General features: G+C 43.7%; 6 protein-coding genes and 1 long non-coding RNA gene across 19 annotated transcripts; 3 read left to right on the top strand and 4 right to left on the bottom strand.

Annotated features, from left to right (window-relative positions):
- Window positions 1-30841: 30841 nt before the first annotated feature.
- Window positions 30842-104945, bottom strand: FCAR (Fc alpha receptor). 5 transcript variants are annotated; one of them, XM_056542685.1, is made up of 7 exons: window positions 104884-104945; window positions 75367-75399; window positions 49939-50205; window positions 48039-48299; window positions 46831-46857; window positions 45395-45463; window positions 30842-31391 (listed from the first exon to the last, which is right to left on the bottom strand). In XM_056542685.1, exons 1-7 carry the CDS (start codon window positions 104909-104911, stop codon window positions 31216-31218), a joined length of 861 nt encoding a protein of 286 aa, XP_056398660.1. In that variant the 5' UTR covers window positions 104912-104945; the 3' UTR covers window positions 30842-31215. The 5 variants fall into 5 exon arrangements, with proteins under 5 accessions (XP_056398660.1, XP_056398663.1, XP_056398662.1 ...); XM_056542688.1 differs by lacking the exon at window positions 104884-104945 and adding an exon at window positions 97819-97901; XM_056542687.1 differs by lacking the exon at window positions 104884-104945 and adding an exon at window positions 95324-95508.
- Window positions 104946-137223: 32278 nt separating this feature from the next.
- On the bottom strand, window positions 137224-152221 carry OSCAR (osteoclast associated Ig-like receptor). Its single transcript, XM_056541696.1, has 6 exons — window positions 152162-152221; window positions 150677-150746; window positions 148191-148475; window positions 144089-144364; window positions 143231-143506; window positions 137224-138101 (listed from the first exon to the last, which is right to left on the bottom strand). The coding sequence occupies exons 1-5, from the start codon at window positions 152219-152221 to the stop codon at window positions 143304-143306; spliced, it is 894 nt and encodes a 297-aa protein (XP_056397671.1). The 3' UTR covers window positions 137224-138101; window positions 143231-143303.
- Window positions 152222-223576: 71355 nt separating this feature from the next.
- On the bottom strand, window positions 223577-322988 carry LOC130293462 (immunoglobulin superfamily member 1-like). Of its 4 annotated transcripts, XM_056542158.1 has the most exons (10): window positions 322902-322988; window positions 286281-286342; window positions 257871-257906; window positions 249627-249902; window positions 246600-246866; window positions 244844-245119; window positions 229893-230159; window positions 228721-228887; window positions 226323-226436; window positions 223577-224420 (listed from the first exon to the last, which is right to left on the bottom strand). In XM_056542158.1, exons 1-10 carry the CDS (start codon window positions 322970-322972, stop codon window positions 224298-224300), a joined length of 1659 nt encoding a protein of 552 aa, XP_056398133.1. In that variant the 5' UTR covers window positions 322973-322988; the 3' UTR covers window positions 223577-224297. The 4 variants fall into 4 exon arrangements, with proteins under 4 accessions (XP_056398133.1, XP_056398136.1, XP_056398135.1 ...); XM_056542161.1 differs by lacking the exons at window positions 286281-286342; window positions 322902-322988 and adding an exon at window positions 281468-281519; XM_056542160.1 differs by lacking the exons at window positions 286281-286342; window positions 322902-322988 and adding an exon at window positions 273653-273740.
- TTYH1 (tweety family member 1) lies at window positions 320134-495520 on the top strand. 4 transcript variants are annotated; one of them, XM_056542163.1, is made up of 14 exons: window positions 320134-320470; window positions 371148-371320; window positions 412485-412596; window positions 429038-429258; window positions 433356-433451; window positions 458211-458283; window positions 464029-464104; window positions 468002-468057; window positions 470776-470868; window positions 478323-478415; window positions 485225-485367; window positions 487812-487997; window positions 490115-490197; window positions 494405-495520. In XM_056542163.1, the coding sequence occupies exons 1-14, from the start codon at window positions 320345-320347 to the stop codon at window positions 494413-494415; spliced, it is 1542 nt and encodes a 513-aa protein (XP_056398138.1). In that variant the 5' UTR covers window positions 320134-320344; the 3' UTR covers window positions 494416-495520. The 4 variants fall into 4 exon arrangements, with proteins under 4 accessions (XP_056398138.1, XP_056398137.1, XP_056398140.1 ...); XM_056542162.1 differs by having other exon boundaries at window positions 320135-320470; window positions 490115-490193; window positions 494405-495514; XM_056542165.1 differs by having other exon boundaries at window positions 320137-320470; window positions 487812-487860; window positions 494405-495513.
- Window positions 495521-504890: 9370 nt separating this feature from the next.
- Window positions 504891-512854, top strand: LENG9 (leukocyte receptor cluster member 9). Its single transcript, XM_056542409.1, has 2 exons — window positions 504891-505029; window positions 509104-512854. The coding sequence occupies exon 2, from the start codon at window positions 509120-509122 to the stop codon at window positions 510440-510442; it is 1323 nt and encodes a 440-aa protein (XP_056398384.1). The 5' UTR covers window positions 504891-505029; window positions 509104-509119; the 3' UTR covers window positions 510443-512854.
- Window positions 512855-520678: 7824 nt separating this feature from the next.
- LENG8 (leukocyte receptor cluster member 8) lies at window positions 520679-550742 on the bottom strand. 3 transcript variants are annotated; one of them, XM_056541647.1, is made up of 16 exons: window positions 550517-550742; window positions 546834-546890; window positions 546253-546409; window positions 544869-544967; window positions 544146-544259; window positions 543482-543734; window positions 538222-538399; window positions 537478-537663; window positions 536632-536901; window positions 536407-536538; window positions 535093-535378; window positions 534780-534881; window positions 534622-534690; window positions 527667-527799; window positions 526752-526959; window positions 520679-522118 (listed from the first exon to the last, which is right to left on the bottom strand). In XM_056541647.1, exons 1-16 carry the CDS (start codon window positions 550519-550521, stop codon window positions 521956-521958), a joined length of 2412 nt encoding a protein of 803 aa, XP_056397622.1. In that variant the 5' UTR covers window positions 550522-550742; the 3' UTR covers window positions 520679-521955. The 3 variants fall into 3 exon arrangements, with proteins under 3 accessions (XP_056397622.1, XP_056397623.1, XP_056397621.1); XM_056541648.1 differs by having other exon boundaries at window positions 537478-537666; window positions 550560-550742; XM_056541646.1 differs by having other exon boundaries at window positions 537478-537666; window positions 550517-550741.
- Window positions 550743-554249: 3507 nt separating this feature from the next.
- LOC130293172 (uncharacterized) lies at window positions 554250-562544 on the top strand. Its single transcript, XR_008848163.1, has 3 exons — window positions 554250-554405; window positions 559976-560336; window positions 562374-562544. It is a non-coding gene; the product is annotated as an uncharacterized LOC130293172 (long non-coding RNA).
- Window positions 562545-565240: the final 2696 nt, after the last annotated feature.

Below are 565240 nucleotides of genomic sequence, written 5' to 3'. Positions count from 1 at the left end.
AACACACCGGTATTCGGTATGAACTGGTATATCGCCCAGCACTAGCTGAATGTATCACAGAGGCTAACCGAAGTTTAAAAGCCAGCTTGTCACAAGCCCAAGGAGCCCAAGGACAACAAAGGGGAGAGGGAGAGATTGGTCACAATTCTTGGGAAGATAGTAACATAGTAAATATAGTTTGTAAGGTTAAAAAAAGTCCATCAAGTTCAACCTATAACCCTAATGAGTCCCTACTGAGTTCATCCAGAGGAAGGCAAAAAACTCTCATATTAGAGGTAAAAATTCCTTCCTGACTCCAAATATGGCAGTCAGAATAAATCCCTGGATCAAAGTTCTGTCCCTATAAGTCTAGAATACAAAACCTGTAATGTTATTACTCTCCAAAAATGCATCCAGACCCCTTTTAAATTATTTTACCAAGTTAACCATGACCACCTCAGTCTCACTGCTCTTACAGTAAAGAACCCCCGTCTGTGTTGGTGTAGAAACCTTCTTTCCTCTAGACGTAGAGGATGCCCCCTTGTTATAGATACAGTTCTGGGTATAAATAGGTAATGGGAGAGATCTCTGTACTGTCCCCTGATATATTTAAACATAGTTATTTGGTCACCCCTAAGCCTTCTTTTTTCTAAACTAAATAACCCTAACTCTGATAATCTTTCTAGGTACTGTTCCCTGTATTACTCTGGTTGCCCATTTTTGAACCCTCTCCAGCTCTATATCTATATATATATATACAAGAAATACACTGGTGCCCAGTACTGTACACAGTATTCTATTGTAGTCTGACTAGTGATTTGTACAGCGGTAGAATTATTTCCTTGTCGTGGGCATCTATGCCCCTATTGATGCACCCCATGATTTTATTTGCCCTGGCAGCAGCTGCCCGATACTGTTCACTACAGCTAAGTTTACTATTAACTAAGACCCCCTAAGTCCTTTTCCACATCAGTCATCCCAAGTGTTCTCCCATTTAATATATAACCCTGTCCCAGATTTTTCCTCCCCATGTGCATTACCTTACATTTATCAGTGTTAAACCTCATCTGCCACTTCTCAGCCCAAACCCCCAAACTATCCAGATCCATTTGTAACAGTGCACTGTCCTCTATTGTGTATACCGCTTTACATAGTTTAGTATCATCTGCAAAGATTGCTACTTTACTATCCAACCCCTCTACAAGGTCATTAATGAATATATTAAATAGAACAGAACCCAAGACGGACCCCTGTGGTACCCCACTAGTAACAGTCACCCAATCAGAATAAGTACCATTAATTACCACCCTGTTTCCTATCACTGAGCCAGTTATTTACCCACTTGCACACATTCGCCCCCAGCCCAATCCTTCTCATTTTATGCACCAACCTTTTATGTGGCACCTTATCAAATGCTTTGGAAAAATCCAGATGTACGACGTCCAGCGATTGCCCCTGGTCCAGTCTGGAGCTCACCTCCTCATAAAAGCTGATCAGGTTAGTTTGTCCTTCTACTTGCACATTAGTTACTCTGTCAAGTCTGTTGGTTAATATTAATTCTAGTAGGGCGCCCCCCCTGGTCGGGCCATATACCATTTGGGACAGATAATTGTCTTTAGCTATAGTCAGAAACCTGTTTCCTTTATGAGATTCATAGGTCTCAGTCTCCCAGTTTATATCAGGGTACTTAAAGTCTCCCATTATTATCACTTCATTCTGATTTACTGCCTTGTTTATTTGCCTCATTAATTGATCTTCTGCCTCTTCCGTTATGTTTGGTGGCTTATAGTAAACCCCTCATCAGAATTTTTTTATTTTTATCTCCATATATTTCTACCCATAATGACTACACATTATCGTTTCCCTCCCATATATCCTCCCGCAGTGCAGCCTTCAGACTCGATTTCACATAAAGACAAACTCCTCCCCCTTTCCGTTTTGCCCGATTCTTCCTAAATAGACTATAACCCTGTATGTTTACCACCCAGTCACAGCTATCGTCCAACCAAGTTTCTGTGTCATAATTCTCCTTAGACATCAACCACTCCAATTCCTCTGTTTTATTGGTCAGACTTCTAACATTAGTCAACATGCAATACAATGGTGTATGTTTTTTCTTCCTATGAAGCCTTTCTCTATTAACTATTCTAAGCCCTCCCTCAGCTCCACCCCCAGGTATATTACTAAGTCCCCCCTCTCTATCTACACTATTTTCCCCCTCTACATTGTAGGTTCCCTCTCCCCCAGTCCCTAGTTTAAACACTCCTCCACCCTTCTAGCCATCTTCTCCCCAAGCACAGCTGCACCCTCCCCATTGAGATGCAGCCCGTCCCTACAGTTGAGCTGATATCCGACAGTGAAGTCGGCCCAATTCTCCATGAACCCAAACCTCTCCTACCTACACCAGCTTCTGAGTCACATGTTTACTTCCCTAATCTCCCGCTGCCTCTCTGGTGTGGCTCGTGGTACAGGTAATATTTCAGAAAATACCAATCCACGATGTGCCAAACTCGAGCGCCAGGAAGACAACACACTGTTCGGCGATCCCGGACTTTGTGACAGATCACCCTGTCTGTCCCACTAATAATTGAGTCCCCCACTACCAGTATGTGTCTGGCCTGCCCTGCACTCCTCCCTCCTTACTGGAGCAGACACCCCCCTGGCGGTCAGAGTCCTGCTGCAATACTGCTGACTCTGAAATGGCCTCTACCCCAGAGAATACTTGCTCAGTGAGCAAGAGACTAGCTCAATGTTGCCAGTTGCTCCTCTAGATCCAGGATCTGGGCTTCCAAATGAACAACTCGCACACATCTCGAACAACAATATGCACCCTTAATCTGCTTTTAAAATATTGCATATATTGTGCAAGGTGCACACGGGACTGCCTTTTCCAACATGGAGGCCATGCTAAATTTGGGGATTGCAAGTATTAACAGCAAAAAAAAACAAAAAACAATCAAATATTTCAATTAAACTCCCCTTAAATTGTAAGTCCCCCTCACTTTTATTCTTACACTCACTTATATACTTCACACTCTTGTATACAAAAATGTAACAGTAAAAAAGAAAAAATCTAATATTTTTATTAAACTCCCTGCATTTAACCCTTCAGGGACTTTTTCAGGGAATTCTGATCACTGTCTTTGAATTTTTCACGGACCAGTTAAGTTTGAAGTGGATTTGAGGGGCCTTTCTGTAATAAATACCCCTACATTGTAGAAACTACACTCCTCAAAGTTTTCAAAATGATGTTCAGATAGTTTGTTAACTATTTAGGTGTTTCACAAGAATATCAGCAAAATGGAGGAGAAAAATAAAAATCAGCATGTTCTTGTAGCCCCATTTTTTTTATTTTTAAAAGTAGGAGTAAGGAATAAGGAGAAAAAGACCCCCAAAATATGGAAATACCTCATATGTTGACATAAAGTGCTCTAGGGGCTCACAACATGGCTCAAGAGGGAAAGAGCAACTGTGGAATAAAAAAAAAAATAGCTGTCATGGTCTTTTGGGGCCATGTTGCATTTAGGAAGCCTCCATGGTGCCAGAACAGCAAAAACAGGGCATACTATTTTGGAACCTACACCCCTCAAGGAACGAAACAATAGGTATAGAGAGCCTTAACACCTCACAGGTGTTTGACGACTTTGCGTTGAAGTTGGACGTGAAAATGGAAAATTTTATTTTTAACACTAAAATGATGGTGTTACCCCACATTTTTCTTTTTCACAAGGGGTAATAGGAGAAAATGCCCCCCAAAATGTAAAAGCCCACTTCTTCTTAGTATAGAAATACCCCATATGTGGACATTAAGTGCTCTGCTGGTGCACTACAATGCTCAGAAGAGAAAGAGCTAAATTTAACCAGCGATGTTATTATTCTCTAAAAATGAATCCAGACCCCTTTTGAACTCTTATACAGAGTTCACCATGGCCACCTCCTCCGGGAGAGAATTTCCACAGTCCACAGTAAATAGATCATGGGAGAGATCTCTGTACTGCCCCTTGATATATTTATACATAGTTATTGGGTCTCTACTAAACCTTCTTTTTTCTAAACTAAATAGCCCTAATTCCTAATCTTTCTGGGTACTGTAGGCCTCCCATTCCCCGTATTACCCTGGTTGCCCGTCTTTGAACCCTCTCCAGCTCCACTATATCTTTCTTGTTTCTTGTACACTGGTGTCCAGTAATGTACACAGTATTCCATGTGTGGTCTGACTAGTGATTTGTACAGTGGTAGAATTCTTTGCCCCTATTGATGCACCCCATGATTTTATTTGCCTTGGCAGCAGCTGCCCGACACTGGTCACTACAGCTAAGTTTACTAATAACTAAGACTCCTAAGTCGTTTTCCACGTCAGTCATCCCAAGTGTTCCCCCATTTAATATATAACCCCGTCCCAGATTTTTCCTCCCCATGTGCATTACCTTACATTTATCAGTGTTGAACCTCATTTGCCACTTCTCAGCCCAAACCTCCAAACAATCCAGATTCATTTGTAAAAGTGCACTGTCCTCTATTGTGTTTACCGCTTTACATAGTTTAGTATCATCTGCAAAGATTGCTACTTTACCATTCAACCCCTCTACAAGGTCATTAATGAATATATTAAATAGAACAGGACCCAAGACGGACCCCTGTGGTACCCCACTAGTAACAGTCACCCAATCAGAATAAGTACCATTAATAACCACCCACTGTTTCCTATCACTGAGTCAGTTACTTACCCACTTGCACACATTCTCCCCCAGCCCGACCCTTTTCATTTTATGCACCAATCTTTTATGTGGCACTGTCTCAAATGCTTTGGAAAAATCCAGATATACGACATCCAGCGATTGCCCCTGGTCCAGTCTTGAGCTCACCTCCTCATAAAAGCTGATCAGGTTAGTTTGACAGGACCGATCCCTCATAAACCCATGCTGATATGGGGGTCATACATTTATTTTTATCAATATACTCCAAAATAGCATCTTTTAGAAAACCCTCAAACTATTTACATATAACGGAAGTTAAACTAACAGGTCTGTAATTCCCGGGGTCACCTTTTGTCCCCTTTTTATATATTGGCACCCCATTTGCCATGTCCTGGGGAACAGTCCCTTTTACTATAGAGTCCCTGAATATTAAAAATAGGGGTCTGTGTATTACAATACTTAATTCCTTTAGAACCCGGGGGTGAATGCCATCTAAACCTGGTGATTTGTCTATTTTGATTTTTTGTAGGCGGCACTGTACTTCTTCCTGGGTTAGACAGGTGACCTTTACTGGTGAGTTTACCTTATCTTGCTGTATTTCACCTGGCATTTTATTTTCCTCTGTGAATACAGTGGAGAAGAATTTGTTTTGTATATTTGCTTTTTCCTTATCCCCGTCTATAATTTCTTCCTCATCATTTTTTGAAGGCCTACACTTTCATTTTTGACCTTTTTGCTATTTGTATTGTTAAAGAACATTTTGGGGTTAGTTTTACTCTCTTTGGCAATGAGTCTTTCTGTCTCTATTTTTGTGGCTTTTATCTGTATTTTACATTTTCTCTATAGCTTTTTAATGCTTCTTCACTGCCATCCTGTTTTAGTCGTTTAAATGATTTATTTTTGTCATTTACTGTCCCCTTAACATTTTTATTCATCCATATTGGTTTTCTTTTATTTCTGACCCTTTTATTCCCATAGGGTATATACATCTAACAGTGTGAATTTAAGATATTCTTAAAAGTCTCCCATTTAGTGTCAGTATTCATATTTTTGAGGACATTATCCCATTTTTTTTATTGCTAAGTGAGTTGATCGAACTTTGCTTTCCTAAAGTTCATTGTTTTTGTGGCCCCTCGAGAAATTCCCTTATTGAAGAACAAGTTATTATATATATTATGATCACTATTTCCTAGGTGTCCTTCTACTTGCACATCAGTTACTCTATCAGGTCTGTTGGTTAATATTAAGTCTAGTAGGGCACCCCCTCTGGTAGGGCCCTGTACCATTTGGGACAGATAATTGTCTTTAGCTATAGTCAGAAACCGGTTTCCTTTGTGAGATTCACAGGTCTCAGTCTCTTCCAGTTTATATCAGGATAGTTAAAGTCCCCCATTATTATCAACTCATTTTGATTTGCTGCCTTGTTTATTTGCTTCAGTAATTGATCTTCTGCCTCTTCCATTGTGTTTGGTGGCTTATAACAAGCCCCTACCAGAATTTTTTTTTTATCTCAATATATTTCTACCCATAATGACTACACATTATCGTTTTTCTCCCATATATCCTCCCGCAGTGCGGCCTTCAGACTCAATTTTACATAAAGACAAACTCCTCCCCCTTTCCGTTTTGTCTGATTTTTCCTGAATAGACTATACCCCTGTATGTTGACCGCCCAGTCACAGCTATCTTCCAACCAAGTCTCTGTTACACCCACTATGTCATAATTTTCTTCAGACTTCAACCACTCCAGTTACTCTGTTTTATTGGACAGACTTCTGGCATCAGTCATCATGCAATACAATGGTGTATGATTTTTCTTCCTATGAAGCCTATCCCTATTAACTATTCTAAGCCCTCCCTCCGCTCCACCCCAAGGTATATTTCTAAGTCCCCCCTCTCTATCTACACTATCTTCCCCCTCTATGTTGTAGGTTCCCTTCCCCAGTCCCTAGTTTAAACACTCCTTCCTTCTAGCCACCTTCTCCCCAAGCACAGCTGCACCCTCCCCATTGAGGTGCAGCCCGTCCCTATGGTAGAGCCGGTATCTGACAGCGAAGTCGGCCCAGTTCTCCATGAACCCAAACCCCTCCTTTCTATTCCAGCTTCAGAGTCACTTATTTACCTCCCTGATCTCCCACTGCCTCTCTGGTGTGGCTCATGGTACAGGTAATATTTCAGAAAATATTACCTTGGAGGTCCTTGCCTTAAGCTTGCAGCCAAAGTCCCTGAAATATTTTGAAGGACACTCCACCTTCCTCTTACTTTGTCATTGGTAACAATATGTACCATGACTGCTGGGTCCTCTCCAGCCTCACCCAGCAACCTGTCAACCCGATCCGTGATGTGCAGAACTCGAGCGCCAGGAAGACAACACACTGTTCGGCGATCCCGGTCTTTGTGACAGATCGCCCTGTCTGTCCCCCTAATAATAGAGTCCCCCACTACCAGTACCTGTCTGGCCTGCCCTGTACTCCTCCCTCCTTACTGGAGCAGACACCCCCCTGGCGGTCAGAGGCATAGTCCTGCTGCAGTACTGCTAGCTCTGAAATGGCATCCCCTTCATCTGCCAACCGGGCAAACTTGTTGGCGTGTGCCAGTTCAGGACTAGCCTCCATGACACTTTTCCCTTTACCCCGTTTTCTAACTGTAACCCAGCTAGCTGCCTGACTGTCCTGCACCTCCGTTCCACTATCCTGCCCCACCTCTACCCCAGAGAGTACTTGCTCAGTGAGCAGGAGACTCCTCTCCAAGTTGTCAATGCATCTCAGTGTTGCCAGTCGCTCTTCTAGATCCAGGATCAGGGCTTCCAAATGAGCAACTCGCGCACAGCTTGCACAACAATATGCACCCTCAAACTGCTGTTCAAGGATTGCATACATTGCACAAGATGCACACTGGACTGCATTTTCCAACATGGAGGCCATACTAGATTTGGGGATTGCAAGTATTAACAGCAAAAAAAAAAAAAAAAAATCAAATATTTCAATTAAACTCCCCTTAAATTGTAAGTCCCCCTCACTTTTATACTTACACTCACTTGTATACTTCACACTCTTGTATACAAACACACAATCACTAGCTCAGACAATCGCTAGATATACTTGGTTTTATAGTTACCAAACAGCACCTCTGTCTTCAAAGCCTGGAAGTCAATGCAAGGGCTAGCAGGCTGAAAACAGCTGCAATTTATAAGATGCTAATTAGTTAACTTCTCCACCCACTCTACACCTGCAGTCCCCTCCAGACAGAAAAAAGAGGGAAAAAATACACAGAAGCTCTCAATGCTCAGTCACAGTACTTCTTACAGTATTCCATTACATTTTAAGTCCATCTCACTTTTATACTTACACTCATTTGTATACTTCACACTCTTGTATACAAAAACACCATCACTAGCTCAGACAATCGCTAGATATACTTGGTTTTATAGTTACCAAACAGCACCTCTCTCTTTACAGCCTGGAAGTGAATGCAAGACATTTACTACTGTTTACTACTGCCTACAATACAAGAATATGGGTGCACTACTGTGGTAGATGTAAACAATACATTGGCTATCCCTCAACACTGATGTTAAAATTGAGACATTCGCCAGTGTATCCTTATATGAAGGACACACCAGAGCCCGCACACCAACGCCAAGGTTTCTCAAATTGGTGCGAGACCTAACGCTAGTCTTACCTGTGCTTGATAAACAGAACAGGGGCCAGTGGGCAATTACGGCAGCATTCGGCTGACTCACAACTTCCTTCCAGATACCCTCCAGTGTTACTACGCACACATGCAATGGGAGGAGGGAGGCAAGCTGCAAGCCCCACCTGAGTTGGCTATTATGGGTGCCTGGCCTCACAGGTGCTACCTTAATGCTGCCTGGTAGATATTCAAGGCGCATTAATGTTGGAGTTTACACACCTCCAAATTTAAAATTTAAACAAACAACAAAAAACGTGGTCTCAAATGGCTGGAAGTGCTCAACCCCAAATGCGGTTGTGCATTTATACTGGGGAAGCAGATCCTGCCCTTGTAGTCCGTTGCTAGGGGCGATCCCCAGCATAAAAATGCATACAATGGAGGATACCTGCAGCGGACTACAAGTGCCACAATAGAATCCTACACCAGATAAACGGTGTGGATATGTAACAATTAGAATACAATACAAGAATATGGGTGCACTACTGTGGTAGATGTAAACAATACATTGGCTATCCCTCAACACTGATGTTAAAATTGAGACATTCGCCAGTGTATCCTTATATGAAGGACACACCAGAGCCCGCACACCAACGCCAAGGTTTCTCAAATTGGTGCGAGACCTAACGCTAGTCCTACCTGTGCTTGATAAACAGAACAGGGGCCAGTGGGCAATTACGGCAGCATTCGGCTGACTCACAACTTCCTTCCAGATACCCTCCAGTGTTACTACGCACACATGCAATGGGAGGAGGGAGGCAAGCTGCAAGCCCCACCTGAGTTGGCTATTATGGGTGCCTGGCCTCACAGGTGCTACCTTAATGCTGCCTGGTAGATATTCAAGGCGCATTAATGTTGGAGTTTACACACCTCCAAATTTTAAATTTAAACAAACAACAAAAAACGTGGTCTCAAATGGCTGGAAGTGCTCAACCCCAAATGCAGTTGTGCATTTATACTGGGGAAGCAGATCCTGCCCTTGTAGTCCGTTGCTAGGGGCGATCCCCAGCATAAAAATGCATACAATGGAGGATGCCTGCAGCGGACTACAAGTGCCACAATAGAATCCTACACCAGATAAACGGTGTGGATATGTAACAATTAGAATACAATACAAGAATATGGGTGCACTACTGTGGTAGATGTAAACAATACATTGGCTATCCCTCAACACTGATGTTAAAATTGAGACATTCGCCAGTGTATCCTTATATGAAGGACACACCAGAGCCCGCACACCAACGCCAAGGTTTCTCAAATTGGTGCGAGACCTAACGCTAGTCCTACCTGTGCTTGATAAACAGAACAGGGGCCAGTGGGCAATTACAGCAGCATTCGGCTGACTCACAACTTCCTTCCAGATACCCTCCAGTGTTACTACGCACACATGCAATGGGAGGAGGGAGGCAAGCTGCAAGCCCCACCTGAGTTGGCTATTATGGGTGCCTGGCCTCACAGGTGCTACCTTAATGCTGCCTGGTAGATATTCAAGGCGCATTAATGTTGGAGTTTACACACCTCCAAATTTTAAATTTAAACAAACAACAAAAAACGTGGTCTCAAATGGCTGGAAGTGCTCAACCCCAAATGCGGTTGTGCATTTATACTGGGGAAGCAGATCCTGCCCTTGTAGTCCGTTGCTAGGGGCGATCCCCAGCATAAAAATGCATACAATGGAGGATGCCTGCAGCGGACTACAAGTGCCACAATAGAATCCTACACCAGATAAACGGTGTGGATATGTAACAATTAGAATACAATACAAGAATATGGGTGCACTACTGTGGTAGATGTAAACAATACATTGGCTATCCCTCAACACTGATGTTAAAATTGAGACATTCGCCAGTGTATCCTTATATGAAGGACACACCAGAGCCCGCACACCAACGCCAAGGTTTCTCAAATTGGTGCGAGACCTAACGCTAGTCCTACCTGTGCTTGATAAACAGAACAGGGGCCAGTGAGCAATTACGGCAGCATTCGGCTGACTCACAACTTCCTTCCAGATACCCTCCAGTGTTACTACGCACACATGCAATGGGAGGAGGGAGGCAAGCTGCAAGCCCCACCTGAGTTGGCTATTATGGGTGCCTGGCCTCACAGGTGCTACCTTAATGCTGCCTGGTAGATATTCAAGGCGCATTAATGTTGGAGTTTACACACCTCCAAATTTAAAATTTAAACAAACAACAAAAAACGTGGTCTCAAATGGCTGGAAGCGCTCAACCCCAAATGCAGTTGTGCATTTATACTGGGGAAGCAGATCCTGCCCTTGTAGTCCGTTGCTAGGGGCGATCCCCAGCATAAAAATGCATACAATGGAGGATGCCTGCAGCGGACTACAAGTGCCACAATAGAATCCTACACCAGATAAACGGTGCAGCTTGCCTCCCTCCTCCGATTGCATGTGTGCGTAGTAACACTGGAGGGTATCTGGAAGGAAGTTGTGAGTCAGCCGAATGCTGCCGTAATTGCCCACTGGCCCCTGTTCTGTTTATCAAGCACAGGTAGGACTAGCGTTAGGTCTCGCACCAATTTGAGAAACCTTGGCGTTGGTGTGCGGGCTCTGGTGTGTCCTTCATATAAGGATACACTGGCGAATGTCTCAATTTTAACATCAGTGTTGAGGGATAGCCAATGTATTGTTTACATCTACCACAGTAGTGCACCCATATTCTTGTATTGTATTCTAATTGTTACATATCCACACCGTTTATCTGGTGTAGGATTCTATTGTGGCACTTGTAGTCCGCTGCAGGCATCCTCCATTGTATGCATTTTTATGCTGGAGATCGCCCCTAGCAACGGACTACAAGGGCAGGATCTGCTTCCCCAGTATAAATGCACAACCGCATTTGGGGTTGAGCACTTCCAGCCATTTGAGACCACGTTTTTTGTTGTTTGTTTAAATTTTAAATTTGGAGGTGTGTAAACTCCAACATTAATGCGCCTTGAATATCTACCAGGCAGCATTAAGGTAGCACCTGTGAGGCCAGGCACCCATAATAGCCAACTCAGGTGGGGCTTGCAGCTTGCCTCCCTCCTCCCATTGCATGTGTGCGTAGTAACACTGGAGGGTATCTGGAAGGAAGTTGTGAGTCAGCCGAATGCTGCCGTAATTGCCCACTGGCCCCTGTTCTGTTTATCAAGCACAGGTAGGACTAGCGTTAGGTCTCGCACCAATTTGAGAAACCTTGGCGTTGGTGTGCGGGCTCTGGTGTGTCCTTCATATAAGGATACACTGGCGAATGTCTCAATTTTAACATCAGTGTTGAGGGATAGCCAATGTATTGTTTACATCTACCACAGTAGTGCACCCATATTCTTGTATTGTATTCTAATTGTTACATATCCACACCGTTTATCTGGTGTAGGATTCTATTGTGGCACTTGTAGTCCGCTGCAGGCATCCTCCATTGTATGCATTTTTATGCTGGGGATCGCCCCTAGCAACGGACTACAAGGGCAGGATCTGCTTCCCCAGTATAAATGCACAATCGCATTTGGGGTTGAGCACTTCCAGCCATTTGAGACCACGTTTTTTGTTGTTTGTTTTAATGTTTACTACTGCCTACCTAATGTGGGGGACCATCTGCGGCCTAACCAGTTGTGCGGGAACATCTGCCACCTAACCTCTTGTGGGGGAAAATCTGCCGCCTAACCTATTGTGGGGGGAACATCTGCCCCCTAACTTAATTGTCTGGGAACATTTGCCACCTAACCAATGTGGGGGACTTCTGCTGACTATCTACCAGGTTTCTATCTAGCTAATATGGGGACTAACTAATAAGCTAATAGGAGGGCTACCTACTACCTACATAGTTTATATGGGGGTTTTCATACAGGGGACAGCTATCTGGGGGATTTACCTATAGGGGGCATGAATACCTACCTTGGGGACACTACCTACCTGGTGGCATTACGTTCCTGTAAGTTCCGTAAGCAACACTTTATTTTCTGTCTGCCAACACCAAATATGCTGATAGTGTCCCTCCCGAGACTAGACTCTGGATCCGCCCCTGCTGAGAGGCCTATAACAGATGTGAACAGTGGCACATGAAAGATCTCATATTACCTGGATTGTTTCCTGCAGTATAATGTGCAGTCACTTTCTTGATATTTAAAAAACTAGGGTAACCTTATAGCTCTTTTATGCTCTATTAACTAACAAGATTTCATTCCACTAATTACGGACTTATCAAAACCTGTCCAGAGGAAAAGATGCCGAGTTGACCATAGCAACCAATCAGATCGCTTCTTTCATTTTTCAGAGGCCTTTTCAAAAATGAAAGAAGAAATCTGATTTGTTATGGGCAGCTAAGCAACTTTTCCTCTGAACAGGTTTTGATAAAACTCTTCCTATATTCCAATATGCAGCATAATATTGGTATAAGATGCATCAAATGAGTCCTCTACAAGAACCCCCTATCCCCAGGAACCAAAAAAAATTTCTATTGCACTGCCTTATGCTGAATTATACTATGAAATGAAGGGCACAGCCATGGCCAGCCAAGGGGCACCCTTATCAATGACATCACAACCACTATTTATAGATGTAATGTATAATAGATATATGGATGATCTCTCTTTTTGATTTAGAAGAGATCATTTTACCACAATCATCATTGGGAATTAATTACACTAGCAAACTAACAATTCATTGGAGTAACCTAATTGTTCATCTTCTAAAACCAAGTTTTCTGGACATTGCTTATAGAGAGAAGAAATAATTACATTCACTTATTTTAAGGCTGTGGGCTTTAAAAGTTACCTTCTTTTGATTGTCACTGTGATGTGTACAAAAAAAAAAAGAAAAAAAAGAAATGAAAAAGCGAATATCCGTAATTGCGAATATAGAGTGCAAAATTGGCAAAATTCGCGAATATGCGATATTCCCGATTAAAATTCGAATTGCGAATATTTGCAACTACATCCTGTCTTCCATATCCAATGGAGCGGAGACATAAATGCAATGCAAAATATTTTGGATATACCGCCTCAAAACTTTACAACCTTTAAGTTTGAACAAGGTCACAAAGCTCATATAATCTACAGTAGAATAAAATAAAACATCACTATATTTAATTTATTTCATATATACTATTTGTATTTTATCTGCTAATTGTGCTTTTATCCAGTACTGACACAATGCCCAAGAAGAGACTGACATTTGTAATATTATTAGTATCTTTACCACTACCTACATACATCTACGTATTTTTTATTTACTTATATTATCGCTTTAACGATCAGTTATTGTTTTTACAGGCAACTGCTTGTATATTTATATCTTAGCCAATTCTATCATATATTTATACTTTCTGATCTGCTTCCTAGTGTTACACCTTGCAATTAGTGATGTCGCAAACATAAAATTTTCGGTTCGCAAACCGCGAACGCGAGCGTCCGCAAAAGTTCGCGAACCAGGCGAACCGCCATTGACTTCAATGGGCAGGCGAATTTTAAAACCCACAGGGACTCTTTCTGGCCACAATAGTGATTTAAAAGTTGTTTTAAGAGGACTAACACCTGGACTGTGGCGTGCTGGAGGGGGATCCAAGACAAAACTCCCATGGAAAATGACATAGTTGATGCAGAGTCTGGTTTTAATCCATAAAGGGCATACATCACCCATTAATCCTAAATGGTTTGGAATAACGTGCTTTAGCCCCCTTTAGGCAGCACATAGAGCCCCCCTTTGGGCATCACATAGTTAGATTCCCCCCTTTAGACAGCACATAGATTCCCCCATATTAGGCAGCACATAGTTAGAGCCTCCCTTTAGGCAGCACATAGTTAGATCCCCCCTTTAGGCATCACATAGTTAGATTCCCCCTTTAGGCAGCACATAGATTCCCCCATGTTAGGCAGCAAATACTTAGAGCTCCCCTTTAGGCAGCACATAAGATTCCCCCATATTAGGCAGCACATAGTTAGGCCCCCCTTGAGGCAGCACATAGTGGGATTTGAACAAGGCCCCAGCGCTGCAAGGCAGCAGTGCTAACCTCTGAGCCACCATGCTACCCTTAGCATACATCTAATATCCACGGTTGCAAAAATGGACAGAGATGTCAGCAGAGAGTACCTGAAAAATTAGGCATGTGCACATGCCTGAAAAATTTGATATTGTTGCAGCCGCTTCTGTAGCAGCGGCCATAAAAATTGCAGCACGATAACAATTGCAGCAGCAGAGGCCAGAAAAATTACCGTATATACTCGAGTATAAGCCGACCCGAGTATAAGCCGAGACCCCTAATTTCAACCCAAAATCCCAGGAAAAGTTATTGACTCGAGTATAAGCCTAGGGTGGGAAATACCTCATCCCCCCCTGTCATCATCCAGACCCGTCATTAACATCCTCATCATCCCCTTGTCATCATCCCACACATCCCCCCTTCATCATCCCCTTGTCATCATCCCACACATCCCCTTATCATCCCACACATCCCCCCTTCATCATCCCCTTGTCATCATCCCACACATCCCCCCTTCATCATCCCCTTGTCATCATCCCACACATCCCCTTATCCCACACATCCCCCTTCATCATCCCCTTGTCATCATCCCACACATCCCCTTATCCCACACATCCCCCCTTCATCATCCCCTTGTCATCATCCCACACATCCCCCCTTCATCATCCCCTTGTCATCATCCCACACATCCCCTTATCATCCCACACATCCCCCCTTCATCATCCCCTTGTAATCATCCCACACCCCCCCCCTTCATCATCCCCACCCCCCTTCATCATCCCCACACCCCCCCCCCCCCTTCATCATCCTCTTCTCATCATTCGCCCTCAGTGGTCTTCAACCTGCGGACCTCCAGAGGTTTCAAAACTACAACTCCCAGCAAGCCCGGGCAGCCATCGGCTGTCCGGGCTTGCTGGGAGTTGTAGTTTTGAAACCTCCGGAGGTCCGCAGGTTGAAGACCACTGCGGCCTTCAACATGCGGACCTCCAGAGGTTTCAAAACTACAACTCCCAGCAAGCCCGGGCAGCCATCGGCTGTCCGGGCTTGCTGGGAGTTGTAGTTTTGAAACCTCCGGAGGTCCGCAGGTTGAAGACCACTGCGGCCTTCAACATCATCCAGCCCCCTCTCACCCCCTTTAGTTCTGAGTACTCACCTCCGCTCGGCGCTGGTCCGGTCCTGCAGGGCTGTCCGGTAAGGAGGTGGTCCGGTGAGGAGGTGGTCCGGTGAGGAGGTGGTCCGGGCTGCTATCTTCACCGGGGGCGCCTCTTCTCCGCGCTTCCGGCCCGGAATAGAGCCGTTGCCTTGACAACGACGTATCTGCGTCGTTGTCAAGGCAACGTGACTATTCTGAGGCCGGGCCCGAAGCGCTTAGAAGAGGCCTCCCCGGTGAAGATAGCAGCCCGGACCACCTCCTCACCGGACCACCTCCTCACCGGACAGCCCTGCAGGGCCGGACCAGCGCCGAGCGGAGGTGAGTACTCAGAACTAAAGGGGGTGAGAGGGGGCTGGATGATGTTGAAGGCCGCAGTGGTCTTCAACCTGCGGACCTCCGGAGGTTTCAAAACTACAACTCCCAGCAAGCCCGGACAGCCGATGGCTGCCCGGGCTTGCTGGGAGTTGTAGTTTTGAAACCTCTGGAGGTCCGCAGGTTGAAGACCACTGCGGGTGGGGGAGTTCACTCGAGTATAAGCCGAGGGGGGTGTTTTCAGCACGAAAAATCGTGCTGAAAAACTCGGCCTATACTCGAGTATATACGGTAGGCATGTACACATGGATGAAAAATTGGGTATTGTCACAGCCGCATCTGTAGCAGCAGCCAGAAAAATTGCAGCACCATAACAAGTGCAGCAGCAGAGGCCATAAAAATAAGGCAAGTACACCTGGCTGGAAAATTGGGTATTGACGCAGTTGTAGCAGCGGCCATAAAAATTGCAGCACCAATTAGTTTTGAGCGGCATAGGCCATATTCGATTTCGCGAATATTCGCGAATATATGGTCGAATATTCATCATATATTCGCAAAATTCGCATATTCATAATATTCTCGTTTTATTTTCGCATATGCGACATTTCGCGTATGCGAAAATTAACATAATGCGAAAATTTGTATATACAAAAATTAGCATAAGCGAAAGTTCACATATGGGAAAATTTGCACGCCAGTCTCACACAGTAGTATTAGAGCCTTCTTTACACCACACAAGCTGAAGCAAAGAGGGGTGATCAGTGTGATGTGTACTGTGAAAAAAATATATATATTCCTAATTACGAATATATAGTGCAATATTCGCAAATTAAATTTGCATTGCGAATATTCGCGAGCAACACTTAGCACCATAACAAGTGTAGCAGCAGAGGCCAGAAAAATTAGGCATGTACACCTGGCTGGAAAATTTGGTATTGTCGCAGCCGTAGCAGCGGCCATAAAAATTGCAGCACCATTAAACAGAAAAATTTCTGTTTATTTTGCCAGGCAGAAAGTGCCCTAAAACATTGCGGCTTGAACCCTAGTTGGTGGCGGATAAGTCACGCAAGTCATCCGACATTCAGAGTTCAAATACAGCAGCGTGTGATGTCGCAAACATAAAATTTTCGGTTCGCAAACCGCGAACGCGAGCGTCCGCAAAAGTTCGCGAACCAGGCGAACCGCCATTGACTTCAATGGGCAGGCGAATTTTAAAACCCACAGGGACTCTTTCTGGCCACAATAGTGATTTAAAAGTTGTTTTAAGAGGACTAACACCTGGACTGTGGCGTGCTGGAGGGGGATCCAAGACAAAACTCCCATGGAAAATGACATAGTTGATGCAGAGTCTGGTTTTAATCCATAAAGGGCATACATCACCCATTAATCCTAAATGGTTTGGAATAACGTGCTTTAGCCCCCTTTAGGCAGCACATAGAGCCCCCCTTTGGGCATCACATAGTTAGATTCCCCCCTTTAGACAGCACATAGATTCCCCCATATTAGGCAGCACATAGTTAGAGCCTCCCTTTAGGCAGCACATAGTTAGATCCCCCCTTTAGGCATCACATAGTTAGATTCCCCCTTTAGGCAGCACATAGATTCCCCCATGTTAGGCAGCAAATACTTAGAGCTCCCCTTTAGGCAGCACATAAGATTCCCCCATATTAGGCAGCACATAGTTAGGCCCCCCTTGAGGCAGCACATAGTGGGATTTGAACAAGGCCCCAGCGCTGCAAGGCAGCAGTGCTAACCTCTGAGCCACCATGCTACCCTTAGCATACATCTAATATCCACGGTTGCAAAAATGGACAGAGATGTCAGCAGAGAGTACCTGAAAAATTAGGCATGTGCACATGCCTGAAAAATTTGATATTGTTGCAGCCGCTTCTGTAGCAGCGGCCATAAAAATTGCAGCACGATAACAATTGCAGCAGCAGAGGCCAGAAAAATTAGGCATGTACACATGGATGAAAAATTGGGTATTGTCACAGCCGCATCTGTAGCAGCAGCCAGAAAAATTGCAGCACCATAACAAGTGCAGCAGCAGAGGCCATAAAAATAAGGCAAGTACACCTGGCTGGAAAATTGGGTATTGACGCAGTTGTAGCAGCGGCCATAAAAATTGCAGCACCAATTAGTTTTGAGCGGCATAGGCCATATTCGATTTCGCGAATATTCGCGAATATATGGTCGAATATTCATCATATATTCGCAAAATTCGCATATTCATAATATTCTCGTTTTATTTTCGCATATGCGACATTTCGCGTATGCGAAAATTAACATAATGCGAAAATTTGTATATACAAAAATTAGCATAGGCGAAAGTTCACATATGGGAAAATTTGCACGCCAGTCTCACACAGTAGTATTAGAGCCTTCTTTACACCACACAAGCTGAAGCAAAGAGGGGTGATCAGTGTGATGTGTACTGTGAAAAAAATATATATATTCCTAATTACGAATATATAGTGCAATATTCGCAAATTAAATTTGCATTGCGAATATTCGCGAGCAACACTTAGCACCATAACAAGTGTAGCAGCAGAGGCCAGAAAAATTAGGCATGTACACCTGGCTGGAAAATTTGGTATTGTCGCAGCCGTAGCAGCGGCCATAAAAATTGCAGCACCATTAAACAGAAAAATTTCTGTTTATTTTGCCAGGCAGAAAGTGCCCTAAAACATTGCGGCTTGAACCCTAGTTGGTGGCGGATAAGTCACGCAAGTCATCCGACATTCAGAGTTCAAATACAGCAGCGTGTGGACCATTTTTAGGCCAAGGCAGCTCATCTGATCAGGCCTTGTTCAGTGAAATGTATCCCCCAGTGTCAATCCCTTCGGGATCCATCCCTCATTCATCTTAAGAAAGGTGAGATAATCCAGACTTTTTTGACCAAGGCGACTCCTCTTCTCAGTGACAATACCTCCTGCTGCACTGAAGGTCCTTTGTGACAGGACACTTGAAGCGGGAAAGGCCAGAAGTTCAAGCACAAATTGGGATAGCTCAGGCCACAGGTCAAGCCGGCACACCCAGTAGTCAAGGGGTTCATCGCTCCTCAGAGTGTCGATATCTGCGGTTAAGGCCAGGTAGTCTGCTACCTGTCGGTCAAGTCGTTCTCTGAAGGTGGACCCCGAAGGGCTGTGGCGATGCGTAGGACTTAAAAAGCTCTGCATGTCCTCCATCAACAGCATGTCTGTACAGCTTCCTGTCCTTGCCGGCGTATTCGTGGGAGGAGGAGGAGGATTACTTTCACCTCTTCCCCTGTTAGATCCCTGTTGTGCTGTGACATGACCCTTATACGCTGTGTACAGCATACTTCTTAATTTATTTTGGACCTGCTGAATCCTTTCCGCCTTGCTGTAATGCGGTAACATGTCAGGCACTTTATGTTTATACCGGGGGTTTAGTAGTGTGGACACCCAGTACAGGTCGTTCTCCTTCATCCTTTTTATACGGGGGTCCTTCAACAGGCACGATAGCATGAAAGACCCCATTTGCACAAGGACGGATGCCGAGCTACTCATGTCCTGTTCCTCGTCCTCAGTGATGTCAGGGAAGGTATAATCTTCTTCCCCCCAGCCACATACAACACCATGGGAACCAGATAGGTGACAAGGAGCACCCTGGGATGCCTGCTGTGGTTGGTCTTCCTCCTCCTCTTCAAAGCCACATTCCTCCTCTGACTCCTCTTCCTCACAATCCTCTTCCAGCGTTGCCGCAGGACCAGCAAGCGATGCTGATAAGGCTGTTTCTGGTGATGATGGTGTCCACAACTCTTCCTCTTCACGCTCGTCTACTGCCTGATCCAGCACTCTTCGCAGGGCACGCTCCAGGAAGAAAACAAACGGTATGATGTCGCTGATGGTACCTTCGGTGCGACTGACCAGGTTTGTCACCTCCTCAAAAGGACGCATGAGCCTACAGGCATTGCGCATGAGCCTCCAGTAACGTGGCAAAAAAAATTCCCAGCTCCGCAGATGATGTCCTAGCACCCCGGTCATACAAATATTCGTTGACGTCTTTTTCTTGTTGGAGCAGGCGGTCGAACATTAGAAGTGTTGAATTCCAACGTGTCGGGCTGTCGCAAATCAAGCGCCTCACTGGCATGTTGTTTCGCTGTTGGATATCTGACAAGTGCGTCATGGCTGGGCAGGAACGCCTGAAATGGCCACACACCTTCCTGGACTGCTTCAGGACATCCTGTAAGCCTGGGTACTTGACCACAAAGCATTGTACAATCAGATTACACACATGCGCCATGCACGGCACATGTGTCAACTTACCCAACCTCAATGCCGCCAACAAATTTGTTCCGTTGTCACAAACCACCTTGCCGATCTCCAGTTGGTGCGGAGTCAGCCACTGGTCCACCTGTGCGTTCAGGGCCGACAGGAGCGCTGGTGCGGTGTGACTCTCCGCTTTGAGGCAAGTCAACCCCATGATGGCACTGCTGTATCCGGGATGTGGAATAGCACCTGGGGAGCTGGGGGGGGGGGGGGGGGTGCCAGTGATGTGGAGCAAGACGCAGCAATGGAAGAGGACTTGGCCGAGGATGTTATGGAAGAGGATGGAGTAGGAGGAGTAGAGGAGGTGGCAGCAGGCCTGCCTGCAAGTTGTGGCAGTGTCACCAACTCCTCTGCAGAGCCACGCATTCCATGCTTGGCAGCCGTCACCAGGTTTACCCAATGAGCAGTGTAGGTGATATACCTGCCCTGACCATGCTTTGCAGACCAGGTATCAGTGGTCAGATGGACCCTTGCCCCTACTCTGTGTGCCAGACATGCCATAATTTCCTTTTGCACAATGGAGTAAAGGTTGGGGATTGCCTTTTGTGCAAAAAAATTTCGTCCGGGTACCTTCCACTGTGGTGTCCCAATGGCTACAATTTTTTTAAAGGCCTCAGACTCCACCAGCTTGTATGGTAAAAGCTGGCGGGCTAGCAGTTCCGACAAGCCATCTGTCAGACGCCTGCTAGGGGGTGACTTTGAGACATTGTCTTCTTGCACTCAAACATCTCCTTTACAGACACCTGACTGTGGGCAGATGAGCAGGAACTGCTCAATGAAAGAGATGGAGAGGCAGATGGTTGAGAGGGGGCAAGGAGGGCAGCAGTGGTTGACCTGGCTGAAGATGCTGGACCAGGAGGATGATGGCGGCTTTGACTTTGTGTGCTGTTTGTACTGACGTGTTGATCCCATAGGCGTTTGTGATGTGACATCATGTGCTTTCGCAAAGCAGTTGTGCCTAGGTGGGTGTTGGACTTCCCACGACTCAGTTTCTTCTGGCACAGGTTGCAAATGGCCTCGCTGTTGTCAGAGGCAGACACACAAAAAAATACCACATTGCTGAGCTCTGCGATGACGGCATTCTGATGGGGGCAACAGCATGTGTTGATTGGCGTCCCATCTGGCTGACCCCGGGTGCCAATGCATGCTGTCTGACTGTGCCACTAGCTCCTTGCGATGACCTCCCCCTGCTCCCAACTCGTCTCCTCCTCCTCTCTGTCTCCCCATCTGAACTTTCCCCCTCTTCTTCTCTTCTAGCGCGCACCCACGTGGCATCCACGGACACATCGTCATCATCAACACCTTCACCGCTATCTGACATCTCAAGAAAGGAAGCAGCAGCGGGTACATCATCATCACACCGTACGTCCATGTGTGTAATGCTGCCTGACTGAGACATATCCCTGTTAACTAAAAATGGCAAAATGGCAACTGTGACATGAACTAACAGTGACGGCTGATTTTATTTAACAGCCAAAAAAGGTTTTTTTTTTAATTTGCACAACTGTCACACCTAATGTGATTTGCCCTAGGGTGACACAATTTTCCCTGCAGGCCGGAAAAATGGCAACTGTGACGTGAACTAACAGTGATGACTGATTTTATTTAACAGCCAAAAAAGGTTTTTTTTTTTTATTTGCACAACTGTCACAGCTAATGTGATTTGCACTAGGGTGACACAATTTGCCCTGCAGGCAGGAAAAATGGCAACTGTGACATGAACTAACAGTGATGGCTGATTTTATTTAACAGCCAAAAAAGGCAATTTTTTTAAATTTGCACAACTGTCACACCTAATGTGATTTGCACTATTGTGACAATGAGCAAAAAAACTTGCCAGCTGAGTTCCCCTTTTATGCAGTGGTCCCCAACCAGGGTGCCTCCAGCTGTTGCAAGACTAATGGACTGATATCTTTCAGCCCTTTGAATACTGTAGTAGTTAGTTGCTTTAAAGAAAAAAAGCTTGCCAGTGGAGTTCCCCTTTTAAGCAGTGGTGCCCAACCAGGGTGCCTACAGCTGTTGCAAAACACACGGACTGATATCTTTCAGCCCTTCGAATACTGTAGTAGTTAGTTGCTTGAAGGAACTTAAGTTTGATTCTGGAGTATCCCTTTTAACCAGAGGTTCCCACCCAACCAGGGTGCCTCCATCTGTTGCAAGACTAACAAACTGATATCTTTCAGCCCTTTGAATACTGTAGTAGATAGTTGCTTGAAGGAACTTAAGTTTGATTCTGGAGTACCCCTTTTAACCAGCGGTTCCCTCCCAACCAGTACTGATATCTTTCAGCCCTAAAAAGTGCTTTAGGAGTAAACTAGTGCTTTAGGAGTAAACTGGACTCTGAATACACCACCTAGCAGCAACCTAGCTATCGCTTTCCCTATACAGCAGGAGCCGCTTCTCTAACCCTCTACTTCCTAAGCCTGCAGCATGCTGAATGAGGCTAAAATGGCATCCGTGCAAGAGGTAGGAGGGTCTGGAAGGGAGGGACTGATGCTGATTGGCTGTAATGTGTCTGCTGACTCTGACTCACAGGGTCAAAGTTTACTGCAATGTTAAAGTATAGGGGGCGGATCTAACTTCACATATGTTCGCCCGGCAACGCGAACATGCGAAATTCGCCGGGAACTGTTCAACGGTGAACAATTCGCGACATCTCTACTTGCAATTATACTCTGATTGTGTTAGAGCGCCATCTTATGAGAAAAAACTAATGGTACATGACCAGTACCTTAAAGTTTATCTAGCTACAAAGTGTTTTAACTTTAGACAGCCCATCAATTCATTAGTGTATCCATTCAGTCATTTGAATGTTTGTATCTATTCTCTATTGGGTCTTTTAAAGGAGAAACAAAATACTTATCCAGCTGGGATTTAATCCTGTGTTTAGCACTGTCTGTTACCATATTGGCAGGTGAACACTTTACCGCAGACCAAAGACGGTCCTCTCAAACAGCATGTGATTTAAGTAATTTTACTTCTCCGATCACTCCATTACTGTGGTGGTAGGGCACTCTCTCTCACTAGCAATAACCTATCGACTGCCCACTATTGTTTCCTTTTGGCTGTATTCAAACACACCTGATCCGCAATTGCGGATCAGCAGTTGTTAAAATCCACAGTTGCAGATTTTAACAAACCAGTCAAAAGTACATAAAAATTTTGCTGTAAAATCCTCAGTTGGATATCCGCAATTGTGTATTTTACAACTTCAAATCCATATTGGACTCTGTGTGTGAATGCACCCTTAGGGTGGGGTCACACGAAATGGATCCAGAGCGTATTTTATGCTGCAGATCCGCTGATGATGGACCCTACAGTGTGCCTCAGCAATCTGCCGCTAATAGCAAACACAGTGATCTGCGAGTCACCGAGCACATGGGCAGTGTACTCATGCACATCGCGGCTGCTTTTCCTGCTCCCTGAGCTTGGTTGAGAGCAGCCGCGATGTGTGAGCATACACTACACATGCGCTTGGTGACTCGCAGAACACTGTGTGTTGGCTCGTAGCGTTGGATTGCCGCTACGAGCAGGCACAGCTAGAGGCATGCTACAGGCTCCATCATCAGTGGATACACAGCATAAAATAAGCTGCAGATCCGTTCCGTGTTACTCTACCCTTAGGGTTTGTTTACGCAGTCGGATTACCTGTGGAATTTCCGCAATGTATTTGCTGCAGAAAATCTGCAGCAGAATAATAAGAGTTGTGGCTCTTAAAAGGTGTGTCACGATGCCGGCTGGCAGGTAGTGGATCCTCTGTGCCAGAGAGGGATTGGCGTGGACCGTGCTAGTGGACCGGTTCTAAGCCACTACTGGTTTTCACCAGAGCCCGCCGCAAAGCGGGATGGTCTTGCTGCGGCGGTAGTGACCAGGTCGTATCCACTAGCAACGGCTCACCTCTCTGGCTGCTGAAGATAGGCGCGGTACAAGGGAGTAGGCAGAAGCAAGGTCGGACGTAGCAGAAGGTCGGGGCAGGCAGCAAGGATCGTAGTCAGGGGCAACGGCAGAAGGTCTGGAACACAGGCTAGGAACACACAAGGAACGCTTTCACTGGCACAATGGCAACAAGATCCGGCAAGGGAGTGCAGGGGAAGTGAGGTGATATAGGGAAGTGCACAGGTGAACACACTAATTGGAACCACTGCGCCAATCAGCGGCGCAGTGGCCCTTTAAATCGCAGAGACCCGGCGCGCGCGCGCCCTAGGGAGCGGGGCCGCGCGCGCCGGGACAGAACAGACGGAGAGCGAGTAAGGTACGGGAGCCGGGGTGCGCATCGCGAGCGGGCGCTACCCGCATCGCGAATCGCATCCCGGCTGGCAGCGGAATCGCAGCGCCCCGGGTCAGAGGATGTGACCGGAGCGCTGCAGCGGGGAGAGTGAAGCGAGCGCTCCGGGGAGGAGCGGGGACCCGGAGCGCTCGGCGTAACAGTACCCCCCCCCTTGGGTCTCCCCCTCTTCTTAGAGCCTGAGAACCTGAGGAGCAGACTTTTGTCTAGGATGTTGTCCTCAGGTTCCCAGGATCTCTCTTCAGGACCACAACCCTCCCAGTCCACTAAAAAAAAAGTTTTCCCTCTGACCTTTTTGGAGGCTAAGATCTCTTTGACAGAGAAGATGTCCGAGGAGCCGGAAACAGGAGTGGGAGGAACAGATTTGGGAGAAAAACGGTTGAGGATGAGTGGTTTGAGAAGAGAGACGTGAAAGGCATTAGGGATACGAAGAGAAGGAGGAAGAAGAAGTTTATAAGAGACAGGATTAATTTGACACAAAATTTTGAAAGGACCAAGATAGCGTGGTCCCAACTTGTAGCTAGGGACACGGAAGCGGACATATTTAGCGGAGAGCCATACCTTGTCTCCAGGGGAAAAAACGGGAGGAGCTCTTCTTTTCTTATCCGCGAACTTCTTCATGCGTGATGAAGCCTGTAAGAGAGAATTTTGGGTCTCTCTCCATATGATGGAAAGGTCACGAGAAATTTCATCCACAGCAGGCAGACCAGAGGGCAAGGGAGTAGGGAGGGGGGGAAGAGGGTGACGGCCGTACACCACGAAAAATGGGGATTTGGAGGAAGATTCAGAGACCCTGAAGTTATACGAGAATTCGGCCCATGGGAGGAGATCTGCCCAGTCATCCTGGCGGGAGGAAACAAAATGTCGCAAATAATCACCCAAGATCTGGTTAATTCTTTCTACTTGTCCATTGGACTGGGGATGATATGCAGAAGAAAAATTTTATTTAATCTTGAGTTGTTTACAGAGAGCCCTCCAGAATTTAGACACGAATTGGACACCTCTATCCGAGACAATCTGCGTAGGCAACCCGTGAAGACGAAAAATGTGTACAAAAAATTGTTTAGCCAACTGAGGCGCAGAAGGAAGACCAGGAAGAGGAATGAAATGTGCCATTTTGGAGAATCGATCAACGACCACCCAAATAACAGTGTTGCCACGGGAAGGGGGTAAATCAGTAATAAAATCCATACCAATCAGAGACCAAGGCTGTTCGGGGACAGGCAGAGGATGAAGAAAACCAGCGGGCTTCTGGCGAGGAGTCTTATCCCGGGCACAGATAGTGCAGGCTCGCACAAAGTCCACAACATCCGTCTCCAGAGTCGGCCACCAATAGAAGCGGGAGATGAGTTGCACAGATTTCTTGATGCCCGCATGACCTGCGAGATGGGAGGAGTGACCCCATTTGAGGATTCCGAGGCGTTGGCGTGGAGAAACAAAGGTCTTTCCTGGAGGAGTCTGCCTGATGGAGGCAGGAGAAGTGGAGATCAGGCAGTCAGGTGGAATGATGTGTTGCGGAGAGAGTTCAACTTCTGAGGCATCCGAGGAACGAGAGAGAGCATCGGCCCTAATGTTCTTATCGGCAGGACGAAAGTGAATCTCAAAATTAAATCGGGCAAAGAACAGAGACCACCGGGCCTGGCGAGGATTCAGCCGTTGGGCAGACTGGAGGTAGGAGAGGTTCTTGTGGTCGGTGTAGATAATAACAGGAAAACTTGATCCCTCCAGCAGATGCCTCCATTCCTCAAGTGCTAATTTAATGGCTAGAAGCTCTCGATCCCCGATGGAGTAGTTCCTCTCCGCTGGAGAGAAGGTCCTAGAGAAAAAACCACAAGTGACAGCATGCCCGGAGGAATTTTTTTGTAGAAGAACAGCTCCAGCTCCCACTGAGGAGGCATCAACCTCCAATAGGAAGGGTTTGGAAGGGTCAGGTCTGGAGAGGACGGGAGCCGAAGAAAAGGCAGACTTGAGTCGTTTAAAGGCGTCTTCTGCTTGAGGAGGCCAGGACTTGGGATCAGCATTTTTTTTGGTTAAAGCCACGATAGGAGCCACAATGGTAGAAAAATGTGGAATAAATTGCCTGTAATAATTGGCGAACCCCAAAAAGCGTTGGATAGCACGGAGTCCGGAGGGGCGTGGCCAATCTAAGACGGCAGAGAGTTTGTCTGGATCCATCTGTAGTCCCTGGCCAGAGACCAAATATCCTAGAAAAGGAAGAGATTGGCATTCAAACAGACATTTCTCAATTTTGGCATAGAGTCGATTGTCACGAAGTCTCTGAAGAACCATACGGACATGCTGGCGGTGTTCTTCTAGATTGGCAGAAAAAATTAGGATATCGTCCAGATATACAACAACACAGGAGTATAACAGATCACGAAAAATTTCATTGACAAAGTCTTGGAAGACGGCAGGGGCGTTGCACAGGCCAAAGGGCATGACCAGATACTCAAAGTGTCCATCTCTGGTGTTAAATGCCGTTTTCCACTCATCCCCCTCTCTGATGCGGATGAGGTTATAGGCGCCTCTTAAGTCCAATTTAGTGAAGATGTGGGCACCTTGGAGGCGATCAAAGAGTTCAGAGATGAGGGGTAAGGGGTAGCGGTTCTTAACCGTGATTTTATTAAGACCGCGGTAGTCAATGCAAGGACGTAGGGAGCCATCTTTTTTGGACACAAAGAAAAATCCGGCTCCGGCAGGAGAGGAGGATTTACGGATAAAGCCCTTTTTAAGATTCTCCTGGACGTATTCAGACATGGCAAGAGTCTCTGGGGCAGAGAGAGGATAAATTCTGCCCCGGGGTGGAGTAGTGCCCGGGAGGAGGTCGATAGGACAATCATAAGGCCTGTGAGGAGGTAGAGTCTCAGCTTGTTTTTTGCAGAAAACATCCGCGAAGTCCATATAGGCCTTAGGGAGACCGGTTACTGGAGGAACCACAGAGTTACGGCAAGGGTTACTGGGAACCGGTTTTAGACAGTTCTTGGAACAAGAGGACCCCCAACTCTTGATCTCCCCAGTGGACCAATCCAAGGTTGGGGAATGAAGTTTAAGCCAGGGAAGTCCAAGGAGAATTTCCGAGGTGCAATTGGGGAGGACCAAAAGTTCAATCCTCTCGTGATGAGATCCGATGCTCATAAGAAGGGGCTCCGTGCGGAAACGTATGGTACAGTCCAATCTTTCATTATTTACACAATTGATGTAGAGGGGTCTGGCGAGACTGGTCACCGGGATGTTGAACCTGTTGACGAGAGAGGCCAAAATAAAATTTCCTGCAGATCCAGAGTCCAAGAAGGCCACAGTAGAGAAGGAGAAGGCAGAGGCAGACATCCGCACAGGCACAGTAAGACGTGGAGAAGCAGAGTAGACATCAAGGACTGTCTCACCTTTGTGCAGAGTCAGCGTACGTCTTTCCAGGCGGGGAGGACGGATAGGACAATCCCTCAGGAAGTGTTCGGTACTAGCACAGTACAGGCAGAGGTTCTCCATACGGCGTCGTGTCCTCTCTTGAGGTGTCAGACGAGACCGGTCGACCTGCATAGCCTCCACGGCGGGAGGCACAGGAACAGATTGCAGGGGACCAGAGGAGAGAGGAGCCGAGGAGAAGAAACGCCTCGTGCGAACAGAGTCCATATCTTGGCGGAGTTCCTGACGCCTTTCGGAAAAACGCATGTCAATGCGAGTGGCTAGGTGAATAAGTTCATGTAGATTAGCAGGAATTTCTCGTGCGGCCAGAACATCTTTAATGTTGCTGGATAGGCCTTTTTTGAAGGTCGCGCAGAGGGCCTCATTATTCCAGGACAATTCTGAAGCAAGAGTACGGAATTGTACGGCATACTCGCCAACGGAAGAATTACCCTGGACCAGGTTCAACAGGGCAGTCTCAGCAGAAGAGGCTCGGGCAGGTTCCTCAAAGACACTTCGGATTTCCGAGAAGAAGGAGTGTACAGAGGCAGTGACGGGGTCATTGCGGTCCCAGAGCGGTGTGGCCCATGACAGGGCTTTTCCGGACAGAAGGCTGACTACGAAAGCCACCTTAGACCTTTCAGTGGGAAACAGGTCCGACATCATCTCCAGATGCAGGGAACATTGGGAAAGAAAGCCACGGCAAAACTTAGAGTCCCCATCAAATTTATCCGGCAAGGATAGGCGTAGCCCAGGAGCGGCCACTCGCTGCGGAGGAGGTGCAGGAGCTGGCGGAGGAGATGACTGCTGAAGCTGTGGTAGTAACTGTTGTAGCATAACGGTCAGTTGAGACAGCTGTTGGCCTTGTTGCGCTATCTGTTGTGACTGCTGGGCGACCACCGTGGTGAGGTCAGCGACAACTGGCAGAGGAACTTCAGCGGGATCCATGGCCGGATCTACTGTCACGATGCCGGCTGGCAGGTAGTGGATCCTCTGTGCCAGAGAGGGATTGGCGTGGACCGTGCTAGTGGACCGGTTCTAAGCCACTACTGGTTTTCACCAGAGCCCGCCGCAAAGCGGGATGGTCTTGCTGCGGCGGTAGTGACCAGGTCGTATCCACTAGCAACGGCTCACCTCTCTGGCTGCTGAAGATAGGCGCGGTACAAGGGAGTAGGCAGAAGCAAGGTCGGACGTAGCAGAAGGTCGGGGCAGGCAGCAAGGATCGTAGTCAGGGGCAACGGCAGAAGGTCTGGAACACAGGCTAGGAACACACAAGGAACGCTTTCACTGGCACAATGGCAACAAGATCCGGCAAGGGAGTGCAGGGGAAGTGAGGTGATATAGGGAAGTGCACAGGTGAACACACTAATTGGAACCACTGCGCCAATCAGCGGCGCAGTGGCCCTTTAAATCGCAGAGACCCGGCGCGCGCGCGCCCTAGGGAGCGGGGCCGCGCGCGCCGGGACAGAACAGACGGAGAGCGAGTAAGGTACGGGAGCCGGGGTGCGCATCGCGAGCGGGCGCTACCCGCATCGCGAATCGCATCCCGGCTGGCAGCGGAATCGCAGCGCCCCGGGTCAGAGGATGTGACCGGAGCGCTGCAGCGGGGAGAGTGAAGCGAGCGCTCCGGGGAGGAGCGGGGACCCGGAGCGCTCGGCGTAACAAGGTGAGAAGGAAAAAAAACGGAAATGCAAAAAAAGGAAACTTGCTGTGTCCTCAAGGCTAAAATGGGCTGTGTACTTAAGGGGTTAAGCTTTCATCGTTTACTACGTCATGATATTTGGACCTGAAAACTCCAGCTATTGTGCCACAATAGGTACAGAGATGAGAATGATAGCAGAATCCAAACTGCTTTAAATGTTTAATAGTCTGCTTACAGAGTTTTATTTTGTGGGGCACATATACTAATTTGTTGTCAGTTTTGCAAACTTAAAACTATTATTAAAATATTCTCATGACAAGAGGTATGAGGGAGGACATGATAAGTAAGTGCTCCATGCTAGTAGGCAGCCTCAGTCTGCCCCTGACAGAAAGCCAACCCATGAAGAACAGTAGAGTATAAGCTCATTGTGTTGAGGACATTTATATAAGCTACATTTTCACATGCTTAAAGTACACTAAAGACTTTCAAATTGTGTAAGTCTCCTGCAAAAGTAATATTTAAAGGAACAGTGGCCAAATATCCATTCATCTAGTTCAAAAGCCAAGTCAACATCTTGAACTTTGTCATGTTCCTCAAGCTATTCCTGACCATTTTTTGCAATGTGGTCAGCTGCATTATCCTGCTTAAAAGGCCTCTGTCATTGGGGAATACCACTGCCATGGGTGGAATTGGTCTGTACCAGTGTTAAAGGGGTACTCCGCTGCTGCAAACTGTTCTGAACGCTGGAGCCTGCGATGGGAGCTTGTGACGTCATGGCCCCACCCCCTCATAACGTCACGCACTGCCCCCTCAATGCAAGTCTATGGGAGGGGGCGTGACACCCCCTCATGTCATGCCCCCTCCCATGGACTTGCATTGAGGGGGCAGGGTGTGACATCATGAGGGGGCATGTCTATGATGTCGCAAGCTCTAGGTGCCGGCTCCAGCGTTCAGAACAGTTTGTTCCAAACGCTGAGCAGCGGAGTACCCCTTTAAGGTAGTTGGTATGTATCACAGTATCACCCACATGAATGCCAGGACCCAAGGTTTCTGAGCAGAACATTGTCCAGAGCATTACACTGCCTCCCCAGCTTGTAGTGTATACCGGTACCATCTCAATTCCTGTGAAATAAGTTCCTACTTTCAGTGATGGAGTTCCTAATATATTGTAACTTATTGGGGATTTCTTATAAACAGGGACCTTAAAGCCACTTTAGAACTTGTTTGGTTCATTAAATAGTTGTTCTAAAATTGCCCTTGAAAATTTGCTGTTAATCTTATAAGTCCTAAACAAAGTCCTAGAAAAAGAAAACATTAAAATGACTGAACAAAAAAGCTATGATTTTCTAATGTAATCTAATTTATACAGTATTTATTTTAGAGGCATATAATTTGAAAATGTAAACACTGCTAACTTCTCCAAATTTTCTATAGTAATTCTTAATTTTTTTAATTCTTTTTTTAAATAAACAAGTTGTCTTATAAAAATTTAACATTAAAAAAGTATACTTTTAAAGATAAAACTTTGTAAAGATATTACGAATAAACCACATGAGAATCACTTGCCTAATTAAAAGCATTCCAAAGTTATTATCACATTATGGTCCAAATCCTAAAAGAGTTAAATAATTCTAATAAAATTTTGGTTGTGTGTTTGACCTAACAGCAAAATGTAACAATGAGTTGTAGAACAACCCTTTTTAATAGAGTCAATAATACAGCTCCAATAACATATAACAGCAAAATTACAAAAATAATTTAATAGCAAACAGTCTGAATTTGCTTTTAGTCTAGTTCATATTCGTTTGAAGCTGCATGTCTGTTGTGTTGTATTTTCAGCTTCTTCCTGCTGTAGAAATGCTCCGAGACAACAATCATAAGTAATACCAGGAGAACTCCAGCTACAGAAATGCGGATCATGTTTCCTGTTGTGTAGTCTCTCTTCTTTTCTTCAATAACATCTGTGAATGATGAATGGAAGTATTTACACTTTTGATAAAGGGCATTTCTGTTTTTACCAATAAATGTTATTCTTTGAATGGATGTGGCAGGGTATAAATGGTAAGGACTTACTGTGCAGTTACTGCATGTGGATATAGTCCTGTCTGCATGGGGTGGCCAATAGTTGCTTGATTTTGCTCTAAATACACTATTGACCTCTGGGCACTATCTGCATCATAGGACAATAGGGGTACTCCGGTAGAAAAAAATGTTTAGGTCTTTTTCAGTCAACTGGTGCCAGAACAGATTTGCAAATGACTTCTATTAAACAAATCTTAATCCTTCTAGTACTTATTATCAGCTGTATACTACAGAGGAAATTCTTTTCTTTTTTTGGATTTGTTTTCTGTCTGTCCACAGTGCTCTCTGCTGAATCCTCTGTCCATGTCAGGAACTGTCCATAACAGGAGAAAATCCCCATAGCAAACCTATGCTGCTCTGTACAGTTCCTGACATGGACAGAGGTGTCAGCAGAGAGCACCGTGGGCAGACAAAAAGGAAATTCAAAAAGAAAAGAATTTCCTCTGTGGTATACAGCTGCTAATAAGTACTGTAAGGATTAAGATTTTTTAAATAGAAGTAATTTACAAATCTGTTTAACTTTCTGGCACCAGTTAATTTAAAAAAATGTTTTCAACCGGAGTACCCCTTTAAAAGACCAGAGGCTTAAACTTATCGTAAATCTAGAGATTAACTTTTCAAATTGAAAGACTTACAGGGCTCAGCCATACATTGTCCATGGATATTTATGATCACAATCAGTACTTTGAATTCCTTAACCTATATACATATATGCATCAACCCTGCATAAAAAAAAATAGCTTTCCATAAACACTTTAGAATTATACAGTTATCAGAAATTTCTCTCCATCTAACCCAGATCTCCATGATGAGATCACGATGGAACAAATGAAGTAGTGGAACAGCTAGTGCTATGCACAGGAGATAGGGAGATAGCCTGGGCGGTGTACCAGCAATCTGAACCTGTCTGCCTCCTTCAGAGGGTCCACACTGTGTCAGAAAGGTAAATCAGGGCAGTGACGTTCCATCTCAGCTACTGACTGGCTGAGTAGCCAATTTCATGGGTCTACCCCAACCCCAGAAAGTGCTGTGCAGCAGGATCAGGCTCCATGAGAATGGCTGTGGTTTGGAAATGAGGAAGATAAGTGTGCATTTTTACTACCTACCTATACATAAAATTACGAATTGAAAAACCACTTTAAAAAGCTTACCATTATCTTCAAATATTAAAATTCTACTCTGTAAATGCCTACAAGGTCATTGATAAACATAATGAAAAGAGGACCCAATACTGGCCGCTTTAGTAGCCCACTATTAACAGTCTTCCAATCTGTTGATGTACTATTATTACCTACCTTCGGTTTCCTGTCACTGAGCTAATTGTTAACTTATGTACACATTCTTTCCCTTGTTCCAACATTCTGCTTTTATATTCCAAACTTTTATGTAGTAGTAGAGTGTCAAATGTCTTTAAAAAGTTCACATACACAACATCAGCAGTGTTACCCTGGTCCAGTCTAGAACTGAATTCCTTTGTAGCACCATATGACAGGAGCTAGCTTTCTGATTGCAGGAGTTTTGACAGCTGGGGTATCCTGTTATCTAGCGAATGAGGACTTATGCCTTTCGTTATAAGTGAGCAGTACATTAAATTATGCATGCGTTGCTGTTCCATACTATCTTTATGGGAGCTGTTGGAGAAAGCTCCGTACAGTATTCGGCTGTCTCTGCACTCCAATAGTTGTGTGCATGCGCAACCTGCTGCTCTAGTCTCATGGGAGACATGGGTTAGGCCATTTCAGGAGGAAGTGGGTCATTTTCCTACCTTCAGAAAGCTTTGTGGAGTCTTTTCCTCTCTTTTCTTCAGTGGCTGTGGTTCTTTTCATTGCTTTTTATTCCTTATATTTGAGATGTAGAAGACACACGTGCTGCCCTTATAGTGGCACTGTAATGTCCATTTATTTGTTTTTTCGGTTTAGGTGTGTATTCACACATTAACATGTTGAGAGCAGTTTTCTATTTTCCCTGGATTGGGAGTGGTTAATACTCTGAGAATGAATGAGAACTCTGGTGTGTCTAGAAATCTCCAGCTCTCTCTAGCTTCCGAGATGATGATTGACATCCTGTCTTGCTGCTTACATGCCTGACATGCTGCTATGAAACACTCTTTGTTTTGTTTGAGCCTTAAATCTACTATTTTTGCCTTAGCATGCACTTTGTATTTATCTTTGTGATGTTCTGGGGTTTAGCCATGGTTATGTAGCATGCTCATAGTCGATTTTAATCTGTGTTTTATCGGTTTTTAGGATTTGTATGTCCTTTCTGCTGAGTAGCTGTTCAAACTGTATTTTCTCTTGTATCTGTTTTCTGTGTTTCTGTACCAAGATATCCCTTTAACCTGTCCAATGGGACTCCGGGGAATTGTGAATTAGTACAAGAGATCTACGTGTTCCATAGTGGACTCTGGGAGATTGCGTTCTAGTATCAAGACATTCCTGTGTCTTCTGGTGGTCCTGGGGTATTGCGTTTATTCCTGTTTAGCAATATATCCCTTTTTGCCTTTGTGTAGGGGACTGCGGGGTATTGATTATTCCTCTTTTCTACCGGAGGTTATCTGCGGATTGAGCTTATTCCGGTTTATTTCTTGGAGTTTATTCTGACTCATCCGTTTCCTAGTCTTGTGTCCAGTGTGAACAGTGTCCTATATTTATATCCTGTTTGGTTGATCTGATCTTTGTCCTTGTTTGTGAACAGTGTTCTATGTTCCTGATCAGTTTGCCTGTTTATAGTCTGCCCTGTTAGTATTTATATCCTGTCTGGTATATCTGGTTGTCTAGCAGTTTTCCGCTCCAGTTTCTGGCCTGTGACCGACTGTCGATCCATCATTTAGGATGAATGGGCAAGTAGGCAGGGAGAGTGTTTTCAGGGTAAGTTTAGGGCTCACTTTCCCTGTCTCCCCCGGTCGATCCTGACAGGCTCGATTTTGTTTTTACAAGTTTCATACTTGATTTAGACACTGTTGCAGGAATTTCAAGGTGATTCCTGATTTCTTTATTTGCACATTTATGTTAATAAAGCTTGATTGTTATTATCGTGAATGTTAAAGGTATTATTTTGGTGCTCTATCCCTGCAGTTTTATTTAACTAGATCAGATAAGTTTGACAGGACTGATCCCTCATAAACAAATGGTGATGCTGTATTATAAGATTAAAGAGTATTCTGTTTTCATAAAAACCAATGCTTATTTATTGCATAATAAAAATTATATACCTTGGAAGAAGGGGTTATGCATCCCAAAACAGTGAAAAACTGGAAATAATGGCATATTTTTTGTGCAAGATCCAGCTTTATGCTAAAACTTGCTCATTTCTGACACACTCACAGAATGGGCGTGGCTTTATGGTAAGGAGAGGGGTAATTTACAAATCTGTTTAACTTTCTGGCATCAGTTGATAAAAAAAAAAATGTTTTCCCCTTTAAGGATCGAGCCAATTTTATTTTTGCATTTTTAGTTTTTTCCTCCTCTCTTTCTAAAAATAATAACTTTTTTATATTTCCATCCACAAACCCATATGAGGGCTTGTTTTTTGTGCGACCAATTTTCCTTTGTAATGACATCACTCATTGTACCATAAAATGTATGGGAAATTGAAAAGAAAACCACAGTTTTTCAAATTTTGGAAGGTTTACTTTTCATGCTGTACACTTTATGGCAAATTTTTTTTCTTTATTCCTTGGGTCAATACGATTAAAATAATACCCATGTTTAGATCCTTTCTATTACTGGGGGATTCTATAATCAGGAAGACGGATAGAATAATTTGTCATTAAGACCCCCTCAACCAAATGGTTTGCTGAAGGAGTTTGTTACCAAACTCGGTGTTTCACAACCAGTGTGCCTCCAGCTGTTGCAAAACTACAACTCCCAGCATGCACTGATAGACCGTACATGCTGGGAGTTGTAGTTTTGCAACAGCTGGATGTTTCTGCCCCCCCCCCCCAATGTGAACATACAGGGTACACTCACATGGGCGGAGGATTACAGTAAGTATCTGGCTGCAAGTTTGAGCTGCGGCAAATTTTCTGCCACAGCTCAAACTGCCAGCGAGAAACTACTGTGAACCCCCCGCCCATGCGACTGTACCCTAAAAACACTACACTAACACACAATAAAAAGTAAAAAACACTACGTATACACATACCCCTATACAACCCCCCTCCCCTCCCCAATAAAAATGAAAAACGTCTGGTACGCACTGTTTCCAAAACGGAGCCTCCAGCGGTTGCAAAACTACAACTCCCAGCATGCACTGATAGACCGTACATGCTGGGAGTTTTAGTTTTGCAACAGCTGGATGTCCCCCCCCCCCCCCCCAATGTGAACGTACAGGGTACACTCACACGGGCGGAGGATTACAGTAAGTATCCGGCTGCAAGTTTGAGCTGCAGCAAATTTTCTGCCGCAGCTCAAACTGCCAGCGAGAAACTACTGTGAACCCCCGCCCGTGCGACTGTACCCTAAAAACACTACACTACACTAACACACAATAAAATAAAAAGTAAAAAACACTACATATACACATACCCCTACACAGCCCCCCTCCCCAATAAAAATGAAAAACGTCTGGTACGCCACTGTTTCCAAAACGGAGCCTCCAGCTGTTGCAAAACAACTACTCCCAGTATTGCCAGATAGCCACGGACTGTCTAGGCATGCTGGGAGATTTACAACAGCTGGAGGCACCCTGTTTGGGAATCACTGGCGTAGAATACCCCTATGTCCACCCCTATGCAAGTCCCTAATTTAGGCCTCAAATGCGCATGGCGCTCTCACTTTGGAGCCCTGTCGTATTTCAAGGCAACAGTTTAGGGCCACATATGGGGTATCGCCGTACTCGAGAGAAATTGTGTTATAAATTTTGGGTGGTATTTTCTGCTTTTACCCGTTTTAAAAATGTAAAATTTTGGGGAAAAGAGGCATTTTAGGTAAAAAAAAAAAATTTTTTTTTTACATATGCAAAAGTCGTGAAACACCTGTGGGGTATTAAGGTTCACTTAACCCCTTGTTACGTTCCCCGAGGGTCTAGTTTCCAAAATGGTATGCCATGTGTTTTTTTTTTTTTTTGCTGTTCTGGCACCATGGAGGCTTCCTAAATGCAGCATGCCCCCAGAGCAAAATTTCCTTCAAAAAAGCCAAATGTGACTCCTTCTCTTCTGAGGCCTGTAGTGCACCAGCAGAGCACTTTTCACCCCCATATGGGGTGTTTTATGAATCGGGAGAAATTGGGCTTGAAATTTTGGGGGGTATTTTCTGCTATTACCCTTTTTAAAAATGTAAAACTTTTGGGAAACCAAGCATTTTAGGGAAATTTTTAATTTTTTTTTACATATGCAAAAGTCGTGAATCACCTGTAGGGTATTAAGGTTCACTTTACCACTTGTTATGTTCCCCGAGGGGTCTAGTTTCCAAAATGGTATGCCATGTGGGGTTTTTTGCTGTTCTAGCACCATAGGGGCTTCCTAAATGTGACATGCCCCCCAAAAACCATTTGTCGCTCCTTCCCTTCTGAGCCCTCTACTGTGCCCGCCGGACAATTAACATAGACATATGAGGTATGTCCTTACTCGAGAGAAATTGGGTTTCAAATAAAAGTAAAAATTTTCTCCTTTTTACACGTTGCAAAAATTAAAAAATTGGGTCTACAAAAACATGCGAGTGTAAAAAATGAAGATTGTGAATTTTCTCCTTCACTTTGCTGCTATTCCTGTGAAACACCTAAAGGGTTAAAACACTGACTGAATGTCATTTTGAATACTTTGGGGGTTGCAGTTTTTATAATGGGGTCTTTTATGGTGTATTTCTAATATGAAGACCCTTCAAATCCACTTCAAACCTGAACTGGTCCCTGAAAAAAAGCGAGTTTCAAAATTTTGTGAAAAATTGGAAAATTGCTGCTGAACTTTGAAGCCCTCTGGTGTCTTCCAAAAGTAAAAACACGTCAATTTTATGATGCAAACATAAAGTAGACATATTGTATATGTGAATAAAAAAAATAAAAAATAAATTAAAAATTATTTGGAATATCCATTTTCCTTACAAGCAGAGAGCTTCAAAGTTAGAAAAATGCAAAATTTTCAAATTTTTCATAAAATTTTGGGATTTTTCACCACGAAAGGATGCAAGTTACCACAAAATGTTACCACTATGTTAAAGTAGAATATGTCACGAAAAAACTATCTCGGAATCAGATTGATAACTAAAAGCATTCCAGAGTTATTAATGTTTAAAGTGACAGTGGTCAGAATTGCAAAAAATGGCTGAGTCCTTAAGGTGAAAAAGGGCTCAATCCTTAAGGGGTTAAGGATCATACCCAGAGAGTGGTGGTTAATGATTTATACTCTGATTGGCCCTGGTTATTAGTGGTGTACCCCAAGGTTCACTACTGGGCACGCTCTTGTTTAATACATTTATTAATGATATAGAGGATGGGATTAACAGCACTGTTTCTATCTTTGCAGATGACTCTAAGTTTATTGTACAGTCTATAGAGGATGTGCATAAGTTACAAGATGACTTGGATAGACTAAGTGTCTGGGCATCCACTTGGCAAATGAGGTTCAATGTGGATAAATGTAAAGTTATGCATCTGGGTACTAAAAATCTGCATGCAACGTATGTCGTGGGAGGGTGGTTAAACTGGGAAAGTCACTGGTAGAGAAGGATCTGGGTGTACTTGTAGATCATAGACTGCAGAATAGCATGCAATGTCAGGGAGCCATTTCTAAGGCCAGCAGGATATTGTCCTGTATCAAAAGAGGCATGGACTCGAGGGACAGGGACATAATACTCCCCCTTTATAAAGCATTGGTACGGCCTCACCTGGAATATGCTGTTCAGTTTTGGTCACCTTTTCATAAAAGGGACCCTGTGGAGCTGGATAAGGTGCACAGACGCGCGACTAAAGTAATAAGGGGCATAGAACATCTTAGCTATGAGGAAAGATTAAAAGAATTACAACTGTTTAGTCTTGAGAAGAGACATCTAAGGGGGGATATGTTCAACGTATATAAGTATATAAATAGCCCATACATAAAACATGGGGGAAAACTGTTCCAGTTTAAACCCCCTCAAAGGACAAGGGGACACTCCCTCCGTCTAGAGAAGAAAAGGTTTGGTCTCAAGGGGCGACATGCCTTCTTTACCATAAGAACTGTGAATTTATGGAACAGTCTACCTCAGGAACTGGCCACAGCAGAAACTGTTGAAAGCTTCAAAACAGGGTTAGATACATTCCTAGAACAAAATAACATTAATACTTATGCAGAAATATAACACATTCCTTCCTCTTCATCCCACCATATCCCTTACCTTCCATTCCTTAGTTGAATTTGGTTTAAAAATATATATACTTTTTTTTTTAATATGCGTATGTTTAAAATTGCCCTATTATTACCACCTATAATGTTCTCATTTGTCTGTATATGGAGCTGTACTTTTTTTGCGTGTGATCTGTACTTTTTATTGGGACCACTTTTGCATATATGTGAATTTTGAATTTTTTTGGAATATGATGTGCCAAAAAGTAGTAATTTTGGACTTTTTTTTTTAACATTTACGCCGTTCACCGTGTGGGATCATTAACATTATATTTTGATAGTTCTGACATTTATGCACGGAAACGTATGCTGATACCAAATATGTTTTTAATTTTTTTTTTACTTTTTGGGGTAAAATGTGAAAAAGGGGCCATTTAAATTTTACACCTTTTCTGTCCCCTATTTATAGCAATCATTAGATTGCTAATATTGTTCAGTGCTAAACATGGGCATAGCACAGATCAGTGTTATCGGCAATCTTCTTCTCTGGACGGCAGATCAGAGAAGAAGACCCCAGCAGTGCCGTGGGCGATCCAATCTGCAGATGCTGTGATCTGTAGTAATCATGGCATCTGAGGGGTTAATGGCGGACACAAGCGCAGTCACTGATGTCCGCCATTACCAGCAGGTCCCTGACTGCTAATAGCTTCCAGGACTTGCCGCACATGAAGCGAGCACCACTTCGGTGCTCGCATCATGTACACGACGTAAGACAAACATATACAGAAATATTATCTGATCACTTCCTGAGGTTAAAGGGGTATTCCAGGAAAAAAACTTTTTGTATATCAACTGGCTCCAGAAAGTTAAACAGATTTGTAAATTACTTCTATAAAAAAAATCTTAATCCTTCCAGTACTTATCAGCTGCTAAAGTTGAGTACTTGTCAGCTGCTGAAGTTAAAGTTTTCTGTCTAACTGCTCTCTGATGACACCTTTCTCGGGAGTTGTCCAGAGTAGAAGCAAATCCCCGTAGCAAACCACTTATGCTCCGGACAGTTCCTGAGACAGACAGAGGTGTCAGCAGAGAGCACTGTTGTCAGACAGAAAAGAACAACTCAAATTCAGCAGCTGGTAACTATTGGAAGGTTTAAGATTTATTAATAGAAGTAATTTACCAATCTGTTTAACTTTCTGGAGCCAGTTGATCTAAAAAAATTTTTTTTCCTGGAATACCCCTTTAAAAATTGTTCTAGTAGAAAAAAAAAATTTGTATTGTTAGACAAGGAAAGCAAAAAGACAGCACCATAATTTTTACGGTGTTGTCAAAAACACTCATTAATAGAATTCAGTCTTCAAACAAGCATATTGTTTTCTCCATTTAAATAGTGTTCAACTATTAAACTTTTTCATAATTGCTGAATCAATTTGGCTGAATTCGACACGAGCCGGCAATGAAATAAGCCCTTAAACATGTTTCTAACACTGTCTAATAGCTCTAAAGGCCTGTATAACACTGTGGTATTTGAAGACACAGTGGCTTCCTGCAAGTGTTCTTAAAATAAGATAAAAATAAAACTCTACCTTTAGGGGAGTTCCTTTGTACTTAAAATTGAAGACACTCTTCACAGTAATAATGTAAATGATTTTTTTTTTTTTTTTTATTTCAAACAATCATCAGCTTTTTAGGCTGCTAAGCAAAGAACATGGCATAAATTTTGTCAGAGCTCCCAAAATGTTTAAGTTTTTGGAAATAGAAACAGCTTTTAGTCTGCCAAGCAAAGAAGATTACATGGAGGTTGTCAAGGGTTCCAAACATTTTCTTTTTGGGAGTACTAAAAGCTTTGGTGTCCCATATTAGTGAAGAAGCATAAGCTTTTGTATTGAAAGATGAAAAAAATGATCCCTTTTTGGAGGTCTGTGGTTTATGGATTGTGTATGTGTAGGCCTGGTTGAAACTATCAGCAGCAAGTGTGATGGTGGACTAGTGAGACTGGTAGTATCCAGCATATAGTAGAAAGAGTTGGACGGGCAAGAGTGGAAGTAGCCTGTGGACAGCAGGAAGTTAAAAGATTTTAGTTTTTCAATTATTGCCAGGTGGCCGGGCCTGGCAGGAGTTAGCAACAGCAAGGGTGATGGCGGACTAGAGGGATAGTAGTATACAGCATACAGCAGGAAGAGGTGGACTCGTAAGAGTAGTAGTAGCCTGCTGACAGCTGGAGGTTAAAAAATTTGGGTTTATTAGATTTGGCCAGGCGGCCCAGGCCTGGCTGGAAGTAGCCAAATTCTGCATAGCATGGAATGTGCTGCACACTGACAACTGCATGGAGAGGCCCACCTTCTGCACCTTCTGATTGTGCACAGTGGAGACTCATGGTAACTGTAGCCAGCGGACAGCAGGAGGGACAAAAATAGATGTAATTAAATTCTGGTCAGCATGGACTGTGCTGTACACTGACAACTGCATAAAGGGGCCCACCCTCTGCAACACATGATTATGCACAGCGGGGAATAGTGGTAACTATAGCCAGCAGACAGCAGGCAGTGGTGAGGTAGTGTTAGCTGTAGCCACCAGACAGAAGGCATTGGTGGACTAGGTATACTTCTAGTCAGGCATTGTGATGCCTCTCCATGTGCTGCCAGAGAGGCTTAATTCATAAATTCCTAAATTCAGACCATGCCTGTGCCATACTTTTTCTCTACAGATACAACACTGTGCCTGGTTTACTTTATCTGGTAACATAGTAAAGAATTTCCACACAGGAACAGGATACTGTAACTAGCTAGTCACATCACCCAACTGTACCCCTGTTCTAGAATGTTTTTTTTCCCTCAAGCCTACAGATCTAGCACCAGTGTCACCGTCACCTGATCCTGAGCTGCTCAGCCCAACAGTTCTGCTGAAAAACTCATCTTTAAAGGGGTACTCCGGCCCTACAACATCTTATCCCCTATCCCCTAGGGGATAAGATGTCTGATCAGGGGGGTCCTGCCACTGGGGACCCCCGCAATCTCACATGCAACACCCACCTGTGGGAGCTGCCCGCAGCTCTGCAGCCTCAAAGTCTGACGGGTCACGACTACGGGGCCGGAATATTGTGACATCCCAACTCCACCCCCGTGTGACGTCACACCCCCACCACAATGCCAGTCTATGGGAGGGGGTGTGACGGCCGTTTGATATGGATTTTTGTATAGCCCTATAGAATTTGGAACAAAGGAAGATGGAATCCAGCTCTAGTGCAAATAAAACCGTACTTATTCCAACAAGTTACGTGTTTCAAGCGCAAGGAGTACTCTTAGTCCTATAGGATTTGTTCTGTTTTAAAATATCTTTTTACTGTTTTTGAAAAACAGCGCAATCTGTGTATGTTAAAGTTAGGATAAGGATTCTGGCTCCAGGATAAGGATTGTGGCTCCTGTTCACACACACACACACACACACACACACACACACACACACACGCAGCATGTAAGCCTTTACCTCTGTAAAACTATCCTCCCCCTTGCTGTCTCTTATTGGCCTTTGAGCTGATGGACACTTAAACCAACAAATCACATGATAACCTGGTTATCATGTGATATGCTGATCACCCTAAGATCATGCCAACCCCCCCCCCCCCCCCCCCCCCTGCTCCTTCTGCTTCTTCTGGGTGCCAAAACGCTTTGCTTCTCATGTGTGTTCGTGCTTTTACTGTTTTTTCGCAAACCAAACTAGTAAAAGTTCTAAAGTTCGTCAAGACAGGCAAGTTCAGGTTGAATTTGAGTTCCCTGGGCTCAGCTCGCTCAACATTACATTTAACCCCTTAAGGACCAAGCCCATTTTGACCTTAAAGGGGTACTCCCGTGGAAAACTTTTTTTTTTAAATCAACTGGCGCCAGAAAGTTAAACAGATTTGTAAATTACTTCTATTAAAAAATCTTAATCCTTCCAGTACTTTTTGGGTGCTATATACTACAGAAGAAATGCTTTTCTTTTCGGATTTCTCTGATGTCACGACCACAGTGCTCTCTGTTGACCTCTGCTGTCCATTTTGGGAACTTTCCAGAGCAGGAGAAAATCGCCATAGCAAACATATGCTGCTCTGGACAGTTCCTAAAATGGACAGCAGAGGTCAGCAGAGAGCACTGTGGTTGTGACATCAGAGAAATCCAAAAAGAAAAGTATTTCCTCTGCAGTATACAGCTCATAAAATGTATTGGAAGGATTAAGATTTTTTAATAGAAGTAATTTACAAACCTGTTTAACTTTCTGGCACCAGTTTATTTTTATTTTTTTAATTTCACGAGGAGTACCCCTTTAAGGACCAGGCCAATTTTATTTTTGCATTTTCATTTTTTCCTCCTCGTCTTCTAAAAATCATAACTCTTATATTTTCACCTACAAACTAGTATGAGGGCTTGTTTTTTTGCACGACCAGTTGTCCTGCATAATGACATCACTCATTTTACCATAAAATGTATGGTGCAACCAAAAAATACTGTTTGTGTGGGGAAATTAAAAAGAAAACTGCAATTTAGCTAATTTTTTAAGGTTTCGTTTTCACGCCGTACTATTTACGGTAAAAATGACATGTATTCTTTATTCTGTGGGTCAATATGATTAAAATGATACCCATGATTACCTACTTTTCTATTATTGTTGCGCTTAAAAAAAACGCAAACTTTTTAACCAAATTAGTATTTTTAAAATCCTTCTATTTCAACGACCTATAATTTTTTCATTTTTCCGTATAAGCTGCGGTTTAAGGGCAAATTTTTGCGCCATTATCTTTACTTTTTATTGATATCATATATATATATATATATATATATATATAACTTATTAATTTTGTTATTCATTTTTATTTTATAAAATGTGACCAAAAAAAGCAGCAGTTTTGCGCCTTTTTTTAATGTCCACGCCGTTCACCGTACGGGATCAATAACATTATATTTTAATATTTTGGACATTTACACACGAGGCAATACCAAATATGTGTATTATTAATTTTTTTTACACTTTATGGGGGTAAAATGGGATAAAAGGACATTTTATATTTTTATTGGGGGAGGGGATTTTTCAAAAATGTTTAACTTTTTTTTTTAACTCTTTTTTATTTTTACACTTTAATAGTCCCCATAGGGAAATATTTATAGCAATCCTTTGATTACTAATACTGTTCAGTGCTATGCATAGGGCATAGAAGTGATCAGTGTTATTGGTCATCTTCTGCTCTAGTCTGCTCGATCTGGAAGGCAGTGGAGGCAGGTGAGGGGACCTCCGTGCGCCGTTCTGGACGACCGGATCACCGCGGCAGCGCTGTGGGTGATCTGATCATCCATATTTCTGACTGCCTCGTTGCAGATGCCTTGATCTGTATTGATCACGGCATCTGAGGGGTTAATGGCAGACATCCGCGTGATCGCGGATGTTGGCCATTACCGGCGGGTCCCGGCTGCTGATCGTAGCCAGAGACCAGCCGCATATGATCCGAGCATCGCTCCGATGCTCGTGGTCATGTACAGGACATAAATATACGTCCTGGTGCACTAAGTTCCGCAGCACCAGGACGTAAATTTACGTCCTTGGTCGTTAATGGGTTAACCACACAACATGTAGAAATAAAGTACAATACAAGCATAGAAGAATCCATATAGGTGTGGTGATTATCACCCTGTAAAAACCTCATTAGGGTTGTGTCACACATAGTGTTCTCCCAGGTAGTTTTACCTGTATAAAGCACAAAAAAGCCACAAAAAGGGCATGTGAAGGAGTTTTAAGAGCACATTCATAACATTTCCAAGCATAATCCAGCTTAGAAATTATGCTTGGAAATTCTGGTGCAGCAGCCTCCCATTCTTTTCAATGAGATTCTGCTGCACCGTGTACACTGCTGAATTTCCGGACAACTTGTTCATTCTGTTGGCTGATTCACTCGGAAATGCATTGAAGTCAATGGTGAGGGCACGTGTCTGAGCATCCCTAAGGATGACTTATTCTGACTGAATTAATCGGCATTACTGTGTACAGAATGTGCGCAGGGAATTTGTCCCAATGCTGGAAGCAGACAGTGTTTTTGTCCAAAAACAACTAAATTAATGCTATACATACAAAGCTTTTGAAAAATGAAAGCTGGACTCTGATTTGTTACTATGGGCAACTGCTACACTGTTTCTTTGCGCAACGTTGGATAAAGCTCCCTCTTTACCTGTATCCATAAAGAGACAGCTGAGAGGTGTTGTTGGCTTGTTCCGATGTAATGTTGGCCATATACATTAGAAAAGTTTTAGCGGAAACTGTTAATTCCGGTGGCACTGGTCAACTCTTCCCTAAAGGTTTATGGGGCAAAGTCACACATACCATGGAGGCAGACCATGCAGCTGTTATGGGGCCCTTGAAGAAAGGTGTCCCATTCCATATTGGTCCCATTCCTTTTTCTATTAAGGAAAAACTGCATGACTCCTCTTTGTTCATTTATCTGCATTGTCAACAAATTAATGAATAGAAGAATTGACCAATGGGTCATAGAAAACAAAGGGAAAGAAAAAACAGACCTTTCTGTCCTGGCACCCTTTGTTTAGAATCTAATTATTGTAGTAAATGCAAGGTCAGTACTTGTCATGGTAGCAGCAGGTCACTCACCTATTCTCCTAAGGACACTTTGAGAGTCTTCTGACATGATGCTCCCCAGGCTCTTAGTCACTGAAGACTCTGGAGTAAAATACAGGATATAACTTGTATGTACACAGTGACTCCACCAGCAGAATAGCGAGTACAGCTCTGGATTATAATACAGGTTATAACTCAGGATCAGTACAGGATAAGTAAGGTAATGTATGTACACAGTGACTCCACCAGCAGAATAGTGAGTACAGCTCTGGATTATAATACATGTTATAACTCAGGATCAGTACGGGATAAGTAATGTAATGTATGTACACAGTGACCCCACCAGTAGAATAGTGAGTACAACTCTGGAGTATAATACAGAATATAACTCAGGATCAGTACAGGATAAGTAATGTAATGTATGTACACAGTTGTTACGCCGAGCGCTCCGGGTCCCCGCTCCTCCCCGAAGCGCTCACAGCGTTCTCCTGTTCGCAGCTCCCCGGTCAGACCCGCTGACCAGGTGCGCTGCGATAATGTCCCCAGCCGGGATGCGATTCGCGATGCGGGACGCGCCCGCTCGCGGTGCGCATCCCGACCCGCTTACCAGACTCGCTCCCCGTCTGTGCTGCCCCGGCGTGCGCGGCCCCGCTCCCTAGGGCGCGCGCGCGCCGGGTCTTTGCGATTTAAAGGGCCGGTGTGCCACTGATTGGCGCATGGGTTTTAATTAGTGTCTTCACCTGTGCACTTCCCTATATCACCTCACTTCCCCTGCACTTCCTTGCCGGATCTTGTTGCCATTGTGCCAGTGAAAGCTTTCCTTGTGTGTTCCTAGCCTGTGTTCCAGACCTCCTTGCCGTTGCCCCTGACTACGATCCTTGCTGCCTGCCCTGACCTTCTGCTACGTCAGACCCTGCTCTTGTCTAATCCCTTGTACCGCGCATATCTCAGTGGTCAGAGAGGTTGAGCCGTTGCCGGTGGATGCGACCTGGTTGCTACCGCCGCTGCAAGTCCATCCTGCTTTGCGGCGGGCTCTGGTGAAAACCAGTAGCAACTTAGAACCGACACGGTCCACGGTTATAGTGGTGTGTGTTTGGTGAGAATGTGGCTGGACCAGAAAATACTTTGATGGACATTTGTGGGCTAATATGGACTACATTTTTGTGTATATTATACAGGTGTATGTTGTTTGTGTTATTGTTATGGTGTTTAATAATTTTTTTGTAATGTTTTATATTTTTAAAGAAAAGATCTACAGGATCAGTACAGGATAAGTAATTTAATGTATTTACACATTGACTCCACCAGCAGAATACGAAGTGCCGCTCTGGAGTACAATACCGGATATAATTATAGAATCACCACAGGATAAGTAATGGAATTGCCATCAATGGTGAGGGGGCATCTTTTAAACAAACATTCTGTATACAGAAATACAATTGATGTATTTTAGTGATGAAAAAACTTACCACTTCCTGAGGCTGAATGTTGTTCATCTGGTGGAAATAGTGGAAATGTTGTATTGTTAAACAAGTAAAAACAAAAAAACAGCACATATAGACCACCGTAATGATTACTTTAATCCGAAGAATAACTTCACATCTGCACTCACCTGTGTACAACTTCACTTTATTTCGTCATCATAAAGAATATACAAGCCGGCCTGGTGGGATCGGGAAACAAGGGGCGCAACAGCCGAGGCTGTGCGGGTGGGCGGCGAACAGCTGGTTTCGCGCGTAAAACCGCTCCCTCTGTCCAGAGGAAGTGGTTTTACGCGCGAAACCAGCTGTTCGCCGCCCACCCGCACAGCCTCGGCTGTTGCGCCCCTTGTTTCCCGATCCCACCAGGCCGGCTTGTATATTCTTTATGATGACGAAATAAAGTGAAGTTGTACACAGGTGAGTGCAGATGTGAAGTTTTTCTTTCGGATTCATGCACTGATGTCTCTATCTCACAATCATCTGGCACCCCTGTACTCCGGAATCTGCTCCTCCTGCACGGGACCATTTACATTATATGTTTTCTGCATGCTATGACCATTGGTAGTGCCGTCTCACCTTTCCTCTACTGCCTCAGTAATGATTACTTTGTTGTCAAAAATACTCAATACCCCCTCAGTAAAAAAACGGCATAACTTCCCTCTCTATCTGCATTGGCAACAAATTAATGCATAGATGAATTAACCAATGGGTCATGGAAAATATAGGGAAAGAAAAAACAGACCTTTTTGTACTGAGGGGGAAAATCAGATGCCATATTGGAGGGGGGGGGGAAGTCATTATGACCTTTGCTGGGGGGCCCTCTCTCCCCTATTCATGCCGGAGCTCTCCTTCGAGGAGCGGCATGTGTAGCTACGTGATGACGGCGATGGAGAGCATGGACCCCGGGGAAGAAGACGTCCAGAGCGTCGGGGACACCACGGGGACGCAGCGACATCCAGGGCAGCGGTGACGATCCGGAGCGTCGGGGACACGTGAGTACTACCTCCTATCCAGTGGTCTTCAACCTGCGGACCTCCAGATGTTGCAAAACTACAACTCCCAGCATGCTGGGAGTTGTAGTTTTGCAACATCTGGAGGTCTGCAGGTTGAAGATCACTGTTGGGTTCAGAAGCTTTTTTTTCTAGATTTTCCACCTTATATGCCGGTGTGTCCTATAGGGCGAAAAAATATGGTACCTTCAATCCAAATGTAGATTGTGTTGCTGATTTTAGAGCTGGATGACATCTTACAGAAATAACTTCCCTCATGCTTCGTGTCCACCTGATTTAAAGAAAATTCAACCACAGATCCACCAGCCATCTTCTGCTTATACAGGTCTCCATTTTTAAATAAGTTGACAGTCTCTCCACTCTTTGTTCCATTACACTGCAGTTTTACATTGCTGCCAAGGAAAATTGACCCTTTTGGTGTAATTGACAAGGAAATGCTGACATGATCTGGAACGTAGTAAAAATAAAGAAATAAATACATGTAATTTGTGATATCTATTGCTGTTTGTAACTCTAGACAAACTGTGAAACAGATATCTCTAACCTTCCGTTTCTTGCTTTGGCGAATTGCGCACAGGAGACGGGCCCATTGGGTGAATTAAAATAATCATGTGGCGCTGGTCACGTGAGCGCTTGAACCTACTGAGCACTCATGCAGCACCCAAGCATATTCAAACTCACCCGACGGGCCCACCTCCAGTGCTCAATTTGCCAAAGAAAGAAGTGGACGATCAGTGGGACACCGGTCTGGCTGCAGGTACGTATGTTAGTCAGAACCATCAGGGGTTTAGTGTGGGTAAACCGGATGACCATATTCCTATAAGGGTAACGTAAAATGTGCTGTATTTCGCTGCATATTTTGCTACGTATTTTTTGCAGCTGATTTTGCTACCTATAGACTTCAATAGGTAGGGAAATATGCAGCAGCAAATATGCAAAAAAATAAAATAAAATACTGACCCTACCCTTAAGGGCACATTCACACATGCAGATTTTGCTGGAGAATTTGTTCTGCTTATTTTGTTACTTATAGTTTTAAAAAAATTGACTTCAGAAAATTTGCACCCAAATATGCACTTGTGAACTTACCCTCAAGAATGACAAATTGCATTGAGGCACAATTATATCCAGCTGTTAAAGGGAATGTGTCACCAAATATTATTATTATTTATTTATTTATTTATTTATTTATTTTTTGTAGAGGTTAAATAATTTTTTTCAAATTTTTAAAATATTTTTGGAAATCTTAAAAAAATGTTTTTACTTGTTACAAAATATATATATTTTTTTATAATAACTTGTCATATCTTCCACTGTTGACCAGCAGAGGGAGCTCTCATGAGGAATCTGGTAAAAGCAAGCAACTTGTCCGGCTGCAGCAAATTAGACCTCAACCGATTTTGTAGTTTCAATTCCACTGTCACCATTTTGTTGGTGTCTGAAGAGTGGTAAAGAATAGACTAGATGTCTCTTGATAGGTCACTGATCCTCAGGGACTTCAAGAAAATGGTGCTGGCTCCATCTTTCATTTCCCCTAATCTGTGCTATGCACATTTGCAGTAAGCAGCCCATGCTTTTCTATGAGACACTCTCAGTCTTAACTTTCCTATGCCCTGTGCCTGCCATAAAGCAACTGTGTAGGTTTAGTGAAGTGACACACCATCAAGAGGCTACACTTATCACAGCCCCCAGTACCTACTTTATTAATAAATGACATTAAAACTAAATTATCCTAAAACTAAATACATAAATAAAATGTTTTATCTTGATAGAATAATTTTATTTATTAAAAAAATAAAAAAGTAAAACATTCCCTTTAACAACTGGGGAGCCACATGCATGGGGCACAATAACCTGTTGTGGCCCCCGAAATTATCCTATAAAAATTGGTTGTAGTTAGAGTTCTTCAAACTGTTGCAACAGTAATAACACATAGGTCACTTGGGGACCCTGCTTGATTGGTCAGGGACTCAGAGCTTATACATAGCAGTTTCCAATTTGCCGATTAATTTAGGGCCACTGGTGACCTGGCCCATAGAGGTCAGATGACTGTATATTTTTTTGTAAAATCTATTTTTTATATTACCTATCACTGTAATTCTTGCATGGCTGGAGATCCTGGAATTTGTTTGCATCATGCAGAAATAATTGCCTTGGTGCTTCAAGGAGACGTCTACTATTGTGAATTCCGTCTTAGAGCCACTTGATCGCTGACGCAAAAATTCTTTTCCATTCCTATACAGAATGACTGTCTCTTCGGACATTGCTCCATCACACAGGATTGTAATGTTGTTGCCTACTGAGATACTGCTACTTGGCTTCACAGAGATTAATGGTGTAATAATTGTCTCCTCTGTATACAGGGGGAAAAAAAATTATATATATATATATATATATATATATATATATATATATATATATAACCAAGAACAATTGTCATTATTATCAAAGTTAGCTGAAGTCCAAGATCCTTACATCCTTACAAAAAGAAAATAATTTCCTCTGTAGTATTCAGCAGCTAATAAGTACTGGAAGGATTAAGATTGTTTAATAGAAGTAATTTTCCAATCTGTTTAACTTTCTGGCAGCAGTTGATTTAAAAAAAATTAAAAAAATTAAAAAAAAGTTTTTCACCGGAGTACCCCTTTAAATCATAATAAGGCTGAGCACATGGACCAATACTTTTTATCAAGCACTCACTAATACCAATTACTGATACTTTTTTTTTTTTATGTCACGTGACAGCAGAGATTGGCTCTTTGTGAAGCCATAGGCGAAAATGAGTCCCTCACTGACACTCATAATTAAGATATGCCCCTAGTAAGGAAGTAAGTTGGAGTTAGGTAGGGGATTCCCCTGCCTATTAGGTAGAAGCCATCAAAAAGATGGACCTCAAGTCCGGGATGAGCAAATAGGATTAATGTATATATTAAAACATAACGTTTAATTCTATCTAATAAAATAATATATTAAATTCTATGGTCAATAGAAATCGAACTAGGCGGCTCTGGGTTCTGCAGGGCCCAGCCAGCCCAGAGCTGCCACCCACTTGGGGTATGTATATAGCAAGAACCACAACAAGTAGGACTATGATGCAAAATGCCAACGCGTTTCTGCCAGTTTGTATTCACTGGCGTCCTCAGGGCATCAAGAAATTATCTAACACAATTGACCATTGGTTAAGAATGTATAAAGGTCACAATAATTCTAAACATCAATATTTATGCCACCTCAGGGCATCAAGAAAATATCTAGCACAATTGACCATTGGTTAAGAGTATATAAAGGTCTCTCTGATTCTAAACATCAATATTTGTGCCAACAGTTGTGGCTTGGTCATATATACTGTGACAATCGATTCAATTAGACCAGAGACTCTGCAAGAAAATATTTATAAGCTTTCCCTAGTTAACTCCTGCAAGGTAAAACAGCATGACAGATTCCTGCAAAGAAACATAGGGGGACAAAAGAAGAAGTCTAGCCCTATTAGTGGTCTCTGTTTCGGTCTTCTCCCTGTAAGAAAGATAATCCACATTTACTAATTGATCCTGTGAAGAAAAGGCACTAGAGCTGTACATAAACAGGTCCAGTCCTACTCACGGTTTTGAAGTGTCACAGCAGCATACGACGCTGTCCTGCTGATCAGCAGGACGCCTGTTTCGGCATCTCTCACCTAGTGCGGTGAGTTGGCGTCTGACGTCACGTCCGCCCGCTCTGCCTTTATACAGCGCGAAGCGCTGCGCCTCCCATGACGCGACCTGGGAGGCGCGGTCCGGCTCTGCCTATACGCGCTGCCACAACAGAAAGCACGCGGGCGGGGCGGCGAATGTAAACAAACTAACAGGGTTATCTGGCAGATAGACTCCGACAGGATACTAACGCTGGCTCGTGATATAGAGATTATTAAGTAAGTAAGCTGAGATGTATATCGGTCATTTAGATGAGACAGATAAATAATTAAGATAAATCCTAAACATATCCACAAAGGGGATGTGATGGATTAACATATATTAAGTATAAATGCTAGAAATACCTCAGGCACAGCCACTGGCAAGCCCTAGGACACGCGGCGCAAATAGAAAAATTTTTTTTTTTTTTATTATGAAATGGGGGCAGAACCCCAAGAGTTATCGTATATTACTCAGGAGAATACTCCGAGGTGGCAATTAGGAAGGGGGAGGGGGTCCCTAAGTGGTAAGGGAGGGGTAATAGCGGGGCCCTAAGGAGCCTGTCATGGTCCTGGAAGGCCCTACACTGCCAGCCCTAAGCCTAGGCGGGGTGGCCGCCCTAATAAGGGCGGTCCCGCACAGGAACCTCCTGTTAAAGTCTATTTAGCCCTAGCTAAGGGAGTGACTGACTCCTTATCAGCCTGGCTAAGGCTGTCCCTGGCTGCCTTAGCCAGGGACAGCCTTAGCCAGGGACAGCCTTAGCCAGGCTGATAAGGAGTCAGTCACTCCCTTAGCTAGGGCTAAATAGACTTTAACAGGAGGTTCCTGTGCGGGACCGCCCTTATTAGGGCGGCCACCCCGCCTAGGCTTAGGGCTGGCAGTGTAGGGCCTTCCAGGACCATGACAGGCTCCTTAGGGCCCCGCTATTACCCCTCCCTTACCACTTAGGGACCCCCTCCCCCTTCCTAATTGCCACCTCGGAGTATTCTCCTGAGTAATATACGATAACTCTTGGGGTTCTGCCCCCATTTCATAATAATAAAAAAAAAAAATTTCTATTTGCGCCGCGTGTCCTAGGGCTTGCCAGTGGCTGTGCCTGAGGTATTTCTAGCATTTATACTTAATATATGTTAATCCATCACATCCCCTTTGTGGATATGTTTAGGATTTATCTTAATTATTTATCTGTCTCATCTAAATGACCGATATACATCTCAGCTTACTTACTTAATAATCTCTATATCACGAGCCAGCGTTAGTATCCTGTCGGAGTCTATCTGCCAGATAACCCTGTTAGTTTGTTTACATTCGCCGCCCCGCCCGCGTGCTTTCTGTTGTGGCAGCGCGTATAGGCAGAGCCGGACCGCGCCTCCCAGGTCGCGTCATGGGAGGCGCAGCGCTTCGCGCTGTATAAAGGCAGAGCGGGCGGACGTGACGTCAGACGCCAACTCACCGCACTAGGTGAGAGATGCCGAAACAGGCGTCCTGCTGATCAGCAGGACAGCGTCGTATGCTGCTGTGACACTTCAAAACCGTGAGTAGGACTGGACCTGTTTATGTACAGCTCTAGTGCCTTTTCTTCACAGGATCAATTAGTAAATGTGGATTATCTTTCTTACAGGGAGAAGACCGAAACAGAGACCACTAATAGGGCTAGACTTCTTCTTTTGTCCCCCTATGTTTCTTTGCAGGAATCTGTCATGCTGTTTTACCTTGCAGGAGTTAACTAGGGAAAGCATATAAATATTTTCTTGCAGAGTCTCTGGTCTAATTGAATCGATTGTCACAGTATATATGACCAAGCCACAACTGTTGGCACAAATATTGATGTTTAGAATCAGAGAGACCTTTATATACTCTTAACCAATGGTCAATTGTGCTAGATATTTTCTTGATGCCCTGAGGTGGCATAAATATTGATGTTTAGAATTATTGTGACCTTTATACATTCTTAACCAATGGTCAATTGTGTTAGATAATTTCTTGATGCCCTGAGGACGCCAGTGAATACAAACTGGCAGAAACGCGTTGGCATTTTGCATCATAGTCCTACTTGTTGTGGTTCTTGCTATATACATACCCCAAGTGGGTGGCAGCTCTGGGCTGGCTGGGCCCTGCAGAACCCAGAGCCGCCTAGTTCGATTTCTATTGACCATAGAATTTAATATATTATTTTATTAGATAGAATTAAACGTTATGTTTTAATATATACATTAATCCTATTTGCTCATCCCGGACTTGAGGTCCATCTTTTTGATATAATTTTTGAGGCTGGATGTTGAATACATCGGGACCTGCGTGAGCCCCTTATAATTTTTCACGTTTTGATTATTCTATTAGGTAGAAGCCTCCAGTAGTTAGGTAGGGAATCCCCCTTCTGTTAGGTAAAAGCCCCAAGTAATTAGGTAGGGAATACTCCTATTAGGCAGAAGTCCCCAGTAGTTGGTAACAAATCTCCCCATTAGATAGAAGCCCCAGTAGTTAGGTAGGGAATTCCCTCCCACTTAGATAAAAGCCCCCAATAGTTAGGTAGGAAATATTCCCTATTAGACAGAAGCCCCCAGTAGTTGGTAGGAAATCTCCTCTTAGATAGAAGCCCCCAGTAGTTAGTCTGGCATCCTTTGTTCCGTTATACGGTGTGGTGTCATCTGGAGTTGTACTGGACCTGCTCTGTGCTGAAATTATGTAATTTCAGCGTGCGGCAGGTCCTACACCACTCTTGATAAGGGAGTGAAAGAGAAGGTCCTGCACCTTTCCAGATAACAGATCGAATGATGAAGAGGCCTCAGTGCAGGAACAGAGGAGAGGTGAGAGGGATTTTAATTATTTATGGTCTGCAGGAGTTGGGATGGGTATAAGGGATATTTGCAAAAGTGCAAGTAAATGTTTGGTCTCTAAACATCCTTATATACTATAGCATCATATCTAATATTATGTACTTTAGAATTTCTTTAAATATGATGCAATTATCCCTTACATTTAACCCCTTAAGGATGCAACCCATTTGGGCGTTAAGGACGCAGAAAATTTTATTTTTACGTTTTAGTTTTTTCCTCCTCGCCTTCAAAAAATCATAACTCTTTTATATTTTCATCCACAGACTAGTATGAGGGCTTGTTTTTTGCGTGACCAGTTGCCAGTTGTAATGCCATCACTCACTTTACCATAAAATGTATGACGCAACCAAAAAATACTATTTGTGTGGGGAAATTAAAAAGAAAACCATTTTCACACCATACAATTTACGGTAAAAATGACATGTGTTCTTTATTCTTTGGGTCAATACGATTAAGATGATACCCATGATAAAATACTTTTCTATTACTGTTACACAATCACAAACTTTTTAACCAAATTAGTACGTTTAAGATCCCCCTATTTTGAAGACCTATAACTTTTTCATTTTTCTGTATAAACGGCGGTATGAGGGCTCATTTTTTGCGCCGTGATTTGTATTTTTTTTACGGATACCATATTTGCTTATATAAAGCATTTAATAAATTTTTTATAGATTTTTTTGAAAAAAATGTTATAAAAAAGCAGCTATTTTGGACTTTTTTTTTACATTCACGCCGTTCACCATACGGTATCATTAACATTTTATTTTAATAGTTCAGATATTTACGCACGTGGCGATACCAAATATGTATATAAAATATTTTTTGAACACTTTTTGCGGGGGAAATAGCGAAAATGGGACAATTTACGTTTCTGTTGGGGCGAGGGTTTTTTTCAAATTTTAACTTTATTTTTTTAACTTTTATTGCTTTTAGTTTTACACTTTAATAGACCCCATAGGGGACTATTTATAGCAATCATTCGATTGCTACTGCTGTTCAGTGCTATGTATAGGACTGCGGGAAGGCAGACCAGAGCAGAAGACGCCGAGAAGGCAGCGGAGGCAGGTAAGGGGCCCTCCGGCTGCCGTGCTGGATGATCAGATCACCGCGGCAGTGCTGCGGGCGATCCGATCATCCATTTAAGTGACCGCGATGCTGCAGATGCTGTGATCTGTATTGATCAGGGCATCTGAGGGGTTAATGGCGGACATACGCAGTATCGCGGATGTCCGCCATTACCGGCGTGTCCCTGGCTGCGATCAACAGCCGGGACATGCCACGCATGATCCGGCCATTGCTCCGATGCCCGCGGTTATGCTTAGGACATAAATGTACGTCCTGGTGCGTTAAGTACCAACTCACCAGGACGTACATTTATGTCCTTTGTCGTTAAGGGGTTAAAGGAGTAGTCCAGTGGTGAAAACTTATCCCCTATCCTAAGTAAAGGGGATAAGTTTCAGATCACGGGGGGTCCGACCGCTGGGGCCCCGACAGCCGGATGGAAGGGGGCGTATTGACCACCGCACGAAGAGGCGGCTGACATGCCCCCTCAATCTGGCCAGCGAGCTGGGGCCCCGTACAGAGAGATCGCGGGGGGCCCCAGCGGTCGGACCCCCCGCAATCTGAAACTTATCCCCTATCCTTAGGATAGGGGATAAGTTTTCACCACTGGACTACTCCTTTAACCCCTTAACGACAAAGGACATAAATGTACGTCCTGGTGCGTTGGTACTTAACGCACCAGGACGTACATTTATGTCCAAAGCATAACCGTGGGCATCGGAGCAATGCCCGGATCATGCGTGGCATGTCCCGGCTGTTGATAGGGGATAACTTTTTTAACCACTGGACTAACCCTTTAACCCCTTAAGGACTCAGGGTTTTTCCGTTTTTGCACTTTCGTTTTTTCCACCTTACCTTTTAAAAATCATAACCCTTTCAATTTTCCACCTAAAAATCCATATTATGGCTTATTTTTTGTGTCCCCAATTCTACTTTGAAGTGACATTAGTAATTTTACCCAAAAATGCACGGCGAAACGGAAAAAAAAATCATTGTGCGACAAAATCGAAGAAAAAACGCCATTTTGTAACTTTTGGGGGCTTCCGTTTCTACGCAGTGCATATTTCGGTAAAAATTACACCTTATCATTATTCTGTAGGTCCATACGGTTAAAATGATACCCTACTTATATAGGTTTGATTTTGTCGCGCTTCTGGAAAAAATCATAACTACTTGCAGGAAAATTTAAATGTTTAAAAATTTCATCTTTTGACCCCTATAACTTTTTTATTTTTCCACGTACAGGATGGTATGGGGACTCATTTTTTGCGCCGCGATCTGAAGTTTTTATCGGTATGATTTTTGTTTTGATCTGACTTTTTGATCACTTTTTATTCATTTTTTAATGGTATAAAAAGTGACCAAAATACGCTACTTTGGAACTTTTTTGCGCGTACGCCATAGACAGTGCGGTTTAATTAATTATAAATTTTTATAGTTCGGACATTTACGCACGCGGCGATACCACATATGTTTATTTTTATTTTTTTAACACTGTTTTATTTTTTTATGGGAAAAGGGGGGTGATTCAAACTTTTATTTGGGAAGGGGTTAAATGACCTTTATTAACACATTTTTTTTTTTTTTTTGCAGTGTTATAGGTACCACAGGGACCTATAACACTGCACACACTGATCTCTTACACAGATCACAGGCATGTATTAACACACCTGTGATCAGTGTCATCGGCGCTTGACTGCTCCTGCCTGGATCTCAGGCACGGAGCAGTCCTTCGCCGATCGGACACCGAGGAGGCAGGTAAGGGCCCTCCCGGTGTCCTGTCAGCTGTTCGGGATGCCGCGATTTCACCGCGGCGGTCCCGAACAGCCCAACTGAGCAGCCGGGTCACTTTCACTTTAGAAGCGGCGGTCAGCTATGACCGCCGCTTCTAAAGGGTTAATACCGCACATCGCCGTATACTCAAGTATACTGAGTAAACATTGACAATGCAAGGAGAAAAAGTATGTGAACCTTTGTGTTGATAACTTCTTTCAGAGCTAGCTGTGAAAAGGTTCTACAGATAAAGAGATAACATTGGAAATGTGGGTATCAGGTGCTTTTCTCATGAAAAGACTGGGTATTGATAAATCTGTTCTCTTTTTAAAGAAAGATTGCTTAAATGGGCACTCTCATTAAAGCTAATTTTTTGCTATTGCACTCCTTATGGTAAATAAAAAAATCTTTCTAATGTACTTTTTTTAGTTTTTTTTAATGAAATTTTCTAAGTTTTGTTTAAAAAAAAAAGCTGCCACTAGGAGTCTCCCTACTTGTCCAGAGCACATTTCCCCCCATCCTTTGCACAGACGTTGGACTCCTGCTGTCCTGGCAGAAGTCCAAGATCAGGAAATGCAGTCTTGAGTGCTGAGGGGGGGGGGGGGGTGCAGCCTTAGCCAATCAGAGCTCATCTCACACACTGAACTGCTATGGGCTGTGTATAAACTGAGTGAGGGAGGAAGTTCTCCTCTGTATGGCTTCACATGATGTGGTAACGAATGTTCCCAGTCTGTGGCTCTGACTGAGACTGAGCAGAAAATACAGAGCAATATCAAGGTAGAAAACTAAAAAAAATTAATAAAAATAAAGGCAGGTCCTAAATACTTTTCACTCATTGAGGTATCAAATTTTAAGGTGCATTACAAGGTGTCACAGGAAAATAGTGCGACAGTTCATGACCTTTGGTTACATTTGGGGATGCAGTGTGACAATCACCAAGAGCAAAACATATATATATATATATCTACATTGAAAATGGCGATGTGAGATCGCTGAAACGTTGTCTCATATATGGAATAAAGAACACTTTCTTTTGCACAAATTTTTGTGTGCTGCCTATTATCATCTTTATCTAAAGCGGGATCGGAGCACCGAGATCCAATTGGCGTGCACCCCTGGGACATTTTACTTGATGTGCTGCTTACTATATATATAGGTGTGTGTGTGTGTGCGCTTAGTGTATTACATTAATCCCTTAAGTACCACGGGGTTTTCTGTTTTTGCACTTTCGTTTTTTCCTCCCTTTCAATTTTGCACCTAAAAATCCATATGATGGCTTATTTTTTGTGCCACTAATTCTACTTTGCAGTGACATCAGCCATTTTACCCAAAAATCTACAGCGAAAAAACAAAACAAAAAATCATTGTGTGATGAAATTGAAGAAAAATCACCATTTTTTACTTTTGGGGGCTTCCGTTTCTACGCAGTACATTTTTCGGTAAAAATGACACCTAATATTTATTCTTTAGGTCCATACGATTAAAATGATGCCCTACTTTTATAGGTTTGATTTTGTCGTACTTCTGGAAAAAATCATAACTACATGCAGGAAAATGTATACGTTACAAATTGTCATTTTTTGACCCCTATAACTTTTTTATTTTTCTGCGCATGGGACGGTATGAGGGCTAACTTTTTTGTGCCATGATATGAATTTTTTATCGTTACAATCTTTGTATTGATCAGACTTTTAGATCGCTTTTTATTAATTTTTTCATGATATAAAAAGTGACCAAGAATACGCTATTTTGGTTTAATTAATGATATTTTTTTTTATAGTTCGGACATTTACGCATGCGACCATACCACATATGTTTATATTTATTTTTATTTACATGCTTTTTTATGGGAAAAGGGGGATGATTAGGACTTTTATTACGGAAAAGGTTAAATCACATTTATTAACTTTTTTTTACAATTTATTTTTTTTTGCAAGCGGGCTATAACATTGCAAACACTGATTGACAGCACTGTTTGCATTGATCAGTGTTATCAGTGGTCAATTGCTCAAGCCTGAATTTCAGGCTTGGCGCAATCAATCGCCGATCGGACACGCCGGAGGAAGGTGAGTGGCCCTCCGCTCGCGTCCCAGCTGATCGGGACACTGCATTTTCACTGTGGTGGTCCCGATCAGCCCCACTGAGAAGCCGGGAAGGTTTTACTTTCGCTTTAGACGTGGTGTTTAACTTTGAATGGCGCGTCTAAAGGGTTAATAGTGCGCAGCTCCGCGATCGCTGCCGCACACTATTAGCTCTGGGTCCCGGCTTCAGTTACATGCTAGGACCGACATGATATGACGTGTGGTCACGCGGTTATATGGCAGGAGCTGGCCACGGACTGAAATATCCGTAAGGGAGTACTCCGGTGGAAATCTTTTTTTATTTTTTAATTTATTTTTTTTAAATTTTATTTATCAACTGGCTCCAGAAAGTTAAACAGATTTGTAAATTACTTCTATTAAAAATTCTTAATCCTTCTACTACTTATTAGCGGCTTTATATTGCAGAGGAAATTCTTTTCTTTTGGGATTTCTTTTCTGTCCACCTCTATCCATTTAAGGAACTGGAACTATCCAGAGCAGCATATGTTTGGTATGGGGACAGAGATGTCAGCAGAGAGCACTGTGTTCATGACAGAAAAGAAATCCCAAAAGAAAAGAATTTCCCCTTTAGTATACAGCAGCTAATAAGTACTGGAAAGATTGCGATTTTTTTTATAGAAGTATTTTACAAATCTGTTTAACTTTCTGGCATCAGTTAATCTAAAAAAAAAAAAAAAAAAAAATTCCACCGGAGTACCCCGGTGGAGTTTAGGTAGAGATGTAACTTGTCTTATCTCTCTGTTCCTCTCATCAGAAGAACTGGAAGAAACATATTTGTAAAATTTTTTCATAATATATCCGGTACAATGTTTAACTTTATTATAAATTTGAGTAACAGGTTGACATTAAAGGGGGGTACTCTGGTGAAAAACATTTTTTCCATATCAACTGACTCCAGAAAGTTTAACAGATTTGTAAATTACTTCTATTAAAAAAATCTTAAACCTACCAGTACCTATCAGCCGCTGAAGTTGAGTGGTTCTTTTCTGTCTGACCACAGTACTCTCTGCTGACACCTCTGTCTGTCTCAGGGACTGTCCGGATCAAGAGAGGTTTGCTATGGGGATTTGCTCCTACACTAGACAGTTCCTGAGACAGACAGAGGTGTCAGCAAAAAGAACTATTGTCAGACAGAAAAGAACAACTCAACTTCAGCAGCTGATAAGTACTGGTAGGATTAATATTTTTTAAAAGGAAGTCATTTAAAAATCTGTTTAACTTTCTGGAGCCAATTGATATGAAAAAAATAGTTTTTCACCGGAGTACCCTTTTAATACTTTTAGCCCAAGGGAAGAGCTATTCAGGTTTTTTTTTTTTTTTTCCTTTCCTGAGTGCTGAAGAAGGGCACTTTGGGGCACATTCTGAACATTTGCAAATATAAAAAAAACTGTTGCAGCTTTGGTTTGACAGTTTGGTATAATAGGTGAAGGCATGCAGTGGACTGATTTTATCTAATAAAGGATGTTAAACCTCATAGCGGTGAACAGGATGAGTTTTGGAAGTGGTCAGTCTTAAAGGGGTATTCCAGGCAAAAACTTTTTTTCATATATCAACTGGCTCCGGAAAGTTAAACAGATTTGTAAATGACTTCTATTAAAAAATCTTAATCCTTCCAATAGTTATTAGCTTCTGAAGTTTTCTGTCTAACTGCTCAATGAGGATGTCATGTCCCGGGAGCTGTGCATGATGGGAAAATATCCCCATAGGAACTGCACAGCTCCTGGGACGTGAGCCATCAGAAAGCAGTTAGACAGAAAACAGCAACTCAACTTCAGAAGCTAATAACTATTGGAATGATTAAGATTTTTTAATAGAAGTAATTCACAAATCTGTTTAACTTTCCGGAGCCAGTTGATATATAAAAAAAAGTTTTGGCCTGGAATACCCCTTTAACCCCTTAAGGACTGAGCCCTTTTTCGCAATTCTGACCACCGTCACTTTACAAATTAATAACTCTGGGACGCTTTTACCGAATATTCTGATTCTGAGATAGTTTTTTCGTGACATATTCTACTTTATTTTGGTGGTAAATTTTCGGCGTTACTTGCATCCTTTTTTGGTGAAAAATCCCAAAATTTCATGAAAATTTTGAAAATTTTGCATTTTTCTAACTTTGAAGCTCTCTAATTGTAAGGAAAATGGATATTCCCAAATAAATTTTATTTTTATTCACAAATACAATATGTCCACTTTATGTTGGCATCATAAAATGGACATACTTTTGCTTTTTGAAAAAATTAGAGGGCTTCAAAGTAGAGCAGCAATTTTCAAAAATTTCATGAAAATTGCTAAATCTGAAGGGACAGATGTTACAGAACTACAACTCCCAGCATGCCTGGGCAGTCGAGGCATGCTGAGAGTTGTAGTTTGGCAACATCTGGAGGGCTACTGTTTGGGCACCACTGTAACAGTGGTCTCCAAACTGTGACCCTCCAGATGTTGCAAAAGTACAACTCCCAGCATGCCCAGACAGCCTTTGGCTCTCTGGGCATGCTGGGAGTTGCAGTTTGGCCCCCCTAGTGGTTGCCACAGTAAAGATCGATTTACTTTCACTTTCAATCCCCCCCCCCCCCCCCCCCCCCCCCACTGTGGATTCCCTACCTGATCAGGATCCTGCAGGCTCCAGCGAAGATCCCAGGTTCCCAGGCATCTTCTCCTGCAGGTACGGCCTCCATCTTCTTTCCCCCTGTCCTGCGCTGCCATTGGTCAGAACTTCGTTCTGAGTAATGGCAGGGGATAGGAGGAGATCGCAGCTTTGCGATCTCACTCCAATCCTTTAGGCTGATCGGGGTTGTTGCTGACAACTCCGATCAGCCTTATTTTCCGGTTGATCGGGTCACCAGAGACCCGATCAGCCCGGAATTGGAGAAAATCGCATGTCTGAATTGACATGCGATTTTCTCCGATCGCCGACATGGGGGGGGGGGGTGTCTCAGGACCCCCCTGGGCGATGTGCCAGGGTGCCTGCTGAATGATTTCAGCAGGCATCCGGTTCCGGTCCCCAACCGGCTAGCGGTGGGGACCGGAATTCCCACGGGCGTATGGATACGCCCTGCGTCCTTAAGGACTCGGAATGCAGGGCGTATCCATACGCCCTGCGTCCTTAAGAGGTTAAGTAATGTAATCTGGAAATGTGATCTGGGGGATTTTGAGCATTTATTTTAAAACTGTAGTTGGAATTATTAAAATTTTTATTCAAAATGAATGCAGTGCTTAGTACTATCAGAATTTGTTTAGGAAAGGACAGTAAACTAGAGACAGGGTCATTGACACCCAGGACTCACTGAGGCACATGAAGAGATGGAAGCAGAAGAGCTGCTATAGAACATTTTGTTAAATAAAATGTAATCTTGACTAAAGTAGATTCAAATACCCTTTTAGCAAGAAAGCCCCTTTTGCCTTACAACCCTTAACCCCTTAAAGGGGTACTCTGCTGCTCAGAGTTTGGAACAAACTGTTCTGAAAGCTGGAGATGGCGCCGGGAGCTCGTGATGTCATAGCCCCACCCCCTCATGACATCACGTCCCACCCCCTCAATGCAAGTCTATGGGAGGGGACGTGATGGCTGTCATGAGGGGATGGGGCTATGATGCCACAAGCTCCCGGTACCGGCTCCAGCATTTGGAACAGTTTATTCCAAACGCTGAGCAGCGGATTACCCCTTTAAGGACACAGCCAGTTTTATTTATTTGTTTTTCCTCCTTGCCTTATAGAAATCCTAGATCTTTTATATTTCCGTCCACAGACCCATTTTAGTGCTTGTTTTTTGCGTGTTGTGGTGTGCTCACTTTTGTTGTCAAGGTTAAGACATGAATGGCTGTGTTAAAGGGGTATTCCAGGCAAAACCTTTTTTTATATATATCAACTGGCTCCGGAAAGTGAAACAGATTTGTAAATTAGGAAAAAATATGTGCAGCTCACAATTATATCACCAAACAAGGACAAATGGGTATTGCACCTATACCTATGGTGCCAATAATAAATATTAGAAAAAGAGACAAAAATACCCAGACCTCAAGGAAGGTAAACTATATGAATACAATTGAAGGAAACAAGGATTGTGCTTCAATTATAATAGGATATACAGATTTTATTAAAAATTTATATAAAATATTAAATATTCCACCTCACAAGGGGCCCCTTGTGAGAGGAGTATACAATGACCTAAAATAGATGACCTGAAATAGACTATCACTGGTAAATAATTAATATCACAGAATGCACTATTAAACTGGAAGAGTTAAAGACAAATTGCACTGAAATAGTGAAGGCAAAATATACTGATATGGACTGAAAGAGTTAAAGACACTTGAATTGCCGGAAAGTCTCTTGGAAATCCGTCCTTTTCACTGGAGAGATGATAATGTAATATTGTAACAAGTTCCTCTTAATGGATGGCAATGAAACAATGTTTGTTGTTAAACTGAGGAAGTATTAAAGTTCACAGTTGCTAGTTTCACTGTATCACTGTGTCAGGACAGATAACAGGCAGCTTGGTGGTACATTACCGGTCCTGAGAGCGGAAGACTCCCGTGAGGCTGGATGGATCTAGCACTTGGATGGTCACTGCAGGTGGGCTACCTCCGAGTCCCGGCGCTGGCAGGCGTCGGGGATGGACACTTTCAGAGGTGGCACTCGCTGGTGGAAAAGTCCTGCCGTGGAGACCAGGTCTGCAACAGACCGGTAGTAAATGCCTCTGCCTCGTGAGGGTGGCGTGTGATGTCAGTGCCAGCCCCTGCAGGATGTGCTTTGATTCCACGGCTCGCTGAGGATCCACTCCAAACTAGATGTAAATTATGGACCGGAGCGGCAAGATCAACAGGGTCATCTCCGGACCGGACCAGCAAGGCCACAGAGGTATGTCCAGATAGAATTTAAGTGCCAAGTGCAGTCAGTGATAGTCCGCAAACTGTTTCAGGGTATATGAATGGACCCTTTCTTCAGTAGTCATGATTTTAACTGATCATACTCGCCATTTTATAGAAGCTTTGATCCAATCAGAAAATCACAAATGTAAAATAGAAAACGAGATCTGGATTACAAAATCACATGAATAAGCCATATATAAACCAAGAACTGGATTGATAAGAAGGTCGCAATTCAAGCAAGAAGCAATAGTGAATGTGAATAGGGGGCAAAACTTTGCGTTAAATTTTACAATTTAAGTAACATTATAGCATATGTATGTGCAATGTGAACTATGATTTAAATGTAAAAGTAGTAAGCCTGATATTATAATGGTATATAATGGTCCCCGGTTATTAGTGGTGTACCCCAAGGTTCAGTACTGGGACCGCTGTTGTTTAATTTATTTATCAATGATATAGAGGATGGTATTAACAGCTCTGTTTCTATCTTTGCAGATGACACCAAGCTTTGTAGCACGGTACAGTCTATAGAGGATGTGCATAAGTTACAAGATGACTTGGATAGACAAAGTGTCTGGGCATCCACTTGGCAAATGAGGTTCAATGTGGATAAATGTAAAGTTATGCATCTGGGTACTAATAACCTGCATGCATCGTATGTCTTAGGGGGGATTAAACTGGCAGAGTCACTGGTAGAGAAGGATCTGGGTGTACTTGTAGATCACAGACTACAGAATAGCATGCAATGTCAGGCTGCTGCTTCCAAAGCCGGCAGGATATTGTCATGTATCAAAAGAGGCATGGACTCAAGGGACAGGGACATAATACTCCCCCTTTATAAATCATTGGTACGGCCTTACCTGGAATATGCTGTTCAGTTTTGGGCACCTGTCCAAAAAAGGGACACTGCGGAGTTGGAAAGGGTGCAGAGACGCGCGACTAAACTAATATGGGGCATGGAACATCTTAGCTATGAGGAGCGATTAAAGGAGTTACAATTGTTTAGTCTTGAGAAGAGACGTTTAAGGGGGGATATGATAAACGTATATAAGTATATTAATGGCCCATACAAAAAATATGGAGAAAAACTGTTCCAGGTTAAACTCCCCCAAAGGACGAGGGGGCACTCCCTCCGTCTGGAGAAGAAAAAGTTTAGTCTCAAGGGGCGACACGCCTTCTTTACCGTGAGGACTGTGAATTTATGGAACGGTCTACCTCAGGAACTGGTCACAGCAGGAACAATTAACAGCTTTAAAACAGGATTAGATACATTCCTGGAACAAAATAAGATTAATGCTTATGAAGAAATATAAAATCTCATCCCTTCCCCAATATCGCGCCACACCCCTACCCCTTAATTCCCTGGTTGAACTTGATGGACATATGTCTTTTTTCTACCGTACTAACTATGTAACTATGTAACTATGTAACTATATCAAAAGAATAGTCAGGGTGAGAGTTGTAACCCTAGTTGGTGTGAACACCGTTCTATTATAAGATGTACCAATAAGATACATTTTTTTAAGAAAAATAAATATAAAATAGCAGCAAAAACTTAATTATTACAAAGTATTCATAGTATATAGAATGATAGAAGTTAGACACAGAGATAGTGGGTGTGGTGGGAGGTAAATTGAAAAAACAGACTAACTAATTGTTAGTGTGAATACTATTCTATTATATAAGTGAATAGATAGTGAAATTGTAACTTTTAATTGGTATAGACACCATTCTATTTTATATATAAGCCAGTAATTTTTGAAAATGTGAAATGTATAAAGTGAATAAAATTATCAACTTGGATATATAGAGAACAGCAAAGTAGTATTTGTAAAGAGTGTTTGGGATGTTAAAATGGGAATACGGAGGGTAGACTTGGGTGTGGCAGGTATATAGGAGAATCAATTGATAAAAAAAAACGGACTAGTGTGAATACTGTTCTATAATGAATGTGTGAATAATAGATACAATGTGAAATATAGAATTAGAGTGTAAAATTATAGATCATAGATGATTGGAATCTATGATCTATAATTTTGCGCTCTAATTCTATATTTCACATTGTATCTATTATTCACACATTCATTATAGAACGGTATTCACACTAGTCAGGTTTTTTTTTTAAACAATTGATTCTCCTATATACCTGCCACACCCAAGTCTACCCTCCGTATTCCCAGTTCAACATCCCAAACACTCTTTACAAATACTACTTTGCTGTTCTCTATATATCCAAGTTGATAATTTTATTCACTTTATACATTTCACATTTTCAAAAATTACTGGCTTATATATAAAATAGAATGGTGTCTATACCAATTAAAAGTTACAATTTCACTATCTATTCACTTATATAATAGAATAGTATTCACAATATTAACAATTAGTTAGTCCGTTTTTTCAATTTACCTTCCACCACACCCACTATCTCTGTGTCTAACTTCTATCATTCTATATACTATGAATACTTTGTAATAATTAAGTTTTTGCTGCTTCATATTTATATATTTTTTTTAAATGTATCTTATTGGTACATCTTATAATAGAACGGTGTTCACACCAACTAGGGTTACAACTTTCACCCTGACTATTCTTTTGATATACCATTATAATGTCAGGCTTACTACTTTTACATTTAAATCATAGTTCACATTGCACATACATATGCTATAATGTTACTTAAATTGTAAAATTTAACGCAAAGTTTTGCCCCCTATTCACATTCACTATTGCTTCTTGCTTGCATTGCGACCTTCTTCTCAATCCAGTTCTTGGTTTATATATGGCTTATTCATGTGATTTTGTAATCCAGATCTCGTTTTCTATTTTACATTTGTGATTTTCTGATTGGATCAAAGCTTCTATAAAATGGCGAGTATGATCAGTTAAAATCATGACTACTGAAGAAAGGGTCCATTCATATACCCTGAAACGCGTCTAGTCAGTTTGCGGACTATCACTGACTGCACTTGGCACTTAAATTCTATCTGGACATACCTCTGTGGCCTTGCTGGTCCGGTCCGGAGACGACCCTGTTGATCTTGCCGCTCCGGTCCATAATTTACATCTAGTTTGGAGTGGATCCTCAGCGAGCCGTGGAATCAAAGCACATCATGCAGGGGCTGGCACTGAGATCACACGCCACCCTCACGAGGCAGAGGCATTTACTACCGGTCTGTTGCAGACCTGGTCTCCACGGCAGGACTTTTCCACCAGCGAGTGCCACCTCTGAAAGTGTCCATCCCCGACGCCTGCCAGCGCCGGGACTCGGAGGTAGCCCACCTGCAGTGACCATCCAAGTGCTAGATCCATCCAGCCTCACGGGAGTCTTCCGCTCTCAGGACCGGTAATGTACCACCAAGCTGCCTGTTATCTGTCCTGACACAGTGATACAGTGAAACTAGCAACTGTGAACTTTAATACTTCCTCAGTTTAACACACCAAACATTGTTTCATTGCCATCCATTAAGAGGAACTTGTTACAATATTACATTATCATCTCTCCAGTGAAAAGGACGGATTTCCAAGAGACTTTCCGGCAATTCAAGTGTCTTTAACTCTTTCAGTCCATATCAGTATATTTTGCCTTCACTATTTCAGTGCAATTTGTCTTTAACTCTTCCAGTTTAATAGTGCATTCTGTGATATTAATTATTTACCAGTGATAGTCTATTTCAGGTCATCTATTTTAGGTCATTGTATACTCCTCTCACAAGGGGCCCCTTGTGAGGTGGAATATTTAATATTTTATATAATTTTTTAATAAAATCTGTATATCCTATTATAATTGAAGCACGATCCTTGTTTCCTTCAATTGTATTCATATAGTTTACCTTCCTTGAGGTCTGGGTATTTTTGTCTCTTTTTCTAAGATTTGTAAATTACTTCTATTAAAAAATCTTAATCATTCCAAAAGTTATTAGCTTCTGAAGTTTTCTGTCTAACTGCTCAATGATGATGTCACGTCCCGGGAGCTTTGCATGATGGGAGAATATCCCCATAGGAACGTCACAGCTCCCGGGACGTGAATCATCAGAGAGCAGTTAGACAGAAAACAACAACTCAACTTCAGAAGCTAATAACTATTGGAAGGATTAAGTTTTTTTTTTATAGAAGTAATTTACAAATCTGTTTAACTTTCCGGAGCCAGTTGATATTTAAAAAAAAGTTTTGGCCTGGAATACCCCTTTAAGTTATTTTTAGGAGATAGCTTTCACATCGGGTAGGGATAGAGTGCAGCCCTGAACTTGCCCACTCCCTCTGTCCTTGCCTACTTGCGTAACCGCCCTATACAGCAGGTCCACAGCCTTGGTGCCGGTCCCTTCCTAAATAAGTGAGGGATGGTCACTGGGTCAAAACAATAAACTACAAAAACTGACAAAGGTCATAAACTAAAGGAGGCACACAAAACTAACAGAAAACCCTAAGCACACACGCTGAATGCGAAGTCAACAAGCCGAGTCAAAGCCCAGCGGGAAAGGAGTACAATAACAAACAGCCAAAGAGGAGTAAAAAAACAGATCGACAATAATAATACAGAGGTTCCTAGTTTCAGTCACAAGAACTTTCACAGGCAAGACATGACTGAGAAAGACTTCCTTAAATATCCCTGTGCTGCTAGTAGGATGATTCTAAATGGCTCAGCAAGATGAACCACACCTAGAAGCACAGAAGCATAGTCCCAGCAACAGAATAAACAACAGGGCTAGAAAGAATTAACCCTACAGGTTCTGGCAGAGCCAGTCATCCCAACAGCAACATTAAACACTGTTATACAGACTGCACACTCTGTGCTTTACATTGTAGCATAGTGTAATTTCTTCAGTGTTGTCACATGAAAAGATATAATAAAATATTTACTAAAATGTGAGGAGTATACTCACTTATGTGAGATACCATGAGATACTATATACATACATATAGATATAATGGAAAAGTTAAACTAAGTTAAAAATAAATAAAAATAAGAATATTTAAAAAAGACCGAAACTATACTATAGCCCTGTCCCATATACAGTGGTTGAAATAAGTATTGAATACTACCATTTTTCTCACTAATTATATTTACAAAGGTGCTGTTGACATGAAATGTTCCCATGATGCTGCTAACAACCCAAGCTATCCATACGTCCAAAAAAGAAGAAAATAAATTGAGTTATGTCTAAAAATGTGAAATGCATAAAAAGCATGGAAAGCCAAGACAATGGCTGAAATCTATAGGTGATTAATAAGCAATCCAGCCCTGTCACGCACCTGAATGCGGGTGGTCTGGAACAGGATGTGGATCCTCTACCTGTGTGGCAATGACTCGAACTGTATCGGGGAGCGGAGTCTAAGGTGTCACAGGATGGGCTTGCTGCGGCAGGCGACACCCAGGTCACTACCCCCGACATGGCTCGACCACACAGGTACTAAGAAAGGTGAGGTACAGAAGGATGAGGCTGTGGCATAGTCAATGTAGCAGAAGGTCAAGGCAGGCGGCAAAGCAGAAGGTCAAGGCAGGCGGTCAAGAAACGTAGTGGGAAGGTCTGGGTACACGGGTATGGCAAAATGGCAAAAGGGTATGCTTTCTCTCAGGCAATAGGCACTGAAGATCAGGCAGGGGGGTGTGGGAGGTGCAGGAACTTAAAATGTGGTGTCAGGTGCAGATACTAATTATGGGCACAGTGGCCCATTAAATCTCAGAGCTCCGCTGTGCGTGCGCCCTATGAGATGGGGACGAGTGCAGCGGAGCTGAGTTACTGAAGCAGGAGAGTGGGGTAAGTGACGGGCTGGGACTCGCATGTGGGGGAGTCCCGCGATGCGAATCCCAGCCCCGCCGGCAACAGGGGAGAGAGGGAGAGTGTGCTCGCGGCCAGGAGAAGCAGCCGGAGTGCAAGCTATTACAGTACACCCCCCCCCCCCCTCTTTGGTCTCCCCCTCCTCTTACGATTCAGAAATTTATTAAGCAGGTCACGATCCAGAATGTTTTTTTCAGGCTCCCAAGATCTCTCCGACCGAATCCTTCCCAATCCACAAGATAAAAGCTTTTTCTTCTGATAATCTTGGAGTCCAAAATCTGTTTGACAACATAAACATCAGAGGTACCCGAGATGGGAGTAGGTGAAATCTTTTTTAGAGAAGTGGTTGTGGATGACAGGTTTCAAAAGGGAGACATGAAAGGAATATGAGATCCTGAAAGAGGATGGCAGACGGAGAGAATAGGCCACAGGATTTAAACGCTTCTTGATTTTATAAGGACCTAGATAGCGAGGGCCCAGTTTATAGCTGGGTACTTTGAATCGGATGTAATTGGCAGACAAGCAGACTTTGTCACCTGGAGAGAACTCGGGATTGGAACATCTTTTCCTGTCCACTAGTGATTTCATACGACCTATAACATGTAAAAGAAATTACTGTGTCTTCTGCCAGATGGTGAAAAATTTCTGTACATGCTAATCAACTGCAGGAACTCCGGAGGAAGAAGACCAAGGAAGAGGAGGATGAGGGTGAAGTCCGTAAACTACGAAAAAAGGCGATGTTCTAGTAAACTCAGAATACCTATGATTGTACGTGAACTCTGCCAAAAGAAGTAATTCGACCCAGTCGTCTTGTCGAGCTGAAACAAAATGGCGCAGATAGTCTCCCAAGACCTGATTCACTCTCTCTACCTGTCCATTGGATTGAGGGTGGTAGGCTGAGGAAAAATCCAATTTCACTTGGAGACGTGAGCAGAGGGCCCGCCAGAACTTAGAGACGAACTGGACTCTACGGTCGGATAAAATATGTGAGGGCAAACCATGCAAATGGAAGATGTGGCAAAGAAACAGTTTGGCAAGCTGTGGTGCAGATGGAAGTCCAGGCAGCGGCACACAATGAGCCATTTTAGAAAGGCGGTCCACTACCACCCAAATGACAGTATTGCCTCCAGAAGACGGAAGGTCAGTAATGAAATCCATAGCGATATCAGTCCAGGGTTGCTCTGAAACAGACAAAGGCTGTAAAAGACCTGCAGGTTTTGAATGAGGAGTTTTATCCCAGGCACAGACGGAGCAGGAACGAACAAAATCCATGACATCCTGTCTTAAACTAGGCCACCAGTAATGTCTTGAGATGAGCTGTAAGGACATACGAGTTCCAGAATGACCAGCCAGAAGAGAGGAATTACTCCATTTCAGGACTCGGAGTCTTAACCGGGGTGACACGTACGTTTTTCCAGGAGGCAGGAGCTGAAGATTAGCTGGCGCTGCAGAGATAAGACGCTCAGGAGGAATAATATGCTGAGGAGAGGTTTCTCGGTCTTGCACATCAAAAGATCTGGAAAGAGCGTAAGCACGAAGATTCATTTTTGCAGGACTGAAGTGGATGTTAAAGTCAAATCTTGAGAAGAATAGAGACCAACGGGCCTGCCGGGGGGTTGAGACGTTGGGCTGTCTGAAGGTAAAGCAAGTTCTTGTGATCTGAATATATTGTAACTGGATGTATTGAACCTTCGAAGTGATGACGCCATTCTTCCAAGGCTAGCTTTATAGCCAACAGTTCACGGTCTCTTATAGAATAATTTTTCTCTGCGGGAGAGAAGGTATTAGAAAAAAGCCACAGGTTACAGTTCTTCCCTTAGAGGACTTTTGCGTTAAGACAACTCCTTCTCCAACAGATGATGCATCCACCTCCAAAAGAAAAGGCTTGCCTGAGTCGGGTCTAGACAGGACTGGGGCCAAAGCGAAGGCGGACTTTAACTGTTTAAAGGCATCTTCAGCCTTTGGAGTCCAGACCTTGGGATTGGAAGTCTTTTTGGTGAGAGAGACAATGGGTGCTACCAAGGTGGAGTAATGAGGTATGAATTGACGGTAGTAAGTGGCAAACCCAAGAAATCGCTGAATAGCTTTTAAACTGGTAGGTCGAGGCCAGTCCAGTACGGCAGACAACTTGTTAGTATCCATCTGGAGACCTTGACTAGTGACAATGTAACCCAAAAAAGGAAGACTGGTTCTTTCGAAAACACACTTCTCCAGCTTAGCATAAAGATGGTTGTCATGGAGACGTTGCAGGACCTGGCGGATGTGAGAACGATGTATCTGAAGATTGGGCGAGTAGATGAGTATATCGTCCTAATAGAGCACGACACAGGTGTACAAGAGGTCACGAAAGATGTCATTAACGAACTCCTGGAAGACTGCTGGAGCATTACAAAGTCCGAACGGTATCACCAAATACTCAAAATGTCCATCCCGACGAATTAGAATTAGATTATAAGCACCCTGAAGGTCTAGTTTGGAGAAAATCTTCGCTCCACGGAGACGGTCAAACAACTCCGAGATCAAGGGAAGAGGCTAACGGTTCTTGACGGGGATTCTATTCAGACCACGGTAGTCAATTTAAGCGTGGAGAGGCTGTGTTCACACCTAGGGATGCCTCTCCCACGAACCCTAGGTGCGAGCGTTTCCCAGTGGCTGTGGACGTACAGGACAATCTTTGAGGAAATGATCGGCACTGGCGCAGTAGAGACACAGATTCTCAGCTCATCGATGAGTTATTTCCTGCAGAGTCAGGCGAGACCGATCCACCTACATAGCCTCCACTGCGGGAGGCCAAGTAGAAGGTTGCGGTGGTTGCTCTAAGACCGGTGCCAAGCGAGGGAAGCGCCGAGGTCGTGCTGATTCTCTTTCTTGACGTTGTTCCTACGTGTCTCAGAGAAACGGATATCAATCCGGGATGCCAATTGTATCAGTTCATTCAGATTTGAAGGCAATTCCCGGGCAGCGAGGACATCCTTAATTTGGCTTGATAGTCCTCTCTTGAAAGTAGTGCAGAGAGCTTCATTATTCCAAGACAACTCCGACGCCAGAGTCTGGAACTGGATGGCATATTCGCCCACAGTGGAGTTGCCCTGGGAAAGACTCAGTAATGCCGTCTCAGTGGAGGAAGCTCAGAAAGGTTCTTCAAAGACTTTGCTAAATTCCATCAGGAATGCCTGGAGGTTATTAGTGATGGCATCACTGTGATCCCATAGTGGAGTAGCCCAGGCCAAGGCCCTACCAGACAGGAGACTGATGATGAAGGCCACCTTTCCTCGTTCTGTAGGGAACTGGAACGCCATGAGTTCTAAGTGCATAGAGCACTGCGTCACGAATCCCTGACAAGACTTGGGCTCCTCCTCAAACTTCTCAGGAAGCGACAAACGGAGTTTCAATCCGGAGGAAACTGCAGCAGCGGGATGCTGTACTGGAGCAGGAGGAGGCTGTGGCTGCGGCGGGTTCTGCTGGGCAGATAGGAGCTGCTGCATCATGGCAGATAGCTGGTTAAGCTGCTTTGCCTGCTGGGCCAACTGCTATGACTGGAGAGCCACGACAGATGCAAGATCAGAATCAGGCAGTGGAACCCCAGTTGGATCCATGGCTGAATCTTGCTGTCACGCACCTGAATGCAGGTGGTCTGGAACAGGATGGGGATCCTCTACCTGTGTGGCGATGACTTGGACCGGACTCGGGCTTGCTGTGGCAGGTGACACCCAGGTCGCTACCCCCGACATGGCTCGACCACACAGGTAACTGGGCAAGACGAGGTACAGAAGGATGAGGCTGTGGCGTAGTCAATATAGCAGAAGTTCAAGGCAGGTGGCAAAGGTTCGTAGTCAAGAAATATAGCGGAATGTGGATCCTCTACCTGTGTGGTGATGACTCGGACTGTATTGGGGAGCGGAGTCTAAGGTGCCGCAGGATGGGCTTGCTGAGGCAGGCGACACCCAGGTCACTACCCCCGATATGGCTCGACCACACAGGTAACTGTAAGGAGATGTATAGCAAACTTCGAGGAGGATAGGAATTCCGGCGCTGACCAAGGAAGAGACAATGGAGCCAGGTGTGTAGCAAACAGATTTAATCCAATGCGACGCGTTTCACCGCGCTTGCACGGTTTCATCAGGCCTGATGAAACCGCGCAAGCGTGGTGAAACGCGTCACATTGGATTCAATCTGTTCGCTACACACCTGGCTCCATTGTCTCCTCCTTGGTCAGCGCCAGAATTCCTATCCTCCTCGAAGTTTGCTATACATCTCCTTACTGTTTTTAGGAAGGCTGCAGACCAGGATCATCTTATCAAACGCAAATCCTGGTTGTGTGGGAATGCACACAACCTGGCAGGGTGAGCCTTTACTTTTTCCCTCCCCTCCCACATACCTGTGATCCCGTTGATTCTCCACAAGGGAGCGCCTGTTTTTCTTTGTTTTACACAGGTAACTGGGAAAGGTGAGGTACAGAAGGTTGAGGCTGTGGCATAGTCAACATAGCAGAAGGTCAAGGCAGGCGGCAACGGCAAAGCAGAAGGTCAAGGCAGGCGGTCAAGAAACGTAGCGGGAAGGTCTGGGTACACGGGTATGGCAAACTGGCAAAAGGGTACGGTTTCTCTCAGGCAATAGGCACTGAAGATCCGGCAGGGGTGTGTGGGAGGTGCAGGAACTTAAAATGTGGTGTCAGGTGCACATACTAATTATGGGTGCACTGGCCCTTTAAATCTCAGCTGAGATTACTGAAGCAGGAGAGCGGGGTAAGTGACAGGCTGGGACTCGCATGTGGGAGCGTCCCACGATGTGAATCCCAGCCCCGCAGGCAACAGGGGAGAGAGAGACAGTGCGCACGCTGTTACAAGCCCCTTGTCAGTGCAAATTAATATCAGTTGGTTCAGTCCCAACTGATGGCTACAAAATGGTTTCATTGCCAAGGTGTCACACGAGACATGATTGGTAGATCTTCACAACCTAATTGTTGCAACAGATGCATTTCTAAACTTGTAAATGTTCCAGTGAGCACTGTTGGGGCCGTAATACGGAAGTGGAAGGACAATCATTTCACCATAAATTTGCCCCGACCAGGTGCACCTTGCAAAATTACTGACAGATGAGAGAAAAGAATAGTCAGAAGAGTCATCCAAGAGCGGAGGACCACTTGTGGAGAGCTTCAAGAAGACCTGGAATTAGCAAATATTGTTGTCTTAAAGAAACAGTATTTAGTGGGAATGATGACGTGTTCAATACTTATTTCACCGGCTGTATATTCAACTCAAATGTCACATCTGGTGACTTTTTGCTGTTTGCTTCATACAATTTATAGTATAAAAAATATAGTAAGAAGAAGAAAATACCAAAAAGTAAAAACACCCTTTACCACTGTTATCCTGCAGTTAGAGTTACTTATCTCTTAAAGGAAATGTATTTTACACTTACGAGCCATGATCTTATAGGTGTTTTCAAACGTGTCTAGAAAAAAAAAGGGAACAAATTATATATAGAAATCTATACGTAATACTTACTAGTGTGAAAATCGTATGAAGCTATACAAGAGAAGATGCATTTCAGAATAGATTTTCAGGCTCTAGTTAGGCTAGGTTCACACTGCCTTTTGTGTTTACTTTCATTATTTATGAACTCAACGGCACTGTTGTATATAATAAAAATGTAAACATATAAATATATTCATTGTAGTGTATTATGTCTACAATATAGGTCAATTGGAAATGGATTCTGCTGTGTGGCAAATAATAGCATTCATTTTTAGCAGCTTTGTATCATGTACATTCTGATCCTTTTTAAGAGTACGTGTATGTTTAATGTAAACACAAACACAATGTGAACCTTGTCTTTTTATGTATAGAATAACACTGAAACATCGATTGTGTCGGCTGATAAAAACCAATTGGCCCATCTAGTCTGCCCAATAATCTGAATCCTATCAATAGTCCATAATCTGAATCCTATCAATAGTCCCTGGCCCTATCTTATATGAAGGATAGCCTTATGCTTATCCCATGCATGCTTAAACTCCTTCACTATATTTGCAGTGACCACTTCTGCTGGAAGACTATGCCATGCATCCACTACTCTCTCAATAAAGTAATACTACCTTTTCCCATCTAATTTACAACTATGTCCTCTTGTGGTAGCTTTTCTTCTTTTAAATATACTCTCTGCCATGGTAATTCCCTTTATGTTTATAAACGTCTCTATCATATCCCCTCTGTCTCGTCTTTCTTCCAAGCTGTACATGTAAAGGTCCTTTCCTGGTAAATTTTTATCCTGCAATCTATATACTTGTTAATTCAGGTAGAAGACAGACATGGTGCACATCTACAATCTTGCACAATGATCCACTTGCTTCTCAGCATAATTTCAAAAACTAACACGTTGTTAGTATATAAATTTTGATCAAAAAGTACAAAGCCCACTCGCCACGTCAAGGCCACCTATTTAGAGTGGGTCCCTAATGTCCCTAGCATAAAATGGCGTAGCACTGGGCGGCGACCACCACCGCCGCAACACCAGTGCCCACAGAAGGAACGACCCACTGGCAGAGCGGCCCCAATGCCACTCAAACCAGTCCGCACCTCCCTGCAGACACGGCGCCAGGGCAGCGACAGACGCCGCACAGCACCACACCAGTGTGAACAGTGTGGCGAGTGGGCTTGTACTTTTTGATCAAAAATGTATACTAACAACCTGTTAGTTTTTGATATTATGCTGAGAAGCAATCAGATCATTATACAAGATTGTAGATGTGCACCATGTCTGTTTTTCTACCCGAATATATACTTGTTAAGTAGCTCTTCTCAGAACTCTCTCTAAAGTATCTATATTGATTTGGAGAAATGGTCTCCAGTACTGAGCGCAATACTACAAGTGAGGTCTCATCAGTGTTCTGTACAGCAGTATGAGCACTTCCCTCTCTATTGCTAATACAATGGTCCCTCAACATACGATGGTAATCCGATCCAAATGGACCATCGTTTGTTGAAACCATCGTATGTTGAGGGATCTGTGCAATGTAAAGTATAGGATAGTGGTCTACAACCTGCGGACCTCCAGATGTTGCAAAACTACAACACCCAGCAGGTTGAAGACCACTGGTATTGGAGGTTATACTCATGTGTCCCCGCCGCTCCGGACCATCACCGCTCATCAACGCTGCCCTGGATGTCACCTCCCATCGCTGTCGCCGCATCCCTGTGGTGTCCCCGAGGCTTCGGCAAGGCCTCTGCTTCCCCGGCATCCATTCTCTCCGTCGCCACCATCACGTCGCTATGCACGCCGCTCCTATTGGATGACGGGACGGCGTGCGCAGCGACGTGATGACGACGATGGAGAGCGCCGACAATGCAGGGGATATGATCATATGTCGGGGCCATCGTAGGTCGTGGGGTCACTGTACCTACCATGTTAGGTGGTGGTTGCAGAAGATTGTAACCATCTGTTCCATATTCTAGAGAACCTAGGGCAATTCCTATGTTGATACAACCGCTGGCACTTATGTGGCAATATATTTTTTTAAAGAAAGGGGTAAACCAGTTCCTAGTAAAACCTTTCTTGGCATGGCATAGTGTTTTAACAAGAAATTAATATTGAGAATTGGATAAATGTGTATCAGAGTGGAACAGGCAGGCTGCGAGACAGAGTGGGATTGGAGAGGCCATTTCAGAATCCTCTTACTCCATTCTTAACTTACAAATTAGGAAAATACCGTAAATTGAAAGATTGTGCTATGTGTAAGGTGGCATTTGGGACATAAATTCACAGGGCAGAACCTACTAAGTCTGGCAGTAGAGTAGCATGCTCTGTGGATAATGAAGAGTTGAGTTAATCTTTCATTATAATTGATAGAGACCGATAAAGGAGATATAAAGTTATTATACCACACGTCACCTGAGGACAGATTTGGTGCTAGTTTTGAAAGAAAACCCCTTTGGGTGGCAGCACCTCCTCACCATGTTGGTCCATATGATTGGTGTACAGGTCTTAGTTTAAAGGGGTACTCTGGTGAAAACCTTATTTCTTTTAAATCAACTGGTGGCAGAAAGTTAAACATATTTGTAAATTACTTCTATTAAAAAATCTTAATCCTTCCAGTACTTCTTAGCTGCTGAATGCTACAGAGGAAATTCCTTTCTTTTTGGAACACTGATGACCTCACGAACACAGTGCTCTCTGCTGACATCTCTGTCCATTTTAGCAACCATGCATAGCAGATGTGTGCTAAGGGCAGCATGGTGGCTCAGTGGTTAGCACTGCTGCCTTGCAGTGCTGGGGACTTGGGTTCAAATCCCACTAAGGACAACAATAAATAAAGCATTATTATTATAATAATAATTACATCAGCAGAGAGAACTGTGGTTGTGATGTCATCAGAATGCATTCCAAAAAGAAAATATTTCCCTCTGTAGTATTCAGCAGCTAATAAGTACAGGAAGGATTAAGATTTTTTAATAGAAGTAATTTACAAATATGTTTAACTTTCTGCCACCAGTTGATTTAAAAGAAAAAAGGTTTTCACCGGAGTACCCCTTTAAGGCACGAAGCTCTGTACTTCAATCAATGAAAGCTGGGTGGGCAAGAACAGTGCCGCAGCTGTTCAGGACACCTCTCCCACTGTTGAGCTAGAAAAGAAAAGGCTGGGCTTTTTGCAATGTGTTAGACTATGTTCACACAACTGGATGTAGGCACGGAAAATCTCTGTGCAGACATTCCGCAAACTGCCGGCAGTAGGACAGCACATCAATTCATCCCCATTCTTAAATGGGTACTCTGGTGGAAACATTTTTTTTTTTTAAATCAACTGATGCCAGAAAGTTAAACAGATTTGTAAATTACTTCTATTAAAAAAATCTGAATCCTTCCAGTACTTATTATCGGCTGTATACTACAGAGGACATTCTTTTATTTTTGGATTTCTTTTCTGTCACGACCGCAGTGCTCTCTGCTGACACCTATGTCCATGTCAGGAACTGTCCAGAGTAGGAGAAAATCCCCATAGCAAACATATACTGCTCTGGACAGTTCCTAAAATGGACAGAGGTGTCAGCAGAGAGCACTGTGGTCGTGACAGAAAAGAAATCCCAAAAGAAAAGAATTTCCTCTATAGTATACAGATGCTAATAAGTACTGGAAGGATGAGATATATATTATCACCCTGGAGGAAGGTGTCGTCTATGGATCCCACCATTTCAGACAATGTCTGGGATGGTGGCGATTCATTGACGACATCTTCCTCCTATGGGAAGGGTCAGTGGAAAAATTACAGCTATTCCACAAATTTTTGAACAATATGGACCCAAATATTAATTTTACGATGACACATTCTACTTCTGAAGTGAGCTTTTTAGATGTGTTGGTGAGGAAAGTAGCTGGAAAATTAACAACACAACTATATACGAAGCCAACAGATAAAAATACACTTTTACACTTCAACAGCCACCACCCTAGGAGCATAATAAAATCATTGCCCTACAGCCAAATGCTGAGGGCAAGAAGGGTGATGGACGATGAAGATGCTCTAAAACAATCTCTTGAAACCATGACAAACAATTTCCTGGTGAGAGGATACCCGAGGAGGGTGGTGGATCAGCATAGACAGAAGGTGGAGACTCTGAATAGAGAATCCACATTGTTGAAAAAAACAAAAATTGAGGACAAACGTATTCCCTTTACCTCTACCTACCATGACATGAGTGGACAAATTGCAAAAATATTAAATAAACATTTATACTGAGTTTATACTGAGAAACAGCTTTAAGGAGATTGATGAATTTTCAGTTGGTCCACTCATGTCTTATAGGAGAGATCAGAACATCAAGGACAAATTGGTGAAAACAGAGGTCATACCAGAGAAAAAAACAGGGCAGACATTTTTGACCTCTAGGAGGATGGGATCATACCCTTGCCTGTCCTGTATAAATTGTAATCAAATGATGAAAGGACCCACATTCACACATCCAGTAACCCAACAAGTACATACATGTAGGTACTTCCTCACGTGTGACTCTACATGGGTCATTTATATTCTTATGTGCCCATGCAAGAAGTTAAACGTGGGGCAGACCACATGGAGCTTAAAAGTTAGAATCAAAAATCACAAGTATAGCATAAGGAAATGAAAAGTTGATTTACCAGTTTCTAAACATTTTATTGAGTGTAAACATTCCGAGAAGGACTTGAAATTCATGGCGACTGATTTTGCACCAGCACCAACAAGAGGGAGCGATAGACTGGCATCATTGAAAAGGAGAGAAATGTGGTGGATTCACAAATTGGATTCACTAAGACCAAAGGGTTTAAATGTAGATTTCAACATTATTTAGAATATGGCATAGAGTGCATAACCAGGGGGACCACATAGAGTTCCGACTCTGAATCCAAAGGTGGTTACACACAGTATTTGATAGGGTACTGTCAGGATTCGGCAGGCTGGAGGTGGATCCTCTGTGTCAGAGAGGGATTGGTGTGGATCGTACCGGTGGACCGTTTCTAAGTTGCTACTGGTATTCACCAGAGCCCGCCGCAAAGCAGGATGGTCTTGCAGCGGCGGTAGCAACCAGGTCGTATTCACCGGTAACGGCTCAACCTCTCTGACTGCTGAGATAGGCGCGGTACAAGGGATTAGGCAAGAGCAAGGTCGGACGTAGCAGAAGGTCAGGGCAGGCAGCAAGGATCGTAGTCAGGGGCAACGGCAGGAGGTCTGGAACACTGGCTTGGGACATACAAAGAACGCTTTCACTGGCACAATGGCAACAAGATCCGGCAAGGAAGGGAAGGGGAAGTGAGGTTATATAGGGAAGTGCACAGGTGAATACACTAATTAGAACCAGGCACCAATCAGCGTCGCACTGGCCCTTTAAATCGCAGAGAGCCGGCGCGCGCACGCCCTAGGGAGCGGGGCCGTGCGCGCCGGGACAGTACAGACGGGAAACGAGTCTGGTAAGCGGGCTGGGATGCGAACCGCGAGCGGGCGTGTCCCGCATCGCGGATCGCATCCCTGCTAGGGACATTATTACAGCGTTCCCGGTCAGCGGGTCTGACCGGGGCGCTGCGAACAGGAAAACGCTGCGAGCGCTCCGGGGAGGAGCGGGGACCCGGAGCGCTCGGCGTAACAGTACCCCCCCTTGGGTCTCCTCCTCTTTTTGGAACCCGAAAATTTGTGAATGAGGTCCTTGTCGAGGATGTTATCCTTGGGCTCCCATGACCTCTCCTCAGGACCGCAATTCTCCCAATCTACGAGAATTTTTTTTTTACCTCTGACCGTCTTAGACGCAAGAATTTCTTTAACCGAGAAGACATCTGAGGACCCGAAAACAGGAGTAGGAGCGACAACCTTGGGAGAGAAGCGGTTAAGGATAAGTGGTTTAAGGAGAGAAACATGAAAAGCATTAGGAATACGGAGAGAAGGGGGAAGAAGGAGTTTGTAGGAGACAGGATTGATTTGGCACTTGATTTTAAAGGGTCCAAGATAACGTGGTCCGAGTTTATGACTGGGGACACGGAAGCGGATATACTTGGCAGAGAGCCACACTTTGTCTCCAGGAGCAAAGACAGGAGGAGTTCTTCTCTTTTTGTCGTCATGCTTCTTCATCCGGGATGAGGCCTGTAGGAGGGATTTTTGAGTCTCCTTCCAGATGGTGGAGTAGTCCCGGGTAACTTCGTCAACAGCGGGCAAACCAGAAGGCGTGGGAGTGGGGAGGGGGGGAAGAGGGTGACGGCCGTACACCACAAAGAACGGGGATTTAGCGGAGGATTCAGAGTCTTTGAAATTGTACGAGAATTCAGCCCAGGGTAGAAGATCGGCCAAATCATCCTGGCGGGAGGAAACAAAATGTCGCAAATAGTCACCAAGAACCTGGTTAACTCTCTCTACTTGCCCATTGGATTGGGGATGATAGGAAGACAAGAAATTTAATTTGATTTTTAGTTGATTACAGAGAGCTCTCCAGAATTTCGACACAAATTGAACGCCTCTATCCGAGACGATATGTGTGGGAATCCCATGAAGGCGAAAAATGTGCACAAAAATTTTTTCGACAACTGTGGCGCAGAAGGAAGACCAGGAAGTGGAATAAAATGTGCCATCTTGGAGAAATGATCAATGACCACTCAAATGACTGTGTTGCCATGGGATAAAGGCAGGTCCGTTAAAAAGTCCATGGCAATCTGAGACCATGGTATCTCAGGGACAGGCAGAGGATGAAGGAGGCCGGCAGGCTTCTGGCGAGGAGTCTTGTCCCGGGCACAGACTGTACAAGCCCGAACAAAATCAGCAACATCTGCTTCAAGGGTAGGCCACCAATAAAATCGAGAGATGAGTTGGATGGACTTTTTGATGCCAGCATGGCCGGCGAGGTGCGAGGAGTGTCCCCACCTGAGGATCTTGAGGCGCTGGCGTGGAGGGACGAAAGTCTTTCCAGGAAGTGTTTGTCTGATGGAAGCTGGGGAAGAGGAGATCAGACACTCAGGAGGAACAATGTGTTGCAGGGGGGCTTCCGTTTCGGAGGCATCAGAGGAACGAGAGAGGGCGTCAGCCCTGATGTTTTTGTCGGCAGGGCGAAAATGAATCTCAAAGTTAAAACGGGCAAAAAACAACGACCACCTAGCCTGGCGTGGGTTCAGCCGTTGGGCAGACTGAAGATAAGAGAGATTCTTGTGATCTGTGTAGATGATAAATGGGTATTTGGAACCCTCCAGCAGGTGCCTCCATTCCTCGAGGGCTAGTTTTATGGCAAGCAGTTCTCGATCACCAATGGAGTAATTTTTCTCCGCCGGAGAGAAGGTCTTAGAAAAGAAACCACAAGTAATGTTATGTCCAGAAGAGTTTTTTTGTAGGAGTACAGCTCCGGCTCCCACCGAGGAGGCGTCTACCTCCAGTAAGCAGGGTTTAGATGGATCAGGTCTGGAGAGTACAGGAGCAGAAGAAAAGGCAGTTTTGAGACGGTTGAATGCCTCGTCCCCTTGGGGAGGCCAGGACTTAGGGTTGGCGTTTTTCTTGGTTAGGGCCACAATTGGAGCCACAATGGTGGAAAAATGTGGAATAAATTGTCGGTAGTAATTGGCAAACCCCAAGAAGCGTTGGATAGCTCGGAGTCCGGAGGGGCATGGCCAATCTAACACAGCTGACAGTTTGTCTGGGTCCATTTGAAGTCCCTGGCCAGAGACTAAATATCCTAGGAAGGGAAGAGATTGCCATTTCTCCATCTTGGCATATAATTGATTGTCACAAAGTCTCTGGAGCACCAGACGGACATGACGGCGGTGTTCTTCGAGGTTAGAAGAGAAAATCAAAATGTCGTCCAAGTAAACCACAACACAGGTATATAACAGATCTCGAAAAATTTCATTCACAAAGTCCTGGAAGACAGCAGGGGCGTTGCAGAGCCCAAAGGGCATAACCAGATATTCAAAGTGTCCGTCTCTGGTATTAAATGCGGTCTTCCACTCATCCCCTTCCCTGATATGGATGATATTATATGCACCTCTTAAATCCAATTTGGTGAAGATGTTAGCGCCACGTAGGCGGTCAAAGAATTCCGAGGTAAGAGGCAGGGGATAGCGGTTTTTTATAGTGATCTTATTAAGTCCGCGGTAATCGATGCATGGCCGTAAGGAACCGTCTTTTTTGGAGACAAAGAAGAACCCCGCTCCGGCAGGGGAGGAAGACTTGCGGATGAATCCCCTCTTTAAATTTTCTTGGATGTAATCCGACATGGCTTATGTCTCAGGAGCTGACAGAGGATAGATCCTGCCCCGGGGTGGAGTAGTACCAGGAAGGAGATCAATAGGGCAGTCATAAGGCCTGTGAGGAGGCAAAGTCTCTGCTTGTTTTTTGCAAAAAACATCGGCATAGTCCAAATAGGCCTTGGGGAGACCTGGTATAGGAGGAGCCACAGAGGTTTGACTGGCGGGACTGGGAGCAGACGTGAGGCATTTTTTGTGGCAAGTAGCACCCCAGTTCTTGATCTCCCCGGTGGTCCAGTCAAGGGTAGGAGAATGGCGTTGGAGCCAAGGCAGTCCGAGAAGAATTTCAGAAGTACAGTTAGAGAGGACCAGAAATTCAATTTTTTCGTGATGAGGTCCAATGCACATTAAGAGGGGTTCCGTGCGGTAACGCACAGTACAGTCCAATCTTTCTCCATTAACTGAAGCGATGTAGAGAGGTCTGGCGAGACTGGTCACTGGGATGTTGAACCTGTTAACGAAAGAGGCCAAAATAAAATTTCCTGCAGATCCAGAATCCAAGAAGGCCACAGCTGAGAAGGAGGAGTTAGAAGAAGAAATCCGCACAGGCACAGTAAGACGTGGAGAAGCAGAGTTCACACCTAGCACTGTCTCACCTTTGTGCGGAATCGGAGTGCGTCTTTCCTGACGTGGAGGATGGATAGGACAATCCTTCAGGAAGTGTTCGGTACTGGCACAGTACAGGCATAGGTTCTCATTGCGGCGGCGTGTCCTCTCTTGTGGTGTCAGGCGAGACCGGTCTACTTGCATAGCCTCCACGGCAGAAGGCACAGGAACAGATTGCAGCGGACCAGAGAAGAGAGGAGCCGGGGAGAGAAACCGCCTAGTGCGAACAAAGTTCATATCCTGACGAAGCTCCTGGCGTCTTTCGGAAAAGCGCATGTCAATGCGGGTGGCCAAATGGATAAGTTCATGCAGGTTGGCAGGAATTTCTCGTGCTGCCAGCACATCTTTGATGTTACTGGATAGGCCTTTTTTGAAGGTCGCGCAGAGGGCCTCGAGGGTCCGAAATTGGATGGCGTACTCGCCTACAGAAGAATTACCCTGGACCAGGTTCAGCAAGGCAGTCTCGGCAGAAGAAGCTCGGGCTGGTTCCTCGAAGACACTACGAATCTCAGCGAAGAAGGACTGTACAGTGGCAGTGACAGGATCATTGCGGTCCCAGAGCGGTGTGGCCCATGACAGGGCCTTCCCAGACAGGAGACTAACCACGAAAGCCACCTTCGACCGTTCAGTTGGAAATTGGTCCGACATCATCTCCAAATGCAGGGAACATTGCGAGAGAAAACCACGGCAAAGTTTAGAGTCCCCATCGAATTTGTCCGGCAAAGATAAGCAGAGGCTGGAAACGGCCACTCGCTGCGGAGGAGGTGCAGGAGCTGGCGGAGGAGATGGTTGCTGTAGCTGTGGTAGAAGCTGTTGTAGCATAACAGTCAGTTGAGACAGCTGATGGCCTTGTTGCGCTATCTGTTGCGACTGCTGGGCGACCACCGTGGTAAGGTCAGCGACAACTGGCAGCGGGACCTCAGTGGGATCCATGGCCGGATCTACTGTCAGGATTCGGCAGGCTGGAGGTGGATCCTCTGTGTCAGAGAGGGATTGGCGTGGACCGTACCGGTGGACCGGTTCTAAGTTGCTACTGGTATTCACCAGAGCCCGCCGCAAAACGGGATGTTCTTGCAGCGGCGGTAGCAACCACGTCGTATCCACCGATAATGGCTCAACCTCTCTGACTGCTGAGATAGGCGCGGTACAAGGGATTAGGCAAGAGCAAGGTCGGACGTAGCAGAAGGTCAGGGCAGGCAGCAAGGATCGTAGTCAGGGGCAACGGCAGGTCGTCTGGAACACTGGCTTGGGACATACAAAGAACGCTTTCACTGGCACAATGGCAACAAGATCCGGCAAGGAAGGGAAGGGGAAGTGAGGTTATATAGGAAAGTGCACAGGTGAATACACTAATTAGAACCAGGCGCCAATCAGCGGCGCACTGGCCCTTTAAATCGCAGAGAGCCGGCCCGCGCGCGCCCTAGGGAGCGGGGCCACGCGCACCGGGACAGTACAGACGGGGAACGAGCCTGGTAAGCGGGCTGGGATGCGAACCGCGAGCGGGCGCGTCCTGCATCACGGATCGCATCCCTGCTAGGGACATAATTGCAGCGCTCCCGGTCAGCGGGTCTGACCGGGGCGCTGCGAACAGGAAAACGCTGAGAGCGCTCCTGGGAGAAGCGGGGACCCGGAGCGCTCGGCGTAACAGGTACTATGTATAACTTGGATATAAATTTTTATAATCTTTTCTGTTTGTCTATTATTATAGATCTACCTCAAGATGAAACATCAAGGAGAAGACATTACCTGCTCTGTGTACATCATCTGTATGGCGTTATTTTAGAGATTAATAAACTTTAAGATTTATGTTTAGAATATGTGCCTTTCTTGAATGTAATATGATATTATAGAATTTGAATTAGTCCAGTGTGCATGGATGTCAGTTTCCCTCTCCAACAGGTTGATGTGTGATCGAGAGGGAGTCGCCCTATACAGTTGGTGGGGTGACTCTGTCTCAACACATATCTATCTACTATTCTTTAAATTTTTTTCAAAATATTTTTTTTCATTATATTTTGTTAATTTCTTTTTTTTATTATTTTCTTTTATTTTCATATACCATTGATGGACAACCCAGACCACGTTGAGTGAGACTGATGCTGCTATAGTAGCAGAGAAGCTCCATCCAAGGTGTAGGTGGATAGATGGAGACATGTTGGGACCCTACAATCCCAATGTCCCTGTCCCCCGTTGACAGACATCCCTTGGGAGATCAGAGATGACTCCGAGGGATGAAAGTCCTACATAAGAGGAGCGTATCTGAGGTGTAAATATAAGGTGTGTCTGGGTGTAAAATTGTCCTAAAAAAGGAAGGAATCCTTATAAATAAGGAATGATATTTATCTATTTTGTGAATTATGATTTAATTTTTTTCTATATTATTTGTTTATATTTCTTTATATATATATATATTTTTTTTATCTTTTAATTCTTTAAATGTTCATTTATTATATTTTTTTACATTTAATCTTGAATTTTTTATAAATTTTTTTTTTTATATTCATTTTTATTTAATTTTTTGATTTTTTTACTTTTTTTACATATATTTTTTATTTTCTCCATCTAGTACTCCTTGTTGGTTAGTGAACTGACCTTCATGCACGATTTATGTAGATTAGGTTGATAACAATTATACATCATAAGTTTCTGTAGATTAAAACTTATATTCAGGTCTGGCATGTATCCTTACAGCGTTCGCTGCATCTGTTTTCTGCCTTACACCAGGGCTGATCAGCACAGGTGGTAGCCAGGACAACGGGCGACGCTTTCATTGCAGTAGTATGCGGAAGCGATCACATGACCCAGGGTTAGTCACGTGACTTGTTCGCGCGTCAGCTCTGGACCAGGATCGCTCCCTGCACAGACGCAGTGGTGTTTTTAGACGCCATTAAACAAGTACAGAGCGGGTAAGAGTCAAACTCCCTATTTCATTATATCATATATGTATAATTATATCACACAGCTGCTATGTATTAACATTATGTTAGTGGAGCATTAAATTTCGAGCGCTGTTATGTTTTTAAAACACTTATATGCACTAATATGCACTAATTTGCACTTTAATATATGAAATATGCACTGAAGATGTATGGTATATACACAATGGAAGATTTCTGTATACACTGTTTATAAAATGTTAATGTTTTTGTATAATGAGCACTTAATTGAAATTTGAATGATGTTTTATGCACATGGGTATTTAAACCCCTTACTGATGTGTGACACTAAGCTTGAAAATGGCTCCATAGGAGCAGAAACGTTGCTTGTACTGATGTGACAGGAATAAATCAACACTTTTTTTCACCGTTCTTTGGAGTTCTGCGTTATTGTTGCATTCTATTTAAACTGAGGACTTTTGGCCAAGAAGTTTTTTGACGCTGGCACCCACACATTGAGGCTGAGTAGTGCTGCAATACTTTTTTGGTTTTTATTATCTCCATTGGTTATCTAAGTAGTTCTATTTAATGCCATTAGGTTAAAAATAAAAACGAAAATAAGAAAAAAACATTTCCTGGTGAAAGAAAGAGGAAGAAAAGCAGAGATAAGAATTTACATTTGCAGTATCAGGTTACCTGTTAAAGTCAGGCTGTTACTGCTTGGTTGGTATCTGGCTGAGAATGAAAATATGGTGAACCCCACATGTTTTTTTAATAAATAATTAAATATACAAAAAAAAAAAAACAACGCATATATTTACCCCTATTTTTATTCACAGCCAGATACCAACCAAGCAGAAACAGCCTGACATTACCAGGGTGGACGATTACTAGCCCTTCCCATTACTGGCCCTCCCCAGCCTAAATAATGCCAGCCTGTTGGTAACGGCTCTTCCCAGAATCCCTGGAGCGGTGGGTTACCGGGTAATGATTAGGGATTAGTGCTAGCTGTTTTTATGGCTAACGCTAAGCCCCGGCTTAGTAATGAACTCGTCTATAAAACGGCTTCCACTACTGCTCACACATCTCCTGCCACCTGCACCACATGACTACAACTCCCAGAATATCCTTGCAGTAAGTACATGCTGGGAGTTTTAGTCCTGGGGCGGGTGACAAGCTTGTCACCTGCCCCAGCCGTACGACTACAAATCCCAGCATTTACTTACTATAAGGACATGCTGGGAGTTGTAGTCGTGCTGCACGGCTGGGAGATGTGCAGGTGACAACTTCCGCCCACCCACGCCGCAAAACTACAACTCCCAGCATGTCCGTACTTTAGGGGCATTCTGGGAGTTGTAGTAGTGGTGCACGGGCGGATGACAAGAAAGCCAGGTAAGCGGGCGGCATTGTGCTCTGCTCCCTGGCTTTCCAGCAGGAAAAATGAAGTTATGGCACTGTAACTTCATATTTCCCGCTGGCAGCTGTGATTGGCCAGGAGGTCTGGACCAATTACAGGTCTGCCAGGGAAATATGAAATTACTGTACTGTATTTGCTGTAATTTCATTTTCCTGTCGGCCGGCTACACTCGTCGGCCACCCGCCCGCATTTATCACCTGCCCGCTATGTATTGCAGAGCTGCAACTCCCAGCATGTCCTCACTGTAAGGGCATGCTGGGAGTTGTAGTTCTGCAATACCTAGTAGGCGCGTGATAGATGCGGGCGGGTGGTCGGGGAGTGGAGCTGCGCAAAAAGTCGCAGTTGTGACTTTTTGTGCGACATCTTAAAAATGCTGTGAAAAACAAGTTCTAACCTGGAAAGGTCAAACCTGACTTACACTTGTGACTTTTTGAAGGGGGTTTGCGACTTTTTTTTTTGCTTACGTGCGACTTTCACACTTGATAAATTCCCGACCGCTGCAAAGTGAAAACTGAAAATTGCTTAGGTAGGGCTGATTATTTTTTTTATTTTTATTTTTTTGCTTACCCACAAAAGTCGCACCAAAAATTGCTTAGGCGCACGTGCGATTTTTTGTGCAACTTCCGTAAGCAAAAAAACCCTCCTAATCCCTTGATAAATGTCCCTCCCAATGTTTTAATTGCAAACACTATTCAATACTATGCCATAGCATAGCATAGATCAGTGTTATTGGCGTTTGCTTATACAGGCTATCAAGGCTACATGTATATCCGGAGCGCTGATCTGATGGCACAGAGGCAGGTAGGAACCCTCCAGCCATCTTGTCAGCTGGTAACTATATGTTAAACTTTTTAGTGCTCAATTTCTTATTTAATGTTTTCAACATTAATACACAATTACATTTACATTTCAAGTAATAGTATTTTCAATTCCCCAATTCCCACACTAACTCCCATACATAAGCAAATATCTCTCTTCAGGTTCCTTCAAAGCAATTATTCTATTTTATCATGTTAAGAATTGAGACATGTAGTGACATATAAGAAAAAAAAGAAAGTAACAAAAGAAATATCATAAGAAAGACAAACTGGAGACTAGACAGACACAATAGGAAAGTCACAAGGGAAAGTTTTCTCTGCCGTAAGGTCAATTTACTGTACTACTCGACCAGTCTTAAGCCATTCCAGCATCGCCTTAGACCCTCTAAACAAAGTCTATTTTGCCCAACCCGACCCATATTCATCAGATCATTATTAGCGGCTCTAAGTTCCTTCATCCTCTGCAAGCTATCAAGGGCTTTTACCCACTGAATCCGTGCGGGCAATGTTTTAGATTTCCATGTTCTGGATATAATTTGTCTGACTGCTATTAAAAAAAATGTCATGTCTTTATGTCCTTTGCCAATAATGGTAGTTTTGAGAGCAACACGAAGGCTGAACCTGTTGTTGTTTAATTACAAGGTTAGGCAAATCAAAAACCTCATTCCAAAGGTAATAAACCACCCTGCACCCCCACCAGATATGCAGCATGTCCCCTTTCATAATGTTATATCTCCAACAGAGTGGAGATGTCGACGGATAGTATCTCTTGACCTTTTCTGGAGTGAGATACCAGTGTGTTATTATCTTGTAGTTTAACTCCTGTATTTTATTTGAGATGGACATTTTATATGTTAAAGTATAGGCCTTTCTCCAGTCATGTTATGATTATACCTATAGCTTTCATCCATTTTCCCTTTAGCGGATGAATATATACCTCATTACTTTCTCTTAGACATACTGTGTATTATAAATCCTCGAGAGGAGGTGCTTGGGGGTTTTCTCGATCATGTATAGTTCTTCAAAGGTTGTTAATGGGAACCCAAGTGTGTTTCTCTTATTTAATAAATTTATAGCGTTTCTCAACTGCAAATAATGCATCCACGTCCCTTTGGGACCACTCCTTCCTCAATTCCCTGTCAATTCCCTTAGTGACATCAGGCCACTTGGACCCAATATGTCATTTTTTCTAGGTAAGGGTGCCTTTATTACAGAAAGCTGATGTTTTACATTCAAAAAGCTTGGTAAGTCTCTATTTTCTACTAATGGGGCTAGAGGACCCCATATATTAACTAGTTTACATTTAGTAAGAATACCCCACCAGGCTTGATATAATGTGCTAAATAGTAGTGGGGTTCTTTCTTTTATAGAGTCAATTTTTTCTACCCCCCCCCCCCCCCATGCTAGAGATGGAGCCAGAGCATCTATCATATCTACCCTCAATTTACCCATCCCGTGATGTTAAAAATTTCACAATCCATTTACCAATTGGTGCAACAGAAAAATGTGGTACCCTGGCCCCATCTTTGTCTTTTGGTTTCATAAATGAAGAGAATTTCAAATAAATCTTCATCCAGATAAATTTATTAATAATATTTCCCATTTTTAAGAACAGAATTGTCACAGTTAGTTATGGATAAAACAACCTACATGCAGGAAGCCATGCAATAATTATCCGACACATTCACCTATGTTAAATTGAGTAAGGACCCCACATTATTATACCAGAGTCAACTTGACAGAGTAGGAGACAACTTGACATGGTCTAGCGCGACAAACTGGTTAGGACTTTCTCTCTGGATGGAATGGAGGGGTGCTCTTGCGTCTTTTCATCCATTCCTGATGACGTTGCAGACGGTACACTCACTGCACCATTTCTCGATGTCGCTCCGCATCCCAAACCAGTAGAATCTTCATCTGACAGTAGCCTCGGTCTTATGGACTCCAAAGTGTCTAGACTGATCATGGTATGCGTTGAGGACCATTGCCGCATCTCTTCGGGGAACCAGAATCTGATGAAATCGATCACCAGAAACTGGATCCAAAGAGTCTCGGTACAACAATCCTTTGTGCAAGAACAGTCGCTTCCTCTGTCGCAGGCAGACTTCCCCAGCAGGTTCGACGTCACTGATGCCTGCTGGGGGGAGGGGGGGTGACTTCCGCCCTTAGATCACCTATACAGGGTGCCTCCAGCTGTTTCACCACTACAACTCCCAGCTTGCCCTGACATCTATTGGCTGTCAGGGCATGCTGGGAGTTGTAGTGTGAAACAGCTGGAGGCACCCTTTGTTGAAAACAACACCCCCCCCGTGTTAAAATCCCAAACCCCGCTCTCCCCCAACCCCCGTGTTTAAACCCCAAATCCTGCTCTCCCCAAAACATAAATAGATAGTGTAGAGTTCATGAGCGGCATGCAGAGGCAGCAGCAGCAGCGGCGACATGTGCGGGAGGAGTGGCCGGTGTGAGGTGAGATTTCCGAACCCATGCAAAAGTCAGACCACTGAGTCCAGGGAGCCAATGCGCTCTCAGCGCTCGCTCCCACCTGTCTGATTGACAGGCAGGGAGCGAGCACAGGCTGAATGAATTCGGACAGATTGCCCGGCCAGCATTGGTCCAAATTAAGGCGTGACGTCACGCCAGCCTGCAGCCGGCCACTAGGAGGGAGACCCCTAGTGGCCGGTTTTCAAATGTAAATTTAAACATATTAATAAAAAATAAATAAAAAAAATGAATATATATTAGAGATATGTTGTAGTAAATATGTACTACAACATATCAAAAAAAAAGTTGATGACAGTGCCCATTTAAGTCCAAGGTGGAGAAGTAGACAGCCGACCAGAGGGCTGTAAGTGACTCTTCCATTCTTGGAAGGGGATAAGTGTCCTTATTTGTGACATTGTTCAGTTTCCTGTAGTCAACACAAAAACGGATGGTCCCATCCTTCTTCTTGGACCAAGACAAGGGGCGCCGCCCAGGGACTCTGACTCTTTTGAATGACGTCCGCGTCCTTCATGTCAACAAGAATCTTCTTAACGGTTTTATACATGCCTGGCGCGACCGGACGGTGTCTTTCTTGGATAGGTGGGCTGTTGCCTGTCAGAATCCGATGCTGGATCATATGGATATATGTCCAAAGTCTGTGGGGTATTTACTGAAAGCCTTGTGGGGCCTCTTTGCGACCTTGATGACTCCACTGACTTGATCTCTCTGAGTGGTTCTGTCTCCCACTTGTAGCTATGCCCACCAGGGCTCAGGGGAACTTGCAGCAGATCTCAAAGTCACTTGGGCCGCCCGCTGTTGGGCCTCCTTGCCTTTTGTTAAGATGTCCCTTGACTCTAGAAGATACAGCTGGGTGACTGGGGTGTATTTAAGTAAGACTGTAGCAACATCAGACAGATTTGTTAGCCGGACTGGAACTCTCACATTGGTAACTGTGACAAGGCTTCTTGCGGCTCAGACCGGGGAATGATCTTCCAACTGCACAGGCTTTAGCAGGGATTGATAGTCCTTATTTCTTACTCCAGGAAGGGCATGGCACCAGATGATTGTCTCTGTGTTGGGTTGTAAGCTCACCGACCTGATCTCTTGGATTCGTACTCTGCAGATTTCACATTGCTGGTTGGCAAACTTCTACTCTGCCTGTAGGGCCTCGCATGAAGGGTACATGTATGGGAGAGAGGCATGCAAGGAATATAATTTCAAGTTTCTACATGTATAAACTCAGCAGACCCCTGACATATTAGTTACCATCACTCCCTGCCATCTAAGTACGTGCTCTCCTAACTGAATGATTGTTTCCCAATATCCATGTCTGGGTATTGGTTGCCCGTTACCCGCCACTACTCTCAGGTCAACATCATCAGGCTCACACAAAAAACGAGCATCCCAATACTTACAGAAAACATTTTTAGGTACAGTAGACACTTGCGACCCTGTATCTATCAACGCCTCCAACTTTACACCTTCCACAATAATCTTTACATAGGGGCAAGAGGTGACATAACATGATAGCCCTGACTTAGAGCGTTCGGGAGTTGTGACTGCTAGCTGTTTCCCTGGGGGCTGGTCCTTGACCCCAGAGGGAATTCCGTTTAAACCCCACCAGTGCATTGTCCAGTCTTGTCACAGTGGGTACAGAAGGGTCTATTACTCCCAGAATATTTACCGGGTGAAGGAGAACAGTAACTGGGATTACATGTGGCAGGAGCAGAGGGGGTTTCTCTAGGCAAGGATTGTTCACAGGAGAGGGGAGTAGGCTGGGTGGCGAGCTCATGGATAACCTTAGTCAATTGTGCAAGGTCTTGTTTAATACGCTGTATTTTTGAATCTGCAGTGACTGACAGGGTTGCTTGGACTGCGGTGACTGGCAAAGTAGATGACACCAAGGCGGGGACAGGTGACGGTGTTGGTACCGCCTCTTGTGGCTCTTGGACAGGTGTAAGGGATGTACAAGCTTCCTCTAACTCAATCCCAGACTCAATCACTTGTATAGCCAGTCTCTTGAAAGCAGGGAATGGTATGTTGGGATTTTGGACCGCTAACATTCTCAGTTGGGCTTTGTCCCACTTATTAAGAACCCCATCGATAAACTTTTCCATTAACACCTTGTTGCCCTGCTCAGGCGTCATACCATCTCAGGCATCATACCACTGTCTCTAGGGCATTCTGTAGGGCGACAGCATGAGCTCTTAAAGTCTCACCTGGCTTCTGTCACCTCTCATAAAACTGGAGACATAGCTTTGTGGAGGATGTGACTCAAATACCTGGTAGAGTCCTTAAAAGATCTGATCAACAGTCACATTTTTGGAGGTGGGGGGGGGGTGGGGACTTCCTCTAGTGCTCGTCCCTGTAGCTGTCCTGTGAGCAACTGCACCTGTTGATTAGGAGGGAGAGAATAAAAGACAAAAAAAAACTATTGATCCTCTCCTTGAAATCCCTCAGGGTGAAGGGGTCTCCATTGTAGATAGGGAGGACAGGGTTCCCCATGAATACCGATGCTGACATTTTGTAGACTTTTTGAGTACGCCGTCACTTTAAGAAGAATTGAGCATGTTGTCACTTTAAGATAAATTGAGTGCGCTGTCGCTTTAAGAGGAATTGAGTGCGCTGTTGCTTTAAAAGGAATTGAGTGCGCTGTCGCTTTAAGATGACTTGAGTGTGCTGTCCCTTTAAGATGCTTGACGAGGTGCTGCAGCAGCTTAGTCTTGACTGACGGGAACACTCTGGTTGGCACTTCCCCCCGATGTGGTAAGTACCCGGTGACGCTGCTGAGCACTAGAGGCTTAATGCAGAGAGCCACCGGCACCAGAGACTTACTTGCGATGATCGTTAGTATGTGCAGAGTCTGCGCTGCTGCTGGTGCTTGACTGGGGACAGTGGAGCCGGATGCAGCCGCCGGAACCATTCTTAAGAATGATTATGATGATTTTGATTGATTGAATATACATGTATACTCTTACTAATGCTGCAGAAAAACATTATTATCATTATCAGATATATCAGCTTGCTATTTGCTTGTAACCAAGATGGAACCTGCTCTCTGGGACAACGCCCAAGAAGCAAGAAAGAAGATTTTCATTGTCCAAAAAGGAGAAATAACATTTAACTGAAAAATATGCAGCTGGTGGAAATTAACGGACAAATCGAATCTTTGACATAAACAGGTAGCCTGCATCATATAGCTATGCATGACTATAATTAATAAATGCATACATGAACATATATATACTTAGTTAACCAATCAAAATTTAACATGATGATTTTTATATGATAAACAACCTCCCCCTTTGATAACCCTATATAACAGTTGTTTTCTCCAAAATAAAGAAACTCCTTTGCTATTGTGCCCTCCCACGTCTGCTGAGAGGGAGTTTGTACCAAACCCGACACTGCATATACTAGCAGCGGCAGTCACTCACATTCAAGGCCTAACCAGAGCCAACCTACAAGGAGCCACTCCTTAACACCTCCAATATGGCTGCGCCCTGGGAACTTTCAGTTTGGTCCTGCTGGTAAAGTCTTCCCCTGTACAACACGGGGCGAATCTTTAGTTCCTCCTCGCACACTGAAGAGGCATCACCGCTGGGGACTGACAGGGTGGAGCTGCGGCTGCTCACGCGCGGGAGACTCCAGAATATGTTTAACCCTTTCAGGTACTGACTTTGTACACTCCGCAATGGAAATTAACAGTCTTTCCTTCACCTCCTCCTCTATTTCACCAGCACCACCAGTAACATTTTGTAGTAACAACAGTCACATACACTTTTCTGGTGCAAACTTCTGTCACATTGTCATGCGATTTTTCTCGGACACAGTTCAGATTAGGGGGGAGGACTTGTGGCTTTGTGGAATATGGCACACACCCAAATCCTGTTCATGACGCCAAAAGTTTAGTGGTGAGTCACGGGGTGTGAGGTGAGGTGTAAGGGGCAGATGGTGTTGCCTAGGGATAGATGGTATTAACCCCTTCGGGTTTGTGATGCCAGGGCGAGGTTTGCCTATGTAACCAACCAAAGGTAGAACCGCTAGTCCTAGGTTAGGCAGGGGCAAATAATAGTCCAAAGCCAGGTTAAGGTTAACAGTAGCTTTTACTGAGGTTAGACAAGTGATACAGTCTATACAGTTTGGCCAGGATCCCAGGGAGGTGACCAATAACACAGGAGACCTCACAGCTTGCTGGGACTTGCAGTGACTGGAGAAACTACAGATGCAGACCATGCTGACTACAATTGATTTGACCTGACTGAAGATGATGACAGCAGATAAAGATGAATTGATTTACTGACTTGTGGCTGCAATTTAGGTTGAGGCCTCCAGATGTGCTGGACACTGACCCTGAGACGTCCGTACTGGACTTGACCTCAGCAGAAAGTGAAACACAAGAGAGAGATTGCAGTACCTCCCCCTCTTATAAATGGGGGCTGAGCAAGGAGCCCATAGGCTAACTGCGGGTCACCTGGTGCTCTCTGGGTAACAAATATATGACTTGAACATGTGACAAACATTATCATGTGACTAACAATCATGTGACCAACATCAAAGGTCCTTTGCTCTTAATATATAACCTACTCACATTATGGGGGAACAATGCAGTAGAGCCCTGAGGACGTACAGGGACTCAATCAGACAGGACTGTAGGACCATATCCTGTACTGGGACATCACATGTTTATATGGGGGCTGTGTATCCGTGTACAGAGGGCTGTGTATGTGTATATGGGGGCTGTGTATGCGTTTATGGAGGACTGTGTATGTGTGTATGGAGGGCTGTATAGGGGGCTGTGTATGGGAGTAGTGTATGTGTATATGGGGCTGTATATGTGTATCATCTTAGGGACACGGGGTGTAAATGTACACCCTGCACCTGCTCCCCAACTATGAAGTGCACTCAAGGAACTGGGCTTGCTTCATAGCTAGTTGGTCCCGGCTGCTATCAGCAGAGCTGGAACCCATAGCTAATGCCGAGCATCACTAGTTAGAGTGATGTCCAGCACTAGCTCTTAAAACACTGCAATCAATGTTGAATGTGGTGTCTATGGGGGAGATTTATCATAACCAGTCCAGAGGAAAGTTGCCCAGTTGCCCATAGCAACCAATCAGCGTGCTTCTTTCATTTTTAACAAGGCCTCTGCAAAATGAAACAAGCGATCTGATTGGTTGCTATGGGCAACTCAGCAACGTTTCCTTTGCACAGGTTTTGATAAATTTCCCCCTATAAGTTTAAAAATAAGTTAGGGGTTAGCTCAGGGAGCAGATTAGAACTACTGCAGTGAAATCACGGTAACTTGCTCAGCGGACAGGCACAGGGTCCCTCTGGCTTGTCTGACCATGCTCCAATAGTGTGGGAAGCCATGGCAGCCTGCACTGATGGAGCACCAATAACACTGATTTTATAACAAGACAGGAGACTCACATTATGCTAAATTCTTTCTTTACTCAATTGATAGCAGCAAATAAGGAGTTAATAAACAGTTCACAAGAAAAAAGCTGAAGCAGCAATTTAAGTTCAGTATTTAATCAGTAATGGTCCAGTCTAGGTGAATATAAGGACCCCTCTTCTTTGTTTGCTGCTAATGGTTAAGATAAGTACAGTATTTTGCTCTCTCTCTTTATATATAATCATAATATATATATATATATATATATATATATATATACATATATATATATTCCCTCATTGTTTTAATTCATTTTCTCAGTATATATATATATATATATATATATATATATTATCCCTTGTCAATTTCTATAAATGTTCATCCTTTTCATCCCTATTTTCTCTTTATATATATATATATATATATATATATATATATATATATATATATATATATTTCTATTCTTAACTACTTTCTTTTCATATATTTTTCCCTGTTACTGTCTTTTTACAATTTATTGTCCAATTGTTCATTTACCTCAGGCACAGCTCTGTGGTGTCCCTGCTTCCTGTGCTTGGGCTGGTGATCAGCATCCATTTTCCTGGCACGTCACTCACCTCACAGCTTCTGCAGCCAGAGCTTTCAGTCAGCATTCAGCTCCATTAAAAGACTACTGCAATCTAGTGTTTCAGATAACTACATTCAATATATGATAGTAATTCATTTTGTTCAGATTCATTTATTAATAAAAATATATTAATAGCCGAAGTCAATAAATAAATAATTGACTGTCTACCCTCAGTAAAGCTACTGTTGTCCGTAAATTGGCATAGAAGTCTTTATTGCCCCTGTGCCTAGCCAAGGATCCAGCGGTATACCTTCAAGTGGTTATAGGCTAAACCATGCCCTGACATCACGAATAGAAGAGGTTAATGTCATCTGCCCCTAGGGTAACAACATCTGCTCTGCACCACACACCCCACTACCACACACTTATTTACACAGCTGTAAGAAAATATGTCCTTTTTTACATATTGGGCCTCATTTACTAAGGCTTTTCCGAGTAGATTTTGTAGGTTTTATTGTGCCGCATGTGTAATGCTCCATAATTTCTAACAAGAGATCCAAAAAACCCTACTGACTCTCCACTTTACTCAGAAAACCCTGGTGGTCTGGTCATCAGAGAAAAAGGGCATGTCTCAAAAAAAAAATTACATTTTCTAAAGAAACCTGCAAATTTACTAATGTTTCTGCATAAAATGTGGTGGATTTGAGCTCTGGAAAACCCAACAGCTCAGAGCATTATTTACTACAGTGGCCCCTCAACATACGATGGTAATTCGTTCCAAACGACCCATCGTTTGTCGAATCCATCGTATGTTGAGGGATCCGTGCAATGTAAAGTATAGGAAGCTGTACTCACCTGTCCCCGCCGCTCTGGACCAGGTCCTCACCGCTCCCGATGCTGTCCAAGGGGCTCCTGATGCTGTCCCGCTGCTCCGGCTTCTTCTTCGCGATCCTCCGGCTTCTTCCGCATCTTCTGCAGGGTCCGGGCCTCGCTTTCTGGTGACGTTATTACGCTGCTGCGCTGGCGCGGCGTGCGTAGTGACGTAATAACGACGCCAGAAAGCGAGGCCCGGACCCCGGGCAAGATGCAGAAGACGCCGGAGGATCACGAAGTGGACCCGGAGCAGCGGGAATAGGTAGGCGAACCTGCCCGGGATGCTTAAACTGCTATCCGACAGCAGCTTAAGCATTTTGCGCTGTCAGATAGCAGTTAATGCGATGGCCCCGACATATAAAAGCATCGTATGTCAATGCTGACATCGACATGCGATGGCCTCTGAGAGGCCATCGTATGTCGATTTTATCATATGTCGGGGCCATCGCAGGTCGGGGGGTTACTGTATTCTGTCGCACATGTCAGTTATTTTTCTTCTTTATCAGCTTGGGTGTAAAATTGAGTTAAAGGGGTTCTCTGGTGCTTACACATCTTATCACCTATAGTGTTGCTCGCGAATATTCGCAATGAGAATTTTATTCGCGGATATCGCATATTCGCGAATTCGCGAATATTCGCGAATATAGCACTATATATTCGTAATTACGAATATTCTTTTTTTTTTTTACAGTACACATCACAGTGATCATCCCTCTCTTGTGTGGTGTAAAGAAGGCTCTAATACTACTGTGTGAGACCGGCCCGGTGGTTGCCTGTAATCAGACTCAGAGCGACCACGCTCCAGGGACTGATTACAAACGGGGTGCCGCGTGCAAGATCCCGGGGTGCCCAGCAGCGGGACTCCCGTGATCAGGCATCTTATCCCCTATCCTTTGGATAGGGGATAAGATGTGTAAGCACCGGAGAACCCCTTTAAACATAATATTGCAAGTGTGTTAAAAAGGAAAAAAAAAGCATTCAATGTTTTATTCATAAAAGTTTTTAACAGTACAAAATGTTTTCAGGTTATAAAACAAGTTACTTTCGCACAAAACACAATGGCAAACAGTCCCTTGTTATCAATCACTCAATTTTTGGAATTTCACTCGGCCTCTTGGCTGTCGGTTATTGTGTGAGGCAAACTCACACTTTTTTTCGATTGATTTTCGAAGTACTCTGAGTAATTTTTGTTTTTTGTCAGTAAAACGCCCATTTTTGCATAAAACATGTCCATTTCAGAGTGAAAAAAAACACACTCTGAGCTGAGACAAAAAATTTGGCGCAATAACCGAGAAAAAGAGACTTTAGTAAATGAGGGCCATTGTGTGCACAGACAATTACAGGGTGGGCCATTTATATGGATACACCTTAATAAAATGGGAATGGTTGGTGATATTAACTTCCTATTTGTGGCACTTTAGTATATGTGAGGGGGGAAACTTTTCAAGATGGGTGGTGACCATGGCCATTTTGAAGTTGGCCATTTTGAATCCAACTTTAGTTTTTTCAATAGGAAGAGGGTCATGAAAAACTTGGGAATTTCCCAAGAAAAACAATGATGTGCTTGGTTTTAACATAACTTTATTCTTTCATGAGTTATTTACAAGTTTCTGACCACTTATAAAATGTGTTCAATTTGCTGACCATTGTGTTGGATTGTCAATGCAACCCTCTTCTCCCACTCTTCACACACTGATAGCAACACCGCAGAAGAGACAAACAAAACAACCGCTATTGGTCTGCCACTAACCCACATTGGATAGATCCCTCCAAGACTCTTGGGACACAAAAATTGATGGTATGGTGTGGTATATGGGGTACAAAGATAGTGGGGCCATTCTTCATCAATGGAAACCTCAAGGCCACTGGATATGCAAAATTGCTACATGATGATGTGTTTCCCTCTTTATGCACTGAAGCTGGCATGTTCCCTGAGTTTTTCCAGCAAGATGGTGCACCACCACATTATGGGTGTCAGGTCCGAGCATTCCTAGATGAACAGTTTCCTGGAAAGTGTATTGGTTGCCGTGGGCCAGTTGAATGGCCCCCAAGGTCTCCCGATCTGACCCCCTTAGACTTTAATCTTTGGGGTCATCTGAAGGCAATTGTCTATGCTGTGAAGATACAAGATGTGCAGCACCTGAAACTACGGATACTGGAATCCTGTGCTAGTATTTCTCCTGTGGTGTATATAGTAGTATATATCAGTGTATACGGATACTGGAAGCCTGTGCTAGCATTTCTCCTGCGGTGTTGCTATCAGTGTGTGAAGAGTGGGAGAAGAGGGTTGCATTGACAATCTAACACAAGGGACAGCACATTGAACACATTTTATAAGTGGTCAGAAACTTGTAAATACCGTATTTATCAGCGTATAACACGCACTTTTTAGGCAAAAATTTATAGCCTAAAGTCTACCTGCGTGTTATACGCCGATAAGCCGCTGCAGTTTAATGATTTAAAGCGGGCGCTTAAATCAATGAACTGCAGCGGCTTTGCAGGTGCAGAGACCGCCGTTGCTGCCGGCTTCTCTGCCCCTGCCTGTCCTGGGGTCTAGAGCACTGCTGCCGGCCCTTCTCTTCCCCTTGCTATCGGTGCCGCTGCCCGTTCTCTCCCCCTGACTATCAGTGCCGGCGCCCCATTGCCGGCGCCGATAGCCAGGGGGAGAGAAGCGGCGCCTGCAATTGGGCAGCGGCGCCGATAGCCAGGGAGAGAGAAGGGGCAGTGGCACCCATTGCCTCCCCCATCCCCGGTTGTATAATTACCTGTTGCCGGGGTCGGGTCCGCGCTGCTTCAGGCCTCCGGTGTGCATCCCCTGCATCGTTGCTATGCGCTGCGAGACGCAATGACGTCACTCGTCATTGCGCCGCGCCGCGCATAGCAACGACACAGGGGACGCACACTGGAGGCCTGAAGCAGCGCAGACCCGACCCCGGCAACAGGTAATTATACAACCGGGGATGGGGGAGGCAACGAGGCAGCGGCACCAGCAATGGGTGCCGCTGCCCCTTCTCTCCCCCTGGCTATCGGTGCCGCTGCCCCATTGCCGGCGCCGCTTCTGTCCCCCTGGCTATAGCCAGCGGGAGAGAAGCAGCCGCAGCAGGGCTCTAGACCCCAGGAAAGGCAGGGGGAGAGAAGCGGGCAGCGACGGCCCCTCTCCCCCTGCCTTTCCTGGGGGTGTATCGGGGTATACGCATGCACACACACGCACCCTCATTTTACCAAGGTTATTTGGGTAAAAAACTTTTTTTACCCAAATACCCTTGGTAAAATGAGGGTGCGTGTTATAGGCCGGTGCGTGGAAATTCCCAATAAGTTTGATGTGTCACATGACCCTTTTCCTATTGAAAAAACTAAAGTTGGATTCAAAATGGCTGACTTCAAAATGGCCGCTGTGGTCACCACCCATCTTGAACACTTTCCCCCCTCACATATACTAATGTGCCACAAACAGCAAGATAATATCACCAACCATTCCCATTTTATTAAGGTGTGTCCATATAAATGGCCCAGCCTGTACTTTCCCATATGCTTATATAAAGCACATTGGTATTGAAAATATGGACGCAATTCTTTTTGCGATTTTGTGGCCACATTTTTTTTAAATGAAATCCACCGTGTCACCATAGCCTGCATAGCATGTATATATGATATACAGTATATGTTTTTTTTCTGTTATGTACCTTATTATACCCAACTATGTGCCTCCTCATAGCCACATCCAAGACCAAAATGGGCTGCTTATTCTGAAATGCCGAGGCCTACTTTTGGTCCCAGTCCAGGACTATCGGTATAACTGATATATCATTTAAGTGTGTCTCCAGGAACTCTTTAATTGTATACTTAATTTCAAATACACATTTCTCCTTCCTTAATAAGTTATCCTTTAATTGTCATGAGAATGTTTTTACTCTCTTATCAAAACTTTCTAGTTTCCCATATACCGGTGCATGGTCTGAACAAAGTGGCATATCAATCGTGCATTAAGGCCCGTTATCTAAGAGTTTTTGAGACATAAAAACATAAGTGAGTCTCTGTTAAACTTTTTTGATACCACAATCAACTTTGATCACATCATCTGAAGGGTTAATGTAATCTCTGATGTCCGGCATTAGCTAAGTCCTGACTATGAAATTGTTGTTGTTACGCTATGCGCTCCTGCCTCACATGCTGGCCGTGAGCGCATGGTCCCCTTACCTCCTGCTGCTGACGGGGCTGGGACGCGCATTGTGGGACGCACCCGCATGCGAGCCCCATTCCGTCACTATCTGGGTGTCTCGCCTGCCTCTGCCTCGATGCTTCGGCGCACGTGTCCCCGTCCCTTAGGGCGTGCGCGCGCCGGAGCTTTAAGGTTTAAAGGGCCAGTACGCTAATTAGTGTCTCCCCCTGGTTCTTGTTTATAAATTCCTCCACCCTCCTCAGTTCTCTGCCGGATCTTTGTTGCCAAGTGAAAGCGTTCCTTAGTATTTCCTTGACGTGTACCAGATCTTCTGCTCTTGTGACCTTGACCTTGCTTCTCTGCCACCTGCCTACTGAACTTCTGCTATGTCCTGACTTCGCCACTTTGCCGCCTGCCCTGACCTCCAGCTATCCTGACTGCGAGTTGTCTCATCCCTTCTGTGCCTCGCATCTCCTCAGCCGCCTGTGCGGTCGAGCCATTGCCAGGGGTTGCGACCTGGGTGTCATCTGCAGCTACAAGTCCATCCTGCTTTGCGGCGGGCTCTGGTGAAGACCAGCGGCACCTTAGACTCCGCTCCCTGGCACGGTCCGAGTCATCTGCCACACAGGTCCAGCAGATCCACATCTACCGGAGTTCCTGTCTACTGAAACGTGAGTGTTACAGTTTTTTTTTTTTTCTTTCCATGTCACCAAAAATGGAAAAAATATTAATCTATAAATTATACGTAACAGTGATAATTCATGCTGCAATAAAACAAGCCCTGACTACCTCAAATAAAAAACTAAAGTTTAAGAAATAAGTTGAGGAAGTATCAAACACAAATGAGATAAGATTGTATTATAAACAACAGCATCATTGTATTGGAATCATCAAAGTTCAAAAAGAAATTGTGGCAATTAATTTACCATTTTATTTACTTATTGGGGGGTATTTATAAATTTTGCCTGTTGACAGTTTCTTTTTACCCTTTTTTTTCACATTGGTTTTCGTGGACATGCACCAAATTTATCCTTTGGTGCATGTTGTTAGTAATTTTGGCTCAAATGTTGAAATCAGCTGTTCACAGCACCTTTTACACAGAACTTACCACCACAGAGGACGCGTATTTTACCCTGTAGAGCGGCCATTTCGGAGTCCCTCCTGCAGTATATCAGCAAGCGACATGAGTTATTTTCTTTTGTGGGGTTTATAGCCACCATGTGACATGGATTTTATTTTCAACTTGGGTAGTTTTTTTGTTACTTTAGTGCGGTGGTCTTAAACCTGCGGACCTCCAGATGTTGCAAAATTACAATTCCCAGCATGCTGGGATTTGTAGTTTTGCAACATCTAAAAGGTCTGCAGGTTGGAGATCACTGCTTTAGTGCTTACATTTCCTGAACCTGTGCGGCCATGTCCAATACTGGCTCAACGGAGGGTGAAGGTTCCTCAGAGATAACTATGTCACAGGATAGTATTGAGCAGCCCTGGAGGCGTTGCTGCTTTCACAAAAAAAAAAGTTTAATGTATTTTTGACGCCTTTACATTTTCTGACATTGGTAAGTGTGTTTTCCATGTGCAAAATTTCTTGGTGGGGATTTGCGCCAAAAAAAATGGGATTTGCGCCACAATTGCGCCAAAGATCGATTGGCACAAATGATGAATTACTGACTAAAGTTGAAATCACACACAGGACAGTGTGATTTTTGATAAAGTTGTAAAAATTAGAGTGGAGAAGATGCGCCAAACTTTGGCGCAAAAAACACTACGCCAAAGTATTGCGCCAAAGTTACGTGAAAAAACACACCTAAATCCTTTGATAAATACCCCCCATTATGTTCTAATTTTTCGGGATCAGGCAGCACTTCTGATTAGGAAAATGTATTATGAACTTATTATGATATATTAGCAACAATGCTAGCAATACATACCCCTAAACGATCACACTTCTAATATGCACATAAATAGCACATAAAATGATCAAGAAAAAAATAATACTTACAAATAAAATAGAGAATGATCAGGACCATGTTGATAAATGCTGTGTGAAGCTCAGTCAGTAAATGCTAGGAAGGAAGTAGATGTAAGCAGAAAGGTTTATTCTTAGACATGTTGCAACATACACCATGTATAGCTCTAACATACACCCCCTCACTTACCGTGTACCATGTATAAAATGGTTTTCTTCTCATGTGGCATTAAAGGTGTACTCCACCCCTAGACATCTTATCCCCTATCTAAAGGATAGGGGATAAGATGTCTGAACGAGGGGGTCCCGCTGCTGGGGACCCCCGGGATCTCGGCAGCACCCCGCTTTCATTTCTGCACAGAGCAAGCTCATTCTGTGCGTAATGACGGGTGATACAGGGGCCGGAGCATCGTGACTTCATGGCTCCGCCCCCTCATGACTTCGCATCCCGTCCCCTTAATGTAAGTCTATGGGAGGGGGCGTGGTGGCCACCACACCCCCTCCCATAGACTTGTATTGAGGGGCGGGCCATAATGTCATGAGGGGGCGGATCCATGACTTCATGAAGCTCCGGCCCCTGTATTGCCCGTCATTACGCACAGAGCGAGTTTGCTCGGTGCAGTAATGACAGCGCGGTGCTGCAGCCGAGATCCCGGTGGTCTCCAGCAGCGGGACCCTGCGATCTGACATCTTATCCTCTATCCTTTGGATAGGGGTTAAGATGTCTAGGGGCGGAGTAACCCTTTAAGAGAGAGGCCATTAAGTTCCTTTAGTGCAGCTGCTGCCTATGCACCCCCATAGCTACAGACCACTAAAAAATACTTGGTGGGTTATAAAATATTAAAAGATTATCTAATTTTACTGTAATATTTACATATATCAATTGTCATGTCTAGTTAATGTTTGCTATAGATGTTTTTACCATGTAAGGCTACATTTCCACACAACTTATTTCTGGCATTTTTCTATATCTAAAAAAAATTGCAGAAAAATCACAAGAAAAACTGCCACAATCTTTTGCTGCATTTGTGCATCACTACTTACCTCAGCTGTTAGTACGGTCTACAACAGTGCATATGGCAACATTGTATACTGTATCAGAGCCTAGACTCCCCTCACTATATTGACAGCAGTCCCTGCTCCTAGTGGGGCAGTGCTGTGTAAGCGTGTATACAGCCCAGCAAGAACATACAATAAACCAGGGATCTATGCAGCTCAAATTGACTCTTTTGTAAAAATACAGTTAGCCAGTGATCTCTACAGATCCGTGTTACTGTAATTCCATGCTGGCCGCCATGCTGGGGCCCAGAAAGAAAGATTTAACAAGCGCTGCTGACCAGTGCTAGGTAACTTCTTGGACAATATACAGTATACAGCCATCGATATAGATGACTGTATACTGTGATCAGAAGTCCTCTTACCCCTCTCTGTTCCCCTTGAGCCTGGAGCTGGAATGAGGGTAGTAACTTAGGATCTGTTCACATTTTGCATTTTTAGCATTCCTTATTTTTAAGTATGTCATGTTAAAAATGTAAAATGTGAACAGACCTTTTTTCCAGTGTTCTCCAACAACTTGTTTTCTGAATTCACATTATGGGCTCTGTCCCTGGAAAAGGGCACCCAAAATGTACCAACCCATTTTTTGTGTTTTTTTACTTCTTATTTCAGATAATGTGGAAGAGTACGACGGAGACCAGTATTGTCGTATTTTTTCTTTTTCTTTTTTTTTCTTTTGTAAAAACTGTTAACGAGGGCTTTGAGGGAGTGTTTTTTTTTTAATACAGATGTTTTAACTTGATTTTTGTTTGTTTTTTAATTGACAATGGCATCCATTAGTAAGTTACGGCTTATCATTAGCCCCAAAAACAGTTAGTGCTAGTGCGCAATTATTACCCCAGTATCCAACACTACAGGAATACCAGGAAGAGCTGACACCAAGAGCCTGGGAGCATCAAAAATTGTGCTCCTGGGCCTAGGAGGTAACAGGCTGATGTTATTTAGGCTGGTGAGAAACAATTACAAAAAAGGGCCACACAAGGCGCCTAGTGCATTATCCCGATGATAAGAAAATAATATATTGTATTATGCTCACCTGGAGCGCAATACAAATGCACATATAACCCAAGCTCAGTGGGTAAGAAAATGTGGGGAAGTCCAGAGGAGTTGCTGAGCCTTAGGAATATGGAGACAAAATCAAAGGAACACGGAGCACTCCCTGTGTGGAATCAATGTGAACTAGCGGTGAAGGAGTATTTGTAGAAGAAACTTGCTCACCTGGTTCGGTTGTGCTAGGAAGGCACAACGCTCTCAAGGGTTAAATGGACTACAAGACTGCAGCGGCTTCCCACGCCGACTCGTGGATGTGATGATATGCAAAAGGAGAAACTAGGAAGGTGGAAGCTGAGACTGCACTGTCATAGGATATAGACAACTTCAAGATATAAGGTAAGGATGTTTTATTCTTATAAGGTAAGGATGTTTTGAAATGCATTGCGTGTGTTTTAAGAATAAAGCATCTTTACCTTATATCTTGGAGTTGTCCATATCCTATGACAGCACGGTCTCAGCTTCCACCTTCCAAGTTTCTCCTTTTGTAGGCATATGGAGGTAGACTGAGATCCATCTACAGGAAATAACAGCAATAAAATGAAAAAATCCCTCTATAGGCACTAATCCTCTTAATGGATTCACAAGTAAGATGAGATTATATAAACGCAATATTTATTTACCAATAATGCATTTCGGGTTCAGCACCCTCCTTCAGATTGGCATAACATTTGTCTGATACACAGAATATTTATACACTAATAAAACCGCCAAAATCGGTAGGTGAAAAATAGGGGGAGGGGTAAAAGGGGTAGTCCAGTGGAATTTTTTTTTTTCCATCATTTGTTTTCACCTGCTCTTATCTTTGTATTACTGCAATTTTACTACTATTTAATATGCATTAATTCTAGTTATATTCGCAGACTTTAAGTATCCCCTTTGTGATACGTTCATTTATCCTACGTTGTTGATTTATCCTATGCTATCCAAGTAGGTGTAATTTTTTTTCTGCATGCATACTTACCTTTTAACTGTACACACATCTGAAGGCATAAAACACTGGCATAAAGGGTCTGTTTCCATGGTATATTTTTAACATGTTTTTAACATATATTTTTTTTAAATTACAAAAAAAGGCATGCTAAAAATCCATGATGGGAACAGAGTCTGGCATTGAACCCTTCTTCCAGCTCTGTCATCTTGTTGTGTAGCCCTGCCTCTAGTGACATCTTCACTAGAGGTGTGGTTACACAGCACCAGGCCGAAGCAGGAACAGAGGTAGCTAAGTGGACTCATCAACGGCCGGGACCCGCGGCTAATACCACACATCGCTGATCGTGCCGATGTGCGGTATTAACCCTTTAGAAGCGGCGGTCAAAGCTGACCGCCGCTTCTAAAGTGAAAATGAAAGTGACCCGGCTGCTCAGTCGGGCTGTTCGGGACCGCCGCGGTGAAATCGCGGCGTCCCGAACAGCTTGCAGGACACCGGGAGGGCCCTTACCTGCCTCCTCGGTGTCCGATCAGCGAATGACTGCTCCGTGCCTGAGATCCAGGCAGGAGCAGTCAAGCGCCGATAACACTGATCACAGGCGTGTTAATGCACGCCTGTGATCTGTGTAAAAGATCAGTGTGTGCAGTGTTATAGGTCCCTATGGGACCTATAACACTGCAAAATAAAAGTTAAAAAAAAGTGTTAATAAAGGTCATTTAACCCCTTCCCTAATAAAAGTTTGAATCACCCCCCTTTTCCCATAAAAAAAAATAAAACAGTGTACAAAAATAAATAAATAAACATATGTGGTATCACCGCGTGCGTAAATGTCCGAGCTATAAAAATATATAATTAATTAAACCGCACGGTCAATGGCGTACGCGCAAAAAAATTCCAAATTCAAAAAAAGCGCATTTTTGGTCACTTTTTATACCATTAAAAAATGAATAAAAAGTGATCAAAAAGTCCGATCAAAACAAAAATCATACCGATAAAAACTTCAGATCACGGCGCAAAAAATGAGTCATCATACTGCCCTGTACGTGGAAAAATAAAAAAGTTATAGGGGTCAGAAGATGACATTTTTAAACGTATAAATTTTCCTGCATGTAGTTATGATTTTTTCCAGAAGTGCGACAAAATCAAACCTATATAAGTAGGGTATCATTTTAACCGTATGGGCCTACAGTATAAAGATAAGGTGTAATTTTTACCGAAATATGCACTGCGTAGAAACGGAAGCCCCCAAAAGTTACAAAATGGCGTTTTTTCTTCGATTTTGTCGCACAATGATTTTTTTTTCTGTTTCGCCGTGCATTTTTGGGTAAAATGACTAATGTCACTGTAAAGTAGAATTGGCGACGCAAAAAATAAGCCATAATATGGATTTTTAGGTGGAAAATGGAAAGGGTTATGATTTTTAAAAGGTAAGAAGGAAAAAACGAAAGTGCAAAAACTGAAAAACCCTGAGTCCTTAAGGGGTTAAAATAATCACCGGCTGTGTTGTGCCCAAATATGTATTTTTTAAGTGTACTGTAGCGCATTTTTCTGCTCCCATAAGTGCATACCACATACCTACATCTAAGTAGTGTACTATTTTGTACCTTTAACCCCTTAAGGACCAAGTACATACTGGTACGTCCTTGGTCCTGCTCCCGGGATATAACGCGGGGTTACACGGTAACCCTGCATCATATAACGGCGGGCCCGGCGTCATAGTGAAGCTGGGACCTGCCGCTAATAGCGCCCAGCACCGATCGCGGCGCCGCGCGCTATTAACCCTTTAGCCGCGCACTCAGAGCTGAGCCAAAAGCGAAAGTGAAAGCTGCCGGTTAACTCAGTGGGCTGTTCGGGATAGCCGCGGCGAAATTGCGGCATCCCGAACAGCTTACAGGACAGCGGGAGGGCCCCTACCTGCCTCCTTACTGTCCGATCGCCGAATGACTGCTCAGTGCCTGAGATCCAGGTATGAGCAGTCATGCGGCAGAATCATCGATCACTGGTTTCCTATGAGAAACCAGTGATCAATGATAAAGATCAGTGTGTGCAGTGTTATAAGTCCCTATGGGAGCTATAACACTGCAAAAAAAAAAGTGAAAAAAAAAGTGAATGAATATCATTTAACCCCTCCCCTATTAAAAATTTGAATAACCCCCCATTTCCCATAAAAAAAAAACACAGTGTAAATAAAAATAAAAGTAAACATATATGGTATCACCGCGTGTGGAAATGTCTGAATTATAAAAATATATCATTAATTACACCGCTCGGTCAATGGCGTGCGCGCAAAAAAAATCCAAAATAGTACATTTTTGGTCACTTTTTATATCATTTAAAAATGAATAAAAAGCGATCAATAAGTCCTATCAATGCAAAAATGGTACCGTTAAAAACTTCAGATCATGGCGCAAAAAATGGGCCTTCATACCGCCCCATACACGGAAAAATAAAAAAGTTATAGGGGTCAGAAGATGACAATTTTAAACATATTAATTTTCCTGCATGTAGTTATGATTTTTTCCAGAAGTACGACAATCGTATGGACCTACAGAATAAAGATAAGGTGTCATTTTTACCGAAAAATGTACTACGTAGAAATGGAAGCCCCCAAAAGTTACAAAACTGCGTTTTTTTTTTCAATTTTGTCGCACAATGATTTTTTTTCCGTTTCACCGTAGATGTTTGGGCAAAATGACTGACGTCATTACAAAGTAGAATTGGTGGCGCAAAAATAAGCAATCATATGGATTTTTAGGTGCAAAATTGAAAGAGTTATGATTTTTTAAAGGCAAGGAGCAAAAAACGAAAATGCAAAAACGGAAAAAACCCCGGTCCTTAAGGGGTTAATCTGTCATGAGCCTAGATACTGTGAAAGATCGGGCAAAAATACTCACCGGCTGGTGTTGTACTCAAATACCTCTTTAAGCTGCTGTAGCGCATTTTTTGGCCCTCATACGTGACTACCACATACCTAGATCTAAGTAGTCAAAAAAGAAGGTTGCAGCAGCATTCTTGGTAAAAAAAACGGAGGCTCGTAGTGCACTTTTTTATCAAAACGTGTCCCCTATCCACCACGCGGAGGTGGCCTCATTTTGGATGGGACCTAACATGCTTAATCCACTCAACTCTGCTGGACATACAGCCTCTGACTGGGTGACATGCTGGATCCACTATTTAAAAAACCTCCCGGTCTTGCTACAGAGAGTGTCGCTCCCCCTAAATTGCACAGCAAAAACAAAATTAAAAATAGCCAGCACAACTACCTAATACACGGGTACATGCTGCTGTGACAAATACTAAGTATACAATACATATAGCCAGCAGAAACTAATGGAGACTTGTAAAAGGAGGGGGGAAACTTAAACCACTTACTTATAGGTTACTCTTGGGTAACCCTCCAAAAAAACTAATTTTACAATTTCCTAACTTATTTTTTAAAGTGCAATCTTTATTGTTTCATTTCTGCACATTGAACTTGTTTAACCCCTTAAGGATGCAGGGTTTTTCCGTTTTTGCATTTTCACTTTTTCCTCATCACCTTCTAAAAATCATAACGCTTTCAATTTTCCACATAAAATTCCATATGATGGCTTATTTTTTGCGCCACCAATTCTACTTTGCAGCGACATTAGTCATTTTACCAAAACATCCACGGCGAAACGGGAAAATAATTAATTGTGCGACAAAATTGAAGAAAAATTTCATTTTGTACATTTTGGGGGCTTCCGTTTCTACGCAGTGCATTTTTTGATAAAAATGACACCTTATCTTTATTCTGTAGGTCCATGTGGTTAAAATTATACCCTACTTATATATTTGGATTTTGTCGTACTTCAGAAAAAAATCATAACTACATGCAGGAAAATTTATACGTTAAAAATTCTCATCTTCTAACCCCTATGACTTTTTTTATTTTTCCACGTACGGGCTGGAATGAGGACTCATTTTTTGCGCCGTGTTCTGAAGTTTGTTTCGGTACAATTTTTATATTGTTCGGAATTTTTTGCGCATACGCAATTGACCGAGCAGTTTTATTAACGATATATTTTTATAGTTCGGACATTTGCGCACGCGGCAATACCACATATGTTTATTTTTATTTACACAGTTTTTTTTATGGGAAAAGGGGGGTGATTCAAACTTTTATTAGGGAAGTTACCTAAATCCCCATTTTTCGTGGTGTACGGCCGTCACCCTCTTCCCCCCCTCCCTACTCCCTTGCCCTCTGGTTTGCCCGCTGTGGATGAAGTGACTCGTGATCTTTCCACCATATGGAAAGAGACCCAAAATTCTCTTTTACAGGCTTCATCTCGCATGAAAAAGTTTGCCGATAAGAAAAGAAGAGCTTCCCCCATTTTTGCTCCCGGAGACAAGGTATGGCTCTCCGCTAAATATGTCCGCTTCCGTGTCCCCAGTTACAAACTGGGACCACGCTATCTGGGTCCTTTCAAAATCTTGTGCCAAATTAATCCTGTCTCTTACAAACTTCTTCTTCCTCCTTCTCTTCGTATTCCCAATGCCTTTCATGTCTCTCTCCTTAAACCACTCATCATCAACCGTTTCTCTCCCAAACTTGTTTCTCCCACTCCTGTTTCCGGTTCTTCTGACATCTTCTCCGTGAAGGAGATACTGGCCTCCAAGACGGTCAGAGGGAAAAAAATTTTTTGGGTTGATTGGGAGGGCTGTGGTCCTGAAGAGAGATCCTGGGAACCTGAGGACAACATCCTAGACAAAAGTCTGGTCCTCAGATTCTCAGGCTCCAAGAAGAGGGGGAGACCCAAGGGGGGGGGTACTGTTACGCCGAGCGCTCCGGGTCCCCGCTCCTCCCCGGAGCGCTCGCAACATCCTCGCTACTGCAGCGCCCCGGTCAGATCTACTGACCGGGTGCGCTGCGATACCGCCCCCAGCCGGGATGCGATTCGCGATGCGGGTGGCGCCCGCTCGCGATGCGCACCCCGGCTCCCGTACCTGACTCGCTCTCCGTCGGTCCTGTCCCGGCGCGCGCGGCCCCGCTCCCTAGGGCGCGCGCGCGCCTGGTCTCTGCGATTTAAAGGGCCACTGCGCCACTGATTGGCGCAGTTGGTCTAATTAGTGTGTTCACCTGTGCACTCCCTATGTATACCTCACTTCCCCTGCACTCCCTCGCCGGATCTTGTTGCCATTGTGCCAGTGAAAGCGTTTCCTAGTGTGTTCCTAGCCTGTGTTCCAGACCTCCTGCCGTTGCCCCTGACTACGATCCTTGCTGCCTGCCCCGACCTTCTGCTACGTCCGACCTTGCTCTTGTCTACTCCCTTGTACCGCGCCTATCTTCAGCAGTCAGAGAGGTTGAGCCGTTGCTAGTGGATACGACCTGGTTACTACCGCCGCTGCAAGACCATCCCGCTTTGCGGCGGGCTCTGGTGAATACCAGTAGTAACTTAGAATCGGTCCACTAGCACGGTCCACGCCAATCCCTCTCTGGCACAGAGGATCCACCTCCTGCCAGCCGAATCGTGACAGATATTATGATAGAATTTCCACCAACGCGTTTCTGCCACCGTTTATGGTGGCGTCATCAGGGAGGAATATATAACTATCTTTCTATTATCCAGATAGGTACCACAAAATATATAAAAATCAATTAATGTATATGCCAAAGAAACCTAAAAAGGAAAGCATAATAACGATTTTATATAAAATCGTTATTATGCTTTCCTTTTTAGGTTTCTTTGGCATATACATTAATTGATTTTTATATATTTTGTGGTACCTATCTGGATAATAGAAAGATAGTTATATATTCCTCCCTGATGATGCCACCATAAACGGTGGCAGAAACGCGTTGGTGGAAATTCTATCATAATATCAAGTTATTGTTACGTACCTTGTCCAGTGATTGCTCTTTATCAAACGATCAAAGATATCAATAAATTTGTAAGATCAGTAACTGTCAAAAAACATTTTTTCAATGCCAATAATGCTGATAATGCTGATATAGATATGGGAATACCACAACACAGATCCACTACCTCTCTTTGCCGTGATGCCACAATGCCCTTGCCACTTAGTACTTCATTCCAGGACCAGAGCACAGCATTAAATTTGTTTGATCTACAATCTGAGAACTTAGAATACGAATTACCTAACTGCTCCAGCACTATGCATACCTTTTCCACGACCAACCCCTCTTTTTATCCTGTGGCGTCCAGATGCGAATCAATGGATGTATTTCAGTTTAGAGTTGAGAAAGATATACAAAATTTGGTTAACTCTCATGTGCGTCTGGAACACAATCTTAACACCACTCAACGAGAAGCGGTGAGAAGATTAGCTGAAAATCCCCACATTGAAATACGCCAAGCTGATAAGGGAGGCGCAGTTGTGGTTCTTGACAAAATTCTATATGAATATCTTATAATGGAGCATCTCAATGACACTACTACGTACAAACCTTTACTGTCTAATCCTCTGAAACAGATTAAGCAAAAACTACAGAACATTTTGGATGAGGGTGTTTCTTTAACCATAATTAGTCAAAAACAAGCAGATTACCTCATGCCATCCTCGCCCAAATGTCCAATATTTCATGGATTTCCTAAGACTCACAAAGACAGGTTTCCACCCCCTCTCCGACCAATAGTTGTGGGGATTGACTCACTCCTGGAAAGAATAGGAGCGTAGCTTGACCACTTACTTCAGCCTCTGGTGACAAGGACTCTAGGGCACATAAAAGACTCCAAAACTCTGTTGCAGGCGATGGAACATATACCCTGGGAGAGTAAATGCAAATGGTTATCTTGTGACGTCACAGCACTGTATACCTGCATCCCCCATCAAAAAGCATTGGATGCTGTCAATTATCATTTCACCAAGTACAGCAATTTTTCTGAGGAATTAAAACAATATACTTTACAGGTACTAGGTTTTGTTCTCACAAATAATTATTTTTCCTTCAATGAACGGTACTATCTGCAGTTACTTGGCTGCCCAATGGGTGCCAAGTTTTCACCATCTCTGGCGAATCTATATATGTCGCACTGGGAGGAGGTCAGTCTGTATGCGCCCGTCAATCCCCACCACCACTTGGTGGGGTGGTACGGCCGCTATATAGACGACCTCCTCCTGGTGTGGACAGGCAGCATGACTCAAGCAGATGAATTTGTGAATTTTCTAAATATCAACACATTTAACCTTAAATTCACATACAAAATGGACTGTATGACTATTGATTTTCTAGATATCACACTCACTGGAGATGTACCAACAGGTAAAATCCATACCAGCCTATACCGTAAACCCACATCTGGAAATACAACGTTACATGCCACAAGCTGTCACCCCTACCACACAGTTAAAAACCTTCCAATTGGGGAATTTGTTCGTGCAAAACGGGCCTCATCCACTGAGATGACATATGCTGACTCTGCTGCGGACATACAAAAACGCCTGAACCACAGAGGATACAAACCACATCTACTAAAAAGGGCTAAATCCATAGCAGACAGTAAGACTAGAAACCAGTACCTCAGCAATCACAATCATGGAAATATCAGTAAATACTCTAATGATACCACTAACCCTATCACATTCTCTACTCCTTTCTCCACTGATTTCAACAGTATAAGACAAATTATACAAAGTCATTTACCCATTTTACATCAGGACCCAACTGTCTCTAAAATATTGCAAACGGGAGTTAGATTTGTGGCGAGAAGAGCGAGGTGTTTAAGGGACCAACTTTCTCCCAGCGAATACAAACATACTACTAGCTCTGCCACATGGCTTTCCACTACGGGATTCTATCAATGTAATCAGCCTCGCTGCCCGATGTGCAAATTCGTTACAGCCACACAATCATTCACTTCTACCACCAAAAAAAAAGTGTATCAAATTAAGGGACTCCTGAATTGTAATGTCCACCATGTAATATATCTTGCCACCTGTAACACTTGTCAACTTCAATATGTGGGCTCCACTACCCGTAAACCTAAAACACACATAGCTGAACACTTACGTGGAGGCAAACCCACCACCGGCACCTTCCAGTCCCGCTCTATATCAGGTCTATCTAGGCACATCAGAGATGTGCATGGGGGGGATGTCACGAGCATCTCCATTGTTGGCATCGAGAAAGTGTCACAACCCCACAGAGGTGGCAACTGGGAACACCTGGTTCACACACGGGAAGCTTTCTGGATCTTATCACTAGACTGCCGTGCACCAGATGGGTTGAATTTTAGGAATGACGTCATGTATATCTAAGGGAGTACAACCCCCTTTTTTTTTTTTTTTTTTTTCATGTGGTATACATTACCTTAGTTGTTTACTATGATGTGGTATAACTCCCCCACAAACGTGACATCTCTATATGTTTCTATTATGCCATTTGTGCAATCATTGTTATTACTTTTAAATCGCATACTAGTCGTTGCGATTATGGTGCGTTTTTTCTGGTTACATGCAGCGACTTATTTGCCGCAGCCCTTATGATCTCCTACCGTTCCTCTCTATGTATACCCAAACCTAGAAGGGATAATTTGCATTGTGCACTTATGTTTTAGATATACAGACGATATTCACTTTTTTTTCACTTTGAATTATTGTTATCTGTTCCCGTTGTCCACGACTGCCGTCAGCCGGCCCGCATTTTGGGTATGCTGTCACTAAGCGATTAGTCCACTTCGGTTCTTACTTTGCTGTGACGCGCCTGTCGGACCGGATCTGATGTCAGACGCTGGACTCCGAGGTCATTGGATCTCCGGTATGTTCTCAATATGGTATTTCATATATAAACGGGCACTGTCCGCTTATGCATTGCCATGATTAAGGGCTCATCTGTAGCCCGAAACGCGTTGGCGCGATGTTTTTATTCATCATTTAGTTATTTTGTCCTCATGAACTTCTCACCTTCTTTCCATACGACATCCCTGTACTCACACTGGGAAGTGAAATGCCTCTTGGAATCCTCTTGTGGCAGCCTCTTACAGGTTGGCCAGAGCAAATAAGACAGTGAGTGCTGGCCATGCCGTTACGAACTGGATTACCCCTACTCACATTCCCTCCATCAAATCCCCGGTGGGCTCGCCTTTTCACACTACTAGAGATATTTGTGGTGTCCCGGTACCGTATTGTATACGTTACCTGTGTTGAGGTCCCCATAGCCAGAGTCCCTAGGACGTCGGGGTTCCTCTGTTGTAGATCTCCCCTTGTCACCTCACATTTAGTCTGTAGCTATATGGTTGTTTTATCCAGTATTGAACTAAGTATAAGGATATATATGCATATATTTAATTATTTACCTGTTCAGAGCGTAGCAGGACCTGCAGGTCATGTGACTAGCTTAGAACTCTATGGTTTTGCTTTAGGACCTTTGGAGGTTCTTGTGACGTAATCACCCACAATGAATTGTAACGGTGAGTGACAGTCGTTACGGACCAATCCAAAACGGCTGGCCCCTGCCCATATAAGGGACCCACGCCATCTTGATCGCTCTCTTGGGTTGCTGACTCTGGTAGAGGTAAGACCTCCGCAGCTTACAAAATGAGTTACTAGGCCAAAGCCTTGTGGCCTAGGCCTATCATCTAGCAGATAGACTAAGCAATTCCCCGCTACTCATCGCAAGACCACTGGACATAAATATTCCCTAAATCCAGCGGATCTCTGCAATACAATCCTTCAGAAGCTAAATTGGGTTTACCTGATCCCAACCGACTGTCAATCGCTGTTAAAGCCATATGTAAAGAGACTCTGTTATCTGGACTGTTACTGTTACTTCATGCACAGAAACTCCTCAGTAAAAGTTCCTGCTAGTTTTCAGTTAACAGCGGTTGTGGACAATCCTTTATTTCTGCATCACCTATTGCTCTTGGGAAGGGTGGCAATAGGCCTATCAAGAAACACAGCATTTAACCCTCACCCTGGCGTCACGAGTGACAAGGGTTAACAACGCCCTTAACTATCCTGCACAACGACACCCTCCACTCCCACAAGACAGTATCCTCTCCACCGCCACCACATATTATTTTGGTTCTTCACTGCTTTTTCTCTGGTCTTTCTCCCTGCACAGCCTTTCCCCTTTTGGTCGCTCTCTCTGGAGACCTGGAGATCTGGAGTGCTGGGCTCTCCTTTCTCGGCTGAGGCATTATCCCGGGTGATCCAGGACCTTTCAGGGGGTAAAATCCTGGATCGAGATAGCTACATGGCCAAATTTTATAAGGTCCTGGAAGCTTCCCTATCCCCTCTCATGCTTTCTGCTTTTAACTCTGTCTTCTCACCTGCCCCTTTCTGTTTGCTTCTAACTTGTCCATGTAGTGGTCATTCCTAAACCGGGAAAGAGCCACAATCCTGTAGTAGCTATTGCCCTATCTCCCTCTTAAACGTGGACCTTAAGATTTATTCTAAATTAACATTTTGTTAGATGCTGAAAAGACAATAGATCGGATCTCCTGGTCCACCTTGGCCCAGACTCTACAATACATAGGATTTAGCCCATTATTGACTGCTAAGATTTTTGCATTGTATCAGTCTCCTGTGACCCGGTAAAAAAATAATGGCTCCCTGTCTAAACCCTATACCATCCATAGTTGAACCAGGCAGGAGGCCCCCTATTCCCCCCCCCCCCCTTAAATGTCCTGGTAATGGAGAATTTGATGACCATAGGAGTCGACTCCAATATTCCTGGCATAGATATTGGTGGTCATGAATATAAATGTTCTGCCTTTGCTGATGATCTCCTAGTGTATTTGCATAATCCATTGGTTTCTCTGCCCTTGATGGCACGCCTCCCTAAATTTGCCAGATGTTCCAATTTTAAAATTAATCTCTCTTAATCTGAGTTGTTTCATTTTTCTTAATGCTTGGACATGTTTCCCTATTTTCCCATTCATTTGGCCCTCCCAAAGTATTGCATATTAAGGGACTAAAATACCACCTGATCTGCCTGAATTGTTTCATCTCAATTTCTCTCCCTTATTGCCCCACTTCTGCACTGACTTTGCCTTCTGGGACCGCCAAGGATTTCACTTGGTTTGGCAGGATCAACATACTCAAAATGATGCTGATGCCACGGCTATTGAACTTGTTTCAGACTCCCTGCTCATATGCCTTCCACGTTTTGGATATAGCTCCATCTTTTTTTTTTGGCACTTTTTGTGATCCTCCTCCTGTCCCAGAATTAATAGATTTATCTTAGCCAGACATAAGTTTTCAGGGGGTGCTGAGTTACTGATGGCAAATTATATTACCTAGCCTGCGCTCATGCCCGTGTACTGGACCTACTCCACAATGCTGACAATAAACTTTGAGTTTGCCTGGTGCAGGCCTTATGCTCTAAATCATTATCCACTCTTCCTTGGACCTGGTCCCCTTCGGTCCATGACACCATCTCTTTCTTTCCCCACATGCCACACCTTGGCCTCCTTACATTCTTCTGGTAGAGGTGGTTCTTTGGTAAATCGGCTAGGTCCCCTTCTTCCAATCACAGAGCACCCAGAGTTTACCCTAGGTTTGTCCTCAGGGGGTGGGATATTTGGGTCCTCTTTTTCTCGACCCATGTTTTTTTAGCCATATCCTTACCTGTGGTGCTCTTGAGCCTCTTCATGCTCTATTGGGCGACTGGCCTTCCTCTCAGACAATGTGTGTGCCTTTTGGGTGTTCTCCCCTGGTCTCAGCAGACTGCATTTTTGGGAAATGTCTGGTGATCCAAAAAAAAGCCCAAAAGCAGGGAAAAAAGGACAAACCCTTGACATCTGGCGATAACTTATTTGCCACGAAAAAACACAGCGCTGAATTTGTGGCATTTTTATGGTGTTTTTGGCCCAACAAATGAACCTAAAACAGCTACTAGTATGATCAGAACAATGGTATGGGAATGCTGGGAATTGTTGTTCCACAAACTAGAACTTTATGAAACCACTCTTTATCATTATGCAGACAACATAGTGCCTACAGTACTGATCAGACAAGGTTAGTGGCAGAATAATGATTTATATTCATTAACTCCTGGATGACATTTCCCCTTTTCTTCTCCATCTGGTCCAGACCATCTTGACTTTTTTGAGCTATGACTTGCCCCTAAATACTGTTCCACCCAGACATCTTTGCTTCTTCACTTTAAGGGTACATTCCCACACGGCGTATTTGCTGCGTATTTGCTGCTGCGTATTTTATTTTCTCTGTTGAAGTCAATGGGTAGGAAAATACGCAGCACCAAATACGCAGCAAATACGCAGCAAAATACGCCGTGTGGGAACGTACCCTAAAGCAGATCTTCACTCTCAATATTAAATTGTTTTCCCAAGATCAAAGTTATCCAAAGGTAGCCCAGAAAAAAGGGGATACCTTTTTCTTCAGGATATGCCCTGTAAGACCAACATAGTCCTCATAGTGCCATACACTCCACCTCTAAGTATAGTACTGCCACTCCCTGTGCCCCTGAAAATAATGCTGTCACACACTGTGTCTTAAATATAATACTGCTACACACTTCTCCTCCTTAAATAAAAGCTCCACACACTATGCCCCCAGAATATAATACTAATACACACTGTGCTCTCTGAATGCAATACTTCTACACACTGCACTCCCTAAATAACAAAAGCTCAACATACTGTGCCCTCTGAATATAATACTACTACATACTGTGCTCTCTGAAAACAAAAGTAATGATGGATGAATTCCAATGTATGGCTTTTTTTTATTTATGTAAATGAATGATTTTGTGGAGAAATGAAAATATATCAGAATTAATTTTTATAACGGAAATGAGCACCCTGTGTTGTCCAGTCTTCCTACCTTAACCATGTGGGAGAGGAAAAGCAACAATGATATATAAATAACACAATCTGGTTACACAGTTATATTGGAGCTCTTAATAAACTGGGAAAGGTGGGTGGCAGGCATACTGCATGCCACCCAGCTTTCTGTTTCCTGAAGCCCCAGTAGTGATAGGCTACTAAACCTCCCCGTACTTCTCACTTTAGCAGTGCTACCATGAACTCTTCCTGCCCTCACAATGATGTCTTCTCTTTACCCTTACTCTTCTCGTAGGCCACAGTAAATCTTCTCTGTCCACCAGATCCCTTCTCCCTGCCCCCACACTAACTATTCTCTGCACCTGCCTGCCGGACAGTTAAATCATTCTTTCCCATTACGTTTGCAATCTCTGCAGTCCGAGAATAATATGATCAGGAGATGTACCAGAGACCCATAGATCTGCATGAAACTTTCAAAACATCTTCTGATCATGTTACTCTTTGACTGTGCAGATTGCCGAAGGTTCTAAATATCCTGCCAATGGACCATTGTCATGGTAAAGTATGATTTAACTGTTGGGGGCCCCGCTGTATTAGTCTCAAAATTTCTATTTGACATATAAGAAACAACCAAGTTAAATCAAAATATCTACAGCTGTTCGGAAGTTATGCTAAATTTTTTCTTCAAAGGGAAACATTTTCTCCAGATGTGTATGAAGATTATTATCGCACCTCCAACATTTCTATGGTGTATCTTTAAAGATAGATATAGTAGATGGAACTAGATACCACTGATACAGTAATTTTAAAATAACCGAGGAAGCCTGCTATTGAAACCAGTGTTTACTTACAGTAACTTTACTATTGTGAATTATAGACAAAAGCAAACAGATCAACTTTTTTTTGTTTATTAAATTTTTCATTGTGTGTATATTGCTGCCATCTACTGGTCATTTAGTCAATAAGGTCTTGGATACAGTAGCATATTTTAATACAGTTGACATTATATACAGGTTAACTGTAACATAAGCAGCAGCAGTGAGAAGTTAATGGAAGATGATGACATGTATTAGGCTGGGTTCATACGTTTTAAGCAATACGGGACTGTATACAGCTGGGGAGAGCGAAAACCCGGGGGCTACCATATCCCAGCGACATACGTCCCGAATGTAACACATTTCAATGAGCCGACCAGAGTCAACGCTGACTCTGGTCGGCTCATTTTTGCGGTTTTCCCACCGGACCTAAAACTGTGGTCTACCACGGTTTTGAGCCAGGTTAGAGAACCGTATACGGGAAAAAAATTAGCTGACCAGAGTCAGTGTTTGACTCAAGTCGGCTCATTGAAATGCATTACATATGGGCTGGATGCGGCTGGAATACGAGAGCGCCCAGTTTTCACTACCCCCAGCCGCGTATGGTCCCGTATTGCTAAAAACGTGATGTGAACCGGCCCTAACATGAGTGATGTTTCTATACAAGAAGTGATGTATGAGTGTGATATTATGTAAGAAAACTGAGAGGACATGTGTGAGCACCATAGCATGCCCAGATGATGGCTCAGGAGACATTCTGGTCATGCATGCTCCTGTGGGATTCAGGGGCTCCAATATTTGAGGACTGGGCAGCATGGAGCATTGGATTGCATCATGAACCTAGTCCAGTAAAGGCCTCTAAGAGGATGGTTGAGGACTCCCCTATTAAAGAAACTGCTACAGCCCCTAATAGTCAAACAGAAGTTTTGTGGTACAATAATGCTCAGATGTCCTAGAACAGAACATAACTTGAACAAACAGTTCGTGCCTTCACACAGACCTCTGGGATAGTATTAACTTCATATCGCTCTCTGGAACTTGTTACAGTTAATTAATAAAGATAACATCTCAGCTCATGCTGTCCGAACTACAGACAGCATGAAATAGCCACCCTCACTACAATGATATACTCTAAAACATGGATATTATTTACCTTAAAGGGGTACTCCGCTGCTCAGCGTTTGAAACAAAATGTTCCGAATGCTTAGAGTCAGTGTCGGGAGCTTGTGACTTTATAGCCCTGCCCCCTCATGACATCACACCTCGGCCCCTCAATGCAAGTCTATGGGAGGGAGCGTGACATCATGCGGGGACGGCATCGGCTCTAAGCATTCGGAATATTTGGAACGTTCCAAACGCTGAGCAGTGCAGTACCCCTTTAACCAGGTCAACCATAAGCTATGTTGTGACAAGCTAATAAGTAAGTGGCATAAGCCAGGAAACAATGAAGTCATCCTCTGCATAAATAATAAAAAATTATTCCAAATATTAAAGTTCATCAGAGGCAAAAATAATATTTCTATGTGTAATAATGACACTATATAGATACAAAAAATATATATAATAATGTAGCTGCGTGACAAATAATAGTTTGCAATTATTTGTAGTCAAATACTTACATTAACCATCATGGATAGACAGATGATAATAAATTGTTATAGCACTAAGATTTTAGACACAAAATCTTCCTAGGTGCCAGCGGAATATGTTAACCTAATACTAAATCAAGCAAATGATTATCATGAAAACATCATAAAGATGGGAAGATATTTTAAGGCAATAGTTTAATTTATGCGAAGGTGTTTATTTAATTGCAATCAGGAACAGGGAGAAATGGTATTTAAAATATTTGTATTGTAATACTTATACCCTATCCACGCTCTGCCCTTCCATTCATTGTTTGGGGAAGTGCCAGAGATAGCCATCTGCTGTACTCCGCTATCTCTGGCACTTTAATAGACAATGACATCCTCTTCATTCCACTTGGGATCCTGTCCTCGAGATCCTATGGGTCAGACCTTTAACCAAGATCTGACTCTTATCCAAGATCCCGATCGGTCTCTCTACATACATCTGAAAGGGGACTATAGAGATTTACTTATTGTTATTGAGATGGTTTGTCATTACCAGTAGATGACCTGTTTAATGGTGGTGACAACACTTAATAAATACCCTGTGAATTCAAATCGAGAAAACAGACATGGTTGCGCATCCACAATTTGTATTTTGATCTACAGGGTGGGCCATTTATATGGATACACCTTAATAAAATGGGAATGCTTGGTGATATTAACTTCCTGTTTGTGGCACATTAGTTTATGTGAGGGGGGGGGAAACTTTTCAAGATGGGTGGTGACCATGGCAGCCATTTTGAAGTCAGCCATTTTGAATCCAACTTTTGTTTTTTCAATAGGAAGAAGGTCATGTGACACATCAAACCTATTGGGTATTTCACAAGAAAAACAATGATGTGCTTGGTTTTAATGTAACTTTATTGTTTCATAAGTTATTTACAAGTTTCTGACCACTTATAAAATGTGTTCAATGTGCTGCCGATTGTGTTGGATTGTCAATGCAACCCTCTTCTCCCACTCTTCACACACTGATAGCAACACCACAGGAGAAATGCTAGCACAGGCTTCCAGTATCCGTAGTTTTAGGTGCTGCACATTTCGTATTTTCACAGCATAGACAATTGCCTTCAGATGACCCCAAATATAAAAGTCTAAGTGGGTCAGATCAGGAGACCTTGGGGGCCATTCAACTGGCCCACAATGACCAATCCACTTTGCAGGAAACTGTTCATCTAGGAATGCTCGGACCTGGCACCCATAATGTGGTGGTCACCATCTTGCTGGAAAAACTCAGGGAACGTGCCAGCTTCAGTGCATAAAGAGGGAAACACATCATCATGTAGCAATTTCGCATATCCAGTGGTTTCCATTGATGAAGAATGGAACCACTATCTTTGTACCCCATATACCACACCATACCATAAATTTTTGTATTCCAACAGTCTTGGAGGGATCTATCCAATATGGGTTAGTGTCAGACCAATAGCGGTGGTTTTGTTTGTTAACTTCACCATTCACATAAAAGTTTGCCCCATCACTGAAAAAAATCTCCTGCGTAAACTGAGGGTCCTGTTCCAATTTTTGTTTTGCCCATTCTGCAGCACCTGAAACTACGAAGCCTGTGCTAGCATTACTGATGCAGTGTTGCTATCAGTGTGTGAAAAGTGGGAGAAGAGGGTTGCATTGACAATCCAACACAATGGGCAGCACATTGAACAAATTTTATAAGTGGTCAGAACTGTGTAAATAACTCATGAAAGAATAAAGTTATGTTAAAACCAAGCACATCATTGTTTATCTTGTGAAATTCCCAATAAGTTTGATGTGTCACATGACCCTCTTCCTATTGAAAAAACAAAAGTTGGATTCAAAATGGCCGACGTCAAAATGGCCGCCATGGTCACACCCATCTTGAAAAGTTTCCCCCCTTACTTATACTAATGTGCTACAAATAGGAAGTTAATATCACCAACCATTCCCATTTTATTAGGGTGTATCCATATAAATGGCCCACACTGTACTTGCTTCTCAGCATAAATTCAAACATTAACATGTTGTTAGTATACATTTTGATCAAAAAGTTCAATCCCACTCGCCACGTCAAGGTCGCCTAGTCAGAGTAGGTCCCTAACTAAATGAATTCCCCCCCCCCCACACACTTCCATAGGACTGAAATCTTTCAAAACTTTAGCTTTCAAATAGGTGCCCAGGAGCCATGAGTGAAGATGAGAGGAAGAGGGCCTCATGTGTAGGCCTAAAAATTTGTCAGCATTACAAGAGGGTCTGTACTCACAACAATAATGGAGGTGAGCAGCCACATAGTCTATGAACTGATCCTTTGTGCAGTTGCTCACTTCCAAAAAGTCCAGTAAAGCTGCCTATGGGACTCTTATATTGCACTTCATACATTTCTCTGTTTTGTATAGCCTCTGTGTTTGTGCACGTTGTCCTGTTTTTAGCTTTATTTCTGCACTATACATCAATTGTGCTGGGTTCACACTACGTTTTTCAACTACGGTTCCCGCATACGTTTTCTATCAAAAACCGTATGGGGAAAAAAACGGATGGAACAGTATGGGAAAAAGTAAACCGTATGGGTTTTTAAACAGTATACTGTTTTTAAAAGTGCATACTGTTCCGTCCGTTTTTGTAGAAAAAAAACCCATACGTTTTTGAAAATGTTGTCAATTTTTAATGGGAGGGGTCTTGGGTGGGGACTTTAGGATTCAAATGCGCATGCGCAAAGTAAAAACGTATACGTTTTTCCCGTATGGAACCGTATACATGTGCGTTTCCCATTGACGTCCATGTTTAAAAAAAAGTATGCGGTTGCAGTGGTCAACCACGGTTTTGACTCCGGTTTAACCCCTTAAGGACCAAGGGCGTACAGGTACGCCTTTGCTCCCTGGTACTTAAGGACCAAGGGCGTACCTGTACGAGCGTGGGAATTTCGGTCCCCGCCGCACGCCGGGCGGGGATCGCGCCGGGGTGAATGCTGATATCTATCAGCAGACACCCCGCGCAAATGCCCAGGGGGGTCATTAGACCCCCCCATGTCGGCGATCGGCGCAAATCGCAAGTGAATTCACACTTGCGATTTGCGCCGATTCCGGGTCATACGGGTCTATGGTGACCCGGTGACCCGGAATAGAAGGGGGATCGCGGGTGTCCTAGACACCCACGATCCCCCTGTAGCGATAGGAGTGAGGTGGCAGAGTTGCCACCCCTCCTATCTCTGCTATTGGTGGTCTAGACGCGACCACCAATAGCAGATCGGGGGCGGAGGGGTTTACTTTCGGTTTCCCCGTCCTGCCCTCCCACAATAGGCGGGGCAGAACGGGGAAACCGACAGGGACCGGCGCCGAAGATCCACTTACCCATCGGCGACGGCAGCGGGCGACGATCAGCGGTGGCAGCGGGCGACAATCGGCGGAAGAAGAGGACCGCGACACAGCTCCCTGGATCCAACGGAAGCCGGTGAGTTACTTAGCAACATCTGGAGGGCTACAGTCTGAGACCACTATAGTGGTCTCTAAACTGTAACCCTCCAGATGTTGCAAAACTACAACTCCCAGCATGCCCAGAGAGCTGTTTAGGCTTGCTGGGAGTTGCAGTTTTGCAACAGCTGGAGGTCTACAGTTTGAGACCACTGCAAAGTGATCTCTATACTGTGCACCTCCAGATCTTGCAAAACTACAACTCCCAGCATGCCCAGACAGCAGTTTGCTGTCTGGACATGCTGGGAGTTGTAGTTTTGCAACATCTGGAGGTCCACAGTTTGGAGACCACTATGCAGTGGTCTCTAAACTATAGCTCTACAGATGTTGCAAAACTGCAACTCCCAGCAAGCCTAAACAGCTCTCTGGGCATGCTGGGAGTTGTAGTTGCGATCCCTCCAGCTGTTGCATAACTACATCTCCCAGCATGCCTTTCGGCGATCAGTACATGCTGGGAGTTGAAGTTTTGCAACAGCTGGAGGCACACTGGTTGGAAAATACTGAGTTAGGTAACAGAACCTAACTGAAGGTTTTCCAACCAGTGTGCCTCCAGCTGTTGCAAAAGTACAACTCCCAGCATGCACGGTCTGTCAGTACATGCTGGGAGTTGTAGTTTTGAAACAGCTGGAGGTTTGCCCCCCCATGTGAACGTACAAGGTACATTCACACTGGCGGGTTTACAGTAAGTTTTCTGCTTCAAGTTTGGGCTGTGGCAAATTTTTCACCGCAGCGCAAACTCCTAGCGGTAAATTCACTGTAAACCCGCCAGTGTGAACGTACCCTAAAAACACTACACTACACTTAGACATAATAAAGAGTAAAACACAACATATACACCCCCTTACACTGTCCCCCTAATAAAAAATAAAAAATGTATTGTACGGCAGTGTTTCCAAAACAGAGCCTCCAGCTGTTGCAAAACAACAACTCCCAGCATTTCCGGACAGCCACTGACTGTCCAGGCATGCTGGGAGTTTAGCAACAGCTGGAGGCACCCTGTTTGGGAATCACTGGCGTAGAATACCCCTATGTCCACCCCTGTGCAATCCCTAATTTAGTCCTCAAATGCGCATGGCGCTCTCTCACTTCGGAGCCCTGTCGTATTTCAAGGAAACAGTTTAGTGCCACATATGGGATATTTCCGTACTCGGGAGAAATTGCGTTACTAATTTTGGGGGCTTTTTTTCCTTTTACCCCTTATGAAAAAGAAAAGTTGGGTCTACACCAGCCTGTTAGTGTAAAAAAAATTTTTTTTTTACATTAACATGCTGGCGTTGTCCTTTACTTTTTATTTTCACGGGAGGTAAAAGGAAAAAAAGACCCCCAAAATTTGTAACGTAATTTCTCCTGAGTACGGAGATACCCCATATGTGGGCGTAAAATGCTCTGCGGACGCACAACAAGGCTCAGGAGTGAGAGCGCACCATGTACATTTGAGGCCTAAATTGGTGATTTGCACAGGGGTGGCTGATTTTACAGCGGTTCTGACATAAGCGCAAAACAATAAATACAGACATGTGACCCCATTTTGGAAACGACACCCCTCACGGAACGTAACAAGGGGTATAGTGAGCCTGAACACCCCACAGGTGTTTGACAAATTTTCATTAAAGTTGGATGGGAAAATGAAAAAAAAATTTTTTTTTCACTAAAATGCTGGTGTCACCCTAAATTTTTCATTTTCACAAGGGAAAATAAAAAAAAGCCCCCCAAAATTTGTAACTCAATTTCTTCTGAGTAAGAGCATACCCCATATGTGGATGTAAAGTGCTCTATGGGTGCACTACAATGCTCAGAAGAGAGGGAGCGCCATTGGGATTTTGAAGATAAAATTTGTCCGGAATTGAAGGCCACTTGTGTTTACAAAGCCCCCATGGTACCAGAACAATGGACCACCCCATATGTGACCCCATTTTGGAAACTACACCCCTCATGTAATGTAATAAGGGGCGCAGTGAGCATTTATGCCCCACAGGTGTCTGACAGATTTTTGGAACAGTGATCCGTGAAAATAAAAAATGTAATTTTCCATTTGCACAGCCCACTGTCCCAAAGATCTGTCAAACGCCAGTGGGGTGTAAATGCTCACTGCACCACTTATTAAATTCTGTGAGGGGTGTAGTTTCCAAAATGGGGTCACATGTGGGGGGGGTCCACTGTTCTGGCACCACGGGGGGCTTTGTAAATGCACATGGCCCCTGACTACCATTCCAAACGAATTCTCTTTCCAAAAGCTTAATGGTGCTCCTCCTCTTCAGCATTGTAGTTCGCCCGTAGTGCACTTCAGGTCCACTTATGGGGTACCTCCATACTCAGAAGAGATGGGGTTACAAATTTTGGGGGGTATTTTCTGCTATTAACCCTTGCAAAAATGTGAAATTTGGGGGGAAACACACATCTTAGTGAAAAAAATATATTTGTGGTCGTTGCTACATGACCGAAATGCGTAAAACCCTAATACTAACCTAACAACCAACTGTAACCAATAACCTATCATCCTCAACTAGGCAGTCTGAAGTGTGCCATAACTGCGGCGTGAAGAATATGCCAGGAAAAGAGGGCATACCCTGTGGTAAATGTGAAGAAATAAAAGAAGGGGGGGCGGGTGGGAGCGAAGAACCCACGGCGTCATAGAAGGGGAAGAGCCGTGGGTTCTTATAGTCATCCCGCTCCTCCCACAATTACAGGCCAGCTGCGCAGGCCTTTCCATTTGTGGTCGTTGCTACATGACCGAAATGCGTAAAACCCTAATACTAACCTAACAACCAACTGTAACCAATAACCTATCATCCTCAACTAGGCAGTCTGAAGTGTGCCATAACTGCGGCGTGAAGAATATGCCAGGAAAAGAGGGCAAAACCCGGATTTAAACAAACATTTGTTTATTGCAGATTACAACACAAGAGACTGGAATGCGCTAGCCATTTCTTTGCGAGGGTTAGGGATATACTGCATGTAGCATCCGGATTTCCAACGTCCTAATTTCTTGATTACGTGAGCTGGGACCCCGTGCTTAGAAGCGGCTGTAGCTGCGCCAATACGGAAGGAGTGACCGGATAATGAGGTCGGGTCTCCTCCCAGCGACCTGACCAGAATGCGTATATGTTTGATGAACTGAGAAGTAGTTAATGGATTAGATCTGAAACGGAGCAAAGGGTCATCAGCAGATGGGTTAACATAGGCATTCAACAAATCACGGAGGACCGTGACAGGACACCATTTGTGCGTAGTGGGGAAAAATCGGACTGTCACGGATTGACCCGGAGACGAGGTCTTGGTCTGAGTGAGGGACAGTTCGAAACGATCAGAAACATAAGACAGCTGACTGACCTTAAGAAAGGGTGCGTTAACGGACCGAGCAGTACACTCGCCTGGTCTGAGAAACCCATAGTAGGCAAGGTACATGGCTGCTTTTAATGTGAGGCTATCATGGAAACCCAACGGTGCGGAATCTAACAGGTCGGACAACTGCCTGAACATGTTGCCTGTGATAGGTTGTCTGACTGGGCTGCGAGGGACTTCCTTCTTGAGGATGCCCTTCAGAGCGGACTTCACCAGGCGGGAAGAGAATATAGAATAACTACAGGTATTGGTTAAGGACAGATGGTGTTGGATACCGGCTAGATAACTCCTAATAGTATTGTGTGATAAATGCAGTGTGGAATGGCAAAACCCAATATAAGCTAAAAGGAAAGGAACTGAAATCTTGTCGCCCTCGGCATGCTCGGATCTGTATTTGGAGAATGAGTTCCATGCCGTAGCATAAATTTTACGTGTATTTGTAGACAAGGAATCACTGACCAAACGTTTGGCTATCCGAAGATGCTGGTTCAATTCATGACTAGTGAATGGAACGGGGGAACTTGCGCCCCTATGGAATCGGCTTCCGGCATCACCTGAAAGAAATGTGAGAGGTTGTTCCTAGATAAGGCATCTGCAGCAATATTCTGGATACCTTCAATGTGAGCACATGTAAAAGTAAATGAATGATGTAGGGATAGCCAAACTAATCGTCTAGCTAAACTCATGATGATAGGGCATCTAGACCTACCCTTCAGTAGAATATCTACGGTAGCGGCATTATCGGACACGAAAAGAACAGTGGTCCAGTTCCAAGCTGGACCCCACAACTGAGCAGCGGCTACTATCGGGTACAGTTCAAAGGCTGCCGAACTCCTTATGAAGCCTTCAATCTGGGTGATCTCGGGAGGCCAAGGGCCGGCGAACCAATGATTGCCCCAGATAGCAGCGAAACCCGTTGAAGAGGCAGCGTCGGAAAAAACCATGGGCGATTCGTTCCCAATGCTAGGGATAAAAAATGAAATGCCGTTCCAATTGTGCAAAAACGACTCCCACATAGCTAGATCTGCTAAAGCTTGGCAATCTAGATGTATTAGACTACTTTGCTCAGAGGCTGACGGTAATAAGGCCAAGAGGCGAGATATGAAAGTGCGTCCCTGGGGGATGATACGCATAGCGAAATTTAACATCCCCAGGATGGATTGTAACTCAACCTTGGAAATGTAGGGGCGTTCCCTAAGCCTGTGTATGGCGGTTCTAATCCTCACGAGTTTAGCTTCAGGAAGTCTGGCTTCCATTTTCTGAGAATCGAGCTCAATACCTAGAAATGTAATGACCCTGGAGGGACCTTCAGTTTTAACGGGAGACACTGGGACCCCAAGAGTGTCAAAGACTGCTCGGAGAACCTGCAGATCCCTTGGCGAGGCATTGGGAGACTCGATTAACAGAAAATCGTCGAGATAATGAATGACGTGATTACACTCAAACCGATTTTCCAGTATCCAGTGGAGAGCTGAAGCAAAACGGTTAAATAACCATGGACTGCTGCGTGCACCAAAGGTTAGCTTGGTAGCGAAATAGTACAGGTTCTGCCAGCGAAGACCATGCCATTGCCATTGTTGAGGCATGATAGGGAGGAGCTTGAAGGCATCGGATATGTCCGCCTTAGATAACCAAGCTCCCCGCCCCAGGCTCAATATGATAGCTATGGCCTCGTCAACAGAAGAATACTTAAGGGCAAATTCTTCGGCGGGAATAAGTGCATTAAGACTCGGGATTGTAGAAGAATAGGGGGCAGACAAATCATAAATTAAACGCTTTTTATTATTGAATTTGCCCGTCGCTAAGCCTATAGGGCTGACTCTATATATGTCAAAGGGTGAATCAACAAAAGGGCCAATAATAAATCCCTTATCTAGTTCAGTCTGTATAAGGGTAGAAACTGAGTCTGGGTCTGATGTAGCGGAGGCTAGATTAACGCACTCATGGGTCATCTGCGGCAGGGCCACGAAACCGACATGGAAACCCTGCTGGAAGCCAGCGACTAGGTGTCTGGCGAAAGACTGGTCTGGGTGACCCTGCAGAAAACGGCCCAAGAGGTCCGAATCCACCACCGCTAGTCAGGACTTCTCAGATTTTTGGCTGCACGTGGTCTTGGGATGAGCCCTAAAACAGACTGAGCAGATATGCAGTAGGCGGCACTGGCTGTAAGTGCAGGAAGTGTAGTTAAAGTTGTTGCATATTTGTGATTTTCCTAAAAAGACTATGGCTCTGCCTAGCTTATCTGTAAGGCCGGATACCTTAGGACCTCGAGGTTGGGCAGATCTAGACGTGCTGGGTGTTTCTGAAGGAGCTTGTGAAGTGACTGAGGCACACCAGTCTGTGGTGTGAAAGGAAGAATGGCAAAAGGCGCACCCTGGGAGTTTAAGCCCTGAGAAGTGGTTGCAGTATAATTCAGTGTCTACCATAGCCCAATTAACGCTGAAGTTATACTGGCTTAGGGCGGCAGCAGCTTTGGCCGAGAAAGACTTATGGTATTCGTAGAACGAATACCCACCAAATTTGTGGCTTAATTCAGTGATTTTGTAGAGGTACTGATCTAATTCTTCCCTCCTGTCAGGTTTGGCCGAACATATGACGTCCCGGAAAATGCTGAACGCCATAATGAATTCGGACAAGGTGAGCTTCTTATTTAATCTGGCATCTTTGGATTTAAGAACTACGGAGACATCTCCGCAGGCTATGGTCTTATTTTCGTTTAGATCATGAGTCGCTATAAGCAAAGATGCCAGATTAACATCCTTGCCTTCCAAGATCTCTTTCCTAATATGGGCAGGAATAAAATGGGCTGGCGAAATGTTGGGGACAGCAGATGGCGTACCTGAAATACTGGCATGAGAAGATGGCACAGTAGGAGGTGGAACCGGGGTAGAAGTGCCTGCAGTATTTCTGGACTCCATGGCATTCATCCTACTTCGCATGTCACTGACATCAGAGGTTAAATTATTAATAGCGGCATGTAACTGAGTAAGAGAAGTTTGAATGGTGGACATGGAAACTTCTTCACTGCTGTGTCCGGCGGAGTCTGCAGTGAGGATCCTATATAATTCCGCTTTACGGGCAGAAGCCGGGAAGGGGATGCCCCTTCTAACTAGCTCAGCCGTCAATTTTGGAATAGTCCATGTTCTCAGGGAAGGGACACTAGCTTGATCGGAACCTCTGGCTGCATTCTCCAAAACCGAAGCAGAATCCTCAATGTCAGACGCGTGCGACATCCTGGAAAATAATCCAAACCGATGCTAAGTAACCTGTCTGCAGCAAGCTATGACTAAGGAGAAAACTACCAAGACACCACTTTATCTAAACAAAGATGATCGTGAAATACCGGGACAGAGAGAGAGTAAGCGAAAACGTGTCGGATGGGGATCGTATACGTGACCGGACCTAGACAAGTGTGTGCCCGGTGGCAAGTGCGAAACGTTATATGAGTACCTTAACAACCTAGAACACCATGAAGAGCATCTTAAGGACGGAGACTACACAGAAAAAGAAATGGTGCGACAACGCAAGCAATCACAACCTAAAAACGTGTTAGGTTCATGAGGTGATTACTTGAACAACGACGTACGACACTTAAGCAGAACAGAGGGGGAGCAACCAAAGGGGTGTCAGACGGGAAACGTATGCGTAACGGGCCTAGACGAATATGTGCCCGGTGATGAGTGCGAAACGCTTACACGAGTACCATATCAACCTATAACAACATAAAGTACATTTTTTTTTTTTTTTTTATCATGACTATACGAAAAGGGGAGTGCAACGACCATGCAAGCAATCACGAAAATGTGACGGGTTTATAGGTGATTACTTGGGCAATGACGAAACAACTTATTAACCGAGACAGGGAAGGTACCTGACGACGTATTGGACGAGAATCGAATGCGTGACTGCGTCTAGATAAGTAAGAACCCAGAGGAAAGCGCGAAAGTTAATACAAACACCATGAAAACCCTGAACAATGTGAAAATCAATTTTTTGAGAACGTGACTATAACGTAAAAGAGGTGCACCGACAACGCAAGTAAACACAACCTGAAGACGTGTCAGGTTCATGAGGTGCTTACTTGGATAATAAAATAATTCTTACCCGAAGAAGCGACTCTTAACTGGACCTTATGTCCCAGTGAACTACTTTTCGGATTTTGAGAAAGGATACAGGCAGCGTGACGGCCGGAGACTTATAAACAGTGTAGTTGCAGTATTCCGGCGGGAACTGATAGCTGTGAAGAAACTTAATTATAGCATAGCACATATATCACCAAAGAAACTTCTAACACGGGCTGACTACGTACCTTGGCAGATAATACAAATTGCCTGATGAACAAATGCGTGCGTGGCGGGAGACTAACACCAACTAGGAAATATATCTGGAACTACCAACTGAACCGCGGCACCACCTAAACAACAGATAAGGTCAAGAGACAGGGACAGGGAACCCCAAGGACCGTAAACTGTCAAGACTAGAAGCTACATACACATGGCTACCAATGAATTCTGGACAGGTAACACCAGGAGGTACAAGAGTCTAACCTACCGAATTAACTGGTTTGGTCTGCGGTGTAAAGACGATTTGACGAACCTAACAAACAGAGACTCATGAAAATCAGTTTAAACTTAACAAGCATCAGAATGCGTAAATACTAATCACCTGAACATGAGAAACAACACACATGAGATTGAATGCGTGAACGTACGGAATGCGAATAGAAAATAATGGAGGGCTGAGATAAGAGAAAGATGACAGCAAATGCATATAACCTGCGGTATGAACAGTGTACTAGTACATACGGAGGGGGTAATAGTAAACCGGGAGGAAAAGTAGGAAGTTGACTGCCCGGCCCCTTAAGGAGTCCACCGCAGCCCTATGGGGGACCTGTTAGGTAGCGTTGGTAACATAACCGCCATGAATACTCTGGCCGCCCTAGAACCTCACCCCCCTGCGTAGTGCTGTGGAAAATACGTAATAATATAACACTATCTTTGTATATTACATATGACTCCCCTGCTAATAGCAGCGGGGAACCTATGATGCTTATAGCACTGACGTAGGTTAATTATATATGAACCCCTGTCTATACACATTTTTTTTTTTTTTTTTTTGTGTGAGGTAAGAGGGGAGGGGGGGGGGGGTGAGTGAGTAGGGCAGCCAAGCGGTATGGGGAGAATGCGCCCGGACAGTAAGGCAGGTGGGCTGGCGGTGTAGGCTAGAACACCGGGACCGTACCCCGGACGATTAGGAATAAACTAACAGCATGCGAGGATAGCTGGGGGGAAGCCGGGCCGATCACCGGTCATCCACGCGACCGGGAAGCCTCACGGCACAACCCCCAGCGTCCCAGCTACTTACGTTTAGATGATCGCAAACGGCGAGGACCCGAACGAGGAAGACGTCTGACAACTTCCGGTCAGCTGATGCGTGTCAGCTGACGGAGCGAAGAACCCACGGCGTCATAGAAGGGGAAGAGCCGTGGGTTCTTATAGTCATCCCGCTCCTCCCACAATTACAGGCCAGCTGCGCAGGCCTTTCCATATATTTTTTTACATATGCAAAAGTCGTGAAACCCGTGTGGGGTATTAAGGCTCACTTTATTCCTCGTTACGCTCCTCAAGGGGTCTAGTTTCCAAAATGGTATGCCATGTGGTTTTTTTTTTGCTGTTCTGGCACCATAGGGGCTTCCTAAATGCGACATGCCCCCCGAGCAAAATTTGCTCTCAAAAAGTCAAATATCACTCCTTCTCTTCGGAGCATTGTAGTTCGCCCGTAATGCACTTCATGCCAACTTATGGGGTGCCTCCATACTCAGAAGAGATGGGGTTACAAATTTTGGGGGGTATTTTCTGCTATTAACCCTTGCAAAAATGCAAAATTTGGGGGGAAACACACATTTTAGTGAAAAAAAAAATATTTTTTTTTACATATGCAAAAGTCGTGAAACACCTGTGGGGTATTAAGGCTCACTTTATTCCTTGTTACGTTCCCCAAGGGGTCAAGTTTCCAAAATGGTATGCCATGTGGGTTATTTTTGCTGTTCTGGCACCATAGGGGCTTCCTAAATGCAACATGCCCCCCAAAAACCATTTCTGAAAAACGTACTCTCCAAAATTCCCTTGTCGCTCCTTCGCTTCTGAGCCCTCTACTGCGCCCGCCGAACACTTTACATAGACATATGAGGTATGTCCTTACTCGAGAGAAATTGGGCTACAAATACAAGTATACATTTTCTCCTTTTACATCTTGTAAAAATTCAAAAATTGGGTTTACAAGAACATGCGAGTGTAAAAAATAAAGATTGTGAATTTTCTCCTTCACTTTGCTGCTATTCCTGTGAAACACCTAAAGGGTTAAAACACTTACTGATTGTAATTTTGAATACTTTGGGGGGTGTAGTTTTTATAATGGGGTCATTTGTGGGGTATTTCTAATGGGAAGACCCTTTAAATCCACTTCAAACCTGAACTGGTCTCTGAAAAAAAGCGAGGTTCAAAATTTTGTGAAAAATTGGAAAAGTGCTGCTGAACTTTGAAGCCCTCTGGTGTCTTCCAAAAGTAAAAACACGTCAATTTTATGATGCAAACATAAAGTAGACATATTGGAAATGTGAATAAAATAAAAAAATATTTTGAATATCCATTTTCCTTACAAGCAGAGAGCTTCAAAGTTAGAAAAATGCAAAATTTTCAAATTTTTCATCAAATTTTGGGATTTTTCACCAAGAAAGGATGCAAGTTACCACAAAATTTTACCACTACGTCAAAGTAGAATATGTCACGAAAAAACTATCTCGGAATCAGATTGATAACTAAAAGCATTCCAGAGTTATTAATGTTTAAAGTGACAGTGGTCAGATGTGCAAAAAACGCTCTGGTCCTAAGGTGTAAAATGGCCTGGTCCTTAAGGGGTTAAAAACCGTACTGCAACCGCATACGTTTTTTTTAACATGGACATCAATGGGAAACGCACATGTATACGGTTCCATACTGGCAAAACGTATACGTTTTTTACTTTGCACATGCGCATTTGAATCCTAAAGTCCCTACCCAAGACCCCTCCCATTAAAAATGGACAAAATTTTCAAAAACGTATGTTTTTTTTTCTACAAAAACAGACGGAACAATATGCACTTTTAAAAACAGTATACTGTTTCAAAACCCATATGGTTTACTTTTTCCCATACTGTTCCATCTGTTTTTTTCCCCATACGGTTTTTGATAGAAAACGTATGCGGGAACCGTAGTTGAAAAACGTAGTGTGAACCATTGGAGATACCTTGCTATATGTATTGGATATCCATAGAGTGTACTAGAATTGACATTACAGGAAACTTGTAGTTCCAATCTTACATTAGTTAAAAGGCTAGAATAATGGCTATATACAAAGTATTGGGACCTGAATATATGGAGTTTAAATGACAATGATGCCTCACAGGCTTCACGGTCCAAGCATATGTTTTTTGATCCAAAAATAAAAAGTTGCAGCAAATCTGTGCAGGTACTTTTAAGTGTATTACACATCAAAATAGAAAATAAATTCCTTCCTATCTGGACACTAACTAAACAACACTATGACTATTTATTTGATCTCCTGTAAGCACAAACTCAAATTGTGAAGCAGTCAAATAGTAAGAATTCACACCAGATTCATATCTCTTGCCATTCTCACCCAGCGTGCATTTAACATAATATTTTATGCTTCAGTAATTAGGTTGATAAGAACATTTAAACTGACTGAGGACTATACAGAAATCCTGTATCGAAGGATATAAATCCAACCTTTCCGCCAATCCACAGAACACAGACCTAGAGAAAACACTTAAGATAGATTCCCTGGAATGCCCTAGAAGCTTTATATAGCTAGAAGCATGCCATAATATAATAAAATGATGCTGATGTGCAACAAATTACCACATATATGACCTAATAGAATAATTTTTAATGGTCTTATTGCTGATAGCCTTTCCCCAATCTCACATGCTGCTTTTGCTTGTCATTTGTACTAAGAAGCGTTGACATTATATGGATCTTAAAGCAGTTCTGAGGGATCTTGTGTTGCAGCGCCTGCTCTTATTTATCACCACTTCACCCCAGTCTCTTCCTCTTCTTTTCTATATATGACTCGAGCAAGTGGCAGGTCCGGCCGTGTCTCATCTTTGTTTTTAAACTGGAGTAATAGAAAGATACCCATCAGTATCAGAGTCAATGCCGATAGAATATGTCGGATAAACATCACTGTTTTGAATCCTGAAACAAAAAGAGTAATGCTTACTGACTACCATTTGAAATTATTTTATGCAAGTATATTATTCTTTGTTATCTATTTATGGGAACAATTGTACTTTGTCAAGATACCCTTCATTTTACTATAAAATGTACTACAAAACATAAAAAATATATGAAATTTAAAAAAAAAGTTCAGCAATTCTGAAACTTTTTGTGCTGCTCATCTTCTAGTAAAACTGATGTTATCTTTATTCAGCAGATCAGTAATATGATTACAGCCATACCTTATAAATGTATTTTTTGTTATGTTTTACTACTTGTTTTATAAAAAATGTAACCATGTGTATCCTTGTCTTAACAGCTATCGAAGACTGGGTTCACATATGTCCGGCATCCGGCATAGTTTCCCGTTGGTGTACACCGGGGGAAACTGATGCTGGAACTGATCCCATTCATTTGAATGAGACGGTTCACAATGATCCACGGTCTCAATTTTGACACTGGATGGTTGGACATGCAGGACAGCATCGGACAGAGGAACGCAGCTTGTGGCGTTCCCATAGGCGTGCGCAGCCTATTGCATTAGGGTGTGCACCCTAAAGCACAAACTCACTCCGCGCACGCGTGTGTGTGTTTATGTATGTGTATATATATATATATATATATATATATATATATATATATATATATAAACATACATACGTATACACACACACACACACTCTTGCTTGCATAGTGTAGGAGGATTGGATCCAGGGCCGGTTTTAGGCTTAGCATGGCCCTGGGGAAAATCAGAGGTGGGGTCCCAAAAGTCGTAATAGTGCACTAATCAGATTAGCACATTTTTGGTCACTTCAAATACCATAAAAATATCTAAAAAGCAACAAAAAAAATGATACCGATAAAAACTACAAATCACAGCGTTAAAAATGACCCTCATATATCCCTATATACAGAAAAATAAAAGTGCTATAGGGATCAGAATAGTACAAATTTATATTTTTGTATTCACATTAGGTTGGCAGCATAGTTCCCCCACATTAGGTTGGCAGTATAAATCTCCCACATTAGGATGGAAATATATTTCCCCCACATTAGGTGCAGTACAGTTCCCCCACATTAGGTTGGCAGTATAGTTCCCCTACATTAGGTGCAGTATAGTTCCCCCACATTAGGTTAGTAGTACAGTTCCCCACATTAGGTTGGCAGTATAGTTCCCCCACATTAGGTGCAGTATCGTTCCCCCACATTAGGTTAGTAGTATAGTTCCCCCACATTAGGTTGGCAGTATAGTTCCCCCACATTAGGTGCAGTATAGTACCCCACATTAGGTGCAGTACAGTTCCCCCACATTAGGCTAGTAGTACAGTTCCCCCACATTAGGTTAGTAGTATAGTTCTCCCACATTAGGTTGGCAGTATAGTTCCCCCACATTAGGTTAGTAGTACAGTTCCTCCACATTAGGTGCAGTATAGTACCCCACATTAGGTGCAGTACAGTTCCCCCACATTAGGTGCAATATAGTTCCCCCACATTAGGTGCAGTACAGTTCCCCCACATTAGGTGCAATATAGTTCCCCCACTTTAGGTGTAGTACAGTTCCCCCAAATTAGGTGCAATATAGTTCCCCCACATTAGGTGCAGTATAGTTATAATTGTAGGGAGGAGGACAAGTCTAGAATTTACCATGAGGCTTACGGGACTAATTCTACCCCTGATCTTATATTTGCCAAGGGGTTCAATGGGCGGAGCCAAAGGGTTGTCAAAATTAGGTTTTGCCATGTATGATTGTGACTGTCTATTATATGTAAGCTCACAGCCCAGGACTACATTCCCATCATGTATGATTGTGACTGTCTATTATATGTAGCCTACATATAATAGACAATCACACATGATGGGGATGTAGTCCTTAGGTGTGAGCCTACATATAATAGACAGTCACAATCATACATGATCAGGGCTGGTGCAAGGACTTTTGGCACCCTAGGCGAAAGCTAATTTTGCCGCCCCCTTGACCCCACACATTGGCTCTGCCCTTTGACACGCCCAACCTTACTACTGGGGTGACACACTGTAACAAACCCCCTCCTCATGTAATCTCCATACTACAGGGGTGACAAATTGTAACAAACCTCCTCCTCATGTAATCTCCTTACTACTGGGGTGACACACTGTAACAAACCTCCTCCTCATGTAATCACCTTATACTGGGGTGACACACTGTAACAAACCTCCATCTCATGCGATTTCCTTACTACTGGGGTGACACACTGTAACAAACCTTCTCCTCATGCAATCTCCTTACTACTGGGGTGACACACTGTAACAAACCCCCTCCTCATGTAATCTATGTAATCTCCTTACTACTGGGGTGACACACTGTAACAAACCCCCTCCTCATGTAATCTCCTTACTACTGGGGTGACACACTGTAACAAACCTCATCCACATGTAATCACCTTAATACTGGTGTGACAAATTGTAACAAACCTCCTCCTCATGTAATCTCCTTACTACTGGGGTGACACACTGTAACAAACCTCCTCCTCATGTAATCTCCATACTACTGGGGTGACACACTGTAACAAACCTCCTCCTCATGTAATCTCCTTACTACTGTGGTGACACACTGTAACAAACCTCCTCCTCATGTAATCTCCTTACTACTGGGGTGACACACTGTAACAAACCTCTTCCTCATGTAATCTCCTTACTACTGGGGTGACACACTGTAACAAACCCCCTCTCATGTAATCTCCTTAGTACTGGGGTGACACACTGTAACAAACCTCCTCCTCATGTAATCTCCTTACTACTGGGGTGACACACTGTAACAAACCTCCATCTCATGTAATCTCTTTACTACTGGGGTGACACACTGTAACAAACCTCCTCCTCATGTAATCTCCTTACTACTGGGGTGACACACTGTAACAAACCCCCTCTCATGTAATCTCCTTAGTACTGGGGTGACACACTGTAACAAACCTCCTCCTCATGTAATCTCCTTACTACTGGGGTGACACACTGTTTAGCAGACAGTGTAACAGTATTAGATAGAGACAGTATCACACATTATAGGATTAGATACAGGGGCTCAGCAACCAGTATCAGACATAGGGGGATTAGATACACAGCTCAGCAGACAATATCAAACATAAAGGGATTAAATACACAGCTCAAATCACACATAGGGATTAGATCCAGGGGTTCAGCAAACAGTATCACACATGGGAGGATTAGATACACAGCTCATCAGACAGATCACACATGGGGGGATTAGATATAGGGGCTCAACAAACAGTATCACACGTGGGAGGATTAGATACACAGCTCATCAGACAGATCACACAAGGGGGATTAGATACACAGCTCAAACAGTATCACTTATGGGGGGTTTAGATACACAGTTTAGCAGACAGATCACACATGGGGGATTAGATACACAGCTCAGCAAACAGTATCACACATGGGGGTTTAGATACACAGGCTAGCAGACAGATCACACATGGGGGGATTAGATACACAGCTCATTAGACAGATCACACACTGGGGGATTAGATACATATTTTATCAGACAGATCACACTTGGAGGATTAGATACACATTTTAGCAGACAGATCACACACTGGGGGATTAGATACACATTTTAGCAGATAGATCACACACTGGGGGATTAGATACACATTTTAGCAGACAGATCACACATGAAAGGAGCCTCACCAGGTCAGTGTCTCTTCCCTGTCCGGCTGAGGCTCTGAGGACAGGAATGGCCGATATTTGTGACTGACCTTTTCACCCTGATTTGAAGACACTGTCGCGCAGCAGCTGAGGCAGAGAGAGGCACTTCGGGGGAGGAAGCAGCGCTCCTCGTCAGGATGAAGTAAGCAGAAAAGCAGCCACAATGTGGTTGTGGTTGGGGATGAGGCAGGTGGTACTGAATCTCACAGTGCTTCTCCAGCAACATGAGGGGTGGGGCGGGGGGGTGTTGTGGGATGGGGGTGCTGTCACAGAATTTTTTCTTTCAGCTCCTCCAGCAAGACAAGGCTGAGGGGAGGGCATGTATGTTGTCAGTGCAGCTCTGCATGCCGCCCTCCTCCAACATGGGGCGGGGGGTGGTGCTATTAGAGATGCGGCTGGATGGCTGAAAAGCTAGGTTTGCTGTGACGGGGGCGGGGGTATTTCGGGCTGGTGATGTCGGGGATGTCCGATGGGGCTGGGGTTTAGTAGTGAGAAAAAAAAAAAAAGTCCTACAGCAGTGGGCCGCGGCTGCGGTGATTAGGGTGTGCCTGTGCACACCCGGCACACCCCGTGCGCACGCCTATGGGCGTTCCTCTGTCTGGTGTCCAGATACAGTAGACGTCGGATGCCATACAACTGATGCACATTGTCATCAGTTGCCGCATCAGTTGCGTTGAGATCTAGGCTAAGTTCCCCTTTCCTGGATGCCGGACATGTGTGAACCCAGTCTAACAGTGTCAGTTATTTAGAAGGTGAATTGCAGCTGACTGATTTCCTTTAAAGGTCCTTTTAATAAAATTACGGGGCACTTGTATAACTTATCCCCAAAGATTACGTTTCTTCTTTTTTCCTCTCTCTCTATCTGCTTGTAAACTTGTATTAAGGTAAAGCACCAGGACGTATCAGTTTTCTGCAGTAGGACTGCTTCTCTAAGTGATCCTAGGTTTAGGCCTTGTTATGCCCACTCTTTCCAGAAGAGAAAGCCGCACTGAACTGTTAGCACATCTTTTCACTAAGGGGGTAAACCTAGACTTAAATAGCTAACCTTATATCGTAATAAGGGAAGGTCCCTAAATGGGTTATTCAGGAATAGAAAAAGAAAGCTAATTTCTTTCATAAACAGCTTCACGTCTGTCCCCAGGTTGTGTGTGGTAGCACAACTTGGCGCTATTCAATTCAATGAAACTGAGCTCTAGAGCCACACCCAACCTGGAGACAGACTGGGAGTGGTTTTTCAAAGAAAGTAGTTCTGTTTTTTTTTTATTTCTGGATAACCCCTTTAAGCTAAACTCTTAAAGCTGAGACTGAATGCATAGACCTAATGTAGTGTGTCTATCTAATCACACATAAAGGGAGAGTAAAAGTAATTGACAGAGAGAAGGAGAAAAAGTTTTGGTAACACTTACCATTTGACCCTATATTTACAATGCTGTAAAGTGAATCTGCATAATCCGAATCAAGTTTTACGCGATACATACACTAATATCTTTTCATAGTGTACATAGGTTTGGCAACGGAAAAGTTCACACTACTTGCTGGAATGTCATCTTCAATGACTTTACTGCCATCCAGGAGCACAAAGAAGAATTGATTGTATGTATGGTCAGTTGCGGTGCAGTTGATTCTCAAGATTGTACTATCACTAGGATCTTCTTCCCAGGTTATAGAAGGAGCTGGTAGTTCTATAAGTGCATTAAGTTATGTTAAGCAGACTGAATACTGGCAAAATAAACTTTGAAGACTGACACATTCATGTTCCAAAAAGGTTTCCCTCCTTTCATTTGATGCAACTTAAAGTAAATAAATAGGATGGCAGCATGGCATAAACAAAACTTAGCCTTGAGATGACCACACAATTTAGATAGTTCAACTGAGCTATCATTCCCAATCCCTTCATACACCGGCATGCTTGACTCTAGATTAATGGCCTCTATGGCTGATGATTTTGCTCTTACTTAAGCCTGCCAGCGACTGTAATAAAAGTTGTGTGAACTGCCCGGAGCCCATGGAACACTTATGCCACCAGAAATGTGGCCTGTAATAGTAGTAGTGAAACTAGTGGTAATAATTACTTTGCCACTGTATAGTAGAGATAAGAAGGCTTCTAAACATACAGCTACAGCCTACTGGTCTTTGTCATGTATATACTATATAAAAGAAGATAATTCTATTTTATTTATAATCCATCTTATTACTTGTCTTTAAATAATTCTTGCAATAAGAGAAAAGCATAGTACAATTTATTAAGCTTTTTTTTTTTTTACCTATTACTGATATCTTCATAGGATTGCTTTTGTCAGATTGTATGCCTTTGCTTTTGCTCTGGTACATACATGAATAGTATCCCGCACTATTTTGTTGAGCATTACTTATCACATATGAAAACGAATTTCCACTATGGCCATGTGTAACAATCTCATCATTTTTTTGCAGGGAAAATTCAACATCAGAATAGTAAGTACGACAGGTGATTGTGATGGTGGCTCCTGGCTGGACAGCTCTACGCGGAATAACAAAAATTTCTGGCCTTGGGAAAGTTTCTGTGAATAGAGTATAAATAGGATATATTGTAAATGTCAGCAGAAAACAAAACATACTTTTTAACTGCAAGAACTGCCCGCCATTTTTACAGAGAGCAATCTGGGTCTATAAAAGCCAACCTCATATGGCAGCCAAAGTTGTGGCACCCAGATATTAGAACAGAGTTGGAATCAAGCATTTCTTTACCTGTCAGCAAAGATATCCTGCCTAAGGCACAGCGGCCCAACCACCCAATAGCTACACATCTGTGGTAGCCACTGTCATGCACCCAAGTTTTACTATTTCCGTCATCTACTGCACATAAACAATGAAAACAATGCTAAAATATTCTTTACAGTGCAGATACCCCTGTTGGTCCCAGTATTAGTAGCATTATGTTGCTGCTGGTTCTAACTAGACCCAGAAGGGCCATAAGTATGACAACAGAGATATTGTGTGCTTTAATGGAGTAAATACCACCCTCTGCCATGGACACTACCCCTACCAATCGCTGACCTAACTATCCTAAATCATATATGTTAAACACCAACATTAGCATTATATAATGGCAAAAATACTTTAGGGGTGTAATTTACAAGAGAATGGAACCAGAGCTTAAAAGAGTATGACATTTTAGAAACTTAGAATTGAAACCCTAACAATTCTTAGGAAAAAAAAGAGTGGGTATTACAGTATCAGTATGGTGTAAAAATAAAAATAAAAACTCATACTCACTTACCTCTTTCCCCTACAGCTCCTGTTAATCTTCCTTAACCCCTTAAGGACTGAGCCCTTTTTCACCTTAAGGACATTTTTTGCAATTCTGACCACTGTCACTTTAAACATTAATAACTCTGGAATGCTTTTAGTTATCAATCTGATTCCGAGATTGTTTTTTTGTGACATATTCTACTTTAACATAGTGGTAAAATTTTGTGGTAACTTGCATCCTTTCTTGGTGAAAAATCCCAAAATTTGATGAAAAATTTGAAAATTTTGCATTTTTCTAACTTTGAAGCTCTCTGCTTGTAAGGAAAATTGATTTTCAAAATAAAAAAATTTTTTATTCACAAATACAATATGTCTACTTTATGTTTGCATCATAAAATTGACGTGTTTTTACTTTTGGAAGACACCAGAGGGCTTCAACGGTCATCAGCAATTTTCCAATTTTTCACAAAATTTTTAAACTCGCTTTTTTTCAGGGACCAGTTCAGGTTTGAAGTGGATTTGAAGGGTCTTCATATTAGAAATACCCCATAAAAGACCCCATTATAAAAACTGCACCCCCCAAAGTATTCAAAATGACATTCAGTCAGCAATTTAACCCTTTAGGTGTTTCACAGGAATAGCAGCAAAGTGAAGGAGAAAATTCACAATCTTCATTTTTTACACTCGCATGTTTTTGTAGACCCAATTTTTTAATTTTTGCAAGGGGTAAAAAGGAGAAAATTTTTACCTGTATTTGAAACCCAATTTCTCTGGAGTAAGCACATACCTCATATGTCTATGTTAATTGTTCGGCGGGCGCAGTAGAGGGCTCAGAAGGGAAGGAGCGACAAATGGTTTTTGGGGGGCATGTCACATTTAGGAAGCCCCTATGGTGCCAGAACAGCAAAAAAAAACACATGGCATACCATTTTGGAAACTAGACCCCTCGGGGAACATAACAAGGGGTAAAGTAAACCTTAATACCCCACAGGTGATTCACGACTTTTGCATACGTAAAAAAAAAAAAAAAAAAATTCCCTAAAATGCTTGGTTTCCCAAAAGTTTTACATTTTTAAAAAGGGTAATAGCAGAAAATACCCCCCAAAATTTGAAGCCCAATTTCTCCCGATTCAGAAAACACCCCATATGGGGGTGAAAAGTGCTCTGCTGGCGCACTACAGGTCTCAGAAGAGAAGGAGTCACATTTGGCTTTTTTGAAGGAAATTTTGCTCTGGGGGCATGCCGCATTTAGGAAGCCCCTATGGTGCCAGGACAGCAAAAAAACCCACATGGCATACCATTTTGGAAACTAGACCCCTTGGGGAACGTAACAAGGAATAAAGTGAACCTTAATACCCCACAGGGGTTTCACAACTAAAAATTACCTAAAATGCTTGGTTTCCCAAAAAATGTACATTTTTACAAAGGGTTAAAGCAGAAAATACCCCCCAAAATTTGTAACACAATTTCTCCCGAGTACGGCGATACCCCATATGTGGCCCTAAACTGTTGCCTTGAAATACGACAGGGCTCCAAAGTGAGAGCGCCATGCGCATTTGAGGCCTAAATTAGGGATTGCATAGGGGTGGACATAGGGGTATTCTACGCCAGTGATTCCCAAACAGGGTGCCTCCAGCTGTTGTAAAACTCCCAGCATGCCTGGACAGTCAGTGGCTATCTGGCAATACTGGGAGTAGTTGTTTTGCAACAGCTGGAGGCTCCGTTTTGGAAACAGTGGCGTACCAGACGTTTTTCATTTTTATTGGGGAGGGGGGCTGTGTAGGGGTATGTGTATATGTAGTGTTTTTTACTTTTTATTTTATTGTGTGTTAGGGTAGTGTAGTGTTTTTAGGGTACAGTCACATGGGCGGGGGTTCACAGTAGTTTCTCGCTGGCAGTTTGAGCTGCGGCAGAAAATTTGCCGCAGCTCAAACTTGCAGCTGGAAACTTACTGTAATCCTCCGCCCATGTGAGTGTACCCTGTATGTTCACATTGGGGGGGGGGAAGAAACATCCAGCTGTTGCAAAACTACAACTCCCAGCATGTACGGTCTATCAGTGCATGCTGGGAGTTGTAGTTTTCCAACCGCTGGAGGCTCCGTTTTGGAAACAGTGGCGTACCAGACGTTTTTCATTTTTATTGGGGAGGGGAGGGGGGTTGTATAGGGGTATGTGTACACGTAGTGTTTTTTACTTTTTATTGTGTGTTAGTGTAGTGTTTTTAGGGTACAGTCGCACGGGCGGGGGGTTCACAGTAGTTTCTCGCTGGCAGTTTGAGCTGCGGCAGAAAATTTGTCGCAGCTCAGACTTGCAGCCGGATACTTGCTGCCCCGATCCCAACATTGACGCCGGGGATCGGGGTCCCCAGCACTGAACGATTTCAGCAGGCATCGGGCACCGGCTCCCCTCCAGCTAGCGGCAGGGGGCCGGGATTTGACAGGACGTACTCAATCGTCCTGAGTCCTTAAGGACTCGGAAAAGGGGCCGTTTGAGTATGTCCTGCGTCCTTAAGGGGTTAAGGTCCTCCATTTGTTGCTAATAGATGAGCCTTCTCAGTAGGTCTTGCCTGTAGGTCTCAGCAAATCACAGACTGAGTCAGGGCACCACTGCAGCCAGTAAATAGCTAAGTGGGTAGGTCTTTGTCTGATATTTCAACTTGGAACCATCAACAAATGGTGACCAGCGGAGTGGAAGGTGCTAGAATGGGAGTTTTATTTTATTTTACCATACCCCTGGCAATTGTTTTTTAAACTGGGATACCCTTTTTGAGGCCCCAAACATGAGCTTGTATGCACACAAAGACTCTTCAGCTCCAAAGAGCATTGCTTTTAGAGAAGGACACTTCAATATATACAGATAAAATAAAAGTATATAGCGGTACAGTACAAGCCCCTGTGTTACTGATCTGTACAAAGAAGAGTTAACTTAGTAACATACAAGGAGGATTTTTATTGACTTATACTCATGAATGATTGAAGATTATATTTATTTTTTAGTAATCTTCCCGTTATCATTGTATGCTCCGGTGAGTTTTCCTACTATAAGGATGGGATAGTAGAGCACACTGATACCTACCTCTAGTACTGTGGCTCATATCACCTGGGGAAAGAAAATGGGCACCAGTGCTTAACTTACCACGAACATAAATGTTCCTAGAATTGCTGGGCTCAGAACAGGCACTTTTATCACAGTATTTGCAGAAGTAGTCTCCATTGTTTGCAGCATGAATGTCCGTAACCAGAAGTTGGGTGCCGCGGCTGTTATAAGTTTCGTTACCTCCACTTTCTTTGTTATGCACCAAATTAAACTCATTTGCCTCCTCTGATCCTTTTAGACATTTCCACGTAATATTGTCACCTTTCACAATGATGCCTTTTGGATGCTGAGTAACTAATTTGAGGACTGGTTTTGGAAGAGCACCTGGATTGTAAAATAGGTAGAGGGTTGCATAGAAAATAATAAGATACCCATACCCATACACATACCCATACCCATCATTACAGAACAGAAATCATCATATACTGTTTGTTAGATCATATATGTTGTCACACCTACTTATTTTGCACATAAAGGCTGTTTGACTTAATAAGGTTTGGGCTACACAATTACTTTTTGTTGCATACAGCTCAATTGACTGCAGCAATAACCTGGAGAGTCTCTGTGTAACCCAAGCCTTACTAAGACCAAATAGATATAATAAAAATGTCTCCAGCTTAAAACATTCAATACTTTTCATTAATTAGATAATTCTGTCCAGCAAATAAAAAGTTATCCCTCCCAGTAGCAGCATTGCTATAGCACTTCTGTGTGCAATGGAGGTGGGGAGCTGGCTTGCCTAGCTCCCCTGCCTCCTCTTTATGCAGCGCTATGCCCACCCATCTGATGAATATTAAAATTTCTTCACTCTTACATCTTAGTGATGTGAGAGTTAAGAAATTTGAATATTCATCAGATGGGCTGGCATAGCATTGCATATTGAGGAGGCAAGGGGAGCTCAGCAAGCTGGCTCCCCGCCTCCATTGTGCACAGCAGCTTTATAACAAGGCTGCTACTGGTAGGGATAAATTGCTGGGCAGAATTAAGTGACCCCTTCTTTTAATGCTGTCCACCTGCAATATAACCCAGAGAATTGGGTTTAATGTAGGTGAACAAGATGTTAGTTTCCTTTAACCCCTTAAGGACATTGGACGTAAATGTACTTCCTGATCTGCTGGGATTTAGCACGCTAGGACGTGCATTTACGTCCTGTATATGATGCGAGCATGGGCATGCATTTACGTCCTGTATATGATGCGAGCATGGGCATGCATGCTAAAACACATGCTACCCGTCAATTACAAAAACTGCCGCTATGCGCATGCGCACCACGCCGCACATGGACAGCGCTGCGCTCCCGACATGTGCAACTCAATGCACATGTACGGAAGAAAGCGCTGCTCGGCGGGAGATAAATACATAGGCACGCCGATCCCTCCCCAAGCCGCCAGCTACACAGGAATCCTCACACAGGACGCCACAATAATAAGTGCAACTCCTCGATATTTAAAGATCCATTTTTTCTTCATGTGCTCTCCCTTCACTTGCCTGCCGATATCACTATGGGAGGTTGAAACTATGGTTGGTATTCACATATGAGACATATAGTTTCTACAGATAACGTGGAGCATTATACTTATTGTGGTCACCTTGGGCGATTCCTCCACTGCCCACATAGTGCACTCTCTTGCCCCTAGCAATATTTCAGCTATTGGTCAAAATGCTATTCCATTCCACTGACACCGGAACCCCCTGTGTCAGTCTCCATATTTCCCTATCTACTACCATGAATACGATGTCTACCTGCTGTTCACCCCCACTTATCATTTTACTTGTTTCTGGAAATTAAGGATATACTCCTCTCCTTACACTCTATTAAATTATTATTTTTAATATGTATAAACCTCTCCATATGGGTTTCATTGTGTTAATCTCACCTGTACCACCGCAATTTTTACAGTGTTTCTCCACCTTTGGAGATCTATTTATTTATTTAATTTTTATCATTGTGTTTTTATACCAATCTAATCTTATATCTGAAAATAAGAAACTCCAGAAGCACACCAGTATAGTGAAAAACAAATGTGAAGTTTATTCACCCAAAGTCTTGCGACGTTTCGGCCTTCCAATTACAGCCCCCTCGTGATGTCATGGCCCGCCCCCTCAATACAAGTCTATGGGAGGGGGCGTGGCGGTCACTACGCCCCCTCCCATAGACTTGCATTAAGGGGGAGGGTCGTGATGTCACAAGTGCGGAGCCGTGACATCACGATGCTCCGGGCCCTGTATCGCCTATCATTATGCACAGAGCGAGTTTGCTCTGTGCAGTAATGATAACAGGGTGCTGCAGCCGAGATTCTGGGGGTCCCCAGTGGCGGGACCCTGCGATCTGACATCTTTGGATAGGGGATAAGATGTCTAGAGGCGGAGTACCCCTTTAAAGGGTTTAAGTGTACACATTGGCCCTGATCAGTGGGTGTATAAACTCATGATTTATCAGCATTCTGGACAGAAGAGATCCTACTTTTTAGCCTTTTTGTGACAAAGCAGGCCACTAATATTTTTTATTCTTATGTCATACTTACTGGCTGTTGCCCATTGTTTGTTTACCAGCAAGCAACCTGAAATAAATAAAAGTGGATTAGAGTTAGATGACTACTACTGGTTACACTGGTACCTAGAGTAAGGTTGACATTACATAGACTAGGGGGATCATCTGGACAGTAATTACCATTCTCCATAGAAGTTAAAGGAGACAGATAAGTAGTAGATAGATAAAAAAGTGGCATGCCATGTTGACTCTTGTTGGTTCCCGTTGGCCTTCTGCAGAGGTCCCATGATTGGTCATTTAGAAAAAGCATGACAGAGCCAACATGAAGCAAAATGGCCACGTCATACCAGTAATTATATGTGGTTACAGTGTACTGACTTCTGTTTATTAGAAAATAGCTGAGTACCCGGCAATGCCCGGTGTTTCCTTCCTAATCCTTGTTGTGGAGGAAAATCAACAGAGGAAGCTTTTGATTTCATATCCCGTCCTCATATATTGTTGTCATATCTCAACCCCATATCCCGTCCTCATATCCCGAACTCCTATCTCGACCTCCTATCTTGACCTCCTATCCCGACCTCCTATCCTGTCCTCCTATCTCGACCTCCTATCCCGACCTCCTATCCCATCCTTATATCTTGTCTTCATATCCCGTCCTCATATCCTGTCCTCCTATCTCGACCTCCAATCTCGACCTCCTATCCTGACCTCCTATCCTATCCTAAAATGTAACTTTAGTTTTTTTTTAAAGATTATACTAGAATATTTAAACTTAAAAAAAAAAAAACTGTCCAATTAGACCAAAAAAAAAAAAAAAACAGCATGTGTGCTTATTGATGTCTACTACAGATGGACCGTTCACATTTTCTCCATATTGCACTGATGGGTCCTGGCACTGCTGGACGAAACAGTTTTGGGTTGTAATGGATAGGGAGAAACTTTTGAGAATTTTTAGGTTTCAGCAACGTGAGGCCATCCTTTGTAGGGAAAATGACTCGCTAAGGGCGAGTTTAGGGGCACAGAAAGTTATATTGCTGTATTATATTTGCTCAGGGGACACCTACCAACAATATACATTATCTGCATTTATACATTTATTTAATAGGACACAAAAGCATGGTCTGCCTTTCCTTTCAGCCTTGCAAAACAAAACTTCATGCATGCAGGAAATGGACTGAAGTTAGTCATTTACTGACTGTATGCAGACATTAAGCTCAATAGACTATGCTGTGATGGGTCAGTATCCTCTTTTGATAGTATGTATACCCCAAATGTATTATTGAATCAATGAAAACACATACAAATATATTTATCCTCACAATATACACGCTTAATATTTTTAAGATATATTGAAGTATACTAAACACACAATAATATGACTCTCACAGTCCCTATTTACACATTTAGGGCTCATTCACACTACAGAATTTAAAGCGGAATCCACAAGAAATGTCTTAATGTATTCCGTCTTGCAGCACACTCCCATTGCCTTCAATGGGAACTTCTGATAAGAATTTACCTTCTGGTAGAAGACTGAGCATGTTATATCTTTCATGAGAATCTGACTGTAAAAGCCCATAAGTCAATAGGACTTTGAATTTCATGGCTTATTTTTACAGCAAATTGCCAATTCAGCATTTCTACTCCATTCACCATAGAGCAAGGAACTTTTCCTAGTTGAATTCCATAGTGTGAAGATACCCTAAGGATCTATTCACACGGCAGAATTTCTGCTTGCAGAATTCAGCCTCAAATTAAAGCCCATAGACTTCAATGGGATTCTGCACTCCCATTCACACTTCTGAATTTTCGCTTGTGGAATTTCCGCACGGATTTCACACCGATTCAGCAAGCAGAAATTCAGAAAGAAGTATTTGGGCTTTAATTTGAGGCGGAAGTCAGCAAGGGGAAATTCTGCCATGTAAATAGACCCTAATGGTATAGCTTTCATAAAAACACTCTTGTATTTAAAAAATAATATATGAGATAAACACTACAAAAAAACTTTCAGAATATTGCCAGAAACAACTATAATCTGATAAGTAATGTGTAAATAGTTATAAACACATGCTAAATATAGTCCATAAAATCAGAATGTCACCTTGTGAGTCTTCATAAACATTTTTGGTCTTTTTAGCTTTCTATTGACAGCACAATAAGTGACTATGTAACACAATGGTCCTGATTTACGAAGAGTGTTGGGTTTTTATAAGTGTGGAATGTTGTTTCAGACTTGCAGGCAGGATTCCACTCTATGTACTAATGGAATTCACAGGTCCGGAAAGTTGTCTAAGCAGCATTTTCTTGGTGGAAATTTCAAGCCATTCATTCACAGGATTTTCTATGAATTCAATCAATAGTAAATAGATTGGGTTGAAACCATGCCCCTTTTTTTGATTTACCTCGCCCTTTTTGTAGGTTTATTTTGTCGCAATGCACCCAAAAATCTGGAGCAAACACAATTTTTGGCGCACAACCCGACAAAAGCAAATCGGGTTTACGATAGTAATTCATGGCCATTTATGTTGTTAAATGTGACATTAATCCATTTAACTTATTTGCTGCATGTGGATGTTGTGATCGTTCAGTAGTGATTGTCATTGTCCTTCACTAAGGATCTTGGGATAATCAAGGAAATGCTGGGCACAGAAGTGGTTGTATATGGGCCAGAACATGGAGCAACCAATGTTTTCTTAAAAGCAGGACAATGGGCAGAGTATGGGAAGGATATGTTATTCTTTAAAACTGTTATAGGTTATAACAAAATTTAAATGTGTTTGCAGATTAAGTCGTTATAGAAAACTAAAAGCTAAAAAAACACAAATAGGCATATAACAACAACATAAAATTAGCACCCATTGCTCCACAATACAGAATTATATTTAAAAACATGCAAAATAAATGTAACCACTTCTAAATAAGGACTTCTCACCAACAGAGTGTAGAGTAACCTACTGAAGATCTCAATGCAACTGATGTAACTAATATATGTTAATAGGTGACTGGAATATTAAAAAAAAAATGCTGACTTGGGGATAATCATAGGAATCATGGGAGCGCTTGATAACAACACTCTGGCCCCTAAGGATCATGGGGAAGAACCCAAACCTGCAATTAGAGATTTTTCCAAAATTCGATTCGGCCGAATTTTCAGAAAAAATTTGGTTCGACCCGAATATTTTCACTGTGAATCGCTATTCAAAATGGCTATTTCCCGGCTACAGATAGCGGAGTGCGTATATATTTTGCTTTTTTTTAGTAATATGCCCCAGTATGGTTACGCCAGAAATAAGCGTAACAATCTAGTGCGTAAGTCTTTTAGTGCTTTTACACTTACTGCCCCCTATTAGCTTTAACCAGAAAAAAACGTAGAACTGCGGAGTGTGTATATATTTCCCTTTTTTTTTTACGATAATACACCCCAGTATGGCTGCAACAGAAAACAGCGTACTCTCACTTTCTCTCTGAACTGTCCCTACCTGCACTATGGTTGCTTGCAGTGTTTGAATGGGGAGTACTTCCTGTGACGATCTCATTTGGCAGACTCTGAAACAACTTCTAAACTCTCCCTGCCTGCAGTGATGCGGACTTGAGGCCATTGGATTTCCCCTGTGCTGATCTGTAGTGTTGCTCGCGAATATTCGCAATTCGAATTTTAATCGCAAATATCACATATTCGCAAATTCGTGAATATTACGAATATAGCTCTATATATTCGTAATTACGAATATTTTTTTTTTCTGCATATCCGAAAATGTATGCGCATATGCGAAAATTTATGCGCATAAGCACATATTTGCAAATATTGAGTCCTCCCTTATTTAATGGTATAGGGAACTTTGACTGGTGCATTAACTCCGTAATTTTTTGCCCGTTGAAACCAACAGGCCCGTTGTGGTCTATGTGGATCTCACAGCATGTGAAACAGTAAGATAAGCAGGACTGTCTTGGCAGCACAGTGGATGGGAGACCACTAGGGGTTTGAGTCCTGGGGTGGGACAGAGTTTTACAGTGTTGTGGTTTAACTTTACATTCCTGGAAAAGCTGCTGAGTTGCCCATAGCAACCAATCAGATCGCTTCTTTCATTTTTGAAAAAGCCTCTGAAAAATGAAAGAAGCGATCTGATTGGTTGCTATGGGTAACTCAGAAACTTTTCCTCTGAACAGGTTTTGATAAATCTCCCTCTATGGGGGAGATTCATCAAAACCAGTGTAGAGAAAGAGTTGTGCAGTTGCCCATAGCAACCAATCAGATTGCTTCTTTCATTTTTCACAAGGCCTCTGCAAAATGAAAGACGCGATCTGATTGGTTGCTATGGGCAACTCAGAAACTTTTCCTGGAAAAATTTCTGAGTTGCCCATAGCAACCAGATTGCTTCCTTCATTTTTCAGAGGCCTTTTCAAAAAGGAAAGAAGCAATCAGATTGGTTGCTATGGGCAACTGCACAACTCTTCCTCTACACTGGTTTTGATGAATCTCCCCTATAGAGGGAGATTTATCAAAACCTGTCCAGAGGAAAAGTTTCTGAGTTGCCCATAGCAACCAATCAGATCGCTTCTTTCATTTTGCAGAGGCCTTGTGAAAAATGAAAGAAGTGATCTGACCACTGCACTGTAACACTCTGGCCCAGCCCGGGACTTGAACTCTTGGTGGTTTCCCATCCACTGTGCTGCTAGACAATCCTGCTTAGCTTACTGTTTTACATTCTGTGAGACCACAATGGACCACAATGGATCTATCAGATTCACCAGGCAAAAAATCATGGAGTTAATGCATCAGTCAAAGTTCCCAATACCATTAAAGAAGGGAGGGCTCAATATTCGCGAATATGCGCATATGCGGAAAACCAGTGTAGAGGAAGAGTTGTGCAGTTGTCCATAGCAACCAATCAGATTGCTTCCTTCATTTTTGAAAAGGCCTCTGAAAAATGAAAGAAGTGATCTGATTAGTTGCTATGGGCAACTCAGAAACTTTTCCTCTGGACAGGTTTTGATAAATCTCCCTCTATGGGGGAGATTCATCAAAACCAGTGTAGAGAAAGAGTTGTGCAGTTGCCCATAGCAACCAATCAGATTGCTTATTTCATTTTTGAAAAGGCCTATGAAAAATGAAGGAAGCAATCTGGTTGCTATGGGCAACTCATAAACGTTTCCAGGAAAAGTTTCTGAGTTGCCCATAGCAACCAATCAGATCGCTTCTTTCATTTTGCAGAGGCCTTGCGAAAAATTAAGGAAGCAATCTGATTGGTTGCTATGGGCAACTCAGCTGCTTTTCCAGTAAAGTAAAGTTAAACCACAGCACTCTAACACTCTGTCACTTGAACCCGTGGTGGTCTCCCATGCACTGTTCTGCCAAGGCAAACCTGTTATCTTATTGTTTCACATGCCGTGAGATCCCCATAGACCACAATAGGCCTATTGGTTTCTATGGGCAAAAAAATCATGGAGTTCATGCACTAGTCATAGTTCCCTATACCATTAAAGAAGGGAGGGCTCAATATCCGCGAATATGCGCATATATTTTCGCATATGCGAAAAAAAACGATTATACAACGAATATGCGAATTTCGCAAATATATGCCGAATATTCGTCCGTATATTCGCGAAATATTACGAATTCGAATATGGTCTACGCCACTCATCACTACTGATCTGTATTGTCAGTAATAGAGATGAGCGAATCGAAGCTGAAGAATTCAAATTTGTTATGAATTTCATGAAAACTTTAATTTGCAAAAAATGCGAATATTGTCGAGATTCTATCATGCGAATCGCTTCATTAACCCCTTAAGGACCAAGGGCGTACAGGTACGCCTTTGCTCCCTGGTACTTAAGGACCAATGACGTACCTGTATGCACGTGGGAATTTCGGTCCCTGCGGCGCGCCGGGCGGGGACCGGACCGGGGTGACTGCTGATATCGATCAGCAGGCACCCCGCGCCAATGCCCAGGGGGGTCATCAGACCCCCTCGTGTAGGCGATCGCTGAAAATCACAAGTGAATTCACACTTGCGATTTTCGGCTATTCCGGTAATGCGGGTCACGTGACCCGCTGACCCGGAGATACAAGGTGATCGGGGGTGTAGAATACACCCCCTATCACCCTCTGTATCTATGGGGAGGTGGCGATTTCGTCACCCCCCCCCCCCCCCCAGGAATGCTGCTATTGGCCGGATAGCAGCCGGCAGGGGAGGGGTTAATGGCCCCTTCTCGCGGCTCTGCTAGTCCCCTGAGTTCATTCAGCGGGCAGAGCTGCGAGAAGGAGCCAGGGACCCCCCCCCCCCGCTGTGAAGATCAGAGCCCCTCACAGAGGAAGACCCCACTCAGAACAGGGAGAGAGTACAGCCCCAGGGACAGGTAGGGTTAACCAGTAAAGTAAAGTTAAAATAAAAGTGTAAAAAAGAGTTGAAATCCCCCCCCCCCCCCCCCCCGATCCCCTAATAGGACCTTAAGGGTCCGCCACAATTTTTTTAGTGTGACCCGGGCCTATTAGGGGTTCAGGGCGCTGCATTTGCCCCCCCCCCCCCATTTTTTGGGGGGGCCGCAGCGCTTTTTTTTCCCCGATACAGTTACACCAATCACACACACTACATACTCACCCCCCCCCCCCCCCCACACACACACCCACCAACCCTTACCAATGAAAACCTGTTGCTGGTCAGGTATAAGGATAAGAGGGATGTCCTTATGCTGACCACTATTCATGGTAACGGCAGCTCACCTGTCCCTGTGCGAGGTACCACAACATCGGTCCTCAAGCCTGATTGTATTCTGGACTACAATCGGTATATGGGGGGAGTTGATCTCTCTGATCAAGTCCTCAAGCCATACATGGCCATGCGGAAAACACGGGTATAGTACAAAAAAGTTGCGGTCTACTTGGTACAGGTTGCCATGTACAACGCTTTTGTACTGTCCCAGTACGCTGGCAACACAGGGACATTTCTCCAGTTCCAAGAAGAAGTCCTAAAGGTCCTGATCTTTGGCGACCGGGAAGAGCAGGCCGGACTTCCCAAGGAACTGGAGTAATAGGTGCCAGGATCATCCCAGGCCAACACTTTCCAAGTGAGGTCCCCCACACTGGAAAGAAGGGACGATCCCAGAAAAAATGCAGAGTGTGTAACAGGAGGGGGATACGGAAGGATACCACCACTCAATGTGACACTTGCCCTGATCATCCGGGCCTCTGCATTAAAAACTGCTTCAGGGAGTATCACACTTCCATGCAGTACAAAATTTTCCCTCCTTGTTTTAATTTTCCTTAATTTGACCCCAATGTACCAAGTCCAGAGTACATTCCAAATTTTAACCCCATAAACCACTAAATTGCCCAAAAAAACTCATCTAAAAAAAAAAAAACTGATAAGACCTCTAGGGGTATTTTTTTCTCTGGGTCATGGGTCACTGAGTCACTATCATCAGGGACTTTTTTTGTTGCCTCAATTGCGCAGTGCTCTCTCTCCACCTGAGTGGGGTGCACATTTGAGGCAACAGGTTAGGGACGGCCACACACGTCACATTCCCAGACTGATGATTCAGAGCACAGGGTTTGGGGCGGGAATATTTTTTAGTTTTGGCTATGCTCCGGGTCATCATTCTGGGAACATAACCTGTTTTATAATTTTATGTCCCACTGTACCCCATTTTAGTTATTTAGTGTACCCCAGTTATTTACCCCATGTAATGCCCCTTGAGGGGGGTCCCACTGTTCTGGCTCCATAGGCCGCAACGCAGAAGCTCAAGGCCCCTGAATGCGACCTGCTCCTCTGAGACCGGTGGGTATGCTGTTTACGCCCAGACTTGAGGTATGTCCTTACTCCAAAGAAATGTATTTACACATTTAAAATGACATTTTCTCCTTTTACCACTTGTGAAAATGAAAAATTTGGGGTAACCCCAGCATTTTAGTGTAAAAAAAAATCAAATTTTTCATTTTCACATCCCAGTTCATGAATATTTATCAAACACCTGTGTGGTGTTAAGACTCACTGTACCCCTTGTTATGTTCCTTGAGGGATGTAGTTTCCGAAATAGTAGGCCATGTGTTTTTTTTTTTTGCTGTTCTGGCACCATAGTGGCTTCCTAAATGGGACATGCCCCCAAAATCGATTTCAGCAAAATGTGCTTTCCAAAAGCCAAATGTGACTCCTTCTCTTCTGAGCATTGTAGTGCGCCCGCAGTGCACTTGACGCCCACACATGGGGTATTTTCATACTCAGAAGAGATGGGGTTACAAATTTTGGGGGGCGTTTTCTCCTATTACCCCTTGTAAAAATCAAAAATTTGGTGGAAAACCAGCATTTTAGTGAAAAAATATATAAAATTATTTACACATCCAACTTTAACGAAAAGTTGTCAAACACCTGTGGGGTGTTAAGGCTCAGCGGACCCCTTGTTACGTTCCTTGAGTGGTGTAGTTTCCAAAATAGTAGGCTATGTGTTTTTTTTTTACGGTTCTGGCACCATAGGGGCTTCCTGAATGGGACATGCCCCCCAAAATCCATTTCAGCAAAATGTGCTTTCCAAAAGCCAAATGTGACTCCTTCTCTTCTGAGCATTGTAGTGCGCCCGCAGTGCACTTGACGCCCACACATGGGGTATTTTCATACTCAGAAGAGATGGGGTTACAAATTTTGGCGGGCATTTTCTCCTATTACCCTTGTAAAAATGTAAAATTTGGTGGAAAACCAGCATTTTAGTGGAAAAAAAATTAAAATCATTTACACATCCAACTTTAAAGAAAAGTCGTCAAACACCTGTGGGGTGTTAAGGCTCAGCGGACCCCTTTTTACGTTCCTTGAGGGGTGTAGTTTCCAAAATAGTAGGCCATGTGTTTTTTTTTTTTTTTTTTTTGCTGTTCTGGCACCATAGGGGCTTCCTAAATGGGACATGCCCTCCAAAATCCATTTCAGCAAAATGTGCTTTCCAAAAGCCAAATGTGACTCCTTCTCTTCTGAGCATTGTAGTGCGCCCGCAGTGCACTTGACGCCCACACATGGGGTATTTTCATACTCAGAAGATATGGGGTTACAAATTTTGGGGGGCATTTTCTCCAATTACCCTTGTAAAAATGTAAAATTTGGTGGAAAACCAGCATTTTAGTGAAAAAAATTATTTTTTCATTTACACATCCAACGTTAACGAAAAGTCATCAAACACCTGTGGGGTGTTAAGGCTCAGCGGACCCCTTGCTACGTTCCTTAAAGGGGTTTAGTTACCAAAATAGTATGCCATGTGTTTTTTTTTTTTTTGCTGTCCTGACACCATAGGGGCTTCCTAAATGGGACATGCCCCCCAAAAACCATTTCAGAAAAACTCACTCTCCAAAATCCCACTGTCGCTCCTTCCCTTCTGAGCCCTCTACTGCGCCCGTCGAACACTTGACATACACATATGAGGTATTTCCATACTCGAGAGAAATTGGGTTACAAATTTTAGGAAGATTTCTCTCCTTTTACCCCTTGTAAAAATTCAAAAACTGGGTTTACAAGAACATGCGAGTGTAAAAATTTTCTCCTTCACTTTTCTGCTATTCCTTTGAAACACCTAAAGGGTTAACACACTTATTGAATGTCATTTTGAATACTTTGAGGGGTGCAGTTTTTATAATGGGGTCATTTGTGGGGTATTTCTAATATCAAGGCCCTTCAAATCCACTTCAAAACTGAACTGGTCCCTGAAAAATTCCGCATTTGAAAATTTTTGTGAAAAATTGGAAAATTGCTGCTATACTTGGAAGCCCTCTGATGTCTTCCAAAAGTAAAAACATGTCAACTTTATGATGCAAATATAAAGTAGACATATTGTAATGTGAATCAAGATATAATTTATTTGGAATATTCATTTTCCTTAAAAGCAGAGAGCTTCAAAGTTAGAAAAATGCTAAATTTTAAATTTTTTCATCAAATTTTGGAATTTTTCACCATGAAATGATGCAAGTATCGACAAAAATTTACCACTAACATAAAGTAGAATATGTCATGAAAAAACTATCTCGGAATCAGAATGAAAGGTAGAAGCATCCCAGAGTTATTAATGCTTAAAGTGAAAGTGGTCAGATGTGCAAAAAGCGCTCTGGTCCTACAGTGGAAATTGGCCTGGTCCTTAAGGGGTTAAACTCCATTTAGTGCGGTCCAGGCTCCAGGGCATCTAAAATGGCAAATCCACATGTTAGGACATGCGGCAAGGAACTCTGGGAAGGCGGGAAGACCCTGAATCACATGCAGGATGCAGCCTATCAGCATCCAGTCACCCCTGTGATGTCACAGCTCTTTATAATCAGCAGCCATATTGCGGCCAGTCACTTCATTCATGACACTGCAGAGAGATAGGACGGACAGCCTGTGTGTGTGTATCACACAGAAAAGCTTTTTCCAGCAGCGTTTCACCTCCTAGTCACATCAGCATTCTAGTGGACAGAGAGTAGTGCTTTTTTTCACTGAAAAGGATATTTACTGCAGCCATTAACCTCCTAGTCACTTTCTACAGCATTGTATTAGGGTATGTTCACACTGAGGAATTGGGGTGGAAATCAAGCAGAAATTTTCTGCCTCAAAATATTGTTAGGCTAGGTTCAGACTACGGAATTTCCGCCTGCAATTTTGCTTTGAAATTGCAGGCGGAAATTCCGCTTTCTAAAATGTATAGTGTAGTGAACGATTTTCCGTTCACAAATTCATACTTCGGAATTTGTGAAGCGGAACTTGTGAACGGACAATCCGCTTGGAAATTTCCGCCTGAAGAAAGGCGGTGCTCTTTCTTCAGGCAGAAATCCGCACGGAACACATTGCAGTCTATTGGAGACTGATTCAGTCGGCGCTGGCCGCACTAGGAATCTCCGGGCGGAAATTTTCTGCCCGGAGATTCCGTAGTCTGAACCTAGCCTTACTTTTCCACAAGAACTCACAGAGATTTCGCGCGTAATTTCACGCGTAATTTCACGTGTAATTTCGTGCGGAATTGGTGCAGAATTCGAGCGGAATTCGAGCAGAATTCCATACTCGGAAATGAAAATTTCAAGCGGAGGAGGAGAAGAGTATAATATATATATATGTATACTAACAACCTGTTAGTTTTTGATATTATGCTGAGAAGCAATCAGATCATTATACAAGATTGTAGATGTGCACCATGTCTGTTTTTCTACCCGAATTCACATTGTGATTTCTATCCCCTCTTTTTTTTGTTTGAACATGTTGTCTGCACTCTTCCCCACCCCCTCAGCCCAACCCTATATAAGTAGTAGTTAGCTACACATGGGTCATTTCTTTCCTAGCAGCCTCCCAGTCTGACTGGGAGAGCATGGTAAGTGAGCCATTACACCCTGTTCACACTGGTGTGGTGCTGTGCGGTGTCCGTTACTGCCGTGGCGCCGTGTCTGCGGGGGGGTGCGGCCCAAAGACTGGTTTGAGTGGCATTGGGGCCGCTCTGCCGGTGGGTCGCTCCCCGCTGTGGGCATTGGTGTCGCGGCGGTGGTGGTCGCCGCTCGGTGCTGCGCCATTTTATGCTAGGGACGTTAGGGACCCACTCAAAATAGGTGGCCTTGACGTGGCGAGTGGGCTTGTACTTTTTGATCAAAAATGTATACTAACAACCTGTTAGTTTTTGATATTATGCTGAGAAGCAATCAGATCATTATACAAGATTGTAGATGTGCACCATGTCTGTTTTTCTACCCGAATTCACATTGTGATTTCTATCCCCTCTTTTTTTTTGTTTGAACATGTTGTCTGCACTCTTCCCCACCCCCTCAGCCCAACCCTATATAAGTAGTAGTTAGCTACACATGGGTCATTTCTTTCCTAGCAGCCTCCCAGTCTGACTGGGAGAGCATGGTAAGTGAGCCATTACACCCTGTTCACACTGGTGTGGTGCTGTGCGGTGTCCGTTACTGCCGTGGCGCCGTGTCTGCGGGGGGGTGCGGCCCAAAGACTGGTTTGAGTGGCATTGGGGCCGCTCTGCCGGTGGGTCGCTCCCCGCTGTGGGCATTGGTGTCGCGGCGGTGGTGGTCGCCGCTCGGTGCTGCGCCATTTTATGCTAGGGACGTTAGGGACCCACTCAAAATAGGTGGCCTTGACGTGGCGAGTGGGCTTGTACTTTTTGATCAAAAATGTATACTAACAACCTGTTAGTTTTTGATATTATGCTGAGAAGCAATCAGATCATTATACAAGATTGTAGATGTGCACCATGTCTGTTTTTCTACCCGAATTCACATTGTGATTTCTATCCCCTCTTTTTTTTTGTTTGAACATGTTGTCTGCACTCTTCCCCACCCCCTCAGCCCAACCCTATATAAGTAGTAGTTAGCTACACATGGGTCATTTCTTTCCTAGCAGCCTCCCAGTCTGACTGGGAGAGCATGGTAAGTGAGCCATTACACCCTGTTCACACTGGTGTGGTGCTGTGCGGTGTCCGTTACTGCCGTGGCGCCGTGTCTGCGGGGGGGTGCGGCCCAAAGACTGGTTTGAGTGGCATTGGGGCCGCTCTGCCGGTGGGTCGCTCCCCGCTGTGGGCATTGGTGTCGCGGCGGTGGTGGTCGCCGCTCGGTGCTGCGCCATTTTATGCTAGGGACGTTAGGGACCCACTCAAAATAGGTGGCCTTGACGTGGCGAGTGGGCTTGTACTTTTTGATCAAAAATGTATACTAACAACCTGTTAGTTTTTGATATTATGCTGAGAAGCAATCAGATCATTATACAAGATTGTAGATGTGCACCATGTCTGTTTTTCTACCCGAATTCACATAATATATATATATATTGTCCTCTTTTTTTTTCATGCGGAAATTCCGCGCCAATTCCGCGCCAATTCTGTGCCATTTCCGCGCCAGTTCCGCGTGGAAATGATTCTGACTGAAAAAAAATAAATTAACATTGATCTCTATGGGAGTAAGACGCTGATTCCGCCTGAAAGAAAGAACATGTTCTTTCTTCAAGCGCAACAGACTTCCTCGTCAGAATTCTGTTTGAGGAAATTCCTCAGTGTGAACTGAGGGGCAGAAATTCTGCACAGCTCTATGGGGATTTTCAGTGCTGAATGAATTGGAGAGGAAAAAGCGAGCAGAATGACTCGTGGAAATTCCTCTCCAATTCCTCAGTGTGAACATACCCTTATACAGAGAGGGACAGAGAGCTGTGTGTTGCCTCATACATTTCAACAAGCTGCCTCAACTTCATAAACCTTAGCAGAGGAGGCAGGAATAATTTTTCTACGCAATTCTGTGTCTTTGTTCCACAACAAATCATCTGCTGGTTATACTAGTCTGTAGACAGTATAATACCCAGCAGTCCATTCCTAATAGTCTTTGACAGAGTGCAATTTTTTCGGTTTAGTACACAGCTTTTGTGTGCTGCAGCACTGTTGTGTACTGCTGGTGTTGTACAAAAATATGTATTTTTAAGCGTACTGTACCGCATTTTTCTGCCCTCATAAGTGCATACCACATACCTACATCTAAGTATTGCACTATTTGGTAGCTGTTAATCTGTCAAGGGCCTAGATACTGTGAAAGGACAGCCAAAAGTAATCAACGGCTGGTGTTCGACTCCAATACATTTTTTTAAGTGTACTGTAGCGCATTTTTCTGCCCTATTTGTTCCACAACAAATGGTCTGCTGGTTATACCAGTCTGTAGACAATATAATACATACCCAGCAGTCCATTCCTATTAGTCTGTGAGAGAGTGCAATTTTGTGTTTAGTACTTAACGACTGTGTGCTGCAGTACTGTTGTGTACTGCTGGTGTTGTGCAAAAATATATTTTATAAGCGTACTGTAGTACATTTTTCTGCCCTCATAAGTGCATACCACATATGTACATCTAACCAGTGTACTATTTCGTACTTGTTAAACTCTCAAGTGCCTAGATACTGTGAAAGTCCAGGCAAAAGTAATCACCGGCTGGTGTTTTACTCCAATACGTTTTTTAATCGTACTGTAGCACATTTTTCTGCCCTAATAAGTGCATACCACATGCGTACAGCTAAGTAGTGTACTATTTTGTAACTGTTAATATGTCAAGGGCCTAGATACTGTGAAAGGACAGCCAATAGTACACACCTGCTGCTGTTCTAGACAAATATTGTTTCAAGTGTAGTGAAGCGTATTGTTCTCCCCTCATATACGCAATAAGTATGTCAGGCAGAGTATCACCAGGACATGCACAGAGGAATTGCAGAGGCCGAAATTCATCAGGGGCAGGCAGAGGTCACAGCAGAGTAGGGGCGTGTGGCAGCTGGATCTGTAGTGAGAGGTATGAGCTCCCGGTGTCAGCTAGCAGTCGTGTCCTGACCAGCAACCCAGCAGCCATGATTGATCGGTTCACTCGGTCATCCACTTCATCCCAAGTGACATCCGACACCCCCAGTCAACAGTTGTTGAGTTCCTCAGACTCAACCCTCAGTTGGCATGGCCCTCATGCTGCTGCTGCCACCTCCAGGCTCTGTCATTGTGCTGCTCTATGGTCTCCTCATGCTAATGCTATCACCTCCAGGCTCTGTCACTGTACTGCTCTATGGTCTCCTCATGCTAATGCTACCATCTCCTGGCTCTGTCATTGTACTGCTCTATGGTCTCCTCATGCTAATGCTACCACCTCCAGGCTCTGTCATAGTACTGCATTATGGTCTCCTCATGCTGCTGCTGCCACCTCCAGGCTCTCTAATCCTGCTCTGTCTACTCATGCTAATTCTACTACCTCCACGCTTTGTCATTGTGCCACCATATGGTCTCCTCATGCTGATGCTACCACCTACAGGCACTGTCATTGTGCCGCCATATGGTCTCCTCATGCTGATGCTGCCACCTCCAGGCTCTCTCATTCTGCTTTATTGTCTCCTCATGCTAATGCTACTACCTCCACGCTCTGTCATTGTGCCACCATATGGTCTCCTCATGCTGAGGCTACCATCTCCAGGCACTGTCATTGTGCTGCCACATGGTCTCCTCATGTTGATGCTGCCACCTCCAGGCTCTATAATTGTGCTGCTCTATGGTCTCCTCATGCTAATGCTACCACCTCCAGGCTCTCTCATTGTGCTGCCATGGATTAAAACATATTTAAGGTGCTGGCCCCAGTTTCAGAAATTCCTCTGCATTAGGCCACAAGTAAGTATTGAGGATATGCATAATGTAAAACTTGACTTTTCTTCTCTTGCACTATTAATTCCCTTCCTGGCAAGTATTACTTGACCTAAACAGGGCAGCCCCACACATGAACCTCTCCCTATTTCAAGCTAAAAACCATGGAAAATGGCAGTGTTTTCAGGTCAAAATAGGGAGAGGTTCATGTGTGGGGCTGCCCTTTTTAGGACAAGTAACACTTACCAATAAGGGAATAGTGCGAAAATAGGGCCTCACAGGGGAAGTTTTTACCCACACCTGTTAGAAGGGGCCATACATTGTTTCCTTCCACCTTTTAGAGGTCTTTGTATTGCATAAATACTTGGTGGTATTGATGGCACATGGTGTTTTTTTGCACATCTTTCCTTTTGTTAGATTTAAAAATTATTGTGGTCCATATATTTTTCCATATAGTTATCCTCTGCCTACCTACCTCAGCTACTATAGTGATCCTTCCACCCGCCTGATGACACACATCTGATGCCAAGTTCTCCTTCTTTCACCCACCTTCGTCACCGGGTACTGGTATTGCCACCCATCACACCACTCTATCACCGGGTCACTTTCGGGACTCCTGATGCTGCGGCTACCACTTCCAGGCTGTCTCATTCAGCCACTATATGGTCTCCTCATGCTTCAGCCACCTCCAGGCTGTGCCATTCAGCCACTACATGGTCTCCTCATGCTTCAGCCACTATATGGTATCATCATGCTTCAGCCAACTCCAGCCTGTGCCATTCAGCCACTATATGGTATCCTCATGCTTCAGCCAACTCCAGGCTGTGCCATTCAACCACTATATGTTCTACTCATGTTGCCGCCAGCTCCAGGCTGTGTCATTATGCCACCAAATGGTCTCCTTATGCTGTTGGCGCCTTAAATTAAACTTAAAAAATTTTAATATATCTAAAATCTTCAATTAAATTTTCAAAAATATCTTTAATCTTCTCTATTGTGAGGCCCTATGCTCTTGTCAGGCTGTTGCCACCTCCAGACTGGGTTGTTCTGCCACCAATTCCAGGCTGTGTCATTCTGCCAGATTATGGTCTCCTCATGCTGCTACCACCTCTAGGCTCTGTCATTGTGCCGCCATGTGACTCCTTGTTAGATTGGGTTTTGTGGTCATACAGTATTAGTTCAAAGTAAACACCGGGACATTAAACTTGGGAATCTAATATAAATCTTAAATTTAAATAAATCGATTTAATCTTTTAAAGACTGAGGCCCTATGGTCGCTACATCATATTACCTGTGGAATTATCACAAAAATCCAATGAAACAGCTTGGAACGATAACAATGAACCATAACTGATTAAATGAAACATTCGCACTTTCATAGTCAGTGGGGCACTGATAGGCAGGGGCTGGAACAGGTGGTATCTCACCTGGCGGAGGACCACAGCTCGATGCTCACCAGAATGGGTGCTCAAAAAATTTAAATAAATTCAAAGTAAATGAACTTAAATTAAAATTACATAAAAAAATCTCTTTATTCTCATCAATATTGACACCATATGGTCTCCCTGCTGCCACATCGATGCTCTGCAGCAGTGATTCTCAGAGAAATTCCTGTAATCTGCATGCCATACTGAATAACAGTATAATTTTACTAACACAGCGCACTCCCTATGCGTGTTAGGACAAGGCAAAGTGCCCTACAGCTCTACTGAGGTTCTCTGTAGGCCAGAAATAGCCATTTTTAATACAGATTCGTTGCAAATAAATTCGGTCCGAAACTATTTTTTTGGGAAAATTTGGCGAATCAGCTGAATCGAATTTTTCATCTCTAGTCAGTAATGCTGATTAGTGACCACACAGTGTCTGCTCTCTCTAGCCAGAATGAATGCGGGCTTAAGGTGAATGGATCCACTGCTGTAAAGATCTTTATTGTCAGTAACTGTGATTAGTGCGTGCACACAGTATCTGTTCTCTCAGCAAGACTTCCTGGAAATGCCCACCTTTGGCAGTGGCTGCCAAATATATAGGGCTGTGACATCACAGGGCTGGCTGGCTGCCTCATGTCCTCACACGTGTAGCCACCATTTTAGCCACCTGGCCCGCACAAAATTTTGATTCGTTCAGAATTGAATTTGTCATGAAATTCGGAATGAATTTGACTTCCTCAGCTTTGATTCGCCCATCTCTACCTGCAATACATGTTCTATATGAAACCAAAGATCTCCATATGCCGATTTAAGTATTTGCCTTGTTTCTGCTCTCCTCATACACAGTTCCTTAGTAAGTACGGTTGAAAAAAGACACATGTTCAACCAAGAAAGTGAAGGGAAGGGGTATGAGTGGATAAATCACCAAAATATTCCCTCTGTGACAGTGTATCTTACTGTGTGTTAAGCTGGCAAGAAAAGCTGTGGGGATCACAATTTTTATATATAACTTTTACAAATACTTTACATATGCTCAACATTGTTTTACTTTACATATGCTCCACAGTATCCTGCAGTGAGCTGTGTATTTATTGTTAAATCCTGATGTGAATAGCCCCTGAAGTTAGGCTTTTGAATCTATTCACTGACAACAGGAAACTTGTACTTTGCACTTTGTTGTCTGATGTTACCGCAGTCTGGACAAACATGAAGAAACATAAACGTATAGCAGTATTATGCATGTAATGGTTTCCATGTATAACTGTCATGATTATTTCCTTATCACTTCTAACACATCTAGGTATTTTTGTTATAGATTCCAGAAAAATCTTGAATTTCTAGTAAACTGGTCCTTGAAACAAGGGGTGCAAAATGCAGTATGAAATTATGTCTCACATTGGTCACAAAGAAAATTTCCTTTCAACCACAAGGCAGTAAAAAACAGAGAACATTTTTACATGGGGCGATGATGTAACAAAAACAATAATGTCCATCTAGGGCAGAGCTTAGTCACAGACACCAATGACCACTTTATTCTCATGTGCCAGGTTATTGCTACTTTCTACCATATAAAGGAACTATTTAAATCCATGACACTGGCAGGTCTAAGCTTTGCAAAGTGGGCAGTGCATGCTATAAATTCTGCAGGGTGCCCAAACTTTTGCAGATGCCATTTTTTTGTTTTCTGTTATTTTGGAAGTGTAAATGATGGAAATAAGATCTAACTTTTGTTGACATATTATAAGAATGTCTAATCTGTAATTTGATGCCTTTTGGAGATTTTTCCATCTTTCCTTGGCTTATTTATGCACATTAATACACATTTTTACCTGGGGTGCCCAAACTTTTGATCCCCACTGTATGTGTCCAAGCAGGCAAGGGGATCAGTTGTTTGACTGGCTTTGTCAGTATGAAATCCTGAAAATGTTCTAATTAAATAAATTACAAAACCTATTGGTTTTGCATGCTTTACAACATATCAAAAGTTTTTGTATCCGACAGTGCCCATTTAAGCCTCTTGGGCATGGAGTTCACCAGAGCTTTACAGGTTATCACTAGAGTCCTCTTCCACTCCTCCATGACGACATCTAGGAGCTGGTGGATGTTAGAGACCTTGTTCTCCCTCTTTCCGTTTTGGGATGCCCCACCGATGCTCAATAGGGTTTAGGTCTGGAGGCATGCGTAGCCAGTGCATCACTGTGAGCAAAAAAGTGGTCATCTTGCAGGTGTTTTGGTGCTGCGTGGGTGCTGCACGGAGATCGCTGGTGGGACCCCTGCAATCAGATATCTTATTCCCTATGCTTTGGATAGGGAATAAGATGCCTGTCGGCAGACTACCTCTTTAATGTACAGTACTTAGCCTGATAGATTCCACGAGCACCAGACAATACCTTTTAACAAATACACCACACATTAATAGCATTAACCTCCTGAGATGGAGAACTAGATGTTTATAAGACAACAACTTCTCTCATGATAACTCTCTTCCTGCTATGATTTCTATAAATATTTACAAATATGCCATACTTAACAGAATGGATATTGTGTTACCCCATCTTAGTGCATTCCGGTTTTACGCTTACTCTATTCCTTCAATAAAAGGGTTTTCTCTATTTTATAACTTTTTTATTCAACCATGTACGAAGGCAAATCAATCATATAAAATAAGTGGGAGCAAGAATTACAAACTGTTGCCCAGTTGTCATTGGTCATGTCTTGTTGGCCTCTAAATTGATTAGAACAATAACTGGAAATGTATGACTCCATTACTCTATTACTTACATCAATTTACTTGTAACCAGGGCTGGTGCAAGGATTTTTGCCACCCTAGGCAAAAGCTAATTTTGCCTCCCTGACCATGCCCATTGTCTCCACCCTTTGACACGCCCCTCATTATTATTGGGGAACACACTGTAACAAAGCCCTTTCTCATAAAATCACCTTACTACTGGGGGGACACACTGTAACAACCCCAGGGGGTCATGAAATTTTATAAAATACTACTTGTCCAGGGGACTAAAGCGGAGCACAGTCTACTTGTCCTTCATGAAAATCCACTTGTCCTGGGACGCAAAATAACTTTTAACCAAAATAGTATGAAAATAAGGTCTTTATTAGTTTATTTATTGTTTTTTTGTGAGGATAAATGTACTTTTTAAAAACATCTTTCATTTTTCCAAAACATATGCTTCAAATAAAAAAAAAAATGCAATTTAGCAAATTTGGGAGTTTTATTTTTTTTTACACCATTTACCTTGTGGTCAGACTTACATGTTATTGTGATACTTTAGGTCAACCTGACAAATACCACATTTGTTTAGTTTCTGTCATGTTTTACTAATCAAAAATTCTAAACTTTTTAGATTTAAAAAAAAAAAAATTCTGACCCCTATAACATTAACATTTTTTTTATAACGTTTTACTTAGTTTTTCTGGGATAAGATGTTATAAAATAACACAATTAGTTTTTTTTTACGTTAAAGTCAGTGACCGTACAGGATATATAATATTATATTTTTATAGTTCAGACAATCATGCACTCGCCAATACCAAATACGCTTATTTTTATTATATTTTCAAGTTTTTTGTATGGAAAATGGGAAAAAAGGATGGAATGGGATAATGTGTGTTTTTTTAAACTTTTAATAAACTTTTTCTTTTAACACTTTATTAGTCCCTTGGGGGACTTTAAGAAAAAATCATTAGATTCCTCACACAGATCGATGCAGTTACATAGAAGACCATTTATCTGTGTGATCTGTGCTTGTTTGGTTGAGCCTGCTCCAGACAAGCTCAATCAAATACAGATCCACGGCAGCCATGGATGAGAGGTAAGCTCTCCGGCTACCTCCACAGTGGATCGCCCCTACCCCCCTCACGCAATTGCACTGCGGGGGGAATGTTAATTATTATGGTTGTGGTGGGTGCACTCGCACTGTCAGGATGCTAGACAAACCTGACCTGGGTGATTGCGCCTGTGTGCCTCAGAGAGGAGGAGCACTGCATGCAGTGGTACAGGGCTCCTCTGTCAGGCTGAAGTATGATAATTATGGAGAGGGAGGGGAATTGGGTTTCCTTCAGGGGGAAGTGGTGCTGGCTGTGAGCGGGTGGTTAGGAATCCTGGTTAGCTAAATTTCTTGCAGCAGAGCAGCACCTCCCTCAAGAGAGTGCTCTAGGTGGCTGCACTGCTTGTGACAATATATTGCTCACTGTATATGTTATTTCAAACATATCTGTATTTTATGACTGTTCCATAGACCTGAGACCTGTTTTTTTTTCCTTATGACTGTTGTATACAGTACATGAGTTTTTAGTTTGCTAAAAAGTGTTTTTCAGCTTTACCGATTCCTACATGTATTCTTGTTTACCTCTCATGGTTAAGATTTTGGAAAATGAAGAGATGGAAGCATTTACAATATCTTGTTGTTCTTCATCTGATTGTGTTTTCTTTCCTGAAGAAGGGTGGTACCCCAAAATGCATAAAATGTTATTCCTAATCTGTAATATTGTAAAGTTTTACCTGAGTAACATTATTACCCTATACATGTAAGTGAAGTAGAGTGGTCAATTGCCTGAGGTGGATATATGCTGGCTATCCCAAGATAGTCACGATAAAAGCCACGCCACCTGTTTTACACAGTTTTCATAATGGCCGAAAAAATCTTCAAAGAAAAATCCTTAAATCATTTTCCATATGTTATTAACACTTGTCTAGTTGGGCATGACCTGATTTTTGTTTGTGAACTCTTTGAACTGCGTTTTGGGGTTCTTACTATCAGGTACTGACTCTAGACTTACTAACCACTATTCCAGTCTGTGATTCTGTTCCACATGTCATTGACTGTTACTGACTAAAAAATACAGGCATTTAAGAACCCGTAAAAAACAATGCAAATTTTAAGAAATAAATAAAAAGAAATAAATAAAAAAAAAACATGTAGCATGAAAAATGTTATATGTTGGTGTTAGGTCTTATCTGTTACTTATGACACCTCATGGCTGGCATATGTAAACATACTTATATTTTGTGGCGATACATGGTGCACATATTTATCCCCTTCCCATCACAGAAATATTTTGCAAATCGATATACCACTTTATATGGAAAAATGTATCTAAGGCTTTTACTTAATCAACTAATCCTGAGATATTTCTTTTCTGACACATTATACTTTGTTAGTAGATAATTTTGGAGGATACATCCTGTGCTTATTTGTAAAAAAAATTCGACACAAATGTAAAAATCACAATCTTCAAAGTTTTAATTTCTCTGTGTAGAAGACATACCACACAATTTAGTCAAAAACTAACATTTACAATATGCCTTCTTTATCTGGCCATTATTTGTTAAAATGTCCCTGTCATTTAGAAAAAGAACTTTTGACACATCAGATAGAGATGTCAAAAGTTTCGATTGATCAGGGTCTAAGTTTTTGGACCCTAACTGATCTCTAGTTATTACCAGGAGAAGCTCACTTCACTCTCCGGCTGGTGACAATCTCCTTGCAGCTGCACTGGACTGGACCCTTAGACTTATAATAGTACTAGTGCTGCTGGATGGAGATCATAGTCAGCCGGGGACTGAAGCATGCACCTGCACACTTCTCTTGGTAATATCTAGAGATCAATCGGGGTCTAAACACTCAGACCCTGAGTTATCAAATATTTTGGCATGTGTCTGATGTGTCAAAAAATGTTTCTAAATGACAGGAACATTTTAAGTCTTCTACTTTTTAGAATTTTACACGGTCCACAGTGCTTTCATACATTTTATAAAAATTTCCAATATCTGAGCTTGCTTAGATTTCTGAGACATTTGCTATGACAAATTGTTCCCTTTCTGCCCCTTTGGTGCAAGCAGCATATTTTTTAAAAAGTTGCACATTTTCATGTAAAAACACAATTTTTACACCACATCTGCGACGTTACAAAAAATAAATAAATAAAAAAAATCCCCCATTATCTTTAATTTAAGCATATACGATTGCACTTAAACCAAATTTGTATATTATTTTGTATGCTTTACAACTATTACACAAGAAAAACATTTAAAAAAAATCTTGTTTTGTATTTCTGGGCTATAACTTTAAATGTTAAGTGTACAGGGATTTTATTTATTTATTTATTATTCCAATATTTTGTAGTCAGTATAAATCAAAAACACAAATTTCCCTTTTTTAAGGGTGTTCCCCATCCTGTATATACATATATATATATATATATATATATATATATATATATATATATATATATATATATATATATATATATATATATATCATTAAAAAAATTCCTGTGGATCTGTAAAATACTGTATATACATTATCGCTATGTTTTATTAACTTTACGTAAAATTATATTCACTTTTAGCTTCTACCATCTAACTTTAAAAAAAAAAACACTTGTGTTGTCTTAACTTTTTAAATTTTTTTAGTCAAAGGGGCTGTTGGGGGCTTGTTTTTTTAATCCCCTGGATGCTGCTATTGACAGCAATTACAGGATTGAAGTGTTTAGGCAGAAGGAGTCGGCTCCTTTTATCAGCCCATGGCACTCCAATGCAATTTGATGCATTGTATATAAGACTACTTTGACCTGCCAATGTGGTGCAATCCTTAAAAAAAAAAAATTCTGTTTTTTGAAAAAAGCAAAAAAACAAACAAAAAACTATAGTCTAGCGATATAATCTATACCAACGCGAAGTATACAAACTAATACATTTTTACACCACAATGGAGAATGCCATCAGCATAAGGTAAAGACATAAAAAAACTGTGCCAGAATTGCTACTTTTCTTCATCCCGCCTAAAAAATACCCATACTATAAAGAAATCAAAAAGGTATATGTACCCCGATCTGGTACCAGTAAAAACTACAGTTTGCTTGACAAAAATGGCCACTGATGGAACAAAAAACATTATGGCTTTCAGAATATGGCAATGCATAAGCAAATTATTTTATAGCGCAAAAATAGTAAAATATTGAAACAAAAAAAAATATTATCGATTTGGTATTGCCATAATCATATTGAACTGAAGAATAAATGTATTGTGTTTCTTATGGTGATAGGTGAACAGCAGTGGAACTCACTTTTTTGCCATTCTCCCCTAGTTAATAAAAGTATATCAATAAGGTAAACATACCTAGGAATGGTGCCATTGCAAAATGCAACATATCCCGCCAAAAGGAAGCCTCAGTGAAGCTACATTGACTGCAGGTCGAAAACTGCCTGCAGTAGCAAGGGATTCATGGGAAAAAGGGTGTTGGGTTTTCTATTTATTTTTAATTTGTTTAGTATTTTCAAAAAATGTTTTTACATTGGTGGGGTACAGATGGAGCCTCAGTATTGACAGTATTGAAAGGGTTATATGCAGGGGTCAAGTCCTGGCAAAAAAAAAGTGTGGGAACTTACCAAAGATTTCCCCTTAAAGGGGTAGTCCAGTGGTGAAAAACTTATCCCCTATCCTAAGGATAGGGGATAAGTTTGAGATCGCGGGGGGTCCGACCGCTGGGGCCCCCTGTGATCTCTCTGTACGGGGCCCCGGCTCTCCGCCGAGATAGCGGGTGTCGACCCCCGCACGAGGCGGCGGCCGACACGCCCCCTCAATACATCTCTATGGCAGAGCCGGAGATTGCCGAAGGCAGCGCTTCGGCTCTGCCATAGAGTTGTATTGAGGGGGCGTGTCGGCCGCCGCCTCGTGCGGAGGTCGACACGCCCCCTTCCCGCGGGCTGTCGGGGCTCCGTACAGGAGATCGCGGGGGGCCCCAGCGGTCGGACCCCCCGCGATCTGCAACTTATCCCCTATCCTTAGGATAGGGGATAAGTTGCTCACCACTGAATCACCACTGGACTACTCCTTTAAGGGCTGGTCCTGCAGGACTTCTGCTAATGGGAACAGTGTTCCTGCTATGAAGAAAATGCAGGAGCTCCATTCCCATGCATTCCTGCGGAACTTGAGCACTGGTTATATGGCTGGGACTGGAGTTATCAAAGTATTTAGGTTTACCACTTTCTAAATAGCTTTAATTACTATTGAGATGTGCAAAACAGGTCTAAAACATTCACAAAGTTTAGCGCACTGTGTGTTCTTAATTTTGTGGCATAATTTGTGCGACTCAGTAAATCTCACCCAATGAGTTTTAACATTGGCACCAGCAACCTAGGAGTTTTGTTCCCTCTGACATAGGGTCCTATAACAGGAAATTATTGGCCGAACAGCAGTGATCAGTTCCAGTGATCATTTGCTTGGCCTGCACCATTACCAATGCCGATCTAGTTGATTGGCACTTGTATCGGACAGTACATTGCCCATCTAATACCACCCTAAATTACACTTATCCACATAATTAATCCCTTAGAGAACCACCTCCCACGAAATTCTTATGTTTCTATGGAACCATTCTGCAGTGCTCAGCGACTGCCAATACAAACTGTGGGGGAAATTTATCAAAACCTGCGCAGAGGGGCAGTGGAGCAGCTGCACATATCCACTTAAATGTATGATGGGACTTGGTGCACCAGGACGTACATCTACATCCTATAGATGACGCGAGCATCGGAATGGTGTTTGCATCATGCACAGTAGGTCCCAGCTGCTATCAGCAGCCAGGGACTCACTGATAAAGGCGGACATCAGTGATCGCGCTGATGCACGCCATTAACCCTGCAGATGCTGTGGTCAAAACAGGTCACGACATCTGCGACAGTGCAACGCTTTAAATGGCTGATCTGGAGGTTCCCTCACCTGCCTCCGCCTCTTTTTTTTTCTCTGTTCTGACATCGAGCAGATCAGAGAAGTAGATCTCTGATAACACTGATCACTGAACAGTATTAGCAATCTAATAATTGCTATAGATTCTCCCCTACGGGGATTTAAAAAGTGTAAAATAAATGTTAAAAAAAAAGTTTTCAAAAATTTGAAAAAGCCCCTCCCCCAACAAAAATTTTAAATGCCGCTTTCCTCCATTTTACTCATAGCGTCATAACGGGTCAGGCCCGGCCTCTAACAACAGCTGGCACTGATCACGGTGACGTGCGCTATTAACCCTTTAGACACGGTGATCAAATTTAAAAAATATGCTTCCCGGTAGCTCAGTCTTGCTGATCGGGACCACCCAATAAAGATAATTTAACTCCTCCCCTAATAAAAGTTTGAATAGCCCCCCTTTTCTCAATTTTTTTAAAAACAGTGTAACTTGCGTAAATGTCCGAACTATTAAAATATATTGTTAATTAAACCGCACGGTCAATGGCATACGTGCAAAAAAAAAAATGTGATCAATTTTTATACCATAAAAAAAGGAATATAAAGTGGTCAAAAAGTCAGATCAAAACAAAAGTGATACCGATAAAAACTTCAGATCGCAGCGCAAAAAAATAAGCCCGCTTACCGCCCCGTACACAAAAAAGTAAATAAGTTATAGGGGTCAGAAGATGACAATTTTAAATGTATTAATTTTCATGCATGTAGTTATGATTTTTTCCAGAAGACTAAATCGAACCTATATAAGTAGGGGATCATTTTAATTGTATGGACCTACAGAATAAAGAGAAGGTGTTATTTTTACCAAAAAAAATTTACTGTGTAGAAACGGAAGCCCCCAAAAGTAACAAAATGCATTTTTTTTTTCAATTTTGTCGCACAATGATTTTTTTTTTTGCTTTTGCCGTAGATTTTTGGGTAAAATGACTGATGTCATTACAAAGTAGAATTGGTGGTGCCAAAAAAAAAAAGCCATCATATGGCTCTGTAGGTGCAAAATTGAAAGGGTTATGATTTTTAAAAGGTGAGGAGGAAAAAACTAAAGTGCAAAAAAGGAAAAACCCTCCGTTCCCAAGGGGTTAAGCATAAAAATTATAAAAATGAAAATGAATAAATATATGTGATATTGCCGTGTGCATAAATCTCCAAACTATCAAAATATAATGTAAATTATTCCGTACAGGGAACTGTGTAAAAGTCAAAAATAGCTGGATTTTGGTCACATCACATTTTAAAATATAAAAATGGATCTGTAAAAAAAAAAAAATAAATAAAGATCACGGCACAAAAAATTTACCCTCATACAGCCCCTTTTACAGAAAAATGAAAAGGTTATAGGTGGTCAAAGTAGGACAATTTTAAACATACTTATATTGTGAAAAAAAGTGAGTTTTTTTAAAAACTGGTACAATAATAGAAAAGAATGTAAACATGGGTATTATTTTAATCATATCGACACACAGAGTAAAGGAAACATGCCATTTTTACCGTAAAGTGTACAGTATAAAAACAAACCCTGTAAACATTTGCAAAATGTTTTTTTTTTTTATTTCCTCACACAAAAAATAATTGTTTGGGTGTGAAGTCAATTTTATGGTAAAATATGTGACATAATTACAAAGTACAATCAAAGGATTGCTATAAATAATCCCCTATGGGGATTGTTAAAGTGTAAAAATAAAAGTTAAAAAAAAATCCCCTCCCCCAATAAAAATTTTAAATGTCCTTTTGTCCCATTTTACCCCTATAAAGTGTAAAAAAAAAAAAAATTAATACACATATTTGGTATCGCCGCGTGCTTAAATGTCCGAACTATAAGAATATTATGTTATTGATGCCATATGGTGAACAGCGTGAACATAAAACTAAAAAATGCTAAATTGCTGCTTTTTTGTCACATTTTATTAAAAAAAAAGTTTATAACTTAATTTATAAAAGTTTTATATCAACAAATGTATTGTCAATAAAAAATGAGCCCTCATACTGCCAAAATGTAAAAGTTATAGATTGTCAAAATAGAAGGATTTTAAACATACTAATTTGGTTAAAAAGTTAGCGATTTCTTTTTAAGCACAACAATAATAGAAAAGAATGTAATCATGGGATTCATTTTAATCGTATTGACCCACAGAATAAAGAACACACGTCATTTTTACTGCCAATTGTACAGTGTAAAAAAGGAAACCTTCCAACATTTTCAAAATTGCAGTTTTCTTTTTAAATTCCCCACACAAATAGTATTTTTTTGGCTGCGCCATACATTTTATGTTAAAAGGACAGCTGGTCGCGCATAAAAAAAAGCCCTCATACTAGTCTGTGGAGGAAAATATAAAAGAGTTACGATTTTTCGAAGACGAGGAGGAAAAAACGAAAATGCAAAAATAAAATTGGCCTGGTCCTTAAGGTCAAAATAGGCTTGGTCCTTAAGGGGTTAAAAATTATAGGAGCAATGGTTGGTTGCTATCGGTTACTGCGCCACTGTTTCTCTGCACAAGTTTTCATAAATTAGTAACTAGAAGAACAAGTGAGAGATGTCTGATTAGAACCGACATGACAATTCCCTTATGTCCTATAGTTTTTGACTTGACATAGTGGCCCAATCTTACTATTCCCCTGTGGAAAATTTTGTGTCCACTTTTGCAACACAAAATTGGGCCCACGTTTTTCTGATTCAAGCTGCTGGCAAATTGTAACACTTTACAAGAAGAAACCTAAAAAAAAATACAACAAATTGCCTTTCTAACCCAATAAGATTGGCGTGTCTGCAGGTTTTTTTTTTTTTATATTATTATTATAGAAATCTACACAGGAATATTTTTTTCCACTAATCATAAAGTGGTCAGAAAATTACTGCAATTTTTTGGGGATCATACTTTATCTGTTAGTCATTTGTATAAACCTTATTTAAGTGCACTGTGCTACTTCTCATCAGTGCGCTAAATTAGTAAATCTGGTGGAAAAAATATTGGATAAAATGCTAATAGGGAAAACCCCACATTACAATTGTAAATCTTTCTGAAAATCTTGTGACTTTACATGTAAAGGAAATGTAAATGTTACATGATATATACTCTTCAGATATTTAACAGAACTAAATACCCAAATCTCTGAATTTACTTTAACATTGATACATTTCTGAGGTTGTCCCACTCCAAAAATAAGAAAAAGCACAAAACTTACTGGTAATTGTGAACATGAAGAGGACTACAGATTTCATCCTGCCGTTCATGGAACTAACTCTTGAACACGTTCTTGAAATTAAGACAAGTTCAGCCTATTTTGTGGTAGAGGAACTTGCACAGTAACACAGTAAAAAGGAAAATGAAAATGCAACCATGGACTAATGTATGCGATTCTGTAAGACAGTCTCATTTACAGAAAACACAGTCTATAAGATGCTACCACAATGGAATAGATTCAGAAGCGTTATTCCCAATGTATGATCAGATATAATGGAATATCTCACAACTCAATGATGATACTTGAACACTTGTGCCATTTTGGGGTCAGGAAGGAATTTTTCCTCTGTCAATGGGGCAATTGGCATCAGCCACATGGGGTTTCTTGCCTTCCTCTGGATCAACACAGTAGGGTTTAGGTTTAACTTGATGGACTGTCTTTTTTCAACCTTACAAACAATGTAAATGTGGTGAATTTGCACTGGATCTGAGTTTCTCAGAGAAGGAGTTAAACTGTAAAGTACATGTTTCACCTATAGAACCCCTTTTTTACCACAACTTTATTTAGGGCCTAGAATTTTTTTGGCCATATGACTTCAGTAGGTGTTTGGTGGTCCAGTGCTTCATCCTCTGGATAGTTTATACAGAAACATGCGGGGGAAACGTGAAGAAGCAAATGCTTTTTTTTTTTTTTTGTAGCAATGGACAATTTCACAATAGTCAAGCAAGGTCAAAATGGTAAAGAAAGATGTAGGACCAAACAGTAGCATACCTGCCTTAGCAGTAGCCCCTGATTCACCAGGTGGATCATAATGTGGAAGGTCATGCTGGTCACCTCGGGCTCAAACCCCAAAGCTTTTTTTGCATTTTGGATTGGTGTGTGGAAGAGAAGGTAAGTATATATATTTTTTTAATCTGGCACAAAGTGGGGATTTCCTGCCTACTGCTTAATGGGGTAACTAGCTGGCTAATGGGGCACTGCCTCCTTACTTGGGGGAAATACCCAATCAGGGGAACTATCTGTCTACTGAGGGAACTACCTGTCTAACGGGTTACTGCCTGCCTTTTGAGGGAAAATCCCTGCCTACTGGGGGAACTTCCTGCCTTATGGGGGGGATTTACCTTCCTAATGAGGGGAGATATCTGCCTAGGAGGTAGGGCAGCCTGCCTACTGGGTGAAATGGGAAATGGGTCAAATGGGAAAATGTCCTAAATGTGGGGGGGGGGGCGATGGACATATATACATAAGGGGCAACCTCCCTACCTAATGCGGGACATACCTGCCTACCAGGGCTCGAGTCCTGCAGGAACGGCGTTCCTTTGCTTTTTCCACAGGAGGAACGCCGTCCCTGTTACATTAGTCCTGCAGGACCGACCTCTGAATTATTCTTACCCTCCCTCCGTCTCCTCCCCCGGCCTAGACTTCTAGATGCTGGAGATGTAGGACTTGTGATGATGTCACCATCACATGTTGGGGGCGGAGCTTACCTGTGGAGGAGAGGAAAGATCGTGGCTTAAGTACCTGTGTGATGCTTTGGAGGAGGCAGGGCTGAGCTGGAGGAGACATGTCACATGTCACCCCAGAAAGGTAATTACATGGAAGGAGGTTTGTTACAGTGTGTCACCCCAGTAGTAATGTGATTTCATGAGGAGGAAGTTTGTGACAGTTTGTCACCCCAGTAGTAATGTGATTACATGAGGAGGAGGTTTGTTTCAGTGTGTCACCCCAGTAGTAAGGAGATTACATGAGGAGGAGGTTTGTTACAGTGTGTCACCTCAGTAGTAAGGAGATTAGATGAGGAGGAGGTTTGTTACAGTGTGCCACCCCAGTAGTAAGGAGATTACATGAGGAGGGGGTATGTTACAGTGTGTCATCCCAGTAGTAAGGAGAGTATATGAGCAGGAGGTTTGTTACAGTGTGTCACAATACAGAAATTTAGGTGCACTACTGTGGTAGATGTATACAATGACATTGGCCATCCCTCAACACTTATACTTGGAGGTGTGTAAACTCCATATGTTAATGCGCCTTAAACATTTTCCAGGCAGCATTAAGGTTGCACTTGTGAGGTCATGCACCTATATCAGCCAACTTGGTTGGGGCTTGTAGCCTGTCTCTCCCTCCTCCCATTGTATGTGTGCTCAGTCACACTGGAGGGAACTGGGAGCAGGCTGCATGTCGGCCTTATGCTGCTGTAATTGCCCACTGGCCCCTGGTTTTTGCTTATCACGCACAGGTAGGTTAGCGTTAGGTCCCGCGCCATTTGAGAAACCTTGGCGTTGGTGTGCGGGCTCTGGTGTGTCCTTCATATAAGGATACACTGGCAAATGTCTCAATTTTAACATCAGTGTTGAGGGATAGCCAATGTCATTGTATACATCTACCACAGTAGTGCACCCATATTCCTGTATTGTATTATTCTAATTGTTACACATCCACACTGGTTATCTGGTGTAGGATTCTATTGTGGCACTTGTAGTCCGCTGCAGGCATCCTCCATTGTATGCATTTTTATGCTGGGGATCGCCCCTAGCAACGGACTACAAGGGCAGGATCTGCTCCCCCTGTAAAAATGCACAATTGCATTTGGGGTTGAGCACTTCCAGCCATTTGAGATCACGTTTTTTGTTGTTGTTTACAGTGTGTCACCTCAGTAGTAAGGAGATTAGATGAGGAGGGGGTTTGTTACAGTGTGTCACCCAAGTAGTAAGGAGATTACATGAGGAGGGGGTTTGTTACAGTGTGTCACCCCAGTAGTAAGGACAATACATGAGGAGGAGGTTTGTTACAGTTTGTCACCCCCGTAGTAAGGAGATTACATGAGAAGGAGGTTTTTTACAGTGTGTCACCCAAGTAGTAAGGAGATTATATGAGGAGGGGGTTTGTTACAGTGTGTCACCCCAGTAGTAAGGAAATTACGTGAGGAGGAGGTTTGTTACAGTTTGTCACCCCAGTAGTAAGGTAATTACATGAGGAGGAGGTTTGTTACAGTGTGTCACCCCAGTAGTAAGGAAATTACGTGAGGAGGAGGTTTGTGACAGTGTGTCACCCCAGTAGTAAGGAGATTACATGAGGAGGAGGTTTGTTACAGTGTGTCACCGCAGTAGTAAGGAGATTACATGGGGAGGGAGTTTGTTACAGTGTGTCACCCCAGTTCTAAGAAGATTACATGAGAAGGAGGTTTGTTACAGTGTGTCACCCCAGTAGTAAGGAGATTACATGGGGAGGGAGTTTGTTACAGTGTGTCACCCCAGTTCTAAGAAGATCACATGAGGAGGTTTCTTACAGTTTGTTATCATGATGATAGGGACATAAGGAGGTTTTGGTTACAGTGTATTATTGAATGATAACCCGTTAAGAACATTGGGGGAGATATATAAAGACCTGTGCAGAGGAAAAGTGGAGCAGTTGCCCATTGCAACCAATCAGATCGCTGCTTTCATTTTCAGAGGCCTTTTAAAAAAATAAAGAAGCGATCTGATCGGTTGCTATGGGCAACTGGTCAACTTATCCTCTGCACAGCTTTTAATAAATCTCCCCCATTGGATGTAAATATACATCTTAGTTCCCTGGTACTAAAAGGGGCACTCGTCCCCTAGACATCTTATCCTCTATCCAAAGGATATGGGATAAGATGTCTGATTGCAGGGGTCCCGCCGCTGAGGACCCCCTAGATCTCGGCTGTGGCACCCCGCTGTCATCACTGCACAGAGCAAACTCGCTCTGTGCATAATGACTGGCGATACAGGGCCGGAGTATCATGACTTCACGGCTTCGTTCCTTGTGATGTCACAGCCCGTCCCCGGGAGCGTAACAGCGAAACGTGATGTCGCGAGGGGGGTTCCCACACTTGGGTGAGTTCCCACACTTTTTTTTTCCAGGACTTGACCCCTGCTGCCTATCCTCTTTTACTGTGCAGGGCCCCAAGGGGGCATTATTATCATTTGGGGGATTAAATGTGGTGACTTTGAAAGGTGGAATGGTTTTACGTTAGATTCTGCAGAAACAAGTCACGGCTGGAACAAGTCATCACTCTGTCGTGATGCCGTTCAGAGTAGAAGTCCCCCATGAATCAGTGAATATAACTGCACTGTAATTACCTACAGACTTGGGATCTACTCCTATATGATTACTATTATGGTCACTATATAAAGAAATATTGGTCTATATTTAATGTGTCTTATTTAGTACCAGTATGGCTGTGTTATTCAGTCCCTATGTGATGGTAATGTGTATTCCTAGCATGCCAGATTATCCCTTGTATAGGGGTATTATTGATAATATTGGTCTGGGTACAATGATTTTTATTTAGATACAGTATGGTGGTATTATGTGTTGGTAATATATAGTTGGCATGGTAACATGTGGTTATGGTTTGATGGTATTATTACACCCTACAGAGTAGTGATATTAGTCTTTGTTTACTGGCTGGTCAGCATTGATGATAATGATAATAAGTATGATGTTAATATGTCACTATTCACCTCCCCTGGCCGTATAGTATACAGGGGTGCAGAGTGTACCAGTGTATACTATACAGGAGTAGAGATGTCGCGAATTGTTCGCCCGCGAACAGTTCCCGGCGAACTTAGCATGTTCGCGTTCGCATCGCCGGGTGAACATATGTGAAGTTCGATCCGCCCCCTATACTTTAACATTGCGGTAAACTTTGACCCTGCTAGTCAGAGTCAGCAGACACATTACAGCCAATCAGCAGCAGTCCCTCCCTTCCAGACCCTCCTACCTTCTGCACGGACGCCATTCGGCATGCTGCAGGCTTAGAAAGTGGAGGGACAGAGAAGCTGCTCCTGCTGTAATAGGGAAAGCGATAGCTAGGTTGCTGCTAGGTGATGTATTCAGGGTCCACTCTACTCCTAAAGCACTAGTCTGCTTTAAGGACAGCACCCAAAAAAGCCCTTTTTAGGGCTCAAATATCAGTCCATGTGTCTTGCAACAGCTGGAGGCACCCTGGTTGGGAGGGAACCGCTGGTTAAAATGGGTACTCCGGTGTAAAACTTAATTTCCTTCAAGCAACTAACTACAGTATTAAAAGGGCTATAAGTTCAGTCCGTGTGTCTTGCAACTGCTGGTGGCACCCTGGTTGGGGACCTTTGCTTAAAAGGGGAACTCCGCTGGCAACCTTTTTTGCTCATTGTCACCCTAGTGGAAATCACATTTGGTGTGACACTTGTGCAAGTAAAAATAAAAAATACCTTTTTTGGCTGTGAAATAAAACCAGTCAGTTCACGTCACAGTTGTGACTTTTTTTTTGCCTGCAGGGCTAATTGTGTCACCCTAGTGCAAATCACATTTGGTGTGACACTTGTGCAAATAAAATAAAAAAATACCTTTTTTGGCTGTGAAATAAAACCAGTCAGTTCACGTCACAGTTGTGACTTTTTTTTTTCACCTGCAGGGCTAATTGTGTCACCCTAGTGGAAATCACATTTGGTGTGACAATTGTGCAAAGTAAAAAAAAAAATACCTTTTTTGGCTGTGAAATAAAACCAGTCAGTTCACGACATAGTTGTGATTTTTTTTTGCCTGCAGGGCTAATTGTGTCACCCTAGTGCAAATCACATTTGATGTGACACTTGTGCCATGTAAAAAAAAAATACCTTTTTTGGCTGTGAAATAAAACCAGTCAGTTCACGTCACAGTTGTGACTTTTTTTTTGCCTGCAGGGCTAATTGTGTCACCCTAGTGCAAATCACATTTGGTGTGACACTTGTGCAAATAAAATAAAAAAATACCTTTTTTGGCTGTGAAAGAAAACCAGTCAGTTCACTTCACAATTGTGACTTTTTTTTTTGCCTGCAGAGCTAATTGTGTCACCCTAGTGCAAATCACATTTGGTGTGACACTTGTGCAAAGTAAAAAAAAATACCTTTTTTGGCTGTGAAATAAAACCAGTCAGTTCACGTCACAGTTGTGACTTTTTTTTTCACCTGCAGGGCTAATTGTGTCACCCTAGTGGAAATCACATTTGGTGTGACAATTGTGCAAAGTAAAAAAAATAAATACCTTTTTTGGCTGTGAAATAAAACCAGTCAGTTCACGACATAGTTGTGATTTTTTTTTTGCCTGCAGGGCGAATTGTGTCACCCTAGTGCAAATCACATTTGATGTGACACTTGTGCCAAGTAAAAAAAAATACCTTTTTTGGCTGTGAAATAAAACCAGTCAGTTCATGTCACAGTTGTGACTTTTTTTTGCCTGCAGGGCTAATTGTGTCACCCTAGTGCGAATCATATTTGGTGTGACATTTGTGCAAATTTAACCAAAAAAAATGACAGGCAGAGGGAGGCCACCCCGCAGGGGCCGTCGTGGTGCTGGGATTCCCTTTGGCTCTAGAATAATACCCAGTGTTCAGAGGCCACTTACCCTGAACCCCCAAAGTTCTGAGGACATAGTTGACTGGCTATCTTCTACAGTTTCCACCCGGAACCTTGACACACCATCCTTCTCCTATAGCTTAGCTTCGGGCATCTCTCATGCTACCACTTGCCCGCCTGCCGCCACCACCAACACTAGCACCACAGCAGCTTTACTTGATACGTCAGATGAGTTATTTACACATCAGTTTGAAGACATGAGTGATGCGCAACCATTATTGCCAGAGGATGTAGTTAACAGGGATATGTCTCAGTCAGACAGCATTACACACATGGATGTACGGTGTGATGATGATGTTGTACCCGCTGCTGCTTCCTTTCTTGAGGTGTCAGATAGCGGTGAAGGTGTTGATGATGACGATGTGTCCGTGGATGTCACGTGGGTGCCCGCTAGAAGAGAAGAAGAACAGGGGAAAGTTCAGATGGGGAGACAGAGAGGAGGAGGAGACGAGTTGGAAGCAGGGGGAGGTTGTCGCAAGGAGCTAGTGGCACAGTCAGACAGCATCGGCACCCGGGGTCAGCCAGACAGGACGCCAATCAATGCATGCTGTTGCCACCACCAGAATGCTGTCATCGCAGAGTTCAGCAGTGTGGCTTTTTTTGGTGTGTCTGCCTCTGACAACAGTGAGGCCATTTGCAACCTGTGCCAGAAGAAACTGAGTCGTGGGAAGTCCAACACCCACCTAGGTACAACTGCTTTGCGAAGGCACATGTCACATCACAAACGCCTATGGGATCAACACATCAGTAAAAGCAGCACACAAACTCAAAGCCGCCATCCTCCTCCTGGTCCAGCATCTTCAGCTAGGTCAACTACTGCTGCCCTCCTTGCCACCTCTCAACCATCCGCCTCTCCGTCTCTCGCCTTGAGCAGTTCCTGCTCATCCACCCACAGTCAGGTGTCTGTCAAGGAGATGTTTGAGCGCAAGAAGACAATGTCTCAAAGTCACCCCCTAGCCCGGTGTCTGACAGCTGGCTTGTCTGAACTGCTAGCCCGCCAGCTTTTACCATACAAGCTGGTGGAGTCTGAGGCCTTTAAAACATTTGTAGCCATTGGGACACTGCAGTGGAAGGTACCTGGCAGAAATGTTTTTGCACAAAAGGCAATCCCTAGCCTTTACTCCATTGTGCAAAAGGAAATGATGGCATCTCTGGCACACAGTGCAGGGGCAAGGGTCCATCTGACCATTGATACCTGGTCTGCAAAGCATGGTCAGGGCAGGTATATCACCTACACTGCACATTGGGTAAACCTGGTGACGGCTGCCAAGCATGGAATGTGTGGCTCTGCAGAGGAGTTGATGACACCGCCACGACTTGCAGGCAGGCCTGCTGCCACCTCCTCTACTCCTTCTACTCCATCCTCTTCCCTAACCTCCTCGGCCGAGTCCTCTTCCACTGCTGCGTCTTGCTCCACATCACTGGCACCCCCCCAGCTCCCAAGGTGCTATTCCACATCCCGGATACAGCAGTGTCACGCCCTCTTGGGGTTGACTTGCCTTAAAGCGGAGCGTCACACAGCACCAGCTCTCCTGTCGGCCCTGAACGCACAGGTGGATCAGTGGCTGACTCCGCACCAACTGGAGATCAGCAAGATGGTTTGTGACAACGGAACAAATTTGTTGGCGGCATTGGGGTTGGGCAAGTTGACACATGTGCCGTGCATGGCACATGTGTGTAATCTGATTGTACAACGCTTTGTGCATAAGTACCCTGGCTTACAGGATGTCCTGAAGTAAGTCCAGGAAGGTGTGTGGCCATTTCAGGCGTTCCTACATGGCCATAGCGCACTTGTCAGATATCCAGCGGCGAAACAACATGCCAGTGAGGCGCTTGATTTGCGATAGCCCGACACGTTGGAATTCAACACTCCTAATGTTCGACCTCCTGCTCCAACAAGAAAAATGAATAATTGTATGACTGGGGTGCTAGGACATCATCTGCGGAGTTGGGAATTTTTTTGCCACGCTACTGGACGCTCATGCGCAATGCCTGTAGGCTCATGCGTCCTTTTGAGAAGGTGAACGACCTGGTAAGTTGCACCAAAGGCACCATCAGCGACATCATACCGTTTGTTTTCATCCTGGTGCGTGCCCTGCGAAGAGTGCTGGATCAGGCAGTAGATGAGTGTGAAGAGGAAGAGTTGTGGTCACCATAACCACCAGAAACAGCCTTATCAGCATCGCTTGCTGGACCTGCGGCAACGCTGGAAGAGGATTGTGAGGAAGAGGAGTCAGAGGAGGAATGTGACTTTGAAGAGGAGGAGGAAGACCAACCACAACAGGCATCCCAGGGTGCTCGTTGTCACCTATCTGGCTCCCGTGGTGTTGTACGTGGCTGGGGGGAAGAAGATTATACCTTCCCTGACATCACTGAGGACGTGGAACGGGACATGAGTAGCTCGGCATCCAACCTTGTGCAAATGGGGTGCTGTCATGCCTGTTGAGGGACCCTCGTATAAAATGGCTGAAGGAGAACGACCTGTACTGGGTGTCCACGCTACTAGACCCCCGGTATAAACATAAAGTGCCTGACATGTTACCGCATTACTGCAAGGCGGATAGGATTCAGAAGGTCCAAAATAAATTAAGAAGTATGCTGTACACAGCGTATAAAGGTCATGTCACAGCACACCAGAAATTTAACATGGGAAGAGGTGAAAGTAATCCTCCTCCCACGAACACGCCGGCAAGGACAGGATGCTTTACAGACATGCTGTTGATGGAGGACATGCGGAGCTTTTTAAGTCCTACGCATCGCCACAGCCCTACGGGGTCGAACATCAGAGAACGACTTGACCGACAGGTAGCAGACTACCTGGCCTTAACCCCAGATATCGACACTCTGAGGAGCGATGAACCCCTTGACTACTGGGTGTGCCGGCTTGACCTGTGGCCTGAGCTATCCCAATTTGCGCTCGAACTTCTGGCCTGTCCCGCTTCAAGTGTACTGTCAGAAAGGACCTTCAGTGCAGCAGGGGGTATTGTCACTGAGAAGTGAAGTCACCTTGGTCAAAAAAGTCTAGATTACCTCACCTTTCTTAAGATGAATGAGGGATGGGTACCAAAGGGACTGACACTGAGCGATACATTTGATTGAACAAGGCCTGATCAGATGAGCTGCCTTGGGCTAAAAAAGGTCCACACGCTGCTGTATTTTACCTCTGAATGCCGGATGACTTGCGTGATTGATCCGCCACCAACTAGGGTTCAAGTCGAAATGTTTTAGGGCACTTTCTGCCTGGCAAAACAAACAGAAATTTTTCTGGCCGCTGCTACAGCAGCCGCTGCGACAATACCAAATTTTCCAGCCATGTGTACATGCCTAATTTTTCTGTCCTCTGGTGCTGCACTTTTTCTGCTGCTGCAATTTTCCGGCTGCTGCTTTCATCTTGATTTGATGAAAAATTTTATTTTGAAAAGGATTTCTCTGTGATTTTCACCGTCCTGCATCATAGTGTCTTCTGGACTTTCTGATAATTTAAACTTGAATTTTCCAGAGTATTAACCATTAAACCAAGGAACGCTTGTTGCGTGTGATTTTTTTTTACTTAAATTTTCAAAAATAAAATACAGAGAGGGATGAACTCTGTTTCTTTATTTGATGAAAAATTTTATTTAGAAAATAATTTCTTTCTCTGTTTCTCCATCCTGTATTATAGAGTCTTCTGGACTCTTGGATATGCGCTTGTTCTTATTTTTCAGCCATGTGTACATGCCTAATTTTTCTGGTACTCGCTGCTGACATCTCTGTCCATTTTAGCAACCGTGCATATTAGATGTATGGTAAGGGTAGCATGGTGGCTCAGAGGTTAGCACTGCTGACTTGCAGAGCTGGAGTTCAAATCCCACTAAGTGCTGCTTAAAGGGGGGCTCTAACTATGTGCTGCCTAAAGGAGTGCTCTAACTATGTGCTGCCTAATATGGGGGAATCTATGTGCTGCCTAAAGGGGGGCTCTAACTATGTTCTGCCTAATATGGGGGAATATATGTGCTGCCTAAAGGGGGGATCTAAATATGTGCTGCCTAAAGGGAGGCTCTAACTATGTGCTGCCTAAAGGGGGGATCTAACTATGTGCTACCTAAAGGGGTGTCGAACTATGTGCTGCCTAAAGCGGGGATCTAACTATGTGATGCCTAAAGGGGGATCTATGTGCTGCCTAAAGGAGGGATCTAACTATGTGATGCCTAAAGGGGGCTAAAGCATGTTATTGCAAAGAATTTAGGAATAATAGGTGATTTATGCCCTTTATGGATTAAAACCAGACTCTGCATCAACTATGTAATTTTCCATGGATCCCCCTCCAGCACGCCACAAAGAGTCCCTGTGGGTTTTAAAATTTGCCTGCCCATTGAAGTCAATGGCGGTTCGCCGGGTTCGCGAACATTTTCGGAAGTTCGCGTTCGCCGTTCGCGAACCGAAAATGTTATGTTCGCGACATCACTATACAGGAGTCGGGAATCCTGTCACTATACTGACAGGACTCCCTGCTCCTATAGGCCTTTTGGGCGGTATACAGTATATACAGATATCTATAGATAGCTGTATATAGTGTATACAGAAGACAAGGTCCACTTACCTCCCTCGCTCCCTGTCCCCGCTATCGGGCCCATGTAGCTCTGCCCCCTAGTGATGATGTAATTAGGGGGCAGAGCTACAGATGGGAGACAGGTTGGTAAGGGTGTGATCCTCTGTTCACATTGTCCGTTTTGTATAATGTGAACAGACCCTTCTGGCAGTGTCTTCCCAGACAGGGAGACTCCAGCTGTTGCTAAACTACAACTCCCAGCATGCCCAGACAGCCTAAGGCTGTCTGAGCATGCTGGGAGTTGTAGTTTTGCCACAATTGTAATCTCTCTGTTTGGGAAGACATTGCATTATGCATTGCTAAAATGTCCTAACTAATATTTTGTGTTTCTTTTTTCTTCTCGTTTCTTTTGTGTGCAGTGGATTATGGCGGATTCGGAGGACTACTGCGGATGAACTGGATGTTTTTTCCTTTTAATAAAATGGTTAACGAGGGCTGTGGGGGAGTGTTTTTTAAAATAAAATAATTTTTGCAATGTGTCGCGTATTTTTTTTAAATTGAATTTTCAGGCTTAGTAATGGAAGCTGTCTAATACTAATCCGGAGCATAGCGTTAGCCCTAAAAACAGCTACCGCAAACCCCCGATTATTACCCTGGTACCTGCCGCAACAGGGGTACCAGGAAGAGCCAGTACCAACAGGCCCGGAGCATAAAAAATGGCGCTCCTGGGCCTATGCGGTAACAGGCTGGCGTTATTTAGGCTTGGGAGGGCCAGAAACAATGGTCCCCGCCCACCCTGGTAACGTCAGGTTGCTGCATGGTTCGTATCTGGCTGAGAATAAAAAACGGGGAACTCTATGCATTTTTTAAAATGTATTTATTTTTAAAAAACGCATAGGGTTCCCCGTATTCTTATTCTCAGCCAGATACCAACCAAGCAGCAAATGCCTGACTTTACCAGGGTGGGCGAGGACCATTGTTACTGGCCCTCCCCAGCCTAAATAACGCAAGCCTGTTACCGCCTAGGCCCAGGCTCTTCCCGGCACCCCTGTGGCGGTGGGTACCAGGGCAATAATTGGGGGTTAGCGCTAGCTGTTTTTGAGGCTAACGCTAAGCCCGGGACTAGAGGGAGGTAAAGGGACTTTTTGTCTTCTGTATCCACTATGTACAGCTATCTATAGATAGCTGTATATAGTATATACCGCCCAAAGGATTAACCTACACTGTCCTGCAGTGTAAGTTAACTCTTTCCTTGCTGGGCTGGTGCATAGTGCACAGCTCAGCAAGGGGTTAAGTAGGCCAGGAAATTGTATACTGTATACACATTACAGTCTCACCGTAAGTTCTTGCGGGGCAGTACAGGGTGGACCATTTATATGGATACACCTTAATAAAATGGGAATGGTTGGTGATATTAACTTCCTGTTTGTGGCCCATTAGTATATGTGAGGGGGGAAACTTTTCAAGATGGGTGGTGACCATGGCGGCCATTTTGAAGTCGGACATTTTGAATCCAACTTTTGTTTTTTCAATAGGAAGAGGGTCATGTGACACATCAAACGTATTGGGAATTTCACAACAAAAACAATGATGTGCTTGGTTTTAACGTAACTTTATTGTTTCATAAGTTATTTACAAGTTTCTGACCACTTATAAAATGTGATCAATGTGCTGCCCATTGTGTTGGATTGTCAATGCAACCCTCTTCTCCCACTCTACACACACTGATAGCAACACCGCAGGAGAAATGCTAGCACAGGCTTCCAGTATCCGTAGTTTCAGGTGCTGCACATCTTGTATCTTCACAGCATAGACAATTGCCTTCAGAAGACCCCAAAGATAAAAGTCTAAGGGGGCCAGATCGGGTGTGCCAGCTTCAGTGCATAAAGAGGGAAACACATCATCATGTAGCAATTTTGCATATCCAATGGCCTACATGATGATGTTTCCCTCTTTATGCACTGAAGCTGGCATGTTCCCTGAGTTTTTCCAGCAAGATGGTGACCACCACATTATGGGTGTCAGGTCCGAGCATTCCTAGATGAACAGTTTCCTGGAAAGTGGATTGGTCGTCGTGGGCCAGTTGAATGGCCACCCAAGGTCTCACAATGGTCATCTGCACTGTTGTATATATACACCTATTCATATTTCCCACAGAGAGTTGTGATTGGCTGGAACCACACACACTACATTTTTATTATTATCAGCTACATTTTTAGTGCCCTACCCACCCACATAAATTGATCCCTGTTTAAAAATTCATTAAAATTTAAAACCCACATGGTGTTTTTTATTTTTTTGGTGTTTTTTCATTCCCATAGACTTCTATGGGAGGAAAACGTCAAGATTTTCCCGAAAAAAGAGGTTGTTTTTAAAAACTGCCAAGGAGCCCAAAACCGCCAAAAGGATTAAAAAAAACACCAAACTGAAAAGCGCCAAGTGTATATGGCATTTTGCAGTTAACTATTGACTTGCAGCTAACATTTGGCCGCAGCATTCCCCCCAAAAAATGCCATGCGGCAGAATGGGCATTTTTGTTGGCATTTTTGCCACAAAAAAAAAAAAAAAACAAGTGGAAACCTAGCCTAAATGCAGCACAGTTTTTTTTTGTTTTGTTTTGTTTTATTTAACGCTAAATCGACTTGCTGTATGAATCATTATCCATGATTATGTGACCAACATAAAATTCCAATATGCTTTATTTGTATGTTGAAGCATACAGTCCACAAATTTGGTGCTAACATGTTTTGAACACTTTTACTCATAGAATCTATATCATGATGTACCCTAGCAATACCAATGCAATGCGGGACAGAATGAGGTTGGGGTGGGGGTAACAAGTCCAACATTTGCTCATGGATTTCTAGTTACGTCCCTGGGACCAAAGATGGAAACAGAATCATAGCCTCAAGGCAATCCAGGCTCATAACAGGGAGAAGTCAGAAATGACTGCACAACTGAGTGCAGAAGAAGACATTTCTAGTCAGTCAAAATTGTTATATTATCAGCCACTTTACCACATTGGTGGATAGAATGGCTGCTTAAATGTCGCTATCAGTTTTAAAAGCAGTAACTAAATGGATAATAGCCCAGATCCCGCCGAAGCTGCTGAGACCGGAATCCATACAGTCTCTGCATCATTAACCCCATAGATGTCATAATCAGTCCTGTTCATGGAGTCTGTGAGACTGACAGGGGGAGGGATATCCCCCTGTTCACCAAAGGTGACCCTGAGATGTAAACGTGGGGTCCCATTGATTGTCATTGCAGCAGGAGGCCAGCTGATGGCCTCCTGTCAGCCTAGTACGACAGCTTGTGAGGTCCAGCCATAGGCTGGGTTACACAGGCTGAGTGTCAGGTATTCTTGACTGTCTTGTACTTTGCTACAGTACAGATGTACTGCAGCATAGTATAATAGAAAAAAAAAAAAAAGTATAAAAATACAATGTTTTTCAATAATAAAAGTGTTTAAAAAAAATATATAAATACCTTTTTCCCAATAAAACCCTGTTATATCACCAAATTGGCAGAGATTTTCCAATTTTACACAATATTTTGAAGTTTTTCACAAATAATGCTGCATATATAAACAAAGATTTACCACTAAAATAAAGTACAACATGTCAACTTAAAGGGGTACTGCGGTGGAAAAAATTTTTTCATATCAACTGGCTTCACAATGTTAAACAGATTTGTAAATTACTAGTATTAAAAAATCTTAATCCTTCAAGTACTTATCAGGTGCTGTAGGTTCCAGAGGAAGTTCTTTTTAGAGCAGAAACAAATTTACATAGCAAACCTCTCCTGCTCTGGACAGTTCCTGACATGGACAAAGGTGTCAGCAGAGAGCACTGTAGTCAGACAGAAAATAAATTAAAAAAGAAGAGAACTTCCTCTGGAGCATACAGCAGCTGATTAGTCCTGTAAGGATTAAGATTTTTTAATGGAAGTAATTTACAAATCTGTTAAACTTTCTGGCACCAATTGATATGAAAAAATATTTTTTTCCACCGGAGTACCCCTTTAAAGAGACAGATGCCCAATTTGAAAAATTGGGCCCGCTAATTAAGGTAAAGACAGGCAGCATCCTTAAGGAGTTAATGACAACACACTGGAGCAGCATTTAAAGTTACCATTAGTACAATTTACTACTATCTTGGCTGTTTGTGCAAAATAAAAGGAATTTACAATTTATTTACAAAAGAGAGTCCAGTTCCTATTCAGCGAAGAGCTTGACAGAGAATGTTACTGGTACAAATAAACAAGCACTTTGCTGTAGTTTATTTAAAAGAGTTACTGAAAGGGGTATTCTGGCATTAAAAAAAAAACAACAACAATATTTTGCTTGGGCTACTGTAAAAGAGAAAAAAAGGGATACTTACCAAACCTAGTCACCCACAGCTCCCGATGCAGGGCCTTCCATTCACTATCCAAACACTGCCCGACAATAGGGCACCACTAAGGCCAGTGATTGGTTAAGTGGGCAGGTCCTGCTTTCACCTCTTGTCTCGGAAGCAGGGAGATGAGATGAGCAGAGGATTGGCGGATCGGGGTAGGTAAGTGTGACTTTTTTTTTTTTTGCACACAAATACTTTTCAAAATGTTCTTATAGTTTGCCATAACTTTACTGTGAGACTTCCCTGTTGCATTTGCATAATCTTCTATATATAGTGACTTTTTTCCTTATTACCAAATATTAGAGTTTTATAAAACTGGTTCTCCAAACGAGAGGATGTACATTTATAGTATAAACAGAAGTGATACCGTGACAAAAGTCCTAGACAGATATTGAAAATGTTACCCAAGTAGCCATGGGGCACTATGGCAAAAGCATAGTGTGTTGTTCATAGGTATAAAGGGGTTGTCTTACACATGCCACTGCCGCTCCATTCATTGTCCTGTGGTTAGAGGAAAAGCCTTCTTGGTAGGACAACCCTTTAGCATGCGCTATTCAAATAACAGGGAACAGTTGTTTGATGATTTTTATGCGGGTGTACATAGAGCTGTAGCTCAACTTTACCCAAGGCAAAGGTTAATTATTTAGCTTCCTAGCCTTAAACGGGTTCTCTGGTACTTAGACATCTTATCCTATCCAAAGGATAGGGGATAAGATGCCAGATTGCGGGAGTCCCGCCGCTGGGTTCCCCCGAGATCTTGCACGCGGCACCCCATTTGTAATCAGTCCCCGGAGCGTGTTCGCTCCGGGTCTGATTACCAACGACCACAGGGCCGACGGCGTGTGACGTCATGCCTCCGCCCCCGTGTGACGTCACGCTCTGCCCCTCAATGCAAGCCTATGGGATGGGGCGTGATAGCTGTCAATTATACAATTACAGTGTACATACTATGTAAGTCCTGTTATCAGGCCTGGATATTTATGGGATGAAAGTCAGGTTTGGTAGTGTGCCCTTTAATCTCCTTGCTGGGCAACTTCAAGTTTTCATACTAGACCAGATCAGCTCAGGTGCTGAAGACAGCCCATCACTGGGTTTTAAAACTAGGTGAGAGTCAGTCTGCAAGTGAGGCATCAGGAACCTCAGATATAAGCTGAGTCCTGAGGTGTGTAGCCTCAAAGGGGGAGGTTTGCCTGTGTGAGTAACCAATTGATGAACTGTGCTTTGCTGGGTGGCTGGTAGTAAACCATTTGTATAGTTAGTGTCACGATGCCGGCTGGCAGGTAGTGGACCCTCTGTGCCAGAGAGGGATTGGCGTGGACCGTGCTAGTGGACCGGTTCTAAGCCACTACTGGTTTTCACCAGAGCCCGCCGCAAAGCGGGATGGTCTTGCTGCGGCGGTAGTGACCAGGTCGTATCCACTAGCAACGGCTCACCTCTCTGGCTGCTGAAGATAGGCGCGGTACAAGGGAGTAGGCAGAAGCAAGGTCGGACGTAGCAGAAGGTCGGGGCAGGCAGCAAGGATCGTAGTCAGGGGCAACGGCAGAAGGTCTGGAAACACAGGCAAGGAACACACAAGGAACGCTTTCACTGGCACTAAGGCAACAAGATCCGGCAAGGGAGTGCAAGGGAAGTGAGGTAATATAGGGAAGTGCACAGGTGAAAACCCTAATTGGAACCACTGCGCCAATCAGCGGCGCAGTGGCCCTTTAAATCGCAGAGACCCGGCGCGCGCGCGCCCTAGGGAGCGGGGCCGCGCGCGCCGGGACAGAACAGACGGGGAGCGAGTCAGGTAGGGGAGCCGGGGTGCGCATCGCGAGCGGGCGCTACCCGCATCGCGAATCGCATCCCGGCTGGCAGCAGGATCGCAGCGCCCCGGGTCAGAGGACGTGACCGGAGCGCTGCAGCGGAGGGAGTGAAGCGAGCGCTCCGGGGAGGAGCGGGGACCCGGAGCGCTCGGCGTAACAGTACCCCCCCCCTTGGGTCTCCCCCTCTTCTTGGAGCCTGAGAACCTGAGGAGCAGACTTTTGTCAAGGATGTTGTCCTCAGGTTCCCAGGATCTCTCTTCAGGACCACAACCCTCCCAGTCTACTAAAAAAAAAATTTTTCCCTCTGACCTTTTTGGCAGCCAAAATTTCCTTGACCGAGAAGACGTCCGAGGAGCCGGAAACAGGAGTGGGAGGAACAGATTTGGGAGAAAAACGGTTGAGGATGAGTGGTTTGAGAAGAGAGACGTGAAAGGCATTAGGGATACGAAGAGAAGGAGGAAGAAGAAGTTTATAAGAGACAGGATTAATTTGACACAAAATTTTGAAAGGACCAAGATAGCGTGGTCCCAACTTGTAGCTAGGGACACGGAAGCGGACATATTTAGCGGAGAGCCATACCTTGTCTCCAGGGGAAAAAACGGGGGGAGCTCTTCTTTTCTTATCCGCGAACCTCTTCATGCGTGAAGAAGCCTGTAAGAGAGAATTTTGGGTCTCTCTCCATATAATGGAAAGGTCACGAGAAATTTCATCCACAGCGGGCAGACCAGAGGGCAAGGGGGTAGGGAGGGGGGGAAGAGGGTGACGGCCGTACACCACGAAAAATGGGGATTTGGAGGAAGATTCAGAGACCCTGAAGTTATACGAGAATTCGGCCCATGGAAGGAGATCTGCCCAGTCATCCTGGCGGGAGGAAACAAAATGTCGCAAATAATCACCCAGGATCTGGTTAATTCTTTCTACTTGTCCATTGGACTGGGGATGATATGCAGAGGAAAAATTTAATTTAATCTTGAGTTGTTTACAGAGAGCTCTCCAGAATTTAGACACGAATTGGACCCCTCTATCCGAGACAATCTGCGTAGGCAACCCGTGAAGACGAAAAATGTGTACAAAAAATTGTTTAGCCAACTGAGGCGCAGAAGGAAGACCAGGAAGAGGGATGAAATGTGCCATTTTGGAGAATCGATCAACGACCACCCAAATAACGGTGTTGCCACGGGAAGGGGGTAAATCAGTAATAAAATCCATACCAATCAGAGACCAAGGCTGTTCGGGGACAGGCAGAGGATGAAGAAAACCAGCGGGCTTCTGGCGAGGAGTCTTATCCCGGGCACAGATAGTGCAGGCTCGCACAAAGTCCCCAACATCCGTCTCCAGAGTCGGCCACCAATAGAAGCGGGAGATGAGTTGCACAGATTTCTTGATGCCCGCATGACCTGCGAGATGGGAGGAGTGACCCCATTTGAGGATTCCGAGGCGTTGGCGTGGAGAAACAAAGGTCTTTCCTGGAGGAGTCTGCCTGATGGAGGCAGGAGAAGTGGAGATCAGGCAGTCAGGTGGAATGATGTGTTGCGGAGGGAGATCAACTTCTGAGGCATCCGAGGAACGAGAGAGAGCATCGGCCCTAATGTTCTTATCGGCAGGACGAAAGTGAATCTCAAAATTAAATCGGGCAAAGAACAGAGACCACCGGGCCTGGCGAGGATTCAGCCGTTGGGCCGACTGGAGGTAGGAGAGGTTCTTGTGGTCGGTGTAGATAATAACAGGAAATCTTGATCCCTCCAGCAGATGCCTCCATTCCTCAAGTGCTAATTTAATGGCTAGAAGCTCTCGATCCCCGATGGAGTAGTTCCTCTCCGCTGGAGAGAAGGTCCTAGAGAAAAAACCACAAGTGACAGCATGCCCGGAAGAATTTTTTTGTAGAAGAACAGCTCCAGCTCCTACTGAGGAGGCATCAACCTCCAATAGGAAGGGTTTGGAAGGGTCAGGTCTGGAGAGCACGGGAGCCGAAGAAAAGGCAGACTTGAGTCGTTTAAAGGAGTCTTCTGCTTGAGGAGGCCAGGACTTGGGATCAGCATTTTTTTTGGTTAAAGCCACGATAGGAGCCACAATGGTAGAAAAATGTGGAATAAATTGCCTGTAATAATTGGCGAACCCCAAAAAGCGTTGGATAGCACGGAGTCCGGAGGGGCGTGGCCAATTTAAGACGTCAGAGAGTTTGTCTGGATCCATCTGTAGTCCCTGGCCAGAGACCAAATATCCTAGAAAAGGAAGAGATTGGCATTCAAACAGACATTTCTCAATTTTGGCATAGAGTTGGTTGTCACGAAGTCTCTGAAGAACCATACGGACATGCTGGCGGTGTTCTTCTAGATTGGCAGAAAAAATTAGGATATCGTCCAGATATACCACAACACAGGAGTATAACAGATCACGAAAAATTTCATTGACAAAGTCTTGGAAGACGGCAGGGGCATTGCACAGTCCAAAGGGCATGACCAGATACTCAAAGTGTCCATCTCTGGTGTTAAATGCCGTTTTCCACTCGTCCCCCTCTCTGATGCGGATGAGGTTATAGGCGCCTCTTAAGTCCAATTTAGTGAAGATGTGGGCACCTTGGAGGCGATCAAAGAGTTCAGAGATGAGGGGTAAGGGGTAGCGGTTCTTAACCGTGATTTTATTAAGACCGCGGTAGTCAATGCAAGGACGTAGGGAGCCATCTTTTTTGGACACAAAGAAAAATCCGGCTCCGGCAGGAGAGGAGGATTTACGGATAAAGCCCTTTTTTAGATTCTCCTGGACGTATTCGGACATGGCAAGAGTCTCTGGGGCAGAGAGAGGATAAATTCTGCCCCGGGGTGGAGTAGTACCCGGGAGGAGGTCGATAGGGCAATCATAAGGCCTGTGAGGAGGTAGAGTCTCAGCTTGTTTTTTGCAGAAAACATCCGCGAAGTCCATATAGGCCTTAGGGAGACCGGTTACTGGAGGAACCACAGAGTTACGGCAAGGGTTACTGGGAACCGGTTTTAGACAGTTCTTGGAACAAGAGGACCCCCAACTCTTGATCTCCCCAGTGGACCAATCCAGGGTTGGGGAATGAAGTTGAAGCCAGGGAAGTCCAAGGAGAATCTCCGAGGTGCAATTGGGGAGGACCAAAAGTTCAATCCTCTCATGATGAGATCCGATGCTCATAAGAAGGGGCTCCGTGCGGAAACGTATGGTACAGTCCAATCTTTCATTATTTACACAATTGATGTAGAGGGGTCTGGCGAGACTGGTCACTGGGATGTTGAACCTGTTGACGAGAGAGGCCAAAATAAAATTTCCTGCAGATCCAGAGTCCAAGAAGGCCACTGTAGAGAAGGAGAAGGCAGAGGCAGACATCCGCACAGGCACAGTAAGACGTGGAGAAGCAGAGTAGACATCAAGGACTGTCTCACCTTTGTGCGGAGTCAGCGTACGTCTTTCCAGGCGGGGAGGACGGATAGGACAATCCCTCAGGAAGTGTTCGGTACTAGCACAGTACAGGCAGAGGTTCTCCATACGGCGTCGTGTCCTCTCTTGAGGTGTCAGGCGAGACCGGTCGACCTGCATAGCCTCCACGGCGGGAGGCACAGGAACAGATTGCAGGGGACCAGAGGAGAGAGGAGCCGAGGAGACGAAACGCCTCGTGCGAACAGAGTCCATATCTTGGCGGAGTTCCTGACGCCTTTCAGAAAAACGCATGTCAATGCGAGTGGCTAGGTGAATAAGTTCATGTAGATTAGCAGGAATTTCTCGTGCGGCCAGAACATCTTTAATGTTGCTGGATAGGCCTTTTTTGAAGGTCGCGCAGAGGGCCTCATTATTCCAGGACAATTCTGAAGCAAGTGTACGGAATTGTACGGCATACTCGCCAACGGAAGAATTACCCTGGACCAGGTTCAACAGGGCAGTCTCAGCAGAAGAGGCTCGGGCAGGTTCCTCAAAGACACTTCGGATTTCCGAGAAGAAGGAGTGTACAGAGGCAGTGACGGGGTCATTGCGGTCCCAGAGCGGTGTGGCCCATGACAGGGCTTTTCCGGACAGAAGACTGACTACGAAAGCCACCTTAGACCTTTCAGTGGGAAACAGGTCCGACATCATCTCCAGATGCAGGGAACATTGGGAAAGAAAGCCACGGCAAAACTTAGAGTCCCCATCAAATTTATCCGGCAAGGATAAGCGTATCCCAGGAGCGGCCACTCGCTGCGGAGGAGGTGCAGGAGCTGGCGGAGGAGATGACTGCTGAAGCTGTGGTAGCAACTGTTGTAGCATAACGGTCAGTTGAGACAGCTGTTGGCCTTGTTGCGCTATCTGTTGTGACTGCTGGGCGACCACCGTGGTGAGGTCAGCGACAACTGGCAGAGGAACTTCAGCGGGATCCATGGCCGGATCTACTGTCACGATGCCGGCTGGCAGGTAGTGGACCCTCTGTGCCAGAGAGGGATTGGCGTGGACCGTGCTAGTGGACCGGTTCTAAGCCACTACTGGTTTTCACCAGAGCCCGCCGCAAAGCGGGATGGTCTTGCTGCGGCGGTAGTGACCAGGTCGTATCCACTAGCAACGGCTCACCTCTCTGGCTGCTGAAGATAGGCGCGGTACAAGGGAGTAGGCAGAAGCAAGGTCGGACGTAGCAGAAGGTCGGGGCAGGCAGCAAGGATCGTAGTCAGGGGCAACGGCAGAAGGTCTGGAAACACAGGCAAGGAACACACAAGGAACGCTTTCACTGGCACTAAGGCAACAAGATCCGGCAAGGGAGTGCAAGGGAAGTGAGGTAATATAGGGAAGTGCACAGGTGAAAACCCTAATTGGAACCACTGCGCCAATCAGCGGCGCAGTGGCCCTTTAAATCGCAGAGACCCGGCGCGCGCGCGCCCTAGGGAGCGGGGCCGCGCGCGCCGGGACAGAACAGACGGGGAGCGAGTCAGGTAGGGGAGCCGGGGTGCGCATCGCGAGCGGGCGCTACCCGCATCGCGAATCGCATCCCGGCTGGCAGCAGGATCGCAGCGCCCCGGGTCAGAGGACGTGACCGGAGCGCTGCAGCGGAGGGAGTGAAGCGAGCGCTCCGGGGAGGAGCGGGGACCCGGAGCGCTCGGCGTAACAGTTAGTAATTGATTCCTAGGTCAATGATTCCTACTCTGATTGATTGGTCCCTGCTTATTACTGGTGTACCCCAAGATTCAGCACTGGGCCCGCTTTTGTTTACATAGAAACATAGATTGTGTCAGCAGATAAAAACCATTCAGCCCATCTAGTCTACACAATATTCTAAATACTATCAATAGTCCCTGGCTCTATCTCATATGAAGGACAGTCTTATGCCTATCCCTACATGCTTAAACCCCTTAACTAAATTTGCAGCTACCACTTGTGCAGGAAGGCTATTCAGCGCATCCACTACTCTCTTGATATCACTGCATGAACCTTTGCTCCTCTAATTTAAGACTATGAGGAAGATTTATCATAAATATGGCACCTTACTTCTGCTTTTGCTGACTCCAGCCACAATGAAAAGGTTGCCTTAACATGAAATTAATTTATGGCTTGTTTAAGGACGATGGGCCTTTTTATGCACCCTTTTACCATAAGGGGCAACAATTAAATATAGTCTGCCACTTTGGAAAGTGCCCACAGCTGGATTTTACAGTCAGTCAGTCAGCCAGTCCAAAAAAAAGGTGCATTAACATATTTGTGATGTCCCAGTACGGGATGATGTGGCCCCATACTGTCCTCCTGCCCTGTCAGGCAGAGTCCCTGCATGTGCCCAGCATACCCCCATTATGTATATAGGTTTGCCTCATTTAATGTACTTTTGCTTTAATGTCTGTACTACATGATTGTTACCCAGAGGGCTCCAGTGACCAGGTGACCCCCCCCCCCAAGTGACCTATGGGCTCCTTGCACAGCCCCCCTATATAAAGGGGAGGGGCTGCAATCTCTTTTCCATGTTCTATTAGCACAATGCTACTTCTGCAGAGGTCAAGTGCAGTCAAGTTGTTCCAGTGTCTGTGTCCAGAGCATTGGAGGCCTCAAGCAGTCCTGCAGCCACAAGTCGGTCATCAGTAAGTCAAGTCATCTTATTGTCAGTCACCATCTCTGTCAAGTCAAGTCCATCCCTAGTCACCGTGGCCTGCACTAAAGTCAGTCTAACTACTGAAAGTCCCAGCAAGCCTGCAAGGTCCCCCTGTGTCACTGGTCCCCACCTTGGGATATTTGGCTGAACTGCAAAGATGATATCACCTGTCTTGCCTCAGTAAAGCTGCAGTTATCCTTAATCTGGCCTTGGTGTCTTCATTTGCCCCTGCCTAACCAAGGATCAGCGGTATTACCTTCAGGTAGTTAAGGCTAAACCACTCCCTGGCATCACGACAAGAAGGGGTTAATACCATATGCCCCTTGGGCCATAACATCTGCCCTGCATCTCCCCTGCATTGCACCCCGACTCCACATATTACATCTAAAGATGCAAAGATGCCACCACAAAACAGCCTAAATGCAATAGTAAATGTCCCCTATTGTCTCCTATTCTCCCCTATTGACACCTTATATAGAAGTTTTTCATGGACATACCTGCATGCCCTAGAGTGTTAAGTGTCTATAAAGTGAGCTCAGTAGCTGCTCGCTACCAATGATGGCTTTTAACAGTAGCTGGGCACTTAGCACTAATGATGGACGGTGATGATCCCACCACTGGCCTTCAATAACCCTTTAGACATTGTGATGAATGGCAATTGCTGCATCTAAAAACAATAAAGACAGGTGCCAGTGGTATAGGGATGGTCATCAGACCCTGATTCACGATTGCGGGGGTCCAGTGAGTTAAAATGGTGTTGCCGCTGGATTGTCGTTAATTTGACATAGCCTGGCAGAGCCAGGCTGTATCAGTAGGGCACTGATCTGACTAGTCAATGTTATGCAATAGCATAACAGTGTACAGTGAATACAATTTAATGAGTGTATATAATTGTCCCCTAGGGGAATTAAGTTATATAAAACCCCCTTTCCTAATGAAAATTTTAAATTAAAATCACCCCCTTTTCCCATTTTATAAAAAAAAATTGATATATAAATGAAGAAAAAAATAATAATAGAAAGATAGATACTGTAGATTGATAGATTTTTTTATTTATTTGATATTACTGCATGTGGAATTGTCAGAACTACTAAAATAAAACATTAATAAAACCACATAGTGAACAGCATAAATGCAAAAAAAAAAAAAAAAAAGTAATGCTAATTTTTGGTCACATCATATATCAGAAAAAAAATTATAAAAATGAATTATATGTCTTAACAAAACAAAACCAGTACCAATAAACAGTACAGATCACAACACAAAAAAAAAAAAAAAACCTTTGTGCAACCTTTTACCTGCTTGAGTACTAATATAATCTACCTTTTAAAATGCCCATGTGGTTTTTGTTACATCGGCCAAACATCTAGGTATATAAATCATTGTGTGAAAAAAACTAAAATAAATGCCATTTTGTAAATTTTGGGGGCTTCCATTTCTACGCAGTGCATATTTCGGTAAAAATGACACCTTATCATTATTCTGTAGGTCCATACGGTTAAAATGATACCCTACTTATATAGGTTTGATTTTGTCGTACTTCTGGAAAAAATCATAACTACATGCAGGAAAATGTATACGTTTAAAAATGTCCTCTTCTGACCCCTATAACTTTTTTATTTTTCCACGTATAGGGCAGTATGAGGGCTCATTTTTTGCGCCGTGATCTGAAGTTTTTATCGGTACAATTTTTATTTTGATCTGACTTTTTGATCACTTTTTATTCATTTTTTAATGGTATAAAAAGTGACCAAAAAAAAGCTTTTTTGGACTTTGGAACTTTTTTACTTGTACGCCATTGACCATGCAGTTTAATTAACAATATATTTTTATAGTTCGGACATTTACGCACGTGGTGATACCTCATAAGTTTATTTTTATTTACACTGTTTAATTTTTTTTTATGGGAAAAGGGGGATGATTCAAACTTTTATTAGGGAAGGGGTTAAATGATCTTTATTAACACTTTTTTTTAAACTTTTTTTGCAGTGTTATAGCTCCCATAGGGACCTATAACACTGCACACACTGATCTTTTACACAGATCACTGGCGTGCATTAACACTCCTGTGATCAGTGTTATCGGCGCTTGACTGCTCCTGCCTGGATCTCAGGCACGGTGCAGTCATTCGCCGATCGGACACCAAGGAGACAGGTAAGGGCCCTCCCGGTTGTCACGATGCCGGCTGGCAGGAGGTGGATCCTCTGTGCCAGAGAGGGATTGGCGTGGACCGTGCTAGTGGACCGGTTCTAAGTCACTACAGGTTTTCACCAGAGCCCGCCGCAAAGCGGGATGGTCTTGCTGCGGCGGTAGTGACCAGGTCGTATCCACTAGCAACGGCTCAACCTCTCTGGCTGCTGAAGATAGGCGCGGTACAAGGGAGTAGACAGAAGCAAGGTCGGACGTAGCAGAAGGTCGGGGCAGGCAGCAAGGTTCGTAGTCAGGGTGATAGCAGAAGTTCTGGTACACAGGCTTTGGAGACACAAAAACGCTTTCACTGGCACAAGGCAACAAGATCCGGCAAGGGAGTGCATGGGAGGAGGTCAGATATAGTCAGGGACCAGATGGAAGCCAATTAAGCTAATTGGGCCAGGCACCAATCATTGGTGCACTGGCCCTTTAAGTCTCAGGGAGCTGGCGCGCGCGCGCCCTAGAGAGCGGAGCCGCGCGCGCCAGCACATGACAGCAGGGGACGGGAACGGGTAAGTGACCTGGGATGCGATTCGCGAGCGGGCGCGTCCCGCTGTGCGAATCGCATCCCCGACGGCCATGACAGTGCAGCGCTCCCGGTCAGCGGGACCGACCGGGGCGCTGCGGAGAGAGAGACGCCGTACGCGCTCCGGGGAGGAGCGGGGACCCGGAGCGCTAGGCGTAACAGTACCCCCCCCCTTAGGTCTCCCCTTCTCTTTGTCCGGTAACTGCCCCCCCTGGGATGAGGACACCGGGAAAGGATGGAGGGATTCCTCAACGGCAGGCAGTACAGCAGGAGTGGGAATGGGGAGGGAGGGCAGAGGGCGAGGCCTGGCACGGGGCAATGTGACACCAGGACGAGGGCCACGAGGAGGCACCGAGGCTAGACTGACTGGACTGGGAGGGGGGGAGAGGCACTTCTTAAGGCGGGCAGAGTCCATAACGACCTTAGGGAGACCGGATACAGGAGGAACCACAGGGTCACGGCAGGGAGTACTGGGAACCGGTTTAAGGCAGTCCTTGAAGCAAGAGGTACCCCAGCTCTTGATCTCCCCTGAGGACCAATCCAGGGTTGGGGAATGGTGTTGAAGCCAGGGTAGTCCAGGGAGAATTTCAGAAGTGCAATTGGAGAGGACCAAAAACTCAATTTTCTCATGATGAGGTCCGATGCACATTAGGAGGGGCTCCGTGCGGAAACGCACGGTGCAATCCAACCTGGCTCCGTTGACCGCGGAAATGTGGAGTGGCTTGACAAGACGGGTCACCGGGATGCGGAATTTATTCACGAAGGACTCCCGAATAAAATTCCCAGAGGCACCAGAGTCCAAGCAGGCCACGGCTGAGAGGGAAGAGCTGGCTGAAGAAGAAATCCGTACAGGCACCATGAGACGTGGAGAAGCCGACTTAGCATCAAGAGACGCCACACCCACGAGAGCTGGGTGCGAGCGTGCGTTTCCCAGACGTGGAGGACGGATAGGGCAATCCACCAAAAAATGTTCGGTACTGGCACAGTACAGACAAAGATTCTCTTCCTTACGGCGATTCCTCTCTTCCAGGGTCAGGCGAGACCGATCCACTTGCATGGCCTCCTCGGCGGGAGGCCTAGGCGCAGATTGCAATGGAGACTGTGGGAGAGGTGTCCAGAGATCTAAGTCTTTTTCCTGGCGGAGCTCTTGATGCCTCTCAGAAAAACGCATGTCAATGCGAGTGGCTAGATGAATGAGTTCATGCAGGTTAGCAGGAGTTTCTCGTGCGGCCAGAACATCTTTAATGTTGCTGGATAGGCCTTTTTTAAAGGTCGCGCAGAGGGCCTCATTATTCCAGGAAAGTTCAGAAGCAAGAGTACGGAATTGTATGGCGTACTCGCCAACGGAAGAATTACCCTGGACCAGGTTCAGCAGGGCAGTCTCAGCAGAAGAGGCTCGGGCAGGTTCCTCAAAGACACTTCGAATTTCCGAGAAGAAGGAGTGTACAGAGGCAGTGACGGGGTCATTGCGGTCCCAGAGCGGTGTGGCCCATGACAGGGCTTTTCCAGACAGAAGGCTGACTACGAAAGCCACCTTAGACCTTTCAGTAGGAAACTGGTCCGACATCATCTCCAAGTGCAGGGAACATTGTGAAAGGAAGCCACGGCAAAACTTAGAGTCCCCATTAAATTTGTCCGGCAAGGACAGGCGGAGGCTAGGAGTGGCCACTCGCTGCGGAAGGGGTGCAGGAGCTGGCGGAGGAGATGATTGCTGCTGAAGTTGCGACTGAAGTTGCTGCACAATGGTGGACACTTCCGACAGCTGGTGGGTTAGATGGGCGATCTGTCGGGATTGCTGGGCGACCACCGTGGTGAGATCAGAGATATAAGGCAGAGGGACCTTAGCGGGATCCATGGCCGGATCTACTGTCACGATGCCGGCTGGCAGGAGGTGGATCCTCTGTGCCAGAGAGGGATTGGCGTGGACCGTGCTAGTGGACCGGTTCTAAGTCACTACAGGTTTTCACCAGAGCCCGCCGCAAAGCGGGATGGTCTTGCTGCGGCGGTAGTGACCAGGTCGTATCCACTAGCAACAGCTCAACCTCTCTGGCTGCTGAAGATAGGCGCGGTACAAGGGAGTAGACAGAAGCAAGGTCGGACGTAGCAGAAGGTCGGGGCAGGCAGCAAGGTTCGTAGTCAGGGTGATAGCAGAAGTTCTGGTACACAGGCTTTGGAGACACAAAAACGCTTTCACTGGCACAAGGCAACAAGATCCGGCAAGGGAGTGCATGGGAGGAGGTCAGATATAGTCAGGGACCAGATGGAAGCCAATTAAGCTAATTGGGCCAGGCACCAATCATTGGTGCACTGGCCCTTTAAGTCTCAGGGAGCTGGCGCGCGCGCGCCCTAGAGAGCGGAGCCGCGCGCGCCAGCACATGACAGCAGGGGACGGGAACGGGTAAGTGACCTGGGATGCGATTCGCGAGCGGGCGCGTCCCGCTGTGCGAATCGCATCCCCGACGGCCATGACAGTGCAGCGCTCCCGGTCAGCGGGACCGACCGGGGCGCTGCGGAGAGAGAGACGCCGTACGCGCTCCGGGGAGGAGCGGGGACCCGGAGCGCTAGGCGTAACACCGGTGTCCTGCCAGCTGTTCGGGATGCTGAGATTTCACCACGGCTGTCCCGAACAGGCCGACTGAGAAGCCGGGGTACTTTCACCTTTGCTTCAGACGCGGTGGTCAGCTTTGATCGCCGCGTCTGAAGGGTTAATACAGGGCATCACCGTGATCGGTGATGTCCTGTATTAGCCGTGGGTCTCGGCCGTTGATGGCCATTGGGACCGACCCGACATGCGTGACCCCGCGGCATATCGTAAATATACGTCCTTCGTCTTTAAGGGGTTAAATACGGTGAGACAATGGTAGCATGTAATTTCAAAGAGAAGGGACACAATGTAACAGATCTCAAATGGCAGGTTCCAGTTCACTTAAACGAAGATTCAAATATAAAAAAATAAAAAAACTTTACTACAGTGAGAGACATACTGGATTACAGAACTTGTCACCAGGGTCTATGCACACATACATTATTCTGCGGCACATATTGGACGTGCAGGATTTGAAGCTGCAGATTTTATGTCATAGAGTTCAATTTAAACTAATTGATAGGACACAGCATTAAATCCGCACCTTCAAATATGTGCAGGATAATGTACGTGTGAATACACCTTCAAAGCGTTTTTGTGGCGTTACACATAGCATTTAAATATAGATGAACTTTTAAGGAGTAATCTGTTTTGTATGTGCTATCTATATGTCCATAAAATAGTCGTGTATTCTATTACAACTGTTTTACCATTACAAAGTATCTTGTAGTCTTTGGATCTAATGCTCACGATGAAGGGGGTCCACCCCTGTTGTGCCATAATCATGGAGCAGCACAAAATGTTGATGCCTCTGCCTGTACTAGAGATGCATTTATTTGTCTATAACATTCTATTGGCCTTATAAGGCTTTGAAAAATCAAATGAACATTTTGGTTGTGCATGAAAATCCCAATAGATCAGCAGTTTCTAAAATACTCCTACCAGACTGTCTGGCACCAACAAATATGTCATGTTTAAAGCCACTTAAATTCCCTTTCTTTCCCATTCTGATGCTCAGTATAAATGTCTTGACCAAGTCTATATGCCTTAATGCATTGAGTTTTTGTCATGTGATTGGCTCATAATCTATTGATGTTAACAAGCAGTTATCTTATAAAGTAGCCAGTATGTGTGTATACAGTATCTTACATAAGTCATATCCCTCACATTTCTGGAAATATTTATTATATCTTTTTATGGGACAACACTGAGGAAATGGCACTCTGCTGCAATGTAAAGGAGTAAACAGGGGGTGTAGGTGTCTTCATTTTGGTGTTATTGCTCTCACACTCTTTAATATTGTCAATCAAAGTTCAACATGGCACCTCATGGCAATACACTCTGCTTTAACCCCTTAAGGAACGGGGTTTTTTCCGTTTTTTGCATTTTAGTTTTTTTGCTCCTTGCCTTTAAAAAATCATAATTCTTTCAATTTTTCACCTAAAAATCCATATGATGGCTTCATTTTTGCGCCACCAATTCTACTTTTTAATGACGTCAGTCATTTTGCCCAAAAATCTAGGGCGAAATGGAAAAAAAATCATTGTGAGACAAAATTGAAAAAAAAAAACGCTGTTTTGTAACTTTTGGGGGCTTCCGTTTCTACGTAGTAAATTTTTCGGTAAAAATGACACCTTATCTTTATTCTGTAGGTTGATACGATTAAAATGATATCCTAGTTATGTAGGTTTGATTTTGTATTACTTCTGGAAAAAATCATAACTACATGCAGGAAAATTAATACGTTTAAAATTGTCATCTTCTGACCCCTATAACTTTTTTATTTTTCCGCGTATGGGGCGGTATGAGGGCTCATTTTTTGGATTGATAGGACTTATTGATCGCTTTTTATTCATTTTTTCATGATATAAAAAGTGACCAAAAATGTACTATTTTGGACTTTGGAAATTTTTTTGCGCGTACGCCATTGACCGTGCGGTTTAATTAACCATATATTTTTTATAAATCGGACATTTCCGCACGCGGTGATACCATATATGTTTATTTTTATTTACACTGTGTTTTTTTTATGGGAAAAGGGGGGTTATTCAAACTTTTATTAGGGAAGGGGTTAAATGATCTTTATTCACTCTTTTTCACTTTTTTTTTTGCAGTGTTATAGCTCCCATAGGGACCTATAACACTGCACACACTGATCTATTACATCGATGATTCTGCCGCTTGACTGCTCATGCCTGGATCTCAGGCACTGAGCAGTCATTCGGCGATCGGACAGCATGGAGGCAGTTAGGGACCCTCCGGCTGTCTTGTAAGCTGTTCGGGATGCCGCGATTTTGCCGCGGCTATCCCGAACAGCTCCCTGAGCTAATCGGCATGCTTTCACTTTCACTTTAGATGCAGCGTTCAACTTTGAACGCCGCTTCTAAAGGGTTAATAGCGCGCACGATCAATGCCGCGTGCTATTAGCCACGTGGCCCCGCGTTATAAATTGGGAGCGGACTCATGACGTACCGGTAAGTCATGGGTCCTAAAGGGGGTTAAGCTCTACATAAAGATGACCTAGGCTATAAGAAGATTGTCAGTACTCTGAAAGTGAGCGGCAGCATAATGGCCAAGACCATTCAGTGGTTTCACAGGACAGTTCCCACTCAGAACTGAAATAAACCATATCCTGTCGTCCGATAGGACCAATATTAACCTATTTGGTTCAGATGATAAGTGTGTGTGGCAGTAACCAGGCGAAGGGTACAAAAACAAGTGTGTCTTGTCTACAGTCTAGCATGGGGTGGTGGGAATGTCATGGGCTGGGGCTGCATAAGTGCTGCTGGCACTGGAAAGCTACGGTTCAATGAGGGAACCATGAATGCCAACATGTACTGTGACATACTGAAGCAGAGCATGATCCCCTCCCTTCAGAGACTGGGCCGCAGGACAGTACTGTATTCACACATGATAAACACCCCAAACACCCCTCCAAGACAACCACTGCCTTTCTAAAGAGGCTGAGGGTAAAGATAATGGACTGGCCAAGCATGTCTCCAGACCTAAACCCTATTGTGAACCTGCAGGGCATCCTCAAACAAAAGATGGGGGAGAACAAGGTCTATAAAGTCCACCAGCTCTGTGATATTGTCATGGAGGAGTGGTAGAGGACTCCAGTGACAACCTCTGAAGATGTTCATGCCCAAGTGGCTTAAGGCTGTTGTGGAAAATAATGGTGGCCACACAAAATATTGACACATTGGGCCCAATTTGTACATTTCTACTTAGGCGTGTAGTCACTTTTGTTGCCAAGGTTTAGACATAATGGCTGTGTATTGAGTTATTTTGAGGAGATGCAACAATATATGCTGTTATACAGGCTGTGCACCCACTACTTTACATTGTAGCAGAGGGTCATTTCTTCAGTGTTTCTTCAGTATTTATAACAATGTGAGGGGATTACTTACTGTATGTGAGATACTGTATTTTGTAACAGCACACAGGAATACCAAAAAAGAACTAATAGCAGATCTCTGAGGAAGTAAAATATTTTTTTATTAATATATATGAATACAAAAACAAAGTATAGTGATGTCAAATTAATAGAATGTTTAAAAACATTCGGCTGAGCTCCAGTGTATCTATGTGACTATGTTATGTAACTTTATCATTTTTGCCCTGATTATGACTGATTCCTCTATAATAAGTTAGCTGGAGACAACCTATTGTGGAGCAATATGTTGAAACACATAGAAATGTGCCCCGCCAGGAGCGTTATCAGGGTTATTAGAAGTTTTATTGGGGTGCTTCTAAGGTGTGTTTGTGACCCAGCGGGCCAATAGTTAACATTTATTGTTTAGAGATGGCATATATAACCATTAAACATTGAGTGTGTTTTTGCTCCATTAGAAGAGCAGGCTCTGCTACAAAGTCAGATGGACCCTGGAATCATCCTGTCCATCATGTTCCACTGTGGTGCCTGTTAATTTAATGAAAATAAAAGTGCAGTATACTGTGCCATTCTTTCTGTCACATATAAAAAAAAATGCCAAATGGAAGTGTGAACAGAGCCTAAGTCAGAAGATACACAAATGCATCAATTTAATGTATCCAAATAGAAATGCATCAATTTATTGGACTCTACTTTGTAAGTAAAATTACATATTTATAGACTCATGTATATGTTTGTTGACAGTTATTATAAAAGTTATAACAGTAAATAATGCCATGTGGATGTACCTGTTTCGCACTGTACCCCCTCTACTTAAGGAGTTGTCTGATTTCATATACCCTATTAGGGAATAATGCTGGGTAAGTGTATGTAAAAGAGGCAGCAGCCTCATAGGGGATTTTTGCCTTCCATTGGATCAACACAGTGGGGTTTTAGGTTGAACTTATTGGACTATTGTCTTTTTTCAACCTTTTAACCCCTTAAGGACTCAGGGTTTTTCAGTTTTTGCACTTTAGTTTTTTCCTCCTTACCTTTTAAAAATCATAACCCTTTCAATTTTCCACCTAAAAATCCATATTATGGCTTATTTTTTGCGTCGCCAATTCTACTTTGCAGTGACATTAGTCATTTTACCCAAAAATGCACGGCGAAACGGAAAAAAAATCATTGTGCGACAAAATCGAAGAAAAAACACAATTTTGTAACTTTTGGGGGCTTCCGTTTCTACGCAGTGCATATTTTGGTAAAAATTACACCTTATCATTATTCTGTAGGTCCATACGGTTAAAATGATACCCTACTTATATAGGTTTGATTTTGTCGCACTTCTGGAAAAAATCATAACTACATGCAGGAAAATTTATACGTTTAAAAATGTCCTCTTCTGACCCCTATAACTTTTTTATTTTTCCACGTACAGCGCGTTATGAGTACTCATTTTTTGCGCCGTGATCTGATGTTTTTATCAGTAGGATTTATGTTTTGATCGGACTTTTTGATCACTTTTTATTCATTTTTTAATGGTATAAAAAGTGACCAAAAATGCGCTTTTTTTTACTTTGGAATTTTTTTGCGCGTACGCCATTGACCGCGCGGTTTCATTAATGATATATTTTTATAGTTTGGACATTTACGCACGCGGCGATACCAAATATGTTTATTAAAAATTTTTTTTACACTGTTTTATTTTTTTTTATGGGAAAAGGGGAGTGATTCAAACTTTTATTAGGGAAGGGGTTAAATTACCTTTATTAACACTTTTTTTTACTTTTTTTTGCAGTGCTATAGGTCCCATAGGGACCTATAACACTGCACACACTGATCTCTCATCCTGATCACAGGCGTGTATTAACACGCCTGTGATCAGTGTTATCGGCGCTTGACTGCTCCTGCCTGGATCTCAGACACGGAGCAGTCATTCGCCGATCGGACACCGAGGAGGCAGGTAAGAGCCCTCCTGGTGTCCTGCAAGCTGTTCGGGTCGCCGCGATTTCACCGCGGCAGTCCCGAAAAGCCCGACTGAGCAGCCGGGTCACTTTCACTTTCACTTTAGAAGCGGCGGTCAGCTTTGACCGCCGCTTCTAAAGGGTTAATACTTCACATCGCCGCGATCGGTGATGTGTGGTATTAGCCACGGGTCCCGGCCGTTGATGAGCGCCAGGACCGACGCAATATGATGTGGGATCGCGGCGCGATCCCGCTTCATATCGCGGGAGTCGGCGCAGGACGTAAATATACGTCCTGTGTCGTTAAGGGGTTAAACTATAAAACTATGACTCATGGTTTTTAGTAGCCCCACAAATGTTATGGAAACCCATTGGCACCCCACAATTCTGTGGAACATTTTGCTGTAAAGTAAGCCAACCAATGGTCTAAACTTGGACAAGACAGTATAGAGATGCAATAGATTTATCAAACATTGTCATAAATCTGTAATATTTTTACATTATCTAGTCTAACATTGTACATTGTAACTGTTGTGCAAAGTTTTAATGTACTATTTTCGTCAATAATTGATCATTATTTTAGGCAAAATCAGGAGTAGGTTAAAAAAAAAAACTGAAAAAGATGGGCAACTTTCCATTTTAGTATATCCCTGGGTCATTTTCACTCTTGGCTTTGTCTAAAAATATTGACCAAAATGAGGACTAAATAAAAATCAAAGTACTACAAGTGAATCTAACATTAGACTGTATTAATAATTATGTGCCAATGTGTGCTATTTCAGCAATACAACCAAAGAAACCAAAGTGAATGTGGTTGACTGATGGCCAATTTAATTTGCTTAAAGGGGTTTTCCGCCCCTAGACCTCTTATCCCCTATTCAGAGGATAGGGGATAAGATGTCAGATCGCCGCGGTCCCGCTGCTGGGGACCCCCAGGATCCCCGCTGCGGCACCACGCTATCATTACAGCACAGAGCGAGTTCGCTCTGTGCGTAATGACGGGCGATACAGGGGCTGGAGCAGCGTGACGTCATGGCGCCGCCCCTCGTGACATCACGGCCCGTCCCCTTAATGCAAGTCTATGGGAGGGGGCGTGACGATCGCCACGCCCCCTCCCATAGACTTGTATTGAAAGGGGCGGGCCGTGATATCACAAGGGGCGGAGCCGTGATGTAACGATGCTCCGGCCCCTGTACCGCCCATCATTACGTGCAGAGCGAACTCGCACTGTGCTGTAATGATAGTGCGGTGCCGCAGCGGCGATCCCAGGGGTCCCCAGCAGCGGGACCGCGGCGATCTGACATCTTATCCCCTATCCTTTGGATAGGGGATAAGATGTCTAGGGGCGGAATACCCCTGTAAGAAAACAGGAAGCTGTTTGGTTGGGTTTCATCTAGACATAACTATATATTAGGGTAAAAAAAAAGACCACTTTTTCTTCATCTATAGTTGAACCTGATGGATATGTGTATGGGTGGATGATGCAGAGGAGATGTGGGCAACCATAGATTGTTCTAAGAATTTGTCTAAGCCTGTTTGGAAGCCCTCAGCTGTTTCTGCTGTGACTACTTTCTGGACATTTTCACAGATTCATAGTTATTACACTGTAAAAAATGTCTGTGAAGTTAACTGTAAAAATGCTGTAAAATCATGACATCAAAATTGTGTGAAATGAGAAACAATAAAACTGTGTTAGATTCACAGAAATATTCTGAAAATGCTTAACTAAGCACAACTGTTAATTTCACAGTAAGAATATTTTAAAATAATCATATTTATTTTGTAAAATTTACAGATTACAGTAATTTAAACAAAGAATAACTAATACAAAAAGTTACACAATTCTGTTAAAATGACAAGATGACAGTTGTAACATAATGTTATTGTCAGGCAGATACAGAATGAAACTGTAATGTATTTTACAAATCTTTACTTTCTTCTTTACCGAAAGAATAGTTTTGTTTGTTTAAAATTGGTTAGGCCTAACAATAGATTAGTAGGCTACGTAGTAAATCTATATATACTGTATACAGTGATCCCTCAACTTACAATGGCCTCAACATACAATAGTTTCAACTTACAATGGTCTTTTCATGACCATTGTAACTTGAAACCAGACTCAACATACAATGCTACAGACAGTCCAGATCTGTGAAATGTGTCACAACTGGAGGAACTGACCAATCAGAATGGGCATTTTACTGGTAAATCACCTCTATTACTGAAAAACGAGCCCGCCCGCAGGAACTCCGGCTAGGACTACACAAATTTATGATTGTGGACCTGAGGAGGGCGCCAGCGAGCGCTGAAACGCGTTGTCCTGTTTTTACTTTCTTGACTTCTTTTTTGAATAAAAGTTAGTCCTGCATAAGTGCTGGCTCATACCGTTTCTTGACTTCAACCATGGCCATCTGACAGTAGCGCTCTCAATATACCCCCCATTTTTACTCCTCCTACTTTGCATTCTTGTCCGTCCACCTCGGGAAGACGGAATAATAAGGGGTGAGAGCAGCAGACTGTCGCCATTCCTTCTCACCACCATTGTGTACTATCGACTCAAGGTCGGTACGCCACCATAGGTGTCGGTGGCAGGCATTTTTAATTTTTCACTTTTCCATAAAATACCACACAGGGAGCGCCCCATTGTTTTTTCTCCTCCTTTCCACTCTATTACTGAAGTGCATGCACTGACCGGCTGTCTGGTAGCGCCCCCTACAGTACAGGGAGGAACTACAAGTTCTGTACTACTCTTTACCTGTGCCAGGGTTAGTTGCTCCTTTGGACACCAAGTGAGGGCGGCTCCATTTGGGACACTGCGTGTACTGTATAGGACCCTGAAGAAGTTCCTGTCCTCTACAGAAACCATTGTTTACCAACCAGGGTGCCTCCAGCTGTTGCAAAACTACAACTTCCAGCATGCCTGGACAGCCAACGGCTGTCCAGGCATGCTGGGAGTTGTAGTTTTGCAACAGCTGGAGGCACCCTGGTTGGGAAACACTGACATAGACAGTAATTTACAGCTCCCAGCAGATATTTATTACTTTTATATGTAAGGATTTGCTTTATCTATATTAGTTATCTACTTATTTTTGTTTAATCCTCACTTTTTCCTATTTTTGGATGACATTTTGGTGGCTTCAGAACCAATTACCAGGTTTCCATAGAGTTAGGGTCTCAAGATACAATGGTTTCAACATACAATGGTCGTCCTGGAACCAATTAATATTGTAACTTGAGGGACCACTGTATTACTTTTGAACTATTTTAAGCTATTATTTTATGGCTCAGTGGTTACCCCTGTCTGTTACCCTTTCAGTACTGTAGACCTAGGTTTAAATCCCACTAAGGAACTAAGGATGACATTGTCAATAGAGTTTGTATGTTTGCATGGGTTTGGATTGTGAGCCCCAAGGGGACAGGCACTGGTTTCAGTGATGACAAGCATTGCAGAAACCATGTTGGATTTGCAGGTTTAAATTTTTTTTTTTAAATGTTCAATGTAAACTTTTTGACTAAACACAGCTTCAAATCCAGCGCATTAAATATGTGCAGGATACTGTATGTCGGCATCACAGTCACACAGGCACCCAGCCTCACCTCCAAACCTCACTAAACACACAGGGTTGCCTCCAATGTATATGCTCAATTGCGAATATGCAGCGTATTTCCTGCTGCGCAGCATGAAATATGCTGCGTAAGAGCTACATAGGACCATACCCTTACACTGTAAACTTGTTTTACTGTATTTTTCTATGGAATTATATTGGTAACTAAAGCTGCCAGATTTTTTTTCTGTAACTAGAACAGGATATTTTTTTACAGTGTACGGTAAAGAAGGCTTGTGGCCCCTGAAAAATATAAAATTGTTATGAGATTTCCCCCCCTTTGTGTTTTGAGGAACTATGAACAGCTTTTCACCATTAATTATGTATGGGCCATTTATATACTTAAAGGGAAACTGTCAGCTTTCTCCCCCCGGCTGGTAGTGCGGGAGACGCTGATCAGTTTGGTCCCTACCGTGCCCGGATCTGCCACGCCGTTCCGCCGTAATCTTCTATTTTCGGAATATGCAAATGAGGTGCTAACTTGCACCGGCCGGGCTAACTGGCACTCAGACGTCAGTGCCGCAGCGCCGCCCAGCTCATATCAATATTCCTCCCCTCCCGCCGCCTCTCCCTCTTCTCCCAGCTCTGTAATGAAGAGTTAAAGGGGTATTCCAGGCCAAAACTTTTTTTTATATATCAATTGGCTCCGGAAAGTTAAACAGATTTGTAAATTACTTCTATTAAAAAATCTTAATCCTTCCAATAGTTATTAGCTTCTGAAGTTGAGTTGTTGTTTTCTGTCTAACTGCTCTCTGATGACTCACGTCCCGGGAGCTGTGCAGTTCCTATGGGGATATTTTCCCATCATGCACAGCTCCCGGGACGTGACATCATCAATGAGCAGTTAGACAGAAAACTTCAGAAGCTAATAACTATTGGAAGGATTAAGATTTTTTAATAGAAGTAATTTACAAATCTGTTTAACTTTCCGGAGCAAGTTGATATATAAAAAAAAGTTTTTGCCTGGAATACCCCTTTAAGGACTCAGCCCATTTGGGCCTAAAGGACGTTTTCATTTTTTCCTCCTCGCCTTCTAAAAATCAGAACTCTTTTATATTTTTATCCACAGTCTAGTATGAGGGCTTGTTTTTTTTTTTTTTTTTTGCGCGACCAGTTGTCTTTTGTAATGAAATCCCTCATTTTACCATAAAATGTATGGCGCAACAAAAAAAAAAAATACTATTTGTGTGGGGAAATTGATAAGAAAAACTTAATTTTGCTAATTTTGGAAGGTTTAATTTTCATGCTGTACACTTTGCCGTAAAATAGACCTGTTTTCTTTATTCTGTGGGTCAATACGATTAAAATCATACCAATGATTACATACCTTTCTATTATTGTACCGCTTAAAAAAAAATTTGCTAACTTTTTAACCAAATTAGTGTATTTAAAATTCCTCTCCTCTATTTTGTTGACCTATAACTTTTTGATTGTTCCGTATAAGCAGCGGTATAATTTTTTGTGCCGTGATCTGTACTTTTTTTTTTATACCGCATTTGCATATCTAAAACTTTTATAAAATGTTTATCAATTTTTTAGGGAATAAAATGTTATAAAAAAGCAGCAATTTTGGACTTTTTTTTTTACGTTCACGCTGTTCACCGTACGGGATAGTTAACATTATATTTTAATAGTTCAGATATTTACGCACGCAGCAATACCAAATATGTTCATAAAAAAAATTTTTTTTACACTTTTTGGGTAGAATGGGGAAAAAGGGATAATTTTTTATTGGGGAAGGGGATTTTCAATTTTTTTTACTTTTATTTTTTACTTTTTCTACTTTTATTCTTACACTTTAATAGTCCCCATAGGGGACTATTTATAGCAATCATTTGATTGCTAATACTGTTCAGTGCTATGCATAGGGCATGGCACTGATCAGTGTTATCGGCTATCTCCTGCTCTGATCTGCTCACCAGGATGTACATTTACGTCCTGCGTCGTTAAGGGATTAAACCTCATCTGACATTTGGATACCCATACAAAATCAGGTTGTAACTTATGCACATCATCCATAAACTGCACTGTACTGCAAAGTTACATAGAGCTGTTACATAATTACATAATGCATAAGGGAAAAAAAACAAGAGTCCATCTGACTAAACCTTTATCCCTATTGTGTCCCTATTGTGTTAATCCAGAGGAAAGCAAAAAAAAAAAAACCTTATGAGGCTGATACCAATTGCCTCGTATCAGGGGCAAGAATTCCTTCCAAATTCCAAATTTATCAGAATAAATCCCTGGATCAACGTTCTATCCTCTTAAATCTAGTATCCATAAATCTTGTATATTTTACCAGAGGAACATCCAGGCCCCCCTTGAACTTGTTTATTGAGTCTTACATCACAACATCATGGGGCAGAGAGTTCCATTGTCTCACTGCTCTTACAGTAAAGAATCTCTGTCTGTGATGATGGCGAAATCTTCTTTCCTCTAGATGTAGAGGATACCCCTTTTTGTCAGCATAACATAAATAGTAAATGTTCCCCTGTGTGCTCTTCCAACTTCCAGGAGAAGCTGCAATCAGGACCAAGAAACATTGTCAGTAGACGACCAGAGAATAGCACCCTGCACTGCTGCAGCCAACCAGGTTAGTGCTTGGGGCGCTGCCATATATGAGAAAGGGGGGGGGGGACTGTACACCTGGCCTCTGCCCTAAAGCCTGTTTCTGCCTGGTGGACCATGTAATAACTCTGCTGCCACCTGCAATGCTGCCAGTCAGCGCTTAGGTCCCTTGCTGCACCTCCTGTCACTGCTGTTAACCCCTCTCCTGCAGCATCTTCTGTCACCCTCCCTCCTGATACCCCACCTGTCACCCTCCCAGGCCCGTCGCTACCGGACCGGCAAACCAAGCAATTGCTTGGGGCCCCGAGCTGGCTGGGGGGGCCTCGAGCAGAACCGGTGCTTGTAGCGACGGGGCACTTCGGGGGGCCCGAACATTTCAATTAAATTACCTTTTTGTAGGGCATGGGCCCCTTAAGAAACAAAGCAGGGCCGGCAGCGGACAGGTCAGGGGCTGATGGGAGTAGAGACATCACATGCCCCGCGCAGGCACGCACGTCTACGCCAATCACCTGACCTGTCCCTGCTTATGTCCCCACGCGAACCTCCAGCATCCTCCGTGCAGTGACAGGAGCAGCAGCAGACTCACGCCGCTGCAACGATCCCCGGCAGGGTAAGTAAACTGGCACGGGGGGTCCGGGGGGGGGGGGTATTATATGGTGGTTAGGGGACAGCAATGGTGATGAGAGGTGTGTTTGTGTGTGTGTGTGTGTGGGGGGGGGGGGGGGATTATGGGGGTCATGAGAGATGCAGGGGTGTTATGGGGGTCATGAGAGATGCAGTGGTGTTATGGGGTCATGAGAGATGCAGGGGTGTTATGGGGTCATGAGAGATGCAGGGGTGTTATGGGGGTCATGAGAGATGCAGGGGTGTTATGAGGGTCATGAGAGGTGCAGGGGTGTTGTGGGGGTCATGAGAGATGCAGGGGTGTTATGGGGTCATGAGAGATGCAGGGGTGTTATGGGGTCATGAGAGATGCAGGGGTGTTATGGGGGTCATGAGAGATGCAGGGGTGTTATGAGGGTCATGAGAGGTGCAGGGGTGTTATGGGGGTCATGAGAGATGCAGGGGTGTTATGGTGGTCATGAGAGATGCAGGGGGGGTGTTATGGGGTCATGAGAGATGCAGGGGGTGTTATGGGGGTCATGAGAGATGCAGAGGGGGTGTTATAGGGGTCATGAGAGATGCAGGGGGGGTGTTATGGGGGTGATGAGAGATGCAGGGGGGTGTTATGGGGGTGATGAGAGGTGCAGGGGGGGTATTATGGGGGTGATGAGAGGTGCAGGGGGGTGTTATGGGGGTGATTAGAGATGCAGGGGTGTTATTGGGGTGATAAGAGGTGCAGGGTGGGGTGTTATGGGGGTCATGAGAGATGCAGGGGGGTGTTATGGGGGTGATGAGAGGTGCAGGGGGTGTTATGGGGTGATTAGAGGTGCAAGGGGGTGTTATGGGGGTGATGAGAGGTGCAGGGGGGGTGTTGTGGGGGGGTGATGAGAGGTGCAGGGGGGTGTTATGGGGTGATGAGAGATGCAGGGGGGGTGTTATGGGGGTGATGAGAGGTGCCCCCCTGCACCTCTCCTCATCACCCCCCCCCCATAACCCCCCCCCCACCTGGTTATAATAGTGATGAGGAGAGGTGGGGGAGGAGTTATAGTAATGATGAGGAGAGGTTTGGCGGGGGGTTATGGGGGTGATGAGGACACAGAGGATAAGAGGGGGTGTATATGTATATATGATGTGTATGCATGTGTGGCAGTATTATATTCAGGGTACAGTGTGTGGCAGCATTATGTTCAGGGTACAGTGTGTGGCAGGATTATATTTAGTGGGTACAGTGTGGGGCAGCATTATATTCAGGTTACAGTGTGTGGCAGTATTGTATTCAGTGGATACGGTGTGGAGCAGCATTATATTCAGGGTACAGTGTGTGGCAGCATTATGTTCAGGGTACAGTGTGTGGCAGAATTATATTTAGTGGGTACAGTGTATAGCAGTATTTTATTCAGGGTACAGTGTATGGCAGTATTATATTCAGGGTATAATGTGGGGCAGTATTTTAATATAGGGTACAGTGTGGGGCAGTATTTTATTTATGATACAGTGTGGGGCAGTATTATATTTAGGGTACAGTGTATAGCAGTATTATATTTAGGGTACAGTGTATAGCAGTATTATATTTAGGGTACAGTGTATAGCAGTATTATATTTAGTGGGTACAGTGAATAGCAGAATTATATTTAGTGGGTACAGTGTATGGCAGTATTATATTTAGTAGGTACTGTGTAAAGCAGTATTATATTCAGGGTACAGTGTGGGGCAGTATTATATTCAGGGTACAGTGTGTGGCAGGATTATAGTCAGGGTACAGTGTATAGCAGTATTATATTCAGGGTACAGTGTGGGCAGGATTATATTTAGGGTTCCCTTTCTGGCAAGGTTATAATGATTACTGTCTTCATGCAGAGGATGAGGATCTGCTGACAAAGTGAGGAGCCAATGATGTCTGGATGTCAGACTCTGCAGAGAAGATGGAGCTGGAGGAAGACCTGGTCACTGGACCAGATGAAGAAGAAAAGATTACAGAGAAGATATCACTCAAGTCAGAAGACGTCACTCAGGTCACTGATATCATTGTGTATTCTCCTGATTGTCCCATCAAAGCTGGAGTCACTTGTAAGTTCTGCTGTGATGATGGGTAAAACTGTGTCCAATCTGTGTTTCTCCAGCTGTTACAAAACTACAACTCCCATTGCCAGAGGCTCTTCAGACATGATGGGAGTTTTAGCTTTCCAAAAGCTGGAGAACCACTTTAACTGAGGTGTTCGGTGGGGGTCTCAGCAGTCAGACCCCCCACCAAAAAAAAGGGGGGGGTCTGGACAGGGGGTATGGGTAGGGAACACTGCTGCATCTAATGTGGGGGGGACACTGCTGCACCTAATGTGGGGGGAACACTGCCTACCTATTATGGGGGGAACTCTGCTGCACCTAATGTGGGGAGAACACTGCTGCACCTAATGTGCATCGTATCGACGTTCACTCACGTTGCACTCCCAGAATTCAAGGGCCGGCGTTACTATGTCCTGACGGCGGCCCTAGAGCGTGACGTGCGTGAACATCAAGGGGGGGGGGGCTCCATGTTCATTTTGCTTGGGGCCCCCAAATTCCTTCAAACGGCCCTGACCCTCCCTCCTGCTGCGCCTCCTGTCACCCTCCCTCCTGCTGCATCATATTACACTGCTGTCACCCTCTCCAAAATTATGAAAAAAGTTAAAAAAAAGTAAAAAAAATAAAATAACCCTCCCCCAATAAAAATTTAAATCACCACCTTTTCCCTTTAAAAAAATAATACATAGACACAAAAAAATAATAATACATAAACACTGAATGTGGGCCGAATCAATGCACATGTCACTACCTGCAATAAAGGATTGACCCAATGAACTGTCCCAGCTGACTGTCAGGCAAATGTGGACCAAACCAATGCACCGCCACTACCTTCAATAATGGATCAATCCAAATAAGCAGTACATAAGCTTATATCTAGAACATATGAAATCATCCCCTTCTGGTTGACCAATTTCAGGCAAATTCAATAGGGTTGTGTATCCACCCCTAATAGGTGATGGGGGAAGTGTCACTGCAGTTTTTGAAGCAATTTTTTCCAAAAAGCACTCTGTGTGAAACCAGCCTCAATGAGTTGGGTGTTTATTACCAAAAATTGTAGTTTTAGCAGCACTGACATCACCCGCACTAACTGTCCCTGACACAACTATGTAGCTGTCCTCGAAGGTGTCAACAGAGGTTGACCTCATCCTTCCCTTTTCTATGAGAAAGGGAGGGATGACGTAATAACCCAAATTTAACCTGTTATATATACTGTCCAACACCACTGAGCGCCCAACAGATGGGGACTTTTTCCCTTACACAGCCTGTCAAGTCATAAAAATATGTATATTGTTTGATATTTTGTAAATGCTATGAATAGTTCTGGTTAGTATAGTAGAATTTCCAGTATTATAAAATAATCCATGCAGTAAAGTGATGATCTAAAACTACAGATACTCTATAGCAGGGATAGACTGAGTAATCTGGGCCCCTGCGTGTTGAAGTTCATGGCCCCTAAGACTATAGCCAGGGTACATTCGATTACAGTTAATATCATATTATGTTATTGGAGACACTTATCTATATAGTGTAATGATGCTCTTCATCTGTATATCAAGAGCATATTATTGTTCTTTGAGACATATATAAAGTCTCTTTTGATCTAGGCGTACATTTACATATGGCAGTCACATCATGGTTTTTCCACTTGGTTTCTGCTGTATAAATCTGAGCCACTTAAGGGGCTTTCCCAAATGTGGATGGATTTTAGACTCTTATTTTTTGTTTTTTGTTTTAACGAATATAACTGAAAATCTTTAATATGTACTTAAAAAAGATTGTTTCCACATCCATTGAAGATGTTATATCACATGACCATGGCTGCCAGCCAATGATAGCACAAACCAGGCTTTACCATTTCCTCCCCATGTGAAAAATGTTCAAACAACTTTGTAACCAAGTTGTGATGTGGTTGTGGCAATTAAAATGCAACTTATAGGTAGGGGTGTTGTTAGGGTCCTAAAACATCTGGGGCCCAGGCCCCCTGCATAGTCTAGCTTGGACTTGACATTAATAAAGGAATTGTTTGAGCTCTACGGATGGTGAGTGCCATCACTTCAGATATTTTTCTCCATGTGGAATTATTACTTATAACAGAGCACCACTGTCATCCAATTGGATGTTATCTATATAGAGTTTCCGTTATCTGTCCAGACAAATAAGCTTTGCTAAACGGAATTTGTGCAGAATTGTGGAAATTCTGCCATGTGGACATACCCATGGAGAGGAATACAGATACTGTTAGGAAAGGTTATGATTGTCCAGACGACCTCCACAATGGAGATTAGGATTTATATATTAGTGGTCTTGGTGATACTGACACCATAGAGAGTATACAATGTAGTATGGGATATAATATACAGTAAGTATATGCAGATTCTATATTTTACAGACATCAGAGAAGCCACACACCTGAAATACAGATTTTTGTTAGTTCATACAGATAAAGCCACTGGAGAGTTTGTAATTGTCCTTAGACTTCAGTTACATATTCTGGGAACCATAACCCTTCATTTCTTCTTGAAGCTGAAGTGACTTGTGTCTCGGGAAACAATTACAGGCAGGTTTTCTGCTCGTCAGCATCGATCACCTTATTTATCGTAGCATAGACTGTAGTGGTTGGTGGGGTCAGGTCCAAGCTTTTTTCTAATGAATCAGAATTCTCTATCGGCATAACCTGTATGTGAAGGGGAAATTATCAGTGACATGCAACACAATTTTCTGCTATGTACAGGCATGTTCCTGGCATAGTTTACAAAGGGGCGCTCATGTCCACAGGGAGGGCCTGGAAAATGCTTATTAGCTGAGCAGTGCCCTGAACTTCAGCCATGTCCTGCCCACTACAAACAGCAGGGAGAGAAAGAGAAAGCACCGTCCTTTGTTCTCTCTCTCTCTCTCTTTCCCTGCCTGCTTGACAGCTGCTGTGGCTGGTTGCAAACAGTGAAGCCATAAAGCGGCGTAATTACGAGTGTCCAATCGTGTCAAAATGGCCAACAGAAGTCCTCACCGACCTCCTGGCTAGCTCCAGTGATCTTCTCCTCTGGTCTGCAGACCAGAGAAGTAGATTGCCAATATTACTGATCAGAGCTATACCTATGCATTGCACTGAACAGTAATAGCAATCTATTGACTGCTACAAATAGTCCCCTGTGAGGATATAAAAAATGTAAAGTTAAAACAACAAAAAAAAGTTTTAATGTGAATAAGCTTAAAGGGGTACTCCGGTGGAAAACTTTTTTTTTTAAATCAACTAGTGCCAGAAAGTTAAACAGATGTGTAAATTACTTCTATTAAAAAATCTTAATCCTTCCAGTACTTATTAGCTTCTGAATACTACAGAGGAAATTATTTTATTTTTGGAACACAGTGATCTCTGCTGACATCATGACCACAGTGCTCTCTGCTGACATCTCTGTCCATTTTAGGAACTGTCCAGAGAAGCATATGTTTGCTATGGGGATTTTCTCCTACACTGGACAGTTCTTAAAATGGACAGAGATGTCAGCAGAGAGCACTGTGGTTATGATGTCAGCAGAGAGCTCTGTGTTCCAAAAAGAAAACAATTTTCTCTCTAGTGTTCAGCAGCTAATAAGTACTGGAAGGATTAAGATTTTTTAATAGAAGTAATTTACAAATCTGTTTAACTTTCTGGCACCAGTTGATACTCCACCGGAGTACCCCTTTAAATAAAAGTTTTAATCCCCTTTTTCCCATTTTATATAAAAAAAACAACATATTTGGTATCATCGCATGCATACAATCAGATGGTAACAAAAATGGAATTACAATCAGAAAGAATCTACGGACCAACAAGAAACTATTCATCGAACCATGTGTGTTGCCATAACCCTACATACCCAACTCGTCCCCTGATAAAGTATCCTTGTGTCCATATATATTTTAATGTGGGTTTTCTCATTTAAATATGTGAATATTTAATAAAGGCATATCCAGCTGTATTGTGCACTTTTTTCAAAACTCTTTTTGATATATGGTATACCGTTTATAAATGTGGTCTGTATACAATGTTATGTATGGCACATGTGCTATGTGAATGAGTGGACATGGCATGTTGAATATATATTTGTTTAAACAGAATGTGTATGTACACGATGTATGTATGATGTACGTATAATGTATATGAGTCAATATAAAGTATGTGTTAGACGCTTATTCACCTGTATATACATGTGTCTGTTGTATTCATATGAAGGTAAGGATGGTGAGTGTGTGCATTGCTGATGAGTTTATATGTGTGTGGATTGTGCATTTATTTGTATATACGCCATGTATATGATACTTATACAGTTTGTGTCTGTGCTGGGGAACTGTCCACAGATAATCTTAATATACATGGTCAACCACAAATTATGACACACCAATGGGTGTTACAGGAGGGTGCGAGCCACCTTTAGATGATGCACCCTGAGCCCCCCGAAAACATTTCTGCAGATGCCAATGATTGCTAGGTAGTTGCAATCATGTAAGGATTGTGAATTGACAAGTATATACATCACCTATGTAAAAAATGTATTCACACATATTAAACTTCCATACACTCCCCATAAGTGACCCATACCTCTACCATTACCTCCTTAGCTTCCTTTTCATCACATGATTTCTCCCTGCAATCTGTTTGTACTGTCAATGCAGTGGAATTCTCCTGCGTATCTTCAATCTTCATAACCTCCATCTGAAAGCATACATATTCATATTTTATAGCTGCACCACAGGTATGATCAAAGGGGGTCTTCACATACCTCAGCTAGATGTTACCTCGTATCAGGAGTATTTATAAGGGTGCGAAGAATGAGATCACACACATGGACCTTGGTGTCTTCAGGGTCCCTATGCTCCATAAAAGTATGACTAGTACTATATGTGACACATGATAGTTGAGAGCCTATTACCAAATGTATGCCTGTGGCTGGTTATGAATGGGCTTTATTTGTAATCCATGTAATATTTTCAATTTTTTTTTACATCATTATTTTTTATACATTTTTCCCATTCCTTGCTAACCTAATATAATCCCAAGGACATGTGTCTCCTGCCGTTTATGGATTCTACATATAACCATTGGTCTACATGCACTACCAGATTATCCTGTTGATAAACACTAAGGCCTCATCCACACTACAGAATCTCCACCCCGAATTCCATCTGGAGTGGGAGCAATGGCAAAACAAGCCAGCGTTAGAATTTCACTCGATAAATCTGTAGAGTGAATGGACTCTTATTAGAATGGAGTGAACAGTCCTGAGGATGGTCTCTACATCCATATGATTAACTTACATCAGTGACCTGGCATGAACTAGTGCTGGCAAAGTGTTCCCCATGGGAGGGCGCCACTATAAATGCAGAATTGTTTGAGAACACTCTTATAAGTTGTGACCTTTTTATACAAGTAAAAACTCCCACAATCCTATGCAGGTTTCATTATAAGTCTAGGGGTCACATTATGTATTTTCTCCCTTTGTTAAATTATGCTGCACTCTTTTCTTCACTACACAATGGGGGAGATTTATCAAAGGATTTAGACTGGTTTTTCCCATGTAAATTTGCCGCACAGAAAGTCGAAGTCTAAATATGTGTGACTTTTTTGCGACTTTTACTTTAGAGGATTTTTAGAACACGATGCATTCTAGTCTATTTTAGATTTAAAATGCATTGGTGCTGAATTTATCAAAAGCGACTTTTCAGCGACAAGTCGCATCGGCTGAAAGTATGTTGAAATGTCAGACCATGTTGGAGCAGGTTTAAATACAGTCTGAAGCATAGATCCCGAAGTCCGTGTGCAGAATTTATCAAGAGCCACGTGACCTTTGATAAATTAGGTGAACAAAAGATCAGCCCAGTTTTGTCTCCCCCATTGTGTCTCAGGTTTGGCCCTGAATTAGTCCAGTCAGTTTTGGAAGAGTTACCGTATGATCCTCCATGTTGTTTCCTTGGTTGCAGGATGATGTGTCCATATCAAATCATGTACAAAGAACACTTGGCACTCTACTTGGTGAAAATAAGTTTACATTTTTATTGTCAATCCAAAAAAGTGACATTTTGGTCAAGAGACCTTCTTCAGACCAGATTGCTGCGGAGGAAGATGGACATGGAAAATAAAATGCTCAGATACCGTGCTGAAGGTATTCTACTAATGGGTGACCTATAGTCTTGGTTTACAACCACAACTAATACAGCTGGGACTATAGGCTGCCCTTTCCTATATACCTTCATCACTGTATCTGACTTTTTTCTTTTCCATGTCCATCTTCCTCTGCTGCAATTCAGTCCGAGGAAGGTATCTTGACCGTCACGTTTTTGGATTGCAAATAAAAATGTAAACTTCTTTTCACCAAGTAGAGTGCCAAATGATTTGATAGGGATTGGGATCCTACTTGTGCACCTACACAACAGAGAAGTGCCATATCTCTACTACTGTATCCATATTATGCCCATGTCACCATTATAGCCAATCATTGGCTTCAGGGGGATGTGGCATAACGTACCAGTATACAGAGTTCAACAGATTCCCCCACAGAATGCATGTCATATTGATCTGGATTATCTAAAGTCTCCAGGCCTCGTCTGACATATGTTTAAGCAGAAAAATCGAGGTGTTTTCTCAATAAACAAGTTACCCCCAATATGATTCTGCAGTCTAACAACCTATTAAAAAGTTAAGCAAGTGCTTCATAAGTAAGGTACTCCTCCTGAACGCTAAATTTTTACATTGTATTTATGTGAGACAAAAGCCAAAAATCTCCCTTCATACAGTACATGGTTGGACACCAACATAAAGCACTAAGAAGGTTCAGCGCATATAAATTTATACAAGCACCAATTAAATCAACAAAAATTGTTAAAATCTCTCTGAGCTCCCCCTAGAGGTGGTTTCTGAAATTTGCAGTGACTTTTGCAAGGAAAACAGGGGGAAAAAGTATACATAAACATGAAAACTGAAATAAAACATTGAGATTTACCATAGTATAGTCAGACTCTACTGCCAGGTTTTTCCGGTGGGCTGGTAGTCTGGGAGGACGGGATTTTCTTCCCCGAGAACTTTTAAAATGTTTCACAACAATAGCCGTCATGAGAACTAGGATTAATATTGATAGTAGGATTCGGATAATATTTAACGTCGTATAGTCTTCATGATATGGAAACAAGAAAGATTTATCGATTATCATGCAGCAGATGAACAAGTGCCCCCTAATACTTTATCATCAAAGTCTCTGCACAATATTAACAAATCTACTACTACTACTAAAAAAATAGCCAAGTATGAATAGTTATTAAAGGGTTATTCCCAACCACATGAGTTATCCCTACTCCACAGGATAGAGGATAGCAAGCTGATCTTGGGGGACCCAGCGGTCAGATTCTCTTCCCTATCCCAGTGTTTCCCAACCAGGAGCCTCCAGCTGTGGCAAAACTACAACCCCAAGCATTTTCAGACAGCTTTCAGGATGCTAGGCATGCTAGGAATTGATGAGATGTGACAAATAAGCAGTAATAGGGGACAATTTATAGTAATCATTAGATTGCTAATACTATTCACTGTTATGCATAGGCATAGCCCTGATCAATATAATTGGTGATCTACTTCTCTGCTTTGGTAGGAGGCAGACCAGAGAGGAGGATCTCCAGAGAGCGGCCGAAGCTCCACTCACCTTTCTCTGCCGTCCTCAGGGGATCCTCCATCTTGGCTCATCGTATACCTGCAGTGGTACTGTAGGTGGTCCAATAAGCTGCACATAGTGCCCGCAATGCTTCAGATGCCATGATCAGTATTGATCATTCATGTCCGCCATTACCAGGACCCGCAATGCATGAAGAGAGTGCAGCTCTGTGCTCCCTTCATGTACAGGACACAAATGTACATCCTGGTGCGCGAAGTACATTCATGTCCAATGTTCTATGGCTAATACTGGACATCACCCATCATTAACCCTTTAGACAGCATGATTAAAGTTTATTGGGACATCTAAAAATAACTTGTGGTTAAAGCAAACGCATCTTGCTGACTGGTTCCCTTTAAAGGGGTACTCCGCCCCTAGACCATCTACCATGCAGCACTTAGGATAGGGGATAAGATGTCTAGGGGCGGAGTACCCCTTTAAGCATTAGTAATAAAGAATTCATACATTCTTACCTATAAGATCAATACTCAGTGGAGAGCTTAAATCTGACTGGATCTGAAACTTTGTATACCAACAAGAATACAACCCAGCATGCTCCTTTTTTGCATTGTGTATAACATAGATCAAGGGATTGTTGTCATTTTCTTCTATTACAGCATCACCCTTGAAAAGGGTAAAAACGATGTTTGGATATGGAGAAGTGCACATTATAGTGACATTCTGTCCCGGATAGACAGTGCTCTGTGGTTCAGCAGTGATTGTTGGTGGAGGGAACATTGCTGTATAAAATGACATAAACATTATAAGACATTAAATGTATATTGTACACAAACCTACTATTGCCATAGACCTAATCTAGTAGGATATTTATTGCTTTGTCTCTGTTAATGTGAAAAGTTGAAGTTGAAGCTTTGTCTTGTGTCCATCTAAATGACTAGGTAACTTTTATGGCAGGGTCAGCCATATATAGGCCCTGGAGCCTGAGGGCTCAACACAGGGGATCTTGTAATAATATCACAGTATCCAGGCTGTTTTGGTTAGTTCAGGGATGGGAAATGAGTTCCTCAATTCCCTGTGTCTTTCTTGGGACCAATGAACAACAGGGAACCAGATTTTAAAGAGACAGTGTCACCTACATTTTATTTCTGGTTAGAGAAATATACCGAAACATGTTCTTTTTTCTAATCTGTTTCTATTTTCTAATTGTAAATGTTATTATTAATTTTTTTTATACACGATTATGGGGGCAGCCATATTGCCTGAACTTCTGTTCTTCTCTGTTAACAGCATTTAGAGAAATGCCTTACTGCAGCTACATAGACAGAGGAGAGAAAACACAGGAGCAGAACCCTATTGACTTCAATGGAAGTGTTTTCCAGGCATGCTGTGTGACCTGTGCAGAGGTCATTGTGTAGGGTGGGGGGCGAGAGATGTGACTATCATGTACTGTAAATAGCTCACTCCTGTCTTATCTATCTACTGGTGTCACCTTTTACTGTACTCCTGTAAGTGATGATAAAAAGGAGACTGCTGGGAAAACATCTGAACAGAACAAAAAGTCTCAGAACTAAATATTAAGCCTAGTGGCCAGATTGAAAATGGCAATATTTTAGTATTACTATTTTAAAATATAGATAGTAAAATAGAAAATTTGAAAAATAAAACATGTATAATAACTCATTTAACCCCTTAAAGACCACAGATGTATATTTACTTCCATGGCTAGCTCCTGTTATGTGAAGCGCGCTCAGGAGCTGAGCGCGCCTCATACCTGTTGGGTCCCGGCTGCTATCAGCAACCAGGACCTGCGGCTAATATCGGACTCCGTTATAAACCCTTTAGATGCCACAATCAAAGTTGATCGCGGTGTCTAAAACTGGAAAAAACACTTGCCGGTTAGCTCAGCGGGCTGTTCGGGACCGCAGAAGGGTGCTTACCTTCTTCCTCACTGTAGGCTGGAGCAGCATAAAACTGATCAATTCTTTGCTATGTCATAGCATTGACCAATGTATGCAATCAAAGAATTGCATGTAATAGTCCCTAACAAAAAGTGTAAAAAAAAAGTAAGAAAATAAAGTTAATAAATGTGATTTACCCCCTTCAGTAATAAAAGTTTGAATCACCCCCTTTTTCCCATTTGAAAAAAAAATATGTAAACAAAAATAAAAATATGTGGTATGGCCGCATGCGTAAATGTCCAAACTATAAAAAATATAATGTTAATGAAACCGCATGGTCAATGGCGGATACATAAAAAAAAAACCAAAATTGCGTATGAAACAAAAACGAACAAAAATCCCATCAAAAGAAAAATGGTACCTATATAAACTGCAGATCACGGTGGAAAAAATTAGCCATCAAAAATCCCTTTATATGGAAAAATTTAAAAGTTATAGGGATCATAAGATGACAATTTTACAAATACAAATTTTAGTGTATATAGTTATAATTTTTTAAAGTTGTAAAATAAAATAAAACCTATATAAATTAGGTATCCTTGTAGAATAAAGATAGGGTAGGGTGTCTTTGTTACCGAAAAGTGCACTGCGTAAAATCATAAGCACCAAAACATGACAAAATGGCTTTTTTTTGTTTTGCTTTTTTTTTGCCCCACAAACATTATTTTTTGGTTTCGCCGTAACTTTTGTGGTGAAATGATTGACGTAATTACAAAGTACAATTGGTGGCATAAAAAAAAGACCTCATATGGGTCTGTAGGTGGAAAATTTAAAGTGTTTTTATTTTTAGAAGGTGAGGTGGAAAATACGAAAGTGCAAAAATGAAAAATAAAAAACCTGTGGTCTTTAAGGGGTTAAAGAATATATCATTTTCTGGTGACCCATTTTCTTCAATGTGATTCTGCTGCACTATTCACATGGCAGAATTTCTGCCCCAGATGTTTCTGCTGCAGAAATACTGGTTCTCGGCATCTGCAGAAAGACTAGACAAGTCTATTCTTTATTTATATATTTATTTATATAGCGTCTACAGATTCTGCAGCGCTTACAATTATGGGGTACAAACAAAGTCAAGTATCAGACATAAAATTACACAATAACTATTCAAACAAGAGGTGTGGGGATATATTGAGGATATGTTGGGGATATGTTGGGGATATGTTGGGGATATGTTGGGGATATGTTGGGGATATGTTGGGGATATGTTGAGGCCAATTAGAGACTGTTATAGGCTTGTCTGAAGAGATGTGTTTTTAGGCCACGTTTGAAACTATGGATGTTGTTGTTGAGTCTGAGGGATTGAGGGAAAGCATTCCAGAGAACCGGTGCAGCACGAGTGAAGTCTTGGAGACGGGAGTGAGAAGTTTGGATTATAGAAGATGTTAGTGTGAGGTCATTAGCAGATCGGAGAGAACGTGTAGGATGGTAGACAGAGATGAGAGAGGAGATGTAGGGAGGTGCAGCATTGTGGAGAGCTTTGTGTGTGAGACTGAGGATTTTGTACTGTATTCTGGACTGAATTGGTAACCAGTGTAGTTTCTACAGAGTCTGCAAGGAAATGCATTGCTGCCTATAGTGGGGGAAAAAATTTAGTCACCTACCAATTGTGCAGGTTCTCCCACTTAAAAAGATGAGAGAGGCCTGTCATTTTCATCATAGGTATACTTCAACTATGAAAGACAGAATGGGGGGGAAAAATACATGAAATCAAATTGTAGGATTTCTAATGAATTAATTGGAAAATTCCTCAGTGAAATAAGTATTTGGTCACCTACAAACAAGCAAGATTTCTGGCACTCACAGAAGTGTAACTTCTTCTTTAAGAGTCTCCTCTGTCCTCCACTAGTTACCGGTATTAATGGCACCTGTTTGAACTTGTTATCAGCATAAAAGACCCCTGTCCACAATCTCAAACAGTCACACTCCAAACTCCACTATGGCCAAGACCAAAGAGCTGTCAAAGGACACCAGAAACAAAATTGTAGACCTGCACCAGGCTGGGAAGAGGGAATCTGCTATAGGCAAGCAGCTTGGTGTGAAGAAATCAACTGTGGGAGCAATCATTAGAATATGGAAGACATATAAGACCACTGATAATCTCCTATGATCTAAGGCTCCACGCAAAATCTCACCCTGTGGTGTCAAAATGATCACAAGAATGGTGAGCCAAAATACCAGAACTACACGGGGGACCTAGTGAATGACCTGCAGAGAGCTGGGACCAAAGTAACATAGGCTAACATCGGTAACACAATACGCCGCCAGGGACTCAAATCATGCAGTGCCAGACGTGTCCCCATGCTTAAACCAGTACATGTCCGGGCCCATCTCAACTTTGCTAGAGAGCATTTAGATGATCCAGAAGAGTATTGGGGGAATCTCATATGGTCAGATGAAACCAAAGTAGAACTTTTTGTTAAAAACTCAACTCGTCGTGTTTGGAGGAGAAAATGCTGAGTTGCATCCAAAGAACACCATACTTACTCTGCAAAGGCACCAGGACGACTGATTTGTGTAAAGAAAAGAATGAATGGGGCCATGTATCGTGAGATTTTGAGTGAAAACCTCCTTCCATCAGCAAGGGCATTGAAGATGAAACGTGTCTGGGTCTTTCAGCATGATAATGATCCCAAACACACCGCCTGGACTTCGTAAGAAGCATTTGAATTTCCTGGAGTGGCCTAGCCAGTCTCCAGATCTCAACCCCATAGAAAACCTTTAGAGGGAGTTGAAAGTCTGTGTTGCCCAGCGACAACCCCAAAACATCACTGCTCTAGAGGAGATCTTCATGGAGGAATGGGCCAAAAAACCAGCAACAGTGTGTGAAAACCTTGTGAAGACTTACAGAAAATGTTTGACCTCTGTCATTGGCAAGAAAGTATTGAGATGAACCTTTGTTAAGTATTTTGTTAAATACTTTTTTTCCACCATAATTTGCAAATAAATTCATTAAATATCAGACAATGTGATTTTATGGATTTTTTTTTCTCATTATGTCTCTCATAGTTGAGGTATACCTATGATGAACATTACAGGCCTCTCTCGTCTTTTTAAGTGGGAGAACTTGCACAATTGGTGGCTGACTAAATACTTTTTTCCCCACTGTATAAGATGGCATATTTCCAAGCGGTCCTAGCGCCCGCTGGACCAGGCAAATTTGTGTCTGCACGTGTTTTCTGTGGGGACATTCCGCACATTTTTCGCATGTGCAAACCTGGCCTCACTTGGGGTTAAGGCGAAGAGATCTTGCTGGCAGTTCCCTTTAAGCATTAGTAGTCACAATTAATTCATGCATTCTTACCTATAACATCAATCCTCAGTGCAGAGCTCAAACCCGAATGGCTTTCCAATATCCTATATTGACAAGAATAGAGCCCAGCATGTTCCTTTTTTGCATTGCGTATAACATGAATCAATGGATTGTTTCCTTTTTCTTCTATAACAGTATGACCCTTAAAAAGGGTAAAAATAATGTTTGTATATGTAGAAGTGCACATTATGGTGACATCCTGTCCCAGACGAACAATGCTCTGTGGTTCTGCAGTGATTGTTGGTGGGGGGAATATTGCTATATAAAATGACATAAACATTATATGACATTATCAACATATTTTACGCAAACCCACTATTACAATAGACTTCATCTTATAGAATATTAACTGCTTTGTTTCTGTTAGGCTATGTTCACACAGTATAATTTTTCCAGAATGTTCAGCTGGAAAATATCTGGCCAGACATTCTCTCCGCCGCAGGCGCTGATTCATCAGTCGGCTACAGGACTGCTCAAAATGCGCCATTTTCACAGATGAAAATGCATTGGTATATATTTCTTTCTGCGAAGGTCGAAATTTGAATTTCTGCATCACATATTTTCAGCATGTAAATTCTGGCACGTGCACGGTGCAGTACAATCCCATTGAAAACAATGGAACTCTGCTGCCAACAGAATTTCTGAACAGAAATTTGCAGCCAGATTCTGCTATGAAATTTCGCCATGTGAATGAAGCCTTAAAGAAGAAGTATCATGGGGAAACTTTATTATCCAAAGAATAGGGGATAAGTTTTAGATTAGGAGAGCCGTACGGCTATCTTCGGTTCTCCTGTAGAGATATATGGAGGGGGCGGGTCGGCCGCCACTTCATGCAGGGGTCGTGATGCACCACACCTGGGGAGATCGTGAGGGTTCCAGTACATGTCCGGGCCCATCTCAACTTTGCTAGAGAGCATTTAGATGATCCAGAAGAGTATTGGGGGAATCTCATATGGTCAGATGAAACCAAAGTAGAACTTTTTGTTAAAAACTCAACTCGTCGTGTTTGGAGGAGAAAATGCTGAGTTGCATCCAAAGAACACCATACTTACTCTGCAAAGGCACCAGGACGACTGATTTGTGTAAAGAAAGAATGAATGTGGCCAGGTATCGTGAGATTTTGAGTGAACACCTCCTTCCATCGGCAAGGGCATTGAAGATGAAACGTGGCTGGGTCTTTCAGCATGATAATGATCCCAAACACACCGCCTGGACTTCGTAAGAAGCATTTGAATTTCCTGGAGTGGCCTAGCCAGTCTCCAGACTTACAGAAAATGTTTGACCTCTGTCATTGGCAAGAAAGTATTGAGATGAACTTTTGTTAAGTATTTTGTTAAATACTTTTTTTCCACCATAATTTGCAAATAAATTCTTTAAATATCAGACAATGTGATTTGAGGGCTGGAAACAGAAGCAACATCTTCGGGTGGACTGGGAGATTTCCTGAAGTCAGGTGGAGAAGGTCTGGCTGGACATTAAACAGCAACGGGAGAGGTGCTGGTGCTAACTGGAGTGTCTAGTTGCGGTTGACTGGGTGGAGCAACCAGTGGTGGCTGCCTAGGTGGAGCAACAAGGGGCGGCTGGCTTGCAGCTGGACATGGCATACCCCAATACATGACAGGTTGGTGAGAGGAGAATAAAGGGACATCCATACTGGGATGAATTCCTTCTCCTGGTACATATTCCGTGGTTGGCTTGGCCGGAGGAGGTGATCAAGGCAAGTCTTCCTTCAAGCACACCTTTATTGTATTTCAGTGGAAAACTTGTGGCTCAAACCCTTCTTTCTGTATCTCATACACATCAGTATCGGGATAAGGAATTGCAGTAATAGTATAGGGTTCTGTTTCCCATAGAGAATCCAGTTTATGAGTTCTTGGGAATTTTCTGACCCAAACTTTGTCTCCCAGCTGCAAGGGTTGAGCCGAGGCATGCCAATTATACTCTTTTTGCTGTCGGCCTTGGGCTTTGCCCATTTTCTTCTCCACAATGTCTCGGGCTTCTTTGATCCTCCTGCGATGTTCAGAGACCCAGTCCTGCGAGACTTGAGGGGAATTATTGAAAGGGGTCTGTAGCCCAAAAGTTCTGTCCTTCGGCAATTGACCATGTCGGCCCATCATGAGAAAGAAGGGGTATACCCCATAGAACAGTCAATAGTGTTGTTGTAGATTTCCAATAACTCAGGCAGTAGTCGGGGCCACTCTTCATGTTTCAAGACAGAAGCTGCTAGGAGCATATGGATAAACACCTGGTTGATCCTTTCACAGAGCCCAGTTCCCTGAGGATGGTAAGCTGTTGTTCGGAGCTTCTTACAATCATGCAGCTGGCAGAGTTCCTGAAACAACTGAGCTTCGAAGGCAGTCCCTCGGTCAGTGAGGACTGCTTCGGGACATCCCAAGGGTTGGATCCAGTGGCTGTAGAAGAGTTGTGCTGCCGTCTTGGCGGTCAGATCCTTGACGGGAACAACAACCACCAACTTAGAGTAATGGTCCACCATGGTCAAGGCATAGCAATGGCCAGATCGAGTGGGGGTCAGCTTCACGTGGTCCAGGGCAACCATTTGATTAGGCCTCTCAGTATGGAAGGGTGCTCTCGCATCTTTTCAGGGGTTCCTGATGACATTCAGCAAACCATTTTTCGATGTCTCCTCGCATTCCTATCCAATAAAATCTTCGGCGAATAGTGGCCTCTGTCTTATGGATTCCGAAATGCCCCGTCTGGTCGTGATATGCATTCAGGACCATAGCTGCATCTCTTCTGGGGATTACAATTTGGTGCACCCGTTCTCCAGACTCCGGGTCCAGTGAGTTTCTGTATAGCAGCCCTTTATGGAGGAATAGGCGATTTTGCTGTCGCCACAACCGTTTCAGCTCAAAGTCCCCTTGCTGCTTGTGGAGTCGAGTGGGCACCTTCTTGTGGAGGCAGTAATCCAAGAGGTCCCCTATGACCCGACTTTCATCCTGCATAGTCTTCCATGTATATTGATCTTCAGGGACTTTCAGAGGTCTGGGTTCGTCCCCCTCTTGGGCAGTTAGAGCATTCTGACTCACACACCGTTGGTAGAAGGGTGGCATCTCCACATCTTCCCATACATCTTCCGCAGGGGGTTCTTCACCTGGGGCCATCTGGGAAAGAGCATCCACATTGACATTGGATTTTCCACTGCGGTACTTAATGCTGAAGTTATAATTGGCCAACCGGGAGGCCCAGCGCTGCTCAATAGCCCCCAACTTGGCAGTATTCAAGTGGGCTAAGGGATTGTTATCTGTATAGACCATGAAGGGGGTGGCCACTAGGTAATCCATGAATTTTTCAGTGATAGCCCAGACCAGGGCCAGGAGTTCCAACTTGAAAGAGCTTTAGTTGGTATCGTTCCTTTCCGCGCCTGAAGATGACGGCTGGCGTAGGCTATTACCCTCTCTTTACCATCTTGTAGCTGAGATAAGACGGCTCCCAGTCCTTCGAAACTGGCGTCGGTATACAAGCAGAATGGCTGACCGTAGTCAGGATAAGCCAAGATGGGAGGTTTTTTAAAGAAGGTACTTTAAAGCTCGGAAGGCAGTTTCTTGGTCTTCAGCCCACTGTATTGGCAGCCTCCCATTATAATTTTCCTTGGCAGTACCCCTCAGTAAGACAGTCAAGGGGCCAGCAATCTGTGCAAAGTGAGGGATGAAACATCGGTAGTAGGCGGCATATCCCAGGAAACTTTGGACATCTCACACTGTCTTGGGTGTAGGCCAGTCCCTCACAGCACTTATTTTCTCAGGGTCAGGTTGGACACCTTCGGCACTTACGACATGTTCTAGATAGTGAACTTGTGGCTTTAACAGGTGACACTTGGAAGGCTTGACTTTCCATGCCGTGCCGTATAAGAACCTGGAAAACTTCTTTCAGGTGGTCCAGATGTTCCTGATACGTCCGAGAACAAACAATAACGTCATCCAGGTATAGGAGGACACTTTGGAAGTTGAGATGCCCCAAACATAGTTCCATCAGGCGTTGAAAGGTGGCTGGTGCATTACAAAGCCCAAAGGGCATGCTTTTGAACTCGAAGAGTCCCATGGGGGTCACAAACGCCATCTTTTCCTTGTCCTCCTCAGCCATTGGTACTTGCCAGTACCCACTGGTCAGATCTAGCGTAGAGAAGTAAGCTGCAGACCTCAATGCGGTCATAGATTCTTCAATTCTGGGAAGAGGATAGGCATCCTTGTGGGTCACACTGTTTCCGGTAGTCTACACAAAAAAGGATAGTCCCATCCTTCTTTTTCACAAGAACCAAGGGAGCCGCCCAAGGACTTTGGCTTTCTTGAATTACATCAGCCTCCTTAATTTCCTCCAACATCTTCTTGATGGTCTGGTACATTGCAGGGGCCACCGGCCGATGTCTCTCCTTGATGGGGGGTCTGTTGCCCATAAGGATCCGATGCTGGATCATCGTGGTCCGGCTAAAGTCAGTGGGAAATTTGCTGAAGGCTTCATGATGTTGTTTGACCCCTTTCACTTGTTCCTCGGAGGTTTCTTCATCCCTAATTTGCAATTGAGTTGACCAGGGCTCCATAGGGTCCTTATCGGCTCCGAGTCGGGCAGTCTGCGTCTTGGAGATCACGTCCTTGGAGTCTAGGCGGTTCAGCTGGGCCACTGGAGTGTACTTGTGTAATCTCGCAGCTACTTCAGAGAGATTAACCAGTCTCACCGGAACTCTCCCGTTCCTGATGGTCACCAGACTCCTAGCTGCTCGCACCAGTGGGTAGTCCTCCAGCAGAGTAGGCTCCAAGAGTGCCTGATAGTCCTGATTCTTCACCGCAGGTCGGGCGTGACACCAGATGACAGTCTCTGTCTGTGGCTGTAGGGTAACAGCTCGCATGTCTTGGACTCTTACCAGACAGATCCTCCCCTGATGATTCACAAACTTCTGTTCAGCTCGAAGTATCTGGATGTGGTGTTGCGCGGCTCGCCGGCCTGGTGGTGACATGTGAGGGAGAGATGCATGCAGTGAAGCAACAATATCATCAAAACAATGCCTCATCACTCTAAACTCTGCCTCCCAGGCTCACATAATTTTTCAGGCCCCCAATACCTATAGAACACCCCTTGTGGTATCGTGGACACCTGCGAACCAGTATCTATTAAAGCCTGCAGTTTGATCCCCTCTACTACTACTTGTACGTAGGGGCAAGGAGCAACATACATTGACAGTCCCTTCTTGGTGCTGGCTGTTGCTGGACCTTCTTCCGTTACTCCTGGGGTGCGGTCCTCAACCCCAGGGGATTCCCGTTTAAAGCCCAGCATTGGCTCTTCCAGTGTCCTAGCTTTCCACAATGGCTACAGACAAACCTCTGATTACCAGGTGGCCTCACAGGAAGGGTGTCAGGTGGATTGGCAGGGCGGTGGTCAGGTTTTTAAGGTGGGAGAGGGGCAAGCCTAGGGGAATTGGACCGGCCTGCCATCTCTTTAAACGCCTTGGCTAACTGTTCAATGTTCTGTTTTAAATCCTGCAGATCAGCAGTCCATGAACTAGGGGATAGTGTTGCTCGCGAATATTCCCAATGCTAATTTTATTCGCAAATATCGCATATTTGTGAATTCACGAATATTCGCGAATATAGCACTATATATTCGTAATTACAAATATTATTATTTATTTTTTATTTTTTTTCACAGGACACATCTCAGAGATCACCCCTCTCTGCTTCCAGCTTGTGTGGTGTAAACAAGGCTCTAATACTACTGTGTGAGACTGGCGTGCGAATTTTTGCATATGCAAATTTTCGCATATGCTAATTTTTCTATATGCTAATTTTCGCATATGCGAAAATAAAACGCGAATATTACGAATATGCTAATTTAGCGAATATATGACGAATATTCATCCATATATTCGCGAAATATCGCAAATTCGAATATGGCCGCTCAACACTACTGGGGGAAGGAGTAGCGGGGACAGGCGATGAAGGGACCGGAGATTGGGGCGAGGCCACATGGGGTTCTGCAGGAGGGACACTAGTTTCCTCTACTGGGGACCCAGACTCGTTCACCTTGACGGCTAGTCTTTTAAAAGCTGGGAAGTTCAGGTCAGGATTTTGCATCGCTAGCATCCTAAGCTGGGCCTTGTCCCACTTATTCTGTGCTCCCTCTATAAACCGGTCCATCAGAACTCTATTGCCCTGATCAGGCGTGATGCCATCCAATTTCTGCACTGCCTCTAGCGCATTCTGGAAGGCTACCGCATATGCCCGGAGAGTCTCAACTGGTTTCTGTCGTCGCTCATATAGTCTGAGGCGTACCTCAGAGGGAGAATGGGATTCAAACACTTGAGAGAGCCCCTCGAAGATCTGTCCCACTGTAGCTTTATCAGCTGCTGGCCAGGTGCGGAGCTCCTCCAAGGCAGGCCCCTGGAGCTGCCCTAGAAGCAACTGTACCTGTTGGTGAGGAGGGAGTGCATTGAACCTGAAGAGGCTATAAATCTTCTCTCTAAAATCTCTTAATGTGAAAGGGTCTCCGCTGTACATAGGAAGCACGGGGTTTCCCAAAAAGACAGGTGCAGCAGCAGGGGCCCCCAGCATGTAGGGAACAGCTGGGGATGAAGGTGGATCCGGACTTGCTTGGGTGAAGGTCTTGCCATTGGTGTTGCAGGAAGACTACGTCGTTGCTGATCAGGCATCGTCGGTGTGGTTGGCAGCATCCTTCTGACTTGCGGTAGGGACCTCATTGGCGAGGTCCCAGGAGCACCACCGTCCTGTTGGTCAGGTGGCGGTGTTGCAGGTTCTGACATTCTTTCTTTGAGTGCGCTGGCCCTTTAAATGGAGCTTGGGTCTGTATGTCTCCGACTTTGGGCTCCGGCAAGATGGCCGCCGCACCGCAGGCTTTGGTGGGCGGAGCTTCTTGATCCCGTGCGCAGGAAGGCCCTGCATCGGTTTTGACTCTTTTCAATGCGGACTGCAGCTCCGCTATACTCTTCGCCTCCCACCTTACTTTTCACGTGGCCCCCTTGTAACGTTCACCACATGCGCCACTCTTGTACATCAAACACAGTCTCTTGAATAAATAAGTCTCTAAATTAAACCCAGTCTCTTATACAGGGGGGAGACACTTTCACTGGTGGCAACAGCAGCAGGCACACACCCGTATCCTGTTCGTGAGATGCCAAAAAGGCTTGTGGTGGTTGCCTTGAGGGTGCGAGTGGATGTTGCTGTGCAGGTTATAAAGGGTGTTATTAACCTTTGTCAGTCGTGACACTATGGTGAGGGTTAAATGCTGAGTGTATTGCCCTATCGCCACCCTTCCCAAGGACGATAGGTGTTTGTAGAATTAAGTATTGTCCACAACCAGAGCTTCGCTGAAAACTTGCATAAACTTTACTGAAGATTTTCTGTAGCATGCAAACATAAGAACAGTCTTTGTAGCAGAGTCTATTAACAGCTTGGCTGAGATTGACCGTTGGTTGGGACTTTTAATAAGTTCTTCAACTTGTAGGGATTTAGTGTGCGCAGATCCGCTGGATTTTGGGATATATTTAGGGTCCTTGTGAATAATTGCAGAGAATTTAGAATAACTCACTGTGCTATTCAGCCGAGGCCGCAAGGCTTTGGCCTAGGAATTGTCGTTGAAAGTTGCGGAGGTCCTACTCATTCAGTGACAGCAACCCAAGAGAGAGAATCATGGCCGCAGCTCCCTTATATGGGCAGGGGCTGGCCGTTTTAGGATTGGTCCACGCCATCTGTCAATCAGCCTCACAAAGCATTGTGGGTATCACATGGCCCATGAACCTCCAAAGGTCCTTTTCATTAACCATAGAGACTAAACCTCGTCACGTGACCCGCAGGTCCTGCGACGCTAGCGCAAGGTAAGTACACTTTCTATATATATTTATATACATTCACCTTTACAATATACTCACTATCTAAGGGGTGACTAGGGGAAGACTACACCCGAGCACCCCACGGTTCCTAGGAACTCTGACTTTGGGGACCCCTACCAAGGTACTGTAAGTAATATGGTACCGGGACACCTCAACAGTATCCAGGCTGTTTTTGTAGGTAGTTTAGGGATGGGAAATTAGCTTCTCAATTTCCTGTGTCTTTCCAGTAACCAGTGAGACACAGGGAGTCAGATTTTAAAGAGACAGTGTCCCCTACATTTTATTGCTGGTTAGAGACAAACACTAAAACCTGTTCTATTTTTCTAATCTGTTTCTATTTTCTAATTGTAAATAGTTTCATTTCATTTTTTATACACTATTATAGGGTCGTCCATATTGCCTGAACTTCTGCTCTTCTCTTTTGACAGCATTTAGAGAAATGCTTCCCTGCAGCTACATAGACATAGGAAACAATAGACTGGAGCAGAACCCTATGGAAGCATTGCCTAGGCATGCTGTGTGACCTGTGCAGAGGTCATTGTGTAGGGAGGGGGGCGGGAGATGTGACCATCATGTATTGTAAATGGCTCGCTCCTGTCTTATATATAATATCTACAGGTGTCACCTTGCACTGTACTCTTCTATGTAATGATACAAAGGAGACTTCTGGGAAAAAAATCTGTACATTCTCAATTTAATATTAAGCCTAGTGGCCAGACTAAAAACTACAAGATATCAGGAATATTTCAAAATATAGACAGTAAAACGAAACTATAAAAAACATTGCCAACTATTCTTTAAAATATGTGGAACGTATTAATTGATTTCAAAATGTAATTTTCTGGTGACACATTCCCTTTAACTTTTACCGACAGTGTAAGTATAATATCTAAGAACATAAAAAGATTTCTATGATTTCATATAAGGGTACGTTCACACGAGCAGATCCACTGCTTATCTTACACTGTGGATCCGCCACTGACGGAATGCTGCATGGTGCCTTTAGATGTGCCTGCTCAGAGCGGCAATGTGCAGCTACAAGAAGGCACACTGCGATGTGTGAGTTGCCGGCGCCGCACTCATGCTCAGTGTACTCGCAGTTTACTGTCGGCCACTCGCACATCGCTTCAGTGTGTCTGCTCATTGCGGCGTATTGCCGCTCCAAGCAGGCACATGTAAAGGCACCATGCAACGGTCCTTCAGCGGTGGATATGCAGCATAAAATACGCTGTGGATCCGCTAGTGTGAACGTAGCCTAAATGTAGTAGTGCCATCTGAATAATGGTGAAAGGCCTTAAAGGGGAAAAAAACTTTGTCCATATCAACAGGCTCCAGAAAGTTAAACAGATTTGTAAATTAGGTTGTTGGGTTGTTCTTTTCTGTCTGACCACAGTGCTCTCTGCTGACACCTCTGTCTGTATCAGGAACTGTCCAGAGTAGGAGAAAATCCCCATAGCAAACATCTCTTGCTCCCGACAGTTCCTGACATGGACAGAGGTGTCAGCAGAGAGCACTGTGGTCAGACTGAAAAAAAACTACTCAACTTCCTGTTGAGCATACTGCAGCTGATTTTTAAAAGAAGTCATTTATAAATCTGTTTAACTTTCTGGCACCAGTTAATAAAATATATATATATATATATTTTTTTTTTTAACAGAGTACTCTTTTAAGTAAAATCTAGCAAGGGGTACTAATCTGACACCCCAGCACTGCACAGTGAAATCTATACTAGCTCTGAGCTGGCACAGATTTCAGCTATGATTTACACCACTGTACTGACGTAAATCAAAGTATATCAGCCCAGATGTCATGGGCATTCCCCTTTACATGTGCAATATAAAGGAAAAAGAAGTGCTCAGCTCATCACCTACTAAGGAAACGTAGTAGAAGGACTTCAGCTGTGTAGAAGCAACTGGATTCCGGACTGTGCGGGCCACTTCCCGTATGCAGAGACGACAAGGAGATGGAGAAGATCCAGCTCACAAGACATGTAGTTAAAACGTAGCTTTTACTGACTCATGTTAAAAACCATAGATGAACAAAAAAAAAAAAACCCAAGCGGATTAATCATGGCAAAATGATTAAGAGCTCTTCTGTAGTTCAAAACGCGTCGATGTGCTGTTTTTTTAATCCACTTGTTTTTTTTTTTTGTTCATCTATGTTTTAAATATGAGTCAGTAAAAGCTACATTTCAACTACAAGTCTTGTGAGCTGGATCTTCTCTCTCCTTGTGATTCCCCTTTTTCTAAAGTTGAAAACTGACCAAAACTTTACATTTCTTTTTTTGCTAGAAACTGGTGTAAACTTATGATAAATTATCCCCCTTTTGGTTAAACCTACCTTCCATAATGACAGCTGCATCACTGATGAGAGAATCAGCAAAGTTACCTCCTATCCGTATGCGATACATACAGTAATATATGGCGTAAGACTGCTCGAGGTGTGGTACGAAGAAATCTACTTGATTTTGTTTGACGTTTTTTCTTTCATCTATCACATCTTTGCTTTCATTGAGTAACCGGAACCACATCCTTTTTGCCATCTCTGGTGCCGTGCAGCTGATATTCAGTTTTTCTTCATCATAGGGCTCCCAAATGAGTGAAGGTTTTTGGAGGTCTGTGAAATATACGGTAAATGCACGGAAAGCAGGACGACATGATCTAATTGGTTGGCAAAGGTCCCCCATTATAATAGAAAAACACACAAACTGTGAAGGAAATAAAGTAAATTGTGTGCACTTGAATTTTGCACCAAAAATCTGGTGAATTGTGTTATTAGACACATTTTTTGAAAAAATTGGATAAAAAGTTTTGCACCATGCTCGACATGTGTGCAAGCTAAAACTAGATAGTCTATAGATGCACCAAATTTTCTAACAATCTGCACCAGTTTATAAAAATCTAGTGTATTTTTTAGACTGTCATTACACGTGTCAGAGCCCGTGGGCTGATTTAGCCCGCCATAACATTTTAAATGGTCTACGGGGCCAGGCAGATGTATACAAATTACTTCTACTTCAGGAGGAAGAAAGCATGCTCTTTAGTGCCACCTATTGGAGGTAGCTACCCTACATTGACCTACTACTTTCAATAGGTGGCATTAGAGAGCATGCTTTCTTCCTTCTGGAGGAGAGCTCCTTCGCATAGCTTGTTGTTTTAGTGTCACATAGTTTGTTCTGCTGATTTGTATTCTGGGTTGTGTAGTCTTTATGTCAATATATATATAAAGGGCTGCACCTGCTGCAGATTGGCGTAGAGTAAAAAAAAAAATAAATTGGACTTTTGAACATTCTGCGCTATGCTTCCAAAGTGATTGTGAATTCAAACAAAGGGGTGTGGCGTCACACACGTGGCTTCGGTGGCTGCTCCCTCGCACCCATTATCAACAATTTATGTCTGCTAGTTAAATTTTACACCAACTCTTAGCAATTAAGGAGTGTGCCTCTTTATTAATTCAGTGCAATCTTACACTGGAGGGGTTTTTCTTAAGACGGGTGTATGGAAGGCCAGTCTTCGTTAATTCCACCCTAAGTGTGCCATAGATGTATAGGACCTGAGCTAGACCATGGGGTTTGAATGTAGTTTTGAATAATAATGTGTAATGCAATGTATTTACACAGTTATAGTAAAACTGATCCAGTGGATAGAGGGTAATTCTTCATCAGCTAATTAGGATCATAAGACTTTTAACTAGTAGTTAAGGCAGCAGCATCTTGCCAACAGGTTCCCTTCGGTCAATATTTTTACCTAATCCAGGAGTGGGTTCAGAACAAGGTGCTAATCGTTCCATTATAATTATACTCTATTTTAGTTTCACTCTTGGTTTTGTTAAAAATCCTGACGAAAATGAGTTCCACAACACTATGGGGGAGAATTTTTAAAACCTGCGCAGAGGAAAAGTTGACCAGTTGCCCATAGCAATCAATCAGATTGTTTATTTCATTTTTCACAGACCTCTTTAAAAATGAAAGAAGCAATTTGATTGGTAGCTATGGACATCTGGTCAACTTTTCCTCTGCACAGGTTTTGATAAATCTCCCCCAATGCGTGAGTCCAACCCTAGAGATAGAAGTTAAAATGAATGGATACATTCTTACCTTTAACACCAATCAGAAGTGGAGAGCTGAAGTCCGACTGGATGTTTAACTTCTTGTAACTACAAAAATACTGCCCAGTATGCTCCGTAGTCATATTGTGTATAACATGGATGAATGGATTGGCGGTCTTTTCCACTACTTGAGAATCACCCTTGAATAGGGTAAAAATGACGTTTGGATATGAAGAATTGCACATTATAGTGACATCCTGTCCAGTCCGGACAATGCTCTGTGGTTCAGCAGTGATTGTTGGTGGGGGGTATCTTTCTGTAAAACATGAACATTGTTTGGGTATATTTTACACAAACCCATTATTGCTATAGACAAGGGCATAAATAGGGCAGAGTCACAGTGGGCGCATCTGCAGCGTATTTCACACTGAGGATGCGCCAACGGCAGTCACAGCTACAGGGTAGCAGAAGGTAGCAATTATATATGGGCCACAAAACCTGAGGGCATCTGAAGATCAATATGTTACATAAGAGAACACAAGTATTATAAATAAAAAAGCCAGTAGGTTCCCTATACACCCTTGGTGTTTGGGCCCAGGAGCTTTAAGTTATACCTTTATTTGATTATGTGAGGAATAAACAAGGGGCTTATCACATTTGATTGCTTTATGGTCAGGTTGGCCAGAGTATGACTTTGGGCATCTTGCATGCGTTTTTTGGCCACCCATCACCATGGCAAATAAATATCCTGGAATCAGTGTGAAAGTACATTATTCCTGGCAAAGTGCCAGGCTAGTCTTCTCCTTTGCTTATTTTTCCCGCCCATGAAGGTTATCACTGTGGCAGCACTACTTCTTGGCTACAACTGATGAGTGAAACCGTAGGAAATAGGTAAAAGATGGCACCACTCTGTGGGTACTACAAAGGCCTTGCTTATGTGCATTAACACTACTTGAAGTAATTCACATAAATCCTTTGTGTTGTTACAGTTCAAGAAAAAGTAAATTAACATCATTGAGATTACCTGGATTTCAGCTTCAGAAATAATACATTGTGGTCTGTTAAATGGGTCAAAATGTGCAATGGGTCAAAATGTTGAACATTTTGGTGCAATGGCTCAAAAAGTCGCAAGCACTGGCACAATTCATTTAGACTCGTTCGAAAAAACAACTTGAATGTAGTTAGGCATGCTTAGCTTTTTGCAGTGGTTGCAGATTTATCCCCTGTGACATTTTAAACATTGTCACAATTTTAAGCACAAATGCCCCCAAAAAGTCACTAATATACACCAGCCCAGACATGGCTTGGCTTATTAGCGTGTATAGAAAAGTCACAGTGGGATAAATAAGTAGCTACACTTTGCAAAATGTCCTGCAAACATTTAAAAAAATGTGGTGCAAGTACAAATTAGCGCTGGGGGGAGGTATCTACTACTACCTTCAAGGGGTGTGGCTACAGCTACATACATGGGGGGGGCTGCAACTACCTACAGGCAAGGGGGCTACCACTATCTACCGGGGGCCGTAACTAGCTGTAGGAGGCTACTATTACCTATTAGGGGATACCAATACCTACAGGGGGGTGCTACTGTCTACAGGGGGTGTTTCTATATACAGGGGGTTGCGTCTACATACAAGGGGCTGCTACTATATACAGGGGACTGTTACTACACACAGGAGGGCTGTAACTACACAGGGACCTACTTACAGATGGCATGTACCTACTTAGGTCATCTGCATAATGGATGAAACTACGTGAAGGAACTTGTGAACCTACTGAAGCGACCTAACTACCTAATGTGGAAGTCCCACCCTAGTCTTCTTCAACTCACTTATATATCCACTCTACCATGTGGGACACCAAGGGAGGTTATATTACTTTTTGGGGTATTATAGGTGCTGGAAAAGTGTGAAGCCTAAAATATTCCACCTTGTATACTGGAATTAGTAGCAATATTTGTCTCAATTAGAGACGAGCGAACTTACAGTAAATTTGATTCGTCACGAACTTCTCGGCTGGGCAGTTGATAACTTTTCCTGCATAAATTAGTTCAGCTTTCAGGTGCTCCGGTGGGCTGGAAAAGGTGGATAGAGTCCTAGGAGACTCTTTCCTAGAAATGTATCCACCTTTTCCAGCCCACCGGAGCACCTGAAGGCTGAACTAATTTATGCAGGATAAGTCATCAACTGCCGAGCCGAGAAGTTTGTGACGAATCAAATTTACTGTAAGTTCGCTCATCTCTAGTCTCAATATACTGGATTTGATCAGCAACATGATATTTCCTCCTTGTTTACTGGTATTATCAAAAATATTAGTCAGTATACTGGATTTGGTCAGTAACAGTATGAAGGTTATATTTCCTCCTTATATACCGGTGTTAGCATGCATGCACACTACAGTTTGGGTGTACTGCCTCCATTTTAAAAGAGTGACTCTAGTCTGGTTATTTTCAAACCATAAGCTTTTTTTCCCCTCAAATATATATACCCTATTATACCCAGCTATGATAAAATTTGACCCTCCTCCTTTGGGACTCTGCCCTCACGTAGTCACTCTTATGACAAAAGTGAGCTGCTTAGACCAAAATGCCCAGGTCAATTTTTGATCCCAGTCCAGCCCTGCTACCAAACGTTTACTTCCGGAATTCCTTGTGTGCAGAGCCTCCTTTAGGTTGTGCATTTGTGCTAAGTTTCCCAAAAAACTGCCTCAGAACCGTAGAAGCATGTTCTATGGACAAATGAGACGGAAGTGAAAGTTTTAAGCAATAATGCACAATCCTATGTTTGGAGAGAATAGAACACGAAACACCAACAACAAAAAACTTATCCCAACTGTGAAGCATGGTGGAGAGAGGAACATGGTTTAGGACTGTTTGCTGCCTCAGCAGTCAACAATACACCCATTGTGATACACATTAAAAGGTGTATCACAATATTTTATAATATAATTGTCACACATTGTGAAACAATTGTCAGTATTGAATTATTGATCCTGCCCCAAGCATGACACAGTGTATAAGATTAAACATAGCAACACCATTTACTACATATTTAAAACACATTTCTTATTGTCTTACCGTTCACATATAGGTAAACAGGATCGCTGAGCTCTGATAATTCAGAAGTGGTTTTGTATTGGCAGGTGTAGAGTCCATTGTCACTTTTGCTTAAGTGTGTCATTATAAATATTGGAGTGGACTGTTCTTTAATAATATCATCACTTCCATTTTTTCTCAAATAGAATTGTTTTGCATTTGATGAATTATTGCAAATTAAATATACCATGCCACCGACCATATCAACATCCATCGGATCGTCCGTATATCTTTCTAAAATTGGCTTAAATGGTTCCCCTGATCAAAAGAAAAGCAAAACCACATTCAGACTAAAGAAAATGCCAGCACAGCTTATTTTTGCAAACGTCACATCTCAACAAACCACAAGGCGTCTGGAACAATACCCTGTGGGCACCCAAGACCAAAGTGGAGAAGTTTCGCCATAATGCACAGCTACAAAAGTATATGGCAGTGTTTCCCAACCAGGGTTCCTCCAGCTGTTGCAAAACTACATCTCTCAGCTGGTGGCTTTATGGTTGGGAAACACTGGTATAAAACAAGGCAATAACTGCATTATTGGCACCCCTAAATATTAACCCCTTAAGGACCAGGCCATTTTACACCTTAGGACCGGAGCGTTTTTTGCACATCTGACCACTGTCACTTTAAACATTAATAACTCTGGAATGCTTTTAGTTATCATTCTGTTTTTTCGTGACATATTCTACTTTAACATAGTGGTAAAATTTTGTGGTAACTTGCATCCTTTCTTGGTGAAAAATCCCCAAATTTGATGAAAAATTTGAAAATTTTGCATTTTTCTAACTTTGAAGCTCTCTGCTTGTAAGGAAAATGGATATTCAAAATATTTTTTTATTTTATTCACATTTCCAATATGTCTACTTTATGTTTGCATCATAAAATTGACGTGTTTTTACTTTTGGAAGACACCAGAGGGCTTCAAAGTTCAGCAGCAATTTTCCTATTTTTAAAAAAATTTTGAACCTCGCTTTTTTTCAGAGACCAGTTCAGGTTTGAAGTGGATTTGAAGGGTCTTCCCATTAGAAATACCCCACAAATGACCCCATTATAAAAACTACACCCCCAAAGTATTCAAAATGACAATCAGTAAGTGTTTTAACCCTTTAGGTGTTTCACAGGAATAGCAGCAAAGTGAAGGAGAAAATTCACAATCTTAATTTTTACACTCGCATGTTCTTGTAAACCCAATTTTTTTATTTTTACAAGGGGTAAAAGGAGAAAATGTATACTTATATTTGTAGCCCAATTTCTCTCGAGTAAGCACATACCTCATATGTCTATGTAAAGTGTTCGGCGGGCGCAGTAGAGGGCTCAGAAGCGAAGGAGCGACAAGGGGATTTTGGAGAGTACGTTTTTAGAAATGGTTTTTGGGGGGCATGTTGCATTTAGGAAGCCCCTATGGTGCCAGAACAGCAAAAATAACCCACATAGCATACCATTTTGGAAACTAGACCCCTTGGGGAACGTAACAAGGAATAAAGTGAGCCTTAATACCCCACAGGTGTTTCACGACTTTTGCATTTGTAAAAAAAATATTTTTTTTTCACTAAAATGTGTGTTTCCCCCCAAATGTCACATTTTTGCAAGGGTTAATAGCAGAAAATACCCCCCAAAATTTGTAACCCCATCTCTTCTGAGTATGGAGGTACCCCATAAGTTGGCATGAAGTGCATTACGGGCGAACTACAATGCTCCGAAGAGAAGGAGTGATATTTGACTTTTTGAGAGCAAATTTTGCTCGGGGGGCATGTCGCATTTAGGAAGCCCCTATGGTGCCAGAACAGCAAAAAAAACACATGGCATACCATTTTGGAAACTAGACCCCTTGAGGAACGTAACAAGGAATAAAGTGAGCCTTAATACCCCACACGGGTTTCACGACTTTTGCATATGTAAAAAAATATATATATTTTTTTCACTAAAATGTGTGTTTCCCCCCAAATTTCACATTTTTTGCAAGGGTTAATAGCAGAAAATACCCCCCAAAATTTGTAACCCCATCTCTTCTGAGTATGGAGGTACCCCATAAGTGGACCTGAAGTGCACTACGTGCGAACTACAATGCTCAGAAGAGGAGGAGCACCATTGAGCTTTTGGAAAGAGAATTCGTTTGGAATGGTAGTCAGGGGCCATGTGCATTTACAAAGACCCTCGTGGTGCCAGAACAGTGGACCCCCCCCCACATGTGACCCCATTTTGGAAACTACACCCCTCACAGAATTTAATAAGTGGTGCAGTGAGCATTTACACCCCACTGGCGTTTGACAGATCTTTGGGACAGTGGGCTGTGCAAATGGAAAATTACATTTTTCATTTTCACGGATCACTGTTCCAAAAATCTGTCAGACACCTGTGGGGCGTAAATGCTCACTGCGCCCCTTATTACATTACATGAGGGGTGTAGTTTCCAAAATGGGGTCACATATGGGGTCCATTGTTCTGGTACCATGGGGGCTTTGTAAACACAAGTGGCCTTCAATTCCGGACAAATTTTCTCTTCAAAATCCCAATGGCGCTCCTTCTCTTCTGAGCATTGTAGTGCACCCATAGAGCACTTTACATCCACATATGGGGTATGCTCTTACTCAGAAGAAATTGGGTTACAAATTTTGGGGGGCTTTTTTTATTTTCCCTTGTGAAAATGAAAAATTTAGGGTGACACCAGCATTTTAGTGAAAATTTTTTTTTTTCACTTTCCCATCCAACTTTAATGAAAATTTGTCAAACACCTGTGGGGTGTTCAGGCTCACTATACCCCTTGTTACGTTCCGTGAGGGGTGTCGTTTCCCAAATGGGGTCACATGTCTGTATATATTGTTTTGTGTTTATGTCAGAACCACTGTAAAATCAGCCACCCCTGTGCAACTCACCAATTTAGGCCTCAAATGTACATGGTGTGCTCTCACTCCTGAGCCTTGTTGTGCGTCCGCAGAGCATTTTACGCCCACATATGGGGTATCTCCGTACTCAGGAGAAATTGCGTTACAAATTTTGGGGGTCTTTTTTTCCTTTTACCTCCCGTGAAAATTAAAAGTAAAGGACAACACCAGCAAAAATTTTTTTTACACTAACAGGCTGGTGTAGATCCCAACTTTTCTTTTTCATAAGGGGTAAAAGGAAAAAAGCCCCCAAAATTAGTAACGCAATTTCTCCCGAGTATGGAGATACCCCATATGTGGCACTAAACTGTTTCCTTGAAATACGACAGGGCTCCGAAGTGAGAGAGTGCCATGCGCATTTGAGGACTAAATTAGGGATTGCACAGGGGTGGACATAGGGGTATTCTACGCCAGTGATTCCCAAACAGGGTGCCTCCAGCTGTTGCTAAACTCCCAGCATGCCTGGACAGTCAGTGGCTGTCCGGAAATGCTGGGAGTTGTTGTTTTGCAACAGCTGGAGGCTCTGTTTTGGAAACACTGCCGTACAATACGTTTTTTATTTTTTATTAGGGGGACAGTGTAAGGGGGTGTATATGTTTTGTTTTACTCTTTATTATGTGTAAGTGTAGTGTAGTGTTTTTAGGGTACATTCACACTGGCGGGTTTACAGTGAATTTACCACTCGGAGTTTGCGCTGCGGTGAAAAATTTGCCACAGCCCAAACTTCAAGCAGAAAACTTACTGTAAACCCGCCAGTGTGAATGTACCTTGTACGTTCACATGGGGGGGCAAACCTCCAGCTGTTTCAAAACTACAACTCCTAGCATGTACTGACAGACCGTGCATGCTGGGAGTTGTACTTTTGCAACAGCTGGAGGCACACTGGTTGGAAAACCTTCAGTTAGGTTCTGTTACCTAACTCAGTATTTTCCAACCAGTGTGCCTCCAGCTGTTCCAAAACTTCAACTCCCAGCATGTACTGATCGCCGAAAGGCATGCTGGGAGATGTAGTTATGCAACAGCTGGAGGGATCGCAACTACAACTCCCAGCATGCAGAGACAGCTGTTTGCTGTTTAGGCTTGCTGGGAGTTGCAGTTTTGCAACATCTGTAGAGCTATAATTTAGAGACCACTGCATAGTGGTCTCCAAACTGTGGACCTCCAGATGTTGCAAAACTACAACTCCCAGCATGCCCAGACAGCAAACTGCTGTCTGGGCATGCTTGGAGTTGCAGTTTTGCAAGATCTGGAGGTGCACAGTATAGAGATCACTTTGCAGTGGTCTCAAACTGTATACCTCCAGCTTTTGCAAAACTGCAACTCCCAGCAAGCCTAAACAGCTCTCTGGGCGTGCTGGGAGTTGTAGTTTTGCAACATCTGGAGGGTTACAGTTTAGAGACCACTATAGTGGTCTCAGACTGTAGCCCTCCAGATGTTGCTAAGTAACTCACCGGCTTCCGTTGGATCCAGGGAGTGGTGTCGCGGTCCTCTTCTTCCGCCGATCGTCGCCGCTGCCGTCGCCCATGGTTAAGTGGATCTTCGGCGCCGGTCCCTGTCGGTTTCCCCGTTCTGCCCCGCCTATTGTGGGTGGGCAGGACGGGGAAACCGAAAGTAAACCCCTCCGCCCCTGATCTGCTATTGGTGGTCGCGTCTAGACCACCAATAGCAGAGATAGGAGGGGTGGCAACCCTGCCACCTCACTCCTATCGCTACAGGGGGATCGTGGGTGTCTAGGACACCCGCGATCCCCCTTCTATTCCGGGTAACCGGGTCACCATAGACCCGTATGACCCGGAATCGGCGCAAATCGCAAGGGTGAATTCACTTGCGATTTGCGCCGATCGCCGACATGGGGGGGTCTAATGACCCCCCTGGGCATTTGCGCGGGGTGCCTGCTGATAGATATCAGCAGTCACCCCGACGCGATCCCCGCCCGAAATTCCCACGGGCGTACAGGTACGCCTTTGGTCCTTAAGTACCAGGGAGCAAAGGCGTACATGTACGCCCTTGGTCCTCAAGGGGTTTTGAAAAAAAAAAACGCCTGAAAAAACGGCAGTGCAATTTCCTGCGCCTGGCGTTTTATCTGGCATTTTTTCATTTGTGTGGAAACTGCACCTTGGCAGTGTGGAACTGCACCTTCTTAATAAAGTGTGTGCGTTTCACTTTTCTTCTCTATTCTTTTACATTTTTTTTAGGTAGTACTAATACTCCCAGCATGGAACAGACTGTTCCATGATGGGAGTAGTTATACCTGTACTAATAGACATATCGCCCCTGGTGTCAGTCGTGACACCCCGATGCGATCGTCCATAATATAGCAGAGATGTGGAGCGGCTCTATACAGCGCTCGCATGTCTGCACTATACTCTGGCCAGTGATGTGAATAGAACATCACTCATTCATATTTTCCGCCCAGAGTGGTGATTGGCCAGATGGTTGCAGCCAATCACAGCTCTCAGAGGGAAATATGAATGAGTGAGTGGCCGGCTGGAGTATAGTGCATCTATGCAATAGACAGGACGATCGCATCGTGTGTCAGTAGTGATACCCGCTGTGATCTGTTCTTACCTGCAGGTACTACTACTCCAAACATGGAGCACACTCTGCACCATGCTGGGAGCTGTAGTACTTGCATTAATAGACAGATCGCAGCAAGTGTAATTTCTGATACCTGTTGCGATCTGTCTATTAATGCAGGTACTACAGCTCCCAGCATGGTGCAGAGTATGCTCCATGTTGGAAGCAGTAGTACCTGCAGTTAAGGAAAGATCACTGCGGGTATCACTCCGGACACCCGCTGTGATCCCCCTAATGTATAGATGCGGGCGGCCGCTCTTCTATGGTCCCCTGCACTGATATATACATACACATATTCCTATTTCCCACAGAGAGCTGTGCTTGTCTGGAACCATCTGGCCAATCACAGCTCTCTGCGGGAAATATAAATAGGTGTACAGTGCATAGTGAGTGAAAGTATTCGGCCCCCTTGAACTTTTCGACCTTTTGCCACATTTCAGGCTTCTAACATAAAGATATAAAACTGTAATTTTTTGTGAAGAATCAACAACAAATGGGACACAATCATGAAGTGGAACGAAATTTATTGGATATTTTAACAAATAAAAAACTGAAAAATTGGGCGTGCAAAATTATTCAGCCCCCTTAAGTTAATACTTTGTAGCGCCATCTTTTGCTGCGATTACAGCTGTAAGTCGCTTGGGGTATGTCTCTATCAGTTTTGCACATCGAGAGACTGAAATTTTTGCCCATTCCTCCTTGCAAAACAACTGGAGATCAGTGAGGTTGGATGGAGAGCGTTTGTGAACAGCAGTTTTCAGTTCTTTCAACAGATTCTTGATTGGATTCAGGTCTGGACTTGGACTTGGCCATTCTAACACCTGGATATGTTTATTTGTGGACCACTTCATTGTAGATTTTGCTTTATGTTTTGGATCATTGTCTTGTTGGAAGACAAATCTCCGTCTCAGTCTCAGGTCTTTTGCAGACTCCATCAGGTGGTCCTGTATTTGGCTCCATCCATCTTCCCATCAATTTTTACCATCTTCCTTGTCCCTGCTGAAGAAAAGCAGGCCCAAACCATGATGCTGCCACCACCATGTTTGACAGTGGGGATGGTGTGTTCAGGGGGATGAGATGTGTTGCTTTTACGCCAAACATAACATTTTGCATTGTTGCCAAAAAGTTTGATTTTGGTTTCCTCTGACAAGAGCACCTTCTTCCACATGTTTGGTGTGTCTCCCAGGAGGCTTGCGGCAAACTTTAAACAACATTTTTTAAGAAATGGCTTTCTTCTTGCCACTCTTCCATAAAGGTCAGATTTGTGCAGTATATGACTGATTGTTGTCCTATGGACAGAGTCTCCCACCTCAGCTGTAGACCTCTGCAGTTCATCCAGAGTGATCATGGGCCTCTTGGCTGCATCTCTGATCAGTCTTCTCCTTGTATGAGCTGAAAGTTTAGAGGGACCGCCAGGTCTTCGTAGATTTGCAGTGGTCTGATACTCCTTCCATTTCAATATTATCGCTTGCACAGTGCTCCTTGGGATGTTTAAAGCTTGGGAAATCTTTTTGTATCCAAATCCGGCTTTATACTTCTTCACAACAGTCTCTCGGACCTGACTGGTGTGTTCCTTGTTCTTCATGATGCTCTCTGCGCTTGAAACGGACCTCTGAGACTATCACAGTGCAGGTGGATTTATACGGCGACTTGATTACACACAGGTGGATTCTATTTATCATCATTAGTCATTTAGGTCAACATTGGATCATTCAGATAACCTCACTGAACTTCTGGAGAGAGTTTGCTGCACTGAAAGTAAAGGGGCTGAATAATTTTGCACGCCCAATTTTTCAGTTTTTTATTTGTTAACAAAGTTTGAAATATCTAATAAATTTTGTTCCACTTCATGATTGTGTCCCACTTGTTGTTTATTCTTCACAAAAAATTACAGTTTTATATCTTTATGTTTGAAGCCTGAAATGTGGCAAAAGGTTGAAAAGTTCAAGGCGGCCGAATACTTTCACTATGCACTGTATATATACGTCAGTGCAGGGGACCATAGAAGAGCGGCCGCATCTATACATTATACAGGTGGATCGCAACGAGTGATCTGTCAATTAGTACAGGTACTACTACTCCTATCATGGAACAGTGAGTAGTAGTACTGTACTACCTAAAAAAATGTAAAAAATTTAGAAAAAAAGTGAAAAACACACACACACACACACACTACATTTTTATCATTGTCGGCTACATTTTTTAGGTCCCTGCCCGCACATATAAATTGATTCCTGTTTTAAAAATGTATAAAAATGTTGTTATAAAAAAGATACATTTCATTGGATACAATTTTTTCCATCACTAATGTATCTTTTTTTATTTCTTTTAAAGATACCCAACAGAATTTTATTTAAAAAAGGTATCTCCATCACTTTTTTGGATCGCTTAGTCCAAAAAAAGAATAAAAATTGCCTGCAAAAAAGCTAAAGCTAAAAAAAGCTAAAGTTAAAACCCACGATTTCATGGAAAAAAATGCCAGTGGCTCAACATGCTGTGATTTTGCAAAACCGCCAAGCTGAAAAACGCCAAAAGGATAAAAAAAAAACGCCAAACTGAAAAATGCCAAGTGGAAAAAAAATGTTGCAATTTCTCATTGATTTACAGCTAACATCTGGCTGCAGCGTTTTTTGGCCCGAAAAAACACCATGCAGCAGGAAAAAAAAAACAAGTAGAAACTTAGCCTTAGGGCCTTTTGCAACACAAAGTCACAGAAATCTATACAACTAGCAGGTCTTTAACAAGTTACAAAAACAATGCTTCTCACCTTGTACACAATTTTGCGTTATCACCAGAATGCAACCTAAAATAGAAATATATTGTTATTATATTGGTTTCTCATAGTAATATATAGAAAAATGTATCCTGTATGGTAAATTACACATTAAAATGATGGAAATAAATAAATAAATAAAAAGACAGTATTGTAACACACTCATGGGGTTATTGGATTAGCAATGATGTGACATGTTGGGACATGTTATAGCAGTGGTCTTAACCTTCAGATGCTACATTTACAGACCCATGAAAAGTTTGTTCTTTATCATGTGATTTGCTAATATAGTGTATGGTCAGTGTCCATATCTAATGGTACGTGGAAAGAATAGAGATCCAGAAATGCAACATATGGTTCTTATGTTCACTATGAAAGGCGAAGGGAGGAGACAAAATGTAATCCCTGGTACTGCAGCTTCAGGAATGTAAAGGACCATAGATATGTATTACATAGGGAAAGCTGCCAGCACTAAATGGCACAAGGAGCTGCAAACATGAATATATTGTTGAAAGGGCAATAAACCAAATAATGTTTGTGCCTTATGTGTTAATAATTCTAAAACTTATAAAAAATGCTTTTTCTTCTCTGACACAAGTGTCAAGAAGGCAGTGCTGAGCAGCTTAAGTGCCACCGCTCTTCTCTGCCCCTCTCTCCTTGCCCACATCAGGGAATCTCACTGCATGTGAACCCCTATCAGTATCTACAGTGCAGGCACGTAGATGTCCACACACTCGTGAGGTTGGAGAAATTAGACACTTGCTTGGTGCTCGCTGGACCACGGAACGAAGTTGTAAGGATACCAAACTTCCAGATGATTTCAAACAGTTTTTTTATTGAAAAAAAAAAAAGGTTGACAATGCGTTTCGAGGGGATCTGCACCCCTCTTCCTCAGGTCACAACCTCGCCGAGTGTGTGGACATCCATGTTACTGCTAACCGCCCAAGGACACTGGCCACGGATGGACACGGGCTGCTGATGAACCCCTATCCTTAAGGCTATTGTCGGTATTGTGCTTGGAGCGCAACACACCAAGGTGAGCAGATATATTGTGTACTCACTCCCTCTTGCCACCACGAGGTAAAGGCACAGGGTGCGCCAGTGCATGTCCCTTTTTCTTTTTTGTATAAAGTTACAGTTCAGGCACAGCATTTCAATACAGGTCCCCGTACATCAATGAAGTGAGAGCAAGTACTGGAGTAGGAGAAAGGAGGGATGTCTAGCTGTGGCCCTTCAGCAGCTAAGCACCCCCTCCTTGACACTTAAATGAAAAGGATTTTATTATGATTTTATACATTTTTTAATCATCAACAGGCAAGAACCAAGCATGAGTTATTTTACTGGCCTTTCAATAATAACCATGTGTGCATCTCTCATCTCTCTGCATCATTTAGAGCTAACAGATTTGATTCCTATTGGAGTCCTATGTTAACAAATAAGAGTCCACAGTTTGCTTTCGCTGCTGTTGATCAGAAATATTAATGAAATAAATACTCATTAAGATGTTATCAGTATGATGCATTGAACAAAGGTTGTCCACCCGACAGGCTTCATCTCCAATTGTCAGTTATCTGAATTCAGCTCCAGAAGCAGCTGCCAATAGATGCTATAATGCTTTGTCACACTCAGGAGCACTGCACCATGTCCCAGGGCTCATATTTCTGTGCCTACATTGAATAAATAGGCAGTTTCTGTGTCCTGCATGCACATCGCTCCTTCATGGGACACAAGAACTAGTAGCTCCTGGATCCCTCTATAAGCAGAGCAAAAAGACTGAGAATGTGGTTCTCAATCAATGTCTCCTGTATAGTATAACATTTATTAAAAAATATGTTCAGGAAAACATCTTTGTGTAACACAGAATGTTCTCTCTGTGAGACTTAAAACTCCAACCACTTGCAAATGTCATAGTTGATTTGTGTTTCAGTGAGTGCAGGGACATATAGAGGGAAAAGAGATTTCTGAAGCCATTTAACTTAACAATGTTTATAACAAGGTTTATTTGTGTATATACTAGAGATGAGTGAATTTTTGAAAAATTTTATTTGGCCGATTTGCCGAATTTTCTGAAAAAATTTGGTTCAATCCGAATTTATTCACAGTGAATCACTATTAAAAATGGCTATATCCGGGCTACAGAGAGGCTCAATAGGGGTGTAGAACACTTTTCCTTGACGAAACACACATAGGGAGTGTGCTGTGTTAGTGAAATAATACTGTTATTCTGTATGACATGCAGATTACAGGCGTCGCTATTAGAATCACTGCCGCAGAGCATTTGGATGTGGCAGCAGGATCAGGAGACCATATGCTGTCACAAATGAAGAGATTTAAGAGATTTTTTTTATTTTATTTTTATTTAACTTAATTTAAATTTATTTACATTTAAAAAAATCCTTTTTTGAGGACCCATTCTGGTGAACATCAAGCTAGCGGTCTGCCGCGAGGCGAGCTACCACTTGTTCCAGCCCCTGCCTCTCAGTGCCCCCCAACTGTGGAACTGCGTGTGAAACTGCGCATGTTTCATTTAATCAGTTATTGTTACGGCGAGCACTCCAGCCGGTCACACTGGCCGTGAGTGCTCTCTCCCTCTGTCCTCTGGCGGGCATGGGATTCGAAGCGCGGGATGCGCCCGCATGTGAATCTCGGGCCGTCACTCACCTCCTCCTTCTTCTGTTTCCTCTGTGTTCTCACACCGCCGGCGTGCATGTCCCCGCCTCCTAGGGCGCATGCGCGCCGGAGCTCTGAGATTTAAAGGGCCAGTTAATTAGTGTTTGCACCTGTCCCTTCTCTATAAGTATGTGCATCTCCCTCTACCTCTTGCCGGATCTTTGTGTGCCCAGTGCCCTAGTGAAAGCATTTATTGTGTCTTGCCTTACTGTGTTCCTGACCTACCTGGTCCATGATCTGACCTTGCTCCTGTGCTGCCTGCCTACTGACCTCTTGCTACGTCCCTGTTCTCGCTACCGTGCTGCCTGCCCTGACCTTCTGCTATCCTGACTACGAGTTGCCATATTCCTCCTGTACCACGTTTTCTCCTCAGCAGACTGTTTGGACGAAATGTGTCAGGGGTAGCAACCTGGGTGCTGCCGGCCGCAGCAAGTCCATCCCGCTTTGCGGCGGGCTCTGGTGAAAACCAGCGGCACCTTAGACTCCACTCCCTTACGCGGCCCAACCCATCATTTACACAGGTTCAGCGGATCTACTACCTCCTTGCTTCTAACAGTTATGTTTCATTTTTATTGCTCCAACTGTACCTTATGAGTTTAACAGGACAAAACGTACACCAACTGAGTGTACGTATAGGTTACACTTATGAGAGGACAATACGCTGTAATACAGTTACCCCTTAATTAGACATTAAAAGCAGGTGTGTAGGTATTCCTGGCCTTTAACAGTAACTGGCCCTTATGAGTTTAACAGGAGAAAAAAAAACACCGAAACACCGGCTGAGAGTACGTATAGGTTACACTTAGGAGAGGACAATACGTATGGTTACACCTGTATTAGCATTAAAAGCAGGTGACTATGTATTTTAGTGCTCACACTACTATTAACTTTAGAGTAGTACACCCCAGTACAGCAGTACAGACGAGCTTCAGAGTAGTACACCCCAGTACAGCAACAGAAAACAAAGTGTACTTTCTCTTTCTCTCTCTCTCTCTTTGGAACCGTCTGATTTCCCTGGAGTAAGTCATTTAATCTTTCCAGTCAGACATGGTGCTCTCTGTTGCCACCTTTGTGTCAGGAAGTGTCCAAAGTATAATAAGTTTCCTATGATGATTTGCTTTTGTTCTGGACATTTTCTGACATGGACAGAGGTGGTTAGCAGGAAGCACTATGTCTGACTTGAATTAATTCATTACTTCTTTCAGGGAATACAGCAGCTGATAAGTACTGGAAGGCTTGAGTTATTTTAAATAAAAATAATTTACAAATCTGAATAACTTTCTGGCACCAAATGATTTGAAAATTATTTTAAATCATTTCAGTGTAATCACACACACCCGATTCGCTGCAGATTTAAAGTTGCGGATTCGCAATTATGGATTTTATTAACTTCAAATCTACAGAGGTTCAATAGTAGGTAGTTAAAAGGGTTGTACAGTGATAGAAATATTATTATTATTTTTTTTTTTAAGTGCATTGAAAAAAAAGCTGCTGTTCTGACACTCACTGGGTACCTGTTGATCACCAGTTTCTGATCTTGACCCTCAGGAAATGCCCATTTATCCAGTTACTGGCTGAGGCAGGTTATCGTTGAAACCAGTAACTGGCCAAGCAGGCAAGTCCTAAGTGTTAAGACGGGGACCAGGCAGCGGAGATCAGTGGTGACCAGTTTAAAATTAAGAGAGATCAGGCAGATTCAACACCCCCCCCTTTTTTTTTTCTTCAAGCCAGACCCATTATACATAAAATTTGTATCCCCAGACTACACCTTTAATCATGCTATGCCATAAATTACATAACTTATGTCATACACTAGTTCCCATTACTAGTTATTTATAGCCATGCAAATTGCTGGGAAATATTAGCTGGGAAATGTTTATGTTTCATTTTCAGGAATGTAATTCTGTAAATGACTTCACATACAAATAATATAACCCTGCTGACATTGCTAATTTCACAATTAATAAACTTCCCATTCTTCATTTTCGGTTCCTTGTTACTTTTATGATTATCACAGTTCCCTACATTTTGTCCTTATATGTTTTACATGGTCTCCACAGTAGAAAATATAGTGAAACACTTTGCCAACACGCACCCCCATTTTAACAGGGAAATTTAAGTAAAAAGATAAAATGTAAAATAAATGACTTGGACTAAATGCCACATCATCCCCCCCCCCCCCCCCCCAACTTCATTTTCTTCTGCACCTCAGTTTGGTCCTGTCCCCTCCAGTGCCACATCATTCCTTCCCTTTTATCAGTCCCTGTGCCACATTTACCTCTATCATCGCCACCCCCTATGTCTCATCATCCCCCCATGTCTCATCATTTCCCCCTGTCATAGACCACCACTAGCCATACAGACATTAAGCCTTTAGTGCCTCCCCCACCATCATTTCCCCCTGTCTCATCATCCCCCCACCCTGTCTCATCATGTCCCCCATCATTCCCCCCTCATCATCCCCCACCCTATCTCATCATGTCCCCCATCATTCCCCCCTCATCATCCCCCACCCTGTCTCATCATGTCCCTCATCACCCCCCCACCCTGTCTCATTGCCCCCCAGCCTGTCTCATCATGTCCCTCATCATTCCCCCCTCATCATCCCCACACCCAGTCTCATCATGTCCCCATCATTCCCCCCTTAAATGTAAGTTTTAAAAGTGCCTGTTATACGCCGATAAATACGGTACATACCTCAAAAAAGAAATCCATTGAGAAAGATTTAATAAGAACCCCAGAGCACCTCCAAAGGGCCTATATCCTTTCATATGTAATGTGGTCCCTAAAGTTACCATATTAATTGGTTCCAGGATGACCATTTGACTTTCATGTGTTGAAACCATTCTATGCTAAGACCATAACTGTATGGAAACCTGGTAATTGTTTTTGAAGCCCCTAAATGTCATCCAAAAATAGGAAAAAGTGAAGATTAAAGAAAAATAAAGTAAATATCTATTACAGATAAAGTAGGTCCTTACATATAAATCTAACAAAAGGCTGCTGGAAGCTGTAAATCATTGTTTCTATAGGGGAAAGGAGCTTCTTCAAGGTCCTGTACAGTACACACAGTGTCCCGAAAAAGTAACATGGTGTCCAAAGGAGCAGCTAACCCTGGCACAGACAAAGAATACTACAGAACATGTAGTTCCTTCCTGTACTGTAGGGAGGAGCTACCAGACAGTCAGTTAGTGCAGGCACTTCAGTAATACAGGTGTTTTACCAGTAAAATGCCCATTCTGATTGGTCAGTTCTTCCAACCATTGACACATTTCGCAGATCTGGACTGTCCTTAGCATTGTATGTTAAGTATGAATTCTAGTTACAAGGATCCAGAAAAGACCATAGTATGTTGAAAATATTATAACTAGAGACCATTGTAAGTTGAGGGATCACTGTTTATATTCTTCAGAAGTCTATCTTACAATAGATTTGTTGCTGTACTTATACAATTGACCAATCTTGCATGTTTTCGTCGGACCGAGCAATGTTTACAAGTGGCTCTGCCTTGAGCACCAGAGATATGTCATGATAGTTTGATATATGATAAGGCTATGCTCACACATTATTTTTTTTCCCCATTTTATTTGTATGTACCAAAAGTAATTGACCATTTTATGGTACAAAAGATGACCAAAATCTGACATCTTTTTTCAGCTATTAAGTGTAATAAAACTCAAAGGAAAAATGCTTGTTATATATACACATTAGCCCAGATTTATCAATCTGCCTGAAGTCAAACTGTCTGGTTTTACCCACAACAACCAATCACAGTTCAGCTTTAATATTTCAACGAGCTCTGACAAAAAAAAAAAGAAAAAAAAAAGCTGTGCTGTGATTGGTTGCTATGGGCAAAAGCAGATGGTTTGGGTTTTGGGCAGATTGAAAAATCTGGGCAAGTGTATTACTTATCAGATCACATATTGGTAATGTTTCGGCCCTCTTAGGCCTTGTACACAGCAGCTCTGATATATAAAAAGATGGTACCAAAAATTGTGTGTGAACATGACCTAAAGGTGTCATTTGTGGGCAATGGACAATCACCACAACTGAGGGGGTGGCTGAAAGGGATATGTGAATAATACAGACATATAGATAAAGGGGTACTCTGATGCTAGACATCTTATCACCTATCCGCTGGGACCCCCAGCACCTCGAGTTGGCTGAAGCATGAATAGACACCAGGGCTTCACAATCCCAAAGAAAAAACTGAAGAATTTTTTCAATTTAAACCGAAGATTTTGGGTAGCTAGTGCTACTATAACAAAATGTTTAGGCCCAGACTCAGGCCCAGCAGCATCAGTAAACCATATATTGGCTGAATGTCACAGCCTGGAGTTGACATAAGCATGAAGAGACCATTCAAATGTATGATTTTTTTTTATTTAAATTTAAGGTTTTGAAATTTAAATTAAGGATTTTGAACTTTTAACTCCCAAGTTTTAGTGTCCCGGGCCCCAGCGTGTGGGTACAAAGTGCCAAATCTAACAAGGATTCACATGTCACATGGAAGCACAATGACAGAGCTTGGAGGTGGCATCATCATGAGTTTACAAGAGGGCTTCACATCCCCTAACATTAAAAAGTTAATGTTGAAATCTGTATACAAGATATATTTTAGCTAGTGCTTGTTATAATTCGGCTAGCTGGATGTGGATCCTCTGTGTTAGCGAGGGATTGGCGTGGACCGTGTCGGTGGACCGGTTCTAGGCTTGCTACTGGTTTTCACCAGAGCCCGCCGCAAAGCGGGATGGTCTTGCTGCGGAGGTAGCAACCAGGTCGTATCCACTGGCAACGGCTCAACCTCGCTGACTGCTGAGAAGGCGTGGGACAGAAGGACTAGGCAGAAGCAAGGTCAGACGTAGCAGAAGGTCGGGGCAGGCGGCAAGGTTCGTAGTCAATAGTAATAGCAGGAGGTCAGGAACACAGTGATGGTAAACACAGTAGTAGCTTTCTCTAGGCACTAAGGCAACAAGATCCGGCAAGGAAGTACAGGGGAAGTGAGGTTATATGGACAGGGGGCAGGTGGAAGCTAATCAGACTGATTGGGCCAGGCACCAATCATTGGTGCACTGGCCCTTTAAACCTTAGAGAGCTGGCGCGCGCCCGCCCTAAGGAGCGGTGCCGCGCGCGCCAGGACGTGACAGCCGGGGACCGGGACAGGTGAGTGACTTGGGATGCTATTCGCGAGTGGGCGCCTCCTGCTATGCGAATCGCATCCCCGCCGGCAGAGTCAGTGCAGCGCTCCCGGTCAGCGGGTCTGACCGGGGCGCTGCAGAGAGAGGAACGCCGCGAGCGCTCCGGGGAGGAGCAGGGACCTGGAGCGCTCGGCGTAACAGTGCTAACCTCAAAAAATTTTAGGCACAGGCCCAGCAGCATCATAAAACCATATAGTTGCTGAAATACACTGCCTGGAGCAGGCATCAGCATAAGTTTACAAGAGGGCTTCACAACCCCTAACATTAAAATGTTAAAATCTGTATACAAGATGTATGTTAGCTAGTGCTAACATCAAAAAAATTTAGGCACAGGCCCAGCAGCATCACAAAACCATATAGTTGCTGAAACTTACTGCCTGGAGCAGGCATAAGCATGAGATTACAAGAGGGCTTCACAACCCCTAACATTAAAATGTTAAAATCTGTATACAAGATGTATGTTAGCTAGTGCTAGCATCAAAACATTTTAGGTACAGGCCCTGCCGCATCCCTAAACCATATAGTTGCTGAAACACACTGCCTGGAGCAGGCATCAGCATGAGTTTACAAGAGGGCTTCACAACCCCTTACATTAAAATGTTAATGTTGAAATCTGTATACAAGATGTATGTTAGCTAGTGCTAACCTCAAATTTTTTTTAGGCACAGGCCCAGCAGCATAACTAAACCATATAGTTGCTGAAACACACAGCCTGGAGCAGGCAGCAGGATGCGTACATAAGAGGGCTTCACAACCCCTAACATTAAAAGATGAATTTTGAAATCTCAATTGAGCATGTATGTTTGCTAGCGCTAGCATAAAAAAAAATTTAATATCCAAGACAGTCCCAGCAGCATCAGAAAACAATATATTTGCTGAATGACACAGCCTGGAGGTGGGGAAAGCATAAGGAGCCCATATAGTGTCTGAATGGTACAGCCTGCAGTTGACCAAAGCATAAGGAGACAAAATAGTGGCTGAATGAAACAGCCTAGAAGTGGCAGCAGCATCAGGAGTCCTGAAAGTGACCCTGTGCGGTGGGTGGCAATACCAGTACCTGGTGATGAAGGTGGCTGGAATGTTTGTAACTGGGGAGCAGTGCCTTAATATGGCACTATCCATATTTGTGAAGTGTTGGTGTAGCACCATGGTCAATCTACTCTGATGCATCAGGCATTGGTGGGTGGAAATCCTGGCTGATCCATGCCTGATTCATCTTCACAAAGGTCAGTCTCTCCACATTGTTCGTGGACAGACGAGTTCTCCTTGAGGTGACTATGGCCCTCGCCACACTAAAAACCCGCTCTGATTCCACACTACTGTCCGGGCAGGACAGCTTTTCCAGGGCAAACTCTGCTAGTTGCGGTCACAAATCAAGTTTGGCTGCCCAGATCTCCAGCGGATCTTCAAGGTGTGTTGGCGTGGGCATGTCAAGGTATGCCACCACCTGCTGGTTCAGGTCCTGCTCCATGTCTACCTGCTGCTGATGAGTTGCTTCACTATGCGGGTGAAGAAAGCTACTCATCAGCGACTTTAGACTCAGGCTGCTGCTGATGAAACTGGTACTGCTGCTGCCACCCCACCCCTCCCCCGAAGCCATGGCAGTGGAAGTTGAGTGCAGAGGGCCACCCGAGTAAGACCTGCTAGTGGAAGGACGATGGAGCCGATAGGCATCAGAAAACGGACTACGTAGGATCTCTCTGTAGTAAGTCAGTTTGTCCTCAGTGTGTGTAAAAAAGGCCCCCATTTTGTGCCGGTAGCAAGGGTCCAATAAGGTGGAGAGCCAGAAGTCATCCCTTTGTCGAATGGTGACAATTCGGCTGACACTACGCAAGCAAGTGAACATGCATCATGCCATTTGTGCAAGTGATTCCGAGGGACTGCCTTCCTCCATCTCCACTGCATACTGCTACGGTGTGTCTGGATTCTCTGTCTCGCCTTCCTCATAACCCTCTAGCTCCATCATTCTCCTCCTCTCCTGTCAGATGACTAGAAACACCGCCCATCTAATCAAACCTAAAATGTGCTCCACTGTGCCCCTCATCCTCCTCCTTCTCCTCCAGTTCAGCCCCCACAGGGCTCATGTGGCCGTGAGATGTATACACAATGTCTCCATTGCCCTGACCTGCCATCGTTTCCAACACTTGTTGTAGGATATGAAGCAGTGGAATTACGTCGTTCATCCCTCTTATAAGGGAGGGATCAGGACACTGATCCCTCCCTTCTTTTAGCTTGTGTGCCAATGAGAAGGATGCAAATACAGTTTTCAGAGATTAGCAACATCCCTAGCAAATAATAGGAAAGTAGTTATGAAAGTAGTTGGTTGAATTTTGCATGGAAAAAAAGTCAAAGAATATGCGAAATTCGCAAATTTAGGACAAATATTCATCCATATATTCGTGAAATATAGCGAATTCGAATATGGCCTATTACTTACAAAGACTGCCTAAGGGTACGTTCACACAGGTGGATTACCTGTGGAATTTCTGCAGCGTGTTTGCTACAGAAAATCTGCAGCAGATTTTGCTACCATTGACTTCAATGGGTCATGGGCGATACGGAAAAGAACCAGAAGGATGTGAAGCAATTTGCAGAGTCTCAGGTATTGATGGATACATGGTGGCTCCTTACCGGTTAAGAGGTGGAATTTATTGAGAAGGACAGTTAATAATAATAAAGGAGATTCATTATTGTAATTAATAAAAACAGGTTTTAAAGGGGGACTCCCCTCTTCATCAGCTCCTCATATCCCTCCCTCATATCATGTCCACATACCCCTACTTTATATCCCAATCTCATATCCTGTCCTCAGGTTTGGCTGAGCTGTGATGAAGAGATTAAAGGCTGTAATTAAAAGGCATGGTTTGCTAGAGAGTTGTCACTTTGCAGCGTGGCTTGAACCGAGTCAGACCGATGCACAAAAAAAGCCAAAATGGGAGGGTCATGGAGGTTTGTGGGAGGAGGCGTGGCATTCAGACAGAGAAGTGGAGCTGTGGACTGAGCTCTGATTCAGACATTGTGGCTGAGGGACCAGTGATGAGGTAAGTAGGTGCAGCTAATCTTTGATGAAGAGATTGTGGTTGAAGGACCTATGATGTGGGTGCATCAGGCGAAAATGGTGTTGTCGCCCATGAGTTAAAAGAAAAAAGGGCCAAAATTTAAAAGAAACATACCCTTTGGTGGGGGCCAGACCGACACACTCTCCTGAAGATGCAGAGCAGATTTTGAGTAAGGTACCTGATGTTCAATAGACTTGCATTGGACTTCAAACAAAAACCCCACATAAGGGGGTGGGTTATTTTATTTTTTATTTTTTTTTAACTCTACTATATTTTTAGTGTACATATAAGTAACATGTGTATCATGTTTTGTTGAAATATCTCCAGCCATTTGGAAGTGATGCTGGAACATACACACATACGCACCACACTGAGTTTTATATATAGGTATAGCTGAGTAGCCGGCGTTGCCCGGTTTTTCCTTCCTAATCCTTGTTGTGGAGAAAAATCAACAGAGGAAGCTTTTGACTTCATATACCATCCTCATATCTTGTTGTCATATCCCAACCCCATATCCCGTCCTTATATCCCATCCTCCTATCCCGACCTATCTCGTCCTCCTATCTCGACCTCCTATCCCGTCTTCCTATCCCATCCTCCTATCTCGACCTCCTATCCCAACCTCCTATCCCGATTTCCTACCCCGACTTCCTATCCCGACCTCCTATCCTGACCTCCTATCCCGTCCTCATATCTTGTCCTCCTATCTCCACCTCCTATCTCAACCTATCCCGACCTCCTATTCCCTACTCCGTCCTCCTTTGCCATCCTCCTATTTCGACCTCCTATCTACACCTCCTATCTCCACCTCCTATCCCAACCTCCTATCTCCACCTCCTATCCCGACCTCCAATCTCGACCTCCTATCTCGACCTCCTATCCCGACCTCCTATTCTGACCTCTTTTCCCGACCTCCTTTCGCGTCTTCATATCTCGACCTCCTATCTTGACCTCCTATCTCGACCTCCTATCCCGACCTCCTATCTCGACCTCCTATCCCGACCTCCTATCCCGACCTCCTATCCCGTCCTCATATCCCGTCCTCCTATCTCGACCTCCTATTTCAATCTCCTATCTTGACCTCCTATCCCGACCTCCTATCCTGATCTCTTATCCCGTCCTCCTCTCCCGACCTCATATCCTGACCCGTAATATGTGCACCAGGTATTGAAATATCTCCAGCCGTCCCGTCCTCCTATCTCGACCTCCTTTCCCGACCTCCTTTCCCGACCTCCTTTCCCATCATCATATCTCGACCTCCTATCTCGACCTCCTATCCCGACCTCCTATCCCGACCTCCTATCCCGACCTCCTATCTCGAACCCCTATCTCGAACTCCTATCCCATCCTCCTATCCCGACCTCTTATCCTGTCCTCCTATCCAGACCTCATATCCCGACCCGTAATATGTGTATCAGTTATTGAAATATCTCCAGCCATCTCGACCTCCTATCTCGACCTCCTATCTCGACCTCCTATCCCGACCTCCTATCCCGACCTCCTATCCCGACTTCCTATCCCGACCTCCTATTTCAACCTCCTATCCCGACCCGTAATATGTGTACCAGGTATTGAAATATCTCCAGCTGTCCCGTCCTCCTATCTCGACCTCCTGTCCTGACCTCCTATCCCGTATTCATATCCCGACCCATAATATGTGTACCAGGTATTGAAATATCTCCAGCCGTACGGAAGTTATGTGGGAACATACATTTCCCAATGATTTGCATGGGACTTTAAACAAAAACCCCGATCCTCACAAATGGGGGTAGTTAAGGGTTAAATTAACCTGATTTGACCTCCTATCTCGACCTCCTATGCCGTCCTCAAATCCCGTCCTCCTATCTCCACCTCCTATCTCGACCTATCCAGACCTCCAATCCCCTATTCCGTCCTCCTTTCCCATCCTCCTATTTTGACTTCCTATCTCCACCTCCTATCTCCACCTCCTATCCCAACCTCCTATCCTGACCTCCTATCCCGACCTCCAATCTCGACCTCCTATCTCGACCTCCTATCCCGACCTCCTATTCTGAACTCTTTTCCCGACCTCCTTTCGCGTCTTCATATCTCGACCTCCTATCTTGACCTCCTATCTCGACCTCCTATCCCGACCTCCTATCTCGACCTCCTATCCCGACCTCCTATCCCGACCTCCTATCCCGTCCTCATATCCCGTCCTCCTATCTCGACCTCCTATTTCGATCTCCTATCTTGACCTCCTATCCCGACCTCCTATCCCAATCTCTTATCCTGTCCTCCTATCCCGACCTCATATCCTGACCCGTAATATGTGCACCAGGTATTGAAATATCTCCAGCCGTCCCGTCCTCCTATCTCGACCTCCTTTCTACACCTCCTATCTCGATCTCCTATCCAGACCTCCTATCTCAACCTCCTATCCCGACCTCATATCCCAACCCATAATATGTGTACCAGGTATTGAAATATCTCCAGCCGCCCCGTCCTCCTATCTCGACCTCCTATCTCGACATCCTATCCCGTCCTCATATCCCGACCCGTAATTTGTGTATCAGTTATTGAAATATCTCCAGCCTTACGGAAGTTATGTGGGAACATACATTTCCCATTGATTTGCATGGGACTTTAAACAAAAACCCTGACCCTCACAAATGGGGGTAGATGAGGATTAAATTAACTATCCTATATTTTAAGTGCATATATAAGTAACATGTGACCAACTATTATCAAAATATCTCCAGCCGTTTGGAAGTTATGCAGTAACATATATTTCCCATAGACTTGTATGGGACTTTAAACAAAAACCCTGAACCTGGCAAATGGGGGTGTGTAAGGGTTAAATCACCTATCCTATGTTAGCCGTTTGGACGTGATGCTGGAAGATATACACACACATACACACACACACACAAATTGGGTTATATATATATATATATATATATATATATATATATATATATATATATATAAGTAAAAAGCAAAATAGCCAGCACAACAACCTAATACACGGGTGCACACTGCTATGGCAGATACAGAGTATACAAAAAAAGAGGATTGTAGCAGCACACATTGGTCAAAAAATTGAGGCTCTTAGCGCACTTTTTGATCAAAACGTGTCCTTCATCCACCACGGGGAGGTGGCCTCATTTAGCATGGGACCCTAGCACAAATTCTGAGCCTAACGATCAAATATCCACTCACCTCTGCTGGGCATATAGCCTCTGACAGGGTGACATGCTGGATCCATAAACAATTTAAAACTCCACCTGTGAAAAAGGGGGAGGGGTGCACAGCTAAAGAGGGTGCCATTTACCCCCTGAGTTGTACAAACAAGCAAAAAGAAAAATAGCCAGCACAACAATTGTTTATGGATCCAGCATGTCACCCAGTCAGAGGCTATATGCCAGGCAGAGGTGAGTGGACATTTGAGCATTAGGCTCAGAATTTGTGCTAGGGTCCCATCCTAAATGAGGCCACCTCCCCATGGTGGATGGGGGACACGTTTTGATCAAAAAGTGCGCTAAGAGCCTCAATTTTTTGACCAATGTGTGCTGCTGCAATCCTCTTTTTTTGTATACTCTGTATCTGCCATAGCAGTGTGCACCTGTGTATTAGGTTGTTGTGCTGCTATTTTTCTTTTTGCTTGTTTGTACAACTCAGGGGGTAAATGGCACCCTCTTTAGCTGTGCACCCCACCCCTTTTTCACAGGTGGAGTTTTAAATTGTTTATGGATCCAGCATGTCACCCAGTCAGAGGCTATATGCCCAGCAGAGGTGAGTGGATATTTGAGCGTTAGGCTCAGAATTTGTGCTAGGGTCCCATCCTAAATGAGGCCACCTCCCCGTGGTGGATGGGGGACACATTTTGATCAAAAAGTGCGCTAAGAGCCTACATTTTTTGACCAATGTGTGCTACTGCAATCCTCTTTTTTTGTATACTCTCTCTATATATATATATTTGTGTGTGGTGTCCCGGTACAGGACCTTGTCCTGTTCCTGTCCTAAGTCCCCTTAGGTAGAGTCCCTGCAGTCCATAGGGCTTTCCTGCAGGGCTCACCCCTTGCTCCCCTCATATAAATGTATTTCTGTATATTGTTTAGTGTGTATATAAAGGTCGTATAATTGTATAGGACCTTCCTAGGTCATGTGATATATTGTAAAAGTTGTACAAATGTTTAGGACCTTCCTGGGTCATGTGATAATGTCATGTGATGTACCCAGAGTTCCCTTGGTACAGGACCTCCAGGCTTTGCACCAATGGGCTTTAGTACAGCCCCCCTAGTATATAAGGGGCTGTAGTCTCTAAATTCACTCTCTTGGTTCCTGCTCATTATCCTGTACACTTCAGTAATACCAATTCAAGCACAATTGCAACTAGGCCAAAGACTAAGGAACCTGCAGCTTATAAAGAAACGTGAGTTACCAAGCTCTATCTACAACTCCTAGTGACTACTATTCAACTTAATTATACAATTAGTAGCACAGTGGCCTGCATAAATCTCAATACTACAAGTCCCAGCAAAGCCTGTGAGTTATCCTGCATCCCGGTTACCTTAAGAGAAACTGAATAACTGTAAAGATTGTTCTATAAGAAGTTTAAGTAAAAGTTCCAGTTATCTCATAAATCCTGCTGTGGACATTCCATTTATTTTCTGGCATTTTTGGTCCGGTTCTCGGCAGGTCCTTCTATACAAAACAACCGCACCCTGGAGTCATGACAAATCAAGGGTTAATACCACCAGACCCTGTAACACCATTGCCTCACCCAGTCACCACAACTCTTTTGGCGTACTACGAACAGGATACAGGTGTGTGCCTTTAATAACTTTGCTACCCTGACCACCCGCAACGAAAAACGGGTGTATACCGTTATTGCAAGTGCCATAGTCCTCTCCCTATGCAGGAATGTGTTTCATGAACTGCCCAGAAGTATCGCGAGCAGAAATTAAAATTGCGCCCATAAGTGTACGGGCAGGGCCGGCCTTTGGGGTGTGCGAGCTGTGCGGCCGCACAGGGTGCCATAGCAACAGGGGTGCCTGTTTTTTTTTACCTATTTCTAGGACACGGGACCCTTAGGAATCATTGCAGGGCTGGTCCATTATACATGGCAGTCATTAGGGAGATGAGGAGCTGTGCATGTATGTTCTCTCTCCCCTGCTGTGGCTTATTGTGACCGTCCAAACTTACGTCCTCCCAAGACAGAGGAGGGGGATGTGAAGGAGCTGTGCACCTACGTCCCCTCCCCCCGCTCTGTGTTTTCCTTTCCCTGTGCAAACTTGAAAGCTCCCGTGGTAGATGATGTCCTGTGGAGACACAGCAGGGGGGAGGGGCTGTGTACGTCCTTGCTCTCCCCTTGCTGTGTCTGCCTGTGTAATGCAGAGCTGCGTCCTTCATGGTGTGATTTGAGATTTCCGAACCCATGCAGTGACAGGAGTAGATGCAGCCTCACTGCACCGATCCCCGGCAGGGTAAGTGAACTTGCGGGCGGTTGTGGAGGTGATAAGAGGAGGGGGGTGTTATGGGGGCAATGAGAGGTGCAGAGGGGTGTTATGGGGGCGATGAGAGGTGCAGGGGGGTGTTATGGGGGTGATGAGAGGAGCAGGGGGGTTATGGGGGCGATGAGAGGTGCAGGGGGTTGTTATGGGGACGATGAGAGGTGCAGGGGGTGTTATGGGGGTGATGAGAGGTGCAGGGGGGGTTATGGGGGCAATGAGAGGTGCAGGGGGGTGATGAGAGGTGCAGGGGGGAGTATTATGGGGGTGATGAGAGGTGCAGGGGGGTGATGAGATGCGCAGGGGGGAGTGTTATGGGGGCGATGAGAGGTGCAGGGGGAGTGTTATGGGGGTGATGAGAGGTGCAGGGGGTGTTATGGGGGTGATGAGAGGTGCAGGGGGGTGATGAGGATGATGAGAGGTGCAGGGAGGGGTGATGGGGATGATTAGAGGTGCAGGGAGGGTGATGGGGATGATGAGAGGTGCAGGGGGTGATGGGGATGATGAGAGGTACAGGGAGGGGTGATGGGGATGATGAGAGGTGCAGGGGGGATGGGGATGATGAGAGGTGCAGGGGGGTGATGGGGATGATGAGAGGTGCAGGGAGGGGTGATGGGGATGATGAAAGGTGCAGGGAGGGGTGATGGGGATGATGAGAGGTGCAGGGAGGGGTAATGGGGTTGATGAGAGGTCCAGGGAGGGGTGATGGGGATGATGAGAGGTGCAGGAGGGTTATGGGTGTGATGAGAGGTGCAGGGAGGGTAATGGGGTGATGAGTGGTGCAGGGGAGGCAATGAAAGGTGCAGGGGGGGTTATGGGGTGATGAGGAGAGGGGGGTTACAGTAGTGAAGAGGAGGGGTTTGGCGGGGGATTTGTGTGTGATGAGGACACAGAGGATAAGAGGGGGTGTATATGTATATATGATGTGTATGCATGTATTTCAGAATTATATTCAGGGTACAGTGTGTGGCAGTATTATATATAGTGGATACAGTGTGGGGCAGCATTATATTCAGTGTACAGTGTGTGGCAGGATTATTTTTAGTGGGTACAGTGTACAGCAGTATTATATTTAGGGTACAGTGTGGGGCAGTATTTTACATAGGGTACACTTTCTGGCAAGGTTATAATAATTACTGTCTTCATGCAGAGGATGAGGATCTGCTGACAATGTGAGGAGCCAATGATGTCTGGATGTCAGACTCTGCAGAGAAGATGGAGCTGGAGGAAGACCTGGTCTCTGGACCAGATGAAGAAGAAAAGATAACAGAGAAGATATCACAAGTCAGAAGACGTCACTCAGGTCACTGATATCATTTTGTATTCTCTTGACTGACCCATCAGAACTGTAGTCACTTATAAGTTCTGCAGTGATGATGGGTAAAACTGTGTCCAATCTGTGTCTCTCCAGCTGTTACAAAACTACAACTCCCATTGCCAGAGGCTCTCCAGACATGATTGGAGTTTTAGCTTTCCAACAGCTGGAGAACCACTTCAACCGATATGATTGGTGGGGGTCTCAGCAGTAAACCAATGCTCGGACCACCCGCGATCTATAACTTATCCTTAAAATAATATTGGGGGCAGGCCACGGGGGCGCCATAAGGTTAGCTTGCACAGGGCGTCTGAACACCTAAGGCCGGCCCTGTGTACGGGACATTACTATTGAAATTGTGCTTAGCTGGGGCGTTACAAAAAGTTAGGGGGGAGGTGAAGATTGTCTTTCTGTGGCCATGTGCAAAATCCGCAGCGAAGCCATGCTGCGCTCTCCTTTGCAACAAGTACCAGCAAGAGTTAATGACTTACTTGAAAAACGCGCGAAAATGTCCCACGCTGGTCCGCAACCCGCCCCTGGGCGTGGACATCAAGTGGCCGTTCCGATGCCGAAGTGCAACCTTTCTGCACTGCTTGTGTTTGCCGAAGAACATGAAGTCAGCGCTGCACTGATGACGTCCTTCCGGTTGGCCACCATTTTTTCAGAGCCTCTTATAAAAGAGACTGCGCGACCAGCCCTCTTCAGTCTGGAACAGGCAGCAAGGAGTACAGAGATGGTGGAGCCCACCGAGACATGTGAGGAGAGTCCTAAGATGGCGCCGAGTCAGCGCAACTATTCCAGGAACTCTCTGACCACTTGAAGCAGTTTTCCCTTGGGGCTGAGGAGGCCTGCAACCTACCCCCGCTTCCAGAGGACGACGAGTGGCCAACCACCCCGAAAAGGGAATAACCGCAGACGTCGGGACCTGCATCGCCGGTGAGACTGTCCCCTCACCACAGGTCTTGGGGATTCTGGGCGGAGATCGCAGACGAGGAGTCGGATGTAAGTAAGCTGGCCGAAGCCACTTTTTCTACTCCATCCTCCTCCTCCAGCCCTGACAGGGAACCCCTAGCACAGAAGTCTGCCCCTGTTAGCGCACGCCCGCCGTCACCCCCCCTTCCACAGTGGGTTTTCTGCGATGAGCCTACGCTCATACAGTACATGTAGGACCACGTCCTTCCCCAGCCAGGGAAGTCCCATCCACCGGTCCCCACAGCTGAGGCAGAAAGAGCCCGCAGGGAGGCTGAAATTACAGACATCATTGAAAAGTTAAGGGCCCAGCATAGAGAGAGATATGAGCCAAAACGCCTCCCTTATGAAGTCCAGGCAGAGCAACAGAGGGACACTAAAAAGTTGGAAGCTCTGTACATTCACATGCTGGACTATCCTCAAGAGGGCGAGCCACCCTTGGAGCGCAGACGCACCACAGTTGTCAAATTTGATAAAGCCAGAGGCTTTGGCTAACCTCCAGGACTGCCGGCATGGGGGGATAGTGTTGAGCGGCATATGCCATATTCGAATTCGCGAATATTCGCAAATATATGGACGAATATTCGTCATATATTCGCGAATATTCGCATATTCGTAATATTCTCGTTTTATTTTCGCACATGCGAAAATTCGCGTATGCGAAAATTAACATATGCGAAAATTAACATATACAAAATTAGCATACGTGAAAATTCGCGTCTGCGAAAATTCGCATATGCTAAAGTTTCGCATATGCGAATATTTGCATGCCAATCTCACACAGTAGTATTAGAGCCTTCTTTACATCACACAAGCTGGAAGCAGAGAGGGATGATCACTGTGATGTGTACTGTGAAAAAAAAAAAAAAAAAAAATATTCGTAATTACTGTGGCAGTGTGGCAAGGAAACGGTGTATTTCCTTGGCTCACCCTGCAGAAGCTCTCACCTGCTTCTTAAGTAATGAGGCAGGAAGGAAGGGAAGTGTATATGAGATGGAGACTCAGTCTAATCAAGGCTCTTCCTAGGAGACAGCATGTGGGCTGTAGGGAAGAGACAGAGGCTGCTGAGGAGTACACAGCCCGAGCTATGAGAGGCTCAAAGAGACTGCCATGAATTGTGAGTAGAAGGTTGCAGGGGACATATGTTTAACCGGCTGAGGGAAGCTCAGCGGTTGTTAGTCAGGACAAGCTGATCTGTTTAGTCAGTGACCAGACGGTCTAGGATTTTGTTTTGTTCCTGCTTTTTGTTTATTTCTTTCCCTGCAACCTGTCTAATAAAACTGGCAAGGTGCCAGATTTGCATTATAAGCGTTTGTTTGCTGGTTTATTGAGAAGAAACGCATCCTGTGGCGTAGTCCAGGACGATCCCAGAGCTAATCCCCAAGACGGATCGTCACATTACGAATATATAGCGATATATTCGCGAAATTCGCGAATTCGCGAATATGCGATATTCGCGAATAATATTCGAATTGCGAATATTCGCGAGCAACACTATGGGGGGACCATATTAGTCAATAGAAGGGCCGTTCAGCGGGACTACCTGCCCAGAAGATACCACTCCCTAGAGCGAGGGGAGATTGTAGAGTACACCCCAATCAAGAGTCTGCAGGGTGAATGGACTGCAGCCGTAACTAGGCCCAAAACTCCAACACAGATACATTTCACATACTTCTCATCGGACGACTGGAACGCAGATCCCCACGGAATTCGGCCGATGAGGTTGCCAGAGACAGCCTCTGAAGAGGAAGTATACAAGATGCCCATCATGGTTCCCAAGTATATGTCAAGGTCCGGTTCAGCATCATCTTTAACAGAGAACGTGCCCAGGCCTACACCCCCTGAGGAGGTGAGACCTGATCAATGGGCACCAACATATGTGCCTAGGTCTACTCCAGAGCCGGAGGTGTGGCCTAATCATCAGGCACCAACTGATGTGCCGCGGCCTACTCCACCCAAGGAGGTGAGGCTGAACCAACTGGCACCAACTGTAGTCCCAGTGGCCTCAGCCACTGTTGTTGTGAGCGTAAACCCATCAGTGGCACAGTCCCGTCTCACAAATATTTCTTGGGACACTACCGTAAATCCCATGAGGGAATCCCAACCTCGTGCTCCTCGCTATATGTCACAAAGTAGGAAGCACGCTGATAGGCGAGGTTGGGAATCAAGAAAATCCTTTGCCTGAAGTGGTATGCTCATCACTAACTGTGTGGTACTCTAGTACCCTCTTATTGTTACAGGTTTTCATCAGTTCTGCAACTAGTTTCAAATAAAGTGCCTGGCAGGACTATGCCAAAAAGTTCTCATGTTTGCAACGTAACTACCATCATAAGTTTGTGCCCGGCCCCTGGCCGAGAGACTCCTTGTCTGAGGAGATTCTAGTAAGTTTGTACCCGGCATCCGGCATAGCCGTGTTTTCATGCAGAACTCTATAATGTGGGTGGACTGTAGAGCCTTACATGACCGTTAATGTAAAATTTTATAATGGTAATCTATTTTTGTGCACAAAATTTTGCACTCCAACAGCAGGTAAATGTCACCTGAATTTCTTACGTGTTGTGCTGCTGACATGTAACATTTGTATTCCAAGCAAACAAAATGTCTGGTTACATAAAATGTAAATGGCTTTATTGTACAGGAGTATAAAATTCCTGTACGGAATTAAGGAAAAATAAAATAATACATATTTCTTATAGTGTTTTCTTAAAGGTGCTCTCCCAGCTCCTCTGGGTAACAAGAAACGTCACCCTTCACTAGCGCCGTATAAACATACCAATCAGATGTCAAGACTGACTTCACATTCATAAAATTCGGTGTACACATAATTCAGTACATAAACTTCATTAGTGTATATTCAAAGTCCAGTACACATAACTTATAACCTATACTCATAAGAAAAAATAGGTATATGAATATATCTCACAGTCAAACAAGAAAAATGAGTCTTAGGGACTGTAACATGTTCTATATTAGTCCATACCACTGTTATGCACAAATGTCATGCACTAATATGTTCTTTTGTCTCTACGTGTTCAGGATGCTCTTCCTGGCCAGAAGGTATTCCTGTAGCTAACTAAAAAAATACACGTATCCAGAAAGGTAACAGTACGCTTAATTGTTATCTACATCCAGAGTTCTAGGGGTAAGTGTGTAGCACTGATAGACCCTAGTAGCTAAGGCATTGGGCAGAAAGCCTCAGGCAACCCAATTCGCAACCAGTGTATAACAAATGGAAATAATATGTGGTGGTATGTCAAATGTGTCAAAAAAGAAAAAAAATAGCAGTGAGATCAATCTTAGTATTTAGAAGCATTACAGTCATTATATATACTTAATGTCAACTATCAGTCAGAGGTTTCATAGTCAAATATCTATGTGCCAGAAAAATATCAAATGTCATATGTCAATAAAATTTCCAGCTATAGACGAATGTTATAGCCAGGATATAATTAATTAAGTATAATGCATAGACAATAGATGCATAATCTCATAAACTAGAGTAAAATAGTGATACCACAGATATAAAAATATATAGGTAACACCAATAACATGATAACTAGTATTGCTAATATAATTTAGTAAGTTCTAAAAAGAAAGAAAAAGTAACTTATCCTATCCTGTTCATCCTGTTCGTGAATAAGGACTAATGTTATCCTGTTTGTGAGTAAGTGCTAGTATCATTCTGTTCGCAAATGAGTTCCCGTCATTATGTTATATCCTGTTCGTGAATAAATTCCAGCCATCCTGTTCATGCATTAGTTCTAGAGCATGTATGGACATTATCTAAATACACAGGGACTCTATATATTTTCTTCATTTTTGTTGTCATCAGCCTGAACTTGGACATTTGGATTAATGCTTCAGGACTGCATCCGGCCCTGTGGCCATTTCCTTCCTCTCCCTAAGCGGACCTACGTCGAGGACAACTCTTTTTAAGTAAGGGGTTTTGTAGTGTCCCGGTACAGGACCTTGTCCTGTTCATGTCCTAAGTCCCCTCAGGTAGAGTCCCTGCAGTCCATAGGGCTCTCCTGCAGGGCTCACCCCTTGCTCACCTCATATAAATGTATTTCTGTATATTGTTTAGTGTGTATATAAAGGTAGTATAATTGTATAGGACCTTCCTAGGTCATGTGATATATTGCAAAAGTTGTACAAATGTTTAGGACCTTCCTAGGTTATGTGATATATTGTAAAAGTTGTACAAATGTTTAGGACCTTCCTAGGTTATGTGATATATTGTAAAAGTTGTACAAATGTTTAGGACCTTCCTGGGTCATGTGATAATGTCATGTGATGTACCCAGAGTTCCCTGGGTACAGGACCTCCAGGCTTTGCACCAATGGGCTTTAGTCCAGCCCCCTTAGTATATAAGGGGCTGTAGTCTCTAAATTCACTCTCTTGGTTCCTGCTCATCATCCTGTACACTTCAGTAATACCAATTCAAGCACAATTGCAACTAGGTCAATACCTAAGGAACCTGCAGCCACTAAAAAAACGTGAGTTACCAAGCTCTATCTACAATTCCTAGTGACTACTATTCAACTTAATTATACAATAAGTAGCACAGTGGCCTGCATAAATCTCAATACTTCAAGTCCCAGCAAAGCCTGTGAGGTATTCTGCATCCCGGTTACCTTAAGAGAAACTGTATAACTGTGATACGGCCGCCATCAGTGCTGTATCGGCACCACGCTAAACAAGGGAGCCTAAAGAAATATATCTGGGAATATCTTGCAATGTACTTACATGATTCCTGATGATCGTCTACAGCGAGAAACGCGTTGAATCTGTTTATCTATGGACTATTCAGCCATACGTCTGGGGAGACTAAAAGAGCCGAAGGGTTTATAGCCAAAGACGCAGCACCTGAACTATCAACCGAACCAGGAGAAATGGTTTTCATTACCTGACTGCAAACCGGCACGTTGAAGCAAGTTCTACACACCAGGTTCATTTGTTCTTATTCTACTGTGTGTTGTTCGAACTGTATATGCACTGTGCACGGGACTGCCATCCTAGTGCAAACCACAGAGAAAAATTTCAAGGTATCGGCTTGGTATTTGTCAGGACTGTTCATATTGATATATAAAAATAATGGCTGGTGCCCAGGCTTAGTTTGAACTCAACATCATTAACTTTGCTTAACTAACACCTCTTCTTTAATACAAGTGTGAACTAAACGTAAGATAAAAATGGTGTGCAGAATAATACATGATATGGATGCTTCAACAGGACTGCAGATTTAATATTGAACTGTAACAGGCTAAAGCCCATACCGTCAATATGCAAAAAATACTTTATTGGTCCCCAGCGCTACAATATTGTATGGCATTTTTAATGCACATTGTTGCAATTTTTTGTATACTATCTATTTGCACTAGCACTTTGAGTGGCAGCCATGTTCTTTCACGTAAAGATATTTATGAATAAATCTAAAATCAGCATGATTATATGCCTCATGTTTCTTCAGTGCAAAAAAATGTATAACTGTAAAGACTGTTCTATAAGAAGTTTAAGTAAAAGTTCCAGTTATCTCATAAATCCTGCTGTGGACATTCCATTTATTTCCTGATGTTTTTGGGCCGGTTGTCGGCAGGGGCTTCTATACAAAACAACCTCCCCCTGGCGTCACGACAAATAAAGGGTTAATACCATCAGACCCTGTAACACCATTGCTTCACCCAGTCACCACATATATATATATATATATATATATATATATATATATATATATATATACATTATATATATATCTGAACATAGATAGATCGATTGGTGTATTTCTAACATGGCAAATTATTTATTTATGTGAGTTTCATAGGAAATATAAAAATAAAAAATACAACATCCGATGATTCAGTTTCCTGACATAAACATCACTATGAAAACAGAGTTGAAGGGGAAAGAGGAAAGAACATGTTGAAGGGGAAAGAGGAAAGAATAGAAAGAATCACAAGGTTTTTACCAACTGTTGTTTATCTAAGGGATATATTGAATTTGCGGCACATCAGCAGTAATACCGCAGTTTTATCTGAACTGGAGCAGAGCTTTAAAGGACAACTGCAGTGAAATAAACGTGCCCCTACCATGTGCACAGGCTAATGAGCCCCGATTAAGACTTGTTGAGAGGTCGAAAGGCGTTGGAGTTTCATTTGTGATTTTATCCTCTGTTTTTTTCTCACTATTTTTCCACCTGTATGATTTTCTAACATTTTGCATTAAAGTTTGGAATTTTAACTGCCTGGGAGCCGGCTACCCGTCCTTCTTTTTCCTAATGCGCGTGTCGTCGGGTTCACTGAGCTCGATGGACACGCCCCATACCCCCTCCTTGCAGGTCTATGGGAGAGGCAGGAATGCACGAACGCTACTTCCCCACCTCTCCCATAGAACTACATGGAGGAGGCGTGTCGGCTGCAGCATCATGCTGCGGCCGGCACGCCTCCTGCATGGGAGAGCCGCGGCAGAGCCAGGGCCCCATGCAGGAGATCACAGGGGGTCCTAGTGTCTCCGGACCGTCCGCGATCAGACACAGGAAAGGTGATAAGTTTATTTTACTGCAGATTTCCTTTAAAAAGGTTTTCCGGTAAAAACTCAGGGATGAGCATCTGCTGCGACCCCCCCCCCCCCCCCCCTCATTTATTTCCAAGAAAGCCCCAAAGATACCTGAGCAAGACACTGGGGTATCTCTCGCACTCCCATAGAAGGGAATGGGATGCCTTCCATACAACATGGCATATTATGTATTAAAAAAATGACACAATTAGTTATATGTACCCCAAATGGAACAAAAAAAAAACTCTTCCTGCAAACAAACAAAAAAGCCCTAATACCGTTACATTTATGAAAAAACTTTTTAAATTTGACTCTCAGAATGTCAGACCCAGAAAATAACTTTTTTTTTTCCGTCCTAACCCATACAATAAAATTAACATGCTATTGTATTACTGCAGGGCAACAGCAAAAAAAAAAAAAAAAAGAAAACTATGCTAGAAGACCATGGCAGAATTTCATTTTTTTTGTATTGCCTTCTAAAACATATAAAATATAAAAAGATGAAATAAACTATATTAAAGAATACAAATCTTCCCACAAAAAAGCTACTAGTATGGAATAATAAAAAATTATGGCTATTTGTTTACAGTAATGAAAAAGGGGGGGGGGGGAGGATTTGCTCATTAAAGGACATTCAGACCTGATGGCCTGGTCGTTAAATGGTCACAAAATGTTATTAGAAATGTTAATATAAAAACCTACATTAAGTGTACCTTTCATTAACAAAACATTTTTAGATAATGTTGAGAATACCGTTATATGTATATTTGTAATATACATTGGTTACATTTTTGGGTGAAAACATTTCTGGTGTATATTTTTGGGTAAAAAAAGGTTCTCCTGCAGCCATTGCCTGTTTGTCGCTATGAGGAGACCAAATAAAAGAAGTGAGGACAGGACAAGCAGGGAACTGTGCAGGCTCCTGACCTATCAATTATCTAGCTGTATGAGCCTGGAAAGTGTCTCGGCCTCACTGCACAGAGCCTTGCTTGTCCTCAGTGTACAGAGCCCTGATTGTCCTCAGTGTACAGAGCCCTGCTTGTCCTCACTGCACAGAGCCCTGCTTGTCCTCACTGCACAGAGACCTGCTTGTCCTCAGTGTACAGAGCCCTGCTTGTCCTCACTGCACAGAGCCCTGCTTGTCATCAGTGCATAGAGCCCTGCTTGTCCTCAGTGTACAGAGCCCTGCTTGTCCTCAGTGTAGAGAGCCCTGCTTGTCCTCAGGGTACATAGCCCTGCTTGTCCTCACTACACAGATCCCTGCTTGTCATCACTGCACAAAGCCCTGCTTGTCCTCACTACACAGAGCCCTGCTTGTCCTCAGTGTACTGAGCCCTGCTTTTCATCACTGCAAAGAGCCCTGCTTGTCCTCAGTGTATAGAGCCCTGCTTGTCCTCAGTGTACAGAGCCCTGCTTGTCCTCAGTGTACAGAGACATGCTTGTCCTCAGTGTACTGAGACATGCTCGTCCTCAGTGCACAGAGCCCTGCTTGTCCTCAGTGTACACAGCCCTGCTTGTCTTCAGTGTACAGAGCCCTGCTTGTCCTCAGTGTACAGAGCCTGCTTGTCCTCAGAGCACAGAGCCCTGCTTGTCCTCACTGCACAGAGCCCTGCTTATCCTCAGTGTACAGAGCCCTGATGTGTACAGAGACCTGCTTGTCCTCAGTGTATAGAGCCCTGCTTGTCCTCAGTGCACAGAGCCCTGCTTGTCCTCACTACACAGATCCCTGCTTGTCATCACTGTTTTCACCCAAAAATGTAACCAATGTATATTACAAATATACATATAACGGTATTCTCTAAATTGTCTAAAAATGTTTTGTTAATGACAGGTACACTTAATGTAGGTTTTTATATTAACATTTCTAATAACATTTTGTGACCATTTAGCGACCAGGCCATCAGGTCTGAATGTCCTTTAATGAACAAATAATTCCCCCCCCCCCCCCCTTTTTCAGTACTGTAAACAAATAGCCATAACTTTTTATTATTCCATGCTAGTAGCTTTTTTTTGTGGGAAGATTTGTATTTCTTGTATTTTTTCATTTTATATGTTTTAGAAGGCAATACAAAGCATTAGTTTTAGCATTAGTTTACACTGAGGACAAGCAGGGCTCTGTGCACTGAGGACAAGCAGGGCTCTGTGCACTGAGGACAAGCAAGGCTCTGTGCAGTGATGACAAGCAGGGATCTGTGTAGTGAGGACAAGCAGGGCTATGTACCCTGAGAACAAGCAGGGCTCTGTACACTGAGGACAAGCAGGGCTCTATACACTGAGGACATGCAGGGCTCTGTACACTGAGGACAAGCAGGGCTCTGTGCACTGAGGACAAGCAGAGCCCTGCTTGTCCTCAGTGTACAGAGCCCTGCTTGTCCTTAGTGTACAGAGCCTTGCTCGTCCTCACTGCACAGAGCCCTGCTTGTCCTCAGTGTACAGAGCCCTGCTTGTCCTCAGTGTACAGAGCCATGCTTGTCCTCAGTGTACAGAGCCTTGCTCGTCCTCACTGCACAGAGCCCTGCTTGCCCTCAGTGTACAGAGCCCTGCTTGTCTTCAGTGCACAGAGCCCTGCTTGTCCTCAGTGTACAGAGCCCTGCTTGTCCTCACTGCACAGAGCCCTGCTTGTCCTCAGTGTACAGAGCCCTGCTTGTCCTCAGTGTACAGAGCACTGCTTGTCCACCCACACTTTCTGTATTTGGACTCCTCACAAAGACACTCATGCAATAGACATTTTTAATCAATGTATATTAAAAATATAAATACTGTATAATGGTATTATCTACATTATATAAAAAGTTGTTGTTGATAACAGGTACACTGAAATCAGTTATTTCTCATTATTACATTATGATTATAGTAAATATTTTTGAAATTAAAGCTAAATAATCAGAACTGTGTAAAGGAGAATACAAGGAAAACAGAGGAAGTCAATAAACCAAGAAATCCTTCTTACAGTTTCATAAATTCAGTTCCATAAGTACATGAATTAGGTCTATGAACTATGAATAAAATGGTTATTAAATCCTCATGGAAGTAACGTGAAGTGCTCAAATCCTAGTGAAAAATCTGCAAAATTTCCCCCGACCTGTGTAATATCTGTAATATAATTTACTTCTTCTTATGATAGATCTATTCAGCCCCTATATTCGTACCCCTGATCATATACTTACAGGCAACACTTAAGATACAGTAAGTGACTTGACCCATGTTGCTTCCACCGGTATTGCTGCAGCTGTAAAATAATTCATTGGAAGAGAGAACTAAATCTTAAAATATTGCATCACTTTTTTCTCTCTCCACCTTCCCTATATTTGTCATATATATCAATACACCATCTAGGGATGTTCTGAATGTGAAACGAAACTACACATTGTAGGATGTTAACCATGGCAAAATTCTAAATAATCCCTTATTTTTCCTTTATCTATTGTTTTAATGAAGGGTGTAACACGTAAACTGTGGGCCCTACAGCAGAACTCCGAATTGCCATGACTTTGCTCAGCAGCAAATGAGGTTGGGACATGAGTACCTGACCATTAGTTTAGTGTCCATTCAGTCCCTGTCTTGTCCCACATTCTTTACTCTTATCGAGATCTGTATTAAATTTTCCTAGTCTCCAGTTATTCTTCCCCTCCCTCATTTGTAGCGGAGATGTATGAGTATATGACTCCCCTAAGTTGCTTTGCCTTATATCAGCTGCAAAGTCTGATCCCCTTGTAATTATATCTGTGGTTTTTCATAGGTTTCCTGTCAAAGATTAGTGTTACAGTTAAAGATGAGAGAGCGGAGCTTGTAAAACCTGGTCTCGCTCAGGATAAAATGAGGTTTGCCAAACATAAGAACTTTACCAGGCTCGGCTCACAGGAGCCTGGCAAAGGCACCATTATAGGAGAAGGAATGAGGAAGACATAAGAAGAGATTTATTAAAACCTGTCCAGAGAAAAAGTTGCCTAATTGCCCATAGCAACCAATCAGATCACTTCTTTCATTTTTAACATGGCCTCTGCCAAATTAAAGAAGCAATCTGATTGGTTGCTATGGGCAACTTTTTCTTTACACAGTTTTTGATAAATCTCCCCCTGGTGTTTTGACACCATATTAGCATAGGATGAGGAAGTAAGAACACTAAGATGACATCCAGGTTACCCAGGATACCCAGTCATTGCTTACATTTTGGTGTCCCGGTACCGCATCCTATGCGGTCCCTTTATGTGTATGGGTCCCCATAGCCAGAGTCCCTAGGACGTAGGGGTCCATGTTGTATAGTCTACCCCTTGTCACCTCTATTCCATCTAGTAAACCAGTAACTTATGCAAGGTTTATGTAAATATAGTTATATAAATGTAAATGAATAGTTAATTACCTGCGCGTAGCGTACCAGGACCTGCGGGTCACGTGACTAAGTGAACTTTATGGTATTTCTGCTTGAGGACCTGTGGAGGTCCCTATGATGTATGCAATCCCATCATTCTGTGTACGAGTGAATGACAGGTATTCGGACCAATCAGATTCACCCCGCCCCTGCCCATATAAGGGAGCGGCGGCCATTGTTCTCTCTCTTGTTCCTGCGCAGCCAAGCAGTAAGGATCTCTCTTGTTCCTGGGCTGTCAACCGAGAAGGACCTGCGCAGCTATTCTCGCAGTGAGTTAGGCCTGAGCCTTGCGGCGACGGCTGATCAATGCTAAATCGATAGTGTATCAATCCCCAGACACTCTGCAGCATCACCGGACCTAATCTAACCCCTAAATCCGGACGGATCTGCAATATCTACCCTAAATTCAGAGACTTTCTAAATACCTCAAGGTCCGCAATATAAGGACTGTTATATTAGACTGTTACTGTGCCTTGGATGTACCGTAAGTAAAGTTGTTCAAGTTAAATCTCCTTGTGGACCTTCAGTCATTTCATGAACCTATCGTTACTGGGAAGGGCGGCGATAGGCTGGAGAATTACCTCAGCATACTAGCCCTCAGCCTGGCATCACGAACTATAGGGTTAACATTAACCCCTCATATACCGATACAACATCCCCACTACTATACACCCCCCAAGGGCTACCACACATACAGCTCCCAGGCCAATCAGGGCACACCATAGAAAAGAAGTGATAAAAATCCTATGCCTTATGTCACGTCTTGGAGTTAAGGCTGAGCAGTAAGCATTGCACAGAAGAACTCACTGTGGAACTACTGAGCACACTATAATATGAAGCAGTCTGAGCAAAGCATTGTGCAGTGAGCTGACCTGTACTTTAAAGGGGTACTCCAGCCCTGAGACATCTTATCCCCTGTTCAAAGCATAGGGGATAAGATGTCTCACCGCGGGGGTCCTGCCGCTGGGGACCCCCGCAATCTTGTATTCGCCACCCACCTATTTGAGCTGCATGCCACGGTGCCAGATCACAAACAGCCGGGTGGCGACCACGGGGCCGGAGTATCGTGACGTCAGGACTCCGCCCCCGAGTGACGTCACCCCCCGCCCCCGATATGCAAGTCTATTGGAGGTTTTATCAAAACCTGTGCAGAGGAAAAGTTGACCACTTGCCCATAGCAACCAATCAGATTGCTTTCGCAGAAGCCTTGTTAAAAATGCAAGAAGCAATCTGATTGGTTGCTATGGTCAACTGGGCAACTTTTCCTCTTGACAGGTTTTGATCAATCTAACCTACAGTGTTTTTGTTTTAAAATTGAAAGTTGGAAACACTTTTGACATGTCATCCAAACATGTAAAGGTTAAGATCGCAACAAGTCCTATCCCTGAGACCATTCCAATTGCAAGATAAATGTAAGGTTAGGCGCATGGGGAGGAGGATTTTAGTCGACAATAAATGTAACTGTAGCAACTAGTGTTGGGCAGCTGCTGCCAAGGCTAATAAAATCATGGGGTGCATCAATAGGGGCATAGATGCCCACGACAAGGAAATAATTCTACCGCTGTACAAATCACTAGTCAGACCACACATGGAATACTGTGTACAGTACTGGGCACCAGTGTACAAGAAAGATATAGTGGAGCTGGAGAGGGTTCAAAGACGGGCAACCAGAGTAATACGGGGAATGGGAGGACTACAGTACACAGGAAGATTATTATTAGGGGCGACCTAATAACTATGTATAAATATATCAGGGTTTTTTTACTGTAAGAGCAGTGAGACTGTGGAACTCTCTGCCCGAGGAATTGGTTATGGTGAACATGGGGAAAAGGGGCCTTGGTGCATTACTGGAGAATACTAATTTTATAGGTTATAATTAGATTTATAGCGACAGAACTCTGATCATGGGATTTATTCTGATCACCATATTGGAGTTGGGAAGGGAAAATGTTCCACCTGGTATGGGGCAATTATCTTCAGCCTCACAAGGGTTTTTACCTTCCTCTGGATCAACACAGTAGGGACATAGTAGGAATATAAGTTGAACTTTATGCTCTTTTTATAACTGTATGTGACTATATATCCACCATGATTTTAACATATCAGTTGAGTCCAAGTGCACACTGCACACCAGAGAAAGCTTCATCTAAGAAGTGAAGAGGTAAGTCTAGCCTTCAATCTTGAAAAAACTTCAAATACATTTTTCGGCAATAAATTAAAAAAACATATATTTTATCAACTTTTTGGTTAAAACCAGAAAATACAGGTAGCATGGTATATAAGATTCAGTTATGTTTCTCTTTGACAGCTGGAAATGATTGTTAGAAATGCTCTCTATTTAGTTAAACCCAGAAAATTACACCAGTAATATGGTTAAGGGTACGTTCACACGCGCAGATTTTTTAGCGGGTTTTCCGCTGCGTATTTGAAAGTGGGCGGGCTCTTCTCGGATGTCCGCAGCAGATTTTCTGCGGCAGAATGCACACTGCAGATAATCCGCCGCAAGCCCCATTGAAGTCAGTAGGGACTGTGGCGGATTTTCCGCAGCGTAAATTCCGCCGCAGAAAATCTGCTACGGACAGCCGAGAAGAGCCCGCCCACTTTCAAACACGCAGTGGAAAACCCGCTAAAAAATCCGTGCGTGTGAACGTACACTTAAAAGCTTATTCAACTTTCACTAACACAGATAGAAATGCATAATTTTTTTTTTGTTTGTTTTTTTGCTAAACCCAGCTGTTTTGATTAAACCCAGAAAATGCAGGTAACTCTGTGTAAAAGGTCTATTCATCTTTTATTCTGACAGTGAGAATGAGCATTCTAGAAATGCTCATTCTCACTGATAGATTTTTGTTAAAGGGGTACTCCGGCTCTGAGAGGGCCACCACGCCCCCTCCCATAGACATGAATGGAGGGGGCGTGGCATGACGACACATCCCCAGTCCCGGAAACCCAGAGGTTTCCAAAACTGGCGATTCAGCACCCACATAGAATGGGGGTGCTGCAGGGAGATCATGGGGGGTCTCTGCAGCGGGACCCCCGCGATCAGACATCTTATCCCCTATCCTTTGGATAGGGGATAAAATGTTTTTGCCCGGAATACCCCTTTAAGCCTTTCTGCTTCTTTCTATTTACCTGTGCCCTGACTGAGCACCACTTGAGCCAAGGCTGAGGTCTGAATGAACTCTTGTGAAATGTCGCAGGTAGTCACAATTGACTACTGTAAACTACTGCAAAACAGGAAGATTGTACACCAAGGAAATGTAGAGCTTACACTTAATTGAGTCAAAAATAAAATCTTAAATCTAATCTAATCTTAAATAAAATTTTATTATAACATAACATTAAAATCCAAATGAGACTTTACAGACAGGGTTTACCACTGTACACAATTAAAGCTTAGGGCTCAGCATTAATATATCAAAGAGCACTTTTCCATATATTTAAATATCGCAAAATACCCAGAGGAATATGATATCTTATGCACAACTGTAATATTTATGCATCAATATCCCACACTTTTGTGCTACGGATATAACGGAAAACACTGCTATAAAAGTTCGACAGGCTCACTGAAGTATCATACTACATATCCCATAAGTGCATAAAGTGCCAAATTTTTCTTATCCATTATGCTGATGCCTCACGGCTCCACTACCCCAATAGCTGCTATTTCTCCTCCTTCTTCAGGGGGTAAACCAGGAAGATGCAGCAAATCAAATCTTCAGCTATTCCATTATTCTTTGCTTGGTTGGATAAGTCCCATAGTGTTGTGTTCCTTAAAGGGGTAATCCACCCCTAGATATCTTATCCCCTATCCAAAGGATAGGGAATAAGATGTCTGATCGCAGGCTCCCGCCGCTGGGATTCCCCCCATGATCTACGTGCAGCATTGGCGTTTGATTAGAAGACCAGATGCGGTGTCAGAAGCTCGTGATGACACAGCCACGCCCCCTCATGAGGTTGCGCCACACACCCTAAATGCAAGTGTATGGGAGGGGGCGTGGGGCCCTTTCATAGACTTGCATTGAGAGGGAGGACATGACGTCAAGAGAGGGGGCATGGCCGTGATGTCACAAGCCTCTGACGCCACATGACTAGTCACATCTAAGTTCGCTCCATGCACCGGATGACTGGGGTGCCACAGGAGATAATGGGAGTATCAGCAGCGGGTCCCCCCCCAATCAGACATCTTATCCACTATCCTTTGGAAAGGGGATAAGATATCTAGCAGCGGAGTACCCCTTTAAGGTACAGGACTGTTTTTATAATATTTTTGTAAGAGAATTTACATGTTGCTTTTCTTACAAACAAATCTGCATGCACTATAATTGGTTGGATGAGTAGCTATGGGGGATGTTACTTTTTCACGGTGAGTTATCTAAATGTAGATAATCACTGTTCTCTAACAAAAACTTCTAAAGTTGAGGCCAAAAGTTTTGAAACTGGTACAAATTTTTTGTTTTCACAAAGTTTGCTGCTTCTGTGTTTTTAGATATTTTATCTAGAAGTTTCTATGGCTCTGAAGTATGATTATAAGCATTTCATGAGTTTTTTTTAACTTTTATTGACAAATAAACAAGATTATGGATAGATTCTTTTTTCAAGACCCTGGCTTGCCGGATATCAGCTATTGGGCCAATCCTGACTGATGGCAACCCATTCTTGTCTAACTAGTGCTTGGAGTTGCCTTTAAGGTGTTTTCCCATAATCAAAACCTATTTTCTAATGTATACACATGAAAGATGCTAAGTGTCTGGTTCCCAACTGCTGGGGCCCCCATTCATGAAAAGACTGGTCTCATGTTCCCCATGTACAATAATGAGGGGGGTCAGGCATGCGAGTATGCATTGTAGCTCTATTCAGATTCCATAGGACTGCTGGATAAATGTAAACGAGGACCAAGCACTGAAGTTCCCTTGGCTTCTCATCTAATCAGCTGGGTTGTCAGTCCAGGCACAGTACAGATTCATAGTAAAAAGAATTACAACATTGCTGTGTTCTGTGAACTGTGTTCTCAGAGGGAAATGAAATGCCAGGTAAAATACATCGAGGTAAGATAAACTCCCCAGTCCAGGTCACCTGTATAACCCAGGAAGAAGCACAGTGCCGCCTAAAAATCAAGTCACCAGGTCCAGATGGTATTCATCCTCATATTCCACAGGAGTTAAGTAATGTAATAGACAGTCCCTTATTTCTAATATTCCAGGATTCTATAGTGACAGGGACGGTTCCCTAGGACTGGCGCATAGCAAACTGTGGTGCCAATATTCAAGAAGGGGTCAAAAAGTGACCCCAGGAATTATAGGCCTGTAAGTTTAACCTCCGTTGTGTGTAAATTGTTTGAGGGTTTTCTAAGAGATGCTATTTGAAAATAAATGTATGACTACATACCAGCATGTCTTAATGAGGGATCGGTCCTGTCAAACTAATCAGCTTTTATGAGGAGGTGAGCTCCAGACTGGACCAGGGGGAATCGCTTCTGGTACTTACTAAGGTTGGGTGACTGTTACTAGTGGGGTACCACATGGGTCAATGTTGGGTCCTATTCTCTTTAATATATTTATTATTGACCTTGTAGAGGGATTGTACTGTATAGTATGAATCTTTGCAGATGATACTAAGCTCTGTAATGAGGACTGTGGACTGCATTGGTATTGGGATTCCGTTTGACACGTTGAAAAACTTGGGCAGTTTAAAGGAGTAGTACAGTCCTGAAAAACTTATCCCCTATCCTAAGCATAGGGGATAAGTTTCAGATCATGGAGGGTCCGACCGCTGGGGCCCCCGCGATCTCCTGTACAGGGCCCCGGCCACCGGAAGGAGGCGTGTTGACCACTGCATGAAGCGGTGGCTGGCACGCCCCCTCAATACAACTCTATGGCAGAGCCAGAGATTGCCGAAGGCAGCGCTCCGGCTCTGCCATAGAGTTGTATTGAGGGGGTGTGTCAGCCGCCGATTCGTGCAGTGGTCAACATGCCCCCTTCCCGCAGGCTGCCAGGGCCCCGTACAGGAGATTGCAGGGGGGCCCCAACGGTCGGACCCCCCGCAATCTGAAACTTATCCCCTATCCTTAGGATAGGGGATACGTTTTTCAGGACTGGACTACTTTAAGTATGTTGCTCCCACACGTAGAACACTTAGTTTACCCCGACCCTCTGCTCTTTATATGTCCCAGCAAAGGTGGCCTTGAACCTGAAGTCACTTTAACTAAAATTTATCTACCACAACTTCCGCTGCGTGGCAAAGCTCATTGGAAGATATCGGACACCAGAGTCATTCAGTGTGCAGCCTTTAGTGTCCGATGCCTGGCTACGCTACTGAGACTCCTGCTGTACGTCATCTTGACAGTGCGCCACTTAGGTCCAAGTCAGGACTTTCGACTTTAGTCATCTCAAGGACCAGATACACTGCACATCCACCTTGCTTGACTGTACTCCATATAGTACCTACCAGTAATACGGGTAAAGATAATGGCATTGAATGTATACTATATATGCCCATGGAGAGGAAAAAATCCAGGCTGTGAATATGTAGTAAATGGTAAAACATTGAAATAATGGGGTGCATCAAATGGGGTATAGATGCCCACAACTATTAAATAATTCTACCACTGAAATCCTTAGTCAGACCACACATGGAATGCTGTGAGCAGTATTGGGCTCAACCAGGGCTGAACTAGGGACTACCCAAGTAAAAGGGGGAATAGGAGGTATAAAATACACAGAAAAATTATTAGAAATAGAGTTACCGTATTTTTCGTCGTATAAGACGCACTTTTTCTTCCCCAAAACTGGGGGGGGAAAAGTCGGTGCGTCTTATACAGCGAATACACCCCTATCACGGCGGTCCCTGCGGCCTTCAACGGCCGGGACCCGCGGCTAATACAGGACATCACCAATCGCGGTGATGCCCTGTATTAACCCTTCAGACGCGGCGATCAAAGCTGACCGCCGCGTCTGAAGCGAAAGTGACACTAACCCGGCTGCTCAGTCGGGCTGTTCGGGACCACCGTGATTTCACCGCGACGGTCCCGAACAGCCGGGTTAGTGCTTATAGGACACCGGGAGGGACCTTACCTGCCTTCTTGGTGTCTTCTCTGTATGGCCGGCGCTCTCCCTCCTCGTCATCACGTCGTCGCGTACGTGCGTCGGCATGCGTAACGACGTGATGACGGTGACGGAGAGCGAGGATACCCGGCCGGCAGCAGAGACGTTCCGGAGCGACGGGAACACGGCGACAGCGATGGAGCGACATCCAGGGCAGCGGTGATGGGTCCGGAGCGGCGGGGACACGTGAGTATTACCTCCTATGCAGTGGTCTTCAATCTGCGGACCTCCAGATGTTGCAAAACTACAACTCCCAGCATGCCCGGACAGCCAACGGCTGTCCGGGCATGCTGGGAGTTGTAGTTTTGCAACATCTGGAGGTCCGCAGGTTGAAGACCACTATTGGGTTCAAAATCTTGAATTTTATAGATTTTGCACCTAAAAATTGGGTGCGTCTTATACGCCGGTGCGTCCTATAGGGCGAAAAATACGGTATGTGGTTTAATAAAAAAGAAGGCTTACGGGGGACTTAACAACTATGTATAAGTATGTGAGGGGGGCACTACAGAGATCTCTTCCTTCCAGAACTGTATTTGTAACAAGTAGGCATTCTCTACATATAGAGGAAAGAAGGATTTTACAGCAGCACAGATCGGGTTATTTACTGTAAGAGCAGTGAGACTATGGAAGTAAGTGGTCATGATGAACTCAATAAGAGTAAAAAAAAAAAAAAAAAAGGGCTGGGCATGTCTCTGCAGTAATAACAGTATAGGTGTTATAGATACTAGATCTATAGGGACAGAACTAGAGATGAGCGAACTTACAGTAAATTCGATTCATCACGAACTTCTCGGCTCGGCGGTTGCTGACTTTTCCTGCATAAATTAGTTCAGCTTTCCGGTGAGTCTCCTAGGACTGTATCCACCTTTTCCAGCCCACGGGAGTCTCCTAGGACTGTATCCACCTTTTCCAGCCCACGGGAGCACCGGAAAGCTGAACTAATTCATGCAGGAAAAGTCATCAACTGCCGAGCCGAGAAGTTTGTGACGAATCGAATTTACTGTAAGTTCACTCATCTCTAGACAGAACGTTGATTCAGGGATTTATTCTGATGCCATAACTGGAGTCAGAAAGGAATTTTATCCTCCCTGGTATAGATATATACAGACTTTGTTCATAAAGTTTTGATGTTTAAAGTTTTGAGGCTTTGGATGCCATTATATGGAATTTGCTTCTCCTTGCTAAAGTGAAATTTGCATCATATCTGCATGGTGTGGCCTTCCTTTAATATGAAATAAATATCTACACCCACCTAATGTGCCTATTAAGAGTTATCTTTTTACTATATGGACTTTGTTAAGGGCAACTGCTCCACTGTTTTCATAAATACTCCCAAGCCTTTCACAAGAATAAGTTTGCTTTTATTATACAGTGGTCCCTCAAATTACAATATTAATTGGTTCCAGGACGACCATTGTATGTTGAAACCATTGTATGTTGAGACCATAACTCCATGGAAACCTGGTAATTGGTTCTGAAGCCACCAAAATGTCATCCAAAAATAGGAAAAAGTGAGGATTAAAGATAAATAAGTAGAAAACTAATACAGATATAGCAAATCCTTACACATAAAAGTAAGAAAGATCTGCCGGGAGCTGTAATCACTGTCTATTTCAGTGTTTCCCAACCAAGGTGCCTCCAGCTGTTGCAAAACTATAACTCCCAGCATGCCTGGACAGCCAAAGGCTGTCCGGGCATGCTGGGAGTTGTAGTTTTGCAACAGCTGGAGGCAACCTCTTTGGGAAACACTGGTCTATGAAGAGGGCAGGAGCTTCTTCAGGGTCCTGTACAGAACACACAGTGTCCTAAAAAAAGGAAAATGGAGTCGCCCTCACCTGATGCCCAAAGGAGAAGCTAACCATAGCACAGGTAAAGAGTACAGAACATGTAATACCTCCCTGTACTGTAGGGGGCGCTACCAGACACCAGTCAGTGCATGCACTTTAGCAATACACAGGTTTTACCATTGAAATATCCATTCTGATTGGTCGGTTCTTCCAGCCATTGACACGTTTCACAGATTCCATAGCATTGTGTGTTGAGTCTGGTTTCAAGTTACAATGGTCCAGAAAAGACCATTGTATGTTGAAAGTATTGTATGTTGAGGCCATTGTAAGTTGAGGGATCACTGTACTGCTTTAGCCTTATATACTGTAACTTGTGAGAATGTCATGTATATATTGTACTGTTGTGCAGCCTGTGCACCTAGTGGTCCTTGGCATAGCGGGCTGGCAGGCCGCAGAACACAGCAGAACCGCCATGTCTTGTAAGAAAATGAGAAGAACAGTCATGGTGACGAATATTAAGTTCCTATCATTGATCAGTCTTGTGCTACGAAATTCTACAATATACAGTATCTCCCATAAATGATTATGCCCCTCACATTTTTATCAATTGTTTATTGTATAATTTCATGTGACAACACTGAAGAAATGATCATCTGCCACAATATAGAGTAATAGAGGCTGTGCACTACTTTACATTGTAGCAGAGGTGATTTCTTCAGTGTTGTCATATGAAAAGGTATAATAAAATAGTTACAATAATGTGAGAGGTGGGCTCACTTATGTGACATACTGTATATATGTATATATGTGAGAGGTGGGCTCACTTATGTGACATACTGTATATATGTATATATGTGAGAGGTGGGCTCACTTATGTGACATACTGTATATATGTATATATGTGAGGGGTGGGCTCACTTATGTGACATACTGTATATATGTATATATGTGAGAGGTGGGCTCACTTATGTGACATACTGTATATATGTATATATGTGAGAGGTGGGCTCACTTATGTGACATACTGTATATATGTATATATGTGAGGGGTGGGCTCACTTATGTGACATACTGTATATATGTATATATGTGAGAGGTGGGCTCACTTATGTGACATACTGTATATATGTATATATGTGAGAGGTGGGCTCACTTATGTGACATACTGTATATATGTATATATGTGAGGGGTGGGCTCACTTATGTGACATACTGTATATATGTATATATGTGAGGGGTGGGCTCACTTATGTGACATACTGTATATATGTATATATGTGAGAGGTGGGCTCACTTATGTGACATACTGTATATATGTATATATGTGAGAGGTGGGCTCACTTATGTGACATACTGTATATATGTATATATGTGAGAGGTGGGCTCACTTATGTGACATACTGTATATATGTATATATGTGAGAGGTGGGCTCACTTATGTGACATACTGTATATATGTATATATGTGAGGGGTGGGCTCACTTATGTGACATACTGTATATATGTATATATGTGAGGGGTGGGCTCACTTATGTGACATACTGTATATATGTATATATGTGAGGGGTGGGCTCACTTATGTGACATACTGTATATATGTATATATGTGAGCGGTGGGCTCACTTATGTGACATACTGTATATATGTATATATGTGAGGGGTGGGCTCACTTATGTGACATACTGTATATATGTATATATGTGAGGGGTGGGCTCACTTATGTGACATACTGTATATATGTATATATGTGAGAGGTGGGCTCACGTATGTGACATACTGTATATATGTATATATGTGAGGGGTGGGCTCACTTATGTGACATACTGTATATATGTATATATGTGAGGGGTGGGCTCACTTATGTGACATACTGTATATATGTATATATGTGAGCGGTGGGCTCACTTATGTGACATACTGTATATATGTATATATGTGAGAGGTGGGCTCACTTATGTGACATACTGTATATATGTATATATGTGAGAGGTGGGCTCACTTATGTGACATACTGTATATATGTATATATGTGAGAGGTGGGCTCACTTATGTGACAAACTGTATATATGTATATATGTGAGGGGTGGGCTCACTTATGTGACATACTGTATATATGTATATATGTGAGGGGTGGGCTCACTTATGTGATATACTGTATATATGTATATATGTGAGAGGTGGGCTCACTTATGTGACATACTGTATATATGTATATATGTGAGGGGTGGGCTCACTTATGTGACATACTGTATATATGTATATATGTGAGGGGTGGGCTCACTTATGTGACATACTGTATATATGTATATATGTGAGCGGTGGGCTCACTTATGTGAAATACTGTATATATGTATATATGTGAGGGGTGGGCTCACTTATGTGACATACTGTATATATGTATATATGTGAGAGGTGGGCTCACTTATGTGACAAACTGTATATATGTATATATGTGAGGGGTGGGCTCACTTATGTGACATACTGTATATATGTATATATGTGAGGGGTGGGCTCACTTATGTGACATACTGTATATATGTATATATGTGAGCGGTGGGCTCACTTATGTGACATACTGTATATATGTATATATGTGAGGGGTGGGCTCACTTATGTGACATACTGTATATATGTATATATGTGAGGGGTGGGCTCACTTATGTGACATACTGTATATATGTATATATGTGAGGGGTGGGCTCACTTATGTGACATACTGTATATATGTATATATGTGAGGGGTGGGCTCACTTATGTGACATACTGTATATATGTATATATGTGAGCGGTGGGCTCACTTATGTGACATACTGTATATATGTATATATGTGAGGGGTGGGCTCACTTATGTGACATACTGTATATATGTATATATGTGAGGGGTGGGCTCACTTATGTGACATACTGTATATATGTATATATGTGAGAGGTGGGCTCACTTATGTGACATACTGTATATATGTATATATGTGAGAGGTGGGCTCACTTATGTGACATACTGTATATATGTATATATGTGAGGAGTGGGCTCACCTTATGTGACATACTGTATATATGTATATATGTGAGAGGTGGGCTCACTTATGTGACAAACTGTATATATGTATATATGTGAGAGGTGGGCTCACTTATGTGACATACTGTATATATGTATATATGTGAGGGGTGGGCTCACCTTATGTGACATACTGTATATATGTATATATGTGAGAGGTGGGCTCACTTATGTGACATACTGTATATATGTATATATGTGAGGGGTGGGCTCACTTATGTGACATACTGTATATATGTATATATGTGAGAGGTGGGCTCACTTATGTGACATACTGTATATATGTATATATGTGAGAGGTGGGCTCACTTATGTGACATACTGTATATATGTATATATGTGAGAGGTGGGCTCACTTATGTGACATACTGTATATATGTATATATGTGAGAGGTGGGCTCACTTATGTGACAAACTGTATATATGTGAGAGGTGGGCTCACTTATGTGACATACTGTATATATGTATATATGTGAGAGGTGGGCTCACTTATGTGACATACTGTATATATGTATATATGTGAGGGGTGGGCTCACTTATGTGACATACTGTATATATGTATATATGTGAGAGGTGGGCTCACTTATGTGACAAACTGTATATATGTGAGAGGTGGGCTCACTTATGTGACATACTGTATATATGTATATATGTGAGAGGTGGGCTCACTTATGTGACATACTGTATATATGTATATATTTGAGGGGTGGGCTCACTTATGTGACATACTGTATATATGTATATATGTGAGAGGTGGGCTCACTTATGTGACATACTGTATATATGTATATATGTGAGGGGTGGGCTCACTTATGTGACATACTGTATATATGTATATATGTGAGAGGTGGGCTCACCTTATGTGACATACTGTATATATGTATATATGTGAGAGGTGGGCTCACTTATGTGACATACTGTATATATGTATATATGTGAGGGGTGGGCTCACTTATGTGACATACTGTATATATGTATATATGTGAGAGGTGGGCTCACCTTATGTGACATACTGTATATATGTATATATGTGAGAGGTGGGCTCACTTATGTGACATACTGTATATATGTATATATGTGAGGGATGGGCTCACTTTTGTGACCTACTGTATAGCAGTTTTCTTCTGGAAACAAATCAAAAATTATAAATTTCAGTTATTTCATAAATGTTTCAATTCCTATAAATATTTCCCACATTTCACTCTATATGCCATGTACATAAATAGACGCATTGACCAGATTGAATTCTATTCCACCACTAGGTGGCGAGCTACACTTTGGTATTAATGTTGGAACACTATGGGGGAGATGTATCAATGTTGTTATTGGTAGACGTTTTTTGTAGATCATTTTGGTTGGTCTAAATTTGGAGCAATTTCTCCAAATTTATCAAACTTGTGCAAGCCCCATGATAAATTTCGTGCAATGGTCTAAATCTCCACAAAGTTCTATTTGTAGACCTGTTCTACACCTCACAGGAAAAGTGGTGTATCCTGGACACTGGGCTTTTGTTCTATTGTTTTTCAGGATTCCACTGAGGTTTTTTTTTGTCCACCAGCAAAAATGCCTGAAAAACGGTCCCAGTTTTTCCTGCATTTTGGTAATTTTTCTTGGGGGAGATTTATCAAAAACTGTACAGAGGAAGAGTAGTGCAGTTGCCCATGGCAACCAATCAGATTGCTTCTTTACAAAAATGAAAGGAGCAATCTGATAGGTTGCTATGGGCAACTGCACCGCTCTTCCTCTACATAGGTTTTGATTAATCTCTCCCCATGTGTTTTTTCTTGCATTTTTGCTGGTGTGCGGAAACAAACATTTTTGTACCCTGTGTGCATTTTTTTCACTGCAGGTACTACTCCATGGGTCAGATGCAGAGCGCCCGCCCCACGGAGTGTAAGGAGGTAAGGAGTGATGTATAGCATATACATATACAGGGTGCAGAGCATTACTACTTACCTCCGCCCGCTGTATAGTATACAGGGGGCATAGTGTATCCATGTATACTATACAGGAGCCCAGCAAGGAAAGAGTTAACCCACACTGCAGCTCTGAGTTAAATCTTTGTGCGCTCTCCTGTATATACAGCCATCTATAGATGACTGTATATACAGGATACAGTAGGCAGACAAGAACAATTGGAGGCTCCCTGTTACACACTGCAGTATGGGCGCACTCACCAGGTGAGATCGCAAATGATGTCCTCACTTTTTTTTTTCTCATTTCAGATACGTGAATGGGGAGGACTACGTCAGATTCAGTGTATTGCGATGATGACCAGCTTTTTTTTAATGTCAATAAAAGGTTTAATGAGGGCTGTGTGGGGAGTGTTTTTTTTTTTTTTTTTAAATACATTTTTTTTTTCAATGCCGGGCTTAGCGTTAGCCACAAAAACAGCTAGAGCTAACCCCCAATTATTACCCCGTTACCCACCGCCACAGGGTTGCCGGGAAGAGCCAGTACCAACAGGCCTGGAGTGTCAAAAATAGCGCTCCTGGCTGGGGTTATTTAGGTTGGGGAGAGCCAATAACAATGGTCCTCGCCCACCCTGGTAACGTCAGGCTGTTGCTGATTGGTTGGTATCTGACTGACACTGAAAATATGGGGAACCACACACTTTTTTTTATTACAAAAAAAAACAACACATAGGCTTCCCCATATTTTCAGTGTCAATCAGACACCAACCAATCAGCAACCGCCTGACATTACCAGGATAGGCGAGGACCATTGTTACTGGCTCTCCCCAGCCTAAATAACCCCAGCCTGTTACCGCCTAGGCCAAGGAGCGCTATTTTTGATGCTCCGGGCCTGTTGGTAACGGCTCTTCCCGGCACCCCTGTGGCGGTGAGTACCGGGGTAATAATTGGGGGTTAGCGCTAGCTGTTTTCGGGGCTAACGCTAAGCCCAGCTTAGTAATAGATTCCGTCTACAAGACGGCTTCCACTACTAAGCCTGAAATTTCAATTATAAAAAACACAACACATGAAAAAAAAAATGGATTTTAAAAAACACTCCCCCACAGCCCTCGTTAACCCTTTTATTGACATTAAAAAAATGCTAGTCATCGTCACACTCCACCGAATCTCAGGTAGTCCTCTGCATTCACTTATCTGAAATGACAAGAAAATAAAAACAGGAAAAATGGGTCAGTACATTTTTGGCGCTCTCCCCTGGGTAGAGCGCACATAATGCAGTGTGTTCCTAAAGAGGGAGCCTCCAATTGTTGCTAAACTACAACTCCCATCATGGGGGCTGTAGGTAAACAACAGCTGGAGTCTCCCTGTTTGGGAACACACTGCCAAAAAGGCTCTGTTCCCATTATGCAAAACGCATAATGAGAACAGAGCCATACTTACCACCCTGGCTTCAGGCCTGGAATGTGAAGCTCCGCCCCCTAATGATGTCATCACTAGGGGGCAGGGGCGGAGAAGTTGCAAGGGGTCTCAAGAGTGAGACCCCTGAGATCCGTCAGTCTGCCCTTGGACTACTATTCCCATCATGGGAAATTTTGTGTCCCATGATGGGAGTAGTTGTAGTACCGCAGTGCTGAGGGATGGCTCTTACACATCCCCAGCTGCGAAACTGTATTGTGACTGTTAGGACTACTACTCCCAATCATGGACAGACACTGTCCATGATGGGAGTTGTAGTCCTCGGGCTGAAGGACAGATCGCAGCAGGTCATTCTCCAGAGACCCGCTGCGATCTGCATTTATTAACTTAAAAAGCCAGCAACAACACTGCACTCCCCTCCCCCCCCCCCCCTCCTCCTGTATACAGATGTCACGATTCATAATCCCCGCCGCCGGGAGACCGGAGCTCTGATTGGTGGAAAGCTATTCACCACTATTAGCCAATCAGAGCTCCTGTCTTCTGGCGGGGATTATGAATTGTGACAGGTCTATACAGGGGAGCGAGTGGAGCCGCTTCTACAGTATATAATTGTTATGTGTACTGTACCCCCCCCCCCAGACTAATACTGACCCCTTCTATAGTGAGCGCTGGGACCGCTGTGTGATTGACAGGTCCCCAGCGCTAGTGTCCGGCCCCACTGACCTTTATATGTTGTAAATCTTTATGATACACACTGCCCGTCCTCCTCTTCATTCTTCTCATACCGGAGACGAGCGGCTTCTGTATCATAGTCTATAGACAGAGCGCCCCCTCCCTGCCTCCACACTGCACAGGGCTGGGGTCAGACAACGGCAGGGGGTGCTCTGACTATAGTGAGAGCAGAAGCCGCTCGTCTCCTGTATCAGAAGAATGAAGAGGAGGACGGGCAGTGTGTATCATAAAGATTTACAACATGTAAAGGTCAGTGGGGCCGGACACTTGCGCTGGGGACCTGTCAATCACACAGCGGTCCCAGCGCTCACTATAGAAGGGGTCAGTATTAGTCTGGGGGGGGGGGGGGGTACAGTACACATAAGAATTATATACTGTAGAAGCGGCTCCACTCGCTCCCCTGTATAGACCTGTCACAATTCATAATCCCCGCCAGAAGACAGGAGCTCTGATTGGCTAATAGTGGTGAATAGCTTTCCACCAATCAGAGCTCCCCTCTCCTGGAGGCGGGGATTATGAATCGTGACATCTGTATACGGGAGCCGGCGGCAGCGCAGTGTCGCCGCATGTACCGCCGGCTTTTTAAGTTAATAAATGCAGATCGCAGCGGGTCTCTGGAGAATGACATGCTGCGATCTGTCCTTCAGCCCCAGGACTACAACTCCCATCATGGACAGAGTCTGTCCATGATGGGAGTAGTAGTCCTAACAGTCACACTAGAGTCCCGCAGACAGGGGATGTGCGTCTCTCAGCACTCCGGTACTACAACTACTCCCATTATGGGACAGATTCTGTCCCATGATGGGAGTAGTTGTAGTACTGCAGTGCTGAGAGACGGCTCCTGCATCCCCCACCTGCATCTTCCACCGTCTGCCATTTTCTACGAGTCCTTGCTAGCACTCTTAGGTTTAGACTACTTTTCTTGCAAAAAAGCGCAATTGCGCAAAAAAATACATCTACTTTTTTTTTGCGCAGTTGATAAATACCAGTCCACTGGATTAGGTGGTGTACTGTAGACCAAACTGGTGACAACTTTAGAAAACTGTCCACCAAAAAAAACGCAGCTCTATGCAAAAAAAGCGCAATTGCGCAAAATTTGTAGACGTGAAAAATGGTCTAAATGCAATGATACATGTCCCCCTATGAGGGGAATTTATCAAGCAACTAGCTGAGTATCCAACGTTGCCCGGTTTTTCCTTCCTAAACCTTGTTGGGTAGGAAAACAAACAAAGGAGGAAGCTTTTGACTTCATATCCTTTCCTCATATATTGTTGTCATATCCCAACCCCATATCCTGTCCTCATATCCAGACCTCCAATCCCGACCTCCTATCCCGTCCTCCTATCTCGACCTCCTATCCCATCCTCCTATTTTGACCTCCTATCCAGTCCTCCTATCCTGACCTCCTATCCCGTCCTCCTATCTCGACCTCCTATCCCATCCTCCTATCCCGTCCTCCTATCTCGACTTCCTATCCTGTCCTCCTATTTCGATCTCCTATCCTGACCTCCTATCCCATCCTCCTATCTGGACCTCCTATCCTGACCTCCTATCCCGTCCTCCTATCCCGTCCTCCTATCTCGACCTCCTATCTCGACCTCCTATACCGTCCTCCTATTTCGACCTCCTATCCCGTCCTCCTGTCTCAACCTCCTATCCTGACCTCCTATCCCGACCTCCTATCCTGACCTCCTTTCCCATACTCCTATTTCGACCTCCTTTCTCGACCTCCTATCCCGTCTGCCTATCCCGACCTCCTATGCCGTCCTCATATCCCATCCTCCTATCTCGACCTCCTATCCCGACCTCCTATTCCGACCTCCTATCCCGACCCATAATATGTGTCCCAGGTATTGAAATATCTCCAGCCGTATGGAAGTTATGTGGGAACACACATTTCCCATTGATTTGCATGGGACTTTAAACAAAAACCCGACCCACACAAATGGGATTAGTTAAGGGTTAAATTAACTATCCTATATTTTAAGTGGACATATAAGTAACATGTGACCAAGTATTTTCAAAATATCTCCAGCCGTTTGGAAGTCATGCAGTAACATATATTTCCCATAGACTTGTATGGGACTTTAAACAAAAATTCCGACCCTGGCAAATGGGGGTGAGTAAGGGTTAAATTACCTATCCTATGTTTGACATATAAGTAACATGTGCCAAGTTTCATGTTAATATATTTAGCCGTTTGGACGTGATGCTGGAACATACACACATACATGAACACACACATCGGTTATTGCGCCTAAATTTTAGTCGCAACGTCTGTGCGACTAATTATGTGACCAAATTTTAGTCGCACAACCGACATTTTAGAAAACACTCGGAGTGTTTTTTTTCACTCTGAAATGGGCGTGTTTTATGCAAAAATGGGCGTTTTACTGACAGAAACCAAAAAATACTCGGAGTACTTCCAAAATTACTCGAGAAAAAGTGTGAGTTTGCCTCAAACAGTAACCGACAGCGAAGAGTCCGAGTGAAATTCCAAAAATGGAGTGATTTCTAACAAGAGACTGTTTGCCATTGTGTTTTGTGTGGAAGTAACTTGGTTTATAACCAGAAAACATTTTGTACAGTTAAAGACTTTTATGAATAAAGTATTTGTCACGATGCCGGCTGGCAGGTAGTGGATCCTCTGTGCCAGAGAGGGATTGGCGTGGACCGTGCTAGTGGATCGGTTCTAAGTCACTACTGGTTTTCACCAGAGCCCGCCGCAAAGCGGGATGGTCTTGCTGCGGCGGTAGTGACCAGGTCGTATCCACTAGCAACGGCTCAACCTCTCTGACTGCTGAAGATAGGCGCGGTACAAGGGAGTAGACAGAAGCAAGGTCGGACGTAGCAGAAGGTCGGGGCAGGCAGCAAGGATCGTAGTCGGGGGCAACGGCAGGAGGTCTGGAACACAGGCTAGGAACACACAAGGAAACGCTTTCACTGGCACAATGGCAACAAGATCCGGCGAGGGAGTGAAGGGGAAGTGAGGTATAAATAGGGAGTGCACAGGTGAACACACTAATTGGAACCACTGCGCCAATCAGCGGCGCAGTGGCCCTTTAAATCGCAGAGACCCGGCGCGCGCGTGCCCTAGGGAGCGGGGCCGCGCGCGCCGGGACAGGACAGACGGAGAGCGAGTCAGGTACGGGAGCCGGGATGCGCATCGCGAGCGGGCGCTACCCGCATCGCGAATCGCATCCCGGCTGGAGACGGTATCGCAGCGCACCGGGTCAGTGGAGCTGCCCGGAGCGCTGCGGTAGCGAGAGAGAAGCGAGCGCTCCGGGGAGGAGCGGGGACCCGGAGCGCTCGGCGTAACAGTACCCCCCCCCTTGGGTCTCCCCCTCTTCTTAGAGCCTGAGAACCTGAGGAGCAGACTTTTGTCTAGGATGTTGTCCTCAGGTTCCCAGGATCTCTCTTCAGGTCCACAGCCCTCCCAATCCACCAAAAAGAACCTTTTTCCTCTGACCGTCTTGGAGGCCAGTATCTCTTTCACTGAGAAGACGTCAGAAGAACCGGAGACAGGAGTGGGAGAAACTAATTTGGGAGAGAAACGGTTGATGATGAGTGGTTTAAGAAGAGAGACATGAAAGGCATTAGGAATACGGAGAGAAGGAGGAAGAAGAAGTTTGTAAGAGACGGGATTAATTTGGCACAAGACTTTGAAAGGACCAAGATAGCGTGGACCCAGTTTGTAACTGGGGACACGAAAGCGGACATATTTAGCGGAGAGCCATACCTTGTCTCCGGGAGCAAAAATGGGGGGAGCTCTTCTTTTCTTATCGGCAAACTTTTTCATGCGAGATGAAGCCTGTAAAAGAGAATCTTGGGTCTCTTTCCATATGGTGGAAAGATCACGAGTCACTTCATCTACAGCGGGCAAACCAGAGGGCAAGGGAGTAGGGAGGGGGGGAAGAGGGTGACGGCCGTACACCACGAAAAATGGGGATTTGGAGGAAGATTCAGAGACTCTAAAGTTATACGAGAATTCGGCCCATGGTAGAAGATCTGCCCAATCATCCTGGCGGGAGGAAACAAAATGTCGTAAATAATCACCCAAGACCTGGTTAATTCTTTCTACTTGTCCATTGGATTGAGGATGATATGCAGAAGAAAAGTTTAATTTAATCTTGAGTTGTTTACAGAGAGCCCTCCAGAATTTTGACACGAATTGGACGCCTCTATCCGAGACTATCTGTGTGGGCAACCCGTGAAGACGAAAAATGTGTACAAAAAATTGTTTAGCCAACTGAGGCGCTGAAGGAAGACCAGGAAGAGGGATGAAATGTGCCATCTTGGAGAATCGATCAACGACCACCCAAACAACAGTGTTGCCACGGGATGGGGGTAGGTCTGTAATAAAATCCATACCAATCAGAGACCAAGGCTGTTCAAGGACAGGCAGAGGATGAAGAAAACCAGCGGGCTTCTGGCGAGGAGTCTTATCCCGGGCACAGACAGTGCAGGCTCGCACAAAGTCCACGACATCCGTCTCCAGAGTCGGCCACCAATAGAAGCGAGAGATGAGTTGCACAGATTTCTTGATGCCTGCATGACCTGCGAGATGGGAGGAGTGACCCCATTTGAGGATTCCGAGGCGTTGGCGTGGAGAGACGAAGGTCTTTCCTGGAGGAGTTTGCCTGATGGAGGCTGGAGAAGTGGAAATCAGGCAGTCAGGAGGAATGATGTGTTGCGGAGAGAGTTCAACTTCCGAGGCATCCGAGGAACGAGAGAGAGCATCGGCCCTAATGTTCTTATCGGCAGGCCGAAAGTGAATTTCAAAATTAAATCGGGCAAAGAACAGAGACCACCTGGCCTGGCGAGGATTCAGCCGTTGGGCAGACTGGAGATAGGAGAGGTTCTTGTGATCGGTGTAAATAATAACTGGAAATCTTGATCCCTCCAGCAGATGCCTCCATTCCTCAAGTGCTAATTTAATGGCTAGAAGCTCTCGATCCCCGATGGAGTAGTTCCTCTCCGCCGGAGAGAAGGTCCTAGAAAAAAACCCACAAGTAACAGCATGCCCGGAAGAATTTTTTTGTAGAAGGACCGCTCCAGCTCCTACAGAGGAGGCATCAACCTCCAATAGGAAGGGTTTAGATGGGTCAGGTCTGGAGAGCACGGGAGCCGAAGAAAAGGCAGACTTGAGCCGTTTAAAGGCGTCTTCCGCTTGAGGAGGCCAAGACTTGGGATTGGCATTTTTTTTGGTTAAAGCCACGATAGGGGCCACAACGGTAGAAAAATGTGGAATAAATTGCCTGTAATAATTGGCGAACCCCAAAAAACGTTGGATAGCACGGAGTCCGGAGGGGCGTGGCCAATCTAAGACGGCAGAGAGTTTGTCTGGATCCATTTTTAGTCCCTGGCCAGAGACCAAGTATCCTAGGAAAGGAAGAGATTGGCATTCAAACAGACATTTCTCTATCTTGGCATAAAGTTGATTGTCACGAAGTCTCTGAAGAACCATACGGACATGCTGGCGGTGTTCTTCTAGATTGGCAGAAAAAATCAGGATATCGTCCAGATATACAACAACACAGGAGTATAAGAGATCACGAAAAATTTCATTAACAAAGTCTTGGAAGACGGCAGAGGCGTTGCACAGGCCAAAGGGCATGACCAGATACTCAAAGTGTCCATCTCTAGTGTTAAATGCCGTTTTCCATTCATCCCCCTCTCTGATGCGGATGAGATTATAAGCACCTCTTAAGTCCAGTTTGGTAAAGATGTGGGCACCTTGGAGGCGATCAAAGAGTTCAGAGATGAGGGGTAGGGGGTAGCGGTTCTTTACCGTGATTTTATTAAGACCGCGGTAGTCAATGCAAGGACGTAGAGAGCCATCTTTTTTGGACACAAAGAAAAATCCGGCTCCGGCAGGAGAGGAGGATTTACGGATAAAGCCTTTTTTTAAATTTTCCTGGATGTACTCCGACATAGCAAGAGTCTCTGGGGCGGACAGAGGATAGATTCTGCCCCGGGGTGGAGTAGTGCCCGGGAGGAGGTCAATAGGACAATCATAAGGCCTGTGAGGAGGTAGAGTCTCAGCTTGTTTTTTGCAAAAAACATCCGCAAAGTCCATATAGGCCTTAGGGAGACCGGTTACAGGGGGAACCACAGAGTCACGGCAAGGGGTACTGGGAACCGGTTTTAGGCAGTCCTTGAAACAAGAGGGCCCCCAACTCTTGATCTCCCCAGTGGACCAATCCAGGGTTGGGGAATGGAGTTGAAGCCAGGGTAGTCCAAGGAGGATTTCGGAAGTGCAATTGGGGAGGACCAAAAATTCAATCTTCTCGTGATGAGGTCCGATGCACATTAGAAGGGGCTCCGTGCGGAAACGTATGGTACAGTCCAATCTTTCATTGTTTACACAATTGATGTAGAGGGGTCTGGCGAGACTGGTCACCGGGATGTTGAACCTGTTGACGAGAGAGGCCAAAACAAAATTTCCTGCAGATCCGGAATCCAAGAAGGCCATAGTAGAGAAGGAGAAGGCAGAGGCAGATATCCGCACAGGCACAGTAAGACGTGGAGAAGCAGAGTAGACATCAAGGACTGTCTCACCTTTGTGCGGAGTCAGCGTACGTCTTTCCAGGCGGGGAGGACGGATAGGACAATCCTTCAGGAAGTGTTCGGTACTGGCACAGTACAGGCAGAGATTCTCCATGCGGCGTCGTGTCCTCTCTTGAGGTGTCAGGCGAGACCGGTCGACCTGCAAAGCCTCCACGGCGGGAGGCACAGGAACGGATTGCAGGGGACCAGAGGAGAGAGGAGCCGGGGAGAAAAAACGCCTTGTGCGAACAAAGTCCATATCCTGGCGGAGCTCCTGACGCCTTTCGGAAAAACGCATGTCAATGCGAGTGGCAAGATGGATGAGTTCATGTAGGTTAGCAGGGATTTCTCGTGCGGCCAGAACATCTTTAATGTTGCTGGATAGGCCTTTTTTAAAGGTCGCGCAGAGGGCCTCATTATTCCAGGATAATTCTGAAGCAAGAGTACGGAATTGTACGGCGTACTCGCCAACGGAAGAATTACCCTGGACCAGGTTCAACAGGGCAGTCTCAGCAGAAGAGGCTCGGGCAGGTTCCTCAAAGACACTTCGAATTTCCGAGAAGAAGGAGTGTATAGAGGCAGTGACGGGGTCATTGCGGTCCCAGAGCGGTGTGGCCCATGACAGAGCTTTTCCAGACAGAAGGCTGACTACGAAAGCCACCTTAGACCTTTCAGTAGGGAACTGGTCCGACATCATCTCCAAGTGCAGGGAACATTGGGAAAGAAAGCCACGGCAGAATTTAGAGTCCCCATCAAATTTATCCGGCAAGGATAGTCGTAGACCAGAAGCGGCCACTCGCTGCGGAGGAGGTGCAGGAGCTGGCGGAGGAGATGATTGCTGAAGCTGTGGTAGTAGCTGCTGTAGCATCACGGTCAGTTGAGACAGCTGTTGGCCTTGTTGCGCTATCTGTTGTGACTGCTGGGCGACCACCGTGGTGAGGTCGGCGACAACTGGCAGAGGAACTTCAGCGGGATCCATGGCCGGATCTACTGTCACGATGCCGGCTGGCAGGTAGTGGATCCTCTGTGCCAGAGAGGGATTGGCGTGGACCGTGCTAGTGGATCGGTTCTAAGTCACTACTGGTTTTCACCAGAGCCCGCCGCAAAGCGGGATGGTCTTGCTGCGGCGGTAGTGACCAGGTCGTATCCACTAGCAACGGCTCAACCTCTCTGACTGCTGAAGATAGGCGCGGTACAAGGGAGTAGACAGAAGCAAGGTCGGACGTAGCAGAAGGTCGGGGCAGGCAGCAAGGATCGTAGTCGGGGGCAACGGCAGGAGGTCTGGAACACAGGCTAGGAACACACAAGGAAACGCTTTCACTGGCACAATGGCAACAAGATCCGGCGAGGGAGTGAAGGGGAAGTGAGGTATAAATAGGGAGTGCACAGGTGAACACACTAATTGGAACCACTGCGCCAATCAGCGGCGCAGTGGCCCTTTAAATCGCAGAGACCCGGCGCGCGCGCGCCCTAGGGAGCGGGGCCGCGCGCGCCGGGACAGGACAGACGGAGAGCGAGTCAGGTACGGGAGCCGGGATGCGCATCGCGAGCGGGCGCTACCCGCATCGCGAATCGCATCCCGGCTGGAGACGGTATCGCAGCGCACCGGGTCAGTGGAGCTGCCCGGAGCGCTGCGGTAGCGAGAGAGAAGCGAGCACTCCGGGGAGGAGCGGGGACCCGGAGCGCTCGGCGTAACAGTATTTACTGTTTGGGTGGTAATTTTCTTTTTTCTTTTTTTTTTACATTATAACACCTGAATCATTTTCATTAATGAAACTGTTTATAAACAAACTAGTCCAAAACCTTTTGACTCACACAAATACGTTTTTATTTATAAATGGTCTTTAAGGTCCAAAAAAAAGTTTGTTTTACGTGTTTGGAGTGTGTGCGACACAATTGACTAGTGCGACACAAAAAACTGTGCAACAGATTAGTAAATAAGCTTGGAAAAAAAATTGAAAAACGTCTGTGCGCCATTTTGCCAAGGACGTCACTTTGCCCGCAACTTTTTTTTATCTAAAGATGTCTAGGGGCGAAGTACCCCTTTCAGGCACTACCCTTGGAATAGCATGTGTATATAATACCAATGGCACAGGACCTCCCGGTTCAAGAATCGCCAGATATATTGTTTCAGAAAAGAAACTTTCAGGGGCCAGACTCCCAAACATAAGAAATGCCGCACAATGTCAGCCAGTAATATGGATAATAAAAGTATTTCTCTTAAATAAGTATTTCTCTCTCCCTAATGGCCCCTCCTGTCTGTTTGTTGTCCAACATAGGGGGTTGGAAAGATGAAAACAACCAAAGCAGACGATAGAGGCAATTTGCCTAACTCCCATTGACATTAATGGTAGTTGCGTAAATGGCGAAGCTTTTCTTGCTATGCTGCTTACATTACTCCAAAAGTTACCGTATTTTTCGCCCTATAGGATGCATCAGCGTATAAGACGCACCGAATTTATAGGTGCAAAATCAAAAAAAATAAAGATTTTGAACCCAATAGTGATCTTCAACCTGTGGACCTCCAGATGTTGCAAAACTACAACTCCCAGCATGCTCGGACAGCCGTTGGCTGTCCGGGCATGCTGGGAGTTGTAGTTTTGCAACATCTGGAGGTCCGCAGATTGAAGACCACTGCATAGGAGGTAATATTCACGTGTCCCCGCCACCCCATCGGACTCGTCACCGCTGCCCTGGATGTCGCCCCATCGCTGTCACCGTGTTCCGGTCGCTCCGGAACGTCTCTGCTGCCGGCCGGGTATCCTCGCTCTCTGTTGCCGTCATCACGTCGTTACGCACATACGCGACGACGTGATGACGAGGAAGGAGAGCGTCGGCATACAGGGGATCCCTGAACGGAGAAGACACAGAGGAGGCAGGTAAGGTCCCTCCCGGTGTCCTGTAAGCACTAACACGGCTATTCAGTCGGGCTGTTCGGGACCGCCGCGGTGAAATCGCGGCAGTCCCGAACAGCCCGACTGAACAGCCGGGTTAGTGTCACTTTCCCTTCAGACGCGGCAGTCAGCTTTGATCGCCACGTCTGAAGGGTTAAGACAGGGCATCACCGCGATCGGTGATGTCCTGTATTAGCCGCGGGTCCCGGCCGTTGATGGACGCAGGGACCGCCGCGATAGGAGTGTATTCGCCGTATAAGACGCACCGACTTTTTCCCCCCCAGTTTTGGGGAAGAAAAAGTGCATCTTATACGGCGTAAAATACGATACCTAAACACCATAGCTTGCAAGGCCATTTGCGCAACTCTAATTTAGATCAATGGAAGTTATGTCACTGACCTGCTTTGGCTATTTTCAGCTTTACGATCACCTATGGTGGGCAGCAAACAGGCCGGAGGGGGCTGGGAAGCCATTAGGGGAAACGTGAATACCCCCTTAAGTCCCTTTATAAAGCATTTCGATGTATTGCATCTTTTCTTCAGATACAAGAGAAAATGCTACTAGTCAGATATACAACATATTTAGAGATACATTTGGAGTAAGATTCCTCCTTTATCTTTACTCTCACTGCCTGTCTCTCGGCCTTCTACATGCAGGTGCTTGCGATTGAAGCCCAGACCATACCTTCAGCTAGGAATAGGGAAAGAGACAATATAATCCAGCAACTAGTAGGGTTAAAATCTCTCACTTTATTATATCTTCAAAAAGGTTCATATTTGCATATTATCACTTTCAGAATATCGTAGCTGATATAATCAGGGCTCTTGCTCTTCCAGCACAGCACATTATACTTGTTACTACTAAAAGTCTGGAAGCCGTTGACCATCTCTTTGACTCCCATGAATCTCTCATAGAATTTCCCACCCAGTCCTGATCTGTAATACAGCACCGATATAGCATCAGAACAACTAGGATGATTTACTATATAGGAGATTTAAGAAACTGGCCGTTTAAATAAAAGTTGTCTGACAGGAGGCATCAGACCAGAGTTGGGAGGAGACCAGTTCTTGACACAGTTGTTGGTCCCAGTAGTGAAATCCCCAACTATCAGACATTTATTGTATATGTAGTACTTATGTGGATAATGAGCGTTATACTGAAGGCTAGTTGGGAGTAGTAGTACTAGTTATGTGTTATGTGGCAGGGTGGTATAACTACTACCCAAAAGAAACCGGCAATGAAATACCACAAGCTAGGAACCAAGAGGACATAAAGGCCAAAAACAAGGAAAACCAGCCACAAGGAAATACTCCAATAGTATCATTATCATAAACTTCAATTTGTATCGTATTTTAAGCATGTACTTTTGGAGTATTTCCTTGTGGCTGTTTTTTTTCTTGCTTTTGGTCTTTAGGGTGGTATAACTAACTTGGTGGTCCTTAAAGGGGTACTCCACCCCAAGACATCTAATCCCCTATCCAAGGATGGGGGGATAAGATGTCTGATCGTGGGAGTCCCGCTGCTGGGGACCCCCGCGATCTCTCCTGCAGATATCACGACCCACTGGCCCCTGTATTGTCAGTAATCAGGCACGGAGCAAACTTCGACTCCATGCTGCACATACCTAGGGGCTGCAGGGAGGTTCCCAGTGGCAGGACCCCCACTACCTGGTCAATACCTCTCTTTTCTCTCCTGATGGTCCCCTGTCTCCTGTCTTGGGTATATAGAACAAAAAGTCCCGGCACTCACCAAGTTGCAAGCCAATTCGTGTTTATTGTATGCGGGTAAACAGGAAGCGTTTCGGCAAAGCCTTCCTCTGCTGTCAGCAGAGGAAGGCTTTGCCGAAACACGTCCTGTTTACCCGCATACAATAAACACGAATTGGCTTGCAACTTGGTGAGTGCCGGGACTTTTTGTTCTATATGCCTATTTTTTCCACGTGCACCACCCACCACAGAAGTGCCGACTTTTTCTCCTATCCTGTCTTGGGTAGTGATGAGCGGGAATATTCGTAATGCAAATTTTTATCATGAATATCGGCAAATCGCGATTTTGAGAATATTTAGAATATAGTGCTATATAATGGCGAATGCCATATTTATCGGCGTATAACACGCACTTTTTAGGCTAAAATTTTTAGCCTAAAGGCTACCTGCGTGTTAAACGCCGATAAGCTGCTGCAGTTCAATGATTTAAAGCGGGCGCTTTAAATCAATGAACTGCAGCGGCTTTGCAGGTGCAGAGACCGCCAGCGCTGCCGGCTTCTCTGCCCCTGCCTGCCCTTCTCTCCTCCTGGCTATCGGCGCCGCTGTCCGTTCTCTCCCCCTGACAGTGCCAGCGCCCCATTGCCGGTGCCAATAGCCAGGGGGAGAGAAGCGGCGCCGGCAATGGGGCAGCGGCGCCGATAGCCAGGGGGAGAGAAGGGGCAGCGGCACCCATTGCCGGCGCCGCTGCCCCATTGCCTCCCCCCATCCCCGGTTGCATAATTACCTGTTGCCGGGGTCGGGTCCGCGCTGCTTCAGGCCTCTGGTGTGCATCCCCTGCGCCGTTGCTATGTGCTGCATGGCGCGGCGCAAAGATGTCACTCGTCATTGCGCCGTGCAGTGCATAGCAACGACGCATGGGACGCACACCAGAGGCCTGAAGCAGCGTGGACCCGACCCCGGCAACAGGTAATTATGCAACCGGGGATGGGGGAGGCAACGGGGCAGCGGCGCCGGCAATGGGTGCCGCTGCCCCTTCTCTCCCCCTGGCTGTCGGTGCCGCTGCCCCATTGCCGGCACCGCTTCTCTCCTCCTGGCTATTGGCGCCGGCAGTGGGACGCCGGCACCGATAGTCAGGGGGAGAGAACGGGCAGCGGCGCAGATAGCCAGTGGGAGAGAAGCGGCGGCAGCAGGGCTCTAGACCCCAGGAAAGGCAGGGGAGAGAAGCGGACAGCGACGGCCTCTCTCCCGCTGCCTTTCCTGGGGGTGTATCGGGGTAAAAAACACCATGTGCCACCTACACCACCAAGTATTGATGAGATGTTAAGACCTCTAAAAGGTGGAAGGGAACAACGTATAGAGGATGGTATTAACAGCTCTGTTTCTATCTTTACAGATGACACCAAGCTTTGTAGCACGGTACAGTCTATAGAGGATGTGCATAAGTTACAAGATGACTTGGATAGACTAAGTGTCTGGGCATCCACTTGGCAAATGAGGTTCAATGTGGATAAATGTAAAGTTATGCATCTGGGTACTAAGAACATGCATGCATCGTATGTCTTAGGGAGGGATTAAACTGGCAGAGTCACTGGTAGAGAAGGATCTGGGTGTACTTGTAGATCACAGACTACAGAATAGCATGTAATGTCAGGCTGCTGCTTCCAAAGCCGGCAGGATATTGTCATGTATAAAAAGAGGCATGGACTCGAGGGACAGGGACATAATACTCCCCCTTTATAAAGCATTGGTACTGCCTCACCTGGAATATGCTGTTCAGTTTTGGTCGCCTGTTCATAGAAGGGACACTGCGGAGTTGGAAAGGGTGCAGAGACGCGCGACTAAACTAATATGGGGCATGAAACATCTTAGCTATGAGGAGCGATTAAAGGAGTTACAATTGTTTAGTCTTGAGAAGAGACGTTTAAGGGGGTATATGATAAACGTATATAAGTATATAAATGGCCCATACAAAAAATATGGAAAAAAAAATGTTCCAGGTTAAACCCCCCCCCCCCCCCCCAAAGGACGAGGGGGCACTCCCTTCGTCTTTAGAAGAAAAGGTTTAGTCTAAAGGGGCGACACGCCTTCTTTACCGTGAGGACTGTGAATTTATGGAACGGTCTACCTCATGAACTGGTCACAGCAGGAACAATTAACAGCTTTAAAACAGGGTTAGATACATTCCTGGAACAAAATAACATTAATGCTTATGCAGAATTATAAAACGACATCCCTTTCCCTTATCCCCTTACACCCTTCCCTTCAATTCCCTGGTTGGACTTGATGGACGTATGTCTTTTTTCAACCATACTAACTATGTAACTATGTATGGTGTATTTTACCCATTAGGGGTATTTTAACCGTTAGGGGTACTTCCCCTGTAAGGCCCTACTCTTGGCAAGTGTTACTCACCCTAAAAAGGGTGGCCCCACACAGGAACCTCTCCCTATTTCCACCTACAAACACTGCCTTTTCCCAGGGTTTTTAGGTGGAAATAGGGATAGTTTCCTGTGTGGGGCTGCCCTTTTTAGGGCGAGTAACACTTGCCAAAGAAGTGAATTAATAATGCGAGAGTAGGGCCTTACAAGGGGAGTTTTTACCCCCACCGGTCACAATGGACCGTACGTTGTTCTCTTCCATCGTTTAGAGATCTTTGCATCACATCAATACTTGGTGGTGTCTTTTGCACACCTTTCCTTTTGTTTGATTTCCCCAAAAAATTGGGTACATATATTTTATCCAAAGAATACTATTAATAGTTAAGTTTTACGTAATACATATTCTCAATACTTACTTGTGCACACTAACACTTTTACAAAAGAGACCATTTTCTTCTGCCTACCTGCCTCAGCTACTATTCTGATCCTGCCATCTGCCTGATGCCACACATCTGATGCCAAGTTTTCCTTTTTTTTTACCCAACTTCGTCACCGGGTACTGGTATTGCCACCTACCGCCCCACTATGTCCCCGGGTCACTTTCAGGACTCCTGATGCTGCTGATGCCACCTCCAGGCTTTCTCATTCTGCCACCATTTGTTCTCCTCATGCTGATGCCAGCTCCAGGCTGTCTCATACTGCCACCAGATGTTCTCCTCATGCTGATGGCAGCTCCAGTCTGTCTCATTCACCCACTGTATGGTTTCCTCATGCTGCCACCACCTCCTTGCTGTGTAATTCGGGCACTATATGGTCTCCACATGCTGCCGCCACCTCCATGCTGTGACATTCAGCCGCTATATGGTCTCCTCCTACTGATGCCGCCTCCAGGCTCTGTCATTGGGCCGCTCTGCGACAGTCATTCAAATAGCGACGACTCTAATCTGCATGTCATACTGAATAACATTATTATTTCATTAACCCAGCACACACCCTATGCGTGTTACAGCAAGGCAAATTGTTCTACACCTCTATTAAGGCTCTCTGTAGGCCAGAAATAGCTGTTTTTAATAGTGATTCACCACAAATAAATTCTGAAAGAAACACCTAGACATCAGCACCTAGACATCTTATCCTCTATCCAATGTATAGGGGATAAGATTTCTTATGGTGGGGATTCCATCGCTGGGGACTCCCGTGATTTCCGTGTTGCACCCAGCGTTCGTTTAGAGCGTCTGGTTCGGTGCCGGAGGCATGTGACGTTCCATAGACCTGCATTGTGCAGGCTGTGATGTCATGGCCGTGATGTCATGAGCATGGCATTACCGTGATGTCTCGAGCCTATGCCCTGCATCGCCAGTCATCCGACACGGAGCAAAGTTCGCACCGTACACTGGATGTCTGGGGTGCCGCAGCCGAGATCGCGGATAAAATGGTCAAGGGCGGAGTAATCCTTTAAGGCAGGTTTCACTTGTGTTCTTCTTCAGGTTGCCTACACCGCATGACCATTGTTCTGATAATCTGAACTGTCAGTCCGGGAAATAAGATCTATGATCAGACCTGGACTCATGCATACCTCCCAATCGTCCCGGATCTGGTGGGACATTCCCACTTTTGGGGTGATGTCCCGCTGTCCCGGAACAGCCTCCACATGTCCCTCATTTAACCGCAATTGCCTCTAAACCATTGGCTCCTCCCTGTCAATCACTCTTGTGTCCGTGGCTACAGTAAGCCAGCCGACACATCAGAGGAGACGTCACCTAATATAACTGTATGTAATCACTTATATGGTCTATAGTGGTAATGATGGGGGTTGGTGTCAGTCACCTGATATAACTGTATGTAATCACTTATATGGTCTGTAGTGGTAATGATGGGGGTTGTTGTCAGTCTGTAACCTGTATATGATGTCCTCCTAAACTTAGATGACAGACTGACAACGTTATTGCTGTTAAAGTGGTACTCTGCTGCACACATGTTATCCACTATCCAAAGCATAGGGTATAAGATGTTAGATCGCGAGGGTCCTGCCGCTGATCTCCGGGCATTCGGGGAAAGGAGCGGGCCACCATACCGCCTCCATTCAAGTCTTTGAGGGGAGGCATGAAGGCTTTGCACTACGCCCCCTCCCATAGACATGAATGGAGGGGGCATGGTGTGACGCCAGGAACACGGAAGCTGCAAGCTTCCGCGTTCCGGATGCCACAGCTGCCGGCCCAAAGATCGCAGGGGTCCCCAGCGGTGGGACCCCCACAATCTAACATCTTATCCCCTATCTTTTAAATTGGGGATAGGATGTTTAGAGCGGAATAACCCTTTAAAGAGGTATTCCCATTCTGCATGTGCTGACGGGATGGGGCATGGCTAGGGGTGTGGCCAGAGGCGTTATTAGTGGGCGTGGCTTGTCCCTCTTTGCTCTCAGAAAAAATTGAGAGGTATGCTTGTGGCAGTACTAATGATGCAAAAATTCACATGTCATACGCCCCAGTGAAACCAGTCTTAGTATAATTATTCACTGTACCTATAGGAAAATTCCGATAATCTGGCATCCTTGGGATCTTAGGTGCTGAATTTTGGGAAATTCCACTCCATAAAAATGTTTCTTTCACCTTTTTCTTCCCTTTTGGTGATGGGGCCCTATGATTCCTGTGTAGACCCCTGGGGATAACACTTGTAAGGTGGTGTGATTGTCCCCTTTTTCTGTGCTCTTTTCTCTACCTTTATATTGCACGGTCGCCCTTTATGTGCTGTTCCTGTGTGACCGCTCTTTGTGCAGTCAGCTCTAATGAGTTTTTCTAAGGATCTGCAATGCATTCTGTGCTCTAAGACTTTTAGTGCATCTGAACATTGCTAGGTTCCATTCAGTCCTCAATCTCCGGTATAAAACTCACGCTGAGGCTTTGTTCAGCAGCCCCTGGGAGAGGTCAGATGTCTTCCTAAATGGTCTTTGTAACTTGGTATAAAAGACCACGGAGACAAACTAATTAATAGAAAATTTGTTAATAAACCACTGGGGGGTGCTGCTACGCCCTTCCATATTCCTCTTTCTCCATATCATGTCAATGGATAGGGATAGACCTACATGTTTGCCTCCTCCCCCCTATGTTTCTTGCCTCTGCCTGCTTTAAGCAATTACACTCCAGATGCATCAGTTCCCACCATGTCGGCTGGTTGGATTTTCTGCTAACAAGATGAATACCGAGCTCTGAGAACAGCATAACGCCATTCACGCAGCATCCTTTAAGGACTATATTCTTAGTTTTCCAGCTTTTCATTTTTTTTTCTTTTTTTTTTTCCTTTTATTTATTTGTGGTTGCAAAGGAGCCATGAGCCTAAGTCATGGGTACAGGGCTTCTTGGTGGACATACGTTCTGCACCAGGTGCCACATACCAATTTCCAGTTTGAAGTGGTGGACAGCAATTTTGCTCCCCAGGAATGGAATTATCAGCAGGTGAGAGTGTGAAATTGCAGTACAGCATAGAGCACAGCAGGTGTATCCCCAACACCACAGGCAGAGAATACTCAACATGCCAGCAGCACTGGAAGGGGTTAACTTAAAGTTTGATAACCAGAAATATAAAATGAACAGATGCAATTTGATCTATTCTAGGGTCTCATTGTGCTGAGAAGAACAGACACAGACGTCAATAGTCCCAATTATTTTGAAATCAATACCAATGTAACTTAGAACAATTGCGGAAATGTGTTAATGAGAAAAAGTTTAACGCTTTCCTTCCAGAAATAAAACTTACAGGGGCATAAAAAGACATTGTCGTAAGTTGTATAGTATGTGACATCTGTGACAGCCATGTTATCTGATCGGTGGTATCAGGATTGATGGATATTGTATTGATGATTATGATGATGATGATAGTAATATTGATAAGAAAGATTGATACAAATATTAGTTAATATATTAAGATTGCTCCTACTAATACTATTCTTATTATTGATGATAATAATAATAATACCCATTTTGATCAATTTTATTTTTTATTACTTTCCTTGAAGTTAAATGTTCATTGAAATGTTATTGAGAAGATGCTCTTTTTCCCATACAAAGTTAATAACTTATATCCTTTATCGGTTAGATTCTGTTTCATATATATATATATATATATATATATATATATATATATATATATATGATATTGATTCCCATTGTAAAAAAAAAAAAAAAGTTCTATTCCATGGAATACTTTTTGTTAGAGCCTTAGCTTTTAAAACAATAAAAAATGATATGGCAACATATACTGTGTTAACAAGTGCCAAAGAGACACTTCTTTGTAGTACATTTGGCTATCAAAAGGGACACTGACGTGTGGACCCCAGGTGTGAACACAGTGTTACTTTTATTAAGGAAATAGCAAACTAAGTTGTGTATAACATGTCCTTAGCTGTTGCTATGGAGTGTCATTATTTTCTTGCCTTTACCAAATGCCAACTCAAAAATAAGTCAATAGCCAATATCCCCCTAAAGGACTAGGCCCAGACTGGCCTTCTGGCAAATTTGACATTTGGCAAAATGCCAAGTGGCAGATGCAGTGGGCTACTAAAACCTTCAATAAATTGGGTTAATCAGACTTATAACCCTCCCACTCTTTTTAGTAAATAACCATAAGCCAATAACGCAGGTGCCTGAGGGGGTCCAATAATCTGTATATTACAGTACTTAGTACACCAGTATTATGAATAGCACAGTGTACATGGAGGTACTTTGAGAGATTTTTCATTGGGACCAAGGACTTAAAGTTGTCATCTTATAACCTGTTCTTAATATACTATACAGTTTTCTTTAGTTATATCTGTTCATGGCAAAGCTTAATAACTAAATCTGACAATATGGCTGCCACAGGCTTCTGAATACAAAATTGCAAAACTACACAGATTCACATTCATTGTGTAGGAAAGCTTGGCGATAACCGCTGCAGGAGCAGGTATGGCGCTTAAAAAAGGGATGAAATAGAGAAATCTGTGACTGGGACAAATCTCCTTAAACAAGTGGCTGTTCAGTTGATGTACACATATGCTCACATATGGTCTTATACATCCAGATAGTCATAGTTAAGTCCAGTTGCCTACAATAGACCTGTATCTAAATACCCCGGTCAAAATAGAGTGACTTGTTGGGGCCCCTTCCATGGCAGCTCAGAATAATTGCCATGTTAACCCTCTCCAGCTGTGGAACCCATTCTATACATAGTATACTATGGTGTTTGTAGGGTAGGATGTATAGGATCACACTCGGGAAATAACTCAGTTCACATAAGCCTGTTCCCTATAGTCAGATGGATGGCTGATAAGTCATGCCAGGTCACACTGATGCCCCGAAGTAATGTAATACACACTCCTGGAAACTGAAGACCTCTATTGATCCTAGAAGGAAAGGAAACTGATCTAAATGTAATATGATCTAACATATTGTTGGGTGTGTAACCTCAGACCCCACAATACAAGTAAAATCCTTTTGTGTTGTACAGATCAGGAGCCAAAGGGATCAGGTAAATTTTTCATCAGCTTCAGAACCATCATAATTTACCATGACCTGCATTAGTCGTGATGGTTTGTCTATGGATTAAGTGTCTCCATACAACCATGTGGCCATAAAGCACTGTGCAGAATCATAAGAGGGGGATTTAGGGGGCAATAACAATGTGCGATCATCCATGTAAGATCCGTCTCTGCCCATCGATTAGCAGTCATGGCAGCTTATTACAACCCATTCATCTTTATCTTAGAATGGAAACCTATTTATTGAGCAAAATAATTAAATATTCATTGCCTTCACTGTAAAACCACAAATCTACTTAGTTTGTCTCTTGTGGATCTCAACCTATCCGAATGTAACCACATTTGTGTCTAATCTACTATTACAGTCTTACATGTTCTTGCCATGGGAACATCCATAGGTTCTGGTATTGGGAACAGCCATGGGTTCTGTGATTGGGAACATCCATAGGTTCTGGGATTGGGAACAGCCATAGGTTCTGGGATTGGGAACAGCCATGGGTTCTGTGATTGGGAACATCCATAGGTTCTGTGATTGGGAGTACAAGAAGGGATGTCATAGAAATAGCAAAGACTATTGAGAAGGCTCCTCATTCTTTTCGGTATTTAAGAACATCTAATTTTTATCCTCTGGAAAAAACAATAAAAGTTCTTACTAGATGACAACAAGCAGAGATATGGAACACCACAAAGAATTATATAATATATATGAAATTAGATTTAGAATACACAAGCATTACTTGCAGGAACTATAGCAACTTTTACATTTTTAGTTAAAATGTGTAAAGTTTGTTCCTCCCCTCAAATTTCTTGTTTCCACTTGACAATGCCTTTAAAGGTATATTCCAATCTCAGGTTAATACAAATCATATGGCATTGATGGCTGATAGGTGCAATTTCTACCTCTGGGACCACACTGGTACATAGTGGTGGCCACCATCTGCATAGACTCATTAGAATAAAAAAAAAAAAAAAAAAGTTACTCAAGGGGGCTACTTAATCAACTTTAACACAGTCTGCCAGGTTGTTAGAGGGGAAATATAGCATTACATGGTGCCCATTAAAATAAAAGGCCACCTATATAACACAAGCTTGAGTCCATTAGAACTAGTTGCCCTTATAGGGTCCTAGGTCACGAGGGGGGGGGGGGGAGCAGAAGAACCAACTCTATGACAGCCATATGTAGTGGTTGAATGTCTAGAGACAACTCACTCATCCTAAAGGGAACCTGTTATATTGCAAATATAGTCCAGTCTGTAGGCATTGCGTTTTAGGAGACATTGAGCCAAACAGATATATATAGGGCTTCAGCTATTTACTAAAGTATATACACTTTGAGGGACATTTATCAATGTTTGCTTATGTATTCTTTTCTTCAGTAATTTTTTCCTTTTTTTTTTTTTTGCTTATGTGTGACTTATTTATCAACTGGTTTCCGCCTGTTGATAATTTTCTTTCACGTACCGTATATACTCGAGTATAAGCCGACCCGAGTATAAGCCGAGACCCCTAATTTCAACCCAAAATCCCAGGAAAAGTTATTGACTCGAGTATAAGCCTAGGGTGGGAAATACCTCATCCCCCCCTGTCATCATCCAGACCCGTCATTAACATCCTCATCATCATCCCCTTGTCATCATCCCACACATCCCCCCTTCATCATCCTCTTATCATCCCACACATCCCCCCTTCATCATCCCCTTATCATCCCACACATCCCCCCTTCATCATCCCCTTGTCATCATCCCACACATCCCCCCTTCATCATCCCCTTATCATCCCACACATCCCCCCTTCATCATCCCCTTGTCATCATCCCACACATCCCCCCTTCATCATCCCCTTATCATCCCACACCCCCCCTTCATCATCCCCACCCCCCTTCATCATCCCCACACCCCCCCCTTCATCATCCTCTTCTCATCATTCGCCCTCAGTGGTCTTCAACCTGCGGACCTCCAGAGGTTTCAAAACTACAACTCCCAGCAAGCCCGGGCAGCCATCGGCTGTCCGGGCTTGCTGGGAGTTGTAGTTTTGAAACCTCCGGAGGTCCGCAGGTTGAAGACCACTGCGGCCTTCAACATCATCCAGCCCCCTCTCACCCCCTTTAGTTCTGAGTACTCACCTCCGCTCGGCGCTGGTCCGGTCCTGCAGGACTGTCCGGTGAGGAGGTGGTCCGGTGAGGAGGTGGTCCGGGCTGCTATCTTCACCGGGGGCGCCTCTTCTCCGCGCTTCCGGCCCGGAATAGAGGCGTTGCCTTGACAATGACGCAGAAGCACCTCTGCGTCGTTGTCACGGCAACGTGACTATTCTGAGGCCGGGCCCGAAGCGCTTAGAAGAGGCCTCCCCGGTGAAGATAGCAGCCCGGAACACTATCCCACCGGACCACCTCCTCACCGGACAGTCCTGCAGGACCGGACCAGCGCCGAGCGGAGGTGAGTACTCAGAACTAAAGGGGGTGAGAGGGGGCTGGATGATGTTGAAGGCCGCAGTGGTCTTCAACCTGCGGACCTCCGGAGGTTTCAAAACTACAACTCCCAGCAAGCCCGGACAGCCGATGGCTGCCCGGGCTTGCTGGGAGTTGTAGTTTTGAAACCTCTGGAGGTCCGCAGGTTGAAGACCACTGCGGGTGGGGGAGTTCACTCGAGTATAAGCCGAGGGGGGTGTTTTCAGCACGAAAAATCGTGCTGAAAAACTCGGCCTATACTCGAGTATATACGGTAAGCAATTTTTCCTTTTTTACTTTGGTAGTAGCTTTTTCTGCTCCATGTTTGAGCTGGAGTAAATTTGGTCAATTTTTAACCTTGTTGCGACTTTTTTTTGCACAGTTGCGACTGTCGCAGTTGATAAATATCCGACTAAAGCCAATCTATTTTGAAAAATTTACTACATAAGCAAGTTTGAATTTTCTTGCTTTTCTTGTTCTTCATGCAAATTGTCGCACGAAAACACACATAGTCGCAGTTGCGACAATTTTGCGACAATTATAGTAAAGAAAACCTGACAAAACCCGTTGATAAATGTCCATCTTTGTTGCTAGACAAATTTTGAATAGAAGACATGACTGGAAAAAAAGTATTGCAAAGCTTTGAAATCTATAATCTCTGTGCAGTTTTTGGTTAAAATATTGTTTTCTCACCTGCCAAGCCTTGGTGAACAGGCAGTAAACTGCAACCCTGTGACTGTGGTAGGAGACTTAAAATATGGTATGAGGTGTAAGCTCTAGTGTTGCTCACGAATATTCGCAATTCGAATATTATTCGCGAATATCGCATATTCGCGAATTTCGCGAATATAGCGCTATATATTCGTAATTACGAATATTCGTTTTTTTATTTTTTTTTATTTTTTTTTTTTCACAGTACACATCACAGTGATCATCCCTCTCTGCTTCCAGCTTGTGTGGTGTAAAGAATACTACTGTGTGAGACTGGCGTGCGCAAATTCGCATATGCGAAAATTCGCATATGCTAATTTTCGTGTATGCGCATTTTCGCGTATGCTAATTTTGTATATGCTAATATTCACATATGTTAATTTTCGCATACGCGAATTTACGCATATGCGAAAATAAAACGAGAATATAACGAATATGCGAATATTTGCGAATATATGACGAATATTCGTCCATATATTCGCGAATATTCGCAAATTCGAATATGGCCTATGCCGCTCAACACTAGTGAGCTCCTAGGGGGAGATTTATCAAAACCATGCTGAGGGAAAGATGGCCAGTTGCCCATAGTAAACCCAACCAATCAGATTGCTTCTTTCATTTTGAAAATGCCTCTGAAAAATGAAAGAAGTAATCTGATTGGTTGCTACGGGCAACTCAGAAACTTTACCTCTGCACAGGTTTTGATAAATCTCCCCTCTAATTCCTAAATAATAATAATATGTTCGAAATCCTAATGAGAAGAGCTTTCTAGCTATGGGCTTATTATTTCCCCTGTTTAGCGCCTGGCAGGTCCACTTTATGGTGACAGCCTGTCCCATCTACAGAGACATGTTACCAAACAAGGGTAAGGGCAGCTGAAAAGCGTTTTCCATAGAGACAAGATATGCAAAGTACTCAGCTGAAAAAAAATTAGATTAAATAGATGGTTGGAACCCTGATGATTCGACTTTTACCACCTATACAATAAATAGGTGATATGTTGCCATCATGGGAAAAAACCCAACACACAACTTTTTTAAGAAACTTGTCCAGAAGGCTGACATTTAAAAAAATAAACTGGACTTAACTCCCGCCACTTCCTCAATGCCTCCAGTATGCCTCTTCCAACCTCCACAGCAATCCTCTGAGGCTCAGCTAATCGTCAGCCACAGCGGTGTCCCGCCAGTGATAGGCTGAGCGGCATTGTGATGTATTGAGCCCTGGCCCTTGTATTCTTCCTGGTACCTGGGCCCAATACATCACACTGCTGCTCAGCCAATCACTGGCCAAGACGGGACATCGCTGAGCCACAGTGTGACAACTCAAAAAGAAGAAAGAGGATCGCTGCAGAGGTCAGGAGTGGGAAAAATGAAGACACCGGGGGAGAGGTGGGAGGTAAGTCAGGGTTGTTTGTTTTTAAATGCCAATATTCTGGGAAAGTTTAGAAAAAAAAGTATACCAGCATTACTCCTTTAGGGTTGGGAGTTGAGTAGGGTAGTATGTGGGTTGGGTTGGTGAAAAGGAGACATGCATGGGGCCTTCTTTCCTGGGATCAGGTGGTTAGGTGTGCGAGAAAAATGAATCTGTTATTGCCTATTTTGTAAGTCTAATCAACTAAACATTGACACAGACTCTTGAATTTACCATACAGGAAACACAACTATTAACAACATCAAAGAGATATATAAACTTATGTATGGACTGATCGCTACTCTGTTTACTTGTGACGTGTCTGTGTGTGTGTGTGGGGGGGGGGGGGGGGGTGTCAGGTCCAGCGATCTGTCCTTGTCATGCATTGTCATTGTCAGCTCAATGCTTTCTTCTCCTTACAGTCCAACCCATTGTGTAATGTTGTGTAAAGTCTTCTGTGAGTCTTTGGGTTCAATATTACAGTGAGTCACATTACTAGACTCGCAGCTTACTGTATGATGAATCACTTTATTATAAAAAAATGATGTACATTAGAGTGTTACTGCTTATTTACATGAGCATGCAACCTGTCGTGCACTATACCAAGCGAGCGAGAGGCCACAATGATCAGTTAGTGTAACTTGGTAAGGAGACTGAACGATGAGCGATAAATTACTCAGTGATCTTGTACGTGAGCTTAAATCATTACAACACTGCAGTATGTAATCATGAATTGTATGATCGATAGGGGACATGTGACCAATCTCATACAGAATTATCTCTGATGGTATAAACAATTGTGTATAAATGTTTGCTTCTAATCGCTACTGTATAGGAAGCTGAAGTTATGACCCTCCAATGTACTGGTCTGTGGCATACTGTATAACAAACCATGACACAGCATAGTGAATTGTAAGTCTTGTCTGTCCAATACGATTAATGTTGTACTTTACTGCATGAAGCTAACACTACATTCTCAAAATGTGTTACTTTAAAGTGACCCTGTTATTTAACAAAACTTTGATATGTCGCAGAGATATATCAAAAGTTTTGATCGTTTGGGGTCTGACAAGCCAGGCGAAGCATGTGGTTATATGGTTCCCTCCTGTCTCGCTATAATCTCTGTCCAGTTGCATTATAAGTCTCTAGAGATTGCCGTTCACTATTCCCCACTTGTTTTAAAGGGGTACTACAGTGCTGACAACATATCCCCTATCTAAAGGATAAGTTGCCTGATCGCACGGGGTCCTGCCGCTGGGGACCCCCGCGATCTCACACGCAGCACCCCGCTCTCAACAGGCACCGAAGCGAACATCCGCTTCGGGTCTGATGACGGGGCCGGTGATCGTGACGTCACAGCCCCGCCCCTGTGTGACGTCGCGCTCTGCCCCTCAATGCAAGTCTATGGTAGGGGGCGAGACAGCTGTCTCACCCCTGCCATAGACTTACATTGAGGGGACGGAGCGTGACGTCACGTGGGGGCGGAGCCGTGACGTCACGATACTCCGGCCCCATGATCGCCAGTCATCAGACCCAGAGCGGATGTTCGCTCCAGGGCCTGATGAGAGCGGGGTGCTGTGTGCGAGATAGGGGATAAGTTGTCAGCACGGTAGTACCCCTTTAATGATTGTGTCACCCAAACTTCAACCCAACAAAACATTTGTTGTGTTTCTGTGATATGTCAAAAGTTGAGTTTTGTTACATGATAATACCATTATAATGTATACATATGTAATGATTATTCATTTATACAGTGTATTGCATAATTACATTATAAAACCACATCTGTATGTATAGACAAAGAAAAGAAAAAGAAAACACACGCCCCCTAGTGCAGTATCCTTGGTAGATGGCAAGTGCAAGGTTAGAAGTTCACTTACCAAGTGGTGTTGTGCTGAGGGCACAACACCATATAGCGTATTCAAAGGAATGACACTCGGTATGCAGCCTTGATCCTCCCAGTCAGAGACTCGCTCACCCGGCTCACAATAGTAGAAAAAAAGGCAGAAAACAGGATCTTCCACAGGTGAAATTTCAGTGTCAAATAGAAGGTCACTTGGGTCATGGATATAGTATCACAAACAATTTATTAGCACAGTAAGCAACGCGTTTCTTGCCCGGAGAGGGCACTTCATCAGGCAGTGTGCAAGAAATGTGTTGCTTACTGTGCTAATAAATTGTTTGTGATACTATATCTATGACCCAAGTGACCTTCTATTTTACACTGGCATTGTGCCTGTGGGAGATCCTGCTTTCTGCCTTTTTTTTTCTAATATCTGTATGTATGTGATACTGTACATAGGATATATATATATATATATATATATATATATATATATATATATATAGATATAGATATAGATATAGATATATATATAGTTTAGCAACCATTATTATTATTTAATTTTAAAAAAATGAAGTAATTCTAAAAAAAAATGTCCTGCATAAAAATCTTTCACAGTTTTTTGTATACAGCCCACCTACATTACATGTGACCCTATTTACTGGGTTACAAATAAAATCTGTGTATTCTGATCCTGCAGTCTTGTGTTAATCTCTGGGCCCACTGGGATCCTGATGATAGTTTATTTATGTTTATTGTCTTTGTGCTAAGCTATTGCTTTGAGTGTTTGGATACTATACCGTAGGGTAATATGATATACTGGCCTCTAGGGATACTTACAACTATGTACTTTTATTTTCTTATTCTCAAATATCTGTTTAAAAGAAAAATTCTTTAATAAAAAAAAACAGTTATATAAAAAAAAGAAAAGAAAATGTCTTAAAAGAAACCTGTCAGATGTTTTATGTTGTCTGAGCTACCAACCATGATTTACTGTATTTTTCGCAGTATAAGACGCACTTTTTCTGGGGGGGGGGGGGGAAGGTTGGTGCATCTTATACAGCAAATACACATTAAAACCCTGTCACATCGCAACGGTCCCTGCGGCCATCAACGGCCGGGACCCACGGCTAATACAGGACATCACCGATCGCGGTGGTGCCCTGTATTAACCCTTCAGACCGCTGCGTCTGGAGCAAAAGTGAAACTAACCCGGCTGCTCAGTCGGGCTGTTCGGGACTGCCGCGGTGAAATCACGGCATCCCGAACAGCTTACAGGACACCGGGAGGGACCTTACCTGCCTCCTCGGTGTCCGATTGGCGAATGACTGCTCAGTGCCGGGATCCCCTGCATGGCTGGCGCTCTCCTTCGTCATCATTATGTCGTCGTGCACGCCGTCCCGTCATCCAATAGGAGCGGCGTGCGTAGCGATGTGTGTAGCGACGTGCGTAGCAATGTGCGTAGCGACGTGATGGCGGCGACGGAGAGCCAACGGCTGCTGAGAGTTGTAGTTTTGCAACATCTGGAGGTCCGCAGGTTGAAGATCACTGTCCTATACTTTACATTGTATTTGGTTCAGAATCTTTTTTTTCTAGATTTTCCTCCTTTAAAATTGGGTGCGTCTTATATGCCGGAGCGTCTTCTATGGCGAAAAATACGGTACTTTGAAAAACTACGCAAGCATAGGGAAAGACCTGTCAATCTAGCCCTGTGTGGTGGGAAGAAGCTGTCCTCGACCACCCAGATGACTTCCCCTTCCGGCTAATGCTTATGCGGTGTTTGAGAGTAAATAGGTGACTGTGGTTTGGCACAATAAAACTCCTCACAAGTTCTCTTTACATTCATACAAATGGTCATAGACCTTCATTATTAATAAATTTACCTAGTTTACCCACTCCCAATGTCATCTCTTTAATATTTTTATGGGCCATATACCTGAATCTTGTTATTTGCCGCAATCTCAAGATGCAATATCACATGACCACAAGATGTTTCTGTGAATTAAGCCATTAGCAGTTCTTTATCGTTCAGTGCTGAGTCAGCTAAAAATTGGGAATAAGAACATTAGTCCAGATCTGTTAAAATCTACTTATCTAACTAATCTAAAAACCGGTGGGATTATCTAGTCTATGGAGGGTCTTTTAATGTAATTGAGAGAAGAGTCAATTAAAATAAAAAGCAATTTGCTAAATTCTTTATGTATACTTAATTTTGGGTATCAATTAATCCTGTCGTTAAGTTAGAATACCTGCAAGCATGGAAGGGGTGAACTATACCCCACTGTAATATTGCAGGGAAGGGTCACAAAACACTTGGCAGTTAGGCTGGGTTACCACTACATTTTCTCCCATACGGGAGAGCATACGGCAGGGGGGAGCTAAAACCTCGCGCTCCCGTATGCCTTTCTATGCGCTCCCGTATGTAATATAGCCAGCCGGAGTGAAACGTTCGGTCCGGTCAGCTCATTTTTGCGCCGTATGCACTTTTACAACCGGACCTCAAACCGTGGTTGACCACAGTTTTAGGTCCGGGGAAAAGCGCATACGGCGCAAAAATGAGCCGACCGGACCGAACGTTTCACTCCAGCCGGCTATATTACATATGGGAGCGCATAGAAAGGCATACGGGAGCGCAAGGTTTTAGCTCCCCCCTGCCGTATGCGCTCCCGTATGGGGAAAACGTGATGTGAACCCCGCCTTACTGTCTCTGTCAGTACAGTACATAAGGGTAATAGGTACAGTCTCTAGAAGAGGTACAAAGCTTGTTGGTTTCTCTCAAACATGACACAGTCTCTTTAATAGTAAAACAGTTGGGCTATTTGTATATATCACACGGCAGAATTTCCACGCACAATCCGGAGGAAAAATTCAGCTAGGAAATTCTGCTACATGCAGATAACATGGAGGTGAATGGAATTTCCCATTCATATGGCAGGTTTTCTGCTGCAGAATTTGGATTCTGCAAAAAAATTGAACCTGTCATTAGTTTTTGCAGAATTCCTCAGCAGAGTCCATTGAAGTCAGTGTTGAAGAATTGAATTGAAGAATTCTGTCTGGAATCTGTGGATTGATCACAATAAATTTTGCACAAATTCCACGCACAGAATCTGGAAACCTTCAAAGATAGTGTGAACATAGCCTTGCTTGAAAACTCCTTATAAATTTTAAGTCAGGTTGTGTTCCAAGATGGCTGACAGCTTTTGCTCAAACCTTTCCAAACCCCTGGCACAGAACCTAGGTTTTGTTCGCATTATTGCAACAGCCACTTATAAATTTTACTCAAGCTGATAAGTGTCTGAATCCCTAGGAACACTGTACCATATAAAAGGGTCAGCGATCAGCTAACGAAGACAAAAACACTCATTCACTGGATTGATTGGATCTTTTCTAAAGCCAATAAAACATTGTGTGGTGAGCTTGAGGGGTAATGGTGAACAGGGGTGTTGCGGAGTGTTAGTGCAGGAGTTGAAGTAAACCAGGAATAACTTTACTGCAGATTTTATGCAAGTGCAGATAATATACAGTCTTTTGCAAGAGGACCGTGGTACAGGCTCCTCACAGGTTTGCTGGGACTTGGTAATTGAATGAGCATGGATTTTGCTGTCCGCTATGCCACTGAATTTAGGGGTGGTTTTGGGTTCAGTAGTCACACAGGATTTGTAGCTTTTGAGCTGGATTAAGTCACGATTTTGATGGCTGCTGAAGGATAGGCTTCAGGCCTAGCTTGACTTGTAGAATTGTGCTGAGATGTGCTTTCTCTAGAGATCAGCAGGAATCAAGAGAGTTGTTGTTTACTTTGCAACCAGGAACTAAGAGCTAGAATTAGGTGGCAGCAGCCCCTTATATATGAAGGGGGCAGGATCAAAGCTCATTGGTGGTGCAAACCTGTCAGTCCTGACCTGAAGCATTATGGGCATATCACATGACCCAAAGGTCCTTGAACCTTAGCATAACACAATTTATTAACAGTCACATGACCTAAGGTCCTGTACATACTAGAATAGAAAAATATATAAATATATACACTAAACACAGTATTAAGAGGCGACTAGGGGTTAGCCCTCCAGGAGAGCCCTGATAGCATGGAGGGACTCTGGCTGGTGGGACTTCAGACAGAGGGACAGGACCAAGTCCAGTACCGGGATACCACGATTGTTATCAGCCTCACATCAACCTGTGTGAACAGGGGATGTGTAGACAACAATGATAAAATTTAGTGCAGCATGAATGATCCAGTATTTGTTGAAGTGGCCGATCGGGAGGGGGCGATCAGGGCTTTTAAAGGATTGGTTATCACTGAGACTGGCTCTTGTTATTGGGAATTTGTTACCCTGTGTAAAAGATCTTTAATGGTCTATTCACATGTACAGTATTCACATGTACAGATTTGATGCTTAGGATTTTCTGCTGCAGATCTCAATGTAAACTGAATGACTGAACACAGGTTGAAATTCTGGGCATCAAATCTGCGCAGAATACTGTACGTGTGAATAGACCCTTAGTCACCACATGATTTCAGAATCACTTAGACCTGCATGCAGCTTACATATGAATCATACTTGCATATATGCAGTGAGTGGACTAGTTTCACACAGTCACTGTATGGGAATACCATCTTGTACTTTAACCCCTTAAGGACCAGGCCATTTTACACCTTAGGACCAGAGCTTTTTTTTGAACATCTGACCACTGTCACTTTAAACATTATTAACTCTGGAATGCTTTTAGTTATCATTCTGATTCCGAGAATGTTTTTTCGTGACACATTCTACTTTAACATGGTGGTAAATTTTTGTGGTAACTTGCATCCTTTCTTGATGAAAAATCCCAAAATGTGATGAAAAAATTGAGAATACTGCATTTTTCTAACTTTGAAGCTCTCTGCTTGTAAGGAAAATGGATATTCCAAATAAAAAAATTGTATTCACATTTCCAATATGTCTACTTTATGTTTGCATCATAAAATTGACAAGTTTTTACTTTTGGAAGACACCAGAGGGCTTCAAATTTCAGCAGCAATTTTCCAATTTTTCACAAATTTTTCAAACTCACTATTTTTCAGGGACCAGTTCAGGTTTGAAGTGGATTTGAAGGGTCTTCATATTAGAAATACCCGATAAAAGACCCCATTATAAAAACTGCACCCCCCAAGTATTCAAAATGACATTCATTCAGCGTTTTAACCCTTTAGGCGTTTCACAGGAATAGCAGCAAAGTGAAGGAGAAAATTCACAATCTTCATTTTCTACACTTGCATGTTCTTGTAGACCCAATTTTTTTTATTTTTACAAGGGGTAAAAGGAGAAAATTTATACTTGTTGTTATAATTGTTCGGCGGGCGCAGTAGAGGGCTCAGAAGTGATGGAGCGACAAGGGGATTTTGGAGAGTACATTTTTCTGAAATGGTTTTTGGGGGGCATGTTGCATTTAGGAAGCCCCTATGGTGCCAGAACAACACAAAAAAAACACATGGCATACTATTTTGGAAACTAGGCCCCTTGAGGAACGTAAAAAGGAATAAAGTGAGCCTTAATACCCCACAGGGGTTTCACTACTTTTGCATATGTAAAAAAAAAAAAAAAAAATGTCACTAAAATGTGTGTTTCCCCCCCAAATTTCACATTTTTGCAAGGGTTAATAGCAGAAAATACCCCCCAAAATTTGTAACTGTTACGCCGAGCGCTCCGGGTCCCCGTTCCTCCCCGGAGCGCTCGCCTCATCCTCGTTGTTGCAGCGCCCCGGTCAGATCCACTGACCGGGTGCGCTGCGGTCCCGCCTCCAGCCGGGATGCGATTTGCGATGCGGGTGGCGCCCGCTCGCGATGCGCACCCCGGTCCCCGTACCTGACTCGCTCTCCGTCGGTCCTGTCCCGGCGCGCGCGGCCCCGCTCCCTAGGGCGCGCGCGCGCCGGGTCTCTGCGATTTAAAGGGCCAGTGCACCAATGATGGTGCCTGGCCCAATCTTCCCAATTAGCTTAATTAGTTTCCACCTGTGCACTCCCTACTTATACCTCACTTCCCCTGCACTCCCTTGCCGGATCTTGTTGCCCTTGTGCCTAGTGAAAGCGTTCCCTTGTTTGTTCCTAGCCCGTGTTCCAGACCTCCTGCCGTTGCCCCTGACTACGATCCTTGCTGCCTGCCCCGACCTTCTGCTACGTCCGACCTTGCCTTTGTCTACTCCCTTGTACCGCGCCTATCTTCAGCAGTCAGAGAGGTTGAGCCGTTGCTAGTGGATACGACCTGGTCACTACCGCCGCAGCAAGACCATCCCGCTTTGCGGCGGGCTCTGGTGAAAACCTGTAGTGACTTAGAACCGGTCCACTAGCACGGTCCTCGCCAATCCCTCTCTGGCACAGAGGATCCACTACCTGCCAGCCGGCATCGTGACAGTAACCCCATCTCTTCTGAGTTCGGAGGTACCTCATAAGTTGACCTGAAGTGCACTACGGGTGAACTACAATGCTCAGAAGAGAAGGAGTCATATTTGGCTTTTTGAGAGCAAATTTTGCTCGGGGGGCATGTTGCATTTAGGAAGCCCCTATGGTGCCAGAACAGCAAAAAAAAAACACATGGCATACCATTTTGGAAACTAGACCCCTTGAGGAACGTAACAAAGAATAAAGTGAGCCTTAATACCCCACAGGGGTTTCACAACTTTTACATATGTAAAAAAAAAAAAATTCACTAAAATGTGTGTTTCCCCCCAAATTTCACATTTTTGCAAGGGTTAATAGCAGAAAAGACGCCCCAAAATTGGTAACCCCATCTCTTCTGAGTATGGAGGTACCCCATAAGTGGACATCAAGTGCACTACGGGCGAACTACAATGCTCAGAAGAGGAGTCACATTTGCAAACTTTGCTGAAATGGGGGGGGGGGGGACATTTCGCATTTAGGAAGCCCCTATGGTGCCAGAACAGTAAAAAAAAAAAAAAAAACACATGGCATACCATTTTGGAAACTAGACCCCTTGAGGAACGTAACAAGGTGTAAAGTAAGCCTTAATACCCCACAGGGGTTTCACGACTTTTGCATATGTAAAAAAAAAAATTTCACTAACATGTGGGTTTTCCCCAAAATTTAAGGGTTAAAAGCAGAAAAGACCCCCCAAAATTTGTAAATACATTTCTTTGGTATAAGGACATACCTTAATTTTTGATGATTTTCGCTCCGCGGGTGCACACCAGGTCTTGGAGTGGGAGGTCAGTCAGGGGCCTTGAGCTTATTTTAGCAGCCAGGATGTGGGACCCCCTCTCAAGGAGTGTTAATGGGGGGAGCACTAAGCCCTAAAATAGGGGAACACTATGGGGGACAATGGGCCTTAACTTGGGTAGACAGGTGGGGTACAAGGGCCCGTAATATGGGGTACAGTGGGCCAGAAAATTTATAAATTATAATAAAAAAGGATATATTCCCAGAATGATGACCTAGAGCATAACCAAAACTAAAAAAAATATGCCCACCCCAAACCCTATGCTCTGAGTCATCATTCTGGGAATGTGATGTGTGTGGCCGTTCCTAACCTGTTGCCTCAAATGCGCACCCACTCAGGTGGAGAGAGAGCGCTGCGCATTTGAGGCAACATAAAAAAGTCCCCGATGATAGTGACTCAGTGATCTATGACCCATTTTTGAAAAAACACCGCGAGAGGTCTTATCAGGTATTTTTTTTTTCAGTTTTTTGGGCAATTTAGTGGTTTTAGGAGGTTAACAATTTGGAATGTACTCGTGACTTGGTACATTGGTCAAATTATGGAAAATTAAATTGAAAAGGGAAAATGTAGTGCTCCATGGAAGAGTGATACTCCATGAAGCAGCCTATGCAGAGGCCCGGATTATCTGGGCAAGTGTCAGACTGATAAGTGGTGTCCTTCCGTATCCCCCTCCTGCTACACACTCTGCATCTTTTCTGGGTTCGTCCCTTCTTTCCACTGTGGGGGATCACACCTGGAAAGTGTTGGCCTGGGACGATCCTGGCGCCTATAACTCCAGACCCTTGGGAAGTCCGACCTGCTCTTTCCCGGTCGCCAAAGGTCAGGAACCTTAGGACTTCTTCTTGGTACTGGAGGAATGTCCCTGTGTTGCCAGCGTACTGGGATAGTACAAAAGCATTGTACATGGCAACCTGTACCATGTAGACAGCAACTTTTTTGTACCATGCCCATGTTTTCCACATGGCGTTATATGGCTTGAGGACTTGATCTGAGAGATCAACTCCCCCATATACCGATTGTAGTCTAGAATACAATCGGGCTTGAGGACCGGTCCCACAGTACCTCGCACAGGGACAGGGGTGCTGCCGTTCCCATGAATAGTGGTGAGTATAAGGACATCCCTCTTATCCTTATACCTGACCAACAACAGGTTATCATGGGTCAGGGCACGGGACTTGGGGATAGGCATCTGGACCAAATTTAGAGGGAGGCCTCTCTGGTTCTTCTGCACGGTCCCACAAGCAGACGTGGATCTGGCAGAAAGGGAATTGAACAGAGGGATGCTGGTATAAAAGTTGTCCACGTACACGTGGTAACCCTTATCCAGCAATGGGTGCATAAGGTCCCACGATTTTCCCGCTAACACCCAGAGTGGGGGGACATTCTGGGGGTTCAATACGGGAATCTCGTCCCTCATACACTCTAAACTTGCAAGTGTACCCGGAGGTACTCTCGCAAAGTTTATAGAGCTTCACGCCATACCGCGCCCGCTTCGAGGGAGTATACTGGCGGAAGATAAGTCTCCCCTTAAAACGGATGAGAGACTCACTCTACCGAGTGGTCCCTGAGCGTAGGCCTCCAAAAATTTGGCCCCAAAGTGATCGATGACCGGCCTCACTTTGTAAAGCCGGTAACAGGCGGGATCACCTCGGGGCGGACATGCCGCATTATCTGCATAATGCAGGCATTTCCGAATGGCCTCGAACCGCCTCCGTGTCATCGCCATACTGTAAAGCGGGGTCTGATAGAGGACGTCCCCGCTCCAGTTATGACGAGCACTTTTTTTTTTTTGTCCAGGCCCATATGCAGCGTGAGGCCCCAAAATGTCCTCATTTCCGCTGAATAAATGGCGCGCCATTCATTGGGCATGGCCAAAAGCAAATCGGGGTGGTGGGCAATGAACTGCTGGGCATACAAGTTTGTTTGCTCCACCATGTGATTGACCAGGCTGTCACTGAAAAAAAACTTTAAAAAGTCCAGATCAGTGAAGCCAGCCGTGTCAATCCGGATTCATGAGTTGCCAACAAACTCAGGAATCCGTGGCTGATAACCCTCTGGGGGGCTCCAGACAGGGTCACCGGAAGGGGGCTCTGGTACACTTGTCTGGGGGGCCGGACTCCTATTATGTGCGGTATAGCCACTCGTACTAGTGTCGGCCACTGGGTCACTCTCATGGGGGGTGCGTGGCCTCGCCTGGCGGCGTCTCCGCCGCCGTACAGGGGACTCATCATCACTACTAGATGAGGAGGAGGGCGAGGAAGAGCACAAAAAAGTCGGATCTTCATCGTCCTCACTGGCAGATTCGGAGTCTAAAAAAGCGTAAGCCTCCGCTGCCATCGCCTTTTTTCTATGGTGGCGGAGGGAGGGCAGTGGCAGGGGGGAGGGGGTGTGTGCGGGGGGGGGGGCGGGAAAGTATGTAGTGTGTGGGGCTTGGTGCTTTTAAAACGTGTACTTCAGTAATAGAAAAAGCTGCGGCCCCCCCAAAAAAGGGGTGGCACACGCAGCTCCCTAAACCCCTAATAGGACCCGAGGTAAGGGATCAGACCCTAATAGGACCCTGGGGGACCTATTTGGGGGTCAGGGGGGATTTTTTTTTATTAAAAGAAAAAAAAAGAAAAAAGCTGCGGCCAAAAAAAAACAGGATGGCGCACGCAGCTCCCTGAACCCCTAATAGGACCCGGGGTCAGGGATCAGACCCTAATAGGACCCTTGGGGACCTATTAGGGGGTCTTGGGAGACTTTATTTTTTTTTACTTTTTTTTTTTTACTTTTTTTTTTACTTTTTTTACTTTCTTAACCCCTACCTGTCCCTGCAATCCGCTGTCCCTATTCTAAAGCTGGTGAGGGGCTCCGGAGCTCCGAGTGGGGATCCACGGTCTTCTCATCACTGCTGCACCCGCTGACTGAACACAGAGAGCGGGTGCAGCAGCGGGAAGGGACCGTTAGCCCCTCCTCTGCTGCACTGCTATTGGCTGGACGATCGCCAGCCAATAGCAGCGTTGCTGGGGAGGTGACAGTATTGTCACCTCTCCCCAGCAACAGCAGGTGATTGGCGGTGTATCGTACACCGCCGATCACCATCTAGTTCTGGGTCATCGGGTCACCACTGACCCGAATGACCGGAATCACCGCAGATCGCCCGCGCGATTTCACGGACGATCTGCGGTGATCGCCGACATGTGGGGGTCCCGGGACCCCCCTTGGTGTTTGCCTAGGACGCCTGCTGAACGATTTCAGCAGGCGTCCGGTTTCGCAACCCGTGCGGCGGGATGCGAAATTTCCACGGACGTATGAGTAGGTGCCTGGTCCATAAGACCCAGGGCGCAGGGACGTACTCATATGTGCCTGGTCCTTAAGAGGTTAAAGGGGTACTCCGCTGCTCAGACTTGCATTGAGGGGGCGGGGCGTGATGTCATGAGGGGGCAGGGCTATGACATCACGAGCTCCCGGCTCCAGCGTTTGGAACAGTTTGTTCCAAACACTGAGCAGCGGAGTACCCCTATAACTTTAATTTGAAAACACTCTTTGTCTCTGCTGATACTTGTACCATTTCATATAGGAGACTTGTGTCCTACAGTATATTAATCTCACAGGGGTGTTGCCTCCTCCTGATTTTTTCTTCCTCCACTCACAGCACTTTCTCTCTCTGAGTCCAAGTTTTACTACCTAGACATCTGGCAGGACACAGAATAACCAGTCTTGTTAACTTTTTGGGGGTTTAATGTTCTGGGCAAAACACATCCACTGGCTCCTTGCAGTTGTCCCTCAGACTAACCAGCTGATGAAGCACTGTATCTATCTCCTAGTGACACTCTGTGAGATCTTCTTTTTCCATACATGTCACACGTCACACAGTAGCTAAATAAGCTCCACTCCTTTTGAGGCTTCTAGTCACTCTTCAGGCCTTTGCTGTCTCTCACAGCCCATTGGCATGCTCCTCAGTGGCTGTCTAGGCCCAAACCTCTGCCCAGCCTTGCAAGTCTAATACTGACTCATCCTTTTGCCACCCTGATGTGCCAAGACCCTACCCTCAACCCCACCTAGAAGCACTGAAGGGCAGCACTTTTAGCATCACAAAATACACTGCTAAAGGTCTTTTTAAACAAGGAGACCCATGCCCAATACCAGCACCAATCCAGTAGATCAGTCACAGGGGCATAGCTAGAAACCACAGGGCCCTGATGCGAAAAATTATCCTGGGCTCCCATTTTTTTTACTGGTTAACGACCAAGGACATGTATACACGTCCTTGTGCCGTTAACTGTGTATGGCGCAAGCTCCTGACTCGAGCCCGTGCCATACCGGCTGGCCCCAGCTGATTATTGTAGCTAAGGGCTGCCGTTAATAGCTGACATACGGTGATCACCGTGGCTAACTATTAACCCTTTGAATTCAAAAGCTGACAGCGGCATCTAAAGGGACCTTTGAACAGTCTCTGGTGGTCAAGTGGAGTGGATCGTGATTGTGGGGGGTGAGCCACAGCTGAGGTAACTGGAGGGCTTACCTCTCCTGTAGTGCAGTCCGTGGCTCTGTGATTGATAGAGCCAGGCTGAACCAGGCTTTATCACTTGAGCGCAGAGCACACTGATCAATGGAGTTCTTTAGAACTGTATTGACCTGCATGGGGAATCTAATGATTCCTCCTAAAATTCCCCTAAGGGACTAATAAAGTGTAAAAAAAAAAAGTTTAATACAAGTTAAAAAAAAAAAAAAAAAAAAAACTGCCATAAACCCCTTCCATATTAAAGGTTTAAATCACCCCCCTTTTCCCAAATTCCATATAAAAAATATGTAAACAATTTTTTTTTAACTTACAAAATAAACATATGTGATATCGCCGAGTGCGTAAATGCTCCAAACTATAAAAATTGAATGTTAATTAAGTTAACGTATACGGACAATGGCGTATACGTAAAAATTTTTTGTATTTTTGGTCAATTTCTACACCCCCAAAAAATGTATAAAAAACAATCAAAAAGTCCCATGAAAACAATCATGGTAGCAAAAAAAAACTACAGACCATGATGTAAAAAATTAACCCTCACACATCCCTTTATACAAAAAAATAAAGTTATAGGGGTTCGGGGAGGACATTTTTAAACCTAATAATTTTTGTGGATAAAGTTATCATTTTTTAACCGAAGTAAAACAAAATCAAACCTATATGAGTAGAGTATCATTTTAATCGTACAAAATAAAGATAAGGTGTCATTTTTACTAAAAAGTGCTCTGCGTAGAATTAGAAGCCCCAAAAAGTTACAAAATGCTGCAAAATGCCGTTTTTTTTCTGTTTGTTTTGGCGGAGATTTTGTTGTGTCATTACAAAGTAAAATTGGTGGCGCAAAAAACAAGCCCTCATATGAGTCTGTAGGTGGAAAATTTAAAGTGCTATGATTGTTAGAAGGTGAGGAGTTCACAGAAACAAAAGTTCACAAATGAAAAAACCTGTGGTCCTTAGGGTAGGTTCACACATACAGGATCCTGCGCAGCATTCAGATGCGCAGGATTTTCTGCTGCAGATTTCAATGTAAACTGAATGACTTAAAATCCTGCGCATCAAATCTGCGCATCAAATCTTTGCCGAATACTGTACGTGTGAATAGACCCTTAAGGGGTTAAATAAATTATAGAAAAAAAAATGAACATGAACATATATATAGTGTTGCCGCGTGCATTAGTGTTCGTACTATTGAAATATACTGTTAGGGTAGGGTCACACATAACGGATTAGCAGCGTATGTTATGCTTTGGATCTGCAGATGACCTGACCTTATAGTGTGCCTCCAGCTGTTTTCCCAGGTGTCCTGCTTGCAGCAGCAATCTTTGTGGCTGCTCATAGCGGTGATTGCTGCTGTGAGCAGCACCCTGGAGGCACACTATAGGGTCGGGTCATCGGCAGATCTGCAGCGTAAAATACGCTGCGGATCCTTTACGTGTGACCCTACCCTAATGTTGATCTGTATTTATGGTAATAAGTGATGTTTCCACAATATATATTTTTTTCTATAAGTTAAGACATTTACTGTAAGTCAGTTTTTTCCAACCATGGAGCCTCCAGCTGTTGCAAAACTACAACTCCCAGCATACCCAAACAACCTTTGGCTGTCTGGGCATACTGAGAGTTGTAGTTTTACAACAGCTGAAGGCACCATGGTTGGAAAACACTGGCTCCTGAGGATGTCACTTTGCAAAACTACTAGGAGCTCCTGCGCTCACTTCATAGTCATGCCGTAAATGAACGGCACCGTACATTTATCATGCACATTGTTTTAATCTTACCTGGCGGGATAGCGGGGTCGGCGTGCGGCCGGGCAGCCGGGCGGGAAGCCGGGCAGATGGATGGGCGGGCGGCCAGGAAAACGGTTGGGCGGACGGCCAGGCAGACGGCCGGGTGGGTGGCTGGGCAGACTGACAATCAGGTGTGCGGGCGGTCACTCTGGCAGACAAACCTGCTACACTGCGGAAGGAGAAGGGAAGGGCTTCCTGGACTTGGCACCGTATGTGCCCTGCTCCTCCTCCTTCACTCAATGCAGCAGCAAGGCAGGGGTGGGACAGTCACAGCGTGATGATGCCGCCACGCTGTCCCTCCTATCCCAGGTCCTCATGCAGACTCTGCTGCTGTGGCTGTCATACTGATTTATTAACATGATGGCAGCACCCTGCAAGCCCACCTGGCTAAGGGGCCCGGTTGCAGTAGCGACCGTTGCGACCTCTATAGCTACGCCACTGATCAGCCCTTCTTTATTTAGCCTAATAGTTCTGATCACTACAACACAGATTCATATATTGATTAGTCTCATACATTGGAAACTCATTTCTCAACAGTGTAATACAATATAACATTGCATGGCAAATTTGTAAGGGGTAATAGTGTTTGCACAGGGGTCTGTGCCACATATGATGAGGCAATGTCTATTGAATGTGATAGTTAAAGGGGTACTACCATGCTGACAACTTATCCCCTATCTAAAGGATAGGGGATAAGTTGCCTGATCGCACGGGGTCCCGCCGCTGGGGACCCCCGCGATCTCGCACGCAGCATCCCACTCTCATCAGGCCCCGGAGCGAACATCCGCTCCGGATCTGATGACGGGGCCAGTGATCGTGACGTCACAGCTCCGCCCCCTCAATGCAAGTCTATGGCTACAGCTGTCTCGACCCCTACCATAGACTTACATTGAGGGGGCGGAACGTGACGTCACACGGGGGCGGAGCTGTGACGTCAATATACTCCGGCACCGTGATCGGCAGTCATCAGACCCGGAGCGATGAGAGCGGGGTGCTGCGTGCGAGATCCTTTAGATGGGGGATAAGTTGTCAGCACGGTAGTACCCCTTTAAGGATAGGGGGATTCATTTTACAGATTTTACAATGGAGCTTCCTGCTATGTCACTGTGGATGAGAATGGTAAAAATGGTAATAGTAATGCAAGAATATGGAAATGAGATTCTGAATGCTGGAAGTTTGCATTGAAGTCTCAGCGACGGAGATATTATATAATCAAGCACCACAAGGAAGAGACATTTCGGATGTTGTGATTAGATACTAGAGCTCCACATGGATGAATACTCCTTTTATTCAATTACCTTGCTCATATAATATTAGAATTCTCTCTGTTATTATAAAAATAGAGGAGTTTTCTCTTACTAACATATATATAGTTGGAATAGCTAATCTCTCTTTACAGACCTGATTACGCAATCAGCCAACAATTACAAACACTCAATTGTTGGCTAGTTGTATGTCTTTTTAGGCCAAAAAACAAATTTTGGGGGGCATAATGTTTACTTACGGCTGCCGAAACTAGTAATCACTAGTGTGGGTGTTCAGCCCTCAAAAATGGAGATAGCTAAATGGTCCTTTGAACAAGTGGTAATCTTCTGGTATAAAGTCAATCAGAGCTTATATTCTGCCTGTGTTAAAGGACTCATAGCTCTTGGTAATCGTCATTGATTTACCCTACTATCTTATAAACAAGGACAAGCACCATGTAAATAATCCTCCTCTACGGCACTGGTCTCTCAAATGGCTCTTAGGACTAATGTACAATGGCAGACTCTGAAGAAAAGGTGAGATCACTAAAGGTTAAAGGGGTATTCCAGGAATTTTTTTTATTTGACTATGCTACAGGGGCTGTAAAGTTAGTGTAGTTCATAATATAGTGTCTGTACCTGTGTGTGATGTTTTCTCACAATTCTTCTGTGAATTTAACCCCAATATTTATTTTTAACAGCATACAAAATGACTGTTGTCTCAGATTTATCCCAGGTTTCAATGCGGCAGAGACCTGACTCACTAGTCAGCTGATGACAGGGAGCCTGTCTGCTTCAATGGGTGGAGCGATCGCTTGGTGGGAGAGAGATCAATCTGCAACTAATGCAACAGCTGTAGGCACCCTGATTGAAAACCACGGGTCTTTTGAATGGATGTAGCTCATTTATGTTTCAATGGGTGGGGTGGCTGATGTGTGGGAGGGAGGAAAATGGAGTTATGGGATTTGTAGGCAAAAGAAGAAAACTCAAACAGGGAATACCAGTTCACAAAAAGCTAGCCACAGTGTTATGGTAATCTCACAACATAGCCATTTAGCCCCAAGACGAGCACAGACCCTTCCTAAGCATGTCCATTACTGTGTGGCAGGTATGTACTAAAATCACCTTATGGTGGATAAACCCCTTTAAATTTTGAGATTTAATCTACTTTAAAAATAGACCAGCCCCCCTCCCTCCAACAATAAGGGATCATTTACAATATAGATTTTCGGAGCAGAATTCTGTTTGGAAAATATGGTGCAGCAGCCTATCATTGTTCTCAGTTGGATTCTGGTGCACCATTCACACTACATCATTTCAGGACACACTTTTTATTTTACTCTATTTAGCACTCACCCTTAGTATCCCGGCCTTCCAACTAGGATCGGGGAATTTTTATAGAACCGTTTGGATGTCCAGGCTGTACTTCACAGTGCACATCCATTTATTTGTTTATTTATTTTCACTATGTTCACTGCACCATGTGCACATAGCGTTAGTTAGACACAGATACTGATTTTTATAAAGCAGGAATTACGCTAAATAGTGAGTGTAATGGACTCACACAGACTGACCAACTTACTGCATGATGACTGGACACTATGGCCTCAGCGCTGCCTGTGGAGCTGGTTGCTGACTTTGCTGCATCGAGCAGAAGTAGGAGGCGGAGCTCTAATGAAGGGACCGATACATCATATTTATCCCTGCACAGAGCTAACCTCCTGCGGCCACATACTGTAAAGGGCCCCAGGTGCCTCAGAGATCAGTGCAGTCTTCACCTACACAGTGTACTCAAAGTCAGTGACTGAAAACAGTGAGCGTACTGTGCAGAGGATGAGCGTCCCTGACAGTACAGACTGCAGAACCCCTTTTGCCTTATGCAAAAAAAAATCTCAAAAGGCAAAGTGCCACCCCTCTTAAAATGCCGCCTGGGTCCACTAGACCCAACAGAACCCACGACAGGACTAGCCCTGGTGCCAATTCTCAGTTTTTTTCTCCTGGAAATGTATGTATGTTGACAACTGGCCATTACCACCCCCTTTGGCCAAAGGCCCATTTCTAACACATTCAGAGACTGTGAATTCTGATTGGACAGCACCAAACTGTGTAGGGACACACTCTTTTGACCAGAGTAGTGTTGACACCCTGTTGTCAATTTTTTAAATAGAGGAGTACCAGATGTTGCCCTGTCTTCTTACCTAAACCTTGTGGGAGAGAAAAGGCAACAACGATGCTCTTTTCTCATATCCCGACCTCATATCCCATCCTCATCTCCGGTCCTCCTATCCATTCTCATATCCTGTTAGGGTTATGGTGGATTAAAAATAGAGAGTTTCACCATCCTCAAGAACACACAGTATATGAAGTAACTAGGACGCAGGGTGATGATGCAGGGATCTGTCCGATGATCACTAAGGTGTAAGGAAACAACTTGTCCATTTTAAGGGCAGATTGGTCAATACCACAGAGAGTGGTCCCTGGCTTATTCTGGATCAACCTTGATCAATGGGATTTGTAGGTACATAGGGTTGAATATGATGGATTTATAGAAAAAAAGCATTATATATCCAATTTAAGGTTTTCTGTAGCCATAATTCTTCCAAACCACTATCTATGTGACATTGTACTGGGACCTTGCCTATTTCTATGCTGTAAATTCTCTTCCCCAGAAGCATCCTTAGATACATTATGAAAACCTACTTCCCCTACTTCTAAATTTAAAGGGGTACTCCGGCCTCAAGACATCTTATCCCCTATCCAAAGGATAGGGGATAAGATGTCTGATCGCGGGGGTCCTACCGCTGGGGACCCCTGCTATATAACATGCAGCACCCACCTGTACCTGCTACCGGAAGCGATGGAGGCTCTCAGCCTAATGCCTCCCGACCACGGGGACGAAAGATTGTGACGTCACGACTCCGCCCCTGTGTGACGTCACGCCCCGCCCCCTCAATGCAAGTCTATGGGAGGGGGCGTGACGACCGCCACGACCCCTCCCATAGACTTGCATTGAGGGGGCGGGGTGTGATGTCACACGGGGGCGGAGTCGTGACGTCGCGATCTTCCGTCCCCGTGGGATAGGGGACAAGATGTCTTGGGGCCGGAGTACCCCTTTAAGCAATTGAAGAGATAAGACTTATTATTATGCCATAAATTATGGGGAGAGCATTGAGACCCTTAGAGTGGGGTTCCAACAGAAATTTGTCACATTTTCATTCTTCATAATTTCTTCACTAAGTTTATCAATGAATTTATTGTATATTTAGTGATTATATTAAAACTTGGGGAAGAACACTTTTGGCTACACAACACCTAAGGAGATTCTGCTGATCAATATCATTGATTTTTTTTTACCCATGAACAAAAAAAACCTTTATGTGTGCAGAACATGACCTGTGAAAGGTTTTTCCACAAAGATTGAAAGGAAGCTCTTAAACGTAATACCCTTTCTTCCACTGCTACATAAATATAACAAAACATTTGCCACATTTCATGTATACACCATTGCAGCTCCGTAGAGAGTTTAAAGGGGTATTCCAGCCCAAAACTTTTTTTTATATATCAACTGGCTGCGGAAAATTAAACAGATTTGTAAATTACTTCTATTAAAAAATCTTAATCCTTCCAATAGTTATTACCTTCTGAAGTTGAGTTGTTGTTTTCTGTCTAACTGCTCTCTGATGACTCGCGTCCCGGGAGTTGTGCAGTTCCTATGGGGATATTCTCCCATCATGCACAGCTCCCGGGACGTGACATCATCATTGAGCAGTTAGACAGAAAACTTCAGAAGCTAATAACTATTGGAAGGATTAAGATTTTTTAATAGAAGTCATTTACAAATCTGTTTAACTTTCCGGAGCCAGTTGATATTTATAAAAAAAGGTTTTGCCTGGAATACCCCTTTAAGGCTAGGTTCAGACTACGGAATCTCCGGGCAGAAAATTTCCACTCGGAGATTCTGAGTGCGGCCAGCACCAACTGAATCAGTAGGCACTAGGACCGCGAGGACACTGCAGTCTCCAATAGATTGCAATGTGTTCCGCATGGATTTCCGCCTGAAGAAAGAGCAACGCCTTTCTTCAGGCAGAAATTTGCAAGCGGATTTTCCGTTCACAAATTCCGCTTCACAAATTCCGAAGTGTGAATTTGTGAACGGAAACCATTCCGCTTGCAATTCCCCTTGGAAATTCCGTAGTCTGAACCTAGCCTAAGGATTATATGTCCATTCTAAAAGGGTTTTTAGCCCCATAAATCAGCTATAGTATACAATAACATCTGGAGATCTCACGTATCCAAACATTGATAACCTCAATGTAAGCTTGGAACTTCTGTGTTTGTAACGCCATTCCACACTCTCTCCATCGGATGACTGGGGTGCCGCGCCGGATAGGGGATAAGATGTTTAGGGGTGGAGTACACCTTCCACTGAAAAATATTTTTTTTTAATCAACTGGTGCCAGAAAGTTTTAGTTTACAGATTTGTAAATTACTTCTATTTAAAAATCTTAATCCTTCCAGTACTTATCAGCTGCTGTATACTACAGAGGAAGTTATTATTATTATTTTTTTCATTTATTTTCAGTCTGACCACAGTGCTCTCTGTTAACACCTCTGTCCATGTCAGGAACTGTCCAGAGCAGGAGAGGTTTGCTATGGGGATTTGCTCCTACTCTGGACAGTTCCTGACATGGACAGAGGTGTCAGCAGAGAGCACTGTGGTCAGACAGAAAGGAAATTCAAAAGGAAAAGAACTTCCTGTGAAGCATACAGCAGCTGATAAGTACTGGAAGGATTACGATTTTTTTTATAGAAGCAATTTACAAATCTGGTTAACTTTCTGGTACCAGTTGATTTAAAAAAAATATATATCTTTCCAACAGAGTACCCCTTTAAGGCCAAATTAACCTGCCCATTTGGTAAAAAGATTAACCAACTATCTAATCAGTAAAGGAGCAGAATGATAATCCTAGATGATATATTTTGGGGCGAAGAAGAATTGGAAAAGTTGGATTTCTTACAAGAGATAAGCCTCTGCCAGACGTTTATGGGGGAGTTGGAGGAGATAGAGTGGTTGTTTAATGTGGATGGCCAAAAAGGAGGCCTATACTAAATATAGAAAAAAGGCTTTTTCACAACATTTAAAGACATTTTTTTCAAACTGTGCAATACATCATATAGCAAAGTGTTAAAAAGATGGAGTGGGAGAGGAAAATGATTCGGTGTGGGGGCGGGAGAAGAGTGGGAGAAATTACACAGTTTAATTTCAAGGTTGGCTTAACAAGAAGAGTTTAAAGCAAACTGTTTTCCTATTTCTTTGATGCAGTCAGGTTTCCTACCGGGGATAGAAATGTGTTTCAGTCTTATCTGCAGAACTCGGGCATTTCAGTGATATCCAATGGCAGCTGTGACACTGTCGGAGTAACATTAGGTGTTAACACTGGGCGCAGCAGTTTTATAACATGGCATAACCGTTACCCAGATTTACGGGAATTATGAACTCCAGCTGCATTCGAGCAGTGTGCCAGTGTTACAGCTGTGTGCAAATACTTGACATAGCGACTTTATCCTCAATGGAATTACAATTCACCAACAGTTTAAGCGTACGAAAGGCATAACATCCAGATAACTCTACCCCTTCTGAAAAGTGAATAATATTGCCTTGAATAAGGCTTAGGAACTCCTAAATAGCTTTTGGATTTTCTTGATGTATATTGTCAAATCGATAACATAGGGGGACTGAAATGTAAATTTTTAGCTTGGAGGCCCCATCTTTTACTTTTATGTAGTATGTAGTAGGGATCAACTGATTATCGGTTTGGCCAATATTATCGGCCGATATTCACGATTTTGGACGTTATCGGTATCGGCAATTACCTTGCCGATAATGCCCCGCCCCCCTGGTCAGAGACCAACGCCGCTGCTGCCCCATTGCCTCCCCCATCCCTGGTTTTATAATTACCTGTTCCCGGGGTCTGCGCTACTTCTGGCTCCTACGGCGTCCTGCGCTATTGCTGTGCGCTGCACTGCACTGTCCTCAGTGCGCACGGTGACAGCTCAGGATGCCGCCAGAGCCAGAAGTAGCGTGGACCCCGGGAACAGGTAATTATAAAACCGGGGATGGGGAAGGCAATGGGGCAGCGGTGGTGGTTGGACTCAGGACCGGCAGGGGGAGAGAAGGGGGCGACGGTGGTCTCTGGCCAGAGGATAGGCAGGGGGGGTGGTGGTTGGAATCAGGAGGACCCCAGGACAGGCAGGGAGAGAGAAGCTGGTGGCGGCGGCGGTCTCTGGCCCCGCAAACCCAGTTCATTGATTTAATGCACCCGCCTGGGGGGGGGGGGGGGGGGGGGAGAAATAGCCGATAACTTATTCCAGAATATTGGTATAAGTTATTGGCCTGAAAGTTCACAGATTATCGGTATCGGCCCTAAAAAATCAATATCGGTCAATCCCTAGTATGTAGTGCCGGCTGTGATAATACTAGATTAAGACTTATAGTGTAAATTTTACAGCTTTATAACCCTTAAAGGGGTACTCCGCTGCTCAGCGTTTGGAACAAACTGTTCTGAACACTGAAGCCGGCGCCCGGAGCTTGTGATGTCATAGCCATGCCCCCTCATGACGTCACCCTCAATGCAAGTCTATGATGGATGTCTGTGATGGATGTCACACCCCCTCCCATAGACTTGCATTGAGGGGGTGGGGCGTGATGTCATGAGGGGGTGGGGCTATGACGTCTCACAAGTCCCCGACACCAGCTCCAATGTATGGAACAGTTTGTTCCAAATGCTGAGCAGCAGAGTACCCCTTTACGTTGTTAAAACTTTTGACTCCATAGACTATAAAACCGACAAGAGAGAGGGAGAGAAGTGCTTAGCTGAGCGCTTCTCCTGGCTTGTTCTACAGATTGGTGAAGGTCTCAGCACCAAAACGACCAATCAAAAAAATGTTTATGTCTCTGAGACATGTCAAAAGTTTATTTTAAATTACAGTAACCCTTGAAACTTTCTGTAGACTAGGGAGCTTAAAGGGAAACTGACAGCAGCATCACCCGCATTATTCTGAAGGTACTGCCTGAGTGCAGGTAATGCTGATTACTAGAGTCTTTACCTTTTTTTCCTACATGGTGCCGTTTCCGAGATATCCCCAAAAGTCATGATATGTAAATGGCATTGGTCATTGTCATTAGTGCACTTGTGGGTGTTTTCTAGCCCCATGGTGCACGTGTACTTGTTCCCAGCAGGACCCTGACATATGCCCCATAATAAATATCTATAACATACCTATTCTGCACGTAGCCGCTATGTGCTGTGAGATCCGACATTTGCGCACTCTGATCTATAGCACAGCCGGCCTGGAGTATCACTGCGCTGGTTTCACAGCAGCAGCAGAAAAGCAATGTTATTAATGTTTTTTAGGGTTATGCTTCAAGGACAAGCAGGGAAGTAGTACCAGTATACCAAGGGGCTAGATAATGTCCACAAGAGCACCAAAGACACTAATCTATGCATCAGTCAGTTCTGGCAGGTTAGTGCGGAGAGGCTGCTTTATAAGGCACTTCTGCTATGCAGGTCTAGTCAGAACAACTGACTGCATGTAGGAAGAGAAAACAGAAAGCTGGGCTACACTGCAACTTTTTGTAGCACCACAAGATGTTAGCTATTGAGCTACATCTGCAGTATTAAGCAATACATTGAACTATTTGCAATTTTGTGGACTGCAGCTGTCACTCAATGGAAAAAATCAATCTTGAAGCGCTACAAAAAGATTTAGTGTACCCCTGACCTTTCGACCACAGTTACTTCTGTCCACAGAAGTCATTGCATCCTGAGGTGTGTTGATGGAAGCAATTAACCTAACCCCTCTTAAGTAAAACTCGTGCGTGTGCCCCGGCAGATGACCATACCAGGCGGGCACCAACAATCATCATCCTTTAAATGAGGTTTGACATATCATACCCCAAAACCGATAAACAGATTTTATAACAGCACAAGTAATAAAGTTTGTCAACAGTGAAATAAAGAACTACATGGCAAAGCATGCTGCACAGAACAGCTCCCTATATTACATCCACCCTCATAGGGTACTGATGATTATCTGATGATCATTTCACCATAGGTTTCAATAACTCAGTCACAACATCTTCTAACTCCTTCCTTACCACAAGCATTTTCCAATAAATCTGCTTATGCCCCCTTCCTGTCCTCCTCCTTCCACTACTCCAGCAATTGCAGCTTTATCTGTAGCGGAGACAGCCCTGCAGCTCATGGCCTTGGATTTAACATGTTAAGCCTTCACCAAATTGTGGGATTTTCTATAATCTATTTTCTGTGGAAGCAGATGAGTGACGGACTGCTTCCGAGTTAACCCCTCGCTCTATTGTGAAAAACCTCTCCACACCCTCCTTTTTATGTAGTAAACCATTCAAATGTGTCTATTCACAGTACTAACTATATTGTGTGTGCACTGTCTTAATTGTTCTGGTGTAGAGTCTTATAGGATAGGCAATGAGCTCTGGGAAAAAGTGTATGCAAATTAGCTCTATTTCACAAGGAAGATAAGCATGTCATCAGCTTTCCACCAAGAGAACCAGCACCCTGCTCTGTACCGATGAGAAGCAAGATCCCAAAACAGTTTGGCTGATAACCCTTGGTCATGTATCAAGGCTTTTTTAAAGTTGGACTTTGACTTACAGGGTAGCTACCCCCAGTAAGTGGCACTAGACAGAAAGCTTTCTTTCTTTTGGAGTAAATCAGGAGCGCTTTATCCAAATCCTGCACCCATCCCTAGTAGGGATCGACCAATTATCGGTATGGCCGATATTATCGGCCGATAATCACGATTTTGGGCATTATCGGTATCGGCAATTACCTTGCCGATAAGCCGATAATGCCCCGCCCCCCGCATCGCGACCGCCACCCCCCCGACCCGCCGCACCGCACCCCCGACCCACCGCACCGCGTCGCACCCCCACCGTGATGCTGGGCGGTATACCGTTATGGATTTTTGCCCATACCGCTATACCGGTCGGGCCCCTCCTCCACCCTCCGAGTCAATAAAAAAATTAAACTTACCCGCAATGGGGGTGGTCCGGGCCATCCTTCCTTCCTGTAGTGTCCGGGGGCGTTCCGGGAGAAGAGTGAACGGGTCCGGGCTGTCCTTCTTCTCCGGCGGTCATCTTCTCCACTCCGGGCAGGCTCCGGCCTCGTACGCTGCATAGACGCCGCTACGCCGGGACGTCAGGTGCGTCGCTGCGCACGGGCGTCACTGCGCAGCGGCGTCTATGCAGTGTACTAGGCCGGAGCCTGCCCGGAGTGGAGAAGATGACCGCCGGAGAAGAAGGACAGCCCGGACCGGTTCACTCTTCACCCGGAACGCCCCCGGACACTACAGGAAGGGGGAGAGAAGGTAGGGGGAGAGAAGCGGGTGGCGGCGGCGGCCTATGGCCCCGCAAAAGCCACTGCAGATCATTGATTTAAAGCGCCCGCTTTAAATCAATGACCTGTAGCGGTGTCGCAGGGGGTTAAATAGCCGATAACTTATACCGGAATATCGGTATAAGTTATCGGCTATCGGCCCTAACCTGCACCGATTATCGGTATCGGCCCAAAAAAACGATATCGGTCGATCGCTAATCCCTAGCTCTAAATATAGATCTCAGACATTGTAGACATAATACAGCTGTGTGAACTGTTAGGCTACGTTCAATACGGAAATTAAGAGTAGAATTTAAAAGCAAATTCCACTGGGAAATTCCGGTGCAGCAGAATCCGTTGACTGGAAATGGGATTCTGCTGTACAGTGCACACTATGAAATGTCAGCCGTGGATATTCTGCCGCTAAAATTCCACCACCAAAAGAATGATTTTGCTTATTCATTAAGCAGAATCCGCTCCGCAGACACTGCCGTCTAAATCAGTAGGTGCTGGCCACACTTGGAAAATCCTCAGGGTCAATTTAGCCTTAAAGGGGTACTCCACCCCTAGACATCTTATCCCCTATCCAAAGGATAGGGGATAAGATGTCTGATGATCGCGGAAGTCCCGCCACTGGGGACCCCCGCAATATAGCATGCGGCACCCACCTGTTTCTGCTCGGGAAGTGCTGGAGAGTCTGGGTCCCGACCACGGGAATGGAAGTTTGTGGTGTCACGACTCTGCCCCCGTGTGACATCACACCCCGCCCCCTCAATGCAAGTCTATGGGAGGGGGCGTGACGACCCTTCAGCGCTTCCTAAGCAGAAACAGGTGGGTGCCGCATGCTATATTGCGGGGGTCCCCAGCGGCGGGCCCCTTGCAATCAGACATCTTATCCTCATTTGGATAGGGGATAAGATGTGTAGGGGTGGAGTATCCCTTTAAAGAGGTACCCCGCCCTACCCCCGCAAACTGTCCTGCAGCCCCCCCCCCAAGTCATCACTGCACGGAGCTAAGTTTGCTCCATGCGTGATGACTCACGATACAAGGGCCGGAGTATTGTGACATTATGACTCCACCCCCTCATGACATCACGCTCCGCCCCCTCAATGCAAGTCTATGGGAGGGGGCGTAACAGCCGCCATGCCCCCTCCTATAGGCTTGCATTGAGGGGGTGGAGCTTGATGTCACGATGGGTGGAGCCATGACATCACGATACTCTGGCCCCTGTATCATGAGTTATCATGCACGGAGCAACCTTAGCTTCGTGCAGTGATGACTCGGGGGGCTGCAGAAGAGATTGCGGGGGTCCCCAGCAGCAGGAACCCCACGATCACACTTCTTATCCCCTATCCTTTGGATAGGGAGTAAGATGTCTAGGGGGAGTACCCCTTTAACTAACTTATGCAAAAGCACTTTTTTTAAGCCGGCAAAATGATGACGTAGACTTGTGCCAAAATGTCATGCAATACATTACCACTGTAAATCACTTGCAAAAGCACTTACAGTTACACCATGTGAAAAGGCGCAAAATCTTTGTGCAATTAAGCTATTACACACAAATTTGAAGAAAACTGCTCCACCACTAATTATACATTTTCCCCCTATGGTTTCTGTACTGTGGTAGAGGCTACCAAGTAGCTTTGGCCTAGTTCTGAGCAAGACAACATTGTGCACCTCAACTCAGAGGAGGATCATAAGAACGAGCTATGTTGACTGTAGCCACAGATTAAATAAAGAGTCATGTAACTACCTTGAGGAATTCTCACCAACTTCTCCACTTATCTCTGATCAGATCAGATATGACCAAGTGATAGTGATGCCAAGAAGGTGTAAAGAATAAAGTATTATATAAGATACACAGTGATGTAGATATGCTGCATGATTTTCCTTTTTCTTGTGTTATGTCTAGTGCAGTATGAATAGAATATACCTTTAACCCTAATACAAAGAAGCCTGTAGTGTTCAAGCTTTATGTAATATGGCTCTTATTACACTACAGTCCTATACATACATATAAATATAGTGATATAAGAATATCCTTTTAAAAAGTCAGTCATTACAATAATACAATGATTAAAGGAGTCATAACGGTCGGATCCCCATGATCAGATACTTATCTCCTATCCTGTGGATATGGGATTAGATATTTTTCCCTGGACAACCACTTAAAGCATACCCGTCAGATCCAACAAATTTTTTTTATTTTTTTTAATATATCACTCAGTACCTAATCCTGACCATGTACATCTAATTTGTATGTGTCTAGCACCTTTATTTATTTTTTTATTACACTTTTAATTTAGCTCACTAGTCTGAATTCCTCTCAAAGGCAGGGGGCGTGGCCTCCCTGTGCAGGTCTCCACCCCCTCCGTAAGTATTCTGTCTGCTCACATCTCCCCTAGCATTAGCAAAACTACAACCCCCAGCTTGTCCTCACTGACAGTAGCGGGACACAAGCTGACAGTGAGAGGATTTTTCTTCCAGCTGTGGGCCCTGCACTCACAGCTGTCAATCAAGGAAGTCTGTCCATGACATAGGTGATGACGCATGGACACAGCAGGATAGTATGTGTCCAAGCAGAGGGGCAGTTGTTTGATTGGCTTTTTCAGTATGAGGTACTGAAAATTTTCGAATTAAAGCAATTGCAAAACCTATTGGTTATACATGCTTTACAACATATCAAATGTTTTTGTATCTGACAGTGCCCATTTAAAGATTTTGTTTTAGAGCACATCTATAACTGTGCTGGTGACCTTGCATTACTTAAGTTTTTAGGGTCCCATTCCTCATATCACATTTTTTATGTTGTGTGAAAAGAATTCTGTCTGGAAATCAGAAGAAGTACAATGGAGTCTATCCAAAAGCTGTGAGCACCCCTGCCCTGGTTTTCTATGTGAAGTCTTGACAGTGAATCAGATATTTGCATATGACTCTATCTATACCCACATCCTCCAGAACTGAGCTCCAGACATTTAAACCTGCACATAATACAATTAGCCCGATCCTTGGGAACTGCCGTCTGCACATCTGCCCATGATTTCTTTATTCATCCCTCATATTGTGTGCATCTCTTCCCACCATCAGGCCCGGCCGCCCCCCCCCCCCCCCTCCTGCCGCACACCCCAGACTGATTCTTATTCTCTGCCCCCGATGATGTTTGTTTTGAGAGTGTTTTTTTACTCCCTCCCCCCAGTTTCCCACACTTGGAGCCCGTCTCTCGCTTTCCCTTCTATTCTTCCCCCTCACCCCATGTCAGATTCCTGCTGTCTGAGAGGTTCTTTTCCTCTTCACATGCCAATTGTCTGTCTAGCAGTTCTGCTGTATCCAACTCTCCTGGCATTACCCGTAGATGAATAGCCCGCTACTGCTGTCAGTCATCGAGTAGGACATATTCCATAGAGTTGTGCATGGAATGCCCTTATATCAGTACCCGTCCTCAGCAGAGCTCACAATCTTATTTCTCTATCTCAGGCATATAAATCCCATACTGTCAATATATGGGAAACCAATTGCTTTTGGATTATTGAAGGAAGACAGAATATACAAGCTGCATGTAGAGTTGGCAGTGGTTGAACTAGAAGCCCTGGCTGTGCTGTGGTGAGATAAGGCAGCCAGTGCCAACCACTGAGTCACCATGTCTCCCAATAATGAAACAATGTGCCAATGAGCGCATAAAACCCTTAAACTCCAGGATAAAGATACAGCGTGGTATATTTATTATACTGGATAAAGTGAATCCTAAGTCTGGAACAAACCAGAGCTTGGATAGTGGCACACAGAGACACAATGGCTTTGTAGTACTGTGTGCATTCTGTGATTCCCCAGTATAACCCTGTATTTTCCTTCGGAAGTAATGCATTGTTTTCTGATTTTGAATAAATAAATAAAAAATGCCTAAAATGTTTTAATAAAAAATGATTATTTATGAAGACAGAGGTCTATAGAAGTACAATACTATTATATAGGCTCATATAGGTGCTGTATTACTGTGAGCAACAAAACTGTAGGGTGGTCATGTGTATAAATCTTAAAAGGTATTAAAGGGGTACTCCATCCCTAAACATCTTATCCCCTATCCAAAGGATAGGGGATAAGATGTCTGCTCACAAGGGTCCCGCCGCTGGGGACCCCCGCATTCTACCATGCGACACCCACCTGTAACGGCTTCCAGAACCGCTGGAGGCCCTCAGGCTAATATCATCCCGACCACGGGGATGGAAGATCGTGATGTCACGACTCCGCCCCCGTGTGGCGTCACACCCCGCCCCTTCAGTGCAAGTCTATGGGAGGGGGCGTGACAGCTGTAGGAAAAAATATAGAAACCAATACACACATGCTGCTGGAGCTGTTCTAATGGTGCCAGTGCACATTGTCAGCACTTCCTGTCCTCTGTCCCAACACATAGGAAATGCCTGCCCATCCAATCACTGGCTACAGCAGTGACCCACCTCAACCAGTGAGGAGGGAGAACCAGCAAAATTGGAAGATACAGGTGATACAGGTTTCTTGAACCCCCTTGAATACCCTTTTAATTAATGTGCCAACAATTTAGACCAATGGATGTATCTGTGGTGTAAATTACCCCAAATGTAAAGCACATGTTAGTGTCAGGCCACACATCCGCCTAGATGCATAACCTCACGGTATAAACATTATTGGATTTGTTCTCCTATGTATATTACCCTACCTGTCTGCCATTTTTAAAGCTGTCAACTTGATTATAACAGATAAATGTAATGGAAAAATTGCAGTTCTTCACTTGTGCTCTACTTTTTATTTTCAATTTTTATTATTGTTTTTCACAAATGTTATAAAAAAAAAATGCTACAGTACATTCGGAGCTATCATGTTCTGATTTCAAGGTTGTGGATAGATACCAATAGAGTTTTTCTGTAATCTCTTTATTGTACTATTTGTATATGATAAAGTAACTAAAAAGTACATACAGTTCTAGATATGTCATAAAAGCAGTCTGGGTTGTCTCTTCGCTTTCACTTTAACATATAATGGAGAGTGTACAGAGCAATTAAAAGGGATTTTCTCATTAAGATAACACCTGTTTTAATACCAATGGCTGGAGTCCCATAAAATTGGTAATAACTAAAGACTACCTTATATACTCGAGTATAAGCCAAGTTTTTCAGCAAGATTTTTCGTGCTGAAAACGCCCCCCTCGGCTTATACTTGAGTGAACTCTCCGCCTGTCAATCCCCTCATCAGTGGTCTTCAACCTGCGGACCTCCAGATGTTGCAAAACTACAACTCCCAGCATGCCCAGACAGCCATCGGCTGTCCGGGCATGCTGGGTGTTATAGTCTTGAAGCCTCTGGAGGTCCGCAGGTTGAAGACCACTGCGGCCTTCGTCATCATTCAGCCCCCCCTTTAGTTCTCTACTCACCTCCCCTCGGCGGGAAGTTAGGGTGAGCTGGTCCGGGCCATCTATGCTGCAGGGACCGTCCGGTGGGGAGGATTAGTAGTTACTGGCTGTCCATTTTCACCAGGGGGGGCCTCTTCTCTGCGATTCGGGCCCGGCCCCGGACTAGTGACGTTGCCTTGACGACGACGCACGGGGACGTTCATGCCGATGGCTGTCCGGGCATGCTGGGAGTTGTAGTTTTGCAACATCTGGAGGTCCGCAGGTTGAAGACCACTGATGAAGGGATTGACAGGCGGTGATGATGAAGGGAGGGGTGATGACGGAGGGGTCTGGATGATTACATGGGGGGATGATGTATTTCCCACCCTAGGCTTATAGTCGAGTCAATAACTTTTCCTGGGTTTTGGGGGTAAAATTAGGGGCCTCGGCTTATATTCGGGTTGGCTTATACTCGAGTATATACGGTATTGAACACATTTTAATGAAATGTGGTCAAAACATATGGTATCTTATTCACTGAGAATCAGGACCCCTCATAACATGCTGGAAATGTCCTCTGTTTGTGGTCAAGCATGCCTGAACCTGATGCTCCTCCATATTGCTGAATGTTCTAGTAAGCTCGCCCAGCTTTACTACATGATGTTCCTGCGTGACATCGCCAACAATCTGAATATTCCTAACATCACACATGATGTATAGTTTTAATGTCTATGTAAAATCTAAAAATACATACATGTGTGCAGCCAAAGATCCTCAGGGAATCCATGAAACCCTTACTTCATCGGGTGTGTGACATCATCGTGACAGATAATTGGCCCTGTCGTTTTTGACAGCAGGATCGGATGTCCTGCCATGCCTCCATTACGACGTCTGAGATCTGAGAATTTGGAATAATTCTCAAGGGACTTGGGCCGTCGCAGTTACCTGATTTGACCCCAACTAACTTTTTTTTGTGCAGCCTCCTACAGGCAAAAGTTTACTGAAATAAGCCACACATGATCCAGGACCTGAACAGGAACATAGCACAACATGCTGGGTCCAGTCCTGCTTTACCTCAGAGGACATTTCCAACACATTTTGAGGGGTTTCTAATTCTCCGTCGGAAAGATAGTATATGTTATTACCAAATTTCATTATTATGTGTTCATTAGTCTTGGAGTTATAGTTTTCTTTTCCAGGCCTTCAGTGAGTGAGACATCCTGTACAAACCGGCCCGATATCGGCAGCTTCGGCATCAGAATTTGAATAGGATTTACTATGTGTGAATTTCTCTCCTATCTAGCATATAATGGGATCCTAAGTGGTGGTACCTGTCTATTATTTCGAGGGATTGTCATCATGGCACTGCTAGAATTTTTTTTTTTCTTAAAATTTATTGCAAGAAAATGTATATTGGCACAGTAGCATTTAACCTCTTCCAGAAATAGTCAAGCAGTGTCAAATGAGTTTAGGGACAAGATGGGGGCGGAGGAGGGAGTACCAAACATCTCTTTTTGTATACATTTTAAAAATGGGTAGAGGATGGTAGCAACTACTTTGAATTTGCTCCATATACCCTAGTTATGGAACAGTGTCTGAGTAGCTGGCCACAGCAGAAACAGTTGAGGGCTTCAAAGCAGGTTTATATACATTCCTAGAGCAACATAACATTAATGCATATGCAGAAATATAGAATCACATCCCCTAGATAGATAGATAATCATAATCATGCTCTATGTTGCCCATGCACATGACCATACCCTGGCTCTGTACAACCTCCATTTTGTAAGGAGCTGTGGTGTCCCACTACATGTATATAGTCCTGTACTACCTGTAGGCCCTGTCAGGTTGAGTCTCTCAGTGACCTGGGGACTCCCCTGCAGGGACTCCTTGTGTTATCTTGCTAGTTTATTAAATGTAGTGTATGTTGCCTTAAGAGCATAGATAGAATTCTAATGTATAAAAAGTATATAGGACCTTTGGAGGACTTCAGGACCTGTGTGAGTAAGCCTGATCACATGTTATGTTATACTGTTATATGATTTGTTGCAACATGTACTCCTAGAGAGCACCAGCTTTAACCTATGACCCACAGCTTGACCAATGGGCTTTAGTCCAGACCCCTACAATATAATGGGACAGCCCTCTTAATTCACTCTCTTAGCTTTACCACCTGCTGCTGAGAACAAGTCTTTGCTGAAGCAGCTACCAGAGGCCTTAAAGACCAGTGCTCAGCATCTGGAGTACCACAAAGCTACAACTCTCCAGTAAGTCAAGTCTATGTCTGCTGTCACTGAAGTTCGTCAAGTCCTGCACATAGTTAAGTCCAGTCTAATAACAGTCAAGTCTAAATTACAAGTCCAAGTCAAGTTAATTACAAGTATTGGTCCAGCAAGCTGAAAGGTCCTCTGGGTACTGGTCACATCTCTGGGACAATCTGGCAATAACTGTGAAGATAATTACACCTTCTATTCAGTAAAGCCTCCATTTACCTGCAACTGGTTGTGGACTCTTTATTCACTACTAGCACGTAAGATAGCAGAGAATCCGGGCGTGTGGTGTTCCGGAACCTGAAAACCACACTGGCAGTCATGGACACATAGGGGTTAATACCATCCGACCCCCGTGGTTAATATCATCTGATCCCACCATTCACTGCAACACCTGTGGCGCTGCCACTACCCACTATAGAGGCACACCACAGAGCCATTATAAGGCACCTATAGAGATCTATTAGGCCCTGTTGTACCCCATATAAATAGAAAGAAAAAAAGAGAAACATCATCCCATGCTCCATCAGATGCCATGTTATGAAAGCATTTCCTCTAGGGGAGATTATTTTTGTAACACAGAGCCATAAAGACACGCCATATGGCAGCACACAGAAATATAGGCTTTTCACCTACGTAGCTGAGTGCATTAATTACTCTCTGTACAACAATTTCAAAATGTTTCACTAGTGGGACGTCCCTACCGATAGCCCAGTCTTTGATGAGAAAATTGTGCAATATATTTATTAGTCTTTCAGGCGGTGCACTATATTTTCCTTTGTATGTTGGCCATCATGGCTTTATGAGAATGGCTTTTCTAGACACAGAGTTCAAAGACATTGATCTACAGATGACCTTAAACTTTACCTCCCGGATTTCCCATCTTCTCATGAACTTTAAAGTGCTTAAAAGACCTACATATTATTCTCTTTCTCAATGTGCCTATAAAGCCGTCTATTCATACGTAATATGACATCTGGACCTTCCCATGATCCTCTAAGACCCTCATTAATGTTAAGTTAAGACTAATATCTCTATTATTTAACTTTTCGTCTATTGATCTTCTGTCACAGCAAGAGCTTGATCACAACTTTGTTCTTTGTAACCCTTGGCCTTCATCGTGGTAATAGGGTTACCCCAGACATGGTGCAGTGAATGCGCACAATTCATTCAACAAGTGCACAAAAGCCTTGTAAATTTCAGAATGAGGTCTAGTATTGGATTCTAAAGATGGATAATACAGACAGCTTGGATCTTGTGGGAATTTATGTTTGTGAGAAACCGTTAAAGGCAAAATTGCAGCACAATCTGTCACCATCAAACTATATCTGACCTAGTTGTTACCATTCATTAGCATGGCATAATAAGAGCTTTGAAAACATAATGGGCCGAGACAGGAAGACAAGAAAGTGAACAAAACAAAAACACATACATAATGCTGAGTGACACCGCTTCATTGGATTACATTGATATAACAATTGTGCAGAAAAATTCTGCCCCCAACACTTCCTTTTCAGCATGTTCCAATAACTTTTATTACTTATGTAAGAATGTACTTATCATAGAAGCAGGGTACTGTTATGAGGCTTGGAAGGATCTGGCACTGAATCTATTCTTTCTCAATCGCTGATTCAAAATTATAAACTTGGAATGTGACCAGAGTTGAACTATAGTGAGGGTATATGGGGTGAACTATCACGCAGAATCGATGATGGTCGATCTATGATCTGCCTTATTTAGCTGAGTAGAGATCGGGATTAGTATGAATGTAGCTTTTTATTTTGTCTGGACTCCTATCAACCTAAGTTATGCCATGTATAAGAAATAGAGCAGTTGCAGTCATTGGCTCCCATCTTTTCTCTACAAGGTTACGACTTGTAACAGAAGAAACTACAGTATCCCAATCTTTCCTGCTACACTTTACATAAGTATGGGTGCAATGGTTTAATTCATTTTCTATTGACCAATCACAAGAACCGGGAAACTGAGTCACCCATCTTAATGAAGCAGCAGTCATATGTGAACATTACTACACTAGTCATTACCTATGGTCGTTCAAAGCTACATTTATCATTCCCATAGACACTGGTTTCAGAGGTTGACTACAACTCTAGACAAGGGACTCAGCCCCCTTATTCTAGTTATTGTGAGGGTCCCAGTAGTTGGATTCCCAGAATGCATACATTCGTTACCTATCGTGTGGATTGGTGATAAAAGTTGTTCATGGGACTGTCCCTAATAGGAAAACATACATACATGGCAGACCTGGGGGCTCTACTGCTTTTGGAAACCTATCTTCCCCTTGCTTTCTGGTTGCGATGGTGCTGATAGGATGACAGAGGGAGACCCTGCCTATTAAAATTACTTACGTGCTGCAGTTGGTATTGATGGTAGCTTTTAAGGCCCCACAGCTGGAATAGTTATTTATTTATTTTTTTTAGAAATTAAAAGTTTTAGAAATAAGGTTTTTCTAATCCTTTAAAGTAAAAGTCCTACTGTGATGAGACAGCTGAGCTCCTGTGACACCTGGGACACCCGTGTTGGGTTATTCCTACCCCATCATAAAAAGGCATATAGGCAGGAATAAGACCCCCAGAAGGACTACCATAGAAAAGCATATTGGTAATCACTAAGGGGTTAAAGTGAGATCCACCGTTTGAGTTGCTAACCACAGTATATTAACCAATTGCATAAGTAGTATTTCTGTAATGGTACTATTATGAGAGCATTCTGATAATATCACTTAATTAGATTTCCAATCTTTGCCCTTCAGATTCATCACCCAAAAAAAAGGGACAATTCTAGTGATAACATTTTATTATAATATAATAATATAATATATATAATAATTTTCTCTGAGCTGGAACCATACTGTAAATAATTTAGCAGTTTTATCAGGGATTGTTTCCCAGTTTTAAGGTTCACTTGCCAATTTTTGGTCGCCCTATCTCGCATCTATAACTCACCCAATGAAAGGCGGATTGTCAGATGTCTTTTATAGCTGGCACGTGTATTGAAGGCTGGCATTCACCCTAATAAGACTTTCTATGTAGCAGGTACAAATAGCAGCTCGACAGTCTCAGAAACAGATGGATTACCATATTTTGAATATATCTGCATTTGGATACATCAATATGGAAATGTTGTTTATCCAACATGATTCAGTTCTGCAGCTCTCATTTCCCAGTCATACAAGTGTAATATAAAATGCCTGGATGTCTCTGTTACTAGCTAAATCTGACATCACTTTGCTACAACTCTGACTACTTTTACCACCAAAAGCACTTCTACTACCACCAATACTACTACTACTTCTTCTACCACCAATAATACTACTATTAATTCTTCTACCACTACTACTTCTACCACCAACACTACTAGTTATTCTACCACCAATAGTACTACTATTACTTCTTCTACCACTACTACTTCTACCACCAACACTACTACTTCTTCTACCACCAATAGTACTACTATTACTTCTTCTACCACTACTACTTTTACCACCAATACTACTTCTTCCACCAATACTAATACTACACCTTCTACTACCAATAGTACTACGATTACTTCTTCTACCACTACTACTTCTACCACCAATACTACTATTACAACTACTTCTACCACCAATAATACTTTTAATACTATCACTACTACTATAACTTATACCACTAATACTACTACGACGTCTATCTCCAATAGTACTATTACTACAACTATTAATACTTCTACCAACACCACTACTACTACTACTACTACTACTACAAAAATTAATAAAGCTACTACTCATAACAGAATTAATGCAGTATACAGTATTGTACATTACAGACAATAAAACATTAATCAAAAGGATAAAAAACCTATTTATAGGAACTACACCATTCTCGCCTGATCTCTTGATTGTTAAGCTGGCCATGCACATATGATAGCTGTCGCCCCAAAGCTCAATATCGCCCACACACATACATGTTTTTCTTTGGTGAGCATGCATGTGTTCTGAATTCAGAAAATGGATAAAGCCACTGCCAGATGCCAGTAACCTATCTCCCCGAGAAAGAAAGGATCAGGAAGTTGAAATCTAGTATGTCAGATCCTTTTCTCTCCTGACATCTGCCACTGGATGAGAGACAAGAGGCCCCATCAACTTCGTTGGTCAACTGGTCTCACTACTGGGTTTGCCCAACACATGGTTACACAGTACAGTTGACACCTGTCTATAAAGTATAACCAAGGGAGGGAAGAAGATATGGGGTATAGGTAACTTTAGTACAAGAATTCTATTCTTTCACATAAGGTCACCCATTAATCATAAATATCATTTATATTTAGATGTGGAAAAATAATATTATTTAAGCTGTTATTTGATAACTGTATGTTGGTAATGTGTGTACCTTATGGTCATATTTACAGTACATTGTATGTCACTTACTTTTGCTATGCAGCCATGTTGTTACTTTTTATACTCCTGCACTTTGCATAATGTTATTTCTTGTATTGTATAGTAGTGACTAAATTGTATTGTACTATCATTTAGTCAACTATATTTTGCATTTAGAATTTGGCGCTGTATGATATGGTTATTTGTACACAGTGGTACAGATGGTTGTATGACGGCACCAACAATAGGCACCAAACAGCTCATGCAACAGAAGACAGGCCCTGCATTTGTACAACTCAGCTATTTACAGGATGTAACTTTTCCTTTTACTTAGTTTACACAATTCATTTTATTAGTTATTACAGTATATATCCTATTGAACAATAATATTTATTAAAGTAGTACTGCAGTGTTAGACACTTATCACCTCTCCGCAGGAAAGGGGATAAGTGTCTGATCACGGGGTGTCTGACCGATCTCCTGTACGGGGACCCGGCATTGCTGCGGCTCTGCGCGGCTAAAGCACGTGTCGTCGCCCTCACTGAGGTCGACAAAACGCCCCCTCCATACAGCTCTATGGGAGATGCGGGGATGCACAAAGGCTACATTTCCTCCTCTCCCTTATAGAGATACATGGATGGGGCGTGTCGGTCGTAGCTCCGTACAGGAGATCGCGGGGGGTCCCAGCGTTCAGATCCACCGCGGTCTGACATATATCCCCTATCCTGTGGATAGGGGATAGATGTCTAACACTGCAGATCTCCTTTAAGGTGAAGAATATCATGATGAAGTGTTGCTAAGGCCCTGTTCTCCAAGGTTTTAGTCTCCAAGGTCTCAGCATATGCACAAATGAGCAGGGGCGTAGCTATAGGGGGTGCAGAGGTAGCAGTCTCACCAGGCCTTGGTGCCTAAGGGGGCCCCAAAGCACATCTGCCCCATAAGAGACCAGTATTATAATTGACACATGGGGCCCTGTTGCAGATTTTGCATAGGGGCTCAGAAGCAACAAGTTATGCCTCTGCAAATGAATGTTGTGCAGAGTCATATTTAATTCAATCCACTATATTGATAAGCTCTCCTGTCTCTTATGTAGAGAATACTTGTATTTTCCAAAAAGTGACTCTGAATCTTCTGGCAATCTATATGTAATAAATTAACATCATTCCCCTTATTAACTCCAATAGTACATTAAAGGAGAAGTCTCATGCCAAAAAACGTATCCCTGCAGGATAGGGGATAAGTTTTAGATAACGTGGGGTCTGACCGCTGGGACCCCCGCGATCTTCTACACGGGGCCCCAACTCTTACCGGGAATGCAGCATCACGACCTCGCCCCCTCCATATATCTCTATGGTAGAGAAAATCATAACCATTTCCGGGGAGAGCCGGGGCCCCATACATGAAATTGTGGGTGTCCCAGCAGTCAGACTCCCCATGATCTAAAACTTGTCCCCTATCCTGCAGATAGGGGATACCTTTTTCAGCATGACATATCTCCTTTAAGCCCCACATGTCAGTTTTACATGGTATCAAAGATATTGGTAAGTTTTGTTCATATCACTTGCACAGTACTCTGACACCCTATAGCTTTTAACTGAAAATATGCAGGTAACAAATTCAGCAATAGTTATTGATCTACCTAATGTTCCTAACAGTTTTATATTTTTGTAAAACTGAATACAATTTTACAATACAAAAAAAAATGCAGCAATTCCATCTTGTGTAGAGTCTTAAACAGGGAGTATCTTCAGATCAGCACCAATGTGGGTATGCCAACTACTAGTCATATTACCTATAATAAAGCATAAAGATTGGGAGTGCTGCATCCACCTATCCTTTCTTGCTCTCAGGGATCAGTCCCTATGACCCACAGGTGCTCTACTTAAAGACTACCTGCACTACCTGAATATGTTCCTTGTAAGCTATCCTGCCTAATATTCATGGCTCCTGTGGCCCCTGTTGTCTTCTCTGACTGCCTGATATTCTTTGCCATCTTCCTTACCCTTGCCTACATCTCCCAGCAATCACTGTAGCTCCGCTCTGCCAGCCAGCTCACTCTCTAAGAGCAGCCCTTACCCTCCTGCTCTGAGCAGAGAAAGATTCAGTGTCTGATTGGCTAAGGCTGCATTCACTTCCCAGTTCTCAGCACTAAAGAGAGCATGACTCATTAGTGCAGGGCAGAAACCAGATGGTCTGTGTCTCTCAGGAGGAGAGGGGGCTGCTTTATTTGGGCAGAGACAGAGTGGATGGCTGGATGATGTCATTCCATCACTTCATGCATGTATATGACAACCAAAGAGGAGAAACTGCTCTATATAGCCAATGAACGATATTTAGACAATTAAGTTGGTTTATGAGAGGGTTTAGTTCCCCGGAGAAACTCTTTAAAATCCAGGCCTGAAGAGTGAATCATGGCACTCAAGTTGGCCAGTGGGTGTCACAATTCTCTCTTTTAGCAGTAGTCAAATTTTACTTGTGCCCGGTCAGATTAAACAATGAAAGATGTAGTGCCAAGTGCCTGTAATATGATCTTGATCCAGCAACTTGATGACATAGATATGTTCTGGTGTAAACTGTTAATGAAATGTCTATGGGAGGAACGTTATGCTTTAATACAGTTTTCTTGGTGAAGCATTGATAAATCTTCCCCCCCACCCACTCCCCGATGACCTTGGTGCCAAGTTTCAGTAATTCTACTGCATTCCCGGAATCACTGGGTCATAATATTTACCTGAGGTGACTTTAATAGGGTATATGGAGAGGTTTGGTCCCTGAGACAACCCTTTTAAATAGATATAATTCTGTGATCATCTTATGGTTCCACAATGCAACGCTGACCCAGTTCTGCAGCAGACGGCTTTGAAACACAACCTCAGAGTGCAGTTATATAGGCTGGGACTGTCATATACATTCCAGATTTACATAGAGAATTTTGATGACTATTTTGGGTGATTTAGAGGGAGGCTCCACTGTCTGCTCCCACTCAGTGCTCCAAGCATCCCACTCAATACTGTGCTGTCTGAGTCATATAAAACAAGCATTACTTATTCTCAGAGCCATTCCCTTGAAGTCAACAGGAAGTGATATGATCTATTAAATCACTGTGACATGGGATGGACACTCAGAAATGTCCTACATTAGCCAGATGTCCCAAGAGCCTAGTCTTGAACTTGGCAAAAGTTTTCTTTCATATCTAGACAGACATCATTGTGAATAGTAAACTAGAGCTGGCCACGGACAGCTATCAGTCTTCGGATCTCAGCACAGCATGAATGTGTTGTCAGTCCGGAAAGAGCCGCTGCCAGACACCCCTGTCAAGGTGCTGCATGAAAGATTGCCGAGGTCCCCAGTGGCAGGACCCCCGTGATCAGGCATCTCATCCTCTATCTTATCCTCTATTGTCTTATGGCCGGAGTACACCTTTAACCTTTTCCCTCCCGAGGATGTATGGGTACATCCTGGGGGGACCAGCTTTGGGGCAACATATCTGACGTTATCCCGCACCGTACCTGGCATCCCCCAGACGGAATAGATAGCCAGGGGCTAGAGCTAATAATATTGATTTTGATAGTGAGACCTAAGGCAGGTAAATGACTGGTGCTGGTTGGTTGGTGGAGGGGGAGGGGGGTGGCCGATCAGGACCACCACAGGAACATGACGGATGGAGGGTTCCTACCTGCCTCCGTGCAGTGCTGACGTTGCTCTCCTTCTCCAGTCTTGTTCTGCAGACTAGAGAAGCAGAGCGCTCATAACATAAAAAAAAAAAAAGTGTGAAAAATAATTTGAAAAAATAATGCAATTAATTTAACTATTTTTTGGTAGGGGGGTGTTGAGGGGGTGGCAGTGTTTTGCAACTAGTGTGCGTCCAGTTGTTGCAAAACTACAACTCCCAGCATGCTGGAAGTTGTAGTTTTGCAACAGCTGGAGGCACACTGACTGGTAAACACTCCTATATGGAATATGCCAGTCTTTTTTCTCCAAAATTTTCGGAACTATTCTGTATATTTCTGTAAAAAATTTAGCTTATTTACAGTGAAACACAAGGGAGGGCTGTCAGATTTCCATTTGACACTTTTTCTCAGCAATATGTGCAAAGCTTTAGTTCAGTCAATCTGCCGTCCCTTTCTTTTGTCTAAAATATTTGCTTATTTTCCATCAAAATCCAGTTTTTTTAGACTCTGATGAAAGATTATGCTCATTAATTTCCTAACTATAGTGGCGGCATATGGCGGCATCATCTTGTATCCATCTGCTCCCTAGTATTCATAGTGCTAGTATTTTCAAACCCATGTAATGCTAAATAGCACAGACGCCCCAATGACTTCTCAGTCCCATTTGGCTGCAGTTGTATGTGGCCTTGACGGTGGGCACTAGATATACCTTGTTAGGGCTCATTCACACTATGGAGATTCCATCTGCAAAACAAGCCGGCACTAGGACTGCTCAGAAATGTACGGCAATGTATTTTGCACCAATTCCGCCGAAAGAATGAACATGTTATGAGAGTCTGGGATCTAGAAATGCCCTTCGGAAAATACGTAGTGTGAATGAGCCCTTAAAGGGGTACTCTGCCCCTAGACATCTTATCCCATATCCCAAGGATAGGGGGTAAGATGTCTGAATGCGGGGTCCCGCCGCTGGGGACCTGCTGCACCCGGCATTCGTTTAGAGCTTCAGGTTTAGTGCAAGGCTCGTGACGTCATGGCCTTTGGATAGGGGATAAAATGTTTTTGCCCGGAATACCCCTTTAAAATGACTGGACTGTCCATGTAATTTAGTCCTCCAGAGCCAGAGGTATTCTCATATCCTTTCTATTATCTGTTAAATCAGCATCCTGCGTAAGAAACCCTTATTTATTAATAACCCCCTACTATATAAACATGTCCACTGTTATCCTCATTGGTGTGTATAGTTGGTTGTGAATGGGTGTGCTTGTAGTCCAATGGATATGTGTTTTTTATGAGATCTTCACCAGGAAATATACCAGACAACAGGTGTATACCCTCGCAGCTGATAACTTATTCATCTAATTGGAGCCCATAACTCAGAACTCCCGGCTGTACAGATGTTTCATTAAACCCACTTAGCCGCCATATTCTAAATAATTGGGTAAATTATTTTCTATGTTTCACATTAACAGCAAATATCCCAGTTCTCTGTAGCTTGGACATTTTTGGTCAAAAATATATTTTAAAAAAAATCATAATTGTTGGTATGTAAAAACACATCCTTAAAGAGGTTATCCAGGAATAGAAAAGCAGAGGTAATTTCTTTGAAAAAACGCTCCCCGTCTGTCTCCAGGTTGGGTGTGGTTCTGCAGCTTAGTTCCATTGAAGTGAATGGAGCCAAGTTGTAATACCACACATAACCTGGGGACAGACATGGAGCTGTTTTTGAAAGAAATTAGCTCTGTTTTTTTTATTTCTGGATAACACGTTTAAAGGAAATGCTCCTAAAATTCTTTAATAAAGGATTAAATTCCTATGATGCCTTTCATATGTTTCCATAGCTTGGTATCTGCAATGCACAGCTTTTGTTCAGAAAAGCAATTCTTTTCAATGATGGCAGATTTACTATTTGCAAATGGCTAGAATTCTTGCACTGTCTAAAGGATAGGGGATAAGATGTCTGATCGGGGGGGTCCCGCTGTTGTGGACCCCCACGATTTCTCCTGCAGCACCCCCATTCATGAGCTGCAGCTCCCTGGCTGATAAAGGGCGATACAGGGGCTGGGGTATCGTGATGTCATGGCTCCGCCCCCTTGTGCCGTCACACCCCGCCCCCTCAACGCAAGCCTATGGGAGGGGGCATGATGGACTCCCCTTCCCATAGACTTGCATTGAGGGGGCGGGGTGTGACAAGGGGACGGAGCCGTGACGTCACGATACCCCGGCCCCTGTATCGCCCGTCATCAGCCACGGAGCTGTTTCTCAGAGAGTTTCTAGGAATTTTGGTTAAAATTGCACAAAAAATTACTAAAACAGCAATAATGTTTTCTAGATCAGTTGCTCTAGATTCTAAATATTGTTTTCTCCTCTTTTCTCTAGGCTCTTCTTTTCTTAGCTGGCATTGCAGGACTTTGCCTGGCCATCAGCCTTATATTAATCTGTGTGTATTTAATCAGATTCTGCTGCTGCAGTTCACAAGAAGAGGAGGACTCTAAGAGTAACCGTATCTGCTGCATCACCTGGAGCTGTGTTGCGGCTGTCATCATATGTTGGTGAGTCTCCACCATATGAAGTTGAAACAGTTTTATAGCAGCGAACATGTTTGGTGTAAAATACAATAATTTGATAACAGTTGGACTACCAAGGTATTCGTTTATATGTGTGTTGCCAAATTTATAGAATCACCTCTAATGTAAAAGAAGGTATACCTGGGTAAGTATTATTTAAAAATGAAAAAAAGATGAAACATATTTCTTCTCGCTGTTGATAAAGATCACTGAGAGCCCGGGCATGAAGCACAATACCACATGCTTCTCCCCATTCGTTTTCCTGAGACCACGACGATTTAAAAAAAATGTTTATGAAATGGCTGAAACACATTAAAACATGACTGGGAATGATATACCAAGTCAGATTCTCTAACAGAGAGGGAACATTACAGTTACTGGATTCTGTTTTTTTACATAATTCCCGGTCAACATGGAACGTAAATGGATGTAACTTCCAATAGGAAGCAGAGAGGACCTGTGGTTAGTATAAAAGAAAATCTATTTTTATACCATTTTGTAGCTTTGGAAACATTTTTTTATTTATTTAGGTGTTACACCAATGTTTCCAAGATACAGGAATTTTACTATTTGTTTGACTGATCTGCAGTTTTTTCTGAATAGTCAGGTGGGCGTGAACTTTATTTCAACAAGAGGTGTGAAGGATAGGCTCAGAGAGGGGTGAATATGAAGCTGAGGAGTGTGAATCAGGAACAGAGGTGTGCAGGCCAGATTAAGGCTGCCTGGAAGACGGAGCACTTCATTATGATGGCCCTCCCCCGACAGTTCCCCCACATTAGGTGCATTATAGTTCCCCACATTAGGCACAGTACAGTTCCCCCACATAAGGAGCAGTACAGTTCCCCCACATTAGGTGCAGTACAGTTCCCCCACATTAGGTGCAGTACAGTTCCCCCACATTAGGTGTAGTACAGTTTCCCCACATTAGGTGCAGTATAGTTCCCCCACATTAGGTGCAGTACAGTTCCCCCACATTAGGTGCAGTATTGTTCCCCCACATTAGGTGCAGTATAGTTCCCCACATTAGGTGCAGTATAGTTCCCCCACATTAGGTGCAGTACAGTTTCCCCACATTAGGTGCAGTATAGTTCCCCCACATTAGGTGCAGTACAGTTCCCCCACATTAGGTGCAGTACAGTTCCCCCACATTAGGTGCAGTATATTTCCCCACATTAGGTGCAGTATAGTTCCCCACATTAGGTGCAGTATAGTTCGCCCCACATTAGGTGCAGTATAGTCCCCCACATTACGTGCAGTATATTTCCCCACATTACGTGCAGTATAGTTCCCCACATTAGGTGCAGTATAGTTCCCCACATTAGGTGCAGTATAGTCCCCCCCCCCCCCCATTAGGTGCAGTACAGTTCCCCCACAGACATACAGCCTTCAGCCATATACAGTGTATAGCTGGAGGCTGTATGCCTTTTTATTGCCCCACTTCAGTGTTCCAACCACCGCTCTGTGGTCATGATCTACTGCTATGGCCTATGGGCCATAGTAGTAGGTCCCGGAACTGGAGGTCGGTACACTGAAGATGACGTGCTGGATACTTACCATGTGCGCGCGTCCTCCTCACTGCTCCACTCCGCTCTTCTCCTATGGGCGCACGCAGGGACGTCAGTGACGTCCCTGCGTGCGTCACCTCCCGGCGGCCCCTGCGTTTTTAAACTTAACGTGGGGCCACAGAGAGGTAACATCCTTGTGTCCTGAAAATATTTTTCGGGACACAGGGAAGTTCCAAATGTGACGGGGGCCCCCTGCGGACACGGGGCCCGGAGCAGGTGCTCCATGAGAGCCAATGATGATCCGGCCCTGGAGGTCTGTAAATATGATTCTAAGGTTGTGTGAGTCAGGCTCAGGGGGTAAAAGTATGGGGCTAAGGGGGACACATATCAGGTTCAGAAGACCCCCTTGGGGGCATGACTTAGACTCGGGAGGGGGACTGAGGGAATTGCATGACTGAAGAGGTGTAAGCAACCCTCGGGGAGGGAAATTTGGAATAGCTTTGAAAAATGCATTGTACATGAACAATAGGGAACAAGGGTTAATATAATAGCCCTTCTATATATTTTTACATGCTAGTCAGTTACCTGGTTAACTAGTCATAAGGATTGTTCTCTCCTTTTGGGCTGGCTTTAATGATTCTCAAGCATATTTGCCCCTTGACTAAAACAGCTCATCACACACTACATTGGTATACCATACAACACAGAGTGATTGTCTGCAATCCCATCTAGCACTGAAGAGATTAAAAGTATCAGCTCTAGAGGATAAATCCTTCCTCCGAGTCCTTACATCACAACTTATAACAGAAGAAGTGAAAAATGTATTCTTCAAAGCATGTGATCCATCATACTGGTGATATTATTTATGTCTGTATAGATATGAGTAGATAGATAGATAGCAACAGGAGATAGCCCAGCAGCCTGCACCTGTAAGCCTGGTCTTTACAATAGTTTGGAATCAATAGTGCTGGCCAACTTATTCTTTGGTTAGATAGATTGATAGATAGATAGATGAGGCAGAGGTTACTTTTGGTCACTTGTTCTTCTTCCTTCTTTAGATAGACAAGAAAGTCTGATGACAGTGACACAAGACTCCATTTGTTTCCCGATTCTGGGTGGCACTGGAGCGGTGTGGCCCATCTCTTGCCAGCTGCAGTAACAATACATATCTTGTTCTTATTACTTTCTTTTCCTTAACAAAAAAAAATGCTTTCTATGTTATTTTTCATCTTTAAGCGATTCTCTGCTTTAAATTTGGCTAAGCTAGTGCAGAACATATATGTTTGGAAGCTATTGACAACAGTTCCAGATGCATATATATGGTATATTTATCACACTTCCTACAAAGTTAGTTATTATTTCTCTATATTGTAGATAAAAGGGTCCTTTAGGGTGCTTTAGGATGGGCAGACCCATGACCGATATAAGTGCATGTCTAGCAGATCGGCATTTGTTTAAGGAGCCTTTACACAGCTCAGTTGTTGAGGGGGCAAGGTGGCATGAACCACCACTGATTGTCCATGTGCCCCTTCACTTACTTTAGATGTGGCAACCTGTAAGTTTAATAAATATTACTGAGAAGCATTAGATCATTGTGCACGTTGTGGATGTGCGACCATGTCTATTTTCTCTATTTGAATTCTCATTGTGGGTCGTACATTCCTTATTTATAACAATGATTTTAAAGCCAGCATAAAAGATGTGATCAGCTGAAGAATAGGCATTACACATGACACTTTTTATGGTCAACATTTGCTTCAAGGAAATAGGCCATCCAAACTTTGGGCGAATGACAGACAAGTACATACACTGTATTATTATGTCTGTAAAGTATGTGAATGCTGAAAGTGAGGCGTTCCTGAAAAAACATAACAAAACACATTTAGCTGAAAACATAAAAGAACAAGATAATAAAAACCACTAGAAAATTTGGGACCTTGAGTTATTCTTAACTTTAAGCTGATACATTTTTTTTTATATGTCACGGTCTGCAGCACTTAAAAAAAAACTGCACCACTTAAAGAGGTTGTCTGACTCCCTGAAGGATGACAATTGGTGATGCCAGTAGATATGACAAGCGGTGATGCCAGCAGTACGGCACATGACCGTTGTGGCTACTGACTGGTTCCAGAGGCCACATACTGTTATGTCAGGTCCTCACTGGCAGCTTATAAACAACCACGAAGCATCTGCACTGGATTGTTAAAAATACAGAGTTAAAAGGGCACTCCGGTGAAAAACTTTTTTTTTTTTAAATCAACTGGTGCCAGAAAGTTAAACAGATTTGTAAATTACTTCTATTAAAAAAATCTTAATCCTTCCTGTACTTATTAGCTGCAGAATTCTACAGCGGAAATTCTTTTCTTTTTGAAACACAGAGCTGTCTGCTGACATCATGAGCACAGTGCTCTCTGCTGACATCTCTGTCCATTTTATGAACTGTCCAGAACAGCAGATGTTTGCTATGGGGATTTCCTTTTACTCTGGACAGTTCCTAAAAATGGACAGAGATGTCAGCAGAGAGCACTGTGCTCATGATGTCAGCAGACAGCTCTGTGTTTCAAACGGAAAAGAATTTCCACTGTAGTATTCAGCAGCTAATAAGTACAGGAAGGAAGGATTTTTTAATAGAAGTAATTTACAAATCTGTTTAACTTTCTGGCACCAGTTGATTTAAAGAAAAAAAAAAACATTTCACCGCAGTACCCCTTTAAGGATGTTTCATAGTTTACAGCTTGAGACTTCTCTATCTTTTAATTAGTTGGACAACCCATTTAAGGGTCTAGGCTACACCTGCCTACTTTTTACATGTGACATCAGACTGCAACCTTAGACATTTGAACCATAAGTAGTGGATTTGGCCACTTTCTTTTCACCTAAAAGGAGACCCTAGAGCATATTCTTAAACAAATACCGACCAAGACTCCCTAAATAAATTTAGAGCTCCTCAAATTCAGAACCTCTAAGCTTATACAAACCCCACATCAAACTCTGAAGATACTCATCACTCCTCATTCCTACTGCATGCAGTCTCCTTCCCCCTTGGCTACCTTTACACAAATGTGACTAGGACTGAAGAAAAAAGGAGAGGTGAGTATTTAAGGCATGTCCTTTTTCTTAAGTATGAGACACAAAGGAAAATTGGGGGGCTCCCCTGTAACATATATAAGAACAGGGGTGCTACCTATCATTGAAATGGCAACCACAGTAACTCAAAACAAAGACCAATGTTATTGCAGAAGCACAGGCAAAAGGAAATAACTATGGTAAGCAATAATGTTAATGAACTTTATTGAAATACCATGAAGTACAAAATCAGCAAAAAAGACGTACAAGAATAAAAACACGTAAAAAGGCTCATACTGAGCCACACTACAAAGGGGAGACACTGTATACTGTATGTCTCTCCAGGACATAGGTATAAATGGAATAACAGCCCCCTGTCCAATTGACAAATGCCTGTGTAAACCCCTTAATAATGCATGGATACTCTCAAATTGGACAGATAAGATGTGCAAGATGGTACAAAATAACGACACAACTGAAATGATATGAAATATGGTAATAGAGAGACCTGCAGAAGAAATAAAAAAATTGTGGAGACCAGCTAGGCTCAATAGTGTACAATCAAAAATAAGCATGATAATGGTACTGAAAATGGTAAAAGAGTAACACTAGCTGGTATATAAGGGGAGAAAAACCAGTGAGGTGGGTTAAAGGGGTTCTCCACTGCCCTGTCTTCCGGAGCTCCGCTCACAGCATCTGGAAGTTTATTACTCCGGACGCTGTGTGCTGGCTTCCGTGTTTGAGGCCGCCCCCTCGTGACGTCACGCCCGCCCCCTCGTGATGTCACGCCCGCCCCCTCAACGAAAGTCTATGGGAAGGGGGCGCGACCGCTGTCACGCCCCCTTCCCATAGACTTTTGTTGAGGGGGCAGGCATGATGTCACGAGGGGGCGGGCATGACGTCACTAGGGGGCGGCCTCGAACACGGAAGCCGGCACACAGCGTCCGGAGTAATAAACTTCCAGATGCTGTGAGCGGAGCTCCGGAAGACAGGGCAGTGGAGAACCCCTTTAACCCATGTCCGGCAAGGATCCCACACGTTCCGTCCCAACATGTGACTTCCTCAGGGGTATAGAGGTGTTACAATAAACCATGCCTTATTTATTAGATAAATTAAGCAGATACCTGTCATGTGTGGGTGAGTACAATCCCATACTCGTGCTTGGTGGGCATCACAATGAACGTAATCTGGCGCCGGGGTCAGAGTTCATCACATCATCAGCACGTATCACACCTTGGTGCCGGCATGCTGGATGCGCTGATTGTATGCTGCGTCGGCGCATGATATGTGCTGACGATGTGCTGAACTCTGACCCCTGCGCCAGATTACGTCCATTGTGATGCCCGCCAAGCTACAAGTGTGGGATTGTATTCACCCACGCCTGACAGGTATCTGCTTCATTTATCTAATATATAATCATGGTTTATTGTAACACCTCTACACCCCTGAGGAAGTAACATGTTGTGACAGAGCACGTGGGGTCCTTGCTGGACATGTGTTAACTCACCTCACTGTTCCTCTTGTCCTGTTGCTGCCTGGTTTTTCTCCCCTTATATACCAGCTAATTTTACTCTTTCACCATTGTCAGTACCTTTATCATGTTTATTTTTGATTGTACACTATTGAGCCTAGCTTATATATCGTATTTTTCGCCGTATAAGACGCTCCGGCATATAAGACGCTCCCAATTTTAAAGGAGGAAAATCTAGGAAAAATAGATTCTGTACCAAATACAATGTAAAGTATAGGATAATGATCTTCAACCTGCGGACCCAGATGTTGCAAAACTACAACTCCCAGCATGTCCGGACAGCCGTTGGCTGTCCGGGCATGCCGGGAGTTGTAGTTTTGTAACATCTGGAGGTCCGCAGGTTGAAGACCACTGGTATAGGAGGTACTACGTGTCCCCGCCGCTCCGGACCCATCACTGCTGCCCTGGATGTCGCCCTCCATCGCTGTCGCCGCGTCCCCGGGGTGTCCCCGTCGCTCCGGAACGTCTCTGCTGCCTGGGATCCTCGCTCTCCGTCACCGCCATCAAGTCGCTACGCACGCCGCTACTCACGCCGCTCCTATTGGATGACAGGACGGCATGTGCGACGACATGATGAGGACGAAGGAGAGCGCCGGCCATGCAGGGGATCCCGGCACGGAGCAGACACAGAGGAGGCAGATAAGGTCCCTCCCGGTGTCCTGTAAGCTGTTTGGGATGCCGCGATTCCACCGCGGCGGTCCCGAACAGCCCGATTGAGCAGCCGGGTTTCACTTTTGCTTCAGACGCGGCGTTCAGCTTTGATCGCCGCATCTGAAGGGTTAATACAAGGCATCACCGCGATCGGTGATGTCCTGTATTAGCCGCGGGTCCCGGCCGTTGATGGCCGCAGGGACTGCCGTGATATGACAGGGTTTTAATGTGTACTTCCCCCCCAGTTTTGGGGAAGAAAAAGTGCGTCTTATATGGCGAAAAATATGGTACTTATATCTATCATACTACTATTATATTATTATTATTATTATTATTTTGCATCAGTAAAAAGTTATAACGGCCAGAATGTGCTAAGGAGAAAAATTGGTTGCATCTTCAAAGGTTTCAAGAACCATGTTTTCTAAAGATAAAATATTACGGTAAGTAGGAACTGGTGGGACTGCAGGTTGTAAGCTTCAGGTTGGACAAGTAATGGATTACAAATGTCCCACAATTCAGCAGTCATCTCTAGAGATGAGCGAACTTAGAGTAAATTCGATTCGTCACAAACTTCTCGGCTCGGCAGTTGATGCCTTTTCCTGCATAAATTAGTTCAGCTTTCAGGTGCTCCGGTGGGCTGGAAAAGGTGGATACAGTCCTAGGAGACTCTTTCCTAGGAATGTATCCACCTTTTCCAGCCCACCGGAGCACCTGAAAGCTGAACTAATTTACGCAGGATAAGTCATCAACTGCCGAGCTGAGAAGTTCGTGACGAATCGAATTTACTGTAAGTTCGCTCATCTCTAGTCATCTCTATAGACCTCTGCTCTGGTCCTGCCTCCAGACTTTGTTCTATATTCGGTGCATTGTGAACTTCCATTGTCTACATTTATTCAGCAATAAGGCATAAGGGGTAGCAATTCAAATTAGAACCAGTCAGAAATAGACGTCGGGGGGTGAGAGTGTCTCCATTGTATTCTTAGGCCTGTATTTGAAGGAGCGGAGGTTATAGGGGAATGGATTGGGTCAACAAGAGCGTTTCACCGAACTGTGTCATGACTGAGAGAATGATAGGGAGTGAATGTTTGGCCTTCTGCATGAACAAGAGCCCCATTCAAATGACAGCAGAATATTCACAAGCGAAGACAATGCATTCTCTGTCCAACCAGCCCGAAGGGACCAGAGAGGTGATGAAGGCTGTGGCTGAATTTAAATTAAATAAAGCATAAAAGAAAACCTCTCATTCCTTTGTCGCATTTAATATTCAGGGACACTTTCTGAATCAGGGTTTTTTACATGGATGCACAGCATGTTTAGACTTGGATATGCAGCACTGTGGCGACATTTGCATCAGCTTGGCTGCATATGTATGAATGTATGTTCTGAGGCTATTCAGTCTCTGAGCAGATTAGGGAACATGGATATGGAATTCATTACATATAGGACATTTATGGACATAAACCTCATGTATATTTATACTTCATCCACTTGTCACCCTAACCTACTGGAATGTGCAAAGGGTGCAGATTGCATTATAACCCTACAGACTCTGAGCACGTACAGTGATCATTAAAGGCACTACCTGTAATGTCTTTCCATGAGCGCGTGTCTGGCATTCACAACGGAAGAGGTCGGGGGGGGGTATGGCCAAATATATGTATTGCGGTATTTTTGTAACTTATGGCGGTTCCACCGTATATGACGGTATTCCCCCTCCCCCCAAATTAATTATTAGTCGTCTCCATCGGGGTACTACTCACGTCACCCGCAAGCGCTGCTCTCCTCGTCCTCCTGTTTGTTGCGGCTGCCGGCGCTGACACTCTATACTGTATCCCTATGCGCGTCCTGCAAAAGGTAAACAAAATAAACTTTAACGCATGTTGCCACGTTGGCCTTACGCTCTTCCTGGGGACCTGAACGGCGGAGAGCCATCAGCCTATCACCGGCCGCAGCGATGTTCAGCCTCGGCCGGTGATAGGCTGAGCCCACTGTCATGTAAGATGCCGGCTTTGTACATGACAGTGCGCTCAACCTATCACCGGCTGGGGCGGAACATCGCTGCGGCCGGTGATAGGCTGACGGCTCTCCGACGTTCCATTCACTAGGAAGCTGGTCCGGACCGACGGGGAAGGTGAGTTAAAGTTTATTTTGTTTACCTTTTGCAGCCCGGGCATAGGGATACAGTATAGAGCAGTGGTCTTCAACCTGCGGACCTCTAGATGTTGCAAAACTACAACTCCCAGCATGCCCGGACAGCTGTTGGCTGTCCGGGCATGCTGGGAGTTATAGTTTTGCAACATCTGGAGGTTGAAGACCACTGGTAGGGAGTGTCAGCGCCGGCGGCCACAACAAACAGGAGGACGAGGAGGGCAGAGCTTGCGGGTGACATATCTGAGTAGTACCCCGATGGGGACAGCGCAGCGCTTGGCTGATAATTAATTGGGGGGGGGGGGGGGCAGAACAGCGCTTGTGGGTCACATATGATTAGTTCCCCGATGTGGGGACAGCTCAGCGCTGGGATGATAATTCATTCATTCCCGAGGGGGAGGGGCCAAACCGGTATTACGGTTTGGGGAAAAATTCATATTGTGCAGCACAAAAATTTCGGTATTCGGTATGAACCGGTATAATGCCCAGCCCTAGGCTGTTGTAACTAGGATCATCTATTCGGACTTCAGAATGTATTATAGCTGACCCCAACTGGAAGCATGATCCTGTGGGTATAGTCCAATTTTAATTTTTTTTGCTGGCATATCAGACCTACTAACATAATTTGAATGTGTGTTTATTGCATTTCACATACTAGTGCCTAGTTAGCAGTTCAGATTAGAGATGAGCGAACTTACAGTAAATTTGATTCGTCACGAACTTCTCGGCTCGGCAGTTGATGACTTTTCCTGCATTAATTAGTTCAGCTTTTAGGTGCTGCGGTGGGCTGGAAAAGGTGGATACAGTCCTAGGAGACTCTTTCCTAGGACTGTATCCACCTTTTCCAGCCCACCGGAGCACCTGAAGGCTGAACTAATTTATGCAGGATAAGACATCAACTGCCGAGAAGTTCGTGACGAATCGAATTTACTGTAAATTCGCTCATCTCTAGTGCAGATCATTTTAGCACCCTGGGTACCTCACCTGCACAGATACTTTATTCCCATTAATCATTATCTGGATGATGTCCCCTCACAGGTGTCAAAAACATACTGGGATGACAGCCTTTGGCTGTCCGTGCATGCTAGGAGTTGCAGTTTTGCAACAGCTGGAGACACACTGGGGAAGATTTATTAAAACCTATATAGAGGATGAGCGATGCAGTTTCCCATAACAACAAATCAGATTTCTTCTTTCATTTCTAAAGAGGCCTCTAAAAAATGAAAGAAGCAATCTGATTGGTTGCTATGGGCAACTGCACCACTCATCCTCTATATAGGTTTTAATAAATCTCCTTGGAAAACACTGCCCTAAAGGAAATGACCAAATCCTCTATTAGGGTACGATCACAGGTACAGCATCCTGCGCAGGATTTGTAACTGCAGATTAGAAGCTGTGCTCAGTCATTTAGTTTACATCGAAATCTACAGCAGAAAATTCTGTTCATCAAATCTGCGTACGTGTCTGCGTTGTGTCTGCTATTGCAGCTTTGCTCCATTGAAGTAAAACCGGGATGAGTTGCAATACTATACACAACCTACATGCAAGTGTGGCACTGTTTCTAGTAAAAAGCTGCCTTATTTTAATCTGTGCAACTCATTTTTTTAATGTTTTTATTAGCATTTCTCTTTATTTAAGACCCATTTTGGAATACTATCTCACACAATAACAACAGTCATTTTATCCTATCTAGTCACTCTAAGCTAAAAACAAACTTATTATAGTATAATCGTTGTTCCTTTATAGGCACTGCCCTAGGTTGGTTGAATTTTTCCCTTAAAACTCTAGTCAAAGGCCCATTTAAAAAATTCTATTTCCCCCTCTCATTACTGGTCTTTTCCTTCTTCTCCTGTCAACTTCCAAGCATAATGGTCATCTCTATTGGTTTACAACCTTGCATACGTCCATAAAAATATACTCTCTGCCTGGACAACTGTGAATATCATAGGTTTAATGTGGCCAAGGTGAGAGTAGATAATGTGCCCTACCTAAAAAAAATAAACCTTTATAGGGAAGGGTGGATGGCGTTTGAACCTCACATTGATATGCCATATGTATAATACTATTGGCATGTGTACTTGCTGAAGGTATAGCACAATGACCACTCGCAGAAAAGGTTCTGAAAGAACAGCTCCTTTATCAACTTTCAGAGAGAGAGAGAGAGAGATGTACAGTATGTCATGTACAGTATGTCCATAAGGGTATGTTCACACTACAGGTTTTGTGGAATCTGTTCAGACTCATTCTGTTCTCAGTTTAGTGTTCCGTGTATTATATTTCTGTTTCCTTCTAGGCCAGTATCCTGATCACATGGGTGAGTGTGCCTGCTGGCTAGAAGTCTATTTGGAGTTAGTATTGATGTCCCTCCATTTTTGGAGTGGGGAGTCTAGTATGTTAGTGTTCAGTGTCCATTTTGAACACTGTTCTATGTTTCCTGATCTGTTTTATTATTTTGCATTCAGTTCGTCTCTATTGGTTTACAGCCTTGCATGCGTCCATAAAAATATACTCTCTGCCTGGATAACTGTGACTATCATAGACTTAATGTGGCCAAGGTGAGAGTAGATAATCTGCCCTACCTAAAAAAAACAGGGAATGGTGGATGGCGTTTGAACTTTATATTGATATGCCATATGTATAATACTATTGGCATGTGTACTTGCTGAAGGTATAGCACAATGACCACTCGCAGAAAAGGTTCTGAAAGAACAGCTCCTTTATCAACTTTCAGAGAGAGAGAGAGAGAGAGAGAGAGATTCATGTACAGTATGTCCACAAGGGTATGTTCACACTACAATGGAACGGAATCTCCGCTCGCTGAATTCAGCGAGCGGAGATTCAGACTGGCAGCTGGCGGCACTGCGCCATCACCATTGACGGCTATGCAGTGCTCGCAGACTTCTGCGCAAAGAATGAACATGTTTTTTTTTTTCCGCGGAACAATTTCAGCGGCGGAATTGTCCGCCGCTGAAATTTTGCAGTGTGTACGGGTCTCGTGGAGACCCATTCACACTAATGTTAAGTTCACACCACGGAATTCCGCGGGAATTCCGTATTGTGAACATACCCTAAGGGTACTCTTATACAGTGCTCTTTTGCTGTACAATTATGAAGACAAAATGAATTGGGTAAAATATAGAACAGATGATACTTCTCTTTTTTTTTTCCACAAAAGGATTGGATAAATAAAGAGTAGAAGTATCATCTGTTCTTAATTTAATTTAATTATGATCCATACCTGTTTATGGTTTAAAAGGTGTATTCTAGGATTCTTTTAATTTTTTATTTGACTATGCTACAGGGGCTGTAAAATCTGTGTAATTCATAATATAGTGTCTGTTTCATGGTGGTCTCGCAATTCTTCTGTGATTTTTGTCCCAATTTTTATTTTTAACAGCAGGTTACAGTGTGGCCAGGAGTTCAGAGGGAGCTTGTGTATTTTAATGGGTGGAACGACCGTTGGGTGGGAGGGAGATTATTCGGCAAGAATTGTAGTTTTGCAACAGCTAGAGGCACCCTGGTAAGAAAACAATGGTCTATTGCAGGGAAATGATCAGGGGAGGCAACAAACTCTAACAGGAAATTGCCAGTTCACAAAAAGATAGTCACAGCGTTATGGTAACCAAACAATATAGCCATTCAGCCCTAAGACAAGCATCGACCCTTCCTAAGCATGCCCATTACTGTCTGGCAGGTATGTACTAAAATCACCTTATGGTGGATTACCCAACTGCACCACCAAACTGCAGCAAATTACCAGAAAATCTGCACTGTATCCTCCCTAGTGGACACAGGATGTACCTGTATGCCCTGGATGCTTTATGCACCAGGACATACATGTATGTCCTGAGTCCTATCCCAACTATTAAGCGAGTGGAGGAGCTTCACTCCCTTTATAGACCAACAGGTCCCAGACGCTAATGGCGGATATCAGCAATTGTGACTGTAATGTCCGTTTTTGCATTTTTCCATTGTAGGCCCTGTTCAGACTTTGTTTTATGTATTATATGTTTTTTGTGCTATTCACCCTGGCTAGGAAACAGCTAATGGTGGGGCTATTTAAACCCAAGCTCTGCTACACTCTGGGCTGAATATTTGTTTTACCTTTGCTATGTTTGTTTGTCTGTGGTCTAACCATGGTTCATTCCTGTTATTATAGATTTTAGTCTGCTTGGTTTTAAGTACATCTGTTGGTTTTTAGGATTATGTATGTCCGTTCTGCTTTAACCTTGTTATCTTAGTCTGTGTTCACACTGTGAGTCTTGCTTGCACCTGTGCTCTGTATGTAGTATTCCTGTTTAGAGTCCTGACCCATATTCCTCCATGTAATGGAGTTTGGTTTTCTATTATTCCTGTTTGGTATCCTGACCTGTATTCCTCCATGTTTTGGAGTTTGGTTTTGTGGAATCTGTTCAGACTCCTTCTGTTCTCAGTTTAGTGTTCTGTGTATTATATTTCTGTTTTCTTCTAGGCCAGTATCCTGATCACATGGGTGAGTGTGCCTGCTGGCTAGAAGTCTATTTGGAGTTAGTACTCATGTCCCTCCATTTTTGGAGTGGGGAGTCTAGTTTGTTAGTGTTCAGTGTCCATTGTGAACACTGTTCTATGTTTCCTGATCTATTTAGTGTTTTGCATTCAGTTCATGTGTTCATCCCCTGCATCTCCTGGTTGGTTTCTGCTGTATACTTGTTCCTTATCTAGTCTTGTTCATTTATTCATATCTGCCGTTTATCCTGATTCTGGTTTCTAAATTGTTTGTTAGTATGCTATAGCCTGCCCTGTTTGTATATTTATATCCTGTCTGGTTTATCTGGTTGTTTGGTTGTTTTCCCGTTATGTTTCTGACCTGTTTCCAGAATATGTTTAGTATTATTTGTGTACCTTTACGCCCAATACACTTTAGCGCAGGAAGGGACCGGCACCATGGTTGTTGATCCGCCGTTTATGGCAGATGGGCAAGTGGGCAGGAAGAGTGTTTCTAGGGACAGCTTAGGGCTCACTCTCCCTGTCCATCCTGTTGGTAATGACAGCGATAAGAGCCTGATCTCAGGGTCTGATACACAGGGCAGTAATCAACCTTCTCAGATGATTGCTCTGCTTTAAAGGGGTACTCCGGTGGGAAAAAAATTGGATAGGTTTGCTATGGGAATTTGCTCCTGTTCTGGACAGTTCCTGACATGGACAGAGGTGTCAGCAGAGAGCACTGTGGTTAAACAGAAAATAAATTAAAAAAGAAAAGAACAGCAGCTGATAAGTACTGGAAAGATTAAGATTTTTAAATAGCAGTCATTTACAAATCTGTTTAACTTTCTGGCACCAGTTGATTTAAAGAAATTAGTTTTCCACTGGAGTACCCCTTTAAGCTATCATAGTATTATTCCAGAGCTATTCCAAGCAGATGAGATTTTGAAGGGGGTAAATATGGGCAGAAGTTTTGTCACTAACAAATCCCTGAAAGGTGGATAATGTGCATAAATTGAAATGATGAAGCGCTGTATGTTTTTTTTTCTCCAGGAAATAGAACAATAAAATTACCTTGAAATAGAGATGAAAACTTCAGTTATGAATACTTAGTCTGAAAGTATATGATTTTCTTTCTTTACATGTTTTGTACTTGACAACTTAGAAAAAAGGATACGAGAAAATTATTCTCTAGAAACACGGTACAGACTGAGCTAAATAACTGAGAAAATTCCCACACCTACAGTATGTCACAAAACTGAAGTGCCCCCTTGACCATGTAGCAGCCCAAGAGACATTTCTCCAAGACTTCTCAAAATATGTCTTAAAGGGGTATTCCAGGAAGAAACTTTTTTTTATATATCAACTGGCTCCAGAAAGTTAAACAGTAAATTACTTCTATTAAAAAATCGTAATCCTTTCAGTACTTATGAGCTTCTGAAGTTAAGGTTGTTCTTTTCTGTCTAAATCCTCTCTGATGACACCTGTCTCGGGAAATGCCCAGTTTAGAAGCAAATTCCCATAGCAAACCTCTTCTAAACTGGGCGTTTCCCGAGACACGTGTCATCAGAGAGGATTTAGACAGAAAAGAACAATCTTAATTTCAGAAGCTCATAAGTACTGAAAGGATTAAGATTTTTTAATAGAAGTAATTTACAAATCTGTTTAACTTTCTGGAGCCAGTTGATATATATAAAAAAGTTTTTTCCTGGAATACCCCTTTAACCCCTTAAGGACTCAGCCCATTTTGGCCTTAAGGACTCGTTTTTTCCTCCCCGCCTTCTAAAAATCATAACTCTTTTATATTTTCATCGCTAGACTAATATGAGGGTTTGTTTTTTGCATGACCAGTTGTCCTTTGTAATGACATCACTCATTATATCATAAAATATATGGCGCAACCAAAAAACACTATTTTTGTGGGGAAATGAAAAAGAAAAACGCAATTTTGCTAATTTTGGAAGGTTTCATTTTCACGCCGTACAATTTACGGTAAAAATGACATGTGTTCTTTATTCTGAGGGTCAATACGATTAAAATTATACCCATTATTACATACTTTTATATTATTGTTGTGCTTAAAAAAAATCACAAACTTTTTAACCAAATTAGTACGTTTATAATCCCTTTATTTTGATGACCTATAACTTTTCATTTTTCCGTATAAGCGGCGGTATGAGGGCTCATTTTTTTGCGCCATGATCTGTACTTTTTTTGATACCATATTTGCATATAAAAAACTTTTAATACATTTTTTATAATTTTTTTTAAATAAAATGTATTAAAAAAGTAGCAATTTTGGACTTTTTTTTTTTTTTTTTTACGTCCACGACGTTCACCGTACGGGATCATTAACATTTTATTTTTATAGTTCGGACATTTACACACGCGTCCATACCAAATATGTCTATTAAATTTATTTTTTACGCTATTTGGGGGTAAAATAGGAAAAAACTGACGTTTTACTTTTTTATTGGGGGAGGGGATTTTTCACTTATTTTTACTTTTAATTTTAAATTTTTTTACATTTTTTTTTTACACTTGAATAGTCCCCATAGGGGACTATTCATAGCAATACCATGATTGCTAAGACTGATCTGTTCTATGTATAGGACATAGAACAGATGAGTGTTATCGGTTATCTTCTGCTCTGGTCTGCTCGATCTCAGACCAGAGCAGAAGATGCTGGGAGCCGGAAGGAGGCAGGTGAGGGGACCTCCGTGCGGCGTTCTGAATGATCGGATCCCCGCAGCAGTGCTCATTCATTGAAATCGCGTACTGCCACAGATGCCGGGATCTGTATTGATCCCGGCATCTGAGGGGTTAATGGCGGACGCCCGCGAGATCGCGGGCGTCGGCCATTGCCGGCGGGTCCCTGGCTGCGATCAGCAGCCGGGATCAGCCGCGCATGACCCGGGCATCGCTCCGATACCCGCGGTTATGTACAGGATGTAAATGTACGTCCTGGTGCGTTAAGTACCACCGCACCAGGAAGTACATTTACGTCCTGCATCCTTAAGGGCTTAAGACTACCACTGCACCATAAACCGCACTAAAGCATGAAGAAATTGTGAAATGACAGCTGAAGATTCTTATTTTGTTGATTTCTGTCATACTTTTTTACATCCATTAGATGAAGACAAGCTGATAAAAGAAGAATTTGAAAGAATGATATAAATCAGCCACAGAAAGCATGGCATTAAAGAAAATGTAAACAACATTTTTTTCCACATATGCCTAGCTTAATGTGAATTAAAGGGGTTGTCCAACATAAGGTGACTTTACTGATTACCTGTCAGCCAGTATTGGACATGCTTACCAAGGATTCGTACTTGTTTTGGTGATAAATGGCCATGTCCTGTGTCCCCCATTACAATGCCGGCTTTTTTGTGTGAACTGGCTACTTCCTGTTTCTGTGGCCTCCCTCAGACTAAATCCCCAGGATCCTTTGTTTCTAGCTGGGAAGTGAGTTATCTCCTTCCAACACATCAGCCACCCCACCCATTGCCGCACAGGTAGGCTCCCTTGAGTATTGTGCTTGAAATTATAATTCCCTGCAGCTCTGTGGAGAAAGATCTCCCTCCTATCCAGTAGTCACTCCACCCATTGAAGCACAATCATGCTACCTTTCAACACCTGACTAGTGATGCATTGTCTCAGTCCGCATTGCAACCTAGAAAAGCCTGCTAAAAATGAACATCTGGGGAAAAGATCACATAAGAATTGCTAGACCAGCCATAAAAAAAACTTTACAGCCCCTGTAGCACATTCAAAAAATTACAATCCCAGAATACCCCTTTAACAATGTTAGATTTTGGGGTTAGAACACCCATGGGCTCTTATCGGCCACATGAGGGACCCACCCGAGGTAAACATGTCCTGTGCAATGAGCAGGAGCAAAATCTATGATCCCTTCTTTTCTATATTGTCACTGGCCTTCTCTACCTGGACATGTTATAGGAGTGGCTTATGCCAGAGATAGAGCAAGATCTGGCCTATAAGCAGAATGGTCACCTTCACATTTCCATTTGGAATTTCCACATTTACCGATACCTGAAAGATACTCGATGGGAACATGGATCGGCTGCAACCTGCATCACTGAAACAGTGGAGTCCAAATCCGAGGATATGCTGGTACATGTCTGGATAGACCTGGACTACCACCTATCATCTGCCTTGTCACCAATGGAAATCACTTTGAACATTTGTAGTGTATAGATAAAACTTGGAGATAGTGCGTCTTTTCAGAGAGAGAGAGTGTTTCTTTTTATAAAAATCATATTAGGGGATACAGCTCTGTTTCCTTAATGCAGAGCTCCAAATTCCCTGAATAACTGAAAGACATAATAAATGGGGGGGGGGGGGGGGGGATGCCATAAGCTTGCACTATATACAGAGAACATGGTCTTCTATGAAGATATACAATAATGTGCAAATGTTTTAAGGTGTGGAAAACAGGAGGCTATGAATCCATACATCACACACTTGTCTGCCTAAGGAGAGCTGAGCAGAGTTGGATGGGCAAGCACACAGGTACCCCCTTGTTTTAGCTACAGTGAGGGTCTCAACACTCGGACCCCATCAATCAAAACTTCATGTCACTATGATGTTAAAAGTTTGTTAAAATATTCCTATTTGTTATTAATGGAGATTATGTAACTGATAGCTTTCAGCTTTTGGGCCATGCACAACAGTACAAAGAATCCCTAGGGGACCAGTTTATGGCCATGTACACTTAGAGACCATATTCTCTGCTTGAAGTAAGGATTTTAGGAGTTAATTCTTCTATTATATACCATGAATATGTTTTTTTTTTTTAAACTTTTTATAATGAACAGTCAGTTACAGCATCTGCAATGTCTACACTAGAAGGGCCTACTGTGTGAATGCTATTTTAAAGGGGAACTCCGGTGGAAACCATTATTTTTTTTTTTAATGAACTGGTGCCAGAAAGTTAAACAGAATTGTAAATTACCTCTATTAAAAAATCTTAATCCTTTTAGTACATTTTAGCAGCTGTATGCTACAGAGGAAATTCTTAATTTTTGAATTTCTTTTTTGTGTTGTCCACAGTGCTCTCTGCTGACACCTATGTCCGTGTCAGGAACTGTCCAGAGCAGCATAGGTTTACTATGAGGATTTTCTCCTGCTCTGGGCGGTTCCTGATACGGGTGTCAGCAGAGAGCACTGTGGACAACACAAAAAATAAATAAAAAAAATAAAGATTTTCCTCTGTAGCAAACAGGTGCTAAAAAGTACTGAAAGGATTAAGATTTTTTTTAATACAAGTAATTTACAAATCTTAAACCACTATAGAGGGAGAGAGCATACCGTGCAGCTCAAACATGCAGATATACGATACCACTGGTATACACAGGCAGCCTCCGGACCCGATAAGTAACAACGCAGCACCTGCGGGGTGCACACACTAGATAAAGTATCAAACAATACAATGAAAGGGAGTAGCGTGCACTCACCGCGGGTAAACAGCTGCAGGCCCGAGGTCCGGGATCACCACGGCATAGACGCAAACGGTACGGGGCGCTCAGAGGCTACGCTGGCTGTTTCAGACGTAGGAACGTCCTTCTTCCGGCCTCCTGGAGGCCGGAAGAAGGACGTTCCTACGTCCAAAACAGCCGGCGTATCCTCTGAGCACCCCTTACCGTCTCCGTCTATGCCGTGGTGATCCCGGACCTCGGGCCTGCAGCTGTTTACCCGCGGTGAGTGCACGCTACTCCCTTTCATTGTAATTAAAAAATCTTTATGGCACCAGTTCTTTAGAAAAAAAAAAAAAAAGTTTTCCACCGGAGTACCCCTTTAAGGAAATTGCAGTAGACTGTCTCTTTAAGGAGACAGAGACTGATATTGGTGCATCCTCTATATAACACTGATAAATAGACAATAGGTAGTGCATAATAATAATAATAATAATAATGATAATAAAAGCAGTAACAGCAACATAGTATACAGAATGGATACATCTGCAAAAATATATTATCTGAAAATGGAATTCTAGAACACTCCTATAATAAAAATCTGCAAAAAGGTGAAAAATAATGGGATAAAAATAAAACAGTGGAGAATATGAAAGTGCAGCTTCCCAGAGTTTGCTTTCGAAGGGTTTAGAGTTGGACTGTCTGGGGGAGAAGAAAAGAAGCTTTTTTCCACTACCCCTCCCATCTTTAAAGCACTATCATTTTCCCACCAAGAATTCCTCCAGTGAAAGAAAAGGGTCCCATTAGCATGATAATGGCTCCTTTCTTATAGTGTGAAGCTTGTCTCCATGGAGACAAAGAGATGGTGGGAGGGAACTTAATACAAAAGAAATAAGGAGGGAGAGGAGGTGACTGTCCCAGGAGAAGACCTCTACAGGTCAGAGGTCAATTCTCATTACTAGTTCTATGGAAAATGGAACTTCAGTATATAGATCTTTATGTAAACTCTTCAAATATTTTGTCTGAAATAACCTAATTTCTCTCTATTGCTTGAGGACAAGTCTGATCTGATATATTTCTATGTTTTATGGAATTAGCAATGAATTTAGAACTTAAACAACTTTATTAAAGGGTTTGTCTCCTTCTTGGCAACATCATTTAATATGTCCTATAATGGCTTATGGATGTGTAGACTGGCACATCGATGTATTATATTCAATACTACATTTCTCCTGTAGTGGCCCTTCAGGAGGAACTGGTAACCAATAGTAACTTCCCCAGCACAAAACAGCTGTCCATCAGGGCCTCTGGTACCTTTAAAGGAGTAGTCCAGTGGTGACTCAGTGGTGAGCAATTTATCCCCTATCCTAAGGATAGGGGATAAGTTGCAGATCGCGGGGGTCCGACCGCTGGGGCCCCCTGCGATCTCCTGTACGGAGCCCCGACAGCCCGCGGGAAGGGGACGTGTCGACCTCCGCACGAGGCGGCGGCCGACACGCCCCCTCAATACAACTCTATGGCAGAGCCGAAGCGCTGCCTTCGTCAATCTCCAGCTCTGCCATTGAGATGTATTGAGGGGGCGTGTCGGCCGCCGCTTCGTGCGGGGGTCGACACCCGCTATCTGGGTCAAGAGCCGGGGCCCCATACAGAGAGATCGCAGGGGGCCCCAGCGGTCGGACCCCCGGCAATCTCAAACTTATCCCCTATCCTTAGGATAGGGGATAAGTTTTTCACCACTGGACTACCCCTTTAATATTATTCATAGGGTTGCTCACCCTTCATATTATTCATAGGGTTGCTCACTATTCATAGGGTTGCTCACCCTTCCTAACATCTGAATCCTGAATTATTGGCGATAAAAGATACATAACCTATATCTATATGCCATATCAGAGCTTATTGCAAAGTAAAACTACACTAAAGGACCACTTCTTTGAGAAGACCCCCATCTTACTTATCCAAACCAGATTTTGTGTGACATATCTTTTCGTTCAAAAAGCAAAAATTGGTCAGCACATCCCTTACAACTATTATTGATGTTAAAGTCCACCCTTAGATATCTTATCCCCTATCCAATCGATAGGGGATAAGATGTCTTTTCGCGGGGGTCCCGCCGCTGGGGACCCCCATGTTCTCGGCTGTGGCACCCCAGACATCTGGTACACAGAGCAAACTTCGCTCCGTGCTGGATGACTGGCGATGCGGGGCGGAGACTTGTGACGTCACGGTCACGCCCTGCTTGTAACATCACGGCCATGCCCCCTCATGGCAAGTCTATGGGAGGGGGCGTGAAGTCACAAGCAGGGCACCACCATGATATCACGAGTCTCCGCCGCTGCACCCGACGCTCTAAACAAATGCCAACTGCAGCAGGGAGATTGCGGGGGTCAGACATCTTATTCCCTATCCTTTACCCCTTTAATTATACAGGTACATGCTGCTGTGGCTGAAATACAAAAGCAAATTCAAAAAAAATTACAGCAGCACATTGCTAGTGCTAAGATATATGTATAATGACGTTAGCAGTTTTTCAGTCCACCATACACTCTGCCTCTAGGATCCCCAGCTCAATTTAGTTAGTAGTTGTGCCTGTGATGCGCAGTCCCACCCCAAACCTCACAAGGAACTTCTGGAACTTCTGGCGTTGCCTCGTCCTTCCTGCGTCTCATCCGAGAATTCCTCCCACCCGCCCCGCACTTATGTACCACTATGCAGTACCTGAAATTAAAAAAAATCCTGCGTCACACGCTAGAACCGGTGAGTGATCCGTCCTTTCACTTCTACTTGAATGTTGCATTGCTACCATAAATACCCAGGAGCGTCATAGGGGAATAACAACCTGAATACTCCTGCTCTAGAATGTACATTGTCAGCAAATTGCCTCTATACAGCGTGCAGTGCCTGGTGGATTTCTTCTACAGAGGAAGTTATATTTCTTTCTGGAATTCTTTTCTGCCTGACTGCAGTGCTCTCTGCTGACACCTCTGTCCATGTCATGAACTGTCCAGAATACAAGCAAATCCCCATAGCAAACCTCTCCTGCTCTGGACAGAGGTGTCCGCAGAGAGCACTGTGGTCAGACTGAAAAGAAAGGATTACAACTTCCTGTGGAACATACAGCAGCTGATAAGTACTGGAAGGATTAAGATTTGTAAATAGAAGTCATTTACAAATCTGTTTAACTTTCTGGCACCAGTTAATTTCTAAAAAAAAAAAATTCCACCGGAGTACCCCTTTAAGGTATATCGTTACATAAAAGTGAGGCTACATTTTATTTATTGTTGTTATTATCATTATTAATAGTAGTAGTATGAGTAGTATTGTTATTGATGTTGTTGTTATGATGATCATCCTTATTCTTATTGTTGTTGTTTTCCTTTTTACTATTTTTCTTATTGTCTTCTCCCCAGTATTTCAATAATTGTGAATATAACCAAAGCATTTTTTTACATGGTTTAAGGTTAGGTTTATCTGAGATGGTTCTGCAAAGCCCAATAGGGGAATACTTTAGCAATTGGTCCCAACGTAAAAAAAATAAATAAAAAAATACTGTGTACTGATGTGTATACATTTGTTAAGGTGGCCCACTGTGTAGAAAAGCAGTATACTGCACTTTCGTATACAATTAAACAAATAAAGTATGGTGATACATTCCAGCCCAACAGAAGCCATAAAGACATTCTTTTGGCCTCCTTTGGATGAATGGAAACTATGGATACCATCAGTGTATGGGCCAGGAGCTTGTGTAGCCAAAAAAACAAGACGTGAACATAGCTATAGTCTTATTTATAACTCGGAAAGAACAAGTCCAGATCTATAGTAGAGAGAGTTACACTGCCAGATACAGCTCTGCTTGGTAACGCAGCTCTGGGCTATTTCCCAGTCAGCGGATTATAGACAGAACGTTCTTCCTTCCAATGTCATTGTTCCCCTGGTCAAGTCATTTATCCATTCATATGGAATACATAAGTTTTCAGCATGGAGTAGCCCAGAAAGGACAAATGTCTTGTTTCTGAGTAAAAAGAGGAAAAAAAGATAGAAAAAAGAGCGCTCCATGGCGCAATACCGCAAGTATAGGGTCCACAGGTAGAGTAGAAAATGCTCTTACCAAATGCGGTTGTATAAGCTCACACACAACAGTGGTCAGAGTGAGTGAGAGATGGATCCAGTCTGCAGCCTTCCCATCCGAACACGGCAATAGCAGGAAAAGGACTTCGAAGGATGATGGGATTCAATGGCGCTGACCTGAGATCAGCGCCATTGAATCCCATCATCCTTAGAAGTCCTTTTCCTGTTGTTGCTGGGTAGGCACTGTTGGGAAAGTCATGGTCATTTTTATCCTGATGAATAATTTCCAGACAGGAAGAAGCCTCCTGATATTAGAGAACTAGAGCAATTCCCTAAAAACTTATCTTTATTGGGCTCAGGTGGGGAATAATGCAAGGGTTTGGTGAAAGCCAAAAAAAAAAACACATCAGGATTCACCAATAATGTACCCTACTTAGCTGTCATGGCTCCATTATAAAAGAAAGTGTAACACTCCCATTTCTGAAGACAGGACTCCGGTGTATGTGGATCCGCTGGACCTGTGTGGCAGACGACTCAGACTGTACCAGGGAACGGAGTCTAAGTCTTCACCAGAGCCCGCCACAAAGCAGGATGGGCTTGCAGCTGCAGGCGACACCCAGGTCGCTATCCCTGGCACGGCTCGACCACACAGGTGGCTGAGGAGATGCGAGGCATAGGAGGGATGAGGCAACTCGTAGTCTGGGTAGCAGTAGATCAGGGCAGGCAGCACAGTAGCGTAGTCAGGACGTAGCAGGAGTTCAGTAGGCAGGCGGCAGAGGAGCAAGGCCAAGTCACAAGAGCAGGAGATCTGGTACACGGAAAGGCAATACAAAGGAACGCTTTCTCTAGGGCACAAGGCAACAAAGATCCGGCATAGAACTGAGGAGGGTGGAGGAATTTATAAACAAGACACAGGTGGTTACACTAATGAGCATACTGGCCCTTTAAATCTTAAAGCTCCGGTGCGCGCATGCCCTAAGGGACGGGGACACGCATGTCGGAGCAGAGAGGTGGAGGCAGAGGCAGGAGAAACACCCGGAGAGTGACGGACTGGGGCTCACATGCGGGCGTGTCCCGCGATGCGAGTCCCAGCCCCGTTGGCAGCAGAAGGTAAGGGGACCATGGGCTCACGGCCAGCGTGTGAGGCCGGAGCGCATAGTGTAACAGAAAGCCTTGAACAGACGTCTCTATGCAGACATTCAGCATTCCGCCGCGCCGGACCGAACAGGAATGCAACGTCTCATAGACGGCAATGCATTCCATGTGGATTCCGCAGAAAGAATGGACGGTTTCATTCTTTCTGTGGATACGGAAATTGGAATATCCGCACCAGAAACATCTGCACATCGCAGCAGAAACCCATTGAATGCAATTCCAGATGTGTGAACTTACTGTCACAAATTAATGTTCCATATGTGAAGGGAACAAATTGAATAAAATATATTAGGGAATTGTTATTTATGCAATGACCTTTCTTTTTTTGTTGTTCAGAGATATCACATATAGGATTTCTATTGTAATTCTGATTATATGTTGATAAGGTTTGTATGGGAGGCTTAATGGCTGACTGAAGGTTTGCAGGTATATTCCTTCCCGATAACTGACCCTGGTAAAATCAGCTGATAAATGAGAAAATGCTCATTTTTCAACTGATAGGATTTTTATTACAGACCTAAAAATCATAGTTGGTCAGCCGTTTTTGTTCTTTTTTAGCCCAGTCTGGCCACTGCTAAAATAAAATAAAATAAAAAATAAATAAATAAAAAAACACAAGTCAACCCCTCTAAAGGGAACCTGTCACAATGAAATTGCAGTCCAATCTGCGAGCATCATGTTATAGAGGAGGAGGAGCTGAGCAGATTGATATATAGTTTTGTTGAGAAAAGTTTCAGTATTACTTGCAATTTATTCATGTCAATCTCGGCACATCCTAGGCTAAGTAGTCATGTGGGCGGTGTTTATCAGGGATTGGCAGCCATCTGTGTATAAGTAAGATTAGTACAGCCCATATGACTATTTAGCCTAGAATGAATAGAGTTTTCCATCTATAAATGACAAGGTATCCTAAAAATTTCCCAACAAAACTATATATTAATCTGCTCAGCTCCACCTGTCCTATAATATGATGTCCCTAGATTTAACTGCATTTTCAATGTGACAGGTTCCCTTTAGGTCACCTTGGATTTATGTGGTCTGCATAATGCACATATATTGGACCCTTCAGCCACTTTCCTGTTGTCAAATCACTGTTTAGTAACTGTCAATTTTACATGTAAGGTTTAAACCAGTAATCTCAAAGTGTGGCCCACCAGATGTTGCAAAACATAAATTCCCAGAATACCCTGACAGCCGTTGGCTGTCCAGGTATGCTTGGAGTTGAAGTTTTGCAACATCTGGAGGGCCACAGTTTGAGACCACTGGTTTAAATGGGCATTGTCAGATCCAAAAACTATGTATATGTTGTAACTGATGAAAATTAAAGACCTTTTGAATTATGGTTGTTTAAACATCTTTTAATATTTAATAAAGAAAGCGGCCTTTGAAAATCCCACCACTAGGGGTCCCCATACCTACTGGGACACTAACCAGTCCTGCAGCAGCATCAGGTTTGTCCATGAGTCATGGACAAGAGATGAATCATGGACAAGACTGCATGAGCAGACACACCAATCACAGCCCACCACCACGAAGAGGGACACGCCCCCTTCCCTTGAGAGCAATTCTAACATTGTGAGCAAATAAAAAGAGGTGTTTTTACAATAAATATAGGTGACAGAGGCATAAAAAGTTGATGAACATGGTCAGGATTAGGTACTGAGTAACATATTAATTCTTTTTATTTTTTGTGGGATCGCTTTAAATTAACAAGATGTGTTTTAAACTTGTCCTCTATAGATGACATAGATAAGAATAGAAAAAAAAAACATTTAGCAAAAACATTAATGTAAGTGTAAGTGTTTGTAGCAACATCTGGGTCACTTTTTTCTAACTGTGCCTGTGGAGCTGTATCAGGTGCTTTGTCTATAAAGTTATCTATGTTGTCAGACAAAGATCTGTTATTATCTTGTTCAGGCTTTGTTAATGATAGGGAAAGTTGGAAGGAGAAGAGAACATGGAAACAAAATCTGTGTGAACAGGCGAGTTGGTAATTAAAGCTAAGAAAGGCGATCATTAGATCCTCTGTTATCTCTCCTGAAGAACTGGAGAAAATAAATGGTCCTTACTGAAGTAAGACGGAAGAAGACGAGAATAATGTTCTCACTTACGGCACGCGAGTCTACTTAAAGTGTACCTGTCCTTAGCAAAAATTCTTATATATTGTAGATAATACCATTATATGTATAGTTGTAATATCCATGTGGTGTCCTGGTACCGTATTACATACCGTACCTAGTGTAGAGGTCCCCAAAGTCAGAGTAACTACGTTCAGGTAGGGTTCCTCAGGTGGGACAGCCCCTAGTCGCCTCTCCTCAAGTCTAATTCTCTAATATTAATGCATGTATATATTTAATAATAATATATATTTTATAATAATATATAGTACTTACCTTGTTTAGCGTCGCAGGACCTTTGGTCATATGACCATGTTAATAACCTCTATGGTTTGTTGGAGGACCTTTGGAGGTCCTTGGGTCACATAATACCCACAAGCCTTTGTAATGGTGATTGACATCAGTATGGACCAATTAGCACTAGTCCAGCCCCTGCCCATATAAGGGAGCTGTAGCCAATTATCGCTCTCTTGGGTTGCTGCTCTCGTGGATGCCGGACTAGCAGGACGGATCTGCGCAACTTGCAAAGACACTCATAATTTGCCCTTTTCTGTGCATGCACACTGCTCCCCCTCCCCCCAAGTTTTAATAATTCTCCTGTACCATACGGCGCCCGAGCACCTCTCTCCAGCTATCACATTTCTCAGATGCTGCTCCATTCTTCCAGTGTGAGAGCTGCGGGGAGGTGATCTCCGGGTGCCAGCGCAATGATGTGACGTCATTGCGCCAACCTGCAGTGGATGGCGTCCCCGCGGCTCACACTGCAAGAATGCAGCAGCGTGTGAGAAATGTAAGGGAATGGTGGAGTGGGACAGCTGAAAGCTCCCACTCCACCATGCTATAGTACAGGAGGGGCAACAATCTCAGGGGGCAATTGCCCCCCTCCCCCATGGATCCGCCACTGGTAGCACGGAGGTGATAGAGCAGGGGTCTCAAACTCAAATTGTCTGGGGGCCACTGGAGATAGCAGCTGGTTGAGGCTGGTTCGCATGCACCCCTTACATAAAATATGCCCCCATCATGCCCCCCTTACATATAATGCCCCCATCATGTGTCACTTACATATAATGCCCCCATCATGCGTCCCTTACATATAATGCCCTCATCATGAGCCCCTCATCATCCACCAGCAACACCCCCCACCAGAAGTAGCACCACCATCATCTACTTCTGGGGGAGGGGGGGGACATTAGGCAGGCAGCAGTTTACCCATATTAGGAAGGTAGCAGTTTCCCCACATTAGGAAGGTAGCGGTTTCCCCACATTAGGAAGGTAGCGGTTTCCCCACATTAGGTAGTAGCAGTTTCCCCACATTAGGTAGTAGCAGTTTCCCCACATTAGGTAGTAGCAGTTTCCCCACATTAGGTAGAAGCAGGCTCCCCACATTAGGTAGCATTGTCGTCGTCCCCACATATATACACACACAGACACACAAACGTACACACAAAGACACACACACAGACAGACACACACACATAGACAGACAGACACACACACACAGACAGACACACACACATATAGACACACTTACCCGTCCTGCGCTGCGCATCTCCTCTCCGCCGGCGGCCTGACGAGTGACGTCACGCGGGGGTCTGCGGAGGGATGTCACATGCGCGATGTCCCTCATCAGATTCGGTCTGGCCAACCGGAGACGTGGAGGAGGGTGGGATAAGTTCAGTCTTCCGGCATGAAGGATGCCTGAAGAAGTTACCCGCCAGATGCCCGGAACTTCATGTCCCAGGCGTCGGGCAATGCAAATTTCACATACCGCAAACTTTCGTTCTGTGGGTCGGGAGTTTGAGGCTTGATTGTCGCGGGCACCGGTGGGTCTGTGCGGGCCGTTTGTACGGGCCGCCGGGCCTATTTTGACACAGGGGCATGGAGCTGCTGCTCCATCTGCCCCTACGTTAATCCGGCCCTGGCTGCAGGGGCCAAAATATACACATTTTTTAACCAATGTATATTGCAAATATACATATAATGTTATTTTCTACATTATATAAAAAGGTTTTGCAAATGACAGGTACACTTAAGGCTACTTTCACACTGCCATTAGTGCCCGACAGTGTGACGGCCGTTAGAACATAGCGGGAGAAATATTTGTGCTGCGCTGTCTTTTTTCTCCCGCTATCTTCAGGCGGAATAACGGACATCAGAGAATCACATTGAAGTGAATGGGATCCTCTGTGCCTGTTATGCCTTCCATTGGGCTCCGTTACAGTAATGGACGTTAATGGCAGTCAAAGGGGGGAAAAAAAAGAGCCCTTAACGTACGTTTGTAACGGTGCATTTTTGGGCTGTCAATTATATATCTCAATGAAGTACTGCGAAGAGGTATAGTCAAACATGGCAGATGTGATGCAGACATTTCTGCAACTGAAAATCATTCCCATTCATCTAAATACCACAGTGTTAGCAGGAAGCATATATGTGACGATGTCTGCAATCTTCACTCAAATGAATTTGACTGCTACAGAATTGTTTGCAACAAATCTGCAGCATGTGAATAGACACTTGAAGTGGTCAAGGGGAACTAAATCATTTGGACCTTGTTAATTAAAGGAGGTGTCTGGTTTAGACAGCTCGAGTATATAGAGAGCTGTCAATCAAGGCTGACAGATCAAGAAGAAGCCACCAGGGACCACCCTGATGAAGAGAGGTTCTCTTTAAAAGACCCTATTATGTCACTGTTAGTGACTAGAGACAGTAATGACCCTTTATGGTGGGTAAAGGCTATAAAGAGTATCACTGTCTCTGGAGGACCTGGCATGTACATAGACAACCTGTTGGTTTTTCTGTTGAATGGCAACAGTGTGATACTTTGTTTCTCCTGTGGTGGCGCAGCAGGAGAACTGAATACTTGCTGTCATATTACACTTTCTTCACAGTATGCAAAGTAGTTCTCCTCCATAAGGAAATAATCATGTTCTCTTAAGAGACTGCAAAGCTGACATAGTCCTCAAGGAGACTCATTCTCTTTTCAGTCCCTTAAAAAATGCCTCTCTGCTAGGACTTTTTAAAGGGTCAAACATTGACTTACAGAAAGGCTACCTCTAATACATGGCACCAGAGAACAAGTTTTTTGCATCTTCTTTTCCCAGGGAGTATGCATGGCCTATAAGACTCTCCACACCAGCTTGGTGGGATTCTCGAAAAGAAACATTAGCCCTTCAGTTTTACTTTCTCTCATATTACAGTGCATGGTCCCAACAGTGAGGAACCCTTTGATCAACTTATTGTGACGCCATTCTTAGGGTTTCCACCTGGCCGGTATTTTACCGGCACAGACGGTATTTTGGCCATCCTGCCAGTATTTTTATTTTAAAAGTACCGGCAATGCAATGGTCGGTATTTATCCAACCAATCCTTCAACTCCCCGAATGTTGAACCATGTGCTATACCAGTGTTTCCCAACTAGAGAGCCTCCAGCTGTTGCAAAACTACAACTACCAACATGCCGGCCGTCACGCCCCCTCCCATAGACTTGCATTGAGGGGGCGGGGCATGACGTCACACGGAACGGAGTCGTGATGTCACGAACTTCTGTTCCCGTGGTTGTAACCCAGACCCTCCAGTGCTTCCGGAGCAGAAACAGCTAAACAGATTTCTAAATTACTTCTATTAAGAAAAAAAACTTAATCCTTCCAGTAGTTATCAGTTGCTGAAGTTGAGTTGTTAGTTTCTGTCTGGCAACAGTGCTCTCTGCTGACACCTCTGTCTGTCTCAGGAACTGTCCAGAGTAAGAGCAAATCCCCATAGCAAACCTCTTCTGCTCTGGACAGTTCCTGAGACAGACAGAGGTGTCAGCAGAGAGCACTGTTGTCAGACTGAAAAGACATAAAAAAATAATAATAACTTCCTCTGTAGTAGGTAGTAGTACTGGTAGGATTAAGATTTTTTAATAGAAGTAATTTACAAATATGTTAAAGTAATTTACAAATTTGTTACAAAACTTTCTAAAGCCAGGTGATATATAAAAAAATAATTGTGTTTTACCAGAATACCGCTTTAAGAACTACTACTTGGTGAAAGCACTGGTTTCATATGCAATTGCATGGAGTGGCTGTCAGTAATGGGTGTACTTAGTTATGTGACAGCTAACCCCCTCCCATGATCTGAGGCATCAATGTAGCTAAATAAAAGGGATATTTATACATTCCTCCTCTACAATTGTCGAGTCCTAGCATCATCGGTCTCCTACAGAGATGTCTTCAGGGTAACATTTTACAGTAACTGGTGGTTGTTTCAAGTAGAAAATATCTGAGGGGGTTACAGACTGTAGGAACGAAGGATTATTTTGCTTGATTTAATGTTAACAATGAGAAGGTGTTTTCCCGTGGCCCACCAAAGTGAGACTTGTAACCATCTGTTCCACCCACCTTGGAGCAGATGTATGGGGCTGTGATTTACAGTTACATCACTGTGAGAGGACTGCTTCCTCATCTTATTACTATGCAGTGTGCGCGAGAAGGAGACACAGCAAGGTTGCCGGAGAAAAAGATCCCAATTTCACACTATCTTAGCAGCAGGAGTTATTTTCGTACACAGATCATTTGTTGTTTGTTAGCTATTCAGCATATCCTTCAGGGTGGCTCTGACGAGCAGTTTTTAGGGTATTTCATTTTCTCATTTGTCGGAGTCTACGTGCCCTTTCGTCATCACATTTATTAGCTCGTCTTGCCAAACATTTTATTTAACTATTTGTCCATGGGATGGCTGTCTCATTAGAGGCATTGTTCCCCTTTCTAACTCTCAACTGTCTCTTGGCCAGGGCTCGAAAAATCCCAAGCGCTAGGTTGCCATGGCAACTGAGAATTTCATCCTGGCTCCTAGGTGTTTATAGCAATAAAATACACCCGGTGGCTGATGTATCCCTGTTTAATCTAGCACTGAGCCCCTTGTGCCGAGAAGGATGCTGGGTTGTGCTGCCCCTGGGGGGTGGTGGCCGCTAGTAGCTCATCCACACTTCCTCTCATTTGTAGGCTCCTGTGCCACCTCCTGAATGCATGAGGCTGTGGCACATTGGGAGAGGAGTGGTGCCCTGCCAACCTACAGAAGAATCTACTATCAAGAGCAAGGAAGAAATTCAGGGGGTGGCGCGAGGAGGCTGCCATATATGGGAGAGGGGGGGGGGAGTACTGTACACCCTGCCCCTGCCCTGTAGCTTTCCCCTTCCCATGTGGTAACATTGCGGAAACACAGACAAAAAGGTGGTTTAAGAGGTGCTGCTTGTATACTTGACAGAAAAAGTCCTAAGCTAGCACAGGATCAACATGTTTCGGCACTGGTTCATGCCTTCCATTAGGTCCACAAATATGTTCCCCAATGGTGCTGTATCCTGGAATGGGGACTATTCCCCAAGTAGTTAGTCTAACTGACCAGGGAACTGGTACGGAGATCCTGCTTGGATGCTGTGCTGCCATGGACTAAGCTAGTCCACGGCAGAACAGCATCCAAACAGAATCTACATACTAGTACCCTGGTCTGTTAGACTACTACTCATCAGGTCAGTATACAGGTGAAACTCAAAAAAATTGGAATATTGTGCAAAGGTCGATTGTATTTCAGTAATGCAACTTAAAAGGAAAGGAAGAATGAAGTGCTCCAAAATCTCCTCGTAGATGGATGCGTTGACCCTGGACTTAATGAAGCATGGTGGACCAACACCAGCAGATGACATGGCTCCCCAAATCATAGTAATTGGGGGGGCTTTGGGATTTTTATGAGCTGTAATCCATAATCATCACAATTATGACAAATCACGGCTTGAACTATCTTGCTTTGCATGTAATGAGTCTCTCTAATATATTAGTTTCACCTTTTAAGTTGCATTACTGAAATAAATGGACTTTGCACAATATTAAAATTTTTCGAGTTTCACCTGTATCACTTTGGTTTGGTGCAGGGAGCACACCAACTGATATACTACACAAGGGAGTGTGCCCTGTTTTTGCTTTTATTCTCTCCTACTATTCTCATGGAGGAACATGTTAGAACTCTGCTACCATCTGCAGTGCTGCCAGTCAGCCTAGGCCCCTTGCTTTACCTCCTGTCACACTCCCTCCTGCTGCAACTCCTGCCACTGTCTTTGCTGTCACATACCCTCCTGTTGCACCTTTGGTCATCCTCCCTCCTTTTGCACCCCCTCTCAAATGTTTTAGGTAGTACTAATACTCCCAGTTTTAGGTAGTACTAATACTCCCAGCACTGTTCCATGATGGGAGTAGTAGTACCTGTACTAATAGACATATCGCCCAATGCGATCGTCCGCAATATAGTAGAGATGCGGAGCAGCTCTATACAGCGCTCACATCTCTGCTCTATACTCCGGCCAGTGATGTGAATAGAACATCACTTATTCATATTTTCCACCCAGAGTGGGGATTGGCCGGATGGTAGCAGCCAATCACAGCTCTGAGGGAAATATGAATGAGTGGTGTTTTATTCACATCACTGGCCGGAGTATAGTGCAGAGATACGAGTGATGTATAGAGCCGCTCCGCATCTCTGCAATAGACAGGACGATCACAGCAGATGTCAGAAGTGACACCCGCTGTGATCCTCCTGTATAATGTATAGATGCGGCCGGCCGCTCTCCTATGGTCCCCCGCACTGACGTATATATACACATATTCCTATTTCCCACAGAGAGTTGTGATTGGCTGGAACCATCTGACCAATCACAGCTCTCTGCGGGAAATATGAATATGAGTATATATACGTCAGTGCAGGGGACCATAGAAGAACGGCCGCCGCATCTATACATTATACAAGAGGATCGCAAGGGACCCGTGGCGATCTGTCAATTAGTACAGGTACTACTACTCCCATCATGAAACAATGTGTGTGCCATGCTGAGAGTAGTAGTACCCCCTAAAAAATAAAGACTAAAAAGTGAAAAACACACACACACTACATTTTTATTATTGTCCGCTACATTTTTTAGTGTCTTGCCCGCCCACATAAACTGATCTCTGTTTAAAAATGTATAAACATTTTGTTATAAAGAAGAAACATTTCGTTAAATACAATTTTTTCCATCACTACTGTATCTTTTTTATTTTTTTTTAATGGTACCCTACGAAATTTTTTTAAAAAAGGAATCTCCATCACTTTTTTGGATCGCTAAAGTCCAAAAGAGAATAAAAACGGCCTGAAAAAACACCAAAGTTAAAACCCACATGGCGTTTTTTTTTTTTTTTTTTACTCCCATAGACTTTTTTTTTTTTTTTTATTACCACGAGATATTACAAAAAAAAAAGAATAATACAATATTTTATACAAATTTTTTCTTTTATGAGAGAAAAACGCCAGTGGCTCAACATGCTGCGATTTTGCAAAACCGCCAAGGAGCTGAAAAATGCCAAAAAAGAGTGAAAAAACACCAAAAAATAAAAAAAATGGAAAATTTCAAAAAAGAATTGTGTGATTTCTCATTGATTTACAGCTAACATCTGGCCGCAGCGTTTTTTGGCCGAAAAAATGCCATGCTGCAGAATTGGTGTTTTTCTTGGCATCCCCCCCAAACAAAAAAAAACAAAAAACAAGCAGAAACTTAGCCTTAGGGTGTACCCTGCACATGTTTTGAAGGGAGCCAGGGATCATGCGAGTTCCTTGGATGACAGGAGCTTATTGCACAAGACACAAACAAGAAGAAAAACATACAATCTGAGCAAAGACATAATGATGCTCCATTTTTTTTGTCACACAATACAGTAGACAGTTTCACAAAATAGCAAAAAATAGGCAGAATCATGAGGAAATACTCACCAATATTACAACAGGACTTAACACTGAACAGAATAGTGACAGATAACTTTAAAATGGTACCCAGAAGAGGTCCGACTCTGGGTACAGTGCTATCCCCTAACCTATATACAGTGATCCCTCAACTTACAATGGCCTCATCATACAATAGTTTCAACATACAATGTTTTTTTCTGGACCATTGTAACTTGAAACCACACTCAACATACAATGCTACGGACAATCCAGATCTGTGAAACGTGTCACAACTGGAGGTACTGACCAATCAGAATGGGCATTTTACTGGTAAATCACCTGTATTACTGGCGTACATGCATTGACTGGGTGTCTGGTAGCGCCCCCTACAGTACAGGGAGGAGCTACAAGTTCTGTACTACTCCTTACCTGTGCCAGGGTTAGCTGCTCCTTTGGACACTAAGTAAGGGCGGCTCCATTTGGGACACTGTATGTACTGTATAGGACCCTGAAAAAGCTCCTGTCCTCTACATAAACCATTGTTTCCCAACCCGGGTGCCTCCAGCTGTTGCAAAGCTACAACTCCCAGCATGCCCGGACAGCCAACGGCTGTCCGGGCATGCTGAGAGTTGTAGTCTTGCAACAGCTGGAGGCACCCTGGTTGGGAAACACTGACATAGACAGTGATTTACAGCTCCCAGCAGATCTTTATTACTTTTATATGTAAGGATTTGCTTTATTTCTATTAGTTATCTACTTATTTTTGTTTAATCCTCACTTTTTTTCTATTTTTGGATGACATTTTGGTAGTTTCAGAACCAATTACCAGGTTTCCATAGAGTTATGGTTTCAACATGCAATGGTTTGAACATACAATGGTCGTCCTGGAACCGATTAATATTGTAACTTGAGGCACCACTGTAATAGCAATGCAGGAAAAATTTCGAAACAAACTGGCTCCAAAATGCAGGAAATTGGAGGTGTGGACATAAGATCTGCATTACATGCAAACATATGCTCATTCAAAAAGAGTTTAATTCGTATGGCAACGGCAAGGTCTTCAGGATGAAATATTACAGAAATGGTAACACATGTAATGTGGTGTATTTGGCATCCTGTGGAACCTGCCGTTGCTAATATGTAGGATGCACTTCCAATAGTTTAAAAATTAGAATTCGCAGGCATATGTCGGATGCACAAAAATCCTGGATCCCTTAAAGGGTACCTTTCATCAAAAAACTTTTGATATATTATAGATTAATGTATGCAGAATAACTTTCCAATAGCATGTTATTAAAAAAATATGCTTCTTTCTATTTAATTTTCCACTTTGAAAAAATGACCACTAGAGGTCTCCCTACCAGACTGCAGCCGGGACACAGACAAGCTCAACACTGCTCCCTGGCAGTGAGCAGTGGTGAGTTTGTCTGTGTTCCGGCTGCAGTCTGAGATTTAGGACTTCTGCATGAGTCTGAAATCTATAAAAAAGGACTGGTAGGGAGACCCCTAGTGGTCATTTTTTCAAAGTGGAAAATTAAATAGAAAGAAGCATATTTTTTAATAACATGCTATTGGAAAGTTATTCTGCATACATTAATCTATAATATATCAAAAGTTTTTTTGATGAAAGGTACCCTTTAAAGGGGTACTCTGCTGTTCAGCATTTGGAACAAACTGTTCTAAACCCTGGAGTCGGGAGCTCGTGATGTCATAGCACCGCCCCATCATGACATCATGTCCCGCCCCCTTCATTGCAAGTCTATGGGAGGGGGCGTGATGGATGTCACGCCCCCTCCCATAGACTTGCATTGAGGGGGCGGGATGTAACATCATGAGGGGGCGGGGCTATGAAGTCACAAGCTCCCAACTCCAGTGTTTAGGACAGTTTGTACCCCTTTAATATCTCTGCACTGTCAAAACACTTTAGGGAAGTGCATGCAGGTAATGTTGATACATTGTGAGAGGGGGTGACACCAGAAGGCTTCTATTGAATAGAGAATCTTTCAGGGTGTTTTTATTGGACACCAGGGAGCCGAAAGGCTTGAATTTAAGTCAGGATTTAATTCTGACATATTAATATATCTATCCCCCAGATTTTGTACAGTACTATATACAGTATCTGTATTCGTTTATGTATGCCCTAGTAAATCATGATCTTCTACTTTATACGAATAAATGTCATAAAAATAATTATCAATAGTAAAAAGTAAAAAAAAATGTACTACTGGAAATAAATATTAGAATAGTTTTATCTGTGCCTGCATGCATATATCCATTTATATCTTACAGCCTTATCCATCCTTTGTGCACATATAGTTAATCCCGTATGAGCTAGTCTATATGGAACTATTATGTGGTGCAGAATAACTCTCAGGTATATTGTCTGGATACAATAGGATTTTCCAGGAATTACTAAAGTTGTCCCGATCTGGGTTTCCATGTCAAATTTTTTAGCTTTTTTCTGTCAGCAATACCATGTGACTGAATAATGGGATATATAAGAAGGAACGTGTTATTGCTTTTTTTATGCCATGACTAAGGACATAGTAACATAGTAACATGGTAACATAGTTTATAAGGTTGAAAAAAGACCAGAGTCCATCAAGTTCAACCTATATCCCTAATGAGTCCCTACTGAGTTGATCCAGAGGAAGGCAAAAAACCCTCATACTAGAGGTAAAAATTATTTCCCGAATCCAAATATGGCATCAGAATAAATCCCTCTGGATTAATGGATCAACGCTCTGTCCCTATAAATCTAGTATCCATAACCAGCGATGTTCTTACTCTCCAAAAATTCATCCCTTTTGAACTCTTTTACATAGATCATTATGACCACCTCCTCCGAGAGAGAATTCCACAGTCTCACTGCTCTTACAGTAAAGAGCCCCCATCTGTGCTGGTGTCGAAACCTTCTTTCCTCTAAACGTAGAGGATGCCCCCTTGTTATAGATACAGTCCTGGGTATAAATAGATCATGGAGAGATCTCTGTACGGTCCCCTGATATATTTATACATAGTTATTAGGTCGCCCCTAAGCCTTCTTTTTTCTAAACTAAATAACCCTAATTCTGATAATCTTTCTGGGTACTGTAGTCCCCCCATTCCCCGTATTACCCTGGCTGTCCGTCTTTGAACCCTCTCCAGCTCCACTATATCTTTCTTGTACACTGGTGCCCAGTACTGTACACAGTATTCTATGTGTGGTCTGATTAGTGATTTGTACAGCGGTAGAATTATTTCCTTGTCGTGGGCATCTATGCCCCTATTGATGCACCCCATGATTTTATTTGCCTTGGCAGCAGTTGCCCGACACTGGTCACTACAGCTAAATTTACTATTAACTAAAACTCCCAAGTCCTTTTCCACGTCAGTCGTCCCAAGTGTACTCACATTTAATACATAATCCCAGCCCGGATCTGTTGACATGTTTGACCGAAACGCGTAGGCTGCTACGCTCTGCCTGTACTTTTATTGTTATGCTTCAATAAAGTGGACTTTTACTTGCTGCTTGGTGCCAGACATCGTTTCCTTATTTACAAATCTGTCTAACGTTCTGGCACCAGTTGATTAAAAAAAAATTTTTTTCCACCGGAGTACCCCTTTAACTCTCTGCATAGGACACGCAGAAAGCATAAAGGGTAGGTGGGGGAGCAGATGATGTCTGATAGTGTAGTCGGCTGTCAGCTGATTTACTTTTGTACCGCTCTATAATACAGAAACTTTGCTGGAAAATTAAAATTTAAGAACTTAGAGCCAAAGCCAGAAGGGGATGAAGCAGGAGGAAGAAATACAAGTCCTTCCTATATATTTCATTTCTTCTGAATCCATTTTTGGCTTTAGCTAAAAGATAAATAAATAAATGAAAAAATTGCCCAGAAAACACTGGGTGTGAAACCCTCCATGAGGGTTTATAAAAAATCTGGCTGTAGAACAGACCCTTGTAGTTACAGCTATTGAACCCACTACATTGGCCACTAAAATTGCTATCAGCACATATGCTAATGGAGATATAGGGCCCAAGGTTGTTTCTATTTACATCTGTCTCACATGTTTCCACAGGGGTTTTAAGCTTCTGTTTTTACTTTTCATGTATGTAGCAATTTAATTCCCCTGTATTTGACCTGAAATTAGATTTGCATTGTAAATTAAATTAGAGTCTTCTGCATTTTCATGTTTGCATCTGCATAAATTATGTGCTGCTGAACCAAATGTAATATACATATTATACCTATTTGCTTTATCTAATTCATTAAGGTGATGCTGACTCTAGGCCCAAATATAATTGCCTGGAAACGTAAAGGATTTTCCCCCAGTAATGCACAGATTTCCATTTTATTGAATAATCTCCTTTTTGGTTAGTCGTACAATAATAATGTTTAGTTAATGATAATGTTTAGTTGCTTAACTGCAAAGTTATTCATTATATAATGGTACGGTACTGCACACAAACCGATAATTATTGATAAATTGTGGATCCTTGGGCACATATGGGCAAATTTTTTAGGGCCTATTCAATTCCTTGTTTTTTCATTGTCCTCCTTAGTAAAAATATGGACAATGTAGACACATGTCCATCTAGTTTAACATGGCTGAGAACTAGAGATGAATGAATTTTTGAAAATTTAGATTAGTCAGATTTGCCAAAATTTGGTTCAGTACGAATTTATTTGTGGCGAATCTGTATAAAAAATGGCTATTTCTGGACTACAGAGAGCCTCAATAGGGGTGTACAACACTTACCTTCCTGTAACAAGCATAGGGTGTGTGCTGGGTTAGTGAAATAATACTGTGGCTGAATGACACAACGTGGAGGTGGCGGCAGCATGACAAGACCAAATAGTGGCTGAATGACACAGCGTGGAGGTGGCGGCAGCAAGAAGAAACCATATAGTGCCTGAATGACGCAGGGTGTAGGTGGCGGCAGCATGAGGAGACCAAATAGTGGCTGAATGACTCAGCCTGGAGGTTGCAACAGCCTGACAAGACCATAGGGACACACAATTGAAAAGATTAAAGATATTTTTTTATCATTTACATTTAAGATTTCAAATAGATGAACCTAAAAAGTTTTATTTAATGTGCCAGCAGCATGAGGAGACCACATGGAGGTACCGTGACACAGCCTGGAGGTGGAATGAGCATGAGGAGACCATATAGTGGCTGAATGGCACAGCCTGTAGTTGGCGGCAGCAAGAGCTGGATTTGGGCTTGAGGTGTATCGCTGCTGTAAAAAAAGCTTTTCTGTGCAACACACTTCTCTCTGTCCCTCTCTCTCTGCAATAGAACGCTTATGTGACTAGGAGGTGAATCGCTGCTGTAAAAATGCTTTTCTGTGCAACACACAGTGCTGCCTGTCCCTCTCTCTCTCTCTGTAATAGAATGCTGATGTGACTGGTGGAAAGATGGCTGCCGATTATATAGGGCTGTGACATCACAGGGGTGGCTGGCTGCTGATAGGTTGCATGCTGCATGTGATTCAGGGTCATCCCGCCGACCCTTGTTCCCGCCTTCCCATGATTCCTTGCTTCTCACATGTGGATCTGCCATTTTAGATGCCCGGCCCCTGGAGCCTGGACCGCACTAAATGGAGTTTAATGAAGCGATTGGCGTGATCGAATGGCGGCAATAATCGCATTTGTTACGAGTTGAATTTTTCCTGAAATTTGTAACGATTTCAGATTCGTCAGATTCAATTCACTCATCCCTATTCAGGACCTTTGGATATTTTTGCTGACCCTTATGCAACCTCCGAGTACATGTACCTGTGGATGTGTGCTGCTAAGATATGAAAAAGGCTCAGGCATTAAACCTGCTCCATATTTGGAAGGTGCTGGCTGTGAACAACAACTGACACTTTACGTTAGGGCCTAGGATCGGGGATAACTCTGATCCCATCTGTGTTACCACCTTAATGCCACAGTCAATATAGACCATAGCATCTAGGCAGTATGAATCTTTTGGTGTAACTTGGCAACAGGTACACAATTGTGGTGCTGTTTGATTGATAAAAAGTAAAATATTTTTTGAGGGCATATTAAAAAAAAAAAATTATATATATATATATATATATATATATATATATATATATATATATATATATGAAAAATAGCCTTATCCCACACGGCGAACGTTGTAACTGAAAAATAAACTAAAGCCAGAATCATATCAGATCAGATCATATACACACTGCTAAATAATGTCAATAAAAACTACATGCCAACCTGCAAAAAACAAAATGTAATAAAAAACGAAGCTTACAAGTGTCAAAATATGGCAAGTAATGTCTGTAAAGTTTTTTTAAAGTATTTTTTTAAGAGTAATAAACACATAATACATTCTGACCTGCACTGACCCCCAGAATTAACATAACATTGTCATGTTTATTACAGAATAAATGCCAAAAAGGCAACCCCACCATCATAATTTTTTTTATTTTTTCATTTTACTCCACAATTTTCTCATATTTTTTCAATATTGTAAACTAGGTTGGTTCCATAAATAAATAAAGAGTACAATTTATCCTTCAAAAAATAAGCTTTTTGTTAATGAACAAAATAAAAAGTTCTGGCTCTTAGTAGGCGAGGAGGAACAAATGAGGTGGAAAAAATTTTATAAAATAGGTTGTCTCCAAGGGGTTAATTGACACATTCTGACCCATTGTCTTTATCAGAGCCATACATTGCTAGACTATATGTATTGCCGGACTAGGGGCGGCTCCATGGGCCCAGCAGAGAAAATGATTCTGGGGTGTGACCCTTTATTTATATATAAATATGCCCACTTTTATGTGCAAAATTGTAAATTTCATTACTACTATTACACATATTATCATTTATAAAATCTAGAAGATCATTTGTAAATCCCTTCATAAGCAAAAAAAAAAGCTAAAGTTATTGGCACCAACTCAAAATGAGGTTGTCTTCTGCATGACCTTTGGGCCCATTATTGTGCATGAACTTACTTGTCACTGGTGCTGTGCATAGTCAAAATGACTTACATTTGAAGTACAAACACATAAAATGCAATGTGTTAAGAAGAACAAAGATTGATTATACATCAAAAGAAGATTTTTTGCCTTTCTAGGCTATGAAAGGTATTCTGGGCAAGACAGACCTAGATACCAACTCCTTGGAGATATCAGGCTGAGCCACTTAAAAATTCCTTTTAAGTTACAAGTTAATTGGGATTTATAAGCAGTGTAAATTAATTCCTTGTTAATGTTATCTTGGGATTTACATTGACAACACTTTTTTAACTTTTTTTTTTCTTTTCTTTCTCTGTTCACAGTGCCGGTATTGGCATTGGTTTCTACGGAAATAGTGAAACAAATGATGGTGTATATCAAGTGACGTACTCTCTCATGAACGCCAACCATACGTTGACCTCCATCGACTTGCTGGTAAGTTATATGTAATACTAGCTGATTATCCGGCATTGCCCGGTTTTTCCTTCCTAATCCTTGTTGTGGAGGAAGCTTTTGACTTCATATCCCGTCCTCATATATTGTTGTCATATCCCAACCCCATATCCCGACCTCCTATCCCGACCTCCTATCCTGACCTCCTATCCCGACCTCCTATCCCGATCTCATATCCCGTCCTCCTATCTCAACCTCCTATCCCATCCTCCTATCCCATCCTCCTATCCCGTCCTCCTATTTCAACCTCCTATCCCGTCCTCCTTTCCTGTCCTCATATCTCGACCTTCTGTCCCGACCTCCTGTCCCGACCTCCTATGCCTTCCTCATATCCCGTCCTCCTATCCCATCCTCCTATCCTGACCTCCTATCCCATCCTCCTATACCGTCCTCCTATCCAGACCTCCCATCCCGACCTCCTATCCCGTCCTCATATCCCGACCTGTAATATATGTACCAGTTATTGAAATATCTCCAGCCGTACAGAAGTTATGTGGGAAAATACATTTCCCATTGATTTGCATGGGACTTTAAACAAAAACCCGACCCACACAAATGGGGGTAGTTAAGGGTTAAATTAACTATCCTATATTTTAAGTGGACATATAAGTAACATGTGACCAAGTATTATCGAAATATCTCCAGCCGTTTGGAAGTTATGCAGTAATATATATTTCCCATAGACTTGTATTGGACTTTAAACAAAAACCCTGACCCTGGCAAATGGGGGTGGGTAAGGGTTAAATTACCTATCCTATGTTTGTTGTTGACATATAAGTAACATGTGTGCCAAGTTTCATGTTAATATCTATAGCAGTTTGGACTTGATGCTGGAACATACACACATACATATATACACACACATTGAGTTTTATATATATATAGATAATATATTACATACCATACAGAAATTTTATAATGATTTATGGGTGACCCCATATGGTGACAATGCACGACTCCCCCTTAGAATTCCATAATAGGAAAGGCAAATAATAATAATAGTAAATAATAAATAGTTTATATAATACACAGATTCAGCAGCCTGTATACTCAAATTGGTCCCTATCCCCATTGGGGCTCACAATCTAAATCCACCTATGTTTTGGAGTATGAGAGGAAACCAGAATACCTGGAGGAAACCCACGCAAACTCGGGGAGAACATACAAATTTGTTGTACATGTTGTCCTTGGTGGGATTTGAGCCTCAGCGCTTTAAAGCAACAGTGCTAACCACTAAGCAACCATGCTGCCCCAGTGGAATCTCAATTGGCCTTTTTTTTTTAAGGCACTGCTGTAGGTTTCCTTCAGTATTCAGGATTATGCGTTTTGGCACACACCTGTGCCTTCCTCAGGTCCCTGTAAAAACATCTACCGCTGTGATCGATGTAGCATTTTGGTCCGCACACTCTGTGGAACAAGAGAAGCTTGAGAGTGTGTGGGCCAAAATGCGTTGTCCCGAATACTCTGGGCCAGTGGTCTCAAACTGTGGCCCTTCAGATGTTGCAAAACTTCAACTCCCAGCATGCTCGGACAGCTGTTGGCTGTCCGGGAATGCTGGGAGTTGAGGTTTTGCAACATTTGGTTTATGGTTTGAGACCACTGGCCCAGGTTGTTCTTATAAACCTGTAACTGTTCAAGCAGCACCTCCCAAAAAACAAACAAACATTTTTTTACTTAAAGGGGTTATCCAGGAAAAAACTTTTTTTTATATATGAACTGGCTCCAGAAAGTTAAACAGATTTGTAAATTACCTCTATTAAAAAATCTTAATCCTTTCAGTACTTATTAGGTGCTGAAGTTGAGTTGTTCTCTTCTGTCTACGTGCTCTCTGATGATACCTGTCTCGGGAACTGTCCAGAGTAGAAGCAAATCCCCATAGCAAACCTCTACTACTCTGTGCAGTTCCTGAGACAAGCAGAGATGTCAGCAGAGGGCACTGTTGCCAGACAGAATTGAACAACTCAACTTCAGCAGCTGAAGGGGTTAGCGTATAAGGCAAGCTGTGCAGAAGTTAGATATATATACACGCCTACAATATAGTTGTGCCTAAGAGTTTATTCACATGGCAGAATTTCCGCACATCCGCAACAAATTCTGCTTCCACATTCATTTGGGTGGTTTCTGGCTTGTGCAGAATTTGTGTAGAAGTGTGAATGTTAGTGTGGAATCCGATAGAAGTCTATAGGGCTTTAATTTGAGGCGGAATCCGCATGTGGGAATTCTGCCATGTGAATAGACCCTAAGGCTAGGTTCAGACTACGGAATCTCCAGGCAGAAAATTTCTGTCCGGAGATTTCGAGTGCGACCAGCGCCGGCTGAATCAGTCGGCACTAGGACCGTGCGGGCACCGCAGTCTCCAATAGACTGCAATGTGTTCCGCGCTGATTTACGCCTGAAGAAAGAGCACCGCCTTTCTTCAGGCGAAAATTTCCAAGCGGATTCTCAGTTCTCAAATTCCGCTTCACAAATTCCGAAGTGTGAATTTGTGACCGGAAAATCATTCACTACACTATACATTTTAGAAAGCGGAATTTCCGCTTGCAATTTCAAAGCAAAATTGCAGGCGGAAATTCCGTAGTCTGAACCTAGCCTAACTCTCAGCACAACCACCTCAGATGAGTGCACACCTATGGTAAGGTAATTGGGTGATCAGCAGCCCTGAAATAATACACGAGGGAGCTCCCCTCTCTTTTTGTTTTCTTTCTTTTCCATTATAATAGGAAAGAATACGTTTAAAAGTGACCTAGCTGAAGTTTTTATTGAAATGTCCATTTCCCGTTGCACAAATTAAAACTTCTAAAGTTCGCCATTTAAAAGTTGGCTAAACCTGGCCATATCGGTGGGATTGGCCAGCTGTCCAAAGTCTACAGGGTCCTCTCTACTTAAGATTTCAACATGTCAGATCTTTGCCTGACCTAAATAAAAATAAATTTTAGGCAGTCCATATACTGTCATATGGTGCCTCTATAAATACTACTGAAATACCACATGCATGCCAGATTTTTTTTTTCATGGATTTACACAGAATCTGTAAATAAAACCTCCATATGCCGCTTTGAAAAATCAAAGACCAATCTATAGTATAGTATATAGTGTAAGCCCACAGAAGGCTATATGCATATCCAAACTACAAATTTCAGAATCCAGCAAGGTGTATGAGGCCATTATGGGGTATTCCTATCTGGGACATTTTTGGCATGTCCACAGGATCATTCAGTCGGCATTGCCAGTCATACAATAAATTACAATCACACAAAGCATGACAGTAAAATATACAGCACAGGTTCCCTAAGCTGTACACTATACCACATGCTACTCTAACACTCCGCTCCATCACTCGATATTGAAGAAACAAAGTCGAAGAACAACATCACATTACAGTCTGATTGGGGCATAGTCTGTAAATGTCTTATAGATGCAGGTCCAACATCTGGGGTTATCTTTCTTTAAATCATGAGCTACCTGTCACCACCCAGTCCTATTGGTGTTAATAGTTGAGTAAACAGTGTAGCACCGCAAGCTTTGCTGTTTATGTGACTCCCATTAACCTCTTAAGGAGAGCTATGTTAGCTATGTAAAACAGTTTGGTATCCTTACCGCTCTTGGTGGTCGAAACCCTGCCTGTGGGTGCAAGGAGGCCCTTGATCTCGAGATTGGTGTGGATGCCAGAGATAGGACCGGCATCTTTCAGACATTTATAACATATCCTGTGGATATGCCATAAAAGTTCCAGATGGGAATACTGCTTTAAAAGATACATAGACCCCCTACAAACTGTGAAAAACACCAATGTCTTCCTTCTTCAGCCAACTATGCATCAAGAACCACTGGTGTACAAGCTGGATTTGCTCTTGGGTGCATAGTTAGCCAGGGGTTAATAAAGAAACATAACAATATTGCCCAAAATGAAAACTACAATGCAACAGTAGAAAAAGAACTTAAATTATAAAAGGGCTGTCACGCCCCCTCCCATAGGCTTGCATTGAGGGGTGGAGTGTGAAGTCACACGGGGGCGGAGGCGTGACGTCACACGCCATCGGCCCTGTGGTCGCCGGTAATCAGACCCGGAGCGAACACACTCCAGGGACTGATTTTAACGAGGGTGCCGCGTGCAATCAGGCATCTTATCCCCTATCATTTGGATAGGGGATAAGATGTCTAAGCACCGGAGAACCCCTTTAAGAAATGTCAAAGGGGGTTCAAAACCAAAAATAAAGAATGGGCAAAAAATGGGCAAATGGATTATGCATCCTATTCTATAACCTGTATGTGGGACCTCGAAGTTGACCTAGGGTGCGTTTAGGTAATACTGGGATTGTGTTTGGTAGGGCTTCCATACTAAGGAAACAAGAAAGACTTCAAAGCTGGATTTATTTTGATCTCTTAATTCCTCAACATTCTTAATGCAGCTCAATTCCTGAAAATAACTTACTCTTCCCTTACTTGCAGCTTTCTCTCAACATCTCAGTCAGGATAGTGAAAGGTATTTAAAGGGCTATTCCAGAAAAAAAAGATGTTTTTAAATCACCCGGTGCCAGACATTTATACAAATTTGTAAAGTACTTCTGTTTAAAAAATCCCATGCTTCCAGTACTTATCTGCTGTATGCCCTGGAGGATGTTATGTAGTTCTTTCCAGTCAGATATAGTGCTCTCTGCTGCCACCTCTGTCTGTGTCAGGAACTGTCCAGAACAGGATAGATTTGCTCTGATTTGCTCCTGCTCTGGACAGTTCCTGCCATAGATAGAGATGGAAGCAGTGTGTCAGATTTAAGAGAACTACACAACTTCCACCGGGACATGCAGCAGCTTATAAGAACTGAAAGGCTGGAATTAATTTTGAAAAGTTGATTTGAAAATATTTTCTCCATAATACCCTTTTAACCCCTAGACAACACAAGGAGTTAAAGGGGTACTCCCGTGGAAAACTTTTATTTTTTTTTTTTTTAAATCAACTGGTGCCAGAAAGTTAAACAGATTTGTAAATTACTTCTATTCACAAATCTTAATCCTTCCAGTACTTTTTATGGGCTGTATACTACAGAGGAAATGCTTTACTTTTTAGATTTCTCTCATGTCATGACCACAGTGCTTTCTGCTGACCTCTGCTGTCCATTTTAGGATCTCTCCAGAGCAGGAGAAAATCCCCATAGCAAACATATGCTGTTCTGGACAGTTCCTAAAATGGACAGCAGAGGTCAGCAGAGAGAACTGTGGTCATGACATCAGAGAAATCTAAAAAGTAAACCATTTCCTCTGTAGTATATAGCCCCTAAAAAGTACTGGAAGGATTAAGATTTTTTAATAGAAGTAATTTACAAATCTGTTTAACTTTCTGGCACCAGTTGATTTAAAAAAAAAAAAAAGTTTTCCACGGGAGTACCCCTTTAATGCACCAGGGCATAAATGTATGCCCTGGAGAATTAGGTGTCTATAAAGAGAGCTCAGGAGCTGCGCTCGCACCATAGCAGTAAGTGATGCCTTCTATCAGTAGCCAGACATTTATCACTAATGTTGATCACCCACTGTAATACTATGCAATAGACATAGCATTATACAGTAAGCAAAATTAATAATTGCATAAAAAAGTCCACTGTGGGAACTAAAAAAGTCTACAATAAAATAGTTTCTAAAAATATATAAAAACCCATCCCCCTAATAAACAATAAAATAACCATTCTTGATATTTAAATAATAATTAAAAATAATAAACATATTTGGTATTGCCGAATGCGGAATTGTCCAAAATTGTAAAATATAATGTTTATGATCTCACATGGTAAATAGCGTGAATATAAAAATTTACCAAAAGCTAAAAATCCTGATTTTTGGTCACCTCATGTTTCCGAAATTTTTTTATAAAAAATGATTTAAAAGTCTCATCAAAACAAAAATTGTACTGATAAAAACTACAGATCACTGCAAAGTAAATGAGCCCTAAATGCAGCCTTGTATACTGAAAAACTGTTTAAAAAAAAAGTTTTAAATAGAAAAACTGCCATATTTATCGGCGTATAACACGCATTTTTTAAACAAAATTTCCTTGGATAAATGAGGGTGCGTGTTATAAGCCGGTGCGTAGTATATCCCCCGATAAATAGGGTATATCAATTGGATATTGTTTTATTAGTATTGACCTACAGAATAAAGAGAACATGTCATGTTAACCATAAAGTGCACTGCTTAAAAACAAAAAACCCTAAAAGCTGCTAAAATGTGGTTTTCTTTTTCAATATCTCCCCATAAATAATATTTTTTTGTTTCGCCCTGTATTTTATGGCCAAATAAAAGGTGTCCTTACAAAGTACAATTGGTCACGCAAAAAAAAACCCAAAAAACAATGGGTCTGTAGATGGAAAATGTCGTGGCTCTTAAAAGGCGAGGAGGAAAAAATGAAAATGGACTGTGTCCTCATGGCCAAAATGCACTGTGTTCTTAAAGGGTTAAAGGAAACTGTGAAAACAGATTGCTTGTTGGAGTTTCGTAGAACCACAAGTTAAGTCCTTTGCTGCTTAAAATACACAGCAGACTTATTGCATCAGTGCAGCAATTTTGGTAATCCCCAATATGTTCCTCCAGATGGGAGCTATCTATCGTTTTTTAATCCAGTGATTCCATCCTCCTCCTTCTCTTATTGGGAAGGTTCAATATTTGTTGTGTCCACTTTAACTTGTAGCGCCTACAGCCCTAACACTCCAAATGTTGAGTGGTATCCTCTGCTGCAGAGCTTCTGCCTCGTCTATTATCCCAAGGGGTTACTTGTCACAAAACATTAAAGCAGCAAGTCATTCATGCAGAACTGTGTTGGTTTATTGTGTATCATAAGCCTCTGGCAAAAAAAAAAGAAAAAAAAAGGGCTCTGCTATGCCTGGCGAAAAGTATTTGCGGAGGGGAGGTTGAGGGCTTGCTCTCTCTATTACTGATTTGGACTTCAGTGGGCAGTGCCTCCAGGTGTTCCAGGACTGTGACATAGTTACAGAATATAAAGTAGAGATACAATTGGTCATTGCGTGCTGAAAGTATAATGCCAACCAGTTTGCATCATCTTGCGAGTCCTGGGTAAGCCGTACCCAAAATTACAGGACTCAATGCTAAAAAAAATTTAAGAGACACTATAAAATGTGCATAGGGATTGCCCTACCGCTTCCCTGATATAAAAGTGCATACAGAACGCAGTGCCAATGACTGAAAAAATGATAGTGTAATTTGTGTGGTGCTCGCAGACCAACAAGTAAATCCAAGTAGTAGAAATTAAGTCTCGGCACTCACCGAGTGCCGAGACTTCATTTCTACTACTTGGAATGACTGGAAAAAAAAACTCCCAGGTTAAAGTCGGCACTCGTGTAATTTGTGTCGTGCTCTCTGACCAACAAGTAAATCCAAGTAGTAGAAATGAAGTCTCGGCACTCGGTGAGTGCCGAGACTTCATTTCTACTACTTGGAATGACTGGAAAAAAAAAAACTCCCAGGTTAAAGTCGGCACTCGTGTAATTTGTGTGGTGCTCTCAGACCAACAAGTAAATCCAAGTAGTAGAAATGAAGTGTCATCACTCACCGAGTGCCGAGACTTCATTTCTACTACTTGGAATGACTGGAAAAAAAACCTCCCAGGTTAAAGGGGTACTCTGGCGCTAAGACATCTTATCCCTTATCCAATGGATAGACGATAAGATGCCTAATGGCGGGGGTCCCGCCGCTGGGGACCCTCGTGATCTTGCACGCCGCACCCCGTTATAATCAGTCCCCAGAGCATGTTCGCTCCGGGTCTGATTACTGGCGATCACGGGGGCTGGAGCATTGTGACGTCACGGCCCTGCACTGACAGCACAGAGAAATATTGGAAGATGGTGAGGAATGGCGAGGGAGTGAAATATAAAACTATATCAGAGAGTTGCATCATTTAGGCTAGAGCTACACAGTGACTTAACAATGGGTTGTATGATCATAGATGACAGTATTGCATTGCAGAGACCATGCTGCATCACTGTTAAAGGGGTTATCCAGCGAAAAACTTTTTTATATATATCAACTGGCTCCAGAAATCTAAACAGATTTGTAAATTACTTCTATTAAATTTTTTTAGTACTTATGAGCTTCTGAAGTTAAAGGGGTACTCCGGTGAAAGCCTTTTTTCTTTTAAATCAACTAGTGGCAGAAAGTTAAACATATTTGTAAATTACTTCTATTAAAAAATCTTCATCCTTCCTGTACTTATTAGCTGCTGAATACTACAGAGGAAATTCTTTTCTTTTTGGAATGCTCTCTGATGACATCACGAGCACAGTTCTCTCTGCTGACGTTATTATAATAATAATAACACTTTATTTATTGTTGTCCTTAGTGGGGTTTGAACCCAAGTCCCCAGCACTGCAAGGCAGCAGTGCTAACCACTGAGCCACCATGCTTCCCTTAGCATATATCTGCTATGCATGGATGCTAAAATGGACAGACATGTCAGCAGAGAGCACTGTGCTCGTGATGTCATCAGTGTTCCAAAAAGAAAGGAATTTCCTCTGTAGCATTCAGCAGCTAATAAGTACTGGAAGGATTAACATTTTTTAATAGAAGTAATTTACAAATATGTTTAACTTTCTGGCACCAGTTGATTTAAAAGAAAAAAGGTTTTCACCGGAGTACCCCTTTAAGGTTGTTCTTTTCTGTCTAAGTGCTCTCTGATGACATGTGTCTCGGGAACTGCCCAGTTTAGAAGAGGTTTGCTATGGGGATTTGCTTCTAAACTGCTGGGCAGTTCCCAAGACACATGTCATCAGAGAGCACTTAGACAGAAAAGAACAACCTTAACTTCAGAAGCTCATAAGTACTGAAAGGATTAATATTTTTTAATAGAAGTAATTTACAAATCTGTTTAACTTTCTGGAGCCAGTTGATATATATATATATATATATGAAAAGGTTTTTTTCCTGGATAACCCCTTTAACAGTGATGCAGCATGGTCTCTGCAATGCAATACTGTCATCTATGATCATACAACCCATTGTTAAAGTCACTGTGTAGCTCTAGCCTAAATGATGCAACTCTCTGATACAGTTTTATATTTCACTCCCTCGCCATTCCTCACCATCTTCCAACATTTCTCTTTGCTGTCAGTGCATTGAAACATAGTTTCCAGCCTCGGGCTCTGTACATGTATCACCACTCACTCAGCTCTGTTCTAGAATCAGGTCAGCCTTTCAGCTTCATGATATAAACAAGAATGTCTCCCTTTTCAATGGCAGCAAGCAGAGATCTAGAAAATGCTGAATACAATGAGCAGGGTTTATATTAGGTATTACTATAAATGTCTGTCTGACACCTAACTAAAGAAGATAAATTATTTTACGACTGACAACTTCCCGAAGTCAGGAGATATAACATGAAGCACTTGAGCCCTAGTGCAAAATCTGTATAAGACCCCCACCTATCTTTACCGGTTCCTTCTTCTGGGGTAGAGAGGGCTTTGGACCCTTTCATTATCACCTATATCTGCGCCCAGGTCCAGACCTATTCAGAATACAGATTATATATGATGTCTTGGAAACAACCATTATTGACAATATACCATTGTATCCATTGCGTTACATTCTTGTAGCCCTTACTGTTACGGTAAGCCATACTTATAGGAAATATGAGGTTAAGACTGGGCAAGGGATTAACATACCACAAGCTGCTCAGGGTCTTTAACTCTTCCTGTAGTAAATCAGTTCTGAAAATGTATAACATTTCAGGAGACAATGTCACTATTTGGCTAATACCAGCCACATGGGCAAACATTCTGGGGCATAATGTTAGGTGCAGAAAAGCTGTAGGAGCAGCAAGAATTAATAAACATGTTCTTAAAGTGGTATTCCTAACTTCGATATGTATAGAATATGTAAAGGATATGCCTAAAAATGTTTAAAAGATCCAGTTTCCACCTCTGGTACCTGCACATATGTGTAAATAAGGGATCCCTAAGTGCCAATCCACCTGGTGACCACAGAGTGCCACATCCGCACAAATAATATATGAAGAGGGGGCCATGCATGTGATCACCTCTCCATCCATTCTTCACCTGGATGCTGCAGCCATTGTCCACATAACAAGGTGGGCTTGGAAGTTGAGGAGTTTTCTCCCAATTTTCTACAAAGGTGTCCCACAGGTGGTGCCAGTATTTATCAAACATTTAGGGCATACTCTTTAAAGGGGTATTCAGGATTTTTTTTTTATTTGACTATGCTACAGGGGCTGTAAAGTTAGTGTAGTTCATAATATGGTGTCTGTACCGGTGTGTGACGGTTTTCTCACAATTCTTCCGTGATTTCCCCCCCACTATTTATTTTTAACAGCATACAAAATGACTGTTGTCTCAGATTTTTCCCAGCTTGCAATGCGGCCGAGACCTGACTCACTAGTCAGCTGATGACAGGGAGCCTGTCTGCTTCAATGGGTGGAGCAATCGCTTGGTGGGAGAGAGATCAATCTGCAACTAATGCAACAACTGTAGGAACCCTGATTGAAAACCACAGGTCTTTTGTTTCAATGGGTGGGGTGGCTGATGTGTGGGAGGGAGGAAATGGAATTGTGGGATTTGTAGTAAAAAAAAAAAAAAAAAAAGTCAAGCAGGATATACCAGTTCACAAAAAGCTAGCCACAGTGTTATGGTAATCTCATGACATAGCCATTTAGCCCCAAGACAGGCACAGATCCTGCCTAAGCATGTCCATTACTGTCTGTCAGGTATGTACTAAAATCACCTTATGGTGGAGAACCCCTTTAATATGTTCGAATACAAAACAGCTAGACCTGCCTTATGGGTTTCTTACCTTATACTGGATCAGTATCTGGAAACAACATTCTGTAGGTACTATGGAATATTAACCCTGTGGAGCCAGGCATATACCTGCAAATAGCAATTAGAGACAAGTACACAAAAGTAAGGTCTAAACAGGGCTTCTCCTGTTTTTATTTTTTAGCAAACAAAAAATACAGCCTTAACACTCAGGTAATAAAACTTGAAATCCTGCTTGCCCAGTGCTAACTATGCAAAATCGTCCCTGCCTATACTAGGTGGCGTACTACAACAAATATGTTCATCACACCAGTCAAAATGTTCCCTTTTTGAGGCTGCAACCTTAAGGATTCAAACTCCCATCAGAGGATCAGCTTCCTCACAGCTCCAGCTTGCAAATTAAGTTACTCCTAGTTTTAAAACCCAGTAACTAGCTGTCCTCAGCACCTGTGCTGATCTGGGCCAAATTGTAAACCTGTAAGAGAAAGAGAGGAGGGGCTCAACCAAACTTATCCCAATAATAATAGTGAGGGGTGCTACTGGCAGCAAAAGTCACAATTACAGCACAAGAAGAAAAAAGAAAGCTGCAAAAAAGTGCACACCCAATCAGTAATGCATACCTATACAAAAGTCTTTACTAAGTACAAAAAAAACACAAATATGAATAAAGTAAGACAGCATGGACATTTTAAAACAATAAAAATACTCAGACATAGAGCAAAACCACAACATGGGAAGGGGCCATGAACCCCCTGCCCAACCTGTCCTGCACAAATATTAAATATAAAGCTACTACTCCAGGGTGCACATATATGAGAAAGAATTATAATACTGAGCCAAATAATAAAAATGACTGACTACCCAAGTGCATAAGAAATAATAACACAATAAATAATCATATTGGCAAACCACAGACGGAGGAGAAGCTGGATGCAGGTGCAGGACAGGACAGCCAGGACCCCACGCGTTACGTCACTCCATGGTGACTTCCTGAGGGATTTAATTGTTTTTAAATGTCCATGCTGTCTTACTTTATTCATATTTGTGTTTTTTTGTACTCAATAAATACTTTTGTATAGGTATGCATTACTGATTGGGTGTGCACTTTTTTGCAAATTGTAAACCTGGACTGGCCAGGAAGATGATGAAAGGCCCTATTACCAACCTGCCTTTCAACCCATAAAAATCCAGGATCGTGAACAGGACTTACCAAAGTTCTTAGCAAGCTAAGTGTGGCCAGTGATTTTTATTATTTATGGGTTTCCCATATCTCAGCCAGCGATACACACTTACTGAATCCTGGTAGCTGTATATGAGACGTACCTTGTACACAGTACCTATAACCTTCCCCTTCATTGACATTTCCCTTTCCCATACCCTTGGTTGAACTTATGAACATATGTTGTTTTTAAACCGTACAAACTCTTTCACAGGCAATATTCAGGTCATATTATTGTGCACCCACCTACATAATGTATTTGTGTTCCTGTCTATGTGCCATTTTACCCATACCCATCATCGTTGCAGTTCCCTACATTATAGTTTTCACTTATCAAATTTTCCATTTGCGTCTCTTTTCTCGAATGGTCTACATACATTAAATTTCTTAACTTTAACAACCCCTCTCATCTCCCCCTTGGCCATATAGTATGGATATATAATTTGGTACCCATACAAATCAACAGCATGTTCCATTAAAGGCCATAAGTAAAGAGGGAAACCCTACATGGCCATATTGTTGTCACGATTCGGCTGGCTGGAGGTGGATCCTCTGTGCCAGAGAGGGATTGGCGTGGACCGTGTTGGTGGACCGGTTCTAAGTTGCTACTGGTATTCACCAGAGCCCGCCGCAAAGCGGGATGGTCTTGCAGCGGCGGTAGCAACCAGGTCGTATCCACCAGCAACGGCTCAACCTCTCTGACTGCTGAAGATAGGCGCGGTACAAGGGAGTAGACAAGAGCAAGGTCGGACGTAACAGAAGGTCAGGGCAGGCAGCAAGGATCGTAGTCAGGGGCAACGGCAGGAGGTCTGGAACACAGGCTAGGAACACACAAGGAAACGCTTTCACTGGCACAATGGCAACAAGATCCGGCAAGGGAGTGCAGGGGAAGTGATGTATAAATAGGGAGTGCACAGGTGAACACACTAATTAAGCCTGCTGCGCCAATCAGTGGCGCAGTGGCCCTTTAAATTGCAGAGACCCGGCGCGCGCGCGCCCTAAGGAGCGGGGCCGCGCGCGCCGGGACAAGACCGACGGGGAGCGAGTCAGGTACGGGAGCCGGGATGCGCATCGCGAGCGGGCGCCTCCCGCATCGCGAATCGCATCCCGGCTGAGAGAGACATTGCAGCGCACCCGGTCAGCAGGTCTGACCGGGGCGCTGCAAATGCGAGGAAGTTGCGAGCGCTCCGGGGAGGAGCGGGGACCCGGAGCGCTCGGCGTAACAATTTTTATATAATATGAAGCTGTAGAGATTTGGTATGTTGTTAAACAGGCTCTCAGCCTTAGATTGTAAGCTCCAATGACCAGGGTCTAACGTTTTGTGATTACTGAGCTTAAAGAAAAATTGTTACAATGTTATCTTGAGGGGATATATTGGTGTAATTTGGAAATGTAAAGCAAACCTTAAAAACTCTGGTTGCGTGATATGAAATTTTACTCCAAAGAATCACTTGTGAATCCTGATGCCCTGTAATATGAAGATTTTAGCAGTTCTCCTTGCTTGCTTCTTTCAAATAGGTTGCTTCTTACTTAAAATCTAGGATATTTTTTGTGTTTAAATAGTGCAGCATAGGCTATTATTGGATAATAATGTAGGGGTTCTTGTGCTTACCTGTTTTAACTGATGTGGCAGCCATTGGTCTGGCTTCATGCTGGTTTGCAATTTTATCACTGAAATGTTTCCTTAAAGGGGTACTCTGCTGCTCAGCGTTTGCTGGAGCCGGTGCCGAGAGCTTGTGATGTAATAGCCCCTCCCCCTCACAAAGTCACACACCGCCCCCTCAATGCAAGTCTATGGGAGGGGGCATGACAGCTGTCACGCCCCCTCCCATAGACTTGCATTGAGGGGGTGGGGCGTGACATCTTGATGGGGCAGGGCTATGACGTCACAAGCTCCCGGCGCCGGCTCCAGTGTTTGGAACAGTTTGTTTAAAACATTGAGCAGTGGAGTACCCCTTTAATGCTGCCTACATTTCCTATGAATTCATTGGCCTTGGTGTAAGAGGGGGTGGAGTCTGATCACTGCACCTAGTCATCCTATTAGGCTACTGGTGTTACAGTACACACAGGTGAGGTTATTAGACTCACAAGTGGGTTAAAGTCAGTTTACATTATGTGCAGTTTGCACCTTTTTGGACGTGATTTGGGGAAAATCATGACAAAAACAGAAAAAATTTCATCACGAAACAAAATGTGCGAATACAGTCTCAGGAGAGGTATATATCTATGATATATCTTGACCCTATAGAGATAACAGCAGCAGTAGTATACAGGTAGAGCTTTGAGGGGAGGGGCCTGTGAGCTAGTGTGAGTGACCTAATAGGAAATTATGTCATCCTGTAGTTTACAGGAAATCAGCTGACCCAGAACAGACTTCCTCCAACACATTAAGCAATTTTCTGTGGGTTAGACTGGCAATCACGAGACCCAGTTAAGGTAATGAAATGCATAGATGTGCTGGAATTAAAGTAATATCGCTGTATGACTAGAGATGGTGAGCGTGCATGATATGGGCAAAAAATTCTACAGCGTTTATTTAAAAGGGTTGTTGCATAAACTTGGCCCTGCCCATATGTCCTGTTAGTGCATATCAACATCATACAAGGACCCCCCACTATGAACCAAACAATATAGATGCTGCGTACATTCGGTAACTTTTAAAAGGAGCTGTTTGCTGGGGGTAATGGATCGCTGACAAGTCTGAAAAGGAATAAAACAAAAGGCAGACAGTGCTCTATAGTGTGATACTGTTTCTTGCACAGAGAAATTGATAAAGGTGGATGTTGCTCTTACCACAGTAGGTTACACTCCACCAAGGGCAACAATGGAACAAGGTGTAAGGAATAAATAGGTGAGGTGTCAGCAGCCACTCCTCGTCTCGTCAGATATAGCTAAAATAACAGTAGAACTCCAAGATGTGGACAGGATACATGGGCGCTCGACAACCAGGTAGCAGGATAAAATGTTTAATCGCCCATAATGCAACGCGTTTCACAGCACAGCTGCTTCATCAGGCTGAAAAGGGGTTGTCTTTCTGAGACAATCCCTTTAAGGGCAGGATCACATGGGGGGGATCCGCAGCACATTTCACGCTGCGGATGCGCCGGCGGCAGTCACAGAGGGACTGCAGAGCTCACTCTGCAGTCCCTCTGTGACTGCCACCGGCGCATCTGCAGCGTGAAATACGCTGCAGATACGCCCTGTGTGACCCTGCCTTTAGGCTGATAACATACGCCCAGTGTTCTGTATAAATAAGCCCCATGTAGACACTACAGGATCCTGCAGATGAAATATTCATTCATCCTGCCTAAACAAAGAATGGACCCACAGTGTACCCATCATGTACAGTTTTCTTTTGCAGATATAATTCATGACATTTAGATTTAGAAAATAACATCAATGTATTGATAAATCTGCAAATACAGAATTTGCTGCATATTTACATTTGGGTACCCCAAGGATTATCGGCAGAAAAACTATAGTGAACCCGTCCGGTGTGAAAGAGAACAAGGAAATCTCCCTATCATAGGAACATGAGAAAATTGGGGGCATGAGCTTGGGTCCATATTCATTCAAGAATTGGCTACCGTATTTTTTACCATATAAGATGCACCCAATTTTAAAGGAGGAAAATCGAGAAAAAAAAAGATTCTGAACCAAATACAATGTAAAGTATAGGACAGTGATCTTCAACCTGCGGACCTCCAGATGTTGCAAAACTACAACATGCCGGGAGTTGTGGTTTTGTAACATCTGGAGGTCCGCAGGTTGAAGACCACTGGTATAGGAGGTAATACTCACGTGTCCCCGCCGCTCCGGATCCGTCACCGCTGCCCTGGATGTCGCCCTCCATCGCTGTCGCCGCATCCCCGGGGTGTCCCAGCTGCTCTGGAAAGTCTCTGCTGCCCGGGATCCTCACTCTCCATCGCCGCCATCACGTCGCTACCCACGCCGCTCCTATTGGATGATGGGACGGCGTGCGCGAAGACGTGATGACGACGAAGGAGAGCGCCGGCCATGCAGGGGATCCCGGCACGGAGCAGTCATTCGCCGATCGGACACCGAGGAGGCAGGTAAGGTCCCTCCCAGTGTCCTGTAAGCTGTCCGACAGCCCGACTGAGCAGCCGGGTTAGTTTCACTTTCGCTTCAGACTCGGCGGCCAGCTTTGATCGCCGCGTCTGAAGGGTTAATACAGGGCATCACCGCGATCGGGGATGTCCTGTATTAGCCGCTGGTCCCGGCCGTTGATGGCCGCAGGGACCGCCGCGATATGACAGGGTTTTAATGTGTATTTGCCGTATAAGACGCACCAACTTTTCCCCCCCAGTTTTGGGGAAGAAAAGTGCGTCTTATACGGTATATCGTCTGAAATTTGATCAAATGTTCATATAACAGATTCTTCTTAATTTCTAACAAGTGTCAGTCTCTTCCCACAGATCGCAGACACCGTACAACTTCTCACCTCTGTAGTGAAGAGCGACCTTACCCAGCTGGAGGAGATCTTCTCTAAACGCACAGATTTTCTGGTCATTGTTCGGAACACCAGGAGAGAAGTGGAATCCGTGGCTCAGCACTTGGCAGAGATTTCCTTTTGGAAGGAAGATGAGCTGAATCCAAATGTGGTGGCAGAACAAGTGAATTTCATTGAAGATTATAGGTGAGAGTTCAGTCCCATATCACCTGTCAGGCTAGGTTCAGACTACGGAATCTCCAGGCAGAAAATTTCCGCCCGGAGATTCCGAGTGCGGCAAGCGCTGGCTGAATCAGTCGGCGCTAGGACCACGCGGACACTGCAGTCTCCAATAGACTGCAATGTGTTCCGCGAGTATTTCCGCCTGAAGAAAGAGCAACCCCATTCTTCAGGCGGAAATTTTCCGTTCACAAATTCCGCTTCACAAATTCCGAAGTGTGAATTTGTGAACGGAAACCCATTCACTACACTATACATTTTAGCAAGCGGAATTCCAAAGCGAAATTGCAGGCGGAAATTCTGTAGTCTGAACCTCGCCTTATACGACTATTCGGCTTGGTCTACCTGTCTATTCACATATAAAGTAACTTTGCATATAATGATTTGTAAATACATGACAACATGTCTCTTGTAGTGAATTACAGCTTGTTTTATAACTCTGAGCTGCATTCACAATTCTTCAGGCTTCAGAGCTGAAATCTTTGGGGATTTGCAAATGGGAAGTTCAATATTAAAGGGGTACTCCGGTGGAAAACTTTTTTTTTTTTAAATCAACTGGTGCCAGAAAGTTAAACAGATTTGTAAATTAGTATCCGTGAAGAGAAATGAAAATATCGGCACTCACCAATGTGGCTGCAGGGTCTTCTTTATTGAGACATACTCACATGCGGGGTACAGAAGAGAGGGGAGTGGGGGGACAGGTGGTGGCAAGCCACCACCTGTCCCCCCACTCCCCTCTCTTCTGTACCCCGCATGTGAGTATGTCTCAATAAAGAAGACCCTGCAGCCACATTGGTGAGTGCCGATATTTTCATTTCTCTTCACGGATACTATGAACTTTGCTTGCATGATCTGAGCACCACCTGAGGCATTACAGCTACACCAACTCCTACCTGCCATCCCAAATCCAGTACACTCACGCAGTGCCGCACTACCTTCTATGTGAGATTTGTAAATTACTTCTATTAAAAAATCTTAATCCTTCCAGTATTTATTAGATGCTGAATACTACAGAGGAAATTCTTTTCTTTTTGGAACACAGAGCTCTCTGCTGACATCATGACCACAGTGCTCTCTGCTGACATCTCTGTCCATTTTAGGAACTGTCCAGAGCAGCAGATGTTTGCTATGGGGATTTTCTCCAACTCTCTGTAGTTCTTAAAATGGACAGAGATGTCAGCAGAGAGCACTGTGGTCATGATGTCAGCAGAGAGCTCTGTGTTTCAAAAAGAAAAGAATTTCCTCTGTAGTATTCAGCAGCTAATAAGTACTGGAAGGATTAAGATTTTTTTAATTGAAGTCATTTACAAATCTGTTTAACTTTCTGTTTTCTACGGTCCGGAAGAATATAAGTCTGGTCTTCTATTTTTCCAGAATTTGGCTGAAAAATCCCATTGAAGTCAATTGGGCTGATTTGCTGCCGAATTTGTGTGGAATTCGCATGGAATGCATGCTGATTCCAGAATTCATGCGGACGTGCAGAATTTCCGTCGTGTGAACACGGCCTTAGGGTCTATTCACACGGCAGAATTTCAGCATGCAGAATTCTACACAGATTCCGCATGTGGATTCTGGTTCAAATTAAAGCCCAATAGACTTCCATGGGTTTCCGCACTCCGATTCACACTTCTGAATTTCCACATGCAGATTCCGCACAGATTCCACACCAATTTCGCACAAAATCCGCACAAGCCAGAAACCACCCAAATGAATGCTGAAGCAGTATTGGTGCGGATGTGCGGGAAATCTGCCATGTGAATAGACCCTGTTTACATGTCAAGGATATGATGCATATTTTCTGCCGCTGATTTTTCTACCCATTGACATTAATAGGAAACAAAATCAGCTGCACAAAATATGCAGCAAAAATATGAGCAGATACTCTACATGTGAACGTACCCTTAGGCTATATTCACACGGCAGAATTTCTGCATGGATTCCGCATGCGGATCCTGTATCACATTAAAGCCTAAGGCTAGGTTCACACTACGGAATTTCTGGGCATAATTTCTGCCGGAGATTTAGCCAGCGGCATTAAGACCGCATGGACTGCATTGCCGTCCCCATAGACAGCAATGCATTTCCGGGTGGATCTTTTGGGAGATCTGCTCAGAAATGCATTGACATCTATGGGAGCAGCAATGCAGTCCGCACGGTCCTAGTGCCGCCGGCTTGATCTCCGGCAGAAATTCTGCCCAGAAATTCCACAGTGTGAACCTAGCCTTAGGCTAAGTTTCCACTTGTTTTTTTTTTCTGGCAGTTTTTGGAATATGGCCACTTCAGTTTTTGAGCCAAAGTCAGAAGTTGATCCATAAGGGAGGAAGAGTGTAAGTTCTTCCTTTATATGTCCTATTCCTTTTGAATACACTTCTGGTTTTGGCTCAGAAACTGCAGTGGTAGTTATCCAAAAACTGCTAGAAAAAAAACCAAGTGGAAACTTAGCCTAATAGACTTCAATGGGATTCCACACTCCCATCCGCACTTCAGAATTTCCACATGAATTCAGCACGGAATCCGCACAAAATCTGCACATGCCAGAAACCACCCAAAGAATGGGGAATTGGTGAGGATGTGCGGAAATTCTGCCGTGTGAATATAGCCTTAGTTAACAGCACACCCTATACCACACCATTGAATTCAGACCCAGACTAATGTAAAGAAATGTATTCAGATATTATACCACATACTTACCCTCCTTGTTCCCACGCTGCTGTACAGCTGTGAGACCTGCCACCAGCGGCGCCAGGGATGTTGTGCGTGGTACCACTTTGTTTATGCATTCTATATCACTTTCTTATGCTTATAGAGACACTAAACCATTGTACATTTGCTATGTAGGTAGATACAATCTATTAGTCCCTGGTATCGGCCATTTTGTACTGTGTAAAATGCTGCCTCCATGTCTGTCATGCTAATAATGTCCAATAAGGGGTGCTAGATCAGTTGTAAATTTAAAGGGGCATTCCAGGAAAAAACTTTTTTTTATATATATCAACTGGCTTCAGAAAGTAAAACAGATTTGCAAATGACTTCTATTAAAAAATATTAATCCTTCCAATAATTATCAGCTGCTAAAGTTGAGTTGTTCTTTTCTGTCTGGTAACAGTGCTCTCTGCTGACATCTCTGCTTGTCTCAGGAACTGCACAGAGTAGAATGGGTTTGCTATGGGGATTTCCTTCTACTCTGGACAGTTCCCGAGACACGTGTCATCAGGGAGAACTTAGACAGAAAAGAACAACTCAATTTCAGCAGCTCATAAGTACTGAAAGGATTAAGATTTTTTAATAGAAGTACCGTAATTTACAAATCTGTTTAACTTTCTGGAGCCAGTTAAGATATATATATATATATATATATATATATATATATATATATATAAAATAAATTTTTCCTGGATAACCCCTTTAAGGGTAAATTACGTGAATTAGTATCTTTTTTATTTTTTATGCTGTAGTGTTTTGTTTTTTAAAATCGTTAAAAAAAATCTTTCCCTTACATAGTCTGTCTTTGTATTACACTCCATATGGCAGTGTTTCCCCACCAGGGTGCCTCCAGCTGTTGCAAAACTACAACTCCCAGCATGCCCGGACTGCCTTCGGCTGTTCGGGCATGCTGGGGGTTGTAGTTTTGCAACAGCTGGAGGCACCCTGGTAGGGAAACACTGCCATAGTGACGTCCCCTGGTCCATCCACCTTCTCGCATCCACTGTCCTCACCCCCGCTGCTCTGACAGTCAGCAGATCCATGCTTTTGTGATTCCGCACACAGACACAGCTTTGCGCGGTTTTGCCTGCGACATTGCATTTTGCATTCAGTTCATCCAACAATGGATGCTAAAAAAAATGAATTATTGCGGTCACGGATCATTGCTGTTTTCGCAGCCACAATTTGATCTTAATGAAAAAATACTCTATGGGGCATCAGCATTATCAGGTTTCCAATGCACCAGGCCTGTACCTAAACGAAGGAGGCTACGTGCAAAAATAAATCTGATTTCAGGCACCCGCCTGCATCCATCCCACGCTGTCACAAGTATTTCAATTGTACATTTTGTGTATCTGCAGGTGGTTGGCTTACATACTGCTGCTCCTCTTGGATCTGATTATCTGTCTATTCACCTTACTCGGCCTGGCCAAGCAGATCAAGTGGCTTGTTATTGTGTAAGTATGCCCCCTTGTGTTCAGCGCATGTAATTGCGATCAGAAAGTATACTATGCTTTTGAGTCCCAGAAACTAAACATATAGGTGTGGATGGAATCTATTCATCAGCTGACAATACTTGGCTCATTAAAGTGTTCCTGTCGTCAACAAAAACTTTTTATATAATGTAGATAATACCATTATATGTATATTTGTAATATACATTGATTAAAAAAATGTGTATATTTTTGTCCCTACAGCTATTGTCTGTGTGTCTCTATGATGAGTCCGAATACAGGAAGTGAGGGTGGACAAGCAGGGCTCTGTGTAGTAAGAAAAAGCAGGACAGTGTGCACTGAGGCTCTATAACATACTCCAGGCTCATGCATCAGGATGATTGACAAGCCAGGAGTCTGCACTGAGCCCTGCTTGTCCTGCCCTCACTTCCTGTTTTTGGACTCATCATAGAGACACACAGGCAATAACTGCAGGGACAGCATTTTTTCACCCAAAAATATACACAATTTTTTATCAATGTATATTACAAATATACATATAATGGTATTATCTACATTATATAAAAAGTTTTTGTTGACGACAGGTACACTTTAAACTCAATGGGTCCTCTACTTGTATGCCCCATACCTTTTTAATTCAGCCAGATTATTCCGCATGGATATTTGGCGCAATTTCCGCAGTAGATGTTTCTGCCGCTGAAATCTTGATTTAGACATTCACAAAAAGAATAGACTTCCTTTCTGCGGATTCCGCTCGAGAATGCATTACCGTCTACGAGACGGTGCATTTCCATACGGTCTTAGCGCCCGCCGGATCACTCAGATGTCCGGAATGTCTACCGGTGTTTTCCAGGCGGACATTCTGCACATTTTACACTGTGTGAACATGGCCTAATAGTCCTGAGGTAGATGCAGCCTTCCCTGGTGATCGGCAGTGTTCTGCTATGTATACATTGTTTGAAAGCTCTGTATATACTATATTATGTGACTATATACAGGCTAGGTGCGTATTTAGCAAATTTATCTCGAAAAACATATTAAAAAAATACCACAAAAAATACAAAGTTTTGAACAAAAGCATAAGAAATATCATAAGAAATCGCTGGCATATTAAGTTTTATGCGCACAATTTCAGCCATAACCTGCCTGCCGAAATGTGCTTTAGGCTGTGTTTCCACTTGGACCAAAAAAAAGCTGAAGAAAATGTAGAAAAACTGCCATTGCATTTTCTTGCATTTTTGAATATTTTAATTTATTTTATTTTTTTTGCGTTTTTACCTTTGTGTGGAATTTTTTTTTTCTTAGTAAAAATAACATGAAAAAAAATAAAAAATAAAACACCCAAAAAAGGTAATGCAAAACCAAAAAAAAAAACACACCAAAAAAATGGTAAATGCAAAACTCCCATTTTTTCACTGAAATCTTTTCTTCTAGTCCACATAGTCTCAAACATGCTGCAGTTTTGTAAAACTGTCCCTGAGCACAAAAAAAGGCTGAAAAATGCCAAAGATAGGTGGCGTGATAGCTGTCACACCCCCTCCTGTAGGCTTGCATTGAGGGGCAGAGCCTGATGTCCCATGCCGCCGGCCTTGTGATCGTCAATAATCAGACCCGGAGCGAACACGCTCAGGGGACTGATTACAAACGGGGTGCCGCGTGCAAGATCCCGGGGGTCCCCAGCGGCGGGACTCCCGCGATCAGGCATCTTATCCCTAATCCTTTGGATAGGGGATAAGATCTCTAAGCACCGGAGTACCCCTTTAAGTTTGTGAAACAGGGCAAAATCCAAGTGGAGAATTAACAAGTTTCAGCTGCTACAACACAGCCAGAAAATGTTGCCTGGAATTCTGGGGCAGGATTCTGCGCATTTTATAGGCGCATCAATTGCGCCAAATTTAACAAGTGGTTTGCGACAAATGATAAATCTGGCGCAAAAACGCACCATTTGTCGCAAAAAAACATACATAAAATCACACACTGCTACATCATTATTGATACATGTCCCTCAAAATACCCATCATTATGTGTAACCTTTATACAGTGGTCCCTCAAGTTACAATATTAATTGGTTCCAGGACGACCATTGTATGTTGAAACCATTGTATGTTGAGACCAGAACTCTATGGAAACCTGGTAATTGGTTCTGAAACCACCAAAATGTCATCCAAAAATAGGAAAAAGTGAGAATTAAACAAAAATAAGTAGATAACTGATACAGATAAAGCAAATCCTTACATATAAAAGTAAGAAAGATCTGCTGGGAGCTGTAAATCACTGTCTAGGTCAGTGTTTCCCAACCAGGGTGCCTCCAGCTGTTGCAAAACTACAACTCCCAGCATGCCCGGACAGCCCTTGGCTGTCCGGGCATGCTGGGAGTTGTAGTTTTGCAACAGCTGGAGGCACCCTGGTTGGGAAACAATGGTTTATGTAGAGGACAGGAGCTTCTTCAGGGTCCTATACAGTATACACAGTGTCCCAAATGGAGCCGCCCCTTACTTGGTGTCCAAAGGAGCAGCTAACCCTGGCACAGGTAAGGAATAGTACAGAACTGGTAGTTCCTTGCTGTACTGTAGGGGGCGCTACCAGACAGCCGGTCAGTGCATATGCTTCAGTAACAGAGGTGATTTACCAGTGAATGCCCATTCTGATTGGTCAGTTCCTCCAGTTGTGACACGTTTCACAGATCTGGACTGTCTGTACATTGCATGTTGAGTCTGGTTTCAAGTTACGATGGTCCAGAAAAGACCATTGTATGTTGAAACTATTGTATGTTGAGGCCATTGTAAGTTGAGGGATCACTGTACTATATATCATAGTATACATAGTATGTTGGATGAAGCGTTATGTATTTCTCATGTTAAAACATTTACTTTGAGTCCCATTCACTCCCCATTTTTTACAGTCACGTCAAGTAGTTTATGACACGAGGGCGTATTATTGCCCATTTTTACTTGTCTATAGTCTGTCCAATGTCCTACTGAACTGAACTATGGTTCCCAGGGAGTTGTATATTCCCACAATCCTATCCCCGACTGTTCTCACTACACAGGGACATGAGTATATTGTGCACCAGCTGCCATCAATGAAGCACCATTGGACTGGATGATAGGCATAGCCGAGCATGACCGGAGATATAAGAGGGAAGATACATGTTCTCTGGTTGAGGATCAGGATGATGACACAGGGCACCTGGAGAGGGGAAGCAAGGCATCTGTGGGAAATGTAGTTTCCTATAAGGCAAAAATGCTGTAAAAAAACACCAATTTTACCGCACAGCGTTTTATCAGCCAAAAAACGACGCGTCCAGATGTTAGCTGCAAGTCAATAGTAAACTGCAAAATGTCAAATTCACTTGCCGTTTTTCAGTTTGGCGTTTTTTTTTTTATCCTTTTGGCGTTTTTCAGCAATTTCGGGCTCAGAGGCTGGATTTTCAAAACGCCGGACAAAACCTAGTTTGGCGTTTTTTTCCCTGAAATCGTGGCGTTTTCATCCCATAGAAGTCTATGGGAGAGCAAAAACGCCAAGAAAAACGCCATGTTGGTTTAAAATTTTGCATTTTTGCAGGCGGTTTTTATTCTTTTTTTTTATTCATCCAAAAAAGTGATGAAGATACCATTAAAAAAAATAATAAAAAAGATACAGTAGTGATGGAAAAAATTGTATCTAACGAAATTCATCTTTTTTATTATGAAATGTTCATTAATTTTTAAACAGGGATCAATTTATGTGTGTTTTTCATTTTTTTTTCCAACATTTTTTAGGTAGCACTACTACTCCCAGCATAGAACACACTGGGGGATATTTATCAAAGCTGTCTATGTCCCGCATCAATATAGACCAAACTACAGAGGGTTAGGCTGGTCTATTGTGCGCCTAATTTATCAAAAGGCGCACAGCTCTTGATAAATTCTGTGCATAGACTTTGAGATCTATGCTTTAGATTGTATTTAAACCTGCTCCAACATGGTCTAACATTTCGGCGTACTTTCAGCCAATGCGACTTGTCGCTGAAAAGACGCTTTTGATAAATTCAGCACCAATGCATTTTTCAATGCATTTCTGTCTAAAATAGACTAGAATGCATCATGTTCTAAAAATCCTCTAGAGCAAAAGTTGCAGAAAAGTCGCACATATTTAGACTGTGACAAATTTAGACAGGAAAAAACAGTCTAAATCCTTTGGTAAATATCCCCCACTGTTCGATGATGGGAGTAGTAGTTACCTGTACTAATTGACAGATCGTCCGTTGCGATCCTCCTGTATAATTTATAGATGCGGCCGACCGCTCTTCTATGGTCCCCTGCTCTGCCGTATATATACACCTATTCATATTTCCCGAAGAGAGCTGTGATTGGCCAGATGATTCCAGCCAATCACAGCTCTCTGTGTGAAATGTGAATAGGTGTATATATACGGCAGAGCAGGGGACCATAGAAGAGCAGCCTGCCGCATCTATACATTATACAGAGGATCACAGCGGGTGTCAGTAGTGATACCCGCTCTGATCTGTTCTTAACTACAAGTACTACTACTCCTAGCATGGAGCACACTCTGCTCCATGCTGGGAGCTGTAGTACCTGCATTAATACACAGATCGCATCATGTGTCAGAAATTACATTCGCTGCGATCTGTCTATTAATGCAGGTACTACAGCTCCCAGCATGGAGCAGAGTGTGCTCCATGTTGGGAGTAGTAGTACCTGCAGGTAAGAACAGATCACAGCGGGTATCACTACTGACATCCACTGCGGTCGTCCTGTCTATAGCAGAGATGGAGCGGCTGTATACAGCGCTCGCATCTCTGCTCTGCACTATACTCCGGGTCGGCCACTCAATCATTCATATTTTCCTCAGAGCTGTGATTGGCTGCAACCATCCGGCCAATCACAGCTCTGGGCGGAAAATATGAATGATGTTCTATTCACATCACTGGCCGGAGTACAGAGCAGAGATGTGAGCGCTGTATACAGCCGCGTCTCTGCTATATTATGGACGATCGCATCGGGTGTCAGGACTGATACCAGGGGCGATATGTCTATTATACCAGGTACTACTGCTCCCAGCATGGAACAGTGTGTTCCATGCTGGGAGTAGTAGTAGTACTACATTAAGTTTTTTTTTTTTTTTTAAAGAGAAAAAAAAGTTAAACACACACACACACTTTATAAAAAAAAAATGTTAATTTTGTTATAAAAAAAAAACATTTAGTTAAATAATTTTTTTACATCCCTACTGCATGTTTTTTTTTTTTGGTACCCAACTATTTTTGTACAAAAAACGCCAAGGGGGCCAAAAAAGGCAAATTCCACACAAAGGTAAAAACGCAAGAAAAAATGCCAAAACGCAGGGAAAAACAGTGGCGATTTTTCTGGCGTTTTTAAGCCAAAAAAAATCGCAGGGCAAAAACCTCAGTGGAATTCTAGCCTAAGTGTACAGCAGACATGTGGGCAGAACTGTCCGGTTTACACTGATCAGAGAGAGACAAACGTAAAGGGGTACTCCAGTGGGAAAAAAAAAACTTTTTGTAAATCAACTGGTGCCAGAAAGTTAAACAGATTTGTAAATTACTTATATTTAAAAATCTTAATCATTCCAGCACTTATCAGCTGCTGTAAGTTCTTTTCCTTTGTAATTTATTTTCTATCTGACCACAGTGCTCTCTGCTGACACCTCTGACCATGTCAGGAACTGTCCAGAGTAGGAGCAAATCTTCATACCAAACCTATCCTGCTCTGTTCAGTTCCTGACATGGACAGAGGTGTCAGTAGAGAGCAGTGTCAGACAGAAAATAAATTTGAAAAGAACTTCCTCTGTAGTATACAGCAGCTGATAAGTACTGGAAGGATTTTTTTTAAATAGAAATAATTTACAAATCTATTTAACTCTCTGGCACCAGTTGATTTAAAAACAAATAGTTTTCCACCTGAGTACTCCTTTAAGGAGGCTTGAAAAGAAGCTTCTGGGCTAACTAGTAGGACTATGGAGGGGTAGAATTAGTAATGTGTCCAAGTGGCATAAAACAGAATAATTGCAGTTTCCAGTGCATTATATATATATATATATATATATATATATATATATATATATATATATATATATATATATATATATATATATATTAGTTGAAAGAAGATATTGGGCCTCATTTACTAAGCTGAAACCGACCAATTTTTGTCTGGTTATTTTGTCTGAGACATGTCTGCGCCAGTGTGCGCCAGTGTGCGCCTGAAAAATCCGACAAACCCGAAAAGGGGGCGTGGTCTGTCGCAAAAGGGGGTGTGGCCGACCAAAAAAGGGCGTGGTTTCACAACCCGACCGATTTACTATTGAATTTACAGAAAATCCTGTGGGTAAATGGCTGGAAATATCGACTTAGAAAAAGCTGGTCAGAAAATGTTCCCGACTTTTGCCAATAGTAAATAGAGAGGAATCCTGCATGTCTGAAACAACTTTTCCCACTAGTAAAAACCCGAAACTCTTAGTAAATGAGGCCCATTATGTTTCATTTATTGAGGTAGATCCACTGTACAACATTTACAAATCCACAGGATAGCTGGGTTCATCCTACCACCCATCATTCCAGTGTCACCAAGCCTGCTGTGGATGTTTCGAGGATAGTTGCGTTAATTTCTAACGCAAATTTGTTTTCCCTTAGTCCTAACAGCAGCACAAGTGGGGTGTTTCTGCCCCTGTGAAGCTGGCAGGACGGTGGAATTTTTAATTCCACCCAAGCAATTAACATAATTGAACCCCCCATATAAGGCCTCCTCCCCAGGCCATAGTGCTTTAATAACAAGCAAAATTATACAAACTACAAGGGCGGGAAATTTGTGTGCTGCTGTTAGGACTAAGGGAAAACAAATTTGCGTTAGAAATTAACGCTTCCCTGTCGTCCTAACCAGCAGCACAAGTGGGGACTTAGCAAGTAACAATCACAAATAGGGAGGGACTAAGGAGGAGCGGCACTTAGGATGGAACGCCCAAAGGCCGGCTCTCCCATACGTTTGGCATTAATCCGGTAATGTTTGATAAATGTGTTGTGTGTGCTCCAGGAGACAGCAGCACAAATTTGTTCTAGTGGAACGGACCTTCTTTCAGCAAAGGAGGTAGCAACTGCCCGGGTAGAGTGGGCAGTAACAAAAGAAGGAGGAGTTAGCTCCTGAGCTATAAATGCCTCCCTGATTGCCTCTTTGACCCATCTACTCAGAGAGGGTTTGGAGGCCTTTAGACCTTTTCTTCCGTCCTGAAAAAGAAATTAAAAGGTTTTCGGATCTTCTGAATTCACCAGTTCTTGAAATGTATATCTTGAGACTTCTTGAAATGTCCAAGGAATGGTTAGCAGCTTCCTCAGAAGAGGAAGGGTCTGAGCACAGAACTGGTAAGGAGATAACTTGGTTAATATTAGAAAAGGTTGGTACCTTGGGAACAAAGGTCGGTAGATATTTCAACAAGACTCTGTCTTGTAAAAAAGAGAGTATAAGGCTCAAAAGCCGCAAGGGCCTGAAGCTCGCCAATTCTTTTGGCTGATGTTATAGCCAACAAAAAGGTGACCTTAAGGGACAAGTACCTAAAGTCCACTTGGTCCAAAGGCTCAAAGGGGGGAGAACTCAACCCATTGAGAACGACAGACAAATCCCATTGAGGAATAGGCCTAAGGACTGTAGGCTTAAGTCTTTCGGTTCCTTTGAGGAACCTCTTGATTAGGAGATCTTGAGATAAAGATCTGCCTAGAGAGGCAGAGAGTGCAGCAACCTGCACTTTTAGAGTGGATGGGCTAAGACCCTTGTCAAGGCCATCCTGCAGGAACTGAAGCAAAGCAGAAAGAGGAGGATCTGAGGCAACTACCTCTTTCTTCGCACACCATTGTAGGAAAATCCGATTTATCCTGGAATAAGCTCTATTAGTAGATGCTGCTCTTGAGTGAGCAAGGGTTCTCAAGACCTCCGAAGAGAGACCACTACCTAGTAGGGTCCTGTCAATCTCCAGGCTGTCAGATTGAGTCTCCTCAGATCTAGGCAGGAGCCTGTGTTGTGAGACACAAGGTTCTGCACCTGGGGAAGCCTCCAATAACACCCTTGACTCATCCTCATGAGCTGGGTGAACCAGGACCTCTTTGGCCAGAATGGTATGATGGCGATTACTGAGGTCTGGTCTTCCCTGACTTTCATCAATACCCTCGGTATCATGGAAAGTGGAGGGAAAATGTAGGCCAGCCTGAACCTCCATGGAATGGACAGAGCGTCTACTGCCACAGGATTGTCCTCTTTGTAAAGAGAGCAAAACCTGTTCACCTTGGCATTCAGACGAGTTGCCATGAGATCTATCTCTGGCATACCACACCTCCGGGTTATCTTGTGGAAGATATCCTCGTTCAGGGACCATTCCCCTTGGACTGGAAGACCGCGGCTCAGACGGTCTGCAACTATATTGAGATCCCCCTTGATGTGGACTGCTGAGAGGTGGGATAGATTGGTCTCTGCCCAAGAGAGAATTAGTCCGGTCTCCTCGAGGAGAACTTTGGACCTTGTGCCTCCCTGTTTGTTTAGGTAAGACACTACAGTCGTGTTGTCTGAACAGACTTTTATCGCTTGCCCTAGAACTAGGGGAGCGAAGTGATAGAGAGCTAGATGGACTGCTCTCAACTCTCTCATGTTGGAAGAGAGGAGTCTCTCTTGAGAAGTCCAGGTACCTTGTACCGGAGTTTTGTCCAGATGGGCTCCCCAGCCTACAAGGGAGGCGTCCGTGGTCAGAATGATCCAATGAGGTTGAATCAAGGACTTCCCATCTGACAGAGTTGTCCACCATCTGAGGGATGCACGGACTTCGACAGACAGGGAACATCTTTTGTCCAACCATTTGGGGTTGCGATTCCAGACACTCAAGAGCTGATCTTGAAGTGGACGGAGATGCCATAGGGCCCAAGGTACTGCCTCTGCAGACGCTGACATGTGGCCTAGCATTTTCATCAGAGTTCTGATGGAGACCCTTTGGGGAACCATTAAGAACTCGGCAGCTCTTACGACTTTCTCCTTCCTCTCTGGGGTCAGAGATAAGGTCATGTGAGAGGAGTCGATTATGAACCCCAGAAACCTTCTGGAGGTAGAGGGGACGATCTCTGATTTGTCCCAATTTATGATCCAGCCTAAATGCTGGAGAAAATCCAGAGCCAGTTGAAGATGAGACTGTACTACGTCTAGAGATGCGGCTTTTAGAAGCCAGTCGTCTAGGTAAGGGATGATTTCCAGGCCTTTTAATCTTAAGGCGGCCACAACCGGAGCCACAACCTTTGTAAAGGTGTGGGGAGCGGAAGAGATCCCGAAGGGCAGCATGGCAAACTGATAATGCTTTACCATACCCTTTATGGTGACAGCAATCCTCAAAAATTTCCTGTGAGCAGGATGTAAGGGGACGTGCAGGTAGGCGTCCTTGAGGTTGATGGTGACCATCAGATCTAGAGGAATCAGAATGCTGGTGACTGACCGAATAGTCTCCATTCTGAACTTTCTTTTCTTTATGAAATGGTTCAGAAAGCGAAGATCTATGATCATTTGCCAAGTGCCCGAGGGCTTTGGTACCAAAAATATAGGGGAGTATACTCCCAGGCCTCTCTGGTTTGGAGGAACCTCCTCTAGGGCCCGTTTCTCTAGGTACAATAGTACCGACTCCTCCAGAATGGATTGTTCTGGTTGAGGGAGTCTTTTTGTTAACAAAAATTTCCTTGGTGGGGGGGAGACAAATTCTATTTTGTAGCCCGACCGGACTACTTCTAGAACCCAAGGGTCTTGGATTTCCTTCATCCAATTGGAGAGAAATAAACTCAAACGGCCACCTACTGGAGAAAAAACTGGAGACAGAGCTTCTGTCAGGACCTCTGGAGGGGAAGGGAGAGGGGAGACGTTGGTGGGATCTGGGTGAGAGTCATAGCTCAGACTTGCAGTCTTTGCCCCGACCGCGTCCGCCACCACGCTTAGATCTTTGACTTTGGCGCCTCTGGGTCCCAGAGGAGCCCTGAGATCTGCCCCCTCGGCCTCTACCGCGGCCACGAAAGGTCTGCACAGGAAGGGACTTGCCTTTTTTATCGGCAAAACCCTCCATAATTCGGTCCAGCTCGGACCCGAAGAGCCTATTGGGTTCAAGAGGCATGGCACAAAGGTTTATCTTGGAGGTAGTATCTGCCACCCAAGGGCGTAACCAGAAGGGGCGTCTGCTTGCAGAGGATAGTCCCATAGACTTTGCGGCCAATTTTAGATGCTGCTGAGTGGCCTCACAAAGAAAGTCAGCACCCAGTAGCAAGGTGCTGAACAAGTCCAGAATGTCTTCTCTGGGGACATTACCATCGATGTCGGACTGGATCCTTAGGATACGATCCTTGATGAAATTGGCCACCTCATTAGAGGCAATGGCCACCGTAGCAGAGGCTGAGGCAGCAGAGTAATTCCTCCTGAGCAGGGAGTCCACTTTCCTGTCGAGGGGGTCTTGGAGGTTGCTACCGTCGTCCGCGGGAACAAGGACGCGCTTGTTTATCCTGGTAACAGCCATATCTACCTTGGGGGGTGGGACCCAGACTTCTGACTCTGCCTCGGCCAGGGGGTACATGAGCTTAAACCTCCGAGTAAGGACAGGGGGTTTGTCCGGATGTTTCCACTCAGTGGTCATTAACTTTTTTAAGGAGTCATCCACTTTAAAAACCAGCGGTTCTTTAGGGGTGGATGTTGAGGCTTCCCCTTGATCCGCATCCTGGTACCTTGACCGGATGGATCTTAGTAAACGCTGAGTTTTCTCAACGGGAAAGATGGAGGGAGAGATGACTTCTTCCACTGTTTGTTCCGAATGGTCTCCCACGGACATAGCTGTATACTCTGCTATGGAGGAGGGACTAGGAGATGTCCTAGGTCTCTTGGCAGAGAAGGAGCTTTTAATCTCATTTATTGAGTTCCCCATGAACTCTTTCATCCATATAAACATGTCCTGGATGGTAGGTTCCGCAGGATCTGCCGGAGGACGACATCCAGGACACTTATTATATTCATAGGTGTCCGGAAGAGGAGTGCCGCAGTCGGCACACGTAAGGTGACGTTTTTTAGAGGACGCCTTACGTCCGGAGTATTGGTCACCGGAGGGTGGAGTAGACATCCTCTATAAAGATAGAGAGAGAAAAACCGTTAAGGAAAAAAAAAATTTTTTATTTTTTTTTTTAAATCCCACCCTAAGATAGGAAAAAATAGGCGGCACCTATGCAAGGAAGCCTAGTTGAGAAAAAACAAGCTGAATAAAATACACCAGTCTTGCAGTCACAGGTCTAGCTGAGCACAGCAGAGACCCTAACCAGGCAAGAGCTGCCTTATATAGGGAAGGGGATGGCGCCAACTTTGAATAGGCTCCACCCCCGGAAATGAGATACAGGAAGGGAAACTAGTTCCCAGGTCACAAGCACTCTTATACAAAAATCTAATAACAACAGCCAATATAAGCCTACCACAGGCTTAGATATAATAAAGAAAGGGTGCTGTAGATATTCGGAGTGAAAACTCCGAATATCAGAGACTACCAGAGAAGACGCCGGGCCGGAAGTGGAAAGTGACGCACTTCCGGTCCCGGCGTCCGGTCCCGGCGTCCGGCCGCACACGCGACACCGCTAGCGCCAAAAAAAAAAAAAAAAAAGGGGGGAGTTGGTACAGCGATCTCAGAGCGGAGCTCTGACCTGAATCACTGACCAGGTACGGAGCTCCCAAACAGCGCATATCCGCACGGGGAATGCACTGACACAGAGCATCGCACCGGAGAAGCGCAGCGAACGCTGCGAGGAGATAAGCACAGGTCAGACCTGTAAAGGAAAGGGCTAAAAAGCCAAAACATAAGCAGCCACGCTGCAGAACATATGTATCAAAAAATATATAAATCCAGGCAGGCTTAATGAGCCTGCCCCGTCCTGCTGTCCAGCACAGGACAGAAAAAAAGCACTATGGCCTGGGGAGGAGGCCTTATATGGGGGGGTTCAATTATGTTAATTGCTTGGGCGGAATTAAAAATTCCACCGTCCTGCCAGCTTCACAGGGGCAGAAACACCTCACTTGTGCTGCTGGTTAGGACGACAGGGAAGCTCCCATATTAGTATATTCCAATGTGTGTAATTCTATTAGTGGAAACTCTGTATTTGTTACACTCCCAGATAACCTGACCTGCTTGCATGATAAAAGGGGGTGTTCCCTCAAAATGTCCGTGGCAGGCTTGGTAACACTTGGAGTGGCAGGTGGTAGGAAACACTAAGCTATCCTATAAACATTGTAGAGTGGATCTACCTCAATAAATGAAAGAAGACTTACTCTACAGTTGTAGTACATAGATAATATATTCTATGCATTGTGACGATGTGAATTGAGGCCATATCCCCCATTTTTTATTTACAAAACACTTCTGAAACACTCATATGGGTGTGGACTATTGATTAAAGAGTAGCTCCCACCATCCTTTGTTTTCTGTCCCTGCCTATTGCCCATCTATCCCTAACCCCCTCCCTGCCTTTAAATTTTTTTACTATTTGAGTAATGGCTTTTTGTCTGCCTGGTAGTGTGCTCACTTACCAGGCAGATTTCCCCCAGAAGGCGCAACATCACTGATGCCTGCTGCGGGGCCAACTTCCGCCCTTAGTTCACCTATACAAGGTGCATCCAGCTGTTTCACTACTACAACTCCCAGCTTTCCCTGATATCTATTGGCTGTCAGGGCATCCTGGGAGTTGTAGTGGTGAAACAACTGGAGGCACCCTGTGTTGAAAACAATAACTTTGTTAGGGCCATGGCCAGTGGAATTCCGCAAGCGGAAATTCAGAAGTGTGAATGGGAGTGCGGAATCCCAAATAAATCTATGGGCTTTAATTTGAGGTGGAATTCCGCAAACGAAAATTCTGCCGTGTAATTAGACCCTTACTTAAATGGGCACTGTCACCAAACTTTTGTGTGAATATACCCTTATTCTTGTTTAGTGAGCAACACTATTCTTGTTATGCTCAGAAAGTCGGTGTTGTTTTCAGTGTATGCCAGATAAAAGAAAAAAAAATGATAAATCTTATCCTATTAGAAGTCTCTATTAAAGGGGTACTCCACTGGAAATCAACTAGTGCCAGAAAGTTAAACAGATTTGTAAATTACTTCTATTAAAAAATCTTAATCCTTCCAGTACTTATCAGCTGCTATTATGATCTTTTTGAATTTCCTTTCTGCCTGACTACAGTGCTCTCTGCTGACACCTCTGTCCATTTTAGGAACTGTACAGAGCAGGAGCAAATCCCCATTGAAAACCTATGCTGCTCTGGACAGTTAATAAAATGGACAGAGGTGTCAGCAGAGAGCACTGTGGTCAGACAGAATGGAAATTAAAAAAGAAAAAGAACTTCCTGTGGATCATAACAGCAGCTGATAAGTACTGGAAGGTATAAGATTTTTTAATAGAAGTAATTTACAAATCTGTTTAACTTTCTGGCACCAGTTGATATATTTTATTTTTTTCCCCCAGTGGAGTACTCCTTTAAAACCCAAAAATATGAGTCTATGACCAAATCCTTTTCGAACCGCAGGATCTAATAATCTAATGTGGGAAAAGAGGGACCCTAAATCACAACAAGGGTCAGTTTGATAGCATCCTTCCCATTTCTATTGATTGGCTGGACTGATCATATTGTATGTAACTAGGCTCCTCATATACATAAACCTCCCAATCCTATATCTGATTAAAGCTTTGGTGGGACCATTGCACCAGGTAAACGGTGGGGGTTAATCAAACATTATTTACCATTATGAGGGGCATAAGTTTTCTGTAAATTGTTGTATGTTTCCCATGACAGACACCCTTGGATTGATAGCACATCTTTCCTTAGTGAAAATCAATCTCCTAATCAATATCCCCCAAATGTTCCATCTAGACAAAGAACGCATGATGAATACAATTAACATCTCCATAAGAAAGTAAATTAGGTTGAAGGAAACATTTTTCACCCATCACAAAATCAATGACATGGTCATTCAATCAGTGAGAATATGTAATTGGAAAACGGGGGATGGGATCATCCCTAATAAATCTCTTTGCTTTTGACCAAGACTTTCCAGTGCAAAAAACATAGCATTAAGCGTATACAGGAACAATTCGGGAGTCTAATGGGAAGCATTCATCATTCAAGCTTTGCTTCTCCTGCCTATGGAACCAGAAGAACCATTCCTACTTCCGCAGTCATAGCAAACCATTCTGTGCATTCAGCATTTCCTGATCCATGTATTATCATGTGTAATATATGTGCAAATACAATGCTCAGCCCAAACATTAATCTGCTCATATGCCATAGGATTCAAAACCAAATCTACTGTAGATGTAAACAGCAATATGTAATATCAGACAATACTTCTCATATATCCAAAAATGGTCAACACCAGAGCAACACTACCATTTTGGGGTAAATATGGCTTCTTTATTGCTTTTTAGTGTTTTTGGGTGAGATGGTGTCCAAAAAAAGCATTGGGTATTTTTTTTATTTTTTTTCATTTATGGCATTCAACCCCAGGGATAAATAACATTATGTTTTAATAGTTATTAGTTAAAAAAGATGTCCAGAGGAAAAAAAAGTATCTGATCGCTGGGGGTCCGACTGCTGGCACCCCCTACAATCAGTTCATCTCCGGCTCTGCTGCTGTGATGACGCTGCTGTGAGCGTGTAATCTGGTTGACACACGTCCTCTCCATTCATTCAGAGATGAATGGAGGGGATGTGTTGCGACCAGCTGACGTGCTGGGTACAAAACGCACATGAGCAGAAAACACACATGAACAGAGCCAAGAGCAGAGGGTTCCATCGGTCAGACCCAGCAATCAGACAATTATCCCTTATCCATAAATTTAAAAAATAAATAAATTGCTGAACATCTTTGTTAAGACTTATTCAAGCAATCTGACTGCTCTATTAGCTCACCATGTCTAATACTTCTGTCTACAACCATAACTGCTTGGCAACCTAGATACCATGATGATGTCCCGTCGGGCAGGGATAGAGTGCAGCCCTGATCTTGCCCTCTCCCTCTGTCCCTACCTACTTGCATACATACCCGCCCTAGACAACGGGTCCACAACCACGGTAACAGTCCCTTCCTAATTAAGTGAGGGGCAGACAAAAGTCAAAATAATAAACTACAAAAACTGACAACTAACAAAAAGAAAACTAAACAAATAAACAGAAGGGCAAGGTCAGACAGGCCGGGTCGATAACAAGAAAATACAAAGTACAAAATCCCTAAGCAAGAGAGGGGTCACAAAGCAGAGCCAGTATCGATAGCAAAAAATGCAGAGAATAATATTGCTGGTTCCTGGAAGAAACTTCTTTCACTGGCAAAGACTAAAGGCACACTGTGGTTTAAATAACCAGCTACACAGGTGCAGGCTAAACAAGGTCAGCTGACCAGCTCAGCTAGCTAGGCGTAGCCACAGCAACCAAACTAAACAAAAGCTCAGGGATGTTTAACCCTTCGGGTTCTTACAGCTTGCTGTTGAACAGTGCATTTAGGGAGTTAAAAGGGCTAAGCTCTAAGATTAGTACACAGTGTACACAGCCGGCATCTCTTTGAACGTAACTTTTAAATCAAACAAAGGAAGCAAGTGTGTGAGCTTGCTAATGTGTGTTACATACAACGTGTGTGTAAAAACGAAGTGTGGGACATAAGATTAAGGGACTTTCGATTCAGGAAGTTTAGAGGACAGCCAAAAGTTTTAATTGTAATCAATTATTTGAAATATTTTCTATCTTCATTACTGAGATGTCCTCCATTATTGACTAGCTGTCCAACGTACATCTTGCAATCCATAAAAAGCAGTTTGAGATTGTATACTACTGTGGGAGATGTGTGCAAGTTGTTCATTTGGAAGCCCAGATCCTGGATCTATAGGAGGAACTGGCAACACTTAATGAGCCAGCAGTCTCTGGGACAGAGGTGGGGGGGAGGGGGGATAGTGGTATGGCGGTACAAGAGAAGGAGACAGCTAGGTTTGTGACAGTAGGTGGGGTAGGGGGCTAAGGGTCAGGAAGGCTAGCTCTGATCTGGCACACCCAAACTAGTTTGTCCAGTTGGCAGATGAGGGGGTGTTAGTTTAAATCTAGAAGTGCTACAGCAGGACTCTGCCTCTGACAGCCAGGGGGCTGTCTGCTCCAGTAAGAAGGGGAAGAGGAGTGTGGGGCAGGCCAGACCGGTTCTGATAGTGGGGCTTTAGTTATTGGGGGGCAGAGGGAAAATATGCCACATAGATCAGGATTGTCAAACAGTGTGTTGTCTTCCTGGCACACGCGTTCGGCACATGGCGGATCAGGTTGACAGATTACTGGAAGGGGCTGGAAGGGGTTGGCGTAGACCCAGTTAACATTGGCACCAATGACAAAGTAAGATGCAAATGGAATGTCCTTAGCAATGATGTCATGGACTTAGGCAGTAAGCTAAAGGCAAGGACCTTCAAGGCAATATTTTCCGAAAAACTACCTGAACTTCTTTCATTTTCCAGAGGCCTTTTCAAAAATGAAAGAAGCGATCTGATTGGTTGCTATGGGCAACTCAGCAACTTCTCCTCTGGACAGGTTTTGATAAATCTCCCCCGTTGCGTTTTTTAAATATATAGATCGCAAGTCTTGCCAGTCATATGAAACACAAATAACACTAACTGTGGCTTCTCTGTAGGGTTCCATTCCCAAACTTCAATCTTTGTAGGAACTATTTATTTATCAAAGGATTTATGTGTTTTTTTCCCCCTAACTTTGGCGCAATACTTTGGCAGTGTCTTTTTGTTCCAAAGTTTGGCGCATTTTCTCCACTGTCATTTTTTAAACTCTCTCAAAATCACATGGTCCTGTGTGTGATTTTTACTTTGGTCAGTAATTCATCATTATTTGCGCCAATCGATCTTTGGCGCAATTTTGTGCCTTTAGGGGTTTTTTTTGGTGCAAATCACCGCCAAGAAACTTTGTACATGGAAAACACACATAGCAATGTCAGAAAATGTAGCAACGCCTCCAGGGCTGCGCAATACTATCTTGCGACATAGTTGTCTCTGAGGGACCTTCACCCTCCGTTGAGCAAGCATTGGACATGGCCGCACAGGTTCAGGAAAGGTAAGCACTAAAGCAGTGGTCTCCAACCTGCGGACCTCCAGATGTTGCAAAACTACAATTCCCAGCATGCCTGGACAGCCAACGGCTGTCCGGGCATGCTGGGAATTGTAGTTTTGCAACATCTGGAGGTCCGCAGATTGAAGACCACTGCACTAAAGTAACCAAAAAAACAACTACCCAAGTTGAAAATAAAATCCATTTCACATGATGGCTATAAATAGTGTTGAGCGGCATAGGCCATATTCAAATTCGCGAATATTCGCGAATATATGGACGAATATTCGTCATATATTCGCGAATATTCGCATATTTGTAATATTCTCAATTTCTTTTCGCATATGCGAAAATTCACATATACGAAAATCATCATATACAAAATTAGCATGAGCAAAAAAATCGCATATGCGAAAATTAGCATGTGCTAATTTTTGTATACGCGAAAATTAGCATATGCAAATTTTCGAATATGCGAAAATTCGCACACCGGTCTCACACAGTAGTATTAGAGCCTTCTTTACACCACAAGCTGGAAGCAGAGAGGGATGATCACTGTGATGTGTACTGTGAAAAAAAATAAAAATAAAAAAAAAGAATATTCGTAATTACGAATATATAGTGCTATATTCGTGAATATTCGCGAATTCGCGAATATGTGATATTCGCGAATAAAATTCGCATTGCGAATATTCGCGAGCAACACTAGCTATAAACCCCACAAAAGAAAATAACTCACGTCGCTTGCTGATATACTGCAGGAAGGACTCCGAAATGGCTGCTCTACAGGGTAAAATACGCTGTGTTCTGTGGCGGTAAGTTCTGTGTAAAAGGCGCTGTGAACAGCTGATTTCAACATTTGCACCAAAATTACTAACATTTTGCACCAAATGATAAATTTGGAGCATGTCCACGAAAACCAAAGTGAAAAAAAAAGGGTAAAAAAAAACTGTCAACAGGCAAAATTGATACATACCCCCCTATGACTAGTGTTGAGCGGCATAGGCCATATTCGAATTCGCGAATATTCGCGAATATATGGACGAATATTCGTCATATATTTGCGAATATTCGCATATTCGTTATATTCTCGTTTTATTTTCGCATATGCGAATATTTGCGTATGCGAAAATTCGTATATACGAAAATTAGCATATGCTAGTTTTCGCATATGCGAATTTTCGCACGCCAGTCTCACACAGTAGTATTACAGCCTTCTTTACACCACACAAGCTGGAAGCAGAGATGGGTGATCACTGTGATGTGTACTGTGAAGAAAAAAAAAAAAAAAAAAAAAACGAATATTCGTAATTACGAATATATAGCGCTATATTCGCGAAATTTGCGAATTCGCGAATATGCGATATTCGCGAATAATATTCGAATTGCGAATATTCTCGAGCAACATTACCTATGACTTTATAATCTGTCATGATCTCTTATGATCCATTGTTCCATATTGATTTTTTATAGATCTCTCAGGTTTCCCTTTTTTTTTTGGATAGAATAAATCCCCTTCTAGGCTTCACTGGCCAATGCTCATCCCCCTTTCTATAACACACGGTAACTATTGCCGCTGACAGATTGACTTTGCACTGAGAATTCTGTGTGTTCCCAGCAAACCTCTTATATATTCATTGCTGTCATTGTCTTGTTTGCACAACTGTCTCCATTCACACAATCTGACAAAGGAATATTGTTTTCTGAAGACATCCACATTGAGTCTAGATGTTTCCATTGTTACCAGACATATTGCAGAACTTTATGGGAAGCATATATTTTATTTATTTTTTATTCTATCTGTATTGTAGTTAAAGGGTACCTTTCATCAAAAATAAACTTTTGATATATTATAGATTAATGTATGCAGAATAACTTTCCAATAGCATGTTATTAAAAAATATGCTTCTTTCTATTTAATTTTCCACTTAAAAAAAATGACCACTAGGGGTCTCCCTACCAGTCCTTTTTTTTTATAGATTTCAGACTCATGCAGGAGTCCTAAATCTCAGACTGCAGCCGGGACACAGACAAGCTCAGCACTGCTCCCTGGCAGTGAGCAGTGTTGAGCTTGTCTGTGTTCCGGATGCAGTCTGAGATTTAGGACTCCTGCATGAGTCTGAAATCTATTTAAAAAAGACTGGTAGGGAGACCCCTAGTGGTCATTTTTTCAAAGTGAACAATTTAATAGAAAGAAGGATATTTTTAATAACATGCTATTGGAAAGTTATTCTGCATACATGAATCTATAATATATCAAAAGTTTCTTTGATGAAAGGTACCCTTGAAAAATACTTTTGTGCGTTAAAATTTTCAAAATCTAAGGTAGTGAACAAGCTGTACTTGAGTAAATACATATAAAGAATTGTAATAATATAGAATGTAATAATAATAAAACCCTTACAATCATTGAAATATTTGCATAAATTATATACATGGTATAACAAATGAATATCGCCCACAAAAGTTAATAAGTAATACTGCACATTCATCCAAGTTTACCCTGGCCTGATGTGACCAGATTAAAGGGGTATTCCGGGCAAAAACGTTTTATCCCCAAAGGATAGGGGATAAGATGTCTGATCGCGGGGGGGGGGGGGGGGGGGGCGCTGCTGAGACCCGCGCGATCTCCCTGCAGCACCCTCTTTCTATGCGGGTGCTGAATCTCCAGTTTTGGAAACCTCCACGCCCCCTCCATTCATGTCTATGGGAGGGGGCGTGACTGCTGTCACGCCCCCTTCCATAGACATGAATGGAGGGGGCGTGGTGTGATGTCACATCCCCAGTCCCGGAAACCCGGAGGTTTCCGAAACTGGAGATTCAGCACCCGCGTAGAGAGCGGGTGCTGCAGGGAGATCGTGGGGAGTCTCAGCAGCGGGCTGAAACATCTTATCCCCTATCCTTTGGATAGGGAATAAAATGTTTTTGCCCAGAATACCCCTTTAAGAATAGGGTCATGGTTAGAAGAAATGCTGCTCTTCTTCTGCCGCAAATTATTCATGCAGAAAATCAGCAGGATTTAAAAAAGCAAAGAATCCATTTCACAATTGACCTACAGTGCAGAATTATACCCCAGTATGCCAGTTTTGGAGCTGGATACACTGTAGACTTTTTGTAGACTTTCCCTGTATCTTAAAGGGGTATTCCAGGCAAAAACCTTTTTTTATATATCAACTGGCTCCGGAAAGTTAAACAGATTTGCAAATTACTTCTATTAAAAAATCTTAATCCTTCCAATAGTTATTAGCTTCTGAAGTTTTCTGTCTAACTGCTCAATGATGATGTCACGTCCCGGGAGCTGTGCATGATGGGAGAATATCCCCATAGGAACTGCACAGCTCCCAGGACGTGAGTCATCAGAGAGCAGTTAGACAGAAAACAACAACTCAACTTTGGAAGCTAATAACTATTGGAAGGATTAAGATTTTTTAATAGAAGTAATTTACAAATCTGTTTAACTTTCCGGAGCCAGTTGATATATATATAAAAAAAAAAAGTTTTTGCCTGGAATACCCCTTTAACCCCTTAAGGACTCATCCCATTTTGGCCTTAAGGACTCAGACAATTTAATTTTTACGTTTTCATTTTTTCCTCCTCGCCTTCTAAAAATCATAACTCTTTTATATTTTCATCCACAGACTAGTATGAGGGCTTGTTTTTTGCGCGACCAGTTGTCCTTTGTAATGACATCACTCATTATATCATAAAATGTATGGCGCAACCAAAAAACACTATTTTTGTGGGGAAATTAAAACGAAAAACGCAATTTTGCTAATTTTGGAAGGTTTCGTTTTCACGCCGTACAATTTATGGTAAAAATGACGTGTGTTCTTTATTCTGAGGGTCAATACGATTAAAATGATACCCATTATTATATACTTTTATATTATTGTTGCGCTTAAAAAAAATCACAAACTTTTTAACCAAATTAGTACGTTTATAATCCCTTTATTTTGATGACCTATAACTTTTTTATTTTTCCGTATAAGCGGCGGTATGGGGGCTCATTTTTTGCGCCATGATCTGTACTTTTTTTTGATACCACATTTGTATATAAAAAACTTTTAATACATTTTTTATAATTTTTTTTTTAATAAAATGTATTAAAAAAGTAGGAATTTTGGACTTTTTAAATTTTTTTTCGTTCACGCCGTTCACCGTACGGGATCATTAATATTTTATTTTAATAGTTCGGACATTTACGCACGCGGCGATACCAAATATGTCTATAAAAAATGTTTTTTACGCTTTTTGGGGGTAAAATAGGAAAAAACGGACGTTTTACTTTTTTATTGGGGGAGGGGATTTTTCACTTTTTTTTTTACTTTTACTTTTACATTTTTTTACATTTTTTTTTACACTTGAATAGTCCCCATAGGGGACTATTCATAGCAATACCATGATTGCTAATACTGATCTGTTCTATGTATAGGACATAGAACAGATCAGTATTATCGGTCATCTCCTGCTCTGGTCTGCTCGATCACAGACCAGAGCAGGAGACGCCGGGAGCCGCACGGAGGAAGGTGAGGGGACCTCCGTGCGGCGTTATGAATGATCGGATCCCCGCAGCAGCGCTGCGGGCGATCCGATCGTTCATTTTAATCGCGAACTCCCGCAGATGCCGGGATCTGTATTGATCCCGGCACCTGAGGGGTTAATGGCGGACGCCCGCGAGATCGCGGGCGTCGGCCATTGCCGGCGGGTCCCTGGCTGCGATCAGCAGCCGGGATCAGCCGCGCATGACACGGGCATCGCTCCGATGCCCGCGGTTATGCTTAGGACGTAAATGTACGTCCTGGTGCGTTAAGTACCACCTCACCAGGACGTACATTTACGTCCTGCGTCCTTAAGGGGTTAAAGTGTCCCTATATCTTAAACTTTTGACATGTCACAGAGATGTCAAAGAATCTGCAATCAGTGTGAGGCTGACTACTATGAACCCCACAATAGTGGTATCAACTCTCGGAAAGCGCTGGCCACTTTCGGCTAGGATTTTTGGGGGGTCTGCACAATCTTCCTATGACAGAGTCAACAATCCAGCTTTCTAAAAAGACCTAGTACATCGGGACGGAGTCACAAAAAGGTTTACTTTGAGCAGTTACTACATCAATTGGCCTCTAATTATGATCTGTGTACAAGACTATCTCTACCTTTCATCTATCAGCCTTATAACATAGAAGCCGGCTTACATGGATATAGAAAGCTAACGATTGTATCTGTATCTCATTTATAAGTATGGACATCCTCATGTTCCACAATTCTCTGCCATCAATATTACCGATGTCCCATCAGCCAATAATTGGGACTCTATGCATAATATTTTATACTTAAAGAGCTTAAGTTAATTATAATTAAAAAAAAACTTCTTGGATTTATAGTTATCTGTATATTTTGCTGAGTTTTCCTTTCTAAACCAATTAGACTCTCACGTCAAATACATGCTTGGTAAGAGCTATTGGATTATTAAAGGAGTACTCCGCTGCTCAGCATTTGGAACAAACTGTGTTTCGAACGCTGGAGTCGGGAGCCCGTGACGTCATAGCCACCCCCCCTCAAGACATCACGCCCCGCCCCTCAATGCAAGTCTATGGGATGGGGCGTGACAGCCGTCACGCCCCATCCCATAGACTTGCATTGAGGGGGTGGGGTGTGACGTCATGAGGGGGCGGGGCAATGATGTCACGGGCTCCGGGCTCCAGCATTCGGAACAGTTTGTTCCAAACGCTGAGCAGCGGAGTACCCCTTTAAATGGAACTTGTGACATACAACCAATAGATCCGGTCATTTGTCTGTTGAACCAATAGTCAATGGAATGGGGCCTATTAATTTCCTAGACACGTCTCTCAGTCGTGTTACTATTATCTAGTGATCTGATAAGCTGCACCCTCAAATAATTTGGCCAAGCCAATGTTGCCATCAGGTGACAATGTTATTGTTTGTCTTATGTTGTCATCTACTATGTTGGCCTACTAGAAATGTTCCCAGTTGTTGAAGACGTGGTACAATGTATCCCAGACTGGCCTCCAGGGCAGTTTTTAGCACTGCTGTCAGCGGCCCATGCAATTGAGGGTCTCAAACTGACCTGCGTGATGCCATTCAATCATTACCTACTGGACGCTGTGTTGTTTCTAGTAAATAAGTGTAAACGTATATGTTCCCATTAGTATTGTGTTCTCTCTTCCCTTTGGGCAGACCAAATATATGATATAGACCTGAGAGGTTTCATAAAGATCTATTATTCTCCTTCATTTAAAGATCTTTAGGTCATCTTGAGAAGAACAGTCAAAGACTTGCTAAGGAGCCCTTCATACGTATGCAATAGGGTACATGATGAAGATTGTCAGAAAAAAAAACAATAGGGGCCTTTTCTGTTTTCATTATGAAAGCCAGGTGATTAGTATGGGAGGCCTAATATATTGAAAATGTAAACCAACAAAGCCACCAGAATAGCACTGCTGTTGTGGTCAAATCTACTCACTAAGTGTCCTGTACAAGAGTCTACAGCAGTTGTCCATAGCTGCCCAATGTATAGGTGTCATAATGTATTTATTTCTATTGATACACAGCAGCGGTAACACTGCTGGGGTCCTTCTGAACCCCACATTGCCTTGGTGGGCTGCGGCGGAGCGTGCGATGTGCAGCCTTTTCTTTGAATTAATATCTGAGTCCACCTCGTTTTGTGGCATTACCATACCTAAGCAGCATTTGTCTTCTCCGCACCTTACAGAGGATACCACACTCACTACAACCAGTGACCGGTAAGGGAGGTCACATGTTCTTGTAAAGAGGGACCAAAAAGTACAGAGACCAGCAGGACCTGAGATACACACAAAAAAAAAAAAAAAAAAAGCAACAGGGATTGGTAAAATGAGTACTTTTATTAGTTTAAACCATTCTGAGCTTTTTGCTTAACAATGTCTCATTAAAGGGGTATTCCAGGATTTTTTTTTATTTGACTATGCTACAGGGGCTGTAAAGTTAGTGTAGTTCATAACATAGTGTCTGTACCTGTGTGTGACGGTTTTCTCACAATTCTTCTGTGATTTTCACCCCAATATTTATTTTTACCAGCATACAAAATGATTGTTGTCTCAGATTTTTCCCAGCTTGCAATGCGGCCGAGACCTGACCTCACTAGTCAGCTGATGACAGGGAGCCTGTCTGCTTCAATGGGTGGAGCGATTGCTTGGTGGCAGAGAGATCAATCTGCAACTAATGCAACAGCTGTAGGCAACCTCATTGGAAACCACAGGTCTTTTCTTTCAATAGGTGGGGTGGCTGATGTGTGGGAGGGAGGAAAATGGAATTGTGGGATTTGTAGTCAAAAAAAGAAAAGTCAAACAGGAAATACAAGTTCACAAAAAGCTCGCCACAGTGTTATGGTAATCTCACAACATAGCCATTTAGCCCCAAGACAAGCGCAGATCCTTCCTAAGCATGTCCATTACTGCCTGCCAGGTACGTTCTAAAATCACCTTATGGTGGAAAAATAATGGCTGATGGTGGACATGGGCATGTTATATCAGTGCACAGGATTCACAGAACCAAGGAGCAATGTAAAATAATTATAACGAACAACCATTTCACCAATGATGTTCTTATGATTTTCTTTTGTTTCTTTCTTTTCGCAGAATGACAGTGGTCAGCTTCTTTGTACTCTTACTCAGCTGGGGATCAATGGGACTAGAGATGGCCACCGCTGTGGTAAGTTTCTATATATTTGAAGTAGTGATGTTTAATATTGGGTTCTGAGATTACACTAATTATAATTGAATCGTTTATAATAAAGAGTAAAAAATTATTGTAAAGTATACCATATTTTTACAGAAATATTCAAATGACAAAATCTCCATATTTTTATTTTTTATTATGTAAATTATGTTTTGGAGCAAAATTGTTATTCACTCACACAGGGTATAAAGTGCTTTCAGCCAATGTCTTTAAATAAGGTTCCAGTTTATTTTACTAGGCCTCAAGTTCTGAGGTTACTAGTGGTGGATGCAAAGAAATCAATATTCATAGAGCAGTGAACATATCAGATGCGGGGAAACATGTTAGAACCACCAGGACTTACAAGGTTTCTCACCACCAATCAAAAGGGATTGCAGAGTCACCAGGGCCAAGTATTAGAAAACCATTGTACCACCAAGATGAACCAAGTGCTGACGGCAAACGCTGATACCGATGATAATATTGTCCCTCATATTCTTTCCATTTTGTTATAATGGATAAAATGGTGATCCATGAGATGTTTGTATTTTCAGATTCTTCTTCATAACCCAACCGTGATCTCTACTTCTCCATAATTTTGTGTTTTTGCTGTTTGGAGACTCATTGGTTTTCATGTTACTTGCTCTGTGGTGTTGCAGACTCAGAGGCCTTTAAAAACAGGTGGATTTATGCTGACATCATGTGACAGATCATGTGACTTTTTGAGGGGGCTGTAGTTACCTCATTTTGTGACTTTTCCTGTTAAAGGGGTACTCTGTCGCTAAGACATCTTATCCCCTATCCAAAGGATAGGGGATGAGATGCCTGATCACTGGGGTCCCGCCGCTGGGGACCCCCGTAATATTCCACACCACACCCCGTTAGAATGAGTCCTCGGAGCGTGTTCACTCTGGGTCTGATTACTGGCGATCACGGGGACGGAGCATAGTGACGTCACGGCTCCGCCCATGTTTGACGTCACACTCCGCCCCCTCAATGCAAGCCTATGCAAGCCTAGACTTGCATTGAGGGGGCGGAGTGTGACATCGCACGGGGGCGGAGCTATGACGTCACTATGCTCCGTCCTCGTGGTCGAGATGGACTCAGCCGGAGGACCTCCAGTAGTTCCGGAAGCCGCTAAAGGTGGGTGCTGCATGGTAGATCCCGGGGGTCAGCGGGACCCCGGCGATCTGACATCTTATCCCCTATCCTTTGGATAGGGGATAAGCTGTCTAGGGGCGGAGTACCCATTTAATTGGTTAGACCAGACATTATTTAGGGGTTAATAGCAGATACATTTAGGGTGAATATATTTGCTTTCACAACACATCTGATTATATATATTTTTTTTCATTCCACTGTAACAATCTGACCTATTCCTACGGGCCCATTCCATAAAATCTAAATGAAACATCATACTAATTCCTGACAGTAATGCAAAATAAAGCCAGGAAATACACCAAGGGGGTTAATTCTTTTGCAAGGCAATGTCTAGAACAATGTATATAAATATTATTTACTAGAATCTGGAATAAAGAAGAATGTGCCTACAATCTGGTGCCCAAGGGGGCCCATACTCCCCCTGCCATATAAGAAACCATCACTATTATAGATGCATATGGTAGATGGAGGCCCTCTTACTATTTAATGCTGCGGCCCTAGGGCTTTCAGCTACATCTCTGCCAACCACAATGGAATTTCTTTTTGTAAATCCGTCTGGAGTTGCTCACTTTTTACACATTAGCAGATTTGTAATAAATCTTTGACTGAATACATGTCATTGCCAGAATCCAGGCAATGTATCCCTTGTAGACAACCTCCTGGGGTGTCCGCTAAACTGGGGATATAAGCCTAATCCGGGGTTTTTGTATGAATCAATTGTCAGCGACTGCACTGTGCCTTTCATTTGCTCTCTGCTGGAGGGTCCTCCCGCCTCTATCCTATTCTCTATCCTGCCCGCTTGCCCATCAAGTCCCGTGAAGCGAGATAGTTTAATTGGTGTATTTTCTGTGCTGGGTCAGCGGTTCCCCCGCCCCCCTCGCGCTCTGTCACATCTGTCAGCTTTAATTAGCCTCCAATACTGGGTATTAATGCAGTTCTGCTGAACCGGAGTCCTGCTGCCCAATTCACAGACACCTCCCTTGTTTCCCCCAAGCCATGCTTAACTCTCTAAGGGTGCGGAGTTCAAGTTCATTACTATTATGGGAATAGCAAAATGAAGGTGGTTTCAGTCAATGCAAAGTGACGATGAGAGCGTCCGTCTGCTCAGTCAAGTGGGAAAACAGCGGGATGAGACGTTCTCCAGCATGCAGAGAGCACATTGCTATGGATTCAAGAATGGTCTAGTCCAGTGGTCTTCAACCTGTGGACCTCCAGATGTTGCAAAACTACAACTCCCAGCATGCCCGGACAGCCGTTGGCTGTCCGGGCATGCTGGGAGTTGTAGTTTTGCAACATCTGGAGGTCCGCAGGTTGAAGATCACTGGTCTAATCAATTCTCATTTATTGTATCTTGATTCATTTTTCTTTTATTACCTGAGCAACTACTAACACTGATGAAGGGCGCATGCGCCTGAAACGCGTCTGATCTGCTGGTTGCTTGTACTGCTTTTATCGTGAGTCAATAAAGTCTGGATTTTCTACTTACCCACGCTGGATTGCTTCTTTTCGATTGGATTTGTGTGCATCGGGCTGGGTGCGGATCCGTGTCGAGGGTATACTGGTGGAGCGAGCTGGACTACATTGGATTGCACTTGTCATATAGTATATATTCTATGCCTCTATTCCTTCTTCAAGGAGCGAAAAGAGTATCCAGCACTTATGTGTAGAAAAATAAAATCATAAAACATAAATAATATATTAAAGGGGAACTCTGGTGGAAAACAAATGTTTTCAGATCAACTGGTGCCAGAAAATTAAACAGATGAGTAAATTACTTCTATTTAAAAATCAGAAAGGGGTACTCAAAAGGAAAACATTATTTTATTATTATTATTATTATCATTATTATTATTATCATTATTATTATTATTATTTTAAATCAACTGGTGCCAGAAAGTTAAACAGATTTGTAAATTACTTCTATATAAAAATATCAATCCTTTCAATAGTTATCAGATGCTGTAGGCTCCAGAGGAAGTTATTTTCTTTTTAAATTTCTTTTCTGTCTGACACTGCTCTCTGCTGCCACCTCTGTCAATTTTAGGGACTGTCCAGAGCAGGATAGATTTGCTATGGGGATTTGCTCCTACTCTGGACTGTTCCTGACATGGACAGAGGTGTCAGCAGAGAGCACTGTGGTCAGACAGGAAAGAAAGAAATTAAAAAAAAAAAGAACTTCCTGTGGAGCATACAGCAGCTGATAAGAACTGGAAGGATTTGGATTTTTAAATAGAAGTAAATTACAAATCTGTTTAACATTCTGGCACCAGTTGATTTAAAAAAAATTATTGTTTTCCACTGGAGTACTCCTTTAACCTCTTAAGGACGCCGGGCGTATGCAAACGCCTTGCATCCCGATTCCTTAAGGACGTGGGGCGTATGCATATGCGATTTTCTGCTATTCCGGGCTGATCGGGTCTCTAGTGACCCGATCACCCAGAAAATAGGGATGATCGGAGCTGTCAGTGACAGCCCCGATCATCCTGAGGGCTAGGAGGGAGGTCGCAGTGCTGCGATCTCCTCCTATCCCCTGCCATTGGTCAGAACTGATTCTGACCAATGGCAGCGCATGATACTGAGTTGCCATGGCAACCCCCCGTTCTGCCCACCCCTGGATGTTGGGCAGAACGGGGGAGAAGATGGAGGCTGGTACCTGCAAAGAAGATGCGTGGGGACCGAAGATCATCGCAGAGACGTCGCAGGTAGGGAATCGACGGTGGGGGGGAGGGGTTTGCGGGGGAAGGAAGGGGGTAATAAGCGATATTTACTGCTGCCCTTCCTAGTGGGTGCCAAATTGCAACTCCCAGCATGCCCAGACAGCCAAGGACTGGAAGGTCACAGTTTGGAGACCACTGTTACATCTGGAGGGTCACAGTTTGGAGACCACTGTTGCCCAAACGGTAGCCCTCCAGATGTTGCCAAACTACAACTCTCAGCATGCCTAGACTGCCCAGGCATGCTGGGAGTTGTAGTTCTGTAACATCTGTCCCTTCAGATATTGCAATTTTCATGAAATTTTTGAAAATTGCTGCTCTACTTTGAAGCCCTCTAATTTTTTCAAAAAGTAAAAATGATGCCAACATAAAGTGGACATATTGTGAATAAATAAATTGTCACATATTTGTGAATAAAAATAAAATTTATTTGGAATATCCATTTTCCTTACAAGCAGATAGCTTCAAAGTTAGAAAAATGCAAAATTTTCAAAATTTTCATTAAATTTTGGGATTTTTCACCAAAAAAGGAGTCAAGTAAGGACGAAAATTTACCACTATGATAAAGTAGAATATGTCACGAAAAAACAGTTTCAGAATCTGAATATTCGGTAAAAGCGTTTTAGAGTTATTAATTCGTAAAGTGACGGTGGTCAGAATTGTGAAAAAGGGCTCAGTCCTTAAGGTGAAAAAGGCCTGCATCCTTAAGGGGTTAAGCATTCCAGTACTTACTTCCAGGCTGCTGTATGCTTAGAGGAAGTCAGTTTCCTTCAGTTTTTTTTTTTTTTTTTGTCTGACTAATGTGCTCTCTGCTGCCACCTCTGTCCGTGTCAGGAACTGTCCAGAGCCGGAGCAAACCTGTCCTGTTCTGGACAGTTCCTGACACAGACAGAGGTGTCAGCAGAGAGAACTGTGGTTAGATTGGGAACAACTACACATCTTTCTCTGCAGAATACAGCAGCTGATAAGTACTGGCAGGCTTCAGATTTTTTTATTAGAAAGAATTTACAAGTCTGTTTAAGTTTCTGGCCCCAGTTGAAACATTTTTTTTTTCCTGTCGGAGTACCCCTTAAAGCAACTTTACAAATAGACCTAATTTTAACCCACTCAGGGCTAAGTTATTTTAGACTTTTTTTTTTCATTATTGGTTTTAAGTTTTTACATTCATGTACCCATGAGGGCTTTATTTATAAGGAAAAGTTGAATTTAGTTGAATGTATTTTTGGAACCAATAAGGGGTACATATTACCGTACATGCTGAAAGTTTTATACTGCTCAATATGTGTTTTAAGTGACATGTTCACTCTACCTGATGGATCAGTAAAATATAGTACAATATAGTGATACCAAATTTATATAAAAAATATATAAATATATTATGTTTTACTATTTTTTAGTAACCCACTTTAAAAAAGGTATTTGTTTTTCGGTCGCTATATACTGAGAGCCATAACTATTTTTTTAAGTCTTCTTCTTTTTTGCGGGATGAGTTGACATTTTCATTGGTACCATTTTGGTGCAATCACCTTTTTGATTCAGTTTTAGCACTACCAATTATATGGTGTTTTTTTTCATTGTTTTATTTTATTATTAATGTGTAATGGAAAAAGTTTTTTATAACATTTTATTAAGCTTTCTTATCTTTTTAGATCCACTAATTATGCTGTATAACAACATGGTTCTGCATAAAAGCTGTATACATGAAATGATAGGATGTTTAATTAGAAATACATGAAAAATGTCTTTCATTTTTTAATTGTAGATGCATTAGACTTTAGAGCTATAAAACACTGGATGCAAATATGTGCACACCCTTAGCCAAATAAAAGAATCTATATCAGATTTTCTTTCTCTTATTGTACAGGGGTTGAGTGACTTTTGCTCTGATCCAGACTCATATGTGTTAAATCAGACCCAAGTGATTACAAATATCAGCCCAGGTAAGATACATCTCTAAAGATTTTTGACTGCACCAATGTACGGTTGGATGACAATTGTTTAAATGGGTACTCCGGCATTGAGACATCTTATCCCCTATCCAAAGGATAGGGGATAAGATGTCCCACCGCTGGGGACCCCCGCAATCTTGTATTCGCCACCCACCTGTTTGAGCTGCATGCCGCGGTGCCAGCTCACAAACAGCCGGGTGGCGACCGCGAGGTCGGAGTATCGTGACATCACGAATCAGCCACCGTGGGACGTCCCCCCCGCTATGCAAGTCTATGGGAGGGGGCGTGACGGTCGTCACGCCCCCTCCCATAGACTTGCATAGCGGGGGCGGAGTTGTGATGTCACGATACTCCGGCCCCATGGTCCCCACCCGGCTATTTGTGAGCTGGCACCGCGGCGTGCAGCTCAAACAGGTGGGTGGCGAATACAAGATTGTGGGGGTCCCCAGCGGCGGGACCCCCGTGGTGAGAGATCTAATCCCCTATCCTTTGGATAGGGGATAAGATGTCTCAGGGTCGGAGTAACCCTTTAATGTTCATCCAGCTATTACATTCCCAGTAAGACTAGGTTCACACTGAGTAAAATTCAGAGTATATTTTAATCTACCAGTTGGTCTTCCCGGCATAAAAAAAAAAATAAATGTGTCCGCATTTTGTGGTATATCCACTAGTAAAATATAGTACAAGCAGACAATTTTACGCGGTGTGAACCCTGCCTATGACTTTTTATCCATTTGTGTCCTCACAGCTTTGATGTTGAACTAGATCTTTATCTGACCCTGTTACACAATGTATACAGCTTAGTGTATTATAAAGTTGCATTGTTGGTTTCATGTGTATGAACTGCCATACGTTTTGTTTGGTTGTCAAGTAACACAAAAACATCACTGTAAGCCAGAGATCATCCCAGGAAGGACATGAGACATGAATGGGATATTGTTTCAGTTTTATTGTGTGTAACCTAAATACAAATTTCCATCTGGATGGGGAGCTTCCAGAATTCAATGCAGTGGAAATGGCAGCAGATGATTTATATATATTTTTAAAATATATTTTGTAGGATTTCTCAAACTGTGACAAATGGAATGAATGAGTCGAAAAAACGGGAATGGGGGAGAAGAAGAGGCGATAGGGTGATTAGTAGAGATGGATTTATTTCCAATATGGTCTTAGGCCAAGCTACACAGTATTGTGATGTAACCTCTAAAAAAAAACACATCACATTGTCTTCTGGAAAAAAAAAACTCTAGACGGCGTTTTTTTTTGTCACAGTGGATGTGAAGATAAAGGCAATGGAAATATTTGGAAAGCATTTTTTCTATTTTTGCTTTGTTCATATTATGGTGCAAAAAATTTTTTTTCCCCCCATAAGTCTTAAATCATGACCACAGTGCTCTCTGCTGACATCTCTGTCCATTTTAGGAACTGTCCAAAATAGGAGAAAATCCGCATAGCAAACATATGCTACTCTGGACAGTTCCTAAAATGGACAGAAATGTCAGCAGAGAGCACTGTGGTCATGATGTCAGCAGAGAGCACTGTGTTTCAAAAAGATAATAATTCCCACTGTAGTATTCAGCAGCTAATTAGTACAGGAAGGATTAAGATTTTTTAATAGAAGTAATTTACAAATCTGCTTAACTTTCTAGCACCAGTTGATTTAAAAAAAAAAGTTTTTCACCGGAGTACCCCTTTAAGCTTACTTGAAAATTGTGCTTAGTTTCTCTTCTACTGCCTCTGCAGTTTGCTATGTGAACTTTCTCTATGCATGTACATGGCCTATGCGTATGTTGATACAGACTATTTTGGATTTTTTTTTTTAACAGATTTTGAGTTCTAATAAGCCCCGTGGGAAAAAAATAATGTAATGTTATGCAAAGTCCCTTTTTTTTGTTTTTTTTGACCATTTGCAGATCAAAAAGTCTGTTTCTGTTTAGTTTTTCCCCCAAATGACCAGTTTGCAAACTGCATAATAGCATTTTCACTAGCGAAGAAAAAAAAGGCAGATGAAAAATGTCTCAAAAAACATATGCAAAAACATTCCAAAAATGCAAAAAAAAGTCTGAAAATGGACCAAAGGGCAGGGAAAAAATAAAATTTTTAAGGTTGAAAATACAGAAAAAAAGTGTCTACATAGCTTATTTGATTCTTCACTGCAAACTACCTTTTGTGAGCTCCCCATTCTCTCTGTGTGAGCTGCGTCAGTCACGTTGCCACGCTGGACCAGCCTTCAAACCTAACTGCACACACAGGACTGTGGCAGGGAAGCCCTGTCTGTCTGTTTATAGAAGAATCTGCAGCGTACTTCCTGCTGCCCGGCGGATTTCCCACAGCATGAAATACGCTGCTGATGGGCTACAGGTGACCCTGTCCTAATGATCATGCAATCCCATTAGTAACATAAAAATCATAAAATTATTAACATAAAAATTATAAAGTTTAAAAAGTACCTGTCACCAAATAAACTTTTCTAAACTAACCCAGGCTATGTTCCCTAACTACTCCTTACACTCCTCCCACCCTTAAAAAAATTTCAGAGCTTCAAAAAGCTCTGTATGTTACCGTTCTTTTTGCTCACATAGTGCAATCTCCCAGCAGGAGAAAATGGGCATTTCACAGCAGGCATGACATCACTGAAACCTTTTGGGGGACAACTTCCGCCCTCACATCGTTGCAGTGCTGTGATGAATAGAAGACCTCAAGCTCTGTGCAGCTTTCAGTGAGGCTCTTTGCAGATGTTGATCAAACTCAGTGCATAGAAAAGCACTTTCTGAGTTTGGTCTCTTGACAGGCCGGGAGGAGACCAAGCTCACTGTATTAATTGTGGCAGGGAACAGAACAGAGCCACCTAGTGGCCATTTTTCTCTATTACATTTTAAGCATTTTTATGTTGATAATTTTAAAAGCAAGTGAATGGGAAAGTGTCCCTCACACACAAGGAACACTGTATTAAAAGTTTTATTTGGTGACAAGTACATTTTAATGAACCCATTTAATTTAAAGGGGTACTCCGCTGCTCAGCATTTGGACCAAACTGTTCCAAACGCTGGAAGCTCGTGACGTCATTGCCCTGCCCCCTCATGATGTCACGCCCCACCCCCTCAATGTAAGTCTATGGGAGGGGGCGTGACGGACGTCACGCCCCCTCCCATAGACTTGCATTGAGGGGGGCGGGGCTTGATGCCATGAGGGGGCTATGATGTCACAAGCTCCCGGCGCCGGCTCCAGCCGGCTCCAGCTCCAGGGCGGAATACCCCTTTAAGGCAGCAATGTATTCAACCTTGGGTTGATAAATACAAAAATATTATAAAAACATAGATTTTTTTTTGTTTCCTGCAGTAATATTTGTTTAAACCTCTGACAATGTTTGTGTGAATGGAATATACAGTATTATACTCTGGGCCTGTCTGGTTCTGTTTAGGATGTTGAATCTGTGCAATGTACACTTTGACCCAGGCTCCTTTCACACTACAGTTTGTGCCCGGTAGGTGACCTCCGTTAGGAAGATACCGGGCGAAAAATTTGTGCATGCGCCGTCTTTTTCTCCCGCTATCTTTGGCCGCAATAATGGGAGTTATAACGGACGTTAGAGGAATCCTATTCAAGTGAATGGGATCCTCTTTGCCCGTTATGACTCCCGTTAGGCTCCGTTACAATAATGGACGTTAAGGGCGGTCAAAGTGAAAAAATTATATTAAAAAAATAAAAAAAATTGCACTTTACGTCCATTTGTAACGGAGCCACTTTCATAGTGTGAAAGTAGCCTCACTTGTACTCACTGATAGTGATAAAGGAACCTTCTCTGCAAATCTTAAAGCTGGAGAATCGGATCTACCACCTCTACTTCTTAAAGTTTACTAACACATACAATTTTCTTGTTTATTTCAGATATTTTACAGTATTACATCTCCTGTAACCAGGAAGTTACCAACCCCTTCCGCCAGGTATAGTTATGTGTCATCTTCATTCACGCACTTGTATAAAAAAATAGTGGCATATACCTTCCGGCAGTCTGTAGTCCCCCTTTCCCTGCCTGCCAATGTTCTGTAAAACTTTAGAAAACATCACTGTCTCCAAATTAAAGGGGTATTCTGGGCAAAAATATTTTATCCCCTATCCAAAGGATAGGGATAAGATGTCTGATCACGGAGGGCCCACTGCTGAGACCCCCGCCATCTCCCTGCAGCACCCGCATTCTATGCGGGAGCTGCGTCTCTAGTTTCAGATACCTCCAGGTTTCCGGGACTGGGGACGTGATGTCACGCCACAACCCCTCTACTCATGACTATGGGAGGGGGCGTGACGGCCGTCGCGCCCCCTCCCATAGACATGAATGGAGGGGGCGTGGCGTGACGTCATGTCCCCAGTCCCAGAAACCCGGAGGTTTCTGAAACTAGAGACGCAGCTCCCGCATAGAATGCGTGTGCTGCAGGGAGATCGCAGGGGTCTCAGCAGTGGGCCCCCCGCGATCAGACATCTTATCCCCTATCCTTTGGAAAGGGGATAAAATGTTTTTGCCCGGAATACCCCTTCAACCTTTTAGGTGACTCAACAAAGTGAGATCTTCTATTTAACTAGATGGATTTACTCTGTCCCTAATAAATTTGGCTAAAATCAGTCAAGCAGAAGGGGATTATTTGATATGTTCTAGACATAGGCTTATGTGTTGCTGTGTCAGATTGATCCATATTTGTAACTAGTGACGGTGCATTGGTCCAGTCCAGAGTGAGCTAAGAGCAGGGCTTGACAAATTTGCTTTGAATCTAGGATCCAACAACAAAAATAAAACTAGTATTGACTTTTTGATCACTTTTTATTCAATATTTTTTCTGGAATGTGAACTAAAATCAGCAATTTTGGCACTTGCGATCAGGAATGTGATAATATAATAGTTTAGATAATGTTCACAGGATTTATTTATTTTATTACTTTTTTTATTTTTGAAAATGGGAAAAGATGGTAATTAGAATTTTTACTTTTTTCTCACTTTTGGAGAGAGTGTAACAGCAGTGACAGTAGGTAGAGCAAGAGGGAGGATAACAGAAGGTGCAGCAGGAAGAAGGGTGACAGCAGTCACAAGAGTTTCATCAAAAGGGATGGTTACAGAGGTGAGATGAGGTGCAACAAGAGGGAGAGTGACAGGAGGTGCAGCAGGAGGGAGGGGGACAGCAGTGACAGGAGGTGCAGCAGGAGAGAAGATAACAGTAGTGACAAGAGGTGCAGCAAAAAGGACGGTTACAGTAGTGGAAGGAGGTTCATCAGCAAGGAGGGTGACAGCATTGGCACAGGGTGCAGCAGGAGGAAGCATGACAGGAGATGCAGCAGGAAAGAGGGTGACAGGAGGTACAGCAGTGGAAGGAGGTGCAGAAAGAGAGGGTGACAGCAGTGACAAAAAGTAGAACAGAAGGGGGATGGCAGGAGGTGCAGAGAGAGGGTGACAGGAAGTGCAGCAGGAGGGCGTGTGACAGGAGGTGCAGCAGAAGGGAGAGAGACAGGATGTGCAGCAAGAGGGAGATTAACAGCACTGACAGGAGGTGCAGAAGGAGGGAGGGTGACAATAGTGACAAGTGCAGCAGTAGGGAGGGTGACAAGAGGTACTGCAGGAGGGAGGATGACAATAGTGATGGAAGGGGCAGAAGGAGGGAGGGTGACAACAGTGACAGCTGCAGCAGTAGGGAGAATGACAGGAGGTACAGAAGGAGGGAGTTTGACAACAGTGATAGGAGGTGCAGCAGGAGGGAGGGTGACGGTTGGTGCAGCAGGAGGGAGGGTGACGGTAGGTGCAGCAGGAAGAAGAGTGACAGTAGGTGCAGCAGCCCTGGCAAAGAGACAGTTGGGAGTTAAAGAGGGGAACAATGCATTAAACGAAAAAGCTATCCCATGAACAAATAGTTAAAATAAATGTGTCGCAAGATGAACTAAAGAATGTAAAGAAGAAAGGGCACGTAGACTGCAACAATGAGAAAACAAAATGCCAAAACAGCTTGTGAGAGACGCCCTGAAAGACAGAAAAGCTGAATGGCTAACCAACAATGAATGACCGGCCTACAAGAATAACTGAGCTCCTTACTTTGTACATTACATATTTGAACGGAATGAGGTCTAATGTTCACCGAACTAATAGTATATAACATTTAAAAGACAAGAATGAGAGGGGAAGGTGGGGGATGCAACTGAAGCTTGTTACTCAGTGTTTAGTGAAACAGTATGGGTGGGGCGGGGCAGTAGGTAAGGATGACTGGTTGGCTTAAAGGGGCTATCCAGGAATAGAAAAACAGAACTAATTTCTTTCAAAAACTGTGCCACGTCTGTCTCCAGGTTGTGTGTGGTATTACAACTTGGCTTCATTTACTTCAATGGAACTGAGCTGCAGAACCACACCCAACCTGGAGACAGACTGGGAATGTTTTTTAAAAGAAATTAGCTCTTTTCTGTTCCTGGATAACCCCTGTAAGGCCCTTCAACATGGGCCAAGGGCTGCACAATGTCATGATCGGAACTTACTGAGCCTCCACACAGCTCAATCAATTGAAAGGCTTTGTGCCCGTGGTTTGAAGTCCTTTCTAAAGACACATGTCCAAAGACAATGTATGTTTTATATAAATTCCTGACATGGTGACCCATATACCCATACACACATTCACACTCCTTTTTGTATACAGAGGCTGACCATGTCACAGAGAGCCCTCTCCAACATCCACCCTCAGCTTCATGGATTGGAAAGGGAAGCTATACCACAGTTTCCAGCAGCAGAGGTAAGTTGGTACTGATTAAGAGCCCTATAGATACTGTATAGTAATAGTGCCAATGAGGGTTCTATTAAAGGGGTTATCCAGAATTAGAAAAAACAGAGCTGACCACAGGACCAGGACCACACCTGTCATTGTAATACCACACACAACCTGAGGACAGATGTGGTGCTGTTTTTAGAGGAAATTAGCTGTTTTTCTAATTCTGGATCACCCCTTTAAAACAATAGCTGTCCTTAGATGTAGACTACTGAAATTGTTCTTTGGCCTTCTGCAACATATCACATATTTCGATTACATGCAGATAATGATTGTTCTACGGCAGGTGCTAGGCCTCTGTTCATTCTCAATGAACTCTGATTTCAGAGCAGAGGACACCAGATAGGGAGAAGCAATAGCCACTGTGCCCCATGTACCATTGTTAAATACTGTAATATTACTGTGTGCATTATCATTGTATTAGGATCCTGTGTATATTATGCCTGTTCTGTGACATCATTGTGATTATTACTCCCATGTTTATAATGCCCATACAGTTACATTACTGTGTCTATTTTCCTGGAATTATGACATCCCTGTTTATTATCCATGTACTGTGAGATCACTGTGTTTAGTATTCCTGTACTGTGGACTGACTTTGTTTACTATGCATGCATACACTATGACATCACTATGTTTATCTGTTTACTGTGACATCACAACATACTATCCCTGTGCTTTGATGTGTTAATGTTGCATGTACAGGGTGGGCCATTTATATGGATACACCTTAATAAAATGGGAATGGTTGGTGATATTAACTTCCTGTTTGTGGCACATTAGTATACGTGAGGGGGGAAACTTTTCAAGATGGGTGGTGACCATGGTGGCCATTTTGAAGTCGGACATTTTGAATCCAACTTTTGTTTTTTTCAATAGGAAGAGGGTCATGTGACACATCAAACTTATTGGGAATTTCACAATGATGTGCTTGGTTTTAACATAACTTTATTCTTTCATGAGTTATTTACACGTTTCTGACCACTTATAAAATGTGTTTAATGTGCTGCCCATTGTGTTGGATTGTAAATGTAACCCTCTTCTCCCACTCTTCACACACTGATAGCAACACCGCAGGAGAAATGCTAGCACAGGCTTCCAGTATCCGTATACACTGCTATATACTACTATATACACCGCAGGAGAAATGCTAGCACAGGCTTACAGTATCCGTAGTTTCAGGTGCTGCAGAATGGACAAAACTAAAATTGGAACAGGACCCTCAGTTTACGCAGAAGATTTTGTTCAGTGATGAGGCAAACTGTTACGCCGAGCGCTCCGGGTCCCTGCTCCTCCCCGGAGCGCTCGCGGCGTCTCTCTCTGCAGCGCCCCGGTCAGACCCGCTGACCGGGAGCGCTGCACTGACATTGCCGGCGGGGATGCGATTCGCATAGCGGGACGCGCCCGCTCGCGAATCGCATCCCAAGTTACTCACCTGTCCCGGCCCCTGGCTGTCATGTCCTGGCGCGCGCGGCTCCGTTCCTTAGGGCGCGTGCGCGCCAGCTCTCTAAGATTTAAAGGGCCAGTGCACCAATGATTGGTGCCTGGTCCAATTAGCCTAATTAGCTTCCACCTGCTCCCTGGCTATATTACCTCACTTCCCCTGCACTTCCTTGCCGGATCTTGTTGCCTTGTGCCAGTGAAAGCGTTTAGTGTTGTCCAAAGCCTGTGTTCCAGACCTTCTGCTATTCCATTTGACTACGAACCTTGCCGCCTGCCCCGACCTTCTGCTACGTCTGACCTTGTCTCTGCCTAGTCCTTCTGTCCCACGCCTTCTCAGCAGTCAGCGAGGTTGAGCCGTTGCCGGTGGATACGACCTGGTTGCTACCGCCGCAGCAAGACCATCCGGCTTTGCGGCGGGCTCTGGTGAATACCAGTAGCATCTTAGAACCGGTCCACCGACATGGTCCACGCCAATCCCTCGCTGACACAGAGGATCCACATCCAGGTAGCCGAATCGTGACACAAACTTTTATGAGAATGGTGAAGTTAACAAACAAAACCACTGCTATTGGTCTGACACTAACCCACATTGGATAGATCCCTCCAAGACTGTTGGAACACAAAAATTTATGGTATGGGGTGCAAAGATAGTGGGGCCATTATTCATCAATGGAAACCTCAAGGCCACTGGATATGCAAAATTGCTACATGATGATGTGTTTCCCTCTTTGTGCACTGAAGTTGGCACGTTCCCTGAGTTTTTCCAGCAAGATGGTGCACCACCACATTATGGGTGTCAGGTCCGAGCATTTCTAGATGAACAGTTTCCTGGAAAGTGGATTGGTCATTGTGGGCCAGTTGAATGGCCCCCAAGGACTCCCGATCTGACCCCCTTAGACTTTTATCTTTGGGGTCATCTGAAGGCAATTGTCTATGCTGTGAAGATACGAGATGTGCAGCACCTGAAACTACGGATACTGGAAGCCTGTGCTAGCATTTCTCCTGCGGCATTGCTATCAGTGTGTGAAGAGTGGGAGAAGAGGGTTGCATTGACAATCCAACACAATGGGCAGCACATTGAACACATTTTATAAGTGGTCAGAAACTTGTAAAGAACTCATGAAAGAATAAAGTTACGTTAAAACCAAGCACATCATTGTTTTTCTTGTGAAATTCCCAATAAGTTTGATGTGTCACATGACGCTCTTCCTATTGACAAAACAAAAGTTGGATTTAAAATGGCCGACTTCATGTCTGCCATGGTCACCACCCATCTTGAAAAGTTTCCCCCCTCACATATACTAATGTGCCACAAACAGGAAGTTAATATCACCAACCATTCCCATTTTATTAAGGTGTATCCATATAAATGGCCCACCCTGTAGTTAATCATCAATGTGTTTATTATACATGTCCTGTGACATCATTTTTATTATCCCTGTATTGTGACATCACTGTAATTATTGGCCTTGTACTGTGACATCACTTTGCATATTAACCCTGTACTGTGACATCACTGTTTGTTATCCCTGCATTGTGACATCACTGTGTATTATCCCTGTACTGTGACATCACTGTGTGTATTATCCCTGTACTGTGACATCACTGTGTGTATTATCCCTGTACTGTGGCATCACTGTGTATATTATCCCTGTACTGTGACATCACTGTGTGTATAATCCCTGTACTGTGACATCACTGTGTGTATAATCCCTGTACTGTGACATCACTGTGCGTATTATCCGTGTACTATGACATCACTGTGCATATTATCTCTGTACTGTGACATCACTGTGTGTACTATCCCTGTACTGTGACATCACTGTGTGTATTATCCCTGTATTGTGACATCACTGTGCGTATTATTCCTGTACTGTGACATCACTGTGTGTATTATCCCTGTACTGTGACATCACTGTGTATTATCCCTGTATTGTGACATCACTGTGCGTATTATTCCTGTACTGTGACATCACTGTGTGTATTATCCCTGTACTGTGACATCACTGTGTGTATTATCCCTGTACTGTGACATCACTGTATATTATCCCTGTACTGTGACATCACTGTGCTTATTATCTCTGTACTGTGACATCACTGTGTGTACTATCCCTGTACTGTGACATCACTGTGTGTATTATCCCTGTACTGTGACATCACTGTGTGTGTATTATCCCTGTACTATGACATCACTGTGTATATTATCCCTGTACTGTGACATCACTGTATATTATCCCTGTACTGTGACATCACTGTGCTTATTATCTCTGTACTGTGACATCACTGTGCATATTATTCCTGTACTGTGACATCACTGTGCATATTATTCCTGTACTGTGAAATCACTGTGCATATTATCTCTGTTCTGTGACATAACAGTGTTTGTTACTTCTGTACTGTAAAATAACTATATTACAACAAAAATAGAGAAACAAAGCCGCACATCCACCATTTGTATTTTGATCTTCTTGCTTCTCAGCATAATTTAAAAAAAACTAACAGGTTGTTAGTATATATTTTTTTTAAAGTACAAGCCCTCTTGCCACATAAAGGCCACCTAGTCAGAGTGGATCCCTAACCTAACATTGGCATAGCACCAGGTGGTGACCACTGTCTCTGCAACACCAAGCCCACAGGGGGAAGGACCCAGTGGCCAGAAAGCCCCACTGCTGCTCGACCAAGGCCCTGGCTCCGGGACACACAACCCCACAGCATCATAGTAACAATGGCCGCCACCGAGCACCAGTGTGAACACCTACCATGTGCTCCCTGCCAAAGGGCGGAGAAGTAAGTAAATCAAAATGCAAATGGTGGATGTGCAGCTATGTTTCTGTTTCTCAATTTTTGTTATAACTATATTTATCCCTGTGCTGAGACATCACTATATTTACCCCTGCACTGTGACATCACTATATTTACCCCTGCACTGTGATATCACTATATTTACCCCTGCAATGTGATATCACTATATTTACCCCTGCACTGTGATATCACTATATTTACCCCTGCACTGTGACATCACTATATTTATCCCTGCACTGTGACATCAATATATTTACCCCTGCACTGTGACATCACTATATTTTCCCCTGCACTGTGATATCACTATATTTACCCCTGCACTGTGACATCACTATATTTATCCCTGCACTGTGACGTCACTATATTTATCCCTGCACTGTGACGTCACTATATTTACCCCTGCACTGTGACATCACTATATTTACCCCTGCACTGTGATATCACTATATTTACCCCTGCACTGTGATATCACTATATTTACCCCTGCACTGTGATATCACTATATGTATCCCTGCACTGTGACATCACTATATTTATCCCTGCACTGTGATATCACTATATTTACCCCTGCACTGTGACATCACTATATTTACCCCTGCACTGACATCACTATATTTACCCCTGCACTGTGACATCACTATATTTATCCCTGCACTTTGACATCACTACAATTATCCCTGCACTGTGACATCACTATATTTATCCCTGCACTGTGACATCACTATATTTACCCCTGCACTGTGACATCACTATATTTACACCTGCACTGTAACATCACTATATTTACCCCTGCACTGACATCACTATATTTATCCCTGCACTGTGACATCACTATATTTACCCCTGCACTGTGACATCAATATATTTATCCCTGCACTGTGACATCACTATTGTTACCCCTGCACTGTGACATCACTATATTTACCCCTGCACTGTGACATCACTATATTTACCCCTGCACTGTGACATCACTATATTTACCCCTGCACTGTGACATCACTATATTTATCCCTGCACTGTGACATCACTATATTTACCCCTGCACTGTGACATCACTATATTTACCCCTGCACTGTGATATCATTATATTTACCCCTGCACTGTGACATCACTATATTTATCCCTGCACTGTGATGTCACTATATTTACCCCTACACTGTGACATCACCATATTTACCCCTGCACTGTGATATCACTATATTTACCCCTGCACTGTGATATCACTATATTTATCCCTGCACTGTGACATCACTATATTTACCCCTGCACTGTGACATCACTATATTTACCCCTGCACTGTGATATCACTATATTTACCCCTGCACTGACATCACTATATTTATCTGTGCACTGTGACATCTCTATATTTATCCCTGCACTGACATCACTATATATATCTGTGCACATTGATGTCACTATATTTATCCCTGCACTGTGATATCACTATATTTACCCCTGCACTGTGATATCACTATATTTACCCCTGCACTGTGACATCACTATATTTACCCCTGCACTGTGACATCACTATATTTACCCCTGCACTGTGACATCACTATATTTACCCCTGCACTGTGACATCACTATATTTACCCCTGCACTGTGACATCACTATATTTACCCCTGCACTGTGATATCACTATATTTACCCCTGCACTGACATCACTATATTTATCTGTGCACTGTGACATCACTATATTTATCCCTGCACTGACATCACTATATATATCTGTGCACGTTGATATCACTATATTTATCCCTGCACTGTGATATCACTATATTTACCCCTGCACTGTGATATCACTATATTTACCCCTGCACTGTGACATCACTATATTTACCCCTGCACTGTGACATCACTATATTTACCCCTGCACTGTGACATCACTATATTTACCCCTGCACTGTGACATCACTATATTTACCCCTGCACTGTGACATCAATATATTTACCCCTGCACTGTGACATCACTATATTTACCCCTGCACTGTGACATCACTATATTTATCCCTGCACTGTGACATCACTATATTTATCCCTGCACTGTGACATCACTATATTTATCCCTGCACTGTGACATCACTATATTTACCCCTGCCCTGTGACGTCACTATATTTTTCCCTGCACTGTGACATCACTATATATTTCCCTGCACTGTGACATCACTATATTTATCCCTACACTGTGACGTCACTATATTTTTCCCTGCACTGTGACATCACTATATTTTCCCCTTCACTGTGACATCACTATATTTTTCCCTACACTGTGACGTCACTATATTTTCCCCTGCACTGTGACATCACTATATTTTTCCCTGCACTGTGATATCACTATATTTATCCCTGTATTATGACATCACTATATTTATCCCTGTACTGTGACATCACTGTGTTTGCTACTTCTGTAATGAAACTATAGCATATAACATAACATATAACATAACTATATTATGTTGCAAAAATGACCAGTGGATTTGCAAGTGCAAAAAAAAAAAGTCATATACTCCGGAGAAATGTGGCAAATGGTGCGCGCCACGACTTCACAAAAATAAAGCCCGATAAGGGCTTTGATAACTGACCCTGTGTTTTTATTGCCCCCATGGTTGGATACCATCATTGACATTGGCACATCCATATTTTCTTACATATTACTAAATGCATTTTCAGGCTATTGTGAAGGTGTTTTATACATATATTTAGCAATGGTTGCAAGAGCACATATTTTGACTAGCTGTCAGTTTCAACCTCATATTTGCTCTTATCTTCCATTTTCACTGGCTAAGTTACGGATGTGTCAGAAGAATGGGGCATTACTGACTTGGGTGGTGTGCTCAGTGCTGCGCAGGCCATCTGATGTAATAATGTGGGCCAGATAAACAGGGCGCTGTTTGGTACTGTGCACTATATGGGCCTATGAGACTAGTACAGAAGCCTGACGCGTTTCTAAACTGTACAACATTTTAACATTATCAGAATGGTTTCCTTTATTTAGCTATGGATGAAACATCTCTTCACACTATAGAATATATACAGTAGTTAGGACACCTGCATTTTTCATATCTGATGTATTGTCCATATATGACCTTAGCCTCTCAACAACAGCGATGTTCCTGATTTTGGGAAGCAATAAAATGACAATATTTTAAGTGAGTGTCATCTCTTTACTATCCAGAGACACTTACTAGAGGTGCAAGCCATGCTCAATACAACAGAGGGGAACTTCCATCATCTAATAGCTCTGTTGAACTGTCGGGGGCTCCATAAGGTAAGAAAAGCCTAAATGTATTATTTAAACACAATACTTACATTATTTCTTGGGCAATGCATGAAAATAACATGACCTTATAGTGCTGTACATTTATATGGACCATTGATAAAGCAGATTCAGAAACAGTTTGTGTAAATCTTCCTAGAGGCTGTTCTCTGTCTCCTTAAAGGGGTACTCCACCCCTAGACATCTTATCCCCTATCCAAAGGATAGGGGATAAGATGTCTGATTGCGGGGGTCCCGCTGCTGGGGACCCCCGCATTCTACCATGCGGCACCCACCTGTAACGGCTTCCGGAACCGCTGGAGGCCCTCAGGCTAATACCATCCCGACCACGGGGACGTTAGATCATGACGTCACGACTCCTCTCCCGTGTGACTTCACACCCGCCCCCTCAACGCAAGTCTATGGGAGGGGGCATGAAAGTCGGGATGGTATTAGCCTGGGGGCCTCCAGCGGTTCAGGAAGCCGTTACAGTGGGTGCCGCATGGTAGAATGCGGGGGTCCCCAGTGGCAGGACCCCCGCGATCAGACATCTTATCCCCTATGCTTTGGATAGAGGATAAGATGTCTAGGGGTGGAGTACCCCTTTAAAGGGGTATTCCGGGCAAAAATATTTTATCCCCTATCCAAAGGATAGGAGATAAGATGTCTGATCGCAGGGGTCCCGCTGCTGAGACCCCCGCGATCTCCATTCTATGCTGAATCTCCAGTTTCGGAAACCTCCGGGCTTCAGGGACTGGGGACGTGACGTCATCCACGCCCCCTCCATTCAAGTCTATGGGAGGGGGCGTGATGGCCATCACGCCCCCTCCCATAGACATGAATGGAGGGGGCGTGGCGTGATGTCACGTCCCCAGTCCCGGAAACCCAGAGGTTTCAGAAACTGGAGATTCAGCATAGAATGCGGGTGCTGCTGGGAGATCGCGGGGGTCTCAGCAGCAGGCCCGCCGCGATCAGCCATCTTATCCCCTATCCTTTGAATAGGGGCTAAAATCTTTTTGCCTGGAATACCCCTTTAACCCCTGAAGGACCAGAGCATGTTTTGCACATCTGACCACTGTCACTTTAAGCATTAATAACTCTGGAATTCTTTTACTTATAAATTTGATTCCGAGATTGTTTTTTCGTGACATTTTATACTTTATCATAGTGGTAAATTTTCGTCAATACTTGCATCATTTCTTGGTAAAAAATCCAAAATTTCATGAAAAATTTGAAAATGTAGCATTTTTCTAGTTTTTATGCTCTCTGCTTGTAAGGAAAATAGACATTCCAAATAAATTTTATATTGATTCACATATAAAATATGTCTACTTTATGTTGGCATCGTAAAGTTGACATTTTTTTTTTACTTTTGGAAGACATCAGAGGGCTTCAAAGTTCAGCATCAATTTTCAAATTTTTCACGAAATTTTCTAAATCTGAATTTTTCATGGACCGTTCAGTTTTGAAGTGGATTTAAAGGGCTTTCATATTAGAAAGACCCTATAAATGACCCCACTATAGAAACTGCACCCCTTAAAGTATTCAAAATGACATTCAGAAAGTTTGTTAACCCTTTAGGTGTTTCACAGGAATAGCGGCAAAGTGAAGGAGAAAATTCTAAATCTTCATTTTTTACACTCACATGTTCTTGTGGACCAAGTTTTTGAATTTTTACAAGGGGTAATAGGAGAAATGTGTAACCCAATTTCTCTCAAGTAAGGAAGTACCTCATATGTGGATGTAAAATGCTCTGTGGATGCACTAGAGGGCTTAAAAGGGAAGTAGCGACAATGGGATTTTGGAGAGTGAATTTTGCTGAAATGGTTATTGGGGGGCATGTCGCATTTAGGAAGCCCCTATACAATCTTGGAAACTACACCCTCAAGGAATGTAACAAGGGGTACAGTGAGCCTTAACACCCCACAGGTGTTTGATGACTTTTCGTTAAAGTCGGATGAATAAATGAAAAATCTTTTTAGTATATTTTAGGATAAAATGCCTCCCAAAATGTGTAACCCCATTTCTTCTGAGTATGGAAATACCCTATGTGTGAACGTGAAGTGCTCTATGGGCGAACTACAATGCTCAGAAGAGAAGGAGTGCCATTGAGCTTTTGGAGAGAGAATTTATTTGGAATGGAAGTTGGGGGCCATGTGCGTTTACAAAGCCCCCCCGTGGTGCCAGAACAGTGGACCCCCCCACATGTGACCCCATTTTAGAAACTACACCCCTCACAGAATTTAATAAGGGGTAGAGGGAGCATTTACACCCCACTGGCATTTGTCAGATCTTTGGAACAGTGGGCTGTGCAAATGAAAAATTACATATTTCATTTTCATGGAGCATTGTTTCAAAAATCTGTCAGACACCTGTGGGGCATAAATGCTCACTCTACCCCTTATTACATTACATGAGGGGTGTAGTTTCCAAAATGGGGTCACAAATGGGGGTGTCCATTGTTATGGCACTATGGGGGCTTCAATTTTCTTCAAATTTTATCTCCAAAAGCCCAATGGTGCTCACTCTCTTCTTAGCATTGTAATTCACTGGCAGAGCATTTTACATCCAGATATGGGGTATTCATATACTCAGAAGAAATGGGGTTTCCATTTTTTATTTCCTATTTTCCCGTGCGAAAATTTAATATTTAGGGTAACACCTGCATTTTTGTTGAAATTTTTTTTTTCCATCCAATTTTAGGAAATTCATCAAACACCTCTGGGGTGTTAAGGCTCACTGTACCCCTTGTTACATTCAGTGAGTGGTGTAGTTTGCAAAATAGGGTTACACGTGGTTATTTATTTTTTTGCGTTTATGTCAGAACCGCTGTAAAATCAGCCACCCCTGTGCAAATCACCAATTTAGGCCAGAAATGCTTGGAGTTGTTTTGCAACAGCTGGAGGCTCCGTTCTGGAAACACTGCCGTACGATACATTTTTTCATTTTTATTGGGGGGGGGGGACAGTGTAAGGGGGTGTATATGTAGTGTTTTACCCTTTATTATGTGTTAGTGTAGTGTTTTTAGGGTACATTCGCACTGGCGGGGGTTTACAGTGAGTTTCCCCCTAGGAGTTTGCGCTGCCGCAGCTCAAACTTAGAGCAGGAAACTCACTGTACCCTGTACAGTCAAATTGGGGGGGGGCAAACCTACAGCTGTTGCAAAACTACAACTCCCAGCATGCATTGACAGACCTGGGCATGCTTGGAGTTGTACTTTTTCAACAGCGCGAGGCACACTGGTTGGAAATCCTTCCGTTAGGTTCTGTTACCTAACTCAGTATTTTCCAACCAGTGTGCCTCCAGCTGTTGCAAAACTACAACTCCCAGCATGTACTGATGGCCGAAGGGCATTCTGGAAGATGTAGTTATGCAACAGCTGGAGGTACGCAACTACAATTCCCAGTATGCCCAGACAGCCATTTGCTGTTCATGCATGCTGGTAGTTGTGGTTTTGCAAGATTTAGAGGGCCACGGCTAAGAAACCACCGCACAGTGATCTCCAAACTGTCGCCCTCCAGATGTTGCAAAACTACAAACCCCAGCATGCCCAGACAGCAAACTTCTTTGTGGGCATGCTGGGCGTTGTAGTTTTGCAAGATCTAGAGGGCCACAGTTTAGAGACCACTGCACAGTAATCTCCAAACGGTAGCCCTCCAAATATTGCAAAACTACAAATCCCTGCATGCCCAAACAGCAAACAAATAGTGGTCTCAAAACTGTAGCCTTCCAGATGTTGCTAGGCAACAACTCATCGACTTCCGTAGTCTGCACCAGGGAGCCACATCTCATCGCCGCCACCGGTAAGTGACTGCCGGTCACAGCACAGATCCCCAGTTCTGCCCGGTCTACCGTGCGTGGGCAGAGCGAGGAAACCGAACTTTAACCCCCCCCCACCGCAAACAGCTGTCTGGGCATGCTGGGAGTTGAAGTTTTGCAAAACTGGAGGGCTACAGTTTAGAGACCACTGTATAGTGGTCTCCAAACTGTAGCCTTCCAGATGTTGCTAGGCAACAACTCACTGGCTTCTGTAGTCTGCACCAGGGAGCCGCACCTCATCGTCTCCTGCCGCCACCAGTAAGTGACTGCCGGTTACAGCACAGTTCTGCCCGGACTACCGTGGGTGGGCAGAGGGGGGAAACCGAAACTGAACTTTAACCTCCCCCTGCCGCCGATCTGCTATTGGTCGGCTTCTGACCGACCAATAGAAGGGATAGGAGGGGTGGCACCCTTGCCACCTCACTCCTGTCGCTTCAGGGGGATCGGGGATGTCTTGGACAGCCCCGATCCCCCTCATTTTCCATGTCACCAGAGACCCGTATGACCCGAAATTGATGCAGATCGCCGATCCCTACCTGTGAGCGGCGGGGACCGGAATTCCCATGGGCGTACAGCTACCCCCTGGGTCCTTAAGTACCATGGAGCCAGGGTATACCCATACACCCTATGTGCTTAAGTGGTTAAAGTGTACCTGTCGTTAACAAAAAACTTTTAATATAATGTAGATTATACCATTATATGTATATTTGTAATATACATTGGATTAAAAAATTTGTATAATTTTGTCCCTACAGCTATTGCCTGTGTGTCTCTGTAAGGAGACCAAATACAGAGAGAGTGGGTGGACAAGCAGGGCTCTGTGCAGTGAGGACAAGCAGGGCTCTGTACACTGAGGACAAGCAGGGTTCTGTACACTGAGGACAAGCAGGGCTCTGTACACTAAGGACAAGCAGGGCTCTGTACACTGATGACAAGCAGGGCTCTGTAAACTGAGGACAAGCAGGGCTCTGTACACTGAGGACAAGCAGGGCTCTGTACACTGAGGACAAGCAGGGCTCTGTACACTGACGACAAGCAGGGCTCTGTACACTGACGACAAGCAGGGCTCTGTACACTGAGGACAAGCAGGGCTCTGTACACTGAGGACAAGCAGGGCTCTGTACACTGAGGACAAGCAGGGCTGTGTACACTGTGGACAAGCAGGGCTCTGTACACTGAGGACAAGCAGGGCTCTGTACACTAAGGACAAGCAGGGCTCTGTACACTGAGGACAGGCAGGGCTCTGTACACTGAGGACAGGCAGGGCTCTGTACACTGACGACAAGCAGGGCTCTGTACACTGACGACAAGCAGGGCTCTGTACACAGAGGACAAGCAGGGCTATGTACACCGGGGACAAGCAGGGCTCTGTACACTGACGACAAGCAGGGCTCTGTACACAGAGGACAAGCAGGGCTCTGTGCAGTAAGGCTCTGTGACTCGCCCCTAGCTCATACATCAGGATGATTGACAAGCCAGGAACCTGCACAGAGCCCTGATTGTCCTGCCCTCGCTGTATTTGGTCTCCTCACAGAGACATACAGGGAATAGCTGCAAGGACAGCATTTTTTCACCCAAAAATATACACATTTTTTAATCAATACATATTACAAATATACATATAATAGTATTAGCTACATTATATCAAACATTTTTTTGTAAATGACAGGTACACTTTAGGCATACCTTGTCCATATACAACTCTCCCCCAACACCCAGGGAAATATGAATTGGACTGTTGGATTTTAACTGTCTGAGCATCTTGTTTTCTGAGAGGTTGGCCACTGACAGTGGAGTCTCTTTCCATTGGAAACAAATGCCTCCTGATGACAAGTAACCTATATTGAGCAGGTCTGAATTAAGGTTGGCGGGGGCCCTAATCCCATGTGACCTGTATTGTATTTACATGTGAAAAAGGTGGCACCACATGGCCCTCTCCACTGAAGACTATGGTGGTTGTGGAGCACCCCAGCCTCAATTCTATTAGACTTCATGAGAGAGAGAAACTTACATTTTCTGGTAACCACACTTTCTTAGCTGGATATGATTGCCAAATAGCCACCAGGAACACCCGCTCTTCGTGAAATGCAGGGTATCTGAAGTGAGTGATGCATACTCTTCCCTGACTGCATCAACAACATACTGGGTGAATCTGAAGGCTGTAAGACTCACGGCAGCAGGCAGGACACGCACGGAGTTAGTGGATCCGCTGTACCTGTGTGGCAGATGATGCGGGCCATGCCAGGGAGCGGAGTCTAAGGTGCTACCCCTGGCACGATTTGACCACACAGGTGGCTGAGGTGATGCGAGGCACAGGAGGGATTCGGCAAGATGTGGTCTGGATAGCAGGACGTCAGGGCTGGTGGCAGAGGTGCGTGGTCAGAAAACGTAGCAGGAGGTCAATTGGCAGGCGGCACTGGAGCAGAGTCAGAACATGGAGCAGAGGGCCTGGACACGGCAGAGCAAACACAGAATTAGCTTTCTCTATGGCACAAGGCTAACAAAGATCCGGCAGGGGTATGTGAGAGGTGCAGGTACTTATAACAAAAGGTGCAGGTGCAAGACATAATTACGGGCGGACTGGCCCTTTAAATCTTAGAGCTCTGGCGCGCCACAGCTTACACAAATAAATATGACTGTAATAGCAGTAATACCACACACAATCTATGGGCAGGGAAAACTGAGCCATGTTTCTTTTTATCCAGTACAACCCCTTTATGGAAATGTATGGAAGATTTATTGTATGTACATTGTATTTATGTATGTAACAATAATAATATTAATAATTATAATAAATATTATCTGTTTAAAGAATCAGAAGCACAAAACATGTGCGCGTATACTGTATGTGTGTGCGTATACTGTATGTGTGTGCGTATACTGTGTGTGTGCGTATACTGTATGTGTGTGTGCGTATACTGTATGTGTGTGTGCGTATACTACATGTGTGTGTGCGTATACTGTATGTGTGTTTGTGTTGAATTTCTGATTTTTCTTTTCAGGATTATGTGGATGCTCTCAAAGGACTATGTTATGACGGCATGGAAGGAATCCTATTTCTGTTACTATTCTCTTTTCTTTCGGCTCTCTCTTTTACTGCTGCTATATGCAGTCTTCCCCGTGCATGGAAACGGTTTCAGAACAGGTAGGTAGTGCCCAGGGACTTGCTTGACTTTCATGACATTCTTTATCTGTACACTGCCATTCTACTCGATTCATGGTTGGCGTGGTTAGCACTGCCCCGATTCATGGCGTGACTGACTACCATTACCCAGATATTCTTTATCTAATAAATGAAAGTGCATGCAGTCATCTCCCAGATTGCTTTATTAATGCAGACTGGGATTATTAGATTAAAGGATGAATGGCAATGTAGTTTTAAGCATATGTAGAGCATTATAGGACAAACCAAGGTCACACAGGAACCTTGGATTGTAATTTAGATTTTGGTATATGACTCATTAGTTATCTTCTTAGATAAAGCAATGTTAAAGTAATGCTAAATTATTGTACCCCTGGTGTTTAAAGGGGGCGTGTCCGCTCTCCTGACATGTCTGGTTATCAAATACCAGTAGTATAAGCTGTGGTATGCTCAATGAATTGACAATTCTAGGGCATCTTGTTGTGTTCTTGTTGTGTTGTGCCAACACCACTGTTAGTCTTAGAAATATATGATAGAAAAATGTACTAGATGTTACCATCCCTTTTGTTAGTAGTTAGTAGGATGTCACCATCCCTTTTGTTAGTAGTTAGTAGGATGTCACCATCCCTTTTGTTAGTAGTTAGTAGGATGTCACCATCCCTTTTGTTAATAGTTAGTAGGATGTCACCATCCCTTTTGTTAGTAGTTAGTAGGATGTCACCATCCCTTTTGTTAGTAGTTAGTAGGATGTCACCATCCCTTTTGTTAGTAGGATGTATGCCTACATAGTCTGGCACTGTCCAGTCTGTGTGCAGGGACACTTAAGATTGGTTTCATTGTATTCCAGTTTAGGTTCCCAAGAACTCTCACTTACCTGATAACTGGTCCATGTAGAAGGGGCCATAAGTACCTAACTGACCACTGGGACCACCATCAAAAACGAAAGCAGAAAATAGCCAAGCACAGCAAAAAGCTATCTTTGGCAGTCAAATTGTGAATAGAGCAGTGGTTGAGTATCCACACTGCCACTCCCACCAAGGGATTGGTGAGGTCCCAGCAGTCAGATGCTATCCATCTATCTGGGAGTCAGTTATAGGGACAACCCCATTGATGTCCACTGTATTTCGAATATTGTGGCACTAGCATTGTTTTTGTTTGCTTGTTTTGTTCCAAGAGCCTTAAGATCCATTACAATTCTAACAGAAATCCACCATTGTTTTTTGCGATTTTTTTATGACTCTCCCTGTGCAATATAAATAAAGGGCATTCCAACTCCCCCCCCCCCCCCCCCCCTCACATACACACATACATATGCAAGGCCAATATATAAACTAATTTTTCCATTCAGGGTCAATATACATATATAAACTCCCTCCACTTACATAAGAGGGCTGTTATGTGCAGACCTGATGATGGCGAGTCTTCCTGCCATGATCTCCTCTGGTGGGCAGTGTGCCCAGTGTGACCCAGGTTCTAGCAGATTTGTGTGCGCACATCGCTGAATCGCTGAGTGACAGTATGGTAATATGTCGGTCACAATGACAGTCACAGCCAGGCTTCCTCTGTGATTGTGCAAAGAGAAAAAAAAGGAACACAATAGCGCCCCTGGTGAAGTACGTTAGGCACAGGTAGGGAGATGCTGGTAATAACACTCACCCTGTGGTGTTGCGCTCAGAGCAACATCTGATATCGCATATATCATAGAATGGGATCCTGCAGCTTGATTCCCCCGATCCCAGGCAGCGTCTGGTCCGGTAATGGTATAGGCAGCAAAAGAAACAAAAACGGAACTTATTCCCAGCGCCAGATCCCTTGAGGTAGTCAGTTCATACAACACAGACGCTGACGCGTCAGCGTCTGTGTTGTATGAACTGACTACCTCAAGGGATCTGGCGCTTGGAATAAGTTCCGTTTTTGTTTCTTCTGCTGTCTGTGATTCTGCAGTCACTCTTGTGTCTGTAGAATACCAATAAAGTATATGTTGGGGATTCTGTGGGAAATATACCCTGTAAATTACATAGATGTAAAGATTTTGCAGGATATTTACTACAAAGACTGTCTGGGCATGCCGGGAGTTGTAGTTTTGCCACAGTTGGAGTCACCCTGGTTGGTCTAACCTGTGAATGAAGCAGGAAGCAGAGTCTGTGCCTCTCCTTTTCACTCATCCCCTTGGCCCCTCCCCTCTCTATAGACTTGTATGGGCAGTGTTACCTGATCTCAGTGCAACTTAAAACCTGTCTTTCATTCTGCTTAAGTCCAATTTCCCTTAGTCGCAATCAGCTGAGAAGGATATTTTTTCGATAGGATATACAGAGTTTGTTATATTTGGTTTTACTATTGATTTATGCAAATTTGTTTTAAATTATATTTTAACATCTATAAAAAAATTTCATTTTCATTTGGTTTGTAATATATAGTAATAAAAAACTATTTTTGCTTTGTTCCAGGGACCTGGATTATGATGATATGGACGAGGACGACCCTTTTAACCCCCAGGCACGTAGAGAGATGCTGCGCACGGCAGGCAGACCTCACCTGCCCAGTTTCTATAGTTACAGCAGTAGCTGCGGCAGCCACAACAGCCTGCGGGTCTCGGCCCCGCCTATTTCCAACGCCCCCGTCTCACAGTACATGTGAGTAGCCGCAGACACAGGCCGGCAGCCACATGGGGGCTTTTTTTTTTCCTGAAAAAAAAAAAAGCCATTATCATTTTTAAGCAAAATTAAAAATCTTCATATGTTATGCCTGCAGAGAGACCCGCAGTCTAACGCTGCTGTGCTCTGCACTGAATGTTAGCACAATAAGAAAATGACTGCGTATAACTAGAAGAATTAGGAAGAGTTGACTTGTATGATATTTCTATATTGAGACAGAAACACCCCTTCTCTCCCATAATAGTCAATCTGAAGTATTCTTTACCGAGGCTAAAGCTGACCATACACGCAAGACTGATGTAAACCAAACACACATCTCTCATCAACATCTTTCCTGACAACCCCTCATACACATGCACACTCAGTTTGGGCAAGCATGCATACATCCTCAATAGAAATAGGGGAGAAAGATGCTGCCAGTCTGCTGTGGTGGCAACTTAAAGGGGTATTCTTATCTGAAGACGTTATCCCTTATTCACAGGTTCGGTAGGGTCTGATCATTGGGGCCCCAATGATCATTAAATTGGGCACATAATTGTCGCCAGAATGAACACAGCCTGTGTTCTGTTCATTTTTCAAATATTTTCCGAACGATGAGCCGGCCACGCACATGCTGTGTTCATTCCAGGGACATTTTTTAATTCTTTGGATTGGTGGGGGTCCTGGCAGTCCACCCCCATAGATCAGATTTTTATAACTTCTTCAGATAGGAATAACCCGTACTCCGGTGGAATATTTTTATTTATTGTTTTAAATCAATTGGTGCCAGAAAGTTATACAAATTTGTAAATTACTTCTATTTAAAAATTTTCATCCTTCCAGTACTTATCAGCTGCTGTATGCTCCACAGGAAGTTGTATTTCTTTCTGGAGTTCTTTTCAGTCTGACCACAGTGCTCTCTGCTGACACCTCTGTCCATGTCAGGAACTAGGTTCGCTATAGGGATTTGCTCCTGCTCCGGACATTTCCTGACATGGACAGAGGTGTCAGCAGAGAGCACTGTGGTCAGACAGAAAATAAATCCAGAAAGAAATACAACTTCCTGTGGAGCATACAGCAGCTGATAAGTACTGGAAGGATGAAGATTTTTAAATAGAAGTAATTTACAAATTGGTTTAAAGGAGTATTCCGGTGAAAACCTTTTTTCTTTTAAATCAACTGGTGGCAGAAAGTTAAACATATTTGTAAATTACTTCTATTAAAAAATCTTAATCCTTCCTGTACTTATTAGCTGCTGAATACTACAGAGGAAATTATTTTCTTTTTGGAATGCTCTCTGATGACATCACGAGCACAATTCTCTCTGCTGATGTTATTATAATAATAATAACTCTTTATTTATTGTTGTCCTTAGTGGGATTTGAACCCAAGTCCCCAGCACTGCAAGGCAGCAGTGCTAACCACTGAGCCACCATGCTGCCCTTAGCATACATCTGCTCTGCACGGTTGCTAAAATGGACAGAAGATGTCAGCAGAGAGCACTGTGCTCGTGATGTCATCAGTGTTCCAAAAAGAAAGGAATTTCCTCTGTAGCATTTAGCAGCTAATAAGTACTGGAATGATTGAGATTTTTTAATAGAAGTAATTTACAAATATGTTTAACTTTCTGCCACCAGTTGATTTAAAAGAAAAAAGGTTTTCACCGGAGTACCCCTTTAACTTTCTGGCACCAGTTTTGGGCAGTTAAAAACCTCATTGTGTGATCTTTCTCTTCCCTGAAATCATCAGGCGAGATGAGGCCACCTTACACTTTAGATGGTTAGCTGGTCCTACAGAAATCAGCAGATTTTTCATGTGTATGGTCAGCATTATTTAAAGCCCCAATGCAAAATCTTTAACCCTTTCCCATCCCCATGTGTAATAGTAGTCCCCTTAGTCAATGGGTGTGATAGGTAACTTTGCATCATATATAGTTTTATGTATATTTTTGGGATTACAAGCTTTACATTATGCACATTGAAATGTAAAAAAGATACCCGAGCCCAGTATAGATATTAGATACAGCACGTCATTACATAGATGGAACATGCCCTCATTCATAAATGGATGTTTTTCCTGTTATGAGCTTTTGTGTCTCCCCTTTATTCTCCATCCAGGAATCAAAGCGGTTTGTTCAGTGGCAATCCTCGATATGAAAACGTCCCCTTGATTGACAGGCAGTCCCCGCCCCCTTCGGTAAGTAAGTATACTGCTAGTGTTTTTTTTTTTTTTTATTGCTTTCTAGATTATTAGAGCAGAAATGCGCCCTTTAAGAAACCATGAAAATATATTGGAGAACTCCACATAGTACCTTAAGATTCCTAATAATGTAATGGTTAAAATGGCTCCATAGCAGCAAAAGCATATTTTGTAGAAGTTATTTGTCATCGCTGAATTTCCTCAGGGGATGCACACCGCCCGGCACTTCTCAGCTGGAACATTGTTAATCTTCCGTTAGAATCCGTCGGAAGTTTAAACTGTGCAGCAGAATCCCCTTGAAATAAATGAGAGGCTGCTGCAAGCATATTTTGTGTGGAATATCTTTGTGGAATCTCCATAGTGTGAATAGGGCCTACTGGTTGTGACTCATTTTACACCTATTTACCAAACTTTTGCAGGTTGCAGTCTTAAGTCCAGAAACTGCACCATAACTGCACCATAGGTGACTAAAATGTACTGTTCTGATACAAAGGTCCAAATCCCCCACTGTATATTATCTGTATAACTCTGTATATAGTAAACCTCACCTAGTGAAGCATTTAGAATGATAGATTTAGAAGAGGGACAGATTGATTTACTAGCCTATAGGCCGGGTTCACACTACGGAATTTCGGTCAGAAATTCCAATATGGCAGAATCTTATTGCTGGCAATGGGATTCCACTGTATATTGCACATTACGGAATTTCAGCAGCTGACATTTCGCCACAGAAATTCCCCTGCCAAAAGAGGAAACTTGTTCATTTTTCAGGCAGAATCTGCTCCACAGACATTGCCGTCTATGGGGGCAGCAATGTCTGCACGGTCTTATCGTCGACTGATTCGGCACTAGAACCGCTTAGAAATGCACCGTCTCTATAGGCGGCAATGCATTTCCCAGTGGATTCCCATTGAAAAACAATGAGACTCTGCTGCAACTGAATTTTTGAGCTGAATTTTCCCGCCGGATTCCGCTTACAGATTTCCCGTGTGAATGTGGCCTAAGGCTAAGTTTCCACTTGTTTTTTTCTGGCAGTTTTTGGATATCTGCCACTGCAATTTTTGAGCCAAAGCCAGAGGTGTATTCAAAAGGAATAGGATATATATGGAAAGAAAAAACACAGAGATGGCGCCTTGATGGTGCCTTTACCTTTGCTAAAAAGAGCATTAGATAGGCAGAATCCCGATGCCGCTGGAGGTCTCCTCTGCTACTGGATCTTCTCCGCTGGCCGTGGATGTTCTGCAGGAGCAGGTTACTGCTGGTACCGTTAGCTGGTACCGTTAGCTGGTACCGTTAGCTCGAGACCTGAGGAAGAAAGGGATACCTTTTGAAACGTGTAGTCCGTACAAGATTGCTATCCCCCCCCCCCCCCTGTTTTTTGTTTTCTGTTACCTTTATCATAGCTAATAAATACCTATTGGATTTTAATTCTACAGTCTGCAGTTCTATTTCACCAGTACCAGTGAAGCTCTCCAGCACTGTCGGCATTTTTGGGGAAGCCTCCTGCCAGAGACACCCTGCACTCCTTCCATTCAAAAGGAATAGGACATATAAAGGACTTACACCCTCCCTTATGGATCCACTTCTGACTTTGGCTCAAAAACTGCAGTGGCAGTATTCCAAAAACTGCCAGAAAAAAATAAATAAAAAAAAAGTGGAAACTTAGCCTAAAGGAGTTGTTTCAAGATGACAACTGATCACCTGCCAACAGATAGGGGGTCTTTCTGCTGGAGCCATCATAAACATGGGGATCCTGAGTGCTTCCTTTTAAATGGAGTAAGAATGCACACTCCAAATGAGACTATGGGACTGCCAAAAGAAAAACCCTATTGCGGTGCTTGACTATCTTTGGCAGTCTCATAGACTTTGAATGACAAGTGTTAATACCCAACTACTACTCCATTCAAACAGGGGCACTCAGGACCATCATTCACATAATCGGTGAGTGTCTCAGAGTTTGGACCACCACTGATCAGACACTCATCACTTTCACGTAGATAGGTGATCAGTTGTCATCTTGGGAAAACAGCTTGAAGCTATTTTCGCGTTCATCCTAGTAGCTACTGATAGAGTTAAGCTTCACAGGTAGCTGGTCACGGAAACACCAATGTAACAATAGAAAATGGATATCTCTGCCGTAGTGAACAGGTTTCTCGTTTGGCAGTGATTTTAGGTATTTTCTTGTGTAACATTTTTTTTTCTGAGCCATCTTGTCGATAAAGCTTACAGAAATATTTGAGACATCTGTCCATTCATCTGGATAGATGACTGGACAGATGTCTCTTCATCGGGACTCACCTCTTCATCATGACCTGATGAAGAGAGGAGTCCCCCCCCCCCCCCATTGAAACACAATGTCCGTATATAAATTCACACATGTCTGTCAAATAAAAAATATTATTTTGTTACTGTATTTACTAGCACAGCCCCATTAATATAAAGTTTTGAGTCTGTGTCAGTGTGCCTCCAGCTGATGCAAAACTACAACTCCCAGCATGCCCGGACAGCCAACGGCTGTCCGGGCATGCTGGGAGTTGTAGTTTTGCAATAGCTGGAGGCACACTGGTTGGGAAACACTGCCTTACAGGGAACTATCTCCTATAAGTGGCGCTTGAAAGCCAGCTTCCTCCTTTGAGAGGGAGATTATTTACATCTCCTTTCCCAGGGAGCAATGTTTGTCCCATAAGATTAGCTGGAAGTCTCCACAAAGGGTTACTGTAGGTTTCTTTATACCTCTTAGGCTGCATTCACATCTCGTTTTTGCAATACAGTTCCCGAGACGTATGTCTCAAAACCGGACCGAACCGTATACAACCGTATATACCTCTGTACGGTTTTAAACCATATACGGTTTGAAACTGGATACGGTTTAATAAGTTTTTTGAAGAAAAAACGGATACGGTTTTATGTTTGTCCTTAATTAAATAAAGTTCTTCTTGTTCTATTTGTGGGAAGAACTTTCTGTGTGCACTGCGCATGTGAAAACTGCAAAACCATATTGTGCAAACCGGATGGAACCATACACACATACGGTTCTCTACGGTTCCCATTGACCACCATTTAAAAAAAAAAAAAAAAACTTATACAGGTTGTATCCGGTTTTTCACCCAGACATAAAACCGTAGTAGACTTTTTATGTTGGACACCTAGGGTTTTAAATAGAGCTTGGCTTTAAAAGGGTACTCTGCTGCTCCTGCCACCCCCACGATCTCCAGGCTAGCAGCGGCAGCATCAGGAACATGAAAGCCTGTAGCTTCCGCGTTTGTGATGTCACGCCACGCCCCTCCATTCATGTCAATGGGAGGGGGCATGATGGCTAGTACGTGAATGGAGGGGGCGTGGCAGTCGTCATTGCCAGTCATTGGACATGGAGCGGAGTTCGTTCCGGGCACCAAATGACGGGGTGCCACGCCGGAGATCGTGGGCGTCCCCAGCAGCAGGACCCCCACAATCTAACTTCTTATCCCCTATCCTTTGGATAGGGGATAAGATGTTTACAACGAAGTACCCCTTTAATGTTTATACTATAACACAGCAGAATATATGCTGTAGTGTTTATTTTATTCCATAAATCACCAGGTGAGTGCAGATTGTAAAGCGCTTCAGATGCAATCTAGCAGAGCAACATCAGGCAGCACATAATGAGCAGAACTGGCAACGTGACAGATGGGAGGGACATCGACAGTGTGTACCAGCAAGGTCAAATGGAGAACACCATGCAGAGGAGAGATGATGAACTGCGTGCAGACAATACTGGATGGGGAAACATAAAACACATTTCATGGGGACAAGAAGACAATACAACAATACTGCATGGAGATTCCCACAATGCATTTACATGAATGGATAGAATCGATTAGATGATAGATAGATAGATAGATAGATAGATAGATAGTTAGATAGATAGATAGATAGATAGATAGATAGATAGATATGAGATAATGTAGGAGAATTTTGACTGGAGTGCTGCTGAACATTATTTTGCTGTCAACCTGTGAAGCCTGAGATAAGCCTTGGAGATAAATAGATAGAGAGGCGACACATCAGAGATACAGTACACCATGTCCCTGTCATCTATAGATTGGGGTCTTGTTCCATGGGTCTCTATTACAGTGAACCTTTACTTATTATTTGTTTTTGAGACAACTGTGCAATCTAAAATCATTCTTTCTTTTCTCTTCTTTCTCGCTCGTCATGGAATCCACCAGTATTCTCCTAGCATGCGAACATCCTTCATCAGTGCAACCCAAGAAGAGAATGATACTTATTCCAGAACAGAAGTTGTGTCTTAGAAGATTCCTTTTGCTATCCTACCTTTTCCCTCCAAGCTATAAAGATGACTAACAGAGACGAACTATATAAAGACTGAGCCTTGGTGCTCTTTAACCTCTTTTGGCAAGGAGATTTGGGTGCTAAACCCCTTCATCTTTCCCTTCTTGGTATTAAAACCTTACCCTCTTGTGTTGCCGGGTAATTTTCTCTGAACTGTCCCCTCTGCCTTCAGTTTTATATATATTTTTTTTGTATTGGTTCATGTTCTTTTTACCCAGAAAGACTCGTTACATATTTCTTTTACCATGCATTGGACCTTGCAATGGACTTCCAAAGGGGGCACCATGGGGAGTCTGTACAGGAGGATTTTGAAGGACATGAAAAAAACCTTAGTGATGGAGATGTTCACTCCTGTAGGAGAAACTGCTGTCATCAAACAGAGAAAGCCACCTATCCAACACCGTACGAGTGGACGTAGAGACCAGTGATTTTGACACAGACGGGCACAAGGAATATATATAAATTGCTGAGTGCATGATGTGAGACTAAAGTGGACATAGAATGAATTGTAGAGTTAAGGACCAAGGACATTGCTGCTGACAAACTCTTTCCTCCACAGATGGATCTGTTTTTAATTAGAACATTTTAACACTAACTCATATTTTACACTGACTTGAAATAAAAGGGAAAAAACACTCTTTATTTTATAAAATAATTTTTTCATGATCTGTCTGTACTTGGGGTTCACATGCAACGTACGGGAAACATTGTCACCCTCTAGATCTTGGCAAGGAGGTTGCATAAGTAGAACTTAAATATTATGTAATATTCAACACAGAACAGGGGTTCCTGATGTTACTACCATAGGTGAACTCCTGAAAATAATTCCTCTCCCAGGGAACCCCTACCCCCATTCTCACTTAAAATAAACTAGGTGTAGGGGCAAGTAAAGCATTCTATAATCTATATAATGGATGTGATTTTTGAATGCCCCCCTTTCCCCAATAATACTGCCGTACCTACACTTCCTGCTGCTGTTTTCTGGAAAACCCCTGGCTTGGTTCTAGGGCAGTGTATCCCAAGCAGGTTGCTTCCATCTGTTGCAAAACTACCACTCCCAGCACGCCCAGACAGCCTATGGCTGTCCAGGCATACCGCGAGGGGTAGTTTTACAACAGGTGAAGGGACCCTGGTTAGGAACACTGGAATTGGCAATAAGAGTCTAATCAGTGGGGGTATGTGGAAGTTGTAGTTTTGCAACAGTTGGAGGCACCCTGGTATGGAAACATTGTTCTACGGACACCCAGTTAGGTAGCAGCAGAATCACCACAAGGTGAGTCCATCAGATTTGGCAGGAAGAAAAACGCTGTACTAGTCATTTCATCAAAACAAAATCCATGACGAAACAAAATCCATTATAAATCAATGGGGTGCATTGAGTGCCGTAGTAATCGGACATGTAACATATTCAACAATTTATTGTCGTCTCAATTACTGAAGAAAAACAACAACACAAGTGTGAACAAAGCTTTACTCAATGAGCTATATTCTCAAAAAATAAATTGCCCAAGATGGGGTAAAGAAGAACAACTTGTCCAATAAAAAGTCTAAAAAGTTTTGCTAATGTTCTTATGCTACTGGTGTTATCTTGATAAACCTGATGTTTTTACTGACTCCTAGGCTATGTTAACATGATGGAAATTCTGTGATTCTGCTCAAATTCCATTTTGCAAAGCTTGCTGCAGAATTTTTTTTAATTTTGTTGAGTTTGAGTGGAATTTAGACGGAATTACAGTGAGCTCCAAACACAGAATTCTTCTGGAATGTAAAGCCCCTTTGACTTCAGAATCTCCGTTGAACATAATATGCTTTGAAATTTGCTGACTTTTCAAAGGGAATTATTAGGACCAAGTAGGGTACCAATTAGTAGGCCAACCAGAATTATTAATAGAAAAATACCTCATACTAGCTAAACCAGAATTTCCTCCAAAAGAAAACATCACCAACCAGTAGACAGCTGTTTCAGGGTTCTTTCCCCTTATTAGGACCGAGTAGGGTACCAGTTAGTAGGCCAACCAGTTTCCTGGCACAAAACTGATAAGAGGCAAGGAACCCAAAACATTGGTCTACAGATGGGTGACTTTTTTGGGGAGATCAAACTCTGGTTTGGCAAGTATAAGGTTATTTTCTTTCTTCTGGGGAAAAGCAAAATTTTATATTTATTCTTTTACCATACAACACCCAGCAAGTTCAGTGTATGGGTTCCGTTAACCCATGTGAACATAGCCTTAGAATCTATACACTGATATTTCAATATGATTTTCTTCCCCTACTATAGGCGGGCCTATGTGCCCCTCTATTGTAGGGACCTGACTCTACCATCTCTGTATCCCTTACATTCCCAGCTTAGACCTTTTACATTATCCAGATACTTCTCACATGGGTTACATCCATAGTTTTCTGTTATTTCTTTACTGAAGAGATCAGTGCTATGGAGAATTATTTTTTAGGCAATGATACTTGAGAAAAAGTCTGCATTTTCAATGTCCTCCAGAACTATTAATAGAAAAATACCTCATACTAGTTAAACCAGAATTTCCTCCAAAAGGAAACATCCCCAACCAGTAGACAGCTGTTTCAGGGTTCTTTCCCCTTATTAGGACCGAGTAGGGTACCAGTTGGTAGGCCAACCAGTTTCCTGGCACAAAACTGATAAGAGGCAAGGAACCCAAAACATTGGTCTACAGATGGGTGACTTTTTGGGGAGATGAAACTCTGGTTTGGCAAGTATAAGGTTATTTTCTTTCTTCTGGGGAAAAGCAAAATTTTATATTTATTCTTTTACGATACAACGCCCAGCAAGTTCAGTGCATGGGTTCCGTTAATCATAAAAGGGCTCATGCATGGAATTTTCTGGGCATTGTATAATTGCCTCAGTAACTGTACCAACCTGCATGAGCTGTGTGTATACACATCGATCTTTATGGAACAGGCAGGAAACCAATGCTGGACTTATGTCTAAAAGTTTTTATTGGTCAGGGTCTGAGTGTTCAGACCCTGACCGATCACACGCTTTTATGTTAGCTCAATGTCTATTCTACTGTATGTGAGCGATACATCCCATAGACTTGCATTATGAGACACAGGAAGAGAAAGGGCTAAGTGCAAACTTCTTCCAGCTCAGTCTAGTGATCGATCAGGGTCTGAACACGCAGACCCTGACTGATCAAAACTTTTGATAAATCTGTCCATCTCTCTGCTCTCCATCTCATGAAACTAGGAGTATGTACTCATGCTCTGAGATGTAATTAATAAGTCCTTCTCCTAGTAGATGTCTTGCTGAGCTCTACCACTACTCCTAGGTTTGTATGTCCCTTGACTACATGTTGCAAAGTTCTCCAAAGTTGTGTACAATAAGATCTATGCAATGTATTTGCCATGCAGATTGTATACGTTAGTAAGTCTTAATAAGGTCTATGGAATGAGTGTGGTCAAAGTTTCGGTCTAGTGGTAAGTATGGGGGCTTGGAAACGATTCAAAGAAAGGAAGACAATACACGCTTTCATGTTCCAATTACAATCTAAAAAAAATCTTCTTTATTTGGTTCTGGTTCTGCACTAAGAGCTCCTATGCTCCCAGCTACTAAAACCTGACTGTGTTCTCAAGTGTCCCTTACCTTTCACGAGTCAGTTTTGTGTCAAAAGTGGCTGGAGGCAACTCCAAAAAGCTTAAAGACATGGTAGGACCAAGCGGTCAGGATAAACAAGGTGGCGCCTCCACACTTCTCTCAGGAACATAGTTGGGCAGCCAGATCATGGCTGGGACTGCTGACATTGGCAGAGTTCCCAATGCAGTGCTGGTAACAAGGAAGATCCGCCTCCCTGGATTAGCTGTGCTGACTTATCTGCCTTTTAAATGGAAAGATGAAGAAAATGCTGAAAACTTCCAGAAGTTGGAGGAACTCAGGTACATGCAACCAGGCATGGGCTGACCCAGAATCCACACTGACACACTGGGAAATGCTGCGGGCTATTTCCCAGAAAAATACTGCTATGCAACACAGCCCTCTCCCCCTTCTGCTCAGGTAGGCTCACTGCAGGGAAAAATGTATTTTCTGAGGAAGGTTATGCCCAGAGAGGAAAATCCATGTTGTTACTGATGGAAATCTTTTGTAATATGGGTGATTAAAACATTTTTTATATTTAATAAAGAAAACGGCTCCTGAAAATCCCACCACTAGGGGTCTCTATACCTACTGGGACACTAACCAGTCTTGCAGCAGGTTCAGGCTTGTCCATGAGTCATGGAAAAGAGATGACTCATGGACAAGGCTGCATAATCTGACACACCAATCACCTCCCACCACCACAAGGTGGGATAGGCCCCTCCCCCCGAGAGAATTTCTAACACTGTGGGATGTTTTTTTTTTTTGCTGGATCTGACAGGTATGCTTTAACAGTAAATATCACTATAGCAACAAGTGTAAGGCAACTGCTGCCAAGGCAAATAAAATCAGAGGCTGCATCAATAGAGGCATCAATGCCCACGACAAAGAAATAATTCTACCACTGTACAAATCACTAGTCAGACCACACATAGAATACTGTGTACAGTACTGGGCACCAGTGTACAAGAAAGATATAGTGGAGCTGGAGAGGATTCAAAGACGGGCGACCAGGGTAATACGGGGAATGGGAGGGCTACAGTACCAGAAAGATTATCACAATTAGGGTTATATAATTTAGAAAAAAGAAGGCTTAGTGGCGACCTAATAACTATATATAAGTATATCAGGGGGCAGTACAGAGATCTCTCCCATGGTCTATTTATACCCAAAACTGTATCTATAACAAGGGAGCATCCTCTACGTCTAGAGTAAGAATTTCCACAAAAAAATCAGGGGTTCTTTACTGTAAGAGCAGTGAGACTATGGAACTCTTTGCCTAAGGAAGTGGTCAAAGTGACCTCAATAAATGAGTTCAAAAGGGACCTATGTGCATTTCTGGAGAGTAATAACATTACAGGTTATGGACACTAGATTTTTAAATTAAGCAGCCCCTTTTTTGGTAGGGGTCCGACTGTTAGGACCTCACTAACCACCTTGGTTCAAGTGGCTCTTCAGCTGTTCCAAAGATACAACTCCCATCATACCTGGAAAGCCTCAGGCATTATGGAAGTGGAAGTTCTGCAACAGCTAGAGAGTGTCAGATTGGGGTACAGATTAACCCATCATCACTGCAGAACATGACTACAGCTCTGATGGGGCATAGTCAGACAGAGTACACAACGATATTGTATGATCTTAGTGTTGCATTTCCTTTTCTTTTTCTGGTCCAGATGCCAGGACTTCTTCCAGCTACATCTTCTCTCTTAGGATTAATACATTTCTATTTGTCGTTGTGTGTACGATGTTGGGGAATGGTGGGGATGAAGGGATGTTTAGGAATATTGTTTAAAAAATAAATAAATAAAAATTTACGAGAAAAAAAAATGTGTCTGGTTTGGTTCCTTTATAGTTCTTCTTCTTATTTTTTTTTAATTACAGATTTTTTTCTTTTCTTTTTTTCTTTTCAGAAAGTTCTCCCCTACTCACAGGATCGGGGATAAATATAGGTTTGGTGGAACCTCTACTGATCCCAAGAATGAAGGAAATTTGTACTTTATAGGGATTCTGAATAGAGATGAGCGAACTTACAGTAAATTCGATTCGTCACGAACTTCTCGGCTCGGCGGTTGCTGCCTTTTCCTGCATAAAATAGTTCAGCTTTCCGGTGCTCCGGTGGGCTGGAAAAGGTGGATACAGTCCTAGGAAAGAGTCTCCTAGGACTGTATCCACCTTTTCCAGCCCACGGGAGCACCTGAAAGCTGAACTAATTTATGATGGAAAAGTCATCAACTGCCGAGCCGAGAAGTTCGTGACTAATCGAATTTACTGTAAGTTCGCTCATCTCTAATTCTGAACATTGCAGAGCTCAGACTAAACCCCGACTGTACCATTGTCTGCCTTCAGTTATTTTTTACAGAAGCACACTGTGGGTTTTCACATGTAAAACATATGGAGAAAAAATTGTCTCATGAGGGCAGCATACTACAGTGCACAAAGTTCCCAAGGGCCTATAATACTGCCCTATAGGATCTTTGTGTGCCACTGTACATTATTGGACTTTTCTGTCTGCATGGACCCTACTGGGTTAGAATGATAGAAATCTTCTCTACTGGTCACACCAGTTTTTGTTTAGGATTCCCCAACTTGGAATGGGAAATTTTCAACCCTTATTACATTGGCAAACCCTTTAGGAGGCATGTAACTAGGGCTGGGCGGTATACCGGTTCATTCCCGAACACCAAAATTTTTGTGCTGCACGATATGAATTTTAACCCATACCGCAATACCGGTTTGGCCCCTCCCCCCACCACCCACCCCCCAGCGCTGACACTCTATATCAGTAAATACAAACAAGGAGAGCGCTCCTAGTGTGATAACATATTGTTAAGAGAAGATGGAAAACAAGCAGAAATGCTCACCGAGTATAGTTGTACTGCGACCAAGTACAACTATGGTGAAAGCGTGGAATAACCCTTCAATGGGCGAAGAACGGCAGCCGCTCCTGGCAACAAAGGTGAAGCACTCAGACGGATCCCTCCAAGGAACAGCCCAGGATAGAGGCAGCGCACAAGACTTCAAAGGTAAAATGGTTTATTTACCCGGCATGCAACGCGTTTCACTGGATAACCAGCTTCATCAGGCATGCCTGATGAAGCTGGTTATCCAGCCAAACGCGTTGCATGCCGGGTAAATAAACCATTTTACCTTTGAAGTCTTGTGCGCTGCCTCTATCCTGGGCTGTTCCTTGGAGGGATCCGTCTGAGTATTCTATACCAGTGGTCTTCAACCTCCAGATGTTACAAAACTACAACTCCCAGCATGCCCCGACAGCCGTTGGCTGTCCGGGCATGCTGGGAGTTGTAGTTTTGCAACATCTGGAGGTCCGTAGATTGTAAACCACTCCTCTATACTGTATCCCTATGCCCGGGCTGCAAAAGGTACACAGAATAAACTTTAAAGGAAAACTGTCACTTGTTTTCTCCTGCACTATCCACAGGTACTGGTGGATAGTGCGGAAGAGACGCTGTTTAAAACGAGCCCTACCTTGGTCGGATCCGCCTGGTCGTTCTCCCGCAATTGTAGTTTTATTATCTGTTGAAATCTTCCTGTAGCTGGCACGGACGGGGCTTCGGCGCTTAACTGGCACTAACGTCAGCGCCACTTATGAATATTCATCCCCCCTCCCTCCAGTTCTCCCTCTCTTCGCCGCTCCTAACTGGCGGGAGGGGGAATGAATATTCATAAGCGGCGCTAACGTTAGTGCCAGTTAAGCACAGGAACCCCGCCCGTGCCAGTTACAGAAGATTTCAACAAATAAAACTACAATTGCGGGAGAACGACCGGGCGGATCCGACCAAGGTAGGGCTTGTTTTATCAGCATCTCGCGCACTACCCACCAGTACCTATGGATAGTGCGCGAGAAAATATCCGACAGTTTTCATTTAACTCACCTTCCCCGTCGGTCCGGAGTTGCTTCCCATGTAACGTTGGATAGCCGTCAGCCAATCACCGGCTGCAGCGAAATTCCGCCTCGGCCGATGATATACTGAGCGCACTGTCATGTAAGAAGCCGGCTAAGCCTATCATCGGCCGATGCGGAACTTTGCTGTGGCCGGTGATTGGCTGACAGCTATCCGACGTTCCCGTCCCCAGCGTAAGGCCAACGTCAGAACATGCGTGAGTTTATTATGTTTACCTTTTGCAGCCTGGGCATTGAGATACCACACAGTATAGAGAGTGTCAGCGCCGGCGGCCGCAACAAACAGGAGGATGAGGAGGCAGCGCTTGCGGGTGACATGTGAGTAGTACCCCGATGGGGACAGTGCAGCGCTGGGCTAATAATTAATTTTGGGGGAGGGGGATACCGTTATATACCGTGGAACCGCCATAAGTTACAAAAAGACTGCAATACACATATTTGGCCATACCGCCCAGCCCTACATGTAACTACTTTTCCTGCTCACATAGATATACTGAGAATTGGCTCTATACTCTAGAGCAGCGTTTCCTGACCAGATGTTGCAAAACTACAACTCCCATCATGATGGAAGTTGTAGTTATGCAACAGCTGGAGGCACAATGGTAGGAAAACCCTGCTCTAGGGTCGACCGCTAAGAACCCTGCAAGCTCCTGCACGGTGCCCAGCTTTCCTTGTGCACAGAGCGATCTATGCAAGGATACTGTCGACCTCCGCAAGAAGTGGTGGTCACCACATCTCCTACATGTTCCTCTAGGGGGAGCCGGAGATACACGAATGCTATATCTCCCGCTCTCCCATAGAGATGTCACCACTTTGTGTGAGGGGTCAACACAGCGCTGTTCATGCAGACTGCCGAGGCGCCATGCAGAAGATGGCGGATAAGTTGTCCTGCACCACAGTACTCCTTTAAGAGGTTAATAAATATAACTAGCTGTACAAAGTAAATTACTTATAAACAGCCTTCTCCTAAGTACCTCCAGCACTTGTCTGAGATCCTAAGTCACTCACGATGGGCTGGAACTTGTACAGTTTCTAACATTAGTGTCTCAACACTATCGCACCCCGAGAACCGTTTACATAATAGGCTCGGCTTACGTCTTGCATATAGAGAAGGCAACATACTATCGTAGTATGTATCATCTTCAGGTACATAAGAATTTCCGATCACTATCTTTTCCTATTTTTGGGAGGCAGATTAATAAAATAACACAATTTTTGCAATTATATTATTTATTTTTACAACGTTTACATGTAGGAAAAATATTGATATAGTCGTTGGGTCGGTACGGATGTAGCGATACCAAATGTGTATAGGTTCTTTCAAGTTATATTTTTTTTTTAAAAGAGAATGTATGTTTGTTTGATTTTTTTATTATTTATTCATTTTTTAACTAGTTCTATAAAGTACATACACAGCAGGCCAGTCGGTCTTCAGAAGGCCTCCGACTGCCATGGAAACCCATTGTTGGCCAGTGATCGTGTCACATGGCTTCCGATGGGGTAACAGAGCCACACAGATCAGTAGCATGCCGCAGTCACGTGCTGTCTAATGTGCGTAGCGTCGACCCCATACAGCTCTATGGGAGAAGCGGGGAGGCACAAATGCTGTATCTCTGCCTCTCCCATAGAGATACATGGAGGGGACGTATCAGACGCAACGCCATGTTGCGGCCGACACTCCTCCTGCACGGCAGCAGAGCCATGGCCCCATGCAGGAGATCGTAGGGGGTCCCAGCGTTTGGACACCCCCGTGATCAGACACCTATCCCTATCCTGTAGATAGGGGATGAGTTGTTTTTGCTGCATATTTCCTTTAAGGGTACGTTCACACATACAGTATCTGCGTATTTTTTATGGGTAGGAAAATCAGCTACAGCAAAATATGGCATGTGTGCCCTAAATGGTCTTTTCCTGAGCTGAAAAAAAAATAAAAAATTATAAGGGTTCATGTTTCCTTAAAAAAAAAAAGTAAAATCAACCATACTCATCCTCCCTGATCCCCCACTGCAACTATTTTAATAGTACCTAGTACCTGCTGATCAGTGCCTCCTTTTGACACAATAAAAATACCTGCCTGGCCAATCACTAGCCATAGTGGTAACCAGCCTTAGCCCTTCAGAAACTAATGTTTAAAGTGCTAAACAACCCCCAAAAAGGGTTTTCCCTCCAGCAACAGTTTCTGATTAGTGGGGGTCAGACTGCTAGGACCCTCACTAATAACAAGAAATGGGGTACTTGTGTCTCTTGTATGAATGGGGCGGCAGTCAGACATGTCTATCAAAACAGGGGACACAATCACTCCATTCTGGTGACTGGCTGGGGTCCCAGCGGACAAAACCTCGCCAATTAAATACTATCCTTACAAGTGGGAAAGACGCTTCAAGGGGTTAATTCTATACATACAGCAAGAAGAAAAACTAATACGAAAGAGATCCCATCGCTATGTAGCGCTCTCGCTTTCTGGAAATCAGTGCTGTTTGTGATCACAGGTTTTGCCTAGGAGATCTTTTCACATGTATCTAAGGCAATGGTCTCCAAACTGTGGACCTCCAGAAGTTGCAAAACTACAACTCCCAGCATGCCCGGACAGCCAACGGCTGTCCGGGCATGCTGGGAGTTGTAGTTTTGCAACATCTGGAGGTCCACAGTTTGGAAACCACTGATCTAGAGCTTGCTATGACATGACTGTTCTCTTGAATGACAAGTCTGCCACCTTGTGGTGAAAAGTTGTATAACATCAATCCCAGAAAACCTTGCAGGGAAAGCCTATCTGCCAGGCAGCACAGCTCTATGACTCCACTTCCCCAACATGTGACTGGAGTCCTTCCTCCTTCCTTATGTTTGTTACAATGTCTGTAGCAACCGAGGACGATGACGTAACCTGCAGGTGAATCATATACATAACCGGTTCACGCTCAGCATAGGGTGTGTGCTTAGTGAGGAGAGGAGGACGAGGAGGAAGCACATACATTGCTGTAAGTTTTAATATGGATTATACTAGAACGGCACTAGAGATGAGCGAATTTACAGTAAATTCGATTCGTCACGAAGTTCTCGGCTCGGCAGTTGATGGCTTATCCTGCATAAATGAGTTCAGCTTTCAGGTGCTCCCGCGGGCTGGAAAAGGTGGATGCGGTCCTAGGAGACTCTTTCCTAGGACTGTATCCACCTTTTCCAGCCCACCGGAGCACCAGAAAGCTGAACTAATTTATGCAGGATAAGTCATCAACTGCCGAGCCGAGAAGTTCGTGACGAATCGAATTTACTGTAAATTCGCTCATCTCTAAATGGCACGATCGGAATAAAAGACATTCATTTTGGCTATACTACTTTCATAGTTTGGCCCTAAGTGACACTTTTTAGAACATATTAATCTGCTGGTTATTGGGGGTGATTTGTTTTTTTTTATTGTTCATAGCAGGATAAAGTTTTATAGAAATCATCGGATATACCGTACTATTTTTCCCATAAGGAACCCACCCATAGGAACTGGGGCAATGGGACTCATCCCCTCCAAGAGATAATGCTGGGGGGGGGGGGGGGGGGGTCTAATATTAATGGGGTTTCCACCATAAGGTGATTTTAGTACTTACCTGCCAGAACTGGGTATTTCCTGTTGGATTTTATTCTCTAAACTACACATCCCATAGTTCCGTGCTTGAAAGTTTGAGATCACTTTCCTTCCTCCCACAAATCCGCCACCCCACCCATTGAAACAGTTTTTTCTAACCAAGGGGCCTACGGCTGTTGCTAAATTGAAGCAGGACAGTGATAGGACTAGTAACTAGTGATGTCAGGTCTCGACACACTGCAACCTGGGAAATCCCGAGACCTGAGTAATTTTGTATGCTGTTAAAAATCAATATTGGGGCGATAATCACAGAAGAATTGTGAGAAAACCGTCACACACAGGTACAGACACTATATTATTAAGTACACTAACTTTACAGCCCCTGTAGCATAGTCAAATAAAAAAAAATCCTGGAATACCCCTTTAAAGGAATCCTTATGACTCACATCACTTTTGGATCCTCAACTGCTTAGAGGCTCTGTCTCCTACATATTTCTGGTCCTCTCTGTGAGCGGCACATAGTTAAAGGGGTATTTCAGTATTTTTTTTTTATGTGACTATGCTACAGGGGCTATAACGTTAGTGTAGTTCATAATACAGTGTCTGTACCTGTGTGTGACGGTTTTCTCACAATTCTTCTGTGATTTTAACCCCAATATTTATTTTTAGCAGCATACAAAATGACTGTTGTCTCAGATTTTTCCCAGCTTGCAATGCAGCCAAGACCTGACTCACTAGTCAGCTGATGACAGGGAGCCTGTCTGCTTCAATGGGTGGAGCGATCGCTTGGTGGGAGGGAGAGAGATCAATCTGCAACTAATGCAACAGCTGTAGGCACCCTGATTGAAAACCACAGGTGTTTTGTTTCAATGGGTGGGGTGGCTGATGTGTGGGAGGGAGGAAAATGGAATTGTGGGATTTGTAGTCAAAAAAGAAAAGTCAAACAGGAAATACTAGTTCACAAAAAGCTAGCCACAGTGTTATGGTAATCTCACAACATAGCCATTTAGCCCCAAGACAAGCACAGACCCTTCCTAAGCATGACCATTACTGTCTGCCAGGTACATACTAAAATCACCTTATAGTAGATAAACCCTTTAAAATGTTATTCCCCCCCCCCCCCCCTCAGATTTGTAGGGGTTCCTACGAGTATAAGTGTCTGTTTCTGTAGGCTCTGTTCACATCTCTCTACTTGAATACATTCAGCTTATGCTCTAGGAAATCTCCTGGCACGTGCGCTGAATGTATCCATAGGGGCCCATGGACCTGGCGGGTGCTTATAGAGTATCCTGTTAGCAGATATGGGGCCGATATGTATCGTCATCATTTCTGCTTTAACTGTAAAGGAAAGCATAGTCTGCAGTACTTTTTTTTTAGACAGAGGGATACATTGTTTTTATATAGATAGTCAATAGGCCTATATATCGAAACTCTTCAAAATATTCATGTATACCACTGCAGAAAGGACAACGCAAGAGCCTTGGAATGTGCTCTTTTGGCCATCAAAACCAATAGAATTTGATGCCTCCATGAAAGATTTGCCTATAAGTTTCTGTGAGCCCCACTAGAGATGAGCGAAGTTACAGTGATTCGATTCATCACGAACTTCTCGGCTCGGCAGTTGCTGACTTTATCCTGCATAAATGAGTTCAGCTTTCAGGTGCTCCGGTGGGCTGGAAAAGGTGGATACAGTCATAGGAGACTCCCTCTTAGGACTGTATCCACCTTTTCCAGCCAACCGGAGCACCCGAAAGCTGAACTCATTCATGCAGGCTAATTTATGCAGCAACTGCCGAGCTGAGAAGTTCGTGACGAATAGAATTACTGGAAGTTCGCTCATCTCTAAGCACCACCTTCAGGATACGCGTGACATAGATCCCCAATATGAACTTGAGTAATCCGACTTGCTTGGTTGCCTAAAGTAGACAGATTCCTTACAGAGTTAACCCCAAGACACACCTAAAAGTGATACGATATGTAGCTGTGAACTTGTGATCAACCTGTGGGAGGGCTGCTATCTCCCATACTAAAAGGTGAGATTAGAGAGACCTTTGAGCTGGGTTATTAAAGCTCTTCGCAACTCACATTCAAGGTATGGTCCTGAAATCTACTGACAAATATGGTAAAGAAATACAGAAACAGAAGGGTAATTGGAAGATGCCAGGTTCGTGACTAAATCTGTAACAGGGCCTCTAACTATAATGATGTGTTTATAGTACTGTTCTCCTCATACAGGTAAGCGAGGACCTTATGGGCCCCTCAGTGTCCTGGACCAAGGCACAACTGCACTCTCTGCACCCCTTATAGACACACTTCTGCCCTTAGACTTCCCATTAGGTCATAACAATGTCATTTTGGCCTCCATTTGGATGGTATGTCGGATTTGTTGTGGTATTTCATAGAGCAGCATTAAAGGGGTACTCCGGCGAAAACCTTTTTTCTTTTAAATCAACTGGTGGCAGCAAGTTAAACATATTTGTAAATTACTTGTATTAAAAAATCTTTATCCTTCCTGTACTTATTGGAATGCTCTCTGATGACATCACGAGCACAGTTCTCTCTGCTGAAGTTATAGTAATAATAATGCTTTATTTATTGTTGTCCTTAGTGGGATTTGAACCCAAGTCCCCAGCACTGCAAGGCAGCAGTGCTAACCACTGAGCCAACATGCTGCCTTAGCATACATCTGATATGCACGGTTGCTAAAATGGACAGAGATGTCAGCAGAGAGCACTGTGCTTGTGATGTCATCAGTGTTCCAAAAAGAAAGTAGCATTCAGCAGCTAATAAGTACTGGAAGGATTAAGATTTTTTTATAGAAGTAATTTACAAGTATGTTTAACTTTCTGCCACCAGTTGATTTAAAAGAAAAAAGGTTTTCACCGGAGTACCCCTTTAATGCCTAACCTAGATGTGACAAAGAATAGAAAGATAGATCCACTTAAAGGGGGCCAGAGAGTAAAACAGATTTGTAAATTACCTTTATTAAAAAATCTTAATACTTCCAGTACTTATTAGCTGCTGAATGCTACAGAGGAAATTATTTTCTGTTTGGAACAGTGCTCTCTGCTGACATCACAAGCACAGTGCTCTCTGCTGACATCTCTGTCCATTTTAGGAACTGTCCAGAGCAGCATATGTTTTCTATGGGGATTTTCTCCTACTCTGGACAGTTCTTAAAATGGACAGAGATATCAGCAGAGAGCACTGTGCTGGTGATTCAGCAGAGAGCTCTGTGTTCCAAAAAGAAAAAGAATTTCCTCCGTAGTATTCATCAGCTAATAAGTACTGGAAGGATTAAGATTTTTTGATAGAAGTAATTTACAAATCTGTTTAACTTTCTGGCACCAGTTGATTAAAAAAAAAAAAAGTTTTCCACTGGAGTACCAATTTAAAGGCAATGCCAGCACACAACTAATCAAAACTCATACTGTCATCCCTAAGTATTGCCGTTACTTCATGTGTTGTCTTTCCACAGTAATCTAAGCGAAAACATGGAGAATACAGACAATGATGGTGACACAATGAAGGAAGATAGCAAGGTGGAAAATGAGGTCAACATGGTGGAAGTTGCTTCACAGAATGAAGAACATAAAACATCAGAGGTGGCAGATGTAACACCTGAGGGTACAATATGCCAATTTTTCCTCTTAGGGCGTTGCAGATTTGGGGATAAATGTAAAAACAGCCACACAGGAGTACCTGCAGCATCCAACCACCCTCATGTTAAAGATAATAAAGAAAAAGGCAGCCAAACATCTAAACCAAAGGGGAAAAAGCCTCCAATGAAGACAGCCAGTGATGTCATCTCCCGAATTCAATGGGACCCACAATTGCCAAAGGAGCATTTTATAGTTGGTTATCTTGATAGATTCTTAGGAACAATTGAAAAACCTTTCTCGGCTTTTTGTTGGGAAGATTTATCATCAGTAGGGGTTGATGTTCTTGCCATACCCCAACATCGCATTCAGTATTTCAAATATCAAGATTTGGTGGTGTGGGACAAGGCTAGTCGTATAGACAACATCTTCGGGTCAACAGAAAGCGGTCTGACAATCTTGGACATTATGGATCAGTATTATACATTGATGCAAATTAAAAGAAACGATGTGGAGGATGAAAATGGACAGGGCCAAGGTGCGACCATCGATGATGATGAAGAAGAAGAAGAACTTGAAGAGAAGAACTGTACTTCCTTACATCAAGAAGATTCTAAAAAATCAAGGCCTACACATTTTATAGCAGTCCGTATAAGCAGTGAAGATGTAAGACATTCAGTGAAGGAGGTACAAAATGTCCTCCTTAAGAATAACCCAGACATGACAGAGTTTTGTATTCCATTGCCAGAACTCCACTTAACGTTGTGCCTTTTGCATTTGGAATGTCCAGATGACATTGACGTTGCCTACACAGTTCTTCAGGAACTAAAAGGTGACATTCAGCGTATTCTTCCTCCAAGTCTTATCCTAAGCTTTGATGGACTGAAGGACTTCCACTCACGTGTGCTCTATTTGGAGCCGGTACGTGCACCAGGGTTAATAAGTTTAGTAAACAGACTAAACCAAAATTTTCGCAGTAAAGGTCTGAAAATAATTGATCCGCCACAATCCAACAGCTTTCATGTGACAGTAGCAAAAATGCCTAGGAATATGGCAAGTAGAAACCCAAACCTTCTTTTTAAACCAGAGGTGTACAATACTGTTCAGCTGACCCATTTTGGGGCACAACAAATTGATTGCCTTAGTTTCTGTTATGCTGGAAGCTCAAGACGGACTGATGGCTTTTATACAACACTTTTTGAATTACAACTGTACTGATGGCCTCATAGTGAAAGGGGTTGTCTGGGGAGCAGGAAAGGTAAAACCCGTTGTGCCCCCGATGCTCCACTTCTGCCCTCGGCACATCTAGGAAGTTTAGCTTCAGAGACGAGAGGGGGCAGGTGCCAAGTCACAATCATGTTACAGTGGCTGCAACACTGACAACATTGTGCAGCTATTGGACATGGTGTGGTTTTGGCTGGATGCGATGATGGTGGCTTGGCACCCCATCACCTAGTCTCAGAATGTATACTTCCGAAATGTGTGGAGCACTGATGAGCAGAACAGGTAATACCTTTTCTTCTTCTTTGATAGCCCTTTTTTTTTTTTAATAAGCATCCTACTAATATTAAACAGCCAGTTCCATCTTGTGCCCTCATTTTGTTGACCCAAGAACATTAAATTGAGTTTTTACCTGTAAAATCCACTGTTTGCTGCAGTACCATGCTCTGCCAGATATTGTATCTCTTCCCCATAGAAGTATTGTATTAAGGGAATAATATCTCTAGTCATGGAATCAAATAAAGCATACTAAAAAAAAAAAAGAATCTGAGAGAAAGACCTTCATAGGATATCAAAGGTACATATTGTATGTACAAAAGAAGCCTCTCTTGACAGAGAACACGTCACGGCACTTTCTGCAAGTAAAAACATTTTTTTAACCCTTTAAACTATTTTATTGGGAAAGGGTAAGGCCCCTTTCACACTATAAAAATTCCTCCGTAATGAATGTCCGTCATAAAAATCTTGAAAATCGTCCGTTCGAAAATCCCATTTTAGTCTATGGGATTTTTCTAATAGCCGTTTTAACCCGTTATTTTGTGACGGGCGAATGAACGGAAGAAATAGTAACGGGAGAAATAGTGCATGCACTATCGCCCGTCACAAAATAACGGCCGTTATTAGTAACGGGCGATAACGGGTTAAAACGGCTATTAGAAAATCCCATTTTAGTCTGAGATTTTTCTAATGGCCGATTTTCAAGAATTTTATGATGGACATTCATTACGGATTAATTTTTACAGTGTCAAAGGGGCCTTACTCCGTTCTTAAACATCTTGTCACCTATCCGAAGGATATGGGATAAGATGTCTGATTGAAGGAGGTTGCCGCTGGGACCCCGCACAATCTCCGGCGCAGCACCCCTCTCATCTGGTGCACGGAGCAAACTCCGCTCCGTGCAGGATGACAGGCGACCACAGCCCTCACGCCCCCTCCCATAGACATGAATGGAGGGGGTGTGGTGTGACGTCACCAACATGGAAGCTCCAAGCTTCTGTACTCAGAGCGCCACAATGCCGGCCCGGAGATCATAGGAGGTCCCAGCTGCCGGATCCCCTGCAATCAGACATCTTATCACCTTAAGATGTTAAGGGGTGGAATACAACTTTAAAAAACAGACGTTTTCCAAAAAAAAAATTTTTTTTTTTTTAGCAGCACTGGGGGAAAAAAATAATCACTTGTCACGTTTCTCCCTCTTTCCATTTTACCTCTTATTGAAATCAATGGGAAGCTCACAAATGAAGATTTTTATTTAATTATCTTGTGCGCTTCTTGGCAGAAACACACAATAATTGAAGCAGATTTGCACTGTTTTTTTGCTTGCATCTTTTAAAAATCTTCTTTCTACACGTGTGAACATACCATAAGAGCCCACTTGACATGAGTCCTAACTTTATAAATTCACTGCTTTACTTATCTAACATTGTCCTTGGATTTCCTCCTTCATTATGGTTTAGAGCAGAATTCTCCCAGCATTCCTTATTTAAAGGAGAAGTGTAGTGAAGGAGAAGTTATAGAACGCGGGGGGTCTGACCGCTGGGAAACCCCTCGATCCCCTGAACGGGGCCATGGCAGTCTGCTGGAAGGGGGCGTGCCAACCAATAGAGATACAAGGAGGGGGCTTATCAGCTGCGGCTTCCTGCGGGGGTCGGAACAGCTTCTTCCAAGAGACTGCCGGGGGCCCATTCAGGAGATTGTGGGGGTCCCAATGGTTGGACCCCACGATCTACAACTTATCCCCTATGCGTTGGATGGGGATAAGTTATTTTTCACTGCACTACTCCTTTAATTGGAAATGTAATGATTACACTAGGTAGGGCATAGTAACTTTACTTTGGAAAAACTAAACGGGGTACTAAGGGGTACTATGGTGGAAAACAAATACAAATGTAAGGAGCTCAGTTAAGGTATCTGTTAAGGATGACCCTGTCAACATGCTTGTCATTTGTATCTAGTGGAACAGTGAATGCAACTCTGGGTATATTGGTAAGTCAAAATGAGCGCAAATCAATATTATGTACTGTATGTACAAGATTACTCCACTTTTTATCTATGTATAATTTGTCCTGGTGCAGGGAATGATACATTTTCTGTGGTGTCCAAAAGTGCCTTCTACCTCTTTAATACTACAGAATATATCATATAAAGTGTGTGTGTATATATATATATATATATATATATATATATATATATATATATATATCAGGAAATTACTACATGCAGTAACGTCTATGAATAAAACTCTCTATACGAAGTGTCCTTTGGCTGATGTTTCAGATGATCAGAAGGTCCAGACGTGTTGCTGCACTGAAGCCATGGTTGTGAAGCCACAAAACACAGAACCCTCTTAGTTTAAAGGGGTACTCGGGTGGAAAAACTTTTTTTTTTAAATCAACTGGTGCCAGAAAGTTAAACAGATTTGTAAATGACTTCTATTAAAAAATCTTAATCCTTCCAGTACTAATTAGCTGCTGAATACTACGGAGGAAATTTTATTTTTGGAACACAGAGCTCTCTGCTGACATCTCGGTCCATTTTAGGAACTGTCCAGAGTAGGAGAAAATCCCCATATCAAACATATGCTGCTCTGCACAGTTCCTAAAATGGACAGAAAAATAGTATTTTACGAAATTGATATTTTTTATAACAACATTTTAATTTTTAAACAGTGATCAATTTATGTGGGTGGGCAGGGCACTCAAAATGTAGCCGACAATAAGAAAAATGTAGTGTGTGTTTCACTTTTTAAATTTTTTTTAAAGGTAGTACTACTACTCCCAGCATGCAACACACCGTTCCATGATGGGAGTAGTAGTACCTGTACTAATTGACAGGTCACCACAGGTGTCACTGCGATCATCCTTCATCCCTGAGATGTGGAGCCGCTTTCTCCTGCGCTCTCATCTCTGCTCTGTACTCCGGCCGGCCACTCACCATTCCTATATCCCGCTGAGAGCGGTGATGGGCGGCCACCATCTGGCAAATCCCCACTCTGGGGGGAAAATATGAATGAGTGATGTGAATTTCTATTCACATCACTGGCCAGCCCGGAGTATAGTGCAGAGATGCGAGCGCTGTATAGAGCCGCTCCGCATCTCTGCTATATTATGGACAATCGCATCGGGTGTCAGGAGTGACACCCGGGGCGATCTGTCTATAATTACAGGAAATACTACTCCCATCATGGAACAGTGTGTTCCATGCTGGGAGTAGTAGTACTACCTAAAAAATATTAAAAAAAATAACTGAAAAAGCGAAAAACACACTACATTTTTATTATTGTCGGTTACATTTTTAGTGCCCTGCCCGGCCCACACAAATTTATCCCAGTTTAAAAATGAATTAAAATTTTGTTATAAAAAATATAAGTGATTTTTTTCCATCTCTACTGCATTTTTTTTTTCTTTTTTTGGGGGGTACCCAATAAGTTTTGAAAAAAGCATAAAGGGGCAAAAAAAAAAGATTTTTTTTATGCTTACCGTAAAATCTCTTTCTCGGAGTATCCATTGGGGGACAAAGACCGTGGGTATATGCTGCTGCCAGTAGGAGGCTTGACACTAAGCAACAAGAAAAGCAACAAGAAAAGTCGGCCCCTCCCAGCAGAATATATCAGCCCACAGGCACCTGAGCTAATCAGTTTAATCCCAAAGCAGTAGGAGAGGACCGAAAAAACAATAACTGTCCAAGGAAACCACAGAATAAAAATTTACTGAAAACACCCTCGGACAGGTAACAACCAGACCAAATGGATGGGTGCTCCGAGAAAGATTTTATGGTAAGCATAAAAAATCTACTTTTCTCGATCTGCTCCATTGGAGGACACAGACCATGGGATGTACCAAAACAGTCTCCAGGGTGGATTAAAGTTTAACTTAGGTGGAAGGCTGGACCACAGCCGCCTGCAACACCTTGCGACCCAGACTAGCATCAGCAGAAGCAAAAGGTATGTACCTGGTAGAATTTTGTAAAAGTGTGTAAAATTTGCAAGTCTGAAGCCCTGTTGTGAAGATCCCAGGAGGCTCAGACAGAAAGGGGGAGATTTATCAAAATCTGTCCAAAGGAAAAGTTGCCCATAGCAACCAATCAGCTCACTTTTATTTTTAACAAGGCCTCTGGAAAAGAAGTGACCTGATTGGTTGCTATGGGCAACTTTTCCTTTTTCCAGGTTTTGATAAATCTCCCCCAAAGAGTGGAATGAGCCGAGACACTAAAAGGAGGAGTCTTCCCCTTGCAGCAGTAAGCTTCCAAAATGGCATAACGGATCCACCGTGAAATGGTTGCCTTTGAAGCAGGAAGCCCCTTACAATGACCCTCCGTAAGCACAAAAAAGGAGTCACACTGGCGCAAGGAAGAAGTGATGAGAGGTAAATCCAAACAGCCCGTACCACATCAAGCCCATGGAGCAAACGTTCCTTGGGATGAGATGAAGCAGGACAAAAAGAAGGACGGACAATGTCCTCATTTAGGTAAAAGGCGGCTACCACCTTTTGCATTCACTTCCAGGCAGTGGAAGAGAGGGGTGGTATCTGGTAACTATAAAAGCAAGTACACTAAGCGATTGTTTGAGCTAGTGATTGTGTGTCTGTATACAACAGTGTGAAGAATACAAGTGAGTGTAAGCATAAAAGTGAGAGGGACTTAAAATTAAGGGAGTATAATTGAAATATTTGATTTTTTTTTACTGTTAATTTTTGCAATCTTAAATCTAGTATGGCGTCCATGTTGGAAAAGGCCATCAAGTGTGCATCTTGCACAATGTATGCAATATTTGAACAGCAGTTTGAGGGTGCATATTGTTGTTCTAGATGTGTGTGAGTTGTTCATTTGGAAGCCCAGATCCTGATCAGGAAGAGAAGACGCAGGCAGTGTGAAGAAAAGCTGGTCCTCAGGAGAGAGGGAGAGACAGAGCTAGGCCAATGAGGAGGGGGCAGGACCAGCACCTCATTGGTTCAAATGACCCCTGCAGCGTGCGCACCGTGCTGATAGGTAGATACCAAAACCCCCAATATGCGCACTGAAGCACTATAGGCCCGGAATCCCCGCCAGCGGGGAGTGGGCAGAGCTAAACTTCATGAGGAGAATACGCCACAGCCATCATAAAAAAAAAAAACCTGAATGCCGTGTATACTAAAGAAAGGAGGAAGAAAGGAGAGCTGTCGGCCGTGCGCGAACAGCGCGGCCGTCAGAGAACAGAAGCTTCAGCCTCATCACATATGGATGCGGTCGATGCGAAAATATGACTGGCACATGCGCACAAAGCAGGCACAGAGCAGGGCTGTGATATTGTCCTTAATAATGTAAATAAATTAATAAAAAGGAGTGGGCTCCAAATAGGGGGGGGCTACAGAGGTTTAGAATCCTGAGAGGGGCTAGAAATCTGAAAAGAAAGGGAGAGAAAGGCTAGGTTCACACTGCGGAAGCTCCGGGCAGAACATTTCCGCCCGGAGATTCTGAGTGTGACCAGCGCCGACTGAATCTGTCGGCACTAGGACAGCACGGATACTGCAGTCTCCAATAGACTATAATGTGTTCTGCAAGTATTTCCGCCTCAAGAATGAGCAACGCCATTCTTCAGGCGGAAATTTTCAAGCAGATTTTCTGTTCACAAATTCTGAAGTGTGAATTTGTGAATGGAAACCCATTCACTATACTATAGATTTTAGTAAGCGGAATTTCTGCCTGCAATTTCACAGCGGAATTGCAGGCAGAAATTCCATAGTGTGAACTTAGCCAAATACTCACCTTGTCCTTAGAAAACGTACCTAATGAAGTCTTCAGGCAGCTAGTAAACACCTGCATCATGCCGAGCTGAAACAGTGACATGAGCAGGGAAGGTAGGGGAACCCAGACCCAGAGGTACAACCCCAGGTGCTGACTGGTGGCAAGAAGGGGTTAACTCGATGCCTGTGCCCCTTCTTTGCAAATGGGGAAACTGAAAAATAAGAGAAATAAGCAACCAGGTCTGGAGAGCTCCAGATCTGTGTCTGCCTCCTACAGACACTAAGCTAAAACTGATTAGCTCAGGTGCCTGTGGGTGGGTATATTCTGCTGAGAAGTGATGACTTTTCTTGTTGCCTAGTGTCAAGCCTCCTAGTGGCAGCAGCATATACCCACGGTCTATGTCCCCAAATGGAGCCGATCGAGAAATGCGATTTCAACTCAAAGGCAAAAAACGCAAGAAAAAAAAACGCCAAACACAGAAAGATGCTGTGGCATTGTTTTCTGACTGAGATTTATCAAAACCTGTCCAGAGGAAAAGTTGCCCAGTTGTCCATAGCAACCAATCAGATCGCCTCATTTTTAACAAGGCCTCTGCAAAATGAAAGAAGTGAGCTGATTGGTTGCTATGGGCAAATTTTCCTTTGCACGCTTTCCTTTGCACAGGTTTTGATAAATCTCCCCCATAGTTCTTGAACATTGGTTTTCTCTCCAAACCCCTTTAACCATTTTACGTATTTAATGATGTTTCTTACATGCCACCAAAATATTCTGCACCGGTCACGGTCCCAGAAGGGCCTTAGACATGCACACTAGGGCATGTTGTTTTTTGGTCCCAAACCCAGGATCCCATTAACACTGCTATCATCTAAGCATTATTGGGGAGATCAAACCGGTGTAAAGGAAAGTTGCCCATAGCAACCAATCAGCTCACTGATTTTTAACAAGGCCTCTGCAAAATGAAAGAAGCGATCTGATTGGTTGCTATGGGCAACTTTTCCTTTGCACAGGTTTTGATAAATCTCTCCCTATGAATATGCAATTAGATCTTTAAAAATTCCTGTAAATTTTAAACAAACTATTTAAATGTCGCAGATATGTTAAATGGCTACTGTCATTTGCATTTTTTTTTACATAATGTAGAGAATACCATATTTTGTAGATTTGTAATATACACTTGTTAAAAAGTGTATATTTTTAGGTGAAAATGCTGTCCTAGTCCCTGCAGCTATTGCTTGTGTCTCTAGGCAGAGCCATAATACAGGAAGAAGAAATTTCTTCACCTGTGTGTCCAGGAGCAGCTGCCGCTCTTCGCCCGTTGCAGGGTCACTTCACGCCTTCACCATAGTTGTACTTGGTCGCAGTACAACTATACTTGGTGAGCAAGATTTCTTGCTATTATCTTTTCTTTCACATTACGCTATCACACTAGGAGCGCTCTCCTTGTCTGTATAATACAGGAAGGGCAGGACTATCAGGGCTCTGTGCAGGCTCCCGGCTTGTCAATCATCCTGCTGTGTGAGCCGGGAGCATATCCCAGAGCAATGTTGTACTTAGCCCTGCCTGTTCTTTCAGCCTTTCTATTATTTTGTCTATGAACAGAGAGAGCATTTTTTTCACCCAAAAATATACATTACACAAATACACATTTCTTCCGCTGTAGTCAGCCACAAGAAAACGTGACATCAATTCCTAATAAACACAATCCAGCTATTGCTGCAATCCATGGGAAGGTAGCGTGAGTAACACTATTGACTTTGAAACCTATTTCATACAAGTATCAATTGTTAGGATTTGCTATTTATGAAGAGTAATACTAAATAATGAATGGATGTTTTAGTAGGATAAAGAAATTGTTTTTGCTCTAGCCATATTGTCACTCTATCGTCTTTTGACACCATGTTTCATAAACATGGAATGTGATTTTTATTTTACCTGGTGTATATCTACACTGCTCAAAGAAAATAAAAGGGAACACTTAAACAGCACAATGTAACTCCAAGTCAATCACTCTTCTGTGAAATCAGACTGTCCACTCAGGAAGCAACAGTGATTGACAACCAATTTCACATGCTGTTGTGCAAATGGAACAGACAACAGGTGGAAATTATAGGCAATAAGCAAGACACCCTCAATAAAGGAGTGGCTCTGCATGTGGTGACCACAGACCACTTCTCAGTTCCTATGCTTCCTGACTGATGTTTTGGTCACTTTTGAATGCTGGCGGTGCTTTCACTCTATTGGTAGCATGAGATGGAGTCTACAACCCACACAAGTGGCTCAGGTAGTGCAGCTCATCCAGGATGGCACATCAATGCGAGCTGTGGCAAGAAGGTTTGCTGTGTCTGTCAGCGTAATGTCCAGATCATGGAAGCGCTACCAGGAGACAGGCCAGTACATCAGGAGACATGGAGGAGGCTGTAGGAGGGAAACAACCCAGCAGCAGGACCGCTAGGTCCACCTTTGTGCAAGGAGCAGGAGCACTGCCAAAGCCCTGCAAAATTACCTCCAGCAGGCCACAAAGGTGCATGTGTTCACTCAAACAGAAACAGACTCCATGAGGGTAGTATGCGAGCCTTAAGTCCACAAGTGAGGGTTGTGCTTACAGCTCAACACCGTGCAGGATGTTTGACATTTGCCAGAGAACACCAAGATTGGCAAATTCGCCGGTTCACACTGAGCACGTGAGAGTCTGGTGACGCTCTAGAGAATGTTCTGGTGCTGCAACATCCTCCAGCATGACCAGTTTGGTGGTGGGTCAGTAATTGTGAGTGGTGGCATTTCTTTGGGGGCCGCACAGCCCTACATGTGCTTGCCAGAGGTAGCCTGACTGCCATTAGGTACCGAGATGAGATCCTCAGACCCCTTGTGAGACCATATGCTGGTGAGGTTGGCCCTGGGTTCCTCCTAATGCAAGTCAATGCTAGACCTCATGTGGCTGGAGTGTGTCAGCAGTTCCTGCAAGAGGAAGGAATTGATGCTATGGACTGGCCTGCCCGTTCCCCAGACCTCAATCCGATTGAGCACATCTGGGACATCATGTCTCGCTCCATCACCACAGACTGTCCAGGAGTTGGCGGATGTTTTAGTCCAGGTCTGGGAAGACATCCCTCATCAGGAGCATGCCCAGGCATTGTAGGGAGGTCATACGGGCACGTAGAGGCCACACACACTATTGAGCGTCATTTTGACTTGTTTTAAGGAAATTATATCAAAGTTGGACCAGTAGTGTGGTTTTCCACTTTGATTTTTAGTGTGACTCCATATCCAAACCTCCATGGGTTGATAAATTTGATTTCCATTGATATTTTTTGTGTTATTTTGTCGTCAGCACATTCAACTATGTAAAGACGAAAAGCATTTCATACAATTCGTTCATTCAGATCTAGGATGTTTTATCTTAGTGTTTATTTTTTTGAGCAGTGTACATCTATCATTTTATTGCTCTGAATTTTAGCGGTTGCATCCTGTAGGATGTGCCTATTTTTATATATATATATATATTTTTTGACTAAAGTGTTTTTGAAGCCATTGACAAATTATTATTTTATTTTCATTGTAGTACAACAGTTAGATTTCCCATTTTTTTTTAAATAAAATTATGTAGAGTGTGATTTAATCTTTTATTAGGAGAGAGGCTTATTCACTTTTTTTTTTACATCCCCATAGGGGGCTATCACAACGAATGAACAATGTTGTGCCATAGTGTTTTCAGTGCTCCATTACTACAGACTGTGTTCAGTATTGGAGTGCTGATCGGGCAGAACGGACACAAGTAGGGACCCTAGTTGTCCTCTTGGCTGATCAGAACCCACAATTTCAACATGGTGGTCTGGATAAGCTTCCCTGAGCTACGGGTAAGCGATTTTCAACACTTTTTAGACGCAGCAAGCAACTTTGATCTTAACATTAAAAAGGGTTAATGCCAGAGATCACCCTGAACAGTGATGTTCACCATTAGCAGCTGATAGCAGCGAGGACCAACCAACTGAAGCGTGATTCAGTGACCAATAGTGGGGCAGGGCGTAGATTTATGCAGTGTTCTCTAGGTGTTGAGAGGGCCCTTTTATACAACATCAAGCCAAAATACGAGATTTTAAGCCGCCGACTTTTCTAAGGTAACAAAAAAAAAGCTAAAGCTTCTTGCAACTCACAAAAATGTATTTATTAGGGGGAGAAAGGAAAATTAAAAACAAACAACTGCAAAGAAAGGAGCACTTGACCGAGAACTGCCCATTATCTCACTATTACATCCTCAAAATGGGAGAAAAAAAAAAAATTAAAAAGGGGGGGGGGCTGAAGATGGGTGGAGAAAGAGGAAGAAAAACAAATAGTAAAACTTAGTGAAAGAAAAAAAATGTGGGGAGAACGGGTTGAAATAGCTATTACCTAATATTTACCTGATAAAAAAAAAAAAAAAAACACACGTTTAATCTAATTCAGCAAGAGAAAGGAGAGAAAAAAAATAAAAAAGGAAAACAAAAGAGGGGGGGGGGTATCAAATGAATTGTACAAACATCTTCTCACAGGTTCCAGCAGCAGGTGATTTCCATAATGAGGAGGATTCTCTTCTACTTTAATTTAATGTAAACTTCTTTCTTCTTTAGTAAATGTGTTGGATGTTAAAGTTCTTTACTTTAGAAAGTCTCTGATAATTCAGTAAAGGCAGAGCAGTGTATTGATCTTGTTTCACTTCTCCTAATCTTTGAGTTGACTTTTCCTGTGTTTGATGCCTTCTCCCCAAAGCACACGTAGGTGGTGTGTCTTGTGCAGCATGTGGACAGAGGCTTTGTGCACATGAGGTAAAGAGAGAAAAGAAACTGGGACATTGTTAGTTTCGCATTATAAACAGATCTCAAAAGGCTGAACAGATTCAACAAAACATTGTAGAAAATCCCTTGTACCCTCCACTTCAAAATGAAAAAAAATCTATTTACAAATATATACATAGCTTACTAAAAAGCTAGTACATCCAATCTGACATCTAATATTGTGGACAAAGTAGACGAAAAGTGGCTCTTCCTTACAAGCATGTACTGCAGATATGTGGTCTGAACATGGGCTATACGAAAGTCTAAGACACGGATACAATGTATGTCAACATTTGTACCTTCTATATAAACCCTTAAGACATTCAGAGTGCAAGTTAACAAAACATTTCTACTAACTTGTGAAATTTCTTCTTGCTGACTGGATGTTTGCCAGTTATATGTTGACTGTGCTATATATAAATATATATACAAAAAGGGTTGAGAAATAGCACATCTGTCAACAAAACATAAGATAATACTAATGCCTAATGGGGCTCTAAGAATCATCTATATTCTGGCAAAACAGAGAAACCCAACACTGCCTTGTTTGGGATGCCCAGTCTTGGCCTGTACCCTCTGAACCAGAGGTAATCAACATGGAGGAAACAGATCCAAATGTGGAATTTCCCATGCGCACACACAGTGTGAGTTAAATCATGTGTCTGAAAACACACTGGAAGATTCTAGTAGAGAAAGCCTGGTTTAGAAGTTAGGCAAGACTGCTAAGCTTTGTTTGCAGTCAATCTTGCTGATGTCGTTCCCTGCATACACAAGAGACAGAGAAGCCAGGAAACTCTGGCATTCCTCCTCACTCTCGAAGCCCAACTCTGACTGAACGTAGGAAACTGGTAGCATCGGTCGAAAACTAAAAGGAAGTCCAAAAAAAAAAAAAAAGTAGTGGAAGGAAAAGGAGCAAAGAGAAAAAAAAACAAGTTAGAACAGCAATGACAATATTAGATTTTACTTGCCACAATACAAAGTTTTAAAATCTGGTTTACCACAAAAACATATACCCACCTTAAGCTACTATCTGAGAGTACAGAACGTATCACATACTAAAATCTTTAAGCATCTCTGTCCTTTCCAAAAACCTTTGACATATTACAGGTCAAAAGTTTAAATTGCACTGGGTCTGAAAACCCGCTGCAATCCCGAGTTACAGCCAGGTGACGTGGGCGGCAGTATGTGCCCCTCTCCTCGGCTGTCACTCAAACCAGACTCAGTCACCGTAGACTCTAAAGTGGTGAATGAGTTTGATTAAAGGAGTAGTCCAGTGGTAAAAAACGTATCCCCTATCCTAAGGATAGAGGATAAGTTTGAGATCGCGGGGGATCCGACCGCTGGGGCCCCCTGCGATCTCTCTGTACAGGGGCCAGGCTCTCCGGACAGACATCGGGTGTCGACCCCCGCACGAAGCGGCGGCCGACACGTCCCCTCAATACATCTCTATGGCAGAGCCGGAGATTGCCGAAGGCAGCGCTTTGGCTCTGCCATAGAGTTGTATTGAGGGGGAGTGTCGGTCGCCGCTTCGTGCGGAGGTCGACACGCCCCCTTCCCGCGGGCTGTCGGGGCTCCGTACAGGAGATCGCAGGGGGCCCCAGCGGTCGGACCCCCTGCGATCTGCAACTTATCCCCTATCCTTAGGATAGGGCATAAGTTGTTCACCACTGGACTACTCCTTTAAGTGGCTGGTGAGGCAGAAGAGTGTGCTGCAGCGCACTTCACAGGGTTTTCATTAACAATCGTAGTGGGTCTCAGGACCGAGTACCCAGTGCAATCTATACTTTTGACTGAACGACATAGCAAAAGTTTTTACAAATCACTGATGCTTTGAAGCTAAAATAGTTTCTCCATGGATTTTGCTATTCTTTGGCAATTCCATGGCAAATTCCATACGTGCTACAGGAAGATTTTTACCCCTATTCAGTGAAGGGAATAAAATTTGCTGTGAAAATCCAGGATATTTCTACAACAGAATGAGCAGTCTACAGATTTCAAAATATACAAATTTTCTGCAGTAGATGTAAATGAACTAAAAACCCCAAATAAACTTCTACGGCACTGGTACAGAATCCGCACATTAAATCCACTATGTCTGGATCTACCCTTAGAGTATTAGATGCTAGGGGATTAAGAGAAATATTTTATAAGCATGTGCAAGGAATACTGGAAATATTTCCTTTATGTTATGAAGGAGCGCAGCCAGACTGCTCTTATAATGGAGAATTTCCAAATAGTTAGGTTTACCAAGCAAATTAAGCTTACTTTAAAATGCAACTCCAATGGTGGTCCGGCGGGGATACAGGTTTACGTCTCCCAGGAACTTTGTAACCTGAGACTTGCCCGCTGCTAAAGTATTCAGGATACGGCAGAAGTCCCATGTAAGTCTATGTAACTTCCGGCAAATCCATGTCCTGCTCACTCTAGCAGCAGGGGAACTCTTGTGTAACTATGAAGTTGCTGGGAGATTTAAACACATGCTGCAGCCGATTCAACATCTGAGTCGTGCTTTAACCCCTTAAGGACGCAGGGTTTTCCGTTTTTTTGCATTTTCGTTTTTCCTCCTCACCTTTTAAAAATCATAACCCTTCCAATTTTGCACCTAAAAATCCATGTGATGGCTTATTTTTTGCGCCACCAATTCTACTTTGCAGTGACAGTCATTTTACCCAAAAATTGACAGCGAAACAGAAAAAAAATCATTGTGCAACGAAATTGAAGAAAAAACACCATTTTGTAAATTTTGGGGGCTTCCGTTTCTACACAATCCATTTTTCAGTACAAATGACACATGATCTTTATTCTGTAGGTCCATACGGTTAAAATGATACCCTACTTATATAGGTTTGATTTTGTCGTACTTCTGGAAAAAATTATAAGTACATGCCGGAAAATGTATACGTTTAAATTTGTCATCTTCTGACCCCTATAACTTATTTTTCTGCGTATGGGGCGGTATGAGGGCTAATTTTTTTGCACCGTGATCTTAAGTTTTTAGCGGTACCATTTTTGTATTGATTGGTCTTTTTGATCGCTTTTTATTCATTTTTCATGATATAAAAAGCGATCAAAAATATGTTATTTTGGACTTTGGAATTTTTTGCACGTCCGCCATTGACCGTGCGGTCTAATTAATGATATATTTTAATAGTTCGGACATTTACGCACACTGCGATACCACATATGTTTATATTTTTATTTACATGGTGTTTTTTTTTTTATGGGAAAAGGCGGGTGATTTGAACTTTTTTGCAGTGTTATAGCTCCCATAGGAGGCTATAACATTGCAATTGCATACACTGATTGCCAGCACTGTTCACTGCAAAGCCATAGCTTTGCATTGATCAGTGTTATCGGCGATCGATTGCTCAAGCCTGCATCTCAGGCTTGGAGCAATCAATCGCCAAAGGGACACGTCGGAGGAAGGTAAGAGGACCTTCGCCCGCGTCCCAGCTGATCGGGACACCGCATTTTCACTCCGGTGGTCCCGATCAGCCCCACTGAGCAGCCGGGAAGGTTTTACTTTCAATTTAGACGAAACTTACAACTTTAAACGCCGTGTCTAAAGGATTAATAGCGCGCGGCTCCGCTGCATTATTAGCCCCGGGTCCCGGCTTCAGATACATGCCGGGACCGACCCAATAAAGACGCAGGGTTACCGCGTGACCCCACGTTATATCGCGGGAGCCGGCCAAGGACATAAATATATGTCCTTAGTCGTTAAGGGGTTAAAGGGGTACTCTGGTGCAAATTTTTTTTTCTTTTTTTAAATCAACTGCTGCCAGAAAGTTAAACAGATTAGTAAATGACTTCTATTAAAAAAATCTTAATCCTCCCATTACTTATTAGCTGCAGAATACTACAGAGGAAATTATTTTCTTTTTGGAACACCGAGCTCTCTGCTGAATCACGAGCACAGTGCTCTCTGCTGACATCTCTGTCCATTTTAACTATCCAGGGTAGGAGAAAATTGCCATAGCAAACATATGCTGTACAGAGATGTCAGCAGAGCACTGTGTTCCAAAAAGAAAAGAATTTCCTCTGTAGTATTCAGCAGTTAAGTACTGGAAGGATTAAGATTTTTTTTAACCAAAGTCATTTACAAATCTGTAACTTTCTGGCACCAGTTGATTTAAATATAAATAAATAAAAGTTTTCCACCAGAGTACCCCTTTAACTTATTACCAAAGCAGTATCGGGGCAAGCACTCCCAGCTTACTGCTAAAATGGGGACTTGAACATGCTCATTGGCAACAGAAGGGTTAGTCTTGGCCTCTTAGGTGTAGGTGTGTGGCAACTGTTGCCTGACTGGAGGAGGCAAAGAAGAAATCAGGAAACTGGATTTTAACATATGTAATCCTTTGTTCTTTAGGGACAGAGGAGTCTGGCAATGGCTTATTTCCTGCTTACCACTGAGAACACATGCATGCTCAGTCAAGCAGAGTGCGGGTGTGGGGGGGTTTGAAATTACCTGCTGTCATTTAATAACTATAGTCTAAGAATTGTACAAATACAGTATCAAGCTTACAAGCAGTACCACACACACACACACACACACTACTTACCTCCAAAAGAAAAGAAAAAAAGAAAAAACACCACACACACACAAACATACTTGGTTTACAAAAAGTATCAAAATAAGCAACTCTCTTAAACCAAGCTACGCACTATGCCAGAATGTGCTCTGGAATGCTACTGGCCAGTTATTGCTTGCTTCTATCAGACATATAAATCCACTATTTCTTTTCTGATGCCTGGAATACTGGCAAAAGATATTTCACATTGTAAATATTTCTTACTGGCCCTCTCAAACCATGAGGACTCAATTCAGGCAGAGAACATTCTGTTTAGAACAAATGTTCCAGCAAATCACTTGAGAAAGGGTTTGAGCTCCAAGAAACATTCTCGGAGATCACAAGATAAACAACTTTCATCTCTTATGTTTCTAGTCTCCATCAGGAGCATGAAACACAAAAAGCAGATGCGATCCACCTGCTGGGGGACCTACTGAGTATTTCTCGCATTAAAAAAGGCACAGGTTACTGAGTACAGCCCCAGCCTAAATTATAGTTTGTCAAATAAAAAAGTACTGCCACAATTCAGGACATAAGTCTGCTAAAGCAACTTTAACAGCTGGAGTACAGTGCTTTTATAGTGCTCTAAATTGGATTCTGATAAACTGCTAGAGGTCCAGGTGTCCATCCTTAATAGTGCAAACAACTAATGGCATTTCATGTCATCTTATTCCTCTTAAGAGGGGAACAGACTATTACTAAGTCTATGAATAGGCTCCAGATAAGAACACGTGCTCCTGGACAGTCACAAACAATCCTTAACCTAAAAATCAAGTGTAGGCCATAAGTAGAAAGGCTTCCATGCATTTCCCATGTGTCTACCTTTCAACACTAACTTTTAAAAATACAGATAAATTAAGCATGCCAAAAAAGCTGAAAGAAGAAGGCTGGGTTAAGTACGCTAAGTGGGAGGCCTGCACATACGTTTTAATCATGGCCTTAAGGGCTGCCTTCCTCTCCCTCTCTGCAAACTTGTCGATGAGATAAGCAGACATGCGGGGGGCTTCTCTATAAAGCTTGAAAAATCGATGATAATTTGAAAGGGCCCAAGCACTGCGAAGAGCAAGAGCATGTGCAACACAAGGATCTTCCTTCAGCTCTTTGGTCAAATATGCCAGCTCCGTTGTTATATCTGTAGAAAGAATAAAAAAATAAAATAAAAAAAGCCAATGAAAAAGTGAAAGACTTCAAACTTTCTTCCATTAACACATCTGCAATGTCTAATTGGCTTATATGCCGAAAGTCTTTTTGTAGAGACATAGAATGTGTTTGCAGCTAAGAACCATTTGGCCCATCTAGTCTGCCAAATAATCTGAATACTATGAATAGTCCCGGGCCCTATCTTATATGAAGGATAGCCTTATGCTTATCCCATGCATGTTTAAACTCCTTCACTGTATTTGCAGCTACCACGAAAGTAATACTTCCAGATATTAGTTTTAAACCTTTGCCCCTCTAATTTAAAACTATGTCCTCTTGTGGTAGTTTTTCTTCTTTTAAATAAGATATAACATGTATTGCCTCCTCCTTGCTGACACTAGCTAAAACTGATTACCTCACTTCCAGTGGGCGGGTATACCCTGCAAGGGAGGAGCCGACTTACTTCCTAGTGTCAGCGCCTCCTAGTGGCAAGAGCATATACCCCACACTTAAAATAAAAACATTTTAAATATGATAGAATGTTTCTATCATATTTAAAATGTTTTTATTTTAAGTGTAGCATAGTCTAGATTTTCATATATGGATTACATAAATACACATGCCAACAGATACATGAACCAGCAGAAGCCAAAAAGGTAGAACATACCCCAAGTAGAAGTTTACATGATATTTTCTTACCCCCAGAGTTTTTCGTGAACATGTAATACAAAACACGATAGGCTGTAAACTCTCCGATGTTTCCAGTAAGATGGTTTTCAGAATATAGAGATTTCAGCTGTGCTTGACATTGGTTGAATTCCTCGTGGTCTCCCTAGATTGGAAAAACAAAATGCTTAGAATAAAAGTGGTAAAGACGCCCTGAAAAATTAGGTAATTTTTTTTTTGTCTAATAGCAACACAGGATAGGATGGGAGATACTGAACTCTAGGACAGTGTTTCCCACTCAAGGTGCTCCAGTTGTTGCAAAACTACAACTCCCAGCATGCCCGGACAGCCGAAGGCTGTCCGGGCATGCTGGGAGTTGTAGTTTTGCAACAGCTGGAGGCATCCTTGTTGGGAAACACTGCTCTAGAATATAGTTATGCATTATCTGATTCTGTACCTATACCAAGTAGTTCCAGGACAAGTTATACTTCTAATGTATCTGTGACACAGAGAGCCAGCTGGCTGTCCTCAACCTACTCATTGCTGGTTATGGATCCTAGATTTATAGGGACAGAGCGTTGATCCAGGGATTTATTCTGATGCCATATTTGGATTCGGGAAGGAATTTTCACCTCTAGTATGAGGTTTTTTTTACTTCCTCTGGATCAACTCAGTAGGGGCTCATTAGGGATATGGGTTGGACTTGATGGACTCTGGTATTTTTTCAACCTTATTAACTAGGTTACTTTTAGGCCCACAAATTGAGTGTTTGTCTAAGAGATTTGGAAAGATTTGTGAAAACCTGTGCAGAGAAGAGTGGAGCAATTGCCCATAGCAACCAACTGGTCAACTTTACCCGTGCACTGGTTTTGATAAATTCACCCCAATGTCTCTCCCTGTCAGAATACAAGCCGTAGAGAATACTATTACAGGCATGGAGCACTTTGTGTAGTAAGGAGCGGATCAGGAATGTGATCATTAAAAAGTTTGCACAAATAAGTTTATGTATTTTATTATATATTTTTTTAAAGGGAAAAGTTGGTGATTTGAATTTTTACAAACTTTTTTTTTTTTACTTTTCACACTTTTGGAGAGAGAGGGTGAGAGTAGGTGCAGGAGGAGGAAAGGTGACAGCAGTGACGGGAGGTTCAGTAGGAGGGTGGAGGAGACTGAACAGGAGGTGTAGGGAGTGGGGGAGAAGGAAACCTGGCACCTGCATCAGCAATAATCTGAATATACAGGTTAATAGTGCAGGTGATGCAGATACAATGGCAGTTTATCTTTTTAAAAAAATACATGAAGTTCTGTCGTAATTGTGGAAAGTTATGCAAAGCAGCCTGTCTGCACAAAGGAGGCGTTCTTCATGCTGTACTAGCCATGCTTCAGCCTCCCACTCTGGCCGATAACACTGCCCTCTTCACTGAAAAGGTGAGCAATAGGGGGATGTATAGTTATGAAAGGGGAGGAGTAACTGGCCAAAGGTAGCGTTGACAGGTGAAGCAATGCTAGACCAGCATAAAGAACGCCTTTATTATGCAAAAAAAGGAGAATTTTTAGACTTACCGTAAAATCTCTCTCTCGAAGGATCCATTGGGGGGACACAGACTCTGGGTATATGCTGCTGTATCTAGGAGGCCTGACACTATGGTAACCAAAAAGTCGGCTCCTCCCAGCAGGATATACCCGCCTCCAGGCCAATGAGCAATTCAGTTTTAGTCCCAGAGCAATAGGAGGAGACCGATAAGTCAAAAGGAAAAAACATGAACTGTCCGAGAACCAGAAGAAAAATTAACTGAACACACCCTCGGACAGATAACCGAAAAGGAACACCAGAAAAGGGCGGGAGCTGTGTCCCCCAATGGATCCTCAGAGAAAAAGATTTTACGGTAAGTCTAAAAAATCTCCTATTCTCTATCGGCTCCATTGGGGAACACAGACTCCGGGACATACCAAAGCCGTCCCTTGGGTGGGCAGAGAGAAAAGGTCAGGCAGTTGGCTGTACGCCGCCTGCAACACCTGACGGCCCAGACTAGCATCAGCCGATGCGAACATATGAACCTGGTAGAATCTCGAAAAAGTGTGCAAAGACAACCAGGTGGCCGCTTGGCAGATCTGCGAGGCCGAGGCCTTGTTTCGGAGAGCCCAGGATGCTCCCACAGAGCGGGTGGAATGAGCCAGAACCCTGAAGGGTGGGATCTTCCCCTTGCAGTGGTAAGCTTCCGAAATAGCACATCGGATCCACCGAGAAATGGTGGACTTGGAAGCAGGCTGTCCCTTCCGACGACCTTCCATAAGGACGAAAAAAAGAATCACACTGACAAAAGGAAGAGGTGACAAAGATAAGTCCGAACAGCCCGTACCACATTCAATTTGTGGAGTAAGCGCTCCCTGGCATGAGAAGGAGCGAGACAAAAGGACGGGAGGACGATGTCCACGTTAAGATGAAAAGCCGAAACGACCTTAGGTAAGGGACGGATCTGGCCGGAAAATAACCTTGTCCTGATGAACTATTAGGAAAGGAGAATGGAAGGTGAGAGCTGCCAGTTCAGAAACTCTCCTAATGGAAGTAATGGCAATGAGAAAAGCCACTTTCCAAGATAGGAGGCGAAGGGGAACCTCCCTGAGAGGTTCAAAAGGTGCATCTTGGAGAGCACCTAGAACTAAGTTCAAATCCCAAGGGGGAGAAGGGGTCCAGTAAGGGGGGACAGCGTGTGCCACACCCCGGAAGAAAGGTCCGGACATGCGAATTGGAAGCCAGAGGATGCTGAAAGAGAATGAGAGGGCCAAAACCTGACCCTTAAGGGAGCTGAGAGCCAGCCCTTGTTCCAACCCCGACTGCAAAAAGGAGAGGAGACTGGGAACGGAAAAGTTAACTGGAGAAAAGGTCTGAGCTTCGCACAACGAAAGTAAGCCTGCCAGGTACAGTGGTAAATCTTCGCAGAGGACGGCTTGCGAGCCCTGAGCATGGTGCAAATAGCCTGGGGAGAGAAGCCGCGGCCGTCATATGCAGCGACTGTAAATTGGGGTGGCAAAGGGAACCCTGTGACAGTAGGTCTGGACGAAGAGGAAGACTGAACATAACGTCGTCCAGAAGCCAGACCACGTTGGCATACCATGCCCTTCGAGGCCAGTCTGGAGCCACCAGAATGGCTGGGACTCCTTCCGCCTTGAGCTTCCTCAGAATCCTGGGAAGGAGGGGGAGAGGAGGGAACAGGTAGGAGAGGACAAAGCCCGACCACAGAATTACTAGGGCATCCATGGCTAGAGCCAGGGGGTCCCTGGATTTCGACACAAACGTCGGAATTTTCCGGTTGTCTCGAGACGCGAAGAGATCCACGTCTGGGGTCCCCCAGAGGTCGCAGACCTGTGCGAACACCTCCGGCTGAAGGGACCACTCTCCGGGATCGGACGAGGACCGACTGAGGAAATCCGCCTCCCAGTTGAGCACTCCAGGAATGTGGATCGCCGATATGGCTGGAACAACCTGTTCCGCCCAGAGGAGGATCTTCGTCACCTCGGACATGGCTGCTGAGCTGCGAGTGCCGCCCTGCCGGTCGATGTACATCACAGCCCTGGTGTTGTCCGACTGGACACGGACAGGGTGGCCCTGAAGCAGGGACTCCCAATGTTTCAGGCAAAGATAAATCACCCTCAGTTCCAAGATGTTTATGGAAGGACTTCTAGGGGAGGCCAGAGGCCTTGAATCGTATGATCCCTGAAAACACCCCCCCCTCCCCCAGCCCGACAGACTGGCATCTGTCGTGACCACCTGCCAGTGGAGGGGAAGGAACGAACGCCCCTGAAGAAGGGGGGAGTGGAGACACCAGCGCTGAGACAAACGGGTCCGAAGAGGGAGAACAATCTTGCGATCGAGCGAGAGAGGAGACCTGTCCCACCGGGCAAGAATCGCCAGCTTAAGAGTACGGTAATGAAACCGGGCAAAGGGCACGGCCTCCATGGCTGCCACCATTCAACCCAGGACTTCCATGCAAGTATGGATGGTGACCGGGGATGGTATCCGGAGGGAGCAGACTCCCGACAAGAGGTCCAGACGTTTGTCCGGCGGGAGGCGAATCAGAGCCGATGCCGAGTCGAACTGAAGCCCCAAGAAGATCAGAGACTGGGTGGGGGAGAGAGTCTCACACTCTCCAGAGCCTGGGCTCTGGTGGAGGCCTTGATGAGGAGGTTGTCCAAGTAGGGTATCACTGACCGTAACAGAGCTACCACAGGTGCCAAAATCTTGGTTGAGCCACAAATTGATAATGACCTTCCGGAACCGCAAAGCGGAGATACCGCTGGTGTCCGGGAAAAATTGGAACGTGGAGGTAGGCATCCTTGATGTCCACCGAGGAAAGAAACTCCCCTTGATCCATGGATGCCACCACCGAACGGAGAGATTCAATTCGGAAATGGCGGAGAAGATTATGTTGGTTGAGACGTTTGAGATCCAAGATTGGTCGCACAGAACAGTTTTTCTTGGGAACCACGAAAGCGTTCCCTTGGAGGAACCGGGACAATGACACCCTGGATGAGAATGGACTGAAGAGCCTCCCGAAATTTCCTCACAAGCGAGGGAGATCGGGGAGCACGGGACTGAAAAAAACAATCCCTCGGAAGGGAGGCAAATTCTATCAGGTATCCGTTGGACACCACGTCCCTGACCCAGGAGTCCTGAATGTGCGTGGACCAAACGTCTCGAAAGAGCAAGAGGTGACCTCCCACCCGAGAAAAAGGTGCGGGTGGGGGCGTCCCTTCATGCAGAAGTGGGTTTGCGGTTGCCCGATTTGGCCGCAAAACGGCCGGGACGGTTGGTGTCCGACTTCCAAGAAGGACACGCCTTGAAAAAGGGGGCCTTCTTGTCAAGTGAAGGTGCCTGGCTGGGCCCTTTAGAGGGGCCAGACGTCCGAAAGGAAGAAGACTTCCTGCAGAAAGAATTGTTAGACTTGTTTTGAGGTAATCAGGAGCTCTTGCCACCTGAAGCCTCAGAGATAATCTCAACCAGGCGTTTGCCGAAAAGACTGGAACCGGCAAAAGGAATCTCGGTGAGAGACTTTTTAGAAGCAGCATCCGCGTTCCATGTTTTAAGCCAAATTGAACGACTGAGGGCCACTAGATTACCGGTGGCAGAGGCAGCACAGCGAGCTGAGTGCAAGGAAGCAGAACACAGAAAGTCCCCAGCTTTGGAACATTGGAGGGCCAGAGCAGACAGTTCTTCCGGGGGAGATCCCGAAAGAATGCCCTGACGGAGTTGGGAAAGCCAAACCAAAAGGGCCTTAGACACCCAGGTGGAGGCGAAGGCACCCGCTGCTTCAAAGGCATACTTCGCCAAGGATTCAACCTTTTTGTCTGCCGGATCCTTGAAGGCAGCTGCATCCGCCAGCGGCAAAGTAGTAGCTTTAGAGAGGCGGGAAACCGGAGGATCCACCGCCGGAGAGGAAGTCAATTTGGAGACCAGGTCCTTGGCGAAAGGATATCGCGCTTGAACTTCCTTCAGTCCCTGAAACTTCTTCTCAGGGTGCTTCCAGGCAGATTCTAGAATGGCATAAAATTCAGCGTGAGAGCTGAACACTTTGGGTGCCGGTCGGGCACGATGAAAAGATACTTCTGGAACTGCGTCCGAAGTTCCTGGGTCCTGGGGAGCAGTGGAGCAGGAAGAACAAGTGGGTTCAGCAGAACCTGGCATTTTTGCAGAGCAGATTCTACAAGCGTAATGGGTAACTAATGTTCCCGATATCTGCTTTGAGGGAGGAACAATTCTGGGCACAGACATAGCTAAAAAATGAACAGTCTCACCCAAGTCTGTGTCCCAAGTCAGCTGCTATGAGGAGAACTCCGCACTGTGGCTGTGAGGAGAGAGAAGAGACACCGGCCAATAGGAAGAATAGGCCGAGTCAGAGGCAAGGGCGCTGATTGGCAGCTATTTCGCGCTGCTGAAGCGCTTATGCGGCCTGGTGGGCGGAGCTAACGTCCACCGGGCCGCTGAAGAATCACAGTGGGACTTAGAAATGGGGCCCGCTCCGAACCCCGAGCGCACACGCTGCCTTAGTGAGCTGCTATGCGCTCGGGGGACGGAGCGGGCTAAGTGCCGTCGGCAGCCGTGGCTGCCGAAAGTGAAAGTAAAAGGCGCACCCGCCCGCAGAGAGAAGCCTGCGGCGCATATAGTAACACAAAAGTCAAATAAAGTGCCCCTTGTCACAACTGCTCCTCCAATAATAAAAGAGAATCCCCCTGCAGGGAAGAAACCCACGGCCAGCCCCAGCTTAATACAGCTTAAAAAGAGAGGGTCTCCAGCTGTTGCAAGACCTAGTGAAAGAAACACTCACCTATGCTGAAGAACTTACCTAAAGAAGTCTTCAGAATGTAGTCTTCAGTCAGTATTGTCACCTGCAGCAAGCCAAGCTCATAGCGAGGCGAACAGGGAGATAGGAGGACCCGGACCCGTGAGGTGCAACCCCAAGCGCTGACCGTTGGCGAGAGGGGGTTAACAGTACATCCAAGATGCCTGCCACCTCTCACAATGGGGAAACAGTGAACCGCAGTTCCTGAGTCCCCACCTGAAAACAGAAAGAAAAAGGAATAAAGCACTAACACATTCCCTAAACCTAAAAAATATAATGAGACCTGGTCTGGAGAACACCAGACCAGTGTCCACCTCCTTAAGACACTAAGCAAAAACTGAATTGCTCAGTAGCCTGGAGGCGGGTATATCCTGCTGGGAGGAGCCAACTTTTTGGTTAGTGTCAAGCCTCCTAGAGACAGCAGCATATACCCAAGGTCTGTGTCCCCCAATGGAGCCGATAGAGAAAGGCTGATTTGCATACTTTCTTTTCTAATGGTAACAGAACGGCTGCATGGATTTTTATAAGGTAAGCTCCAGTTTGATTCAGCATCATCTGCCCTATTACCCAGTACATTCAGGTTATTGCAGGTTATGCTGCTTTCAGATTCCCTTTAATTTTCTATAACAGTGTTTAAGCAGAAACCATACCTTCTCCAATGCTATCCGTGCGTGGGTCTCGTAGACTTCGACAGTAAACTCTGTACGAATGCCCTGGACCTGTGAAGCAAACAAAAGCTTTAAAAACAAGCACTGAAAATACAAGATGACTCTTAGATCCTGACCAGAGTTGTCTTTGCAGCACATACCGTTAAGTCTTGCCGAATTGATTTCATCTGTTCACACGCAAATGCATAGTCTTGTTTTTCCTTAAAATGCCCCTTCACCATTGTCAAAGACTTGCGCAAAACCTGAGTTGAAGAAGAAACTCATGAACGCCAATACAACTAGTATTAAAGCCATTCAAATATTTAATGGTAACAGCTAAGCATATAATATCTACCTCAAGTATTTATTACTGCACGAGAAACCACAAACAGTTGTAAAGGATACACATACTAATAGGATTTGCCTTCATATGCTGTACTATAAATGCAAAGGAAAGTCTTAAAGAAGTCTTACAGAAACAGGTCGAACAGTTGATGGATCTGGAGCACAAGTCAAACGTAGGTAAATTTTTGTGATATCCTGTGAAGTTCCCACAATTTTCAGCTCATTCCAGTCCAAACTACCAGATTCGTCTAGATTATGAATCTGCAAAACTAAAGGCTCAATACGCAGCTTCTTAGGACTGTGCCCATGCTGGAAACGCGCAGCACGCTTTTCTTTCTTGAAATCTTTTTCTGGATCCTCAAAATCCATGGTCATATTCTTTTTGCGGTTTCGTTTGTTTAAGTTTTGTTCATTCCTAACAAAGATAAAGGAAACTGGTATCAATTTAGTCGTCTTAAATAAAAAACACAAACATACATATACAATTCTAAAGTTTAAAGTTCTGAGCACAAAAAAAAAAAGCAGGGGAAAGACTGCACAAGGTGTGAGGGAATAAAGTCACTAGTGCAAATAGTGTGGACAGAGGAGCCTAAAGACTTCATCCAGTTACTGGATTGGGGATGGGTGTCTGTTCTGTAAGCCTAAGGAGAGTTGAAAGTGTTGAAGAGCCGCAAAATGTTTTTAGAAAAAATGTTTAAGAGCTTTAAAAAGCTATTAATCTTCCCTCTCTGTGAGCTGCCAGCAGAAGGATGTGGGCGTGCCCTATGTCACTGAAGCCTGCTGGGGGGACTGCCTCTGCCCTCACTTTGCTGGGCCTGTCCTGATTGACAGGCGGGGGAGCTGCGTTGAGCTCATCACGTGCTCAGCCAGCGCTGCGATTTTGGACTCACTGCCAGGCCGGCGTGATTCCGAAACCAATTAAAAAGCTTGTGGCCAGGGACTCCTGGGAAGACCCCCTAGCAGCCACATTTTCAAAATGAAAATACATGTAAAAAGGAAGCAATTTTTTTAATTAAATCCAATTACAAAGTTGTACTATTTACAATCAGCTCTAACATATCAAAAAATATTTGATGAAAGGTACTCTAAGTGTAAAGTATTGAAAATCTACAAAGTTTTTACCAAATTTGCCCCATTATGCACAATTAGTAAGTAAAGTGCGGCTACTTAACTGTTGATCCTCCACAATCCATTCTTAACTTTTATATCTTTTATATCCATCAATCAGTTATAAAAGTAAATTACTTGGGAGGGCTGATCAAGTACAGGGATTTGGGACCTCTCCTTCATTAATGATGGGGTCTGAAAGGTTGGACCTCTTTCTAACTTACTGTATCATGTCTGATTGTTTGGTTATAGACTAATAAAAGGGGTTGACCAGGGATAGTCACCATTCCAATAATGTTAATCATTCAGAATACACAAAATTCTGCAGTTACATACCTTTTACCCCGCTGATTTCGTCCACGGCCTCGATCCATATGACCACCCCGGCCTCGTCCCTTCTGAAAGTTCCTGCGACCTCCTGATCGGCTTTCACTTGCAGATATTGAGCTGCTTTCAGAGTCGGAATCACTGAAAAACACAGCAAAGTGTATTAAGCAATATAACTTTTCAACAAAATGAAGAGCAAGCTTCAAAAACTAGGACCACTTTTTTTTTTCTTACCTGCGGCGGTATTGCCTGTGGGGGGAGCGTGAAGATGACCTGGATCTTGACCTTGAACCAGTGCTTGAAGAGGAGCTGGAGTCTTTCATAAAAACATTCCTGTTCCCAAACCTTGTAGGAAAGCTGCTACCTCGTCCTCTTAGTGTATTAGCACTGTTATTGACACCACCGCGGGAGGACTGTGTGACGGTAATAGTGCTGCCAAGAGAAGACTGCAAAGTAGTCTGCTCCCATCGCTTTTTCTTTGGGCTTTCCTTTATGCCATCCTTACTAAAAAGTAAAAAAAAATTATAATAATTGAATGTAAATAAAATGGGTATTTGGGTTTTACACAAAGGTACCTAAAGACGGAATGGTAGAGCAAATAAAAATCTATATTCAACCCTCAGCGCCGCCGCCACTCCAGAGTACCCAGATAAAGACTCCATTGGCTGCAGTGTCCATTGCTGATTCCATCACTGGCCTTAGCTGTTGGGCTCTTATTCATGCATGTGACCGCAACAGTGACTAGCTACAGTGTGCGTACTGAATGTATGGGAATATCAGGGCTCTTATTCTTAATACAGCACCTGACCAAAACAGTAAATATTTTGGGGCTAGGAGGCTAGACTAAACAGAAGAAAAAGATAAGTATAAATAAAACAAATGAGCAATGGTGAAGGGGCAACCAACACCTATGGCCATTTAGGACAGTGCTGCAGCAAACATTTGTTTTTGAAATCATCATAGTTTCTAATATATTCACTTTAAAAGTTGGTTCTCTATAAATAGCTAAAAATCCATAACATTTGAAATGAGTGAGGGAAAAAAAAAAAACATTTAAAAATCAGTCCCATAGAAACACACCCTGGCAACGGCTCTCTACTCCAATCAATGGTGTAGGCTGATCCGTCCTGTAACCTGGCTTGCAAGACTTCCTTTAGCAGCTTTTCTGTTCGATCCTTGTCTTCTTCACTCTCACATGCAGTAAAGCAACGTTGGACATATTCTTTCATGGCTGGGGGCCAATCCTCTGGCTTTGTGGAAGCACTGCTGCTGCAATAAATACATTTGAAGAGGTAAGGCCATACTTACACGTGTTGAATTTGGAATTTTCGAATCATTGTAAAATTGAAGGGGGCTACGCTAAACAAGCTGTGAATATTCACAACTGCAGCATTTCCATGATTCACTACATGTGAATGGAGTATAAAACATCCTATTAAATTACGATGTTGTGGATTGTCAGGGGATTTAGGCACAGAATATGCACCTAAACCCAGAACATGGACAATTAATGAAAAGACCACAACATTTAACATAAGAGGACCACACCGCATTTGGGACAGATAATACAACAGGCTTTGGGGCCATTGTAGACACTCCAGAATCCAAGCTAACCATTTTGCAGTGGCCAAGCGAAGGAAGAAAAAAAAAGAAAACCTCACAGACACAGAAAACCACCAAGAATAAGTCAGTAGTACATTTTTAGATACTTTTACATGGCCTCCCCTGGCATTTGAACAGACCCTAAAAGTAGTACATAACAGCAGAGAAAGTTCCTAAAAAGTGTAAGCTAGAAGAATGCACAAAAGACACCAAAATATTCACCTGTGTTCGTGGTTCTTCTCTGCTTGCTGCTGCTGCTGTAACATGTGGTGGTGCATGCGTGCTTGCTGTGATAACCCAGTATTGTTACTGTGCTGCTCATTAGATGCAAAGTTCTGATTGGACATCACCAGAGGACGTTTCTGAATATTAAACTTCAGTCCACCCGCTCCTGGAGCTTCTGTAGAAAAGAAAATATAGAGAGAGGTCTCATAGCTGTTAGCGAGAAGACAAATAAGTAGATTTTTATGCTTACCGTAAAATCTCTCTCGGGAGGATCCATTGGGGGACACAGAGACCATGGGTATATGCTGCTGCCACTAGGAGGCTTGACACTAGGCAACAAAAGAAAGTCTGCTCCAGCAGGATAAACCCCGCCTACAGACTCAGCTATCAGTTTAGTCCCAAAGCAGTAGGAGAGGACCGACCGATATAAAAAAAAAAAAAAAAAAAAAAAAAAACAGTAACTGTCCGGGGAAACCACAGACAAAAATTTACCGAACCAACCCTCGGACAGGACACCAGAACAAATGGGTGGGTGCTGTGTCCCCCAATGGATCCTCCGTGAAAGATTTTACGGTAAGCAAAAAAAAAAAAAAATCTCATTCCACTCCATTGGGGGACACAGACCGGGGGATGTACCAAAGCAATCCCTGGGTGGGAAAAAAACTCAAGTGTCTCAGGTGGAAGGCTGGGCCACAGCCACCTGCAACACCTTGTGACCCAAACCAGCATCAGCAGATGCAAAGGTAATGCACCTCGTAAAATTTTGTAAATGTGTGCAAGGACGACCAGGTTGCCGCCTTACAGATTTGCAAGGCTGAAGCCCTATTGCGGAGAGCCCAGGAGGCCCCAACAGAACGAGTGGAATTAGCTGAGACCCGGAAAATAGGAGTCTTCCCCTTGCAGTGGTAAGCTTCAGAGATGGCCGAATGGATCCACTGAGAAATGGTCGCCTTCGATCAGGAAGTCCCTTATGATGCCCCTCAGTAAGCACAATGTCACACTGGCGAAAGGATGAAGTGACCGAAAGGTAAATCCGAACAGCCCGTACCACATCAAGACCATGAAGCAACCGTTCCCTGGGATGGGACGGTGCTGGACAAAAGGACATATCCTCATTTAGGTGAAAGGCAGAGACCACGTAAAAGGCAAAAAGGGACCAGACGGAAAACAACCTTGTCCTGGTGTAAAACCAGGTAGAGAGAACAGCAGTTAAGAGCCGCCAGCTCCAAAACCCTCCTAATGGAAGTGCCCGCAATGAGGAAGGCCACCTTCCAGGAAAGGATACGAAGAGGAAAGTCCCGGAGAGGTTCGAAGGGAGTACCCTACAAGGCACTGAACCAGATTCAGATCCCATGGGGAAGTAGGGATCTGTATGGTAGAGCCGCATGAGCAACACCCTGCAGAAAAGTCTGGATGTGAGGATCGGATGCCAGGGGACGCTGAAAAAGAATGGAGAGAGCAGACAAGTGACCCTTAAGGGAACTGAGAGCCAAGCGTTGTCCTAGCCCAAACTGTAAAAAGGAAGGAAGTTGTGGGAGGGAGAAAACCACTGGAGAGGAGTGAGATTCACACCATCGAAAGTAGGTCCGCCAAATAAGTTGATAAATCTTAGCAGAGGAAGGCTTGCGCGCCTTGATCATAGTGCAGATCGCTTGGGGAGAGAACCCCCTGGCCTTCAGAACCGCAGTCTCAACCGTCACGCTGTCAAATGCAGACACAGTAAATTGTGGTGGCAAAGGGAACCCTTAGAGGCAAGTCGTCCACTAGTCGAACCACATCGGCGTACTACGCTTGCCTGGGCCAGTACGGAGCCGCGAGAATCCGCTTTGAGCTTCCTCAGGGCCCTGGGAAGGAGAGGAAGGGGAGGGAAGAGAAAGGAGGGCAAAGTGCGACCAGGGAATCACTAGGGCGTCTACGAATAGAGCCAGTGGATCCACGGACTTCGCAACGAAGCAAGGAACTTTCTGGTTGTGGCGGGACGCAAATAGGTCCACGTCCGGAATGCCTCAGAGGTTGCAGATCTCCACAAACACCTCTGGATGAAGAGACCCACTCACCGGCATTGGCTGAGGAGCAACTGAGGAAGTCCACCTCCCAATTTTCCACTCCCTGAATGTGAATTGCCGAGATGGAGGGATCCTGGCGACCTCGGCCATCGCTGCAAGTGCCGCCCTGGCGATTTACATATGCCCCAGCCGTGGAGTTGTCTGACTGGACACGAAATGGACGGTCCTGGAGAAGGCACTCCCAATGGAGGAAACAAAAAAAGGTAAATTGCCAACACTTCCAGGAGGTTGATGAAGAGGAGAGCCTTCTGGGTGGACCAACAGCCTTGGACCGTTCAATCCTGGAAAACTCCCCCTCCCAACTGCTGACACTGGCATCAGCTAAAAGTTGTAGAGGTAGACAATGAAACTGGGCGAAGGAAACTGCTTCCATGGGCGCCACCATCCACCCCAGGACTTCCATACAGAACCGAATGGAAACTGGAACATGACAGCGGAGAAAACGCTGTAGAACTGGAGTCCCAGGAAGATCAGAGACTTGGTGGGAATCAGGTTGGACTTGTTCTGACTGACCACCCAGCCGAAACGGGACAAGGTCTGAAGAGTGAGACGGAGACTCTAGAATCTGGGCCCTGGTTGGAGCCTTGACCAGGAGGTCTTCAAGGTAGGAGATCACAGACACACCCTGGGCTCGCAGGATGGCGATCACTGCCGCCAGGAACTTTGTGAAGACCCTTGGGGCCGTGGCCAGGCCAAAAGGAAGGGCCCCATACTGAAAACGGCCCTCCGAAACTGCGAAGCAGAGATAGCGCTGAAAAAATGGGGATGTGAAGGTAGGCATCTGATATCCGAGGAAAGAAACTCCCCTTGATCCATGGATGCCACTACAGAACGGAGACAACAATTATTTACCCCGGAATGGGTTAGGGTCAATTAAACGTAACACTATTGACCAAGGGACAAAACCCTGGGTCACTAATACCCTTCTTAATCCCACCCCCTAAAACTTAACTTTTATTAAAGTCACAATAATAATAGTGATATGGTGATCAACTGAATTAAAATAAACCTCCTTGTGTGTATATAACTGTATAGTTGGTGAACTATGAGCTGGTTGCTTCCTAGTAATTGGTCATAGCCAGTGGTCTGCAGTCTCACTGGTTAATAAGACACAAGGGAGGTTTTATTAAAAAATTTATAAAACCTCCCTTGTGTCTTATTAACCAGTGAGACTGCAGACCACTGGCTATGACCAATTACTAGGAAGCAACCAGCTCATAGTTCCCCAACTATACAGTTATATACACACAAGGAGGTTTATTTTAATTCAGGTGATCACCATATCACTATTATTATTGTGACTTTAATAAAAGTTAAGTTTTAGGGGGTGGGATTAAGAAGGGTATTAGTGACCCAGGGTTTTGTCCCTTGGTCAATGGTGTTACATACAGAACGGAGAGACTCCATACGGAAAGGACGTAGGAGTAGGTGACGATTGAGGAGCTTCAGATCCAGGATCGGGCAGACAGAACCCCTTTTCTTGGGGACGACGAACAGGTTTGAATAGATCCTTGGGAGGAACTGGGATGATCACTCCCTGAGCGAGAAGGGTCCGAAGCGCGACCCGAAAAGCCACCGCCAAGGAAGGAGAACGAGGAGGACGGGATCGGAAAAAGCAATCCCTTGGAAAGGAAGCAAACTCGATCAGATAGTCGTTGGAAAAGACATCTTGGACCCAAGAGTCCGGCACGTGGGCCGACCAAATGTCCCGGAAAAAGGGACAAACGACCTCCCACCCGAAAACAATGTTTGGGTGGTGATGTCCCTTCAAGCAGAGGGAGGCTTACAGGTGCCTGACTTGGCTGCAAAACGTCCGGAGCGGTTATCTGGTTTCCAGGAGGGACGGGCCTTGAAGGACGGAGCCTTTTTCTTATCCTGAGAGGGCGCAAGTCTGGCCTTGAGCCACATGGAACAATGAAGTTCCACTAGGTTACCTGTGGCAAAAGCTGTACAACGGACAGACTGCATAGAAGCAGAGCACAAAGTCTTCAGCATTGGAGAGTTGAAGTGCAAGATCCGCCAAATCCCGAAGATCCCGATCAAGATCCCGAAGGGGCTCCGGACAAAATGCCCTGGCGGAGTTGGGAAGCCCAGACAGAAAGGGCTTCGGAGACCCAAGCAGAAGCGAAGGCAGAAAGCAAAGATGAACCCGCTGCTTCAAAGGCGAATTTAGCCAGATTTTGAATCCTCTTGTCCGCTGGGTCCTTAAAGGATGCTGCATCCGCCAAGGGCAGAGTAGTTGCTTTCGACAGACAGGAAACCGAAGGATCCAGTCGGTGGAGATGTCCATTTCGCAATGGAGGTCCTGATCAAAGGGAAACTGTGCCTGAATCTTCTTAGTCCCTTGAAAGCTTTTGTCTGGATGCTTCCATGCCGTTTCCAGTAAGGTGTCAAATTCAACATGAGAGCTGAAAACCTTAGGAGAGCGACAGATGAAAGGAAACTTCTGGAACTGGGTCCAAAGTCCCAGGGTCTTCTAGATAAAAGGTCTCCCTGATGGCAGACACCAAGTTGTCTACCATGTCGGACGTGCTGGCTCGGTCCTCTGGATCAGAGGCAGAACCTGACGCCTCATCTTCCAGCTCCCCAGGAGAGTGGGAGCGGTTGAAGGCAGCCTTATATAAAGGCGAAACGGACCTGGCACGCAGACATGGAGACCTAGGACGGCAACCAGGAGAGCAACCCTTAGAATAGGGGCATTTCCGCTGACCGGTGGCGAGAAAGGGTTGACAGTGTATAACTTGACGCCTGTGCCCCTTCTTCGCAATTGGGGAAACCGTGAGTGCTATGCTCCTGAGCCCCCACCTAAAGAAAGAAATAAAAGGGAGAGAAAAATCTAAATACACATTCCTAAACTAAAAAATAAGAAAAACGACCGGGTCTGGAGAACTCCAGACGTCTGCCTCCTATGGACACTAAGCTAAAACTTACAGCTCAGAATCTGTAGGCAGGGACATACTTTCTTTTGTTGCCTAGTGTCAAGCCTCCTAGTGGCAGCAGATAAAACCACGGTCTCTAACAGAGCCAAACAAAAAACTATTTATTTGCACCAATGGACAGTAGGACCTTTTTATGGCCCCTATACTCATATGTAAATCTCAGTGATCCTATTGGGCATTTTCTGCATGAGAACAGTTATTTTATTGATTCAGCTCTACTACAAAGTGTTACGGACAGATGTGATAACTTACGTTTCATTCGGTTCCATAGTTGTCCTTTCTTTGGTTTGGAAGCTTCATTGTAGGAATGCTGATTGTAGCTGCCGGCATTACTGGATGGATGCTGGGGGGAGGGCTGGTTTCCCCCTGAGGCGTTCTGAAGACTGGACTGTGGCAAATTATGGTTGCCATGTTGGTGATGTGATGTAGCTTGGTTATTTGAGCTAGACACTTGAGACTGGATATTAGAGTATTGGATTCCATCCTCTAGACCAGGAACACCGGGCTAAAAACGCAAACGGAAACTCATTTCACAGAGGTATATTTGTTTATACAATACAAATAATGGTTGTTACACAGTTGCCATGAAGGGCTTATATTGATAAATTTCATACATGAGAATTTTGGGCCAGCACAGGCTCTCACGTCATTAGGAGATGAGGAGGAAGCTGTGCCTGTGCTCTGCTATTTTAGCAGAGCGATCATGTGGACACAGGCCCTCTCATCATTAGAATGTGAGGGTGAAGATTTATGTATTGTATACAAGAGCATGCAGAAAGGAGGCAGGAAAGCCAGCTCTCCACCTCCATTGCTAAAAGGGACATTATTTGCATACTGGCAAAGGAGCCTGTAACTCCTAGAAAATGGTTTTTCTTTCAGTATGTGTGTGTCAATAGAGAGGATAAATCTACCATACCTGATTTAGACTTCCCTGATGCTGTCCAGCTTGTTGACTCTGTTGTGATGCTGATCCTTGGTAATTGCCAGTCATACTATACTGATTAGGATTATTGTAACCACCATACACATTCTGTTCAAGCAAGAGAAAAAAAAATTATATATATATATATATATATATATATATATATATATATATATATATATGCGCTACTATGTAGCAATATATCCTCCAACAGCATATCGATGGACCCACTTCTTATATCCAATTCCCACCACATAAAATACATTGTAAATGCTGTGGATTTTTTCTAGAGTAACCTCTTAATCTCTGCAGGGGTTCACAGCAACAACAGCCTCTTAAAATTGAGAAAGATTTATATGCAGCTATGGAGCTCAGAGACTGATCGGCCAGAACCACAGTAAGTTACAATCAACAATATCTAATATAAAGTTAATAACAAGTTATTACTGTACTATAACCCAACCACTGTAGTGTCATCAATAATATTACTTGCTCAGTATTTCTTACTATTGTTATTTGTCTATGAAAGTACCCAGGTTGCTACGACCCAGGGCTAGTATTTCGGATTGATCATCAGGTTAATTCAGTGGTTTATATGCTTTCTTTATAGAAAGCATCTAAAATATTACCGGATTTAAAAATTCCCCATCCCTAATATACGATTATATCTGCCAGTTATGTATTGTATCGCTACCAAGCTAGCAAAGAGATACCTACCATGGGGTAATAATAGTTGTAGGCGTACTGGTAATTGTACTGCGAATACCACTGATAATACTGTTGTTGCATCGCTGCGTCATTCTGGGATGCTGAATACTGCAAAAGAAAAATAAAGCATTACCTATACAGCAACCTTACTATTGAGCAAAACTGGAAGCTAAGGGGAGATTTATCAAAACCTGTCCAGAGGATAAGTTGCTGATTTGCCCATAGCAACCAATCAGATCACTTTCCTTTTTCAGAGGTCTTTTAAAAAATGAAAGAAGCGATCTGATTGGTTGCTATGGGCAACTCAGCAACTTTTGCTCTGGACAGGTTTTGGTGAATCTCCCCTTAAGTTCTAACATTCAAAATGTGCAGTACAAATTGTACCACAATGACAATAGGGATTCACACAATATGAAAGCACAGAAGTGTCTCAATGTTCTACCAGAGAGCCACTTTTAGGTCTGTTTCGTACACAATATTGACCCCTTGAGGACACAGCCCATTTTGGCATTAAAAGGCGTTCTCCAGGATTAGAAAAACAGACTGACCTCTTCCCAAAACAGCACCACACCTTGTCCTCAGGTTGTGTGTGGTATAGCTTAGTTCCATTTAAGTGAATGGAGGCAACTTGTAGTGCCACAAACAACCTGATGACAGGTGTGATGCTGTTTTGGGAATAAAATAACTACATTTTCTATTCCTGGATAACCCCTTAAAAGACAACCAGCTTTAGTTTTTTTTTTTTTGCTTTTCCTCCTGGCCTTTGAGAGGCATAACATTTTCATCCACAGACCCATGAGGGCCTGATTGCATAACCAATTGTACTTTATAATGAGGTCTTATTTTACCCAAAAAATGCACGGTGCAATGAAAACATTTATTTGTGCGGGAAACTAAAAAAAGAAAACACAATTTTGCTACTTTTTGTTTGGGGAGGGGTTAGTTTTTACAATGAGACCCATCTTAAAGTTAAACTTATTGTAAGAAAATGAGTACACTTAAAATGTCCTATTCTGACCCCTATAACTCATTATGTTTCTGTATATGCTGCTGTACAAGGGGGACATTTTTGGTGCCGCGACCTTTGGATATGTGACTCCATCTTGACTTATCGGACCCCCGCAATCTCTTCAGGTGGTCTGAAGAATCTCAACCTATACCTCAACTGCTTTAGGTGCAGGGATCAGTATTTATCATACTCATGCTGTGTTTTTTATAGGCAGCACACAGTATTTTCATAGCTTGGTGGGGATTTTGCTGTTGCACTGGTGCATGGATTATGCCACCTACATATAGGGTCAAGTTTAGTTACTTGTCTTTACCAGATCAGTCACACACATTTCATGCTGGGATCTAGTATCACTTCCCTTTCAGCATAGAACACGAACATTACCTGTGCATTAGCTTGCCCATCTGTCGATCCTTTAGTAGCACTCCCCCCACTGGCTTTACTAATGTTAGCCAGAGCTTGCCGCGCCTTCTCCCACTCCGGATTCTCATGCATTGGTGCCTCTGGACCACTATCTCTACCCGCACTGTACTGCTGAACCCTGTGTAGAATAGTATTACAAATAAATATGTTAACATAAGAGAAGCACGTTAAAGGGGTTATCCAGAGCGTCCAAGACAAGTGATTAGGGCAGGAACTGCCTGCTCTTCGATCAACGATTGCCTGGGCAGGCAGGTCCGGCACCAAGTGCTCGTCTATGAAGCAGAAAGAAGATTAGGGAACTAGATGCATATCTGTTATATATCAAGGCTCTACAGGGGAGATTTATCAAAACCTGTGGAGACGTAAAGTTGGCCATAGAAACCAATCAGATTGATTCCTTCTTTTTCAGAGGCCTTGTTAAAAATGTAAGATGTAATCTGATTGGTTGCTATGGGCAACTTTACGTCTCCACAGGTTGCGATAAATCTCCCACTATATATCTATACTATGGGCACCGAATATAACTTCTAGAGAAGACTTACCACTCAGGATTCAGCTGCTCTGCGTGGTTGTTAGCCATAGTAAAGTTTAAGGGTAACCTGCAGACAAATGAGAATGTTACTAAGTTATCATCTTACAGAAACCTGTATTCACATCTATATACTGTAAGCACGCAGACAGATGGCCACCCTAGATATATACCAACTACACACAGCAACAGCCGTCAGGCACAACTCCCCCTCCCCTACTTACTATACAAAATACACACAGTAACAGTTTGGAAGCCTGAAACAACAAACCTTCATCCATTCTAGTCTATTACTCTGCAGTGTAAAAAACTAAAATACAAAAAGTAGAAGCCAATTTTCGTCAGCATACACTGGGCTCCGCCCCTTTGACTCTTGAATGTCCCGTACAACTGCAGATGTTACCCGAAGAAAAAAATATATAAATAAAAAACACAGACACATCATGGGTATAGTCTGTACAATTTTAAATGGTAACTCACTAAAACTAATTTTTGCTATTGAACTCCTTATGGTAACTAAAAAAAAAAAAACTTTCTAATGTACTTTGTTTAAAAATAATTACGTTTTCTGTGTGTTATTTGTGTTTAAAAAAAAAGCTGCCACTAGGAGACTCTCTACTTGTCCAGAGCACATTTCCTCCCATCTTTTGCACAGACTCTGGACTCCTGCTGGCCTGGCAGAAGTCCAAACACAGGAAATGCAGTCTGGAGTGCTGAGGGGGGTGTGCGCAGCCTTAGTCAATCATAGCTCATCTCACACTGAACTGCTCTGGGCTGTGTGTGGCAGAGTGAGGGAGGAAGTTCTCCCCTGTATGGTTTCAGATGATGTCACGCCTGCTGGGTAACACCCCTTCCCAGTCTGTGAATCTGACTGAGCAGAAAATACAGAGCAATATCAAGGTAGAAAATGAACACATAATAAAAATAAAGGCAGGGGGTGGTTTATCAAGATGAGGGCAGTGAACTGGGAGGATTTTAACATTTAAAAAGATCATGAGAGGTACTCTAATGCATTTACCGTATTTATCGGGGTATACCACGCACCGGCCTATAACACGCACCCTCATTTTACCAAGGATATTTGGGTAAAAAAAGTTTTTTTACCCAAATATCCATGGTAAAATGAGGGTGCGTGTGTGTGCGCGTGTATACCCCGATATACCCCCAGGAAAGGCAAGGGGAGAGAGGCCGTCGCTGCCCGATTCTCTCCCCCTGCCTTTCCTGGGGTCTAGAGCCCTGCTGCCGGCCCTTCTCTCCCCCTGGCTATCGGCGCCGCTGCCCGTTCTGTCCCCCTGACTATCGGTGCCGGCGCCCCATTGCCGGCGCCGATAGCCAGGGGAGAGAAGCGGCGCCGACAGCCAGGGGGAGAGAAGGGGCAGCGGCACCCATTGCCGGCGCCGCTGCCCCGTTGCCTCCCCCCATCCCAGGTGGCATAATTACCTGTTGCCGGGGTCGGGTCCGCGCTGCTGCAGGCCTCCAGCGTGCGTCCCCTGCGTCGTTGCTATGCACGGCGCGGCGCACTGACGTCGTGCACCGCGCTGTGCAGCGCGTAGCAACAACGCAGGGGACGCACGCCGGAGGCCTGCAGCAGCGCGGACCCGACCCCGGCAACAGGTAATTATGCTACCGGGGATGGGGGAGGCAATGGTGCAGCGGCGCCAGCAATGGGTGCCGCTGCCCCTTCTCTCCCCCTGGCTGTCGGCGCAGCTTCTCTCCCCCTGGCTATCGGCGCCGGCAATGGGGCGCCGGCACCGATAGTCAGGGGGACAGAACGGGCAGCGGCGCCGATAGCCAGGGGGAGAGAAGGGCCGGCAGCAGGGCTCTAGACTCCAGGAAAGGCAGGGGGAGAGAAGCGGGCAGTAACGGCCTCTCTCCCCCTGACTTTAGGCTAAAAATTTTAGCCTAAAAAGTGCGTGTTATACGCCGATAAATACGGTACATTAAACAAAATCTGGTGATGTAAAAGGAGATGTCCGGCGTAGACTTTTCCTATCCTGCCCGGGCTTCAAAAAAAAAAAAGAAAACAAACTTTCACTTACCTCCATATGTTCTCCCGGAGCTCCGCAACAGCTGATCTGTCGGCCGGGCTGTCTGCTTCCTTTAGCCCGGTACATCACACAGCGCTTCAGCCCATCACCGGCCGCAGTGATGTCCCGCCTCGGCCGGTGATAAGCTGAAGTGCCGTACCGGGCTAAAGGAAGTAGGAAGTAAACAGCCCGGCCGACCAATCAGCTGTTGCGGAGCTCCGGGGCAACATATGGAAGTGAAAGTTTGTTTTCTCTTTTTTTGCAGGACGGAATAGAAAAAGTCTGCACCGGACATCTCCTTTAATAGCGAATTTGCGAGTGACAAACTCGCTTTGAGATCATCCAATGCTGTGACATTCGTGATCACACGTGTGAGGTCAATATGAAGACGTGCCATCGTCCTTGGATCTCAAGATTGGAGCACTAAGTGGTAACAGTAGAGGAGAAAGTCCCTTTAAAGGGGTACTCTGGTGGAAACTGGTGCCAGAAAGTTACAGATTTGTATATTACTTCTATTAAAAAAAAATCTTAATCCTTCCAGTACTATTTTCTTTTTGGAGCACAGTGCTCTCTTCTGACATCTCTGTCCAGAGCAGCATATGTTTGCTATGGGGATTTTCTCCTACTCTGGACAGTTCTCAAGAATGGACAGAGATGTCAGCAGAGAGCTCTGTGTTCCAAAAAGAAAACCCATTTCCTCTGTAGTATTCAGCAACTAATAAGTACAGGAATAATTATGATTTTTTTAATAGAAGTAATTTACAAATCTCTAACTTTCTGGCAACTGTCTCGCCCCTGCCATAAACTTGCATTGAGGAGGGCGGCGCATGACATCACACAGGGGCGGAGCTGTGACGTCACGATCACCGGCCCCGTCATCAGACCAGGCCTAATGAGAGCAGGGTGCTGCGTGCGAGTCCCCAGCGGCGGGACCCCGCGCGATCAGGCAACTTATCCCCTATCCTTTAGATAGGGGATAAGTTGTCAGCACGGCAGTACCCCTTTAACATATGTTTAGAAGTACCGGAGTACCCCTTTAAAGCGATAGCAAATCACTTAGAGCAATGAAGGGTAAATCTGAATTGTCTAGTAGTAAAGTGTTTCTCATCACCCATAGCAACTAGAGATGAGCGAACTTACAGTAAATTCGATTCGTCACTAACTTCTCAGCTCGGCAGTTGATGACTTATCCTACGTAAATTAGTTCAGCCTTCAGGTGCTCCGGTGGGCTGGAAAAGGTGGATACATTGCTTGGAAAGAGTCTCCTAGGACTGTATCCACCTTTTCCAGCCCACGGGAGCACCTGAAAGCTGAACTAATTTACACAGGAAAAGTCATCAACTGCCGAGCCGAGAAGTTCGTGACAAATCAAATTTACTGTAAGTTCGCTCAACTCTAATAGCAACCAGAGCACAGCTTTCACTTTAGCACAGCAATCTAAGAAATGAAAGCTGAGCTGTGATTGGTTGTTATGGGCAATGACTAGGCCCAGTGTGTCCCAAGCTGTGGCTCTCCTGCTGTTGCAAAACTACAACTCCCATCATGCCCTGACAGCCATAGGCTGTCAGGGCATGATGGGAATTGTAGTTCTGCAACTGGTTTTTGGCCTGTGTCGTAAACGTAGTGCTCCCTATAGCAGCCTTCGCCCTCCACCACCCCGCGCCGTTACCTCATACAGGAAACTCGTATCCTCGAGACCTGACTCTCCTCACCAGGGCCGGAGCCTCGTATAACCGCCCCCTATACAAGGGCCAGCACACTCGGCTCTCGGTCTTCGCCGCTCCGGGTGTTTCCGGTCAGGTAATCGGACCTCGCCGAGTTTTTACTTCACAGCAACCGATTTCCTCCTCGGAGAGGATCAGAGATGGCTCCTACAACACAAAATGGCGGACGCGAAAGTTCGCTGTGCTGATGTAACCACTTCCCTCCCTGCTCATTCAGGATTCGTCGTCTCTACATGTCGGGTATCCAATCAGAACGTGTTTTCTTAACAATTTTTGTTTCTCAATGGCTCAGACACTGTTTGTCATGTTGAGTGGCAGTTTATTCCTCCAATGACTGCAGGGTGGGCGGAGCGTAAAAGGCGAGCTGCGTACTGTTCATGTTTTTAAGAAATGTGTCGCTTATGAGGCCCCCTGCCGCCATTTTGGTGGGCTGTGTATCGTTTGTATTGGTTGGAAACAGAGGCGAAGTTCCCCATGGGGATGCTCTATCCCGAGTAAAAAAAAAAGTCATTTCATACAGTAATATACATACAGTTAATTAAGGTGATTCACATGTGACATCCTCTTTGATAGCAGTCACATTTTTTCCTTTTCTTTTCCATCTATCTTAGCATCTGCAGGACAAACATCTTATACTCCACAATTTTCCACCATCCCTCTACGCACTATGACCATCTATTGCCCCTCCAAACTGTAAAAATGCCCCCTCTTGGTGTCCCGCACAGTAAGGGTTCACACAGAGTAAATCAAGAGTAATTCACTGCGAAACATTTCCGGGCGGAATAAATAATGTTATTTTCGCGCGCAATTTGCGTGGAATTGTGCGCGGAAATGGGGGAGAAAGAAGTGAAGGGTTTTTCAGCCATTTCCGCGCGAATTCCGTGCGAAAACGATGTTGGGCGGATTTTTTTTTTTTTTTACCATTGACTTCTATTGATTTCTGCTAGCGGATTCCGCTTGAAGCAGAACGAAATTCAGCGTTGGATTTCCGCTAGCAGAATTTCCGCAGTGTGAACAGTGCTTCCCAGCACACCGAAGGCATCGTGGAAGTGCAGGAGGTGAGTAATGGTTTGTTTTGTTCTAAACCACAGAATATTATTGAAAACTAGGGATCGACCGATTATCGGTATGGCCGATATTATCGGCCGATAATCCCGATTTTGGGCATTATCGGTATCGGGAATTACCTTGCCGATAAGCCGATAATGCCCCGCACCGCCCCCACTCCCCCGCAACCGCCCCCGACCCGCCGCACCGCGACCGCCCCCGACCCGCCGCACCGCGTCACACCTCCCCGGCACCATTGCCTCCCCCATCCCCGGTTTTATAATTATCTGTTCCCGGGGCCCATGCTACTTCTTGCTCCTGCTGCGTCCTGCGTTACGCTGTGCGCAATGACAAGTGATGTGACGTGCGCGACGCGACAGTGACAGTTCAGGAGGACGCCACCGGAGCCAGATGTAGAGTGGGCCCCGGGAACAGGTAATTATAAAACCGGGGATGGGGGAGGCAATGGGGCCGGGGGGGGGGGGCGGTCGCATGCGGCGGTGGGGGGAGCGGTGGCGGTGATAGGTCTCAGGACCCCCGGACAGGCAGGGGGAGAGAAGCGGGTGGCGGCGGCGGCCTATGGCACCGCAAAAGCCACTGCAGTGCATTGATTTAAAGCGCCCGGTTTAAATCAATGATCTGCAGCGGTGTCGCGGGGGGATAAATAGTCGATAAATTATACCGGAATATTGGTATAAGTTATCGGCTATCGGCCCTAACCTCCACAGATTATCGGTATCGGCCCTAAAAAAACGATATTGGCCGTTTGACGGTGGTCTCACAATTCTTCTGTGATTTTCATTCCAATATTTATTTCAGGTGATGACAAAGAGCCTGTCCTGCTTCAATGGGTGGAGCGACCGCTTGGTGGGAGAGTGATAATTCTGCAACTAATTGTATTTTTGCAATAGCTGGAGGCACCCTGGTTAGAAAACACTGGTCTTTTGAATGGAATGCAGCTCATTTGTGTTTCAATGGGTTGAGTGGCTGATGTGTGGAAGGGAGGAAAGTGACCTTTCACTTACAAACAAGGAACTATGGGATTTGTAGTTGAAGAGGGAAACTCCAACAGGAAATAGAGAGTTCACAAAAAGATAACATGATGCCACAGCGTTATGGTTATCTCACATCATAGCCTTGTAGCTCGGATCCTTCCTTAGCACATCCCTTACTGTCTGGCAGGTAAGTACTAAAATTACCTTGTGGGTAACCCCTTAAGGATCGGGGGTTTTTCCGTTTTTGCATTTTCGTTTTTTGCTCCTTGCCTTTAAAAAATCATAACTCTTTAAATTTTGCACCTAAAAATCCATATGATGGCTTATTTTTTGCGCCACCAATTCTACTTTGTAATGACGTCAGTCATTTTGCCCAAAAATCTACAGTGAAACGGAAAAAAAAATCATTGTGCGACAAAATTGAAAAAAAAACGCCGTTTTGTAACTTTTGGGGGCTTCCGTTTCTACGTAGTACATTTTTCGGTGAAAATGACACCTTATCTTTATTCTGTAGGTCCATACGATTAAAATGATACTCTACTTATATAGGTTTGATTTTGTTGGACTTCTGGAAAAAATCATAACTACATGCAGGAAAATTAATACGTTTAAAATTGTCATCTTCTGACCCCTATAACTTTTTTATTTTTCCGTGTATGGGGCGGTATGAGGGCTCATTTTTTGCGCCGTAATCTGAAGTTTTTAACGGTACCATTTTTGCATTGATATGACTTATTGATATATACTTATAAAAAGTGACCAAAAATGCACTATTTTGGACTTTGGAATTTTTTTGCGCGCACGCCATTGACCGAGCAGTATAATTAATGATATATTTTTATAATTCGGACATTTCCGCACGCGGTGATACCATATATGTTTATTTTTATTTACACAGTTTTTTTTATTTATTGGAAAAGGGGGGTGATTCAAACTTTTAATAGGGGAGGAGTTAAATGATCTTTATTCACTTTTTTTTCACTTTTTTTTTGCAGTGTTATAGGTCCCATAGGGACCTATAACACTGCACACACTGATCTTCATCATTGATCACTGGTTTCTCATAAGAAACCAGTGATCAACAATTCTGCCGCATGACTGCTCATGCCTGGATCTCCCGCTGTCCTGTAAGCTGTTCGGGATGCCGCAATTAGCCGCGGCTATCCCGAACAGCCCGACTGAGCTAGCTGGCAACTTTCACTTTCGCTTTTAGCAGCGCGGCTCAGCTCTGAGCGCGCGGCTAAAGGGTTAATAGTGTGTGGCGCCGCGATTGGCTCTGCGCGCTATTGGAGGTGGGTCCCGGCTTCACTATGACACCGTGCCCGCCGTGATATGACGCGGGGTTACTGTGTAACCCCGCGTTATATCAGGAGAGCAGGACCAAGGACGTTCCGGTACGTCCTTGGTCCTTAAGGGGTTAAGGACCTGTCTTTTTTTTTCTGTAGTTCGTTAATAACAATAGCAAGTTTTTAATTTTTTTCATCTACACACCCTTAATTTTGTAATGAATTCCTTCATTTTTTCCTAATATGTGCTCAAAAACTAAAGAAAAAATTATTGTGAGGTGAAATTGGTGGGCTTATTTTTTTAGTCCATTCACCATTTGGTCAAACTAACATCTTAACATCCAATTTGTATTATGTCTAAACTGTGGCAAATGGCAGTGATGCACAAAAAAATTTAGAATTTCCATATTGGAGGGAAGCATCAGTGTCACTGCACCAAATACCCCCCACGATGTTGGACGCTTCCTTCCTGAGAGGTCCTCGGTGTACCCGCCATCTGCTCATAGGTAATGCTGAAATGGTAGAACAAGAGAAGGGGGGGGGAGGAGGCAATAGTGGGGGGTGGTAGCCTGGAGTCAATAATGGGTGGTGGGAGGCCAGAGACAATTGTGGGAGGTGGAGTGAGAGTCTTGAGGCAATTGTGGGAGTCTAAAGGCAATTGTAATGTGGGGGCTAGAGTCATTTGGGGGAGGCTGGAGGTATTGTATGTGGGGGGGGGGTGAAGGTATTGTATGTGGGGGGGGGGGGGGCTGGAGGAAGCGTGTCTGTGGCTGGATGCATTGTGTGTGGGGAGGTTGGATGTATTTGGGAAAGGCTGGAGGTATTGTGTGTAGGGGAGGATGGAGGTAGCATGTCTGTGGCTGGAGGCAAACTTTCTATGTATGTGTGTGGAGGGGTTGGAGACAGTTGGAAAAGCTGGATGTATTGTGTATGAGGGAGGCTGGAGGTATGGTGTGTGGGGGAGGCTAGAGGCATTTAGAGGAGGCTGTAAGTAGTTGTGGGGAAAAGTAAAAGGATGATGCTGGGAATGTGTGGAGCCTAAGAAGTTTGTGTTGCAGGTTCTGCAATGAAAAGTTGTGATTGGAAGAAATTGTCATGATGGAGAAGGAAAGAAAAAATGAATGACTCCGATCAAAGAAAGCATCACCTGTGAGTCACTTTTTTGTATACTTTGCATTTGCCACAGCAGCGCGCACCCGTGTATTAGGTAGTTGTGCTGGCTATTTTTCTTTTGTGTTTTTGCTATGCAAGTTAGGGGGATTGGCACCCTCTCTAGCCGTGCACCCCTCCCTGTTTCACAGGAGGTTTTAAAATTGATAGTGGATCCTGCATGTCACCCAGTCAGAGGCCATATGCCCAGCAGAGGTGAGTGGATTAAGCATGTTAGGGTCCCATCTGACAAGAGGCCACCTCCTCATGGTGAATGGGGGACACGTTTTGATCAAAAAGTGTGCTAAGAGCCTACATTTTTTCACCAATAGTGCTGCTGCAACCTTCTTTTTTGTATACTGTGAGTCACTGGATATAGCACCATTGTAATCTATATAGATAACAGAAATGTACCAGGTATATAAAATGGCTTAGGCAATTAAATTTAGCACATTTTAGACAATGCTGTCTGACTTAATGCTGTGTATTTGTTGGCTTACTTTGCTCCAAAATTTTGCGTCACAATTTGGGTACCCAGTGTGGCATTTCACACTATGCCTATTTCCACTACATCACTTCCCTTTACCTTAGACAGTTCTAAAACACCTTATTAATTGGGTGCAAGGCATGTAGGCCAAGTGTTTTAGCACAAATTGGGCCAGAATTCTAGAGCTTTTAGAATAGTAAACCTGACTTTTTTTATTTCCTTTTCAGATTCATCAGGCAGATGATCTGAACCAAAATCCACACAAATCTGCTATGTACCCTTAAAGTTCAAGCTCACTTTTAAATAGCTATAACCTAAAATACCTGTATCATGTGAACAGAGTTCCAGGGCATTTCTGTAGCAGCATACACAGGATATACAGTAGTCACCACTTCCCTTAGGCTATATATACACCAAGGCTTGACAAATTTGTTGTGAATCTTGGAGCTAGCAAAAATAGTTAGGAGCCAGCATGCCGCATGTAACATAATGTGACTACTACGCAAGGTGACATTATATGATCAGTCATTACTGTCCCCTCATCTTCACATAGGTGTTGAAATAGATCCTGGTTGTACCCAGTGAAGATCTGCCCCCTTCCTGATTAGTTTCATCAGAAACGGTGCACACGCTAAGAAAGACCGCTCAGACACCTGTCAGCTGAGTTGATACTTTCTTTATTAACCCCTTAAGGATCGGGGGGTTTTCCGTTTTTGCATTTTCGTTTTTTGCTCCTTGCCTTTAAAAAATCATAACTCTTTCAATTTTGCACCTAAAAATCCATATGATGGCTTATTTTTTGCGCCACCATTTCTAATTTGTAATGACGTCAGTCATTTTGCCCAAAAATCTACGGTGAAACGGAAAAAAAATCATTGTGCGACAAAATTGAAAAAAAACCGCAGTTTTGTAACTTTTGGGGGCTTCCGTTTCTACGTAGTACATTTTTCGGTAAAAATGACACCTTATCTTTATTCTGTAGGTCCATACGATTAAAATGATACCCTACTTATATAGATTTGATTTTTTCGGACTTCTGGAAAAAATCATAACTACATGCAGGAAAATTAATACGTTTAAAATTGTCATCTTCTGACCCCTATAACTTTTTTATTTTTCCGTGTATGGGGCGGTATGAGGGCTAATTTTTTGCGCCGTGATCTGAAGTTTTTAACGGTACAATTTTTGCATTGATAGGACTTATTGATCGCCATTGACCGAGCGGTTTAATTAATGATATATTTTTATAATTCGGACATTTCCGCACGTGGTGATACCATATATGTTCATTTTTCTTTTTATTTACACTGTGTTTTTTTTTTTATTGGAAAAGGGGGGTGATTCAAACTTTTAATAGGGGAGGAGTTAAATGATCTTTATTCACTTTTTTTTTTCACTTTTTTTTTGCAGTGTTATAGGTCCCATAGGGACCTATAACACTGCACACACTGATCTTCATTATTGATCACTGGTTTCTCATAAGAAACCAGTGATCAACGATTCATGCCTGGATCTCAGGCACTGAGCAGTCATTCGGCGATCGGACAGCGAGGAGGCAGGTAGGGGCCCTCCCGCTGTCCTGTCAGCTGTTCGGGATGCCGCGATTAGCCGCGGCTATCCCGAACAGCCCGACTGAGCTAGCCGGCCACTTTCGGTTTCACTTTTAGCCGCGCGGCTCAGCTCTGAGCACGCGGCTAAAGGGTTAATAGCGCGCGGTGCCGCGATCGGCACTGCGCGCTATTAGAGGCGGGTCCCGGCTTCACTATGACGCCGGGCCCGCCGTGATATGACGCGGGGTTACTGTGTAACCCCGCGTTATATCAGGAGAGCAGGTCCAAGGGCGTACCTGTACGCCCTTGGTCCTTAAGGGGTTAAACCAGAAAGAGACTGTACAATGTTTATATAGATGATAGTGACGTCTGCAAAAGTGGTTGCGTGAATTGGGTGTTAAAAGCACTTTATTGGTTTAATCTCCTTCTGCATACTTATTCTCGATGGAGGGAGTCATAACTGTCCCCTCTTCTCCCCCCTTTGTGTCAGTTATAACTATCCCCTCATCTTACCCCGTGTGTCAGTTATAACTGTCCCCTCATCTTACCCTGTGTGTCAGTTATAGGCGGCGTCCCCTCATCTCCCCACAGGTGTCAGTTATTAATGTCCCCTCATCTCCCCACATGTCAGTTATTAATGTCCCCTCATCTTACCCTGTGTGTCAGTTATAGGCGGCGTCCCCTCATCTCCTCACATGTGTCAGTTATTAATGTCCCCTCATCTCCCCACATGTGTCAGTTATTAATGTCCCCTCATCTTCCCCCGTGTGTCAGTTATTAATGTCCCCTCATCTCCTCACATGTGTCAGTTATTAATGTCCCCTCATCTTCCCCCGTGTGTCAGTTATTAATGTCCCCTCATCTCCTCACATGTGTTAGTTATTAATGTCCCCTCATCTCCCCACAGGTGTCAGTTATTAATGTCCCCTCATCTCCCCACATGTGTCAGTTATTAATGTCCCCTCATCTTCCCCCGTGTGTCAGTTATTAATCTCCCCTCGTCAGTTATTACTGTCCCTTCATCTCCCCCTTGTATGTCAGTCATTACTGTCCCCTCATCTCCCCCGTGTGTCAGTTATCAATGTCCCCTCATCGTCCTCCCTGTGCTTCAGTCATAAGTCTCCTCTTTTAAATAAAAATATATATATATTTTTTAATTATCTCCACCTCCTTTCCCATGCTGATCCCCTGTTCTGCCTCCAGTGTATACCAGCATATGTTTTTGGTCGGCGCTTTCAGGTCACATGAATACCACAGCCAATCAAAAGCCTTGCAGTTATGCTAAATACCCCTTGAGTACAGAGCGTTACCGCCGAGGTCACGGTCACCTAACATCCACAGCTTCTGTGTGTAGGCGGAGGTGAGTATAAGGTATTTTTTTTCAGGATGGACAGTTGTTGAAAAGTGCTGACAAAAACCTGGGCTCTACTGCAAAATTCTTAGTCGCCTTGACAACTGGGATTTGTCTAGCCCTGGTATACACTTGCTGCAATTCCAGAAATTTCTGAAACTGAAAAATAATTTTCGCACATGTGAATGGGGTTGTTTCAGCAATACTGTATGTGCATGGGTTCCTACAAATCTATGGTGACTATAGATAGTTTATAAATTCTCATGGTATATGTTGGCACTACTTTTTGGACAGTCAGTGTATACTGGCGACATGTGGGCAAAACGGGAGGGGAATAGGGCCTAATGTGTATTCCTTACAACTGTAAAATTTTCTGATTGCTGCCATTAAAAGGATACCGCTTTCTGTATATCCTGAGACTGGAAAAGTGTACAAACCTGAGAGATTGTTACAATATATCCAGTCTAGGCTATCGTCTGTCAACGAAGTACCTCAGCAGCATCTCTTTTCTGTTCTGATAGTTTGCTACAAAGTATTAGTGCAGGTAAAATGAGCCTGACTACTCTCAGGTCCCAGATAATTGTAAAAACACTCCTCAACATTGAAATTACAACACCAAGAAGGAAAAGTCATGGAAATATGGAAATCACAGGATCGATAGGATCGACATGTCAAATTATATCAAATTTATTTATCAAAAATACCTAAATATATATTAAAAATATCCAGATTTTTTCAGTATCCAGTATGAGCACCACACCCATTCAGTAGTTCTTACCACTTTTTATTTTAAAATAAAATGTACAATAAAATAGCAAATCAACGCGTTTCAGGGTTCAAACCAGAAAACCGATGAGTTGCTATTTTATTGTATGTTTTATTTTGAAAATAAAAATGGTAAGAACTACTGAATTTTGTCCTGGTACAGAATGCCTGGTGTGGACGATCCTTTGAAGGTATAAGTGAAGAGCCCCTCCGAAGTCTTTTTAAGTGCACTTAAAAGGGTACTCCACTGGAAAACATATTTTTTTTAAATCAACTGGTGCCAGGAAGTTAAACAGATTTGTAAATTACTGTTAGGGGCAGCGCTCCGGCCATCAAATCTGGCCGAGAGCACTCCCTCTCCTCTGTTCCTGCCCATCCTGAGACCGCGGTGCGGGACGCGTCCGCATGCGTGTCCCGGAGCATTGCTAGGGGCCACGCTCTGACTGTTCTGTCCGGCCGTGAGCGCTCCTCATCTTATGCCCTCGGTGGCTCGGGGACTCGCTATGCGGGACGCGCTTGCATCCGAGTCCCAATTGTCCTCTCACCTCCTCGCTCCTCTGTTCTCTGTGGCCGCTGGTGCATGCGCCCCTGCCTCCTAGGGCGTGCGTGCGCCTGCTCTGTAAAATTTAAAGGGCCAACGCACCATTAATTGGTGCTTGTGTAGTTTGACCCTATATAACCCTGCACTTTCTTTAACCCTTGCCGTATCTTTGTGCTTAGTGTCCTAGAGAAAGCTTTCCTGTGATTGTGCCTTAATTGTGTTCTGACCTCCAGCTTGTGACCTGACTTTGCTCTTTTGCCGCCTGCCTCCTGACCTTGTGCCTGTGACCTGACCTTGCTCCTTTGCCGCCTGCCTCCTGACCTTGTGCCTGTGACCCGACTATGCTTCTTTGCTGCCTGCCTCCTGATCTGTGCTACGTCTGACTTTGCTTCATTCTCTGTGCCAAGTTACATCTGGGCAACCTGTGTGGATGGATCGTGCCAGGGTAGCGACCTGGGTGCCGCCTGCTGCAGCAAGTCCATCCCTCTTTGCGGCGGGTTCTGGTGAATACCAGCGGCACCTTAGACTCCGCTCCCTGGTGCGGTTCGGCCATTGTCCACACAGGACAGCGGATCCACTTCCCAGCCGTTTACGGTAAGACTGTTACATTTACTTGTATTTAAAAGTCTTAACCCTTCCAGTACTTAACAGCTGCTGTATGTTCCAGAGGAAATTCTTTTCTTTTTGAATTTTCTTTCTTTCTGACTACAGTGCTCTCTTCTGACACCTCTGTCCATTTTTAGAAACTGTCCAAAGTAGGAGCAAATCCCCATAGCAAACCTCTCCTGCTCTAGACAGTTCCTAAAATGGACAGAGGTGTCAGCAGAGAGCACTGTAGTCAGACAGAAAGGAAACTCGAAAAGAAAAGAACTTCCTCTGGAACATACAAGTAGAAGTAATTTACAAATCTGTTTAACTTTCTGGCACCATTTGATTTAAAAAAAATGTTTTCCAGGGGAGTACCCCTTTAAGGGAAATAGTAAAGGAAACAGATACTGTGGCAGTGCTCGCTCTCCAATATTTTTCTGTTATTCTTTTTGTTTTCTACTCTGGTGCCTGTATTTTCTTGGGAGAATCCAGTAAAGGGATAGTAGCGAGCAGACATATACAAATATGATGAAGGCTTGTACAGTTGGGTGAGTGGCATACAAGTACCACTCACAAATAATAAGTGGATCATCCATTGTGGAAGTAATAGATTTGTTTGTTAAGTGTGCAGAAGTGCTCCGCTTTTTTCAATTCTTGTTATATAGATTATAAATGGAGGACATTCCTGGCTTTGTACAGTGACCCCCCGACCTACGATGGCCCCGATATACGATCATTTCAAGATATGATGGCCTCTCATCGTATGTTGAAGGCAGCATCAACATACGATGCTTTTGTATGTCGGGACCATCGCATAAACGGCTATCCGGCAGCGCAGACTGCTTCAGCTGCTGCCGGATAGCCGTTTACGGTGCCCCGTGTGGTCCGCTGACGATCACTTACCTGTCCTCGGGACTCCGGCGCGTCCTCTTCGGGATCCCTGCATCGTCGGCACTCTCCATCGTCGTCATCACGTCGCTGCGCACACCGTCCCATCATCCAATAGGAGTGGCGTGCATAATGACGTGATGGTGGCGACAAAGAGCGAGGATGCCGGGGAAGCAGAAGCCTTGCTGGAGTGTCGGGGACACCCTGGGGACGCGGCAACAGCGATGGATGGCGACATCCAGGGCAGCGGTGGCGAGCGGTGACAGTCCGGAGCGGCGGGGACACGTGAGTACAACCTTTAATACCAGTGGTCTTCAACCAGCGGACCTCCAGAAGTTGCAAAACTACAACTCCCAGCATGCCTGGGTGTTGTAGTTTTGCAACATCTGGAGGTCTGCAGGTTGTAGACCACTGGCCTATACTTTACATTGCACGGATCCCTCAAAATACAATGGTTTCAACAAACGATGGTCCATTTGGAACGGATTACCATTGTATGTTGAGGGACCATTGTATTTAAAGGGGTACTCCGCCCCTAGACATCTTATCCCCTATCCAAAGGATAGGGGATAAGATGTCAGATCACCGCGGTCCCGCTGCTGGGGAGCCCCAGGATCGCCGCTGCGGCATCCCGCTGTGATTACTGCACAGAGTGAGTTCGCTCTGTGCGTAATGACAGGCGATACAGGGGACGGAGCATCATTACGTCACGTCTCTGCCCCTCGTGACGTCATGGCCTGCCCCCTCAATACGAGTCTATGGGAGGGGGCGTGGCGGTCGTCACGCCCCTGCCATAGACTTGCATTAAGGGGGCGGGCCATGATGTCATGAGGGGCGGAGCCATGACGTCATGCTGCTCCGTCCCCTGTATCGCCCATCATTTCGCACAGAGCGAACTCGCTCTGTGCAGTAATGACAGTGGGGTGCCGCAGCGGCGATCCCGGGCGTCCCCAGCAGCGGGATCCCGTCCATCTGACATCTTATGCCCTATCCTTTGGATAGGGGCGGAGTACCCTTTTAATAGTTGTAATTGAAAACCTGAACATTTGAGCATACCCTCATAGAAATGGGGTGGAATGGACATCAAGTTATTAATATTCCTATAAATGATGAATCATTATTTACTAACGCATATTATGTAACTGTCCCCGAAAGTCGCAGAGAAGCCGGTTTCATCGCCTGAAGACATCAGCAGCATGCAGATCATGGAGAGTTACCTGTGTATTGTTTCCTAAGATGTCTGGAATCCACTCATGATGTTTACTTCACCTTACTGGAACTGCAAATAACCTGTGACTCATTCACGTTACATTCGGGTAAAGCAATAAACGCTGAGTTTATTTTCTATCATTGTGTGTTTAGTGTTTCCATATTTTTTAACCCATTTTATTACTGTATTCCTCAGAGACATGATTCATGCTACAGAAATTCTTGTCTCTGCCACATTGTTTGTTCCTGTGCCCCTTTGGCCATTACTATACAGCTTTTCCTATATATTCTATTAGCTTTTCCTGTTAACAGTAAACTCTGTCATAAAATGTTAAAGCTAGACACAGACACTGAGACAACATGACAATTTGTGATTGTATCAGTATGGAATGTTTTCATCTACAGAGCTTTCATATTTAAATGTTTATCCTAAAATTAAGTTATCACCTATTCACAAGGTCGGGCATAACTAGGTGCCGGGACCCCCTCTTATCACTTGGGTCCGTTGTTCTCTATTCAATGTAACGGCACTGCACATTACTCCATTCACTCTCTATTAGACTTCTGAACATAGCAGAGTACAGAATAGCCTTGTTCTGAAATCTTAAAGCAAGTGAATGGAGCTATAGCTGAGCATGCACACTTTTGCTCCATTCACAAGGGACCTCTATACTTTAATTGGTGGGGTCCCAACAGTGGATAGGTGATAAGTTTAAAGGGGTACTCCGGCCCTAAGACATCTTATCCCCTATCCAAAGGATAGGGGATAAGATGTCTGACCGTGGGGGTCCCGCAACATTGGGGACCCCCGCAATCTTGCATTCTGCACGCCGCGCTGCCAGCTCACAAACTGCTAGGTGCTGACCACGGGGCCGGAGTATCGTGATGTCAGCTCAAAGATGTGGGTGCCAAATGCAAGATTGCGGGGGTCCTCAGCGGCGGGACCCCCGCAGTCAGACATCTTATCCCCTATCCTTTGGATAGGGGATAAGATGTCTTAGGGCTGGAGTACCCCTTTAAATGGTCACTGTTGTTGCTAACAACTTCCTTAGATTTGATAGCCTATATATTTCCTAACATTTTAGTAAATCGATTAATTTACCAAAAATGATTCTTACCCTTAAAAAGCAACTCTAAAATCTTGGTTACTAGTTGTCTCCTGTCCCTGCAGCCCACAAACAGCAGCAATGTAACCATAACCTTGCTTTGCTGCTGCTTCTTGTTTTCTTTTTGCTCAGAGTACCTTCAAAAGCTAGTGCATCAGTAACCACTCCCCCACATGCCATCTATAGTAGCGTAATGTCTAAATCATCCCCCAGCACAATGCAGCCTGTTTATGCTTAGGGTAACCCCTTTGTTGTGGTCCTGTTTCTTTCATATCTGCTCACATACTACCTTGCCAAAATCCAGTGCAACAGTAGCCATATCTCCCTATACCTGTCATATATAGTAGTGTACTGTGTAAATCAGTAGCCACTGAAAGATAAAAGAAGCAATCTGATTGGTTGTTATGGAAAATTGCCCCCCCCCCCCCTAAATTGGAGATGATGAGAAATAGCTGTGTATCATACAGGGGGCTCTCAAAAAACACTAAAATCACATTGGTACCACCCTGTAGGTCACGCCCCCTCCCATAGGGAATGTGATGTTACACGGGGGCGGAGTCGTGACATCACGATCTTCCGTACCTGTGGTCGAGATGGACTCAGCCTGAGGACCTCCAGCGGTTCCGGAAGCCGCTAAAGGTGGGTGCCGCATGGTAGAGTAGCGGGACCCCGGGGATAAGATGTCTAGGGGTGAAGTACCCCTTTAACTATTGAGATAACCCCATTAAATAGAAAGTAACATAACCCCTTAAAGAGTACCTGTCACCAAGTAAAACTTTTAATATAGTGTTCCTTGTGTAATTAGCAGACACTTTCCCATTCACTTGCTTTTAAAATTGCATAAATATGTTAAAAATGTAATAGAAAAATCGGCCACTAGGTGGCGCTGTTCTGGTCCCTGCTGCAATTAATAGAGTGCGTTTGGTCTCCTACCGGCCTGGCAGGAGACCAAAATCAGGAAGTGCTTCTGGCTGCACTGAGCTTGATTGACAGCTGCACAGAGCCTCACTGAAAGCTGCACAGACTGAAAGCTGCACAGACTAAAAGCTGCACAGGCTGAAAGCTGCACAGAGCCTCACTGAAAGCTGTATGGACTGAGAGCCTCACTTAAAGCTGCACATACTGAAAGCTGCACAGAGCCTTACTAAAAGTTGCACAGACTAAAGGCTGCACAGACTGAAAGCTGCACAGACTGACAGCCTCACTTAAAGCTGAACAGACTGAAAGCTGCACAGAGCCTCACTAAAAGCTGCATAGAGCCTCACTGAAAGCTGCACAGAGCCTCACTGAAAGCTGCACAGGGCCTCAATGAAAGCTGCACAAAGCCTCACTGAAAGCTGCACATACTGAAAGCTGCACAGAGCCTCACTGAATCAGAAAAACAGCCACATCTGTCCCCAGACTGTGTATGGTATTGCAGCTCAATTTCATTAAAGTGAATGAAGCCAAGTTATAATACCAAACACAAACTGCGGACAAAGGTGGCACTGTTTATGGAAGAAATTAGCTCTGTTTTTCTATTCCTGGATAACAAAGACGTAAATGTACATCCTGGTGCAGAGGCACTTTGTGCACCAGGACGTACATTTACGTCCTGTACATGATCGCGAGCATCTGAGCAGTGCTCGTGTCATGCATGGCAGGTCTTGGCTGCTATCAGCAGCCGTGGATACGCCGGTAATGGCGGACATAAGCAATCGCTCTGAT

This window comes from Hyla sarda, chromosome 10 (genome assembly GCF_029499605.1).
Source record: "Hyla sarda isolate aHylSar1 chromosome 10, aHylSar1.hap1, whole genome shotgun sequence".
NCBI classification, from domain to species: Eukaryota; Metazoa; Chordata; class Amphibia; order Anura; family Hylidae; genus Hyla; species Hyla sarda.
Note: the sequence above shows the minus strand (reverse complement) of the source record. Positions and strands in the feature narration are given on the sequence as shown.

What these genes read in the sequence shown, in the direction of transcription:
- FCAR (XM_056542685.1), bottom strand. Translation starts at nt 104,911, where the DNA reads ATGGTCCTGATCATTCTCTATTTTATTT. An exon ending in CACCTATAAGATCATGGCTC is followed by an intron (nt 50,206 to 75,366) that starts GTAAGTGTAAAA and finishes CCCTGTATACAG; the next exon opens with AGGAGACAATTATTACACCA. An exon ending in TGCAAGAATTACAGTGATAG is followed by an intron (nt 48,300 to 49,938) that starts GTAATATAAAAA and finishes ACTACGTTCCAG; the next exon opens with ATCATGTCAGCATTTCCTTG.
- OSCAR (XM_056541696.1), bottom strand. Translation starts at nt 152,221, where the DNA reads ATGGGCTTTTACAGTCAGATTCTCATGAAAGATATAACATGCTCAGTC. An exon ending in GCTCAGTCTTCTACCAGAAG is followed by an intron (nt 150,747 to 152,161) that starts GTAAATTCTTAT and finishes AACCAGTAGTAG; the next exon opens with TCATCTAACTCTAATCCACT. An exon ending in TAGGAACATTTATGTTCGTG is followed by an intron (nt 144,365 to 148,190) that starts GTAAGTTAAGCA and finishes CTCTATTCACAG; the next exon opens with AAACTTTCCCAAGGCCAGAA.
- TTYH1 (XM_056542162.1), top strand. Translation starts at nt 320,345, where the DNA reads ATGAGCCTAAGTCATGGGTACAGGGCTTCTTGGTGGACATACGTTCTG. An exon ending in AGGAATGGAATTATCAGCAG is followed by an intron (nt 320,471 to 371,147) that starts GTGAGAGTGTGA and finishes TCTTTTCTCTAG; the next exon opens with GCTCTTCTTTTCTTAGCTGG. An exon ending in TTACCAACCCCTTCCGCCAG is followed by an intron (nt 468,058 to 470,775) that starts GTATAGTTATGT and finishes TTTTGTATACAG; the next exon opens with AGGCTGACCATGTCACAGAG.
- LOC130293462 (XM_056542158.1), bottom strand. Translation starts at nt 322,972, where the DNA reads ATGTTCCCAATCACAGAACCCATGGCTGTTCCCAATACCAGAACCTAT. An exon ending in AACGCAAAATTGTGTACAAG is followed by an intron (nt 249,903 to 257,870) that starts GTGAGAAGCATT and finishes TCTTTTGATCAG; the next exon opens with GGGAACCATTTAAGCCAATT. An exon ending in TAGAGTCTGACTATACTATG is followed by an intron (nt 226,437 to 228,720) that starts GTAAATCTCAAT and finishes GTATGCTTTCAG; the next exon opens with ATGGAGGTTATGAAGATTGA.
- LENG9 (XM_056542409.1), top strand. Translation starts at nt 509,120, where the DNA reads ATGGAGAATACAGACAATGATGGTGACACAATGAAGGAAGATAGCAAG.
- LENG8 (XM_056541646.1), bottom strand. An exon ending in ATCAGGGAAGTCTAAATCAG is followed by an intron (nt 543,735 to 544,145) that starts GTATGGTAGATT and finishes TTGCGTTTTTAG; the next exon opens with CCCGGTGTTCCTGGTCTAGA. An exon ending in CAACTGTTCGACCTGTTTCT is followed by an intron (nt 534,882 to 535,092) that starts GTAAGACTTCTT and finishes TCTTCAACTCAG; the next exon opens with GTTTTGCGCAAGTCTTTGAC.